A 493,596-nucleotide genomic window follows, 5' to 3' on the forward strand; every position below is an offset into this window, starting at 1 on the left:
TAGTTAACTTTGTCATCTCGAGCACTTTCTTGCTGCAGACTTTGGATAACTGCAGTTTCCTGGATGTCCTTTGAAAGCTTAATTAATAAATACTTTAAAAAATGATCTTCTGCACTTCTAGTACTGCTGAAGTATAAAGCGAGCATAACATACTGAAATTATTAGTGCAACTGTAACGTTCTTGAGCTTCCTTAAGACTCTTGGCTGAATGTCATCCACTCTTGGTGGTTTGATAATGTTTTTAGTTCAGTTTGCTCCATACTTCTCTCCTAGCAGTGCTGTGCTTCAAAACAGATCTTCTAATGCATTTTCCATAAGAAAGCCTTTCACTGGGAGAATATCTTTGAACTCCTCCATAGTGAACACATAGATGAGAAAAATCTGGTGTTTCTGCCATGACCATGTAGGTTGATCAAGCATTTTTGTAATATATCTGTGTTTACTTACTTTAGCCATACGATTGTGTCAGGCTACCTACTGCTCCTCGCTCCTCATGTGTCCTGAAAAAGGATTTACTTGTAGTTTATATAGGGTTTTTTTCCCCTTCTCACTTCCTTAAATTATTTCTGCCACTGTCTTATTGTATTTTTTCTTTCTGTCTGTTTCTAGCTTGCTATTGTTTGGGCCCCATTTGGACAACTTCTGCTAGATTCTTCTAATGTTTTCTCTAATATGCTATTTAGCCATCTTGGTCCCTTGCCTGTCATGTCATTATTTACCCCCACTTAAGTCCTTTTTGTGCCTTTCTTCTTTTTTCCTAAATTTGCTCTAAGCCTCACATACAATGTCTTAAATCTCATTGCCTACAGATGCTTAATTTTTGATGATTCTTTCTAAGTTCCCCCATCCATCTAATTCCTTGGTGTTTGTACCTCATGCAGATACTTAGGTCACTACTAAACCTGGGGGTGTTACACTAATATTTTGAACCAAATTCTGTGCAGTGCTTTGGATCAAGAGATGCCTTTTCTTTTGTCAGTAGGATAACAACTTGTTCCGTGAAGCAGTCCCTGATGCTCACTGTTTTGTCTTGGCATCCTGTGACATTTAGTGGATAAAAAAGACCTTCTATTGCTTGTCTTTGCTTTTGTTTCTTAGTGCCTTCAGCTTGGTCACTCAAGGTCTGCATGTATAAATGTGATGACTCATTCATTTCTCTTTATAACTGTCTTGAATATAAAGAAGGTAAATGCACTCCCTTAATGAATAGGTAATGGTTTTGAATAATATCTTTTTTTAATTTCTCACCTAAAAAAATTTATCTTTTTGGTGAGCTTCGGATAACAATTTCATTTTAAACCTTCTTACAGGGTTCTTTGTTCTTAAATGTATGTGCGTGCCAATAACCAGTGGACCTCCAGTACCAGAGGATTTCTTTCCTTGGTGAAAACAACTTTCTTTAATTCCAAAGATTTATTTTATTTTATTTTTTCCATTTTTTGGGAAGGGGCTGAGTTAAAATACAGATCTTGCTTCACATCAGCATTTTTGCTCCCATGAGTTCAGATCCGAGATGCTTGACTTGCATATAAGGTTTTGCTCTCAAATGCCTGCTCTTTAGAGTTAGTATAGAGTGTTGTGTGGTTTCTTACTTGTATCTTCTCAAGCAATGACTTGAAGATCGTTTTATCCTCTGCTCAGCCTTTGAAAAAAAATCCATCTGAAGACAAGGGTTCTGTGATAATCTGTCTGGTTCTATAAACTGAGCAGTCAGTAATCCTGGGGATGTGTGAAATTGAAGGATGCTCCTTTGTACTGGAGGAGGCTCCAGTCTGAGTTTCTAGTTTGGCAGCAGGGTAAAAATATTTTCTGAACTCTGTAAATCCAACACACAAGATGTGGGGGTTCCTACGTTAAACAGACTTGTTTTTATTGTGGCCTGTAGAGTAGTCTTAGAAATACATCGGGCAACAGCAGGTGGTAAACTGGAGAGTGAAAATGGTTAGCAAAAACACGTGAAAGGTGGAACAGAGGCATGAGGTAAATTATAGCAGAAATCTGGGAGAGAAACCAGTGCTCAAGAAGAGGAAAATAAAAAAAATAGTTGATTTTATTTCCCATTATTATTTTATCTCCCATTATTATTTTTTTTCTTGTTAAATCAAATACATTTTCTTCAAGTCAGTGTGACTGAGAGCTCTTCCTTCTGACTTGAATTTTCATGCAGTTTTAACTTTACTCTTGTTTTTTGTCCTCAAATAATGCTGTATGAAAACACTTGGGACACATGAAAGGCACCTCACGATATCTGGTGTAGTGTCTATAACACTTGTGGAGAAACAAGGCATAGAAGAGATGTTTGGGAGGTTTCTGTATGGTTTATAACCTGGGGCAGGAGGACGGCTGCTGCAGTGGAATAGCTGAATGCCATTTGGAGGCTTGCTGTGGAAGAGTCTTCCTGGTTAACACTGCATATTTTTCTGAACAGTATTGTATTCAGCTTTCAAAAGGCAAGAATCTTTGGTAATTGTCTCGAATGACAATAGAAGTTTAAAAGCTAAACACAAATGCAGAAGGAAAAATGGCATTTTGCTTATGACTCTTCTTTTTTCCTGTATCAGTTTTTTCATCTCAGAGTTGTAACAAAAAACTATAGTGCAAAAGTTTAAAATACATAAATTGTAAACTTTCGCATCTGTAGACACTTAGTACAAAAGAAAAAGGGCTTTCCATCTCTGCAGTCAAACGATCATTCAGATTTCAAAAGCTGTTTTATCAGCCCTCAGATGCAGGGAAAGGTTTTGTTGTTTGATGTTTTTAATGCTCTTTCAGCATTAAACTGAACTTCTGTAACCAATAGGACTATCAATTTTTTCCAGGTCTCGTTAAATGGTACACAGTTTACAGACAGTTCAGTTGGATCAGAGTTCACAGGTGTTTCTCAGGTATGTGCCACCACAGTTTGTGGGTGTTGTATGATAGAAAAATTACTTACTAGTGGTAGAAAGTATTAAATGTACTGGAGAACTCTCCAAAGAGATATAAATTTGAGACTGGGACTTTGCTAGCTAAAATCAGTTTCTGATTACTTCACTATTCAAGCTTTAAAAAGCTATGAAAGCTACTGTTTCTAAGGTAAAATTTTATTGTTATAATAAGCTTGAAATTGGACAGAGATGTAAAAATAAAGCTATGCAGTTTTATGGTAATAAAGTTATTCTTGGAAATAAATCTAAATACATAGTAGATATGCAGTTATTTCTGTTCTGGCTTGTCCTACTTCCAGCTTTCATTTATGAATGTTATATCTGAACATGTTTCCAAGAGAAAGTGAGACTGGGTGCTTTCTTGCAGAAATGCATCACATTTTTTTGAAGCTTGACTAGTGGAAAAATATCTTGCTTTTCTCAAAACGTGTACTTCACTCTGATTACAGTGAAGGCACATACAAATGTGTATGTGACCTAATTCCAAACTCTCATCTAATCCAGGAAGAGTTTACTGCTGCTGTTGAAATGGTCACATGAGCACTTACTGTATCCGTTATCTTTTAAAGAAATAAGAAACTGCAGTTCATAGCCTCATTTTAGTGTAACAGAGTCATAATGGGAATCTGAGATGCTTATGGTCTAGGTTTTTGTCAAGGTTCTAACTGTCTGTTATCTTAGAAATAAACTGCTTAGAAATTTTTGTTTTAGCAGTTGATTTGTGTTAAGCTGTAGGAGCCAGGTGCTTTCATTTCGACTTCAAATCTGTTGTAAATACAGGCCCAGTTAGGAGATTATGAAGTTTTCCTGAACATTGAGTCGGCTAGAATTAAGCTGCTTGTTCCTGCTGTATGTTCAGTGGCTTTTTTAGAGCAACTTTACATATGTAAGTTGTAATTTTATAAGTCCTTGCAGTGGCTGGATATGTTTGCTGTGACCCCTTACCTTTACAAAAGAGTAAGTGTCAGATTGTCTTAACTTCTGAACATTTACATTTTTGTCCTCTCCCTATGTGGTGGAAGATGTCATTAGGAACAGATGATGTTCATAAGGAGCTGTCTGCAGTAGCTATTAAGATGTCATTGTTATTCCAATGGAGGCATAATCTGTTTTCAGAAAAAATCATTTTAACAAGGAAACTTTCAGAGCTAAGTGGATAAGCAGCCATTACCTCCTGCATGCAGGGTTTTTAGGCATTAAGATCTGCAGCTGAGCACAGGTCAGCTAAGAAGAATGTCTAATGTGAGAGATGTGTTTGTGCTTGTAGAGCCAGTGAGGGAATGGTTAGTCACAGCCTTTCAGAAGGCAGGGCAAGGCTTCCCTTAACAAGTGTTTTCTGAAAACCTGCAGTGGAGGCCGGGAGAAATTGTGTTTTTTCTTGCCTTAATTCTTAGGTGTGAATTCTTCAAGAGTCACCAATGAGTAAAGAGATTAGCTGTTCTTACTTCATCTATTAACTTACATTTCTCATGAACTCCCGAAAGATAGAAGATACTTCGGGAGATGAATTCAGTCTGTCTTTTTATTTTCAATGTCTAGAATTCTCAGTTTTTCCTATCCATATTGCTGAGTCTGTCAGTTTTATAAATGCAAAGAACACAAAAAAACAGACTTTGAAATGCTGGTTTTCTTCAGATGTCAGCAATGGGGAATTAATTTATTGCTGCTGGGGAGACTAGAAGAGAGTTAATGAACCTTTATAGATTGAACTAGTCCTTTGCCCTAAAGAACTTTTCACCTGTGCTTGTGCAGTTCAGCCCTGCAAGATCTTTAAAGCAGTATTTTTGTTAGTATTGTGGTTGGAGCACTATCCAGAAGGATGTTTGAATGATGTATTTAAATTTTGCCTTTGAGAAAGAATTGAGCTGTTTTGAGGCTTACATAGAAGGTTTTGCTAATTAAGGCAGAGTTAGCAGCTGTAATGTAATCAGTCAGAGCTATGATTCTGCTGTGACAAGATGGTTTTGTTCCATTTGTTACCACTTTGCTTATGTCTTACAAAGCTGGGTCTCTTTGGCTTGTGCTGCCTGACATGTTTTTGAGTATCAGTCTTGGTGAATAATCAGCATTTTGTGGCTGAACCATAATTTCATGCACAGTACCATCTTGGAAGAGAAATAAGGTTTTGAACTGCTACTGCCCTCATAAGTTACCAAGTTTAGTTTATTCAACAGCTGATAGTGGATTTTAAGACCCTGCTGATCAGCTTAGCTGAAAGTATCTTTATTTCTGTTAATATAAAAAGGTGACAGAACTTTGAAGAGCAGTTATTTTCCTTTTTTCTGTTAAAAATAACACGAAAAGGAATTGTACTATCCCTTTTTAGTTTTACTTACTAAATTTTTGCTGAATTGTTTTAGAGGGGAAGGCTGTAGTCCATGCTCCCTGAAAACATTACTTTTTAAATGGGAATATATTCATAATTGGAATAATTGTTTGCCACATAGATATTAAAAACTGATGTTTGATCTTGGGGTACTCCAAATATTCACCATTTAATGATGATTGCTGAAATGGGGGAGGAGGGGATATGTTGTTTCAGGTTTGTTTTTAATCTCAGAATAGGTTTTTCCAGCCTGTATTCTGTGAATAACCAGTTGTCTATCTAAAAACTTTTTTGTAGACACCCTTTACCTTTGGCTTGGGCCAGAGGGCACCATATACAACTGGCGAGCATTGTCTTCTTTGTAGAAGTGAACGAAAAGATACCTCGCTTTCAGAGAGCGGAATAAAAAACTCCAGCAAAACAGCACTTTCCACATCTCCAAAAGCAAACAATATGCTGCATCTTCCACTGTGGGTGTGTCCAGACTGTCGAAGAACAGTTGAAAAGGAGGAGAGGCATGCTACAATAGAGCAGTCTCTTGTGGTAAGTGTAAGTACTTAAGTAAGATAGGTTGTTATGGACTGAATGCTACTTTGTGCTTTGGAACCACTTTAACTGTAAGTGCCTAGAAAGCATTTTAGGAGATTCTGAGTTGGTTTTCACGTGAGATAAACTGAACAGGCAAGTTGTTCCAAAAATAATGAGTTCTGATTTGGTTTTGGATTTTTGAGTAGAGCAAACCTTGGATGTTTCTAGTTGGGTTTGGTTTTTTTTCCCTTTTATTTTATTGGATCTTACGCTTTGTCCTTTTCCCCCGACTTAAATTCTCTTTCTTCTACTCTTACCAATGCAACTTTAATCTTTACACTTTTTTCTATGTCTGCCGATGTCTTTTGCCCCTTTTGTGATGTGAAGTTTCTTGTTCCTTCAGAAGTGTTCTTGAGTCAGTGCACCTGCACTGACACCTTCCTGCATGTCTGAGTTTTGTCATCTTTTCTTTCCTGTATTTTTTTTGATAAAGAAACGCAGCATGTTGTATGCATATAACTAATTCTTTGTTGTATCATTGCAAAGACTCGTGATATATGGTGCTCATACTTGTAGTTGTGATTATTTTCTAAATTAAGTGTTAAAATTTATTCTCAAATGAGAATTCAGCCTCACATAAGAGCTGTGCTCAGTGTAGCAAAAGGATACAAGAGGTTCACTGACAGGTCTAGGAAAACCCAATTAGAAGTAAACCATGCTTTGCTGAAGAACCAAATCTTCACAACTGATCTGGGAAGCCACACACTTTGATAATTGGAAGTATTAGAGATTCTATCTGATGTCTCCTTGTAGCGAGCTAACAGACTGTGCCACACTCCCATACGCACATACAGGTTTTTTTAAACAAATCAGCGTGAGGAAAGATTGTCTTTGTGTAGCATATGTTGTTAAACTTATGTTAAAAGCACAGTTAACATAGTTCTTTTGAAGGAAAATTCAGGGTATATCACTTGTATACAGTGTTTACCGATATACTTGCAATTAACAGGGGTTAGTAAAATTACTCAAAAGACATTACATCGACATTACATCTAAGGGAATTATATGTGTAGTCTGATGGTAAACATGTCCTAGAGAGTTCAAAGCACAGCAAGAGAGAAGCACATTATTGTTCAGCTGAGTCAAAATTTTTGACATATTTAAGCTCTGTTTAATGAGCTAGTAAAGAAGTGTTCTACAAGTATAAGGAAGGCAGCTTCCTAAATGGGTTAAGTTACACATGCTTCAGGTAAAATAAAGATTTACAGTATTTTTTTTAAATTGGTAACTGTTTTCTTACTTAAAGAGGCATTTTTAGAAGCTAACAGAAGGATTTTGCAAGTTAGGAAGCTTAATTTAAAGCGGGTAATGATTAGGTGGCTAGTCAAATTAGAGAAGCTGGTTGGAGGAAGGGGAGAGTGCTAAAAACCCCTCTTATTATCAGTCATTACAAGGCATAGTACAAGTGGTGTGCTATAGATGCTCTTGTGTTCAGGTTGTTGGTGCTCTCATTGCCTACCTTGGTTTGCCTCAGCACTGTCCCCAGTAGCTGATCTTGCTGTTGGCAGCAAATGCATACAGCGTTTTTTGACCTGTGTCTTCATCCTGCTCCAGGATCTGGGGTGAAGCATAAAAACTCCTTTCAGTCATTCTCGAATGTGGGAGAAGTCTCTGCCTGGTGCCACAGAAAGCTGGTGTCAACCTAGGGAGGTTGCGGGAGGGAGGTGTGTCTGTACTGAGGCTGCAAGCACAGAGGGGGGAGGGAAACTGGAAACGAGAATACCAGTAGCCTTTGGAGAGAGGTTAACATTATCTGCTAGTAATGAGCAGCACTGTACCCAGGAGATAGCATCCATTCCCAATGACAGCAGCTTTCTAGCATCCATTACTGTGAAGTAGTGTATCTGGCTGTTGTAAACAAGAAAATTTTATGCTTTTTGCTAGAAGGGATTTTTAAACTACAAAAGTCAAACATGCTGTCACATACAGACTGAAGAAATATTGCTAGCTTATGGTTAATGATGGATGATGCAAGCCTTCCTTTAGCCTAGTTCATTGTTTATACTGGAGTACTTAAAGGTAATAATTATAACCAACATACTTTGGCTATTAGAAATGGAACTATATTTATGTTTTCTCAGTTCACCTCTTGCATTTATTAAGCTGTTTGAAGGTAAATTCTTTGTACCTGGTTGAGTGTCCTCCCAAAATATATTCACCACTAAGAACTACCACATGAATATTTGCCTACCAATTAACATTTCAGGCTTCTACTTTACAAACTGAAGGCTACCTGGGGTGTTTTTTTTTCCCCCTTTCAGAGCCAAGATTTCCTTTTGCACATGCCTCTTGGAAACAGTGGATCACAGCAGGAGTCTGTAGGAGGGGGAAGAATAACCGTTGGTGCACAGACAGTGCCTGCTGCAGATCTTAGCAATTCCTCTCCTTCAGACATAGCATGCAACTGTGAGGCCTGTAATGAGCGCAGGTAAGAACTGATCAAACTCAACTGCATGCTGCCTATAGTCAGACTGTTGGCAGTGCTGCAGCTTATCTGTTGGTGTGTACTTAAACTCTTTAAACAGGCTGTCTGACACTAACAGTAACTTACAGATGGCAACTTTTAGCCAGTTTTCTACTTTACGTATTTTTAGATGCACATTGTTTTTTCTGAAGAGCATCCTCAAAACAGCAGGAATCAGTAAACCTATGCAGTGTACAGATACTAAGTAATTACTTGTGTCATTATTTGCAGAGAAAATTCAGCAGAGCCTGAACGTGAACCTCAGCAGCTCCAAAATTACTGGTCAGAAGTAAGATACATGGTTCGATGTATATATCGCCAAGCTGGGACCCCTTTGGCAGATGACCAAGACCAATCTTTGGTACCAGATAAAGAAGGAATGAAAGATCTGGTGGATAGGTATAGTACTTTGAAAAATATCTAGTAATTGCCAAGAGCATTTTTAAAGTTAGCTTTTAAGTAGTTTGAAATATTGCTTTTTAATACAGTGTTATTTACCATCTATGAATCTGGTTACTGGAATGGTTTCCTCACCATTAGAACAGTCAGTTCTGTATCATGTGGGATTTCTAAATGCTGGATTGAATGTATGTATAGCTATTAAATTCCTATGCTGTTTGCAGTAGGAATATTAATATATTATTATGAAAGGGTCCCAAAAGCTTATTCTTCAAAAGACTTTTATATGATTACTATTATAGTAAGATACTGTTTAGTTTGAATTGCCCTACATGAAAAATCTTACCTTGTCAAACTAACCCGAGTTAAAATAGTGTTTGTATCCTAGTGTAATTGTAACGCCTAGAAGAGGCTTTGATTACTAGATGAGGAAGATACTGTGATGTTCTCTCTCATTTCAGAAACTGAAATTGTAGCTTTTCTAGGTGTGAAGTTGAAGATGTGCTTAATGAGATCTGCAGTTGTGGGGTTTTTTTTTCTTTTGAGAATAGTGTGGCTGTCTTTAAATTGTTCTGGAGGGTTACTCATTTTGTGTCTAAGTGAATGTATGGTCAAGGAATAGCTGCTCTCCGTGGTTCTGTACGTACGTAACACACTGAGGTCTGACAAACTGTAGTTGTCATGTGGAGTTTCTAGTTGAAGGTAAATTCTGGCAACGTGAGACTTTTGAAAGATTATAGTCATCTACCATTGCTCTTTGTATGACTATACTCCTGAATCAGCCTTAATAGATAATTAAGTGATCTTATTGCACTTCTGTTACATAAAAACTGTTTGGTTTTGATCATGAGTTGTGTAAAAGTAGAGTAATGTATTATGCCTCCCTATTAGTCATGCTTTATTTATTTGATTAGAACGTGCAACATAGGTTTTGAAATCAAAAATGCTTAGTGTGTAGGTACTTAAAACTGAATCACAGCTAAAATGATTGCTGATTTTTGTGCAGCTTCTCTTTAATGGAAAAAAATTTGGAAAATGGACCACGTACTGTGTACCTTTCTTACATACTTGGGAGCTTTGATTTCTCTAGAACTGTTTTTTACCCTTGAAAGAGATTATTGAAAACAAAGGCAGAAACAGGCTTTCAGACAAGGAAACCTTAAATGTCAGTGTGATTATTTTTCACTCGAATTCTTTATGGTCTACAGAGTATGAAATAAAATGAGGATTGTGTGTTTGAGCAGACATCAGTGTCCAGTTCATGGAGCTGTCATAAAATTAAAGAAAGCTAGTCCATGTAGGTATTCAAAGTGTAAAAATAAAGCAGCCAAACAAAAAACCCCAAATGTACCATGTAGGTATCATGCCAAGATCATGCTGTGGCCAAGTAAAGGTTTAAAAGGCAGAAATTCCTGATTCCATGCTTAGCTCTGTTGGACACAGCTGGCAAGAGATGGACTGTCTGGTCATCTTATTTGAAAATAATTAGTGGTGCCAAGTATTGTCCCTATCGGATCTTGGTGCACTTTAGGGCAATGTGATAATATTGTATTTTGTGAGTGACAAGGGAAGAGCAAGGACTGGGTAGCAGCAGGCTTTTATTCATGTGACTCTTAAGTAGTTATCTAATCCTGTTCTTCCTCACCTCCCTGCACTATAAAAACCAGGAGGTAAGTGCATAAACTCATGTGCAGGACTTCAAATAGTACAGTTTTACTCTGAAGTACTCGAGAGTGGCCATTGTGTTCAGTTTTCTTCTGTGGTAGGTGGCTCAGACCCTTGTCTCACTTCCAGGAGAGTATCAGACCTAGCCAGCTGTATGCTGTCCTTAGCAGGAAGCCCTTACCCCCTTTGAAGCTGTATCTTACAGTCTTTGAAGGTATTGAGTGGCAGAATAGAGTGCATGGAGGGCAATATAGGTCTGGAGCTTCAGTGTTAGTGTGCTTCCCTGAGATGAATGAGTCCCAAATTCTGGTCCCTATCCTGGATTTAAAATAAAAAAAATAAAATAAAAAATACACCAGTCATTTGTAATAACTGCAGTTAGGCACAGGAGAGTGCCCTAAGTTATGTTCCTTTGAAGGATGTTCTTTGTGGCCCTATGAATCCCACAACTTATTAAAGCAGCAGCTTTAACAAAGGTGAAAAAAAATGTCCTTGTACAGAAAGGATAAGAAACTCAAGGTGAGAATGAGTTTTATGAGTGTCTTATGAGCCTGATAATTACAAAAAATGTCTTTCAGTGCAGCTGAACAACAGAAGGGTCCCCCAGAGCAGTCAACAAGTACAGTTTGGCTAGTATGTATTTAGGCATGTTCTGGCTGCCTATCAGATCAAGCTCCCTCAGTGGCTTGAAGTGAATGCTACAGGATGTTAATCAGGCCTGGATCTGGCTGTTCAGCTGGAACATTAAGTAGGCATGCATGCAAGAAGTTCCAAAGAAGCTTGTCTGAAGAGTCTAGGTGTCTGCAGGGTTGTATGTAAATTGGGTAAAGGGCTTTTTTTAGCTCACAAGTTGAAGTGAAATACAGAGGTCCTAAATTAATTTGTTCCTCAGGTGTGCAAGCCTCCTAGTCCTAAAGCTACACAAGACCTTTGTAAAAATAGGGAACTGGACTGTGTTCTCTCAGTTTTCAGATAGTTATGTAAATCATAGCCATTGTTTCATTTTGATGACTATCATAGTAACTGGTAAATATTTTTAGGAAAGTGAAATTTGTTAATAACGTGCATTTTTTTAATTTTTTTCTTTTTTTGGTCACAAATATTTTAAAAACACAGGCTTTGTGAAAGAGATCCATATCAGCTTTACCAACGGTTGGAACAGCAAGCTAGAGAATATGTGCTTGAAATGAAGGTTCGTCTGCTCAGGCACTTGTCACTGGGATCTAAAGTTGCATCAACATTAGCAATACAAGGGCCACCACAGGCACATCAATTCATCTCACTCCTACTTGAAGAATACAGTGCACTCTGTCAGGCAGCATGTACAATCAGCGCCTTCCTAGTTACTCTGGTAAGACTGAAAAAATAACCTGTATGCTTCTATTTACATGGGGTAATGCTAGCAGAGCTGTTCTAGACTCTTTCAGGTGTCTTCTGTGGTTTGTAAAGTATAAGGGGCTTTGTGTGTGCATGCTTGAAAGATAGGGAGGGTCATAAAATGCAAGCATAATTCTTCAGAAATGTAGATCGGCCATCTCTTACAGTGAATTGATGAATCCCCTCTCTTCTTACTAAAGAAAAAGGTGAGAGAATGCTGTTTGTGGTGCTTATTCTGAAATTAACCTTTAAACAGGTTTACAATTTTTAGATAGTGCCTTAGAGAAGTGTTTCCCACATTTTCAGTTAATCTTTAACGGTCTCTTGACAACCACATTTAAAAGACACATTTTTTTTTTAATGTGCAGCACTAACTTAGCTTGTTTCAATGTTCAATTTTATTTTTCACTTACAAGCAAGAATGGCTAATTAAAAAGCTGATCTCTTGCATTGGAATTAATCTGCCATGACACTTATTTCTGAAGTTCTTGTTTTTTCTTAAATATTTGTTGGTTTTTTGGTGTTTGTTTTTTTGGGTTTTTTTTTGTCAACTGGTTGTGGTGTTAGACTTGGGATTATATTGTCAGGTAGAAAATAAGCAATCTTTTCTTGAGTAACTGTCCATCATGAGTAATATAGTAAACAAATTCTGTCGTTCTATTTGTTTAAGGGCTGACAAGGTTATTAATCCTGTTCTGTTAATAATCCTTTCCTGTGCATCTTTTGTTAATGTCCTTATCATGTATACTCCTTTTCTTATGTAAAGTTTGTGCAAGCAAAAAGAAAACTAAAAGGTGGATAAACTGGTAAATTTGGGGTTTATTGCCAGTTAGCTGAAAGTGACCGTCTAGGTATATAAAGAGGAAAAGAGCAGGCAGTAACAAGTCTACAATGGCCATGGGTGAGAAGGATATAAAATGGAGGGGAAGCAGAGTGTTATTAACTGAGGTAGGGCTGTCAGTAAAATTTAATTGACAAAACAGGAAGCTGTTTCTGTGGAGAAACTTGAGCATATCTGATGCCTTTTTCTGTTGTCAGTGCTCTGTATTTGCTGTTGCCTGTATTTGTCTTCCCCAGCTTTAGCACTTAGATACAGATGTGAGGTCACTGCCATCTCCAGTTTATTGGCTGCTTTTAATAGTCCTCGAGTCTCTAACAAGGTGCTTGAGAGAAGCTCTTTGGGTTGATTTGCTCTGGAACTTGGAAATTGGTTCAGCTGAAAAGCAGAGGGATTACAGTACGAATGTTAGCTTTCTCAAAGTGTATCTGCCAGTAATGAACCAATTAATACCAGAATTACATAGCTGATCAGAAAATAATCTTTTAATATTTTTCTCCTGCTTATTATTGTGAACTTAGCAGGTATGAGAGATTGAGATAATGGCCATGCAGAGACAGAAGGTGCTTGAACTCCCCATCTACCCTTTTATGACAGAAACCAAAGTAAAATAAAATTCCTATTCTGTAACAAAAACAAAGCATAAGAGAACACAAAATAGCTCAGACTTTTCTTGTCCTTTTGCTTCTGCATCCCAGTAAGTACTGAAAACCTCTTCCTATTAAGCTGTGACATTCAGAAGCTGAAATGTAAGAATGTAGGTTACTGTATCTTATGGTACATTTCTAAAGTTTATTAAATAACTCTTTTTATTAAATAGAGCAGTATGTCACAGCTTTCAGTACAGGTAGTACAGTTACTAGCCCTTCCAATGTGCGTGGTTGTTCTCTCTCAAGGTTCGGGTGTGCTATGGAAAAAGAAATCTTTTCAGTTGAAACATATAAGAGGCAGTCAAGATCTTTAAACTCAGTGCAGCCGTCCTGTAAAGGTAAAACCTTTGCATGTAGCATGCTGTACAAAGGCATATAATACCTTGAAGAGAAACTTATTTCTTAGCGAAATCGTGAACGGTTCTTCCTTTCAAAGGCATCCAGCTGACTAGTAAAGTTCAAGAGCAGGAATTAAAGCCTTGTGCCCACCAGGGAATAACAGATCATACTGAGAGCAAGCTGGAACAACTGTGGTCAGTACAGAAGAGTCCTTGAGTACACAGTACAGCAGACTAGAAGGGAGAATTTACCTGGTACTTCTTTGTGAGAAATACCATAATCTGTACAATCCAGCATACAAGATTTTGTGTGCAAGTGTTGACTGGTTTGTTCACAGCATAGTATGAAAATTGCTTAGGAAATCTGCCTCAGTGTTAACCCTTGAGAAATTATTGGCACTTTTTGGAAATTTTAAATATTTTGAAGACAGTATTCAAAGTGAAAGAGTGTTTTGTGAAATTTGGGGAAGGGGGGGAACACCCACCCTACTTAAATAATAATCTCCTGACTGTTTTTCTGAATACTGAGAGTCTCATGGTTAGGTCCGATATAAATATGTAATTAGTTTTTAACCCACTATGCCTAACAAAACTTCAAAGCTCCAGAATATTCTGATATTTCTGGCTATTCAAGGTTATGGTGCATGGGGCTGTCTTGCTGATCTGATAGCCAGAATGCTTGCACTTAATTTTGCTTGGGAGAATAAGAGGCTTGTATAAAATATACCTGCATGCTGCAAGCTGTATGTGGGAAAACTGACTGACTGGAAAACACATCAGACCTGTCTTTGATTTGTATGTTTCAATAATAATAGATTTAAGCTTAGGCCTTGAAATTGAATACAGTTATGTATTAAATAACCTCAAATAGAAAAACATTTTGCTTACTAGACAAGTAAGCTGTTGGTCTCTAGTTAGAAAACTTTGGGTTTAGGCTGTATTTAGAGTGAACCGTTTACTTATGTCAGTTTTGAAATTACAGTTTGCCATTATATGTGTCTCTTCCTAGGTAAGTTCAAAGAACTGAAAGATAATCGGACAATTTTTTGACAGGAAAACCTGAAAATAACTGGTTCAGATCTTAAATTCCGTCTTTCAGTGCAGAAGTGAATGGCAGCCTTCAACTACAGTGTGATTCTTGATTTTTGATTTTTTTCTAATCCATGACAATTTAGAAAAACAGTGAATGAAGCTGTGGTTATGCAAGTTATTAAAGAATTACTTAAATTCTGAGTTTCTGGGTATTAAAACTGCATAAGATCTGAGTCGGCTGATACAGGCTGTAGGTTGGAAATTAGATTGTCTGAGGCAAGATTTTTGTTTTCAAATATTTTTTCCACCTAACCCTGTTTGATTTTGGTTTTGGTTTTGTTTTTTTTAATAGGAAAATGAACATTTGAAGAAATTTCAGGTGACATGGGAATTGCACAATAAGCATCTGTTTGAAAACCTGGTATTTTCTGAGCCACTCTTACAGAATAGCTTACCAACATTGGTGTCACAGCTAAGGTAGAGTTTAACTTTTCTTTTGTAATTTGAAGAAGTGATAACCTCTATTTGCAACATAGTGTTAAAAAATAATAATCTCTGCTGCTTCCACAGTTTAATAGGTAAAAATCCTTGTTGATCTGTCTTGAAAACAGTATTGTTGATTGAGCAGGCTGCTGTCATAACTTGCTTGTCAGAAGAATTACAACCCTAATCTACTTACTTGTCAGTTACCTGGTAAAATGACAGCATCCAATTAAAATGCTGGTGGTATGACTGAATAGTACTATTTTTCATTTGTCATCAGGCATTACTGCTGTCTCTGTAGCTCTACAAGCAAATTAAAGCCTCAATGCTTTCATGCTTCCCACAGCGCACAAGTGACTTAATTTGGAGTTTTAACCAATCTTTTCATTAGAGAAGGCAAAAGAAACAACATCCTTTGCAATACGCTTGTAAGCCTTGTGGCTTATTATGTTTCCTGGGTGTTCAGAATGTGTATTTTATTGGCAAGGTTGCTTTGCTTGTAATTTGCTTACCTGCAACGTGTTTGGGCTCTCCAGGGAAGACGTATTAATTCTTCTATATGTTTTTTTTTTGTCCTAAGTCTGAACATTTTTAAAGTGCAGTCATGGATAGGTTTGCGTTGACTTCTCAAACTAGTTCCTGATGAAGACATTCATGCTCGGTGTACATGTGTTTTAAAGGTATTGTCTCAGATATTTTTCCATGGTACAAGAGCAGTTTGATTAAGGCTGTCACAAGGGATGTTCACAGTGAATAAAGAAATTTCTGAGCTCTCCTTTTGCTCTAGTATCTGGTAGATACTAGAAAGGAAAGCAAGAAAAGGCAAGATAGCTTAATTGTTGCTGTGCTCAGCAAGAAGTCTGAAGGTCCTTCAGAATATCTTGTCTAATTGGTTTACATGACACTGAGTTTGTACTGAAAGTCCTTTCTCCTTGGGTTTTTATGTTTTGTTTTGTTTTTCTTTATCTCTGGACAGATAATTCTGTTCCTGTGTTCAGTAGCATGTTGTTCAATTGCATGGTTTCCTGGTGATTCCCAGTACCATTGCCTCTGACACTATTCCCCAATCATCTCCATGCTTTCTGACAAGGCCTTTCTGCATCTCTTACTCCAGCAGTCCTGGCTGTGTCAGGATTGCTTATGTTCATCAGCTCTGCAGATGAAGGCCTATTAGTGAAGCCTACAGTCATTTCTTAACAGAAGTATTGGACTGTTTTCATTTATCAGTTGTTCTCAAGTGCTACTGCAGTGAAAATCAGAGCAACAGGAGGTGTTTCCCTGCGTAGCATCACTGTGGTGACAGCTACCTGCAAGTATTAAATATGATGAAGTCAGAATCTTCTTGCAGGAATTTATTTTCTCGTACATCTCTGTACTCTAGATGGTTTTAAGGGTATTTTGTATAAACTGTGGTTTTGCCTACATAGATTCGCATGAGTGTTTTCAAAAGGAGAGGTTCAGCACAAGCTTCCCATTCTGTGGTTTCCAGTTAATATAGTGTACATCTTGTTTTACTGCTGAGTTCTGCGGGTCTTAAAGTAAGAGAATTAGGTAGCCTTTCCTGAGATTTTGTTTTTTTTCTGGAGGATAATCTGCCTTCCATTGGGAATCGGTGGAGGGTGGAGGAAAATTCCATCAGACATGCCTCACATAAGCCTAGTCCCTTGATCAGTAGAGAAGGTGTTGCCAGATTTCCTTCTCAAAAAAGCATTGGCCTCATTGTTTTCTCTTCCCGAAGAAGAAATGTGAAATGGCCTTTTGGCATCTCAGCTCCACTTAGATTTTTTTTTTGTGTTCACCCTTTCTCTCATCCTTTATTTAAATCACTGAATCTTTTGTGTATATTTGGCTTTTTCAAAATATATAGTTGTTGTGCTGTGATTAGTCCCAAGGATGCTTATCAGGTGTCAGGCTAGAAAAGATGTTCTTTTAGGGAGATGCAAAATAACAGTCTTTTGGGAATGGAGGTTACTAGCTGATATGTGATAAGCTGTGTCAGTATTTCACAGGACTGGTCATTACTCAGGGTGAACTGCCAGAGTATTAATGTCTTGTATCTTGTTCTGATACCTAGTCAACACCTCTGGTTTGTTTAGGAGGCATACTCAGTTGTGCCATCTGCAGACCAGCTGTGAGAGTGTCCATATGCTTATCAAGAATTAAATATTATCAACAGAGCTTCTGGATCAGACAAAGCATTTCATAAGGCTGTGTTTTTGTCATCAAAACATAGTATTTAAGGAAATCCAGTCCTTGCATAGCTGAATGACTGGTACTTCCTGATGAAGCTGGCTATATGAAAGATTTCTTAGAGGTTAAATATCTTTTGTTGGTTAAGATGGTTTTGATTACATGCAATTACTGATACACCTCCTACATTCAATGGACTGCTTTACTGGGTAATGACCTGACTGATACCTGGAGCTTTTCTGGCCTCTTTGCATTCCCCGTATGGTGTGGGACAGTGTTCAGGGTAAATGCAAAGGTTTAGTTAAATGCTGTTGGCCAAGAAATTCTGGGTTCCTGATCAAGATACGCAGGCATACAGTAGGATCTATGTCAACAGTGATGCCTTCAAAGATTCAGTTAATATAAAGTAAGCAATTCTTACTAAGTTTTATATATGTGTGATGCTTTTTATTACCTATTTTTGCAGCAGCTCAGGTATATGTTCCACCTCTTTACAGGACTGAAATATTACCTAGATTGTTGCTTTATACTTGCATTGAAGGGTGAAAGTGTATTGACTGGTAGCATGTTAACCTTTGCACAAGAGGCACAAATTGAAAATGTAAATGCTGTTGCATTGCTAATGTAAATTTTTTTTTAAATGAAGGTTTTCTTCTAACTCTTAAAAAAGATTTTATACACAACTGCTCAGCAGTAGTTATGAGAACAAATTGTTAACTTCCGTACAGTATGGATCACAGTTTCACATAATTGCAAAATACCAGAAACACAGGCATTAAGGAAAGTAGTAAGTTGTAGTCTAGTAACAGGAATTGACAATGTTTGCACTGACTGTGAGGAAGAGGTGTACCCTAAAGTCACCATATCCCTTTAAACTGCTTTATGTACTCTACCAAGCATAGACTTCCCAAGTTTTAAATGTGCAAAATTGCCTGTGCACCATTTTAAAGTGATTGTGTTGCAGATTCTGGGCAAAACCAACAAAATAAAACTTGAACTCATCGGTGAAGTCATGCTAACAGCTGTAATTTAATGCTTACTGAGCTGTCTTGTTTGCTCAGCTCTTCATTATACTTAATTGCCATATTAAAATTAAGGGCTTAGTTCTTTGCCAGCCGATAGGCACAACTGTGTAGTTCTTAGATTGAATTAATATCCTGTTGCAATGGAAATCTGTAACAAACCTCCCTGAAATGCTGGAATTGGGCTTAAATATTAAGTGTTGAGATGCATGTATTTATTTTTGGGGGACTGGCTTTGACTCATCACACAGCCTCTGTGCCTCATTAACTACCTACTAGTTTTCTCTTCATTACTGAAGTGTTGAAAAGTGTCAGTTTGTGTTAATTTACAGGTCATTACAATTCAGCTTTAAACACACATTATCAAATAGAATTTTGTCTTGTTATTTCTGAAGTTAAGATCTCAGAAGTTTGCTTATTTACTTAATTGTTGTGGTGATGCATTCTGATGGCTATTTCTTTAAAGGAATTTGATGTACAACAATGTAGTAGTAGAAAAGGAGGTAAATCTGTCTCCGGTTTCTGTGGCTCCTTACAGAGACAGTCATCAGTGAAAGGCATAACCACATTTTTGAACGTGATGCTGCTCAAGTGATAGTAGATAACTGCATGCAGCCAAATTACCTCAGTTTTCCTCATTCTACAGCACTTTTCCCAGCTGGAACTCCAACTTGTCTAGTAGTTTTTTTAACATTGATCATGTGAGTTCTGATTAACAAGTTTCTGGCTGTATTTTAGTACATAGCTCTTTAGTAAATAGTCAACGTGTGTATTTAGCTCGTAGAATTTGGAAAGATATATGTCAAGCTACAAAATTGGAATAAATATAGCTCAGTAGGTTTGATATCTGGTTGCATGTGGGAAAGAAACTCTGGAAATGTTGCACTTCCCACATTCTTGTTGTTGGTTATAGAGCATTGGAACAAGCAGTTGTTGGATATTTTATGAAGAATGTCTAAAAATACCTAATTTTGGGACACAAGCAGCTCTGGGCCTAGGTGTAACAATAACTGTACTCTAACAACATTTTTTTTGGCTGACAGAACATAAAAAGCATGATTTTTCCAGTGAAATGTGTCTTCTCTAACAAGTGCTATTTGAACCTTCAGGCTTGGAACGACACACGATTCCTGTAGTGAAGATATGTATAGTACCTTGCTACAAAGGTATCATCAGCTGGAACAGGAAATGGGTCAAGTTGCTGAAGCATGGCTTGAATGCCAGAAAAGAATAGATGATTATGTTGATGAACAGGTAAGCATCATGTAAACAGTCTCAAGATGATTATGCAGGGCGCAGCCTGTGCCTCCAGTGAGGTATTTTTATCCAGAGCTTTGAAGCAACAATATGTAACCTTTCTCATTGATGTCAGTCTTTCAGAATAGGAAAGAACACTAATATAGCAGTGGCAATTATACAGAAATTAAACCTTTAAATTGCTGAAGACTGTTGTTGTGCCATTGTTTAGAGATGGTCTTTGAATGTATTTTAATTACTTTAGCCTGTAATATCTCTAGCACAGTAATCTGTGCTCTTTTGTAGATGTCATTAGGAAAAGGAAAAGAAGCAAAACCACCCCACCCACAAAACCTTCTAAATTTCCAAAATAATAATTGCATAAAATGAAATTCAGAGGAAGAGGTTGCTTTTAAAAACTGTTGCATGTTGTGTAGTGTGATGGTAATGTTTTGTACAGCTGTCAAAATCAGAACTCTAGTCTCACTACATTTTAATTAAGTGATAGCTGATTTTTCTGAGTTTGTGTTAAGTCTTAGAAAATAATCACATTGTGCCAACTCCTACATTGTCAAGAGCTTAATATTTTGAAAAATAGGTGTTTATTTTGCAAGTGGTTGTTAATACTGTTCCAAAATTGCTCATATTCAAAGAACTTGAATTTATTTTCTTTTAAACACAGCAAGATAAGTTTTTGAATACTGTTTAGTTAGCTAGAAGAAAGAAAATATCTTAAAATAAATGAAAATACAGAATTTTATAGAGCTTTTCTTGTATTTTTTAAGTTTTTTGGGCATTAAGAATACGGAAGTCCCATTTGAAATTTAGTAATGCTATTTTATTCCTATAGATAACAAATGCATTTTAAAGTCTTATAGTACATTGTACATGTCCTTCAGAAACTATTCCCGTGATGAAGATCTAAATGAGCTTCTGCCATTAATTCCAGTACCTTCAAGGTGGAGACAGGGCATAACTAATTTTATTTTTAGAGATTGTTCTATATTTGGGGTCTGCATCTGTGAGGTATCAGTTACAAAGTTTTCTCTTAGTCTGTCTGCTTTTGTGGATCTAAGGATTTGATTGCAGCTCTGTAAAATTTTCATCATCTCACATTTTGTGGTACTAGAAGTCATTTTCTTCGTGGTGTCAGGGTATTGTGTCTGTCTGATACTGCCTCTCCAGTACAAAGGGAGCCCAGTTCACTTTGCATCATAAACACTTATTTTTCAAAAGGTAGAACTTGTGTAGTCACATTGAGATCAGGCTTCTGACTCGTTTATCTGCAAAATCAGCTCTTCCCTGATGATTTTTTTAATGACCAAAGAAAAAACCCTGTGAGAGGATTTGTAGGGGAAACAATTTTAAAACTTAAAACGTCAAAATTTAAAGGAGATATTGGTATTTTATTGGTATTTATACATAGAAAAACATTTTCACAGTTTTGCTTTAAACCCTGTGTTGGTGATAACTTGTGGTGATACTCCATTGATCAAAAATACATCACTCAGTATGACCATCTTATCCAAATTTGCAGTGATTTTTTTGTCAACGAGGTAGAAATCAGAAAGCCTGGCTACTGCGGATCTTAACAGTGAATGCATGTTCAGTATTTGCTGCCTCTTGGCTTAAGAAAATTATGAGGTTTTCTTGCTAGTTTATCAAAGGTTAGAACACAGATCATTGCAGAGGAAAAGTTGAGAATGGTCCTCATATATCTACTGTAGAACTATACCCCAAATTTCAGATAGGACATTGGCAGAGACATTTAATGGACTCTCCACTGCAATCATGTAACATGCCATATTACTTGTTCTTAGGGGAGTAAGTATCTTCTACAAGCAATGCAAATAGTACTTTTGTTATTTTTAAACACTGTGTAAAACATGTTGGTGCATGACACAGCTGTAACTTAATACACTGCTGCATCAAGTGTACACGCTGTGATAAAATGTAGAATAAGGATTTGTTCATGTCAGCACCTGTATTCATCACGGTAAAATCAGAAGAAAATGTTTAGGGTATTTGGAATATAGAAGAATTTAAATGTGTGCAGCGTGTACCTCCAGATCATTACCAAATTTCAACTACATTTAACTCGGAAGATACTAAATACATCTCGATCATTTTGGAAAGTAATGCCTGAAGCATGTAAGGTAGTCATATGTACTTGGTGTGAAAGTGTTTCCTTTTCGTTTTTACGATGGCTCCCACTGAAGAAAGGCATACAGGAGTGTCTTTGCCCAGCTCCACAAGAACCAAGGGAGAGCTTTCTGCTTTTCTCTGCACGTATGATTTTCTTTTTACAGTCCTGGTCAGGTTAGTAAGAAAAAATTGTACAGGCACAATTGGATTTGTTGTTTTTTAGGTTGTTTTTTTTCCTCTTCATGGTGGCTGTATAAATAATTGAAACACTTTTTCAGTGCTGAGAGTTTGTAACAAGAGGAATTATTATTTCTAGTGAAAGAGACTAGGAAAATAGATCGCAATCACAAGTGGAATTTTCAGATGCTCAAATGTGCTATTCACATTTGATACAGACTTCAAAGTTTGGGAGCGCCAAGCATCCTGTGATGTCTGTATGCACATCAGAGTTCTCACAGGTGATCTGGTGGTACATCAGTTCTGACCAACCTGCTGGCTTTGTTTAATGGTTGAATCAGTTTCATTCTTGTTCACTTGCCTGTCTCAATTTACTGTGTCCTGTCTGATGGATCTCAAATACCTTCTAGCCTCAAATAGACAGGGAGGAGGAAAGAAAGTGGTGGCGGAATTGTTTTCTCTTTTGGGCAGCAGTGGTAGCATATTCAGTGCAGATGTGCAAGACTGAAGTGTAAATTTTTCCTTTTGATGGCATTTGAATTTTTTTCCTACTCCGTAGCAGAATTCTTGGGCACAGATCATTTGCTTTGTACTGCAGCTACTTTGCCTTGCTGAAATACTCACTGGGGAACAGAAAGAGGGGACAGTGATTTTTTAATTATTTATAGAATTAATAACTTAAGATACTTGCAGACATGGGGTATGGGAAAGGATGTGAAGTTGAAAGTAGGAAAAGTTTAGCTTCAGCCCCTGTGCCCATTAATACTCAGGAGTACCAAGACTTAAACCATGCTGTTCAATTTGACATTTTCTTGGCAGGCTTGAGTAGGCAGCTCCCAGTTAATGCACTGGCTGTTTTAAACATCGTTCTTTGGCATTAAAGTCTTCTCTTATAATGCATAGCAAATGTAGGTGCCTGTCATTGATGGTGAGGATTCAGCTGGGTGCCAGGGCACCTAAACCAGTGAGTGTTGCTGTGTGTAAATGTAGCTCAGAGGTTTTCAGAAGCTGGTAGTACAGCCAGGATGAAATTTGATGCTTTTGGCTGCAGGCTCTGCAGTACTTTTTAGTGTGTCTCAGAAATTGTACCAGTGGTTCAAGAATATTTCATTCATGCTGTGTTTTAAAAAACGCACACATGCGCATGAGAAACTCTTTTTTCTTTTGTGTTAATGTGTCCTCACTTGGAGCAAGGAAGATGAAAATCTACAGTATTAATTAGAATTACATGCTGCTGATTGTTTCAGAAATTCATTAAGCAAAATTTTACCACTTAATACTGGTTCAAATCCCCACCTTTGCATTTCATTTTCCCCAAGTTAAATAATGATAATAGCAATAATACACTTAGGTTAAAAGTAAAACTTTAAACTTTTGATCAAGTATGATTTTCTGGAGGCATGCTTTTGGAGGAGGGGGAAAAGTTAAGATTGCTAGTCGTATAACCTATACCAAAAACCTGGAGTTATAAACCTGGTATAACCTATACCAGACCTGGAGTTTGGCTCACTTAAAATTTTTATGAAGCAGTTTGTTATGTTTTGTATGGAGGTAGATCTCTTTATTAATAAAGTAAATAAAAAAAAGAACTGTAAAAGGTAACAGGGATAGTTGGGTTTCCTCACTGATGAAGTAATGCTCTTAAAATGTTGTTGAAAGGTACAACAGGAGAATCTTTGTTCTTGCTTTTTGCTGTGTTAAAATCCATGGAAGCTTTTGTGTTCTGTTAGAGTCAATTTACTTACTAAATTAGAAAAGTAGAATTTGTGTACAAAAAGTTACAGGCTCTATATGCAGTTATGGGGATGTGATTCAGGGATGAGTAATTATAAAATATTTGTCCTTTCTTGGGTAAATTATGACCATGAAATACGAGGGAGAGAAGTGGTATAAATAGTGTTAGTCTAGGTCACTACTTCTAATTTGTTTGACTCTTGGATTGGGTGGTTAGTTCCACACGTGGTACATCAGAATTTGCACTTGAGTCTGCGTTGAAGCCTCCCTGAAAGTCTTGTAGCTTTAGATGTTCATGGATGTTAGTGGGTCTGAGATGTTGAGAATCTAAAGCCAATTGCATTTTACTGAAAATGCAATGAAAATATTTCATGAAATTAAATGTTAACATAAAGAATAACTTCAGAAAATCTGACTGAAAACTAGTATAAACATAAAATTTTAAGTGACTCAAATGATTAGCAAATAAAATACATTTTGTATTGACTAAGTACGTAGCTACTTTTAAAATAATACAAGCTGGGTTTAATGGAGCTGATAGACAACAGTGTAGGTTTTCTGTCATCAAATCAATGAGTTTTCCTTAAATTCTATTTTAGATGGCAATGAAAACAAAACAACGCATGCTAAAGGAAGACTGGGAATTTTTTAAACAGAGGCGTTTTATTGAAGAGCAGGTAGGATTTTTTTTTTATACCTTATTAAGTTACACTAAATGCTTCATGTGTATTTGTGAGATGCAAACGTTTGAGTGTAGTATATTGTGCTAGTTCTGTGTGATCTGAAGCTATGCCAGGCATGAAATTTGGTCAGTTATAATACACAAAAGCAAGATCCAAGAAGACTATGTAATTGTACATAATCTCAATTGCTAGTGATAATAACCTACTGGACTTTGGCTAATTAACATAGCTTTATGAAGCAATTTGTTATATTCTATAAGGAGGTAGTTCTCGCTATGAATTAGGTAGATGAAAAAACGTAAGCACCACAGTCTTAGGATGGAATACCAGGTAGTAAAATTCTTTATACAATAAGAGAGGAATTTTTGATGCCTTAGAGTGCGATCCAAAACAGCCAATACATAGAGCGTGGAGCTGCCTTGATGTACATGATAGAGAATATTGTGTTCAAGAGTTTGACAAATTTCCTTATGTGTACAGAGCTGGGGGGTGTGAGTTGCAGTAGCAGGGCAGGTGATTATTACTGCTGAGGATGTTATCTGTAGGATGGCTCCTACATCCTTTTTTTCGTGTGCAGAGCTATCTGCCTTTTTTAAGCTGTAGCCAAAGAGGGACTAGTGGGAGTTCCTACCTTATTATAAAATTATATCTACTGTTTAGGACTCAGAACACTCTACGGTAGCCTAGAAGTATTCAGGTATGTGCTATGCTTTCTGTGAGAGTAACTCTGTGACTCTGCTAGAGTCAGGTCAGAATGGGGAATCTCTCCATGTCTGTACCACTGCACAGAAGGAAATGATAGTTAAGAGCCAGGGAAAGAGAAAGTACATTTTAATAAACTTAAGCTTAAGCTTAAATTGGCAATGTCTCAAAGCAGTCATCAGTATGTACTTTTTCAGATAAGGAACATAAGCCTATGTTAACCATGTCTTTAGAATATCTGGTATACAGGGCTCCTCAGAGGACTTGAAGAAGAATCCTCTTTTTCCTTGATCCTAATTGGCCTTAAGTGAATTGTAAGCCCATGGCTTCTTAGGTAAGGATCAGGTCTGTGCTTCTATAGAAGTGGAAGCTTAGGCACATCCTTGTTTAACATAAGGTTTGTAGGTATCTAATGAAAATTAGGTGCTTTTAGGATTAGGCTTCTGCCAAGTGAACATTGTTTGGATTGTATTTTTCAACTAACACAGTCAAGTGCTGTTTTGGCCAGCTACTTTGTTCTTTGCATTTCTCCATTGTGTCTACAGAATTAGACCTAATTCTTTTTTTGCAAGCTAAGGGTGCATTTGCATTCTCCGTTTGTCAGCAGTGTCCTTTTGTCCTTATCATGAAACAAGACAAGAACTGTTCAGAGTGCGTCAGTGGATGTACAGTGCAACATGCACATACAGATTAGTCAAGGAGAGGAACCTAGCCACTTCACTAGTTCATAGTAGAAACATACTTTCTTTGAAGAGTTTCAGTGCCATATGTTTGTTGTTTCTAGCTTTGAACTTCTTCCTTTTTTCACTCACGATCAAAACACCACCTTCATGAAATTATTCTGAATTATTCTGCTTTTAAAATACTTTGCCCAAAGAACCCTTTTTGATTATGTAATGTGTTAATCATGATGTGCCATGGAATTGTTAATGGAGAGTCTTGCCCTACTAAAACACTGCCTTTATAATTTACTTCAGCTTAATAACAAGAAAGCACTAGCTGGGGAGAACAACTTCACAGACACAATGAGACACATGCTGTCATCACGTTTGAGCATGCCTGACTGTCCGAACTGTAATTATAGAAGAAGGTGAGCTGATGTTTTTAATACGAAATCATAAAAAATCATTAATTTCTTGTTCAAGGAAAAAGGAAATACATTATTGGGACAAAGAGTATGATTGTTTTAAATGAATGATACTTAAACAAGGTCATAAAAATCTATAATCTTAATTCTCGAACAGATGTACTTGTGATGACTGCAGTCTTTCACACATTTTAACGTGTGGCATTATGGATTCTCCTATAACGGATGATATCCACATTAACCAGTTACCACTACAAATTGATTCTGCTCCGGACTATCTCTCTGAGATCCGCCCACCCAGTATGTCTTCAGCAAGTTCAGGATCAGGTTCCAGCTCGCCTATTACAATTCAGCAACATCCCAGACTGATCCTTGCAGATAATGGTTCTGCACCAACTTTGTAAGTGGGTTTTTTTCCTGTTTTAAATCTTTGTGGTGAAATGAATTTAAGCAGACAAGTTGCATTGGCTGACTAAGCATTATGTAATGCTAGTTTTGCCTCATAATCATGTAATGATGGTCCTATATTCAGCAGACCACAACTCCAGTGCTGTATATTGTGCAAACATAAAGTAAAAACAAAAATCCTGTAAACTTCTCAAGTCTCACAAGATATTGACTTAACAGTATTGCTTGAAGTGTGCGTCATATATACTTCCCTGCTTTGCAATTGCAAGGATTTCAGATACTGATTTACTTCAGAGCATCATTTTAAACTGTCACATTTTCTTAGATGGTGAAGGGAGCTGGTGACGTTTCTTTGAGGGATGGTAATTTAACATGAATAATTTTTTTTTTCCAAAATAGATTTTATTAGGATTACTGAAGTTGTGCTAATTCAAGTCTTGCATCAAAAATTATTATCCCTATCAGAAGTTTCTGTCTCTTTCTTCTGTTTGTATTACAATGGCCATCAGATTTGAAGCATTAGTCTAATGGTAGACTTCTGCCCCTTTCATAATTCTGATGGCTTAAAAGTGCTTGGTAGGTTGGCTTCTGTATATGATCAGAGTACAGCTAACCAGCAGTCTCCTCTATCGTGGTATTCTAAAGGAGCTGTTGTCACTACAGTTAAGGAAATTGGCATTAGCATTCTGTGTTAATATGATGTGATGAACAATGGAAGTGCAGATGTGGGATGTTTCTGAACATCACTTCACTGAGTTCCATTTCCTCTAAACATTTACCATCGCATCTGCCATCAATGGCTTAACCTTTAATAACAGGGCTTTAGTGTCTGAACCAATCTGGGGACCACCTGAAAACAGATTACGTGGTGGTATGTTTAACTACATATTCTTAAAAGTATGGTTTGCAGTTTCTGTAAACTCTTGTTAGTTTTGGTGCTGAGCTGTCCAAAATAGTTCAGTTTGTCTCTTCAGACACTAGTTCAGTTGAATCCAGGTATTATTTACTGTAAGAAGCCTATTTTTAGGGAAATACCACTGCTCCTTGAGGAAGGGCCATTTTATGTCTCATAATATCAACTGTGTTTTATTTCCTCATTGCACATTTGAAATATGCCTGTTGGTGTAATCATGTAATTAAATTTTGGCACTGCATCTCATGGAATGCAAAAAGATAAAGTGCACAGTTTAAGAGCTCTTCTAAGAGCTCTGGATTGCTGTAAAAACATGAAGTAACCAATCTTAGCAACACCTCCCTGGAGCCGGTAATTAAACATGCATGTTCTTTTACTAGCTGTCTCTATGGAAAAAATTCCCATTAAGCGTTTTAGAGCAGATTCTGAAAACCATGTAGTTTTGGGGTCATCTGGGAGCTAATTGCTATTGAGAAATATAAGAGTTACTGTGATGTGTTCAGTGTTCCCTACTTAATGATATTGGTTTGACATTTGATGTATGGAAAAACTTTAATTTTTTTTCCACTTGACACTTTCTGTAAAAGAAGACATTGGCATAAGGCTTTCGTTTTGCCTTTGTTTTTTTTTAGTCAAATTAAAGATCATACATAACCTGTCTTTATTAGTTATGTAGATTCTTGGTTAGAAAACAGTCTTGGAAAAATATTTTTCATAGAAATAGCAGCGAAGCTTATTTTCAATCCAGGTTCAGGCATGCAACTGTTAAATTCAGTTGGATGATATGGCAGGTTTCTTTACCTTCTTGCTTGAAAAAGTAAGTTCAGTGAAACAAGTTGGAAGACAGTCCTTTGACTCCTAATGGAAACATTCCTACAACTTTTATTTAATTTTGGTGTTCTACTTGCTTTCATAGTAACTGAGGTCACTGTGCACTGTGATTTATTTAAGCCTCTTTTCCCCTCAGTGGTAGCGATGATGAAGATGTTGCACCATTATCAGCAAAATTTGCTGATATCTACCCACTGAATAATTACGATGATGCAGAGGTTGTAGCCAACATGAATGGAATCCACAGTGAGCTAAATGGCGGAGGTGAAAACATGGCACTGAAAGATGAGGTACAGCATTTATGATGTTGTATCTTCTTCTAGCAGTTGGATGTGCTCGATGGAGAAAGGCCAGTCCTCCACCAGTGTGTTAATGAGTTAATGTTGTCCAGTCTCCGCAGGTGAGCAGTACTAGCAGCAGCTCCTCAGAAGCAGATGATGAAGAAGCAGATGGGGAGAGCAGTGGTGAACCGCCGGGGACTCAGAAGGAGGAAATGTCTCTAGGAAAAAGGACATTAAGGAAAGATGAAGCAAAAATGGATAGTCCACCACCTTCTTATCCCAGTCAGCAGGTAATCTGAAAGCAACCCTTCTAGTAAACTAATTTTTTAAATGTAGGTGCTTGAATGATAGTACATTTTACTCTGAGTTACCCTGCAGCTACAACATAGGTTTGCTGCTTTGAGAGGGAACATACCAGCCACTTCTATTACTTACTGGACAAAAGAATCCACATCAGAGGAGGTACCTTTGGGAGCTTAGACAACAGTCAGGTGGAAACTCCCATTGCATGTTCCCATGTGATTCGGGTGTTTGTAAGGCCTTCCATTAGAAGCATTTTCTCATTTGTTAAGCGTATTAAGCTACTTTCAGTGAGTATGTTGAGATCTTTTTCTGTGGATGGCTGACCAATGGCATAATACTTACATGGGCTGAGACCTCTGTCAGACTAGTTTGAAACCGGTAAACAGATTCAGCATTTGTTGTGGAAAATCCTTTGAGGATTATGTAAGTCTACTTGCCTTAGGGAAGCAAACTAAGATGCAAGATAGAAAGGCAGATTTAACCTTCCTCTGTTTTCTTTGAGAAAAAGAATTTTCTTATAATTATTCTGAGGAAGTCTTAATGACATTCTTTTTTTAGTCTGATTTTTCTAATCAGAGCTGAATATCCTGTAATGCTGCATTCAAGTGATTTCACTCGTACACATTGTTGCATTTGAAATTTTTTGATGTTCTCTCTTGAGGTTGCTCATTTAGTCCATATCTTTATTTCTCTTCGAATTCCTTTTCATGGTCAGTAACCAAAGATGTGTCAGAATTGGATTTTTAATCTCACCATACTGTTTGACATCTCTTTTCCATTTTCATTTGCTAGTAGACTATTACTGGTTTCTTGATATTACAGTTTTTCATGAGCAAGTTATTTTTTCTTCTATGTACTACTTCTATGTACAACTGATTAATTTTATCATTGTTATTTGGTTTATGAAATATTTGGTTGCTCAGATATACCTTGTTTCAAAGGCTGGAATGCTTTTAAGTGATTATGTAGAGTTGTTTCTGAGAGGAAACCTTTTCTAGACAGCTAAGTTAGCTAGTGTTGCTTTTTGGAAAAATGTACTAGGAAAAGTAGCAATTGGAAGTGTTACGGGTATTGCTTCTGGTAAAGTTACCTCCCACTGAAATGTCAGATGACAGCGGCAAGAAAAAGTACTGAGCTGAGAGAAGGAAATGGAGCTCCTCCTTCCTGGGTTCCATTTGTTCAAAAGCCTGAAGTCTTTTGAGATAACAGAAGTTAATGGTACTTTGAGATCAGTAAAAGGTTCTAATAGGCCAAGGGTTTCTCATGGTTGATGCTATTATGAAATTTTTCATTAGAAATGTCTGCTTCACACTACCACAGAAGGGTTAAGTTTGGAAGGGACATCTGCAGATGGTCTATTTCAGCCCACCTGCTCAAAGCAAGGTCATCTAGAGAAGGTTGGTCAGCAGTTTTGAGTTGGGATTTGAGTATCACCAAGGATGCAGGCTCCAGAACTGCTGCAGGTAACGCATTCCAATGTTCAACCACTTTCATAAATAAACACTTTAAACTCGAGTGGACTTTCCTGTACTTCAGTTTGTACCCATTTCCTCTAGTCCTTTCATGGGATACTACTGAGAGGAGCCTGGCTCTGTGCTCTTTCCTCTCCTTTTCCCTGACGCACGCTGGTAATATCCCCCTGAATCTTCTGGCTTGAGGCTGAACAGTCCTAGCTCTCTCAGCCTTTCCTTGTATGACAGATGCTCCAAGGCCTAAATCATCTTTGTGGTCCCTCACTGGACTTACTGCAGTATGTCCATGTCTCTGTTGGACTGGGACGCCTAGAACTGGAGCCAGCACTCCAGAAGTGTCTCACTAGTGCTGAGCGGAATGGAAAGATTAATTCCCTTGACATGTTGGCAATGCTCTGCCTAAGGCAGCTTAGGACTACTTCCAGCTTTATTAGCTAATTAACCTTTGTTACTGGTTTCTACACATACTGTTTTTCCGTTTGTTTAGAAAATTGTGGAAAATAATCATCTGGTTATTTTTGTTACAGTGGGATAATTGATTGCACAGTAATGATCAAATGCTGTCAAGGTTCCTATTCCTGGCTGTTCTGGATTATTTGTAACAGTATCTTGCTTCTTCTCACTAATAGTGGATATTTAATGTCTGTAGAGTAAGAAATGTTGTCAATTTGTAGGACATTCTATGCTTAACTAAGGTAAAGGTCCTCCACTGTGCTTTTACAAGGTTCTTCCATTGGCATGAGATAAAATGATTCTGTGGATGCTCTGAAAATATTAATTGCTGTATGCAAAATGATTGCTAAGAAAAAAGGATGGGACAAATCACTGATTTTACTGTCTCTTGAGTAGACTGAAAAAAATTCTCTCTTTTTTCTTATAGGCTGACCAAGGTCCTAATGCTTGTGAATGTCACGTTTGCAAACAAGAAGCCTCAGGTCTAACAGCCTCTGCACTTGCAACTGGACGTTTGCCTGCTGGCCACCAGTTTATGAATCCTGAAAAACCTGCACATCCTGCACTTCATCTTTATCCTCACATCCATGGACATATACCATTGCATACAATTCCTCATCTGCCTCGTCCACTTATCCATCCCACCTTGTATACAGCTTCTCCCTTTACACACAATAAGGTAAGCCTGCTGAACGAGATGGGATGCATCCTCATCCCAGGAAAAATGCTGTACACTTTACAAACCAGTGTGACTGTGTGTCAGTGAAACCATGAAAGTTGGTTTAAATTGCGGTGTGTTTATAGTAGCCCTTTTGAAGGGAATAGTGGGGGATGGGGAGTAGGAGGCATTCAGAACTTGTGGGAGGTTCATACAGCAGGGCAAAAGGTATCAGTAGCAGACTGGTGATTTCCTTACTGTAATTAGAAAGCATGTGGAGTCAGAAGAGTGATTCCACCATGAATGATGGTGGAAACAGTGATGAGACTTCACTGTGCAATGCAACCAATTAAATCTTCATTTCATATATACTGAAGGTCAAAATTTAATATTCCATTTTGGCAATAATATCCTGAGGTTTGTAGTTCAAAATACGATTTCTTTTTTAGTTGAAGCCTAGAATTCTATTTCTAAGAGTGTTTTGTGCTTTGAGAGTACTTGCCTTTTTTGCAGGTTCTGCAAAGTTTCTTTTGCCCAAAACTTGTAAGTAATATGACAGATGTGGGGATCAGGTGACAGATTTTCAGAAGTATCAGTCAAAAGCAGGAATTATTATTGTTCCACATATTGTTTCAATCAGTTGAACTGTGAATGCTGCTTATAGGGGCAAAGTGTTTCTCATTAGGTACATATTCCTGTCATCTCCCTCTCATTCGGTCCAGTGATCCTGCGGTTGTAAGGAGAGCAGATTAGTTCAGTAAGATGACTATTACATAACTCTTACAGTCCTTCTGAACAGCCACTTTGTTTTTTCTTGTCTTGTCAGTGTCCCTTCCTTGTCTCTGTTGCAGTGCACCAGTTTTGTACTGCAGAGTACCAACCTGCCATTTCTCAACACCCCACTGCTGTTCTTCTGAAACCCCTAATTGTTGTACCCCACCTTCTGCCATCCTTCCAGACCTCTTTTTACATCCGTTAAGCAATCTGTTCAGGCTTTGATCCATCTACTCAAGCTCCCACCCCCTGACCTCAGTTGTCTTTCCTTCCAGGAGACCTTTGTGTAGCAGAACACCTGCTGCACACTGTCACGGCTGCACCAGAAGCACCATGCAGAGTAGGCAAGCAGGCTGCTATCACTGAGTGGTGTTGTAATGCAGGCCAGGTCTATTAGCCCTGGCATGACACCTAAACCAGCTGGGCTCCATGTATTTATGTTGTGCTGGAGCTGGAAAGACATATGTGGATGCTGAAGCTTTAGGGAGGTTTTGCCTTTGAGCAGCCAACTGAATTCAGCAGAGATGGTAGAGAGTGAGCTAATTAGCCCTGTTGGATCAGGCTTGGTTCAGCATGGATAGGCTGTTCTGCCCTGTGAAGTGTTGCGCTGTAGCCAAGTGTACCCATTTTCTTTAATGCAGGGCATTCCAGCCCCTCCTGTCTTTACCCTTAGATGATGAAAATCCTTCTATGTAGGGAAAGAAGACAGTATATAAGAAGTTTGCTTGGCCATGAGTGTTTAGACTTTCATGTCTGAAATGTCATTGACTCAGCAGATAATATCTATATCTATTGCTGTGTATTTTTTTCATTAAATCAAATATAATGAAAAAATAGAGCAAACTTGCTTTTCCTTGGATTCTTTTAAAATTGACAGTAATTGAATATAATGCTTGCATTGCACAAGGTCTTTGGGAGAAAGTTACATTTTAGAATATGAGTAAACACTTTCAGCCAGAAGAAGTGGGATAAGCCACAACAACTTGCCCCTGTAAAACAAGAGTGTTCCCTTTTTTTCCTCAATTACTTCTTAAAATAAAAAGGTGTATTCCTTAGCTGTTAAGTTAGGAACCTGTTAGTACCTGGAGATGAAAAACTAAAAGAAAAGAAGAATGTAATCAACCTTAAAATTATGTTTTCAAATAAGTGTTTTATTTCTTTTTCTACTGCCCTTGTTTTCAATCTTGAAGTGTCTGTAATCCCTTTATTACAGTTGTCTTATGTGGTAATGATTATCATGTCACAGAGGGTTGGTTTTGGCAGCTTGGGCTTTGAAAGGTAATTATACCTAACAGGTTCTGTGTTCATACAGATGCTGGTTTTAATTAAAAATGAGGGCCTACCAATACATATTAACCCAGGTTTTTTTGAAGATCACTTTTTTGTATTCATCAGTTAACTGAATCAAAAAGCAGTGTTTGTGATTATCAAATACATACATGTGCATACAATGTGTGTAATGTATTATCTGCATTAACAATCAACAAACCAGCATTTTATCATTCTGGGAAATATTGTTTATTACACCTTTTATAATGGCCTTCACAACTGAAACACTGATCTGAATATTGCTGTTGGGGGGACTGTGTAAGCAAACAGAATATTAATGAGGAAAATACTCTTTATTTTTGTAGGCATTGCCGCCAGCTCCAGTTCAGAATCATACAAACAAGCATCAAGTATTCAATGCATCTCTCCAAGATCATATTTATCCAAGCTGTTTTGGGAGCACTCCAGATTGGAATAGCTCTAAATTTATAAGTCTTTGGGGATCAGAGATGATGAATGACAAGAACTGGAATCCTGCTACATTTTTGCCTGATACAATTCCTGGTGAGGTTTTGTTGCTACTTTGCACTGACTAGTTAAAAGCCTTATGCTTTGAAATGGAATGAGGCACTTTTTTTCCCAGGAATGGTAGGTTTCATCATCATGGATTTGTATGACAGGATTCTGGCAGAGATGTGCTGTAATTTCTAATGGGAACAGAAAATTGAAAAATCAGTTCTTACATATTGGAGAGAGGATGCTAAAAGCAAAAGAGTAACACATTCTCTTTCACCTATGGTTATTGTAGAGGTATTTTTGTTTTCAGAAGTTTAGGATTGGAAAGAAATGGGAATTAAGGGGAAACTTAAATAACTTGGTCTTCTGCCACAAAGACCTGCTTTTTTTCTACAGAGTCACAAGAGCACTGGTAACACAGTACTACATCCTCCTACCCATCATAGCAACGATAACTGCATTGTCATTCAAAAAGACAGAAGCATAAATAAAGCAAAAGATTAACTTAAACCAGGAAGCTATTGGAAATACTAATGGTTAAACTGGATGAAAATAGAGGAGAAATAACATACATAGATATATATATATGTACACACACCCCCCTATACATATATATATATGTATATGTATATATATATATACACACACAACCCTATGCATATATATTCTTCCATTCCCATCATACGAAATACTGAAATGCCTTTTTTATTTTATTTGACTTGTATGAAAAAGGAAGTTTAGGTTTGTGTGTTGGCCTTTCTCAGACTGATCTGCTGCTAACTTGTGTCAAGCTACCACAGTGATATTTTAAAATGAATGTCATTAAAAACATCCAGAAAACTCTACCAGTAGGATAGATCAGCCATTTACAAATGTGTGGTTATGGGGAGCTGTTCAAACAGATGGTTATTGGCAAGCTTGTGTGGAAGGTCTGTCACAAAGATGTTAACTTGTAGTTAGCTGGAATTTCAAACAAGGGAGGGCAAGATTTATGTCATTACATTGGTAGAAGGATATGTCATTCCTGCTTGTAATAGTAATTGCTAACTTGGACTTCAGATATTGAAGTTTATGTACTTCCATTTAAAATGGTGTCCAATTTTAAAATTACAAATGCATAAAGGTACCTGTAGCATCTTTGCTATTTGTTAACACACATTTAGTAGGGGTGTTACGATTTTAACTAAGGTTTGTGACTTGTGCTCTGAGACTTCGTAGCACTTCTTGTTACAGCTGTCTTACTTGGGGATAGGGAGGGGGAGAGGTCTATCAGTTCAGTAATCATGCCAGGTCAGCATTAACAATGGATCCTTTCTGGTCTGCATCTAAATTATTGAATGTTTAATTCTAAATGCCAATTCTATAATTCTGTGATTCCTAATTACTACTTATGTTTCAATTGAAGGGAGTGATATTTTAGCACCAGCACTCTCGGAAATAAGACCTGAAGCACTTCCTACTACATCTAGCAATGAAGCTACAGCAGTTACTGACAGCAAAGAGAAAAAAAATGCTGCAAAGAAGAAATGTCTGTACAATTTCCAGGATGCCTTTATGGAAGCTAATAAAGTTGTCATGGCAACCTCTTCTGCCACTTCTTCTGTCTCCTGCACGGCAACTACAGTGCAGTCAAGCAGCAACCAGTTCAAAGTATCATCCAAGAGACCTTCATCCATAGGTAAGGATTTCAGGCACAGCTTAGTAACTGACTCAAGTACATTTAGCAAACTGTAAAGATTTATATGTTTGTTTTAGTAGTATGATGTATCTTGATGATTTTTCTTAATTGCTGTTCTCACTCTTGAGTTAGTCTCTGTACTCCTGGATCAAAGAACTTTGCAAAAGACCTTGATGTCAGCATATGCAACTGGCAATAGAAAGGTGTTGAAATACTGCTGATTTTTAGAGTAGCTGAGAACATCCAGCAATCTGCATGATTGTTTGGACAGTTAATGGAGGCTTTTAATTATTTTTAACTGTAAGCATTTTTTCCCCAATTTAGGTGAAGTGTTTCACAATATTAATAAAGAGGACCATAGACATTCTGCACCAGTTGCACCCCGAAATAGTCCTACCAGTTTAGCATCCCTTCCTTCCCTGTCTCCTGCTGCACTGTCTCCAGCCTCTACGCCACATCTTCCAAATCTTGCTGCTCCTTCTTTCCCCAAAACTGCTGCAACAGCCCCTGGATTTGTGGATCCTCATTCAGGTCTTTGTCCTACTACAGTTGCACCTCCTACTTCAACCACAGACAGCTCTGTAAGTGCCCCACCAAGTGTCTGCAGGTAAGTTTCTTGTTCTTTTTTATGACAGAAGGGGAATTTAAACACAGATACCTCTTTTCCTTTGCCACTGGCTGTAGTATAAAAGAAGAGCTGTCTGTGTGCTGAGCAAATGAGACCACTTTAGATGCTTTGTATGTTACTTGGTGTGAGACTTTACAAATATGATTTCCATTGCAGAATCTGTTTACCCAGTTCAGAGGCTTAAAAACGAATGTTTGCTCGCTTTCAGAAATGTGACATGGGGTAATTAAGTTGAGCTCTACTCTTTCTTACTGTCATTGCCAGTAGTGATTGCTGCTGCTGACACAAACCTGTTGTATAATGTATCTGTTTTCTGTCATTTTGGTATTACATGGCAAGCTGGAATAAAAAGCTAGGAATATTGGAGGAGTCTATGTAGTGAAAGTCTGTATAGCTCAGAGAGTCTATATAGCTCAGAGAGTCTATATAGCTCAGACTATAAAAAGATCATACGTAGTCTTGAAACCTGCAACACACTTTCCTGACTACACTTCTTAGCTGTCAGACCCACCATTTACACACTAGTTGTAGTCTCGAAGGATGCGCTACGTACTTGCTTATTGATGAGATACACTAGCATTTCCCCCTGACAGTAAAGGTGCAGACAGGGAAATGGGAACATTTTGGGTTTAGCTGACCTTAAACTTTTTATTGAAGAGCTTGAAAATCTACCTAAACCCAGAGGATTTCAGAAATGAATTGAATGCTTTGTAACTGCACAGCTCTCTTCAGTCCACAAGTGATGAGATAGGCAGTAGTTTCAAAACCATTCCATTTAAAAAAGCTAGAATCACTACTTCTGAAACTATTTTACCTTTTCAAAGGCGGGAAGAACAGTTCCAAAACTCATTCTCAAGGCTGCTCATTCAGTGAGTCACCAAATGAGGTATTATACATCACTTCCCCATGTATCATCTTTCCTTGCTGCTTTGTTTTTAGCATCTCCATTTGCAATCTACCAGATGAAGGTTTTAGGATTTGGTGCACTACTGGTAGCAGGATAGCCCAGTTTGAAACTCATTGTTCCTGGTAGATGTACATACAACTTTATATGGGTTGTTTGTGGGGTTTTTTTGGTGGTTGTTTTTCAGATACCTTATTTATTACAGTCTAGAGTTTTTATAATCTTTTTCTTAATTTAACATAGTGATCCTGATTGTGAGGGCCATCGCTGTGAGAACAGTAACACCTATGATCATCAACAGTATGATGGAGAGGAGAGCCAAGATGAAGACAGCTGTTCAGAGCATAGCTCCAGTACCTCAACATCCACAAATCAGAAGGAAGGAAAATACTGTGACTGCTGTTACTGTGAGTTCTTCGGCCATGGAGGAGTAAGTTGCTGGATTTTAATTTATTTGGGGGTTTTTGTCACTAACTTTTCATAGAATGTGTGTGATTTCTCAAACTGCAACTAAGGAGGTGGCATTGGAGCTGACTCAAGAGAAGTTGCAAAAGAAGCATGGTAAAATGTAATTTTCCTCTTTGAAATGAATTAAAGCAAATTTTCCAGTTGAAATCAATTAAAGAGCAATAAAAATGACAAATATTTAGGAAGTAACTGATTTGAATAATAGATACCATGTTTGACTGAAACTGCAAACAGGAGCATTGAACCATTCATGCACTCATATATAGTAGTGTAATTATAAATAATACAATGAGTTCGGGTAAAAGTACACTTAATACAGGATACTTTTATTAGTGTTTGTGCAATGTATGAGTCATTTTCTCATCCGTAAAAGTAGCAATTCTCAAAGTATTCACTAATTCAGTAACTTGATTTAGAAAAAAGAAAAGAAAAATGAAAGGGAAAAGAAAAGTACTCTTACCTAGACCTTAGGCAATGTAAATTTAAATTATACTTCTATCAAAGGAAAACCCAAACTGCATTTTTCCCTGTTTCCAGTATTACAAACAATTTTCTTTAGTAGTACATTTTGATAGGCACTGACTTGTATTTAAAGAGTGCTTTAGAACATTGTGATTTTTTAAAAACATTCAGGTTATGTAAAATATTTTCCCTTACGTTCTGTATTTTAGTACTTAACACTTCATTTGAAGCATCCTTAAGTTAGCTTCATACCAGTAGTATGTCTAGTGAATTCTTGTAATCATATGTTTTCATTTTCACAAATGACTTGCTAAAATTAAGTTGCCACATGAAATTTTTTCTTAACTTAAAATTTCGTTTTCCTGCTGGCTTCATTTGTAAATCTACATACAGTCAGTTTTAATAATGAGTAAACTAGTAGAATTTGAGTCTCTGGCACTTTTTAAAACTATTTGAAGTAAAAGCTCAGTTTATTTGCCATGTATTTGATCAGATGCAGGTTAAGCTTAGGGCTTGAAGTGAATCCAGAGTCCTTGTCCTGTGGCTGGAAGTGTCAAGGAGCGCATCCTGTTTCTTATTATATAATCCCACCATGTCCATTATTGATCTGTCTTTGATAGTCATCTGATTGCATCTTGTTACTCATTCTGCTGAAGTGGCAGGATGCTCCAGGATTTTTAACTTAATAGTCATTGTTGTGCTGGTTTAATGAGTTGTAATGGTGTAGCTCCAAACAGGCACCAGATAAGTGCAGGAGGTGAGGAGGAATGAGGAGTTGAGAGGCAGGAGCAGTGGACAGGAAAAGAGATATGAAACATGATGCAAGGATTCAACTTGCAGCAGTGTTAACAAGTTATAGATGTGTGACTGCTGGAGGGTATGCTGGCACGTTTCAGAGTGGGGTAGTCAAGCCTACACAGTCACAGCTCAGAGGATAGTGTAGCCCAGACTCGGAAACAGACTTCATAGAAAATGGGAACAGCGGCACATGTTTACTCCTTTCAGATTTTTAATGTGGTATACTCATCACCTTTTGAAGTTATATTTTTGTGTTTCTATTTGTGCATTTGTCTACAAGATCAGTTCTTTCGATTAGAAAATACAGTTCACAAGCTAGCAACAAATCTGACAGGTCTGTTGCCTGCTAAATGCACTTCTAGGTAGACAAGCAAACAGTAAGGAGTTTGATACTGAGGTTTGGAGCTTCCAAGCTATTTAAAGGTCTGTAAAAAAATCTAAAAATTATTAGATCAGTGAAATTTTATATTTAGTCACTAAATTTTTGTCTCCTGTCCTTCAGCCTCCAGCTGCACCAACCAGTAGAAATTACGCAGAGATGCGAGAAAAGCTTCGCTTACGTCTAACAAAAAGGAAGGAGGAGCAGCCGAAGAAACCAGATCAGATCTCTGAAAGGGAAAGTGTTGTTGACCATCGAAAGGTGGAAGACTTGCTACAGTTTATAAACAGCTCTGAAACCAAACCAGTAAGCAGTTCTCGGGCAGCCAAGCGAGCCAGACATAAGCAAAGAAAGGTAAGACCTGAAAGTATGTTCATCCTAGACCTCATGTTTTTGAAACTGTGCACTCTGTAAGTATACCAGTGTACACTGACTTCATATTAGTGGTATGTTTGTTTTCTGTGTGGTTTTGGTACACTGCTTGCTTCTATCTACACAGCTAGCTTTGCTGTTCTGATGCTACCTAAGAAATTTTGTAATAGACTGGCAGGTTTCCTCACAGTACCATTGTCATGTATTTTGTTGTAAGTCAGCTTTATGTTGGAATTTTGTGCATCCAACATGAATGCAGTTTAGACAGCTATTCCTAAGTGTTAGAGATGTTAAGAATTCGATTGTTTTGTAGAGTTAACATTTAAAAGTGGGGGGAGTTGAAAAACTAGTGTTTCTGTACTGGGAAAATAGTTACAGAATCATGGAATCATAGAATGGCTAGGGTTCGAAAGGACCTTAATATTAACCAGTTCCAACCCTCTGCCATGGCCAGCCTGGCCTTGAATACTGCCAGGGATGGAACATTCACCACTTTTTTGGGCAGCCTGTTCCAGTGCCTCACCACCGTCACAATAAAGAACTTCTTCATTATATCTAATCTAAATTTCCCCTGTTTAACTTTAAACCCATTTCCTCTTGTCCTATCTCTGCATTCCCTGATGAAGAGTCCCTCTCCAGCATCCTTGTAGCAGCCTTGCAGTATCTGAAGGTGGCCTATGAGGTCTCCACGCAGCCTCTTCTTCTCCAGGCTGAACAGCTCCAGCTGTCTCAGCCTGTCTTCATATGGGAGGTGCTCCAGTCCCCTGATCATCCTCATGGCCTCCTCTGGACTTGCTCCAGTAGTTCCATGTCCTTATGTCAAGGACATCAGAACTGTACACAATACTCCAATTGAGGTCACACAAGAGTAGAGTTAGAGGGGCAGGATCATATCCTTCAACCTGCTGGTCACACTTCTTTTGATGCAGCCCAGAATACAGTTGGCTTTCTGGGCTGTGAGCTCACACTGAAGCCGGCTCAAGTTCATTTTCTCATTGACCAACACCCCCAAGTCCTTATCCGCAGGGCTGCTCTGAATCTCTTCTCTGCCCAACCTGTAACTGTGCCTGGGATTGCTCTGACCCAGGTGTAGGACCTTGCGCTTTGCTTTATTGAACTTAATGAGTTTAGCATAGACCCACCTCTAATGCATGTCAAGGTCCCTCTGGATGGCATTTCTTCCCTCCAGCGTACCAAACAAACCACACAGCTTGGTGTCATCGTCAAACTTGCTGAGGGCACACTCAGTCCTACTGTCCATGTTGCCAACGGAGGTGTCCCCGAAGGGACACCACTCCTTACCTGTCTCCAGTTGGACATCGAGCCGTTGACCGCAACTTTCTGCATGTGGCCATCCAGCCAGTTCTTTATTCATGGGGTGGCCCATCCATCAAATTTATGTTTCTCCAGTTTAGAGACAAGGATGTTGTGCGGGACAGAGTTGAACGCTTTGCAGAAGTCCGGGTAGACTGCATCACCTGCTTTGCCCCTATCCAGCACTTCCATGGCCCCATTATAGAAGGCCACCAAATTGATCAGGTGTGATTTGCCCTTAGTGAAGCTGTGTTGGCTGTCACCAACCGTATCATTGTTTTTCATGTGTCCTAGCATGGTTTCCAGGAGAATGTGCTCCATGATCCTGCCAGGTACAGAAATGAGACTGACTGGTCTGGAGTTTCCCAGGTCTTCCATTTTCCCCTTCTTAAAAATGGGGTTATATTTCCCTTTTTCCAGTCTTTGGGAACTTCACCTGACTGATAAAGTATACCTGTAGGAAGCCAGGCAACATAAGATCAGTGCTGATATGAGAGAGGAAAAGTCAAGATTTGTTGGTTTTAGAGTGATTGCATTGGGCACCTAGCTGTCCTGATTGAAAGGAGTTAGCTGCTGTGCCACACATTAACACAAATGGCTGTACCAAGCCTGAATGAAGTGGCAAGCTGCAGAGAGTGAGCAGGGAAGAAGAAAGATCAACATCTGGAATTAAGAGCAGAAACGTAGAATATATTATAATAAAATATAGTACAGAAATGTAGAAAATATAGAAAGAATTTTAATGTACTTTAAAGGGCAGCTTTTGTATAATAGTTATTTTCTTGCTGTACAGACTTGTGTATTAAGTACGTTCATAAGTCAACGTCCTGATATTCATCAAGAGAAGTTGTAATAGTCCCTCAAATTCCAATTTCCAAAATACTTGTCACTTCCAATAAACTTATTGTTGTTTTCTAGCTTGAAGAAAAAGCTCGACTTGAAGCTGAAGCCAGGGAGAGGGAGCACCACCAGTTGCTTGAAGAACAGAGGCGGCGCGAGGAAGAGGAAGAAGAGAGGCTGAAACAAGAATTACAACGGCTTCAAGAACTTCAGCAGTTGCAGGCTGTAAAGAAAAAGAAGAAAGAACGAACAGGTAAAGACTGTCAGAAGGTGGACATGCTTACTCGAAACTGCCAGGCAGTGAAGGATTCTGTCCCAAACACACCTGAAGACATTCAGAATGGTACACTTGAACAATCAGAAAAGATAGAAAACTCCTCCAGTTCACTGTCAAGACACGTGAACCATACAGAACAGAGGCCGGTTTCAGAGACAGGCTGTGAACTATCCAATCCTGTAAACACTAGAGACTCAAAGCTGCTTTATCAGAAAGAAGGGAACGTAAAGCAGCATGAGCCCCTCTCTTTTCTGCTTGATATTATGCATCAACATAAAGAAGGAAACAGCAAACAGAAACTAAAGCAGATAAACAAGCCGTGTACTGAACAAGTGAAAAAGCCTGTTGAATCTCCCAAAGCAGCTGAGATCCAGACTAAAACCAGAAACCAAATAGAATCCAAAGCAAAAGCAGCAGAGCTCCCAACACTTGCAGAACCTAAAAAAGAGGAGAAGAAATTAAACAATAACAACAAAAAACAGTTGAACCATGTAAAGGAAGAGAAAGCAACTGTAACGAGTGAATCCCCTTCACCAAGTGAGCAGCAGCAAAATAATAAGCTAATACTTGCAGATTCTCCTCAACCAAAAGGCAAGAACAAGAAAAGCAAGAAGAAAAAAGGGGACAAAGTCAACAATTCAATTGGTAAGTGTATAAGAAAGTTAAAGAACTTGGATTGGTTTTTGTTGTTACCATTTTAAGTCCAGAAGCTTGAAATCTTTATATTCGGTCATCCCTGCCAATGTAAATTAGAGAAACAGAAAAACTGGTGTCGGGAAAATTCAAGTCATTGTAATTATAGTATTTAGGAGATGCACATAGTTTTATTAAAGAGGTGTAGGATGCTGTAAAGAATGAATAAACTAGCGTACACTGCTGGGTTTGTATGGGGCCTTTGTCAGTGAAGAAAGTCTGTTCTGTAAAGCCTGTCTTGCTTAAAATAAGTACTTAAAATAATGCAGTATTATGCTGAAATCCATTTTCAGCTTCTTCAAAAGCAAGGGTGTTTCTCATGCAGCAGTAAGAGTGTAGTCTAAAGTTGATCTTACTCTTTGAGCAGGGAAAATAAGAGGATTCTGCAGCCAAAGAATAGTCATTCATGTATAAATAAGTATTTCAGTTAAAATAATTCTTTTCCTTTATTAATTGTATGAACAGGTAAGTTGAAAAACTAATTTTTGCCAGAGTGAAAACTTACAGTGGGATGTCAGTGAATAATATTGAGTGTTTTCTCCACATGAATATTAGGTTTTGCTAGTAAACAGATTTTTTTTGTTTATCTGATAGAAAAAAAAAGCCATGGAAGACTGACTTGACTCAGACAAGTCGCACTTGCAGAATGTTTTTCCCAATGGATTTTTTTGTTTTCCTGAAAACATCTAAGAGCTAAATACCAGAACAGAGAAACACCTGCAAGTGTTGGCTGGTTGACTTTGTCAGCATAATAATCAAGCTGCCATTGTTGGGCACCAGTTTATTCTTCCACATGTTTGGTCCCTACTGGTACTGCCCGTTCGGATGGCAGTTTTGCAGTATGGACGTCTCTGTGCTCAGAGCAACTGGTCATTCCTCTGGGATCACCTGGTAGCTGAATGATAGGGGTGGATAAATGTCTGTTCACCAGAAGTGCTTAATTGCAGTTCTCACTGCTGTTCTGTCTGGTAAGCACATCAAGATGCAAGACCTTAATCCTTTGGCACCCTCTGCCAGTGTTTCAGATTGCTTGCCTTTATTAAGCTTTGTTACAGAAATGTGTACCCAATTCCTGGTTGTTGCAAGTGCTAGGTGTAGAGCCCAACTTTGTGGTTGCATGGTTGGGTTGAGTCAGCCCTCCAGTCTTTAACTCTTTTGATGTTCAGTGTTTCCATTCCGTGTCAGTCAGTGATACAGCACTGAACCATTTTCTCTGGTATCTTGTGCATTACTATGCTGTGGTGTTGTTTGGGTTTTGTTTTACTAATTTATTGAGAAGAATGTACTCCAGTCATTGGAGCAAGAGAAAACTCTAGAATTACATGCAGAAAAGGAACATTGGAGACATTGAAAGGAGGAAGTATTGAAGGGGAGGGGTCAGGGTAGGAGGTAGTGTTTACTGCAGGAGAATTCGGGTAGCTCCCTGCATGTTTTCCTCCTCTCTGCCCTCACCATTGTTTTCTGCTGCTTAAATCAAGTATAGTTGCAGTTTATAAAAACTAATATTTAAATGTGAAAAAACCACAGGGACAGGTTTCTGAATTTATAAAGAGGTAACTGTGTTGCTCTTTGAAGAATCAGGACTGAAGCACACTGGGTAGTTCTGGCTTACAAGAAAGACACTGAGATACACAATTATAATTTAGTTGAACTTTCTTAAAGACACAACATCCATGAACAAAGTTAGTGAAGACACAAAAAATGAACTAAGAAAAAAGTTACAATTAGAAGTAGGGTAGTTGAAAAAAACCTCACGGAAAGAGGGTAATGGGGGGAGGGGGTAAACTGAGTTTTAAAATGAAGTGTCAAGGCAGTGAGCATTATTACTTTTGGTGTGATCTGTTTCCTAAAGAAATATATTCTGGTGGATTATTTCAACTGCTTGTTACAAAGATGCTGAAGAAAACTATGCAGGGAAGCACTGTGTTTATGAGACTTTCTTCTTCAGAAGTAAGTTGCATAGCAAAGATGTGCAACTTTTAAACAATCAGGAATGCCTTCAGAAACTACTTGCTTGTTCTGATAATCTCGAGGGTTCTAGAGAGTCCTGATGTGTACTAGTTTTCACTTAAGTTTGTCTCACCTTTTTTGGAATATGCTGTGAAGCTGCTTCAGAAGTTAAATTGGAGTGCATACGTAATAAGAGATATTGCAAGAAGAAAATGTTCAAATTAGTTTCTACAAAAATTTATGCTTTCTGAAGCTTTTTTTTTAGTACAAAAGAAAACCATACACAGATTTTTAAGAGACTTTGTTTCTGTAGTTGAGGCCTAAATTCAGGCCACATTAAAATATGTTAAAGAATGTTTAGCAAAATTCCTAGTTGTAGGTAGGCTGACCTAGAAGCTTGCAGACACAACCTGATGATCGTGTCCCAGAGGGAGTAAGCAGGAGCTCTACAATCCCCAAATTCTTGGAACTATTTTTGTTATATAAATACCATTTTAAAAATGTTTCTAAAACTGCCTTTTAGTATTAAGGCCACCAAATTTCAGGCAGTTGAACACTGTTCATTACCTATCTGATTCTTCGAGCCCTTTGTTTAATTTGACCATTCTCATGTGTATTCCAGGTGTATGGCATCTTTTGCAACCCATGCAGTCAGCGAATTCACTATTGATTCATCTCTTACTTTTTCAGTGTAACTCCTTAAAGGCTGAGTAGGGGGGGTATCAGTACATTTTAAGAAGTGTCTTTTTAGTTATAAGCTTGTATTAATTTAGCCTAAATGTGAATAATCAGTAGTTTACAAAGTTGAGACAGTTCTCCAGAAACCTCTTTAATGCAGCTTCTTCAAGCTCCTTCCTCTCTCCATTCCCCCCCGCCAGGGAACCTAACATAGTGTCATCCTTTTTGCTTTGTAGATGATGTGTTTTTACCCAAAGACATTGATCTAGACAGTGTGGAAATGGATGAAACAGAGCGAGAAGTGGAGTATTTTAAAAGGTAAAGTGCTGTAATCCCTATACATAAAGCTGTTGTGCTTCTTCCCATGCTGTGACTTTAAAACAAACCAACCAACCAATGAAACCAACAACCGAAAACCAACCCACAACTAAGTTACTAACTCCTAGCAGAAAAGCCTGTGTTGTACTGTGTTGTAACGCAACAAATCCTCTTACAGCTGACATTCTGAATACTGAATATAAGTCACTGAAGCTGTAGATCTACAGATTGTAGATGAGTAGCACAAACACAGGAATGAGTGCCAGAATCGTCCATGTGTCTGTCCCCCAGGTTCTCATCAAGGCTCTCAGAATATTCTCAGTTACCATTATTTTCTATAAGCAAAGTTTGCATGAATATTTCTTTTATTATTCATACAAACCACATACTGACTAGTGTTAAAAAAAAGGGAAAAGACAAAGTGTTGAGCAAGTAAGACGTTTTACATTTCAGAGCAGCTATTTCGAAAAGGTTTGTTCATGATATTCTCTTCCTTGTTTATAGGAGCTATTAGTTTGGAATTTTATACTGCACATGAAATAGAGATGGTACAACTTAGATATTATCTTGTGCAAATCATAAAGAAGGGATGCTTATGCTACGGCAATGAAGGATATGGTAGAGGTAGTATAGAAGAATAATATGAAACTGCTTGTGAAAATTTCCTTCTGTGTGTTTTGGTTGCTCTGGGGATTTACACATCATGTTACCTTTAAATTCCTCAAATATGAGTAGACAGCCGGTGTTTAAGTAATGTAGCGCTTGTGGTTTAGTTTTAGGTAGTCCTGCAAGGTGCAGGGAGTTGGATTCTGTCATTATGGATCCTTCCAACTTGATGCATTCTGTGATTCTATGTTCTTCCATAATACTGAAACTACTCAAATTTGTGGTGTTTAATTGTGGCTGGGTGTGCTGATTTCTCATTAATCTAATCTAATAAGCCTTTTGTCATGAGAGCCAAATCTGAAATGTTACAAATAAATTGGTTTCTGCAATTTAACCATTTAGGAATCAACATGTCTTTGGTAGTTCTGTGAAATGCTGTTTGATGAAAGGATGGAGGTTTTCTTAAGAGAGGGCTTTGAGTATGGATTTCAAGTTCTTCTCTGAATTCTTACAGTTTTCATTGTCTCTGTGTCTGGGATGAAATCTGTGTCTGAGTTTTACAAAGGACAATATAACTGCTTCTCTGTACTGCTTGTTATTACTATACAAAATGCATATGTCTGATTATTTATGGAGTTACAATGTACTACCTGAGGAAATTTTCAAAAGTGCACTTTCTCTATTCTTAAAATTTATTTTCCTGAATGGTGCCAATTAACGGATTTTTATGTTTTTTTTTAAGTTGAAATGTAGGTTTTATAAGTGAAACATGGCATATATTAGGCTGCTAGTGTTGGTGCTCAGCCCTTCATGGGTTTCATAGAGTCATAGAATCAGCTAGGCTGGAAAAGAACCATTACCCAAGCACTTCATGGAATATTCTTGGCTTCATTCAAGTTTGTTGTATCTGTAACAAGAAAATTTAAAAAATCTTTTTTTCATCAGTTCAGTTCTTTTCATTAATTCTCTATTCTCAATAGGATGAATGAAGCAGTATCTTATATTTGTAGAAGCACAGCTGAAGTTTGGAGATAAACTTGTCAAATGTGTTTCCTAATGGAAGCTTTAACGCTTCTTAATGTACTGGTTTGTAATGAGTAATTGGTGTAATCTACTCTTCACTGTCATCTGTTAGGAAGTGTGTGTAAGTGTCCAACATTTTTGTGTGTACCTGTTCAGAAGAGGTGTTTGAAAAGCCCTCATAATGCTGTTCTAGGAGAGAAAAACTACTCAGTGCTGTGAAGGCACTGTTAAAGGTTATGTTTTCTGTCACTTGATAATTTCTAACATAATCATTAGCAGTCTGGCAGCAGTGCTTGTTTTAGTAATTCTTTATGCAGATGAGCTGCACAGGGCTACTGGATTCAGACTTTTTGCTGATAGTTTGTTAATTTGTCATCTTTTCTTGCTTCCTAGTGGTGTAATAGATGGATAACTTTATATCCAGACTTCAGAATTAATCTTGCAAGCTACTTCTGAATTTAGTATAGAAAGAACAAAATAAGTCTAGTTCTTCTAATCTCCCACTGTACCTTTACTATTTCACTCCTTCTGTTTGCTCCCCTTTTTTTGGCTTTCAGTTGCTACAGAAGCTGTATAGCCTTCCAGAGAGGGAGATGCGCTACCTTGATGCTGTCATGCAGCCTTAGCCTAACCAAGCTACGCCTTGCTTTGATAAAGTTCTTCAGCATTGTCACTGAAATGCCTGCACATGCCAACTTTTTTCATAAGTTCTTGTGTTAATTGGAATTCAGTGAAAGTAAATAAAAGTATTTGTGTTCTGAAGGTGCTTTTTCCCAGGCATGTGAGCTACTTATCTGCTGTATTATAAACAAACCTCCTTAGGTCTTTTCTCATACGTAACTTCACTATATTCACAAAAGAAGAAGCAGTGTTCCATGCCATTGGTACTTCTGCTTAACGTATTACCATTCATTCTCACTGTTAGAAGGTTTAGGTAAATACATCTCTGTTTCTATTTAACAGCTAGCTTCTCTGCTGCTAAATATGCAGTGTTCTTTGCTTCTTCATTCACTTACTCTTGCTAATCCAGCAGTATTTAAATGAATGGTTTATGATGCATTTTCAGAGATGGACAAGTGATTTTTTTTTGGTATAATTTTTTAAAAAGAGGTTTTGTCATTCTGAGTGAGAGCTGCTCTTCAAAAGAGGGATAACACTTGTGGCTTGTCTTTAAGTGTATTGATTTCACTTTGTCACTTTTTTTCTTTTCAGATTCTGCTTGGATTCTGCCAGACAGACAAGGCAGAGACTTTCCATCAACTGGTCCAATTTTAGCTTGAAAAAAACCACCTTTGCTGCACATTGAAATGGGGAGGGAACCCTGCAGGAATCAATGAACGACAACTCCACTTATCTGTCCTGCTGTGCTGAGAGCTTATCTGGTCTTGAGCCAGTGCTGCCTTGCCTTGTCCCCAGTGCTGTGTGGATCTGCACTGAACCCTTTGGCCTGATAATTCTTGCGGACTGAGAAATTGCCACTTTCTACCTGAATTTGTTAGCTTGTGTGCTTGTAGTCTGTGAGTGAGACTTACTTGATTGTAGCTGTATGCCGTTGGAGTTGGAACAATAGCTCTTTTCCATCTCCTTCTGAATGCCTTGGCCTCAGAGACTTTAAATTGCTTAGGCTTGGGTGGAGGCCAAAATACTAGTTTGCATCATCTGCAGTGGCTCCTGTCACTTCTGCATCTAGCTATGTTTTGTCATTCTGACTCCTGACAAAGGAATGGACCTAGTCAGTTGTGCTTTCATCTGCTCCAGAATTCTCCTGACATGACTTCATGAAAAAGAGGCTCTTATGGGACAAGTATTTCCTCAGTTCTTTCACAATCTACTGTTTAAGAGTGTACAAGTTACGCTATTTGTGTTTTGATTTTTTTCCTGACTTGTAGCCAGCTTGTGTAAGAATACTTGCAGAATGAGAAAATTTAAAAAAGAACAGTACTCACACTATCAAATCTGTTATAGAGTGTATAATTGTATTAACACTGAAGCCTAACTGGCTACTTTTTTAACATATTGTTAAGTAATATTAAAATCATGTCTTTCTTTTTGAAAGATGGAATACATTAGTATGGCAGAAGGCTTGTGTCTTGCTTTTTTCTGCTCGGGTGGGGAAAGGGAAGAAGAAAGTGGTATTCTGAGCTAAGTTTCATCTTCTGTCAAAGTCGGTCAGTGAATGCTACTTAACTTCAGCATTTTCCGTGTTTGACAGCTCATCTGATGGGAAAAACTGCTGCCTGCTAGAGCCAGAAAAACTCCTGCTGAATGCTGGAATTAAGTTTGTGAATTCTGTGAATTAATGTAATACTCCTGTTTCAGGAGATGATTTGTGAGAAACACGGTAATACAGAAATTTCTGATTTGACATCAGTGCAGAAATGAAGTAGGTAGGCTCAATGCTACTATAATGTAAATAGCTAACGATATAGTAATGTTTTACAGGTTGCATAGTATTACCCAGTATGGAAGAAAAATGGTAATACAGGATTTTGATTTGTGTAAAGATACTGCACTTGTAGGTTTTTTTCTGATACTACACTCTTCATTCAGAAGAGGCAAGAGAAGTCTTCTTCTTACTGCCAGATGACCGTGCTTACCCAGATTAAAAGGCAGTCTTCCTTACTTCATTTTTTTTTTAAAGAAAACAGTACTTCCACTCAGCACGTACTCAAAATGACAGTACAGCTTCAAAGTTCACTAATGTCCTTTTCCAGAACCATTCCACATTTTTATTTCTTGCTAACACACATTTTTCTGTGATACATCCACTGAGCTTGGGACTGCTTTGCAAGACACAGTGTAATTACACTCAGGTTTGGACTTGGGAAGGTTTACTTCTATGTTCCACATGAGGCCCAGACATTTGCTTTCAGACCTCTGAGGTATCTACAGCTTTGCATCCCTCTTATTGGTCCTGGAGCTCCTATCCCAGTGTGTGCTGCTGGTACAGAATATATCTGCTCATCTTATACCCAGCCATTGCAGGTAAAGGAGCCCTCAGCCTCCTCTTGCATTGAAGGGAATGACAACAGCTGTTCTCAAAATACAGTTCAAGGATGTAAAGGGGTCACCTTCTATTAATTGTCTTCAGATTGAGGTTGAGGAAGGAATAATAGTGTAGCCTCACTTTCTTTGTCAGTGCAGTATTGTAGCCTGTGTATTTATTTGCTTGTGCTGGAGGAATAGCATCTCAAAGGTAATACCTATGCCACTTAGCGCCAACTGTCTGCAAAACCCATGTACTGTTGAAAGTACCTCCATCACTTAATGAAAAAGAATGAACTTTGGGATCATGGAGGCTTGCAGCCGTTGCAGCCTGAGTTATATTTTAGTTACATAAAAGTAGTGAGGCTTCTCATGTGGGAGAGTGGCTCTGGGGGGGAAAATGCTGAAGCTGGATGTTTGTGTGAAATGCAGCCTCTTAGACTTCAGTTCTAAACTGCAACACAAGGTGGCAGTGGATGTCATCACTGCGTTGGTCATTTCTGCATTGGTGATCTCAACAAATTGAGGCCTGGGGTGGAAAAACTAGTTGATGTCACATGGGTAAATATTGGTGCAACTTTTCTAGAGTAGGAAAGCTTTAAAAGTACCGAGATTTATAATGGTGCTAGAAAACTCATTTTATATTTGTTTTCACTTGTAAATGGGGAAGAAAGTTGCTTTTATTCTTTACTGGCAAAGCCATTCAAAGAGTGATACATGAATATGACTGCTTCTTTTTATCCTGGGTTAAGACAGCAGAAGCCCTTTTGAGGAATATATATATACGTGCGTTTAATATCCTTCAAAGATACTTGCATTGTGTTCCACTGTGGTCTGTTAGTACAACTGACATGTTTCCATGTGCTATTGAGAACACATGAAGAGTGAGTCTCCATGGATCTGCAGTTGTTGCACTCTGATGAGAACTTACAGGCAAGTTGTGGTTTTCTAAATTCATAACGAAGTGAAGATAAGTATTTATGGTCTGGGAGCCAGGAGACTTGAAAGTACTGGCTTCAGTTCTACCACTTTTGTGGCCTTGAACAAACAAGTTAGTTACTGTTAACTACATTAATGAAATGGTTTTATTAAGGATTTGCTGAATTATGAGCATGTTTCTTAATGCCTGATTAAGTCAATGTGAAGTCTGTTTAAGTATAGCATTATAACATCCTGTTGGAAGGACAGATGTCCTACATTTTGATGTCATTCAAATGTGTTCAGTGCAAGTAATATACATTCAAAGGTAACTTTGACTAGAGAAGACTTCTAGAAATAATACATCATGACTGAGTAAATTTGAGTTCTTCATGAGAGTTGGAAGGGGTGGGGAAGTGATAGGTTTTTGAGTGGGCTACTTTGTTAACTAGTGTAACTTGTCCTCCTTACTCATCCTAACCTGTATGAAAGATTAATATCTAAACTCTGCAGGTCACTGGTGGCATATCTGCCAGTATCAGTGCAACTGAATCTCAGGGTGTGGTACTTCTTCAGGCGTTTCCTTAATGGAAGAGGGCATAATTGCACAAAGTGTTTGTATCTTGAACAGTGTTGATACTGGGTCCTCTAAGACAGCCTGTACATAGGGATGTCTCATCACTGCTTGGCATTCACTGTTGCTGCTTACTGAGGGAATGTAAGTGAGAGTTAAAAAGTCTTCAGCACACTTTTGTGGTATGGCATTATTGGCACTTAAAACTGTGTAGCTGAGGTTCAGCATGTTGGTAACACAAATCTTGCCACAGACTGAGAAGATGATGTGTTAAAAATTAATTCATGTAGTGACTGTTGAGTGCTTAGGTGTTCATTGTGCTCTCTGCTGCTCAAAAGGCTTTGCAAAGTTTCTTTGTGTTTCAGGGAAAGGTTAGTTTGCCTTTAGTGTGGAACCTGTTGTATCACGATGGGGAAATTAGTGGTTACTAGAGTAAATATTTACACTAATACAATTTCACACCTCTCACAGTACAAATGAAGGTGTGTGACTTGTAATTGTAGAAGCTATTCTAAAAACAAACAAGTCCGCTATGTTGTAACATCCATTTGAACAAGATTAGGTGTGTAGTATCCTTGTTGTCTTTGGCTCTTTCTCTGTATTTAAACCTTTGGGAAATCTGAAGACTGAAACCTTTGACAGGGGAGTTCTCTGAAGCGAAGTCACAGAAGCTTTGATTCAGGATGTCTCCCTTCCTACTCCTTCCCATCAGAAAGAACTTTCCAAAAAATTTCCAGTTTTCCAAATTTTAAATGGCTTCTTAATTGCCAACAACTTGTGTGTCCTGTGTTATCCCATTTGTCATTAACTGAACATGTTAAACAAACATTAAAATGTTGTATTTTGTACTGCTACTACAGGCAGCTGATGTAAGCGAAGTTCTTGAAAGGAGAATGTTCTTCTCTGCTCTTCTGTTTTCCCCACTGCACAAAGAAATAACAATACCAAACCTTTGGGCATCATATCTGTTCTTCACAGGTCTGTGTGTTTACTTTGCTGCTGCTTTTATCTGTATAGTTGGGCCTCTCCCAGCTCCATACTTAGAGATGTGGAAGAAACTACCTGTTGGTGCACTCTGGATCTACATAAAACTGTTGAAAGACAGGCCAGGTAAACCTGTGTTTTCCTGTAACTACTTTTGGGCTTTACTGGTTTGCTTATAAAGATGATAGGTAAAAACAGGATTGTAAAGTGGGTGGTGTTCAATTTGTATCTCTGTAGAAGACTTAAAAGGGGAGAAGGTATATATTGATTGTGTCTTCTCTGGTAGGTTTTTCCTCTGTGTTTGGTTGGGGTTTTTTTAAACCTACTAGTTTGAATGTCTTAAGATGGCTTGACGCATATTTTCACACGTCAGTCACAAGTCTATAGCTTTTGACATTGCTGTTTCAGCAGGTATTGTTAATCAGGAATACATGGTTTTACTGTGTCATCAGCAGCTATTCAGGCAGAGTTACCAGGAGAACAGAATGTGCATAGTTTGGATGTTTGCTTAACCTAAATTTTCCTTCCAGAATGTCTGCGTTGCAGAAATACAGCAACGCAAAGATCTGCATGGATGCAGTTTGTCAAGAGGGATCATCTGAATGGGTTTGTGTTCTTTTTCTAGATACCACCCAAAAGACAAATAACATCCAGTGATGCACATTTGGGAATCTCACATCAACTCTTAACCTCCGTTTTCTTCACCAGTTTTTCTGGAAGCTGAATGGAAAAGTAAAACCAGCATCTCTTTGACAATACTGTAATACCCAGTACCTGACAATTTCAGATTTGTTAACTGACAAGGAACATCTGAGAAGGTAATTTTTTTTGTGCTACAAATAATACTTAAGCCCAGCTTGCCATTTATGAAGAGAGGAGGCAGTGGGGAGATGTAATATCCTTAAAGAAAAAGCAGCACCTAGTATTACATGGAAGAATAAATAAAAATCTATACTGGTATACTCACAAATCATGTCACTTATATTGCATAAAGTAGCATGCGTTCCACATGAAGTGTGTCACTTGATCAGTTGATGCAAGTCTGACTTTTCTGAGGGAAAGATGTCTAGACTTGTTTTCCCATTCTGGTTTCTTTGAAACAGGCTGTTAAATCAAATTAGTACAATAGTTTGTGCTGGTTGGGGGAGGTTGCATGCAAGCAGCAAGCTGTTGTCTAAGATTGTTTTGCTTGTGACTGAGATACAAGATTTGAATCCAGGGTGCTGAAGTAGAAAAGCTGGAATGCTGAACTCATCAGACCAGATGACTAGTGCTGCCTGCTGTTGCTTCAACAGACTTAATGCTGCAAGCTATTTACGCACATCAGCTCATGGGAACGTGGTTCCATGTTTACTAGAAATACATAATCAGCAAAGTCGTCTTCTTCCAGAAGAAAACAAAAGCAAGAATTGAGTCACTTGAAGTCAGATATTTGAATGTGTGTACCTTGTCTCATGTACTGTGTCTTCAAGACCTTGTACAAGTTTTTGTCCATCTGTTGTTTGACCATTAAATGGAGTCTGTAGTATTGCTAAGGGCAGTTAAGTTGAGGTTTCCAGGTGATTGTGGTGTAACCCTGGCTGACAACTAAGTATCAAACAGTACCACTCATTCACTCCCCCAGCAGTGGGATGGGGAGCTTCATAATTAAGGTAAAATAATAATCATAAAAACAAAAATAACAAAAATATATTAAAAATAATAAATAGCAGTGACAACCAGCAGCAGTGATACACAATACAATTGCTTACCACGTGCTGACCAACACCCAGCCCTACCTGAGCAGTGATCGGTCCCTTCTGCATGACTCCCCTCAGTTTATATACTGGGTATGATGTGCTGGGATACACAATACCCCTTTGGGTAGTTTGGGTCAGGTGTCCTGTCTTTGCTTCCTCTCCCAGCTTGTGCTCCTCCTGCCTTGCAGAGCATGGGAGACTGTAAAGTCTTTCATAGGGATAGGTGCTATTCAGCAACAACTAAAACATTGGTGTGTTATCAGCACTATTCTCAGACTAAAGCCAATACACAGCACTGCACCAGCTGCTAGGAAGAAAATTCTATCCCAGGTGAAACCAGGACATGGGGGCTTTTTTAGTTGATTTGTTTTCTATTAAGTTGAGGCAAATTAGAACTAGGCAGTTTGTAAGAGAGGTCCTCTTGGGAACAATCTTAACAGGGAAAGGCAAGTTCTAAACAACACTACATCATTCTCTTCACTTACATATGTTGTATTTATGGTATGAGCAGTTTGCTGTAGTGAGTGAATTTTCACGCCTGGAAGCAGAAACAGTTGTGCACTCTTGCTCACTGTGAAAGATGTGATTGGTTTCCTTGAGAGTCAGAGGGGAAGAGAGAGTACCCTATCATACTAGTCTCTAACATTAGCAACAATACTGTTGCCTTTATCCTTTCCTGCAAGGTCACCTCTTAAATTTCTTAATTGACTGAACTCTTACTTTCTGTAACAATCTGCAGATAAAGTCTTTGTCTTCTAGTTAACATATAAGCTTTTCCATTTGAAAAGAATAGTGAAAATGCTGTTTGCTACCATTTACCTTATAAGAATCTTCTATTTACTCCCTTCTGTGCCATCAATCTACCGTATAAGCTTTAAAAGATGTCTCTTTCATTCCTAGACTAAGACTGCATGTCTGAATAGTCAATTTAAAGAATTCATGAACCTTTTCAGTAACACAACTTGTGGTGCATGTCACCTGCCTAAGCTGTTTTGTGGTTCATGGTGAAATTTTGTCATTCATTCTCTCCAGCTGCCTCTGAGCCTTTGTGTCATTTACACTGGTCATACTTCTTGTATTTCACCAGGTGGAGAAAGTTTTTGCAGGCTGTCTTGCAGAAAATCCCATTCTTTCTGTATCATGAGTCAAAAGGCATGGAATTGTGTATTGACTGTTCTTTTTTATTAAAGAAAATAATAACGATAATAGTTGGGATTGCTTGTGGTCTTCAAGTGTGATTTTAGGAGGAGCTGGCATAATGTCAGTGAGGATAAACTGAGCGGATAAGAACAGAATTGTAAGGCAAATGCCTGATTACTTTTCTCTTTATGCAGATGCCTCTTTTGGATGCTAACCTACATTTGTGCAATAGGAGCGTCATCTCTACATGCCTTGAACATACTAGGCGTAGGAGTTGGGGACTTGAATGAATTAGGCATTGGCAGAGACACAGATTTTGGCAATGCCTTGAACTAGGACATGATAATCTGCGATGCATGCAAGTAGACTAAACAGAAGTAAACTAAAGAGAAGTCTTAAAATGTCGAAGTCATTATCCGTACAAAGGTATGTTTGTCCTGGGGCTGGAATCCTTTAAATGATGTGGTGTAGGGACAGATAAGCTCTGGCATGACCTGCTTACTAGTTCCCTTTTTTCATACCAGCAGTATGTCAATGTGACATGGTATGATGCTGTGGGAGGAGCATGCATTATAAAACCCAAATACAGTTGTAGATCACAGTCTCTGGGCTGGCTGGGTAATTTTGCTCGTTGCCCAGTTTCTTTGTAAAACAAAACAAACCCAAAAGAAACAACAACTAAAAATGCAATATAAGAACCCCAACCAAAACTGCTTGTGTATTGAAACTGGGGGATTATAATTTATACTCTTGATTGGGCTTTGAAATCAATTGACACTGTGTAATGTTTAGCCGTTGGCAACTTAAGCAATCTTGAGTGTTGCTGTAATACAAAATCACCCAAACAAAAGTTAGCTCAGTGAAGAAACTGCGCAGCTGGTTGAGAAATTGTGGAAGTGACAGAGTTTTGAAATGACTGGGAGAAATAAAAAACAACAAAGCCTAATTGAGGTGGTACAGCATGGAATGCATTATGTGTGTTATTTTGCAGGAGATAATGCAGCATAAATATGAAAAACAAGCATGTTAATTGCTTCAGTTACATGTGTAAATACGGATGCTCTGTTTTAGCTTGTAATAGTTTAATATGGTATTGGGCTTAAAGGTAATGTTATTTTAGATGTTTAAGGATTAAACATTGCACAGAGGCTACTTCTGAAAATCCCACTTTTTATTATTTTTTTCTGGTTGTAGTAACATTTCTTATAGGCTTAAACTTTATAAGGTGTGATATCATGGCTATGCTGAGCAAGTGCTGTGCTCTACAGAACTTCACACATTGTATCTGGTATAACAAAATTAGGTACCTGTGGGTAAATGAAGAGAAAAATAAGGTGCTTAGGTGCCTTTTTGCATTTTAACTTGATTTGTGAAGCATGTAAAAAGATTGTTGTAAATCTTAAATGCAAGTTTTTGTGTCCTACAATTCTTTGGAAATGTGTTACCTTTTGTTTTGGTTCTGATTTTTCTGATTTAATCCATTTACTTTCTTAAATAGCTTTTCCCTTATGTACTGGGAATTGGTCTTTCCTTAGGAGGATTATTCATGAATATGTGAACTGTGGTAAAGATGCCTTCAAGCTGACACTGGTTTCCCACGTTGGTGTACAACTGGAATAAATGAGGCTGAGGCAACTGTGACTTCACTTTACAGAGAATCATCAGCACAGAGATGAAGCAGTTTTGCCCCAGCTACAGTGCAAGTCTGAAACAGAGCTGGAAACTGAACCCAGTTATTAAGAGGCTCAAGTCTGTGGCTGAATTTCGAGTCTGTCTTGTGTCATGAGGATTTATAAAAGAACTGTTACTGGATAAAGAAGGAGGAGCAGCACTGTGAAGCATTTGCTCTTTGCTTCATGACAATTTTTGCACTGAGTGTTCTCTTCCTCATCTGTTTACTCACACCACCTCCCAGACCATCTCATCGATCCTTCTTGCTCCTACAGGCCTTGTGGCTGAAGTCCCCTGGAAATACCTATGGAGCGACTGGGTTGTGTAAGTGCTAATGTGCTCATGAGGGTATTGGACAGCAAAACTTAAGAATTAATACTATGGATTTTAGTTTGTTCAGTTAAACTGTTACCTCATGAAGGCCTGAAATGCCATCATCACGCTGTAGTGGTTCTTACATTGTGTGGCCAGAAACAGAGTGCCCTGTCCTGTAGTCAGACTGTTCTGCAAGAAGTTTGGTGGGGTCAGAAAGAAGTAGAACTCCTAGCTGTTCTCTGAACAGCATTGGATGAGAGAAAGAGGGAGGAGTCTGGTGTTTCTTTGTTAGCTCATTCATTCCTGGCACAGTAACAGCATGTCCTGTGCTGGAGCATGTAGTTGCTGGGATAGATAGGAGCTGTAGATTTCCTAATCTGTTGTAATCTGTTTTGGTAAATTCTCATAAATAAGGAAGAGTATCCCACAGCTGTGTCCAGATTGCAGTCCAGGCTTAATGCTCAGTTTTCTATGGGTTAGTTTCACCTCTTACTCCTGGCTTTAGTACATTTGTCTTTTGTTTTACCACGTCAGTCAGGGTATCAGGTTAATCTGGTTCCTGTTTTCCATCACTTGTGACCACATCTCCTTGGAGGAATAGGAGCTATGAAGTGACCTTAGAACCAAGTATCACTTTTGTACTTCTGAAAGATAAGGTTGTTGTTATTAAATTCTTTCATACCCCTGAAGAGTTCTTGGTCTTCAGAACATAGAACAGGTAGAAGGAGTTAATTTTCATCTGAAAGGTGCCACACAAAAGTTCAGCAGCAACAATTAGGTGATGGGAATATTAAATATTAATGTAGGTTAGATGATGAGATCAGTATTGCATGGACTGGCTACCTAGTGCAGTATCACCATCCTATCTGTGAGGAAGTACATCAGCTGGCTTACTTCTTTAATGCTTAAGAAACTGTAAAGATACAAGACCTCGTGTAGTTCAGCTATGGTATAAATGTGATCTCCAGCGGTGATTGCCTACTTTGGAAGTGGTTTCTACCAACTCAAAAGAATTTCCAGGAAAGCACATGACTTTTGTTCACCTTACTTGTATTAACAGAAAGGAACTGAGAGCTTTCATGAGCAGCAGCAAGTTTTGCATTGAGTGAGGATCCTTGTCTTATAGCATATGTACTCATTTGCATGGGAGTTAGCTAATTTCCAATGATCAGCTCAGAATGGGTTCATCTATTTCAGCTACTAAATCTGCTGTTTCCTGCCAAGAAGCATAGAGGGAGTTGAAAGCATCTGCTGCTGTGCAAAAGCAATGGAAGAAGACCAAGCAAAGATGGCCAAGTGTGTTTGAGCATGATGGTCTGACGGGCTAGGTTTATTCCAGTGGAATGAAAAGTTGCCTTTTAAAGCTTTTTATTGAGAATTCACAATGAAATTTGACACTTGATTTAAAAAGAAAATGCTTTCCAATGCCTTGATCTTCAAGTGAGAAAATAATCTTCCCTTTGACCAGTAAGACAGGATACTGAATGCTGGATTCTGTAAGGAGTCTACGATGCTTGTAGGTCACTTAAGAGCTTCCATAATCTGTGCAGAAGATTAAAATGTATCAGTTGCTGTGTTTTATCCAAAGTGGATTTGCCAGGATTGCAAAAGCTGTAACTTTTTAAACAGTGATGAGACCTAAATGTTAACCGGAAAGCTTAAAAGTACCTTCACAATGTTCACAGAATCCCTAGTGTTGGAAAGGACCTTTGAAGATCATCTAGTTCAACCCCAAATTCACTTTGGTGCAATTTGGTTTGCCTTTTGTCTGCATAACTGAGGCAGAAGCTTGGTTACATTGGAAACTTGGGTTTCAAAGCAGTGTATCTGAATTTCACTGTTCAGAAACACCGTAATAGTTTGTGTGGATCCTGTCCTTTTGGAGTGTGGAGGATATGCCCTGCTTCCCCTCTAGGATGAGTTGCTGAAACACTTCTCACTTTTAAAGTGCTGTTTTGGCAGCCCCTTGTTGAAGTTTCCCAGGAGAGGAAGTACTTTGGCCATAGTGAGAGTGGTGTGGCCAGTACAGAAGTTCTTGTGCTTCATGGCCAAACGAGCTTCCTTTTTATGTTGACTGTCATCTGTCAGTGTTTTCCACTGTCAGCACTAGATGCTTTTTCATGCTTAGGGATCAGCATCAGGAATGTCGTAAATTTTATCTAAATCCGTAATAATTTACAGTTCTTTGTCCTTGTTACTCCATGTGTGCATACCTTAAAGCTATGGCATAGCTTAAAGGACAGGTGAGTTCTTTTGAGAACTTACAAGCTGCACTCTCCAGGAGGAAGAAAAGTGATGAATTTTCAGGTAACCACAAAGCTGCAGATGCAGTCTGATGCTGTTCCTTCCAAAATAAATGGGAGAACCAACACGGCATCAAAAAAAGTGCTAGAAATTGTATCTGGTTCCTTCAGGCAGTTGGCCTGGGGTGTTGCTAGCCAAGAAAAGATGAGAAAAACGGATGAGATTCATTTTATGGATTTGGCTGGAATCTTCAGTTCTCCCTGGATTGATTAAGAAATTGAATGTTTAGCACAAACCATGGAAGGCTGGTGGTATATGCTAGAGAGGATTCCTGCAGGTGCAGCATCCTTCCCCTGCCGACAGTGCTTTTGGGAGACACGAGGTGGCACTAGGGCAAAGTGTGCACCCAGTGAAGAGCTGGCCACAGAGAATCAGGAAATGGGCATTTCGCAGGGGTTTTGGCTTCCCTTTCAAACTTTGAACTTGACTCAATTCTGTATGATTCAGTCTGGTTCAGGGAGATGGATTCAGATCATGCCTGTTGCAAGATGCCATCTCCCTGCTACCCTGCCTCATACACCTCCCCAGTTGCAGACATGAAGTGTGGGCTGAGATTTTTCACTGTGATTGTGGTTTCTAGCAATCACCAAAATCTGCCAGTGTAGTGAAGTCTAACATACACATTGCAGCCTGGGCATCCTTTTGGATGCTCGTTACCACCCTCCCTGTGCTGCACCCTGCTCTTTGGTGTGCTGTCAAAGCTGCTGCACTACCTGGAAATAGATGATCGTGGAGTTGGTGGCTCCTTTTTGTTGGGCAAGAGGGATACTGACTTCCTTACTTTAATATTGTAAGGCTGGAAAGCATTCAAGGGGAATTTCAGTTCTGAAGTTTTCCCATGAACATGCCTGTATTACCAAGATTGAAGAATTTGAGAGCCTCTTAGGCAGATGCTGAACCCAGGAAGACTGCAGAATGGGAATGCAGGATAGGATAATCCAGGTCAGAAGGGACTTGTGAAAGTCTCCAGTCCAACCTCCTGCCTTAAGCAGAGTCAGCTTTGAGATCAGATTGGGTTACTTGGGTCTTTATCCAGTTTGGCCCTGAAAACCTTTTTAGGATAGAAAGTGCAACCTGTGGGCAATCTGTCCGTTTATTTATTGATTGTAATAAATCAGCATTTTATTTATTGTTCATTTAGAGCCTTTAGGCTCATCTTTCATGTCTCTCAGCTGTCTGTATTGGTAAAAGCAATTTCATAGGCTTCTAAGCAAGTTCTAGCGAAAGAATGGGGATTAACACATGCATATCAAGAATTTGAAGCAGCATTGCCATTCCAAATTTCCCATTTTCTTTAAGCATGTTCCTCCCTTTGTTTGAAATCCCCTATCTTTTCCCAATTCTTTCTCCTGACATGGTTCCCACCCACACCTATGATAATGGTAGAGGAAGAAGGACTGTTTTCCATGTGTCTTGGGCTGCTGCTAGGACCTTTGTAGTACCTTCGCTATTTCAAACCGTTTGATGCTTCATCTAATAAGCTAGGTACGACCTCAGTTCCTGAGGAACGGAAGGATAGAGGCAGTGAGATGAGTACAGGATCCACATCTCCTGTTTCTAAGTACTGCAGTAAGAAGTTCTTCATGACAATTTGCATTTTCGTGTAATGTATTTGAAATGTTGAATGTTAAACCATGAAATGTGAAGCACCTGGTTTTACATTGGCCTTTAGAGGTAAGATCATGTTCTTGCAGCAGGTTGTTCCAGTATGTGACATTAATGGTGTGAGAATTGCAGTGAAGGTGTTGGTTAGTGGTGACTAGCATATTAAACCTGTGATATGTTTGTTAATACTCTCTCAGGCTGGTTTTGTTGATGAGGAGTCTTGTTTTATGTTGGCTGTATCACGGTTGTCCCAGGCCTTTCCCTTTTTAACTTACTCTGTTTAAGCTACATTAAGGAAATTATAAATAAATGGCAATGGGCTTTCCCTGGCTGAAATTAGCCGTTGACCTTAGACTACCATAACCTACATCTTCAAAAAGCCCCTGCTGATTTTCCTGGTGGGCTTGAGGAAGCCTCTGGGTGACTTTTTGTGAGTTAATGTTTGGAGGAGGAGTGGTGGGGATGGTGTGAATGTTATGTGTTTTGCTACACGAGCTGATGATTGCTTGAGTGAGTGGACTTCCTGATTCAGAGGTAAAGAATGAATGGCTTCTCCTCATAGTTTCAATCTTCTTATAAAAGGTACTTTAGCAGCTCAGTGGTGTCTGCAGCCCCACGCAACTGCTGCCTAGGCAACTGTTTCCACTGCTTGAGAAAAAGTCCATCTGACACATCAGTGGGAAGTTGACACTTTCAGTTCATTAAAGAGAGCATCTACAAGTGTATATACTCAGCTGAGAAGGTTTCAGCCTCTAAGAAGGGTCTGAAAAAGGCTTGAAATTTAAAAGCTTACAGTGTCTGAAGGTACAGGCTGTTATAGCTCAGCTTCTTTCTGCTGTAGCACCAGGAGTACTCATTTTCCTAATATTTGTCTTTTTTTTTCTCTTCACAGGGCTAATATACCGGTCTGTACTTGCAGACTAGCTCCTTCAAATTGGTTATGACTGTGATTCGAATAGTTCTGGACAGTGGCTCTGTAAGGACTTTTTTCCCTATTTTGTTCTAATGGTTGTTTTGCCATTACATCAAAATAATGCCACTTGACAATGCAGTAGGATGAGGTGACCTCTGGGAAAAGTTTCCTAATACACAAGCAATTGCATCCTACAGACCAGACTTAAAAGGAGCTCAGATACACTTGGAGAAGTTAGAAAACACAAACAGTAGGATGGGGTGACTTCCACATGAAGTTACTGCCTTCTCCACCCTAATTGAGTTTACTGCTGAAACAATGGATGTGCTTTCTCTAAGGACTTTGGGGGCTTTTTAAATTAGAGTATTATAGGATTAAATATCTAGCTGCCAAATTGATGATGTCAGTCCCTTGATAACGGGGAAGTGATGATGTTAACAGCTTTTCTGATATGGCTTAGAGGGCAGCACTGTGTTTGGCCCCATCTTGTTCTCACCTGAGGAACTGGTGTCTGAAAGCATAACTCTAGTGGTATCAGTATCCAGTGGTGTCATGTATACAGATAAGAACTGTTAGTGAATTTTACTTGGACATTTCTCATATGCATTGTTATGTCTTTTATCTTTCTAGCTTTGGCACAGCTGTGGTTAAGGTGACAGACTGACACTTCTACATTGATTTTTCTTCATATAGCAAAAGAATTTATTGTGATACCTGGGAAACCATAATCATGACTAAGGTTAAAAGGAACATTTGTAGGTCATCTAGTCCAGGCATCTTGTCTTTTGTGATATCTAGTTTGCCAAATTGGCCACTAATCCACTCTTTCTCTATTCTGTGTCATGCTTCACTTACAGACTCTACCAATACCTTTAGGGAGGTCTGACAGCAGATGTTCCCAGCCAAGTAGCTGTTTTATACCATGGCCTTTTATTGTGCCCTTTGTCCATGGACCAACATTTTCCTTGCTACTGAAATACTCCTTGTTGCCTTCTGCTCCCCTTCCATGCTCTCACTCCAGCCAAGATTTTACTTTGCTGTCCTCCTGTGTGCTCAGGCATCATCTCCATATTCCTTCTAAATAGCCTGTCCCCACTTCCACCTCCTGTGTGCTTCCTTTTAGTGTTTGAGTGCAGTCTGGAGTTCCCCCTTGGGCAGAGCTGGCCTCCTGCCATGCTTGCTTGACTTCCTGCACATTAGAACAGGCCGTTCTACTTTGAGTGTTTTTTCTTGGAGGTCAGCTGGTCTTCCTACACTCCTTTGCCTCAGCCTCCAGTGGCATCCTGCCTACCAGCTCCCTGAACAAGGCTAGATCTACTCTTCCAAAGGTCAAGATCTCTATTGTGCTACCTGCCTACCTCATTTATTTCAGGATCCATATATCACCATCCTACAATGGCTGCTGCCAAGGTAGTGATGAGCATTTAACAGTTTTAACCGGTTGATTAACAAGTAGCAGATTGAGCAGTGCCTCTCCTAATAGACTTTTCTGCCACCTTTTTCAGCAGTTGTGGTCCATGATTGTTTTCCTTATTTGCTTGTCCCCTTGCTTGTTGCCCTCCCAGCAGATACTGGGGTGGTGAAAACCCCTAGGGAGACACAGGCCTGCTATCAAAAGGCTTCTCCCAGGTGGTTATGTCTGATTTAATCCACTTTTTCTTGGGTTTGGTGGCCTGTAGCAGATACCCACCACACAATTAGGCTTGTTGGCCTCCCCTCTCATCCTGACCCTTAAGCTTTTGACTAGTCCGTTACCTATTGCTTTGCATAGCTCTGCAGACTCAGGTCATTTCTTTGCATGGAGCACAACTCCAAGTTCTCTGTTTTCTCTTTATTTTTTTTCTGCCTGAAGAGCCATCATCCATCCCTCAGAGCACTGCAGTTATGTAAATTGTTCAACCACATCTCTACTCCTAGAGACATCATAGGTTTGCATCTACACATGGACTTCCAATTTCTTGGTTAGCAGGAACTGGTTGTGTGCAGTCCCTTCAGAGATGTCCTGTGTGATACATGCTGAGAAGGGAAAGGGGAGAGTCTTGAGAAAAGATATGGGATGCTGGCTACTAGTTGTTCCTTCATTTTCCTTTTTCATGCAACTGGTTCTGGTGTCACAGTGTTTAATCTTTTCGTGAAGCAAAGGAGCTGCTCCACCTGTACATGAAATATCAGGGCTGCTGTTCAGAGTACAGCTATACCCTGGGAAAAGACCTTTCATAACCCCTTTCTAAGACAGAGGGAGCAAGCACACACATACAGGCATGTCTAATCTGGCTCTTTCTATATGTAACTTCTATGACACAGGGTGAGTTAGTGTACATGTAAGAAGATGCTGGTCTACCTCTTACGGATTGTTCACTCTTTAAGACAGTTTGCAGATATGCTAGATCCTAGATGATTTACTTTAATACTTCTATCACCTATTTAACACACTTGTACAAACACATAGGTATGCTGTCTCTGATAACTTCTGTTCAACTTTCTTCAAGCAGATTTTGCTTTTCTTCTGTGTTTTCAATATGGTGGACTTCGGCTGTCCAACAGTGGATTTGAGAATGAGTCCTCAGTAAGGAAGACAGAGAAAAACTTTTTCTTCCTCTCTCCAGTGTAAGGGAGTGGAATCAGCTGTTCTTGGTCCTGTACTTCCTCTTTTTAGAAGCTGGAAGACTGCAGTTCCTTCCTCCCACATCCTCATCTCTACTCAGATGTGTGCAACTATTGATGATTAGAGGTAGGTTTTTTTTCATGTCCAGGGTTCTTCAGGTGAATTCCACCCAGGCTGTGGTAGCTCCTAAACTGTGCCCTGACTATCTGAAGAGGAACTGTCCTACAATTGCTAGGAGCTCAGTGCACGCTTCCCCTCACCACTTCTCCATAGCTGTGGAAATTGCAATGTGCTCAATGGCTGTAGTGTCTTAGTAACTTCTCTTTGGCGTTTCTCTTTGAGGAGGTTCTGCTGTACACAGTTTGATAGACTACTTCAAAAGAGAAATTAGCCAGTCATTGAGGAGTTTGTCCATCAGTTCCCCCCCCCCCCCCCATCAGATGGATTTCTCTTAGGCTGATCAAATATCAAGAGATGTCTCTATGTTCTGTAACATATTTTGAACTCTGTGCTTCTGTACCACAGTAGTTGTCTCCTTTGTCACACCTGTAGCTGCACTTTGTTCCCTGCACTATACAGCTGTTGTGACCAGTTAGCTTGGTTTTAAGCTATCCTTTATGTGCCTCTCACCAGGAGTGTCTTGCAGGGCTTGTTTGCGGTTAAAACCTTGCAGTAAAGTAGACCAGAGACTGATGGCAGCTGTAAAAACTTGTGATGGAGTGCCATTTCATTGCATGCAGCCTGTCACTGGGCAGATGCGAAGATGGAAACATCCTGTTACTAGCAGAATCCTTTTCAAGGAGGAGTACATGCTTTGACAGTACAAATATATCTTACTGTAACTTCCTCAGCTTATCACTTATCTGAGGGCATGCATGTTTTGATAACATCATAGTAATATATTTCTCTTGTTTCTGTTAAAGATTACCAGAGCAGTGTTTGAGTAACTTCATTTTCTGATCTGTGGTGTAATGAACACTCTGCCCCTCTCTGCTTGTCCCATGTTCAGTATGGGCACTGAGATTCTACATACAAACAATTATTTCCTTTCATTTGATTAATGCTTTTCTATCTGTTTTATCAATCTTCTGGCTTCTTCCCAATTGTAGGCTCCTTAAAACATAATCTGACAAATCATTATGTACTTTAACAGTGACTCTATTTCAGTAACAGAGTACTTGGTTGAAAGTAACTTACTTTGATAGACCTTGGCATTTAAAGCTCTGGCTCTGTCCAGTCTCATGTGCACACATACCCTTCTATGCCTGCTCTTAAGGTTCATCCTTCTTCACTGTCAAGCCAGCTTCACCCTCCCAGCTACCCTGTGCTCTCTGAGTCCCAGTGCATCAGATGCATGTCTCCACTCCTGGCACGTCATCTCTGCAGAGACCGCACAAAGGAAGGGCCTTACATCTCTGAGGCTTCTACATTGTCCTGTCTTATGACCCCACTTTGGGGGAAGGTAACACAGCTGCCAGAGGGCATTATCTGTGCATGGAAAGTAGACCTGAGCCACAGTGGGAGGCTGGAGGAATAAAGTGGCAGCCCAAATCCAGACGGCCTCTCTGCTGCAAGCACAATATACCCAAGCTCAGCCTTGATTCTGCTCAACAGAAGCAAATAGAGAGCTTCTCTTCTTGAGAAGAAAATAAGGCATACCAGCAAAGGAAGAAGGATTTTTCATAAGATTTACTTCTTTGCAGCATGCCTCCATATAAAGACTGCTGGTGTACCTGTGCCTCCAGCTAGGTCCAGTGAAGCAAGAGTCTCCTGGTGATCATACAGTTACGCATATATAGCCATAGCATGTATGCAAAGGAGCTGAACTGATGTTCTGCCAGAGAGAGATGTTTCTTAACTTCAAGTGTGGATTTGCTTGCAGTCCTGATAACCTTTCATTGTACTTCATGATAGTAAAAAAGTACCTGAAAACAAAAAAGCGCTCTGATAAGATTATTTTGCACTCTTCATATACACATTCATGCTGAGAGCATGCATGACATCTGTGAGGTCAACAGGAGGGTAAACTGCTAAGTTAAATGACTTGCTGAAAGCAATACAGTACGTCACTGTTAGAGCATGGAGCATCGCATTCTCATCCATGGGATCCTTTTTGTACTCAAACCAAAGACCCATTTAAATATGGACTCGATAATTAGTAACAGTAGTGAAGTACAGAAGTTGCTCATGCATCAAGCTAATGGTGTGTATGTGTGTTAGTATGGGCTAATCACTCTTCCTAAGAAAGGGTTTCCTGTCATGGAAAGGCACTTTTCTTCCTTTTCCCCCTTAGTTTTACTTCACTTGGAGCAAAAGATTTTCTTCTAAAGCAAACTTTACCTTGCTGCCTTTATAGTACAGAGTATGATAGTATGGAGAAAAGCTTTCTCATTATTTTCTGCAAAGCACTGTTTTGCCTTGATCAAATGAAGGTCTTTCAACCAACTGATTATCTCTCGATATTTAGTTTTTGATTCTGCTGCTCTGGTTCTTAGAGCAAGCATAATTTGAAGCTTGTTAGGTGCCTGTGTTTGCCAGCAGTGCAAGTATAATGTAAAGCTGGAATTCAGCCTAATGAATACAGCATTCTCTGTGTTTTTCAGTGCTAGAAGATGAATTTGAGCCATGAGGCATGGTGGAGTGGAAGATCAGTTCATTGTCATTTAAGAATCATTAATCTGATAAAAATGCTTCCCTTCTCCTAGCTGATGTCTTTTTTAGGTGTTGCTGGGTTTTAAGTGTCAAAACCAAATGATGCAGATGAACCATACTCCTGCGTTATTTCTGCAAGCCATGTGTTTCTCAATTACAGCTTTTGAACCAAAACAAATACCGAGCACCTCCAGGACAGGCAGCCCTGAGGCTAACCTCTGCTCTTGACCATGAGGTTTCCAAACCTTTGTGGTGAAGGCTAGTACAGCTAATGATGCACAAATGGTATCCCACTAACAATTTCCACACCTCATTTGTCTTCCCTGCTATGCAGAATGCTTAAAATACCAGCATCCCTCAACCGCAGTCTGGTTGTGGTGAATTAACCTTGCAATAGCTCTAGCCAGTTTGGTAATTCCAGCACACCATTCTTGTGTAGCTTGCTTATCTCAACAGGGGCATTCCTGTGGCATGGCTCCATGCTGACAGTGAGTGTCTGTCTTTGTTCCTGTCTAGAAGGATTTTCAGCTTTGTGTTGAACCCCAGCTCCATGAGGCTGCTGATGAAATTCCTGTTGACTTTAGTAGGGTTTGGTATTCCCCAGTTGTTCTTTCCTTCATGCCTACATTCAGCATGTGTTCAGCTCTGGTTTCACACTCAGCTTTCTTCTCTAGCCCTTCCACCCCCATTCTCATCTCCTTAAAAGATGATAGAGGCACAGAAATTGCACTTTCTGCAGCCTTCAGAGGGATTATTTTGTGGTTTCCTGGAGAGTCTAAGCTTGCGTCTGTCTTGATTGTCAGTCCTTTTTTCCTGTGAGGCCCAGCCTCACAGGAAACTAACCAAACCACAGCAACAGAATTAGCATATATACCCCCTCCCCAAACCTGTCTGAAAGATCACATAGGTAGCAATTTCACAGCCCTAAGAATTTTACTGCTTTGCAGTAGGAATGCACACACCGGGTAGGAAATCCCAAGATGTTCCGCTGTCTCTGCCTCAAAGGGCCAGCTCTCATTAGGTGCATACCAATTCCTCTTGGGGTTTTGGAGTGGGGTTTTTTTGCTGGAGTGAGGAGGAGGAGCTCCACTTACGCTCTCATCAGAGTGAATTTCAGAACAGTAGGAGTTTTATCAGGTTATGTGTGTGCTGGAGAGGTCACATGTGGAGGTCATGCTGGAATTTGAATAAAGTAGGTGAAGATTCAGGCCTGTCTGGAACTGTTTTGAAATTGCCATTTGTTGCCTACCATCATGATCCTTTCCTGATGGCTCTTCTTTTTAACAAAGATGTAAGCTCACTTAGCATTAGTACAGAATCAGGGACTCCTTCGCTTACACTAGTGATGTCCTGGTTTTGGAGTGTTGTGTTCTCTGTTCATCTTTGTCCTTCACAAGCCTTTATTTTTGGGTGGCTTTTTCCTGCTAAAAAGTAATGCTACCTTCAGGCATTCTTTTAACATATGCTGTGTCTCATTTTAAGTAATGCTGTTATATTGGCTTGCTGTTATATTGGCTGGTAATGTACTGAGCACAAACAAAAGATCACTGAAAATCTTCTCAATAATAGTGAGTTCCATATTTGATTGAACTCTTTAGGTTTAAATCTTACTTTTTGAGAGATGTATATCACTGCTATTAAATGGTGACTCTCCCTGAAATCAGGAGAAACAAAATTCTGTGTGTTCCCAGTGCCGTCACAATCACTTTTCCAGGCCGTTAAAGAATGGTAATCACTTATTAGCTTCATTTCATGGTACAAGGAATCATCTGAACAGAACCCCAGAGGGGTAACTTAGGAAGTTAACACCAAGTCAGAATTGGAACTTGGAATTTATGTTGAATATTCATCTTGACCCTGTTTTGTCCAGGAGTTAAGGAGCACCTGAAGGTGTTCCTGTTTCTCTCTCACATCCAGGAATATTCACACAGAAATTACAACATCCTCACAGAACAATAACATAACTTTTTCTGATAAACAATAAGGCCTTTTAGATAAAGTGTGGGTTTGCATGACTCTCCAGCTCATCCGTTGGAAGCTCTCTTCCTGTGCTGTTCCTTTTGTTTAATTTGGTCTTCTCAGAATTCTCAAGTTGATCTTAGTTTTCCAACTTTCCTCCCATTTATCCAACTTTCACAGCTCATTGTCTGGACTAATTCACCTCTCTTTTATTCTCAAGATTTGTAACAAGTCAGTGGAAGGCCAAATTCTGCTTCTATTGTTGGCTGACCACATAAAAATTTGCTTTTTCTAGGCTTTTAAAATTAGTATTTATTCCCTTTAATGAATAATACCTTTCTTACCTCTATACTGCACTTCTTGTAGCATGCTGAATAAATCATATTTGCAATAAGGGTTTGAGTTTTTCCCTCTTCTCCAGTATCTTCTTTGTGTTTGTCCAGACCTTCCTTGAAGTGTATCTTTTTTGGCTCTTGTTCCAGGAGATGGGAAAGAAGCTGTGTGGTTATGGCACAGCTGCCTTTCCTACCTGTGTCCTTCTGGTGCTTGTCACAGGCAGAATCCCAGATGAAGTGGTTATATGCTCTGCCTTCACAGGCAGTACAGAGCAAGTAATAAGTGGTGAGCCCATGAGTAGACCTTGCTGACTTGGAGAACCCTTCTCAGCCCTCATGTCTTGGGGGCTAGGGCAGGTTTGGAGATGGACCTTTTCCACACACACTGACTGCTGCCTCCCCTCTCCCTTATTTCACCATTGCTGCAGGTCATGCATGTGTCACACTTGCTCTGTGGTCTCCACCATAGTTATCAGTCAGCATCTTCCAAAAGCTCCAAGGTCATGTCCTGTCTTCTGCTTGCAAGGAAAAAGACCAAAACCATTTGGATTTAACACTTAGGGGGCAAAGAACCGTAAGTGCTATGATGCATTTAAGAAGAGATAACATGTTATTGTTCCTATTTTTATCTCCCTCATCCCTCCTGAATTTTTGCAGGGTTGATGGTTGTTACCATGTCCATCTGTCTTGGACTAGCAGTTCATAACAGCAAAAAGGAAACAATTTCAAAGTATAAAGAGCATCCTGGGGCAGGAGAAGGAAGAGACTCGTGTGGAGCAAGGGTTATTTGATGTACTAAACATAACAGCTGTGGTCTGTCTTTTGTCCATGCAAAGCTTCAGCACTGAAGCCTTTACACCTCTGTTGCTGGGGCTCAGAAGGGCGATTGGAAGCTTGTTCTTGGTTTGTGGCTTATACCATGAACCTGTTCATGGTAACACCTGAAGCCCATTCAACAGTTCATACCTCTGCTGTGTGTGGTTCTGCATTTTTGGACAAGCAGTTCCCTGGTCATGGAGCAGGGACAAGCAGCACCAGAAACCTGTTCAGGAGGGGTGACACAACCCCCATGGCCATGTGATATAGCAGACCGGCTGCATGACTGAGAGATAACGTATGGCACACGGCAGCTCTGACCACAGGTACATAATTCAGTCACTGGATGGGGAGACAGGGGGAAAACCCAGAAGAATTTTAAAACCTGCTTGAAAAAAGAAGAAAGCCCTTGGCTCTCTGGCTGCATATTGAACCAGAAAAAACCTGCACACGTAACACTGCAAGTAACAGCTATAAAAGAGGCCACACTATGAGATGAAAGATTTCTTTAACTTCTTTTGACGTGAAGTTCCAGTGATGAAAACTGCCAGAGGATGTCGCAGTCAGTGACTTAAGGATGGAATTTCCACATTGCCTCTGGGTCCTCTTAGTTATGCAAAGTGACGCCAGCCCTTTGGGGTTAGTTGGATGCTGATGGTTTTGTAACAGCCTGTAATGCACAGGGATTTCATTTTGGACATCAACACTCCTATCTCAGGAGTAGATTTGAGTGGTGTCTCTATGTTCCTGTCCAGGAAACATGAGCAATCCTCTTCTGTTCCTGTATGGTCAGAGGAGGCTGGGGAGAGGAAAGGTCTTAGTTAGCTTTCTGAATGAAAATGAATGAATGAATGATGTTGGGCCTGCAACATCACATTGTCTGATGTGTTTAGAGATGCTCTCTGGAGCGCTTCTAGAGATGGACTTTATATTCCAGGAGCTGTGCATGACTGCTGTTCCCAGTACTGCTGCAGTGATTTTGCTCCCTATTGCTCTGAGCAGACATGAGCAGACCTGCCCAGTAGTAGATAGCAGGGTAGTAACACAAGCAGGTGATGTTTCTGCACAAGGTTCATGTGGCTGGTAGGTTGCTTTAAAGGTCGAAACCTCAAGACTCACTCCTGCTCTTCTGATGCACTATGCAGATATGTATAAAGTTAGTTAAATGAGGGGGGAGGCAAGAAAAAGTAGTTTTCCTCAGCCCTAATTTTAGGATTTCAGTTTCTGATGTCAGTAGTAGTTTCACCACGTCAGTAATGAGATAGGTCATCTAATTTTAAATTACTTTAAGTCCTCCACTTCTCGGAGGACTTTTAACCTATTTTTTACAAGTATAAAATATGTCCCTCTTTAACATAAAGGCATTCTGGTATTGCAGTGACTAATGGGACTAGTGCTGCTGCTTCATTCCCAGCATGGTTTTAAAACCCCATGTCAAATAAAGGTTTAGCTAGACATGGTGAGTGTTTCCTATTGCAGCATGTTTTTGTGGCATGGGAAGTTTGAAAACAGTGTACTAGGAACAGTTTGTAGCTGTGGCAGTAAATGCTTTTCTAGCTATCATGCCAGGTTTCATGATAAATCTGTGCGTTGCTATGTGTATGCACTTGCCCCGGTCATGGCTGCTTGCAAAACTTGGTTGGATAAATTAAAGTGAAGTGTCTGTTATGCTTTCCCAGGCAGCTGTGCTGTCCTGGCTCTAAGAAGCGAGCTTCTCTGCTTCCTGTGCCGTGTCCTGGGGCGCTGCAGTGAGTGCTGTGAGTGGTGAAATCAGGGAATTTCAGTGAGCCGGAGAAGGAAGTGAACGTTCTGTCCTCCTATGTGGTTGCTGTCAAAAGTACCCGGGTAAAACTGGGGGGGTGAGAGGGAGCATGTTCAAAGAACTGCGGGAAGTAACACCTTTTGTCAAGCAAATAGATGCAAGATCCCTAGATTTTCAAAAGCAAAAAACTCCAGCAGTGGAGTTTTGTCAACCTAACACAGACATGGTGTCTGTGTGCCCTCTGGTTAAAGGTAACTGTGAAGCAAATGCCATATTACACAGCTAGCAGGTGGTTAACCAAAGGGAATTTCACTTTGCTGCGGAGATGGGAAACCACAATACATGTGTCTTCCTCCAGGTTATTCAGTGGGCATTCAAAGAAAAAATCCTGGGGGTGGAGGATGTGGGGGAAGAGGGTAAAGATTTCAAGTTTAGGTTACTCTAGTCCATGCAGAGACTGTAACAGATATGTTGGGTGGGTGAAGAGGGATATGTCATGCCACAGATACCTTTAAGAGCTCTCCTATCTTTTGTTGACGGTATCAAGATGTGTATTTCCAAGTGCCTTCATCAGATGATGCATTTATAGTAAGGCCATTAAAATGGATTCCTCAAAAGGTCCCTTTTAAAAGCAGCAATAGGAAATGAGAGGTTTTTGATTCCTTGCAGAAAACACTTACTGAGTGTTCTTACTGGGTGGCAAACACTAAGCAAAATGTTGTTTGTTCTGCTGAGCAGACTAGCTGAAGGTGGCCTGCAAATAAAGATAATGTAACTAGTGATGATTTAGGTTTTGGTTGGCTTTTTGGTTTGGTTTTTGCTTTTGATAAATAATAGAATTCTTGGAGGGATTGTAAGGGAAAGAGGCAAGGTAGATGAATGGTTAGACACTATTTCTGCTTGCTTTGTACTGTAGACATGTCTGTTCTTTCAGTTGGATTGCTCCCTGGACTTGCCCTTTTTGGTATGTTTTAAAGAAATAAGTTGAGTAAGGAGGAATCTGGATCCTGAAGAGCATTACACAATACCTGATGCCTAGTAATTTCAGTATGTCCTTCAAGTACTTATGCTGTAGTGGTGTTACCTGTGCACCAGCAGGTAATTTACAGTCACTAAAATGAATTGCATCATCTACTCATCTGATTTATTATCTATGATATGTCAGTTTTCCAGATATTCAGAGACAGCTAGAATGAACAGGAGTAAAATCTATTATACATACCCTCTCACCAAGATGGACTTTCTGTAGGAATATCCCAGAAACAAGAAGAGGTACAGAGCTTTGTTCCTTTTCTGTACATGTTAGTACAGGAATATGAAAACTGCAGACCTTGATAGTCTAGAATCAGCCTCTGACAGAGGCCAGTAGTGTAGTGGTGACTGTGTGTTTGCTCTTTTTCTTATCTTACTTCCCTGAGGTTTCCCTGCTGGCTTTCATCAGCTAGTGATTTAGGGACTTCCTGACCCAGACACTGCATCCACACTTCCTTAAAAGCTAAGAGACTTTTTTTCCTTTAGTTCATCTGATCATTTTTGAAACCATTTATCCTTTTGCCATCCAGAACATCTCATGACAGCGAGTTCCTGAATCTGATACTTTATGCATAAACTTTTTGGTTTGGGGTTTGGTTTTTTTTCCACTTGATACTGAATACTTGCATTATGAAAACCAGCAAGTACTAATCCTTCATTCACCACATTATTTGTTCATGATTTTATAAACCTCAGACATAAGTCATCTCTCTTCCTACTTCAGAAGTTTGAGCTTATTTAATATTTCATATGCGAAGCCCTTCTGTATCTATCTGGTTCACCTTCTGTATATTTTGTATGTTTTCTGCATCTCATATTTATTAGAAGATGACCCAAGCTGTACAGTGGTGATGAGAAATAGATTTATAAGTTACCACAGTGCCTTTGGTTCCTCTCTCTAATTCACAGCTCTTTCTTGACTTTGTCCTGGCACCTTATCCCTGCCCTGCCATGCCATGTTCAGGGAACTTAAAACTAACCTTGAAATGGCAAAGGACGTAATGTTTCCGTGTTTCCTGAATGACTCTCAAAAGATGTGCCGCCTATAAGCACTTGTTCAGTCCTTCTGTGGAAGGATGTGCCAATACACATCAGTTAGAACATGTATTTGTGATTTTTACAAAACTGACTTGCTAGAGGAGAGAAGGTGGCCTTATGTTGTTATAAGTTATAGTCATTGGTCCTCTCCAAGTTCTGTACTGGTTTTCCTCCATTCCTCTCTTCCCCTTCCAAACGGCACAGCTCTCAGAAATGGAAAGGAAAATCTTTCCTAAAACTGTTTTGGTTCCTTTTCTGATTCTGAAGGAAAACACCTAAACCATGCTTCAGAATACCAATAATTCCCAGGATTACAAAAGCAAATCCAATCACTTTCTTCTTTTGATTATAAGAACAGGAGCTCAGAAGAAAATGGGAAGCTGATCCCAGTAGTTTGATCTGTACTGCATGTGAGGAATTGGATTTCAAAAGTCTTCCCAAACTCAGACTTAAGGGATGGAAAGTGCAGTGGTTTTGCAGAAACTGAGGAATTTTGTCATTGATTTTCATGGCTTGAAGTACTTTTGGTTTTGTGGGGAAAGTAGAAGCATAAAGAAACTTTAAATGTCAATTATATGGGCAGATATATTGCTGATCGTACAAAAGCTTTAAGCATCAAGTCTCTTCTATATAATCAAGTGTACTGGAAAGGTCCAAATGTATCTTAAGAAATGTCGATGTTCAGGAAAGACCTGAGAGGTAATATGAGAAAATTACTGCAGTACTAACTACTGTTGAAGCTTTTCATGAGCTTTTTAAAGACTATTAATGAGTCCTGTTGATCTTTTTGGAAAAACTGGAGGAAAAATTTAACTGATTTTTCAGCTTTACAAGTAAGTCCAGTTCTGGGGTCCTGCTGCTCCAGGGAGCAGGGACAAGCTGCATTGGTTATGTAGAAAAGGATGAAATGCTATGTCATACCAAGCTGGAGTAAGAGGGTTAACTGCTTTATCCAAGGGATTAGTTGGTCTAGTGAAAGATACCATCTTTCTACAAACCTTTCTCCTGAAATTACAAGCACATCAAAGATGACATCAGACCTTTGTCTAGTGTTTAACTTCCGTTTTTCCAGGTTTGTTACCTTCCAGCCCTTCTGCTATGTGCTTGTGTGGAGTTGTATTGTATTTGTACTGCGATGAAAAGCCAGCATTAAAAATGTATCGTGTTCTCTTCTGATCCACTTGATTTTTATACTTTTCCTGCATGATTTTGCCTGGCGTTCCTCTCATCGTTGTCAGACAAAATCCCCCTTTTTCCCCCTGCCTTTTATTTTGATCCCCAGGCTCTTTTATTTACTTTTCTAAGCCCTAGCAAGTATTCTTCTTTATAGCAGAAGAGACAGCCCTGCAGCAGATGTCTCTTGGTCCTAGGTACATGGTACCTCTGCTTAAAAAGGCCCTGCAAGGTCCTACACCTGAATTGGAGCAATCTCAGGAACAGCTACAGGTTGGGCAGAGAAGAGATTCAGAGCAGCCCAAGGAGAAGGACTTGGGGGTGTTGGTTGATGAGAAAATGAACATGAGCCAGCTTCAGTGTGTGCTTACAGCCCAGAAAGCCAACCGTATCCTGGGCTGCATCAAAAGAAGCATGACCAGCAGGTCAAAGGTGATCCTGCCCCTCTATTCTGCTCTCATGAGACCTCACTTGGAGTATTGTGTACAGTTCTGGTGTCCTCAACATAAAAAGGACATGGAACTGTTGGAACAAGTCCAGAGGAGGCCACGAGGATGATCAGGGGACTGGAGCACCTCCCATATGAAGACAGGCTGAGAAAGTTGGGGCTGTTCAGCCTGGAGAAGAGAAGGCTGCGTGGAGACCTCATAGCAGCCTTCCAGTATCTGAAGGGGGCTTATAAGGGTGCTGGTGAGGGACTGTTCATTAGGGATTGTAGTGATAGAACAAGAGGCAATGGGTTAAAACTTAAACAGCGGAAGTTTAGATTGGATATGAGAAGTTCTTTCCTGTCAGGGTGTTGAGGCACTTGGAATGGGTTGCCCAGGGAGATTGTGAATGCTCCATCCCTGGCAGTGTTCAAGGCCAGGTTGGACAGAGCCTTGGGTGACATGGTTTAGTGTGAGGTGTCCCTGCCCATGGCAGGGGGGTTGGAACTGGCTGATCTTGAGGTCCTTTCCATCCCTAACTATTCTATGATTCTGTGAAAAAGACAGAGCACTCAGCTGCAGCCAGAGACCTCCCCTTAGCTGATAAGTAGCTATAGCAGTATTCTATGCAGCCCCCTGTCTCTGCCCTGCTCCAACAGCCACTCGCCATCTGTGCAGGGAAGCAGTAGGTGCAGCCAGACCTGCAGTTCTCACCAGCAGTGCAGAAGACAGGACTGCTTTCTCGGTGTTTCTAACACATCAGTGTTTCCATTCATCATCATCTGATCCATAAATTCACTGGGGTTTTTTATGCTGTCCTTTTCTACAGCAATGCTGGACATTCCTTTAGCAACATCAAACTGGACAAGTCAGGGTTACTGGGAAGCTCTGTATCCAGCCTTGATTCTTGTTCTGCTGTTGTAGACCTGCTTGCTTCCACGCACACCATGGGTGGTGAAACCCCATCACTGTTCAACCTCCTGCTCTGTGCCCTTCCCACCCATTGCAGGCACTGAGCAGTGGAGGCTTCTTGGAGTCATAGTTGGGTGTTAAGTCACTCCAGTCTCAGCAGTGTTTAAAGGCAACTGTAGGAGCTTTAAACACTACAAGTGTCTGTTACTAAGAGTAGGACCATCCTGCTGCTGTGAGGCTGAGATTTATAAAGAGGAGCCTGAGAAATTGGATCCAGGCACTTAAAAATCCAGCAGCTCTGTTCGCTGGGATCAGGCATTTTTTGTGTTACAGATGGGGGTAATACAAGGAGTGTACTCTTCTGAGTTTGTTTTGGTTTGTTTTTCCCCCTCCTAGTCTCCAATTGTTCTGCATTAGTCACTGGTGCTGATTAAAGCCCAGCCCAGATGAAATCTGTTAAGGTGTCTCCATTGCCGCTGTGTCAAGGAACAGGAAGGTATAAGCTGATAGACTGATGCAGTCACTGAGTCTGACCCTACCTACACAATAGTGTCTGTATGTCAGTAACCCCTAAGGAGGTGGTGGTTAGTGGAAAGGTTTGTGCAGGAGCCAAGAAAAATGAATGAAAGGTTAAGCTTGGAAGGGTGGAGAAGGGAAGAGGTGGGTGCAAAGAGGAACTGAAGGAAGAGCTGGCAAATGGAATTCAGCTTCTTGTAAACATACAGCTTCATGAAAACACAGCTTGGATCTGTGTAGCTGAAGGTTTTTAGAGGCTGGAAGAACAAAATCTCTGTTATATCTCTAGTCCTGACTAATGACATGGGGATGGAGAATTTTTGTCTGTGTTTGATCTCCTTGGATGCCTTGGAAGAAGTGTGCAAATGATGCAGCTCCCAGACATACACTTTGCAGAACATGGAACCAAGTCATTTCTAAAACGCTGTGGTGGAAGAATCACAAAAAACAGGATGAGGTGAGAGAATTGAAAATAGGCCTTAAAAATACTTGGAAGGTTTTGAAAAGCTGGTTTTGGTGTTGGAGAAAGCTAATTTGACAGGACCTTTTATTGCAAGTTAACCACAGCTTAACTGCTGACTCTTCCAGGGGAGACACAGAAAGAAAGAGCCCCTGTGAACCAGAAAACTGATGTGAAGAGTGGCTGACTTGCGGTTCAGAAGAGTCATGGTCAGGTCTCCATCAGGGCAGTCTGCCTGAGCCCCTGTCAGCATCTGCATACGGAAAAACTTCATCAAGACAGAATGGAAGAGGCATCCCTGAACAACCTGTCACTTACAGCATTACCCTGCAACAGGAAGAGTTCCTGCTCTACCACAGGTGCAGATGGACATAGGAGCATGATTTAATCAAATATACACTCTTCTGCTATATGCATACATGGATTTTGGAGATTCTTTGTAGGCAGTGTAGTGACCAGCTGTGGGAGGAGGTGCACAGCATCATTTCTCTGCAGTTTGTTGCACAAGTACTGCATGATTCACATCATGTATGAAAAGGGCAGGATGGCAGGAGCTGGCTGCTAATGCATGTGGTCCTCAGGGTCAAGTTAAGTGCTGCTGAGGGAGGGAGGGAGGAATTGCTCCATCCCTAGGAATGCCTCTGCTGGGCCTGGAGATGCTCCCACAGAGCAGGTTAGTGCTGCCAGCTGGCAGAGAGGCTGCAGCAGGCTCTGCAGGCTGCAAAGGCTCCTTGTAGGAGGGAAACACAGAGCACTGTGGCAGAAAAAGAGGGTAAACTTTTTGTATTGACAAAGCAGATGCAGCATGGAGTTTTCTGATCAGGGAAACTGAAATTTGCTGGACTGAAAGACTGCAAGGCAAGTTACATGGTCTCCTTGCCTTGTGCAGGGATGTAGGCGAACTCCCCTCAATCTTCTGCTCTGTAGTCATGTTTTATAATCTTTTGTTAAAGTCCTGTGGTATTTTGTCTGATTTCTTTTTCTTCTGTTTCTCTTGATGTACAGTTTCAAAGCAAGGTGCAGTTCTTCAGCTGCACTTTGTTGACACCACATGGAGCAGGGGGATTTCTTCACATCCAGCTGACAGCTCTCTCCTGTTTATCCTCTGCACTTTGTGTCTGGCTTATTTGCAGCAGCCTGTGACTCAATCCAGCCACTGAACCTTTTTGAGGAATTGCTCTGTTAGTGATTCCTCATCACATATGTGTGCAATTCATTGTCCTCAAACTGTGTAACTTTGCATTTGTACTTGTTGAATTGCCAGTGTTTTCCAAACTACCATTCCGGTTTGCCAGAGCCATTCTGAGTCCTTTCACCAATGTGCTGGCTCCTTCTTTTCATCTGGGGATCTGCATGTGTGTTTAATACATGTTCACTGTTCTATCCCCCACGTAGTAATGGAAATATCTGCTTGTTAGGTCCAAGACTAATGTTTTTGCTGATACATTCTCCCAGACTGGTTTTTATACCCCTTGAGATGATGTTTTTCATAGTTTGCTTATTGAAATGTCACATGAAAATGGCATTGGAACTCTCTCACAGTATCTACTGTTTTTCTTCTGTACGCAAGAGCTGTTATCCTGAAAAAGGAGGAAACAATCAGTATGACCATGAGCAGCAGCCAACATGGGTTTGTCTAGAATAAATCACCTCCTTGCTGTCAGGTAGGCACATATAAATCATCTGCTTCTTCCTTCAAGGAAGGATTGAATTTGGTTTTATTTTAAAGGCATTTGTCCTTTTCGGGCTTCTGGAGTTTCATCCAGAAGAGATTGAGGGTCTGGGAATTCAAAACATTCGACTGACTTTTTTTTATTATAAACTTTGTGGTGATCAGCATCAGCACAGTCACTTTGAACTAAATTATCCAAGAAATCCCACGTTTCAGTTCATGCTCCTTTGTTATGACTTGTGTTGGGTTAACCGCTCTGTTACAGCTGGCTTGTGTAATGACAGCAGGAATTGTGCATGTCTTGAGTCAGATTTCAGGCTTTTTTTCTCAGAGTCCAACTCCTTCCTTTGTCTTCCTCTTTCAGTTTAATACCAGGGTCCAAAATGTGGTGTGCACACAGGTGAGATTCAGAAGGGCATGCTGAAGTTTGGTATAGTTGTGTGTAGATTCACTAAGGTCAGAAACTCAGTAACAGCAGTAGTGAATAATGCCTTTTTCTCACTCTAGTACCAGCAGTTCAGATTCTGGCTTACAAAGCACCCAAAGTGGTGTTTGCTTGGTTTTGCACTAGTTCTTCAGTAGATGTAAGTCAACATCTCGGGCCACCTTCACGCAGCCTAGGAAAGTGCAGAGGTTGCAGGTCACATTCATAATGCACTCACAAACTCATGGGAGAGTTTCCAGAGCAACTGCTTAGTTTAGTCGACCCCAGTTTCCTCACCTTTATGAGCAACAGAGCCGCATCAGCATTTGTGATACAGAGGAGGGAATACCACAGGTACTGACAGTAAGTGTGAAGGACTTTTATGTTATTGCCCACTGGCTAGCACATGATCTGGTATGATTCAGCATATTCCCAGAGAGTGATTTGGAAATCTAATTGAGCCATAAAGAAATCAGACATAACAAAAGAATGGAGACAGCTGATGTACCCCATGCTGACCGTAAAACTAGCTACAAAACAATTCACAGCATGGGCTGTTAAGTCAGGAAAGAAGGGATAACTCTGATCAGTATTCAGCCAGGAGAGGGTCTAATGTATGCATAGTGATACACTCCTTCAGGATTTTAACTTGCTGTGATTTAGTGGGCCTGTTCATAAAATAGGTACCTGCACTAGTCCTTCCAGGTTTTCAAGGTGCTCTCACATTCTACCAGTCTGTTAGCTGAGTTTTGAAAACAAGCCTGTGCATTTGAATTGAGGAGTATCTAGTCTGCCAAAAATGTGGAAGATCTCTTTCCTTTCTCTTCACCTTTCAACCCTGCCAGCAATGGACTGTGTTGTCTTTCTTATAAACGCTTCAAAAAGTGTTTGTTTTGGAAGCCATGCCAATGTGCTGTTTTTCTGAATACTCAGCACTGGTTCCTGTCTAAGTGTTTTAGCTGAGGTTTTAGGTGTCTCCTCCATAGGCAGAACATTGCCAGTAGGTTGAGGGAGGTGATCATTCCCCTCTCCTCAGCACTGGTGGGACACATCTGGAATAGTGAGTCTGGTTCTCTCCAGTACAAGAGACATGGATATAAAGGAGAGAGTCCAGCAAAGGGCCTTGGAGCATCGGTCAAACAAGGAGAGGTGACAGCTGGGGATGGAGAAGAGAAGGCTCATGGGCACCTTCCCACTGTGTATAAATATCTGATGTGGGGCAGTACAGAAGATGGATCCAGACTTTTCTCAGTGGTGTTCAGTAACAGGATAAGAGGCAATGGGCACAAGCTGAAATGCATGAAATTCCATTTAAACATAACCAAAAGCTTCTTTACTGTGAGGTTGTTGAACCCAGGAGGAAGTTGCATAGAGAGGTTGTGGACTCTTCATCCTTGGAGATGGTCAAAGCCTGACTGGCCACAGCCCCAGGCAGCCTGCTATAGCTGACCCTGCTTTGAGGGGGGGCAGGTTGGACTAGATGATCTTCAGACTTCCTCTCCCCAGACTGAACTATTCAGTTGTTTTCATAAAGTTGCCATTGATTATGAGAGTCATAAATTTTATTTAGTTAAATAATTCATGCCTAGACCTGCTGTCTTCTTTCACAAGTTCCAGTAAGTTCCTTTTTGTGTTTCCTTTGGGTACTGGCTCCATGCCTATGTCCCTTTTTGTGACATTTAATACTTGCAAGTACTTCTTGCACACATACAGAAATTTCCAGTATTGATTTAAGGAATGCCTAAATGCTATTCCACTGTTTATTTCCTTAAAATCCCTTCCTTCATGGTCAGTCTTGGCTTCCAAATCAGTAACCTTTTATAGCCTTTTGATGTGTTTATCCGCTTTCATATTTGACCTCTCGCTTGCAAAGATCTGCAGTGGAAATTCCAAATGCCAGACACACAAACACAAGTTGACATTTTCTGAACCTGTAGCCTACGGCTCTTGCTTCAAAGAGATTCTGGCCTTCCATATGTGAAGGATCCTGCAGTGCTTACACTGTGGTCTGAGTTCATTACCTGCCTCAGCTGTCAGCCTCTTGTGTAGATCAGATTCATCTTGACTCCTGAGCAATTGCATCAGTAGTTGGAGTAATTGCACCAGGATAAACAACTGTGTAGCTACAGGTTGTACTGATTTGGTGCACTGAAGAGCTGAAAGACTGTTTCAAGTTGTGTTGCTACTACAAGTGGGGTTGGGGATTCTGGAGACTTGGTCATTGTTCTCTAGCTGGGATTTTTAGTTAATACACCTTTAAAAGGTTTGATGCATTGTTTGCTTTTTTAATGCACTTTAAAAGTGCATGATTGTTTGTAATCATTTAAGTACATAACCCCCAAATGTGGACACAGCCTTAAACAGCAGTGCTGTAGTCTCAGGGTTGGCTCTTTGACCTGGGCATGTCAAATCGATGACTACCTACAGGTGTGGTTTAATGCAACTTGCTGGCCCTTGCATAAAACTGCTGAGATAACTCAGGCAGAGGCAATCACAGGTTTGTCTCATTGAAATGATGTCAAAGCAATTGCACTGTTCACACAAACCTCTTTCTGGTTTGTGTTGAAATCATCTCTAGAAGAGCTGCAGGGATGCCCCTGTATTGTGCAGGGTGTCACAAAGCTTAAGTGAGTCACAGCTCTCTTCCTCAAGCTGAAAGCTGCATGGAGGAGACTGGAGCTTGACTTTTGAAGTCCACTCAAACATCAGCTACTTTAAGCCTTATAACAATATTAACACCAGCTTGTAGACAAACTGCTCAAAGGTTCAGAAGAATCACTTAAGAAGTACACCAGCCAAGCTTCTTGTTTGATGGGTGGACTTGGGGTCCTTTTCTGTAGATGCTGAGGACATTGTGTGGCCCTCTGGTTAGGGAAGCAATTTAAGAGATTAATTTTGTGAAAATCTTACAAGTTATTATCTGTTCTCCTATTTGTTTTTGCACTATTGCAGCAAAACAGAAATACTTGCAAGTACTTCTCTTTTATATATGTAGTGCAGGCATCTCTCATATATATAGCACAGGCATCCTTTTGGGGCTTGGCTCAAAATCATTCAGTTGCTCAGAGTCTAAAAGAGGTCCAGCTATACATTTTGGTGACTGCAGGTGGTTTACAGCTGCTGGAACACAAAGGTACAACCTGACTCCAGAGGAGAGTAGAAGGTGGCACTCTCCTGCCTTTCCAGGCTGCAAGAGTGGCTTTTACTGCTCAAGTATTTCCCAACCTTGTTACTGCCCAGTGTGTGTAACAACGTGATAGTAAAGCATGCAAGAGAGTACAGCAGAGGGGAGAGTGTCCTCGTGCTGTTTTGCAACACTGCACATTTGAAGTTCCTCAGCTGTGCTAAGAGGAAGTTGTTACTCAGTTTTGCTGCCATTTAAGGAAATATAAAGCTCTAGTAAGCTTTCTCTGAGGCATCACCTGGAAACCACAGAGGTACAAATTCATATTTGCCCAGTGCCTGTTGAAGATGCCACCAGGATGAAGGTTAGGACAAGGTGAGCGCAAACCCTGATTTGAGGAGCAAGGCAAGAACAGTGCAGTCCAACACTGCACAGGAGCTACAGTTCTGAGCACACCCTATTCTAACCCCCCAGGGGTTATTGTTTATTTCATGGAGGGGGTGCAATGCCGTGTGACCGGTGTGCGTAGGTGCAACAAAACCAAGCCTCAGAGCAGTTCACAAAGTAAGTTGTTGCCCATTCTTTGGGTGACGGTGATGAGGTTATGCTGATAGGGATTGAGTTTAGTGCTCAGATGAGGACCAGTTTGCATGGAGGGCAGAGAGGCCCCTTATCACAACAGCCAAGATCAAAGGAAGATCCCTTTTCCTCTGGAGTTGTGTGGTTCCCATCTACCAGCTATTGCTGGGGTTGGCACAAGAGAAAGCTCCATCCTTCTTCCTTGGGAAGGTGAGAATAGAACTTGCAGAAGGTGGATCAGGTGCTTCATGCTGAGGTCAGAAGAGGAGCTGAGAACCACTAGATTAGATCTGCACCACTGAGGGCAAGTTCAGGTGGTGGGAAGGAGTAGGATGCTCTTTTAGACTGCACTTAGCTGTGGTGAGCATGAGTCACTTCACATCCCACCAGTCCCCCTTTCTCTTGATAACGTTGTCCTCAGGTGACTGTGGACCTTTGCATGCCTCCCTGGATGCTTGAGCTTCTCTGAGATGTGGTGGTCATGACCAGCACGAGGGCTGAATGCTGTGTGGGTGTCTGAGCTCCTTTCTTGACTCCTTTCCCCCTCATGAGCTGGTATGGGGCCCAGATGGTGGGTGCAGGTGGCTGGTTCACACACACTACAGCTGGACAGGCCCAGTGAGACTTGCAGCGGCACAGCTGGAGGGGACCTCTGCTTGGCACCTTGTCCTCTGCACCAGCAAGGCACTGTTCCCTTGGTGCAAGCTCCTGCCTTAGCAGAGAAGGTCCAGAGAAACCCAGATTGCAGTGGAGCAGGACATGAAGCTGTGAATCCCTCTGTCCCTTTTGGCCATGCCACTTGGAGCTCTGCAGGGGAGGTTTGGGATGTGGATGGAAGGAGTCTGGCTGCAGCAAGAACCAAGCAGCTCAGCAAGGCATGGGAGTGTGCTAGTGCTGGTAAAAGAACTGACAGGGCAGACACCAGGCCTGCCTGGTAACGTGTGTGTCCCTCCTGTAAAAACTGCCTGTGATATTTGTGTGTAACCAAGAAGGTGCCTATTGGCAGTTAAAAAACCCAACAAACCAGCACAAATGCTTTTTGTATGAAGCAGATTTGACAAAGAGACTGGGTGAGTGCTAATATTCTCCTTGAGAAATTAGGATGTGTGAAAGCCTTGGGCAAGGTGAGTCCGTGTGACACCAAGGAGATGGATGTCAGCACCAGCAGCCAGAGCTGCCCTGCTCATGGGTGTTCAGCCCACCCATCAAACAGCTCTGCAGAAGGCTGTAGTGGTGGAGGAAGGATGGTGAGGAACCAAGTGTACTTAAGCCAAGTACACACTTCAAATGGGGTTTTTTGTGCCTTCTAGAAATAAGCAGTCTCAACCCACCATCTGGTTCGGTGTTATCTACAGCAGAGCACCATGGGCTATGAAAGGGAGGCTATCAGCCGTTATCAACACCACACACTCAGTACATGCTATAAGAGTTCCTGCACCAGCAGCTTACCAGTAAATGTAAAAAGAGGAGGAAAAGGTGGATGTACGAAAGAGAAAGGGGAAGGATGCACTGGGCAGCAGTGGGAATTGAGACACACAAGTGCTGTGCCGCTTGGTGTAGTTGGTGCCTTTCAGCAACCCCTGTGTAAGCAGTTACTGCAGCACCTTGTGCATGCCCACCAGACCTTGCAGGAGCTCTGTCCCCCAGCCTGGACAGCCTGCAGCAAGGGACACTTCAGTGAGGCTGCTGGGCTGGGGCTCAGCCCTTAGCAAGTGAACTGAGGCACCAGCTGAGCAGGCAGGAGCGCTTAACCTGACACCCTGACCGTCTGCTGAGGTCCTGCTGGGTTGACTGAGTGCCTTGTAAGTGCTTCTTATGCTTTAGGTTTTTAGCTGACACTCCCCTCCTCCCTACAGCTGACAGCTACTGGAGCACAGTACTAGGAAATATTAGTAAAGTATACTTTGAATTCACATAGGTTTTGTAGAAAAAGAGTTTGAGACTTCCCTTTCTTAGAATGAGAACACTGTCGTTGTGAGCACAACCGTGTGGCATCTTGTTTGGAATTTCCCTTGCTTTCTATATATACACATACAGCAAAGCCACAGGAAATGGAAGTTTTAAAAAAATACCATAGAGTATAGGTATCTGCTGCTTGAACAAGTTTTATTCTTGTAGTCAGTTTTATTATTAGTGAGCAGTTAACCTCGAGGTGTCATTTAAGGCTTCTTCTTGAAAGATGTGATGTCCTGAATCACTGGAGGAAGAAGCAGGCATGGCCCGAAAAGTTGCAGAAGACCCGAGAAGCTTTTTTGGCCTCACACTGCTCATGCTGCAGAAGACAGCATTATTGTTGATCTTCTCTGTTGGGGTTTCTTGGGGTAGGGACCAACTTCTGAGGCTTCTCCCAGTTGTATTTTCTGGGATGCAGTGAGTCAGTCTTGCCTACAGCTGCTGCTGTGATCATGCACTAAGGGCCTACATTCTAACTACGTCCAACAGTACTGAGAAACAGTAATTAGAAGATAGATGGTCTGAACACCTCCTTGCTGGTGAGCCAGCTGCTTAGGAGCTCTGAGCTTGTCCAGGGTCTGAACTCAGGCTGGTTTGGAGAGCAAACCTGAGGGAAGCTCACTTAGTGAGGGAGGTATTTCAGAAGGGATGGACTAATCATGAAGGTAACTGGACAAATACATCTTGGCAGCTCTTAATATGCCAAGACACATTCCTGCAAGACCCAGAAGAGACAGTTACCTTGCTTCTACCTCCCAGCCTCCTTGGGCCTACAGTGGTACCTCTGTCTGTCTTCTAGTATCGCCATGCCTCTCCAGAACATCAGCAACTAGAGATTTACTGAAGCCCAAGCAGGGGTTTACTTTGCCTGATACTGGGGTTCATTTATCTTGGATGCCTTTTGTCACCAATACAGCAAATAGGGAACTGAGTGACATACAGTCACATCACTTTTCTGTATGGTTTCAGGAGTCTCTTGTGTGAGGCCTTGTTGCTGCAGTTCTGCAGATGGTGTGTGTTTCAGTGAACTAGTGTACAAATGGATAATGAAAGTTCATAAAGTTTATGCTATTGAAGTTCTTTTCATTTTATGCAGTTACTTTCTTATTCACATGTTTTTATTGCTTTCTTTTAGGAAAGAAGATGGGTTGCTATTTCCATTTAGCCAAGCAACACATGCACTACTTGGATGCCATTCAAGTGGCAAAGAAGACCAGTGGGAGGCCAGAAGGACCCTTTCCTTAATCTAAAGGGTTCAAAAAATGCTGGGAGCTTGTGGCTGCTTTCGCTTCAGTAATGGGCAGTGGAGCTGACAGGTTTTATGCATTCGGTGAATGTAGGTGGTTATGCTTGCTTGCGGGATGCCTTGGTGTATGTGCTTTGCCTGGTGAGAAGGCAAATAAAGATTTTCTAGTGTTTACCCAAGAGATCTACCAGTGACTTCAGTGTAAAAGTCAAAAGCACTGGGTAATAGACAAGTTTTCTTAGGATAGGTTATGCCCTATAATCTTAAACAAAAATTTGCCTGTAAGACACCCGTAGTACTGGGTTCTTGGTTAAGCCAAAACAAGTAAAAGATAGGTAAGGTTTTTTAGCTGCCCCCCAAAAAACTCAGTAGGAAATGGTAAAGTAAAATAGCTCTGAAGCAAGGTATTGTTATACTGAAAACAAGCAGGTCCATCCTAGATTTTTGCCACAGGCATCCAAATTTCAGTTATCAGTTTCTGCACAGCTTTAGGTGGTAGATGCAATCTGTGCTTCATCTAGAACTTCATGTGTTTGTCTGTTGGTCCAGTGTGGTCCACACTGCAGGTACATCTTGCTTCCCAGCACTGGAGTGCCCTCCTTTCTCATTATTTGTACCAGTCTCTCTCTGCTTTGACTTGGGACTAATTCATGGGTCTTGAATCTACAAGGATAGGTACAATTTATTTGTGTACTGCAGATTCTCAGATCTAATTTTTGCATCTGTTTCTAATAGTTGTAGGTCAGTCTGTCCAACTACAACCCACTGGGGCTAATGTAAGTAGAAACCAATAGCAGACTTGAGCTTCTGACATACATTGAAGTAGTGATCATCTCAGTGCAATAAAAAAAGGGTGCTGCCAGGACCTAACTTACTGTATTACTGTGTTTCTAACTGTCTTGAAATGTCAATTACTGGGGAAAAAAAGTCTGTATTCTGCTGTATCAGTCACTGTCAGTATGGTATTGATGTACACTGAAGCTGTAAACAAGGCTTGTCTAATGAGAACAGTCAGGAAAAGTCAGATTAGTTTATGCCACAGGAAGTTTAATCATCTGTTTCTCAGCCTGAATTCTGTGGGCTGCATCTGATCTCTGAGACCTTAAAAGGCAATGTCTAAAATGGTCACTAAAAAAAGAGAAAAGAAAAACATCTCTGCCTGTTTGTGCATGTTGTGTTGGGAAAGCAAAGCTAGTAATCAATCACAGGCTTGCAATCAGTTCAAGATTAGATTGGCAAGAACTATTGCACCTGCACACAATGGCCTGGTAGTATCCCACCTAAGGCAACATTGGCATCAACCATTATCTTCCTTCAGGGCTGTAATAGCATCCTGAAAAGGAAGTATCAAGGAAAATAGCCACAGTCCTCCTAAAGTGTACCACTTGGAAGGAAGCAAGGCAGGTGTGTCATAATACAAAACAGTTTTCTTTAATTATGAAAGGTTATGGTTACACTCAGGCTCTACTTTCTTTACTCTATATCCCATCTTTAGATCTGACATAGTGAGAAATACCTGAAGCCAAGGCTGAAAAACCCTGTGGCCCTGTTATATCTCTACACTTCAGCTTATACTTTTCAAAACAGGGCCCTGCTACTCATTGAAGTTATCTCCATTACAGAGAGTGTAAGAAGAAATATAAACTAGCACTGGCACAGTCACAGATGTGTGACAGGGTAGGGCGTTAAACATGTTCTTGTGCATCTTAAAGGTCATTCTTCTCACATAAATGAGGAGTGGTTTGTCAACATATTTGAAAATAGTCTGACACTGAGGTAATGAAATAACTCGTATCTGAAACCATGACATTTAGTTAGCCCTTAGTGCAGTTCCAGGGACTGTTTCACCTTTAAATACTTACACTGAAAGAGATTTTTGACCACTTTACTAATGTAATAAAGCAACTGCACAATCACTTTTATTATAAAAATAATCCTTGGGTAAAATAGGAATACAGTCAATAGTTACACAAATACACATTTACAAATGTGTAAACAGGTAGTTAAGGCACAGAAAAAATAAATATCCCTCCACACTCTTTCTGTGCAAAAAAGACAGGCTGGTCTTAGTCAGTAACCAGCCCTTTTATGGTTTCTTCACTTCTCCTGCTTTCAGTTGAACACAAGGATTTTCCGATGTGATGTCTGAAAGTTCAGCCTCAATAGACAAGAAAATACTTTCACTTTTAATCCAGATACAGCACAACAAGATTTTTACTGTCTTCTGCCAAAGAACTCCTCCCCTGTTCTTCAGCTTACATTTCTGGAAGAGGAGGAAAAGTTCAGTCATTTGTTTTTCCCAAGCCTTCAAACTGCTGTAAAGAGTTAAGACTCAAACACAACTCAAGCTGCACTCTGAAGCTAACTACCACTGTATGTTTCAGTTTAGACTGTAGCAGGATTTGCATTAAGCTTGCATTCCTTGTAGTTGTCAAACATAATTCTTCATAAAAACACTTTGCTTTATCTTGAAGACTCATACAGTCCAAGAGAAGGTGAAATCAAGTCAGAGGTAGATAACTGCTCATCCTCCTCATTCCTAAGAGCTGAATCACTCTGGCTTAGGACTGAAGGAGATATGTCCAGAGCAAGGTTTTGCTGTCTATAGAGTAGTGATCGACTTAACACGCCTCACACCGCATGGTCACTGGCAACATTCAGCAACATGCTTCAGGAATTCATCGCTGAGTTCATCACTAAAAAACCTCATACAATGAGGGCATCTAAGTTCACCCTGTGCCCTGCCCTCGAGTTCTGAGTCTCCACTGTCCACAGGAGGAGAAGCTTGTTCAGACTGTGAAGATGTCCTTCTCGTGCCTGTCTGGCCTGGGCTATTGCCTCGTAGATGTTCAACGTTTGTCTGCACGTGCATATGATTTTGGTTACCTATGTGAACTCTGAAACGACTGTTTGTGTCTCTTGAGTCCTAGAAAGAGAAAACAACAGCTCTTGAAAAAGATGCACTAAAAAGATATTCTTCAATATTTTATCACTTTTATCGGAAACACTGCTCATGGTTTGATCAGAAGATTTGTAATTAAAATAGGCATCAGTTTTTGTAATTTTATTAATAAAGTTGTAAAGATGACTTGTAGGAAACGCAGAATAGAGCCACTATGCCACTGTTATACGAGTCATAGTCATCCTTCTCTTCCTTCCAAGAAATCACCCTTGCTATGTTGATCCAAAATAAAAGGAAAATGGACAGGGAAGGGGTATTATGTGTGTATCGGGAAGCATCTCCACTAAAACTGACTGCTAAAATGTAAGTTTTTGGTAACTGGACTGAGATGAAATGGTTTTAGAAGTACTAAATTATTTCTAAGTATATTAAAAGTGTATTTTAGGCCTGAATCCTGTTGATGTGCTTTAACTGGAAAAGTAGCATGTTGCTTCCTTACCTGTCTTCTTGCTAGCTGGTGTTGCAGGCATGCAATTTCTGCCTGAAGCTCTTGTATCTTGGTCTGTGCTCGTTCTCTGTCTGATCTCTCAGATGTGAAATCATCTTTATAAACTAGGACCTGGAAAACAGAATTCTTGTGTTAATATTTTAGGAATTAGAATGCTGGCAGGTTAGATCAAAACGTTGAGGTTGCAATTCCTTTGTTTGTAAACACTTATTCCCATAATCTCAATATCTTATCTATCATATCTGTACTTCAAAAGTATTTCTTCTTCAGATCTTCCATATTTTGTATTAAAGCCAGCAGAACTGCATGCGGTTCTGTCAGTAGTGGGTTTTCTTTAAACCTGTTAAGTATCTCTATAGCCAAATGTGGCAAGCCAAGTGGCAAACATCAAAAGAAATGATTTCATTTTCCCCCCTTAGACTTCAGTGGTCTGGAGAGAAACTAAGAATTCCTGCCTCTAGGAAAAAGAAATTTAATGACCTGTTGCTCCAGCATTTGCATGCGCTCATTATCTCCTTCACTAGCCTTCTTCACATCTTCTAATTCTCTCTTTGTTTTTATGCATTCGTTCATTTTTTCTTCCAGTAGCTTGTTTAACCGGAATATCTCCTTGCGCATCAGGTCAGAATTCGTTGGTGCTGAAGCTAGGCCGTGCTGCTGCTCCAGTTGTGCCTTCATCTCCTTTAGCTGCAAGTGGAGTCGCTTCACATACTCATCCCTACTCGCATCGTATTTCTGCCATTTGGCATTTAAGTCTTCCACCTGAAAGATTATCCAGGAGAGTCATGAAGAACATGAAGACACAAACATGAAGACATAAACTTTCAAGCTTTCAGAGTGCTTATGTGTGCAGGACCAAAATTCTTTAGAAAGTGGCGGTCACCCTGGCCTAGTGCTGTTCTCCTGGGGTGGAATGCTGATGCATGGAAGGAACATGAACATTTTCTTTTGCAGTGTATTGTTAACAACAAAAAAATGCAGTATCTTAAAAAATAATGTAATCAGTTGTTCTCAGCTAAGGAACAAAGACTGTCTGCCTTGTTGAAAAGATAATAAGTTTGAACTTGCATTAAACTGACATATAATTAGATTACCAGGCCTTACCTATTCCAAATGTACTGCAATTCAAAATACTTCATGAAATCTTAATCTTGTACAAAATGAAAGTACTCACGTGAGCTACTTTTTGTTTTAACATCCTGTTTTCATCTTGTAGGCTGCAGATAAGAGCTTGAAGTGAAGTTTCATTGTCTAAAAGCTGTAATTTTTAGAAAAAGGAAGCGTTACTTTAACATAAAAATCTCAAATGCTACTTAGCTATGCTGTTAATCTTTTCTAAGTTCCTCTAAAACTGCTATCAGTGAAACAAACACATCTAGGTCTATCTCTTTATAGTGTATTTCTACATACTAATAGTATAGCCTGCAGCTTTTACTATTAATAAAGCAAAAAGGTATTCAGATTTTTGCCACCTTGGTATTGCTTTATAAGCAGATCTGTGTGGTGTCATAAAAACATATCTGCCTTACCAAATTCTGAGCCTACTGAAGGTAACAAGAAAAATACCCCACATTTTACATGCATGAGGGTCTGATGACAACATTTTACGTGAGCTCCTTGGAAACTACTTGTTTGGAGTGGAGGAATGCATGACACAGACACGGATGTGCCTTCAGCTTGCTGCTTTGTTACTGTCAATTTTGGCCATTACTAGGAAGAAATTACTGAGGGGGAAAAAAACAACCCTGCTTGCTAAATAATTAACTAAAATGATACCCTTTTTTTTCTACAGTTGTGACATCTGCTTAAAAAAACCCCGGTGTACATGAGTAATATAGAACACTTTTGTACAAAATTCCCTAGAATCAGCTAGTAATTCAATCTGAAATTTCTCTTCTTCAACAGGGAAGTCCCCACTGTATAAGGTTAGCTACTTATTACATGTATTGAAGTCAATCAAGTTTCCTGTCTATCAATTACACATAAAATATGATAATATTAAATGCTTCGAGTCCTCTAAAAAATCCATTTTTCTTAGATCTAGTGAACCTCTAACGATTTCTTACAGGTAAGTGATGTAAATAAGTTTTCTGTGGAAATGCTCCGGGGTTATTTTATGATGCGTAAGGGCATACATATGGAGTTTATCATAAAAGCATAGATGAGTGGTCATGTGAAACATGGCATTACTGCTACAAAGCAGTAAGAACATGAGACAATTACTCTTTCTTGTGAGAACTAGCTGTAGCATCCTACTCAATACTCCGATCTGTTACCGGAGGCAGCACCTCTTATGTTATTTCCTTATGGTATTATGAATTACCTAATAACTCTGAACATGTCTTCTGGAACAACAGACCAGGATCTACCTCTGCCCTACTCTGGAAAGCTTCAGCTAAGGTGAAGATGCAGCAAGAACACACAGCCATTAAGTACACCGAAATCCAGGTGTTTCTTTGTGCCTCTCAGTAGCATTTCTGCCACCTTCCTGTCTAAACCTCCCTGCTGGAGAGAAACATTGCCCTGCACTGGGAAGCTGGGGGAAAACCCCAGAGCAAAGAAACAAAGGTAAGACACCTTGACTTCTTCCCTGCCCAGCTTTCTGTAGGTCTGTACTATATGTACAAAGCCAAATCATGACCTGAGCACATGCCAGAGAGTTCTTAATATCAATACTACTTTAAAATATCTCTGTTTCGTGGTGATTTAGATGCTAAAACAAAAATGAGGAGATACCACCTTCTTAAGTGCAGCACCATCTAGTGATGCACAGAAGCATGCTGTGGTATAAAGAAGATCCTGTCTCTTGTTTATACAGGGAAGAATTGTAATCATGGAATTGCTGAGGTTGGAAGGGACCTCAGGATTCTCTTCTCTCAGAATAAAGCCTCTGGTGGTGAGAAGGCCAAAATGCAAGGCACTGTCAACTGCTTCCATCCTAAATTGTTGGTACTCAGAATTATTTAGAGCTTGCCATGATAGCCTTTTCACCCTACATGAAATTATTAAGGGGATGTTTCTCACCATTCCCCCATTACAACTATCACATTGTACCTCGGAAGGCAGTAAGACTTTAAAGAAATATAATAGCAGTAAAAATACCTGATTAGGTCTTTCAGTGGGCATCTGGTCATCTGAACGCCCCTTCTCTTTTCTTTGCTTCTCTTCTAGACATTTTGCCAGATGTTGACACATTTCTGCTGTGGAAGCTAATTTACGTTGAAGGTGGTGCGTTTCATCAGTGAGTGAACGGCACAAAACATCACTGGTGGCCTGAGCCTTCTCTCTCTCTGCCAAGCTCTTCTGAAGTCGCAAGATTTCTCTCTCCTTTTCATATGGAGGCTGGTTTATCATCTGCTGTATCTCCCCATTTTTCTCTTCTAACTGCTGGTTCAAATTCTGCACTTCCTAAACATAAAGGGGAGGGAAAGTTACTGAAAAGGTGAACTCAAAAGCCAAAATACATCTAAGACTGAATTCCATATTGCCATAACTCCATATCACTCACTGCAAAGCACTTAAAAAGTAAAGTCCAACTCATTTATAGATAATCCCTTGACCTTGGAACTGACAGATCAATCAAAATCAGGAACTGCTCAGAGAGCTATACAAGCAGTTCCTAGTCAGTAGAATGAATGGGGAAAAAACCCAGCAAAAATTCAGGATTTTAGGATAAGATAAGCAGCAGCAATAACAAAGTAACAACAGAACTTACAAGAAACAAAGTTTAAAAGGAGTAACTATGGTGCCTGAGAAATGCTTACTGGTCCTGCTTTCTGAATTACCAGACAGTAGAGATTTGCTTTAGAAAAAAAGGGGGACTGGAAAGTCATCAAAACCAGCGAGGTGTACTCATTACCTGGAACTGTCAGAAGACAAAGCAGAGTGAGCATACATAGCAAGTTTCCCATCTGGGAAAGGATGGGTGCTAAGGACTGTGTGAGCAGTGGCTCTGTTTTGGCCATAGCTGACTGTCCAAGGCACATGTCCAAGGGGCTTTGACATGGTCTTAGGGAACAACTGTGTATCTTGTTGCTGCATGTTCTTATTGATTTGGACATTTTGTGGGATCATCCACACTGCATTAAGTTATATATCCGCAGGTTTTTTGAGAAGGAAGAGGTTTGCTTGCCAACTGGGTTAACCCAGGTGATACCATGCATCCGAAGTACACTAGTCCCGAGTTTGATATCCTCAAAAGTAGCAGGTGCTGGTAAGAGAAACCTCTGTAACACTGCTCTTCCAGAATCAACAATACCCTGGATGCCATCGTAGACCATGAGACAGGTACAAGCTTGATTCTACCCTTCCAGTTCTTCATGAGTGCTAATGGAGCTGTAACCAACCAGGAGCACTCTTCTTTCCCAGCATGCAGACCTCTGACATCACAAAATACCTGTTGTTGTTTTTACTGACAGTGATTTCAGTGTTTCTAATTGGGCATAAAATATTTTCTTCTTAAAAAGAATAAAATTAATATCTAACTTGAAGAAATAGCACTTGCTCCTATTGCTGATGTGCAAGTTCTTTAGCATCCTGCTAAATGCTAAATTTTCCTTTGCTTTAAAGACATTCAGACTACAAAACATATTCAGATCCCACAAGTTTGTCATCTATCTGCAAAGTGTCAATAAGATCATCTCTTACTACAAATTTCCATACGTGAACTTATTTAAATGTATTTTAGGTGAGTGTCATATATGGAAAATGTTTTGTATAAGCATTAGGTCAGGAGATTTCTTATGACAAAAACACTTGTTTCAGTTTTAAGCATTGCTTGTCAGTTTGGAAATTACTTTATGTACCTTCATATAGGAAGAAATGCTTTACAAATCTTTTAAGCATTTCAGGTTGAACATGGAAAAGTCTCAATGACAGTAACAAAACCAGCACTTGTGGCAGATGGAAGGGAATGCAATGTTGAGAATTTATCTTGTCATAGAATCATAGAATAGTTAGGGTTGGAAAGGACCTTAAGATCATCCAGTTCCAACCCCCCTGCCATGGGCAGGGACACCTCACACTAAACCGTATCACCCAAGGCTTCATCCAACCTGGCCTTGAACACTGCCAGGGATGGAGCATTCACAACTTCCCTGGGCAACCCATTCCAGTGCCTCACCACCCTTAAAGAATTTCTTCCTTATATCCAATCTAAACCTCCTCTGTTTAAGTTTCAACCCGTTACCCCTTGTCCTATCACTATGAATAGTCCCCTAATGAATAGTCCCTCCCCAGCATCCCTATAGGCCCCATTCAGATACTGGAAGGCTGCTATGAGGTCTCCACGCAGCCTTCTCTTCTCCAGGCTGAACAGCCCCAACTTTCTCAGCCTGTCAATTTCCCTCATTTATCTCCTCACAATCCAGACTTGCCAAGTACTTCTCCAAGTAGAAAAATGCTGCTTTAATGTCAGTACAAAAATCCATTTTTAAGTGCACTTAGAAAGCACAACACTATAATAGAAAAAGTGGTGGCATCAGTTGTTTATCTTACAGAACAAAACTGTTGAATCTGATGAAGAGGAGGATCTCCACTAAGTAATATGTAAATTTGAAATTAAGAGGTTTTACTGTATTTCCATCTCCTTGTGAGAATTGCATGAAGATGTATAATGCCATGCTAAGTTTTTGGGTTTAGAAGTTACAGTTTATCTTCTTGAATTTAATGCAGTGGACACTACTGTTGGATGCAGATGGCTGAGCTGCTTTTGAATCTGGCTCTGGGCACACAGCAAGAACTTGTCAGACCAAGGTCTGTCGAACTGCATTGCAGCAGGCAGAACATTCACTCTCCTGTCCTGGCTCACTCAAACCAAGTGGGGACATTCCAACTGGATACAACAGGAAAATTCTCACAATGAGAACAATCAGCCATTGGAATAATCTCCCCAGGGAAGTGATGGATTCCCCAACACTTTCCAGATTCGGCTGGGCAGCGTGCTGAGACATCTAGTCTAGGTCATGCTTTGCCACTAAAGGTTGGACCTGAGGTCCCTCACAGCTGGTATTCTACGATTCCATGACTGATTCTAAGTTGTCAGCGCTGCGCACCCTGGTCTGTTTCCATAATCGCGAGTCTGCATGCAGAAGGCCCACATCCTCCGTTCAAGACAACCACTGCAGGACACACTAAGCCTAAGTTACTCATTTTTGCCTAGAGAGGAGCGCTGAAACGCATCTCCGCGGTGACCGCCGCCGCCTTTCGCCCAGGCTCCGCCTGGCCAGCGCTAGCTGTGGGGCACTCGCGGTTTTACCTGGCTCAAGGCTTCCACTCTCTGCGCCGAGAGCCGCTCGCTGTCCCGGAGCTGCTCCCGGGCCTGGCCCAGCTGCTCCAGCAGGCTCTCCACCAGCGACAGCGCCGGCTCCGCGCCCGCAGGCCCCGCCTCGCCGCCCGCCGCTGGCTGCGGCTGCTGCGGCCGCCGGGCCAGGCTGCTCCGCAGGTCCCGGATCGTGGCCTCCTTGGCAGCCAGCTGCAGCTGGAGGTGCTTCAGCTGCTGAGCGGATTCGTGGTACAAGGTGCAGAGCGCGTTGTACCGAGGCACTTTATTCTTCAAGCTCTTGTTCTCCCGGTGCAGCTTCTCCAGCGTCTCCTCCACCTGCTTGAAGCGGGCCACCAAGGGGTCCGTGCTGCTGCCCTCGCTTACCGAGCACATGGCCGGGGAGGGTGAGCCGCGGTCCCGCTGCTGCCCCTTCTCTCCCTTCTGCAAGGCGAGCAGTAATCCGGCCAGGTGCATATAACCCCGGAGAGAAGCCAGGCAGGGCTGGGGTGGTTGCTGCTGCAGCTGCTGTTGTTGTCGCTGCTGCCTCGCTCTTCCGCCTTCCCGCCGGGGGAGGAGGATGGCCGCCCTCCTTTAAGGGCTCGCAGGACCCGCCTGCTGTCCTTCCCCACCGCTTTCTACGGCTTGGCCCGGGCCGCGCTCCGCCCCTGCGGAGGGGGAACCCCGCGGCGGGGGAGCAGTCCCGGAGGCAAGGCCGGCCGGGGAACCCCAGGAAGGGGGAGGAGGAGAGGAGGGCGAGCGGGCCGGAGCCAGGAGAGGGCCGAAAGCCGGAGCGAGCGGCTGAAGGGACGGGAAGTGCGGGCGGGACGAGGGGAAGGCGGCTGAGGGGAATGAGGGGGGAGACGCTGAGGAGGGGCCGCTGACGGGGCTCCGGGCGGAAGGGGGGGAGCGGCAGCCGCTGGGGGAGGGGAGGGCTGTGGAGATAGCGTGAGGCTGCCGAGGGGGAGAACGGGCCCCGGCGCAGCAGGGTCCCTGCAGCGGCTGCAGGACGCGGTTCCCCCGCGTTGCGAAAGCCCCGCACGTAGCGCCGCGGCCCAGCAGGAGCCGCTGCCGGAACTCCCCGGCCCGGAACGGGACTTTCCCCGCCGGCGGCGACCCCCGAGGCCGAGCCGGCCGCTGCAGGCCGCGTCCCCCAGAAGCGCTGGGGCCTGTGTGTGAGTGCCCTGCCCGCCGCCGGGACACAGACCCTTACCCTGAGCCGGACCCCGCGGATGGGCTGCGGCAGCGGGAGCTGGACCCGGCTCTGGCTCTGCAGGAGCCAGCAGTGAAGAAGCGTCCAGGGCGTGTGATGTGTTGGATCTGCATCGGTGCAACGGGAAGGCTTTGAACCCAGGCAGAGCGGCACATCTCCTCTCCAAGGCTGCTTGTCTCTGCAGGTGTTTGAGGAGAAGGTTGATTAGGAAAGACCTCGGAGAGTCCAAATGTGCCAGTCATCGGAATTCGTATCAGTCAATGTTATAAACTAGGATTGTGCATAGATGCGAGTGATGAGAGTCAACTCAGCTGCAATTAACGATACCTACTGGCCATTTCACTTACAGATAATTTCATTATTAGCCGCATAAAGATAAAACTTGTTAACCAGGGATACAGCTGTTGGAGAGCTCACACCGGGGTACTGTTTCTTATAGGAGAGAAGTATGGTGATCTGGACTGATGTTGGAGTATTTTTTTTGATTGATTTAGTTATGTCCATGTTATTATAGTGGTAGGACCATTGAGAAGGAAAACGCCTTAAACCAGTACAAAAATAAAGCCTAGGTTACATTTGATTATTATTTGTAATACTGTTTATCACGTGTCTATGTATGCGTGTATATAATAATGTATATAACACAGAGATCTATACGTACACACAGCCTAATTGCACTAGGTTCAGCACAATTACTCATGCTTCTGGACCATATCTATCCAAGTACAGTGCAAGTGAAAATTGCTGCATGCAAGTGTGGTAGAGAGCAGCCTCCTGTGTTAGCACCTGAGCTACTTGTAGGTGTCAGGGGGAAAAGGCACAACAGTGAAGAATTTGCATGGAAGAATGTGCAGGACTTGGAACATGATGGTGTCCCTGCCAGGGGAACTTGGAACTAGGTGATCTTTAAGGTTCCTTCCAACCCAGATCAGTCTATGATTCTATGATATGGTGAAAGAAGATACTGAACTTCAAAGATGAGATGCTCAGTTCCACTGGTGAACATGTGTAAATCTCACAATACCAGTGAGTGTGAAATACGATATACAACATTTAGTGAAAACAATGGATGTAAGTTCAGATAAGAGAGGATGCAGTTGAATATAACGAAAACCATTTCCCTACAAGGGTAATCAAACATTGGAAATGCTTTGAGCAGGAGTTTTGGCTAGAGACCTCCTGAGGTCCCTACCAACATGAGTTATTCTGAGATTAAATTCAGCTTTTTCAAGGTGCAGTGTCATTATTTTGTCACCTTAATTGTGCTAAAAAGGGTTATCCAAAAGATTAGGAGTAATACATCCAAAATGGCCTGTTAGCTACTTCTAAAAATGTAGCTGAATTTTATGTGTATAGAAGATCCTGTGAGACAGAAAATGGTAAATCATTTGCCTAAGGTAACATCTAAGGTACACATCTATGGTGTGTTTGCTATTTCATCCTATAAATAATGTAAATACCTCATGAGTACGGACAATGAAAATTCTCTGTGGAATTTGAAGGAATACAATTTTTGGCTTTTTGTCTATACAGAGTAATATCTTTCAACTACAAGACACTGGTTTTGTTGTGAAGAAAGTAAAGTTCCCGCTTTGAAATACCTGCACTTTAGTTTTCAAATACATTAGCAGGAAAAGTGAAAAAAAAACCACATAGACTTCATTTTATGTTTTCAGCATCATTGTGGTACAGGTAGAGCTCAGTGAAAAAAATCTGGAGCAAGATTGCTTTTGCTGGCTGTCAAAATACTTTGTCGAAACATATAATGAAGCTGTGGCAATGGAGAAATCTAGTTTCCTGACAGTTCAAATAGCAAACTGCAAAGAAACTCAGAACTCCTGTGTCTGCAGATGTGGCAGTGATGCCCTTGGACCAAACACTGGGGACTTGGGTTAGCTATCAAACAGAATACTCTGTTTGATATTTGTAGTATATATTGTATTGGTAGTACTGTATCAGTAATAGTAAAACCAAGCATTGCATCTGATTACTGAAAGTTTGTTGTTAAGAGCACTTTGGATAAAGCCAGCACTCCCCTGAGGAAAACACCACTGAGTTAAGGGAAATTTGTCCTGCGTAAGTCTTGAGTAAGAAATTGATCCCGTATGTTCTTGGGAATGCCCTTAGATGACTGTTTCCTTTTGTAATTTCTGAAACACGAAGGAATTCCTGGGAATTCAGTAAAAGAAGCTGGTGCCAAAGAATGAATCATATCTTACAACGTGTTTCTTAGTGTACCTGGCTTTTCCTGGATTGCCTCTCTTGCGTTGTTCATCAGATTTGCTGATAAAGCAGCTAGTCTGTTGAGTGGCATGTTTGTCCTTTTTTGGGGGTTATACAATCAAATTAAGTTTTATTAAATACAGTAATTCTGGTCAGGAAATGAATAACAGCTATGCTTTGCACTGCTTTGTATAAGGAAAAAGTTTTATCTTCCATACATTACTGGTCTCAACTTGAAGTACAGCGTGAATTTCACTTTAACTCTTTCTCGGTGTAGGATGTAACAGGATATTAAAGCCATGTGAGAAAAATTTAATCTTGAATTAGATTTTGTTAAAGAAATTTTAACAAAATTATTTTGAATAAGTAATTCTATGCACATTGCAACCATCTGTTATAATGTGCGAGAAGTGTCATACAGTGTATGAACAAACGTGATTAGATACTACCCAGAAATAAAAAGGAGATGAGGCGGACCTTAGCAAACCAGGAGGAAAGGTGAACAGTATAGTTAGGTTAGATTAAGTGTGCATAGACATACATATATTTAAAAATTCATTTAAAACTATTATTTATAGAGGTGGTAAGAATAATTCCTCTGAACGCAGTAGTTACATCTCTAACATTAGTGCAAATCACATGAGTCTGTGTATTTAAAGGTGTAATTCTGTGTGGACAAGGTTATAAATCATGTTTTGGGGGGAGGTGTCTGTCATTTTCTAAATAATGATATATACTCAATTTGCAAAAAACTATTTTTTAACTTGGGATCTCCAGACCTTGTTCAGCCACTTGAGCTGTGTTTTACCCATTGTCTGAAATCACCACTAGTTATCCTGGAGGGTAGGTTGTGACCTAATCACACTTATGAAATGTCCTGTTGCCTTGAGCTGATTTACCTAAGCAGAGCTGTAGGAAGTGTTTCTCTTGCTGCTGTAGGCTGAACAATCAATAGCAGTTACATTTCCTCTGCTGTTGATTGTGCAGTACGGAAGGGAATGAGCGTGCGTAACAGTTTATTTTCCCCAGTGAAATCATCTGATGAAGTCACTGCTACAAACGTTGCCTACCTTTGAGTTCTACGTGCCCGAGAATCCGATTTTCATGCTGAGCAAATAGAATGTTGATGCTTCTGTGACTCATGGATTAACAGTAATTATAAGACGCAATCACATTTACACTTCTTACATGAGAAGGGGTAAACATCCTTTATATACATTACTGTACTGGATGTTCTGATCATTTCATGTTCTATGTATTTTGCAGTTGAAATGGCAAGCTCAAGAGGTTAGCTTGAGGGCATTTGGGATTCCTGAAACTGGGTGAGCTCACTGATATGACACATGTATACAGCTATCTCTGCATCGAGGTTCTGATGTGGATCACAGTGTTCCGTTTTCAGACTAGTTTTCCGTCTATACACATAAAAATATTTAGTGTTGTTAGGAGAAATAGAATGGTGCTTATTTATTTCTAATGTAAGCTTTTCCCAACAGGTTTTTTTATTGCACGGTTTGAACTTTGGAAGTTGTCAAAATGAAAAATGCTTTGATACTTAGGGCAGTCTCAGAACTTGTGTTCTAAATCCCAGCAAGTCTGCAATAACCTGAATGGAGAGCCATGACATTGGTCAGATCCAAAGCTGTCCTCTTGCTTCTCTCTAGGAAGTGTTTCTTTTACATTTGCTTTACATTTGTTTGACTCAGATGATTCAGTCTCATGTTTATAAGTGTTTGTAGATACAGGATGTACATTTACATGTGTCTCTCACAAGTCTTGTGATCAGTTCAGGTCTGTGTCTAGGCAACAGGCTTCTATTATGCCTTGTTACTCTTTAATGCTTTAGATCTTTGCTGCAGTTCACCTTCCTGTCCAGCTTACTGGTTTTGTACCGGGTATTTTCCCCAGCTGTTCAGCTGTTTCATGCCCTGCTTCAGTTTCTTCTGGATATTTTGCTCTTTGCAGTTTCTGTTTATCCATGACACAATAACACCGGTTCACAGGGTCTGCCCTAGCACACTGGATTCTTATCTGTTGCTGATGCTGTCTCTCGATCTGAGAAGTTTAAGCAGTGTGCTTGGTCCTTTAGAAAACTCCATCAGGACATGACCGATTTTGAGCTGTGATTTTATTTGTGGGAATGTGAAAAGCTCTCTGTTGAACACAAGTTACCAGCAACTGGAGACAGTTTTCATACTGGCTTCAAATACTACAGCTACCACACCTCCTGGGAAGCAAATCACTTTGAGCTTGTACTTTAAAAATCTTTGGGGTTTGCCTATGTCTGTTTATTCCTGGTGAGGAATGCAGGATGCACTGGCTCGTATTTGTCCTAGGACATGTTTTCCTAGAAAAAATGATGCTTTGATAAACTCCAAACAAACCTTTTTTGAGTTGAAAGAAATCCTCCCCAGCTTTGACATTCTTAACATATGATTCCATGTTACAGATTCTTTAGGCAATATTCTATATATGCTGATCGAATTTTCTGCTTTGATTAACACAGAGTGCTGTGAGTTTTCTGGTGTGTGTTATTCACCTTTCCACAAAGGCCAGGCAGTTTTAAAGCTAAGTTGGAGGGGAGAGGGGGAATTATGAAGTATGATTAAATGCCAGGCATCAGTTACAAGACTGGAAACAAAAGGTTGCAGGTGAAAACATAATTGTTTGTGGATTTGTTTTATACGTTAATGTTGTGTAATGAAGCTTCTTAAGGCAGGTTTCATGGTATCTCTAATCCAGACCACCCAGTCTAACTAGAGCAAAGTCAATTTACACATTTCTGATCCTTAGCTTTTCTGACCTAGAGGCAAACAGACCTTTAGAGTTTGATTAGAGAAATGTTTGATTTAAATGGTTTACTTTAAATATTTGTTTTAAAGGGATGGTTGGGAAAGGTGATTTCCTAAGACTATCAGTAACTTTAGAAGAGATCCCAGTTGAGTGGAAATTCTATACATGTCTCAGGGAAAAAGAAATACTGGAGGCTTCTTAGCATGACCTTTGTAGTAGATGGCGAAATACTTATCAGAAGTAGAATGCTGAAGAAGGGTTGGGAGGAATTAAGTAAGTGGAAGTGTCCTTGCCACACCATTCACTCCCCTCCTACACACCATGCCTTTTCCACGTAGAATCATAGAATAGTTAGAGTTAGAAAGAACCTGAAGATCATCTATTTCCAACCCCCTGCCATGAGCAGGGACACCTCACACTAAATAGCAACATTTCCCGAAACTCTGATTATTGTCCAGTTGAGACGCAAGAAAGGCCATGGTAATGTTCCTCTGGAGCTCCATCTTCAATGCAAAAAATCCATCATTCTGACAGGACAGGATAAAGCATTTTTCAGCAGTTTCAGATTCAAGTCATTAGTGTATTCTCTTGTAGAGTGAAGCAAATAAATAATCCCTTATAGATGCTAACTGCTGAAAACTTCAGCTCTTGTTTGATTATATTTTTGTTATAAGCAAGAGTAAGTATATTCTTAATTGTAGAAGAGTTGTCTGTCAGCTGAAGTAGACAAACATTTGGACACTGCTCTCAACCAGAATTCATGGAACATGAAAAAGTAGTATTTCCAAGGAGTCTGTGTACAGTATCCATTCATCCTTAGCACAATAAATGAGTCCAGTGTGGACATGCAGATATGTGCGGATTATAGAAAAATAAATCAGGAAACATGAGGAAAAAATAATACATTTCTTGGAAGTTGTAAGTCCTGAAAAAAGGTACTGCAGCTATTTCTTGCAGCAAGCCTTGTAACATCTTCATTAGCTTTGCTGTTTGAACCTTGCAGTAATGATAATAGTGGCTTATTGTTGTAGATGGTTTAAAGCAAAAAGGGTGAAGAATATTAAATACTTGATCCATGAAAGGAAGCTCATACTCAGTTTTAACTTAAATTTTAGACAAAATCTCGAAGTTTTGACTTAAAATTGGTTAACTGGATGACATCAGTATCTGACCCATTATGACTTTATTATCGCTACACCTGCGTGCTTAGAATCATAGAATAGTTAGGGTTGGAAAGGACCTTAAGATCATCTAGTTCCAACCCCCCTGCCATGGGCAGGGACACAGAAGACAGCTGTACAAAAGTTAATTGTGCTAGGCCTTGCATAAACAGAATACTAAATATTTCAACACTGGAACACTCTACGTACTGGCTTCATAACTGACTTTGGGAGCTATTCTTCGTAAGTCATACTTTGTACAGTTGTGACATTCCAGTTCAAGTGTGTGCAGGTACATGAACACTTTTAAAAGGACTAGTTTCAAAAGTACTGGCTTTTGAATACAGGACTTTGGTGGAAATTTAAGGATTTCTGCCAAAGTCATGCTTTTCATGATTTGGGAAGTATTCCTGTTTCTCTGAGAGCTGATTGAAATATTGTCATAACCGTATATTTATTGGAATGACACCTTTTTAACAAGCTTAAAGATGATGTTACAAGAGAGGCATGGCTTGGAGGGAAGAAGAGTGGGGGTTTTAGATCCTCTGATATAGCTATAAACAACAAAAACCCCTTTTGAGACCATCTGCTTCCTCAGATTACTTGGTCTTTCTCTCCACACAAACACTGTTCCTATTATATCTGTAGACCATCACATTTGCACCATCACTACTATGACTTCTAGATAAAACAACAGCTTGTAGTAGAGGGTTTTTTTAATCTGATTTCTGAAATGGTGGTGATGGCCATTAGCTGACCCAGGAGCTTGAAAACTGAAATGTAATCTCCTCATCTCTTATTTCCTGTCAGCTATCCAGGAAGTGTCTCAGAATGAAAGAAAAGCTTTGAATTTGCCCGACAGTGAATCCAACTCTTGGTTCATGGTTCTTTCCTGCAGGCAAAATTATAGGTTTCTTGTAAACTTAAAGGAAGTGAAGTTCTTCACTTGCGTGATAATGAGAGTAGCTAAATGATTGATTGATTATCAGCGGAGGAGAAGACTGTGCTTTGGCATTACTGATTTTCAGAGGCACAAGAGGAGTGTGGTGGGTTGACGCTGATAGGAACTGTCTAATAAAGGAAAAGTAAAAAAGGCACATAAACCAAACAAGTGATGCACCACCAGCAGACCGATGACCAGCCAGCCACTGAGCAATAGCTACTGCTGCCACACCACCCACCCGCAGTTGTATTGCTGAGCATGATCTTCTGTAGCAGCTGTCAGCTGTCCTGGCTGTGTCACCTCCCAGCCTCCTGCCTCTCCTTGGGGGGCAGAATTAGAGCAGAGAAGTCCTTGGTACAGTGCAAGCACTGGTTTAGCAGCAGCTAGAACACTTCTCTGTTATCAGCACTGTGTGGTCACAGATTTAAAATCACAGGATCAACTAGGTTGGGAAAGACCTTAAGATCATCAAGTCCAGCCATGACCCCAACACTGCCAAGACCACCACTAAAATGCAGCAGCATATGGGCTGCTGTGAAGAAAATCAGCTCTATCCCAACCAGACCCAGTAAAAGAAGTAAGTGGCAAAGCTACCCCAAGAAAGAGGTTAGGGAGGACACCAATATTGTGTAGCACTTGCATGGCTCTTGCAACTTTCATTAAATAGAAGCAGGAAGGGATTTTTTTCTTGATTTTGGAATGAGGAAACCTGAAGCAGATATCAAGAGATTTGTTCAAAGCTGCATGTAACAGCAAGACTATGAGATGAAGAAACATAAAATGCTTAAGGTACAAAACACTGAAAAGGCTTTGGAAAAGAGTACAAATACACAAGCAATTTTATAGATGTAATGGCTGTTAATAATAGACTTCAGCTATGACTACTGTTAATGGTAAAAATGATGTTTAGAATAGTCAGAAAACAAAATTTGTTTCCTTCCCAGGTTCACTCATGGATTAATGTTAATCTATACTAGAAGTTTACACTTGAAAGACATTTCCCAGCCTCCCTTTTCCCATCTTCATGAATGATGTCTCTTAACAGCATAAATTCTCTGAAGTACAGTTCCTGCAGAGCAATATAAGCCAAATAGAACTGGTCTCTGCCAGAGCTTCATGGTCAAAATTTACCAGTGTATCTCCATAACAGCTACAGGATGGTTTTGCCACAAGGGAACCATGGTACTTGTCACATCAATGGCTGTTCTATGGGCTCTTCTGGCAGAGCACATGGTGTTCGAAGTGCTGTTGTTCCCAGGGTGATCCCTATGTGTTTATTCCTGTAGCACCCTGCAGGTGGAATTGCAGAAGAGGGATCTAATAAGCTTGAGCAGAGGCAAATGGAATTGAGAAAATGGCCTTCATGTGCACTGTATGAGAACCACTGTGATGAAAAGAAGTGCAGCAGGAGAGTCAGGAGAACCCCTTGGATGGATAAGGAGCTGCTGAGAAACATTCACAGGAAAAAAAGAGGCTTATAAAAGGTGGAAGCAAGGACAGGTGGCCTGGGATGAATACAGGGATGTTGTCTGGCTAGTTAGGGAGCGAGTTAGGAAAGCTAAGACCCAATTGGAGCTAAACTTGGCTAGGGATGTGAAAGATAACAGGAAGGGATTTTATAGGTGTGTAGTGGCTAAAAAACAGACTAGGGACAATGTAGGCCCCCTCTGGAAGCTTTCGGGAGAACTGGCTACACAGGATTTGGAGAAGGCTGAGGTTCTGAATGGCTTCTTTGCCTCGGTCTTCACTGGCAAAGGCTCTGACTGCACCACCCGAGTCTTGGAAGGCGGACACAGGGACTGTGAGAATGCAGACCGTGGGCCCACTGTACATGAGGATCTGGTTCAAGACCATCTTAAGAACCTGAATGTACACAAGTCCATGGGACCTGATGAAATCCATCCGCAGGTACTGAAGGAGCTGGCGAATGAAGTTACAAAGCCGCTGGCCATCATATTTGAAAAATCATGGCAGTCAGGTGAAGTTCCTGATGACTGGAAAAAGGGAAATATAACCCCCGTTTTCAAGGAGGGGAAAATGGATGACCCGGGGAATTACAGACCAGTCAGTCTCACCTCTGTGCCTGGCAAAATCTGGGAGCAGATTCTCCTGGAAGGCATGCTAGGGCACATGAAAAACAACAAGGTGCTTGCTGACAGCCAGCATGGCTTCACTAGGGGGAAATCCTGCCTGACCAATTTGGTGGCCTTCTATGACGGGGCTACAGAACTGATGGACAGGGGTGGAGCAGTTGTCGTCATCTACCTGGTCTTGTGCAAAGCGTTCGACACTGTCCCACATGACATCCTTGTCTCTAAACTGGAGAGACATCAATTTGATAGGTGGACCACTTGGTGGATACAGAACTGGCTGGATGGGTGCACTCAAAGAGTTGTGGTCAACGGTTCAATGTCCGGCTGGAGACCAGTAATGAGTGGTGTCCCTTAGGGATCAGTGTTGGGACCGGTCTTGTTTAATATCTTTGTCAGTGACATGGACAATGGGATTGAGTGTGCCCTCAGCAAGTTTGCCGATGACACCAAGCTGTGTGGTTCTGTTGATATGCTAGAGGGAAGGAATGCCATTCAGAGGGACCTTGACACGCTTGTGAGGTGGGCTGATGCCAACCTCATGAAGTTTAACCATGCCAAGTGCAAGGTCCTACACCTGGGTCAGAGCAATCCCAGGCACAGCTACAGGCTGGGCAAAAAGGAAATTCAGAGCAGCCCTGCAGAGAAGGACTTGGGGGTGTTGGTCAATGATAAGATGAACATGAGCCAGCAGTGTGCACTCACAGCCCAGGAAGCCAACCATATTCTGGGCTGCATCAAAAGAAGCATGACCAGCAGGTCAAAGGAGGTGATCCTGCCCCTCTACTCTGCTCTCCTGAGACCTCACTTGGAGTATTGTGTGCAGTTCTGGTGTCCTCAACATAAAAAGGTCATGGAACTGTTGGAACAAGTCCAGAGGAGGCCACAAGGATGATCAGGGACTGGAGCACCTCCTGTATGAAGACAGGCTGAGAAAGTTGGGGCTGTTCAGCCTGGAGAAGAGAAGGCTGCGTGGAGACCTCATAGCAGCTTTTCCAGTATCTGAAGGGGGCCTACAGGGATGGTGGTAAGGGACTATTCATTAGGGACTGTAGTGATAGGACAAGGGGTAAGAGGTTGAAACTTAAACAGAAGAGGTTTAGATTGGATATAAGGAAGAAATTCTTTACTGTGAGGGTGGTGAGGTACTGGAATGGGTTGCTCAGGGAGGTTGTGAATGCTCCATCCCTGGCAGTGTTCAAGGCCAGGTTGGATGAAGCCTTGGGTGATATGGTTTAGTGTGAGGTGTCCCTGCCCATGGCAGGGGGGTTGGAACTAGATGATCTTAAGGTCCTTTCTAACCCTAACTATTCTGTGATTCTATGAAAGGGCTTTCCTGTCTGCTCTGTGTGGGAGTGGTGTGAGAATCTTCTGCTCCTTCAGGTTCCCCATTGGAAAGGAGATGCTTTTGCACAGAGCAGTGAAGTGCTGTCCCTGCTTCTGCAGCTTGTGAACCCCATGCTGCTGTTCCAGAATGGAGCTGGTCTGTCTTGGGGTGCTGCCAGGACTGCCTGGAATTTTGTGAGCTGTTCCTCACTAGTGCACAAATGCTGTGACCCTTGCCAGAGAAGTCAGCGTGATGCTTATTTAGTCCGTATCTCTCTTTCTATGGCCTTAGTCTTACAAGGAGACATGGAGTCTTCAGGATTCCTGAGGGCAGATGGTGAAAAAGGGCTCTGCCAGCCTATCCAAATCACTCCACTCCTATCCTTTCATACCAAAGCTTCCCCATGTGTGCAAATGGATAAAGTCCACAATTCTTCCCAGCCCTCTGAGAGTGTAGGAAGCTACGTACCTCGTTCATTAAATAGGCATGGAACGCCTGACTGTTGTATATAAATCAATATGGTACAAGGAATGATACTCAACTAAACATTAACATGACTCACAGTTTAATATGAAAGCTGTGAGCATGCAAGTAGAGCCCCATTTGGCTTCTTCATAGACTGGATAGGTTTAGCGTGATACATTGTGAGATGGAGTGGAGCAAAGTGGTAGAATGGGGAAGTGATGCCTTTCTCAAAGTGTAGCATGCTGAATGTGATGGGGAGTAACAAAAGTGTATTATTACTGTTACTTCAGAAGGGTGATGATGAGTAATTTGAATAAATGGCTGCCATTTATGGTTCTTGATTTCAAACTCATGTGAGACATGTACTTCATTTTCCCGGCATGTTCATCACTGTTTTGAAAGTAATATGATGTTATTTGATCCTTTAGAAGATAGGAAGACGTGTGCATGTAGCAACTGGTATGGAAGCAAATGGAAATACCAGCTCCGCTTATGTTTGATGCAGGTTGTGCCAGGGGAGGTTTAGATTGGATATTAGGAAAAAAATCTTCCCCAAAAGGGTTGTCAAGCACTGGAACAGGCTGCCCGGGGAAGTGGTGGAGTCACCATCCCTGGAGCTATTTAAAAGTCGTGTGGATGTGACTCTTAGGGACATGCTTTGGTGGTGGACTTGGCAGTGTTGGGTGAACAGTTGGACTCAAATGTCTTAAAATTCTTTTCCAACCTAAATGATTACGTGATTCTATGAAATACATGCTCTTGGCTGATGGTTATCTAGATGGAACTGGTTGATATGTAGGAACCGGCCTGCCACTTACATGGAGCAAACCACTCAAAAAGGTTGTTTTTCCATATTTTTCCTCTTTCACTGAAGCAGAGAAAACCACCCAGCAACACTGTGGAGGCTTGTAGTGACGGAGGTCAAAACAAAGGGGGTTGTGAATAGGCCCCCCTCACACATGGCTTATCTGTGAAGTCAGTCTGGCAGATTGCCCTGCTTCCCAGCATCCAGGTGTTGGATGGATCATGCAAATCTAGCATAGCTTAAGAACTGTACGTGTACAGAGCCAATCTTGGATTCACATGCCTCATTTTTTTGTGAGGAGCTTTTAACACTTGACACCCACAGCACTGAGTTAGCAGGCCAGCTCCTGTTAGTGGACTGGCATGAATGAGCCACAGATCTTTGAATCTCCCTGATTATGAAATGTCTTTGCACATATTAAGAACAGGACCACGTTAAATCCCTGGATTCAGAGCTTGTCCTATAGCCCCGAGGTGTTCAGGGTGGGGTTTGTGTTGTTAAAGCATCCCCAATAATGGAGTATTTGTATGCCTTTGGATCCTCCAGATTTCAGTGGTTAATACCCTGAGGCACATAGCACATGTCCTGGCACATGGTTTTGGGAATATAACTGCTCCTTTCAGCACACTTCTCCTTCATAGGGGGCTAGTGAGGCTACTGAAAGAGGAAAACCATTACCAGAGTCCTGTGCGTATTGTCTTACTATTGAGCAAATAGTGTCCTGCACTATGCTGTTAAAGATGTAGTCTTAATATCCCCAAAAGGCTCCCCAGAGCATGCTAACACAGAAGCAGGCTGGATAATAGATCAGGGTGCAGGAGCAAACCAACTTCATGATGGAATAAATCCACTGGTCTTTATAAGGAACTTGCTTATCTGAGCTGCTGCAAATAGCACATAGTAACAGAAATGATCATACGTGATTTGCTCTGTTTTATTTTTCCCAAGAAAAGCTTGGATTGTTTTGCCAAGTGTCTGTTGCTTGTTGTTTAAAATCTGTATGTTGCATTATATTTGGGAGAAATGGAAGTTGAAAATTTGCCATATGCTTGAAAATTATTAACCTCTGTACAGGGGGAGGATCAGCAACATTTGTCACTGTCGCTCTTACAGAATTGTAGAATAGTTAGGGTTGGAAAGGACCTCAAGATCATCTAGTTCCAAACCCCCTGCTATGGGCAGGGGTGCCATTTCCATTTAAAAATCCAATAGCTGATGTCAAACATCAATAAACTTATACCGGGAGGTCAGAATATATACAGTGACATCCTGCTGTCTGCATATCCTTCTATAAGTGATGCCAGGCTCTCTTTGCCCACTGCTGTAAAAAACATCTCTACTTGAATGCTCTCAGCTTTCATATTAAACTGTGAGTCATGTTAATGTTTAGCTGAGTATCATTCCTTGTACCATGTTGATTTATATACAACAGTCAGGTGTTCCATGCCTATTTAATGAATGAGGTACATAGCTTCCTACACATTTAATGGGAAAATGAGGTACAATATAACTGTAGAATGTGGCATATGATTTCTTTCAGTTTGCATCACTCTGAACTTTGTTTTCAGTTGTATTTGTGTAACAGCACAGCGAGTATTTACATCTATGTGCCTATCAAGGAAAAAGAGAAGCTGTAGCACGGCAGCTTGAGCTATCATGGTTCAGTGCTCAAGCCTGTCACGTTTCTTGTTCTGGAGGTCCCCAGCTCAGTCCGTATGTGTCAGCCAGGAAAGTGGCTGTCACAGCTGTACTCATGACCTTCTGATTTTCCCCACCACCAAAAGAAATCATCCTGAACCTGGACTTAACCACGCTAGGGCAGCTATAGGAAAATGTCAGCGTGGGTAAGGACAGAATCTGAAACTGAGACTTAGTCACAGACTCTTGAAAATTGGTAGGATGTTGGTTTATGCCTTTCCCGTTTGTATGACGCTGCAAACCAGGATAAGTGATTCCCTGTGCTGTGCATGACGCTGCAGTTCTGTGACTGCTGTACCGCATGAGATGGCTGGTGATTTAAAAATAGCTCTGCTTACTCAGATGCAGCTGATGAGCACAGAAAAACACCACTCAGTGGTAAGGCTGGAACACCGAGTGCTTCTTTCCCATAATCAATAGCAAACAGAAAGCAAGGTGGAAAAAAAAAAAGGGGGGAGACAACTTACAATTAATTTTCAGCATTTGGTTTCTTCTTATTCCTTTCTGTGGGATCAGTTATTTCATAGGGGATGGAAGTCCAGCCATTTCTTATTCCTGTGCCATTTGCCAGGGTGATACCAGCCCTGTGTTTCGGTAACTTGGGATCTTTGTGAGAACAGGTTGTTAGTTTGTATTCCCTTTGATCTGTCCATCTTGGATGTCTTCCATAGGAACTAACATGCCCACTGGGGTTGTTGCAAGGTACAGGAGATCCCATTGCCTAGATGTGTTGTTTCCCTGTAAATACAGATTTTTTCTGCAAGTTAATTACAAAGCTTTTAAAAGGAGAAATCTTTTCATATAAACATTCCAAGCAAAAGCTTTGTTTGCATGGTATTACAAAATGTTGTATAGAAATAGAAACTCTATTACAGTCATAGGAGCTGGTTGCATATTGTTAGTTGACATTTGCGTGCATGAGTAGACAGACAGAGTGTATGCTGTACAGTCTTCATAAATGTAGCACAAAACTGGTGCAAGATAAAGATAGAAAAATAGAAAGATAGAGGTAGAAAGAAGAAAGAGATGAAAAAATGCATTTATCTGTATGTTCAGTTGTGTTACTGATCTTGGGCTGTCAGGTTTGTTTCATGTGTAACAGCTCAATCTAAAGCAATACATTTCAATCTGCCAATAGCTATTTGTGTTATTGGAAACAGTTCTCTCACCAAAAGATTACAGATTGCGCCCATGTATTTCAGAGTCCTCCGAGTCACTGCACTACAGAGAAATTGAAGCTGAAATCACTCAATTAATGTATTTTTATCGATTTTTACTCCAGTAGTACCCAGATAGTTCAGCAGAAGGTCAAGGCTCCAGAGGCTCTTTACATGTTAATCAGACACCATAGATCAAGATGCTAACTCCACGTGGCTGGAAGCCAAGACAAAAGGATCACATTATGATCAGTTCCAGGATCGCTTTCTGGTTACGTTTCTCCACCTAACAATGTAAAAATGCAAACCAAATAAGCCAACAGAAAACCCACCCCAAAATAACCCAAACCAAGAAGGATGGGAAGGTTACTGTAGGGCTTAGCAGGAAAATGACCAGTGAAAAGTCTTTGAAGCAGAAGAAATTAGTCACAAGAAAGCCAGCCTGTGACACTTATTCACTTCCAGTCAGCAGGATTTCAGTATTTACAGGAGCATTTCTGTAGTGGTTCTTAGTGGAGAAAAGTTGTCAGTGAAACCAGCAAATTCTGGTTATCTATAGATTTTTATTGATCTGTCATCCTTCTCAAAACATGTTCTTTCTGTCTTTATTACATCTCAATACAGCTGGATGAAAGCTGTAATATAAAGAGGTCCAAATCATATTTTACAGTAAGATTTGCAAACGTTTCCCCATTACCAATTGTTCCTTTTCTCTGTCTCATTTTTGTACTTTTTCTGGTCTAAATAGGGGACTGTGACATGTTTGGTTTTCAGTAAAGCAAAAGGAAGTACTCACAGTGAGTTTACCAGATTTGTCAGCCAGGGCTAATAAATTGACTTGCCTCATCTTTGTGGAAGCCGCACTCTCGCAAGAGTTTTCTAATTCAGTATAAAGAAGAAGAAAACTCCCAATCACCTGATTAATAAATGCATTCAGTTGAGCCCTTTATAAAATACTGAATAAAGCAAGACATCCATCGTTACCAGTCCAGCTACCAGGACACTGCTGCAGGTTTCATTTAACATTTCTTAAACATTAATATTTGCTCAAATTACTGATTTACATGTAATAAAATATACAGAATGTTTATCTGGCACCATAGAAATACACTGCAAATTGCTATTACTTATCAGTAATAACGTTACCTGGCACTCTTCATCTTCTGTTTAAGCAGTTTACAAATATAAGTATTCTTATTCCACTTTTAGTGATAAGAAGTCTTGGATAAAGAGGAATTTAGGGACAATTGAAAAAATATAAGCAGAGAAAAACAGGGGAAATAAAACATAAAGGATCCCAAATAGAGAAATTTAATGTCAAAAAGATCATAATGAGACCAAATGAAATATGTTCTAATACCTGTTCATTGAAAAAACACACAACTCTGATTCATAAACAAGTTCTGACATCGTCACTCATTTTTCCATACTATTTCCGCATGTTTTTTTCTCCAGAAAGAAGGTAAAGGTGAATCAAAAGCATGAAGGCAAGAATCACTTTCATATCAATAGAATGTGCTCTTTCACAAGTTACGTCTGTGTCATCATTTTCCCATAATGTATGTTACATTTTACACACTGCCTCTCAGTTTCCTTCTTTACTACCAGTAAAAGCTACCTAGTTTTAGTAGCACTATTTACTGTAGCCAATGTAGAAAAAACCTCCAGCTTTTGTTCTAGAGAAGGAGGCAAATTCTATACCAGAGATACAGTTCTTCCTCTTGCATATTTCTTCTCGTGTCATTTCAAATAAGCCTAACCTCTGCTTCAGAACCAGATAACTTAAACGTACCTTGGGAAGGTCATCGAAACTGAATTTATCATTCATCCGAGGTTATGCTCAGCCTGAACCTGATGTCCTTCCCACAATTGCTCAGGTTTCTGATTTCACCCTGAGCTCTTTCATTTTTACCTCTCAGCCACTTCCTTTCTATTATTATGATAGTACTCTGCTGCTGTTCGTCAGCATCAGTAAAATGCTGAACGCTGTTCAGTTGAGTGGTACATTAACATTGGCAGCTGATGGCCGTCTGCATTCCTAAATGGATTCTGTGAGATTTTTAACAAAATGTCCTTTACAATAATAGCTTGACACTGAAGAGGTAAATCAGATCTTTTCCATATTGTGATCAGTATTCTTGCTTTCCTTGTTTGCTGTCATGGAAGTGGGTGGTAGCAGAGGGAAATGGTGGAAATGGTGACTCTTCTCCTCCCTCCCCAGCATTTTTCTGTTCTTCAGTGCTGGAAACCTGGATACATTATTTCACACATTTCTTTCCCGATCTGTACAGAAGTTCTGGTCTTTGTCCAGGTTATCAGATGTAGAGGTTCAGTAGACTCAGTTTTCTGGCTCTTGTTTTTGGTGAGAACAGCATCTCAAACAAGAGCACAGCTATTTTGTATCTCCTGCCCAGAAGTAGTTTTGATCTCCTCACTTTTGCATATGGAATAGCTCGTCCATAGTTCAAAGTGATTATGTGCCACATCCTCATGTACAAATACCGCCCCATTAATGTAGCTCACTAAGTGAACAGCAGAAATTGCTTTAAAAATAAACTGATGAAATGTAAAGTGGAGAGCAAAAGCAGAAAATACTGAGCAGATTAGTGCTCCCTTTGCCTGTTAGTGGCTGAATGCTGGGCACAGGCTGGTCAGGTTTTCCTTGCATTAAACTCTCAACAATTTAATCCTGCCAGGAGAATCACATCACCTAACCATCACTCTCTCCTTCAGCTGGTGTTGGTGATCCAGCAATCATACAGTCAAGAGCTATGAAGTGCTGCATTTGGCTCTGTTGAAGGATTTGTGGATCCATCACCCCTGACACTAGTCAAACCTGGAAGCTGCTGCTTCTCCCCATACAGCTGGGAGCATCAGTGCTTCCTCTTGGCATCGTTGCTGTGAATCTGCCATGCTCAGTTGTCCCTTACTGCACAGGACAACCTCCTAGGGGTTCCTACATACATCCCAGGTGATGACACTGCTAACAATGATCACTGAGCTGTAACAATATAGCTATAACCATAATGGCATATGTAACAATATAGCTATAACCATATAGTGGTCATAGCTCATGCCTGCATGGTGGGCATGTGTGTATGGACATGCATGTTTGCCTGTATTTTGAATTTTGCTTTATTTGCTTTTCCCATACATTCATCAGCACTGTAATAATAAAGACAGTATCATTTTTCCCAGCTTACAGTTCATTATCATCATCATTATCCATGTTTTGTGTGTACTGCAGTGTGGTTTTCTGGGGGCTGCCTTGGACACTCAGCACAGGGCATTGATCCTCACAAGAATTCCTGCCCAATTACTGGAGTCACTCAGCTGGAGCACCCACACACTGGAGTTTCCGTCTAATCCAAATGCACACTTTTGTGTCCAAATCTACTGTGTGTCCAAGGTTTCACCTCCATTGAACCATAGCTGTTAGAACACACTCTCTAAAATTGATAACTTTGCCTGACTATAGAAGGCAGTGGTGGGCTCAGACAGGATGAAGTTTGGCTTTATTCACGGTCAGAATACTTGGTTTATTAATCATTAGTTTATTTTGTGAGGTCCAGCTCTGCACTGGGACATCTCATCGTCTTTTTGTCTTCAGGTGGGTGCTTCCTCTTATGCTGGGTTGTTCTAGGAAGAACGTGGGAAGTGTGTGGGCAGTTTCACGTGCCGTGTTAGGCACGCATCATGCTACATGCGCTGTAGGTCTTTATGTTACAGCAGTCATCGGTGTAATTTCTAGTTGTGATTGCAATGACGTGGAACTGCCTGTAAAAGTACCGTATGATCAGGGTGAATGTGTGTGGTCTTACTATCAATACAGTTTTCTCTGGTGTCATTAGTTGTGAGCTTCTAGTTCACACAGTCACTCTGTGCTTATTTCCTCAAGAGCTCTGCAATTGGCAAGGCTGATTTGGTTGTCAGAAGAACTGGGGAGCTGGAGCACAAGAATTTTGATTAAAATTGCTTTGCCTCATGGTGAGATTCTATTAAGATTTATTTCATTTTTAATTGATTTTAAAATAAAGCTTTTTAATTAAAAGAAAAAAAAAAGTTAGTGTAAAATTAAAAGCTACGTTTGAAGTGTTCACAGAAATTTCAGTGCAGGTTCATCAGCCCACTTCAAAAATGCCACCTTTCATCACTTGGGAATATTTTACGGTCCCTTAGGCTACTATAAGCCCTGTGCTTTGAGTCATGTGCTCTAGGTTTTCATCTGTTCTAGGTTTTTAACATACTTGCCTCTCATGTCTTTCTTCTTAGGCTCGATAGTTGAACTCTGAAGTTCACAGATTTGACATCAAATTAGTCCTTTGGCTATCCCCCTGTTCCATTCCTTCAATTTTTCACTGTTTTATCTGTTTTATCAACTGAATCTTACCTTGTACTTCTTGTGGCACAATTGAAATCAGATCTGTGGCTCCTCTTCAAGCTCTTCGCTACTGTAAAACAACGTAAACTCAAAAATATAGTGAATTAAAAGAAGTGATTTAAGAATGATCTTTGCTGGAAAAGAAAAAATGTTTCTCCTGTTCAACCATTTTCCTCTTTATGGTCCACTGGGAATTTTGCCTGTGAATAAATCTGCAGAACATGACTCATGAAATTACAGACAGGCTTCAATCTGTTCATTATTGACCATTTGAAATCAGGTTTCTGTTACTGACAAGTACAAAATTAATGTTTTCTGCAAGTGAAGTTTTTTACAAGATTCGAAGGCCTCAGTATTGTTGCTGATCTTGTTTAGACAGATGAAATTATATTTCAGTTAACCCTGAGTAAAGAAAAGGGCAAACAAAAGCAGAGGAGGATGTGAAATTAGAAGCAGCTAAACCATTGCTGTTCAGCATGAAATGTACTTTTACAGACAAATGTTCTCTACATTTGTTTTCTACTTAAACTGCCCATATCTTGAATCAGTATCTGCAGAGCGCTCTAGAATGACCATGTTTTGGGTAACAAGTGCCCCATTCTTTTCCCACACTTGTGCAGATGGTTGTACTGGGGAAAACTGCCAAGTTTGTGAACTAGAAGTCACCAAGTTAACATACACCTAATCATATATGTGTAAATATGCAGAGATATACACACACAACACAGCAGTGGTATGACCGCATTCTTTTCCCACTCTTACATTCCAGTATGATACTTTGGGGAAAGTAATCAATATAGTATTTGGAAAAATAGAAAGTATCAGGAATAGGTAGAAAGTAAAATAGAATAGAAAGTAAAACTCAACACAACAAAAATGACAGGTCCAGTGTTTCCTATGCTTCCAATCTAATCTGTTCAGGCTGTTATCACAGAATCCCAAGGGTTGGAAGGGACCTCAAAAGATCATCTAGTCCAACCCCCCTGCAAGAGCAGGGTAACCTAGAGTACATCACACAGGAACTTGTCCAGACGGGCCTTGAATATCTCCAACGTAGGAGACTCCACAACCCCCCTGGACAACCTGTTCAGTGCTCTGTCACTCTTACAGTAAAGAAGTTCTTCCTGATGTTAACGTGGAACCTCCTATGCTCCAGTTTACACCCACTGTCCCTTGTCCTACCACTGGATATCACTGAAAAACCCTAGCTCCACCATCCTGACACCCACCCTTTACATATTTGTAAACACTGATGAGGTCACCCCTCAGTCTCCTCTTCTCCAAGCTAAAGAGACCCAGCTCCCTCAGCCTCTCCTCATCAGGGAGATGTTTCACTCCCTTCATCATCTTTGTGGCTCTGCGCTGGACTCTTTCAAGCAATTCCCTGTCCTTCTTGAACTGAGAGGCCCAGAACTGGATGCAATATTCCAGATGCGGCCTCACCAAGGCAGAGTAGAGGGGGAGGAGAACCTCTCTTGCCCTACTAACCACACCCTTTCTAATGCATCCTAGGATGCCATTTGCCTTCTTGGCCACAAGGGCACATTGCTGGCTCATGGTCATCCTCCTGTCCACCAGGACCCCCAGGTCCCTTTCCCCTTCACTCCTTTCCAGCAGGTCAACCCCCAACCTGTACTGGTACATGGGGTTGTTCTTCCCCAGGTGCAAGACTCTACACTTGCCCTTGTTGAATTTCATCAAGTTTCTCCCTACCCAACTCTCCAGCCTGTCCAGGTCTCGCTGAATGGCAACACAGCCTTCTGGTGTGTCAGCCACTCCTCCCAGTTTAGTGTCATCAGTGGACTTGCTGAGGGTACACTCGGTTCCCTCATCCAGGTCGTTGATGAAAATAACTAATCATCTTTTCTCTCCTCCTCTTCCAGACTCCCACACTCTCCTGGCAGCTGACATAGTAATAACATAGTAATAAACAACTAGCACTTTATTTGTCTTGGAAAGGGTGCTGGACAGCTCTGGCTTCAGCCCAGCTGTGGCTGGAGGGGAAGGGAGGTCACATTGCAGAGCCAGTGCTGACAGCCTGGGAGTGCCAGCACACTCCATCAAACCTCATGTTTATTATGACCTTGTCCTTCATTCTGTGAGGGTGCTGACACACCAGCACCAGGGGGGCTGCGGCTGCCCCATCCCTGCAGTGTTCAAGGCCAAGTTGGACAGGGCTTGGAGCAACCTGCTCTAGTGTGAGGTGTCCCTGCCCGTGGCCGGGGTTGGAACTGGATGAGCTTTCAGGACCCTTCCAACCCAGACCATTTGATGGTTCTATGTTTCTATGAACTTGCATAAACCCATAACTGACCTTTCAGTCTTCTGGCTTGCAATCTTTGCTGAGGGTTGTTATCTCTAGAATTCTGTTGTTTCCTAAGGGTTTTTTGCACTGACAAAATGCAAGGGTGAGACCCACAGACTGTCCTGTCCTGGAAGCACCTGCTTGGGAAGGAATGAAGAAAGGAAGGAAATCAGGCCCTTGGAGATATCCCCACAGCACAGAGTGGCAGAGCAAGAGGAGGGGAAGCAAGAGATGCACCTGCAGCCTGGTGTTTCGGGTGTTAGGGGTTGAGACACAGCACTGGGCTCCACCTGAGGTGCGTGCAGCTGGCAGTGTTTTGATCCAGGATGCCCCCCTGCCCCTCCATCACTCAACTGTGCCTTCTCAGTGAGTCAGACGTTAGCAGCTGTGCTGTGTGCTGTGGTTGTAAATAAAGCGAACTCTGATTGATGCCATTTACCTGGATCTTAGAAAGCACAACTGCTGTATCACATCCAAGCAGCAAAGGCCTTTACCAGTGAGTGGCCTGTTGCCTGCCTCTTCCCTTCCAACAGAAAGTAGCTGTGTCCCAATAGCATATGCACATTCCCAATAGTATATTCACATACAGCATTACAAGAGGTGCTGGGGAGGGCAAGGGACATGCATCTGAGGGCTATAAAACAAACTGAACAGAGTTTGGTTATTTTATATGCACAAAGAGTGTAGCTAGAGGAGGGAGGGGATAGCTGGGATTCCATGGCCTCCTGCTGCTGCTTGGGGATTCTGTTTCCCCATAATATCTCCTTTAGCCCATTTCTTAGTGTAAGGATTCAAAGGTGATACCCATATTTGTGTGACCATCTTGGCAGACCCATAGTAAATTAGCTAAGAAGGAGCTCTGGGGAAGGAAAGGCTTTGCTGTGACCTTCTGCCTTGGTGCTTGAAGCCTTCATTGCCCTCTAGTGCCAGGTCAGGAGCAGGCCGCAGAGTACTTCTTCGTGTCATTAATGTAGTAGCTGTTTAGAGCAGTAGGTTTTTTAGCCTGGATGATGGCTGCACTGTGATGTGTAAATACTTACAGTATTCCTGCCGAAATAATAACTGAAAACCCAGGAATGGCTTCAATGCTAAGAATGGATTCCTTTGGCTGATACAGGGGAGATAGCTGTTTTTGAAATCTCCATTACCCTCTTACCTCCATTAGAAATGCTTTGCAAATACAGCTTTACCAGCACACTGTTAACAGTCCAGGTGGGAGCAATTGATGGTCATAAAAGGAGGCAAAAATGCTTTTGCTGTTTCAATGTTATTTGAATTTCTGAAATCATTTTAGCACCTTTGCCACTGCTTTAGGTGGCATTTTTATACCACTGTACCTACACCAGCTCTGGGGCTTATTTCTATGTCAGTAGGAGTTGCAGGCCCTCATTAAGCCAAGTTTAAATTGTTGCTCTGTTTGTACTGCACTGACTACTACAGAGGAGTTTATATCAATATACCCCCTATCATATATATACCATACACCATGTATCTCTCTTCTGGGACTGCGGCTCTGCAGCGTGGCTCTACACGCATGCAGTCACTCAGGATGGAGGCTTCAGCTCCCACCATGTGTGCAAGTGAATGCCCATACTTCAGCCTGCCTTGTACCATGAATATGGGATGGGAGCTCTCTCCAGCCACGGGACATCTCAGTAATCTCTGCAGTGAGATTATTACAGCTCTTTTATTGTTCTATTGCATAGTCACAGGTTTTAATTTGTATGATAAAGGCATAGTCTAATTTTTACCAGTTTTTCCTATGGTGCCCCTCACTTTTGACTTCAGGTCACATGTAACCGTGGGCAGACAGGCTCCCCAAGCAGATAGATGCCCGTGCCACATGTTCTGTCTGAGAGAGAAGCTCAATCCCTGCTCCTGTATGGATAGAGATCATGCTTCTGGGCAGTGAAGCCCTGAGAACAAGATACGCAACTACTCTTAACTCTGTACAGTTGCTGAGGAATGATGACCTGCTATGATACTTTACTGATGAATGATGCTGGTGACCTGCTAAATGAGGGAAGACCAAATTTTTGGCGATGTTAGGGTATGCAGCACCAGGAGGTTCTGTCCCAACAATGTGTGTGTGTCACCAAAAGCTGCTCATGTCTTTTATCCTGGACCAGGGGCAAATGCAACTGCATTTAGAGGACCTTTTGATAGGAAATCTCCATCTGCTCACAAGTATTGGAAGGCTCTCGGTTCTTGCATTTTCATTGCAGATTACCCAGAGGGCAGAAAACCTGGCGAAAAGGTGTTTCATGTTTTACTCTGCTAAGAAGGATTCCTTGTCTGTAGCGTTTTGAACCCCTCCTTGAAATGCTGATCACAAAGACGCACACCTGAGATCAAGAACCTTCTTGTTGCCCCTCTCAGTCTTCAGAATATTTACTTGTACATTATCATTAAGCCAACTCACAGCAAAAATTTTTCAGTTCCTCATGAGTCACAATCATCAGTACAGAGCTTCCCACCCTGGCTATGGACGTAAGAGTCATCACCACAAACCTTGCAGTTACGGTGTTTCCTTCTTAGGACACAGTGGCTTTTTACTCTTGTCTTGGTGATTGACTGATGAGAAATAAGCACCCCAAGTATGTAGTTCTATGCTATTCTATATGTCTTTGACTGTGGATATACCAAAATGGCATACTGCCCTTGTTCAAAAGTTGAGAAGCACACATGAGCCCAATGTGAGCCAGTGCTCACTGCTACAGGAATCATTTGCTAATGCTGTAAAATCCTGAGACTCATCTCGGCATCTGCTAATGTGACTGCATGTCAGATTTGCAAAACAAACACACGCTATGCTTATCTCAGTCACGTCATAGCAAGTTTTGCCTTGCCTCTGATGATGCACAACTCTCCCTGGGTCTGCCTGAAGGATGGTTTTCCTTTCACAGATCCTACCCAGGCTGACAGTAATGTAAGTTCATGGAGCCTGGAGTTTCTGTAGATAGTATCAAGTCACAGAATACACAAACATGCTGGAGCTATATAGATACAGCTTATCACAGAATCACAGAATCCCAAGGGTTGGAAGCTTATAGGAAGATATAGCTTATATATAGATATAGCTTATATCTTTATATAGATATAAGGAAGAAATTCTTTACTGTGAGGGTGGTGAAGCACTGGAACACATTCCAAAGAAGCAGTAAAGAAGTGGTAACTCTAGACTAGGAGAAGTATGGGCTGTACCTTTTTCACTGCATCAAAAGATAACATGGACAAATGCTGATAGACTGGTACAGCCTATACATGATAGATCAGAAAAAGGTTAGTACAGAACTTCTGTCTGTCTATCAAGAAGCTGTTGATCTTTGGGTCATGCTTTCAGAGTTATAAACATCTGGCAGCAATTTGTCTCACAGCTGTCCTGAATATGCTGGCTCAAAATTCATTTTGTTCTCCTAATAAAGATGAGAAACCAAGTTACCTGAAGGTAGGTCTGTGTCGTGGTCTTACAGAAGACAGTAATATTTTAGACTAGTCCATATATTCTATACTTTGTATATATATATATATACAAAGTATAGAATAATGGAGAACAGAATTTCCACATTATTGTGTGATCAGAGGTGTAACTGAGTTCAGAGCAGCATGAATCTTTCCCACTGCATGTATTAACCAAAACTCTTGCTGGTGATAGAACTGAATGTTCACTGATATTGCTTCAAATCCCGTAGTGCAATAGGTGTAGGGAGTAGGATGTGCTTTGTTTCCAGGCAAAATCAGAAGTGCTTCTCCCACATTTACCATATCTCGGTAGAGTGAGAAATTCTGTAAAGTCCCTTGCCCATTTCCTTCTGCTTTGTCACTCCTAAGTAAACTTCCCAATTCTTGACATTCATACTTCTGTATGAATATAGAAGTATATATAATGGCAATGATATTTGCTGTTAAGTATTTTTCATCATAGGACTCGGAAAGCTTCCTAGTCATCAGCAGATTAAAGGCTGCAATCTTAAATGTGAAGCAGGTGTGGCTTGATTTACATATGTCTTTTGCATTTTGTTAAACACACACCAGTGACAGAACCAGAGGGAAAATTCAGGACTCAAGGCTCATTTTAAACTTTATTTTAAAATAATCCAATTTACATACTATATAAACATGAAGTAATTCAGCAGCTTGACCCTGAGAGTAGGAGCTCTGATCTCTTAATTATAAGATGGAGTGTTTTGCATATGTCAGTTAAAGTTTCCATATCTCATTTGCCTGTTTTGTCAAGTAGAGAAAATAGTAATTACTTTCCTCTTATGGTTGTTAATCATTTTTAAGGAGTTTTAAGCACTATGAAAAGAAAAATACCCTGTAATAGCATTCCTAGTAACTATGCAGCTTGCTGTCTGCAGCCCAGAGGGCATGACTAGTGACCAGAGGCTGTAATGACAAGGATTTCAGACACATCTTGATGAGATGTTATTACTTGATTCATATCTCTAGCCTATTGCTGTGTTATGAGAACTGCTGCCTTCACCACTGACAGTTGCACAACTTCCTTCTGGCTTCTGAAGCTGTTATTTCTAAGGAATTCCTTTCTTCTGATAACTGGAAATGATTTCTCAGGCAACAGATCCGGATGCTGGTGACTGCTTTATCTCCTTTTTAACATTAATGACATGATAGAAGCAGTCAGACCATATCTTCCTTTTTCCTTCTAGAGCTTTTAATATATAAGGTCTTTGAATCTAACAGTGTGGATTTAACAGCAACTGAAAGCCAAGAAGAGTCATTCATTGCTCAGTTCTTCCCAAAGGGAAGAAGGAAGAAACATCCATGGGCTAGAGGAAGATGGGAGCTAAGGCCAGACCTGTTCTGGCCAGGAAAAAAGCATATAGGACAAAAACTGGTGTATATAGGGAAAATATCACATCAATTTGCTAACAGCTTTATTCCCTATGTCAAAAAAGTCAAAGATTTTTTTTTCCTTAAAAAGTGAGAAAAGCCTCATTTGGACTCACTTGTTCCCCACAGCTCATCCCCCTCAGATACTCATACACAAGGTGTACTGACCCCAGTTAAGCCTGTGATAGACACTTTTTCAAATAGAAGGAAATACTGGCACTCAAAAGTAGTGATAGTAAAGAAAAACTGTAGACAGAGATGGCTTAGGAATATAGGAACCATCTCTTCCAGGCTCCAGAAGAAAATTGATTTTGCATGTTGTACACAAAAAGTCTTTGTCCTGAATGCAGGCATGCCCAGCTGATGGGTGTTTTATCTAACTTAATCTAATTATCATTCACCCACCTACTGCTGTTAATCAATCGTCAGTTTGCTATTTAGTGGTTCAGCTAACTGATACATGTGGGTTTCTGTCAGTATGATGTTCTTACCGTTGTGGGACCTTGGGAAGTATTCTACAAAGTGTAAGAAGGTACAAGGTGAAGTAGTGTGCTCGTACCCTGTGGTCCCTACCCCCAGCTGCCTGGTGAGATGGTGCAGAATGCAGTTGGGAAAGAAATGGCGTCCCAACCTGCATTAATAGGATGGAGAGGAGAGGGGATCAGGTGTGAAGGGATACAACTGAGTGAAAAGAGCACAAGGATGGGGAAGTATTATGCAGGAAGGCATGGGGGAGGGAAGGGGGGCAGGGGGATAATGATGTCTGGTATGGCTAACATGGAGATAGAAGGATTTCTAAGACCAGGAGGGAATGAGCTGCCCTAACGGAGCCCGCTGTTTGGTCCCTGCCCCGCTGTTACTCCGAGCACAGTCTGCAGGTGGTGCAATTGCCTTTCAGGTCGGTTGGCCCGTTTCTCAGTGTGGTTCATCGCAGTCGCGGAAACTTTCACCGGTATCTGCTGTTCTGATGGTAAGACAGATTAAGGGGGCTACCCCAATCTTTGTTTCATTCTAAGTGCTTCCTAACCTCTTGATAAGAGTGGTAAGTCCGCAGTTCACAGCACTGAGAACTAAGCCATCCTTCCTAGAGACAGTGATGCAATTGCTTTCCTTTATCTCATCTCTGTTTTAGTTAATGAGTTCAGGCCCTGCAGCTAGGCTGAATAACCAGTACAGACGTCTGATCTTGTAGATAATGAGTAAGTCAATTCAGCCACAGGGATGCAAGTAAAATCTGCACAGAGATTCATGCAATATGTTACACAAGCAGCAGAAAGAGGAAAAAATAGCTAAGGGGTGGAAAAAATCATATTACACAGTGTACTTTCCAAACCTTCCAATCCCCTTTGTTTTAATGTACTACTATATGAAATAAAGTCAACAGATACATTTATTTCATTGCTTTGGCATTTTATAGCTCCTTCTATGGAATACCAGGAATTTTTGGATCTTATATTATGTTCCATTGCATATAGCTCCATGGCCAAGTTTTCAACAGCTATAGACTTGAAGTAAAGTTAGATTCAAGCAGTCTAATGACTACAGCAGAATTGTCTTTGAGCAACTGAGCTGTTGTTTGGGTATCTCATTTAGGCTTTGCTAAACATCGTAGAGTAAAGGCTTCCTCCCTGCCACTTTGAAGTCCGTGGGACTTTTGATGTTGATTTCATTAATGGCAGGATGAAGCCTTAATGTTGCCTGTGTATGGTATGAGACTGACCTTTCACTGAATCACAGTGGCTATGAGTGAGTCAATCAGATATGTGGATGCATCATCTCCTGTCTCTATAAGGCGATTCAAGTAAATGTCATCCCAGGTGCAAGCCAAGGAAATTCCTGCAGTAGAAGAGGAACAAGCTCCCAGAGAGCAGTTAACTATCTTTTTCATTCTTCATGCCTTTTTGTACTAGTTTTTTCCTATAAGCAGTGCTTGTTGTGAAAATGCATTCCCCAGTGCTTGTAAAGAGATCAGAATCTGTAACACTAAGGAAGTGTAAGTATTTATTGAAATGAAAAATATGGTAGCAAAATACCATGCGGAGCTCAGCAAAGTGAAACAATTCTTCCAGTCCCAAGAGTTGCCTGCTCTTCTAATGCACTTGTGGCACTGAACCACATTCCAGGAGACCCGTGGAGTAGTGGTGCTCTCTACATGTAATGAGATCTCCAGTGTGATGGGAGATGCTCAGCTGGTATCATCCATTCAGTTATTTGGGATGGCAGGTTGTTCCTGAGTTGGAGGTCTCAGTGATGAGCTGGAGGCTTCATCTCCCCCTCATGTAGACATGGCAGCAGAGGCACATTTAAAGTCTGAGGATTAATCAGTTCATGGACAGATTACAGGACACTCAGTTGTTGGACTCTGTAAGCTGATTTCACAGCAGAAGAGATGGTGGAATTGTTCTGAGTCATAGTCATTAATAAAATAGACCTATAATTTAGCTTTGATTGCCTTGGTAATGTAAATTTGCATGAATAATCCATTAATACTTACATGAGAAACATAGCTAATGTGCAGCAATCTTCTCCAGCATTTAGTTTAAAAGCTGCATAAAGAAATAGCATAGAAAACAGTTTCTTTTGTGTGCACATGGCACCGGCTGCCTAGGATAGAACAATGTATGCAACCCAAATCTTATCTCGTCTACATTAATCTCCTGATGTGACTGGAGAAAACTGCAGTTCTATTCTTCTCTGATTCCATAGGAAATAATACGGTTTACTTTATGGGATAAACAGATTAATAATCTCAGATACATCTAGAAAGTTTACTACATGTGATATTTAGATTCACTGTTGTTTGTCCCTAACATTCTACCTGGCATTGGCCTTATTTGTCTATATATCTATATGTCTGGTACAGTCTTACCATATGAATTACCTTTTCCAGTGTAACTGTTTAGAGGTGTATTACCAGCTTTTTCCAATCGCAGGTTAATACACATTTATAATCATTCACTTTTTGGTAGCCTTCCATCCATCACTTCATGCATGCATTCAGTAACTAGCACAGTGAAGCAGTCAACTCAGGTAAACATTTGTGTTTCTTTTTTAAGGATAAGAATAATGAAGTATTATATAGGCCAAAAATATCAGAAGTGTCCTGAGGTTTTTGGGTGAATAGCTCAGTCTGATGGTGTCCAGCATAAGCCACCTAACAGATGAGATACATGCTTTCTGAAAGTCTGGTGCTTCTTAAGCATCTCTAACTAGACATCTGAAAACTAAGTCACTGAAGCTGCTTCTGAAATCCTGACCAGCATCTTGTCTGAAGTCACATAACAAGTTAAAGGCAGGGAAAAATGAGTGACTGGCTTTTGCTTTCACCTGACCTGTGATGCCTCCTTTGCCTACTCATTAGATTTCTCAGTGGCTTTTGTCTAGTCTACCCTTTTTGCATCTTGTAATTGCTTAGGCAGATACATCATCATCTTCCTGCTGGTCTGTCATTATCATTCCTTTTCTGTGCCGTCCTCCACCAGGAGCAGGCCAGTCAATATGCTGGCATGAGAACACGGTTGCGCCAATTACCTATTATCTTGTCTTTCCACTCTTTATCCTTCTGCTGTGTTTCATGTTACACTTGCACATGGAACTGTTTAACACAGGAACCATTGTTTCAGGTTGTACAGCATCTAGAATAATCTCAGAATCAGGTCTAAGTTTATAAATTAGATACTTTGGGGTTCAGTACACTAATACTATTGATACTATGAAAGAATTACAGGATTTGCTTGTAATCCACGTGATTTTCAATCAACTTAGTGCATTGTGAAAGTGATTAAGAACTTTATGCTTTATGCTAGAACATATTAGGGTGGACTGCTGCTGAAAGTTGCTTCCAGTTTTCTGAGTCAGAGATATCAAATCTGTGCATTAGGTAGGACTAAAGCATCTCTACTTACACCAGAGGGCAAAATTTAACCAGTTTTCACAATGCAAAGTTTCTATTGCTTTTTTGGCTGAGAATGCTCTCACATGGCAGAATTGCAAGAGCATTTTTTGTGTGAGGCTACAGAGCCACCTCAGTGAGATTCAGAGTAGACTGGAATGATGATAAAGCTGTCTATGTCTACGATGTATTTCGTCACAGTAACTAAACATATAAAATTGTTCACTGATACATGTAATATTCATGAAATTACCAATTTCTTTTGCTTCTTAATAAACAGAAAGTAAAAATTCCTACTACACTCCCAGCTCCCCCACTTCTTGTCCCAGCTGGAAAGCCATCCCTCCCTGCATTTTTCATTGTCTATGCTCAGTGCTGTGCTTTGCAGATCCTGTCCTTCCATAAAGCCTGGTTTAATATCCAACACATAGTGTAGCTTTGTTATTTTATAATGAAAGTCCTGAGTGAGCAAATCATAGTCATAAACCCCTCAGGAATGCAGTTTTATTTGTTGGTTGATGAGAAAATGAACATGAGCCAGCTCAGTGTGTGCTCACAGCCCAGAAAGCCAACCGTATTCTGGGCTGCATCAAAAGAAGCGTAACCAGCAGGTCAAAGGAGGTGATCCTGCCCCTCTACTCTGCTCTCATGAGACCTCACTTGCAGTGTTGTGTGCAGTTCTGGTGTCCTCAACATCAAAAGGACATGGAACTGTTGGAACAAGTCCAGAGGAGGCCATAAGGATGATCAGGGACTGGAGCACCTCTCATATGAAGACAGGCTGAGAAAGTCGGGGCTGTTCAGCCTGGAGAAGAGAAGACTGCGTGGAGACCTCAGAGCAGCCTTCCAGTATCTGAAGGGGGCCTACAGGGATGCTGGTGAGGGACACTTCATTAGGGACTGTAGTGATAGGAGAAGGGGTAACGGGTTGAAACGTAAAAAGCAGAGGTTTAGACTGGATATAAGGAAGAAATTCTTTCCTGTGAGGGTGGTGAGGCACTGGAATGGGTTGCCCAGGGAGGTTGTGAATGCTCCATCCCTGGCAGTGTTCAAGACCAGGTTGGATGAAGCCTTGGGTGATATGGTTTAGTGTGAGGTGTCCCTGCCCATGGCAGGGGGGTTGGAACTGGATGATCTTAAGGTCCTTTCCAACCCTAACTATTCTATGATTCTATGACTCTATAAATGTAATTAAAGTACATGTTAATTATTGGCCTTTTTACTGACACTGGACCAAATGACAATCTGCTGTCCTGCAACAATTATGTTTGGAGGAAACCAACCCCCAAAATCTGTCCTAGAGGGATGCTGCAAGAACCCTCTGCATGCAGGGATCTCAAATTTCACCCAGAAGATAACATCTCAGACAAAGCACAATGAGATATTTTTATCAAGAAGCAATGGTTGAGCCCTTGGGGCTTCTGAAAGCTTTCTGTCTGTTGAAAATGACACAAAATAAGATGCTTTGAGGCCAGGACATTCCTTCATATCTGAGATAAGCAGTTGTAAATCTGTGCATTCTAATAAGACCTGAGATAACATAGCTGCTATGCCAATGAAAGTGCATGTCCCCTGCATGGAAGCATCTGCCTTGATGGAAACCAAGAAATATTTCTATCACTACTACCTTTCACATCCATTGTAGCTGTCAGTGAAATGAGATCCTATAGCACAGAGCTGCTGCCCCAACCTGTGTATGCTGTCTGGTGACACCAGCAGCATGCTGAGACAACCTTCAGACCTTTGAGCTGACACAGCCAGCTCAATGCCTGTAGGAGCTGTAACTCATCAACCAAGACCATTTGCAAATCAAAAGAAAATGTGAGTAAAAGTATGAGAAAAAGTGGTGGGAGGGAACAATTCAGAGCTAAATGTTGGTGACCAGGCATGACTAACCCAGCTGGTGACCAGGTATGAAATGTCACATCATTTACAGGATGTAAGAGCCACATATTGACTACATGGGGTGGGTGTCCAAAGAAACCAGACTGAATGAACAGCGACTCTTCTCGAAATGACCAGAATTATGACCATGAGATAGGGGAAATTTACTCAGTCTATCATCAAACTATCTAAAAGAATGAGACATTGGAAAATGCTTTCAATAGAGTTGGCAAAAAGAAAAAGGTGAAGGAGTCTGGAGACAAACTGATCTTTGTTCTCGCTGCTTAGGGCCAGGGCTTGAGTGGCTTTAGAGACTGAATTACCCTCATCTCTCAACAAATGATCCCTTCAGGTTATGCTTCAAGAACATAGGCTGGGCAGTGTTTCTGTATGCACTCCATTGGCAGAGACTTTGATGTCCAGAGTGTCAATCCGATGCTTTTCAGAAGGCACTGCTACCATTAGAAAAGATTCGCAAAAGGGAAAAATCCCAACCAACCCACATAAACTGCCTCACATACAGGAGTGACAGGAGAGCTTAGCTGAGGACATACCTCATAAAATTGATTAGGGCACCTGAGACTGAGGTCAGTGGAGTTATTCCACATTTCCACCATCACAGCTGTGGTAGTTCAGTCTTTGGAGAGTTGAAATACTATCTTGTTTCAAAGGGAAATCACTGAAACTCAAGCTGCAGGGTTTCATATCGTGATGTAGATAGGCCAAACAAAACAAACATCAGAACAGTTCTTGAGTCAGCAGAATATAAATTATACTCTTCCCTTATTAATTCAAGTTTGTTTTAACCCTTTTTCCTCCTGACTTGTTTTTCTCTGGACAAGAATGTTTATAACCAGAGACTCAGATCAGCACTTTTTAGTCTTAAACTTCTGTTTCAGTTCCAGTTGAGGCCATTAACAATCCATAATTATTTGGTGGCCTTGAACTGCTTTCCGGAAAAAAACACGTAAGACTTTAAAATGAAAGGTCCTGTGACGTCTCTGTAGCCTATCTTCAGTTCAGACATTTGGGTTGGGCTAGATAATCTTTAGAGGTCCCTTCCAACCCAAACCATTCTGTGATTGTTTTAGTACAGCATTTCCACTTCACCTTCTCCTTGAAGCTGAAGGAGAGAAGCTGTGGTTCTCAGCCATTTCCATTCACAAAGATGAGTGTCTGCATGCCAACGATATAGCAATATAAAGCATGCACGGAGCTGTAGGTGGAAGACCACACAAACATAATCCCACAGCCATATGCAGGGATATGCAATGGGTCTGATCATGGGAAATCAAGGCTGAGGGCACAGCAGGCTGAGTTGTTACCCTGAGAGGTCTTTCATTTCCTGGTAGGAATCAAAAGAAATGTGAAATTCATGGTCCACTGTCAATTAGAGAATTAAGAAGAAGTCATTGAAGCTGCTTTGCAGGCCAGGGTTGGATTTGGTTCAGTTCACTGTTAACATCACAGGTTCCACCTAGTGAAATTTCCCTCTGAGGCCCTGAAGCTTTAAAGGTGCCTGAGTGCCTGAATCAATTGTAGCCTAAGCCCCCAAGGTTACAACAGCATGAGGCCAAAGAGACTCATCTCATGTCTTCACATCCAAGTGAGATATCTAGTACTTTTGGAGAGATTTAAACACATGGAAATAATAGTGGAGTAAGCAAGGACGAGTTCAGAGAGTACTGGCTACTTCACTCCATGTAGGGGTAGAATGGGAAATGAACACAGAGCAAAGAGAAGATTTTCATTTCACTCCTTAATTTACTGTGTACTTATTTTTGGTCATAAACAGTCCTCCTTGCTGCACAATAATACATGCCATGCTAAACCAGAATTTTTAAACAAGTAATTAACTCAGAAGAAGCACTAGATCCTCCTATGGCATCTTGGGTTAAGCTCTCTAAATATATGAAATGTAGGTGTACAGTATGTGAGCTTTACTAATAAGTTCCATTCAACCGCTATTATGAAAAAGGAAATGATCAGCACCTCAATCACTCCTCAGTTGATTCCCCTATCGGTCTTCATTCTCAAAAGTGACTCGCTCAAAGCATCTTCACAGCCCCCACACATCCACCCTTCAAAACTAAAAGAAGAAAAAAGGAAGAACCCAGATTTGACCTCTTGGCTTCACTTCTAGTATTTGTAGTGACATTTTCTTATTTTTGGACTGTGGCTTTTAAGTTTGACACTAAAAATAGCAGCCACCCCCAGAGCACCATTTGCGTAGGGGGGTGGTTTGTACACAAAACCATCTATGTCCCTTCCTTGTATTGCTCACCCCACCCACACCTCCCATCCTCCAAGACAATCTTGTGTGAAGATTTGTGAGACATATTAAGCACAAGTCCAGCTCTTGGTTAGTAGTGTTAACATGAGGAAGTTCAGTCAAGCATGTTAGCTGATTGCTTGTTTCACACTCCAAATAACAGGTCGGTACTTTACAGCAGTTAGATACTGTCCTGGAAACAGGCATGCAAGTGAAGAGTTTATTCATTTCAGTAATAGTACCTCAATGAATAGTACCTCAATGAGTACCTATACAGATAGCTATATGGGAACATCCTGGCTAGATCATATGAATTTTCCACCAAGTTCTGCAGCAGCACTCAGCATTAAATACTTCAGAAAAAGGCACAACAAACTATCATATGGAAAGTTAAAAAATAACTTCCTTGTGAGATTTCCATTGCTAGATACTTCTTTTATGTCCTGAAGTATTTGTATAGCCCTGAAAAAGACCCTGTCCTATCTAGTACCACGGCATTTGTTTTTGGCATTGTGAATTCTGAGCACTGGCCTCTTCTGCACTATTGGTGTTAGTGAAGCCTTGAGGCAGATACGAGCACATGAGCACATCATTGTGATAATTTGGCACATCACCTGCTCTGCACTATATGCCCATGACTGATCATTTCCACTGCCAGCTTTATAACTCAAATGCTTTAGAAATGAGCAAAACTACAAAGAATGTGCCAGTTGAAGCCATTCCCTTGACTATGGCACTGTATTTTGCAGGGTCTTATTGCATCCAAGGATTTAGATAATTGTTTCTGGCTGGTTCTCCACACTTGGATAACATTTTCCATAGTCAACCTAGGGTTACATCTGGAGTTAATTAATGATAACAGTGACTGTAAGAACTAATAGGATAAATGAATAGTTTGAATTATTCCTTTCCCTGTGATAACCTGAAAATCTTTTTGGCCATTGTGTAGCCTATTCATCTCAGTAAGTTGGGTTCTTCCACAGTTCTTACCAGCACTCAGAACCCTGTTTAATCTAAACTATGTATTTTTGGCATTTTATATATTGTCTCTTTTCCTAAGCTGCCACAAAAGAGAAGGCTAAAGATCCCCTCATCAGAGCTGTGCTTAGTGCAATATTGCACCTGGAGGCACCAACAAGACCTTGCCTACTCTCCTTTATGATCTCCCAGCACACTTGAAATGTAAGAGTGTTCTGCTGTGTCATGTGTACACCAGGGAAGTATCTCTTACTGGCAAGAGGCATTAGCTCAATGTCTATGAAAGGAAAATCCCAGAGATCAGGTCAGGAGATACTTCAGAAACAGCTCATTGCTTCTAGGCTGACCACTCACTGGTAGTAGAAAAAGAGCTGTAGTATTGTGCCAGTATCTTTGGTTATATGTGAAATACAATCCAGGGGAAGTTCCCAGCAAGATAACAAGGACTGATTCCTTGCAGGAATGCAATGTTCCACTATCATGCTGAGAGTATTTTTTCCTCTTCAGTCAGTTTCTTACAAAAATAAAACCAGTCCTTGCCACTGTTTTTCATTTTGTTGGGGGACAAAGAGTTTGCATTTTCTTTTTAACCTGTTCCTGTTTTCTCTAACATCCCACATGTCATTCTTTGGACTACTCATGTGACTGTCACTTCCATTAGGAAGAATGAGAACTGGTTTTCTAATACCTGTTTAAAATCTTTATCCATGACTCTTGTTAATGAAGGATATGGATTACCAGAAGGAATAAAACTGACATGTTTCACTCTTAAGAAAAATGATGCAACTTTACTAATAGGATCCACTCTGTTCTTTTCAGTTATAAAGCTGTTCTTTTCAGGTATATGAGGTTTCTCTCAGCTGGAGTTTCACCATCTTCCAGCTCATGTCATTACACACAGGCCATATTTGGAACCTCCTGCTGTCTATATTCTGGGTAATCACTAAACCTGATACAGTTACTTCTCCCCAGACTTGCTAGCTGCATGTCCTCATGTCCCCCAGAACTCAAGGGAGAGCTCAGCTCCTCAGGAAAATAATATACCAATATAAAACATTAATTTATCTAGCTGGGTCTTAAAGCACTATTACAGAATGTAACTGTTCCATGTGAGCAAATAAAATCTGTGATAATTGTGCTCTCTCTGTATAATGAATGCTTCTTAGCTTAAGACCATGAGTTCAGCCACATAACACATAATCAAGAGTTGAGTTGGCAAGAGTCACAGGTAAGATAAGACAAGGGTTTAAGATTCAGGTGGACACGGGCTACAATGTAGGGTTAAGAGTGGACAGTGGAAGACTTTACTAAGTTAATATTGGGGTTTGTGCCAATATGACATCCCTATGTAACTGGAGGCCTTCATCTTGCAGAAGTTTGGATGTTCAGATTAATTCTAAGATTTTTGTTGGGAAAAAGTTTAGGCCAGCAGGGGCTGATGGGGAAAGATCAGGACTGGCCTGAGAAGTAGCCCTTGCTAAACTTAAGGCAGCAAAGACCAAGGAGTTCAGTTTATGGCTGTCTCCAGCAGAAATCTGACTGGCATCAGCATGAGCCACATCACAGATTTCAGATTTGGGGCTGGAAAAGGTTATCATATTCCAACAGGCTGAGGCATCTACAACATCTAGAGTATCTCCTCTTCCAAAATCAGGCAACAAGCCCAGAAGCCATGAGTCTGTGTTTCTGGCCATGAACATTAAAGGCTTTCTCTGTGGTATTTGGTATACACCCTATATAAATAAACTTCACAGTGAGACAACCTAGGAATAAAATTTAACTAATAGAATACTTCTGGGGTTTTTAATAACAAAGGTATTATTTTAAAAATTACTTATAAAAATACAAAGGTGACGTGTAGTCCAGGCCTCAAAAGCTGGGAGGCATAAATTAAACCTAATTAATTAAATTCATTAAGTGTGTGCATGCAAGTGCATTAAAATTCAGCCTTTAATTGTACGACAACACAGTGGTTTTGCTTGTGCTACTGAATGCATTGTGTGAATATTCCTCCTCTGTATAAGAAGAAAAGTACCAGGGCTGAGTAGTTAATGATGGTGTAATTAGTAGGGTTCCTACCTTAGATGCTGAAAAAATTGTAAAATGTCTAATGAATAGGAAAATTATTCCAGAAAGGAGAAATAAAAATGTCCTGATTAAATAAGAGGGAGAATTTGAGCATAAAAAACACTGTGCTCACTTATGCTAAAAATATATGTTCAAATGTTCTGAATCATTAAACCAAAATGATGGTCATCTGACACTTAATGTCTCCAGATTAGAAAGCTTTGCTGCAGTCAGAGATAATACCACCACCTGAATTCACAAGTGTTATAAGGATAATTCATTTTAATTGGCAAATCCAGATTAATTCAGAAGAACAAGATTTCCTGCAAAGACACACATCAGTACTGATCTGGATATGTTATAAAAAAGTGTTTGTAATAGGAATATTGGAAGAAATACTGACAAAATACACACTCTCATCTAACAGGGAAAAATAGCACATAAGAATTAAAACCCCGCACCTACATGCTTTTATGCAGGTATTCTGATGCTTAAAAAAGAAACAGAAGACATAAAACTGTTCCAGGAAACATGTAAAGAACATAAAAATCTGGATGTCAAAGTTAGCAACCAGGCAGACAAGTTCAACCAGAAAAAAAATCAAAAGGAAAAATAAAGCACCGAGACTATCTGCATGCTTAAAATACGCCAGGGTCATTTTTCTGTGCTGAATTTGGACCTGAATGAGATCTCAATGGAAATAACAGAAGCTATTGCACATTTTTACACTGTAATGACATCAGCACATACGCAGATGAGACGCTTCAGTGCCCAGCACTTGTAGCTTGGTGTGCCTCATTTAACCTGCTGGTCCAGGTCAATAAACACCCAGGAAATCACGAGCGGTCTTGGTCACAGTCCTTTCCTAAGTCATTCTCTTTGCAAAGAGATCAAACGGGCACTTCAGTCAGCCACATCAACAAGCTTCATCAGTAATACCTATGAGAACAACACCAGAAGCTACTATGTCTGGTTTAAATAAGATTTAACTTCTCCACTTCATTGTGAGGACAATAATATATTCATTGTCCCTGCTCTTGAAAGTGGTTGTTGTAAGGACTAATTAACGTGTACTATACAATTCTGCTAAAACTGAGAAAACTGTGTAATAAATCATAGAATCATAGAATAGTTAGGGTTGGAAAGCAGTGCTACCGGAGCTCATTCTCAGACAGCAAGCTGAGTAACAAAGCCATATGAAGAGTTGTAAAGCTCAGTGCCAGCTGATTTAGCCTGTGTATTAGCTGGACTAATTAGCCCAGATGGAAAGCAAGACTAATGCAGTCACTCTGCTTCTGCTTTCTGAGCCAGTTTGTTCAGAGCCAGCTCTGATATTTCTACACAGTAGTGCATTGTCTGTGTAAATATACTTTCTGTGCCACAAATCAAATCACTTTGTAGCACCCTTACTGCTCACATGTGCCATTCCTAACTCATATCTTTATATGTCCTGGCCACCCCTTGTATAGGATCTACAAGTGAAAAGGCACAATTTTCCCCATGTTATTTACTCATAGAGTTTGTATTTCCTACCCTAGGTCTAGCTTACATGTATTTTTCAATGACTTTTAATATGAAAATTCCTTGATGCTGCTTTGAGATGGCTTCTATTTTGCAATACCAGCACAAAAGAGTATTTCATGCATTATTTCTAATGTAGCTGTCAGTGTTGGCAAACATATTCCAGTGAAAAGATTAAACAGTCAATACAGCAGCAGCGTACAAAGCAGACTAAAAAGTAGGTTAAAAGAAAGACATTTCTAAGTGGGTTATCTTCACATGGATATAAAACATACAGGGAAGAAAATGAAATACTGTTCATCAAAGCTATGATCAATTATGTAAGGGCTGAACAAGGGCTACTTATGAATAATTCTCCTTTGAATTCTAACCGTCTTTTGAAAGCATAAAATGCAATTTAGAAACAGATCATGGAGCACTGGAGTGTAAATGTATAGGAAGGTCTGGGAAAAAAATCAAGTATACTCAGTTGTGGTGAGATATATATGAAAAACCACAATGAATGTTGGTGAATGTGGAGTGTAAAGGAGCAGAGGCGGAGAAAATGAATCTGTACCACAGTGCTCAAAGAAGAAGCACCAAATGTCCTTATGCCATCTGGATGGAAGGAGGCCTTTGCCGGAAATAAGGGATGTGTCCTTTTGGCTGTCTATTTGCCAACAGTGCAGCCCCCTCACCAGAAGTCAGGATGCTGTATGACTGAGCTGACTAGCAGACTGCTCGCCAGATAGAAGCGTCAGAGTCAGACACGATGGTGGAAGAGACATGCTGGTGCCAAAGCCTTGTTTCCATGACACCTGATCCGGTTTACAGAAATCTCTAAGAATTTGTAGCAAATTGCCTAGGAGTTGATAGCAAATTTAGATTTAGACAAGGTGCCACACAAAGTGTAACAAGTATTGGAGGGCGGATAAGGAAACGTGTTCTAGGGAAGTTGCTGAGTTCTCAATCAATCATCGCTGCAATTCTCTGCAGATGTTGGTGTAAATGTCAGCACTCTGAAAGGTGAGCGAGCAATAACTTGTATTTGTTTAAATGATCTTTAGTACTAGTGAAAACTGGAATTTCACTCTAGTGGCATTTAATATTGTTAATGCCAAAATAGATCAAGAAATATCAGTAGACCATAGTTTGCTTTTTCACAGTTCCTGGGTGCAAACAATGCAGGCTGGATAATGTAACAGTATTTATCCCAGGAACTGTATTTTACCACCATCTGACTTGACCACAGTTCATCATTTTCATGTGATGTGGGTACATCATATTCCTTCCTCCAAATACAAATTAAGCCCCTAAGTGCTTCTGCATTTTCTGAATCATTATTGATAGTTTTATAATTTCCTTTGACTGATCGGCCTACAGTAGCTGGGTTTATTTACTTCCTAATGTGTGTATGAAATTCCTTCTTTCTATATTAGCTTCACTCCCAACTTCTTCATAACTGTAGTCTCTTTTAACAATTTTCTGCCATACTCTAGCAGTCGCCCACCCCCATGGCAACCTGTTATGAAAACCTGTCTCTGGTTATAGGCTATAAAACAATCCTTATAAATGTGCTTCCTGGAGAAAAGACCGCTGACACATATCAGGATCTGAGTCACCTACATCTCAAAAGACACGAGGGCTCAGTAAATGTTTGATGAGACCATCCATACCTCTATGCAGGGTTTTAGCTGCAGGGAAAAAACACTTTGATAAGCAGTGATAACCAGTGCCCATTTGAGTTCAAGGAATTTAATATGTATTTACGTGACTGAGCTGCCTCTGGGTGCTGCTGGGGTACTGACTCATTGCATGACAAGCTGAAGATGTCTTCAGGAGGAGGTAGCCAGAAAGCCTTGAGGTCAGGGTGTGGTTTAGCATGAACATGCCAAACCCTGAGAACATGAACTTCCCCTCAGTTTCTCTGAACACCATGGCAGTGAAGGATGCAGTGGAGGGGTCATTTGCACAGACCACAGAGGGTGAGGAAATGTCTAACACATCATACCTTCAGGTGTTAGCATAAATTCAGATATTAGTAAACAAATCTTCCCTGTGAGGGTGGTGAGGCACTGGCACAGGTTGCCCAGAGAAGTTGTGACTGCCCCAAACCTGGCAGTGTTCAAGGCCAGGTTGGACAGGGCTTGGAGAAATCTCATCTAATGGAAGGTGTTCCTGCCCACAGCAGAGGGTTGGAGCTAGATGGACTTAAAGATCCCTTCCATCTCAAACCATTCTAGGATTCTATGATTCTGCACAGTAGCAGAACCTTAGCTTGATGTGGTTTTCATAAATCAACTATACTGATTGTTCAAGGGGCGAGAGCACACAGACATATGGAGATTCTAAACATGAGCATCAAGTGCCATTTGAGATTCCTTGAGCTGTGGGGCCATGTCTCCAGGTGCATCTCCAAGCACATGAATACCTCATAGCTCCTACGTTATATCTGCCAGCTCTGTGTGAAAGTTCAGGATACCTTAATGCATCTCAAATGGAAAAAAATGTAAATCACAGAATGGCTTGGGTTGGAAAGGACCTTAAGATCATCCAGTTCCAACCCCCCCTGCCATGGGCAGGGACACCTCACACTAAACCATATCACCCAAGGCTTCATCCAACCTGGCCTTGAACACTGCCAGGGATGGAGCATTCTCAATCTCCCTGGGCAACCCATTCCAGTACCTCACCACCCTTACAGTAAAGAATTTCTTCCTTATATCCCATGTAAAGTTGTTTAGGCATATTAAGCCCATTGAGTGAGAATCAGATTAATACACTGTAATTGAGGTAGTGAAGTAGAGGTATTTATTTGCAAATAAAGCTTCCTTCTTAACCAGTGGAAATCTAGTGAAGGCACCCTAGTAATTTGATAGAAGAATAGGGGGATGCATCTGGACAAGCTGAGTTGCTCTTTCTAAATACTGACCAGGGATAAGAATCTATTGCCTCAATAGAGGCACAGCATAGCTAATCAGATGCTTTGGGTATCCCCCCTGGCCCCTGGATGCTGCTCCTGGGTGCAGTCCCTGTGTTGTAGCTACCCTCCCCATGCAGATATCATGGATACTTTAGGGCATCTTAAATAACATTAGCCATTTATGTGTGAGCAACAGGAAAGCTATAATCAAGCTCTAGAAATTTACATGCTGCATAGCAACATTACCCAGCCAGCTCACATATTGACATTTACACTTCTGCATCTTAATCCGGAGCTGAATCTCACCTGCTGTGTTTGATACAGGACTCACACAGTTTAAAATAGTTGTTATTTCTAATGCTAATGTTATGCTTAGTCTGGCCCAAAAAGATAACATTTCTCGATTGCATGTCAAAATGTAGCTGCAGCAGGGAATACTTTGGTTTCTTTTTAACTGATGCAGGATATGTCATAGGTTCAGATAATCCATTTGTAGAAGCAGAATTGACCAGAAGCTTTTCGTCCCTTGCACCACTGAGATCTGCAGTCTCTTCGAGTGATTGATGCACATCAGTGAGGACTGGGAGGGGAGTGTTAGCATACCTAGCAATGTACACGCATGGCCTAAAGTGAGGGAGGCATATTAATGTCATGTGAGCAAGGAGCTGCAGTGCTGGGTGGTTGGCCCTTGTAATATAAATAACAGCTTCTGTGACCTTGGTTTCACTATCCTTTATTCCTCATGTAAAGTGATGTTTTGCAATAAAAGAGGATATTGCAAAGAAGTTCTCAGGAGTCAGTCTGGTCACATCAGAGGCAGGGAGTCTTTCTACTTCTGCAGACACATCAATTCCAATCAAGGCAGAATTTTCTCCACTTCCCTGGAGGAGAAAAAAAACCTCTGGAAATGTTTTGTGGCATCAGTGAGTTCTATGTGAGCAGAAACAGAAGAGAAATATCCCCTTTTTCAGAGTGGTTCAATTTATCACCAGATAACTGTGCCCTGATGCACTGGAGCAGAAGATTCAGCTTTGAATAGGAATGGCAGAAGCTAGTGAATAATTACTTGAATATATTATATCCTTCATGAGAAGATTTCTAAGTGCTTTTCAGACAGTAAGAACAAAAGCTTTGTACCACTTGGTGATGTAAAGCCAGGTGAAGGAAAAATCATGTCATAGTGAAAATATGTGGTTGGCTCCATTTCAAGAAATATAGGGCTTGAAAAAATAAGCGAATTCCCTTATCGTTGTATCAAGAACAGAAATAATAATAAGTTACAAAACTGATGGAGAAACAAAATGAGCACTGAAGTTTACAAATTAGTTTGAAATGGGGACAGCTCAAACCCTTCAGATTTTGACAGTAGGAATGGATCCTTGCATGCAAGGATGGTTTTATTCTGTGCTGAAGCTTCAGTTATCTTGTTTCACCAGTGGTTTGGTAGCCTACATGTTTCCTCAAAGCTTTCCTAAAGATTTTCTGCTGTTCAAGTAACTATGCTTTGTGGCTAGCATTTTTTCTTACCATTATTGTTACCTGTTCTTGATATACAAACAAATATTAACATAGAGATGACTGATAGGCTTCAAAGATCAGACTGGTGTAATTCCTCCTATATTCTTACATCCTATTAAGATGTTTCACAACCCATGGTCCTAGCATCAGCTCTGTTCTGTAACTCCACAGCATCTCTTGTGATTGCTTATAGTGATCCATCCTATATTGTATGTTTCTGCCTCAAGACTATGCAGGGCATGGATATAACTTATTGTTTGGATAACTTTGTCTCTTGTAATGCATTATGTTCATTTATGGATATTAAAATTGTCTTCAAGTGATGAGTCATAGAAAATGCCAACCCATGTCTCTCTTTTTCCCTTGTTCCTGGCTCACATAATTTCATTTGAGCTGTTAAAGTTTGGTGTGTAAACTTGCCTTGAAAACACTGCATTTCAAATACATTCTTCAATCTAAAGGGGGTGTTAGGGTTTGTAGTCATGTGCACCATGTCTTTTACAGAGTATGTGCTCTTCAGAGCTCTACCACATGGTACCAGACAGCTTCCCCAAGGAGACAGCACTCCTTTGTTCATTTCTTGCTTATTAGTTGAATTCTTGGCACAGTTGTTGGACAGATGTCGACAGCAGTCACAATCACAAGACTGTTTTGAGTCTTCTGGTTGTTAGGTTTGGTTTCTAAGGAGCTTTCAGCTTCCTTTTCATTGTCTGTGCCCTTTTGAGACATAGCTGTCCTCTCCACCACCTTTCTGAAGGGCAAAATAATTTTCTCCATGATTCTGAGTGTAGAACTTTCTTATCTGATAGCACGGCTATTTCTCAGTAATTCAGTTATCATACCCATTCCACAGGTATTTCAAACCTGAGAATTGGATCTGTATATTAAAAGGAAAAAAACAATAGAGGTGCTACCTCTGCAGAGCTTTTACCATTTGTATTACCTTCACCTGGATGCTACAGAAAGTCCCAGTAAAATTCATGCTGAATGTAGCAAGAACGGATTGAGCTGGATGAAATATAACGTGATGGTTCAAGTGTTATAAACCCATCTGCTGGTGCAGTTTATCTGGTGGCTACAGAGATATCAGCTGATGGACTCTCACAGTGACAAGGGAGCAATTTCTATAATATATTTTGAGAGCAGTGATGACAATGTAAGAATGTTTTTACTGGTCATATGAAAGATCTGCCTAACCCAGGATTTACTTCTCCTGTACTTAGAAAGGGGTGAACTTTCTCCAACACCTAGAAAAGTGATAATGGGGTTTGCTGCTTTAGGTTTTCCCACGCTCACTTGAAACTTGTCTGATTTATTATCTACAACCTCCTGAGGCAAGAACTACAGCCTAATCACACAATTGCCACCTTCTGCGGCATTTATCTTATTCCCTTTTTGCAATAGAGGAACTAGCACTGTGCACTAGCACTGTGAGGCTTGATTTGATGAACAAATCTCAGATTTGTTTTGGGTTCTCCTGCTAATGATTGCTAATGTTCTGTTTGCAGTTTTACTCTTGCTGAGCACTGAACCACCAGCTCTTTGGAACTATTACAGCCCAAGTGCTCATCCCTCAGTGGTAATAACCAGCTCAGGGCCCATCATTTCATACGCTAAGTTAGGAAGATTTTTGCAATTATTTGCACTGCATTTCTGCTTGCTCAGTTTCTCAGTATTGTTAGGTCCCTCCTCACACTCAGCACTTATCTTTACTATCCCAAATAACTTGATACCAGCACATTTTATCACTTCCCTTCTCACAGTAAGTTTTGCATTACAGTACTTATATCATGTGTGACTATGTTGAACATCTTTATTTCCATACTAGCTCCCAAGGAAGGAAAACACTGTTCCTCACTGTGAAAACTCTCTGTTTAACTCCTGCCTTCTTTGTCCCAGCTTTTAGCCATTTTTTTGGCCATAGGTGCTCAGCTTCTTGAAAAGACTTTAATGAGTAACTGCACTGAGGTTTAGAAATGTGAATAGGCTCTATCAGCCAGATTTCCCTTTTCACATGATTCGTGACTCCTTTAGGGAACTCCCACAGATTTACTTGTGAGGCATAACTCCTCTTTCTAAGAGATACACTGACTCCTTCTTAGCACATTATCTTTATTGCCTATCCTAATTATTTTATGACACTGTATTAATTCACCCTGGTCCAGATGCATGTTTGAAGGTCTCTGACACTCTTGGAACCATTAAAAAAAATCACAATCACATTTACTACCTTTCTCTTCTCAGATGAAATACTGCTTTTAAGCAAGAGGTTATACATCATAGTTTGAGTTATATTCACTTTGAACTTCTGTGAGAATACAGCCTTGTTCTTGTGACTATCTGCCTTGTTCATTTAAGAAATCATCTTTCCTACTGATCTTTCCTTTTGTCACAGATTCTCGAACAATTCCCCCCAAAAGAAAGGGTTTTGCATGGAAACTTCCCTGATTCTTTTAGCCTTTTTTACTGGGCTTTTAATTTTTCCTATTTATTATTTTCTTCATTTGGATATGCATCAGTTTTTAAAGGACACTGTAAGAGATTCTGCATCCTCAGAGGATGAACAAGCAATAAAAGATCTGCTACAGTTTTGATCAGATCAAAATGAGGATTGCTGCCAGAAAGAAAAGTGGTAGTTAAGAGAGTTAAATAGTCTTCATGCTGTCTCACAATGTTTTAAAGGTAACTATGGGAGAAACAGCGCAAACTCAGCCCACATATGAAGAAAGATTTGAGAAAGGGTGTAAGGATGTCAGCACATCGAAGGTCAAAGGGCAGGATAGGGGCAACTCAGTGTCCTGTTGCTAGGGAGCAAAGCTGGAAAAAGCCCTGGTTTCCTTAGCAATACTTGCCACCCACACCAGCAACTTCTGCTCTCTCTATGAGGCAAGCGTAGGCAAGTGCTCCACACTTCCTCACACTGAAGGGTTCTAGTGATGCTGCTGCCTTCAACCCTGAGCTGCTCCCCCCTTTTGTTATACTTAAGATCAGCCCTGTTACTGAGAGGTGCCCACTTTCCTATTCTTCTAATGATGATTTCATACCTAAGTTGTCCTACATGATACTGAAACCCTTAGCCACAGTGTTTTCTGGTGTTCATGCCTTCATAAACACTTCTGGAGCTGAACAGCTCTGAAAGGTTGTATTCCTGTGCTGAGTTTTATGTCTTGCCCTTCACTCTTCTTGTTGTGAGACATCATAAAAAAGCATTAGTTATGTGACTAGTAATTTCCTGCTGGAAACTTCACAACCATTAAGCTTTATCACTTTGACAAGATGAAAATAATCTTACTCACTAGCATCAGACTGGAATTGTTCTGATGGTTTCCGTTACCATGCAGTTCACTGTAACACATTGAAAAAGAGTAGGAGGAGATCACAGCATGGTGCACTCAAATCACGATTCATAGCAGCATGTTATTTGGGATCCTCTGCCCCTGCAGCTATGGCTAGATTTCATTTACTCAGTTTGAGAAGTGAAAAAAAGAGGACTTTATCTGGAGATAAGTTTAACTGTTGCTATAAATTTGGTGTTTACTGTCATTCTTATTTATGTGCTCAGTGTGAAACCGGTTACTGCATTTTGGACTGTAAACAAATATACTTTTGGAAATATGATAGAAGCTGATGCTTCTCCTCTGTCTTATCAGAACACATGTTAGCAGATGAGGCCATATGGGAAAAGTTCATGCTTTCTGCCCATATGAGCAGGAGAGTTAAGGAAAATGCATTAGTCTCACTAATGGCATTCACTTAATAAGTATAATCATGCAGGCTGAAAATCCCAGCTATCCAGAGTGTGGTGATTTCTACTGAAGACCAGGTAGGCCACAGACAACTTTCCTGGAATTTTTATGAATCCCTGTTTTTTAAGTACTTTTCATGTTCTTTCTAGATGTTTCATACAACTGCAAAACATGTTAGTCAAATGGACAACCCTGCGTCTCCCATGACAGAAATCAGTAATGTAGACGCCAAACAAATTATAGCTTCGTCAACACAGAGACACTAAAAACCAGACAGAAGATATTGTTTTCTGTAGAGAGGAATGATACTATTTGATTGCAAATGCAGTGCAGCAAAACAGAAAGGGAATGATCTGTGTTGCCAGCAGCAGTAATGACTGTAGACAGATCACTTTCCTCTCATTCTGTGCATCAGCAAGGCTGTAATACCAAAGACAAGGAGGGATGTACTAGCTGTCAGCCAAACATGTTGGAGAAGTATTAGTGAGTGTATGTCCTTAAAGCTTCAGCTGGAAAGCATGACAGGAATAGGCAAAATGCCTTAGCGAAGCCTTGCTTTTTCTGGCATGCTTCCTCCATCCATAATGAATTGTTCTGTCTCTGCAGGGATAGAGTTGGGCCCTGGAAATAGGTTATATAACAAATTAATTTCAGTGTTTGTCAGCATTAAGAAACAACAAAAGAAAAAGCCAAAAGAGAGAGTTTATTTTTATCAGAAGCTTGGTAAGAGTCCTATAAACACAACAGAGAATGTCACTAATGAAAATGTTTGCTCTTTTTTGTATTTCTTTATCTTTTTAAATATTTTTTCATGTTTCTCTGGCACTTCTAACTAACAAAGACAAGTATCCTCTATGCACCTAAGTATATTGTCATTTTAATACATGCCTTTTGGGAGAACAATTGGAATTCTTGTAACTCTTGGAGCACTGTTACTGCCAGGGCTCCACTATGGCCCCTTGTGATAGCGTCTCTGGAGCCAGACTCATGTTTTCAGTCTGCATTCCCAAGCTGGGGTAACAACTGAATGAAACAGCAGCAAGCAAAATCAATACTGGCCATGATTCTGGGATAGAGCAATAGACTGGGAAATACCTGAGCATAATTAAAGCATTAGATGTGTTGCGTATTTAAATAAGTAACCGAGTCCTGAATCTCATAGTTGGAAATCTTGCAAGTATAGAATCAAAGAATGGTTGGGGTTGGAAAGGACCTGAAGTGTCACAGTATCAGCTTTTAATCTGGCACTCCTATATTTCTGTAGTTACACAGTTCTCTGATGCTTTTCAAGCAGAATACAAGTACCTGAAATTTGAGACAAATACTTCTGTCCTTTGGGACTGAGCATGTTTTAGCACAGGTTTTACACAGTAATTGACAGAATTGCAAATAAACAAAACAAAAACCCAAACAACCTTCCCATCTGTCTCTTACCCCCACTCCAGGTTTGCATTTTGGACGATACTCAATTTGGTGCAGGCAGCTTACACTGGGCTCTTTGCAACTTCTGTGCCACATGACTGCATTAAAAGCAGGGAACGAAACTTCTGCAGAGCAGCTGGAGCTCAGAGTGTGTAGCAAGCCACTACAAATGGGAAATCAGGTATAACCAGAAATTCTGCAAGAAACATAAAGACTTATCAGCAAAGGTAAACCGTATCTTGAGGACAGGAAATGAGACTTGCTGAAAGTCAAGCCAAGTCAGATGTGTGAAGATAATTATAACAAATAGACCAAGGGTTTGCAAGCACTTAAAAGGAGAAAGATAACAAGAAAAGAAGAAGCAGGGTCACAGTGTAGCAAGGGCCAGTGTCATTCTCAGAATTCAGGGTGAGCTGGCTCATGAAATCACAGATACATATTTTCATACCTCTGTTAGGTTGGGAATCTAGTCCAGCTAAAAATCACATACTGTTTTTTATAATGAGGCTTATGCAAGTTCTGTATTTAAGAAGAATGGAGGTGAAAGCAGCATCACAGCTATAGTTCCTTCAATCTGATGTTACGTGCAAATTTGAAGAAAAAATAATTAAGGATGTAGAGGTAAATGGCATAAAATGGAGGGTTTTTTTCCCCAAGTAGACCATGCCAGACTAGTCTGACCATTCTCTTTGATAAAAGCATGGATTTTTTGCATGTGGGTATGTTATATTTACCGATAAAATGAAGCTGGGATGTTCCTCACTACAGAAGATAATTGCAATTCAGAATAGCTGCATGGTCTCAATAACTAGAATAATACAAGTTCAGTAGTATATAATACAGTTGTAAGGTCAAAAAAGCTTTAGATACAAGTAACAAGTTCATCAGACTGAGAAACATAGACTCATAGAATAGTTAGGGTTGGAAAGGACCTTAAAATCATCTAGTTCCAACTCCCGTGCCATGGGCAGGGACACCTCACACTAAACCATATCACCCAAGGCTTCGTCCAACGTGGCCTTGAACACTGCCAGGAATGGCGCATTCACAACCTCCCTGGGCAACCCATTCCAGTACCTCACCACCCTCACAGTAAAGAATTTCTTCCTTATATCCAATCTAAACCTCTGCTATTTAAGTTTTAACCCGTTACCCCTTCTCCTATCACTACAGTCCCTAATGAAGTGTCCCTCACCAGCACCCTTATAAGCCCCCTTCAGATACTGGAAGGCTGCTATGAGGTCTCCACGCAGCCTTCTCTTCTCCAGGCTGAACAGCCCCAACTTTCTCAGCCTGTCTTCCTATGGGAGGTGCTCTAGTCCCCTGATCATCCTCGTGGCCTCCTCTGGACTTGTTCCAACAGTTCCATGTCCTTTTTATGTTGAGGACACCAAAACTGCACACAAGACTCCAGGTGAGATCTCATGAGAGCAGAGGGGCAGGATCACCTTCTTTGACCTCCTGGTCACACTCCTTTTGATGCAGCCCAGAATACGGTTGGCTTTCTGGGCTGTGAGTGCACACTGAAGCTGGCTCATGTTCATTTTCTCATCGACCAACACCCCCAAGTCCTTCTCCGCAGGGCTGCTCTGAATCTCAGCTGTGCCTGGGATTGCTCCAACCCAGATGTAGATGTAGAAAGAGCAAGATCATAAATAACTGTGATTTCCTGACATTACACAAGTGTGATCCTAAAAGGCAGTGGGCAGCGGGCACAGCTGGAACACTGCACATAATTTGGGTCACACAGAAAGCTTAGCTCATACAACAAAGGCAACAAAGCTGATGAAGGGTCTGGAGAATAAATCTCATGGGAATGGCTGAGGAAACTGGGGCTGTTCAGTCTGGAGAAGAGAAGGTTTGGGGGGACCTTATCACTCTGTGCAACTGCCTGAAAGAAGGTTGTAGTGATGTTGCTTAGGTTTCTTCTCCCAAGTAACAAGCGATAGGACGAGAGGAAAGGCTCTCAAGCTGTGCCAGGGGAGGTTTCAACTGGATATTAGGAAAAATGTCTTCACATGTCTTTTCCATGGAAAGGAAAACTCAGCTCAGAAGAGTATGGAGAATGGCCTGTTACCCTGTGACATGTTTTGTATACAGGCTTGTCAGTTAGCCTTCAGTCTGGGTGTGGGGAACATTTTCCTTCCTAAGGACCACATATGCCTTTCCAACACACTGGGCAGACCACACGCTAACATGCTCTGCTATCCAGTAATAACACACATGCTCATTTTAATCATGGGCTGTACCCTGTAAAATGAAGTCACAGGGCATATTCAGCCAACAAAATGAAGGTTCCCCACCTGCTTTAGCTTTGTGCTGTCAATGCACTAATCTGCCTTCTCTGGAGACTGAAAGTTCTGGGTTTAGTCAGGCAGGAAAATAAATGCTGTCATTTCCAGCAGCAAAGTCAGGCTGTTCTGACACAGAACTCACACTGAAGTCAGTGGAAGCACTACATACAAACAACTTTCCTGCCTGCAGTCTTCATATGAGACTTACATGTGCTACACTGCCTGCCCTGGCAGTCCTTGGGCAACAGAAAGCTAAGGCCAGGGCAAAGGCTGCTGCTGGCTGCAACTGAGAGACATGCCGTGGGAAAGTTTAAGAAACTTCATTTTTCCTAGGCTCTGCCAGCACAATTATTCCCTTGTACTCAGAAATGATCCTTTCCTTACCTAAAGTCTCTTCCAAATCCAATAGTAGGAATTAACAGCACTGTATTCATGTTGTAAATCAATCCAAGATCACTAAATCCCATTTCCAAACAAGCTTTTGCTAGTCTATTGTATTTAAAACACAGGGCTTCATTTCACAGACCAGCCACTCTCTCCACCGTATTTTGAAAAGGAATTGTCTTTACTATTTCATACCATGAGTTTATGTGCATGACAAAGAAAAACACTCATAAATGACACTCAAAGGAAATGTCACACCACCTTGTTTTCTGACCACAGGAACTACTCTGATACCATGGTAAAGGTTAAAGGCTTTAAAAGTAAAATTTTATCCAAATAAATCTACAAAATTAGGCAAAGATCAATGATTTTGGAATATTGCTTTATTAAGTGGTCTGTTTTTCAGTTACATTTTTGCTTTGAAGGTAAATGGAGTTAAAACTGACCACTTTGTATCTCTCATAGCAGTGCTCTCACAGTAGTAATACTACTTTATCATTTTTACAAGACAAAAAATTGCATTCTGAGTTGCTGAGAATTTTTAAGTGGCTTTTGAATGGATTTTTTTCACATTTTGCTTCTAAATATTTTTAAATTTAATTTCAATTTTATATTTTCTGTTCGTCTTATTAAAAGAAACACATTTTTTTTTACTTAGAAAAACATGGCAATAAGCAGCAAATGGAGAAACAAATGTAAGAATGAAGAGAACTTCATCTTATAAAATTAAAAGTCACATTTTACAGCACTTTAAAATGCCTTTCCAACCACATAACATCTCTTGGTGGTACAGATAAGCTTCAGAGTAATGGGTCTAACTACCATATGGGGAAAAACCTGGTTAAAATGAGAGGTGAGTGTAGAGACAACCCAGTGTCCCTGGTGTAGCCAGCCTGGCTGGTGGGGCCCTGGCTAACTCTGCAGAGGTAATAGCAGCCAAGTGTTGATTGAGGCACCCTGGCTACTTCATGGAGAACCAGCCTGTGTCCACATGAGGTGGCTGTAACTCAGTGCTGTGCCTGCCCCACAGCATTGCCACACAGTCCAGCCAGGACTTTAGCAGTGCCCACACCTACTTCCCAATGGACACAGGAGACTTGCAAACAATCTTCACCATTTGCAGATACCATCAGGCTGGAGGGGACTTCAGTGATCATCTGGTCTAACCTTTCTTGGCAATGCATGACCTAGACTAGATGTCCCAGCACCCTGTCCCTGTCCCAGTGTCTTCCAGGCAGGGACCTGTGACAGAGAGATAACACCCAAACCTACCAAGTCATAGGGGAGATTCAGGCTGAATGTCAGGAAAAAATTCTTTACACTGAGGGTGTTAAAACACTGGCACAGGTTGCCCAGAGAGGTGATGGATGCCCCATCCCTGGACACATTCAAGGCCAGGCTGGATGTGGTTCTGGGCAACCTGATCTAGTTGAAGATGTCCCTGCTCACTGTAGAGGTTTTGGACTAAATGACCTTTGAAGGTTCCTTCCAACCCAAACTATTCTATGATCCTGTGTCCTCCAGGGCTGCAACTTTCACCCCTTCATTGACAGACCAGAGACAGCAGCTGCCTCCAACAGAATCACAGAATCCCAAGGGTTGGAAAGGACCTCGAAAGATCATCCAGTCCAACCCCCCTGCAAGAGCAGGGTAACCTAGAGTACATCACACAGGAACTTGTCCAGGCGGGCCTTGAATATCTCCAACGCAGGAGACTCCACAACCTCCCTGGGCAACCTGTTCCAGTGCTCTGTCACTCTCACAGTAAAGAAGTTCTTCCTGATGTTAACGTGGAACCTCCTATGCTCCAGTTTACACCCACTGTCCCTTGTCCTATCACTGGGTATCACTGAAAAAAACCTAGCTCCATCATCCTGACACCCACCCTTTACATATTTGTAAACACTGATGAGGTCACCCCTCAGTCTCCTCCAAGCTAAAGAGACCCAGCTCCCTCAGCCTCTCCTCATAAGGGAGGTGTTCCACTCCCTTCATCATCTCTGTGGCTCTACACTGGATGTATGAACAATGGGACAGAAAAAGCACTAATTTTTATAATGCTACCTGCTGCTCATGGAACCCATTCATAGGTGATTAAGATGCTTAAAAGATCAGGCAGACTTGCTTAAGAGGAAAACCAAAAACATAATCAATTTCTCTGGAATGATATGTAAAGAAAGAAAAAGTGTAAAGATAATGATGTAAAACAGGACACTGGGATTCTATTTACTCCTCTTGATAATTAAACAGGGCTCAAAAGGACCTGGGAATCCTGACTGACGGCTGCTGAACATGAGCAGCTTGTGTTCAGGTAGCCAATAAGGTCAACAGCATTTGGAATGTACCAGCAATGGTGTTGCCAGCAGGGCAGGGCAGTGATCATCCCCCTGTATTGGGCACTGGTGAGGCTGCACCTTGAATCCTGTGTTCAGTTCTGGGCCACTCACTACAAGAGAGACATTGAGATGCTGGAGTAGGGCCAAAGAAGGGCAATGGAGCTGGTGCAGGGCCTGGAGCACAAGTGTGGTGAGGAATGGCTGAGGGACCTGGGGGGCATTTAGTCTGGAGAAGGCTCAGTGGGACCTTATCTCTCTCTACAGCTGCTTGAATGGAGGTTGTAGTGAGGTGGGGTCAGTCTCTTCTCCCAGGTAACAATCGATAGGACAAGAAGTAACGGCCTCAAGCTGCTCTAGGGGAGGTTTAGATCAGGTATTAGGAACGATGTCTTCACTGAGAGGGTGCTCAGACATCGGAACAGGCTGCCCAGGGCATTGGTGGAATCTCCATCCCAGCAAGTGTTCACAAACCGTGAACCCTCAGTGCCATGGGTTAGTGGTGATCTTGGCAGTGCTGGGGTAATGGTTGGACTTGATGAACTGAAAGTATTTTCCAGCCTGGTTGAGTCTATGGTTCATGGTCCTGCCCAGAGGCCCTGCCCAGGCAGCGCTGTGCCGAGAGCGGTACAGCTTCCACACCTGACCCTGCCGGGGCCGGCAGCCCTCTGGGCTCCAGCAGCCGCTGCTCCGGCACGGGCTCCTACGGCCCTGCCCACTCCGCTCTCCCCGGCGGCCTCCGCCCCCCGGTCCTCCGAGCGGAACTGCGCTGCCTCGACGGCCGCCGGCTCGCACCGCCGGCGGCAGGCAGGGCGGGTGAGGGAGGAGGGCCAGACCCGTCCCGGCAGGTGAAGAAGGGGGCGGGCACTGGGCGCGGTGACCGCTGCGGGGCCGGGCTGAGGAGCGGGGATGAGCGGTCGGTGTGGTGGCTGCCGCCCGCGGAGCTGAGCCGAGCCGCGGCTGAGGTAAGCGTCTCCTCATGGTGTTCCCGCTCTCTCCGCAGCCATCGCTCTTCCTCACACCGCCCCTCGACCGATCCTGTGGGGCCGGGAACGGCCTCTCACACCTCCGCGCCCCTTCTTCGTTTCCCCTCCTTCGTTTCCCCTCCTGCCGCCTCAGCGTGGTGCCGCCGGGAAGCTCCTGGGGTGAGGCCCCGGGATCCTGGGGAGGCGCCGAGAGTTGTCCCCGGCCGCATGGGGACAGGGACGGGCGAGGGGCCGACCGGCTCCCCTCGGCAGGACTCATTCCCCGGCCTCGTTCTGTGCCCCTCGGCTGCCGTGTGTCTCTAGGACCATAGGTAATCCTTGCTGCGGCTTCGTACCCGCTGCTGTGAGGGAAGCGGCGCGCAGACACCTCGTGTTTCTTCTTCCCATGTGTTGACACCTTCATCTCGGTGCCGCAGGTGGGACGCAGTCAGTTTGGCAGTGTGAGCCCGTCCCTGTCAGAAGGGAAGGCTCTTCAGTGGGGAAAGAAGTGTAGGTGCTTTCCTTCAAAGGGGACAAGATGAAAGGGTTGTGCTGTTTGCACACTTATGCCTAGTTGCTGCTTTGGTGTTGTGAGCGTCACGAGTAATTTCCTAGCATGTTTCCAGTGGTAAGTATATGTTGAAGGGTGAGACAAGACTTTTTAGTGGTGAAGTGCAGAGTACAAATGCATTTTTGACAGCATTTTCTTCAGTGTTACCATCTTGTCCAAGCGCCTTTGATTCTGGGAAGCTGCTCGTATTTATTTGGGCACATTGTCACTTCTGTGTAGGTTTGAAGTTCCTGTTTATCTGCAGGTGTAGCCTCTGTGCAAACTATGTACTCTGCTTTCTTGTATCAGCAGAGAGTAAGGGCACCACGTATGTTAAGGGTCTTGCCAGCTTTTAGCCCATAAGTAACCAGTGCACATTGGTAGAAACTGAACTAGATCTTTAAGATCCCTTCCAACCCAAACCATTCAATGATTCTATGATACTGCTATCCAGAATGAATTGAGAAGGTGGGTAAATGTTTTCCCTCCCACCATTCTGTCTGGTAAGACCTCTTTTCTTGGGTCTTGATGAATGGTAGCAAAGAACATGTCAGTGGTGGGACTGAACCAGCCTTGTACCTTGTTTGTCTTCATCATTATAGAGAAGTAATGCTGCTGTGGATGTCAAAGAGCCTCTCCTGCTGGTGTATGCACTCTGGCCAGTGCACAGGCAGGACTTCAGTTTTCTGTATGAACTTAGTTGCGCTAAACTGGTATATTTCCTACTGTGAAAAGCAGATTTCTACTTTCACTCTGCTTTTAGAGTCTTAGGGGTTATGCAACAAATTCAGATCTAAATGATTATACACCTCTTCTGATTATTTTTAGTTGTATTTGTACAGGAAACATAGAGTGGGAGTCTGCAGTTTATTTCATTTATGTACATCTTTCATGCTACAGCCAAAAGTAAAATTAACTTGCTGTTTTTCCTTTAGGCTTAACAATTTTCTTTCCGTTCCTGTTACTGTATTTTGAAGCCATCTTGCTGTTGCAATAGAGCTGATTAATAGATACCCCTTGCCAATATTCCATTGTTGAGAAGTCACTTCTGGGTCAGCTTAGTGATGGGTTAAATGGTTTTTCCTGTTTGTAATTGTTTTGATTTTAAGTCTCCCAGCTTTCCATGAACTTCTCCACAAAACATAACAAACTTCATGCTACAACGTCCAGAAAATAAAGAGTTTTTTTTTAAAGTTATAAATGATGCAGAGATGCCACTTTTGGAAAAGGTTTACAGTTTTCAAACCAGTAAGAATGAATGCAGCAAGATAAATTCTTGCAGGCATCTCAGGCAGAGCTGTCTGAGTGAGAATCCCTGTGTTTGAGGCCAGTGTGATCAGTTGACCATGAATCTGTAAGTAACCACAGAAAGATGAACCCCTTGTACTTCTGAGACCAGACTTCCACTCTAATCTTATTCTTAGAAACATCAGCTTACAGATCCCTCCCCCCCCCCCCCCAAAAAAAAAAAAAAGGAGGTGTATGTGAAAAGTCTCCTTCTTCAGTTTCTTACTTAAGTGGGCATGGAGCAGTCTCCTTTCTATAAAACTGACCGGGGCAGCCACTTTGGTAATGAATACTAAGTAGAAATGGAAATGCTTTAGGAACTGTTAACTTACTCTTTACACTACTGAAACACAAACATGGATAACAAAAAAAGCCTGTACATGTCATTTTGCCTACAGAAAAAGTACTTTCCACACTCAAACCCCAGTAGCTACATTGTTTGCTCTTTGTTAGTACATTTATTGCTACTCTTGAGAATACCATAATGTTGCAGTAATAGAAGGGTATATGCTTTAAGTTGATAACATTGATTTGGAGTTGGTGCATCTTCCAGTTCGGTTGGCAGGAGATGTTAGACAATGGGTAACTTATGCTTTCACCAGATTATCCAGCAGTTTCATAAGTTGTTTGGAATGTGCAGCCTTGCAAGTATTGTGTCAATTAATAGTTGCTGGCTTAAGCCCCAATTTTAAAAGTACTTGCAGATGTAAGTAACCCTATTATTTGTAAAACTGTTAGTTTGTATTACTGGAGGATTAGGATCTTGGCTTATTGCTTCTAAAACCTTGCAGGAAAGTTCATACAAGCTCAGACTCAGCAGAATTGATGGATAGCTCTGTAAACAATGGTGAGGACTCATAACAGTTACTAGGGGACTTCCAGAGCAAAATTGATTTTGTTTAGATTAGAAAGTATTAGTTGATACAGTGATACTTTCACAATGCATTTTTGTCTTCTCATGGGGATTTCTGAGGGAGGAGAGAAAATAGCCTCCTATATAGGTACTCCTTTATTGTGTAGCTAAGCATTCTTCTGGCCTTCTTTTAAGAATTTAGTCTATGAAGGCAATTCCTGACATTGCTACACATTTGCTTTCGAAGCTGCACTGTAGTGGAACTAGCAGTGTCTGGAAAGGAACTGGGAATCTAGAAATCAGGGGACTTAAGGCAGCCTCAAAGGTAATCTGAGAGTCACAGTGTGTGTCTGTAAAAAATAGTACTAAATGGAATGTGCATTTTTTATATTGCTATCACATGTCTATATGTCACTGTCTATTCCTCTAGTATTTATGAACCATTGCTAACTCTCTTGTCTACTCATGCTAGAATGTCTAGGCAAGTTATGCTCTTTGCAGTGTGTTGAGGAAATAACTGAAAGTACAGAAGTTTTGATCAGTGTAATTATGCTAGGTATTATTTTAAACTGTAAGGATTTATTTATCATGCTACATCTTAAAAGCATATTTATCATCAGATTACTTGCTTAACATAGATGACTGGACTAGAGCATGTCACCAGAATTCTCAGTACGCTGTGCTTTTTAAGACCAATATGCTGTATTCACAGTACTTCTCCAAGACTTGTTTGAAGATTTTTTTCAATCTCACTTGTTCTCTGTAAACTCCTACGTTGAATTTCTTATGTCTTTGTTAAAAAGAAAGGGGGCTGAAGAGTCCACATTTCATTAAACACATGCAGGAATCTGAAAACTGTTTTTCCTGAGGTAAGGGATGAGTTTTAAACAGGGCAATAGTGAAGGGAGAATGCAGAGACATGACTTTCTATGGAAGCAAACCTAGATATTCTCTGCCTATCCCAGCATACCAACATAACTGGAATTATTTATTTTGCTTCATGCCAGCTCATTTCCAGTAATGATCAAGTTCTTATCTCTTCCAAGGTATTGTTATTGCAGTAGTTACACTTATCTGAATATCTTTGGCAGGAAGATACTTAGAGGTGGTGTACAGTGCAGAGAAGGAATTAGTCATCCAGAAATCAGACCTTGGCCATACTTACATTTTCGGCTCCTACAGACTTTGGGTTTAGGAGCAGAGAAGAGAATAGCTAGTATGCCTGTTGTAAGGATTCCTTTCCTGCTGCAGCCACAGGCTGATTTAACCAGACTAATTCAGGGGCACCTAATTTGTAGCTCTCTCTAAAGTAGTTCTAGCAAATCTTAGCTTCATGGGGAGTGAACATATCATAGAATCGTAGAATAGTTTTGATTGGAAGGGGCCTTCAAAAGTCATGTAGTCCAACTCCACTGCAATGAGCAGGGACATCTTCAACTAGATCAGGTTGCCCAGAACCACATCCAGCCTGGCATTGAATGTCTCCAGGGATGGGGCATCCACCACCTCTCTGGGCAACTTGTGCCAGTGTATTAACACCCTCAGTGTAAAGAAATGTTTCCCTGCATACCAGATAGATCTTCTAAAACAGTTGTAAAGGGCTGAGCTAAATAGCTGGTTTGAAAGCAGCAAATCTTTGGCTACGTTTGGAGTAACTGTGTGCTGAATTTTGTTGCCAAATTAATCTTCATATCTGTGGATGCCCTGAGGTAGGAAAGCAGATCTTTGCTTCCTTACAGCCTTACCTTTCTGGAAAGGCCACAGGTAAAACTCCAAGAAGACTAGGGAGCTTGTATTTTCATCCTCTTTGTGTCTGAGAATTCTCACTGGCAATAGGTAAAGCTTTCTTGATTCTTACTTAATGTATATAAAGTTATAATATTGACTAACAAACTGTTCATCATAAATCATGTATTACCAGGATCACTTCCATCCTAATGCAACAGTAAGTACATTTGAATCATTAGGTCTGTTCTGTCTTCCAGGAAGTGCATACATTTAATTCCCCCCATTCCCACCTCACTCTTCCAATCTTATTTTGTCAAAGAAGGAATTTCCTAACTCAGGCTAACTTTGTATCCTTGTATTTTTAAAAGGTAAACACTTTTTCTATAGTTAAATACAACCACTGTACTGTAACTTATAAAAACATGAGATTTTTTTATCATCATAGACCATTTCTTTGGATGTGTTAGAGTGGGAAGATGAGGTTTAGGTTCTGTTCTTTATCCTATGAGTCACTTAATTTATGTAAATGATGATGCTGTATACTGTAGTGTGCAAGCACTTAAGGATGACTCTGGTAATTCCTAATAATTCCTAAAGGATTTAGGTGCCTACAGAGACTTTTACAGCATGGAAATGGTTTACACTCTCTCACAAAACATTTAGAAAACTCAATACATGCACATAGATTTGAGATTGCGCTACAAAAACTTCAGAGTGGTCCATGTAAAGAGATTATGGTTGTTGTTGCTTGATGTAGTAGACACTGCAAAAAACCTTCATGTACACGTACAGTATTATCTCCTCTTGACACGTGTATGCACAAAGGACTTTCAGATACTGCTGTAAAACATGGCTATGAGAGCAGTAACAGTCTGAGGCCAGGCAGAGAGGGGGGTTTTGCTTTTTCTCCTTTCTTTGTCAAAATTGATGGTGTGACAGAAAGAGTGGAGGTGGATCAGCTATTTATTTTACCAATTATTTCAAGCTGTGCTGTGAAGCAATACCACAATATGCTTTTTGCATATATAGAGTAGTACCGCACTGGTGCTCTAAGTCAGGCACTGTATTGGTTTCAGTATAGTTTCAGTGAGTTTAAAAAAAGAATCCCTATGCTGACTAACTAGCACTTCTAGGCAGTGGCTGCTGATACGTAGAGCAGAGGAGAAGCAATATGTAGACCAGAAATTTACTAAAGGACCCAGTTCTTAGCATTAGCTATTAGTATTTTATGTTGCACTTCATCTCTTGTCTTACAGATAATTTTTTTAATTTCCCATCTTAACACTCATTACTAAGTTCCAGTTAAGTCCCAACTTGCTGTAGAAAAACAACCTGCATTTTGAAGTTTGACTGTTATTCCTCATTCCTGCTTCTGGCAGTACTTGGAAAGAAAAGGCTGGCATTGTCCAACGGCAGCAGTGTGCATGTCTGGAACTGTTGCTGCCTCGGAGGTCTTTGTCTAAGTGTTGGCTAGAGGGAGAGAGAAAGAGGATGGGAAGTGTGCTGCAAGACTCATCATGAAAGGTGATTTGTGCATAAGACGTGACTAAAAGCAGAAGATTTTTCAGGAGTTTGAAGCATATCCAAATAAACAAGAGGAGAGAGAATAATAGAAGGAAGTAGGAAGAGTTAGGATTCCTAGGTTTACTACTTGTATGGTCAAAAACAACCAACCAAAGACACTAGGTGATGGAAAAGTAGTCTGCATGGATGGGGTTTGTCTCTGCTTGAACAAGAATGCGAATTTAAGCTCTGCTTCAGTGACCTGAACTCCATTGTTACTGAGTGTAAATGTACTTTTTCGTTGTTCAGGATAGCCATTGTGGAACTGCCAGCTGAACTGCATGTTTTGGTGTTATTCCGCTTTAACAGACTGAAATAAGGTTAGGTCTAGTTGGCAGCCTTTCTGTTTAAAGAACATGAACCCATGCTGTGCAATTTAATAATTAATCCTTAAAGAGAAGCAAGACTTAATTCTAAATATTCTCAAATTGGGATTACTTTAACTCTAGCTTAATCTTGTATTAACCATGAGTTTTTCATTTAAAGATATGCAAAATAAAAACCAGGAACCCTCAGAGGAGGGAAATCTTACTGAAAATTTCAGTTTCCACGTTCATGTTCAGTTCTTTTCCAGACAACTAAGGTTCCTGCTCTCCAGGAGAGCTTAACTCTGCAAAATCAGTCACTTAGATGTCTTTATCTTTGTTTATGCAGCACTTCAGGGCAACATTTCAGATCCTAAAACAAGTTCTAGTAAGTGTAAAAGCATGTGTCACTCATTTTAATTTTTCAGGTAATAACTGCTAAGTAAGAAAAAAGGAAGAAGAGCAGTGGAAGTAGATAATGTGAATACATTACAATTGTCTTGTCTGGTGAAATATGGCTTGTAAGACCAGAAAGAAAAAGTGTTTTGGTAGGAAGCTTTGTTTCCCTGTTCTATTTTCAACTTCAGCAACTGTAGTGATAGACATTAATCATCATTCTGGAAACAGTAATTTTTGTAACTATTTGCATATTTTCCTGTTAAATAAATAGTAGTCTGTTGAGGTGGGGAAAAAACTCATTTTGAGGTTAGAAGTCTCATGAACTTATGAATTTGGGGGGGTTATACCATGTTGAACCTATAGAAGTAGCAACTAGATTTGACCTGTGATTTCTTTTCAGTGTTTGCATGTAAATCTTATTCCAAGTTAAAGTCTCTTTGAGGTGGTCCTTCATCTCATGTTTTCTTAGCTCTATTACATTATTCTATCAGACTTACTTCTTAACATTCTGACATGAGTGAGGGACAATCACTTTATTGGTGTACTTGCAAGACATGTTAAAGCTCTTCTAGAAGGTAAAAAGTTTTGGCTTAAATGCCACATCCTTAAATATTTCACCTCAGTCTACTTAGTTCCCCTTAACTTCAGCAGAAGTTGCTTGCATGCATTTAATTGCTGAGGTTGGCATTCAAATCAGAATGTAATTAACATTGAGCAGCAGAGGTTTAAATTATTAGTCTCTAATCTTGTGAAACCCCACTGAAAAGAGTAATTCATTATCTTGATGTTGCTTAACAGTAATTCTATTACAACATGTCACATAATCGTTTCTCCTAGACCAAGGTAGAACTCTGAAGAGTTCAGTGTATTACAATTGCAAGACAGTTATTTCATCAAGTAGGAGTGTCTCTTCACTCGGAGCACTGTGATCTTACTGCAGAGATGCCATAGGTTGCTACTGAACATTGTTCTTTCATTACAAGCTCTTCCAAACCTTTTACACAAATCTAGTCTACTTTGATCAAGGCTAAGGACTGAAGTCAACTTCTGGTATTTTCTTATCCTAATAAAACTGTACAGTTCAGATACATAGGCTTGTGTAAGAAAGGTCACTTTTCTTTTTCATTGTTTCCTGTACTTGCTTATATTGCAGGAGGAATTAGCATTTTTTCTACTTTGTCTTGATAATGATGTAGAGAGAAATTTAGTACAAAGGAACCTGTGCTATGACCCTATAGGTCCTGTTGACAGATGAAAGGCTTATAGTTAGCTAATTCAAAACTGATCTGTAAACCTGACTAATCAAAATGAGGCATTTCAAGCCGTGTTTGGGCCAAAGAGTGATCTGACTTGCACAACTGCTGAGCATCTGCAGCTGTTAATTGTCTGTAATCTGTCAGGCTTTAGCATTCAAGCTTTCCACTGTATTTTTTCAGGTTTGGAGTCAGTTATTGGAGTCAGTTAATCGGACTCCACTATCATGCCAGGTGGGAGTGTTTCCAAAGTACTGTGTGGTCTTGAAGGAGTGGAGTGGTATTTGTGTATGCAGACTTTTGTAACGTGTGGAGAAATATGCTTTCTGCTGTCAAAGTGGGCATACCGCCTGTAGGAGCATGGGATAATCAGTGGGACAATGTGCAGTCTCTGTTGTTCGATGTCTAGGAGAGAGTACTAACCTTTGATATCTAAAAGGAGACTTGCATTAGGACTGAAATAAGTGAATATACTCAACAGAACACTAATCAGAAAGGGTTTTCTGAGAAGACAAAATACCCATTGCAGCAGAGGCACACAAGTCTTGCTATATGGTTAGTAGGTCTATTTCCCCTAAACAGCTGGAGGTAGAAAACTTTTTTGAAGAATACTGATGGGGTTATATACAACAGAACTGTGGTCCTGGGTTTAAGAGAACCCAAACAAATAATATGATGCATGGTCTGTCCTAAATATATTCCAGTCCCACCATCAGTGAGCTTGTGTGGGTACTCTTACTCATGAGTAAATTAAGCATGGCAGATTGCTGGGATTATGCTAGGTAAGTGCTTGATGTGTGACTGTGCAGTGGGGGAGGGAAGGAAATTTGGAAGGGAAAGAGGAATATTTTCAATGTCCTTTTCATGTTTAAACTCAGAGAACAGAGTTAGATAGCTGAACTATTCTCCATCCACTTAGAGAAGATTACTGTATTTGTGGGAAGCGGTTATGGGAAGAACTTGTAGTGAAATCCTTTTTACCCTCCGAGCTTGAAGTGAGTCACTTCCCTCCCCTTCAAAAAAGTGCCCTTATTTCTGTCCCTGGGCAAATAGCACAGCTGTTGTAAAGAAGGTTGTAGTTCAGAAAGCCACAGATCTGAGTGCCTGACAAGGCAAATTGAGGCATTATCAGGGGAATGTGTGAATTTGCTGAGTCTCACCTCTTTTGCTTTGAGGTGCAGATAACCTTTCTAATAATGATGGAAACAGCGCTGATAAGATGGAATGCCATATTTCCCCATGTACACATTACTAGATGATATCCAAGTGATTAAGTCCAGAAACTATCTGTCACATTGGCACTATGCCTGCTTTGCCTCAGCTGCCAGACTGTTTCTCCACAGTCATGTCATCCTTGCTCCCACAGTGGAAAGCAGTTCCAGAGAGGAAAGAGAAACCTCCTCCTCGCTGGCTGGCACCTCTTCTGCTTACAGAGCTGACTGGTGCTGTGTCTCCTTGGTCCCAGAGGAATGAGAGGACTGGTGGGGTAGAAGGATAACTTAGCAGAAGAAGGGTGTCCCAGTGCAGTTCCCCAGCAAAATTGGTTTGGCAGGTGGTGAGGGATTAGTGACAAATCTGGTAATTATCACAGAGGTACTAACCTCTGATCTAATGGGCTTCAACAGTATCATGCTACTTAAGAATTAGTTGTGAGTAGGAAGCTCACTGCTGAGCTGTTAACTCAGAGCTAAGTCTCTTCTTCCAGAGTTGGTGGTCTCACTCTAAGGAATGTTGCACTTGATTGATGGGTTTTGTGTACTGAGAGAAAGACAAGGGATTTACAGAAGTACCTTTGCTAGGAAATGTGGCAAATGGAAGTCTGTGTTTTACACTCTCCATTTGGCAACTTCATACAATTCCCTTACTTCCTGGAGTGTTCTCTTCCATTTTAAATAGCAAGGAGCAAATTAATTAGATGAGTGCTTCTTGCTCCTATTCCTGTGCCATTTCTACCTGTCTAGTTAGTATTACTGAGTAACTTGACTGTGCCTACATGTTACTCATTCTCTATAATTTTTGTAGCCCTGAGAAGATGCTGAAACATGCATGGTGTAATGGTCTGGTAGGATTTTGCTCTATATGCCCTTGCTGGCCTGTGTCAGTTGAGAAGGTATGTGGAAGAAACACACCAGACAGGTGAACTGGGAGTTGAGAAGTGTCATTGTTACCTTCCTGTGGAAACAAAAGTTGTGAGAAGGCTCTGTCTCCCACTCAATCTTTACCAGTTGTAGTAGTGGGTATTGGCCAATCTTCCTTTCTTTTTTTAGTTTCTTATTGTTGGGGTTTTAGCTTTTTGAGCAGTTTGCATTTGAAGACCCAATATAAACTTGGGCTGATACTCAGGCATGAGTCCACATAATAAGCAAATATAAGCCTGATGTGTTTGTAATCATCCTGTGCTAGGAAGAAGATAAACTATATCACTGTTCGTTATTTAGCCCTAGTGTCCTGTTGTCTGATGGTTTTACGTCGCATATTTCACCATCACTTAGAAGAAGAGAGAGCTTGTACTAGAATGAAAAGCATTGAAGATAGTGTTCTGTAGAACAGCCAAAATACCAAAATGAGGATGTTGATGAGTCTTGGAAAATAAGACCCTCTTGATTTTTTATTTTATTTTTTAACTGAACAGTTGCAACTCCTACAAAGTGGAATGAAAAAATGATACAGGAAAAAAAAAATACAACATTCCAAATGAGAAAAAACCCCACAACTAAATCAAGCGTAAGGTTTGAAGGTGTACAGTACATAGCAAGAGCTCTTTCAAGGTCAATAGTGTATACTTTAGTCATAATACTTTGTAGTATTTACTCTGTCTTTCCTGACTTAAGGCTTATTTTCTTCACATGCAGTTAATCTATAACTACTGCAGCCCTTGCACTTGTTATTTCTGATTGTGCCATGCCAGCTGCTGGTTCTTTGATAGACTGCACAGGAGAGGAAGTGGCACTGGAGCAACTGACGCAAGAAAAATGATTTTGTTGCTACTTCCCTGTTGCCCATTTAAAAAGAAAAACAAGAAAAGTTTTTACTGTTACTACAGTAACACAGTTGTTACTACAATTATAAATGACTTAAAAGGTAGATATGTCTTACTATGTCTTGTGAGCAATTTGATGTACTTCTATTTTCATATAGGTCAACTGAAGGTTATTGAATCTGTAAGTTAATACTTTTGCTGCTTCTCTTTTTTTCTTGTGGAGAGAATCCACATGAGATCCTTGAAATGAGGAACAATTACTGCTCTGAGATCTTACTATTTATTCTTGCTTAAATGCAAATAAAAATGGATGTTCTTGTTTGTACAGTTAAAAAAATTTGGCACCATGTTATAGCTGGAGTCATGTAACTGCCATTTGTTCTTCCAAGAAAAACAAAATAGCTGTGGATGCATCCAAATGCTTTTGTTTCTCTGTTATGAGGGGACCTTCGATGAGGTTCCTTCCAACCTGGTATTCTATGAATAATCAAACTGCTTCTTGTAATTTCCCTTTTCTGTAGTTCTGTGATTCTTTGGAGCAAAAATCCTGCTTCTCTCAGTGGTGTATCACCATTAATTTCTCATGTAAGCTGTATGTGCTTTTGTATTTGTAGCAAAACTTCTGTTAACCTGTGATGATGCTAAATTTTTTCAAGTACGTAATGGGATGGTTTTAGTTTGAAGCATCAGGACTGCTAACTTCTGTATCTGCTGGAGATGTACCTGACAGAAATTGAAAATGAACTCCATTGTAATGTGGGAAATGTCTTTCATTGAAATAGTGGCTTACTAGTTAATAAACAACCAGAATGCATGGAAGATTGTCTGATATTTTGTGGAAGAGAAGGCTTTTTGAACAGTGTAATGCACTGCTCTTTATAGTACACTTCTAAAGCTGAGAGTTCTTAAGAGCAAATTTTCAGATGATGCTAAGTGTATCAGTCTGTGTGATTTCAAATGCTATATAAAATGTCACAAATACCATTAAGTATTGAAAAGGTGTGCAGAAACAGCACTTATTTGAAGTTCAGCTTCTCTAGACCTGTTTCAGGGTGCCAGTAACATGCAGCTGAATCAATGTGCCTGTGGTATGTATGAACTGTCATTTGGCTTGGCTCTGGGTGAACTGTTGTTGTATTTACTATGCAAAGATGTCAGGTTTGATTACTAAGGTTGAAACAAGAATAATCCCACTGACCCAAATTCCTGGATTTCCTTTGTGCAAGTGAAATCCAGTTTCAGCTATTCATTGTGTACAAGTGACTTGTCTTTAGAATGCCTTAAGGATATCTAGAGTTTGTATAGCAGGAAGGTAATCTAAAGATTGCAAAAGCTTCTGCTGGAATTGTTATATGCTTGTATGAATTCTGTGGAGAACTAAACCTTGGAAATGAAAGAACGCTATACAGACTTCTTGGACATAATGCCTGTGATGTGCACAAAACATGAAATCCTGGAAGTCACAAAGAGGAGTGCCCTTCTATCCTAACCAGTTAATCTCTGTAAAAAGCCTGGCTGCACAGTTTTGAAAGAGCTTTCCAAAGAAACCTAATGAGAAAGATGCACAAAGGCAATGTATTTTTTGTAGCACATCCTGCTAAGATGATTAGAAGAGTTGCTGGGATTTATAGCATGCACTATTTCTTTAAGAACCGTGTATGTACGTATTTTTATATATGTATATGTGTGTGTTTATACTGTGTGTAATAAATATAAGTAAGTTTTGGAGGTGAAAACTCAATGAGGCCAGGACTCAGCCAAATGTTTTGTGGACCAGCTTTCATGTGACCACAAGAATGGAAAGAATAGATAATGCAGTTAGGTATTTGAGAAGGGATTTGGGAAGAATCAAGTTCTCTAGGGTAGGTTAACAGAATCCCAAGAAGCATCTTCAAATTAAAAGGGGAGAAGAGGGAAAAATAATCTAACTGTAATGTAGAGTGTATGCAAAAAATTGCAGGCTTCTGCTAGATTCAGGCATTGGCAAAGATATGTCCTTGTATCTTAATTAAAAAGTTGGTGGGGAGGAAATGAACATATCTTTTAAAGTGAATGTTCCACTTATGAGTCAATTATAAGAAAATAGCAATAGCTGTATGGGGTCAGCTATAGAATCTTCTTCCAGTCTAAGAATTTGCAGCTTGGGGGCTTACTGGTGTCATTTTGAACTGCCAGAGCTGAGATTTTGGAATGTGAGATGGCTTTCTGATTTCCCAGTTTCTCAATTAGTGTGCGCTAAGCTAGATGTGTTATAGCACTTTTGTTTGTTTGTTTGTTTGGATTGTTTTTTTCCCCTCCTCTGAAATATTAATGATCACCACTCTAGGAAGGGTTTGATTTACATGTGCAGGACCACTAAATCCATTCCCATTATCTTTAGTTTTCTGAAGTCTTTTTCCCAGTATGAATGAGTTAACCCTTATAAATGACTTTCAGGACAGGTCAGAAATGAAGCTGCTTTGAGAAGAAGCCTTAAGTGACCTCAAGATCAGATGGAAAGTAAGAATCTAGACCTTGTATTTTAGTTCTTTGCCTTTGATCTTATTGTCAGGAGTTTGCTACATTTGCAATAGGACGTGCATTTTTTGTAGCTATTGTGAAACCTTTCTGTAGACTTAGTTGACACTATGCCTGTGATATGTTTGATCAGGCAAACTGTGATTTGTGTTGTAAAGTGTCATGGTTTAAGCCCAGCTGGTAACTCAGAACTATGCAGCCTGTTGCTCACGCTCTCCCTTCTTCCTCCCCCTGCTCCCGAATGAATGTTGCTGTTCATGTCATATGAAGTATTGCATATGATTGTTTTCTGTACTTGAAAATAGACCTGCGTAAACTTACTTTTGAATGCAGCTCAACAGTTTTGGAGGTGTAGGTCAATGTCAGGCTAATCCTTGCTTTTGGAGTTCATTTAAACAAGATCTAAGTGGGAGTAAATGTTTCTTCTTTTGGTTGTGTTTGTGAAGCAAGTAGTTTAGTTCTGTAAATGATAACATAAATTGGCATTGTCCAAACTGTCTTGTAGAAGCAGCTCATTGCACATGATTATATATTTTTAGGGTTAAGTGATATGAAATCAAGGATACCAGGGAGTGACTCTTCATCAGGGATAGTAGTGATAGGTAGTGGGTTTAAACTTCAACAGGGGAAGATCAGGTTAGATGTAAGGGAGAAGTTCTTCGTTGTGAGGGTGTTGAGGCACTGGAGCAGGTTGCCCAGAAAAGTGGTAAATGCTCCATCCCTGGCAGTGCTCAAGGCCAGGTTGGGCAGAGCCTTGGGTGACATGGTTTGGTGTGAGGCAGTGGGGTTGGAACTAGATGATCAGGGATTGAGGTCCTTTACAACCCAAGCCATTCTATGATTCTATAAATTACTGTTCCTTCTTAAGTCCTCTAAATAAAAATTGCTTGCTAACTGCTTGTCTTCCTGGTGTAGCCTTACTGTGTACGTTTGTTCTAATTTAAAAATGACCTAAAATCCCAATTACATGTGAACTGGTGGTTACAATTAAATTCAGCTTTTGTAGAAAGTAAGGAGGAGCTTGCAGAGATTCTTTTTCTTATTGTATGTTTACAAAAAGAAAAAAAAGTAGTATTTACCTAAATGATGAAACATATTGTAGTCTTAAATCCTGCTTATTGTAATCCATGCTTCTACCTGTTTCAGTCTTTTGATTTAGTGTTTTGTGTGATTAGGGCTGGGAGTGGCAAAATACTTATGCCTTACAACATCCTTTAGAGAAGCTCATATCGTGATTTAAAAGGGAACAGTCATTGGAATCAGAATAAAGAAACCTTGTTTCTGGTATACCTACTTGTTTGCATGAGGTTTTAGAATCATAGAATCATAGAATAGTTAGGGTTGGAAAGGACCTTAAGATCATCCAGTTCCAGCCCCCCTGCCATGGGCAGGGACACCTCACACCAAACCATGTCACCCAAGGCTTCATCCAACCTGGCCTTGAACACTGCCAGGGATGGAGCATTCACAACTTCCTTGGGCAACCCATTCCAGTGCCTCACCACCCTTACAGTAAAGAACTTCTTCCTTATATCCAGTCTAAACTTCCCCTGTTTAAGTTTTAACCTGTTTCCCTTTGTCCTATCGCTACTACTGTTTTGAGCGCAAGGAGCTTCAAAGCTGTTGGAGGTGGGGACTGTCTATTGGCAGTGCAGCCCAGCTGAGTTTTCTAATTCTGTAAGTTGCACTTGCATGCTCATTAACTTAGTTTGACATTCTGGTTCCTAGTCAGACTTTCCAAGTATGAGAAGTGCAAACGGTGAGATGCTTCACTGCTTCATTACTTATAAACCCAGTACAGTCTACTGTGTTGTTACAGCACTAAAGGATAAAGTGAGTCTTTGCGGTTACACTTTGTTTTTAAACTGTATCACACAGTCTCTTTATAAGCAAAGCAAAAATAGGAAATGTGTCTCATTTTGTCTTCCAAGGGTCTGTCAGAAGCTGAGCTTCCTCTTTGGTGCTGGCTGCAGCTGTTTGCCTCCAGAGGTACATTTTCTTAACTATAGGGTTACTATATCCTGCAGTCCACCAGAAGAGGGACACGCAAGCTTGGAGGGCTCACAGATAGCAAGGCCAAATGCTTCCTCTAAACCAGGGCTTGCTGGACTTCTTCAGTCTGCCATTGTAGCTTGTTATTGGAGTCAGCCATAAGGTTTATACATTTAGCTATTGCACTTTTTTGCTGATAGACATTCAGAAGGACTTTATAAACTTTATGTGGTTTTGTTGTGGTTTAAAGTCCTGCTGCAGTGTTGTTTCAAAATGGGTTATTTTCAGTACTTTTTCTGTTGGCTTGAATATACACTCACATGAAATATTCTCTTTAACTGGCAATTGTAATCTTGGACTTCAGTTTTGTTAGTTTTGTACAAGCACAGTGTACAATGAACCAGTGATGATGTATGTCTTGCCAAAATGTTTTAGGAGCAGAAATGGTAGAAAATGGTGAACATAAATGTAGGCCTTGAAGGTGTGTTTTTTATCTGTCTTTTTTTTCCCCCTTGGACTCTTGATGCTCTTTAAATCAATTTAAGTAAAATTCTAACAAAACAGACCAAAATATTTCTTAACAACAGTTCTTAACTTTATATGGTGAAATGTCTGCTGGCTAAGTGGACCTTTCCAGTATGTTTTATGGTCAGTAATGGCTATTTGATTCCCTTTTGCAAATTTCTAAAAGCCTTTCAGCTTAAATGCTTAAAGGTGTTCTGACGTCTAAGCAGAAATTATTTTGTAATCCAACAGTGCTTCCTAAATTCAATTATTAGTGATGGAATTGTATGCAGTTCATCACAAGCTAGCCTAGCAGTAAAATTGTTTCAACAGTAATATCTTGGGATCGAAACTGCTGCCAAGGAAATAAATCACATGTGGAAACTCCCGCTTGAAGTGCCTATGTGTGTTTGGGGAAACTCCCTTTGCAGCTGCCTGCAGCACAAGTGTCAGCAGGAATAGGACTTTAGCAACCCTGTTTGTACTTCTGCTTTAAATAAGTTACATGGCTTATTCAAACTAGGGTCTAGTTTAAATTGTTCTACAAGTACTGATTGAAGATATGTGTTAACATAGCTGCATTTACAGTCTTTTTTAGAGGGACCTTGTATATAGTTATCAGTTCTATATACTGTCCATCTGGTTTGAATAGTAAATAAGAATAGAAGTCTTGCCTTGGTAATAAATACGTCTTTTGAATTTATTTGAAAGAAACACGATAAGCAGCACAAACATTTAAGCCTTCCATTTTAAGTGTTACTTATGCCAAGTGTTCCTGGTACAGTCTGACTGGCACAGACTTGACACCCAGTTATCTTGCTGGGCGAATGCTTCTATACAGTTTTGAGGGGCTTTTTGATTCAGTAGAAATCCCTTAAACCTAACTTGAGAAGCTGCTCATAATAAAATTGTCAACATATAAAATTGACAACATAGAAAATGATGCTAGGATAGCTGTGCTGATTTTAATTCAATCCTTATTTACAACAGGATAAAGCCTTAGGCTAGCTGATGTAAGAGGATCTGTTAAATTATAATGATCTTCTGTTAAGAGTTTGCAGAAAGTTCTCTTCCAGCTGCACACTCTAATTTGAGGGGTTTTTACGAGCTATGCATATACTGCAGATATTTTGTGCTTTGGCTTACAGACATTTGAGCAATATACGACATTAAGCATATCCCAAAATCAAAGTTGGTATATCATCTTCTAGGACTTGTGCCAAGCTGATGAAGCAATCAAGAGAAGTTACAACTTTGTTTTAAAGTTGATAGGCTCTTTCTCTGAAATAAGGCTTACTTATTGCAGGCCAGTGCTGGCTGCCGTTTTTGAAGTTCCAAGCTCACAATATGTCCATAGATATTCAGAATTTAAGAGCAGTGGGGTATAAATAGAAACTCAAAATCTTTTTAACCTGAAGTATCTCTCAGTTTTAGATTGAATACCTATTATCCATATATATATACATATGTATATATACATATCAAAGCTTCAGCTACCTTTTTAAATACATATCAGTAAATAAGTAAAAATATTAAGTCATAATCAGCTCTTCCTAACCAAGCTGAATAAGGCCGTGATAGTTGAAGTTTAAAGAATAGGAATTCTTTTGGTATTTAGAAAGAGATTTTCCGAAGTGCTGGCTTAATTTCTCCCCTTTGTTGCTGATTTTATTTTTTTTTCTATTTTAATTGTAATTCTGCAGGTCACCCAGCAGAAGTAATTCTGATGTGTGCTTATTGATGTTTTCCCAGGACTGCCTTACCTAGCAGAGGAAGAATTCAGGCAAGTAATGTACACTTGCTCTTGCAGTTGGCAGTTGTGGAGTATACACTTGACAAATATATCATGTCTCAATACAGTGGATTTCTTAGGACTAAACTAGTTTGGTAGAATTAATGAAGGAATACAACTCATCATAAGCTGCTCCTGATTCAAGCTTATTAAAGTCAGTAAAACTTGAACAGAATATGGCCTTTAATGCTTTACTATACTGTAGGCTTTTATAGAAATATATGATGTATGAACCCTTAGGTTATTCTGAGCTGAGCTTGACTATTGAGCTGACTACTTGCTGCAGCTGAAGTGGTTTTCATGCTATTTAATTTTTTTCCTATTGCTCTGTTAGTCTTTCTGCCTTGCCTGTTGCCACAATCTTTTTGTGCTGCTTTTATTTCCAGTCCATTCTTGCAGTTTCCTGTAAATTGGTCTGCAAGAGGAAGCTCTCTTGCTGCAGGGACAACTCAACCTTCAGCTAGGCTAGTGAATTTATATTGGCAAGGACAGCATAGTGCTAGAGGTATATTTTATTGCTCTTGCTTTCCTTTAATTAAGGGTAAGTAGGATTGTTTTGGACTGGGAGCAAGAGCTGTTCCTAACAGCAGCAGAGATGGTTGGCGGACTTCCTTGGACAGTGGCCCTGCTGGAATGATATCCAAATGGTGGTTGTTGATGCTTTGGTTCTTCCTTTTAAGGCTGCATGAAACCTCATAATGTTAAAGAAATGAAGTAACTCCTTTTGAGTGAAATTCTCCCACGGTTAGTGTGGTACAAAGCTGCTTCTCCCCACTGATTCTGTGGGGACAAGTGAAGGTTAGTGGTCTGAAAGCCATACACCAGAGTTCCTCGCATGACAGAATTCTGCATTGTGAAGATGGGTATATTTAATACTCTTCCACTTCTGTGACAGGCATATCCATAAAGATTTCGTCTCTCTTCAGTCTATTCATTTGCAATTTTGACACACAACCCTTCTGATTAATGTTTGCTCTAGAAAATTAAGGTGAATTTTCATGCTTCCAAATCTGGGAAACATCTAAAATATTGTCTTTTTATTTTTTTCAATTCCTTAGTGAAACACCACCTTGCGTGTGTGTACGCATGTGTGAAATGGCTACTGCTTTAGCTCTGTGACTTACCTTGGTAGTGTTGGAAATCACCTGAAAAGCCAAAAGGGAATCCTGGAACTTGAAATGAAAAATCCTGGTTTTCTGAATGCTTAACTGAAAAAAGGGAGAGGACAGCATCAGGAAGGTTAGAGTGGAAAAGCAGTACTTCAGGAATATGTGTTGGATAAATGAGACAAAAACCAGACTATTGAGGCCAAATATCATAGTACTTTAAAATTGTGGAGCCTGGATGCAAAAACCAAGTGGTGTATCAGACCAGAAAAGGTCTTTTTCCCAATGTTACATAGACTCAGATGCTATAATTTGGCTATAGCTTTTTTTTTTTACTGAGGTACATATGGTGATGCAAGCTTAGAGTATGCTGAGATAGCAGATCTCTGGGAGGGAAGGATTGCTTTAAATCATTGTGGGTTAATGCTTAAAGACTAAATTGGTACCTGATTTTGTAGCAGATAAAGCAAGTGAATTTAATTCACAGACTGATGAGGTGTCTTCACATCTTTTCTATGTGAAAAACCTGTGAATTAAGCCACTGAGACAACTGGGCACTGATTCTTAGTAAAGAGAATTGTGATTTTGTGTGGATGTGATGATCCTTTTAGCTAACAACAGGCGTGTGATATTTAGTTTGCTGCTTCTTCCTATGTAGGCTGGCTGTGGAAGGGGTGCAAATAGGTGACCTATGGTGAGGACTGAGATTTGCTTTTCTAGCTGATAGAGCCATGGCTGGTATCTGAAATGTTATTTTCTCTTGTGCTTTGACTGTTGGGTAGTTTACAGAAAAAAATGTTTTACAGAAACTTCTTCCTTCTATCTTGGAGTATAGATTTCTAGTGTCTGTTTCCTTAAAAAGATGTGAAGTAAGCTTTACTTGACATAATTATGTATATAGGTTTTGGCTATCATTCTGAAACTTGTTAATTGTTTTTGTCTTACTTGAACTTTCTAGCCTGGGGTGCTGTTTAATTCTGGTCAGTGAAACACTTGAATCCTTTTAAGGGCTCCAGATGAAGTGTAAAACAATGGCATTTATTCACTATCAGTTGGTCCTGTAGAACTGTTATATTGTGAGCCACTTAGGTTCAGATTTTACTGTCATTTCTGGTTTGTGTAGTGTCAAACATACAGGCAGGACTTGCTCTAAAGCACATACATGCTTTCAGAATGCTTATTTTTAACTTCTTGGGTTGAAGAGGAAAGGACAAGCTCCAGCTATGGGGGTGAAAACAGAGGTGAAATAGTTATCATAGTTTTGTGGTGCAGTGCAAGTACCTGAAGCACCGGCAGCGTTTCTGAGCTGTGCCTCTGGCGGTGTGAGGGAGCTGAGCACCCTGTAAGCAAAAGGACTTTCTTTTTCCCCCGTGGGAAAGTAGTTGATTGAAAGGTGAGTAGGAAACAAGGGAGCGCTGGAAAATCCCCTCTGCTTTCTGGCTCCGTGACTGACAGAGGTTGAGGTATGCAGGGTTTGATTTACAGCCTCTCTGGGAAGCTGGGAAATCTGACAAAGATAGTGCTGCCCACTAACATTAGGGGAAGCAGGAAGTTACAAAGGAAACAAGTCATTGCCTAGGCGTCGCTTTTGGCCACGGTGCGGTGCAGATGCACAAGCAGTTGGGGCAGGGATTCTTTTGTGTGTTGAGTGTACAGCAGCTACCACAGTCACTTTCAACCTTACAGTACATGGAAAGGGGAGAAGTGCAGAGATGTTTCTGTCATGCCTGAGAGGGGTCAGAAGTCGTTAATGGCTTTGTCATCACAAAGGAAACAATCGTTTGGTGAAACTGTCAGCAGAAAAAGTATGTGTCGATCAGGCATGGTCACCAGGTTAGTGCATGTTTGTGGCTTGTGTTTCTGTCATCATTTCTCTTTAAGGTAAAGAGCAGACTAAAACTAGGAGTAGAACATGGTATCTGGGGAAAAATACTTCTAACTCATGCAGAAAATTCAAGGGTAAAGAATTCAAGGGGGAAGAGGGGTTGAAAATTATTACCAGGAAAGAAAAGCAAGTTGGTGCAAGTTAGAGTGAACTTACAACAGTGTGTATCAGTCAGGCTTAGGTCTCTGTTCCCTTTGTCCTGTAAGATTTATTTGGCTTTACAGTGTTTGTACTGTGTGATTGATCCTTCTGAGAAACTGTTGTGAAAAGGGGCTGTTAGAGGCATTAAGAAATGGAATGTTTAACCACAGAAGTGGGAGAGATGTGAAAGAGCATTTCAGAAATAACTGGAGAATGGTTAATAAATGGAAGAGACCTGAACATTTAGCAGAAAGCAGTTTTAGGAACAGATGGTAAATATCTAGACAGTTGAATCAGACTACTACTTTTTGTTCAGAATTGCTGAGAATACATCGGGGAAGCTTATATTTTACAGTTTTGCTGCATGTAATCTGCCTCGTTTTGGCAGGTTTCAGATTTCAGCCTTCTATGGAGACTGAAATTTAAGTCTGCATTATACAAGGAATACATTCATTTCCTATGTTACAACTTGTAACATTACATATATGTACTCAGAAGGAAACTAGCATCTTGATTTATGTTTGACTTTCAAGTAGAATCTAAAGACTAGAGGTTATAAGATATATGGAGTTTAAAAAGTTCTCAGACCTAAGTGTCATAGACATAGTTGTTACAGATTCAGATCAGGTCTGATTTTTGTACTGCAGCATTGGAGTATCTTTTTTAATTGTTATATCTAGCATGACCAAACTGGGCTCCAAGACAGACTATAAATACTGTTATAGCAAGTGAGAACTTCTAATACAGCTTTTGGCAGCTGTAGTTTCAGAGATGAGGTTAATGTATTTTTATGCCTGTATACTGCAAGATGTGGAGATGATCACATCTGCCATATGTTCTGCTGAAGTTAAGCAAGAACTGAGGACTCGTGGCTCTTCCAGCATGAAATCTGGGGTTGAATCAGCTTGTACTTGCTTTAATTGGGCTGAACACCAATAGCTCTTAAGGCCAAAAGCAGTAAGTGTTCTTCTGTAATGTAATCCAGATTTCTAATGTGGCAGAGTATTATTTTTACCTGCAGAGGGACATTTAGCCTGTAAAGTTATGCTCTAGCCTCCAATACAGCTATTCTGTATGTGCTGACTGAGGGGATAGGTTAAAATTACTTCACATTTGCGCACTACACAGTAACAGAAGTCTACTCTCCATTTAAAGTTTCAGCTTGGTAAGGGTGTTATGATGCAGAAGAAACTTCTGCATCTGACTGGCATTATCTAGGTTGCACAGAGGGTGTAGTTTCTCATTTTTTCATGCTGTTGTGACTTTTATGGTACTCCAAATAAAAACCAGCATATTATGATAGTGTTTGAGAAAAATATACTCATGTGATCTACTTGGAATGACTTCCTAGATACATACACTGCAAATGGGTTTGGTTTTTAGTCTGGCAGACCAGTTTATGTATATGAAGTAATTCCAGTAGTAATTATATAAGCTCTGTATCACACTCGAGAGTGCTAACTGCACTCTTCTGCCTTTCCAAAAGCACTGTTGAAAGATGAAGCAAATCCTACAAACTGCTGTTCCACCATTTTTCCTACTACACTCTAAGGCCTATCTTCTCCCTCACAGGCATAGAACTGTCATAGAATCATAGAATAGTTAGGGTTGGAAAGGACCTTAAGATCATCTAGTTCCAACCCCCCTGCCATGGGCAGGGACACCTCACACTAAACCATATCACCCAAGGCTTCATCCAACCTGGTCTTGGAACACCGCCAGGGATGGAGCATTCACAGCCTCCCTGAGCAACCCATTCCAGTGCCTCACCACCCTCACAGTAAAGAATTTCTTCCTTATATCCAGTCTAAACCTCTGCTGTTTAAGTTTCAACCCGCTACCTCTTGTCCTATCACTACAGTCCCTAATGAAGAGTCCCTCACCAGCATCCCTGTAGGCCCCCTTCGGATACTGGAAGGCTGCTATGAGGTCTCCACAAGCCTTCTCTTCTCCAGGCTCAACAGCCCCAACTTTCTCAGCCTGTCTTCATATGGGAGGTGCTCCTGTCCTTGATCATCCTCCTGGCCTCCTCTGGACTTGTTCTAACAGTTCCTTGTCTTTTTTATGTTGAGGACACCAGAACTGCACACAATACTGCAAGTGAGGTCTCATGAGAGCAGAGTAGAGGGGCAGGATCACCTCCTTTGACCTGCTGGTCACGCTTCTTTTGATGCAGCCCAGGATACGGTTGGCTTTCTGGGCTGTGAGTGCACACTGCTGGCTCATGTTCATTTTCTTATTGACTAACACCCATCTGAGAAACAGTGATGTGAGGCCTTTCGCTGTCTGCTGCCACCTCTTCTGTTTCAGATGGTTCTGTTCAGTGCTGTTTCAGTGGGGGAGAAGGTTGATTCAAGAGCCACTTATAATGGGTTTTGGGGCTTGATGGAAAACATACTTTAAAAATACACATCTAGTCCCTTGGTGAGTGGAAAGAAGAATAAAGTGTGTAACTGCTACTGGAAGCTTGCTCAAAATAATGCATGGGTAATACTACTTTCTGTTTGTAACAGAGGACCAGTGTCAGAAAGAGCATGGCTTGGCTCTGACTGCACTTAGTGCGTCCTTTCTGTTAACCTCATTGTTAGCTCCATGGAAGAGGCTCTGCTTATGCACCTGGGGTGAAAATGAGTAGTGGGGTCTTTGGCTTGTGGTGCAAAAATGTAACTGCATTAGAAACAACTTGAAAATATCTTTCTGTTCTTAATGAGCACAGAATCAACAGTCTCTACAATTTCAGTGCTTGCTGTTGTATATACCTGGTAATACAACATTGATCTGCTTTTCATGTAATGCATTAAAAATATATGAAAGGAATATCAAGAGTGGAAGGAAGAATTTCAGCAAGGTGAAGGCAAAATATTACAGGCACTAAGACCAGAAAAATCTTTAAAAGCATCCATTTTCATTTCTCCCACTCCTACCATAAAGATTCTGGGGTTACACTGTTTTGACAGCTTTCTCCCAGCGGCTTGATGCAAAGTAGTCTCCTTCTGGAGTTGTAGTGTCAAGAAAAGAATAAAAATCTACTTAGGACTAGATTCAAAGTACTTAAATAGATTTTAGAAGCCTACCTCAAATATTTCAGTTCAAAATACTAAAGTCCTCCCTATCTGCAGTGTATTTTTATTGAAAAGCCTCGTGTATTAGGTGGGCTTTCTAGCTCATATAATGTATATTTGGTTGTGTTGAGTTCAGCTACGTGTCCTTCTATTCACATAGAAGGGATGGGGAAGTTCTTTGTTGGTCTCTATTCTCAGGATTGATTTATAGTGAGTAGTCAAAAATAAGAAATGATTATGAATAGAGGAAGCAGAACCTCATACTCTGCTGCCATTTCCCCTTGGTAGTCATCACACTGTAGAACTGGATTTATTCCCCCCCCCCCCTGTCTGCTTCTCTGCTTCCATGATTTGAGTTTTTTTTATGTCTGATATTCTGGCTTTTCAGGAGGAGGAGAAAATGCCCCATCCAGGCATGCTTTAGTGAGTGGCCTAACTAGTCTACCCCTGTACAGAAGGCCAACATGACCTTGTCAGATACTTCTGTTCTATGTATTTACCTAGGGTGGGATACCCTTGTCCGCAGTGTTTGTCATTGGCCTCTCTGAAATCTCAGTTTACTCTGCTTGTTTTGGATAACCTCACTGAGACATTTAACTCTGCCTCTGCTGGTTTGTATTCAGCCTAAGTATGAAACACCGAAGGCTAGGTGCTTGAGTTCCTTCTTATTCTTTGTAGTAAACACACAAAGGATTTGAAGACCCATGATGAACTTGAAATTGTTGGATAGTGTTGAGACTAATGTTAAAGCTAGTTTAAGAAAACTGTCATCAGAGTCTATTTGTCTGAATAAAAAGGTTCCATTTTTACTTAATCTTTTTTCTGAATCTAGCTAGAAATGGACTGAAATAATTTAATCATAAATTAATTCCTAATGTTTCAATGTTGCTAAGCCTGTTCTTAAAAGAAAAAAAAAATGAGCCCAGGACTTCCCTTTGTATTCCTCATTTCAAGGAAGTGACTCTTAGCAGTACTGCAGTGTGGTTTGGTGTCAGCAGCCAGCTGGTTAACGTTCACCATTTCCCTCACTTGGATTTTTCTGCAAGGTGTGGGGAAATGATATAAAGGAATTGGGGGTGTATTAATTTTTGATACTTTTTTAGTTCTTAACAGCATTAAATATCTGTGTGTAGCCCCTTCTTGGACCTGTTACTATAATGCTGTTGCTAGAAATTTCATTGTGGAGGAGAAAGAGGAAGGAACAGCTCAGATTGCAAAGATCCCAGTCATATAATAAGAACAGGGAGGAAATAGCAGAAGGAAGGATGTTGCTGATACAACAAAAGTCACTTAGCTTTTGGTGAGCAGGAGAGTCCTGGAGGGAAATTGAGAAACCATGGTGCCTTGCAATGTCTGCTGTGAGAACATTTCTAGGGCCTTGGATCTGATCTCTCCTTGTACTTGTTTTATAACACTGGGGACTAAAGCCTAATTTTTGTCATTAGGTTTTCTAGGCTGCCCAGAGAATTTGAGTTTAACTTAATTGCTAGGTAATTTCCACCCCTCCCCACTAATGCATTGTGAGCAAAGGGCCAGCCATTAGATTTACATCCTGAGCTGTTTCATTGAAAGATCAATTGAATTGCATTTCTGTTTTTCCTAACACATGTACAATGGATACATACTCTGCTATTGAAATTAATCCCTCAACAAAACTGCATCCCTTGCTTATTCTTTTCAGTATGGGTACTTCAAGTTGCCATCTTATGCTGGAGAGAATAGTGCTCAGGTATGTGTGTTGTACTGCGGACTCTTGGATTCCTGTACTGAGCTGCGCTATTAACTTCCAGTACTGTCCCTCTGGGGGAAAGGAAAAGCAAACAAGATCCATTAGACTTCAGTCCTCCACTAAAAGCTCTCCAGTTCTAAACCATCATTCCTTTATCAGAAACTAATTAACTTCATTAATTTGCCTCTTACCAGCAAAGGTCTCTAACCTTACATCTGAGGATAATGACCTTTTTATGTCTAGGGCAAACTTCCCCTTCAGATCACACATTATTTCTTTTCTGTATTACACAGTAGGGTTTTTACCCTAGTTCTGTTACTGGTTGAAAAAAGAAAGGGCTCATAGTGATGTATCAGCCAGGAAAAACTACTACTTAAGAAACAATCTTTTTTTGCATTAACAGTTAAAGTATAAATTAAATAGAAGCCTGCAGCAATGTGAGATGAAATTTGTTTACACAGGATGCTGTCACACATGACATCCAGTATGAGACAATATGCTAGTGCTTTCATTTTGAATAAAACATGTATATAAACACTAAGTACTGTTGGTTACTGCAGTTACTAAAATATGACTATTGATTCCCCTAATTATATAGAATATTATATTTCATGCACATGTGGCATAGAACTTTGGAGACTAAACTGATTTTCTTGCTAGTCACTTGCTTGGTTAAGTCTCACGGTGTTATCTGAAGCATTTTAAAACATAAATACTTAATACCGAGCACTCCTGCATTGTTTCCACAACTGCCAATCACTTTTGAGAGCTGTATAAAAATAAATCGGGACTTTCTGCACCATGGTTTTTTATACAATACAAACTTCCTGGAATCTCTGAGCACCCGTCTGTGCTACATACTTGACTGCTGAACCATGTTAGTTGTTTGGAAAACTTGTTTAAGGGAACAACCTTTGTTTCTCAGTACTCATTTCTTAAAGTAAAATCTAAGTTTAAACTGGTTTTAATTACTCTAAATTGCAGAATGATGGCCTCGCAGGAGCAGGTCTGGCCCGTCCCAATGAAGGCAATTGGAGCACAAAACCTTTTGACAATGCCCGGAGGAGTAACCAAATCAGGATATCTTCATAAAAAAGGAGGCACCCAGCTGCAGATCTTGAAGTGTAAGTTGACTAAACTAAATGTTTTAAATGCTTTCCTTTGGGGCCTTCAGCACATTTCGTGTTAACAGACTGATGAAGCCGATCTTCCACTTCACCTGTACTGGATTACAATTTTACTGGAATATATAAATGAAAGACCCATATTGAAAGAATTTCCTTTAATTGTTTTGAAACTGTAAATCTTAGATGATAAATGTCGTGGTTGGTTTACTTGGTTAAATCTTTTTTTCAAGTCCTTCCCAAGTAAGATTTTAAAGACACAAACACATTCCTGGGGTATGTATCAATTGCAAATATTCTTTTCTAAAGAAATTAGTGCTCAGCTTTTTTTCCAGTTGGTTATTCTGTATTGGAAAAATATCCCCATCTCCTACTGCTGTTGTGAAATAGAAATTATCTCACTGCCAACATTAGGTTGTGCTTAGAAACAGTAATTACTTCTGGAATCAGAATCTATTTACATGGAGAAAACTTAAGATTATGAGTTCGTTTATTTATATGCTGTTCATTTGCTATCTCTGTTTATAACTATACTTCTATAGTGAAGGACAAAGATTACTGCTTTTGATAAAGGAGAGGAGTGTTGCCCCTTTAAAAAAAGGGAAAATAAATCATCAAGGAGATAACATCATGAGTTCGGGATGTTCATAAACATGTATTTGTACCCTGTGGCTACTTCCTTCCTTCCACTTTGGTTTAGGTTGCATTGTTGCATTAGCTTATTTGTCTAGTAAAGGAGCACAACTGGAGGTCATGCCTGCAGTCTCTTAGGCTTCTTTTGCAGTTATCAGATCAACTGCCTCTGAAATGAGGGAAGCAGATGCTCCTTTTAGTCTTGAAACACTGTGAGCAGACAGCTTTACCATGCGGCTCATGGTCAACCAGCTGTCACTTAACTAGTTTGTGCTGTTTTATGATTAATAAGATGACTAAAATCTTAAACAATAGTTCTGTCCAAGTTAAGAGGTTCTAGTTAATGTACTACCTTTGGATTTATATTTTGCTCACTTTCTTTCTTTATCTTTTCAGGGCCATTGAGATTTGTGATTATCCATGAGGGATGTATTTACTACTTTAAGAGCAGCACATCTGCATCTCCACAGGGTGCATTTTCGCTGAACGGTTACAACAGGTAAGTGCCAAAGAACTTATTTAACGCCCAAGCTCCTCTGCTTAATGCAGTGGGTACTATGGCTTTCATTTCATAGAATCATAGAATAGTTAGGATTGGAAAGGACCTTAAGATCATCTAGTTCCAACCCCCCTGCCATGGGCAGGGACACCTCACACTAGACCATATCACTCAAGGCTTCATCCAACCTGGTCTTGGAACACCGCCAGGGATGGAGCATTCACAGCCTCCCTGAGCAACCCATTCCAGTGCCTCGGCACCCTCAAAGTAAAGAATTTCTTCCTTATATCCAGTCTAAACCTCTGCTGTTTAAGTTTCAACCTGTTACCTCTTGTCCTATCACTACAGTCCCTAATGAAGAGTCCCTCACCAGCATCGCTGTAGGCCCCCTTCGGATACTGGAAGGCTGCTATGAGGTCTCCACGCAGCCTTCTCTTCTCCAGGCTGAACAGCCCCAACTTTCTCAGCCTGTCTTCCTATGGGAGGTGCTCCGGTCCCTGTGGTCCTCATGGCCTCCTCTGGACTTGTTCCAACAGTTCCATGTCCTTTTTATGTTGAGGACACCAGAACTGCCCACAATACTCCAAGTGAGGTCTCACAAGAGCAGAGTAGAGTGGCAGGATCACCTCCTTTGACCTTCATTTCCAGTGAAGTTAAACAGAACTACATCTGTTGCTTAGGTTATGAGGTTATGCTCTGATCTCAGACTCCAAGGGTTGTATTCCTTTCAAAATGTATATATGATGTGTCCTGTGATTTGCAAATATATAGCCTTCATCTTTTGTAATTAAACCAGTAAGGCTGTTAAAATTGCAACATGCTTACTCTTGTTACTGACTTAATGCAGACTTTGCACATGCAGGTAGATGTGGATTCTTTTGGATAAATAACCTTTGTTCTCTAGTGAATTCAGTGATTGTCACAAAAAATAGAAAGGAATCAGAAAAAAAATATTTATGGAGTTACTGATTCAGTAACACCAGTGTCAAAACTGATTTCAACTACAATAGTGATAAATGAGAGAATGCATGTGCAAAATGTCTGACTCATTGTTGCAAGTTATAAATCTTAATATTTGCTTTTTAAGTTAAAGACAAAAATACATGGCTTTCATGTTATTAGGAGTACCAGAATCTGACTGAGTGCAGAATACGTACAAGGCCTACAATTAGAAGCCTAACCTAACTTTAGGAAATTGCTGTTGTAGCTGATGCTCAGAAAGGACTATTGAGAGTATATACAGAGTTATCACATTATTGGTCCTAACCACAGCAATTTTTTTTTTGTATTTTTAAATATGTAAGTGATTCTTTAACTGTATAACGTTCTCAGACTTTTGGAATAAGGAAATATCATTATTAGCCTTATAAGTGGCTGCAACAATGATGTATTTTATGGGAATACAGTTGTAAACATCGTAATTAATTAAAAAATCTATATTAATTTGTATAAGAAACTTGTGATGTAACTTGGTCATGACTCTAGCTTCTGTAATCACGTTGACATGAAAAATACCATGGAATCTGTAGATGCTAGGGTCTGTGTTACTGCTTTTCATATATCTGCATTCTAGCAGTCTTGTACAGACTTTGCCTGTAATCAGGACCAGATCTTGGTTAGTATTATGCACAGTCATAAGCATTATTGAGAAATCATTTGAAGTGAAAGAATTTGTTAGACTGGGTAGTTGCATAAGGCTGTGTGAAAACAAGTCGCTCTAAGGCTTCCCTGGACTTTTATTTTGCAGTTTCCATTTAACAGACTTTATGTGTAAAGAGTGGACTGAGATGAGAATGTGCTGAGTGCACTAATGACTCAAAATGCATAGTGATGCCTATTGCTAGTATCCTTCCCAGCTGTACCAGGGGTATTTCCCACATTAACATCCTTATGAGCCATACATTAGTCAAAAAGCTTAAAGAGTTCCTTTTGTGCCTTTATTTTGGACTGGGCAGATGCAGAAAAGTACATCCTCCAGTTTAAAAGTAGGATTGGAGTTCTAAAAAAGTGCTGATCTCTAATTTTGCGGCTTCAGAGTGTTAATTAGGTTTATTCTTTTTTTTTTTCCTCAAAACATTATCTTGAGTAAGTCCCTAACCAAACGTCAAGTATCTCTGAGAATCTTCTTTTCTATGTTCACAAACCATGTTCCCCAATATTGAGGATTTACAGAAATCCTATATTGCATGAGGAAGTTGGTAAGTTAAAAAAGTTTAGGAACAAGAAAGGAAGCCCCAGTAATGATTTGTAAAAGCTTTAATCAGGTTTCTCTTTGGTTTATGTGCAACAAATTGTAGAAATGTTACTTTTAGACTACCCACAGTCTTTGGATTTTAGTCTTCTTTATTTGTTCCAAAGCCTTATAGAGAGCATCTACAACCAAATTCATGCATATGTAAGGAATTTCCTCATTTGAGACCCCTCTGGGGGAAAAATAATGAGAAACAAACGTATCTAATGCAGTTTGTGAAAGAGGTTGAGTTGTGCTTGGTTTAAAATAATAAAAAAAGAGCAAGAAAGTGTTTGTAAGGGAAAAGTGGAAAAATAAATTAACTTTTAATATTAGTTCTCCTTTATTTTCATGGAAAATGTGTATTTTGATTTTTTCGTCTGTGCCTTTCTGAAATGCGGATCACAGGCACCTTAAATACTTCTTACTGTGGAGTGAAGCTTGTGAATTAATGCAGTCCATTAAAACTATTGAACAAGTTGAAACATCCGTTTGCACATGTCGCTGGTAGTTTAATGAGTGCTCTTTGTCCTATCATCATTCTTGTGTTGTTCTTTCTACCCACTTCAGTGGATCAGTGCTACAAATGCACCTATGGGGAGTTTTAAGGCTTTCTTCTGGCCTTGGGGGTTATTTTTCCTAAGGCAGAACTGGCTTGTAAAACTGATTTCCGTCACAGCTTTATGACCTGCATGGCAGAAATATAGATGAAGGGTTTCATGTATTGGTGGTTCTGTTTCTCAGGGTTATGCGGGCAGTTGAGGAGACGACATCAAGCAATGTGTTTCCTTTCAAGTTAGTTCACATTAGCAAGAAGCACAGGACGTGGTTTTTTTCAGCTTCTTCTGAAGATGAAAGAAAGGTAACTTCTTCTTCAATTTTCCTTGGAGCAGAAAGCGAATCCTGGACTCCTATAAAATCTAAATGAACTGGATACTCTGCTCTCACCAAAAGTTGTATAGCCAGTTGTTCTGTCTCCTCTGAAAATAATTTCTTAAGTTTTAACTATTAATTTAGTGTTAGTTCAGGTTGTAATTTAGGGACTGGTTGTAAGCGACATATAGATGGCATGGTTTTCTCCTTATTCTTTGTTTTACTTTCAGCCAAGGAACAAATTTTTGTATGTTAAACATTTGATAAAGTGTGAAACCTTTTCAGTGACATCTGTCGCCCGTAGACATACAATGAACAAGCAGCTGGCTTTAGAAAGAACAGGCTGAAATTTGTGGACTAAAAGTTTAATATATTTAGTAATTTTTACATATCTAAAATAGAACATTTTACTGGTAAGTCCTCTCAGTATAAAAGATTCATGGATGAATCCTATTTCAGTGTAGGTTCTTTACAGTTTCTCTGTTCTTACAGAGGATGGGTACTATAAATCTTTAACAATTTAAAGGTGTTTGTGTTGAATGTCTTTTGTTTGTTTTTTTTTCTTATTTAGAATTGGATGCTATCCTTGAGGAAGGAAATCGATCACTACCATGAGAAGAAAGAGACAATAACAGAATTCAGGTATAAATCCTTAATCTCTATTTGCTTTTTATCCCTTTTGCTGTAGCTTTTGACAGTGGTACTTTAGGCTTTTTGCACCTACAAGCAATTTACTGTTAAATCAAAACAGGTGCAGTAAGGCCCAAGAATGAAAGGCCTTTCTAATACATAGTTTAAGTTGTGCCAAGGCAAAACCAAATCTTTTTACTAAGAGGACTTCAAATGTCAGTTTTGTGTAAAACGCATAGAAACTTTAAAAAGACAGCAGCAACCTCTCTGGCTGTTAATTGGGAATCAGTAATAGATTGCTTCTGCTTTTCCAGCATTCCTTTGCAGTGCTGCTGTCCTGCTAACAGGCCTGTTTACTGTCCCAGTACCCATAACACACTGATGCAGAAGGTACTCTGTCTTTTCTTTTGCAGTGACTCTGGTTCTGATGCAGACAGTTTCTATGGCTCAGTAGAACGTCCCATTGATATCAAGTATTCTCATCATTCAGCAGATAATGAAGGTGATAAATTAAGACACAAATAAGATTTATTTGCTTGCTTATTTCTTCTGGATTCTGCAGGAATTACTCCCATAGCTTGAGCAAATTGATCTAACTTGCAAGTATAAATTTTTCTTTTTGCAAAGTATGTAGTTGTAATTTTAAAAAAGAAGCAGTTGTTCTGTGCCATAAACTTAGTAAAAATAAATGGTAACTAAAGAAATTCAGATCTTTCAAGGAGGTGTCTGACATCCTTGGGCAGTATGGTCTAGTGTGAGGCATCCCTGCCCCATGGCAGGGGAGTTGGAACTGGATGACCTTAAAGTCCTTTCCAACACAAACCATTCTGTGAGAGTCTATGATTCTTTATTGGGATGATGTTGTTGTCTGTTTAATATGAAACAGAATTCGTCCCTGCGGTTTACGAAGATCTTGCATTAGGCATGGGATGTGCTACTGTGAAATGCACAGGGAAATATTCTTTGACTTTCAAACTGACTAACTTTTTAAAATAGGGTTCTGGATGGCTGATTCTTAGCATAGCCTGTTTTTAACCAAAGATTGTTACTGGTTCATTGCTGTAGTTATTTCATAGTAAGCAGTTTGGGCTGGGGTGTTTATTTTTTCATCACAAGTGAGGACATTACATCAAGCCTGTCAGATGAATGTTCACAGCATATTGCAGCTACTGACTTCCTAGTCAAGAAACGGGCTACTACAACCCAACATGAGAAGCCTCACCTTCAGTTTCAACATAGTTCCTTTACTAGGCCATATCCCACCTGCCCCTTCAGATTTCTACGGGCAGGGTTGACTGGAGCAAGTACTCTCATTTCCTGACAGGAAGTTCCTGACTGTTTTTCCTGACTAGGACAAAAAGGCAGGAGTGAATCTTTTCAGGAGATCCAGTTCAATTGCTGCAAAGCTGAGGAGAACAGACTCTGCAGCATTTCATATAGGACTGTGATTTAGCACTTTCGTGTTTCTGGGAGGGAAAGTTTGTATGCAATGCAATAGAGTGTTAAGTTAGGCTCCTGTGTTGCAAAATCTAGAATGTTTCTGGTTTAGGGTTAGGTTTTGGGGATTACTTTTTTTTAGCTGGATTTGCCAGTGTATCCGTGTAGTTGTATCTCTGCAGCTAAGCAGAATTGTTCTCAGGAGGGCTATTAACACTGGAAGGTGTTACCAGAAAGTCAATTTTAAGCTGATAGGTGAGGAAAATGTAAAATGAAGTCTAGCTCATCTCCCACTGTTGTAAGTGATGTCTTTTTTGAACTGACAAGAAAACTTAAGGAAACATCTTTTCTAAGCAGGAAAGAGATGGACCAAAATTCTTCATTATTTTTCCCTCTAAAAAAAAAAAGAACTGAAAACTATTTGATTATGAAAAAGTAAAAAGTATTCGGTACTCTTTCACAGTTCCAGGGGTACTTAGTCTGATACACTGATTTTTATTTGCAGATTATGACCAGGAGGAAGAGGATGAGTCTTACTTGCAGCCAGATACTTCTGATATAGTAAAAGATGGTATGTGATTCCTTTCATTCCCTTCACAAAAGGCCCACAGTGAAAGTAGTATTCACGTAGAATGCCGGATTATTATTTTGGCTTGGTCATATCTAAAGCATTGCAGGTGGTAAAATAACTGAAGCAATGCACAGGTATCTAATCTTGAGAGCTATTTAGGGTCAAAAGTTCCTAATAACAGCACAAACAATTACAGGGAGCGCTACATGCCTTAGGGCATGTTTTCTTGCACACCTTCTGCCCTGGAAGGTTCTGTGTCTGGCCATCAGTCTGGAGGAGGGGTAATGCTTTTAATACGGTCTCTCTGGTCAAAGTCATCATGACCCATCCCTGAATAGAAATTGCAGGAGTTTACTACATGAAACATTCAGAATTGTGCTGGAAGTTAAATGCTTGTCCAGCATCTGTGTACTGTCAGCCCAGATGCCAGTGAAATATCTTAAGTCACATAGAAAATGAATCTAAAAAGCCTCATTTCTTGACATACTGTATTTCCACTCAGTGTGCAATGTATTTTGGATGTTTTCTTTCTGTAGATATGGTCCTGCCCCCAGCCTACCCTCCTCCACCAGTTCCTCATGTCAGAAAAGCTCCCTACTCAGAGTCAAGGGCGAATTCCTTTCCTGGCAAATCTCCTATGCCAGTACCACCACCACCTCCAAAAAGAAGCTTACCTGATATGAAATTAGAGGATATCTTAAGCGTGAGAGAATCTCAGTGCCGAGCTGAACCTAATCTAAAGATCCAACCCTCGACTCGAAGGCTCAGTGAACAGCTGCCCCCTGTACCTCCTGTACCTCTACTCAAAAAGACTGTGGGTATCAAAGAACCTTGCTCATTGCCTCCAGAGCCTGTGCCTTTAGCTCAAGTTCTTGCTACTCCAGAAGGGTGCGAGAAGCTAAAAACCTTAAACCTTTCAGCACGAACTCCTCCTCCACTACCAAGCAATAAACCTAAGCTGTCACAGCTTACTGAAAAACCAGTAGAGCCCAGAGTGCCAAGAGAACATGGTAAACCTGGACTGTTTGTGCCACCAGTGCTCCCAAAGCCACCTGTGCCAACTCACCAGCCACCTGCAGTCAAGCCTAGACCTGAGAAGTTTTCATGTCCCCAGTTACAGTAAGTATGAAAACACAATGCACGATTTTTTCCATTGTGCATTAGGTAACTAGCTGACAGACTGATTTCTCATGCTCACACTGACATCTGTTTCTCTCCCCTGCTCCATCCCTCCCTTCTTCAGTGTTGTGCTTTTTTGCCCCTATTGCAATGGGCTGAACTTCTGAAATAATTCAGAAAGAAACAGGAAACAAACCAAACTTAAAAAAAATACACCAAAATTTTGTAGTTAATTTCTTTTCAGGTTTGTCTTAAAGATTTAATAGCCTTTGATCACAGCTCTTTATGTCAGAGCCTCAATGAACTGCAAAAACCATTTTAGGCTTCTGTAGAGATAGGAAATGTATTTCTTTTCATATTAAGATCAGGGAGGTGGAACTAGTTATGGTGGTGAGTCAGATAAAAATATTTTTGTCCACAGGACACTGAAGATCAAATAGTACATTCTCTAAGACAGTACAGGGAAGACACTGATATACTGGAGTGAGTCTCGTGGAAGGCCAGATGGATGTTTGGGCTATAGCACAAGATTCATGAGAAGAGGCTGAGAGAACTGGACTCATGCGACCTTTAGGAAGGCTAGTGAGAGACCACTGCTGTCTAGAACTACTTTATGGGTGGGTATGGAGAAGGCGGAGAAAGACCTCAGAGATCTGCAAGTGATAGAGTAAGAGGCAACAGGCAGAAGTCACAACCTGAGAAATTAGTTAGATGTTAGGGAAAGGTTTTCACCATGTGGCTCGTGAAACACTAGAACAGGTTGCAGCTGAGAAGCTGTGGCATTTCCATCCTTGGAGATAGTCAGAACTTGGCTGGACACAGCTTTCTGAGCTACCTGATCTAGTTGGACCTGCTTTGTGCAGGAGTTTGAACTAAATGATCTCTAGAGGTCCCTTCCAATGTAAGTTAATCTGTGAGTACTGTGTCCAGCTCTGGGGCTCCAAACATAAGAAGGATGTGGACCTGTTAGAGCAAGTCCAGAAGAGGTCATAAAGATGATCAGAGATGGCACACCTATCCTGTGAAGACAGGCTGAGAGAGGTACGCTTGTTCAGCCTGGAGAAGAGAAGGCTCTGGGGAGACCTTAGAGCAGCTTCCCGGTACCATTATGGGTCTTGCAAGAAATCTGCAGAGGGACTTTATACAAGGGTTTGTAGGGACAGGACAAGGGGGAATGGCTTTAGCCTGACAGAAGGAAGATTGAGATTACATATAAGGAAAAAATTCCCTCTGAGGGTGGTGAGGCACAGGGTGCCCAGAGAAGCTGTAGCTGCCTTGTCCCTGGCAGTGTTCAAGTCCAGGCTGGATGGGTCACTGAGCAACCTCATCTAGTGGAAGGTGTCCCTGCCCATGGCAGGGGAGTTGGAAATGGATGAGCTTCAAGGTCCCTTCCAACACAAACCACTCTGTGATTCGGGGCTAAACTGAAACCTTTTCTTCAGTTCTAATTTTATTATCCCTTCAGTGGTGGGGTTTTTTTTTTGTATATTTGTTCTGTTTTCCTGAGGAGATGTCCTTCAGTTTTTGTTCTCTTTCTGCCAGGAGATCACCACCAGATGGACAGAGTTTTAGAAGCTTCTCATTTGAAAAACCAGCACTATCCCCCAAGCCAAAGCAACCTGATAATGATTCTGATGATGACTATGAAAAAGTAAGAGCAAGCAGATGATCCATTCTCAAAAAGTATTCTTTTTCTTGCTTATGTGCAGTTTTGGGAAGCTTTTAAATGCATTTTTTGTGGCGGGGGAAGGAACCCCCAACTTTCTGAAAACACAGTGCTGTGGGGGGCTTCTTGGGAGGGAGGTTGAGCTTTCAAGAATGCCTTGATAAATTCTTGATTTTAATATAAAAAGGAAGAAGAAGAAGTATAAAGTAAAGATTAAATCATTGTAAATAATTTCAAATGCTGATGGCTGTAGCTTATTTGCATAACATGTTAGAATTTTGACTTGTCATTGACTCACATGGGGATTGATTTTTGTATTTCTTACAGGTTGGGCTGCCTGCTTCAGTATTTCTTAATACCTCTGAATCCTTCGAAGTTGAAAGGTAAAATATGACTTTATAAAGTAGTTGCTTAGAAGTCGTACAATGTACAGATCAGTAGTTCTAAGAACATGTCGATAGGTACAATTTGTGTTTAAAAACATATTACTTTAATGTGGGAATCACTGTTTTAGGGGAGTTAGCTTGGTGCTCATGTGTCAGCTGAAAATGCACACAACTTGCAAAGTGATTTTTACTCCATCTGGAGAAGGTTGTTCTGCCAGGGTGCTTGATGGGACAGAAAGCCAGATCTTCACTGCATTGCTGGATTGGATGCTGGTACAGTGATATTCTTCCAGCTATGATGTACTGTGGATTATTGCAACTGAAATAGAGATTTCTTTAATAAGAATTCTAAGAATCTAAGCATTTTACCTGTTTGATTCAGAACATGCTAATATATATAATTGCTGTTTTAGGACATTTAAAGCTAGTAGCCCACGGGGACAACCACAGAATGGATTGTACTGTATTAGGAACTCATCAACCAAGCCTGGAAAGGTAACTTGCAATTGCTAAATCTATCCCTCAAAACCCTTTTTGATTTATAGATACTGTATATTATATATGATAAAGTACTTAAAAATTCAGCCTTGTTCTCTCCTTAAAGCAAGAAAATGAGACAATCACTATCATAATGTCAGTGATTTTAATTCTTTTAACCTAGATTGTAATTAATTCCTTAATAATACATTGACTTAGAAGAGCTGCTTAGCACAGACTGAATATGGTGTATTTTTATTTCTTCAAGGTATTGGTTGTGTGGGATGAATCTGCAGAAAAATTGAGGAACTACAGAATCTTTGAAAAGGTTAGTAGCTGCACTGTGTGAGCATGTGTAATATATGTGTATACAGGTATGAATTCCATGTATATGTGCATATAAAGTATGCATGTATATAGATATATATCAGAATTAACAAGTTAAAGTCTAAATTTCTTAACATTCCTGAAAGTAAAAATAAGCCGATTTAGAAACACTTGGTCAAAGATGAGAGTTTGAGGACTTGAATCTGAGCTTTCTGGTTGCTGTATCAGGCAAAAGACAAACCAGCTGTCAATTTTCACATCAAAATTTCAGCTCCAGTCAAATCCCAAAGGAAGGAATATTAAATTCCTGAGTTAAATTTGGACTTCTTTTTGTGACTGGTCTGCAAAGCAGCAGCTTGTTTGAAAGAACTTCTTAGTTCTGATGAGGATGTTATGGGCTTTATTAAAACACTGAGTCAGAAAAATTGACAATCATTACATACATGTGGCTTTTTTGTTTGTTTGTTTTACAACAGGATTGCAAGTTTTACCTGGATTCAGACATCATGTTTTTGAACATGGGGAGTTTGGTTGAATACTACAGCATTCATGTCTTACCTAGTCATGACAGCCTGATTCTTCAGTGTCCTTATGGTTACTCTAAACCAAGGTGACATGACTGGCATAATTCACTGGCGTTTAGGACAAATACATTCTCTACTGCCCTTGAATGAGATGTGGAGCCTCCTGCCATTGCTGGACATCCCATTGTTTGCACACAAACTGAGTCTGTTTCAACCACTTATTCTCAACTGAATCGTACATAACCTCCATTTAATGAACTCTTGGTAAAACCTTACAATCCAGATCAGTGGATTTCATGGTATTTTCTTTTAAAAAGAGCTTAAGTGATTATGCTGTGAACACTGCCCATGATACCTACACCTTTTATGAAACTGCTGCTATTAGTAATCTCCTTGGAATGTGGAAGATGGGTGTGAACAAAGAAGTGGTCTGAATACAACCCATACAGAAAAGGGAAACTTCTGAAAGTGTATCAGAATTTGCTTGTGACAGGGAATACTAATACTCTGACTTGAGGGTATTACTCCTTAAGTCAGCACTGGTGCTCAACTGAGAAGTTTTGTATTACTTGTATAGTTGACATGTAAATAATGAAGACTTCTGTGCAAATAATTTGATTTACTATAGGTAAAGATGATAAGGAAATGTGGCTACTGTTTTTTAAGCCACATCATACATAACCACATAAACCTTCAGATGACAATGTCTGCAGTAATCAGTATCAATAGGGTACTAGCCAGCTGGCAGAGCTGTGGCATCCCACAGGTTGCTTTGTGACATGCACTTCAGGTGGGCTAATACTGATTTGGCTTTCCTGGGAGCCCCATTGCTTAGTTCTGAACTGGAAGAGTAGGTGCCACTGGTTTTAATGGGTATGAGGAAAGAGAAAGGGCTATTTAATCTTAAAGGGGAAGGGAAGGAGTCTTTTGAATACCCCAAATTGTGGTCAGCCTTTTGGGCTCATGTTGTGAGCTCACTGCATTCTGTGCTGTTCTAGGGCAAACACACTGCCTTAGTCTGCTGCTTGCAGATCACCAAGAATTTTTCCATTATTTAAATTGCTCATTGTAGTTGCATGTAAATAAAATCTGTTTTTAACATACTATCAAGCAATCAGTGATAGGCATTATCAGGGTGCTTGTGATATTCATTCCATAATATTTCAGGGACAGGTATCCTAAAACCAAGGGCTTGATATTTATGCCAAAATTACCCTATTCCTCAACTTTAATAAGAAGAATAAATTTATTTTAATGGCCTGTTAAGTAACTTTGATTCAAAGTTTTTATGGCCTCATACTCTAATGATGTTTACAAGACTTGTAATTCTGTCACTTCTGAAGCAGAAGAAAGAATCTAGTTTCCATCAGCCTGAATCTGTACCCATAAACTTCACTTTTTCTGTTATCTTTTCACATGTCAGTTTTAGTCTTGTTGCAGTTAGATGGTCACAGCTTTGAAATCATCAATAAAACCATTACAGAATAAGAATTTTATGTTTATGAAAACAGTAAACCAGGAGTTAATCCTTAAGAGATTTACCTTAATAAACAGATGCAACATTAGGACCAAATACAGGAATCAAGACAAGAAACTGTCTCTGCCTTTTTCAAGTGACACAGACATACGCAATATCAGCCTTTTGATCTGTGTCCCTACTGTAATAGGTTTTATGTGCATAAAGAATATGCAGTACTTAAATGTCAGATTCTGGTGGTCATATTGGATATTTTGTTTCTAATTACTTCTGTTTTAAAGGAGGATCCCTGTGGTTCATACCCTCCTATGAATCCACTCTGTAAAGAAGGCTCAGCCAACAAAGCATTTAAAAACTGGCTTCAGCATATCAATATATGGATATCAAAGCAAGTTCTAGTTTCTTGCAGTATTTATACCTGCTACTTACAGAGTACATTTTTCTCCGGGAATAACTGACTTCACAGTGTTGTGACAGTTACACTCACACTATGTCTGGGGCCCTGCTCAGATATTTACTTCTTTTTGGCAATCATGTATTAAGATTTTTAAACTGTAAAAATACTTATGTAATCCAATGCCTATAAAACATAACACTGTCTACCTGTGTAATACAAGACTTGCAAATATGTACATTTTTGTGTTAATATCCTATTTTTATATAAATTTATATATTTCTGAAGTGGATAAACTTTCAGTGCCAGTTCACCTAATTCTGTGCAGTTGTCTTTAACTTCATGGGGGGGGGGGGGAGAGGGAGGGCTCATGCCTTTGTAGTTGTGTTGACTAGTGCTGGATTCTTCTGGCTGTGAAGTGACATGAATTAGTCTCCAGCCTCCTCAAGAAGCAAATCTTCGTGTAAGCAACACTATCAGAAATTGAGCATTCTGGTCATCAGACTGTGTGGCTGGGGGTGGAAATGACCTTTTTCCATTTACATCAAGATTTCTTGAGTGCAAGCTTGAGGACTGCAGCAGCCACCTTATCTACGTGCACACAATGCAAGTGTAGCCATAATAAAAGGAGCATCCCAGAGGGACAGAGAAATCTAAGTCTCCAAAGGTATACTTCAAGAGCTTGCTTGAGAAAAGAGAATCTTCCTGCTCCCCAGCAGCAAACAGGCCTCCTGCTCAGAAACGTCTATGTAACCTGGTGGGTTTACATCTGCAGGTTAGTACAAGTAGGCTGACAGCCTGGTAGGTTTACACCTCAAACATCTCCAGAGTTTAAGGTAGGGAGGTATAGATAAGGATGTGCTGGTTAATTTCCTCATCCCTCCAGAAACAGGTAGAAGGATTCCAGACAAATCTGCAATTGCTTATGCTCTCTCTTCGAAGTCATCTTGCTCCTGCACACTAGTTTGTTCTGTGCAGAATCAGATGCAGTTAAATAGCTGGTGTTTGTAGAGAGCACAGCTTGATCATGTGGTTCACAGTCTGTCTCCTACACCTCTTGCTAATCTGGATCTCCTCTTTGCTTCTCCACAAATAGGCCTTCTGCATCTATAACCTCCTGCAAGCTCTGTAGCTTTAAAACAGTTTGTGGAGAAGTGTAAAAGCAGTATTTGGTGTGCCAGGAAAGTGCAGTTTGTGAATTTTAACCATACCCAACTCAGTCATTGATCCTAGTTTGGAAAAGTCTTGCCTCTTAGATCTAAACTCCCAAGAAAGACTGTTACAGGTGATGCTGGGGGTGGTGGTGGCGGTGCTCTTTCAGGGGAAATATATTGAGTGCTTCTGAAAAGAAGGGTTTCAACAAGGGGCTGTCAATCAATAGGCAGTTTATTGTAACAAGTAAACCCAGTCTTTCTACAATAAGGGCGCTTTGTGCGAGCAGTGAAGTATTCCCTAGCTCAGAATTTTGGGTTTTACAAGAAGGTAAATAAGCAGTGAAAGTACTGGTGGCCTCTGGTGTGCTGGGCTGTGGCATGTTCAAAAAGATGCCAAAGATTTCTGAAGCTGTAATCAGTTATTTTGAGTCTGGGGACATCTGCTGGTCAGGTCAGGCTGTTCCACACAGAGATTCCTGCAACGGGAATACGGCGTGTACAAGTCATCTGGGTAGAAATCAATTTTGCATGACTTCGGATAGAAGCTGGAGATGAAAGCTTAACTTCAGGTGGCAACTTGATGGACCAGTTCTTTGAAAGGTAAGATGTCTTCTGGCTTGTCTTTCTTATACACGTAGCAATGCTGTTTAGCAAAATTATTCATTTGAATGTCTTTTAATCTAGATGATAATAAAATTATTTTTATACTAATGCATTTAAATTATTCTTAAAATATACTTTGAGGTAGAATTTACGTAGTGGACATTTGAGCACTGCCTAAATTATTTCCATGGTGCAGTATTAAAGTTAGTCTGAACATTAAACAGTTAAGTTGGTCTCAACATGAAATACTTCTCCTAGCAGCAAATCTCATGATGTTGCAATAGTTTCTGTTACTAAACAGCCAACTCCTCGATGTCAAGAAAGTTATTATCTAGCAATGGGAGTGCTTGTGATAACTGTGATTACAACTCCTTAAAGATGAGAGCTCATAATACTTTTACTATAAATACTCAGAGAACTAAAGTCCCAAATAACAAATGCTACTAAAACTTTTACATCAGGTAGCATTCGAGCTCATAGCATAGCCAACCCCAAAATCTATTCCTTCAGTACTTCCATTCCTGCATGTTAATCACAGGATGGTCTCTGCTACCCCTCACCTTTACAACCTTCCTTACAGCATCTCCTTACCAGGAAAGCGGGTGACCCAAACTCTTGGGTTCATGACATAGCCTTAATGGGTATCTAATCATAGAGATCTCAAACTCGGTTTTAACACTTGTTTCACTCACATCTATCTCTACTGGAGCTGGTTTGCACAGAAATGACAGTAACAATTGCTTGCAGGGTTAGATCTCTAGATACATAAACCCAGGGAAAAGCACCAAACTTCCTTTTGAGTCACCACTTCTGCCTTTTAACAATCACTTTGCACTAACTCCCCCTCTGTACAATCCTGGCACAGCTTGTTCTTGCCCTGGGAGGCTGATGGGCACTTCAGTTCTGACCTTGAAAGCTTTTTGCACAGACTGCCTTGTGCTAGTATGGAAGCTGGTGATTTAAAAGATGATCTGAAAGGTCTGCAACAGCCCACAGGAAACAGAAGGGCCTGTTCCACCTAAACATATTAAAGGGTTTATTCCAGGCTGAAGAAGAAAGATGTGAGGTGTGGCCTCACAAGCTGTCTGCTTCAGGCTCCAGTGGTTATTAATTTGCACTGTACTAACATTCATTCTTTATTTACTTTTTCGGTGAAGTTCCAGCCACAGCCCAACCACAGGAGTACTCCTGAAATGTGCCTTTAAAAATTAAATACAATTTAAAGGAATTCAAAACATGATATTCTAAGATTACAAAGCTTCTCCCAAGATTACTTTTCTCTTGTATATAACCATAATTAAAATATTTAATATTTTTCTTACATTTCTCAGCACTCCTCCTTACTTTGAACTTGCCCAGGTATCTTTTTTTCTTTTTCCATTCTTTGTTTCTTTCTCCTGGGGCTGTTTTCAGTTCTAAAGTTAGTTCAAAAGTTCTAACTTCTGTTAAAAGCACTTTTCCTTCTCCTCTGAAGGATGAGGCTGTCATTAGGGAGCAGCTAAAAATGATCTCAGCAGCTGTCCTGACACTGGAATTGCTACAGAAGCAACTCCCAGAAAACATACATCTTAAAGGTACCTGATGCTCAGGAAGTCATCCATACAGCAATTAAAAGAATCAGCATTACTTGGAAAAAGATTTTAGAAAAGCCAACCCAAAGCTCCGTAGGATGTTGTAATGTTAAAACAGAGTTGGTTGCTCGAGTTCCTTTTGGCTGAAGCAATCGCTGCACCTTTGGTTGTGTTGAACTGAACCTGTTGTTAAACAAGCTCGAACCATGAAGCTAGATTTACTTTTCATCTGGATTGTGCAGTATGTTTTCCTTACATCCCCCTGAGCATAAAGTCAGTATTTTTTGGTCTTAAAGCCAAAGTGGCCTTTCAGCTGAACAGTGTATAAAATCTGGCAACATTTAGTGTCAGTCTGTTCTAGCTGCTCTGGGCTTTCCCACCTGCTGGTACAGTTCTCTTCATTTTTATGTTTTTCACCTCAAATAATCCTCAGATGTGTTTTTGTTTGGTTGTGGAGGGAGATTAAAGCAGATCAGAATACATTTACTTTTCATCCTCCATGTGGTTGTTCCATCAAATGTTTCTTGTGTGTGTGTATATATATATATACATATATATGTACATTAAAGATTGTTTCCACATACTACTTTCAAATCACTAGGGAAGTTCTCCTTCTTTACACAGAATCATAGAATGGTTTGGGTTGGAAGGTACCTTAAAGATCATCTAGTTTCAACCCCCCTGGTAGTAACTAGTTACTAATAGTAATGCTCCTTGTAAGCCCACCTCTACCATCACTAGCAGTGTGTGTCCCAGGTACCAAGGACACACACTGCACTTCCAGGGTAATTTGTAGAGAGAATTTGTGTTTTCCTACACATACCATCCAACTGCTCAAAGTCTGGTACAACTGCTCCAGGACTGGCTTTTACTCTGCTGCACCTGACATGGAAGTTTCAACACCAAGACTCCCCTTTTGAAGGCCTGTGCAAAGAGCAGCAGAGAAATCACATAGTGGCATTGTTTTGTTTAAAGAAACCAGGACTTTGTCTGGGAAGTGCAGTAAAAAGTCTCTGTAAGATGAAAGCAGATAATCACAACTCAGAAGCAAGTCCTGCCTGGTCAATAGACTGTCCATGGCTCTGGCAGGTCAAGAGGAAAAGATCTGTTTTGATCGGGGACTGCAGTGATAGGACAAGGGGTAATGGGTTCAAACTTCAGCAGCAGAAGTTCATGTTAAGTTATAAGAAAGAAATTCTTTACTGTGACAGTGGTGAGGCACTGGCACAGGTTGCCGGAAGAAGTGGTAAATGCTCCATCCCTGGCAGTGTTCAAGGTCAGGTTGGACAGAACCTTGGGTGACATGGTCTAGTGTGAGGTGTCCCTGCCCATGGCAGGGGGGTTGGAAACTGGATGATCTTAAGGTCCTTTCAAACCCAAACCATTCTGTGATTCTATGATAATGTCATTCCTAATCTGTAGATAAGAAAACTGACCTGGAACTGCTTGTGTGGAGTAAGTGCACCACATATAAAGGAAAGGATAAATGTATTGATGCAAGATAAGTGACATTAGCCTAGTGCTATGCTTCTCACAAAAGTGTAAACCAGCAGTATTAAAATGATATAGAAATGACAGTAAAAACATACATGGGGAAAAAGGTAGCTAATAGGAGAAATGAACTTTACAGTTGTTGCTTTATTTGCAGTGCCTGACACACTGTGGGGTTATACTACCCACAAAGCTCCTCAAGGGCTTTAGAAAATCTAAGGGAATGATTTATAAAGATCTAATCAGGCCTCCTATATGCATGCTATACAAGATATCTGCACACTTCCTGAATCAGGTATACAACTCCTCCTTAGACTGGAACTTAATATCCGGAGGATATTCGACTGACTTAAATACCTTCAGTTCTGACAGGTGTCTCTAACCCTCACCAACGCAGTTCTCACGCTTGACTACTATCGCTGGGTACCTGCACGTCTGGATCGATCTCGACTGGCTCTGAGCTTCCAGCGATTAGATACTGCCACCTCTCTGTGTTAAGGAACCCTTTATCGTAACGCTTCCTTGGCTTGATTTCTGCTCCTATCTCTCAGTCTGTTGTAAGATAAGCTTCCCGGACGACCCGCTGCTTCTTGCTGAAAGAATCCGGCTCCACAAGAAGCCCGTATATGTCGGAGGATGTCAGTCGTACGAGACTATCGCGATCCATGAGACACAACCCCAGCACCCCTCTTCCTCAGTCGCCACCACCATCCCTCTCACACTCCTCCCACCCACCTGCCTCCACCAATAGCAGAGCCCCTTAGTCGCTGAGCGTACGCTCTCCAATGGGCAGCGCGGTTGTTGGCCTGCAGGCTTCGGAAGCCGCACCCTGTGTGTGTGGGGGGGCACTCGGTGGCGGCGGTGGGGGAGGAGGAAGAGGAGGGAACGCGGCGGGGCGGAGACAGCGACAGCCTCGGCAGGGGCACCGGCTGCGGCGGCCCCGCTTCCTGCTGCTGCCCTTTCTCTTCGGCCCTCGGGTGAGTGCTGCTGGCGGAGGCGGGAGGCGCAGGAGAGGCGCAGCCGGTGGCGGACGGGGGGAAGCAGCAATTAACGATCTGCGGGAGGGGGGTGGGTGCAGCCGTGGGTGGCGGACAGGCTGTGAGGAGAGGCGGGCTCTGCGGAGGGGAGGTGGAGGGAGGCGGGGACGCCAAGGCTGGAACCAGCTTGTTTAGCCCGGGGCGGCGGGGAGGAGAGGGGTGGGGGGTGTCTGTGCCTGGAAAACAACCAGCGCTCGGGTGTGGGGGGGTGTGTGTGTGGAAAACCCGGCAGCCTGCCGCTCGCACGGTGCCTGCAGTGAGCGGCTGGTAAGGGCGATGTCGGCGCTGTGGGGTGGTGGGGGGCACAACCAGAGAGTCCGCACTGCTGAGCTGGACGGGGCTGCGGGGTCGGAGGGGCAGGTTCCTGTCAGCACTCCCTCAGGAGCTTCGGGCCCTGCCGCGGTGAGCGCGGTGCGATGCTCCTGCTGCTCTCGCTGCAGTAGGAAGCGACCGCTCGGCGTTTAAATCTTCATTGCACCCAAGCGATGCATCTGCGGGCCCTTGCCCACCGCCCTGCTGCTTCACCTGCCCCTTCCTGTAGGCTGCGAGGTGACGACCTGATTACGGTTAGCGAAATGCGGGCATTAGAGCGTCCAAAATAATCGCCCGCAGAGGACGCAGGAATGAAGGAGGAGATGCGGTGCATTTGTGCGGTGTTACTGATTGGCAGGGTACCAGCAGCAGCGAACGGGCAGCTGTTTTGTTTCTTGTGTTGGAAGGGGTATCTCTGTTTTAGTATTTCCAGTGCCTGCTTTTGACTCAGAATGTTACCTGTCCTTCTGCACGTAATCCATGCTGCTTTTAAGGTTGATCCTTAATCTCCGTTGGCTTTAGTTAAAACTAGCAATTAGGAAAAGGGAAAATCCAGTTAAGCTGGAAAAATATACTGAGATAGGGGGCTAGCAATAGCATTGGGTTTTAATCTTTTATGAGATACTGATGCAGCTCAGTGGCGTGAGCTTGTTGCTGATTTTGTTTTATTCTCTGCTTTTTGGAAAGTTGCTATAGGTCATAACGTTATCGTGCGCCAAAAGCATTCCGTTTTCTTGCTTAACGATTTATGTCTTATATGGAGCTTTACAAATCGTTTATGAATTCTCAAACTGCAGCTACTGCTAGATAATTTCTGTATGCTTTGCTGAAAGCTACAGGTATCTTCATGCACACTGGCTGTTTACAGCTCTGGGTTTGTAACTTGACTGGATGTGTTAACAGAATACTTGGGAGTTCTTAACTGCCACAATTTTTTTTTTGTTTTTATAGAATAAAAAAACTGGTTTAAAAATACAAATTATTTCTAAAATAGGCTTCCATTTTTTCTTATATTTATTGATGTAATAACTCTGTACCTCAATAAGGAAGTACTCTTTAGAGCTGTTGTATAATAAGTGAAGAAAAAAAATGCAGCTGTGAACTGGACTTCTGGAGCAGGTGATAGTGGTAATTTTTTATATTTGGTAAACAGATTTGATGTGATCATACACAAATAGTCTTAAGTGAACATAATGATCTGCGTAGTTTGCTTCAATTACAGAGCTCTAACTTAGTGGTGTTCTTAGGACAGTTTTGAGGCAGCATGTTTTGCCAGTGAGTTCATTAGAGTATAGTTCGCTAATGCTGCAGAATAAAGTTCATCACTGAATCGGTATTTTTCTGTAACAGATCTATTCTAGATGTCTCCAGCAGAAAATGACTCAACTTTTCTCATTCTTTGAGATTCACTGTCAATATTAAAAGTTATTTTTCTTGTATGGAATTGGAACATTTGATGAGATTATGTGGGCAAGCCCATTTGAGCACTGAAACGCTTTAACAGGAGTGAGGCTCAAACTGTTTCTGCCCTATTCAAGTCCTGGGTTTTGAAGGGTAGCGTAGCAGGATGAACTGCTTTTAGTGAAACTCCGCAGTCAACATTCTGTGATTTGCTATAGGAGGAAAAAGCTGAACTTTGAAGTAGCCAATTTTGTTAATAAATAGAATGAAATATTACAACTGGAGGTTTCAGACTAGGAGAAGGGTGCTTAGCATGTTGATTGCTACTAAGCATAACAACATATATGTGACAAGTGCTTTCTAACTCCAGAGAGGCTGGGCAGTAAATCTTGTACCCACAGCTTTTCTGAGTTATAGAAACAGTTTTTTTAATTATTTGCAAACTGAAGCAGTGGTGGATAGTGAGTAGTTTGTAAATCCCAAACTGTTGCTATGCCAATGAGTCAGTCCTGCTTTGAGGGAAAATTTCATAGTAACAAAACTTGACCTGTACTTTTATGAAGGAAAGCATCTCAGAGAAGTATCTCTTCTGTTGTGGGTGGAGGACACTTGAAACATGAGAACTTGGAGTAAAAAAACACGTTACTTTTCTGATTTTGATGGCTTTTAAAGTAGAATGTATTCTTGGACTGTGCTGCATGACAGAAAGCAGTCTGAAATAGCGTTGTATCAGTAATTCATGCTGTAACCAACTATTAGACACTTTTAGAATGATAAGTACTTTATATTTAAAAACTGATTGTGAACAGTGTTTAATTCAACAAATGCAAGTTTAAACTGCTGATTCTTTTGTGCAGATCATTTGACATCTGCTGAGGAACCTGTCTAAAACTTTTGTGTTAAATTATACATTTCCTATGTTAACAGAGTCAAAAGCAGGTATTTTTTAAAATAGGTAGAAGTGCCTAGATTACTTGAGTTTTGTGATTTTCATTCATATAATTTAATCAGCCTTCTCGGGGGGTAGGAAAACATTACCTACTCATGCCACTTATCCAGCATTTCTCTTCAAAAATACTCCTTTTTTGGTAGGGCTGAGAACAGTAGCTGTACAAACCTGTTGGTAAAGAAAGATGTAAAGTGTGAATCATGTAAACAAGTGAATTTCCTGAGGAAAGCTTCTTTTAATCAGAGGCAGAAGAGGACTGGTTATACAGATATTTTGATCTGTGATTATTTTCAGTTTAACCCTCCTCTCTGGTTACTTTTCTTACCACTTTAAAGTATTGCATGTGCAATGACAGGGTTCTAGAGTAGTATTTTTGAATGTTCAGCCTAACTCTTACAATAACTTGTTACCATCTCATTAAGCATCTGTTATTATAATCTTTAGTCAAACTGAAACAAATAATTGGTTTCTGTCCTACTTAGTCAGAGGACATTGTTTGCTGTGGTCTTGTCAGGTCAGAAATTTTAGTAGTTAGTCCTTGCAGAAGTTGTAACAGCAGAGACTCCAGGAAACGCCCTTGTTGGAACTACTGCTTTTCAAATCAGGTATGAGCTGAGGTGATGTCATTTGTCATGAGGGCTCTGGTTTAACATTCTAACCAGCAGTCATGTGAAGTATTGCTGCTATTGTGGGGAATTTTGAGTCTAACTGTTCTTTATTTCAGGGGAAATTAAGTTTTAGTATAGGGATGGATGTGAGTAATTACTGCCAGTCAGTCAAGCTGCTGACCAGCATAATTGCTTGCTGCCTTTGCTGGGTTGACTCTACCTGTTAAGGAGAAACTGAAAATGTTGTCCTTGAAGGTGTAGCCAAACAGGAGTAACAACTTCTGCACCTTCCTAACTTCCTTCTTTTGACCTTGCTGGGTAGATTACATTTTGATAAATGATCTGTGCCTGCTCTTTTGGATGCAGTTATTATTCAGTGAAAGATCAACCTTGTAACCTCAGATCAGTTGTTAGTGAGCAGGTTTTACGCTATCGCTTATTTGAGTGGGTTTTCTGCAGATGAATTAAAAATCAACATACGTGAAAGCGCAACTCAGTTCAGTTTTAAAACTAGGATATTAAGAGCTACTCTTTAAAACTGAAATCTGGAGTTTGTGTTCTTCACACTAATCAATTATTCCTTTACATTTTTAATTGACTGATGTGTTGGGCTTTGTCTTTTTTTTCTTATTGAGGTTTGTTTTTCAAACCGTGTGCTATGTATGGTTTTCAGATCTTGACTCATGAAACTGAGGAAGTAGGGAGTAAATTATTTCAGAGTTCTGAGATTTTCTTCCAGTTACCTAATTGAATTGCTGAAAAGGGGTCATGGAAACAGCAAGCAGTAAATGCAGTTAATCAGTAACATTTAATGGTATTTTTGATACTTTCACATCAAATGAGTAGATAAATGTTGTGGTACATGTACGCACTGAAGATTGGGGGGAATCAAACTGCTGCACCCATGTCTTCTAGGTTTTTTGGTTGGAATCAGTAAATTTGTAAAAGCAACTTTGTCTTAAAACCTGCAGTTTGACTTGCAGCCATCAAAACTTAATTTAGTTTAGGTTTAGTTTCATTTTTCATGTGCAAACTTTAAATTCTTGTTGTGGTGCTTTTAATGCCTTTTATCTCTATCTTGTTTTAGATCTTGAATCTTGAGATGTCTGATATACTGTTTCAGCTTTATTATACATAATGCCAGATTAAACCAGAAGGTGTTTGGGATAACCTCAACCCATGAAGATTGTCTTCTGTGGTGTTTTGGTGGGAGTTTCTTAGGGGTGTTTTTTGTTTGGTTGGTTGTTTCTTGGAAGTTGTGTTGTTGTTGTTATACACTGCTAAGTGTAAAGGTACTGTTCCTGCATTGTGACTAGGGAAGTGAAGGATAAGGTATACTTTCGAGTTTAATCTTCTTTTAACAGATGAAATAATTTATTTAGGTATTGCCACTACTAAGTATTGCTGAAAATTTATAACTTATGTATGCATGTGAAACATCCCTTCTGTCTAATCAACAAAAGAAGACGTTGCTGCTTATGTGCATTAACAGAGAGATGCAGTGTACTTGTGTTTGTTTTTTTTTTATCAAAACTGATATCTTGTCTAACCAACCTTTGCATAGTAATCTTGCATCAATGCAGCTTAAAGTACTCTGAAGTTAAACAGACTTCTTTTAATTTTTCTCTTCAACTTCTGAACCTATTAGCTACATTCAGCTAAATTTATCAGGGAAAAGGTGACTTCAAACACAAGAGGTTTGTGCCAGTAATGGGATAATCTGATGGCTAGACTTGTGTCCCCACTAGGAGGGACATGGCACCTGGTTTGAGGAGCAGGAGCATCTGGCTGTGTAGTGGTTAGACATTTCACTGCCAGTCAGTGTGTGGATAGTTCTGAACCAGTTGTCATGTATTTTGCTACTTGCATGGCCAACTCTGAGTTGAACTAGTGTTTAGGTAAAGGCAGGAGTAAGGGTGGACTCAACAAGATGTAGGGGGGGAACATGAGGACTTGGAATAGATAGGGAAGCATGAGACTTGAGTTGACAGGAAATCATGTTTCATCAGTTCTGACATCTTTCTCTAAGTGATTTCAGTTCCTGAAAAGTTTCGAATGATTTTTAGGTAAAATTCTATACAACTAAAGTGTTGCTTTACTTTTAAATATCACGTCAGGTTTCCATGTGACCTGAATAACAGATTCAGTGTAAAGCACAAGATTCTATTTTGATTCCAAAATCCATTTTCTTTCCTTACTGTGGATATAATTTTTAAACCTACTAGTACATATGGTGAGGTGTATCATGTTCCATGACCCTTCCCTCCCTTAAATTTTAAAGTAAAATTTACTAGCTGGTGAATTTTCAAAGAAATTCTGATAATTTTGATAACTTGGAAGCATTTAAAAAGAATTGCATATCTTTTGTGAGTGAATTAAGGATGAAGATATTCAAGGCCAGGTAGGATAACATCTTGGGTGACATGGTTTAGTGTGTGTTGTCTCTCTCTGTGGCAGGGGGGTTGGAAGTAGATGATCTCAAGGTCCTCTCCAACCCTAACTATTCTGTGATTCTATGTCAGGGAAATGGTGTTCATTTTTGTAGATTATTTTTTCATAAAGTGTCAGTGGCCAGAAGAGTAACAGTAAATATTTTTTGGTTATGTAGAACATGTGCAGTACAGTATTAAATTATTTTGCAATCTATTAATAGGAAAAGTAGCTTAAAAAATATCTTACATGTTTGCTTAGATCTCAACCGTACAAATGAAGTGAATTTAGGGATTTAGGTAAAAAGTTAGTAAATTCTTTATTGCTTTCTCAAAGCAAGTGGATTGTACATGGTTTGGATGGAGAGGGAAATAAAATACATATGATTAATTTAAGGGAAAGCTGTTATGCCTGAAGTGTCAATGAAAGATGGTGGATTTCTGTGCCTTGGAGTTAGAGAGGGCCATCCTGTTCTCTTTGATTGCTGCTACTTGCAGCTGAATGTCTACCTATGCGGTTTTCCCACTTCCAATGTGCTTTAGAACCTGCACTTACCTGGACACTGCTGAGTTATGTGGATCATTTTAGACTGAGCTTCTTGCCTTTAGCCTGGAAGGAGAGGGTGCTTGTAATTGCAGCATAAATTAAGAATTTCAACACATGGGACATCTACTTCTGGATCTGGGTAGTCTTTGTTGTTGGTCCTAGGACATTTCCTTTCTTTATTGATTTAAGGACAAGGAAACCCCAGTTAAGATGCCTCTACTCTTGCTTTGTAGTTGTGGAGTGGTAGTCCTTCCAGTATCCTCTAGTTTTCCATCACTGTAGCAATTTGGAGAGGAGCCAAGAGTAGAGAACACAGTGAACAGTTTGCTGCACAAATTGGAAGAAGGTAGTCTCTTAAACTGTCCTCTGGCCTGCTCAGCCACCAGAAAATAAAGAGCTTTCTGGCACCTGGTCAGTGAAAGCCAGAAGTGGTGAACAGAAGGCTGGGAAACATGGTTAAAACCTGAATGTCAGCCAGAAAAGCAGGACTTAGGCAACTCTTGCAAATTATGAGGGCAGCCTTATTAATTGAATGTTCTGGCTGGTGGAAAAGTTGCTGGAGGCTTAGAGTCTTTATGGGTCAATACTTAGCATTAAAGTGGGGAGACACCCCTCCATGCCTCAAGCAAAGCTCACAATGTCACAAACAAACCTTTGTAGCTGCATTTGCCACTTCAGCTGCTTATTTAATAGGTTTGGGGTACTATCGAATGTGAGAGGGCTTAAGTATTGAAATAGCTGCTCTCCCAGTAGGCTAATATTTTTCTTGCTCTTTTATTCAGTCATTACCATAAGTATAATATTTCTTGCTTGATACTGGAATAGTGGCCGTTATGGTAATTATTTTTAAGCCTGTATTAAAACAACCCCAGTCTTGTAAGATTGCATAATGAAAATACATGAATAGTTGGTTACTTAGGATATCCTGGGTTTATTTTTCACAGTGTCATCTATTTAAAGAGCTTATGCATGTTTCGACATTCTCAGGTTTTCAGGGCATTAAATCACTACTGGGTTCACATATGTTGTTGAAATATTTTATTTCTGTAAAAAATTAACTATTCTCAGTAATTCCTTATACCTCCAAGTCAAATGGGGGCAAATTATTGCACATTTTCAGTAGTGTTCTTCATGGGGTCGCTTAAGAATGAGGCAAATGCTTCTCTAGTTGCAGAACTTCAGTCTGGATTAGACGCCTTCCTAAATAATGCTCTATTTGTTATCAGTGAGCACTTTAAAGACCTGTTGTAATACCACATGCTTAGTGGTAGCAGGAAAAGGTGAAGTCATTCAGTCTGAAATTTGGTATTTGCAACTTGTACTAAATTTTGTATTATACAATTTAATCCTTAATTTGATGTGCTAATTGTTCATGAATAGGATAAATGCAGTTCATTTGCCTGAAACTGAAAGCTAAATTTATTCTTTCAAGAATTTAATGGTTTGAGAGAGTAATCTGGTAATTTTCTCTGTTGCTATAGTAATCCTAAATTTGAACCTTGTTTCTGTAGACTTTTTTTTTCCTTCAAGCAAATTCTATAATAGATGTGCAGTGTGTTCTCAAACCAAAATACTGATAATACAGTTTGTGTGGTTGCCTTTTTTCTTTTTCATTTGGATGGAACATCTGAGGTACAGATGCTGAAATGGAGCAGCCTTAGCTTGTCTTTTCTTTCTAGCTCTGGGGAGACCTTGTGGCATTAATCTTTTTAATAGTTTTTTTAGGCATACATCTTTTAGAGGGGGAAAAAAAACCCAAAGAACAAATGGCCCAACTACAACAAAATAAGACCCAAACTCCTCTCTGAAATGTCATGAAAAGCTGTTTATAATTGTAACTGCAGAAGTGCACATTCAAATTGCAAAGGCCATATCTTAGTTTAGTATCCAAATTGTCTTGCAATTCCAGTTTTACAGCAATGTTCAGGGTTTATTTGATTAGGTGCTTTCAGCCACTTCTGACATGGCTGAACTTTTGGTATGGCAATAAATACAGGTAGTTCTGGCAAGTGTATAAAGTATTTGTGCTCTTACCAAACTTTGATTTTATTTCATATGCAAGAAAGTGGAGATAAAAGATTTAACAACGTTAATAGCAAACTGAAGAGGAGCGTTGGGAGTAAGCAGGAAATCTGAAAAAGACTTGTCTTATCAAGAAGCATGGGGACAATGAAGTAAGACTAAAAATAATGTGGATACAGATGAAAGACTACATGAAAAGTTTGTCTTGATTTTGAGTGAAGGCAGTTTCGAACACATGTGCCCTGGTAGATAGATCTCACTGAAGTGAGGTTGTAAGAATGATTTCCATAAGGATAAAGTTGAACTTGCAGGGTGCAGATCAGTGGGACTATGCAGTATTTACTCTGGAATTTTGAAATAGGTGGTTTGTGTAACTAGAGACTTAGATGCAAGAATTGCTATTAAATATCAAAGCAGAAGGGTATTGGGTGGATGACAAGCAGCAAAATTAGTCACTATGGAAAAGGTGTTTTGAGATAGTTATTGCATCATTAAAGTGACCTTAATATTCAGGGATTTGTTTAAATTTTAGAAGAGAAGCTGTTCTGTATGGAGGTAAGATGAAAATGGGGTGTGAAGTGATACAGCTCTCAACAGAGGAAGACTTTGCTGGAGAAATTTAACATCTCTTTCTGTAAGACACCTGACTTCTCGGAGAGGATGCATGGTTAGAGCTGACCTCTTTTAACTTAGGAATCATATAATGTGTGATGTGATTCCATGTAAAAACTAAAGTGATGTTTCTGTGAAAATTGAGCTGGAATGGTCACAGAGTGTGTTGAGTATGGATAGAATTAGATGACCAGAAGATGATGTATTGGAAGTATGTTAGTAGTGTCAAGGATCAATTTCAAGATTTAGTGTTTTCTTTAAAAACACTGACGATTTTCTACTTCTTATGCCAATCTCAGTTTTTCTCATCAGATGTTTAGTGTCATCAGTACTAAAGTAGTTTTGCACAGAATGAAGTTGGGACCTTAGCACGTGACCATTAGAAAAAGGAGTCATATTTAATAGCATTAAAAAAGTTAAAATGTTCTTACAACACTTGAGGATGACTAACCTATCAAAAGTTAGCAACTATGAAAAGTACTGCTATAACAAAGATACTGTTGTTGCGCTACTAAAGAAGCAAATTGGTATTAACATGTTTCTGGCACTAGTGAAACCTTATCTGGAATATTGTCTAATACCTATCAGCTGGCATCAAGAGAGAGTGTTTGGACTGGAAGAGGTGCAGGGATTTATTCCTTGAATGACAAAGGGAATGGAGAATTTGTTCTGTAAGGTGGACTCAGAATGTCTTGTTTGATCTGGGAAAACAAGGCATGAAAGAGGTTGTTCTTCATGAGAATGAGTGAAACAACACAGGTGGATAAAAAAGAGCTTAAGCTTGAAGTATAAGAACAAATGGGCATAAACTATCCAAGAATAAACCTAGTCTGGAAATTAGAAAAGATGGTTCCTAAGCAACAGAAGCATAGAAGTCTGCAACTGCCTTCCCTTAGGAGTAGTGGAATAAGGCTGTCTTTAAGATGGAGCCAGTTAGCTTATATAAGGGGAGGGGGAGGGAATATAATGTAGTTTTCTGCAGTACTTTGGGATTAGAACCCCTTAACCCAGAATAGCTGTTTGTTCCTGTGATTCCTGTCATGCTAGTCAAAGATGATGCAGTCACTTTGACCAGATAGTGTTCAGATATCAGTGGGTACATAGGTAGTCTGTTTCTTGGACAAACAGACTAGTTGCATTCTTGGGTATATAAATTGATACAATAAATGTTAGAGAAGGATGTTAAATACTATTTCATGTAATGCGCTACATTGTATCTTGTGTAGTGAATATATGTTTATGTTAAGAAACCCCAAACCAATATAGAATAATTCAGCAGAATTGATAATAAGCCCTGTGTTGTTTTCTTCTCCTGCTGTCCTGTGTGTTGGAAGGAAGCTGCCCACAACACATGCACAGCTGCTTCATTGTCTTCATATTTCTCTGCAAACTCTCCTTTGAGCAGTTTATAAAAAATTACAAGTTAGTGCAAGCTGAAGGGGTGATGTGGTGAAAACGCTGTGTACCAAGTTGCTGTGTATTGCCCTGCTGTTCCTGTATATTGACATAAGACTGTCCATCTAATAAGCTTGGAATGTAATTTTTTGAGGAAACATTCTGCTTTTGTTTGCAATGATATGTAGTAGAAGATTGGTGGTTGACAAAGAAAAGGGTTCTACTGCCTTCTTCCTGACAGAAGGATGCTAACTGGCAAATTGGGGGATTCATGTTGCCTGAGGTTACATTGTTTTTCTAATTTATTCAATTGTTAGGGCATGTGAAGTCATGATTTAATTCCTGCTGAGGTATTGCAGACCCAGGAGGAAAGTTGTAAATGCTCATTTGTGCAATTGTTTCATCTATATCAGTAGCACACTTTACTGGGTATGTTTTTTACACGAACAGAAATTGAGGGAGAAATACAGTTATCTGCTTTATATTTTCCTATTCTCTAACTCTGCTTTATTTGTCTGAATGTTCATGGTGAAAGGTTCATTTCTGGAAGGAAGTTCAAGCATGGAAAGTAGTCTGGTTGGGACAGGATAGAAATTTAATGATGTTTGAAAGGTTCCTTCCTGACTGTGCTTAATGTGTGTTATTGACTTCCCTTCAGCTGTTAGCTGAATTTCCTGTTGATTTTAGGTATAAATAATTGCCAAAGCAGTGTCTAGCCCTATGTGTGTGCTCCAACTGGATTTGTTTCTTTTGTTCACAAGTTTAAGTCTTGTAATGTTTTCAGAACTAATGTAGAATACTGAGAACTAGATCTTACTCTCTTAAATTGCTGTATTCACACATAATTATTAATATGAATGGTAAGTAATTGCATAGGCAAAACATCAATGACTTAAATAGCACTTTGCACATGTTTGTTAATGTTAGCTAAGTTACATCCCAAAATGGAATCTCTTGGGGAAAGTGTGTCACAGTTGTAATTTTAAAAGCTGATAAATAGTAGTTAATACTTTAAAACTTGAGGGAGTGATCACTGTTATATGAATATTGCCCTAATTGTATTTCATCTGCTTTATTATTTAGACATTCTGTCATGTCATTTACTGTTAAACAGGTGTGAATTAGAGATAGTATCATATAATAAACAAAAAACCCACAAAGTCTGAGACTGTTTGGCAATGGTCTCCAGAGAGTGGATGACTGAGCAGATGTCATCTGGAAGCTCTCGCCAATGAGCAGAATATCTTTAGGAATACTAGTATTTTGGAAGAAAGTATTAATGTGCAATAAGAAAACTGTACAGGTTGATTAGTTTGACTTTTTGATCTTAAAGTGTGTTTTTTCAACTGGATTGTATAGGATTTGTCATGGTAACCGAAAAGGTGTCACATTCAAATAAATAGACGTGTTGCATTGGATTGACAGAAATAATAGAAATAACTAATGAAAAGTTTGTTTTCTAATTTGCTTGATGAATATGACACTGGAAGCTTAGCAATTTCCCCCTTCATGTGAACTAGGTAATTTGCTTAACTGAAAATATATAATTAAACACTGGAGAGAAGAAAAAGATTTCTGGCTTTATATGCATTTCTTAGTTTGGGTTTTTTTTTTAACTAATTTATCTGTCAGAGTTTAATCTGAGTATTGCTCAGTTGTCTTAAACTGAAATCATCTTTCATTATATGGTCTAGAATAGCATCCCCTGTATGTGTGGCCTGTGCCTAGTTCTTCTGAAGGGGATGCAGTCAATATTGGAATAATTTATATTTTCAGCAGCATATTCAGATTTGGCATTTTGCTTATCTCATGTGAGAATAATGACAACCTTTTTTAATATTTTGTCATGTTAGCTGGTTTGACCAGTGGAGGATGAATCAGGAAGATCTTACTTCCTCTGCTCCCCCAGAGAACAGCAAGTGTGTATCCTTTCCAAAATGTGTTGGACTAGATTAGTTTCCCTGTGAAAAATGTTAAGGAATAGTTGGTAGAGATGGTAGCAGCTGCACAGAACAAGTTTGCAACAAGGTGATACAATACAGTGACCAGATAATGGGCTGTCCAGGTTATGTTTCCATTCATTTCTTCCTATTACAAAAGATGTAGAAAATGGAAACAAATTAAATTTGAGCTGAATCTTGTATAGGTTACTTAGAGGAGAGTAAGGAAGTTGAGGAAGACACAGAGATAGGTCAGGGAGAAGGTTGATAAGACTCATAAATAAGAATCATTTGGATGTGACAGTGAGATACATTGCTGTTTAGTGTCCTCGAGTATCTTTGTAAACCTGTCTGATTTTTTAGTGATGCTCACAGAGGTTCATGGGATGACGGGCAGGGAGGGGGAATTTGAAATATTTCCTGTTTGTTGTTAGCTGATACATCTCTGAAATTCTTTAGTAAGGTCTGGTAGTAATAGGAGGGAAAATCATGGCCAAGTATGAGACAGGGGAGAAAGTTAAGGTTAAGTTTAGAGAATACAGAGGAGAAAAATAAATCGAGTAGAACAGTAAAATGAATTGATACTGAAAGACCAGAAACGGTTTTAAAAATCTGGATTACATCACACAGAGGATTTCTGTAGGATTTTTAAAAAAGAGTGGGTTTTAAACATATGTGTAAAAAATCACATTCTCTATTAGGCCATGGGACTTACTGCTGTGAGGTATTGTTACAGTTAAGAATTTAGCTGGGTGCAAAGTAAGGTTACACATTTTATGGTTGTAATACAAGGAATGTTTGTGCATGGTATAAAGTGTAAATCAGTAAATCACTGCAAATGAGTGTGTGTGTGTGTGTGTTAGCACATTGGCCATGGTTAACCAGTATATTTGGAGATTTAAGCCATGGGTTTGATTGAGTTTGGAAGTTTTTGCCCTTGTAGGCAAAGTTTTGATGTTTCAAAAAAGATTTAAAATCTGAAGCTACTGATTTCTGGCTCCCAGGTAGCTGAAGTTGAATGGCCTATATTTAATGTTAAAAATGGGATAGTAAATGGAATTTATCATGTGGCCCTCCAGACTACAGTTTTGTAGGGTTTCTGTTAGATTTTGTAAGTATTGCATTGGGTGCTTTGTTACTGAACAACAAAGTGGGAATTGCTTGTGGCCTAATAGGCATTTAAGTGTGTGGACATACTAGATCCTATTAGACTCCCTTCAGGACAGGAGCTTCTGTTGAACAGATCTGGTTCCAGGTTTGTATGGGGGGACTTGTTTACAGGTTACCTCCCTGGTCTGTTATCCAGCTCCCAGCATGACCACACAAACAGTTGTGTAGGCTCAGCAATGTGGCCAATACAATGTGGGAATAGCTGTTAAGGAAGAATTTGAAAACAATACTGTGCTCTTGAGAAAACATGATATACTGCAAAATGTGGAAACAGTCTTAAAGACGTTTCTGCATATAAAATAATACTGTTGTAAAAACAAATACCACAGTTGGGCTCTAATGCAAGTGATTATTGTTTTCATTTCACACAGCTGTTCTGCCCATCTCCTCAGAGAACTGCTTACCAACTTCAGAGGTTTTGTTGGGATCAGCTGGACTTTGCATGGGTAGAAACTTTGTTGGCATGTATCTGATTGCATGCTGTTTGGGAAGTCACTGGGAAAGCTATGTTTAGAGTTCTGGCTTTGAATACGACACACATACCCACCCCTGTGTTTTTCAATTTCTGATGCCAGTAACATTTCAGTTAAATTGAAAGAGCTGTACTTGCATATTTCAGCAATATAACAGTGGCAGTAGGGCTTCTATTTTACAACTTGAGTTAGGAATGGAAGTACTTTGACAGTGTGGTGTGGGTTATTCAGGATCCTTGTCTGACTTCCGTTGATTTGACACAAATACATACCCTTGATGTTCACTATTTTTACTTAAATTTCTGTTTCTGGGATTATAAGACCAGGGCTGGCTAGGTGTGATTTTTTTTTTTTTTTTAGAACACAGTGGGGAAAGGTCTCTGGTTACTCCCAGGCAGACATAAACAGCTGTGCTGAGTTTTTGGACGTTTTCTGTCTATTGGTAATGTTGAAAGAGTACCTCTCTGGATAGGAGTTGCTTGGATAGGAGTCCAAGTAAAAATAATAAGGACAATGCGATAGTCAGCAGAGTTGTATTTAGACAAGCAATAGTAAGACAGATATGTAGAAACATTGTGGGGTTTTTACTATTAAGCTTCCAATATATGTTAACTAAATCCTTGCCTAAAGATGTTAGTCTTTGTGGATGAATAGTGTTCAGCTTAATCTGGAAACATGGGTATGTGCAGAACACAGGAGACTTTCATGTTTTATACTGGGACTCGAATTCCAAGTGCAGAATGCTCAAAAGCATGATTTCAGTTTTGCTCCTTTGGTTTTAATTATGATTTTAGTACAGTTCTATAAAACACTATAGCCATGCTAAACTATTGTCACCTTTGGATATTTTGATGTGCACCTCTGTCTTTAATGTTTGGGGCTGAACCATAAGAGAGGAATTGTGTGCTTGGGACTGGTTCTCTCAAAGCTGTATGTGCCTTAGAATCTTGGGCTGGATGGCTGGAACCAGACCGAGAATGCAAATGAATCCAGCTTGGCCTCTTCAGTGCAAGCAGCCTTTCTGAATAAACCCACTTTGTAACAGCAGAGCAGGAGTTGTTCTATCAATTAACTACATTGTGTGTAAAGCCTTACAGCCATTCTAGTACTTGAGCAAGTATCAGGCTTGGGTTAGTCCCTGTCTTCCTGCAACACAAATAGAATCTTTTTGCCATGGCTTGTGCACATTCTTTTGTGTTTTGTGCATTCACCTTTATTTAGATGAATCTTCAGTTGAATAACAACTGGTGTCTAGTCTGGTGACTAGAATGATCCTAGTTAAGAAATTAAGAAATAGGCCTAGCTGAAACTGAAAGAGTGGCCATGATTCCTGGAATGTTAATGTCTGGGCTGCTATGGACAATTGTGTTTGAGAGTCTGAAAATAACTTCATTAAAATGGCCATTAAATACTGTGTTTGCATGATTTACACTGACTGGAAAAACTGGACTACTGCATTTATTCCCAGATGTAATTCTGAAACCCTGTAGGGCAAAGTAAATGACATCTTTTTACCCCTGTCAGGTGGAAACAGTGAGAATCTTCAGCTGGAAGATAAGTCCTGTTTTGCATAACGTTAATTTATACAGCCATATTCAGTTGTGCAGTACTTGCCTGACAAGGGAGACAGCATGATAAGGAAGATGGTTTTCTCCTGGTGTTTCATCTGTTACCGTGTGGGTGTGCATGACCCTTGAGGTTTACCCAGAAGTAGGAAACAGAGCAGCATAATTTTGGGGTGGGGAGCACATTCACACTCCCCTGGGAAAAAGAAAAACAGAAATGAGCTGCTCTTAAAATAGTGTTCATGGGTGTTTCTTGACATACTATTTCCTAATATGGAACAAACAATCTGATACAGGAAATTAATTCCAGTAACACTTTTATCCATAGATTGTGTCTTTCATGTGTAGATTAAAGTTGTCAAGAGCATTCTGAGAGACAGAAAAGAGAATGTTCTTGGGTTTGTTAAAAATGTGTAATGGGATGGACTTTATCTTCCTGTTGCTTCTAAGACTGCTATGAAATAGTGTTAATATCCTTTATACAGGGCATGCATTTCAAACACTGTCCAGGAATCTTTAGGGTAGGGTGGATAAAAGAGGTTGTAAACCACTTTGTCTTCCTAAATTTTTCATCTGCCTGAAGGATTTACAAATGCCTGATTAACCACCGTGGAAAGGAGTTTCTGAATTTAAATAAGCCTAGCTGTTAGCTGTCTAATTTGGAAATGGAATGATGATACATATGTGAGGCTCGTGTTTCCAAGCTGGTTTTATGTGCAAGTGCCGTATAAAATCTTAAATGGAAGGTTTATGTCAAAATTAATACTGAGGCTTGCATCCTCCAAAGATACTTGTTTCCACCTGCATACAGGATTTTGAAGTCCTGTCCAATTCTATTGTGTCAAGAGACTAAATTGTTCTCATAATTTATTCAGATTTCCATCCTTCCCTCCTTTCCCCATCAGAAGTGGGAAGTCCTGTAGAAAAACTGGGGGTGCCACCTGGAAAAGCCTCAGCTGAACGTGAAAGAGAAATTAATGAAAAATTCAACATCTCTGTTGCGTTCATTTGCCTTATTCAAGTCTAATTGAAACCTCCAGTCCTGCACCTCATTTGTGTACTTTGATTCACTCTCTTGTAGCTCAGACTGGAAACACACCCATCAACATTGTTTGTACTGCTTACATATCAAACTTGCTGGTTCCAGCATAATGCCTGCACACTCTCTAATAACTGTAGCAATTTCTGAGTTATTTGGAAATAATTCATGCATCTAGTCATAAATATTCAGTTTAGTTCCATCTTAACAATCTCAACCAACAAGTCTCATAATAATAGGGTATTTTTTTCTTGTGAGGTATTTGCTGTAGGATCTCCAAAATTATAGGTATATTAATCATGAATTTGTCAAGAAACATTAAGTTCACCTTGTGGCTCTGTTGCCAAGTGGTGACGCACTCTGTTACCCAGCCTCTTCGTCCTTCTTTTCATGATTTTTGTAATCTTATTGTAATACATAAGGCACATACGGATGCTTTATTCCAGTGTGGAAAGCAAAACTGATATGCTGTTCACTTCTGGTTTGCCCTTGCTTCAGTAAGAATGTCTTGTCTCCAAATCCCCACATCAGGATGTGTAAGAGCTTAGGTATGAGGGGTTATTAAAGGTTTAATCAGTTCTGGTGAATGAAGAAGTTGTACTAGAAGATTTTTGTTTTGCAGCCCTTTTTGCAGAACTCTTTTATAAATCCCTAAGATCTGTTTACACAGAGGAAAATGTAAAAGCATAATCTGCTAATTCATGAGCTTGATTTTTAGCGCTTCAGTTTCTTAGGACATTTCCTCCATTAAAAACAAAACAAAACAAAAACAAAAAACAAACACCCCCCCCCCCCCCCAAGACTTTTGTGTTTACTTGTTTAACTCCAGTAAGTCTAATCTCCACATTTAGATGTCTTGTGGTTAAAAACTCTGTAGAATCTTTTCCTGCTCCCCTCTTTAAGCATTCCACTTTCAGCCTCTTGATCAGCAGTAAATGAAAGTTTCTTATTTAGCTATGGTCTTTTCCATACTGGAGGTAAGATTGAGAAGTGGTACCTTGGTGTTTGTTCATACATGTTCATAGGCAATTTGGAGGGATTGTGGGCATCTCACCTCTGCTGTTACTGGTCTGTGGGATTCATAGGCTGTGAAGTGTGGAGTTGTCCTCGACAGGCTGTCATAATTTCTATGGGTGTCTTGAACCCTTGAAATACAGTGCATTTAAATTTGCTCTGGCATTGTCAGTGCAATTATATTTGAAACTAAAATGGTTTGATCTCTTAAGTTTTGGGGTTTGGTTTATTTTTTAATCTAATAAGTTTCAGGGTTTATCCCAGGAAATCTTTTGTTCCAGAGGGTAGTACCCAAATGAGAAAGTCAATAGATTTTTCATTCTAGGCTCAAGGGTCTTTCCAGCATTTAACCTGAATTAACTTTAAAAAAGTCCAAAGCAAACCCATAAAATGGCTCTCTTTATGCTTGCATAAAGTGAAATTGTAGCTTTAAGAAGTCTAGGGCAGTGTTTCTACTATTTGTGTGTAACTGAAGGGTGAAAGAAAAGATTCTGTAACTACTTTCATCTCCCCTCTAAATAAGTAAATGCACAAAACATCTTCTAACATTTGTGGAAGAGGCTATTTTTGCAGAGTAGTGGAAAGGGTTAAATGACATTGTTCTGTTCATTGCCAGCGCCTTTCAGAAACCTCATCTCTCGCTATTGAAAATAACTGGATCCTGGCCAGAATGGGGCCACTTTGCCTCTGCACTGCTGCGTTTCAGTTGATCCTTTATGCATCATGATATTAATATTTTAGATGGGAATACTTTAAAGTTACAGAAATTTCTTGCATTTTTGAAGTATGAGGGAAGTATCTATCCCTGCTCAAAAAGGAGTTTTAATTTCTTCTGTCATTTGTAGGAGCGTTTGTTATTCAGAGTGCTTTTTGAAAGCATTGGATCTGAACGGCTTCAACAGTAGTTAACATTAAAGATATTTTAAATTTGAAACATAAGATTTTTGTTTTCTTATATCTGTGATAAGTATGGGGTATGTGGGTGGGGCCTTTGGCTTGTTTGGCTTTTTCCCCAGGCACTAATTCTGGTAGAAAACCCTCACAAACCTTTTGATAAAGGTGGATTTTCATGTCTAAGTTTAGAATGTACCCTCCCCTTTATTTAAAAGAGGGGTAGCACTGGGGGAGTAGAGCCATCAGAAAATATTAGTTATAAAGCCTTATAGAAAAAGTGAAACAATGCTACTGTGGTCATATTGAATAGAGAAGGGGCTTTGTTCATTCTGCATATTTTGCTGAACCTTGAGATCAAAAGGAAATCTTGAGGAAAGAAGAAAGCTTCTCTTTCTTTGTACCTTTCCTATAGATGACTTGCAAGTCATACTGTGTCCTGCATTCAAATGAGTTCTGGAGTTTTCTGCCTTCTGGTAAAGCTGCTTATAAACTCCACAGTTCTCATGCAGCACCACAGCCTTCCCACAGAGCCTGTGTGCAATTCCTCTTGACCTGCTGTGTCAGAAGCATCCCCAAGTTTAGAATGGACAGTGGTAAAACGTTGTCCTTGATTGTAGGTCCTGACCTAGTTCTCATTTCTGTCTGAACCCACTGGTGCAACCAGTGCACGTCTGCCTGAGCTTGCCATTCTGTGAAGCAGCAGCAGACTCCTCTTGGGTAAGTGCTACCTCTCTATCAGCAGATGTCTTTCCTTCCTGGGGACTGTGTGGAATGTATTGTTTCCTAGGAAAACGTGACTTCAAATGCATGTATGTGAAAATCACAGAATTTTCCTCACCTGATTTTATTACACTGGCCAGTTAAACATGTAATTCTGCTTAGGTCAGTTTTGGCTCATTCCTTAAGAAATCAATGTGTGCATTTGTGTTTTCCCACAAATCCAGTGTTGAAATTAAGAGTCTAGCAGCTTTTATAACTTCAGTTCAAGGCCAGTGTTCATTTTTGGGTCAGATATGCTGATCAGTTTGTCTCAAGCTTTCTAAATACTTGTTGGATAAAGCTGGGGCCCTGCCCTTGGGAAGCTGGTGATCTGATTTAACCTGTGCTGTGAGGTCAGAAGTCTGTGGGCGCTGGCTTATTGGTGTGTTTGCTGGGAGGCTTTGGAAGTGCATGTGGGTTCACAGAAACCTAAAAATAAGCAGTATTTGGGTTAACGCTCTTTATTAATTTTCAGTACTGCTGCCACCATCCATGAATATTAATAATGGAGAAATATTTGTATTTTATATTGTCTTGGCCTCAGATATGTTCTGCATAGTTAGAAGGTGAAAATGAATATTAGTGACTTGACTCATTCTTGTGCAGAGCTAAATGGTGTGTATGTGTGGCTGTGATGGAATTTAGTGTACCAATAAAGCAGGCCGGAAAAAATACTTGTCACCAGTGTTGTCTGTTGACCAAATCTTAGAGCTTTGTCAATAAGGCAAAGAGACACCATCTCTAGTGCAGCCCTTTTTATTTTATGGGCTGTTAACTTTTAAAAACATCAACCTGAGCAATTCAGTAAGATGTATCCTACCTGGTCTGATGCAAAATTTGTCCTAATTGCAATTGGGTCTGATCGATGTGACCTGAGCACAGGTTAAGGAGGAAATTTGGTATTGTCTCTGAGTACTGAGACTGAAGAGTTGGGTTTTGTTGTTTAGCCTGGAGAAGATTACAGGGGCACCTTCTAGAAGTAGGGCAGAGGGAATGGCTTTAAACTGAAAGAGGGTAGATTTAGACTATGTGTTAGGAAGTTCTTCCCTGTAAGGGTGCTGTGGCACTGGCAGAGTGTGCCTGGAGAAGCTGTGGGTGCCCCATCACTGGCAGTGTTCAAGGACAGGTTAGATGGGACTTGGAGCAGCCTGATCTGGAGGAGGGTGTCCCTTGGAACTGGATGAGCTTTAAGGTCCCTCCCAACTTAAACCATTATGTGATTCTATGGTATGATTCCATTTGTGCCTTCTGTGTGACATTCATTCTCCAGCTGTCACCAACCTACAGCACAGGAAGGTGCTATTTAAAAAAAGTGCTAGAATACTAGAAGTGCTTTGGAAGCTGCAAATAACATGAGCATATTGTCATACTGTGCATATCGAACTTGTTTTTCCCAAAGCATGATGGGCAGGTTCATAGATCACAGAAGTGGGTAGGACTCTGATTTCAGTACAGGCAAAGGTATTCTGGAAGTTGGGTTAAAACCTGTGTTTTATAAAGATTTTCAAAGCCAAGTTGTTGACTCAGTATTGTATATATATATGGTTAGGAAACTTCCATCTCCATTCAAGGGCAAATGTGTCTCATATTCACTCCCAAGTGCTAAACTCTATACTTTTGTTAGCAGGAGTGAAGGGCCTTGTCACTTCTATGACCAGTTAACCTTTCTGGTTAACCAAACAGGTTAAACAACTGATCCCTACAAGTTGGTCTCCTGTTCTCTGGATCATTTTTGTAGTCTTTCCTTGAACTCTAATATTTCTTTTTTTTTAATACATGTACATGAGAACGAGAGAATATTTTAATAGAGTCAAAGGTAGGGAAGGTACCTTTGCTACTTGATAGTCTTTGTTTTATTTTACTGTTACACTAGATCAGTTTGGTGCAGCATAGTCTCTTCAATTCCTACGGAGTGATCTATGCCAGCTGCTGAATTCAGTTCTGATCTTTTCTCTTCAGCACTGGGTAATTCTGGCTTCATTTTGTCTCTGGTTGTAGTCCTTTGCCTTAACTGTGTTAAATTGAGTTTTGTGATATTACGCTATTAATTATGCAGTTGTGGTTTTTATTTGAGAAGCCAATTTGAATTGAAACTCAGATTTCAGAAATAAAATTGCAGGCAAATCTTCTGTGATATTTGGCAGATTTTTATTTGGTATGATAATCACAAGGAGTCATTCTGGGAGCTCCTTTAAGTCCAGGTTCAACATGCAGGTTTCAGCATCAGTGTTGGAGCAACTTCATAAAATAAATTTATCAGAAAACCATGATACTGCTCTGAACTGTATGCCAAAGCCCATGTTTTTCAGTGAACTGTAGAGTTATTCCAGGGGCTATTAAACAACAAACTAGTGGAAAGAAAAAGTGTCTCCATTGCCATTTCCATCTGTGACTGTTGGTGCTCCTTTGGTAAGAGGCAGTGAAGAATACATGATGGTTTGCAGAGTTCATACTTCTGCATAGCACATGCGGAAATGCAAAAGACTGGTGAAATTCCTGGCTTGTCATTTGCATGCAACATTGGTGAAGCTCATGGGATTTCAGCAGAAGGGTTTCAGGTGTCTGGCTTAAGATACAGATTCCTTGATTTTTCTTTTCCTCCTGATTTACTGTAGATTATTCTTCCTGTTGTAGATACAGGATCCTTCATTTTTCTGTACAGTCAGAGGATGCCAGTTAAGGAAAGACTTACAAATCTGAGAATATGGTCTTAATGAAACAATTTTTTCTTGGTGAACATTGGTTCTTTAAGCAAAGAAAATTGATGCTTTTCTTTTTGGCAGTTGGAAGGCAGCTTGATATTTTGTAAGGTAAAAGGCCTATAGCAACTGCTATTTTGACAATTGTTACACAGATTCTTGCCCTTTATAAATACTTGGAACTTTAGGTCTAATTTAAAGCAGATTTCTAGCTTTATTCTTTGTTCTTAAATGTTTTCAGAGATTTTTTTTTAAATATAAATACTGGATGCAATAAGAGAACAAATGTTGATGAGCTTCAATACACAAGTAATACCGTGTCCTAAAACCTGATACTAATGTTCACTATTTTGTATGGTTTGAGGTCTCAAGTTTGCCCAGATAAATTCTTGCTGGTTCTTCATGTAACCTTGTGATCACTCAACCCAGTGTGTGAGGCCTCTGATTTCAGTGTTTGGAGAAGGTGAAATAGGAAATAATTGCTTACAGAGTATGTGCATTTCAAGTAAGGTTTGGGGACTTGGTCAGTTTTCCCCCCTCACCCTCCTTTTTCTTGTTCTCCAACACAAGTTTGTTTCTTGAAGTACTCTTACAGATCCTAATGCATGATATTACACAGATAAACTTATTGTTGGATTTCTCTACATCTTTAAGAGTCCAGTATTTAGCTTGCAGCATCTCTGTGAATAAAGATGATGGCGCCTGCAGTCAGTACAAGATAAATGAATCTTCTTGTTCGTGAAATAGTCTCTTCCTGCTCAAAAACAAAGAGCAGAGGAAATTCTGAAGATGCGTGAGCTAGGAACATTTGCTAAAAAAGAATGTAATTGTTCATGATGTCAAGTACGTTGTCTAGTAAATAGTACAGTCATGATTTACTTTCTTTGCTCGTAGGCTTCCTAAGATAGTGCCAGCTTTTCCTTTTAAAAGTTCAGTAGGAAACATTTGAAATGGCAGGAACAAATTCAGTGTCAGTGGTGCCAAAATGTCCTCACTGGAAATGATGGAAATTGCAGTGCAAATTAGAAATGATTTCTCTATTACAAAGGTATATTATTATTTTTTATGGAGCAAGTTTGTTGATCTTACTGTAAAGGAAAATGAGAAGAAACACAGAAAGTACCAGAATATTAAGTGGTAACAGTGCAAATTTATAAACAGGTTTGTTTTCCAGATACCAAGTGATAATGAAACCTTATTTTCTATAGACAGATGTTCTCCTTCCTTACCACCTCAATTTCCACGTGACCTCAGTCTTTTCACAGTGGCTCAGTTACCTCTTGGGTTTCTTGCTGCACCACCCCAGTGCTGCCCAGCCTTTTCCTTCCCTCTTCCTCCCTGCAAGTTATTACAAAACAAAACCAACCTTTCAATGATTGCAGAAATTATTTTTTCCCAAGAAACATAGCTACTCACTGTCTTACCGTTTAATTTAACTACCTGTGTGTCAACTAACTCTCCAGATTGTGTACTGAGGAGTGTTAAGCTGTTTAAAAACTGAGGGTTTTTTTTCTACTTTCTGGATGCTAATGTGAAGTTTTGTGGTATTCATATTCTAGAACTTTCTTCTTTTGTCTTAACTAACTCTGTAGAACTGCTTCCTCTGAGGTGAACCCTGTGATGAAACTCTCGTGTTAGAAGAGGATGGGGAGGAAGGGGATTTTTGAAAGGTTAAAGAAACCTGAAATATTAATACTAATTTCAGAATGTGTTTTGTAAACAATGCACAGTATCTATAAATATATGCATAATATATAATATATATGTAATATACATATTATAAATTTCATAAAGCTAATTTCCTGACACAAAATATCTCTCATGAACAACCTGTACTTGAATACACATACGCCTGCCCCATGATAAATGTGATGTGCTGTGGGTTGGCTTGGTGGCTCTCATTTGGTGTGGTGCTTGATTTAAATTTCTAGTGTTTATATGTATGTGCATATTGAAAGGATGGCTCTCCAGCTACTATAAGGTGTGATTTGGATTTTATGCCAGATTTACTTGATTTCTGCCCCCCTCCCCCCAGTAATAGATGCTATTCCCTCTGACTGTCTCTGTATTTGAAACCAGCAGATTCTCAGAGAAGGGCTTGTTATGCTCTTATATTTTCCCGCCACAGCTTTTTCAGTTAAGGTGTGGCTTTTCCTGACACAGCTGTGCTAGAACAGGCTCTCGTGTAACACTGCTTATCATGGCAAAAAGTCCTTTGAGACCACAGCTTATCTCACGGGGGCTGCGGTGCACTGCATCGGAAAGGAACTGGCTTTGCTGAAGAGTTGTGGCTGTGAAGACAGTCTTTATTTTTCCCTTTTTTTTTGTTGCCTGTGCAGCCTGTTGTGATTTTCAGTGTGACTTCCCAGTTTATAGAACCCTTGGCCGCTGTGTGCCTTCAGCTTAAGTGTTCAGATTCCTTTTGTATTTATTGGTATCCATATTACTGAAGCTCTTTGACAGTTCCTCATGCCGTACTGCCAAAGGATTGTTTGAGGAAACTCAGAAATAAAAGTCAATGGCTTGTGCAAAATGTTGTCAAACATACAAGTTTCTAATTCAAAAATCAATACTTTTATCATCAGTAGCTGACAGCCATAAAAATAAACAATTACAGTTATGTTAGAACAGTTTGTTACTAGACCTTCGGGAGGGATGCTATTAACTTGTGTATCTACGAAACTGAGCTATGAAACTGATATTCAGCCTTAGATATAAAATGATCACTTGATGTTAAACATTGAATTTTCTCTTAAGTCATTGCCACTACATAGCAGTGAATCAGTAATAGCTTCCCAGCAGCTGCTTGAATGCCATCTTACACGTGGGTAAAGGAGTAATACAACTTTGGCAAGACACTGTGATCCCATTTTAATGTTGCCTGTGCAGGCTGTTAGAGACTGGCTTCTTTCTAGTGTGAGTAAGAAACAGTGAAGAGAAGTAATCATATATGTGATTCATTCTGAAATAGCTTTTGGTACTCTGAAAGTAAGATGGAATTAGTGCAAGTATTTAAATGTGAAATGATGATTGCAGATGTGCATACATTCTTATTTAAATGAGGCTGCACATACATGTGCTCAAGATGCAACATTACACTTAAATATATCCTAGAAATTGAATGCTTTGGCAGGCAGGAGCAGGCCATTGTTCTCTGCTGGGGGTGCTAAACTCCAACTTGATAGTTTTCCCATGCTTTACTTTTAAGTAAATACACATGTAAGGCTTTGCTCAGCAGAATGCAGTGTAAATTCTGAGCTGCTTCAGCTGTTTGGTTTGTGGTTCTGTTTGTCTTTGCTTGAGGACTTGCCTTTGAACTGTTTCTAAACTCCCTGATTCCTTGTGATAAGCAGAGAATGGTGAAGTTCAGACTTAGACTGGTCCGAGTGTGCTATTATTGTAAAGAGGGTAAGCCGTACGTTTGGATCTGCAAACTGTCGTCTTAACAAAAACCTGAATGTAGAGCTTCATATAATAATAATACAATATTAAGCTTAATACAGCTTAATGGAGTTCAGGAGAGGGATTGTAGAAAATGGTAGTGGGCTCTCAAAGGCATTTTTGAGATAATGAAATGGCAGATGGTGGAGGCTGGAGAATGTGAGAAGGAAGAGAGCATTGAGGGGGTGTTAGGGATCTGAAGCTGCCAAAGGAGGAGTGGCTCCTTTCCTATAAATTCACTTGCTTAAAACTATATAGGTCTAATACCTTAAAAGGTTTTCCATGTGGATAAAAGCATTATTTCTTCTCATTATACCCTATATTTATTCCTGGGCAGCAGAGAGCTGGTAATTAAAATAAATTATAGTAATAAAGATGTGTGCATGTGCTTACTTTAAAAGAAAAAGGGGGGGGGGAAATCCAACTGTGTCTTTTAAAGTCTAAACTGATCGGTTTAAAATGAACTCCTCAGGGATCAGTGTTCGGACCGGTCGTGTTCAACATTCTTGTTGGTGACATGGACAGTGGGATTGAGTGCACCCTCAGCAAGTTTGCCAGTGACACCAAGCTGTGTGGTTCGATTGATACGCTGGAGGGAAGGAATGCCATCCACTGGGACCTTGACATGCTTGTGAGGTGGGCTGATGCCAACCTCATGAAGTTTAACCATGCCAAATGCAAGGTCCTACACCTGGGTCAGAGCAATCCCAGACACAGCTACAGGTTGGGTGATAAGGAAATTCAGTGCAGCCCTGCAGAGGAGGACTTGGGGGTGTTGGTCAATGATAAGATGAACATGAGCCAGCAGTGTGCACTCACAGCCCAGAAAGCCAACCGTATTCTGGGCTGCATCAAAAGAAGCGTGACCAGCAGGTCGAAGGAGGTGATCCTGCCCCTCTGCTCTGCTCTCGTGATACCTCACTTGGAGTATTGTTTTCAGTTCTGGTGTCCTCAACATAAAAAGGACATGGAACTGTTGGAACAAGTCCAGAGGAGGCCAGAGGGGTAACAGGTTGAAACTTAAACAGCAGAGGTTTAGATTGGATATAAGGAAGAAATTCTTTACTGTAAGGGTGGTGAGGCACTGGAATGGGTTGCCCAGGGAAGCTGTGAATGCTCCATCCCTGGAAGTGTTCATGGCCAGGTTGGATGGAGCCTTGGGTGATATGGTTTAGTGTGGGGTGTCCCTATCCATGGCAGGGGGGTTGGAACTGGATGATCTTAAGGTCCTTTCCAACCCTAACTATTCTATGATTCTATGATTCTGTGGAACAGTGCAGAGGTGTCTGTGTGTGTTTATTTAGCAACTCAGTGGGTGGAAATCACTGAGCATCTAAAACTTGAATGTCTCAAGTGCTTACATAGGTTTTGATAGTAGTATCCTCTTCTGCTGATTGTGTTGAACTGTCTCAGTTCAGTGATTAGTTCATTCTGAACTAAGAAACCAGTTGAGTTTGAAACTTGTTTTCTAATGCAACATTAAAGAGGATGAGATTTGCTATTTCTGCAATCTTGAAGTAGGTATTTTTCTTCACTGCAATGATTTTAACGTAATCTGCATTTCAAAATCCCTCATGTAAACTCGCCTTTTCTGTGTGCATCTACATCTGAGGTGGTTTTAGCTGATAAATATGTGAGTAAATTCCCAATTAAATTAAAAGGAACAAGCAAGTACAGTTTAAGATGAGTTGCAAAGAAAAATCTAAATATCGGTATTTACTAGTTGTAACATGTAGAAGACTGATCTTAAATGAGGATGTATACAGTCTTTCCTACTGCATAGCAAAAAAAGTTGTAATGACTTGATAATAGCAGCAGACTTTAATGGTATTTATCTTTGCAGAACTGAAGATGAGTAATAAAATCAGCTGTTTAAATTGGGGCTCTCCTTACATTGTGAACCCCAAATCTAAATGGGCGTTTGAAGTTGAAATTAGTCTCTTTCATCTTACTGGGACAAGGAGCTGTATTCTGGCACTTGATTCTTTTGTCTATTCTTCCACCTCCAGGAAAGGACCCACTAGGTTTTCTTGATTCATTTTCTTAGTAAGGTTGCTAAATGCTGTGAAGCAAGGGATTTCAACCATGCATGTTTCATGTGTAATGTCAATAATTGCAGTTTGCTGAACTAGCAAGCCATTCAGAGTTAAATATTCTTGGTACAGTTCACTGAAGTACAGTTTGTGTTAGTGACATTTTGTTTAGTCATGTACAACATGTAAAAAAATAAGAACTTTTCTGAAGAAGCTTTACTTTGATATGTCAGATGATCAGGAATCAGAGGTGTTGCAAGGGTGGCTTCATTGTACTGTTTGCTTGCCAGTGAAAGGCTTCAAAAAATCTTCTAAAAGGATTTTGGAGTGAAAGTTATAATTTTGTGCCCAGAAAACTGGGATAATGTTCCACAAAAGGATTCTTGTGAGTGAAAGAATGATGTGTATATGAGCAATACCAGCCGAATTTTCAGCCTTTCTAGTAGATAAGTGCAGTTGCTGATTACAACAAACTGAAACGAATCCTGGCCAGTGGGTTGCATTTGTGTGTATGCTTTCCAGATTCCAAACCCCACATGCTAATGTAGTGATGTGCATGTTGTTGAATGAACCTAAAATAGGTATCTTTGTGACAACTCTGCCTTAGGTTGCAGAGTCAGTATTTCTGAGTTTAGCTCCATAAATATTTGCAATCTGAGCATGTTTTGGTGGGGCTGATTCTTCTTATTAATAAACATATGCAATATCCTATTTTCTGTAATGATTTAAATTCTGGTGTATACAATATTCTTTTAATTATGTCTGATTTAACTTTTTAAGGAAAAAAAGAAAAACACAAGCAAACAAACAAAACAATCACCACCAAAACCCCAAACCAAACCCTGTGAGTTTAAGCCTCATGTCTTGATTGTTGTTGCCTGTAAGAAGGTTTGAAGGGCTTCCATGCTTCTGAAAATCAAGCTGTGTAGATAGCTTAAGGAATTGGAGGTAGTTTAAATGGCAACTCTTGTGTTGGTTTATGTAGCATCTATCCATTGACTTGTCCTGTATGTTAGCCTAGTTTTCTAATCTTACATTTTTGTTATGTTTTTCTTTTTTTTTTTTTTTTTCTCTTCTTAAATGCAATCCCTTTGCACAGACATAGTTTCTGTGTTTGTTAAGCCACGCTAATTTTAGATGGAAGGGGGCCTACAAGCATGCTGGAAAAGGACTCTTCATCAGGGACTGTAGCAATAGGACAAGGGACAGTCAGTTTAAACTTAAACAGAGAAGGTTCAGATTAGATGGAAGGAAGAAGCTCTTTTCTGTGAGGGTGGTGAGACACTGGAACAGGTTGTCCAAAGAAGGAGTAAATGCTCCATCCCTGGTTGTGTTCAAGGCCAGGTTGGACAGAGCCTTGGGCAACATGGTCTTGTGTGAGATGTCCCTGACCATGGCAGGAGGATTGGAACTGGATGATCTAAAGGTCCTTTCCTACCATAAATATTCTATGAACTGTTATTCTGAAACAAGAAACACAAGTTCTTAATGATTTCCTCACTTGATTTATTTCTCCTTTCTGCCCCCTCTTCATAGGTTCCTTGAAACTGTGCTATGAATGGTGATTCTGGAGTGGGGGTGGTGACTTCACCACCCCCAACAACAGCTCCTCATAAGGAGAGGTATTTTGATCGAGTTGATGAAAATAATCCAGAGTATTTGAGAGAGAGGAATATGGCACCTGACCTTCGCCAGGATTTTAACATGATGGAACAGAAGAAGAGAGTCTCCATGATTCTTCAAAGCCCAGTAAGAAAAGAATGCTCCATCTTCCAAGTTATACATTTATTATCTGTATTTGTAATATCCCCATGGAATTGGAGGATTTTGTGGTATCTTAGATCCATTCAATCTTTTTTCTAGTTGGCCTTTCTTCTAGAGTATCCTAATTGTAGGTTAATTTTTCCTCATGTTATCTGGTTGAATTTTTATTCTTTTCTATTTCTTCTACTTTTCCTTTCATGTTTTATATACAAGTCAATCGTACGTCCTGCTCCTTCCAGAAATCTGTATTAGTAGGTTCAATGAGTTTTGGTGTTACTTGAAGAGAGAATGCTGGAATTTCCATTCACAAACAAAATAAGTGATTCCTGTCACTGGAGCTCCAGAAAGCAACATTTCCAAGTAACAGTGTGCACCCAGTACTTCTGCCCTGAGCTGTTTTTAAGAAGAGATGTAGGATGTTTCTAAGTGCTAAAGAGAAGTTGTGTATGAAAGGCTGAAGTTCATTTGAATTGCTTTATGACATGCAATGTACTCTTGCCAGGCTTTTTGTGAAGAACTGGAATCTATGATCCAGGAGCAGTTTAAGAAGGGGAAGAACCCAACAGGTTTACTGGCTTTACAGCAGATTGCAGATTTCATGACAACACATGTACCAAATGTCTACCCTGCAGCACCACAAGGCGGAATGGCTGCTTTAAACATGAGTGAGTGCACCTTGATTTGGAATAGTTCAATTATTTTTTGTTTGAAAGGTTTAAAATAAAGAGAGTGTGAATGAAAAGTGCTGTGGAGTTCAAACACCATCCTGTTCTGCTTACAGGAACATTGCAAACATGAAATGAATTGATTAGTTTTTAAATGCCAGTGTTGTGCAGTGTGATTCATGTGTATAATTTATATCAAAAGCTATTTCAAGTATGTTATCTTAATTGAAAAGTAAGCCTGATAAGTCAACACTAGTAAAAAAACCTCAAGATTTAAATATATTGCTAATATTTACTACATAGATTGTCTGCAGGGAATAAAACGCTCATTAGTAGTCTAATAACAGTGAAAGTCTTCAGAAACTAATAATTTTTGCCATTGAAGTGCTGTTTGCAGCTTTCTCCCGTGAAGTGAGGCTGTAGACAAGAAACATCAGCAAGCAAAACAAAGAAAGAAAACAAAACCCAGAATGTGTGAATGCATGTATACATGGGCTTTGTGTTAAGATAATATAAATCCTTGCCATGCTCCAAAATAAATCTGTTCAGACTGTAACATGGCCTGGTTCTGCTTTATCACAGTGACTTTTAACCACATTTCTGATTGCACTGTAACTAGAACTATAGTATTTTTAATCATTTACCATAATCCTCCTCTTTCTAGCTTGTACTTAATTGTGCCTAATTAAATGAATCTGTGTGTATCTTTTTAGATGTATAATTCTCCTGTTTAGGAATACCAAATCATGTATCTCAAAGTGGAATATCTGAGGTTACATTTTTCTGTTAACAATAAAGTTGGATTTAGCAGACAATAGTTAGCTTTAAAGAGAAAATAAATACTTTGCTAAAGAATGTACTATTATTACCTCTGCACTAATTAATACTAAGGAAGGAAACAAATGCCAAGTCTACCAAAGATAAATGACCTTGTCTGGGACTGTCATTATATTTATGTAATATAAATTAACATTATAGTAGTTAAAGTTTGCTGTCCTTTTCTTAGGTTAATATGTTGATATAAGCTAGTAAGAACAACCACTGTAATAGTGATGCATGGCTTTAGGTTTTAACTGATGTTGAATGCAACCTCTCCCTGTGCTTCTTTTTTACCCCTTCTCCTTTTCAGGTCTTGGCATGGTGACACCAGTGAATGATCTGAGAGGATCAGATTCCATTGCCTATGAAAAAGGGGAGAAGTTGTTACGATGTAAATTGGCAGCTTTCTACAGATTAGCAGATCTCTTTGGCTGGTCTCAGCTTATTTACAATCATATAACAGTGAGTATTGAATTGACAGATAACTGAACCAATTGTTTCAACCTACAAGAGAATTGCTTCCGTCACCCAGCTGTCATTTTGTCTTTGTGTGGAAGAGAAGCAAAGTGGCATTGAAAGCAGTATAATAGTGTAGAGATTTGTCATTGCATCTTAGGAATAAGAACTGGAACAGCTTGCATGTCAGTTACCATAGCCTGAATAGAGTCTTAAGAGAGTGTACATGAAAGCTCTTATGATGAAAGTCCTGAAAGATTCAGTCTTTTGGTATCTTAAATGCTTTGAATAATTTTATGTATTATTCTTCAAGGTCATGTCTTAGTTTTCTTGCTAAGTACTAAAATACTTTCTTAGTCATTGGTAGTTGAATTTTATAATTCAAGGTACCAGCCTTTTTGAAAAAGAAGCCATAGTATTTCTGAACATGAGTGAACTACTTAGGTTAATGCAGTGTGCCAACAATTTTCCTTGTGACTGAGTAATCACTGGCATCCATAAAAATAATGACAGGGAGGTCAAATCAAGGAGGTTTTATATGCCAGAAGAATGATCAACATGAGTCTCATGAGTAGAGTCCCATGAGTAAAGTCCCAGCTGTGGTGTGCAAACCAGTCAATTGTTTTCCTAACAGAGCTGAATTGTATTTTTCTACATAGTAGAGATTGTTCTTTATGTATTTTCAGTTCTTCTAGTTGCAGTGTGACTGAAATATGGTAATTTTGTTATTACTGCTTCTTGAGATTTCAAGGTATATTATCTGTGAAGTGGTGAAGCTGATAAATGGTATGGGTAGGCTTAGGATCAAAGCAGATTGTTAGATTCCTTCAGTAAGGGAGCATATCCAGTACAATGGCTCTTGTGAACAATTCTGTGCCACCCTCTGATTTTACATATGTGACAGGAGAATTGATTTTGTAAAAGGGATATTAATGCAGTCTAAAGATTACTGAGCAAGCAGGTGTGAAGATGGCTCTCAGTATAAAGTTCAGCCTTTGGGGATGTTTATGCATTTAGATAAAAAAGTAACTGTAATGAAAAGCAGAGTGCCTGAGGAAGTGGTTATGGAAGGGGCATGTGATTGGGATGGAATGCCTCAAGTTTGCTTTCTTTTGGTCTTTCTTCCATACACCTATACATTAATCAGTCATGTGGTAGTAATGCACTCTTGGAATGTGGCGAATGCCTACCACTTTATACAGAGCAGGAGTCTAACACAAGATTTTCAGGTTTTTTGAGTGGGTGCTCTTAATTTGCCAGGTGGTTACATTCAAGTTAAAAGCTGCCAGTGCACTCTTTATGTTAGAGAAAAAAAATACAACAGCTTTCTGTAAGGGTCATAAGTCTCTGTGTTAGAGGAAAAATGAATTGTGAGGATACGAGATCTATGCCAATCTGGACATATCAGGGAGTTGGATAGAGTAGCTTCTTTTCTGGATCTCTTGTCAATTATAGGCAGCTGCTGTGTGTGGAATTGTTTAAACTGGTGCAGTCCTGATGCAGAAGCAGAATTACAGAGCATCAAGAGCTTTCATGTCAAGCACAATAATGTGTAAACTTGGGTGCCTCCAGGGTTGGGCAGAATTTGAGATTATGGTTTACATAAGGCACACATCACTCACCAAGTCTTGGTTTGCTTGAGGGCATGAGCTGTTTATTGGACCTAATCCTAAAGCAAGGTGGTTTGTGAGTCTTGCTGCTTGTTTATCTTTCATTTGAGCTTTTCTGTTAACATATGGGGTATTTTGTGTAATACTTGTTCTTTGTCTTGCATAAATAAGTAAAATATTTTCTGGATCATTTACACTTTTGCAGTGGAGAACTACTTTGGTGATCCATAAAAATACAGGTTAATCTCAACTAACTGGTTCAGTTTAAGGCTCTTATGCTATACCATGTTACCAGCTGGTTGTAAAGGAAACTTCATTTGTATTAGAAGCTTGAGGATGATGGATCAACTTCTTTAGAAATTTTATTCCCTGCAGTAGAAGTATATCAAAGTGTATATGTATTTAATATTGCAAATAGTAGAAGACATGAGGGAGCATAAAGTAGCTGCATTGTGGGGAAATGAAAAACTCAAATATAATTATAAAAATACTAAAAAAAAAACCCAAAACCCAAACAAAAATACCCCAAGCACAAACCCTGGGTAGACTCATAGCAGAATAGGAAGCTCTCTCACATGTCCAGTAAAACATTTGAAACCTTTTAATTCTCCATTGAGAGGTACCTAAACTGTCTAGCTGGCCTGTACTTTTCATTGTAGATTTTAAACAGATATGTCCCAACGTGTGAATGGTGTGAAGTCAGAATTCTTCTTGTATTATAAACTCCTGATTGTGTGAATGAAAAGAGCAAAAATGTTAGTGAAGGTCAGGATACGTGGCAGAGAACCTGCAAATGTGCTGTACTGCTCACAGGATTATCAGTTATAGCATACATGAAAGTCCCACTGCATATGTTACAGGTGTACTTGTCCATTCCATGCTCAGGAAGTGAAGGTAACTTGCGTGGTTTTGGGCCTTCTTGTATGCTTTAATAAGATACTTTTAGCAATTTTTACTCTTGTTCTATCCTTAGGCCAGAGTAAATTCTGAGCAGGAGCACTTCCTCATTGTACCTTTTGGACTCCTTTACAGTGAAGTTACTGCGTCCAGTCTGGTAAGCAATTACTATTTTTCATAGCTTTGAAATATGAATGACTGAATCTGCTCTGTCTGTGTATCTGTCACTGTTGAAATGTTATCCTAGAGAATGTTTACTCTGTATTACATGTTTAGAATAGTTTTATTGAACATGACTGATTCTGGTACAGCTGAGGACTCTTCTTGCACATGTTCACCACCAGGTGTTCTCCAGTTGATGTAGCTGTAAAGAGGAGCCAGGTCACTTGGACTCCCAGTCAATCACATCATGCCCTCCAAAGCTGCTGGCTGTTAAAGTCAGGCTTGTCAAAGGAAGCAGTGTGTGTTTCAGACATAAATGATGCAAATCAGTTACAATTTCAAGATATTGTGTCAGATACCTAATTTAGTTACCATCATTTAATGATGTAGCTGAGGGTGTAGATAAATTATATTTTTGAAGTCTAATGATGGCAGTTGAAGGCATAACTCCCTTAACTGTTAGCTAGTGGGAGGCATTTTGTGAGTGTTCGTCTTCAGTTTAGTCTCCACTGCTGCTAAAGGCAACTTGAGTTAATGTGATTGACTCTCTCTGGCACTGAAATGAAACAGGAACTTTTACACTGCTCTTTCTATCTGGCTACTTTCAGGAAAGTAACGTCTAGCAGAGAGGTCAGGTAAGTGTGTACAGAGCAGTAACATTTCAGACTTGATAGCTTAAGGTTCCAATACTCCCCCTCAGTTATCTGTAAAGTTGGCTCTTTCTTACATAACTCCACCTTAAACATCTGTAAAATCTTACCTGAAAAAGCTGTAAGCAAAGGAATGGAGAAAACGGAGACCTCCCCTACTACAGTATTTCTAGAAGAGGGCCATGCTGTAGGAGTGTTCTGTGTGTTTTATTTGGGGGTTTGTTTTGTTTTGGTGAGGGTTTTTTAAAGATGTTCTGCTTGTGTCTCTCTATTAAGAAATGTGAGTACCTTGAGAATTAAGATTGAGTGAAGACAGTGAAATGCACACACACATATACACACTACTTACACAGTAGAGAGCATGTTCAACACAGAAAACAGCAGCAGGATTTAATAAGAGTGATAAGGCACACGGCTTAGCCAGTTGAGCATGCTGACCAGCAACCTGCCTGCATGGCTGTCCCTTTATCACCTCTTTCTCTTAATTTCTCATATGCTTCTTCTTCCCTTCTCCACTTTGAAACTCCATTTTCTCTGATCATGTTCAAAGTCCTGTTATTACTGTTCAGGTATCTGCAGAGTTTGCAAGTTTCTTATAAAACTTCACCATAATTCTCTGAAATGCAGCCATTTGTTACAGTGCTGTCTGTAACTGCTTCTTGCACCATTACCTGCTACAGTGATTCCTTATGTCATATGCAGTAATTTCTCATGTCCTCTTTGGGCAGCTTGATCTCAAGCTGGAGCCCTGGTCACCTGCCTACAGCCTTATTGTGCACATTTTGACACTTGCTGAAATAAAATGCTAAAAGTTTAGAGCTTCAGTGGTAGATGCTGAATTAAATCACTTTGGCAGTCATGATTCACTGATGAAACCAACTCTTTTCGTTCCCAGGTTAAAATCAACATACAGGGTGATGTAGTCGATCGTGGAAGCACTAACTTGGGAGTAAACCAAGCTGGTTTTACTTTGCACTCTGCAATTTACTCAGCTCGACCCGACGTTAAATGCATCGTTCACATTCATACACCAGCAGGGGCAGCGGTAAGCACACTTCTGAGTTTGTCGTCTGTCCTGTTTACCCCCCATGCCATCCAGCTAGAAAATAGGTTGGTCCCCCTTAATCATAGATTTGTTTCCTTTTTGAAGGCACAAAGCCTTTAAGTCTGTCTTCAGGTATGTGGTTCTGTTTGAATCAATGAGATTCTCCTTATTTGGTTGTTAAATGAGTGGTCAGACAGTAAGGTGCTGTAATTGGAAAATACGTATTTCATATTTATGCGTCCTTTATCACAAAAGTTCATATCCTTTGACAGTGACTCCTAAGATCTTTAGCATGCTTTGTAAAGCACAGTTTATCAAGGTTTTCTTAAACATTTTAAGCTTTTAAATTACCTCTTGGTAGAGCAACTGGCTACAAGTCAGTTTTACCTCTGGAATTTTTTGAGAGTCATCTGATGACACTGTTTCAAAGGTCACATTCTGAGGCAACCATTTTAAGGATAAATGATCAGATTGTTAAAGTTGTGAATTATAGTCTTAAAATGCTCCTTAACTTTGCCCTCAATGCTGTGGGATTACTTGTATCAGAGTTCTTAACTGAATTTCTTCTTTTGGGAGGGGAAGTCACCGCGTGGAGTGAAAGGAATGGAAGATGAAGTTGGTTTTGGATGAGCTTTTTTTGTGGGTTGACTTGTGTTTTTTCCCTGAGTCTTTTCATCTTGGTGTCATCATGTAAACGCAGCCATACTGAGTCTGACCTAGGATCAATGTGACTTCCCTATCCAATCCAAAAGCTGTGAAAAATATAGCCTTTAGGGGTGGAGTGTAAGACCACTATGCATGTGGCTGTACAGACACCTATATATAATATATAAAAACATATTTTTAATAGAATTCTTATAATAATATTTTTTCTGTTGCAAGAAATTTAGTTGTTTTCATATTTCTCAGGTATCTGCAATGAAGTGTGGTCTCTTGCCAATTTCACCTGAAGCACTTTCTCTAGGGGAAGTAGCTTATCATGACTACCATGGTATTTTAGTGGATGATGAAGAAAAGGTGGTGATTCAGAAAAATCTGGGGCCTAAAAGCAAGGTCAGTAATTACATCTGGAATTAAAGAGAAGTATGTTGGGAGGGGGAATTGTTCTTTAATCAAGAGCAAGGGAGTACTTGCCTTACTGCTCTTAACTTTCTTTGCAATGTCTCTGTAGGTCCTTATTCTCAGAAACCATGGCTTAGTATCAGTTGGAGAGACTGTTGAGGAGGCTTTCTACTATATTCATAATCTAGTGCTTGCCTGTGAAATTCAAGTAAGAATTTTAGTATGTTTTTATAATAATACAGCCTGCTATATTCACCTTCAGATAGATTAATAGCTGCACTCTTTACCTGGTTAAATACTTAATCTAAACTAACAAGGTGATTTGTAAAGTCATTTTATTATGCAAGGACATCCAAAATACTGATTAAACAAGTATCTTTTAAATGCTGTATTGGAACCATTGATTTGGTATATACTGCCTGTTAAAATGTTTATGCCTTAAGACATATTCAAAGCCTTAGGACAACTTTTATACAAATGTGTTAATTTATTTAGCTTAAAAATTAAGTGTATTTCTTCTGACTTTTCTTATGTCAGCTTGGGAGGGATTTTGGTTCTTTTCTCTGCTCAAGAAACCTAAAGCTGACTTTATTGTTTTTAAGGTACGTACCCTGGCCAGTGCAGGTGGACCTGACAATTTAGTGCTCCTAGATCCTGGAAAGTATAAAGCCAGGTCTCGTTCCCCTGAGTCTCCAGCAGGTGAGGGTACTGTATCCCATCCAAAATGGCAGATTGGCGAACAGGAGTTCGAAGCTCTTATGCGAATGCTTGATAATCTGGTAAGGCGTTTTTGTTTGTTTCATATGATAATGTATAAAATATTTTAAAAGCAACAATAAGGGGCATTAGTAAATGGGCTGCCTATAGTTGAGATAGAACAGGCTGCATAAACTTTCCCCAAAATTAAGGGCCCTCAGAGGAGGAGACAACATGAAAAACATCACGGAATGCTTCAGATGTTCTTTCTGCAGCTAGCAGATTTACTTTTGTATTCATAATCTGGTAGTTATCAATGAGATCAGAGGGGATCCTTGTGTGACTTGGCACTTGCAAATCAGAGTATTGTGATGCTTGCTACTCCTTAGTCTGTGTTCTCCCCTCTGTTCCCATCTCCTCCCAAAAATGTGTAAAACAGTGGTAATGTTTTCTCAGGTGCAGGGTCCAGCATGATTTGAGTTTGTAAGACTTTGCTAGAACCTAGAAGAGCTCAAAAGACAGACTTCAAATAATTAATGTATTGGATAGTTAACTACATTAGGTGGTAGATAACTATTCAAGATGCACTTTGACAATTAAAAGATAAAGCAGCAGGCAAGATAATGCCTCAAGCAGTGCTTTAATGCATGGAAACTCTGCAAAGAAAATAGTAGTCCACGTGCTCAGGGCTGAAGTTTCTTTACAACTAGCTCTATCTATAAAGAATTAGAGTGCTTTGGGAGGTAGGTTATTCACACTGTTTTTCTTTGAGCCATGTTGAAAATAGTTTTCTAGTGGAAAAAAATCTTAGAGAAACTGTTAATGTTCTTTTTGTATGCAATGTGCTGAGCAAAATATGGAAGAAGGCAGGGGAAAACATGACTAGTTTGTTAGGGAAGGTATAAAGCAAAGCAAAATAGAATTCAGAGGAAGTAAGAGAGAAAAACAACATATGTAGAGAAGATGAGGGAGGGGAGACAATATGGACATAAAAGTAGCATATTTGAAGCCTTCCTTTGTATATAATCTGTTGAATTCTAGATGTTTGAGCACAGACAAGATGTCTTTATCCTTACATTTTGTATCATACAAGTGCTTTTTTGTGTTACTGTTTCAGAATTGTGAGAAACAAGCAATGCCTTTTATTGCAGTAAAACCAGGAAAGTGTAAATGAGTAGCTAGAATATGATACAAAAAAAAAGTGGATTTAAATCCAGCTCTGGAGACTCAAATAATTACATGAGAAGTTAATGAAAAATACCAGGAAATACCAGTGTGCTTCCCCCCCTTCCAAAACTAGCTTCTGAAGAAGGACATGCCCTCCAAGTTCAAACTCAGCTTGCCTTTCTGCTATCTAATCATATGCTATTGTCCATAGGAAGAACTGTCAAAAAGAGAGGCAGGACTGATCAGTTAACCAATAAAATTGGTTAAAAAAGGTTAAAAAACCTTTTGTGGATGTAGTTATGACAAGTGGTCTTCATTGTTTTGAGTGTTAGAGTGAAATCTTCCCTGAAGTATAGCTTGCAAAACTTTAGTTTGGAAATGTCCTGGGAAAAGTATTCTTAAGACTTGTGCAGTGCCTAAATTCATGATTATACTTTCTGTGCTGATGAGATAAAGCACTAAATTAGATTCTCCAGTAACTTGCTGGGGATAGTGAATTGATTAAATGCAGGGTGGGAAGAATTACTTATTAATTATGTAATACTTATTTGAATATGTACTTTCATCCTGAAGGGAACTGGAATTTTTATGCATGAGGCCCCCATTTTAAAACCCAGACATTAAGGGGAGGGTAGTTTGATGAGCAGTTATAGGTACCATATTGTTTCTCTCTTTTTAAACTGTCAAACAGATAATTACACAAGTGGTAATTCTTTTGTCTGAATATGAGAAGAGGCAGCCTCACAGCATTGCTCTTGATGAGATTCTCAAAGACCTCAATGGCTTTTTCATGATTACTGTAAATTCTTCATAAAAGTTTGATGTAAAGTGTTTGAAGTTGGATCTACCAAATATGGTGACTCATTTAAATTAGTGGTTCAGAAGTTCATTAGATTGGAAAGGATGCTAATGTAGCCTCATCATCCACCTTTGATCTGGCTTTGTCCAGTGTAACTGGTGAACAGGAGGTAAAGACAAGGCTTCTGTAGAATGGTTTTCACGATTAAGAATATCAATTGAATGAAAATTCAGTTATCTGTTGAGAAACTTGGAGATGTAGAAAACTAATCCTGCTGCTCTGTTTCTTCAGGGCTACAGAACTGGCTATCCATACCGATGCCCTGCTCTGAGAGAGAAGTCTAAAAAGTACAGCGATGTTGAGATTCCAGCTAGTGTCACAGGTTACTCCTTTACTAGTGATGGCGAATCAGGCATTTGCTCCCCCCTCAGACACAGTTTTCAGAAACAGCAGCGAGAGAAGACAAGGTGGCTGAACTCTGGCCGAGGGGATGATGCTTCTGAAGAAGGGCAGAATGGCAGCAGTCCCAAGTCGAAGACTAAGGTGTGGACGAACATTACACACGATCACGTGAAACCCTTGCTGCAGTCTCTCTCGTCCGGTGTCTGCGTGCCAAGCTGTATTACCAACTGCTTGGTCTGTGCCTACCTTACTGTTCATAGTTAGATGATGTAGAGCAACTTGGGGTGGCTGGCACTCAGAGGCTTTGGGAAGAAAAAGATCACTCTCCTAATTCTTTTCTCCTTTCTATAAAAAAACTAAATGTGTTTTACTAACCACTTCATTTGGCTTTGATTAGATCTGGGCTGTAAAAATAGTCTCGCTTGTTAATGCTTAAAACTGCTTAAGACTTTGGAGCCTCTAGTTTTCCCTGCTAATGACCACATTGAATCATAGTTTTGACTGAATGGGTTCTCCATTTAAATGATATAACTAAGGACAACTGTTAGGGAACTACTAATTCTGTCTGCATGAAAGCTTTTCAGTTAAAACAAAAATGAAACTTAACTATTCAGTGTACTCCTGTACAAGTATAGGTAAAATAGATCAAATATCTTCCCTCTGTTGCATATACCAACTTAACTTGTGAGCCATTCGCAACCCTCGAATGTATTTCAGTGTTGTTTTTCTGCTTAAGCAGTTTTTCTTCCCTAGTTTCTCAGCTCCTCTTCCTGTCCTGTTTACTATTCTTTTTGTCTACCCCAAAGCCTCTGAGTGTTCACAACCAGCTGCCTTCTGCATGTAGTGTTGCATGTAAGTAGATGGCCATAAATGGAAAGTCTTTCCTAAAGTACCAGCTGGGTGCGGCATGACTAAAGTGCAGCTCAGGCCATCAGCAGGCACTAAGCGATAGATTCTGCAACCGGTGCTTTTCTTTTTGTTTATCAATGCTGCTTTACAGTTAAATTTTGCACTGAGGGATATGCTAATTGACAAGCAAAAGTATCAAATGTTTTCAAATGGACATCAATAGCTGTTGGTGTGTAATTGTGGTTTTGATATTTTCTTGGGTGTATACAGAGCATCTAAACCGTAGGCAGGTACGTGCACACATACAAGCTTTTGTAACAATTGACTTCAAGCTGAACTATAGTAGTTCAGCAGTGGTACTATGTATAGTAATAGTATGGGTACAGATGAGTCTTAAAAAAAAGTAAAACTAGTACTCTTGAAAAGAAAAACATTTTTTTTTTCCCAGAACACCTCTTATTTACCCCTGCAAAACTCAGAATACACTCAGAGTTCTTTATATTTTGAATACTTCTATGGAATGATTACTTAGGCAATGTGTGTACTAAAATATATAGTGTTGACATGTAGAAAATCCTAAGAAAACAGAGGATCTCTGTCTCAGTGGTATTTTTATGGTGTTCTTTTTGGTTTAAGAAATTAATATATACATATATTGTTTGTACAATTGACATTTTACTAAACTCAACTATAGTTTTGTGTGATGGGAAGAAAGCCTAAAGCTATGCGTATGTTTGGAGCAGTTTGTGCTTTTCAACCATGGCTCACTAAGTAGGTAGCATTTTATATTTGAAATTACCAGTCAAAGATTGAAGCAAAATTCCTGCTCAGAAACTAGTCGTGTTTAATGGTATACTGAAGCAATAGGAAATTTCATACAGTGTAACAGGTTTGTGTCTTTAAACTTTTTAATGCTTGTTATTAACCTGAAGAAAAAGTAGCTTTGTTGATGTTGAGGTTGTTTCTCTATCTGTTTTGACTAAAAACTATCTTTAATAAAAAGCTGGAGTAGTTTTTATCTGAGAAGATAATCATCAGTGAGTATTTCACAGCTCCATGTTCATTCCATTTTTTACTTTACAGTTGCAAAACATTTTAAAATTCTGTTGCTTTTTGAAGTTTGACAGTTTCTGGCTATCTTATTGTTTCTTGAAGTTACTCAGGAAAAACCGCATAGCATTTGCTCTATAAACAGGTTTGCTTTACTGTTCGGTGCATTTTCTATGTAATAGTAATGGGAAATTAGGACACTGCATATAATGAGCATATCCAGGTAAAGAGTTAGCTGTGCGTTGAATTAAACAGAGCTCCATACTAAATGCACTGATCAAATAAAGCAACCTTCTATGAAGAACCCATGAAGCGCTTAAAGTTTGTGTTTGGGATATTTTTGTAACCCTTTGAGCTATGAGTTATAAAATATTCGACATCACCAAACTGTTCCTTTAGGTTGCTGTGCTGATACAGCTATTTATTTGTGCAGAAACTAATGCTGGAAACAGAACATTTTGCTGAAGTAGCTTGTTTTAATGCAAAACTTTGGTGATGCCCACTCTTGCTTCACAGTACAGAATCATTCACTAAAACCTGGTTAGTGACATCACATTGCTTTTCATACTTCTGTCATCTTATGCTTTAAGTTCGCTTTGATGTTTGTTGGGTATCAGAGGATTGAATCAATGATCTCTCTGTCTCTCTTGTGCTATTTTGTAAAAACACCCAGTGCAGAAAATGAAAATGGCAGTGACAGGGTTTTAGAAGTTGTGTCTTAGACCTTGCTCTGCTTCTTTTTGGGTAAGGAGTATTGTCCTTTTTCAAACAAATATGAACTCATTGTGAAATTCCTGATAAAAATGTCCTTAAAAATTATAAGTAATTATATTGGAGTTTTCCTACTCCTATATTGATATGTCTCTTTGTAAAGTGAGAAGTAGACAGTTTTCAGAAACACAGAACACTGCAATTGTCAGTGTGGTCAAGTGCACAGAAAACCAGTTCAAAAACCTTTCAGTTCCCTCACCTCTGAGTTGCACACAGCTGCAGTAATTGGATCGTTTGGGTGGAAGTTATTTGCCAGTTAATTGCCTCTAGTTTTTGTTACTGGCTTGACTTAGTAGAATAATTCTGATCATCAGAAATGCATCTGAAGGTACAGTTTATACCACTGAAGAAGTAGTTTTAGGAATGAATAGAAGAATTCAATCATTGGTTCAGTTCTCTGCTATGTATAATGCATGATCAACTGTTCTGTGAATTTGCTGCTCTGAGTGTCTGTAGCCATTACAGCAATTCTGACTGTTCAACTGTTCTTGATGTTACAGTGGACTAAAGAGGATGGACATAGAACTGCCACCTCTGCTGTCCCCAACCTGTTTGTTCCATTGAACACCAATCCAAAGGAGGTCCAAGAAATGAGGAACAAGGTTTGTAATAATGAAATAACCTTTTTTTCCTGTCATCACTAAAATCAAGCTGTGTACTTGTAATGAACTAACTCACTTTGCTTTAGTGAAAATTTGGGCTTCAGTAAAACAGCTCTGACGTTGTCCTGCCTCTTTACAATGAAACAATTCCTAAATGTTCTGAAATCATCTTGGAAAAAGATGATATTACTGTCCACTTTATGAAGACTTCCACTGTCTTATGTTTTGTTACCGTCAGACCAGTTGCTGGATACCTCTGAAGCTGTCTGTTCCCTGACATCATAGTTAACATTAGTAACCTGTTTTACTGTTTTGACTTCACCAGTTTATATTGTGGCCTTGACAAAGAAGTCTATGGATATTTCTCCATATTTTGTTACATTTTAATATTGTTGCAGAAATTTTGGGGCCTTTGGAACTGCATACTAATCTTCTTGAAATCAGCTAGCAGTTAATTTTCCAGTCTTTTAATTTCAGGTCTTCTTGTCACCAGCCTACCAACAGGAAAGCATTGAATCCATTGAATGTTTTACTTTATTTCAAGTATAAAATATGCACTGGCATCTTGTTAATACTCAATTTTCTCTGGATCGTTTTGCTGCTTCTAACTGATGGCCATATGGAACATGGGAGTTAGCATTATGTCACAGGAAAGTCTGTACAAGGATACCAACAGGAATACTGATTTGTTCTAAAATATTTTCTATAAGGTTGACAGAGTTTTTGCTTTTCCTGTTTTTTCACTCTAAAATAATAATTGAAATGAGAAATCAAGTGAAATTGCCAAGCAGCAGCTTCTTGGTGTTGGAAACACAAACGGTTTTATTAAAACCTTGAATGAAGTGACTGAGAGAAGTAAAACTTTTTACTTTCCTGATGACAAAAGGAGTAGTAAACTAGAAAAAGTACAGATAATGCAGGGTCTTCATGTTTTCTGAAATGCCAAGTATTAATAATACCTTGTGTTTTCATACTTGTATGCATGTATTTTTGTGTTAATTGAATGTCCTTTTTAGTTGTGAAGTAGAAATCTTTCCAGTTGCATGCTTTTCTTCATTTATCTGAGAACCAGAATGTTCTAGAAATCAGTTTTGAGTCAGCTGTTATCAATTCTTTGTCACTGTAGGATGTCTAAGTTCAGCAGGTAATGCCTAGATTTAAAGATCTAGTTTCTGTTCCCATTTTCTGTATGGAAAGAACTGTGAGGTATGCAGAGTGCAGCAGAGGGATGTGTTTGATTGCTCCGGAGTTTTCAGTTTATGCATAGAAAAGTATTTGTATGCCCTTTTATTACTATCATCTTGCCTAGATGCAAAAGTTGGATGTTGTGCCATGTTTTACAGTAAGTTCTGCAGGAAGATGATATTCTGGTGCAGTATCAGTGACTAGTGGCTAGTGACAGAGACCTGTAAATGACTGGGCAGGTACAATAAACTTGTATAAATTTGACCTCTGTGCTTCTCTCCTCACTTTTCTTCATAAACTGTTGCCTGATCTGTAGAGTTTTACTGTGAGACAGTGCTAAAAAGCAAAGGACAATACCTGCTGTGGTACTTAATTCTAAATTCTGATGAATGTGAGGAAGCAACTAGGAGCTGAAGCACATGCCTTCAAGTTCTTATATGTGCAGCTTTATTTGCTGGACAGGGCCATAGCAGTCAACAGTCGTTGCAGCCTCTTGACGGATCCACCCACCCCCTTTTCAAATACAGAGATGTGGTTGACTTTTCTCTGTTGTTCACATGACTGTATTCTGCTGTTTTCCTTCACAGATCCGAGAGCAAAACTTACAAGATATTAAAACTGCAGGCCCTCAGTCCCAGGTTCTTTCTGGGGTAGTTGTGGACAGAAGTCTTGTACAGGTGAGAGTATAAAATGCCTAAAACTATTAGCTTAAAGTTAATCCATGATATCCTCTGCTTTCACCTAATATATCACTATGAAATTATTCTTTAATTGGCAGAGAGTTTCTGTTTTTAAGGTAAGTCTTAGAGGTAACACCATTGTCTTTGCGAGAGTGCTCAGGGTCAGAAATTTAAGAGGCTTCAGCCATGTAGCCCAAGCATGCCTGTGGAGGATGCTTCTTGGGGTTGTTTTCTTTTTTTGCTGAATGTAATGCATGAAATTCAAAAGCTTATTTCTGTGGATTAGATCTTGTTCAAACTTGTTGGGCTTTGTGACAACTTTCTGTTTGTTTGTTTTCCGAGTTTATGTATCTTAAAGTACTAAAAATACTGGGCACAGCAGGCTCACTATGGGGCAGTAGTGTTGTGTGTTAAGTATGTTTTATCATGCTTCATAATATTTTATTTGAAAAGCAGTTTGGAAAAAAAAGTTATTATACATCAATAAAACAATATATCTGGATATACAAAATATGAATTGTAGCTGAAATTAAAGTAAGAATTAGAGCTATACAGTTACACTGTATGGCTGAATGACTTTAAAGCTCTGTATATCTGAGTGCTTCAACTGCTTCAGATAAGTATTTTCTGATATACTTTAAAAAGTTTGGCAAGTCTCATCATGACCATAGCATTATTCATGTTGGGTGTCATACTGTGTGCATGTCAATCCATGGTCACTTGCAATTTCATCTGCCAGTTACTGTTTCTTTGCATGTTTTTAGCAAGCATCATAATGGGTTTGGTTGATGTTTTAAAGCCTGGGCTTGGTTTGCTCTGTTTACTCGATTTACTGTTGCAGGATGCTCCCCTCTCAGACTGTACGGAATCTATTGAAGGGCTCGATCTCACAGAGCAGGCCTTTAGTCCCGCTAAATCTCTGTCTGTTAGAAAGGTACTGCCCTGTCATACTGCTCTAAATACTGTTGTTCACCCTTCATTTTACCTCTTCCTTACCCTGACCTTTCCCGTATTAGTTAATGATTTGGCTAAAAAAGAAACAAAAACAGTAGATGAATCTCCAGATTCTGTATATGCAACTATACCAGCAGGTACTTTACCCTGTTAAAGTATCTTTTAAGGATTTTGATCTTTTTATTTCTCTGTAGAAGCTGGTAAGGAAACACTTAATGTCAAGGTGCTGATGAGGTTTTACATATAGTGGGTTTCTTTGCTTGTGCTGTTAGTGTTGAATTACTCTAATCTGAGATCAATTTTGAGTTAATCTCAGCCTGATTACATCAGTGTCATTCCAAAGATACCACATGTTCAGTGTGCCATGCTGACAAATGCTGTCAACTTTTGATCCTGCATTGCTAGACATCTTGTTTCCTTAAAACTTCCTGCTGTTATCTACAGTATCGCTGAGGAATGCCCTGCACTTACAGAATCGTTTGGCTTTCAGATATGTAATCGTGCTTGCGCTTATGTACTACACTTTAGATACAGAAGGAATTCAAGAGAGGTGTATTGGGGTGGGCAGTCCTTTGATGCCAACTAAGGAAGATTTTGCACATTGGAAACAAAGTGTCCTTAGCTGTCTTTCTCTCCTAGGTTTTGAAGGAGTTTGGTAGAGGTGAGCTGACATGGAAGGACAGTGTGCAAATAAGCATTACTGTCTCTTCTGCTCCAGTATTTTATCTAAAAGATTATTAAATATTGGTTTAGGTCATGCCTAACATCTCATTATCAGAATAATTCAGATATCAGAACCAACCAGCCAAACACACCACCCCCATAAACCACAAACAAAGCAACCCAACAAACCAAACAACAACAAAAAAAACCACCAGTGAAATGTCTTAGAAAGATTATGCCAAAAGTCAGTTGTGTATTGTGGAACAAAAGAAGTATAAGCAATCTCAGGATACCCACATAAACCTCATGAGTCTTTGAATGAAACTTTAAGAAGACCTGTATGTTAAGGGCTTAAGGGCTTTCAGGTACCAGATAATTACAAGTTCTCAGCTGACAAATGCTTTGATGCTTAATTACAGTTAAAGTAAAAAGTTCCATCTGATTGCAGTAATGCTTAAAATACATTGTTTTCAGTTAACATAATGCACACTATTCGGGCTGAAAACAATTCTGTTTGTGTAAAGTATGCATGTAATGCTTTGAGTCTCCTGTGCCTATGGCTGCAGTAGTAAATACTCCATTTTGCCTTGTCACTTGCTTTGTCCATGTTCTGACAAGTTCTGGTCATGTTGCAACACAAGCTCCTTGTGCACCATGTGATTTTATTTGTGTTACAGACTTGGTTAACCAAGCTTCTGCTGCAGTCTTGGCTGGATGAGAGGGGATGTTGGTTATTGTTACTAATGACCATTCTGCAATCTGATTAAAAGAAAAAAAATCACCTGAATTTTTCAAGAGTTCAAAGTAAAAGGGGACTCACTCGTTTCATGTCTCTTCCTTTGGAATGGAAATTCTGGGGCTTTATTCTTCATGAAGAGCCTTTCAATTCTGCCCCAGAGATGGCAGCGTGTTTTAGTGGCAGCTTCTACATGAATAGTACTTTAAGAACCTTGGGGTTTTTGGACAAAGGCACTGGATTAATGCCAGATTGTAATAAGAACATTTATTATCTTTAGACAGCTGCTATGAACCTAAGGTCTTAAAGAAAACTTGGCACCTGTAAGGTGCCAGTTTTGCTCATCTGTACCTGAGAACAAGATAAAATGCTTGCCCGTTAAATGATGGTCAGCTCATATCAGTTGTGAAGTTTTCCTCTGAAAGCAAGACTTGATGGAGAAGTTGCAAAATGGTGTGATAATCTGAAGTTTCCTGTAGGAAACGTGAGGTCCAAGTTTAGTATGAAAGTCTATTGTATATCATTAGCTGTAAGTGACTTCCTTGGGAGTGAAAATATGTTCTGTTTGTGAATGTTATCTATCCATTATTACTCACACTGGAAAAATTCTGTTGATATTCAAGTGCTTACACATGTAATCAAACTTCAGATAGTCAGCAAAATAGTACTAGAATTGTCATCAAAATAAAGCTATTGTCAGCATAACCTAGTTGAAATCACTAGAACATTAGTGTTTTGCATGTCATCCTGTGTTGAAACAGAGCGCCAGTCTTTTGCATAGGAATTTATCCCTCTCTGCAGGCTCTGTAATACTGGAAGCATCTCCAGACCAGTTTTGTTACTCGATTTTTCTGAAGGTTCATAGGAATCTGAGAGACATGGACAGGTTGATAGCTCTGCAAAGTCCTGTGTGTTTTAGTGTCACATTTAACAATCTAAAATATGTTGTGTCTCTGTAGTCCTTTATACTCATTTCCTTGCGTCCATTCATTTTGTGTTACATATTTTTATTTGAATTCTTGGAAGGCTGCTCCAGTGCCTATTCTGTGAAGTTATGTGTCTCTACTTCTTTGATTCATGTATGTTATAGAGAGTAATCCTATTGCAGATCTTAGTAACATACTACTGTAGAATTTATTGTCCCCATAGAATCAGTCTCTCTACCACTAAAGTTTTTGAGAGTGGCCTTTGAACTGCTTCCACATTATTGATACTGAACAAAATTGAATGTCTTAATCTGGAAAGAGCTTTTAGCAGATCAAAAGTTTGCCTTTCTGATCTCTTGTGTAATTTTTCTGCCTTTAAAGTCCAAAAAACACAGGTGCTTTTGCTTTGAAAAACATGATCCACTTACTGTTGTTGCCTCTGATCTTTTTCTGTAGTATTTCTCTTGGGTCAAAGATACTCAGCTAGTACAAATACTGTTTGCATTGCCTGTGAGCGTGGTTTTTCTGTGTCTTAGGGTTTGCTTTGTTGGCTTTGTTTAATTTAGTAAATGTGATAAACTTAATGTGCTGCTTTTATTCTGAGTAGTTAACAAAGATACTTGTAAGGAGGAGAACGTGCGATGCTGGTGCACTCATCATCTTTTTGCAAACTCTGCATCTTGCTCTTTGTTATTAAATCAATAGGTATTGGGTAAAATCTTGTTTCAAGTGGGAATTGTTCTACCTAGTAGACAAGTTAGATTCTTGAACATGCCAGGGGTACCAGTGTGCACTGTGTCTCTTGTTCCTCTGTTGGCCTTCATAACCCTAGAAAAGTTTAGAAACTCCACCTGAGTCCAGTGCCTTACAAGCCCCTCCCACTTACTGCTGTGTTTCAGTTAAAACTACACGTGTAGTTTGAAGGGTGGGCAGAGAGAAAGAGGGAGAGTTGCTGTGAGCACCAGTTCTCTGCTGTCATTAAAAGCTGGGACCTGTAGGTTTGGGGATGTTTACATTTTCTACAGAATAATTATTATTTGTATGAAGGTTCTGGTGCCCTCAACATAAAAAGGACATGGAACTGTTGGAACAAGTCCAGAGGAGGCCACGAGGATGATCAGGGACTGGAGCACCTCCCATATGAAGACAGGCTGAGAAAGTTGGGGCTGTTCAGCCTGGAGAAGAGAAGGCTGCATGGAGACCTCATAGCAGCCTTCCAGTATCTGAAGGGGGCCTATAGGGATGCTGGCAAGGGACTCTTCATTAGGGACTGTAGTGATAGGACAAGGGGTATAACAGATTAAAACTTAAACAGGGGAGGTTTAGATTGGATATAAGGAAGAAATTCTTTACTGTTAGGGTGGTGAGGCACTAAAATGGGTTGCCCAGGGAGGTTGTGAATGCTCCATACCTGGCAGTGTTCAAGGCTAGGCTGGACAGAGCCTTGGGTGATACGGTTTAGTGTGAGGTGTCCCTGCCCATGGCAGGGGGGTTGGAACTGGATGATCTTAAGGTCCTTTCCAACCCTAACTTTCTATGATGGTTTTGTGATTTGTTTTTAATACACTGTCCTGTGAGAAAAGCCACGACTATGAAATATGTGCTTAATGGAAATAGTTAAGAAAAGGCTTTTCACTTTCTACTGACATTCTGCATCCGAGATGAGCTCCTCTTATTTAATGGATAAACTGAGGTGATGTGTAAATGTTTAGAGATAGTTCTCTCCTGCAGTTCCTTTGAGGATCTTACAGTGCAGGCTTGTTGTTGTACTGTTTGTTATTTAGTACTTCTGGCTGGTATTTGCTTCCTGGAGAGCAGCACAGAGTCTGACCACCAGCTGTTCTTACCTTCCTGCGTTGCTTTAGACCAGATTTCTGGAGATCTCTCATGAGGAGCTTTCTGAAATATCTTAACTGCTCTTGTCCTCATTCCGTCTGGACATTCTGGTCTGTTGCCTTGCTGATGCTGACGACTTGTCCGTAGCAGCTCTTGGCATCCAGAACAGTGCTCTAATTTCATCCTCAGTTTTATGGTGACAATCTCATGCTTGTCCATTGAGTATAGTCATGGAATGGAATGTTTGTCTCTTTGTTCATGTGTTGTTTTGAACTTTCTAATGCTTTATTTTCGATGTTGATACAAATAACATTTGAGTAGGTAGGTGATATGGGCTAATCAATTCCCCTTACTTGGTAGTGGAATTCAAATACCTCTTTTTAACAATGAAGGCAACTCAGGTGTCACAATGACCTGAGGCACAGATCACACATCAGTCACTTCCATACTAGTGTCAGTAGAGTTCTGTATATCCAATGAAAAATCCAAATGCTTAAACATTTGAAAGTCACTTGAAAGATACAGCAGTAATCCAGGCAAGCATCTTCTGTATCTGAGACAAGGAAAAACCAATGGCTTAAGTCTTAAGAGAGGAAAAACTAAAAACATTAGCATTAGAAAACCTCTGAGGCACCTGCTTTGGTCCATTGCAACTTACTGTGCTTAGAATTGCTAATGTTTGTACAAACTTTTATCTGGCTTGTATGACAGATGTCATAGATGTAAATGTCTAACTTGTGTAAGATGGCAGTTAACCTTTGTTACTTAAAAATTGCTTGTAATGAACTATTAATCCTGGTGTATGCAGAGCACATACAAGATGGCTTTTTACTGTAACATCTATTAGATGTTATGCAGTAGCTACTAGAAATGGCTTTTCCCTTATTAAAAAACCCCAAACAAACAAAAAAGCCCTCCTGAAACAAACAAAAAACCCAAACCAACCACAAAAATACCTGTGAGCAGAGTCCTGTGAACTTCTACAGGTATTCTGTGCCCAGACTGCCAGGCACTTGGGCCTGGTGTCCCATTTCTTTTGTGGGGAAAAAGCCATACTTCTGTGACTTGAGACATTATTCAGCTAGACTGTTGGACTGCTGTTTGATCTACTGCTTAATGGTGGATATTCCCTGGTGGAAACACTGATGTGTCTGTAAGAGTAATTAACAAGACCTGTTTTCTCCTTTATATTAACCTGCTGTCAATTATTGTATTTGTTATGAAATCTATAGTAGTTTTGATTTTTATTTTTTTTTTAATTTAAAAGGAAATAAATGTAGCATTTTTCAGTTTATCTTTTTGTTTTGGTTTTGATTGTTTTGTAGCCTCTTGTACTTCTCAGGGTTCTGCAAGTTACTGCTCAATTGCAGATGTATCTTAATTGTCTTTTGTCAGGGAGAACTGGTGACTGCGTCAAAGGCAATAATTGAGAAGGAATATCAACCCAAAGTCATAGTGAGCACAACAGGACCAAATCCCTTCAATAAACTCACGGATCGAGAACTGGAAGAGTATCGCAAAGAAGTAGAAAGAAAGCAGAAGGGACCAGAAGGTTTGTTTCTGTGTGTGTTTTTTCTGCAGCAGACCGAGTTTATTACTAATTGGAAAGTGGGTTATCTGCAAAGACCATGGATTAAGTATTCAGCTTCAGCGTGTTTTGGTTTGCCCAGTGTCACTTAAAAACGTAAAGGCACATTGGAGACAGAATGTGCAATCTGAGTGTTAATGGAGTATTCTGTAAAGTGCATCAACCTTCTCTTAAAAATTATCCTAGTAGACAAACTGGGTGTTTAGGACGGCCAGGTAATGCAGTCAAAAAAGCCTTTCAGGTGCTGCAGAGCATTGCAGACTGTTCACTTTGTTTCTCTTGGCAGTAGATATAGTCTAGGGTGAGAGAGTAGTGTTGCTTTTTAGCAGCAAAACTGGAGTTTTCTACCTCATTGAAAATTGTGGATTTGAGAAGCCTGTTGAAAGGGGAAGGTACAGAACTATGTTTGATGGCTACTTGGAAATGACACATGTCCCCCAAAACAGACTTTGTAAATTATTGTAGACTTATGGAGATGGTTGTTGCATCTGAAGTGGTTCTCCTGCTTTACTTCTCTATAATGTTAAAGGATGATACTTAGATGCTCATCTGTTGTTAGGTTTTGAATTTGAGCAATGCAAGAACCAGAAGTGTCTTTTCTCATGCAGTGTGTCCTCCTGGCTTCTGCCTTTTGATGATGTAGGAGCCATTGTAGATTATATGTGTTCAGTTAGTCCAGTATTGGACTGTGTGGGGTGGGATATTCTGCTGTTACGCTTGTGTAGCTGGCATATTATTTATTCTCTCAATAACATTGCTACATCCTTCTTAGATAAGATACCAAAATATGGAGAGACTATGTCACTGAGACAGACCCCACCTGGGGAACAGAGCACATTACTTAGAAATCAAACCATCAGTGAGCAAAATAGATAAAAGAATCTGTGTTTGAAAGGCAAATCAGAAGCCTTTCAAGGAACCAGATACAAAGACTTTACCAGATTGTGACGTATCATCACTGTCTAAATCTTTAGATAACACTCAGTTTGCTGCTGCATGGGTTTCTTGTCAGACCGCGCAGCAAGTCAACACACATCTTAACCGAGAAGAGCCAGATGGGCAGAAGTCCTCCCATAAGGAATTTCATACTGCAGTGGTCAAAGCATTAAGGTCCAATCCTGTCCTTTTGGCTGAGGCCTCAGGTATTATTAATATGGTACAGTTGTGCTTGCAATCTAAGAAACAACCTCTTTAGCTACACTATTTGGAGATTCTATCAGTTGACTCTCATCTGTGGGGCTGATTTCACTTTTAATTGTGTAGGTGAACTGTACAGAAAAATGTTTTAGTACTGTTCCTGATACATGGTGTACTCAATGTTTAAACCTGGAAGTAAGAGGGACCTTCCTTACTAATTACAAACTCATAAAACCACTGTGAAATCTGTTTTGAATCACTTAATTACTGCATGTTTCTCTGATTATTCATGCAATATTCTCTTCTTTGGGGATGCAAATTTGTTTACTCAGAGTCTCAGCAATACAAAGTAAGCAAAAGAGCATTCTCTTGCCTAGGTCTGAAAGGGTTTTCCCCTCCCACCCCCCGTTTGTTTATCTCTTCCTTGTGGCTTTTCCTCAGCAGTTTTCTTTAGAACAGCATGATAAACCAATTCATAAACTATTACATTGTTCATGCCCTTTTGGAAAAACAAAAACCACCACAGAGCACAGCTGTGACTTGAACAGTTCTGTTAATATCAAGCTATCGCTTATTTTCCTTTTGCTTGCTTTGGTATTATTTCATATCCTGGCAGAATTTTGATTCAGGAAAACGTATTCAAATCTTGTGCACATGGAGCACAAGGAGACTTTTGTTTTCTCGCATGCTGAAAGGTTTCCTCTGCCTTTCTACATCTGCAGAACCTTCAGAAGATGGCAGGCCACAGAAAGAAAGAAGTCCCCCTGATCCCACTTCAGCCCGCACTCCTCCCAGCACGCCGATTAAAATAGAGGAAGGTATGTTCTGCTCATGTGGGGGCCAGGGAAACCCAGTAACTGCATCACTAGTGACTGACGCATGAAAATATATGAACTAGTAGCTAATAAAGGTAAATTCTGTCTTGTACTTTATTTTTATACTGCCTAAAATGTACTCCACTAAACTGTGAGTGTACTGGGAGTTCTCTTTACAATAATAAAGAAGTGTGCATTAGTATAAAGACAAATTTTCATCTCTTCAGAATTGCCTTGTCATCTCTTGGTGTTTCTCTACTGATTTACCCTTTTGTACATTTTCTGTGAGAAATGGTGGCTCTTAGAAAATGAGTAGTGTCTGATGTGAACCAGACACAAATCTGGATGCTTTGGTACATCACCTTCGCTGATTGCACATTTCTTAAACATTATTGTACTTGGATTACACCTCAGTAAATAATTTTCTTTTTCAACATTCAATTTGACTCTAAATATCTTTATTTGCTCACCTTATGTAATAGTTTTAACTAAAAAGAGAGCAGGGCTGGTAAAGTCCACAGTTTCCTCAAAAAAAGGGTAAAATAACAATCTTGAAGAGGTGTAATCTAATTTTTGTCTTGTTTCCTTTACCTTGTGCATTGGACATATCACTTGTCTGTTAGTCTTCCATTCAATATGTCATCTCATCGTGTTTTCGATAAGAATGGTTGCAACCATTCTTTTAACTTAACACAATGGCTGTGATGAATGCATAGATTCTCTACTTGTGCTTTTTTCTTCTTGTGGCTGCGTTACAAACAGGAGATGGATATGCTAAAGAGTACCTGTTACCATAGTAAGTATCATTCCATACTCTGACCTGCTTATGTGCTTTGCTTCACTCCTGCATCTTTGTTTACTAAGGGGTTGTTGGTTTTGCTTTTTTTTTTCTTAAGCAGGCCCTTTCAGTTGAGACACTGATGTCTTGAGTTGTTGGCTTCATGAAAGTCTAGGTAGTTACAGCTCTTACATGAAAATGCACTCCCCCTTCGAGAGACTGGAAGTGACATTATGTGTTTCCATATCTGTGTGTCCAGTTCCTCAGTTTGAAAAGGAATAGTCTGAAGTTGTCTTTCAGATACAGCTGAAACAGGTCTGGGAGTTTCTGCCCCAGCAGTTTGCTGCTGCCTATACAACGTGCTATGGACCTGGTAGTGACATGGAAGAAAGTTCCTCATCTATTCCAGTGCATGCAAAAGTGTTACCACTGGCATTGACTGAAACTTACCCAGCAGACTTCTGCACAGAGTGGATATGGAACTACTCCAATGTTGTATGTGTCAGCTGTGGAGAAATCCAAATTCCAACAAAGGAATAACAGCAAGAACATGGTGGCAGCAACTTCTACATCTGTTTCAGCTGGCTCTGCAGGGCTACCTCAGATTATACTTTGAAATAATACTTACGTTTGGCCCCCTCCATTTGTATGTCCTGTTATATCCGAAAGTCAGCGTGTTTGTCATTGTTACAAAAGTGAAACTACAGCATAGACACCTGTGGTGTTACAAGTAAATTCTAACACCTGAAGATTCTTTCAACTTAAGAATTGTGCTCCACAAACTCTTGTAGTTGTGTAAGTTTTTGAGGACAAACATACAAAGCTCATTTTAGAGAGTAACTGGAAGTTCATGCCCATGATGACTTTGGTTGGCAGTTCTGTTGAATGACAGTGGTCTCTGTATAGAGCTGCTTCTCAACCTTTTGACCTCATATTTTTCCTCTATTGAAGTCAGCAAACTGTTTTGTGTTAACTCAGTTATGGCCTAGTTTGTATGTTTGTCCACATGTTTGTGTTGGAAAAAACATAACCCTTTATTCTTCATAAATAATGAGAATTGTAAGTGCTCGCCAGTATTAATGTTACTTTTCAAACTCTTACATCACAGTATATAGATAGCAGGAGCATGGATCTAGGCATGAGTATTCTAAAAAGCTTCAGAAGTTTTGAGGTCCTGCTGAGTTCTTAAACCGTAAATAGATTCTGCAGCAAGATGCGTTCTTAAACCTTCCTAGTTCCATTACTGGAATCCATCAAGTAGAACTAAGATGTTTGCATACTGCATGCTGTCTTCATCAAATGTGGAATGTTGTGAATCCACCCAGTTCTGGTAAAATACTGCCCTTAGTGAGCTGGGTAAGCAGATGTTTGTTTGATTCCAGCATAATGCTAATCTATTTAGGAAAGCTGATGGTAACGTGACAGACTGGGAAAGATAGCAGTCCTGGATTAATGAGTTATAAACCCGCTTGCATTTATCCAGTGCTTAGGCCAACTGGCAAATGCCTGTAGCTTCCTGTTCTTTCATTTTAAGAATTTATAATCCCTTTTTAAAAAAAAAAAAACTTTGTTTAAAACTTTCTTTTAAAGTTTTTTTTAAAAGATACCATGAAACTGACTGGCAGTATAACGTGGTGCCTGCTCTGTAACAACTGGGGTAGCTAATGAATAGAGAAGACTATTTCAGTTGGAAGGGACCAGTAACAGTGATCTGGTCCAACTGCCTGACCATAAGGGCTGACCAGAAGTTAAAGCATGTTGTTAAGGGCATTGTCCTAATGCCTCCTAAACTGACAGGCTTGGGGCACCAGCCACCTCTCTCTAGAGAGCCTCCTCCAGGGTTTGACCACCCTCTCGGTAAAGACATGTTCCCTCAAGGCCAGTCTAAATTCCCCTGGCACAGGTTTGAGCCATTCCCAGGCATCCAGTCCCTGGATCATAGGGAGAAGACATCAGCAGGTGTTCAGTTAATTCCTGTAAAGTAAAATGAGTGAACTGTAGGTGGTGCTTCTTACAGGTTTGTGCATCACAGACTCAGGTTAAACCAGAGTTCAGGGGGCAGCTTGCAATGTACATAATGGCTTTTTCTCTTCTTCCTCTAAGTCCTGCCTGCATTTTAACTTTTAAACTGCTAACTCGTGCATTCCGAGTGTTTGGCACTGAATACTAGTGTGTGCTGTTGATTTAACCTATTAGAAGCTCATGGTGCTCTAAGCAAAACATGTTGGTTTTCTAGCAGGTATTCACAGAACAGAGCCCTCTAAAATATGTTAGAGGATTAACACTCCCATCTGGCAGGAATAAAAAAACCACTTGTCATTTCCATAGGAAAAACGGGAAAGTATCAACTATTTTCTGTAAATTCTTATGAAAGCCTTCAGCCTTTTCAAATTAAAATGAACAAGATTTTAAAAGAGGGGGAAAAAATAGTTGCCTTTTGTGCCGTACAATGAGCATGGCCTGGATTTTGTTCTGAATTCCTCCTTACATAACATCAGTGGGGGCATATTTGACACAGCTGACGAGATCCTTCTTGGTTCCAGCGCAGTGATGAGCGTTGCAGGGAGCTCTAAAAGCTGCAGGTTGTTAAATGTGTTATGCACAAAGAGGAGCTGTAAACAGAACATCTCTAAAGTGTAGTAGTGAAGGAGAGAAGTGTTACTGTTGAGGGAGCAGTGGTGAAGTTCACCTTTGGACATGAAGTTGGCACCAGGTTTTCGATGTTCCTTTTACAGGGGTGAGTTTTGCTGTTAGACATCACATACATTAAGAACGAAAGCTGTTATTGCATAACCTGCTGAGCTCATTTAATTTGATAAACCCCATGGATTTAACTTGCAGGTATCCATAATTTATACTCATATCTTGCGAAACAAGTGAAGCCTTTGTGATAGGAGATCGTATTCTGAAGCAGCAGCTGTTAGGTCTCATGGGACTATGTTATAAAAATCCAAGCATTTTGATTACAAATTGGTAAGCCAGCCCTTTAGAAATCAGTGGATTTGTTTGTATTGATCCCTGCAAATTGGCAATTAAGTTTTATTCCATCAAAAGAAAAAAGAATTGAGATTTGGAATTTCATGATGAATTTCCTCAATGCCAGGAGAGCAGGTTCAGCTCCTGCTTACTGCCCTAAAACCTCCTGTACATTACATGTAAAACATGAAAGAACTGAAACAGTTGCTTTCTTGCTGGTTTACATCCACATGATGGAATTTGGCTTTATCTGTTCTGTGGTCAGAAGCTTAAAGACAAAGAGAACATTTGAGTATCTTGTTTGTACCTCTGTGCACAAAGCACGAGACCAGACCTATTACAAAGGCTTTTCTGCAAAGTAAATCTCTTAGGTTTTTTATAGAGCGCGTTCACAATCAACTCAGTTCACTTCTGTGTTCCAGGGACACTTAGGTAAAACTAACTGTGGTGTTGTCTGTCCCTCCACCAGAGAGACAGCAGGACCAGACTTACAGAGATGACAGTGACGCTGCAACTTTCAAGCAAACCCTCCCAGATCTCACCCCTGACGAGCCTTCAGAAGCACTCAGCTTCCCTCCCTTAGGGAAGGAGGAAGGGAGGTGTGAGGAAGATGTGCCCAAAAGCCAAACGGAATCACCTGCAGTGGAAACCAAGGAACCCCAGCCTCAACCTGCTGAAGAGCCAGTGACACCAACCACGGAGGAGGGGCCGGCAGCTGATGCAGGTAGTGATGAATCTCCAGGGAAGTCCCCATCGAAAAAGAAAAAGAAGTTTCGCACTCCTTCCTTCCTGAAGAAGAGCAAAAAGAAGAGTGACTCCTAAAGGCCAAACACACTGCAGAAACACTGTCATATTCCCACCTCCATTAACCACTAGAATGTACCAGATCGTCCCGAGTGTTTTGTCGTACTTATGTAAATGAATGCAACAAGTAACCCAACCAGCCCCTCGAGTTATGGCTTGATTGTTTGAGGTTATAACCAGAAACTAATGGCAAAAAGGTGCTAATCCCGTGTTCTCAGCAGCTACCGCAGATCTGATCCCGAATTTGGAATCAAATGTGAATGACTTCCATGTGGAAGGCATCGAACCGCTAGTTTTGATTTAAAGCCTGCACTGCTTTACAAAAGAATAAAGAGATGTTCACAATTACAAATAAACCACACATGGCTTACACCAAGGAGCGTTCTTCTCCCATGTTCTGTTCCAAGTCACAAGTAAGTTTCTTTTTAAATGCTGACTTCTTGAGCGGATGCTATTGCAGTGGCGCTCTCGAGAGGAGGTGTTCTTGAACTGACATGTGAGTACATGCTCACAAACCCTGTTTTAGTCAAGCTTTGAGGCTAATCCATTCCTTCCTCTCTCTCCCCTCTCACCATTGTAACAAAACAAAGGTGTTTTTCACTTTATTTTCTAACTGGCTTGTGAAATCATCTTTGCTGTCCAGGACTGAAATAACCATGGTGTGTTCTGCTCACAGTTGTGCGTTAAGAGCTCAATCCTGTTTCCTAGCAAATGCAGTTTAAGGGAAATGTGACTTTGAGTCTTGCCCCCCTATGGATTGCTCACATGGTGATTAGGCTGTTAGAACAGGTTAAAAGTAACTGTACTGCAAGTGTCTGGGAGGTTTCGCAGTGGTGATGTGAAGCCTGGGCTGCTGGTTTGGGCTAAGCAGAAGGTTTGGGTGCAGGGCTGCTGCACGTAAACCCTGCTTGCAGCATTTCGTGTGTGTTCTTCCCATGATAACAATGTAAATGCGTTACACTGAATAGGTAACCTTGTTTTATATGAATTATTTTCACTTACAAAAACTGGTGTTTCTTTAATATTTTATTTTTGTTGCCAGCAGTGAAGTACAGAAACCCCAAGTAACCTTAAAAGGTGTATTTTCACAGTTTGCTATAAATGTTTGTTTAATATGTAGCATGGTAATCACTTTCTGCCACTGAATTCACTATTTCCCAGTCACTGCCATGCTTCTGTCTGTCACCCGTCCTAACAGTAGTGCCAGGTGGGGTAGGGAGGGCTGGAACCCGTTTGGTTCCTCGTGTCAGTGTTTCTAGTTCAGCAGCAGCAAACGCTGAGAGCCCTGCGAGGAGAGGGCAATGCGCTGACTCACGGCAAGCGGCTGTAGAAAACAGGATGTGGCTGTCACCTCTTAGAACAATAGTAAACGTTGCAGTTGGTAAAATAGCAGCAAACTAATGCCTTACACTGCTGCGGCAGAGCAGGGGCACGGCTCAGGTGGGGAGATGGAAGGGGAAATGGGAGCTTTGGGTGTGGAAAGAGAATTGGAAGTGGGGTCGATGCCAAAACAAGGCAGGTGACTGCCCAGGGCCGCAGCGGCTTCACGTGTGCTTGAACCTTGTGTCCCCTCTGCCCACTCTAAGAGTGCAGTGCTCACCTTGCTGAATCGTGTTCTAGCGCAGGGTCCTCATTCAGTGACTAATTGCTGTCTGTTTCAGTTCTTTAATGGAGTCCCTCCATTTCTCTCGACCACGTATGCAATGACTCTTTAATTTCTAATTTTGTAGTTTGTTCTTTTAATTCTTTGTATTACAGTATGAAATGTAGTCATGTATGCTATGGTTACACACTTTGGGGTAGAATAAAGTCCTGTATTTTTCTTTCTCTTGTATCATTAAGTTCTACTCACAAATAAAAGTCTTAAAACCTTCATGCTCTGCTTTCAAACCTTTGTGCAGTTTTATTCTACAGCTGTAACCTGTCAGGTTTAATTTGTTCCTTTTTCTTTTGGTGGTTAATGTGTTAATGGCTGCTTTAATGTATTCCCACTGGGTGCAGGGCTCCTTCCCCACTCATCCTGGGACAGCACATGGGTGGTCCCACCAGAGGGAGGGTACCCCAGGAGGTATTTTGCACTGCAGGGAGTTCTGGTCCCCACAGGGCTTTGCCAGGGTGAGGTGGCTGTAAGGTCTTCACTGTGATTCACTGAGCAAAGCAGTGTCTGATGGAAGAGTTTATTTGTAATGCAAAAGGCACACTGCTTGGGCAGCAGAAACCATCACAGAGAATTAGAAATATAAAACATCTCTCAATTTAATTGTGTATTAAAACAGTCTCTGTCCGGCTGGGGGAGCCTGCAGCTGCTGCTTGCTTTTGGGTTTGACTGTCATGTTTCAAGGCAGGCAGTCAAGGTCTTACCAGGCCCCCTGCGCCTTAGGGTGCCAACTGCGGCAGTACCTGGTGCGAGCCCCCTGTGGGGCTGTTCTTTGGTAGCCAGGCACAGACCAGTCCATGGCAGTGGAGGCTGAGGACTGGGAAAGAGGCAGAGCTGAGCACAGTGGGCACTGCAGCTTCACCCGTGCTTGGCAGAGAGTTGTAGCAGGGGCTGTGCTGCTGCTGTGACAGCCCTGCTTGGCTGATGGGCTCAGTGCTTTACTCCATGGGTCTGGGAGTGTTTGGTGGTGGTTCTATTTGTGAAACCAGCCAAGCTGGCTGGGAGGGAGATCATGAGACACGGAGCCTGGGGAGGGCTGTAGGAGACCTGAAGTCTGTTGTTGCTGAGAGCGGTTATGGAGTAGCCCCTTTCAGAAGGTCAGAGTCCTCCTCTTCCTCTTTGAACAGCAGTGTTGGGTGCTGAGAGTCAGGTCGAGGAGCGGTCCTGTGAAGCCGGTGGTAGTTCTGTGGTTCCTTCCTACTCCTCCTTCAGTGGCTCTTTTATAGAACCAAGTAAAGCGAAGGGGACGAGGAAGAAAGCACCACAGAGGGTGAAGCAAACCTCGGCCCCTGCCAGCCAGTAAACTGCAAAGGAAGCAGATTTACCCTGTTAGTCTCTGCACCTGTGTCAACTGGAGCTGCTGTTTTCCACAGCTTGCACTTGGGAGCAGCTTTGCTGTAAAGCCCAGTCAGGCTCTTCCTCTTGGAAAGCCGTCCTGCACAGGCACTGTGGGACAGTGGTTTGGTGAGCTGGATGCTTGGCACATGGATGCAGCCAGGAAACAGATTCTGGCTTTGCATACTTAACGTTAGGTCTGAGTTCCAGCTTTGATGTACTGTGTGGCTGCTTCCCCTCACTCTGTCCCTGTAACAGCATGAGGGGGCCAAACCCCCTCAGAGGGTACCAGTGCTCCTCAGGCACAGCCTCCTTTGGCCTTAGCCAGGGCCACAAGGCACTCTGTATGTCCTGAGTGCTGGGGACTCTTTAGTTCATAGGTTACAGATGCTTTAGCATTACTTCTGCAAAGACAACTTTATGGGGCTTCCCCTTCCCTTCAGCCCCAGCTGTGCTGGGTGTTGGCAGAGGAGGAAGGAGCAGGAGGCTGCACTCACCAGTAGCAGACAGGATCGGTCCCAGGGCTCTGGCCAGGGCACCCAGGCTCCGCAGGATCCCCATCACTCGCCCCTTCTGGCTGGCAGAGCCTGTGCAAGCAGAGAGCAGTTGGGGGGGGTTGCAGGGGCAGGGCACTGCTCTAGCTCTGGAAGGAGGTGTTTCCCACACACATCTCCCCCTCCTTTCATTCCACACTCACTGCCTAATCTGCATTTATTTCCCCTTCACCAAGATAAACATGGCTGCTTCATGGGAAACCAGCAAGGCTTGTCAAGAGGGCTTGGTCAGGGACATGGAGTGCATTCTCCTCACCACACCCCCAAAACCCAACAGAAACAATCTTTACATTGTACCAGGTTTGCTGAGGAGGCACAGGTGTGATTGATACACTCAGAACCATGGATGCAAGTCAAATCAGAGCAACGCGTAAGTGACATCCATGGGCATAGCCACCTCAGCAAGCACTGCAGTGCTGGCAACCAACTGAGGCAGAGCTGAAGAAAGGATGGTGTCATCTGCAGACAGCACCACAGCAAGAGCCACTTTACTAGGTTACATAGCAACCAGCGCTGCCAGCCCAGAACAACTCGGAAGGTTCCTGAGGTCTTCTCTAAGGAATTGGGAAGAAATGGTTTTCCTGCAGGCAGTGATGGCTGGTGTCTCTTTTAGAGAACCCAGGCCACTCCCTCTCTCAGTCCCGGCTGTGGCCTTTGCCACTATACTAATTCCTTGCCTATGCTTCCTAATCTTTTTACTCATAACCAGAAATAAGGTTGCTTCATGTTTCCCGGTATCATTGGAACAAGCTGCGTTATGCAGTACAACACATACGGTGTGGTGCTGACAGCCACTGACCAGATGGCTGCTGTTCATCAGCTCTGAACCTGTCCACCACAGAGTGCTGTCAGCTGCAGAAACAGGTACAGGGCAGTTTGGGATTTCCTATGCTCCCCTGTGGGATGGTCCTGAGTTTCCCATGGTCAGACTATCCTCCTATCCCTGGCAGCCCCACTCAGCTCTCCATCCCTGAAGGATGCTCACAGAAGAGGGGTTGAAGGCTGTAGCAGCTCCAGTGAGACAGGGTTCTGCCTCCTTTCAACACAGCCCAGTGCCATCAGGGGATGGCTGTGGTCATGGATCACTGTTGAAGTGCAGTGAGGCAGAGCACAAGCTCTTCTCTAGACTTCAGCCTCATGCCTGCCAGGGTGATTATCGCTTCAGGGTTACTCGCTTCACTGTAACACTCAGCATCACTGCTGTCCTTGTGAATGCATCTGGGTGGAAAGAGGCCCCTTACACAGCCCAAGCAGCAGCAGAGCCACTGATCCAACACTTGGATCCAAGGTGGACCTAAGCCATTGAGTATTCTTGTTAATGCATCACTGAACGTGAGGTCAGTTCTGTACCTCAGCCAAGCCTCCACAAAAGTCAGTGATGTGGTCAAGGGCTGCTGCTCAAAGCAGGAAAGACACTCACCATAGCCTGACACCACTGCTGACAAACACGGGATAACAACGGCCGCAGCTGGAAAAATCCACAAAAGAAACAGTGAACAGCAGAGCTCAAAACCAGCACAAGTGACAAACACAGCCCTAACTTGTTACTACTGCACAGAAATATGCTGAGCTCTGGGGCACTGCACCAACAATGGATCATCGTCTTTAATCCAGTTCAGTAATGAAAACAGCCTCAAAGCCAACCTGGACAGAGAGCCTGGAGCCATGCATGCTCGGAGCAGATGGTTCACATCAGTGCCTCTCACTCCGTGAGCCCATGGGAACAGGGTGGATAGGTCAGATCAGAGCACTGGTAGTTTTTCAAATCACTGCAGTCTTGTCAGGTGGAGCAGGGAAAGTGAACTGCTCCCATTTCAAGTGACAGCGAGGTGGCTGTTCACAGAATCACAGTCCCCAGTGTGTGTGGCTTTACTGTGCTCACAGGTGGACGAAGCTACTTTCTGTCTTGGAAATGACAGCTGAGTACAAGAAGAAGAGGTTTCAGAATCTTTGGACACAGAAGCCAAGAGATGTTCAGCAGTCACTGCCCTCTTACTGAAACAGGGGCCTTTTCTGCCAAGAAAGGAAGTGTTTTAAGCATACAAAGCAAAAACCTTTTCTGTGAGGGAAAGGACAATAGGGGAGCAGGAACCATGGACATGCTGCCTTAACTGCAAGCACCCTAACTTCTGGGGCAGAGCGAGGAAGAGGGGGAGAAGAGGCTGCTCCAGAGGCACTTCTATCTGGCTTAACTGGGGAGGAGATGGGGCCTTCTGCCCAGGTACAGAGCCCAGGAAGATGAGGCGCCTAACCCAGAAGCACAATTGGACAAAATGAACACCTCCTCTCATCCTCCTCACTGCTGGGCTTCAAAACCAAGGTAATCTGTAGATAAAACATAGATTTTGAAACCTGTCAAGCACACAACTGTCCCTAGATAAGCAAGCTGCTGACGAGATGCATTTTTGTGGTTTACAGTTCACTCTTAAATCAAGCTGTATCTTGCAAAAGAGAAGCCTTCTGCTTTTGCAATTAGTCACATTTGAAACATCTAGCCTATCTGAAAAGATTTCTGCTATTCCCAATGCTGCTAACTATTATGTTACTATAATGTTAGCAGCATTGCTGATACCTGAAATCTCTTTTATGACAGGCACTTCAGCAGGGGAATCCAACTTTTACTCCCCTCAATAACAGGTGAGGTATTGGCAGCATATTACTGATGTAAACACTTAAACACCTCTGAAAACACTCCATACTTATCAGAAACAAGGTGGAGTTTTGCTCCCTCCCTGAGCCAGCAGCTTGCAGTGCAGAGAGGGGAGCAGTGCCACAGTGGTCAGGGCAGCGCTGATTCACCCTCACTCTGGCCTCCAGCTTCAGAGCACACAGGTCTCCTCAGGCTGTTGCCTACAGAATAACGCAGCCACCACAACACAAAGACATGCTGTCTCCCTTCTTCTCCTGAGCTGAGCTGTTCAGTGATTATTCTGCTTCTAGGTCTGATAAAAGGGGAAGACAACACCCTCAAGAGCTCTCCAGTGAAACAAGAGGACAACAGGAACACTGGGGATGCGTCCAAATATCACCATGGCAACTTCCTGTGATACAAACAGCATCAGGAAAAAAACCCAGACACAATTTCTCCCCTCTTTTATAAACAGAAACGTCAACTTTCTGTCACTCCAGAATTGAAATTAGAAATTCATCTTTTTTAATGGGGTGAATAAACAGAAGAAGAAAACTTATTTGTGCTTAGCTTTCAGTGTGTTTTGAATAGCTCACCACAAGAGTACAGCAGCAGTCCAGCGCCCAGCATGGCCACATTTGCAGCCCATCCAATTAGCAGGAAAGCTGGAATCAGCAATATAATAGCCTGCAAAAAGGAATGAGTCACAGAGTCACGTTTAAGCCCTGCTTGTTGAAGCCTAACTCTAGGGCTCCTGCCAGTTCTCTGCCACTGATGGGACTACATTGAAGTTAGAAGCAGAAAGCCCTTTCTTCTCAAGTAGGCATTTCAAATGCACCTGGATGGCCACACAAGGGGTAATTTCCTGGTCTGTTGTCTGTCACTGTCCCATGCTTGCAGAGCACATGTTGGAGGCCCCTGTACCACAGGCTGCAGTTATCTCACCACCAACTTCCCGCAGCTGAGGGGAAGATGATTTTTGCGGTTCCCTCTCTTATGGACAGAAATCTAGTTTTAACTCTTAAGTTCCTGAGTTAGCACAAGCGATCAAAAGGCTTGTGTGCAGCAGGACCACAGCTCCCAACAGGAACACAGTAAAGATAAAATCAATTCTGCTGAGGAAAAGCAGAGGAGCTTTCAGAGTCCATGCTGCTGCGGGAAGAAGAAAAACTGGGGGCAGGGAATGGCATCTGGAATTCAAACCCTGAAAGAAACATTCTTCATCTCCTCCAAGAGCCTGGACTTCAGCTCCCCTGTGCTGTCTCTCCCATACATACAGAGCTTCTGCAGCAAGTTAAGATCTGCTGTGTGTTCACTCCCACCAAACGTCTCGAGCTATGCTAAGGGAGACCACATGTGATAGGAATTGCCAGAATAACTTCAGCAAAAGGGGGAACTCCCACAAAAGCATCTGAGATCCACAGGAGGAGCACTCCAGGGTCAGTGAGTTCCTGCACAGTGCACATGGTGTTTGCAAGAAGCCATCAGCCCAGACCAACTGAACCGAGTACGTGGAGGTAACCACACTTCCCAGTGCCCGCAAGGGGACGATGTATGAAAATGAGTGGGGCAACCCACAGTTCACATGAGCTGCAGTGCAGTGACAGGCTGGCAGAGCACAGAGAGGAAGCTGATGCAGGAGATGAAGCAGCACTAACAGAGCAGCAGGAGCTTTCACTCCCAGGGAAACACTTTCTATGTGACACAGTGAGTGCTGTGCTGGTCACTGCCAGAGAACAGGGTGGAGATGGTTTCACCAGCAGAAATAAGAAAGGCTGAGTCAGTTCCCTGGAGTGCAGTGCAGTTTGGTGACCTGCTTTACCCTGCCGGTGTTAAAATCACACTGGCCTCAAAATACTGTATAATAAATTGATGGGGGCTTTAACAGTTAATGCAAACCTATCACCAGGCAGCCAACCAAAGTCCAGAGACCTGCTTTGTTGAGTTCCACGCACAAGTGTAAATGACATGACACGTCTACTTGTCCCACAGCTGTATAAGCTGCAGGAAACCGTTCCCTGTCATGCCAGTACAGAAGCAGCAGAATCTCTATGAAGAAAGAGGCAAGCAAGCCTCTGAAACTCATCTGAAATGTTGGTATGTGCCACTGTAACACGCAATACTGATGATCACAAATTAAAGACTGGAGGAGGAAACTATTTCCCCCTGCCCACCAGTGAAACATACTCTAGGGAAAAGCCTGTCAAGCACAGAGATAGCCAGACTGAAGATGTCCCTGAAAATAATTTGCCAGAAATAGAGTCAGCGATCAGCCCTGAAGCAGCTTTAGTAGTTTCAATGTCTGCACTGCAAGAGAAATCACTGAAACAAAGCATAATCTTCACAGCATTCTACCTGCACAGACAGACATTCTATTCTCATTCCTTACTGCAATTACATATGAAGAGCTCAAAGTTTCAATAGCACTGCAGCTGGTATGGTAAGGAAGGACTGTAAAGTTCCAAAAGCTTAGTTAAACTGAAGTGCCAAATAACCAGGGTCTTGAGAAGTCATTTAGCTGGATTAATGAGACAGAAACTTATTTTGATTTTACAAGTACAGTTACAGCATCCAACTACCCTTTAGACTGAAAAATTAACACATCAGATTTGTGAGGGGAAAGAAAAATGCACATTATTAGGTTTTGTTACCCTTTTTACAGCTCTGATTTCATTTCCTGGCTTGATTCGGTGAGCATAGCCTCCCTGGATCACAGCCATTGTTATTCCAATAAAGAAAAACATCTTGCCCTGCTGCATGCTGGAAGGGAGGCAAAAACACAGAGCATGGAGTCACGCACAGAGCATTCCACCCTGGGATTCACAGGTCCAGTGCAGACCCTTTCCCGAACAAGAGAGAAAATGCTTTTTGGTGCTTGCATGAGCAGTGCAAAGTTAATACGCTGACAGGTTTCCATGGCAAGCAGACAGCAAGAAGATAAACCTCTGAGGCCTTACATAGGGATGGGACATCTGCTGGCAAATGCTGCAATCTCCAGACTGTTGTGATGTAGTTTCTAGGGTGGCCCACGAAGATTCAGCACATTCATTGCCCTGTGCCACGTGCCCAGGAGCTGTTTGTTTCCAAAGCAAAAGTGTTTCACTTTCTCACAACCATCATCACCACTCATGCAGAGCTGGATTAAGGTCACAAAGGCACTCTTATGGGCATGGACATGGTGGTAATCATGTACTGCACCAGGGAGCTTGCAACATCATTCCTTCTACCCTTAAATATTTCTTCAGATTTCCCTTTCACCTCTCATCTACCAAACTCCAAGTCCTCACCTCTGTAACAAGCTTGTTTGTCTCACAGCCTGCACTGTTAGCATCAAGTTGTGTATCTCACTACATGGCTATCCTGACAGGACGGTGCAGAAGCTTAGTACACTAGAAAACCCTTCCTTGATGCGCACACATTAGTTAAGCCACAAACTGTAATGAAAAACAGACAGGGAAAAATGAGACAAACCCCTGAGAATTACTCAAATGGAAGGATATACATAAGGAATCAAGATGCAAGATCATGTCCCTGGCTGGAAATCTTCTGATGAGCTGGCAGGAAAAGTATTTCAAGCTGAGCTGCTGTTAGTGGATTCTGTTCTCTTTCTTCTCTAGTGTTTGACTAAAGGAAACCAAACTCTATGATGTAATGACTGTGCACCGTGTACAATGCACAACTCTGATGAGTAAATACAATCTCACAGCTATCCCTCCCCATCATTTGCCTCTTTTGAGCTTCAAGATTTGTCCTGATACTGAAGATCTCTTCTGGGCAAGAAAAGAACAGGTTTAATTATAATCAATGGAACTAACCCAGCTGTACCTATTTCAGAAGCTTCATGTATTGATTTTCTCTGGTCATTAGAAGTTGTAGGTTATTTCCTTTCATGGTAAACAGTTTGCCTGTATCTTCATAGATTCTTCCCACAAAGCCGAAGTATGACTGAAGCAGTTGTTGCTTTCTGAGTGTTTTTACTGACCCCAGAAATCCTTTCTTAAAAATAAAATACCTTAAATCCAGATTTTGGAAACTATCCTAGACAGAACATACAACATTTATCTTCTAAGTATGCTGTACCTGCTGAACTGGAATCTCTGGTGAGTGAGGAAACTCAGTGTGTACTCCAAGCCGGAAAACAGGAAAAGGTACAGGAAATAAGCCAGGCCCAAGATTTTGAGATTCTGAAGATCTATAAACAAAGAAACAAACAAGGAAGGGAAAAACACCAAGGGAAAAAAAATAAAGAGATAGAGAATCACAGTGCTACTTTTTCAAGCATAGCTTGAGAATATAACAACAACAATAGAGCAACATTTATCAGCTGTACAGGGAAAAGTTCTCACCTCAGATGCTCATTTTAAATATCCAATATAAGACATACCCCCAAATGACTTCTGCTCATTACTTCCTTTCTTCTGAGGGGAAAGAGCTAAAAAGACTAATCTCACTCTGGTTCACCTTGGTCTCACTCACCCAACCCAGCCCCTCTGCCTCCCACTCCCACTGATACGGAGTATTTATTTGTTCATTATTTTAATCAATGCCTGCATTGCACCTAATACCTTGATGCTGCTCTCAGGATCATATTGGCTAAATCACAGTAGCCATTTTTCTAAGCTAGAAACAGGTTGTGCCAATTTACCTTTCTTATCTTTCTGCCAGTGCAGGGTTTAGCAGGTTTTCTCTGAAGTGGCAAATGTCACTCTATTCCTGATGCAGCAGCAAGGAGGAATGAATGATAAGCTGGTGTACCTGGCAAACACTGAGCTATTTTCTTTGGCTTGCAAAATTCCATATAGAGAAATGGCTAACTCAAATCCTGCATCTCCAGGTCCTGATTTGAGAAATAAAACTCCAGTCTGAAGTTTCCTGGTTTACAGCTTGAATAAAACCACATCTCCTTTACTTGTGCCTTGATCTACCTTTTTAAATCACCTCACTTACTGCAGCCTAACCCATGCTGCAGCTGGTGCCTGAAGAAAAAACAAGTTAAAAATCTTCAAAACACTGATCTCTAAAGCCTTCTTTTGGGAATAACATGACCAGTGTCCAAGGGAACTTGCAATTCCCTGTTCGTAAGTTAGGAAGATGGGTTTTAAACGACTGAACAGAGTGCTGATGCTGAAATGGTTTGAGTAAAGTTTTCACTTAGAAACCACTTCCACATACAAAAAGACATACAACAGAAATAGGCAAAGGCAGGTAACACTTACTCTCCTCTGAAGGGCATTCCTTTCCTCTGGTGACTGCAGAGAACCGAAATAAAGCCAGAGGACTGAGCAAGTCAACTGCTGCCTGAAATCCAGATGTCACAGAAGAGACCTGATTGGAGAAAGAAAGAGGTTTGTTTAAAAACTTGATGTAATAACTACTGCAAGGAACTGACAGTAACAGTTGAATGTGCTTCTACACCTACACAAATAATCGGAGATGAAATAAGGCAAATGGCATTGGGGTTTGATATAATAACAGCCCAGACTTTCTGAACACAGAACTGGCTTCTGCACTGTAACTAGATGGTAGAAGACTGACAACACCTTTCACTGAAGACACAAAACACATTCTTCTCTGGGTTCTTAAAAAGCAGAAGCAGCTCATTCTCTACAGCACTGAAGGTGGCTTTATTTGGTTCACCTACTGCCTCATCCCTCATGTCCAATGAGCGTTTACTTGGAAAACAGTGGCACATCTGCCTGCAAGCTCATGGGAAGCTGGGGATTTGCTTGTGCGCTGCAAGTCTGAAAACAGTATGTGTAGTACATCAAACAACAATCTGTTTTGGTACTGGCTGTTCTTTTAGCCAACCGGTGACACCTCCTGGGGAAGAAAAGGAAAATGTAATTTTAAAGAAAGAATCTTTAAAGATATTTTAGAGAGTTTTCTATAGAGATTCTACCCAGCTGCATTGTGTGGCTTTCTGAAGAGGAAAGTGTCTTTTGTAGCACTTCTGCTCCTTGCGCTTCATACATCTCAACCTAGTGGCACTCTTCCCTGCTCCTTATCAACACATGCTCAGGAGATGCTTATTCTTTCATGTATAGAGAACTGAACTTTCATATTTTTTATTCTAATGTATAGAAAATTAAAGAATATGCTAAAGAAGAAATAATGCCTAAATTCTAAAGGAAGCAAATCCTTTTAAAGCAGGAGAATTTAGCTGTCACTTTACATGACAGCCACAGGAAGAGATAAGACAGCCTCAAGAATACTGAATAATCACACTTAGTATTTCATAACTTCAAAGCACTGCACAGACTTTATCTGATAAGCTTCTTTCTCTTCCCAGATAAGGAGGGAGTGAGCTACTACCACTTTGTGGCAGAGATTAAAGGTCAAATTATCAGTGGGACTTCATCTCTGCATGACCTGAGGACTAATATGGACTGGATTTAATTAAGCTGTAAACAAATGAACCTTCCATACAGTATTAACATGATTGCTGTCTTGTTTTGATAGTCAGAGTTGCTGAGTGTCCAACAGCAAAACTCTGGATCCTATTAGTCTCACAACAGCAACCAGTTCAATATACTAGACTGGTTTTGTATAAAGCCATAAAGTTGCTGATGTACATAGAAAAAACTGGGATATTTATTTCCCTTTGCACTGCATATACTGCAGAGAGTAAACAGACACTCTCAAGAAGAAGTCTGGCCTGTAAGAGGATTTCCTGAAGCTGGCTTGTAGCAATCCTCAGTTCCTGCATTTGTTGGTGTGATGGTGTTTACACTACAGCACAGGGAATCTGGGAGCAAGCAACTCTCTTCAAGCATATTTGCCAGTAACAAAAAACCCTGCAGGTTGTACCTGGTTTAAATTATTACCCATGTCAGACAAGGTGCCAAGCTGCTTTGCACTACAAGGATGGTTTTAGTTTGGCCCAGAGGATATACATTGCATCACAGATAATGTATATGCTTAAAATTGTGTTTTATAAAATATGTATATACATACATTTATTAGATTCTTTAATATATGTGTGTGCATGGAAATCTTTCAATTTCTCCTCTATTTGCCCTAGAAGCAGTGATCTACAAGTGCCTTCATGCACTGATTGATAATGAAAACATTGTCCTAAACCTGACCAAAGCATTTCACCACCCCCGTATAGCAAAGTATACACCGCCAGTTTCAGTCCATGCCACCAGCTGCACTGCATGGAGTTTAGATTCTTTGCAGGTTCAAAATCTGCAACATCTAATTTGTATTTAATGTCTATGCTTCTGATTTACCACTCAGAAATTGCTCAATTTTACGTCATGATCACTCCAAATGTCACCTTGAAAGCCAGACATTTCTCAGTATCTGTTTACTGTTTTCTTCTAATGCAGAGAGATTAAGTAACATGCCTTGAAGGCTCAGAGTCAGCCCAAATCAGGATGCAGCCTGCATTTTCCAAGCTGCAGCCTTAGTCCTCAGACACCGTTTAGTATGCATAGAGCAAAAGCTTGTTTTTCTGTAAGTCTACTAGTGATGCTCCAGAGCCCTACACATAGTCCTTACATTATCAGTCGTAAGACCCTCCCTCCAGCTAGGCAGCCATGGCAAGGGGGGTGGAACTACATGATCTTAAGGTCCTTTCCAACCCTAACTATTCTATGATTTAGCTAAACATCAACTCTAAAGGGGACAGAATCTACTAGAGACCTTTCTATTCCTCCCTTCTCCCGAGCAGGAGCTGTTTTAGCCACCTCACATAAGACCAATGGTTTTGACAGGACATATTCACTGGTTACTCTCAATCTGATAAACTTGTGGATCAGTTCTAAAACCAAGGAGAAGAAGGATAATGAAAACTGTTCTCTTCATATGAAAACTCATCATTTTTCCCCTTGTCCTCCTTTCACCTTCCTCTTTCTACAGGTTTACTCCAACATGAATGAATGTGAAATATTTCTTCTCTCCTGTGAAAAGGGGACTGATGATTGATAGAGAAAAAAAGACTATCATGAGAACACAGCATATTTCAAGGAAACAGATGTCTGATCCCACTGGCACATCCTCCTACCAGTTATCATTATAATTTCCCCTATTTTTACAGCTTTGTCCTTCCAACACATCCACTCGTATACCTCCTCCAGCTCAGCCACACCAAGTTCCAGAAAGGCAGCCAACATACCTGCCTTTCCTCTGTCATCCACAGACCACAAAAACCGTTCCCCTTCCACTCAGAGTGGGAGAAATTGCCCAAGAAAAGAGCAAAGTAGCCTAATAAGTAAGTGAAATGACAAATGCAATGACAAATGACCTACAACACATAAATCACATGGGGCCACAGCCCAGATGCAGGCTGAAACGGGACACAGAAAACCACCAACACCAACAGCAATCACAAGAAGGTCCAATGCCAGAAAACCAATTGTCTCATAAGCAATCAAACACCTTATGTGTATTTTGCATGACTGGGACCTGACCCTGAGAGGAACCTATATGCACTGTGAGAATGAATACCTTAGGCCCACTGTAGGAGAGGACCTGGTTCGAGACCATCTTAAGAACCTGAACGTGCACAAGTCCATGGGCCCTGATGAAATCCATCTGACAGTCCTGAAGGAGCTGGCAAATGAAGCTGCTAAGCCACTGTTCATCATATCTGAAAGATCACAGCAGTCAGGTGAAGTTCCTGATGACTGGAAAAAGGGAAATATAACCCCCATTTTCAAGAAAGGGAAAATGAATGACCCGGGGAATTACAGACCAGTCAGTCTCACCTCTGTGCCTGGCAAAATCTGGGAGCAGATTCTCCTGGAAGGCATGCTAGGGCACATGAAAAACAACAAGGTGCCTGGTGACAGCCAGCATGGCTTTACTAGGGGGAAATCCTGCCTGACCAATTTGGTGGCCTTCTACGATGGGGCTACAGAAATGATGGACAGGGGCAGAGCAGCTGATGTCATCTACCTGGACTTGTGCGAAGTGTTCGACACTGTCCCACATGACATCCTTGTCTCTAAACTGGAGAGACATCAATTCAATAGATGGACCACTCTGTGGATACAGAACTGGCTGGATGGGTGCACTCAAAGAGTTGTGGTCAACGGTTCAATGTCTGGCTGGAGACCAGTAACGAGTGGTGGCTCTCAAGGATTGGTGTTGGGACCGGTCTTGTTCAACATCTTTGTCAGTGACGTGGACAGTGGGATTGAGTGTGCCCTCAGCAAGTTTGCCGATGACACCAAGCTGTGTGGTTCGGTTGATATGCTGGAGGGAAGGAATGCCATCCAGAGGGACCTTGACATGCTTGTGAGGTGGGCTGATGCCAACCTCATGAAGTTTAACCATGCCAAGTGCAGCTACAGGTTGGGCAGAGAAGAGATTCAGAGCAGCCCTGTGGAGAAGGTTGATGAGAAAATTAACATGAGCCAGCTTCAGTTTGCACTTGCAGCCCGGAAAGCCAACCATATCCTGGGCTGCATCAAAAGAAGTGTGACCAGCAGGTCAAAGGAGGTGATCCTGCCCCTCTACTCTGCTCTTGTGAGAGCTCACTTGCAGTATTGTGTGCAGTTCTGGTGTCCTCAACATAAAAAGGACATGGAACTGTTAGAACAAGTCCAGAGGAGGCCACGAGGATGATCAGGGACTGGAGCACCTCCCGTATGAAGACAGGCTGAGAAAGTAGGGGCTGTTCAGCCTGGAGAAGAAAAGGCTGCGTGGAGACCTCACAGCAGCTTCCCAGTATCTGAAGGGGGTTTATAAGGATGCTGAGGAGGGACTCTTCATTAGGGACTGTAGTGATAGGACAAGGGGTAATAGGTTAAAAATTAAACAGGGGAAGTTTACATTGGATATAAGGAGCAAGTTCTTTACTGTAAGGGTGGTGAGGCACTGGAATGGGTTGCCCAGGGAGGTTGTGAATGCTCCATCCCTGGCAGTGTTCAAGGCCAGTTTGGACAGAGCCTTGGGTGACATGGTCTAGTGTGAGGTGTCCCTGCCCCTGGCAGGGGGGTTGGAACTACATGATCTTAAGGTCCTTTCCAACCCTAACTATTCTATGATTCTATGCAATACCCACTGCTGCACAGAGACAGGGCCCAAAAAGCAGGGACAGGGCACTCATTTTCTTATCAAAACTCAGTCCTGTTGGCTAACACAGACTAGTTTAGCAGAAGAACTCTCAAGAAGGTAATAAAAAGGGGAGGCAGTTATCATACAGTCCTAAAATGCTTTATCCTTCTACAAGTGGAATTGTTTATAGAATACAGATTAGCTCTGCAGCACTTCCTTACATCAACACATTACCACCGCCCCAGTGTGCAGCTCTAGCTAAGAACAGGATTTGGTCTCAAATGTTTAGAAACAGCCAAATAGGAAAAGGGAACAGATGACACATGGAAGAGCTGTTAAAAGAAAAAGAATAAAAGAGCTGTAGTGTTTGGGAACATAACATGAGCAACGGATTTCATGGGACACAACCTGCTGGGAAATGCTTAGGGAAGGTCTAATGTTTTGCCCTGGTAGAAGCATTGCAAACAGAAGTTTCCAGAACAAATTGTTGCTTAGAAATGAGGGATGACAGTAAAGCTGCAATCCAGCTGAGAACCTTAAATCAAGTGTTTCACCCAGATACTGAAGGCTGAATTCAGCCTCTCCCACACTACAAAGGAACTGTTCCAAGCAGCTTTCAATCAGGTATCTTGGACAGTGTCTGATTACACAATATTAAATTATAAGTTAATGTTTGGCCCCACAAATGCACACTCACTGCATTTTAGCATGTGTAGGTATTTTGTATCTGCAGAAGGCAGCACAGCCCAGAGCTCAGTCATTTGCTACTTCAGTGTTCAAAATACTCATGCAAAGACAGGAAAATGGTTAAGAGAATTTCTTCCATATAACCAGCTGAATGAAAGCAAACCCAGTCTCTGATGCATTTACTCTTACGATAAGCAGAAATTCCTCCCCAGAGGCACTGTGATCATAGTTTAAAATTCTCCTCTCTCTCCCATGTTCCCATTAGGTTTTGATAAATTTAAACACACCAAAAGTAGCAACTATGCAGTCACATTAGCTCGAAAGAATTTCTTATGTATTACTAGGAGCTAGGAGATGGGACCATCATGCGGCAACTGTGACACCATCCAGTATTTAATCCTGCTCCTGGCAATAAGCTAAATTCCCGAGTCACTGGCTAAGTCTCTTCATTGTTTCCAGTACTACAACAGTACTCAAATGCTGTATTTGCCAGAAACACACATCTCCACATTGACAGTCCATTTACCCGGTTTTCTCTGGGAAGTGTCTCCGGAAGTAGGAAGAAGATGAAAATTAAATCAGCCACAGCAAACATGAGTGCTACCAATGCTGAACGGAGATAGAAGACTTCTCCTTTCTCTGTCTCCATGGCCAGGTAAGCTCCGATCATGGGACCCAGGGTAAAACCAAGGGAGAAAGCAACACCAATCATTGCCTGCAATGACACAATAAACACAGATATGTAAGTTTTAGACACCAGTTTGTTCAGGTAGCTCAGTTCTAAAATGGTTGGATTTCCTGGCATTTGCCTTAAAGAAATACAACCAGATACAAAACCTCCCTGAGGATGCAGAGAGTGCACAGCAAAGAGCATTAAGTGTGAAAAACCTGTTATTTCCAAAATAACCAATTCTCTTTTCTGTCCAGCTGGGAAAGTGGCAGGAACAAACATCAAACTGAAAGGAAGCTGGGAAGGGAGATAATGATTCTCACCTGAGGAACTGCTCAGCTATAGGATAAACTTTGTAGTGTAAAACTGGAGGAAGGAAGACAGTGCCATGGTTGGAAACCATAATGATGTCTATGGTTCCTAAAATGCTTCAGCAATTTCTGTATTTAAGAATTTCTGTCTCATAGAGCACACAGGCTGAGAGGCTTTCCAGAGCAACCCGAGTTTAGTGAACATACTAAGGAGGATTTAACTTGCTGTGAAACCAGCACATAGGAAAAGAGGTAGAACCTGTAGACAGTGGATGGGAGCTTGAAGGAGCACTGATCTGAACCAGCACGTCAGTGAAATTGCTTAAGAATAAAACAGTGCAGGATCTGGCTCATTGACTCATTGTCTTTTAAGAGACAATCAAAGATGTATACTTGCATATACAGGACCCAAACATGTGCCATCCCAGGACATAATCCTCCAGCTTTCCTGAGTCTATTTAACTATATCTGTAGTACTAAACTAAAGAAGGCCAGGGCATGCTCCTGTGTCACCTTAGTCTCCAGTGTTGTTCCAGCCTACCCAGCTAGCACTCTCTCAGGCAACTGCCCATCACAGTTTGGGAACAGCATCAATCAGATGCTAGTCTCTTCCCAGAAAGCAGAATGAACATGCCTACTCTGCTCTGGAAAATAAGAGAGTATAAACCATGGATGTGAGCCATGCTGTAGTAAATGATTTGCTCTCAGGCCCTAAAATTAGGCTCTGACCCATTTTATTTACTAATGCTCTTTGGCTAACCCTCTACACAAATAAAAGTGTATTTTGGCTCACCAGGACTATAATAAATTGTTTGGAAAATTCATTAGTTATCACTGTGAAACCTAAAGCTTTCCCCTCCTAAGAAGCAGCTATCCCACACTGTGGCTTATAACAAGCTGCTAAGAGAAGTATGGGCCCCCAAGGTTTTTGTAAGATAAAAGATCTAACTGGTAATTCACAGACTAAGTGCAGCCTGCAGGGTGTTTCCAGCTGGGCCACTGTCTTCTGGAAGAGGCCAAGGCAGCAGTTCATACTGCTTGCTGCTTGGTCAGCCAAATGCCACAGCCTTTACCTGCTGAGCTCAGATCCTGGAGCCAGTGCAGCACCTGGGGAAGTCAGAGGCATGCTGTGCAGTGCAGCACTGCTGCACTTCCACAGTTTGGGAAGGTGAGAAAAATGGGTTATCCTATAACTGCAGCTACCAAAATTGTGTCATAAGATCTTTTAATTTCTAAGACTTTACAATCAAGATTAAAGTTATCAGCAGGGGTATGGTTATAATAGACAGATAATTTCTCCACCTCTAGGGCATCTGTGCTTCACTTGTAGGTAAAAGTTACTGACAGGTCAAGTTTGAGAGCTCACCAGCAGAACAGTATGGCATCTTTTCAGAAGCAAGGTAGCATCTTGAAGTCATGTGTTCACTTGATCAATGCATTCATATCTGAGGAAGACATTCTGAGCACCTGAATCAATTAAAAGCATCCTAGTAAACCCAAACATGTACTTCACATGTAACTCACCATGCCCTTGCTCCGTGCTTTTGGAGAGTGCAAGTCAGCAACTATAGCTGTGGAGAGGCTGACATTCCCTTTGCTTATTCCACCTATGATCCTGGAGAGAAGAAAAACGCCAAAAGTCCTAGAGGCAGCCCATAGTGAGTATGATGTTATCAAACCTATCTGCAGAAGCAAGAAAAGGTTCTTTATAAAGCAGAGCAAAGTTGTATCCCTTCTGCACATTTCCCAAACATTTTGTTTGTTTTCAACAGGTGCTCCAAAACTCACATAACAGAAATGTCTGAATATACTGATACTGCACTATGTCATGGACAGTGACATACAAGAAGTAGAAACAAATTTTATATAGATGTTTGATTACTGACAAAATTAGAAGAGCTCAGAGAGAGCTAAATCAGTCCCAGGCGCAAAACCACTTCTGTACATCCCACTCCATTTGTTTCCAATGTCAAGAGAATTCTGAGTTCAAAGTAAGAAGAATTCACAGTTCTAGCCCTTAAATTTCATAATCAATCATACGCACACATGCTTATTGAGTTCACTCTCCAGGATATGCAATAAGGGGAATTGTATATCATTCACTGCCAAATTCCACCATGTATGTATGCACTTGCTCTGCAGTGCTTCTGTAATTAGAAATCCATACTCTGCCCAGTAACAGAGAAAACGTTCTGAAGAATGTTATTAAGAAATAAATATTACACTGCTATATAGCACTCCCTAACCAATAATCCCCAGGCTCTGTGAAACAGGTCATCAAGTGAACAACCCTCATTACTCACTCAGGGAACTAAAATATACAGGGATTAAGTCTAATATTTATAAACAAAGCATCTGAAGTCATCCTGCTGTACACAAGCAAAAGGGATTTTGGAAAATCCCAGAAACAGACTGGTATTTTGGTGCACAAAATGTACAATTTTGGTTTTATGTAGAATTCTGGTTCTGGGAAACTCAGCTTAAGCAGTTGGATCTGCAAATGTGGCCAAGTGACTTGGCAAAAAGCAGTCAACAACCAAGAGATCTGGAACATTCAGTTTCCCAGTCCTTTGTGCTAACCACAAGATCCCAGTGCCTTCAACTGTGTATTGAGATGGCATGACTAAAATCAGCAAGTGACACATACCACCGTCATCAAAATGACAGGTCTCCTGCCCAAGCAGTCCGACATAGCACCAGTGAGGGGAGAGGAGAAAAACTGTAGGATGGAAAAGATTGAGCCGATCAGACCTAAATCAAATAGAAATACATATATGATTAGATTTGCTGCCTTCATCTTGAATACAAACACAGCCAGCCTGTTCTAGACCTATCACACCGCTTTAACATCACACTGTTAAATGTAAAACAACAGCTAAAATGAAGCTTTGTCTCTGAAACTAAGCTACCTTTAAAACACAGATCTGGTATTGTTATTAACTGAGGTGGCACATACAAACAGAGCAGATACACAGTCAGAGCAGAGAAACAGGTATGACCTGGATGATCCACTGGTTACTTCATTGGTGAGAAGGGGTTTGAAACTCACTGGTTATAATGGAATGCTGATTCTCCAGTGCTTTCCTGGCTGACTATGTGCATTTTCTGTTCTTAGAGCAGAAATAACACAGTTTTTAATAGTCACAGTGCTTTTAAGATTTTCTTTTTTTTTTTGATTGTTTAAACCTGATTCTGTCACATTTAATTAGTTTTTCTTTCCTTCATATCATGGAAAGGGCATAAGCACTGCTCTTAGTGAGGCACCCTAAGAAGCAGGAGTGATTCCAGACTCCAAGAGTCTTTTGAAATCTGCCTCCAGCTTCTGTGATCTTTATTTCCTCTTTTCTCTTGCCATTTCTAGCTTCATACACTTATTAATCTGCACTATACTTTCAACAAGCAGGCATAATAAAAAGCCTTGCTGTCACTGTCTAAAGGAAAATCTGGGTTATCTGTCTCAGCTCATTTAGCTATCAAAGCTTTAAAAGGCAGAGGAAAGAGAGACCAGAGGTTCTGCTCACTTAAGTTTTGAGGGAGGCAGAATGAACTGAACACCTTGTGGAAAACAGCCTATGATAGCTCAAAAAGCTGTAGAAAAAAGTCTTACAGACTGGTACACTTGCAGTTTATTTTAATGAGAGACAAGTTTTCTTCCTTGTATTTCTGGCACTGTAAAAACACCCAGATGTGCCCCTCCTTTTAGTGAGCTGAGGCCTCCTCCAAGATAAGCAAAAGGCTTTTAAACTAAAAAATAAAACCCAAGCACAAAGCTTTATTAGAATATAAATGTGAATACATTGTTACTGCTCAGTAGTTTATTTGGGTATAACAGAAAATTTATAAACAATTAAAATGAACCCAGACATACTCTGAGATCCTAGTTTCCTCACAACTGTCTACACAGCAAGGAACCAAAGAGCCTCTGATGTGTAACACAATGTACATGCTGCTGGATTGCCTGCACTAGGTACACTGGAGCTCACTCACACCAGCGTCTAGTGACTTCAAATGCATCTGGACCCTGCAAGTCAGCAGCTCCGCTGCTTTTAATAAGACTAATGAGATTTAGAAGCAGTGCTGCAGTACAGCTGCCCAAGGGGAAGGTGAGACTTGAACTCACAAGCTTCTATTTCCAGTGTTTCCCACTGACTGAACTCCAATCATGTGTAGATCAGTTGTGAAGAGAGCAATTTCTGTGCCTGTGCAGCGACTAGCGCAGCAGGCTCCTGACCTTTAGCTGCAGGCCTGTATTCTGTAGCAGCTGTAGAACAAATTGGCAAGATCATAGGATAATTCAGATTAAAAGGTACTTCTGGAGGTCACCTATTCCAACTGCCTGCTTGTAGGGTCAGCTGTGAGATCAGACCAGATTGTTCAGGGTTTCATCTAGTCATAATTTAACAACTTCTGAGGACAGAGACTTCAAAACCTTTCTGCCCAGTCTGTATCATTTCAAGGGACTACTCTTTCCCACAGGCAGGACTTCACATGTGTCCTCACTGAATTTCTTAACATTCCTGTTTTTCCATTCGTCCTGCCTTTAAGTGTCTCCAAATGACGGAGATGGGGCTGTCCAACTCTTTGTTGCTATCAGTGTGATGAAAACAAAACCAATAGCCTACTGTAAGAGATTTTCTGTGTTATTTAAATCTAAATCTAATAACAGGCAAATGTTTTCTGTGTTTCTTGGCATTTTCCTCATTCCTCGTAACACTTTATTTTTTCCCTTTGTTTTTACTTTTGGTCTGTTAGCTTGTTTAATCTCCATACCTCCAAATAAGACACTGTTGTATTTCCGCTCTGGAGGTATCCCAGCCATCACTGCAAACCAGTCCACACCACGTTGCAATGACAAGTATAATCCATCCTGCAAAACAGATAACTGGGAAATAGAAGCAAGAAGACGGCATCTGTGCTTTATTTTCAAAGAAAGCATCAGACCTTGGTGAACTAAAGGCAGTGTCAGATGATTCCTTCCCTCTTCCTCCTCCCAGGGAAAATTTCCTCACTGGTCAGTTGTCATACACTAAAAATAGCTTAAATTGTGAATGCTAAGAGGCAGCAGTTAATTTGGGTGGGGGAACGTCTGAATTTGAACTTTTTTTAAGCATACTTGCTAAATCCTGAACTAAACAAAGTGGCATGTCCTGAATCTTTCAATCAAAAAGGCAACATGAGACATACTGTATCCCTCTGTACATAGACTATCTAGCCTGGGAGAACCAGGAGCATGTAGGTCCAGAGAGGTGTGAAAAAGAATGGTTCCTGAAAAGGGGAGTAGGACTTGAAAAGAAGGGGACCCTGAGAAGGTCTTTGCTATAGGAAATATACTGGAAGTGGAAGAAAATCCTGAAGATCAAAGCCCACAGTTAGGATTAGAGACAAGGTTGTAAGAAAGACAAAGCCTACAACTGCATCTGTAGTGGGGTTTTTCTACCTGCAAGATGAATGTGTGGGCTACAGAAATAATTCTCCCATGACAACATTTTGTTCAATACCACCTGAGAATGGTAACTGAAAGCATCTGCACAGCCAGTAACCAGCACTACTTTCTGCCCTGTGTTCCCAGAGCAGCAGCCAGCTCCCTGCTAAGAATGGAAGATGAGACATAGTGAACATGGTGCTGAGGTGGAAGCAAGTGAGCATGTGAAATACCCAAGTTGGGTTAAAGCTCTCATCTCTTTGGTTCTTAGATAAACCCTGGTATGGAACATAGAATAGTTAGGGTTGGAAAGGGCCTTAAGAGCATCTATTTCCAACCCCCCTGCCATGGGCAGGGACACCTCACACTAAATCATCCGTTACAGATTGTCATTTACTCTGTCTCAGCACTAACATTAGTGCAAGTCACAAATGCACTAGTAATTACAAGGACCAGCTCCTAAGACATACCTGAATATTCTCCCAAACAGCTCCCTCATTTTAATGAAAAAAGAAGAGGGAAGAATCTCATTCAGGATCACAAACACAGTCCATAAAACCATTTAAAAGTACTGGATATTATTATTCTGCCTACAGCTAAGGCAGAAAGCTAATGCTTAAAGCTAATCACTTTGCTCCAAGGCAAGTGATTTTTCTCCCACCCTTCCCTACATATCTCATAGCTAACATTTTCAGCAAGCTGACTTTCTTTCTCTGTTGCTTACCTCAGTCTGGCTGTAATAATCAAGGATGGAAGGAAACAGTGGCAAGATGAGAGCAAATCCCAACAAGTCGATGAAGAGTGCCAGGAAGACAATTGTAATAACACGACTAGAGTTATGTTCTTGCTTGTCACTGATGGAGCTGTTGCTGGCTCCTCTCTCTCTTGGGGCCATGTTTCCAGGTGCTCTGCTTCTAAAAAATTCCATTTAAAAACCAGTCAGTAGGAAGCTTTTTGCAGGCCTTTCATAAGAGTATCTTGCTAATTCATTCTCACTTTCTACAGATTTCGCAGAAATAAATATAAGCTATGGCTATATTAAGCTACCTGGTTTTCAAGGGAACAGGAACCTCATCTCTCTAGTCTTGGTTAATAGCTCAGCACCAAATTTGCTCCCCTCAAGAACAGACTATGAGGGCAATAAGATAAACTCTATTACAGGAGCATCCCAAGTAAAACACAGAATTAAGGAGCATTTAGAGGTGGTTAATACATGAGCAATGCTAGTACAACTTTCCTAAATGTTTTCAACTCAGCATTACAGTAAAATAAATAAGAAAGGGCACTCTTGTTTTCAGTATCGGCATTCAAGTAACTAATGGGGTTTTTTATGCCTTCAGTATATACTAGAAATGACTAAAGAAATAACAAAAAATGTGGCATCAAATGATTAAGGCAGCATTTTTAATTTGTCAGAAATATCAGAACCTCCAGTTTGGTTTTTTTTTGATAATATTCCAAAACTCTTAAAGTCTTAAACAAGGATTTAGGCCATATCAAATTCAGTATTTATCAAAGAAACCAGCCCATATCCTGAAAAAAAATCTCAGTTTCAACAAGTATCAAAATCAAGGAGTAATACACAAACTATGAAACTACAAAGTTCAGAACTGTAAAACATTAGAGTCTCAGTCATAAAACAATCAAATTTGCAGTCCTTTTTACTGCAAAAAAAAAACAAACCCTGAGGTTTGCACTACAAGGGTTAAAAATGAGACAGAATTTCCTCTAAGAAAGTCAACCAATGACAAAATATCCATTGACTTTGATGACTCAGAATTGAAACCACTGAGCAATTCTTGATATAAATTATTACCTATGCAGGGCACTTGTGCATTTAACATCGTATTACACTAATTGAAGATCATAATACTTTGTTATGCTTAGCAATAAATATCAGTGTGACATTTCCTTACTGTCGATTCTGTTTACTAGCACTGAAGCCTTATTAAAGTTCAAACATCATGAGGTAAACATGGAAGGGGACACACCTGCAATCCATTTATTAAACTCCTGCCTTAATGCTGTTAAATCTGCTAGTGAGCAGAGCAGCCTGGTTACGTGCAGGATTCTTTTATATGAAATGGCAAGTCATCACCGCTATAAATATTTAGCATTATTTGTTTACCCAACTGATATGAGAGCATCTGGAGCCAAAACCAACCATTCCTTTCGTCAAATCCTGCTTAGGTCCAAGAGTTGAGGGATGGGTTCATTGTTGCAGATTGTATCTCACTTTTCTTCATAATTTGTTATTCATCCTCTGAATTATATGACCAAGCTGAACTTTATTCCAGGGCTATTTACACAGGGTAGCATCCTTTACACCTTACCCTCATGGCCATCTCAACTAGCGTGCGGCTTGAACCTACTGATGCTAGCACTGACCTTTCATTTAGCTCCACTTTTGGCTATGTGGTTGCAATTTCCCTTACGCAATATCCCAAGGTACTACATGTTTCTGCCTTTGTGCTTCACCAGCTTTGTTGTTCAAACCTCTCCATATTTTATGCTAGGCAGGAAACCACCAAACATTTTATAGGCCCTGGCATCCCATCAGCAAAAACAAAACACTTCACCTCTACCATGACATTTGATTTCTATGAGACATGTTTGAAGAAGGGGGAGGATTTTCAGTTTAGTGAAGTTGTTTGTCTGGACACTTGTGTCCCTGATTCTCTCTTGGCTCTATCCTGGTTTCTTCCCAGCCATCCCCTTCAGGATGTGTCTCATTGTTTCTGCCTTTGACCAGCTGGGTTTTGATGCTGTGTCTCTCAGGAAGAGCTCAGCAGCAAAGCTGGCTCTGCCCTAATGCACAGACAGAGATATGTCATCTCCCAGCAAGAAGAGTTTCATTCTTCTGGTGTTTTCCTACCACCCTGTTCCCCTCTCTGGAGTTTCCTAGGCCTGGCTTTACCTGTTAAACCTTGAGAAGGCTCCACCAGCTCCTTACCAAAGTCCTGATTCGGTTCAAGAGCACGAGTTTCATTGGGAGAAAAGAGCATAAAAGAAAGACGATAAAATAAAAGGCAGTTTCCCAGAGCAGCCAAAGCCCGAGGGCAGAGGGGCCGCCGAGAGGGAAAGAGTCGACCCTGGAGAGCATCGGAGACCGCGATGAGGACCAGCTATGACCCACACAAGGCACCCTTCGCCGCCGCCCGGCAGAGCCCCGGGACCCCCGTAGCCCCGCCGAGGAGAGCGGTGCCCGGCCCAGTCCCGGGTCCCGGCCCGCTCGCTCCCCTCTCCCCCCTCAGGCCACCTACCGCTCCTCCGGGGCCGGGCCCGCAGCAGTGAGCGGGCGGGTCCCCGCCGCCTGCCAAGCAGCTGTCCCTTGGGGATGCTGCGGGCGGGCGGTGGCGGCTCCTCCCCAGCATCGGCGGCCTTCCTCTTCCGGCCGGGATGGAGCCGCTCCCGCCGCCGAGGAGGGAGCCCCTGCGGCCGCCGCCGTCCCCTGGTAGGGCGGGCTCCCCTCAGCAAGGCGGGAAGCCGCCGCTGCTCTCACTGAGGGGACACAAAGCCTGAGGGACGTGCCTCGTCAGCAGAGCGCCGCTCCTCATGGGGCAGTTTGACGGGGTACGTTGTACCTCAGAGCAGCGTTCCTTCTAGCGCTAAAGGCTGTCCGAGTGAAAAACCCGTTCCCAGAAGACAGGTATCTTCTTTTGTTAGTTGCTACATAGCCACGTTCCAGCAGTTAGGTGTAGGTTTGATAAATCGGCATTTCCTGGAATCTGACAGAGAAAGGTAGTTGCAAAAAAATGCAGTAAACCGCTCCCTTAAAACAGTCATTATTTTAGCATGGAGAACATGGAAATATTTGATACTTGATAGCACTGTCCAGCATGGTTCATTTGTCTAGCCAGGTCGTGTCCAAGCTGCCTCATTAGAACATGTATAGGGTTACAAATGGGCTAAGCACATGTATCTTCGTAGTCTTAAATACACAAGGATCTGCTAACAAAGTGTTCAAAACAAAGGAATACGGGTGTTGAAAGCACTTCTGGTTCCAAGTAAGGCCATGCCACCGATGGTGTGGATTTATAGTTATTAGCTCTCAGAGGATGACCTGTCACTCACCAGTGATATCTCTGACAGGCATTCTGAAGGAGCTTATCTAATGTAACACCAGGATTAACATGCCAGTTAGATCAAATAGCAAACTGCTACTCTTACCTTACCCAAGCATTTTATGGCCTCAGTGTGGTCTGAGAAAAGGAATTTGGTAGGTATGGCACATACTCTGAATACCAAACCATTACACAAGGACTCCTGCTGACTCAGAAGCAAACTTCTGCTTTGAGGTGCTCCATTTAATGTCTGGAACATATATGCAGGTATATTCTTGTGGCTCTGAATTACTGTGTGCAACTGAGCAGGCACCATCTGAATACAGACTCATTTACAAAAAAATAAATAAAAAAATCCATCTCTTCTGTTGTTAAATCCACCACCTTAAAGCTTTTGCAGATCACTGAGCTGAGCTGTTACTGCAGTCAAACATGTCATAAAGAGTCCTGCATGTAAACACACTGCACTGCTTCTAAAACTAGATAGATAGGTCACTGCCTACACCATCCCTGTGGAAGACCGGTCCAAAACCATGCAGGTTTTATAAACAGTATAGTAACTTAAATGTTTGGTTTAGACTACATTTATTAATACTGATTTTTTTTTATGTCAGTCTTGGGTTTTTATTCAAGAAACCCACTACAAATAACCAGTGATTTTAACTATGCAAGATGGCATAGCCAACACATTTAGGACTGAGAATGTACCCATTTAGCTTAGGTGACAAACTCAGAGACCAAAAGCAGCCCTTTTCTGGGGAAGGTTTTGGCCTCTTCAATATGTAACAGCTCAGAGTTCCAAAGTTATGATAAAGCTGCTAAATATTTTATGTCTCAGCTTTTGTTTATCTTTTCCAAATGCCCAGAAGGCATGCTAGGAGGAAAGCAGCCCTGCCAAGTCCCATGGCTGAACAAGCTGCATATGAGAAACACCAGCCTCTGCCCAGCAGAGCTGTTTCTGCTTCACACCAAACCCCACCTGCCAAGCTCAGGAGCAGCCTCAGTACCTCTGTGTAGCAGAAGCTGATGGTAAAGAGAGATGGCTTACACAGAATATGGTTACACCATGGTAGGTGATAACTTCTGCAAGGCATGACTGAGAATATCATACTTCACACCAGCTTTCAGCTGACAACCAGAAAACCCAACAAACAAGGAAGCTTTTCATGCTGTCATAAATAATTTATGCAATTTCTAGGTGAACATTTTTATTGACACCCTATTCTTTACAGTAGTTATATTCAGGATAGCTATTCTCTGGGACAGCTGAAGTTGACAGGTAATTACCTGAACTAAATGCAAAACTGTAATTTCCCTTTTCTTGTGCCTGATGGCTTTAGTTACAGAATAGTTTCTTTTTCACTAAGTAACAACAGATTTATAATTGCTAACAGCTGTGTCAAAAGGCCTGTTAGAACAATTTCTGGTTTAAGAGCAACAGAGACAAGAGAATAATAATTAATATGATTGTGTTTAAGAAACTATGAGAAAGGGTTTGCTGACTCTAAGCTTGTCAAAACGCTCTGTAGTCCAAATGTTCAGACCTTCCTACCACAACATGAGAGGACCACCACTGCCTAGCTACTGTGGTAGCTACTATGGTAGTCAGGCAATAGCAAAACTACTGGACCATAGTGATTATTAAGCTGAGGCAAAACTAGGTAGTCCTGCTTTCCCAGCCATGTTAAATACTCTATGTTACGCACCATTAGTACCAGGCTTATATTAGGTCTGATTTTAAGTATTGACAATTTATACAAGTGCATGCAGGAAATTTCATTCCATTTACACAAATGCATGCAGCAATTTTCTTTCCACAGGATTTGAAACGTGATTTTCAGTCTGGCATTCCTAAACAGGTATGTTAAATTTCCCTGTCCTTTTTCTTTGTTCACCAGCATTGCAAAATATTCCTGTTTATCCTCTTGTCCCTCAAACACTATCACCCCATTTTACTTGTGTCTCTCCCTTGTATTTTCTTACCTCCCTTACTGAGGAATAACAAGCAGCTGCAAGGGGTATCAAAAATCACTGCCCCAGGCTCAAAGTGTAGCTGTCAGCCTCTCTGTGACTTTAATACCCCACTGGGTAAATCCTCTGAAGCTACTTGCTATTGGAAAAATAAAGTCAGATAACTAAACAATACTATTTTTTTTTACAGTTTATTTGTGCAAAGAAATAATATGGGGGCTAAAACCCTGAACTGAAAGTGCTGGTTTATAGCATGAAATAGGAAGTTGCTCCTTCCTCATTATTGCTGATGATAATCACACATTACTTTCACTGCTACTAGATAAGATTCAATAAAACCTCTTCAAATAAAGTGTGTTTCTCTTAAGAACATACATAGACAAACCTTTAACAAAACTTAACTTTCAAAGACAGTTTTGTCATTAGTTTCAGTGTAAAGCCTTAAAGGTTTCAACTCATCGCCTCCTGGTTTTAGTCCTGCTTCCATTCCATTCAAGTCTCATTTGAAAACAAACAGAACAAAGACAACATTTTAAGCCAGTCTGAAACAACTGTTAAGTTAGGTTTACTGACAGGATTTCACTTTCCACTTCAGACAGCTATGAATACACTGAGGAATCCTAGTTAATCACCCTATTATTAATAATAATAGATTATTAATTGTATGTGAAGAATTCCAGAGCTGTGCTCAATTCAAAACTTACTGAAGAGATGAATGGACCTACAGCTTTAACAAAGGACTTCTACTTGAAAGCCAGTTCCATTACTCCACTGAATACATGAATTAGAATGTCCTAGTGTCACAGAATAATTAAAATGTAACTGCTTAAACTGCAAATATACCACTGTGAGAGCTGCCTGCAGTTGTTCAGTATTAAAAAAAAGATAACAAAAAGGTTTCTACTGTACAACTTTGTGTGTGTGTGTAATTCAACTTAGACTAAAACCTGGTCTCACACACCTCAATTTTGATTATTCATTAAAATATTCTCTATTATTAAAATAAACAGAAGTATACCACATACAAAAGTGATATTTTATTTTCCTTATGAAAACCTGTAGATTTTTCCAACACGCAGGTTCACTTTTTCAAACAGATATGATGATGTTGTCTCCTCAAAAGGAATACATCCAAAGAACGTAATTAAAATCTGTTCAAAAGCCACAGGATTGGGCTATTTGATATGTCAGTAAAACCAGTTTCCTGCTGTAGTCCCAATTAATTCTTCCCTTTTTTCCTTTTCAATGCTTTCCATTCACCTTCCTGTGTAGAAAGGCTACCAAGAAGTTCTTTCACTTTTCTTTTTCTGGCTGCATCTCTGCAAAACAAACAATCAACATATAAAATATTTCAGAAAGACTGTATTAGGGAAGTGTAATTATAAAAAGTCCCCCAACTTGTAAATTTCACTCCCACACACTTTTCAATAAAAACATTTAAAAAAATCTGTATATTCTTAACCTATAGAAATGAAACTGCAAAGCTGAAAACTCTTTAAACCATAACTATTGAAAATGGTTTTTTTTTTTCCCCAAATTGTCAGATTATATTTATTTCAGCATGGTTTTGGTACACAGCAAAGAAATGAACACAGAGCACAAGAACCTCCAAACTGGTGCTGGAACAAAAGCTTCATTACCTCTCCATGATTTCTGAGAGCTGCATTCTAGCCAGAAACTGGTTATCTTTCCGAATCTCACGAATGGCTCCTTTCAGTTCACGTTTATGCTTGTGAATCAACTGCTTTCTTTCTTGCTCCTGCTTGCTGCCTCCCTGCTTTCTTCCAAACTCCAAACTGAAAAGAGGACATATGTGTGAGCACAAAACTCCTTAACAAACCCAACTTTCTCATGTTTTAAAGGAGTTTCTCTATGAATATTAGCTCAGCATTTTAATTCTTGCATATGACAGTATTACAAAAATGACCACATTGAAAAACACTCACCAGATCTTCTAACTGCACGTCATCATCATGCAAAGGTCAAGCACACAACATTTACACTTCAATCACCCTGTGGACCTTGTATTTTGAAGAGACTAAAAAAGCTACAGTAGGAAAATGAAAGATGACTGGAGAAAACTGGAATCTCCCAGTATATTTTTTTTCTGACCTCTGCAAATGAATTCCACAGAAACAGTCTGATCAGTTACTCGGGGGTAAATGTGTACTTCCTTTTTCTTTCCCTCCCTACCACCCAAATAGCTGTTCCCTTGAGATCTGTGCACAAAAATTTTGTGGAAAAAAACCCAGTTATCTGTTTCATGACCTCTTTTCCAAATCCTTCGAGCTTGCTGAAAGTCTTAACATTTAAACACACCTTCCCTTTGCACCAAGTGTTGCTTTACTTACACTTTCATAATTTTAGGTGTATACTGTTTCAATGGCACTGGCTTCCTTTTCTCACATATCAGTGGGGTGTAGTGTTTTACTTTGCTCTCCAGCTCTTTCAGAGCACTATGGTACCATTCCTGAAAATGCAAATCAAATTCCAATTTTAAAAGCATATCAAAGACCCAAACAGTTGTAAATTGAATCAACAGCAATGTTCTCCCTATGTGTTCTTTTTTAGGGTAAAGCCACTGCTATTCATTAGGACATTGCTAACACTGAAGTGCTGTAAGCTTCCTGGGCTGGATAACTGTTAAACATTTTGGAAGTCTATTAAGATGGTATCATAGACAATAAGAAAGATTTGTAGGTAGTTTTACTTTACCAGAGAAGGAAGCAAGACTAAAGCCAGTCTAACTCCAGCTGCCTTTCAGGGTTATTTTCAGAGTTATTGTTCATTTTATTTATTTTGATAGCAAAAAAATATATGCCATTTTGCATCATTTAGATTACATGTTCCCTAAGGATAACCCATGATGCCTCTTTGAGGAGGACAATTCTGATACATTCAGAAGAGACAGATTAATAACTGGAACCTCATTGGTAGAAGATACACAATTGTCCCATTTCAAGGTAGCTGACTAGGCATCTTTCTGGCTACCCCATCAATTTAATGCATCCATTTGGTTGTACCAAGATCTTACAGATTCATTACAAAAGTACAAGAGCAACTGCATGACCCGACTACTGTTCCTATAAATTAAGTCACTTATGGGATGTTACTTTTATTACAAGCCAAGTGCTATTCTCTTCAATTAGAGGAGCAAGACAAGATACACAATGAAAAATACCTTGACTGTAGCAATAGGACAAGGGATAATGGGTTAAAACTTAAAACAGTGGAAGTTCAGGTTAGATATCAAGAAGTTCTTCACTGTGAGGGTGGTGAGGCACTGGAACAGGTTGCCCAAAGAAGTGTTAAATGCTCCATCCCTGGCAGTGCTCAAAGCCAGGCTGGACACAGCCTTGGATGACACGGTCTAGTCTGAGGTGTCCCTGCCCATGGCAAGGGGTTGGAACTGGATGATTTTAAGGTCCTTTCCAACCCAAACCATTCTGTGATGCTATGATTCTCTGCTCTTCTATTTTTTCACAGAAACATCACTATGATTTTTGAAGAGCACAAAAGGCAGATGCCTGACCCTTGGAAAAAAAATAATAAAAAAATTTCACTGCTTATACTTGGTTTTTGTTTCTTCAGGCACGGATGAAAATCACCGAATTTATCAAACATATCAATTATTTAATTCTTGAGGAACACATACCTGCAGCTTTTCAGGATATTCATTCACTGGCACATGCTGCGTAAGAAGAATTCTCACAGGATGCATAATTTCATGGAATGATGGCAAAGACTCATACAAAGCTGTACATTTTTTAATAAGGTCAAAACACAGGGCTAGACATGACAACCTGTTAATGCACAGAAGAATTAACAACTTCACTTCTGAAAACTAGTGGATTTTCAAATAAAATTAGTAAGTTAACTGAATTTGGGAATGTTAGCAGCATCTATTATTAAGACTGGCTGACAGAACCAGTTACAAGGCTGTTCCTAACAGTTAATTCAGACTCAAAATTTCACTCTAAGCAAATACCAAAGAAATCCATCAGCAACAAAGCTTTATGTCAGTGCACAGAGTACAAGCTACTATTGTGTCTTTGCAACTGATGTGGAGTAACAAGTTTTTATACCAGTTCTAAAAGTATTCTGGTTCTGAAGTTCTAAAACATAATGGAAACAGAATTAGTCATTCTGGGTGTGGAGTTTCTTTCTGAACTTCGTAACAAAATGCTTACTCATCTCTGAAGTAAGTTACACTATAACACGTGTGCAGGGTGGAAAATGAGGCTGAATACAGCCTTAATAAACATGTTTAATTATAGTATTTCCTAACTTCAGTGCTTTGTTACTTAACTGACACTTTCTAACAGTGTTTATACATAAATATAGGAATTTCCTGCTGAAGAGCTTGACAGTTCAAAGTGCTGAGCACCTATTCTAACTCTGCATCACCATTTCACAGCTGTACACAAGAACAATGGAAGGTCTATGCACTCCAACAAGTGCTCTGCAGAACATTCTGGCAAAAGATTAGCAATTTCATATGCTACAGAATAGTACCTTAAAAATAAAGCAGAACAACTCACTACTTCTGCTTTTACTCCTAAAGAGCACTGTCACTAAGATTACCCAAAAGATGATCTGGTATTTCTTCTGTTCATACTTCCTACGTACCTGATATGATTCATTTCTGTTCTGCTGGTTTCCTTTAGTTTATTTACAATACTCAGTGGCAGCTTTTCCTTCTGCCAACTTTCCAGATCCTTCTTATCGCATACGAAAAGCAGTTCTGAATTCTTCCCCGCTGGTGTAAATGGATGCACGACAGTATAGCCTAAAAAATAAGAACAATAATCATTAAAGATGAATTCTAACCATTCTTTCTGAAGGAAGAAAACCAACTGTTTCTACATTTTTAATCATACTGCCTTAAAGAGTACTTTATCAGTATTATGTTACCCTAATAATGAAAAATGCGAGAGCATGGGTATAATCACAGAGGATGATCAGGTGGCCAGGGCGCCTCCCATACAATGACAGGCTGAGACCTGGAGTCGCTCAGCCTGGAGAAGAGAAAGCTCCAGGGAGACCTTAGAGCAGCTTCCAGTTTCTAAAGGGGGCCTTCAAGAAAGCTGGAGAGGGACTTCTGACAAGAGCAAGTAGTGATAGGACATGGGGGAAGGGCTGAAGCTGAAAGAGGGGAGGTTTACATTAGACATTAGGAAAAAATTCTTCCCTCTGAGGGTGGTGAGACTTTGGAACTGGTTGCCCAGTTGAGGATCCAGTGAACACCTGGAAGTGCTCACTGCCGGACTGAATGAAGCTTTCAGGAACCTGGTCTAGCAGAGGCCCTCAGATACATGCTCCTCTCCCACTCCAGTTAAGTAGTTTTAAAACTACTCCCTCACTACTAGAAACCAACATTGTGCACATTTAACTAGTGCAAAATCATTAACTGAATTTCTAAGGAAAAAATAAAGTGGACCATTATCAATTACCACTCTGTATTTTAAAATAGTTTCTTAAGTGATTTTTCAGAACCCTATATTTTGACTGTATCAAAACCCTTTTGTAGATCAAACATTCCTAAGAGAGTACACTGAGGAGAAAATATTTTAAATACTACGTAACCCACCCACTCTGTAACCTCTTCCCACCTCCATCTAAGAGTTCAGCTGTTGGTGTTCTGAGAATCCAGGGCTCAGCTCTGATACAGCCCAGCTGTCTAACCTTGGCTCACACTTCAGAGGAAACTACTAAGCTGTAAGAAGCAGCTGGGAGAAAATCTGTAGGGTACAGCACATACAAGCTAACAGAGGTGAAACCACAGTGCCATGCTTATTCAGAAAAAGGGACTGTTAATAACTCAAGAATTCAGAACAAAAAGCACACCAGCAGGGAAAGGACTAAAATCCTAAAGTGGGTGAGGAAAGGGGACCTGCAAGACAACCACTCTGCAGTACTGAAGATGTACTGGAACACTGCAGCAACAGAAACTGAATGTTCCTCATCAGACTGCGTAAAGAACAAAGACTCTACAGGTGTCTTATCAAGAGTGACAAGCATATATATAGAGTCTGTAGTTCATTACATCCCAGATGTCTTCTGAGTTTGCAAACAAATTGCTGAATTTTTCACTTGAGAATATCCTGTTGGCAGAGTCTCTTCCCGCATGCTAAGTGACTCAGAGCAATCCAGACAGAGGTACTAACACATGAATTAGTTACTGTGCTCTGCCAAAGCTCATATTAAGTGAATTATTGTCACTCGTCAACAAAAAAAGCCCCAGACCTAGAATAACTTTAAAACTAGAAACAAATCCAAAAGAAGAGGTTGAAGAAACAGGAAGACTCACAAATAAAAATCATTTTCTAGCATATAGATCAGATGAAAATGTAAGTTTTATGATTCCTGTTGTCTATGCAAATCACCAAGTTCAGTTATGTTATAACACAGACCAGTCCTGTTTGTGGGGAGAGCTGCCCATTACAACAAATCCATGTCAAATAAAGGAAAAAAGAAAAATACCAACTTTGTGATATATTTTCCCTCATTTATCTCTTACACAGCTATTAGCTGAAGATGGAGGGTACGTGCAGCATTAGCTGCTGCCTCACTGTAAAGATCCAGGGTACTCATTAGGAATCTATTGGAAACTGAATTTCAGAGCACAGCCCAATCACACAGTCTATTCAGAACAACAATATTACAAAAATACTGCACTGCGGCCAACATGACTTCATTTCCTTTACTAATTCCAGTTGTTTCCTTCCTGTCAACACCACCAGAGGATCTAGTTCATAATAAGATGCTCAAAGTTGTATATGGCTAACTTAGCAGATTATTTTGGTCTTTTGTTCAAAACAATAAATTCTGTATGCAATATTTTTATTGACTTAAGCTTATTACTCATTTGCTCTGAACAAACTCACCCTGGGCCTGTTTTTTGGGTAGAGATATGTGAAGTACTCCAAGAAGAAAATTGATGAGTTCTGGTACAAATCTTCTAGAGAGAGATACATATTCCAGGAACAAACAGCATATAAATAGCCCTTTAATAACATCTTGCAATGATGTGATGCGACACTAAAAGATAAATAAAAAAAAGCACAAAATATCTGTCATTAGAAGTCTATCCATCACCAATGCAGAATCTCCCAAACAGCAGAAATATTAAATAAGCTGTGCACGTTTAAAATATGTAAAATTACTCCCTTTTGACTTAAATGAAAATATTGGCTTTCCCTTGTCCTCACCAAAGAGTATATGCAGAACTGAGTAAGAAGTCTGTCAGAACTGGTTTAGCCACTAGAAGGTGCTAAACAACAAACAATAAGTTCTTCAGAAATGAACCAAGAAAATGTAAGGCTCAGAGCAACTTGGATTTCTGACAGCAACAGATATAAACAGGGTATTTGGACAGAAAAATAAGGACATATTTTAACTGCACTGCAATGCACTTAGGTAAATTTTCAAAGAAAACAAGATGCCTATTTTTAAGTAAATATCTTTCTTAAGTAGGAACAAATGCAATATATGGAAGAAAAACCAGTAATGAATGATTTCAGACTGTATTCAGTCTGTTCTATTAGTCCTGTATAATTTGCCATATAAGGGATTTTGTGTGACAGATTGAAAAACTGATTAGATATGGTTTTGTGAGTTGGAGTGTACTCTGCAAGGGGTTTTCCCTCTTCCCTTTTTCTTCCAATTACTATCTGTGACTACACCAAAAACAAAGCTAACTTTTCAGTACATATCTAATACATACATTAATGCTAACATTATATTTGGAGTTCTACAAAGAAACAAGGCAATTAAGTTGTAGACTGAGATGCAACATCACAGACATACCTTAGTAAGTAACTGACTCATGTACATAAAGGCAGGTGTTACAACTGGATGCCAGAAGTCAGAAGTTGGAAACAGCAGAGAGGTAATTTTCAAATAAATAAGCTGAAAACACATAAAGCAGAAAAAATACAGTTAAGACATTATTCCTAGGATCTTGAAATTCCACATATGTAACTGATGAATAACTGCTACATAATAATCTAAAAATACCACAATATACATAATTTTGAGAAATCTGATACAATATGCGAGATGACTGTTTAAGTTGCATGAAAAAAATGAACAGTCAGTATAGGTCTAACATTGTATTAATTTAACAGGGCAGCTGAAAGAACAGCCGAGAGGGAACTATGCCCCCTCATCGCATTCACTTCCTGAGAAAATCTGACTCTCTTCAGCCCACCACCGTGACACTCTGACACCGCAAACACATGAGCAAGCGGCCACACAGGACCTGTGACACCTTCCAATGGCTCCTCAACACAGACCATTAAGTAACCAGGATCCTTACATACCAGCACACACCAAATAACAGCAGCTGCAGCCAAAAGAACTAAACAGTGATTAGATACTAATTCTGAAAATTATCTAAGTGGATATTTACATAGTAAGCTAAATGCAAGGAAAGTTTTATTGTTTCAGCTCTTGTTTCTCTCCATAAAGTTTTTGTCATAAACACTCTTCTGAACTCTTTTGGTTACTAAATACCACAGTGCAAATTTCAGGTTAGATTGACAGCAGGCTGTCCTGGGTTCAGCAGTAGCAGTCATTTTTCTCCTTCTCAGTAGCTGGTGCAGTGCTGTGTTTTTGATTTTCCACCTGGGAACAGCACTGATAATGACGTTTTAGTTGCTGCTTAGTAATGTTTAGTCTGACGGAGGACTTTGTGAGTCTCAACCTCTGCCAGGGAGGAGGGGAAGCTGAGAGGAAGCAGAGACAGGACACCTGACCCAAACTAGCCAAAGAGGTATTCCATACTGCAGCAGGGTGTAAAACTGTGGACAGTTACCCAGAAGGGCTAGATCACTGCCTGGTCGGGCTGGGTATCGGTCAGCAGGTGGAGAGCAGTTATATATTCTTCCCTTGTTATTTCTCTTATCATTATTATTATTGGTGGTAGCAGCAGTGTTTTGTGTTAAACCTTAGTTACTCGTCTGTTCTTATCTCAACCCATGGGAGTTACATTCTTTCAATTCTCATCCCCATCCCTCCAGAGGCGGGGAAGGAAGGGAAGCGGTGGAGTGAGCAAGCAGGCTGTGTGACAGCTGGGCTTAAACCACAACACAGGCACACACACCTACTAACACAGCTGGTCTAAGAAGCATTCATTCAAACAAGTTCATTGAGAATCAGAGAGTGATATAATTCTACCCTAAAAGATAATAATAGCTTGAAGCCTGGGGAAGTCCACTGAAGGGGATGGAAGTCAGAGGTGTGACTGACGGCATAAGGGTGACAGTGGCAAAATAAAAACAGAAGTTAAAAGCTCACTACCACACATTTCCTGCAAAATCCAAAAACATCCTGAATAAAGACTCTTCAAAAGAACTCAATATAAACATTTTCCAAGCTGCAAGAACCAAGTCTTCTAAGTAAATCCTTCAGCTTTATTTTCCTTCATTAGTTTAATTCCACCATTAAGCAGCACTGCTTCATCAAGCTGGGACACAGAAAACAAGTAGCTCCCTTTGGATTACTGACTTACAGTTTGTCTTCAAAACTTTTTAGAATAAGCAAACACTCATTTTACATATGCTCCATTCCCTAGCAGCCATATACCCAGACACTGAAAAAGGAGTCTGTTCACATTTAGCGTGGCCACTGAATTTTGGAATAGTAATATAAAAAAAATGGTTAATCTCTCCAAGTTATTAATTTAGTAATTATCATATAAAAAGTGCCAAGAAATGCTATTTTTATACTCATATCTTGTTATTTTTATTAACCTAGGAGGTAAAGCACTTATCTACAGCACTTATTTGCACTTAACACAATTAAAGAAAACAGGACGTAACTGACAACATCACTTTTTCCTATAACTACCCGTTTTGAGTTTCATCAGGAAAACAAAGAACACTCTGCTATGAATACTGGAGTGGCAATTTTAAGTTATCTTCCCCTAATTAATATTGGAGCCACACTTCTATTCTGAAGAATGTGTGTGTGGTAGTTTGTTTCTTAGAGTTTTTTTGTTGTTGTTGTGGGGGCTTTTGTTACAACTTATCTCCAGCAAGGCCATTAAAAATACTGAGAAACTAAAAAAATCATAGATGCTAATAATTCATTTTATACTTTGAGATATAAAACTCAATTTTATGTCATTTCACATTCACTGTACTAATGGAAAGTACAACAGCTTTTTCTAGCAGTATGCATTTGTTACCATGTCCAAGCCTGGAAATGTTGCACGGCCTCTGACTTCAATTACTTCTTCCATATCATGTGCAGCATCTCGAAGGATAAACTTAATACTGTCACTGGCTGCCTCAGGAAACATCTGGCAAAGATTGTACAATGGCCTAGTAACAAGAAATGTAAGTCATAATCAAGTTACACCATTGATGTTAATTGAAACCTCATTTTTAGGCACCTGTAGGAAGATTTCTTGTGTTCTACCTACATTAAAAAAACCAAATTCCCTGAAGTTATTCTTTTTTAAAAAGGTCCCTTCCAACACAAAAAAACATTCTACCATTCTTACTGTAATGCTTCTAGTTTACAGAGACATGTATTTTTCATTGGGCCTTGTGAGATGATCTTTATTTTGTTGTTTTTTAAATCTTAAATTAAAAAAAAATAAAAACATTAAGAACATTAAAATAAATTCCCAAATCATCTGCTATGGTTAAAACATGTCCTCCTGCATCTCCTAACTCTACGGTTTGCTGCACTTATGCATGCCGAAACATATTAGGCAGCCTATTACTCTAAATACTCTTAGACAATGTCAAACACGTGAAGTAGCAATGCGGTTAGCAAAATTGTTACTTAAAACAAGCAAAAAATCCCCACAAAGTTAGGTCAGCTCCTGGCCTATGGTTAGTGCCTACAGGGAGATGCAGTCAGGAGGCTGAATCTGTTTGTTAGTTTTTCCAGTATCTTTAGTTAAAAATGTCTGTAGTGATATTAATAAATCCCAGTTCTAGAAAACAATCAAAATGTGTTTACAGTTTTTCATAAGGCTGCAGCGTGTGTGATAGCATCAACGGGTCAGTGCTCCTGCTGACGAACTCAACACAGCAATGAATGTGGAAGCTACGCACAACACATATTTAAGAACTTGTTTACTTTAGCATGAAATAAAAAACATGTGCTGAAAACTACATACAAATAACTCACTGAAAGAAAGCTGATTAGCCTGCAGAGGCAAGATAGCAATCACAGACTAATTTTGGTTGGAAGGGATCTCTGGAGATCATTCTATGCAACTCCCTGCTCAAACCATGGCTAATGTCAAAGCTGGATTGGGTTGCTCATGGCTTTGTTGAGTTTCGTGTATCTTCAAGGGTGGAGATTTCACAGCCTCTCTGGGAAACTTATTTTAATATTTAGCACCTTTGCTAATGGAGGGTTTTTTTTCCTTATATCTAATCAGTATCTCCTTGTTGCAGCCTGTGTCTACTGACCCTTGTCCTTTGTTACAACTCAAGACAAATCTGTCTCGTCACTGTAACTGCCTGGAAGATATTTGAAGACAACAGTGCCAAACTGAAAGCCTCCTGCAAAGTGTTTATTTGGAACTTTAATATTAGCTTACTGTAATACTCTTTAATTCCATTTTAATCTAGTTCCCCAAATGAATTCACAGAAAGGAAACCAATGGAAAACCCAAAGATTGCAAAGGGAACTAATTGCACACTACCACTGCAAAGCCCAAAACCCTTATTCAGCAGTCCAGACTTCATGCACAGAAGCTTGCATGCATACATGGTATTATTTATCCACTACCCATGAAAAGCATTTTGCAGATCAAAACTTACATTGAGGTTTTGAAAATGTCCTGGTACAATTAATAGCTCAAGCAATATGTGAAACAAAATACTATAGAACTGGAGAGTTACCAGTTGCCTGCAATCCCTACAGGACTACTCAGAGCAAACAACATGCTAAATGCTTTGCCCTGTGTAGCTTTTCTGTTTAAATCATAAAGGAGCAAAAGTCCAAAGGATTTATTACTTACATGACCAGTCTGTCAATGGTTCTGAGCTCTGGTAAATCCAGAATTGCTAACTCCCCAATATACTCCAAAAGGAAGCCAAACAATTTCTGCAAGAAGCATAATATATTAAATTAGGGTTTTTTCTTCATTGTACATATTCTGAAAGAGCACAAAAGAGCAGCGAGAAAGAAGTTAAAATATGAAGAGTAGTATGCTGATTCTACTGCTATTCACAACACAGAAGCATGTATGTTTTATTCTGCTCCCTGAATATTTACTAAACTTACTCTGGAATTCAAAGTTAATTTTTATGTTTAAAACAAAACATAACAAACCCCCATACTTCCAGCTTTGCTTTGTTTCCCACTGCAAGGCTTGGATGATTGCACTTCTGAATTCTCTCCACTATTATAAGCTGTTGTTCTATTGTTCTTCCAGCTAATAGAGACTTAAATGTCTCATAGGACTCAGGAACTAGAAAGCAAAAACAAAAATTGAGCAGGGAAAAATATCAAACTTAACATATTGAATTCAACAGCTAACAAATTTCCAATTCTAAAATGTCATTATTCAGAAAAGATACAATGCAGCTTCTAAATAATTACCTTTTAAACACTAATAAACTATCAGCATATATGTAACATTATAAACATAAGTCAATAAACAATGCAAATGTTTTTCAATAAATAACATTCCATTCATCCTTGAAATTTAAAGGGAAATTATCCATACCTAACTAGCTTTTGTAGGCACAATATTAAAAGAAACTTGCCATTATTTAAGCAAACAAACCCAACCAAACAGCCCCTCACCCCAAAAAAACCCCGATAAACCAAACCAACCAACCAACTAAAAACCAAACCAACCCTGGCATATATTTAGTCTTTTGCAGAAGTCCACATGCTACAAAACATCCTAACTGGTTCAGTTTTTGAGTTAATGTGACTGCTCTCTGGTTAAAGCCAAACCTGAATGCAATTTAATAGGCTTTGTGTAATAAGTTATCTCTTTCTGATGGAAAAATGCAATTAAGGAAGTTGTTTGGAAGGTTGTTTAATCTTGCAACAGATATGTTTGTTAGAGAAATCTACGCTAGGACAATAGTTACATGCATTATGTACTTAATAGATGTTTTGTGTACTACTTCATATATTCCTTCTCCTTCCTTCTAGGCACAAACTCAAAAGGAGGCAGATTTTGAGTGTCTCTAACACCACCACTGTTACATTACAGAGATTAAACCTCAAAACCCTGCTTCTCCCAAGCATCTTCTCTGACAAAAATATCAAACAGCAGAGAAAGTAACCTTTTCTCATTTAAGTATACATAGTAGAATACTATTCTGGCTTCCCTTATACAAAATACTTGCAACTTTGGTTTGGATGTATTCAGAAAGGGGTACAGATCTTCCAATTTTTCTCCCCAGTACTTATTTTTTATAAGGCTGCCTGGAGGAGCAGGAACAGCACTGGATGAAAGAGATCTAGTTCCCACTGCTCAAAGCATAATTAGGGTTGATCACTAAGAATAACAGCTTCTGGCTACACTTAGAATAATGGAAGACTACTAGTAAGCAAAACTTCATGGATGAACATGGATACTTTAAGATCCTACATGGAAGAGACTAGTTACAACCCCCCTGAAGACAACAGGATCAGTCCTTTGCTTACCAGCAAATATATACGGAAGCTCTGATTTGGCAGCTTCAGTTTTTGGATCTAGTTCCTCCACATTCTGTGATTCGTTTTCATTTGTTTTGTGTTTCTTCTGTTCTGTATTCCCTGCAGCTTCTTCTTCACTCTCAAGGTCAGATTCAAGATCAGAGTGGCTATCTGCAGCAACATCCTCCTCATCTTCGTTAGATTCTTCCTCACTTTCTTCTTCATTCTCATCGTCTTCCTTTCCATCTTCCTCTTCATCTTGTTTTTCCTCTTCCTCCTCATTTTCAATATTAATTTTTCCATCCTGCAAGCAGAGAATGTAAGCTAATTAAAACACTGATAAAGTGACAGCACCTCACCAGAATCACCATTCAAAGCTATCATTACATACACATGAACAGAACTTGAGCCTTGCTACCCCTGACCAAGCAGTGCCAGTCAAGATGGATTTTAAGAAGAGCATGCATATAGATATAAGAATAGTAGGGTATTTCCAACGGGCTGTAAGAAACTAGAAGAACAGGAGGTAGTGTATGCGGACCAGAATAATCAACATGAAAGTAAAAACTGACACATGATATGAAAAACAAAAATCAACATCACTTACAGAAGCATTCTTGGTTCAAAAAGCATATTAAATTCTATGTGTTAAAATAACTTATCAGAGAAATATTTGTTCCCATCCTTATCTTACTAATCATCAGTTTCAAATCACATTCACAAATTTATTCTTCCCTTCGAGTGCAGCAGCAGTTCCCTTGCTACTTACATGTGAGAGGATCAGAGGATGAGTATATGCACACATATGAATTAGAGTCAGGATGACTCACTACATCTTTACATTACTATACATCTTACATTACTGTATTGCTCTGCCACCTTAATCGAAGCTACTTGACAGGGAAATGTTTTTTTTCAGAAACCCACTTACCCTTAGGCTGAAATCTGGTGGAAGCTGTATCAAGTACAGCAATAATTAAACTTTTGGCCAGCAAATACAATAAAGGCATCTATAAAGTGCAGCAAGTTCAGCAGAAAGCCACCAAGATTTCTGGGGGGGTGGGGCACTGCCCTATGAGAGGCAGAGCTGGGCTTAGACTGCCTGGACCAAATAACCACCTTTCATTGTTTGCAGGGCAGACCGTTGGGAAGGTATTCTCTAAGAGTATGAGTGTTGCTCACACTCTTCATGATAGTTCACAGCAGGAGAAGGAGAAGCAACGGGCCTAAGCTGAAGCAAGAGATTTTCCAAGAATATACTGGATAAATCCCTAAACAAACTGGTGATTTCACAGTTAACCCTGCTTTGAGAAGGAGGCTGGACTAAAGGTCTCCACAGAGGTCACTTCCAACCGATTTTCCTATCTTCTTTTCAGAACTCTAAATGAAATTTTAAAGCTTACCTTGTAAGACAACAGATGTCTGTCATCTTTATCCAGAATAAAGCCATCAGCTAGATCATCAGCTGACACATGGCTAGGTTTCTTTTTATTCTCTTGTTCATCTATTCCACGCATTCGACGTAGTCGATCTGCCTATGTTTTAGAAGAAATACACACACAGATGTGAGCCATCAGTCAGGTAACTACATCAGAATGGAAGATCCCTCAAATACTACAGCTAGGAAAATCAAAGGAAACATGTCAACTGGAATTACCCAACAAGTGGATGAACAGAAAAAACAGCAACTTGAGAATTTATGGGCAAAAGCTGATGATTCCTTGTTTTTTTTTTTTGTGGGGTGTGCAATCTGATAAGAGCCCAGAGTTAACTGTATTATCTTACGTGGAAGGCTTTAAAACTGGGTTTACCAGAAGCATTATGTTCTCTTGGTTTACAATTTATCTGTTCTGCTTATGAGACAACGCATCAATACCATAAAATGCAAGCTTCTAAGGTGTTTTATGTTTCTTCGGTGTTTATCTGTGTTTCCCATACGTGTACCAAATTTGTGGTAAACACAACCACATCCTAAGATTTTTAAGATATGCTAAATTTTTAAAGAGGCTCAATGAGCAATATCTGAAGCAATAAGTTACAAAAGGATTTCCACCTGGGCAACCAGACTGTGTATCACACAAGATGACAAGAATAGAAAAGAAAATAAATCCTGCTTTCTGTTCTGCTACTATGTACTGAGCTATTCTGAGGTAACCTGAAGGTACTGGATCCCTGCAGTCCTCAATGTGTCCCAATAAAAAGTAAAAATAGAAGAGCAACATTTACCAAATTATTCAACTTTTCCATAAGACCTGGAGCTCCATGTAATAGAAGGAGCATGAACATTTCCCAAGAGAAGCCTATTCCTCTGCAAAGCTACTGCTGGAAGACTCACACCAGAAGAAAACAATAAATGACTTGCCAGTGCAGTAATTCAACTGCTGTGCAACACGACACTCCCTTAATTATTGACTTAGAAGCACCTCTCAACTCTAAATAATTTAAAACTTCTAAAGGCAAACTGAAGAAAGATCAAATCATGCCATAAACTTCAACAGTCACGTACCATGTCTATGGTTTTTTGTTGTAGTATCAGATTGCAACCAAAACACAAACAGAAGATTTCCTGAATTCACCCCCTCTGACGAACTACACTTTAGTAGAGCCACTTTCAGTCTAAGGTCATGCAATGAATATAAGTAGTCCCTCCCAAAAGACAAGCCATAAAACAATCTAAAACCATAACTGGTGTACCTCCAGCTTCTGGAGTCGCGCCTGTTCTTCTTTTGCCAATTCTTCTTCTGTCTTCAGCCTTTCTGAAGGTTTTGCTTTCATCTCAAATCCAAGTTCTCGAACAATCATATCATATTCATCAGGCTAAAGGAATATTTATATAATTGTTTATTATCTTAAGTTTTATTATTCTGTTTTGCAGCCACCCCTCTGCCATGCTAACAGTTAAGAAATGGCTGTTAAGATATAAGAAAAAGACTATTTCCAAAGAAAGTTGCAAGAACATTCAACTCTGTAGTAGACACAGAATGGAATGAAGACTTGAATGGAAATTCTCTGGAATTTCCCCCTCCCTATTTAAGTTACAACAGAAAAACTTATGAATAGTATCCTTAAATAAAAACTGGTTTAGTTACTAACTGAAAAACTTTAAAATATTGTTTATTAATAAAGTATTACTTCTCAAAGGCAGCTAGAATTAATAAATTTGTAGCTTACATTTCACTTTAGACTGTCAGACATGAGCTAAGCCTTTACTATTTTAGTTACACAGATGTCTATCTTAAAGAAAACAGAAAGGGATGGTGATATTCAGTTTTTTTTCCTAATTGAGAAGACAGTCACTAACAGAGATTACCCTGAACCTGTGAACAGAGAATTCTTTATAGCTGCTTAAGTCACTAAACCATGCAGCTTCTCTGAAATTCAGTCCCTGGAATTGTTCTTACACACAACTAAGTAATTTTCTCCAATTCAACATTAATGTTATAAAGCACTACTAATTCACACTTTGCATCCTTGATAATTCCTAAACTGGATGTTATGAAACATCTTTAAACCAAAAATCAATGTATCAAAATATCAGCTTTTGATCCAGTATCTTCTATTCATTATTTGAGATCAGCTTTAAGATAGGATCAGTTCATTAGTCTGATCTTTCAAAACCTGAATTCTGTTGTCAAGGAATAAATGGAAATTCACAAATGTTCTGCAATATAATTCAAAATTTCTACAAGAAAAAAAATAAATTGTGCATGACAACACCTGTTCTTAGATTTAAAAGTTCATTTCTCTTGGTATAAATACCAATGAAAGAAAAAGCTTTGAGACTGTAAGATATATATTTAAAAGTGAATTTTTTTTGTTTATGTTTTGTAGATACAGTACCCAATTTACAACAAGGAAATGTTTGTTGCCAAAACTGAGATGTTTTATCCAAGGAACACTACAAAGGCATTCAAACTAAGTCAACATTCTCAACAAGTTTTGTTCTTCAAGAAAACGTTTTACTGTACAAATAAGCTGTAGCCAACACTGCTATTCAACCTGCAACCTCTCTCTTAACTAATAAAAGCCATAGGTAGTTAAAATCAGATGAAATAGATAAACCAACCCCTTACATTCCTCCAACTAACCAACCTGTCCTAAACTGTAGCATTCCTTCAATGTGAATAGCAGGCAACATTTTATTTTACAAAGTGATGAACTCAGCCTTATACTTCAGCCACTGCAAGGCAAAACCACAAGCTATTAGAACAAAAAAAAACCAACCAAACCAAAACCTTACCTTGGGTTTTTCTACTTCTTTGTCCTTTCTCTCTGACTTTGGAGTTTTGTGGGCAATAAGGGTTTGTATTTCCTTCCAGTCTTTGTCAAGCTTTTCTGTGAGCTCTAATGCACTTTCTCTCCGAGTTTGCCTCTCTTGCTAGGAAAGAAAAAAAAGACAAAAAACCCAAACCAGTGACAGCACCTCACCAGAATCACCATTCAAAGCTATCATTATATACACATGAACAGAACTTGCACCAGTTATATTCAGATGGCCATGACATGGTATCTGTAGTGTAAAGCCAAAATGCTGCCTTTAGCAAATTAAAAATTTTAAATATTTAACATTTATTTTGAAGGTGTACATATTCATTGCAAAAGATGCAGTGTAGAGTTACACTGAATGGCACAATGGTTGCCTACAGCAAAGGAGGGGAGATCTGGGGATACAAAGCAAAGGCAGATATTCAGTGTATTTGTTCAAACACCTACAAAGTCAGAATGACTTATTGAAGGAGCTTGGACTCTTCTAGACATCTATCTCCTTTGTTTTCTATGCCACTACTATGCAAAAACAAATTGTGACTGTTTCTTAATCATGGTCATTTACATTTCAGGGCTAAAAACTCACCTTTTCTTGTTTAGACTTAGCAATCATCTCTTCAATGAGTTCCTTCCGAGATTTAGGTTTTTCCTCCTCTTCATCTTGCTGCCCACTTGGTGCTTTTTTACGCAGGAGGCCTCCACCCCCTCCAAAGTGAGCAGATGTTAATTCAGCTGAGAAAAAAAAAAAAACACAGGAGATTATGAATCCTTTCCATATGCATACATGAGTGATGGAGTGCTGCTGGGACAGTATCTCCCTATTCCTTGAGAATGGGAGCAATTAAAACTATTGCATCAATGGGAATGGCCATACCAAAAGAGTTTGATGGTAGACACATAATTTACAGTGACGAACATTTTGTACGAGACAGGCATATGGAGGGTTTTCTCAATATTTTTACTAGCATTTAGGTACAGAGGAGGAGGAGGGCAATCAGAGAACTCACACCTCAGATTTTGGCCAAAGACCTTGAAATACAAGTACTCATGTATACTGAAAAGCCCACAGATGAAAGAACCTTGCCAGGTATGGAGCTACAACTTACCATCTACTAAAATCCAGAGAGCTGTTCTGTGTGTGATTAAGAAGAAATCAAATCTCTCTCATACATCCCAACCAATTAAGTAACATTCTTTCTCACTGAAAGATAGTGCTGAACAAATGATGTACAGGTATCAACAATAAAACCAGCAGCTGGATATTAGCTGACATATCTTACCTGACAGTGTTCCTCTTTCTTCTGTGTCGCTGTCACTATCAACAATATCATTTAGTTTTTCAATTTCTGCCAAAGACTGGCCATAATGAGTCAGTTCCTCATCTTCATTAAGATTATAGATACTCTTCTTTCCGTAATTTTGCTAAGAATAATAAAAAAAAACCAATGAAATAACAAAAGATTTTTAGTTCCCAGGCAACAAAACAAGAAAGCCTGTATTTTTAATGCTAGTTGAAGAGATTCTTATTCCTGTATTCTCCTGGAACCCTACCAGACCAATACTTTCATTCTAAATACATAAAGAGAAGGAGTATGACGTCTCACTCGGACATCAGTATAAGAAACTTTAGCCTATATAAATTATCAGTAGAATAAGATATTGCACTGCTCAATTCAAGAGACTAAGTACGATAAAGCAGAAAGAACACTACTGCACATAAAATTCACATTACAGAATGATACCAAGAGTCCTAGTCAGCAAATGAAACGGCTGCTGTTCAACAGCTGTACTAGAATCCCAATGTGTACTTGACAGTGGTTGTGTTTTCATAATTCAATTCCCAAATCACAGTAATCAAAGCAGGCAAAGAAATCCAGGCAATCAATGAATCTGCTTAAAACTGGCTTTCTCGTCTATCAGCGCTCAGGAGTTTCTGCTTCAAGAAGCTGTTTTGTAAAACCAAAAAGTTTTCATGAAAATTTGATTCCTGCAAAGATCTGCTTTTCACAAACGTTTCAGACATATAACATAGTAAGAAAGGATTACCCCACAGCCCACCCTATTAAGGGGGACCCAACCTAAGGAAGTCAAGTGTTTATTGCGGCTTTGGTTTGTTATTCCTTTTAATTCCAATATTTTACCTGTCTTTCCAAAGTGAACCGTCTGATCATCTTTTCCTCTGGACTTATTTTGGTGTTATATTCACCAAAACGTTTATCTTTAAACACATTTGTCTTTTCCCTTTCTTTATATTCTTTTAGTAATGTTTGGGTGCGCTAGAAGGAAAAAATAAAAAAGGAAGATTAAAAAAGGAGATCAAGCTAAAAGACAGAAAGAATACCTGCTTTCAAAGCCAAGGCAAAAAAGGCTCCATGTTACCCTGCCAACAATCCAATTTATCAGAATGCAATGAAAGAGAAGAAAAAAAATAATGAGAAAAGAGATGGGAAGCTCACACAATATATTCAGTCATTCAGTTGTCTTCTAAACTGCCCATATGAAGATAAAATATGGTACACTATCTCACCTTTATTTTAATCACTTATAAAACCTCTGCATTGCCACTGAAGAATTCTAATTTGTCTGAAGCTTAGCGTGCAATAATAACATAGTAAAGTATGCAAACAAGCCCCAGTGTCAGCTGAATCTCCTTCAGTCTTGTCAGCTAAGATGCATAAAATCCCAAGTAGGTACATACATTTAGCTGTCTGCTTTAGTGTTGAGCACAGGGAGGTTTCTCATCAAAGCGGTAAAAGGAAGTTCAGCAGACCCATATGACGTATTATGTGCTGTACTTATGGTGCAGGTAAGGAAACCAGTTTACTTTGCAATGCTAGTGATCTAACTCAACGCAAGCATCTGATTTATTTCTGTTAAAGCCCCCAAGACCTTAATACATGATATTAAACATTCATGAAATTTTCTAAAATCTGAACAAACAATAATGAAGACTGAAAGCTAATTTAGAACTTCATGCTGAGGATATTACATAGTTTTTAAAGTAAGAAAATGCTGGCTGTGTTTAGCCTCAAAAAAAACCAAACAACGCTCCATGTGTATTTAAAACACATTAACTGAACTTTACAAAATGGTACTGTTGCCATTCATGTTGCCATGAACTCACAAACTGCTGCACTAAAGAAAAAGGCTGAGTTTCCTACAACAGGTCTCTGCAGCCTCACTGAGAATTCACAACTTTCATATGCTGCTGTGACACCAGGACTCAGGTTTCAGCTACCACTGTGCCAGTTCTACCTGGTATTTACTTCTTGCATAGAACATATCAATTATCATGCTGCTTAAACACTGTGCCTGAGGCTTTAATATCAATTAAAACCTAGGATACAGAAAAGCATGTTTATTTATCACTGATAAAATATTTAATGCATGCAAAAATTATAAACTACCAATTTCCTTTTGCTACACTACTTAAAAATTAGCTTCCCCTTTTAGTAAGTGCTTTAAATTCTGTTCAACAGCTTGTACATAGCATATCAGAGAGAATCTCAGGGGCATACTTTCACATCATGCTTTTTTCAACCTTAACGGAATTGACAGAGGTTTTAACTTCTTTCTGGTTTGTCTCAAGGCACAAATCATAAAAAATTCCAGTGCTTCACTCAAGGACAGGGTCGGTTGCTGGAATCCCAGATGTGTAGTATGACACAAATGTTCTCCCTTATGCATTACAGATTTGACCAGGTAGCTACTGATGTCAAGCAGATAAAAGAGGCAATTGTAAAACGGTATCGATGGAAGACAGATTTACTCTCTTAAACTATACAATCATTTTAATGAGAGCAACGAGGCCAGACCATTATTTTGCATCGCAACATAGTTCTACAACATTATTTAACCAGTGCACAAAAAAGTTAACCGCATGCTTTCCAAATCAATGGTAGTTTTTCTGTATCTACACATCTCTCACTGCATTAAGACCTTAGCGCCCTTTCAAACTTTCACTATTACAGCAACACTGCACCACTGTAACAATTTTAACATCCTGAAGTGATCAAAACTGACCAATATTATAAATACTGACAACCACCTGCACTCTGGTCCACTATCTTCCTGCATACATGTGCCATTGTGCTCTGGGTAATTTGAAAAGAGAAACATTCCCACACATGCCATAAGGGAGACTTCCCCTACTGAACTTCGTGAATTGCACTGGAGAAACATTTTCATCTGCCTCTACATCACCATCTGCTCAATGTGCACAACAGAGGCAGCCTCTCATACGACCTGAGATAGCCCCAGGCTTGTCATCTCTCCACCACAGCTATATCCACAGATGCCATCCTTCTTTCCAACTTCTTATGCCCTCTTACCTTCTTGATGGCCTTGGACCGTGAGACACCAGGCAGCCCCACATCATTCTTGGTCTTCCTCCCCAAGATGTTAAACTTCTGTCTATTGACTTTCACCTCAAAGGGGTTACTCTTGACCATGGCCATAGCTGACTTCACAGGGCCCTTCGCTGTAGAAGGCCCTGACACCTTTCGCTTCCGCTTAGATGCCTTCCCCATTTTTGGCCTGGCTGCCTGCGGATGCGTGTGGGGAAGCAGAGACTCGGTACTCACTCAGCGTGCGGGGTCAGGGCAGGAGGTGCGAACAGGGACAACAAAATGGCGCCGGGGAGCTTGGGGGAGACCAAACCCCCCCCCAAATACCTCTCGGGCCAAACTACTTCCCTTCGACACGGTGCTGAGTCGTACAAGAGCTCCCCTAAAGCCCCGTGAGAACCGGCGGAGGCGCGGAGAGGAAGGAAGGGACGGCAGGCACCGCTCTCCTTACACCGGCTGCCTCAGCAGCAGCACACGCGTTCTGCCTCCCTCACACCTCTCGCGAGATTGATTCACCCAACCATCGCGCAATTTAGCGCTCTTTCCCTCCCGCTGTGGGACGCGCCGGGGGGGGGGGAAGCCAGGAAGTGTTTAATGCACTACATATCCCAGCAAGCAGAGCGCGGCGTGAGCCGGGGACACCGTCGTGCTGCTGCGCAAGGCATGCTGGGAGTTGTAGTTCTAGGGGACTGGGCCAGAGAGGTGGCCCCACAGCGCAGAGGCGGAGCTGGCTGAGGCGGGCGGAGGAGGGCGGTAGAGCCATGGTCGGGGCGGGCGGTTGTTGCCTGCTCTTTGCCTCCGCCCTCGGGGAGGGGGAGGCCGGTGCCGGGGCGAGCAGCGGGTGATGGGGAAGAAGCGAGCGCAGCGCTGAGGTCCTGCGGGGCCGGATGAGCGGAGGCTTGGCGTCGCGGCGGTGGCGGGGCTGGAGGAGGGGGCGAAGGAGGCAGTAGGGGGGGCCTCCACTCCGGCTGCCCTGAGGAGAAGGAGCCCCCGACCATGGAAATCGAGAACATCGTGGCCAACACGGTGCTGCTGAAAGCCCGGGAGGGTGAGAGCCTCGGGGGGGGGAGCGGCGAGGGGGGAGGAGAAGCGAGAGGTCGAGGCGGGGCTGGCTGGGGACGTACCGAGGGGGAGGAAAAGGTTCTGAGGTGAGGGGGAAAGGGACCGGCGAAGAAAGGGGGAGAGGAAGTGATGGAGGAAGAGAGGGTGGGGAGGGAGAAGAGCCTGCCGGGCAAGGGGCGTCCGGGCGGGGCGCGGAGCCCCTCTGGGGCGGCGGCGGGGTCCCTCCCCGTGGTGCCGGGGAGGGTAGCGAGTCCCGGGCAGTGCCCTGAGGCACCTGCCCCGCTGCTCCCGCGGGGTGGATTTGGAGTTACTGCATTGTTTCTTGTGGAGGAAAAAAACCCCAACAAAACCTTTCCTCCTTCCCCGTCGGGCTCCTGATTCACATGGTGTTTTTACCGGATGTTTTAAGAAGATCGTTAATCTGGAGTTCTTAGTTTATTTACAAATATATGTGCGTACGGTTATAAAGGATGAAGTGACATAAATCTTCTCTGGAAGAATCTTGCACTCCATCTTGCTGAAGTTCCTGCCTGTGAAAAACGTAGCTGTTGAATGCTACCTGTGTTTTGTAATTGAATGTTTTATGTTAACCTAATATTAAACTGTACTGTATTCCATGAGGTTAATACTTCCAGTTTGATTCCCCAGAGCATCTTGACTTGAAGTTTCTCCCCCAACTAACAAACATTTGAATAGATAATGAAGTTCAGAAAATCGCTGTTTAAAAGCAATCCTGAAATAAGATTGCCCTGCTGCTTTTTCATGTATATAACTGTCCATTAAATGGCCACTTGAAAAGCCTCCCCAGATTGCCACTGTACTCCTTGCAGAGTTGTTTTTCAACTATGAAATGTGCATATTCTTTTCGGATTGGATCTTACTTTTCTTAATTGTGTTGAGAAGTCCCATTAGTTTAGCTGGAGCTGTTTAAAGTGAGTAAGAACAACAGAATCTGCCCCTGTATGTTTTGCAAGTTCCTCCAACTCTAAATGGGTTTGGCACTTACGCCATATGTGTATCCAGTTAAATTTGCCTTAAGCAGCGAGAGAGGGAAATCAGCTTTTTTACTTTGAAGTGGGGTTTAAAAACCAGAACAGTGATCAGAATTTTGGGCCATTTCCCAACCTTAGCTGAAAAGACCACCTCAAACTAGAGGACATGTTTTGGCTGGTTTTGCTGCCGGTAACATGTCTGTGGTGGTGTTGCCTGTATTTGGAGTTTGCATTAAAGTGATCTGAGAAACGAAGGGAAAGTGGAATCTGGCTCAGAACTTTACTGTGCCCAAACCCTCACCACAAAGAGTGGAGTGGTAATCTGGAAAGGCTTTTAAGTGGCTGCTTAATGCCAGGTTGCCTCTTTAGTTAAGGTTTCACTATGTTTAAAATAAATTATAGTGGTAGAACTGACCAAACAAGATATTTTAATGAACTAAACGAAAGTCTGACAGCAGTTGTACCTGATGTGAAACTTATAAAAGTAATGGTAATATGCTGTTACTCTTTTGTTCCTGCAATTGGCCTGAGCTCTTTTGTATAAGTGTGCACAAAGATTTGATTTATGGATTTGAAACTAAAACTGCATTGATAACTGGTAGAAAGTTTTTTACCTTTTCATGTCTGAGTTTCTGTACATGGGGTACTTTTTACATGGCATTTCTCAAAACTCTTCTTGAAAGTGTTTTCTGTCTGTTGCATGCTCTGGCTGGTCTCTGAATGTCTGGTTTATTCCATCTGTCAGGACCATTCCATAAAATCCCTCTCCCAGCTCTATTCTTACATTCCCAGTAGACTCCAAGGGAATGGAATTTCGAAAGTTAGTATGTGAGGTAGATACTTTACTGAAATATATTCTTTGCTAAAAGGGCCTCAACACTGAGACAGAAGAGCTGACTTTCAATTGACCTTTTCATTCCCACATTCCTGTTATCTCACTGTGTACTGTATGGAGAGGTGGGATAGCATGGAAAAGTTCATGATTACTGTTTCTCATGGAAGAAGGCAAAATCTTAAGGCACCATAAAATAGCAGCTTCACTTATTTTCAAGTATAGGCTGAGTAGCATCCATCAGTAATCCGTTTTCCAGTTCCTCAGTGTATTAAAGATTGGGTAAGAAAAGGTGTTGATCTGAAAAATATTTCAGTTGTTAAAGCAAGATAATATGCTCTTATTTTATAGTTTTCAGTGGCATGTTGAAAGAAATCGATATAGGCTTAATAATGGCTTGCATAGGTCAGTGTCAGTGTAACTGGAGAGTTCTTCATGATGAAGGTGAGAGTGGAAAAAGTCTGTACTCTTGAAAGCATTTTACAATGTCTTTTAACCCTAGTGAGATAACATCTTTTTGCAAATGTAGAAACTGAACTGAAGGTATTGTGTACTGGTTCTCATCTGCCATACCTAGCCTCTGGTATGGCAGAGGCTTAATGAGAACACAGAAACACCTGGTAAATAACACCAAGTCTAAACAAATTGTACCTAAGCACATAAACTAGAACTAACAGTCAAAATTCTGATCCCAAATTTGTACTCATAATTTGCCTCTCATTTTATGTACTCATACTTCTAGATGTGAATATTGTTGGAATGTGAACATCATTTGGGTTTTACCTTTGTAGGTGTGCAGAGTTAGCACACCTTGAACAGCAAGGTTCATGTCTACTATTGAAATCTGATTTGATATGTAGAAACTAAATTTGAAGTATGTAATTAGAAAGCCAGGAACTAACTAGCATGCTTAGATGAAATGCATATTTTGTTGAAACTTTCTTCTCCTCCAGAATAAAAACAAAGTGGTAGTGCTATTTCTAACTACCTTCTTACTTAATAGTCTTACTACTAATTTGTTTCATTAGAGGTGTGAATCTTCTAATTAAATTTGCTTGATGATAACACCAGTTTGTAAGAGTTCACTAGTCTGGTTTTCAGGCCAGATCAAGTCCCACATTCATCTCAGCCTCAAAACTTTAAGTTTAGTCTTATGCTATTCTCTAAGAGGATTTTCCAAACCTTTTCATAAAATGGATTAGCTTAATAGAAGTTGCCTCTTTCCAATAAAAGTTTGTAATATACCTGTGAAGAAGGAAAGCTGTGAGGATTCCTTATCTTCTTTTAATGCAACTTCATCAATAATCAAATGCCAATTGTCTGTGCATGTAGGTGTTTGTGGTTGTTCATAATACGACTCTTGTATGTATCCACAACTAGAAGATACTGTGATGATACAAAGTATGGATGAAAGATTCAGGAGTCAGGAACTATATTGGTAGTTTTTTCTGTCCTCATCCACTTTTCCAGCTGACCTACCCATGCTGTCCTAACCAGTTCATGGAGGGATTTGCTTCTGGGTGAAAACGGTAGTGCAAAGTGTTCTGGGATACCTCATCCCAGTTTCCGTGGATAAGTGGCCTTCTGTGCTAATCCAGCTCTTTCCTCCTCTGCATATAGTACTTTTTGAGGGAAACCAGTATGTGAGAAAGGAAAACTTCCTCTTAAGGTGAACTCAATGGAACAAACACAAGTGACTCAGTAGAAAAACAAGACATAAAGCAAACTCAAAGTTGATCTTATGAGCACTGAAGTGCAGCAGTTGAGATGGAAAAACAGGTAAGTGCTAAGTGATAGTGTTGAGATAGATGGTGTGAAAGCTTGTGATTTTGTGACCTCTTTACTCAGATTTTTACTTACAGGCATTTTTATGTGTAAAAGAACAGTATACAACAATGCGTCTCTAGTTTTGTAGAAGAGCAGAGGAATTAACACATTTTCTCCTAGCAGAAATATCTTTGAAATGAGAATCTCTTGAAAGACATTGAAGAATTTATCATGTAAATGGTGACAAATAATAAGTACAAACTTGATTATTTTGCAAAAAAATCGAAGTTCACAACAATCTATTGTTATATTCACTTTTCTCTTTATTTATATTTGTATCTTGTGTTTTTCATAGTTATTTTAATGATTCTCAAGAAATCCTGTAAGTATACGTAAGCCCCAAAGTAATTTCAGCATCCCACACATAGTCTGTGATGTTTTGAAGGAAAGGAATTAATCACTCTATGTTTTAAACTGGTTAGGAGCCTTTCTTTTTTTTTTCATTGCCTGAAGTAAGTCTCCAAATATTATGTCCACGGGGTAGATCTAGTTCCTTTGAAGTCAATGGCAGTTTACTCCAATTGAGGATCCATGCCAAGAGTATGTTTTAAACATACCTGGTCTATTTGCATCCACTTTGAAGTTCATTTGTACTGCTCTGGCAGGAGCACTTTGAATGAGAATTTGGTCTGCTGTTAGGCTTATAATATCCTCTATGTCATGATTGATTTAGGCTAAATTAAGATCATGCCTCAAGCAATCTTTCCCCCAAGCTCTTGATTGTATTGGTTCTAGCTTGTGGTTGCAGACAGTTCCTAGCTGAATCCATGAACCAATCTAGGGGTTGCGGGCTGTTGTGGTAGGTTTTTTTCCTATGTCATTGGTTGCTTTGGGGTTGGGGTTTTCTTCCCGAAATTGGTTTTTGGATGGATCAGCAAGCTCCTGCAGATTTGATAATTGTTAGGTGCAGCCCAAGGATAGAGTTAGCAGGAACCTTTCAGTAACAGAAAATTATGTCAGTTTGGCTTAAGCAAATGCTGGAAGATACTTGTTTCAGAACTGAAGTTATGTGAATGTGGCACTCTTCACAAAAAAATAAGCAGTCCACACAAATGGTGTATTTTATCTTTCTGGTTTAAAACCAACCGTCATAATTCTTCAAGTAAAATAATCCTACTTTTGCTTGCAGTATAAGGTAATAATTCAGTATGGTATTGGTGACCATACATAAGCAGTTATACTGTAATGTATGTGTAATTAGGAAGAAGATTCAAAGAAGATTGCACAGCTCGCTGCAGTTTTGCTATCAAACGGAACTGAAATCTTGAATTATTTCAAGAGTGTGGACAAGTGGGAAACCAAGACGCACACATACCCAGAAAGTCCATTCACCAGTAGCAAATAGGAATTTTAGAATAAGCATGCTGTGAATTTTCACAGTTGCTGTTATTTTTGTCTGTTCTTCCCTTATTTGCCACCTATGTTCTGTTGCACTCCCTTATTGCATTGTGCTTTAAATTGCTGTAAACTCATCGTGGCAGGAAACATGTCTTCCTGTGTTTGTACAGAATTATGCACAGTGTCTGCCTTTTTGTACTTTATTTAATGAACTGTACAGAGAATGCATGTGGGCATGTTGGAATCCAAATAATTATGTTTACTAAATAAATGCAACACAAGAGGTCTACTTACTGATACACATTGGTGCTTTGGTTATTTCAAACGTGGCAATTGAAAGTAGAGGTTTCACAGTCTACTCCAAGGAATTTTACTTTTCTATCTGTTGCGGTCTTGATGTACCATCATGATAAAAAATCCTTGTTAAGGAGTTGTCTGTGAAATTGGAGTTTTCTTATTGTTAGTTTTTGGTTTTGTTTTCTCTAGTAAGCCCTGTTTATTAAGTTGTTATAGACATAGCAAAAGGAATGTATACGCAGATGTTACATTGTTTGACTTCAAGATTACTTTAACAAATTGTGGCTCAGATGAGTTACATTTACTTGAGTTGATACAAGGCTTTCAGACCTAATTTCTGAAGAAGTTCATAAGCTGTTCAGCATGTATGCACTAGCATTCTGAAATGTGCACATGATTACTGGAAATGTATATAGAACTGATGGGAAGAACCAGTTGTTCAAGTGATTATAACTGTGGGAACAATGAAGGATTGTGCATATAAACAAGCTGTACAAATGTTCACAAATATCTGGGGTTTTAACATTTCCAGGGTTACTATTCTAACAGTGAGCAAGAGGACTCAAATGTTACCTTGCTTAAGGCCAGCTCTAGGCACCTGAACCCAGGAATGTGAGGAATATTATCTTAAAAATACCATAACAATCTGTAAACTATAGTTATCTCTTATGTATCTGTTATTGAGCTGCTTGGTTTTTTTGCTTCTGTTTGTGTTCAGGAGTGCCTTGGCTTTTATAATGCTGAAGAGATTGGTGCCTACCTTGTGCTGAAACCTGAATTTTCAGCTTTCTGGCAAACTTGCTGAGAGCCTGCCAGATTATTTGCATCATACTTGTGGGGAAAAAAATCTTTCTCCATATAAAGTAGATGCCACTCTCTTAAATCTAGTTATTAAACTACAACCTGTCTTGTTTTTAAAAAAACGGAGATGTCAAAAAATCCATCTGACCTGCACAATGAAAAACATTACAGAGACTCCTCAAAGAAGTACAATAAGGGGAAACCAGTAAAATCTGTTACTCAGTGGGCAATGTTTACAAATGTCTTTGTAGCATAAGGCCATAGTTAAACAGGAATGTGTTGATTTTTCGGTGAAAGGTTTTAATCCTTATTGTGAGTGGTTTGAAGAAAAATGTCTCTAATTAGAAGAACATAGGAATTCAAGTAAATGTAAAATCTCTTAAGAAACTTACCTGCAACTTTTTCTGCTGTGGGAAAGATGTATTGCATGTACCCAGATTATTCTCATGCATCTCAGTGCGTAGATGATGGGGAGCTTCTGTATCAATTCGTTTGCATTTTTCACTGAATCGATTGTTTTATACAGTTACAGGCACATGGCAGGCCATTGTCTTGTTGCAGTTTTATGCTTTCAGAGCTTATCTGGGTGTGGTCTGGTGTGACTTTCTCAGTTGGTATCTGACAATCTGGTTTGTGGAATCAGTTTTGCAAGAATGATGTTGTAGCAATCATGCAGCCCTAGTGCTTCACAGCTGCATGCTTCTGAAGCACAGAGGCATGTTCCTTGCCCTTTACAGGCAAGAAAGCTGGAGCATGGAAGTCCCTAAACAACTCAGTGGCATGATTTCAATGTCAGTGTAGTAGCCACTGAATCTCACCACATACAGACTGTGTACATTTCTTAGCCAGACAGTACAATGTTTCTCACTATTGTAATTCTGTAGGACAGTCCAAGTTTTCTATCTCAAGGAAGACTGACTGCTGATGCTCAGTGAACACTGTGCTCAGTGAAATGAGAGTCATGCTACAAATCCTGCCTGTAAAGAAGATCACTGTGGCTGTGGAAGTCCATCTGGTGACCTGAAAAATATTTGTCTAAATCTGTTTCTACACTAGATTGCTTTGTTTTGACACAGCAGTTTCTTTTTGTGCAACTAGTTGTGTTTTTACTCAGGAACAAACCAGTCACTTTGCCTTACATAAGTTTTTTAAAAGTTTCTCTGGAGTTTAAAAAGAAAAAAAGTTGAAAAATGAAAACATCTAAATATCTTGTCCATACCATATTCTAATGCAGTGACTAACTCAAATGAGTATGTATCTTTTTAAGAAGCAAAAACATGTAAAGAGGTAAATGCTTAAATTCTAACTCTGAGAAGTAATTTGGGGAGGAGAAAAAGGTAAGGTTCTCATGCACCTGAAAATGTAATTGCAGTGTTTCCTCACTGTAATGGTGTATTGCTGCATCCACCCTTCCTTTTGTAAAAAGATGAGTCGCTTCAAGTTGGACATTGTTCTAGCCAGCAATTACATCTGAAAGAGGCAAAAGTGGTAGTTCATCTGAACCAGGTAGGTCAACCATAAAGCAGATTAATCTAATGGCTTTGTTGCTACTCTGTTGCAAAGTAAGCTGTTGGTCTTTCTGGAAGAATTTTATCTGAAGTATTTTAAAATGGGATCCAGAATAGAAGCTCTGAAATCAATATTAAGACACTTATAAACCACAACTATTATAATTCGATTTGATACTTCTTTTAAACTGCCTCAGAAATGGAAAGGGATTTTGCAATTAGGGGATAAGATGACAAGCAAATTGGTCTCCTCCCACAACTCTTACCAGAAATGGATGATTTATCTGTAAATGATGTAGGTTGTGCATTCTCTTTATGTTACTAGGACATGCAGACTTACTCTGCGTTTGCTGTAAATACAAGAACAGTCAGTTCAGAGAAAGGAGAAAGCATGTTGATTTAGTTGATACTCCTAACCACTTGATTCTTGTGCATATTAATAAATTATGTGTAGTCTTGATTGACTTCTATAAGATGGTGAATTTGATTACATTCTAGCATGTGGTCTCTTTGTGACGATCACATCCTAAATAACTGGCCAAATGGGCAAAATACAGCAGACTTTCTTGTGTTGGACTTGGGTATAATGCACCAATGAGCCTCCTTTTGGCTTGTATTTTTTATTAGGTTTGTTTACTGTCTGGTTTTGTTTTGTTTCCTTTGTGCTTCAGAATTTGATATACTTGCTGTGTATCACAGTGTAGTTTTGCTTTTGCTGAACAGCATTGTGGTATGAGTTTGGGTCAGTTTATCATTCTTGGTCAGTACTGATTGTACTATGTCATGCACAAATGAGTGTTTTTGAGCAGTTTCTAACTGGAAAAAAACTAAAACACTTCTGTGGACCTTCCAGCTTAGTGTCTTTTTCAGTTGCAGGATTAAAAATTATAGTGATGCTTCTGTCCATGGTTTTACATGATCACATAATCTATATCCAGTCCTTTTCTATTCTATGAATGTGTAGTCTTGCTGTGCTAGTATTCTTTGATTTTTATTTCTGTCCAGTTCTCCTAGAAGTGCTCTTTGCTGTGTGTGGTTTGGTTTTTTGCAAGCATACATTCAACTTCTTTGTAACATAAAAATATTTTATTACAACAGTTGGAGTTTGTTTTCATGATGCTGGGTAGTTGCAGCTTCATGATTAGTGCTGCCACTGTGTGAAGTGTGTGTGGGAAAGTAGATTTCAAATACTTGCATTCTAAACCATTTTGAAAGGTGAATGAGATAGGCTTCATTGGGAAATACAGTGCAGAAGAGGGTTTGGTTTTTTTTAGAAAGTAGGTATCATTCAAAAAAACCTCTGCAAGCCAAATTTTTAGGGGTTTATATTCCTTATTTGTTTACTTTTCTAATGATATTAGGGTTGAGAATGTTTTGTTGCAGCAGTACAGTGAGACCTCGATGGTTCTGTAATGGTGATCACATAAATTTGGTCTGAGCTAGGGGTACACTAAGCTGTAACTGCTCTCTGGCTGCGATGGTGGAAGTTTTCAAAAACCTTTATGTTTGAGTGAAGAGGGTTTTGTAAAACATATTTTATTATTATGAAGGTGTTTAGTTCCTATTTCCCTAACGATTTAATATTGAAAGACTTGAGTACTGTTTGCTGCTTAGTTTCTATTCGGGTTACATGGGGTAACTCCCTTCCTTTCTCTCCCATTGTGGTTAATGGTACGTACTGCTTTGGTGCACTTAGAAAGTTTCTGTGAAGTTTTGCTCCTGTTCTTTCATGTGAAAACACATCTGGGTGTATCATTTAGTAAAATCTTCTTCTACAGTATTTTGCAGCACAGAAATTACTCTTCTGCTGAAATGTTTTGCAATTACACATATTCATATGCTATTGTATCTATCACTCTGCCTTTTTGATAAGTACTCTTATGTAAATGGAATTGGCTGTTTCTGATCAAAGTAATGTGCTAAAATTCCAATTGAACAGAAAATGGAGCACGCATACAGCTTTTGAGAAACAATTGGGGAAATACTGTAGTAACTTTTTAAAAATCAGTTTAATACTAGTGCTGTGAAGCCTGAGGCATCAAAAATATCAGTTCCACAACAGCTTCATTATCCCTGATGTCCTGTATCCACCTATGGTCTACAATAGATGTTGTCTATTTGAGCAGTGCCCACTCATTTATTAGTGGGGTCTACTCTTATTACTACTACTACCCTTAAGAAAAAAAAAAGAGGATACTTATGTACCACCTGGTTATCAAAAAATGTGTTTGTTCTATGTATTTTGTTACTCAACTGTAATGTCTTCTGTTCTTCACCATGGTTGAGAGAGAATTCTCCTTTTTTTTTTTTGGTTTCTATCTTTGATGTTTCCGTTTGTTTGTAATTTGCAGAACACCTACATATTTGCCTTGTCTCAGAACATAGAAAAGATGTTCTCTGTATGCTTAGCCAAAATGTGAAATATTTGTCTTGCAAAAGGCTTTCTGTACTTTTTTAGTGTTTCATATATATACTGTCTCAAGTTTGTTACTGGTGTGGGTATCCTTGTAGCTGGGTTTCTTTTTAGGCATGAAAAGCAGATCTGTGCAGAAGTGACCTGATTTTATGCTGTTAATTAATGTTATATTTAATTTTATTCTGACATAGCACTGTGTTTTACATTACTCTATATATTTTTTCCTAGGCAAACGGAGTGGGCGCAGTAAAAAATGGAGAGAGATGCTGAAGTTGCCACCTGTTAGTCACTGTGAAGGTATTAGATGCTCAATCGGTAGGTGTCCTGCAGAATGATCTGTCTGACTTCCTTGAGAAGGAAGGATAAGAGCTGGGTGATACTAACTGAAAGGCTTCTGTCTTCCTTCTGAATGCTTATTAGCATTTACCACTTTTAATGTGATGGAGAATTTATGAGCAGATAAAAGCTGTTTCACAGCTCCTTTTTTGTTAAAGGAAACTGCTCCTAAAGGATAAATTTACAAAGCTACGAATTACAAAAAGGAATTGTGTTGTAATTTGAATGACATAGTCGCATATTTCCCTTTTCTTCTTAGTGTCTTGTAATAATTATTTAACATTTTATATTATTATCTTGTATTCCTTCTTTCCAAACAATCTGGTTTGCTTTGGAATTGCTATTTCACAATATGGTTGTTTTCCACCCCCCAGCCTGGATTAAATTAAACTTAACCATGTCATGCAATGTGTTTTTAATAAATGTGATAGTCTGCAATACACAAATATGGCTGGACATGTTTCACGATTCTTTGGGATCATTACATGTTTCAGATATCTTTGCTAAATATGTTAATGTAAACTTCAGGTTTTAGTAGTATTTTTTCTGACCTAGTATCAAAGGGGAGTAAACGACCATGCTATGACAAAGATAAAAAGAAATAAATGTATTTACTTATTATTTCTTCCTCAGAAAGAGATTACAATCAGCTTTGTGACAAACAGCCAATAGGAAGACTTCTCTTCAGACAGTTCTGTGACTCCAGACCAGATCTGAAAAGATGCATTGAATTTCTGGATGCAGTGGTAAGCAGTGAGCAATTGGAGGTGGATATCAGTAGGCAATAGCTTATATATTTTCTTTTCGTAGAAGAAGTTTGGGTTTTGTGCTGGTTTTGGCTAGATAATTTTTCTACACTGAAGGTCATGTTGTGCTATGTTTTGGGTTTTTTACCCAAATGGCATTGATAACAGGGATGATTTAGTTATTGCTGAACAGTGATTACACAGCATCAAGGCCTTTTGGACTCATTACACCACTCCACCAGCAAGTGGACTGGGGGTGCACAGGGAGCTGGGAGGGCACACAGCCAGGACAACTGACCCCACTGACCCAAGGGATCTGCCATACCGTATAGTGTCATGCTTAGCATATAAAGCTGGGGGAAGGAGAGAGAAAAGGAGGTGATTAGAGTTGTCTTGCCAAGTAGCCGTTATGCATGATGATGAAGCCCTGCTCCCCTGGAAATGGCTGAACATCTTCCAGCCGATGGAAAAAAGCTGCTTGGTATGGTCAGTGCTACAACATTGGCTATGACGGAAATGAGAGAGAATTTGAGGGACATGCTGCTTGACTTCTTGAGCCTAAAAGGATGTGCATACAAGGACTTGGCTTGATACTCAGGCTTGAAAATGCTGTAAACATAGACTTGAAAATGTTGCAACTTGCATGGAAGCCCTAGGCTAGACAGAGTGTGCTAATTAAAAAAAATACAATGGAGATGGAAATTTAGAGAACCATCTATGGAAGGAGAGAAACCAGATTTTAGAGACTGAGGGGAAAGGAAGTGTTTTGTCTTGATACATTTGCATCTTGACATCTAGTGCTGAAAAATGAGGGGAGGAAGGAAATGTGCCCACAGCCATGTTTTGTAAAAAATCCTCAGACAAAGTCCTCATGGGTTTTTCCCCCACTCTTATGGAGAGGGGGAAAGTAATGAGAAAATAAGGCAAGCACACGGCAGTCCTTACGAGAAGAGAATAATAGCTCAGACTTTTTATTCTTTGTTCTTCATAGTTAATCCAAGCACAGTATAATAGAGTCTTAAACTGAACTTGCTGCCAAAAGAATAGTTTTTCTCATCCCCCCCATTTTTGTTATTATATTCAGGGAACAAATAACCAAAGAAGGTAGAAATAGGGTAGTGCTGCTACACACCTGTATCCCAAAATACAGTATCAGAATGCAAAATGGTGCTGAAAGGTGCACAGTGTAAAGAAGTACATGGGGTTCTTGCTGTGCCCCCCAGTTCATACTTCCCCTTACAGGACTATAAACTGAGGCACTTGATTAGTTAAAAGAAACTTTCATGTCAGATAAGTAGAACTGCCTTGTAATTGTCAATGTACTATTAGGACTCTTAGGAGCTGTTGTAGCACCATATTCCAGAGGCTGATTTGACAGTTGCAGACATAGAATAGATTGAATGGAAATCCAGAACAGAGCTAAATATCCTGAAGTGAATGTAAACCAGAGCATTTAATGACCATTGCACAACAGAGAGACCACTGACAACTGTGGATATATCCTTAATGGATACAACTTTTGTATACATTTCTAATCCTTGGAAGCTTAGATAGGGAGTAGCAGAATCTTTGGCAGCATGAAGGAGAAAAGAATCTTAGGTATGACTGTAAGGCAGGTATGTCTTTGCTTTACAGATGTCATTTTTTCAGGTGAAATCCTCTCTTAAGACGTAACTGTGTTTGACACTAATTGAAGATTTTGAATTGTTTTGAAATATGCGACCTATGATGTTATGTGGATTGCAATGCTTCTGTGAATTAGAGACTGGCAGAGTTCAGCTAATCTGATGCAAGAGATGATTTCACAATTTACTACTTTCTTTTCTTTTTTTTTTCTTTAATTTCCATTTGAAAAGTCGTGGTGAAGAAGTATGCTTGGGAATCAAGTCTCTTGAAGAAGAGCAAGAGCTCTTAAGAGCTAAAATAATCTCCAATCTCTAACTCTCATGATTGGAAAGGTAGTAGGCTGTCTTGATCAAGGAAGTGAGATAAAATGCCTACTATCTCTTACAGATGGTTCCTGATCCCTTTTTCTGGACTGGATTTAAGTAATCTTGTTCAAGCTCTTTTTTGTTTGTGAGGCAGTGATGTCAAGGGAAAGGCTAAGTTTGTTGTGTTAGCCGAGCTAGTAAAGCTAATACCAGTTGCTGTTTGATAGTGCTCTTTTCTAATGTTTCCCCAGATTCTGTGTTACCTCTAAATGCTGTAACTACTGATGTCTGTTTCTTTATTATTTCATTAAATTACTAAGTAGTCCTCAGAGTTTTTTGATACTAGTAAATGTTTGATGGTTTGTTGCTTTGGGGTCTTTTTCCATAAGTAGTTCTGGAGCTCTGTTAAGCTCTGCAAAACACATGGTATTCCACAAGGTGTTTTTTTTATACATCACAATACCATATGTTACTAAGACAAAAACTTTGTAAGTTTTGTATCTCCTAAGTTTTCTCAAAGAATGAAGTAGGGTTTGCTTTAGATCTCACTTATTTGCAGTTAACATGACCTTGTAGGAAGGTAGTAGTTTTATTCCAGTTTTATGCCGGACTGTAGGGAAAAAAAAAACAACAGTTAAGAAAAAGCTGATTATTGTACTTTTATTTAATTATTTCCCATCTGGATCATTCTGCCCTACAATACTACATAAATACTACTTCATTGTAATTTATCTTATTTAACCTCTAGGATGCAGTTTCTGTAACTGCATTTAGACTAATTGTTAGTTTCTGTATGTTTTCCAAAAGTTAAATTCCATGTGCTTTTTTTCTTGACTGTTCTTCACACATATTTCACTATGTAGCCTAAAAATCTTTAAATAGATTTTGAATATTTTGAACAATGAGAGCCTCCAGTTTCTTTTATATTAGGAGCATTGTGTTATGGTAAAGTTTATCTAACAAAGGGACTAGAGCGAAATAGCTCTAAACAGAACTTGATTTTCTGTTCCATTCCCCTAGGCAGAATATGAGGTATCTTCAGATGAAAAACGTATAGACTGTGGCCTGAAAGTTTTAGAGACGTACTTCACTAATGGGGTAAATATGTCTTAAATGTTTTGTAAATGTCAGATAAATAAAGATCTGAGTGGTTGCATTGTAGTAAATTAACTTAATTAGTCCCATTTTTGCCTTTCTGAAAGGTATACTGCCTTCTGATGTTGTGAAACTTAGCAAGTTGAGCAGAAGCCTTGACTCATATCTGCTTATAAGACTACTACCGTGACAATTTATTCTCCTGTTAAAATGCTGGTCTCAAAGATCTATTTTGAACAAACTCATTTAGCATTTAAGAAGACTTATTAACAAATTAATTTGGAGTTTTGTAGTTTGAAGACATTGAAATTCTCAGGCTTCTTTCAGACTCCTGTGTGGCCTTGCTTGGTTTGCTGTAAATGGTCAAAATTGCTGTAGGTTTTCACAAAGTGAAATGCTGTTTTGTTTTGTTCTGGAGCATTCTGCATCTCTGTATTTTGCATGGTGATCATTAATAGCTGATCTTTTGCATTTATTAGGTTCCACTGATTGATTTTTAAGAGTCTCTTATTTGATATCCAATAGAAGCTGTAGATACATAATTAGACATTTGCCTTCTATAAATAGATGCTCTTTCTGCTTCTCTTTCGACATCCTGGGAAGATTTTATTTCAAATGAAGGTCTTATAGATGCTTTAAAAGCAGATAGACTTCAAGTTTGCCACATCTCTTCTAATAATTCCTTTGGGACTACCATAAGTCACATAAATTTCTTGCAGAAAAAGAAAACCAGACCCCCAAACATTTCTTGAGCTACTTTGAAATAGTTTCCCAAGTTGTGTGTGTATTTCTTTCCCTTTTCTTCCATCCTGCCAAGCCAAATAGATAACTTGCTTTTATTGTGGTAGATTTATGGAAAGGAGAAGAAATTTAACTTATTGCGAAGTTTGTTTTCCCAGATAATGAACTAATAAATAATTATAATGGCTTTCAATGAATTTTTCTATAATAGGGAACAAACACAAATTTTGTTTGAACATGGCTTGTTGATTTCTTTTTTAGCCAAACCATTCCTTTCCTTTTCCTATGTTAGAAGATTTCACTTAAATTAGAATACAGAACTTTGACTTGTTCTATTGATTGCTTTCATTGTTACCTGTTTTTAATTACTTCAAGTCTGCAGCACACTTGCCAGAAATACCTCAGGAAACAGTAAATGAATGTAAAGCAAGACTGGAAAAGAACCCTTCTAAGGACCTTTTTATGGACTGCACTAGGTAAGTTAAAAATGCACAGTGCCAAGTTTAAGTACCAGAAGAGAAATTTGTGTGTTTTAGAGAAATGAAAGGTGAAATTATTACATCCAGGAGTATTTCATGTCTGAAATGAGTATAAATATGGAATTCGAAACAGATTTAATATAGCACTGGGTTTTCTTCTGATGTGATTCAGATGTTTGACTTCTGCAGAGCTTTTTCTTTAATGTTCTTTTTTGCATAAAATCACACTATGCTACCAAGTATTCTGTAAATTAAAATATAGTATTTCTCTTTATTATATTCTTCCTTTTTGAGTGACTTCTCTTGCATGATGAAGGTACTCAGAAAAATCTAAAGTTATGAACTAGAGCTTGAAAGGTTTCTGAACAATGTTACACAATTTATGGTTCTTGAAAATGGGCTGAACTGAGGCCAACAGTTGTATTCCATTAAAATGGCTGATTAGAGGATTGATTGTGAGAGTTAACACAAACAAATCCAACTTGCTTTTGTTTTGAAGTCACGAAGTGATATTTCACACAGCAGCAACAGGGAAGGCTTTTCTTGAAGGGATGATACATGTTTACTGGTGTTGCAGGTCTTTCTAAATCCATGATGTTTCTAATATTACTGGTTCTTCAAGGCATGCTTGATCATGTCTGAAGCATTACAAAATGTTTTGTCATTGCTTGGGTCATCTCCGTGGTAACAAAAAATAAGCATACTTTTTAACAGCCTGAGATTATAAGATTGAAAGGGATGTGTGAGAACAACTAGTAAAACATGTCTCAAATGGAAGCTGTATTATGTAGGTCATCCCCTTTCTTCTGCCCAATAAATATCCAAATAGTTTGAATGTTCCCCAGCCCCTTTGGAGTGTTTCATTTAAGGGGAATAAGGCACCTGGTGTTCAGGTTTGGATATAGCATAAACAGAAAAAAATTTTACTTACCAGACTCCAAACAATGTATGAATACTTGTAGAACCTTTCCAGTATATATCTTTCAGAAATCATACTTGTGGAGTCATAAATGTATTGCATTGCTACTGGGAAGGCTGATGTTTATGTGGGCTGGAAGACAATGAGAAAGTAGTCGTCAAACTTTCTAGTTACTATAAGTAACAGTAGCTGGGCATTCACCAGTGTTTTGACAGTTTTCTGTGACAGGAACAGTTTTCTGTGACAGGCACTCACTCTGTGAGACATCTAGGTTAAAACCATTGTAGAGCACAGTGACAATGTTTTTCTGCCTACAGCCTTTCTGATATGTTTAATAGATATTAAGAGATGTTAATATTTTAATAGATTGATAACGTCTCCTGCTTACTAGTTTTTCAGTATGATTGATTTTATTTTCCTGTTGCTAGAATTGTCCATGAATACCTAAGCAAAAGACCTTTTGAAGCTTACCAAGAAAGTGTGTATTTTTCCCGTTTTTTACAGTGGAAATGGCTGGAAAAGTAAGTTTATTTATGTTTATCTTATCATGTCTCTTTGCTCTGTTCTACTTGTTATGCTAGAAATGCTGTAGAGCCCTAATGTATGACAGTGCCTGTCTAAGAATTATGATCTGAAAGATATAAAGGATGATGTTGATGGCACAGTCGGAGTGCCACTACTCCAGCAGCACTGTCCAGTAGTTTTCAAGTGTTAAATTGTATTGGGTAAATGCAAATTTATTATCATGGATATATGTTTGGCTGTCAAGTGTGCAGTGGGATACCAGTCTTTCTTGGGAATGGTGTCATCCTTTAGTTTCAAACTTGGTGTAATTAGTGGCTAAGAAACAGATAAATCTAGTTTTATGACCCAGTGTTTTAAAACCGTAATTAATCAGTTTTTCAGGGTGGTACAGGCATATATCTAGTAATTACAAGACAGCAGGATATATATGTATGAAAATCTAGCTTGTGCTTTTATATCAATAGTAAAGGAGTTTCTAAACTTTTTCAGAAGTCTGAAATTGGTACAAATCCTTTCTAATTCAGCACCGCTGTGTATTGTGATCACATATTGAATATTAACTTTATAGTAAATTCCTGTTATCCAATGTCTGTATTTGACTGAGTTCATAGTAAAAACCAGGAAGAGAACTTGGGACTCAACCCAAATTCTCTACCAAGTGAACCTCCATTTGTTGTCCTGAGAACAAAGCTTCAGTAACAACGGATGCTCTTAAAACAAAACCATCAACAAAACCCACCACCATGAAATAGCTCTGGCCTGATACCTGCTTAGGAGTGGTTTAGCATAGAATAGCAGACTCCTTTACTGCCTCCAGTTATCTTTTCCTCTTCCACTACATCAGTGGCTCTTGAACTGCTGTTGCATACCACAAGTCTTTCTGTTTTGAAGAAGCGAAACAGCTAAGTAAAATCAGAAGTGGTTTACCCTTTAAATGCTGCATTTTAAGCATTATCTCACTGAAATGCAGCCCATGTGTCAACATACTGCACTTAAGAGAGACAACTGGAGGTGAAAAATTGACTGCTGAGGAGACCAGGTAAGGCTCTAACCCTAAACAACAGAGGGCCTAATTGATCAGCTTTTCTTCCTGCTATTGTGAATGTGTGATGACCACATGAGGGAGCCAATGTTTCTCATCAGAACACCCCTTTAATTTGAAATTCAGTTTATTATAGTACTTAGTATAATACTATCTTCATGAGGTTAAGGCAACTGTTGCTCAGTAAGATGTCACAGAACAGGAAAGGGAAAATGAAGACAGGCCTGTTAACTCTTGTAATTCCTGTTGCAGTAATTGTTTCTTTCTGTTAATCAGGCAACCAGTAACCAAACACACGTTCAGGCATTACCGAGTATTAGGCAAAGGTGGATTTGGAGAGGTGAGTACAGAAATAACTTTCTGCAAGGCAATCCTTAAGGGAAAAAAAAGAAGTTTAATACAGGAGAGAAGCAATTTTTAAAATTCTTGATTCTAACAATCTACATTTGACATATCATGGGGTAAACTGTCATTAACCCAAATTGTTTTCCTTTAATGTGTTAGTATGTTAAGTCATACACAAACTTGGAGAAAGCTTCCATTGACTGACAACAGTTGCTTTGTTTAGAAATTTCATTTGGCAATGAGAATGTACTTTCTACTTAACAGGAAAATCTATAGGTTTTATTAATGCTGTTTATAATTCATTGGGCTTTTGTTTCTCTCCATATATTTTAACTGAAGGGGATATTGAAGCAGAAGGAGGGCTACTAAATTAACAATATCTTTCTCTCGCTTATTTATGGAGTGGATATTTGTCCTCTGTTCTGTTAGGCCAGACACATACTGTTACCACAGTCTGGTGTTTCACCAAAACAAGATCCAAAGTTTTACTGAACTATGCAACCCCAACAAAAATGGGCTTGTTGCTGTATAATCACTTTTTCTACTCCTGTTACAGCTTTTGTGATCCTTCACAGTTGTTTCCTGGGTGAAAGCCCTGTAGCGACACTTCCAGACCTTCATTTCTCAGAGCATTCAAGAGTTTGAAAACAGGAAATACAATTTTATCTTCTTTAAAAAAAACCAAACAAACAAAACACAACAAATCTAAACACACATCCCCCCAAACCCCACTCCCCAGCATCTCTGACACACCTTCCTTCTTTTTCAGGTATGTGCCTGTCAAGTACGGGCAACAGGAAAAATGTATGCTTGTAAAAAGCTAGAAAAAAAGAGAATAAAGAAGAGGAAAGGAGAATCAATGGCTCTAAATGAAAAAAGAATTCTAGAAAAAGTGAATAGTAGGTTTGTAGTAAGTATCCCCTTCTGATCTTACTCTCAGAAGTTTGTCTTGCTTTGTTTGCTTCATTTCAGTCTCTTCCAGGAGCTTGTGGCCACAGGGCATTTTCTGATTGATTTAGAGAGTGCATACTGCTGAGAGAAATGATTGATATAATGAGAAGTACATTTTTTGTAAGATGGAATAGTTCTGTGGAGAGGACTTTATCCAATACTGAATTGGTTTTAGTCTGCCTCCTTTAGTTCTCACAACCAAAACATCAGGTTTTGGTATTTCAGCATGCTGATAACACTGAATCTTTGTCATCTGTTTAAAGGTGAATAAATTATTCTGTAGTACTCATATTTGAATAACCGTTTAAATTCCTTTTGCTGCAGCTTATGACTTAGTATTTTTATCTTTAGTAAAGAAGATATTCTATATACTTTATCCCATCCTATTTTTTCCTTCTGTGACTCTTCTCTGTCTCTTCCAGTTTATTGCTCTGTTTTGTTCATTTACTTCTTTCTTCCCTCACATATACCTATTTTCTTACAATTAATGCTAATTTCATTTTTGGAGGTCATTTCTAGATGCACTTACAAAGGGGTGACTTAATGAGAGGTGACCATTTAATTGCCATTAGAAGTTGCATATCCTTCATGTTTATGACCTCAAATATTAGAGTTTTTATATCCTTAAGTATTTTCATCGCTTTTGTTACTCTACTGCTTAGTCATTTCAAGCTAAACATGAAATTTGACTGCTATATCAATTCAGGTTAGTTATGTTGTTTTGCTGAAGAAATATTGGGTGTGAAACAATTAACATAACTTTTTAATAGAAATTCCAGAGAATAAAAGTCTTATTCTTAATACTTTAATCTGATGCTATCACATAAATTATGGTCTGTTAGCTCTAATTACTAAGCAGTGAAATAACTTGGAATGATCAAAGATATACCAAGTAAACTTTTCCCCCAGGTAATTCTAATCTTTTAATTGAATTTATGTTCTTTAAATATTAATTTTAAATTAACGTTGCTTTGGTTTTAAATCCATTTACTGATAAATTTTGCATTGCTCTTCAAAGAGGAGTTTAAAATACCTGTGTTAGAGGACAGTGGAAGTTATTTATAAAAATATGTATTTGTATGTATAAAATATGTATGTATTTTCTGCTGAGCCTTATGTATTACAATAACCCCTGTAGAATACAGTCAGCTAAAACAAAAACTAGAATTTGCTGGCCAGGTACATTAATATTTTAAATGATTGTAAATAATGTTTTTGTATATATATGCTAATCTTGTTTTCACACAAGGCTCATGGGCTTGACTTCACTGAAATTGAATCCAGAAATAACTAGTTGTAGAGAGATGCAAGATAAGAGTGAAACTTCTATTTATAAGTCATATTTTTCAACATATATAAATAGTATAAATGAATAATTAATCCAAGTTGAATGTGAAATCACTTTATGGGATTGAGTAGAAATTATTTTCCTCTTGCTAGCCATTGTTTTTCTTTAATGCAACAGAAGAGGTCTAGATGTAGGATTTGCAGTAATACTGGATTGGAATTGGGTAGATAATTTGTCATTAGTAGCTGGAGATGTCAGTTTAAAACCTCCAAATAGGAACCTCTGCCATGAGAAAGCTGATTTGTATATTAATTTCAATTTATTATTTAATATTTGATTTATGCTTCTGAAGTAAGAGTATGGGTTAGTTCATCTTTGAGGATGAAGATGTATTTTGAAGATTCTGCTAGATAATCATCAGCATAGTGTAGCTTTTTCTATTGAAACTGAGTTTTTAACTTAAATAACATCTGTTCAATTCTGCAGTATATTACATTGTTTTAAATTTATTTAGACTATAAAGAGCTTTATAGATGTCTCGACTGTTGGCAAGTTCTGAGCTAGGGAAATACGCAGTTATTTGCAGAGAGGGGAGGAATAGAAACTATACATTTGATCTTAAGTAACTTCTTTAGGTTCCCTAGTGTGGGGCAACTTCAAATCTTATAGAAGTTTAGGAAAATGGTTTGATAATGCGGAATTCATGAGATATTAATAAAATAAGGTCTATGTGCACGATATCTTCACAAAGAACTAATACAGATAATGTGCAGCTGAGGGGCATCCTCAATAAAATGTATTGTCTGGATGGAGCTCTGTGGTATCTAGACAGGTCACTGAATTCTTGTATGGTGATGGAGAGTTTGTATCTGCATGCACATTAGTCTGATTTACTTTGTGTCTTCAAGTACGTGCATGAATGATTCTGTACTTGGCTGTTTTGTCGGTTTTTGATTTAAAAAAGGATTCATATGTTGCTTGTATTGGAAAATAAGAGCTGTGAATTGTATTGGGGTTTATGAATGAATAATGGTCATCTTCTCCCCCTGCTCTCTTTTTAGGTTAGTTTATCCTATACATATGAGACGAAAGATGCCCTGTGTTTAGTATTAACCATAATGAATGGAGGGGATTTGAAGTTTCACATATATAACATGGGAAATCCTGGCTTTGATGAAGAAAGGGCTATTTTCTATGCTGCAGAACTGTGCTGTGGTCTGGAGGATTTACAGAAGGAGAGAATTGTTTACAGGTCAGTGTCATCTATAGTCACTTGTACCTTGAATTTTCCATGTCTGTTCAGCATTGAATGCGTTGTTTTCTACTGAAACAAGCTTATGCTTTATAGTAAAAGAAGCAAAAAAATTAGTTGTCCTTTCCCCACCATGTCCTTCAGAATTACTGATCTTATTTGTCTTCTTACTGTTAATTTAGGTCTAGATAGCTGCTATATTCTAAAGCATTATGAAGTTGATTCAAGGTGGGTTTGTAAAATGGAAGTAAGTTATGATTTATAAAGCCAGTTCATTAGTAACTCTTAAGTTTTAGGAACATGAGATTGCATTCCTGCCCAGTCTAAAAGTAGAAGTTCATAGAAGGCTATAGAAGTCCCTTGCTGCATTGCTTGTTGTGCCCAAGAGGTTAAACAGTCAATTATAATCTGCATTGCCCTCTTTCTTCTGTATTTATTTTAGATTCCTCCAATAAACACTTTATTCCTTTTTAATTAATGAAACTATCAGAAGTCTTATTAACTGTAATTGAGATTTTATGGTCTTACTGCTCTCTTTTGTCTCTCTACATACCTCATTTAACCCCTGGCATTAATATTACAGAAGCAAAATTAACTTAGTGGTGGACCAAGAATTCTTTCGTTATGTTCCTGGCATTAACACCAAGTGCCACTTGTTTTCAAAGAAGATTTAGAGTGTAATCCTGCATTACTTTAATAGAATGAGTCTGAGTCTTTTCCCTCCCCAGTATAGAAGGCTAACATACACACAGCACAAGATGGCAGAACCACAGAGTAAATCAGGCTTATGCTGGATGTTGCATGTGGTTCCCTAAAGAATTTGGCCCATCTTGCAATGTTATGCATTGTGTTTTGGCATGCATGGTAGAAGAGAAGCAGAGATGAGTGGTTTAATCTCCATGATGAGCTTGAAATGAACAAGTAGTTCATTTCACATTGCCCAAGAGAAAACAAAACTGACTGTTTAAAACAATAAAACAACAACAACAAAACCCCAAACAAAACAAAAACACAACCACACCACCCCCAGCCTTTGTGTTTAAGCCCAACTTGTTAGCAGTTTGCCTACAAGAAGGCTTTCAAACACATATGTCAAATCCTAGTGTTCTCTGTGTCTGATTCCAGATCTTCGAGTGGTTGTGGTTTCTTCTGGAGTGGTCTAAACCAGGTGGTCATTAATTACAGTGATATGTTACCTGATCAAAATTCTGTATCAAGCATCTTAATGGAAATGCATTTAAGCAGCAGTTCAGTGATTATATATGATCAGTGAAACAAAGCTTGGGAAAATTTGGAATAATTATTTTATTCTTATCAACAAAGTTATGCTGGCAACCTCCAGTCTTACTGTTGTTGGAGGGGAGAACATCATGAAGCACATTTTCATGAGTCAGTGATTTATTTATTCCAAATTATGGTAACTAGTATTTCTTGTTTGCCAGGGCAAGAAAACACAGAAGGAATGTTTTTATTTTGCTGTCATTTTGAAAGCATTTAATATTGGTATTTCTGAAATTGGAGCTAGTTCTTTCTTGTCACCATCTCTCAAGATCCATTACTGCATTTTTTCTCCTTTAAAAGAAAGCTTTAAAAGAGTTTTAAAGGCTTTTTAGACCAATAGCGTAAACTGTTAAAAGCAGACTGCAGTTTTATTCCATACTGTTATATTTTCTTGAGAACATGTTTTTGTAGCTATCCATCTGTATATTCACAGTGAAGTGTACTGTAGAGGCAGTGGAAGAAGGGAAATTCAGGACTTCTGAAAATAGAAATCCTTGGTACAGATGGGTATCAGCAGTTTGTTCAGTTCTAGAATGGTAGTTTTAATGTAGATCAGTCATGTTAAAATGTATTCTAAGCTTACTGTGTTTGGGATGTGTCACCATCAGTAGCAAAATGTTTCATAAGGTGGAAGAACTAGGCCTGACTTTCCATTAACACTGGATTTTTTTATTGTGTGTTTCATCTGTCTTTATTCCAGTCACTACTGACTGTCAAGCAGTGGTGCTAGTGCTGTCAGTAGGACCCTGGAGTCAGTTGTGCCATTTTGTTAGTGGGGTTCCCACTGGGTTAAAAGAGCAGGTGCAGAGCTGGAAGAAGGGCCCCGTGCTGCCCTGTGAGAGAGCAATTGAGCCAGTTTGCTGCTTCAATGGGAGCTTGTGAAACTCTCTAACTTGCCATATGTTGCTGACATCAGAAAAATAAGCAAATAGACAGGAATAGTTAGTAGTGGAGCTATTCATCCATCTGCTGCATAAAATGTCTCATCATACGGAGAGCAAAGTCAGGATTTGCATAAGATGGAGTGGGGAACCAAGTGCCTGCTTTCCAAAAGGGACTTGATTGCTGGAGCTCTCCTGCAGGAGTTAACCTGACTCATCAAGGAGCAGTGTTTCTTACCAAATACCTAGATTTTCCTTACAAACTCATGTAGGTGCTTGTAATGCCAATGACTGTACCTGGAAAATTGAAGATCAAGCTCAAAGACCTGTTGAAGCTGTAGCTGATAAACCCAAGTAGTTCCTTGCCTGCCTTGTGTGTATGACCAGAGTTGACATCTTGGCGGTGAAATCCCCTGACGGATTTTTTATCCAGGAATTTTATCAGTAGGAAGGCTGTTGTGAGCTGGAACACAAATGCACTAATCACTGTTTGGTCCAGTTTAAATATATGTATTTTTATCCAACTGTTTGTAATGCACTCTTTAGTTTTGTGAGTTTTGCAGTCCTTCCTGCTTCACAAGGGAAGATTGTCACAAAAGATTTGACTTTGACATCTGTCATGGTGGAGGAAGGAAAGAAGGAGAAGGCTGATACCCCAAAGCAAGCATCCTGCAGCTAGAATTTATAGCTGAATGCTTCCAGAAGCTGACTTCTTTGAGAACTGCTAGGCCTAGAAACAAATAGCATTAAAGAGATTGAATTTTGGCTGGAAACAAGTTTGACTATTGACCAACCAAAATCATGTCAGAACGGAATTAGCTTCTATTGAGCAGCAGATGTTGCTAGTTAAGCCTTGGGGTTTAGGTTATGTTTTAATCCACCACCTTGGAGATGAAACTCTTAAACTTGTTTACTTGAGTTAACTTGACTATATATTATATGCTTTGAAGTAAACATGTTTCTGTGTAAAGTCTGAGCTGAGTTTATCGTCTTAACTTTTGGGGGGGGTATTTTTTTTCTTTACTCTTACCTCTCCTAGTCTCTCTGGCATTGTAATCTCACATTTAACATCAACTGATAAACATTATGGAGACTGTCTGGACTTCAAAGTATTAAAAGGACAGCATCTTGCTGACTTCTTTGTGCACTTAATGCTATGAAATAATGAAACTTTAAATGAATACACATATTTCAAAGCATAGGAATTCAATAATAATTCAAGTTAGGAATATTTGGGGAAAAAGCATATATATTTTTTGGTTAACAAATGTGGGTGTGTATATTTTTCTCTAATTTTGAATATAAATTCTAGAGTTGGTCTTCCTAAAATTGCTTCTTTTACGTTATTCTGCTTGTATATGAATAACTTTTTTTCACAACTGTACAAATACCTGTATACATACATATGTTTTTTAGCAATCTATTCCAATAATAACTGAATCTTTAGCTAAGTACTGATTTTTTTGCTTGTCTATTTCTGGCTTCATGATATTTGGTGGCGGAATAAATCTAAGAGACTGTATTATAGTCAGCATACTTTCTGATGCAAGTCATGATTTTATATATATCTCAATATAAATTTGTACATATATTTCATGCATGTATATATTTTATGTGGACAAAACCATGTATGTTCTCAGTAGAATCTGCTAGACTATAGATCCTGAAGTAATCTTAGAACAGCACTGCAAGCAAGTTTTACCACTGTGGAGTTGTATGGCTGATACTCTTAGGAAAATACCTTTCAGTCATGAGCACAAATTTGTGTGCAAAATGGTGGTTCTTTATATCAGGATTTTAGTGTTACATAAAGTTTGTCACCTGTTAAATATGAATTGCAGTTGTTAATATAAATGGAGTAGAGAGTTGGGAAAAAACGGATTTTGGGTTCTGTGGTTCTGTTTGTATTATAGGTCCTCAACTTCCCAGCTTTCTTTGTACATAGTGGAAACAGGAAAAATTACTTTAATCAGAACCAAGAAGTCTGTTGTTGCACTTGATTAATCATTTTGCCTTTGTATAATTCACACTTCTGTTCTGTTTATTTTGTAGAGACTTGAAGCCTGAAAATATACTCCTGGATGACTGCGGTAAGTAAAAATTAAAATTAATTTTTAAATTGGGAATTGCAAATCTAATTAAAACTGTGGCAGAAATCAAAGGATTTCTTCATGATAAATGGGATCTGATTGACACATGTTAATTATAATTAGTAAAGAAAAAACTGCCCTTCTGTTTTAGAAAGCAGGGGAAAATACTGGATCTTCGGGGGACATCAATGATGATGTTAGAGTCAATTTCCCACCTTAACATAGCTACTTTTCCCCTTCTGTTCCTCTTCCCCCCTGCCCTTGATTTAAGATGGTTAAAACTTTTATATAGATTTGTTTTCTGTTTGTCTTTTCTTCACCTATGGAAACGTGATTTGTTAGATGCAGTGCTAGAATATTATTTAGTAAACAATAACATTTAAGAAATGAAATTTGAAACATCATCTTCATCTTGAAATGATTTAACATTTCAACTAAAACAGGTCTGATGGTCACTGATGCATTTGTGGCTGGAAGGAATCACAGAAGTACAAACTATGGAGAAATGTTCATAGTTTTGTTTGTCAAAAGCCAAATTAATTTAATGAGTTTGTATGAAATTTATCAGAGTCTTTTGAATTAAATATTGAATTAATATTACCAGCTTATTTTTACAATTGCTGAATATTTTAGTTAAAAACCATTTTTTTGAGATCATTAGCACAATATTTTTTTAAAAGTCAGCATGTTCTGACTGATAAAATTTGCCAAGAGGTGATGCTTGGGAGGAGTCACTTTCCAAGACCTAAAGCTTTGCTTAGACATCAAATGCATTCTTTAATTTTTCTCTCCAGCAATGTCTTGCAAAAGCTGAATGCTTCTTTGAGGAAAAAATGTAGCCTTGCAGGACTGCACTAGAATGCTTTCTCTCTGCCAGGGATATTCTGATCTTGTTCCAGAGAGCAGAGGGGACTAATTAGAAAATCGCTTCAGGAGCTCGTATCCTACACTTGAAAAAGGGCTCATCAGATGTCAGGGAATGGAAGATCATCTGAATGTATTTAAAATAGCATTTGCCGTTCAAGAGCATTTAGTTATTTCCAACCAGTATATAGAGTGGCACTTGACTTTTTCCATTCTCCCTCCCCATTGATTATATATTACATGTAAAGAAGAAATTAATATGCTCTTAACTAACACTGATCCTGCAGAGCTTTTGAATGACAGAGAATATATGCACAAAGGACACTCAGGCAGTTGAATAGGCTACCCAGAGAAGAGATGCAGTGTCCACTCTTGGAGGTTTTCTAGACAAGAATTTAAAAATCCTCAAACACTTGCTCGCTCAGGAGTTTGTGCATGAAACCTTCTGAAGTCCCTTCCAGCCTGAGTTATTCTGTGAATCTGTGCTGGTTTTGTAAATGATACTGTCCCTGCCCTTATATCCAGTATTAGAAAGAAATGTCTTTTCTTTTGTTTTTTCTCTCCCTGAAGCTTTCTACTAGAGATGGCAATTTTCTGTTTCAAAATTGAGTGGCAGCTGTAATTGCCCTTCTTTCTGTCTAGTCTTTTATATTTTAAAGAAAATACTGTATGTATTTTTAAGTTAGAATCATGTCAGTACAATTTTTTTCTTGAACTATCTTGAATCATTTGCTCTTGAGTCCGTCCCGCAAAGAACTGTATCTGTCCACGGGAATCTAAGGGAGGGTGCATGAACTTACTCTCACTGCCTTCTTGGACTGTTTCCCCATCATAACAAATCATACTCTCACACCAGACTACTAGATTAGAGGTAGTAGTGTAAATGTGTAACAGAAAAGGCAGTCAACTTGGGAAGTTTGGCTAATAAAGTGAAATAGAAGCTGTTATCTACATTGGACTGATTCTTGAGAAGGAGAAACCCTAATATTGAATGGACATGTTAGAATACAAATAGTTCTAAGTAGGTTATAGCTAAGCTACTTTTCTTTTGGGGTGGGAATGTAGATAGCAATCCCAATTTCTTGTACTCAGCATTATTGCTTTGTTAGAGGAAGATTTAACAAAGTTTAGTTGGTTGTCTCAGTACAGGATGCAGTTTTCTCATATTTGGAATGAATTGAGTAAATTCTGATGTTGTGATAGGCAGGCATATAGAATGGAAAAATACAAGTGTCTGATGTATAGATACAGAATTTGAAATGAGAGGTCATCATTTCTAGTTGTCCTAGAGTAGTAGCCTCTGCCAAAGCTAGGAATTAGAGTACTTAACAGCAACTTTTTTTTTTGTATGACCTTCAGGAAATCAATTAGATCTGTGCCTCTCTTCCACAGTTGAATAATGATAAATCACTCCTTTCTAGTTAAGTTAAATAAACTTAAGTTTGTGAGTATGTGAATGTTTTGGGGTGGTTCTTTTTTTATGTATACTACATATTTTTTTTGTATTAAAAGTGATAATACTGTATTATTTGCTGACTGTGTATACTTTATTTTAATGTAAATAGGACATATCAGAATTTCAGATCTTGGATTAGCTGTGCAGATTCCAGAAGGAGAAACGGTCCGAGGACGGGTTGGGACTGTTGGTTACATGGGTATGTAAAGTGTCCTTTGGTAGCTATATTTTAGCAGAAAATTTGCTTCTGTGGATATATGAATGACTTGTCCAATGAAGTATTCTGGGCCTGGATTAGTTACTAGACATGGGAAGAAATGTTACAATATTCGGTGGTAGATGTTAGTAGTCAATTACTGATAGCTAGTGATAAACTTGAAAACTTAACTCCGGAAATTCTAGTTTTAGGTAGAGCTTTAAGAAAGCATCTTATTTGTTTCTGAGGCTCTAAGAGATCTAAGGTCACAGGTAAGCAGATGAATTGCTGTGACAACAGAGTTTATTTTCATGCTTTGAAAAAACTTCATTCTCATTTTGTAAATAATACTGATCTTAAATGTTAAAGAACTCAAGTGCTTCTCTTGAATATAAAGAGTCTTGACTGTAGAAATGAATGTTTCTTCAAAGTACAAAGGAGTGATGCAGAGGTCTCTGCGCAGAGCCAAAAGAGTACCTGGGAGTTTTTCCAATATTCAATTAGTCAGTTTAAAGGGAATTGTCATTGGGGTTTCTTTCTTTGTGTTTTGTAGCTCCAGAAGTGCTGAAAAATGAGAAATACACATTCAGCCCGGATTGGTGGGGTCTTGGATGCTTGATTTATGAAATGATTGAAGGCCAGTCTCCATTCAGGAAACATAAGGAAAGGGTCAAACGGGATGAAATTGACCGGAGAGTAAAGGAAGACCAGGAAACATATTCTGACAAGTTCTCAGAGGAGGCAAAATCGATCTGCAGGATGGTGGGTGAAGAGAGATAGAGGTTTGAAAATTAAATTTCTAATCCTTTTTAAGAGATGACCTACTTTAATGTTTTCAGTTGAGTATTTTTCAAAAGTTTGTGACTGTCCATGAGTTGTTCAGTTACCAAACTCTGAGGATTCAGAATTGTTTTCAAAAGGAAGACAGGCTGAATAAATTGGTTTTCATGTGAATGAAATGTTCCATTACTCCTTGGGCCCCATGTAATTATAGGAGGAGTACACTAGCATGTTCATCTTTGATACTGCATGGATAGAAATGGCATAGTACACTAGTTCCCTTGCCTAAAAGACTCTGTATGAGACGAGCTGTTTTGATCTTGCATGTTCTTAAATTTCATAAGAAGCATAGCTATACAGAAAGCTTCTAAGTTTTCTTGAGTAGTTTATGCAAAATATGTGCAATACCTAAGCCCACTGGGAAAAAAAAAGTAAAATTATTTCCTGAAAGTAAAGTCTACAGTAAAGTCTGTACTGTAAAAATCTATTCAGTATGGCATCAATTAAAATATGTTTTATATAAGTTTGGGTATAATCTTCAAAGGGGCTACTTTCAAAGATTCTTTTGCCTACTAGAAGTCTTTTTGCTTCCAGAATGTTGTAGTTTGAATTTCCAGTTCATTTTTATACCATGATAAATTTTACCTAATAAAAAGCTAGGTAAAAAAAATAAACATCTTTAAAGACATTGTATATATTTTATTTATTTATTATTTATGTATTATTATGAAATTGTATCACTGGATCAGTCTTTTTTTTTCCCATATCTTTGCAGTTACTTGCTAAAAATCCAGGGGAACGGCTGGGTTGCACGGAAGATGGAGCTACTATTGTAAAGCAACATCCTATTTTCAAGAATATTAACTTCAAGAGGCTTGAAGCTAACATGTTAGAACCTCCATTCTTGCCAGATGTAAGTAGGTGAGACAGATTTGATTAGTATCTAAAAAGGCAAGAACTGACTAATTCCATGTCAGCAATCATGTAGCTCAAGAGAAACCCTTGAAGTTAGTTAAATTGGCAGTAGTATGCCACTGTTTTCATCATAGAATAGTTAAGGTTGGAAAGAACCTTAAGATCATACAGTTCCAACCCCTGGCATGGGCAGGGATGCCTCGCTCTAGACAATGTCACCCAAGGCTCTGTCCAGCCTGGCCTTGAACACTGCCAGGGATGGAACATTTACTGCTTCCTTGGGCAACCTGTTCCAGTGCCTCACCACCCTCACAGTAAAGAGCTTCTTCCTTATATCCAAATTTCATCTGAGATCACAAAATGATTTACAATAAATCAGTAAATAACTGATTTCTTAGCCCTTAGAAGTCTACTTCTATACCTCTGATGCTGAACAAATGAAGACTCGCTTTGAACAAATTACTCTGGAGTTGAAAGGAGGGTGACAGATGATAAGTGAATTATGACAACCATGAAGAAACCCAGAGAAGTTGCATGCTGTTTCTGGTTTTGACATTTCATTTCTGTTACTTGCAGGAAGGATGGAATTGCTCAGGTGCCTTATGAAGGGAGTCAAAAAAGTTTTTGCATTTCTGTAGTATTTTTTCTCATTTTGTAGTATTGTGTCGTTTGGTGATCAGCAACATGAAATACATATATATATATATATATATATGCAGCTATTTTGCTCCCTTTTTGCTCATCTAGGGAAACAAACCAACCCACAAAACCCTCCAACCCCAAAACCTTAATGAAGCAATCTTGTCTTGTACTGCAGCCACGTGCCGTATATTGTAAAGATGTCCTGGACATAGAGCAGTTCTCAACAGTAAAAGGAGTGAACCTGGATACTACAGATGATGACTTCTATTCCAAATTTGTTACGGGTTGTGTCTCAATCCCCTGGCAAAATGAGGTATTGTATATTTCAATAAAAGCTATTTCCTTTAGCACAGCAATATAGAAGATTTATAAGGGATATAATAATAGGATTAACTTTCTGTGTAAGATGTATATAGATGTCTGCTTTAGACTTCTTTGCTGAGTGACTTCCAAGACAAGTTTTTCCCAAAACATAAACAACCTGCTACGAATTTAGATGTATGGTAAATCTCCACAAACGAATGTCATTTGTCATCATAGATGCAAAATATGGAACAGAATTTAGCAACAGTATGACCACATTTTCCTTGTTCTGTCACATGTTTTTCAATGCTGCTGTTCATAGAAGGTAATGCATGCTATTCAAAACACTCAAAAGCAAATACGTTATCCTGCCTGTGTGTCAATAGAGTATCTGAGTGAATGGTAATGCAGAACTGCAGATTTGCCTTTTCTGAGGTTTCAAAACAAACAGTTCAGTACAGCTTGAGGCAGACTTTCTCTTAAAGCTTTTTCATCTGCTTAGTGAGTGAGTATTCTAGTTTTCTGCATAGCATACTAGAATTTTGCTACCTCTTGTGCAGTTCAGTCTGTATGTAGGAAATTCAAATCTTCTGTTATTTCACAAAGAACACTCAGTAACAATTGCTTAAAATTGTAGGTTTTGCTATGAATGTCTTCCCCATATTATAAGATATTTATAACTTTCTGAAATCAGAAATTGTCTTGAATTCTACCCAGAACACCAGAAAGATGTTTAAATTACTATGGTCAGGCATCAGCTACTTTTTCCCCCAGAAGTGCAATTCAACCCCTTAGTAAAAAGTATCCCCAATGTACTATGCAGGTAGTAGTATTCTGCACAGAATCATAATTTTTCCTAGTCAATATCGTGTTTGTTAATTAAGTTCAGTCCAGGGTATAGGGATCCTATATTTGTTAGGCTGACTGCTCTGAAATTAGTAGGATAGATGAAAGGAAAATCAATTTCTTGTTCTAAAAACTTCTCATTACTGCTTCATAGGCAGAAGAAATGCCTTACCAGAGCAAAGGGCATCAGAGCACTTACTTGCATGGCAGTGCTTTTATTGCTGTTCTTTATTTTGCTGGATGCACAAGGAGAGTTAATGCAGACTTCGTGTCCTCCTTCACAGAGTTCTGCAAGTGGTGTAGTTTGGCTGATGAATTTGTAAGTTGTTAGGAGCCAGGCTGAACAGATAATGCATGGAACTTGTCCAAGAGGTTTGTGTGGATATTTCATTTGTATTTCATGTGTTTCAAAGATGATTGAAACGGGATGCTTTGAAGATATCAATGCATACGAAACTGATGGTACTGTGTCACCAGACAGAGAGAGGTCTCCTAAACCAAAGAGAGGCTTTTTTCACAGGCTTTTTAGTGGAGAGGTAAGGGTATTTATTTTCTTTCATAAGAAAATTGGCAGTAAGACCTTAAAATCCATTCAGTCTTTTATATTATTTTGTGATAGGCAAAATTAGTTGTTTGCTGAATACTGGAACTAATGAAATCTGGTTTATTATGGCTTTGCCCCTGCACTGCATTTCAGAAACAGTAAAAATCCATAGAACTCCAGGATTTTTTTCTCCCTCAGCATTCTGTCTTCCTCTAGTGTCTGCTAGCTGTTAACTGGAGAGAAGGTAGTGTGTGCTGTTAACAGCTGTGGTATAGATTGTTCTTTCTTAGATATATTCATTTGGGTCTTGCTTCTTATGTATTTTGCCAGTTTCCTATAAAAAGTTCGGGGAGATGACTTTAGAGATAACTGAGGCCATCTCTGCAAAAAAATAACATTGACTAATGAACTCAGGAGTATGGTGGAGCAATGCAACTCCTGGGACTCACTCCTTCGGAAAGCTGGGCTCCTAATGAAGCGTTTTAGTGTATTTAATAAGTAAAAATGCCCCCTAAATGAACGAGTATGATGAAGTGTCATGAAACAAACACTAAAACATCTTAGGTAGTTTAATGCCTTTACCAAAACAACATAATACATATTTACGCAACTGATAATGCACAGCCTTCTCTTACACAGATAACTTCTACTCTTTAGTAAACATTTAGAGGTGTATGACTGGAGTATTTACCACCTAAAAGACACGTGGCATATTGTGCTTGTTTTCAGGTCAGGAGAAATAGGATATTTGTAAAGGTTTTCAGTTGAAGATGGTGAACACAATTCTGCTTGCTCAGTATGCCTGCACTTAGAGTGGAATTATCTTGAGAAGCATGAGTGTATTCTAGTAGAGAGCACTTCTGGAGAAATGACTCTTGCTTTCAAGCAGAAATGGAATTTTAAAATTGCTAGGAGCATATAACAGGGTTGTGTATTAAAATTGCATGATGATTTTTTTTTTGTCATCAGCTGGTAATTCACCTCTCTAAAATGGTACACTGCTAATGGAATGTGTAATAGTACTCTCATTTTTAGTCCACCTTTTCAAATTCACTTTTCCCCCACTTACAGTAATGGAATAGAAGGAATGGTTAATTGTACTGATAATGTCACATAGCCGAAGTTAAAGCTTGTGTCTTACTGTAGTCTCTTTCCAACTGAATCAGCAGGTTTCAGACTGTCCTGAGATATAGTTCTATGTATTGAGAAAGAGTCCTAAAAAAATAATACGGCTTGAGGGCCTTTAGTTGGTTTTGAAGTTGTAAGACTTCAGTTGTCTTGTGAAGTTAAAAGAAGGAAGGAACTTAAGGTTAAATGAAACTTTAATGACTTGAGATTTGGGGTTGGGTTGTGATTTCCTTTGATATTCCCAAAGTATTTAGTTAGTATGGAATAAAATGTGCTGGAAAAAGCTATCTGCCGCCCCACCCCCAGTCTTTATGTGGCCCATAAAACACACAAACCAATGATAGTGTCAGTTCTGCAGCCAAATTCTCTCTTTTGTCTTCTCTTGCAGGTCTGCTTTAAATCTGATTGCAGTGATGATGAGCAAGAGTCCTCCCGACTTTAAATCATTTTACTCTCATCAGAAAGGATGAGCAAACTTTAATGTTTTATATCTCTGTAGCAAAGTGTATTATATATATTTTTTATCTGAGTTCAAGGATTTTTGTACATTTGTACTTCATTTGTTTTAAGATGTATATTTTCACTAAAGCTTAATTGTACAAAACGCAATGAGTGCCATTTGAGTGAGTGTGTTTCTGTATGTATTTGATTTACCTTGATTTTTTTTTTTCCCCAGTGGAATGAATCTAGAAATACTAAAAGGATTTTAAAGCACAGAGATATCCATGGCATCAATGTAACTTGACTTTGTAGTATGGTAGTGGTAAAACTCTTCTGTTCAGGGTCTTCATCAGCAGTTTTTCTTAACAGTAAAATTGCTGTACTGATAAATTCCAGAATTCTGGTATTATCCAGCAATATGGAAGTGCTATTACTTAATGTATCTCTCAAGCAACTGCTAAGTTAAAAAAGGAATATGGTGCACTATGGCCAGCTATTATAGAACTACTCTTTACTCTCTCTGTAGAATGTCTTTCTGTATTTCTATATATATGGAGAATTCTGAACATTTAGCTTAATCCTGTAACAAACTGTATTTACCCCATTCTTTTCTGTTCATCTTACATACCCTCTCTGTACAGTTTCTTGGCATGGACCATGCGAGCAGACCCATGCCAAAATTCTGGAGCTATATTTTGAGTACTTTGTTGTCTTTACTAAAAGGGTTTATTTTTAACTGTGGGGGCATCTTTTTATTTTTTCCTGTAAATGAAATTGTTTACAACTCCCTGTAGAATGTTACAGTTTTATAATGGGTTACAAAACAAAGCATGGGCTCTTGTTACTAACTTCATCTCTGCTTATTATGTTGGAATGCACAATATTATGGGCTTGACAGTGATCACTACCACTGAGGGAAGAACAAGGTAGTATTAAGTATCAAATTTAATTATGTAAATAATCTTTCCTTAGAACCTTTAAAAACTTCAAAACCTGCCCTGGATAATTGCTTGATGCAGATGTGGAGCTGGTATTGAAGTCTTAGTTATGATTACCTGATGTTCATAAGCAAAACTGCTTCCAGCTGCTTGAAAGCTTGTCAAACTTCTCTTCTTCAGGATTCAAAGTATGCCAGGCTTTCTTTTCATTTTGGAAAGTTTCTGGTAAAACTGTTAATGTGTGTATGAGAATGAATTTAGGGAACACATTAAGAGCCTCTTCTGGTTTCAAAATTGGAGTTAGGGATTTCAAATATAATGGAACACTCTTGGAGTTGGAGACAAGACTTTTGTTACATAGCTTGTTCTGTGCTCTGAAGATTTGTCTCCACTGAGTGCAAATGTTTGGTTTTTTTCCTCTCAAATCTCTAGGGCATCAACTAGACCACACATGTATTATACACACAGAGCTCCTGATTGTCCCTCTACCTCAAATAGGTTTGTGCTTGTGATCCGCAGACCCACTGCAAAAAACTTAAGCTGCTTCTGAGAAACTTGCAAGATACATTTGATGCTCAAGCTTATCATCAGGTTTTAATTCACAGTATTCTGTCTAGCAACAAATACATTAATGGGTTGGACTTTGAATAAAGTTGAAAAACCAGTGTATTACAGAACCCTACTGGGGATGAGATGGTGTCTATCTGAAATTGTTCCTCTTGGCTACTGTGCCACCAAAATAAGGAATGAGTCTCTGTCTTCCTGTGTTTTCAGTGCAGTTTTCCTGATGTCTAAAACAGCAGAGGACAGCAAAATGACTGCTGTAAAAAGTGCAAAGGGAGAAATTGGCAGAGGGAGAAAGAGTTTGAATGAATTACTGGAAGATAGTCTGATGCAATAGTGGGAGGCTTGACAGAGAAATATCTGAAATAAGGGTGTTGGCTGGAGCCATTATGTGTGAGACAATGAGCTGGCAGAGTCTGACCTGAGCCTCTTTATTATGTACCACAGTAACAGAACAACTCTAAAGATGGGAATGGAGAATTGGAGAAATCATCATGTTTCTCTGATCAAGGGGTTTAATTTTTTAAAATCTTGGGTTTGCTGTTCTGAGGCAAAGGTTTATTTAAACAGAGGGCATATGGGGTGACAGTATGGATTTTAATATCTGCGTGAAATTTGGGCAAGAATACCATGAACACAAGCTGAGTAATTTTTATGGAGAAATTACAGGAATTGGCTTTAACAAATAAAGAAAACCTGAAAGTCTGCTTACCATGTATTGCAAATTTTCTTTCCATACTGTAGGGGGAGGGATCAAATCTCAAAAAAAAATCAAGTAAAATCAGCTCCTCTATTCTGGAGTGCTGAGGCATAACACTCATTATTCCCCAGGGATCTGTGAAGAGAAAAGGCCAGATAAAAGGAAAGTTGTTCCTAAGAAATGGTTACTTACACATCTGCTCCTTTGGACAGGAACTCCAGCCGTCAAAAAAAGCAGACGGTTTGTTCACTTTTATAAAGATTTATTTAATTTAATTTCACTTTTTTTTCTGATGGTCTGAATAATACTACTGTTTTTGAGTAACTATGTGTTTGCAAGACTAGAACATACATTCTATTGCTTGGTGGTGTTTCTGGGGGGTTGGTTGGTTGGTTGGTTTTTACCACAATAAGCTCAAGATGGCATTTTTCTACTATACATTTGTTCCCTTTGGCTAGAAAGTAAACCACATAATACTGACTGTCATCTAATGTGAATCCCCAGATGAATTGGAAAGGACAAGAAACTGGAAAGATCAGCAAAACTCTCCTTATATGGTACATAGAGATTAAGATATTATGGTGTTTAAGGTGACTAACACTGTTTAAATCTCTTTACCAGAGTATTAGTAGCTTGGAGATGTATTTTGAAAGCAGGGAAAGGGTAAGGAGAGAGAAGAACGCCTGGAAGTAAAATGTTGTGGTGTGATAAATTTAATACACATTTTGCTCTTGACTTCTGCGGGACAGCTGAGACAAAGAAGGGGAAAGGCAGCAGGTTGTGTCTACTGATTAAGTATCTTTTCATTTCCATGAAGTCATTCAGTGTGACTTCATTATAACTATGTGAATTCAGATTCTAGATCCATGTGTTAAAGGCTTTAATAGCAGTGAGACAATCCAACAGCCTGACTGCTTTGTTCTACTGGTGCAAGATTTGGAAAGACCTATGGAATTCCATGGAGTTACTTGCATGAGATGAACCCTCCTTTCCTGTGGCTTCTGTTTCCAAACATTTTCTATATGTAAGTCTTAATGTCTGCTTGTGCATACCTCATGAATCTGTAATTCAGAAACTGTGAAACATGGACCTGTACCTTACTGGTTTACTTAATGCCTTTGAATGTTGTGACCAACAGAATGGAATTTTCATGCCTCAGGGTTGTTCTCTTCCTATATTAAAAATATCAGCTTTTGTTTTCTTCCCAGAGGTGTAGTGTTCAAAACAGGGATGGTTTTATGTATCTGGATTCTAACAACAACAAAACAAAGTCTCAGTTGAAAAAATGGGCACTTAAAAGTAATTACTGTAAAATAACAAAGAAATAGGAAAAAAAATGGTATTCCCATAACAGAGTGCTATTGACAAATCTGAGCTTTTAGTAGAACACATTGTATGGGTTTTCTTTTCCAAATAATTTTTAAAACAATAGATCCCAAGGGATCTTTTTCCATCTCAAAATAAAATTGCCTAATTTGATCAATCAGTGATTGAATCTATTAAAACCAACTGAAAATCCATTTTTAGAATGCACTTAAATTATTTTTCAGACAATACTGGTATAAGAAACTTCTCACTGCTATTTGTCCAAACAGAGAATACTTGTTTACTGAAGTCAATAGAAGTAATACGATTTTGCTTTGGTTCACAATTTAATATTGCACTAATTTAACACTGGATTTATCCTTTCACATTAGTGTAGATTTTTTTTCAGAAAATACTTCTCTTTAGGAAGTAATAAAAAAAATTGAATTAAAATGTAAGAATTAATGGGAAGCATCTTAAAGCTAAATTTTATGTTTCCTTTGATTTTAATTACCTGCCTGGCTCATTTTGGTGATGCTGATGTCTCTTCTGCTGAATGTACAATCCTCTTTTAGTTCAGATTTGTTCTTATGGTGTCATTTAAGTTTTGCACATGAGATGCAGGTAACTTTTCTCATGTTCCACATGTGTCCAGAACACCAGAATGCTGTTCAAATATAGTGAGGCTGATTGTTCAACATCACGTGTTAGTGTCGGTATCTCCAAACCATTGAACTGTTTGTGTATGAGCTGTTTTCCTGGATGTTCTAGTATTGTGATTCCTGAAATAAAAGCAAAACACTGCCGCCTATCTCAACCACATGTACTACTGTCTAATGTGATTTTTTTACCATGTCTATCATGGTAGCCAGGATAAATAAAAGAAAAATTGTAATTTAAAAAAAAAACAAAACACCTGCAATTTGTTAAAGGAGAAGATATGTATTTCATGCTGTAAGATCTTTACCAGTGCCAGATTGTCAGATCCAGGAAAAAGTGCCCTTGCTCTGTTGTATTTGCTCAGTTGATACCTTATCTCATGGTCTGTTTTCTACATAAGTTTCCGTGTGAAAAGGCAGTTGTCAGCATGGGCTTGTTTTCATCAACACGTTTACTGTGGTAACACTATGAATGTGAATGAAGAGCAGTCAATAGGAGCTGCAGCTTGTCATCAGCAGCCTTATCATGCATATTTAGTTTTATACTATTGCCAGAGGTAACTAGCCAGACTTCCCTCTCCTTGAGAGAACCTTTACCTTGACATTAGTTGGATTTGGGGGTTATGGAGGTTTTTTAATATAAAATACTTTTCAACAGTGAGCTGCTTATATTTCCAATGCTTTGTCCTCTTTATGCAAAGGTTTTCACTGTCATTTGATGTCAGGAGTTGAAGGGCTAAGCACCTACTGACTATACAAACCAGTTTCAAATTATAAGTGACTAACAATGATATAACTATGCTGTGACATATTGCAGATTGTGACATTATTGCAGGTCAAACTACATGGGCCAGCAGTCTCATAAAGTCTCTTGGATTACTGCATAGTACCAATTACCTGCTGAATTGTTTGTGGACATGGGGAAATGCTTAAGTGTGAATGCTGGATGGAGCAAAAAATAGTCTCAGTGTCTTTGTCCATCCTGTTACTAAAAACATTAGAGCAGGAGATAACCTATACCTAGGTAGTCTGTGGTCACGTTCATGATGTTCAAATCTGTCTTGCAGACAAAGTAAAAGCGTGTTCTTTCTTTCTTTCTTTCTCTTGGAGGTTGAGATGGATTAATCATCATCCACTAAATTCTATGTAACCTTTTAGGTATTCACTGTTATTCCACTGAGGCTATGATTTTATTTTTCTTTGTGGTAACGACGGCTTTACAAAAACACCAGTTCTGTAACCCTGCCTGCTTTTCCTTGCTCCTTGCCAGTTTTACATCACTTTATTTTTGCCAGTGCAGCTGTTTGTGAGACTGCTGTTTGAACAGGATCAGTGACACGGTACTTGCAGAACCACAGATCAGTAAATCTGAACTGAGAGAATATGCCGATAAGGTACTTGTTGAGGAAATTATGTTGGCCCTGCATTCTCTTCCAGGCACCCCAAGTCATAGTTAATGCTGCCAGTACAATTCTGAAAGAAGAGGAGAAGGAAGAGGATTGTGCCCTGCCATTTCTGTGGTGAGTCAGCAGCCCTTGGGGGACTGGTACCTGTTTTCATCTAAAGCTCCAAGATAGGTTTGCAAAGACTGATTTGGTTGGTGGCTTGTTCAATCTTTGATAAGAGCTTATGCTCTTTTTAATGTGCTTATATTTATTTCCAACTGTGGAGTGGCTGTACAGGCATTGTCACACAGTGTACGCAGCATTCCAGCTATGCTGTCATCTTTCTTCATGTATCATTTGCTAAATAAAAAATTCATGATGGCCCATATGTTCCAGAGAAAACTCTCTGCAAGCTTCAGCATAAAATAATTTGGGAAAATGCTTTCTTTACCTTAAAAGCTCAACTTTTGTTACACATTTGTAATTAAATAGAGGGTTTGCTCAAAGTTGAGCTGCAAAGTTGAATATCAGTACTGTAGATAGGTTTACTTTCAGAGGAATGTCTCAAATAGTTCATCTTTTATTAACATGCTAATAAAGTTAACTGGCAAGAGCACTGTTACTAATGCTGACTATTTGCTAGGAACATGAGCAGTGGGGTGGTTCTTTCATGGCTTACGTTGGCCTGAATACCCAAAGACCGTGTGACCTTCCCTTCTTTTGTCCATCCTGCATGCAATAACCAAGTTCATATTAAGTCATTACTATGCATTTATTTTCTTGCAAGTCACAGACTCACGAGGAAGGGACCTCTCCAGTCCAAGCCCCCTGCCAACTCAGGGCCACCTAGCGCAGGTTACAGAGGTGTTCAGGAGGGTTTTGAATGTCTTCAGACTAGGAGATTCCAGTCTCTTACAGTAGCCTGTTCCAGTGCTCTGCCACCTTCAACATAAAGAAGTTCTTCCTCATCTTGAGACAAGATTTCTTGTGTTTCAGTTTACGGCCAGTGCTTCTCATCCTGTCACTGGGTACCACGGAAAAGAATCTGGCACCTCCCCATTTCCATTACTGGAGCCAATTTCGAATGTTTGTGATACAAGTTGAAGTGCCCGTTCCCACCAGCTATCATTTAAACCATGTACTGACAACTACGCATAGTAAAATTGGTGGCTGTAGTTGGAAAGTTCACAATGCTATTGGTCTGGTTTTAGTTAAGTCTTTTGTAGTGGGACCAAGGGTGTAAATACTTCAGTGTCCGGTGAGTACTGTGTTCAATACGTGCTGTAGGACTGCACAACGTGTCTGCCCGGGATCGCGATGGCAGAGCCAGTACCCCCGCCAAGGTGAGTGTCCGGCTTCCGCTGCTCCCCGAGCCAGCCCCAGCAGCGCCTCTGGCAGACCGCGGGGCTGCAGACCCTGTACCGGCGGCTGCCCCTGCCACCTGCTCCCAAGGGGAGGAGCGGGGCTGCCCGGGTCCCCTTCCCGGCTGACACCGCGCTGCGGGCCCGGGCGGAGCAGGGGTCTTCTCCCTTGCTGCCGGCCGGCGGCCTCTAGGACCCAGCGTCCTTCAGCCTCATGCACGGCGCTGCCGCTTTCGGGAGGGGGCGGATCCCTCTTTCTGATTGGCCATCAAATCTGTCACTCTCCTTGATGCTCCGCCCCTTATCTCGTCCGTGTGCCCGCGTGTGTAAGTACGTCGGCTCGCGCGCGACGGGAGGCCGGGGGTGCGGTACGCGCATGCGCGCCTCCAGTCCAGGGTGGGAACCATTCTCCGGGGTGGGAGGGGCATCCCTGGAAGGGGCGGGGGCGGAACAGCGGCGTGGGGGCTGATGGGACGGGCTAAAGATGGCGGCGGGGTGGCTGAGGAGCGATTGCAGGCTCTTACGGTGTTTCCCTCATTCATTGCGGCAGTGACCGGCGGCGCGGCCTGAGCCAGCTCCGGCGCCTCGGCTGGCACAGGCGGGACAGGGCAAGGCCGGGACGAGCAGGAGAGGAGGAAGAGCCGAGCCCTGTGAGGAAGAAGGCGGGCGCCGCCGGGCGACTGTGAGAGGGCGGGGAGGAGCGGCGGGTCGGTGCTGCCGGCGCGGGCGGAGCGGACATGGCCACCATGGAGAAGCTGATGAAGGCCTTCGAGTCGTTGCGCTCCTTCCAGCAGCAGCAGGGTCCGGCTGCCATCCCTGAGGAGCAGCTCCAGAGACCGTGAGTGACCCACGCCTGGGGATCGGGAGGGCTCCTGAAACCTTCCAGTGGTGCCCTATCCTGCTCTGCTCTGCTCTGCCCTGCCCCGGAGAGGCCGCTCCTCCAGGCCGCTGGAGAGCTGGCAACCGGAGAGGCGGCCTGCCGGCCGGGCCGGGAGTTCACCTGGGAGTGCTTCCCTGTCCTTGACAGGAAACTGTTCCTGTGGACGGGTCTGGGAGAGCTGCTTGCTCTCTACGTAAGTTTAGTCTAGGAGTAACTTTGTGGGCAAGCACGTACAGAAACGCAGCCGTATGGGTAGTAAACAGGAGGTACAGTAATGCTGTATGGGTGTCACAGGCTAGTTCTGGGAAGGAAGGCTTTCCTTTCAGCTAATACTCTGCTGAAAAAAAGGCACCTCTGCTTTCCTCTTCCAAGCCTATCTTAAAGCATTAAGCCTTACAAAGGTAAAGTTTGAGCTCTGATGCATCTGGGGGGAATTGACGCAGATGTCTGTTTATGACAAACTTCATTTAAAGTCTAATAAGTTGTTGTGTAGAGGTTTAAAGAGGAATTAGTGTGTTGATTTCTTAAGCAGTATGGACAAACAGATCAACTTAATGAGGGATTCAGGTTTCCCCTCGGTAGGAGTTGCTGGAGGACAAGGAGCTGTTCAGGACCACAGTGCTGCCCTGGCATTTACATCCCCTAAAAATAACTTCTGTCGAGCAGGTGAACAGACACTAAGATTTTTACAGGATAAATACATGAGTCATACTGTTGCTTTTCCTCTGGCTGTTGGGGAGACAGGAGAAGCAGAAGGGTTGAGGACCAGGTAACTTCTAAATTGGCAGTTTCATAGTGTTTTGGCAGAGGATGCTGAGCAGTAGAGCTGGGCTCATGGCCACCTGCTCCCACAGTTGATTCTGCTACAGATGCCAACTAAATTGTGATTGTTGATACTGTTTGGAGAGTGTTGTCTCAAGCAGTCTCAGTGCATGTTTTTAGGGCATAATAGATGGAAAAAAAAGTCATCTTATGAGCTAATTGTTTTTAGATGCCTTGTTGGTCTGCAGGGACTAATTGCTCTGTTACATGAAGTGTTTCTGTGCTAGTATTTTGGGTGATATGACAGGGCTTTGAGCAGTCTGGCCTAGTGTGAGGTGTCCTTGCCTGTGGCAGGAGATTGGAACTAAATGATCTTAAAGTCCTTTCCAGCCCAAACCATTCCATGATTCTGTCTATTTCCAGTATTTGCTATATGGAATTAAAAAAAAAAAAAACAAACCTGTCTAGAAAGTTGTTGCTGAGATAAATCATGTTTTTTTTTCAAGAGGAAGTCCTGACAATTACTTGTCATGCTTGCTGAGGGATGTCAGGCTTGGTTTGGGGGTTTGAATTTAAGCCTGCTCTACTCAAAACATTAAAAATTTAGGGTTGTAGTTGTCCTTATTGACTTTGCTTCATATTTAAAAATAGGCTGTTTATTTTCAGAAAGCTGATGGTGCATGCCCCCAGGAGCTGTACAAATTCAGTAACAGCACTAAGCCTCATAAAAGCCTGTGAGAGGATATTGTGGCAGTTCTTGCTGAACTTTCCCCAACTTTTAGTGAAATACCAGGTGACATCTTGAGCATAATTCACAATACTGTCTGCTTCTGATTGAAATGGACTGGAAAGGAAAATTGTTGCTGTGTCTTCTGTGTGTTTGGGAGAGGTGTTAACCTTCTTTATGGCTCTGTACTGTTGGAGTAGGCAAAAATGGCCTTTTAAGTATTTTTGGTAGAAAATGAGTGTTCTGTATCTGGTTAGTGAATAAGTCCTACCAAGGATTGTTTGTCTCCTGCTATGAAATCTTTTGTGATCACAGAGATTGGGGTAGAGAAAACGCTTCATTGTAACACAGTTCTGAACTCCTGCTAAAGCTGTTATCCTGTCTTTACTCTTCTAAATCAAAATATTAATTGAATTCAAGTTTTTACCAAGAAGGTAAGAGCTTTTTCTATTCTGAGAGATTTTAATCAGCAATAATCACAGTCAGACCTCAGTTTCTGGCCCTCTTATCTCTTGCTGTTTTTTTTCTTTGATGAAAACTGAGGTTGAGCTATCTGTCGTCATATTTCTTCTATACCCTTCTGCCAAGGCACCTTATTTTCTTCCATTTATATTTTTAGTCTTTTCAGACTCTTAAAGTTTGGTTCTGGTCGGACATTTTGGATTACAAAGCTCCCACTAACTTAAAATTGGATTAGTATGATGTCAAAATTCAGAGTTTACTTAATGAAACTAAAAAGCAGATGGACCATCACACATCATTCTATATGTTATGTTTTATTCATTTTGCCTCTTAGCAGTGGGCTAAGAGAATGACTTGCTGAAGTTTCTTCTGGATAAATTATTTAGCTTTGACTGGATTAATCCAAAGGTGGATTTGTCACCTTTTCTCTTGTCAACTTGTTCTAATAGTCTATTACTCTAATAATTAATTTGGCCCTCTTTTGACTTCTCACGTTTGATTCTAACCATTACATTTACAACAAAAGGTTCTGCAAGAGCCAAAGTGCTCTCCAGCAAGATGCATTTTTCTATACTAATGTTTTTTTCTGATATTTTTTTAATGTTGTCATGAAGCTATGGTTGTAGATTGGTTTCATCAGTGCTATATGTAGAGGTATGATGAAGTTTTTGCTTAACTGAAGACCACATGAACTGCATGCATATTACATATTGACCTGCCTGTCAGTGGTGGTTCATAGGTGGTTTTGGAGTTCATTTCTAGGATGTGTGGTAGACCTGTTAACTTGACTGTCCAGCACTGTCTGTCACTACACATTGCCTGAAGTTATTGTCATCTTTGGGCTGAGTTTGTTGATCCACTCCTGTTTCTTTTTGTTGTTACTATTAATATATATATTATATAATATATAATAGTAATTGCAATATTACTACTATTTTCAGTTTTCCATTACTTTTCTGTAGGTTACTGTCAAGCCATTTGGCTTGGCCCTTTTCCTTTCCTGTTTCATTTTTTGGCTTTGGAGCTTCTGTATTCTTTTTACATATTCTTAACTCCAAGGCCTAATAAAAATTAATGTCTGTGGGTTGCATCCCTTTGTAACCACCTCATCAGGACTTAGGAGTGTGAAACTATATGTTCTTGCTGGTTTTCTTGTTTATTAATATTCTTGGCTAGAGATTGTAGAAGTATGCAGGAGATTTAACTCCTCTGCGTGTTCAGTGAAGCTTTCCTGTAGCTAACTGCTGCTTCCAGTATCTCCTGCCTTCTGTTACTCATCAAACTGAAATGACCTTACACTTGGGGCTTGCTACTTCAGCTCTCTTCTAAGAAATGTGTGATGCTGTTGTTGTCCCATGGGTATGCTCATCAGCAGTTTGCCCAAAGGCTTCATAACACTTCTGAGTAGAGCTTTTCTTTTTTAAATAAAAAATCATGTGTTCTACCTCTAAATACTTTTCTGTGATCCTTTTGCCTCTGTAGGCACAGAAAATGTGTGCACACAATGTACAGTAACTGTTTGCCTTCCACATTTTCTTTCATTTCTTGAAAGGCTGTTCCTTTGGGAAGCTGAATAACAAAATGGCAGATGAAAGATTGGTTTCATGTTTGTTATTCTTTCCCTTTGGATATTAACTCATAGTCCTACTTCTGGTTTCTGTTAGTTTAAATTGTAACTTGTTACCTACATGCAATCCTTGCAATTTTTCACATTAATTTTCTCTAGTCAGGCCTTTTTAAAGTTACTTTTTTCAGTGAGGTGACAGATTCAGCATTAGATGAGCTCTTTATTTACAGAAATCTGCCAGAGAGATTGATCTGTGCTACTCTGTGTGCTACTGAACACTGCTGCCATCTTGCTTGGGGCTATGCTATGGGTAGATAATAAAGAATGCTAGCTTGAAAGGAGTTGCATTCAGCAGTATTTTTAATGTGTTTTATGTCTGAAGTCGTGAGCTTAATAGCAAGTTTTGATGTGTCTGTTCTGTTATTGGGGTGAATGTGGACTGAAAATTATGCTCAAAAGAGATGTGGGCAATGCTAGATAAAATTATCATATACATTGTAATTATTCAGTTTTTTAGGTGCCTTTTCACATCAACAGTACTCAAGTTGCACTTAGGAAGTTGAACATTTTAGGAAGTATTTGCTGTTTTGTTAGAGGTGATCTGAAAGTACTGTTAAAGACTCTCTGGTGCTTTTTCAAGATAGAGAGAAGGATATTTGTATTTGATCTAATTCAGATTGGCTACTTGCATTGTGTCAGTTGCTTATGAACACAAGCCAAAGAAGAGATCCTCTTTGGGGAGCACTGATGCTTACTTAAAGTACTGCCAGATTATGATGGAAGAAATGGTTTTGTTCAGAACTATTCCTTAAACTTCTAAAAAGGGAAAGAATTTCTGGAGTGATACGAGAGGATCCCTGGGAGAAAAACTGAAGTTTAGGAGGAAACACTTTTCAATCCCCCACTTCCAACTTGAAGGAAGAAAAGCTTAAGTCTTCAAAACATTGAGTACCTTTATTTAATGTGCTTATTGGCTACTTGCTTTGGGTCCTTAATGTTGTTAATGTAACTCGAGGCTGTTCACATAAGTTCTCCAACTTCTAGTTCAGAAACACTGTTTTTTCTTTTGAAGGTTTTACCATTTTTCAAGACAGAAAATTAAATGCTAATAATACAGATGATCCGTTTTCACTTGGAAAACAAAAGAGAAGGTTGTCAGTGAATGTGAGTGAAGGAGCAGGTACCTCCATGTTGTGAAACAGACTCAGGAGAGGTGCCTTTGGATGTGCAGTGTAGGACCTGTATTACTACTGGTTAATTATTTAAAAGCAACATCTGCTTTCCTAGAGGCGATTTAGTGTCAGTAAAGTTGAGAGTAGGAGACGCTGCATACACTGAAATATAATTGCAATGTCATACTTGTGAATCTATTTTTTTTTTACAGTTCCTTTGTTGGGGTTGGAGCAGAAAAGAAGCTTCTGTTCTAGACATGGCTGTAAAGGGTTGTAGGAGCTTATACTATATTGAAGTGAATGTTAAATTTTGCTTAGTAGGAGCTTTTCATATTGTGCTCTGCATTGCTTGTAGATATACATTCTTCTGTGAATTTTATTCTCTTCATTTTATGCTCATTTGCTACAAGTTGACTGAGCTTGACCTTTGCTGGACTATACCAAGTGTTACTACAGGAATATTATTCTTGATGGATATACACTGTGCCAAGAGCTTTGCTACTTTTATAATTACAAAACTACATGGAGGAGTGTGGCATATGATAGAATTGCAGTTCAGATACAAAATGGTTGAGTTAGTAGAACTCCTGAAGTTTCAAGAACTTGCCAGACCAAAAAACAAAGCCTCAGGTGTTATGTGTGAGGAAGGTCATCTTAAAATTGGTATTTTTAACTTCAAGAGTTGTTCTCATGCTTATTTTCCCAAACCTTTTTCTTTCTATTTGTTTATTTTAGCTTTGTTCTAAGTGCTTCTCTTTTTCCTTCCTCTTTTGTGAGCTCCATTCTTCAGTTTTGTCTCCCAAGTGTTTTTTCACTCAAAGTTACAGAATTGATACAGTATTCCCTGTTCATTCTTTCCCCACGTTGTATCCTTCCCTTTGTTTGTGTGCCTGCATGCTCTCAGCAGCAGTTAGTATATGAAGTGCTGGGACTATGCTTAGTTGGTATAGGACTGTTTATATAATGACCAGAAGAGTGCATGTTATTCTTGTATAACCATTAGACACTACTCTAGCAAGAATGTTTAACTGGTCTCTGCTCACTGTTCAAGTCTGATCTGAGACTCATTATCATTGTGTTCTTTTAGAAAGAAAGAACTTTCAACTACCAAGAAAGATCGAGTAAATCATTGCCTAACAATATGTGAAAACATAGTTGCTCAGTCTTTAAGGTAAGACAATATCTTAATTGCATCAATACAAATAGATGCTTTGAAGTGTTAATTATTTGGGGACTTCCTGGTAATTGCTGATTTAAAATGTTCAGCTTCTATTTAAAACTGGAATAGCACAATTTCTTTTTACCAACCCAAAGTAATTTTGTTTGAGCATTGGTATTCTTCTACCTCAGCCATACTAAGGCACAGAGGTCAGGTATCTTGGCAGATTGTGTAGGAAAGAGCAGGTAAATGATCTCCCAATTCCTGATGAAGTGCTTCAATCCAATTAAAGTCTTCTCTGTGTAATTACATGTAATGTATGTATAGTTGGATTATGATCCCCCTCAAAAATAGCATTTGTATTCTCTTTTTCATAATGCACATTGTAATTTTTCTAATGTTTTGCTTATTTAGAAATTCTCCAGAATTTCAGAAGCTGCTGGGGATTGCTATGGAACTCTTTCTGCTCTGCAGTGAGGATGCGGAATCTGATGTCCGGATGGTTGCTGATGAATGCCTTAATAAAGTTATTAAAGTGAGAACTTCTATATACTGTGCTACCGGGTTTTGTCTCTTCTTGATGCAGTGTCCTGTGTGAATTCAGCCTGATGTTCTTATAGTTGCTGCTCTCACTGTTAACAGTATCTCATAATGCAAGAGGTTAAGCAAGCTTTTCTATTAAATTCTATATGCACTCTTAGGAGTGCTTTTTATATCGAGACTAAGCTATTTTAACTTGTCTCCTGCCATTTATCACTCTTTGCTTCAGTTGTTCATTAATTTTATTCTCTTCTAGTTAACCAGAACAAGCGTGTGGGCTTGTCTAATGTCATCTTGGTTTATGGGAGGAATACTCTAGTAATGTTCTGTAAACATAAAGATACTTAACAGGAAAGGTACAAGTATTATTAAAAAGCTAGCTAAAGAATGTAGTGGCTTTTCATTCCAAACTAGTAGTTTGCTGTAATTCAGGTAGTATGATTTGCTTAGCTTTGGAGGGGAGGAGCTTTTAGGCAACAATGAGGATAAATACAGTATTCTGGAGATTGTTCATTACCCTACTGTGATCCAGAATGAAAGGGTTGTTGGAGAACAGTAGGTGGACATTCATATGAGGTCAGGCAAGGTCTAAATCATGATTCAGAGTCTCTTAAAATGAACCTTCTGAGTCACTGTTGTAAGCTGCTACTTCCAAAACGGGTTTACCTTCACCTACCTTTTTTTTTTTTTTTTTCCCTTTTCCTGTTTTCTGCAATACTTGACCTGCAGGATGAATCTAGTTGATGCAAAGTCAAAGTGCTTTAGAAAAATGCAAATAATGTTCCTTAGCATGAAGGGGTGTGCAGAAGCAAGCAAAAAAAATTGGGTTTTCTTTGTGTTTTTTTTTTCTGTAGGGATTTCTCTCAGTTAAGTTTTGTCTGTAGCTTTCTGAATGAATTAAGTTTGGGGAGTTGAGCTTGTAGCGGAAAGTTGTATGGAGAAAGCTTCCTGGTAATGAAGTATATTCTACAAAGATGGGGAATAAGGAAGTGCAAGTGTTTCTTGCCTGTTTGTTTGTTTGTTTTGCCGTGTAGCACTTTGACCTATTCATTCTGATTAAATGTTTTCCCATTTGCGTAAGTTTAGCATAAGTTGTTAAGCTTGCCAGTTGGTCCCAGCTATGAAACTGGTAGTAGTTACGATATTCCAACCACATACATGTTAACAAAAGCTGGTCATAGTTTGTATTCTGTTTCTATGTTTTATGCTGTGTGGAAGCAACCTTGTCTTTAGGCAGATGCTCTGCAGAGACAAAAAGATACACAGTTTTATTTTTGGTCCTGCAAGTAGCAGCAGTGCTGCTTACGATGAGTCGAACAGAGGCGTCAGGCTCCTAAACTTGCATGTTAGTCAATGTTCAGCTTTTTTAGTACCTCAGGCATTTTAGAGACTAATTCTGTTGCCAAAAAGTTACTTTATGTTTTCTCTTTAAATATAAGAATATACGTGTAAGCATTACTTGTGCAACTGTATGTCTGTCTGGAGTTTATGCTCATTAAGATAATAAAAATGCAAACACTCGTATAGGCAAGGCTGTAAACTGAAATAGAAAGTAAGTTTAGATAAGCACTCTGTAGGTCATCTTTAAGTATCATTTACCCATCAGAACCTGACAGACAGCATAAATGGCTCAAAGTTTAACTAGCTTTCATGAAAAAAAGAGGCTTATAAAAGGTAGAAGGAAGGACAGGTGGCCTGGGATGAATACAGAGATGTTGTCTGGGTAGTTAGGGACCAAGTTAGGAAAGCTAAGGCCCAATTGGAGCTAAACTTGGCAAGGGATGTTAAAGATAATAGGAAGGGATTTTATAGGTATGTAGCGGCTAAAAAACAGACTAAGGACAATGTAGGCCCCCTCCGGAAACTTTCGGGAGAACTGGCTACACAGGACTTGGAGAAGGCTGAGGTTCTGAATGGCTTCTTTGCCTTGGTCTTCACTGGCAAAGGCTCTGACGGCAGCACCCAAGTCTTTGAAGGTGGACACAGGGACTGTGAAAATGTAGATCTTGGGCCCACTGTAGGAGAGGATCTGGTTCGAGACCATCTTTAGAACCTGAATGTACACAAGTCCATGGGACCTGATGAAATCCATCCGCGGGTACTGAAGGAGCTGGCGAATGAAGTTGCTAAGCCACTGGCCATCATATTTGAAAAATCATGGCAGTCAGGTGAAGTTCCTGATGACTGGAAAAAGGGAAATATAACCCCCGTTTTCAAGGAGGGGAAAATGGATGACCCAGGGAATTACAGACCAGTCAGTCTCACCTCTGTGCCTGGCAAAATCTGGGAGCAGATTCTCTTGGAAGGCATGCTAGGGCACATGAAAAACAACAAGGTGCTTGGTGACAGCCAGCATGGCTTTACTAGGGGAAAATCCTGCCTGACCAATTTGGTGGCCTTCTATGACGGGGCTACAGAACTGATGGACAGGGGTGCAGCAGTTGTCGTCATCTACCTGGACTTGTGCAAAGCGTTCAACACTGTCCCACATGACATCCTTGTCTCTAAACTGGAGAGACATCAATTTGATAGGTGGACCACTCTGTGGATACAGAACTGGCTGGATGGGTGCACTCAAAGAGTTGTGGTCAACGGTTCGATGTCCGGCTGGAGACCAGTAATGAGTGGTGTCCCGCAGGGATCGGTGTTGGGACCGGTCTTGTTTAATATCTTTGTCGCTGACATGGACAATGAGATTGAGTGTGCCCTCAGCAAGTTTGCCGATGACACCAAGCTGTGTGGTTCTGTTGATATGCTGGAGGGAAGGAATGCCATCCAGAGGGACCTTGACACGCTTGTGAGGTGGGCTGATGCCAACCTCATGAAGTTTAACCATGCCAAGTGCAAGGTCCTACACCTGTGTTGGAGCAATCCCAGGCACAGCTACAGGTTGGGCAAAAAGGAAATTCATGATAGTCCTGTGGAGAAGGACTTGGGGGTGTTAGTCAATGAGAAAATGAACATGAGCCAGCTTCAGTGTGCACTCACAGCCCAGAAAGCCAACCGTATTCTGGGCTGCATCAAAAGGAGCGTGACCAGCAGGTCGAAGGAGGTGATCCTGCCCCTCTACTCTGCTCTCGTGAGACCTCACTTGGAGTATTGTGTGCAGTTCTGGTGTCGTCAACATAAAAAGGGCATGGTACTGTTAGAAGATGTCCAGAGGAGGCCACGAGGATGATCAGGGGACTGGAGCACCTCCCATATGAAGACAGGCTGAGAAAGTTGGGGCTGTTGAGCCTGGAGAAGAGAAGGCTGCGTGGAGACCTCAGAGCAGCCTTCCAGTATCTGATGGGGGCCTATAGGGATGCTGGGAAGAGACTCTTCATTAGGGACTGTAGTGAAAGGACAAGGGGTAATGGGTTGAAACTTAAACAGGGGAAGTTTACATTGGATATAAGGATCAAGTTCTTTACTGTTAGAGTGGTGAGGTACTGGAATGGGTTGCCCAGGGAGGTAGTGAATGCTCCATCCCTGGCAGTGTTCAAGGCCAGGTTGGATGAAGCCTTGGGTGACATGGTTTAGTGTGAAGTGTCCCTGCCCATGGAAGGGGGTTTGGAACTAGATGATCTTGAGGTCCTTTCCAATCCTAACTATTCTATGATTCTAAGATAACTTTATTTAAAAGAAAAAATACCAAATTGGGAATTTACCAAGTTTCTGCAGTTAAGGTGTTACCCAAACTGTCTTGTTTCTGAAGCTGAGTTATAGTGTTGTTATATTCTACGTGATAATGATACTGGTGGGACTGTTCACACAGATTGGAGTACAGTTGGTCTCAGTAAATGGGTTTTATTATTTGTAGTAATTTAGAGTTGCCATTCCAGTTGGAAAACATTACAAGCATAGTCTTTTTAGATTCTAGTCTTCTAAAAATATAGGTATACACTAGTAAAAAGAGTTGGTCCAGTTGGGTGTGTTATAAGGACAACTTACCCTTGAAGTCAAATAGTAGCTTGAGCCTTTCTGTATCACTCCATATTCTTGCATACAAGTGCAGTGAACTCATAAAGTCACTAAGTTTTGTGAAGTGAGATTTACGTACTGTCATTTCAGCACTTGCACTTAATAGTAGGGTGCTTGTGACAACATAAAACTATAAAACAGGTAAGACTTTTCTGGGGATGGTTATACCATTTTATTGTAATGACTGGTATAACTGAGGGGAGTACAGTTTTAGGCTATGAGAACTATGGTCTGGAGGAGCCACAGGAATTTACTGACCATGGTGAAACAGTTGTAGCCTGCACATTAGTGTGCGCCATATAAGATTCTGTAGTCATTGTAAGTAAGCCTGCGTAGTAGATGTGATCTTAATGGTTGGTTGTCAAGAAGGCAGATGAGAAATTAAAAAAAATATTGGGCAAGGAATAAAGAATGAAATACTGAACACTATAGCACTGTGTTAGTCCCCAGTGTAGGTACTTGCACATTGTATGAAGCTCTCCTTTTTTTCTTAGGAAGTGTTGATGGAAATGCTCATAAATAGTAGTTTATGTTAGGAAGAATATAGAAGAGAGAGAGTAATCATAGCATACAAAATACTTCATAGGAAGGGATTACATGTAGCAGAACTATTTTTGTATTTTTTTTTCTTCTCTGCTGCTTTAAAGATGGAGGGAGAATTATCGAGTTGAAGTGAACAGAAAATTACTACTTCTCAGCACCTACTTTCATGTCACAAACCCTACGTCTTACCCAGACTGCAGGTTCAAACTACAGTGTATGCTCTTTCGCAGTATGCTTGATTAAATCCTGGGATTCAATACTTCTGGTGTCCAGAACACCCTGTGGTAATACATGGAGGCAGAAAATAGGCTCATTCAAGAAAGAAGGGTTTTTCAAGGGCTGTTAAAGGTAACAGTACAAATACAGCCTCAGTTTGAGAAATAGTAGGAGGCTACTTGATGGTGGGGATGTATAGCAGGGAATACCTCTTGCTGTTTGTGAATACTATTTTTGTGCTTTAATATTCTATTCATGAGTATCTATTCCTGGAGACTGCCAGAAAGCGCATTAGGTTGGCTCTGCTTGTAGTCTGATCCCATATGGCCTTTTTTAGGTAGAATGGATAAAGCAGTTAATATTAACTGCAAATAATTGTTAGAGTTTGTGGAATTTGTCTGTGTTTCTCTTTAATGTTTGTGTGAAAGATAAAGGCATCTTTCTTAAATATTTAGCACTTTTCTGCTTATACATCCAAAAAATACAGGGGTAGTTAGATGGTTCTGTGCTTTTTTGGTGGGTTTTTTTTTCTGGAAGTTTTTTATTGCAAATGTAACATTGTTCCTGTAAAGTACCTTCCATCTGGTAACAGTATGTTCTGTATGCATTTTATTGCAGGCTTTGATGGATTCCAATCTTCCTAGGTTACAATTAGAACTGTATAAAGAGATTAAAAAGGTGAGTTTCTTTCCTGTCCTTCTGAAGTATGGTATTTAGTAGGTGGTTTAGTATATTGGAATGTGTGAATAAATCATGCATGTCTTTTAAGATAAAGGTCAGAGCTTCACTTTGGAAGGATTTGTGACTGTTTAAGGTATTAATTTACCTAGCTCCTCGCTATTGGCCTCATTGTTTAGATTTAACCACTCCTGAAAGCTTATCTGGCAGAAAATGTGTGAGCATTTGGTGTGAGCAGCAGTCTGAGTCAACCTTCATGATTTTGCACTCAATAAGGCATATTCATGATGTTTGCTCCACTGATTGAGCTGGAAAGAATAACTTCAAGGTAAAGGGTGGTGAAAAGTAGGCAGAGGACAGTGACATTCTTCATTTGACATAACTTCTTGGAAGAATCATTTGATCAAGACCTGAAGTGACCTGATAGAAGTTTTAACTACTTTGTGAATGTGTGATGTGTCCTTACAGCTCTTGTAAGAATCACAGGTAAAAACACGGGAGCATGGCTTTTTGCATCAAAAGTCTCAATTTAGTTTTGTCCATGGGAAGAATTTTAGTTAACAGCTTTTTTGACATATATGACTACAAAAGACAAGTGCTGTGTTCAGGACAGTATTGCTGAAATCATGTCTCTTGCATCCTTAAACATATAGCAAGGCACTTGTGTAAAGAGAAAATATTTGTATTGTCAGGCAGTAATGCTGTTGCTTTTTGTATGTATTTCTTTGGGAATGAGAGAACTCTAGAAAATCAAATAACAGAATCAATGGGGTAGCTTTTCTTCTGTTAGATGTGGACTACTTGTATGTCCTGCGTGATTATCTTTATTGTTTTACCTCAGTATTATGCAAGATGTCTGAGGTTATAGGAACAGTCATCTAGCTAATTAAAAAACAACCAAGTTGTTTTACACAAAACTTGCTCTAAAGTTTATGCATGCCATTACCAGGTGCAGGAGGAAATACTTGGTTGTTCAGATGGAATGTGCTTCATCTGTTGCTCTCAGGTTCATGGCAGAGGCAAGAGAAATAGCAGGCATAACAGAAGCACCCAGCAGACTGAATCTTATTTGTGCATCACTTGGATCACTTTAGGAGCCATGCCAGAATCTGTTGTTTGGCTGTTAACCTGAAAAATGCACATTTTGTAATTCAGATGCAAGATTTTGCTTGTCATGCTAAGAAGGCCATGAGCCTTTGATATACCAACTAAAGGAAATAAGAAAGAAATGACAGTTTCTAACCTTCTCAGCTCTTCAGAGGGACTTAAATTTGAGAGGCATTTTGGTTAGGTTCCAACTCCATTAGGTGTGCAGTTTCTCATAGACATCTTTTTTGACTTCCATAGTTTTTTTCTGTACTTCCAGCAATACAAAAGGGCTGTGCTATATCCTTAGTCATTAGGTCTGAAGGTGTTGGGTTTAAGTCAGATACTCAACTAAAGGTGTCAGTACGACAAGCACATACTAAACTTGAGGATACAAGCCATTACAAAAAGATACAGGTCAGTATGTGGGATTCTTTTCTTTGGTGTGCTCAGGAGCTGAGCGTTGTTTATTTGCATATCTCCACTGCTGTCAATTTGGTGCTGCATTTAGATCTCCGCAAGTGTTCGAGTGATTTTTAGACTCTGATATCATCAGTTTTTCTTTGTTGGTTGATGTTTTTCTCTGTGGTATTTTAAGCTGATTTCAGCAGAGTGGAGATTTCAGACATTTCCTTTTCTTTCTTCATGTCCTTATTACTCATTTTGGGTCACTTGGAAAATTCCTAATACCAGCTAGAAAAAAAAAGCCAGTCATAGAGTGGACTTGCCTTCCTTTAGGCTAAAGGAAAAGTATTGCTTCCAGACAGCTTATATTTTATCTTTTTAAGTAAATTGTATAAAACTGTGTACTATTGTATATTATAGGTATTCTTTAGGAAATGGTTTTGCTTGATGAAATGTAACAATTACATACTCTGTCTAGAATGGTGCTTCCAGAAGTCTACGTGCTGCACTGTGGAGGTTTGCTGAGCTTGCCCATCTAGTTCGGCCTCAAAAGTGCAGGTAAACACAGTAACAAGAGGTTATTGTTCTGAAGTTTTAAATGTGTAATTGGGAGGTTGGAAGAATTCCTGTCACATTCTTCCCTCTGATTTTGCTGTATTTCATTAGCTGATTTTCTTTTAGCAGAGTTTTAGTTACATTGTACATGATTCTGGGGGAAGAGAGGGGAAAAACTTGTGAAGACAATGACTTGTATTTTTTTCAGTGTATTCTTTAGTTCTGCCTTAATGTCTGCAAATTGTATTCAGAAGACTATTGTGTTGGGGTTTTTTTCTCCTACATTCTTTGCAGCTAACAGGTACATTTTCTACTAGTTAGTAATACCACAGAATTTGAGTATGAGTTAAAAATGTTAAAATGTTTAAATGGGTACAGTGGTTCTGATCTCAAACTAGTTTTTCTCCTTTGCCTTGCTTAGGCCGTACCTAGTGAACCTGTTGCCCTGTCTAACACGAATAAGTAAGAGACCCGAGGAGTCGGTACAAGAGACACTGGCTGCAGCAATACCAAAAATCATGGCAGCATTTGGCAACTTTGCAAATGACAATGAGATTAAGGTATCTTTCTTTAACCTGTTAGTGTTCCCTGTTTTGTCTCAAAGCACAGTTAGGCAGGCTATCAGCATTATCAGTCAAATGTTACAGAAAGCAGTGTTGTTGCTGCAAGTCTGAATCGAGGCCAAAGTTGCCCTTACTTGATGTGCATTAAATAATGCTTTGAGTGAATGAAGAATACATTTGCTGACTTAATTCACTTTTGTCTTTCTCATGAAAACTCAATGTATCTTTGTTTTTAGGTCTTATTGAAGGCTTTCATAGCTAATCTTAAATCCAGTTCCCCTACTATCCGTCGAACAGCGGCAGGATCAACAGTGAGCATCTGTCAGCATTCACGGAGAACACAGTACTTTTATGCCTGGTTATTGAATGTACTTCTAGGTAAGATTCAGGAAAAAAAGATATTGCTTTAGTTGTAAATAACATGAATTTTTTTTCCATGGAAGGTACTTTTCATATGTGAGAGCTTTTCAGGCAAAGCAAGGATACCAGTTAGACTGCCAATGCTTTCTCTATTTTGTGTTAAGTTAGATGAAGATATGACTAAAGTTATTTATATCCATGTGCTGCAATGCTAATTCGGTAGTGTTGAAAAGAAGCAGACAAAGCTAGGGAAGCAAGTAGCCTGCTGGAAAATGAGGAGGTTGAGGGATGTTCAAGGGCTTGCTCTGGAAGCTGTGAAGACTAGCACTGTTCAGCAGCTTGGTTGTTATGGTAGCAGGTCTTGAGGTGGACAGTGTGACTTTTATTCTCTAGGCAATGAATACTTACCTTGTAGACTTTTTTAAATGTACCACCATGTAGATTCTTTGTTGAAAACCCAACTTAGACCAGAAATAGATTTTTATTACTTTTTTTTTTAATTTGAACTTTTTAAATTTAAAAACATGCAGCTTTGTGTCAGTTATTGCTTCTATATTTCTTCGGCTGGGAAGCTTGCATTGTCTTTGGGGTGTGTTGCAGTTCATGCCTGGGTTGGAGTGGAAACTTTTTTTTCTGTTTTGTTACTGTTGAGAAGTTCTTAACTATGTATTTTGTATATGTATATTGCAAAAGGAGAGGTAAGGAAGGGCAACAGATGATAAAGCATTATTGTCTTAGCCTTGCTTTCTCTAAGAATGTGAAAAATTTAGGTGCCCCATAGTGACTTTCCTCTGTGTGACTTGAAAATGGTGGAATTTTGTGCACACATTGTTCTTAGCTGTCTCAAAGGTGATGTTTTATATGTCCTGGCAATAGTACTGAATTCAGACAGGAGCACTAATAGGAACTCCATTAATGGATTCTGTTTTGTTTTGTTTTTTTTTTTAATACAAGGTTATGTTTTCTTACATAACATATTTATTCTTAATATGTTTAGGGTTTGACTCTGATTATCAGGTAAGTATATGGAGCAAGGGTCCCAGTATTTGAGGGAAGAGGCAAAAATGTGAATGTCATTCATTAGAATAGTAGTGTGTATGTGAGGGCCTTAATTAAACTGCCAGGTGAAGAGAGGAAGCAGGTGAGGAGGGGAGCAAGACAGCCTTGATCATTTGGAGGCAGCATCAGGTACTATAAATAAGAATTCTTCTGTGTGTTTTTATTGAGTGAAAGATGTAGCTAACAGGGAAGGTGAGACAGGATCCTCTGACCATTCTCCTGCATTGCCTAAATGATTGTCAGGAATAGAAAAGAGTGCGTATTTTCAAATGTTTCTGAATTTAGAAAGCATTCTTAAGTTGCTTCTAGGTATTTGGATGTTTTTTGTTTGTAAAAAGCTATTATGGACCACACAAAATAACATTTGTATTGAAACTAGCCACTGTCAATAAGTCATTCAGTTACTTTCTGCCCCCAGGCTTGTTGGTTCCTGTAGAAGATGATCATCCTACTCTTTTAATCCTGGGTGTTCTACTTACACTAAGGTATCTCATACCTTTATTGCAACAACAAGTAAAGGATACCAGCCTGAAAGGCAGTTTTGGTGTAACAAGAAAAGAAACAGAGATTTCGCCTTCACCAGAACAACTCATACAGGTAAAATATGAATAATAATCCTAATCTGAAAACTGCTAATTAAAAGGAAAAGAAATAGATCTTTCATGTATGATACAGCACTAGTTTGAATTCTGAATTACTTTCTCAAATTCCTGTTCATCTTGGTAAGTGATAGTTGGTCTAGAGACTGGAATTACTCATGAGTAAAGAGCAGAAATTCCAGAGAAAATGCAGCAGTACTTGTTAGGTACTCCCAAAGTATCTGAAGAACTTCATAATCATGATGGTGTTCTTTGATGTAATTCCTCCTTCTATAAAAATAAACAGAAACAACAGGCTTCTACCAAAAAGGCAGTTAAATGGCTACAATTAATTTACATTTTCTCCTTGCAAGGGTGTGGTCAAGAGTAGGTATAAGAAATGTCAGTCATTTTTAATACACCACTAAAATTTAATGTGGTGTGTGAGAAGAAATTTAATATGTTGTGTCTTCATAGAGACTTAACTCCAATACTTCATTGGCTTTTAGGTTTATGAACTGACTCTGCATTACACCCAGCATCAGGACCATAATGTTGTGACTGGAGCTTTAGAATTATTGCAACAGCTCTTTAGAACGCCACCACCTGAACTTCTTCATGCCCTGACTGCTTCAGGGGGCATTGCACAGGTCAGTGTATCCAAGGATGAATGTGCCAGCAGGAGCCGCAGTGGGAGCATAGTGGAACTTATAGGTAAGCTATATTTTCTAGTAATTCAAGTAAAAGGAGATAAACATACACCACCAGCTCTGTTTCTCAGTGTTAGCCCAAAGTATGAAGGATAAAATGAAATGTGTGAAGTTCTGCATGACTCTCCCCCCACCCTTCACCGCACAGGTACCGTTAGTTTCTTTCCATCCTTCCTTTAAGTGGGTATACATCCATTGAGTTAAGACAAACTCCAAAGTATTCCGTAGTGTTCATGTTTATGCGTTTTTTTGGTTAAACAGAACAAGTTAACTGTGGTGACAGATTTAATTTTTTCCTCGCAAAATGACTGTTCTCACCAAGCAGCTGACAACTGTGATTCATAAAAAGCTGATCTAATCAGAATTTATATTAACTGAGAGCTTCTTGCTGAATACCAAGCCAGCATGAAATTAAAGCATGACTGAAGTTTACCTGTAACTGCTAAAATCAGCTGTCAGTGTTCTTGTCTGTGAAATGCATGTTATTATAATTCGCTTTTAACTGCTACTGACCTGTTTCAAAAGACTCAATCTCTGATTGGATTTCTGTAAGGACTCCTGTACTGACTTAACAGATCATTCTAATATTGCTGCTATTAGAAGGGAATTCAGTAGCCAAAAGCAATCATAGGAGTGGAATTTGAAGCACACTTTTTAAAAAGCAAACTTTGCACAAGTGGCATAGAAAAATAAGAAGTCATTTGGTGGTGAATGATCTCAAAAACTTGGACTTCAAAAGCAGCAAGTTTGCTGTTTCTTCCCAGCTTTGGGGTTTGGTTTTGTTTTTGTTTTTTCCTTCCCATTCGTGGCTATTAGAATTCCTTCATGATTTCAGCAGCTCTGTCTTTGCCCTGATGTGTTACTTTCTGTGATTTGCAGCTGGAGGGGGGTCTTCATGCAGCCCTGTTCTTGCAAGAAAGCCTAAAGGTGATTATTTTCAAAACCAAATCTTTAATTGCATTCCTTTCTGATTTTATTTTATTTTTTTGGGGAAGGGTCGGGTTTGTTTTCTTCCTCATCCCTACTTCATTGCCTTGCTTTGGTTGTCATTCACAATTGCCTTTGTGTTATCAACTGAGCCTAAATCAGTGTAAATTTTCCTCATGTGATTTATGATATTGCAATCAAGATGTTCTAAAATTATTCAAAGCAGTATGATTATTTTTTTTTGCTGTAGTTCACTGGCAAAATTATGGTGATGAATATTGATGCAATTTTCACTTTTAAAGAGCACATCTAAAAATAACCTCTGAACAGGGCATTCTTCCTTTTGATGGTAATACTTAACATTTAATGTAACTCACAAAATAGTTAACCTTCCTGGTTTGGTTAAGCCTGTTTTTTTTTTTAATTCTTTAATGCATGTGTATGTTTGCATGCTTTGATATAATGCTTTTATTTCGTCTGCTATTCACTCTGACTAATTCTATACTCTGTGTCTTACTGTGGATATTTTAATTTCTTTCAATAGGTAATTAATTTTGCAGGATTTTAAGTAATTGTTCTGAAGTATTCTTTTCCCATTTTGTGTATGAAAGTATTGAATATCTAAGTATACATTTACACTTTGCTTAAAACCAGTCATATCAGTTCTAGAATCACGCTAGGTACAGCTGTATAACAGTTTCATTGCCTGTTTTATGTGAGCAAAATTCTACTGCAGTGGGACTATGTATGAGTATTGGGCAGTTACTGCAAGCATAGTTAGGAGACGTGTACAACACTGAAAAGAAAAACTTGGAGGAAAAATAAGACTAAATAAGAATACACAAACTTTAAAGCCCATTACAGCAAGTAGCTTACACTTTCCAAATACCTCCTGCTGTCTTTACAAAGAATCTCCTACTGCTTAAAGAATATATCATAATGTGAAATAGTGGTTAGAGCTCAATGAAATAGTGCTTATGAATGCAGTGATAATTTCTAGGTTACAAACAATAGTGTGAAGGAAAGGGTGTTTTGAAAGTAGATATTGCTGCAGTATCCAAAGGTGAGACAAAATACAACAGATCACAATAATGGCACATAAAGCTTTGAAATGAAAAATTGTGTATCATCATTTAGGTATTCTGAATCATTAGTAGTCTTCAGTGTAACTTTGAAGTGCTAATAATAATGCAATTTGATATAAGTATGTGTTGAAGCATTAACTTTTTCTTCATTCAGTGGGAAAATGTATGAGTTATCAGCTTCTTTCCTCTCTCAAGATCACTATATGAAGATTTTGTGGTTAAAATAATGGCATAAATGAGTTTGAAAAAATGTGTTCACAATCTTATGCTTTGTACAGGTTGAATTTCAAGTTATGAATTATTCATTTCCTGCTGCTCTGTGTTGTAGAAAGGAGGGGAAAATAAAGCTTATTCCCAGTTCCTATTTGATGCTGTGTTGCAGACTACTATGTATAGAGTATCAGGCTTCTGCTGTTGGCTGTGGGTGAAGCTTCTCTAGCTGTAATACACCTTTGTGTGTACGTGTGTAAAGTGAGGCTTATCTGCAGAAATCTGTGACCCTAACGTAAGAACTTGGATGTTCCATATCTTTTCAGACCTACTGCTTCAGACCAACTTTAGTTTTGAGCAACTGACCTATGCTGGTTTATGTTTCAGCTGCAGAAAATTACTTGCAAAAAAGGCTGAAAAGTCATTTTGAAATGAAAACCTGTGTTCTGCATCTTAACTTTTTGGTCTTGTTGGGTTTTTTTTCCAAGTAGTGGGGAATATCATGCAGCTTGCTTATATACTCATGAACATGCAAAGCCTAATGTGCCTACAAGTGTTTTTTAGAGTCTTTCTTCTTCCACTTATTTTTAAAGGTGATCAGCTGTGGAAAGCAGAATAATATCCTGGTTTGTTTCAGTGAGATGGATGTAAATATGAGTGAAAAATGCTTTTAGTTGGGAACTCTAAGCAGTATTTTACTCATTCTTTTGTAGGATTTTGTAGCTCTCAATTGATGTTATTTTATGTAGAGCATACACAGTAGTGTCATGGTTACTCTTATGCCTTACAGGTTTGAATAGTGTAAAGGATACTTTTTGGAACAAGACAATTCTACAGTGTTACTGCTGTGTAGGAAAGCAGTTGTGATAGAGAAATGAACAGAAAAATAAGTCAGTGCTTTTGTCGTGGTTTAATCCCCTGGTAGCTTAAATTAGATGCAAAAGAATTCACCTAGAGTTATCAAAACATTAACATTTTGCATGGTGAATCTTAGACTACCTGTGAAGCTCATTCTAAATGGCAAAACAGGTATAACTCAAAGTGGTTGTTATGAATCCTCACGTCTCAGCAAGTGACATGTGAGAGCCAGAAGGATGGGCTCAGTAGCTCTCTCTGCACTCTGTATCCTGTCCCATTTACAGAGCTTTCAGTGCACTTGTGTCCTTGGTTGTTCCCAGGCAGTGTGCATCTGCAGGTATCTTTCTCTTTCCACTGCCTCTATTTAAAATATGGGTACTATTCTGTAAGAGAATTCTGTGATGATTGTGTTAGGTTATAAGCAGTTCTCATTTTTGCCATGGCAAAATACTTTCTGAAGATTTGTCCTTATTGTCAGATTTGTCCTGAAGATTCCCTTATTTGTCCCTGGCTGTTGTCCATGGTTCATCACCCTGTCCCAGTTATGCTGTCCTGTGCTTCTGGTCTGTGCTGCTCTTCCCCCTAGGCATTTTCCATTCTGTTATTGGAGTTCCAAGCCCCAGACTGCAAGTAGCCTTTGATAATATTCATAGCCTGAAGGAGGAAGAGGTTATGTATTCTATTACTTGTAGCGCTTTAATGCCCTTTTGAATTGAGGGTAGACATCCAGTTGCCAGGCATCCAGCCCTTAGTAATAGGACATACTTGATGAAGTTAATAGGATCTTAAACATAGTCAACAAAAATAAGCTAGAACGAATAAGGTCATAGGTCCTGAATGGTTACACTGTTAAATAAAATTACTTAACTGTATTTCCTTGTCACTGCTGTTTTTCTCCTAATCAGATGGTGAGGGACTGGATATTCACTTTTTTCATTCTTTTCTCTTTCCCATCAGTTGCCTGTCATAGATTTGAAAAATTATTTGAATAATTTTAGATAATAATCACATCTGACTTCAACTGTTCAGCATTTCAAGGTGACTATATTTTTGGAATACCTAAGGTTTTTCTTGCATTGCTTCTCAGGTAAAATACTTCTTGGTGAAGAAGAAGGTTTGGAGGATGATCCTGAAACCCGTTCAGATGTCAGCACTGCATCGTTTGCAGGTAGCTGGCTTTCCAGCAGTGCAGTCAGCCCTTGTTATATTACAAACCCATTATTTTATTGCTTTGTCTAAAATATAAAAGTGATATGTTAACAGTCACTGGGAAGTGGGCAGACACTCAAAAGAGAGGCTGGCAAAACTGAAACCATAAATACTTCTGGGTTTAAAACATATGCTTACCTAATAAAGTTGACTGCCTGGGTTGGTTTTTTTAATCAATAGGCTGTCCTATTGAACTACTGGTATAGCTGGAATGACATTTTACAGATGTTCATTTCCCTGCCTCTAGTTTAACCGTTTAGTTATATGCTTTCTTTAGCCTAGTTTAATGTATGGCTTAGTATGCGGTGTCCGTATCAACTGAAACACAGGTTTAAACACTTTATTGACTCATAAATGTCTGTGTTTTGCAGCTTCTATGAAGAGTGAGATAACCAGTGAACTAGCTTCTTCATCAGGTGTATCAACAGCTGGGCCAGTAGGGAGTTCAGCTGATCCTACTGGACATGATATCATCACTGAGCAGCCACGTTCCCAACATACATTGCAGTCAGACTCTGTAGACCTCTCAAGCTGTGATTTGACAAGTACAGCTACTGAAGGTGAAGAAGATGATGTTCTTAGTCGAAGCTCCAGCCAGATCAGTGCTGTCCAGTCAGATCCCACTATGGACCTGAATGATGGTACACAAGCTTCCTCACCAGTTAGTGATAGCTCTCAGACTACTACAGAAGGTCCAGACTCTGCTGTAACCCCTTCGGACAGTTCTGAAATTGTAAGTGTGCAACGGGCAGAGGGGGGATCCCCTTCTACTGAGGGGCTCGACATGTCTCAGAGCTCTTCCATGGAGGGCCCAGACTTGGATTCATCTACTTATTCGTCTTCTACTTTTCCATCCTCAGCTAGTAACAATGGAAAGGTCAGCAGCTCGCACCTCTATTGGAGAGCTTGACCTCCTTTTAACACTTTCACTTAAAAACTGCAAAGCTGTAATCAGTGTGTTCCCTGGGTAGGTCATATGAGGGCATTAACCAATGGTCACTCACTGGAGGAATGTCAATATCAAAGGCTTGGCGTAAATATATCCTCTTAGTAGCCTGCCCTTCATTTTGTATAGGTATATTAATAATTATTTTGATGCAGGAGGACTAATGGAAGTGTTAAAGGGTGAACAGTCTATTTGGAATGACAGAGGAATATTTTTGGAACCTAATGCTTCACATTGTCTCCTGCCTATGCTTTTTCAGTTGGCAACACAACTCTTTTTTTTTATCCTTTTATGCCATCATAATGATTTCTCCTGTACTGAACATTACTGCATGATTTACTCATGTAGCAGTTGCATATTTAATAAACACCTAAAATGTGCATACAGTATAGGTATTTTAATAAATTTCCCTCAAGCAAGTGTGAAGTTGTAACAAAACCAGCAAAACTGAAATTCCTGGGAGCAAGAGCAGAAAATGTGAAAAAGGGGAATGCTTAAAATTTCTTAAGTTTTGTTTTTCAAAGATTATAAAAAATTTGACTGAAGTTTGCTGATAGTAAGTTTGGAAGAGTAATAATCTCTTACCACTACAAAAAATGATAAATCAACAATTATGATAGGCACATAGAATCATAGAACAGTTAAGGTTGGAAAGAACCTTAAGATCATCTAGTTTCAGCTCCCCTGCCGTGGGCAGGGACACCTCTCACTAGACCATGTCACCTGAGACTGTGTCCAGTCTGGTCTTGAACGCTGCCAGGGATGGAGCATTTACCACTTCTTTGGGCAACCTGTTGTAGCACCTGACCACCTTCACAGTAAATAACTTCTTCCTAATGCTCCTGCAACTGTGAGGATTTAGGAACAAAAGGAGTGATGAAGAATGCTCAGTCTCTGAATTAAGTGTAGGCAGTGCAGATACTAAAGTGAGAAGGTATTTATTGACAGGTTGTTTTTATTGACAGTTTACATACTTTTTGCAAACAGTAATTACAAGTAGCATTATTTTTTTGTAATTGACAGACTAAGTGGTTGTCCCAGTTACACATACACAGCTTTTTAAGGAACAATTTCCAGGTGCTTATAAAGGCAAGAAGTAACTAAAAAAGTATTTTGTCTTCGGGTAAATTGAAAATGAAAAAAGTTTTTTACTTGGTCTCTTATTATTGTATTGCCTTTTATGCTTATTTTTCCATCTACATACTGCATATATATTACATTGGTACCAAGGGTCAAACTGCTGGAAGTGTCCATTTTAGTAGTCTGGTTCAAAGTGAAGGGTTTAAAATGTATTTGAGTTTACTAGTCCTTTTTTGTCCTACGCAGTGTGTTCTCAGTTTGACTTTACATATCCAAGACAAGTGAGTTTATGGGACAATTTGACAGCAAGGGATAAGTTCAGTTTGTGACAGTAAAGGTGTTGGTCATGATTTTTAACTGTTGAGATAGAGGGACAGTTGTGTTTGGAATAAGGGAGCAAGGAGAGCTGCAGGGGAAGCAAGTGTTGTGACTTTCTTCCTGTTAATATTCAAGCTTATGGCACAAGTGGGAGGCTTTCAGATGTAACCATGGCCTCAAATAGCCCAGGTGTCGAAGGAGGACAGGAACTGCTTTATAGCCTGCATGCAGCTGTACACTAATATTTATCAGGCTCATAATTTGCTTTCAAATTATTTCTAGATGACTAACACTGCATGTTTGAGATTTGGTGTTGTGTGTTAAGCTATTTTAAGTCTTGTCCTCATATTGTGTAGGTTTTAGAGGGTGCTGAAGGACAGTATTCTGGAATGCAAATTGGGCAGCTGCAGGATGAGGAAGATGAAGCTGCAAATATTCTCCAAGATGATTCAGCAGAGTCTTTCAGAAATTCTTCTATTGGTATGTAGGTAAATTGGGGTTGGGGTCAGGCTGGCACAGAGCTGGTTACATGTTTAAGGCAGGTGTTACAGGTGCATCTGCTGTCTGATTTCCAGGGGAATGAAGACTCATGTAATGGATGTGAAAAGCATAACTAGATTGAAATGTGAAACAAGGAATATATTTCAGTACTTCTAAGGAATCACTTGTTTTGATCGCTGCTAATTTATTTTTCATGTTTTTGTAATTAGGTTAAATTAAAGTGCTTTTAATTTGCATCTGAAATGTTATTTCATGGGTTACCTTTTTCTAAAGCTCTTCAACAGCCTCACCTGTTGAAAACAACAAGCCATAGTAGGCAGCCTTCGGATAGCAGCGTAGATAGATTTCCATCAAAAGAAGATGCAGCAGATCCTGGTGATCACGAAAATAAGGTGAGAAGTAGTCAGTCATCTGTTTTAAAGTCTAAAACAACTAAGTTGAGAAAAAAGATATGACAATTATGATTATGTAAATTTGTGGTAAATGTGGGTAGCCTATGTGCCTGGGCACTTTGTTATAGGTCAAAATAACTAAGGTTAAATAGTAAATCTGAGTTACGATCTGAATTTCATGTGACATAGGGTTAAATACACAAGTGATATCTTGAATGCAATCACAAAGCCAAAGCAGAACACAAACTGCCAAGAACACAAACCCCTTTTGTGTGTGCATTAGTAGGGTACACTAATGCTTTATCATCTGAAATATCTTTGTGCTGGTTGCTAGCTGTGTAAGGAACTTCATGATCTTGCCAGAAGTTATGAAGTCTCATTCTCTGAGCCTCTCTTTCTGTGGAGAGGCTCATACCATTCCAACCACAGGTTACTGATTTCCTCTTGCAGTTTTCTGACTTGAGCTTTAACCAACTTGGGTATTAATTGCTTCTCATACAAAGTTTCCAAAGATCTTTTTTTGTCACCAGAAAGTGGTTTATGAGACTTCAGATGCAAACAGCACATCTAGGTAATCCAGCAAATTAATGGAATTATTGTTGTTTCTGTGATTATTGTTGTTTCTGTGATTAAGTTAAACCAATTCTGATACTGGATCCAAACTTCCCCAAAACATTACATTTTAAGGCTTTTTTTTACATTTGTATTAGACACATTTTGCATTACTGCACATCTGCAAATGTATAAAGGTTGTATTTCTAAATCCTGTGCTTAATATTTTATTTAAATTGAAGATTAATTTTTATCTATATAAATATTGTGATTTGCCTTTGCTAGCCCTCCAGGGTAAAGGGAGACATAGGACACTATACGGATGGGGATTATGCACCTTTAGTGCACTGCGTTAGACTTCTGTCGGCCTCTTTCCTACTTACTGGGGAGAAAGGAGGTAAGTTTTCTGTTCCACTCATTGTTTCCTTGTGCTTCATAATGTGCAAAGTCAAAAATGGGATTAGTTTACTCTGGGTTTTAATCTCACTTTATTAGAGATTTCAGGGGTAGGGTTTTCTGTGGCAGTCCTGATTTGAATGATAGCACCAGCATACAGGAAAATCTGAAACCACTTAAACTGTGCAATTTTTCAAGGAATCTTGAACCATTTGGCATCTAAAAAAGTATTATGGTAACTTAACCTGTGAGTCAAATACTTAATTGCATTTACAATTTGTAAATTCTAATGAGACTTAACCTGGGGGGCTATGATGGATTATAGATTGTCTTCACAGCTTCATACAATCTAATATCAGTATTTCTTTTTATCAGCTTTGACTGCCCATTTTGTCCACTATCAATACTTGAGCAAGGAAGCTATTTTGAGTTGCAGTTCATTTTGTAGAAGCTTCTAAAACAAGTTCAGAAGAATATAGTTCTTTCAAGTACTTGTCTTATTATTTTTACAGTTGATTTTGTTTGCAATGCTTAATGTGTTTTAATGAAAACAAGACTAAATGCATTTTTTTTTTTTAGCTTTATCACTCTGTTGTGTTTGAATTCTGTATTGATTTTTCTGAATTCAGAGGGAATGCTGTTGTATCAGTTTGTGTTTTGAAAATGTAACTTTATTCTAAAAGATTCAGCTGGAATAAAGCAGAGAATCGATACAAGGTTTTCAAAGACCTATGTGAAATCTCAAGTTGAACTATTTTCTCCACTTTTAACATCTTGCAGCATTTGAACAAACAAGTTAGTGTGGCTATTTTTCATGTGAGATGGTCAAAGAGGCTTTTTGAGGGTACATGATGTTGGAGGAGGCAACTGGGGCTCAAAAGAAGAAATATGTACCTTTCTAGCATAGTAATGAAATGTCAGTGGGGATTTTCCAGGAAGCCTTTGTGGCATACACTGCTGCTTCAGTCTTTTTTCACTGGGAAGTCCATGTCACAGGCATGTGTGTATGTGTCATTATGTAAGACTGAAATGAGCATTTAAGGGGAAAAGAACAAACATATTTTCTAAATTATTACTTGTTCATGTACCCTACTAATGTAGTGTTGGAAAGAGAGCGTAATAGCTGTATTCTTAGAGACGAAGGAAGCGAGGTGGTAGTGTGTGTATTAGTTTGGTGTGTTGTCTTTTTTCAAACAAACAAAAAGGCCGTGTACAACTGCTGCCTCTGATCAGCTGGAACTACTTGCTCTGCCTTCACTTTTTTCTATCCAGGCAAACTATTTATGTAATACAGAGTTATTAATTAACCTAAAACAATTCATGAAGCTTTTAAATACCCCCTGGGTTTGTTTTCTTCTCCCCAGCTTTAGTTCCTGATAGAGATGTGAGAGTCAGTGTAAAAGCCTTGGCAGTAAGTTGTGTTGGAGCAGCTGTTGCACTTCACCCTGAGTCTTTCTTCAGCAAGCTGTATAAAACACCTCTTGAAGCAATGGGAGAAGAGTATGGTATGTTGCAGTTCACCTGTTCCATTTTAGTAATGTTTGAGTTTTTAAATACATGAGGCAGCACTAAGTATTGCACCAGTATTGCTATAAACATGCTGTCTGAACACTATTTTTGCTTTTAATAAAAATGAAGTCTCGTTGAATAAGCTTATATAGCTTCTGACAAGATGAAGCTATTTTAGTACAACCACTATACAGAAGCAGTTTGTTTTTCTTAAAACAGTTTCTTCTAATTTATTTCAGGCCAACTTATAAATGGTTTCTAAGCCACTAGGTTAATTTTTATAAATGCTGCAATATGATCATCAGGGACCTGGAATGGTCAACTGCTTTGATACCGATAGTTGCAAAGGTGCAGTGTTAACCAAAACTCTTCTTAGATTTCCCCAGAGCAGTTTGTGTACAATTGAAATAAACTGCTTATGTTTTTATATGTAATCACTGGACTGGATGGTGTGAATGATCTGTAGGTTACATCCAAGGGTAGAACCAAGGCAGGCATATTGTGAGTATGCTGATACTGATTGTACAGGAAACGATACCTCCACTGAAACATTTTTAGGGATCAGTTAAGTCTAAGACTAGTATTTTTAAAATAAAGTAGTTGTAACTTTATTTTCTTAGAGGAGCAGTATGTATCAGATATTCTGAACTACATTGACCACGGAGATCCCCAGATCAGAGGAGCCACTGCCATTCTGTGTGGAACAATTGTCAACTCTATTCTAATTAAATCTCGCTTTGATGTGGAAAAATGGCTAATAAATGTCAGAAGCTCAACAGGTAACAGTTTGTTTTAAGGGTGGGTTTTGTTTTGTTTTGGGTTTTTTTATGTACCCAAAATTTTGTTTCATTGCTCTAAATTCTCTCTTTATTAGGAAATCTCTTTTCCTTGGTAGACTGCATACCTCTGTTACAGAAAACACTGAAAGACGAGTCCTCTGTTACATGCAAACTGGCTTGTACAGCTGTGAAGGTAAGCAGAACTAGCAATTTATTTGCACCATCACAGGGGTGTTATTTGTTGACTATGATCCTGCTATGCTCAGGTGTATGAACGCAGAGCAAAAAATTACTTCTTCCCCATGAACTTCATTGTAGAAAACATGAATTCAGGCACAGAAGTGGAGGAACAAACAGCTGGACAATTATGCTGGTTAGATCATGTAGCAGTATAATAATGACATTTCTAGTTATAAATGTACTGGTTTGAGCTGTACTGTTACATTAATCAACAATAGGATAAGTCCATTAGGTAGGATATCTAGCCTGAAGAAGGAAGTGTGATCATGTAACATTTGGTTGTAGCCTGTATTTGGAGAACAAAAATTTGGTGTGAGAAATGGCAATAAAATAGTGATGATTTCCTCAAATAATAATTTTTAAAAGTGAGGAAAGTCTCAGGAAAGCAAGGTTTTCAAAACGGGTAAAAAAATCCATTGAACCATTGTTAAAATAGAGATGGGAGCTGAGCTGGTGAGTGGAACTTAGAGTGTGTGAATTTTATTTTTGTAACAAAATCTGTGGAAGGTGTTGTGTGAAAAAGCAGAGGAATGGAGTGAGCTTTTCCCTGAGGAATTTTCCAAAGAAGTAGAGCAAGAAGGATGAATTCCAGGCCAAGGGAAAATAGTTCACTAAGGAGAGGCACAGGGTGGCCGACTGTGTTGTAGCTTATAGGTCAGCAAGGCAAATCGTAGCTTTTAGTAAAATCCAGATACTGTATGGAAAGTATGATTTCATGTGCTAAGAGGAGGGATCTGTGATGCCACTGAGGGAAGGAAATCCAGTTACTTAAATTATGCTATCTTTTTTAACATTCTGTTCAGTGATCTTATTGCTTAAATATAGTGTGCTTATTTATGGTTACACTTGTGATTATGGCTTTTTGCAAGACTTTGAATTGTTCAGCTATGGCAATTTATATTAGTCAACTTTGACTTGTTCTTTCCCTCAGCGTACAATGTAGCCTGACTTCATACCTTTCAGCAGAAATGTTCTAAAGCATTTTGAGTTCTTAATCCCTGAAAAAGAAAGTACTTTTTTATGTAGCTAAAGATGACATAGTATAGAGTTCTGCAGCTTTTTCCAGGTATCATACATTGTCCATATAGTTGAACAGCCATTAAAATGTGGAGGTCTGACTGTTTCAAAAACTTTGGAAATCAGAGCTAGGTGTCTAAAAATACTCTATGGAAATTTGGAGAGAGTGTTTTTGAACAGATAAGAACTAATGGTGCTTGTGATGGTTAAGTGCTATATTAGACCTTTACTCTTTGAACGATTTTCCTCTGATCTCTAAGGCTTGTGTTCCTCTCTGAAGTTTAAATTCAGCATTGGGTTTGAGCAATTCACATGGAGCTGTTGTCCTAGCCTCACAAAGTACTTGGCTCTGGAACTGTCTCCCAGAAATTAAGCAATAAGTTTTTCTAGTATTCTTAATAAAACTGACTTTTCTGACTCACTTACATACTTTGATTCAGAGAACCTCTCGTGTAATGTAATTGAAAGTTGTTTTGTCTTTTCAGCATTGCATCATGAGCCTATGCAGTAGCAGTTACAGTGAACTAGGTTTACAGTTAATTGTTGATCTTCTTACACTGAAGAATAGCTCCTACTGGCTAGTAAGGACAGAACTTCTGGAAACACTTGCAGAGGTAGATTTTCGGTAAGTGTTCATAGTTTTCCGTGGGTGTTTTAGCTTCAGTGCAAAGATGCTGTGCATGGGAAACTGGAAGCATAATGGAGCAGTTTCTTCTGAAACATTAACAAGTTTCACTAAAGTAAGTGAGATCAGTCATTTGTCTCAGGGATATATGAATTCCTTTGTCAATTTACTACTGACTTCGCTACCAAGCCCAATCCTTGTAACACTATTGGAGTTTCTAATTAAGTGGTCTCTTTATCAAGTCTTGATTGGAGAGACACCATATAATCTCAAAACTCACTTGGATTTCATGTTTAGTTGTGCCCATTTTTCATAGGAAAAATCCCTGAGTTATTCTCCATTAATGTCAGCTCTCTTCTGTTGCTTGGTTTCTGTTATACTGAAAGGACTATGACTTGACTTACTTTTCTTGCATTCCCTCATTGTCTACAGGTTTTTCCAAGCTGAAAGACAAAATATGTTTGTGTGAAAATTTTTCAAGCTGTCCTTAGTCATACAAAATTGAACTCTTTTCTGAATAGTGATGTTAGGAATGTGTTACTGTCTTTTCAAAACTGTCTGATTTTTCCCTGTGGAGATGGGGAAGAGGAGGGAGGAAAAACCCAAACCAATTACAATCACAATGTGTAAATTACCTTTTTTAACTAAAGAAAAGTAATTCTTCTATTGCACTGGCCAGATAGTAGTTTAGCAAATAGCTTACCTTTTCGAAAGGTAGCAAAAAGTTTGTTTTACTTCTTACAGTTTCCCTGCAGTGATGTGTTTAAAAAAATAAACAAAAAAGCTCTTCAGAGAACTAAAGGGAGAAATAACATTTAATGTTAACTAATGTACCCTAAATTCTGCTTTACTGTAGGTTAGTCAGCTTCTTGGAAGGAAGAACTGAGAGCTTGCACAGAGGTGTTCATCATTATACTGGTGTAAGTAAATTATTCAGTAAGTGTATTGTGTTTCTGGATGAAGGTACAGTGCAATTTCAGCTCTTCATGTTTTGAATTCTAAACATCAGTTTCTAAACACTGATAGTTGTTGCAAGTATGTTTTGTTTGCAAGTATGAGTCTCAAAGCTCATGCTCTGAAACTTGTTACAATTGGGAAGATACTTTACTACTGAGATTCAAGTATCTTGGTGTTCTCTGGTTTGTGTGTGGCTTTGCTGTGTTGTTTTTCTAGACTTCAAAAAAGTTTTGGCATTTATGTATTTAAATGGTGTATTTGGCAATGTTAAGGTAAAGATGATCTTACCGACTTGGATGACAGATGAAATCTCGCTAGTTAACTATCTTTTAACAATCATGTCAACTGATGAAAATGTTGAATGAATTTTACTGTGCTAACTTCCTTTCTAGCTACTAAAACTTCAGGAGAGAGTGCTTAATGATGTTGTGATATGTCTGCTTGGAGATGAAGATCCAAGAGTGAGACATGTAGCTGCAGCCTCATTAGTGAGGTATATATGTCTTTTTTTCTTCTTTCCTTTAAAAAAGAACTTTAGAAAGGTACTTCTGTGTTACTGTGTACCTGTAACTGAACTAATCCCTTGGTGGTTTTATATTTTTGTTTAAATGAGGGATGGGAGACAAATGCAGCCTTGTGGTACTTAGAACATGCATCATTCTGAATCATCAGGCAATTGTACTTGGCTCTTTAATAGCATTGCAATTATATTTAACTGTATTACATTCTGAGGGTCACTTTCAACTTCAAGTTTGTTTTCTGCATGCTGAAGTGATTTGAGCAGTATCCTGACAGTAGTCATTTGGCTTAAACTGTTGCAGTTCTACTGAGTTGTCTGAACTCCCATTGTACTTCCCACATGGTTGTAAGTGGTGTAGCTTAAAACTTTCAGGCTAACTGATGATAGTACAGTAGCTAATCTTCTTTAACAAGCTGCTGTTTTCTGTACCCTACTACAGTTATAATTGCCGCACCAAATACTAAGTATTAGTTAGTAGTTTATTGATGTGAATTCAGGGGCTCAATTTTTATGTTTAAAGAAGTTGGGAGTATGTATTACTGGATTTTTGGAATATTTTATTGTCAGAGGAGTCTCTTTCCTATTTTTTCAGATTATTAATTGCTGTGTAATTCCTAATTGCAGAAACAGCTCAGTAGAGAAGTAGAATCATAGAATCATAGAATAGTTAGGGTTGGAAAGGACCTTAAGATCATCCAGTTCCAACCTCCCTGCCATGGGCAGGGACACTTCACACTAAACCATGTCACCCAAGGCTCTGTCCAACCTGGCCTTGAAAGCCACCAGAGATGGAGCATTCACAACCTCCCTGGGCGACCCATTCCAGTGCCTCACCACCCTCAGTAAAGAATTTCTTCCTTATATCCAAACTAAACTTCCCCTGTTTACATTTTAACATGTTACCCCTTATGCTGTCACTACAGTCCCTAATGAAGAGTCCCTCCCCAGCATCCTTGTAGGTCCCCTTCAGACACTGAAAGGCTGCTATGAGGCCTCCATGCAGCCTTCTCTTCTCCAGGCTGAACAGTCCCAGCTTTCTCAGCCTGTCTTCATACAGGAGGTGCTCCAGTCTCTTGATCATCCTTGTGGCCTCCTGGACCTATTCCAACAGTTCCATGTCCTTTTATGTTGAGGACACCAGAACTGTACACAATACTGCAAGTGAGGTCTCACAAGAGCAGAGCAGAGGGGCAGGATCACCTCCTTTGAGTAATTCAGTGTTGCATCATAGTTAACATTTGTTGTTTTTACTCATGGATTTGATTTTTGAAATGGAGTTACTTTATCTGACTGGTAGCAAGTTGGAGTTTTTCCGTATCTTCAGGCTGACTTAGTGACAGCACATGTGTTAAGGTTGGAAAAGACTTAGCTGCCAAAGAACGTTGCTCCAAGCTTGCAGAAGCCCCTTGAAACATCCCATGTGGGCGTTCAGTTGAAATACTGGCAGAGCAATGTCTACAGAAAACATCTACCATACTTTTTTTGTTGTCTAAGTTGAAATGTTTTTCAAGAAGACTGAGTCTTGTATGTTTTAAGTTTCACTGCATAGAAATCAGATGGTGAAGAATTGGCCTTTTCGAGGAGAAATTAGTTTTTTAGTTGACACAGATATCTGTAGGAAAGACAGGGAAACACAGAGAAGTGTCATTGCAGTGTGTATAGGTAGGTGTGTTTATAAATGCTTGGGTTTTTTTTAATGACCATATATCGGGTTTTGCCCTGATTTGTGCTCCTTGGTTAAAATGAAGACCTGTTTTTAAGCTACATTATACAATACCAGTTTTAGTAACAGCTTTTATAATTTGATCCCTAATTGGTGTGTGCAGCTTTCTGAACTGTATATTAAATGTATTTTAAATTGTATATTAAATAATTTCTGATTAGTACTTTTTGATAATTATCTTTAAGGCTTGTTCCAAAGCTGTTTTATAACTGCGATCAAGGGCAGGCTGATCCAGTTGTGGCAGTAGCAAGAGACCAAAGCAGTGTTTACCTGAAGCTCCTAATGCATGAAACACAGCCTCCATCTCACTTTGCAGTGAGCACCATCACCAGGTATGTTGCATGTGTCTTGGCTTGCCCTAGAAGGAACATGGACCCAAATTTCAATTTGTAATGCCTAGAAGCATAATTAAATCCTGCAAATCCATGTGCTTATGAATTATTTTTCCAGTCTGTAGGAGCATCATGAAACAGACTCGTGTTTAAAGAATAAACTAGTGTGTGAGTTACTAATGATGTGCTCACATATTGGTCATAGGGAGTCATTGTTCTGTGAAAAATTTTTATCTTCATCCAGAAGTCACCCTTATTTGTCCAATAAGTTGCACAAGTGCAGCATTGTAAGCTAATTCTATGTAAACATTTTTATCCTTTAGGTATGTTGTTTGATCCAGATTTCTAACTCTTCAAATCCTGTTCAATGATTGTGGTTGCAGAAGTCTATACTGCCTGTATAACTTGAAAATAAATTCTGATAGGGTGATCTTGTTGCTGCATTTTTGCAGCCAACTATACTTTCCTAAGCTCTTCTATTTAGATGTTCTTTTCTTACAGACAGTATGAGTCGCATATATTTATGGGGGCTCTTTGCCTCTATCAGCTTGTAGTACAAGATTTTAAGTATGTACCTTTTCCATACATGGTTTTGATTGTGTCACTTAAGATTTATCTACTGTAGTATGGAAACGATAGAACTTATGGACAGTGTTATTTCAGATGCAAAACAGTTTTTCTACAGCAGTAATCCAAAGGTTGTGAACATGCAAAAATGTTATATGGATTTGAGCAAGAGCAGACTGATGTTGAATTGGTGATCTCTAGAGCATCTATTTAAGTATTGAGATTCTGGTCTGCTGTTTCTGTTTGCTAATAAAAAGATTTGATTTATAAATTAAATTGCTTTTGCTAGTAGAGAAGCAAAAATATTAAAATAAGGTGGTATTTGGAATGTTCTTGGATTTTGTATTTTATAAGCAGTCTATAAAATAATAGTAATTTAAGCCATGATTTTTGAGCTGTTTTTAAGTACGTGTTTTAGTAGTGTAAATGTTTTTATTTCAGAACATATAGAGGTTACAGCATGCTGCAAAGTCCGACTGATGTCACTATGGAAAATAATCTCTCAAGGGTTATTGCAGCAATTTCCCATGCATTGACAATATCCACTACAAGAGCACTTACGGTGAGTTTTATTAGTTGTTGTAGCAGCTGACCTTTTCTTCCTCAGTTGCTTTATTTTTTGTTTCCTAGCTATATTTGTACCTGTATCTTTGGTACTATGGCAGTAGCAAGGCTATTATATTTAATTCTCACTCTTCAGATACTTTGTTGTTGTTGCAAACTCTTCCACTGATGAAACTGATTCAGTTCTTGGTGTTAACTTTTCAGTTTGGCTGCTGTGAAGCTTTGTGTCTTCTCTCCACAACATTTCCGGTCTGCACCTGGAGTATGGGATGGCACTGTGGGTATGTTAGCAGATAAGAACTTTATAAAGAAGAGTATGACATCAGGTTGCTTTTAAAAATACTAAGTGTCAGCATTTTTTCATCTCTGGAATCACAGCACATATCACAGGGATTGGCTGCAGCCACTGTAATAGATACATACATATGGTCAGTATCTATCAAAGTAAGTAATAGGAAAAAATTCCATGCTTTTGAAAAATGTCTGTCATTAGGATATTGTCTTGTAGTATCTCTCTAAAATCAGAACGTGATCATTTTCACCTTGATCTCATGTTTATGTTGAAGAACAGTTGTAAAGGAAGTTGCTTCATAGTTGCTTTTATAACTTTATCAGTTATAAAAGCATCAGATCAGCTATAAAAGCATTATTATAGAAGTATCAGATGCTTTCTCTATTTGGCACACTGAATAGGAACAGCAGATGAGATAGCCAGTACTTAAGTGGTATGTATTTAATACATGATAGCCCCAAAATACTTAGATTCTCAAGGGTTTCTTCAGTTGGCAACAGTTTTCTTCAGTAACTACAGTTGGCAGCTCTAAAGCTTTGATCTTGCCTCTGATTATCAATGTGCTGAGCTGTAAAGCTAGCTGCTGAAGGTATGCATGTGCAGAGCTGTTTGCTTTTTAAATAGATGTAACATGATTTTTGTCAATTTTTTTTTTTTACTCTTGTCATATCTCTATTATTTTATTTTTCCTGGTATCCTTAAACTCTATTGCAAAATATGATCTTGTTTTAAAGCAAAACCTCAAAACCCAGCAGCTGTCCTACAGCTGCTGTTCTTGTTGGGGTGCCCTTTTATCCCTAGCTGGCCATAAGTGTAGCATACTTTCTATATGCATTCTAAAAGATGTCTTGTGAGCTATAGGTCCAGTTTTAACAACTGAAGTAGGTTAGGATGTGAGCAGTGCTTAGCTGGAAAACAAAATCAATGCAGATTGCAACAATGTGTCTTCTGCTCTATCCAGCCTAGAAAAATGCTGATTTTTAAGATGCATCACTGATGTAATGACAGCCTTTGCTCTTTCCTCTAATTCCTTTTTTTACATATTTTTGGCCCGTGTTTGTACTAATTTAGGTTGTAACTTTATTTTTGTGCAGCAAGACACATTATATAATTCTGTGTAGTAAGAATATGATAACATGGATAATAACATGAGAATTTTGGCAGAATCCTTTTTTGTCTTAAGAATTCACAATATTTGAACTGTTGCATTCCAACTGTGTACAACTCAACATGGATTCATTCATGGGTTTTTAACTTTATAGCAAACAACACTTACCTATGAAAATATATATTAAAAAAAGGAAGACACTGTAATTACCTGTGTAGTTTTGTCACAATAATAGCTCTACTTAGTGTAAATTCATTTTCTGAGGTTGCTCTGAGTGTGTTAGACTAGAGTGACCACATTGGAGATTATTTTTTTAATCAAAAAAGAAAAAAATCCCTTTATTTAGAGGTTGCATCAGATCCTTTCCTGAAAGAAAGTCAGTAATATCGAGCAAGCCTTACAGCTTTGAAATGATGCGTGTAATCCATACAGTATTCTGACAAACATCTTATTACACTGCAATACTATAGCTTGTCTTCCATCCCTAACTTGCCTGTGTGGAAGTCTTGACTTCGAGGTAGTTCAGGACCATACTGGTTAGCAATGAAGTGCAGAATTCTTTCGTTCATCAGTAGATGTCACTAACAGCTTTGGCATTTGCTATTTAAAAAAAATAGTAGTGGCTCTTTAAGAAGATGAAGTATTGATAGGTCTCTGCTGTAAATTGCTTAAGTCCTAGTTGAATGTGTTTCTGTAGTTTACTTAACTGTTGGTTTTCGTAAGACTTTAAACTTAACAAAAAGGGGGAGAAAAAGGTCATAACATTCCAATATTAAACTTCCAGTGATTCCCAGCCAAGTCCTTCAGATGAAACTCAAAAGGGCTGCACCATTGGAATGGCCGGCATGGTCCTGTCTCTCCTTTCATCAGCATGGTTCCCACTGGACCTCTCTGCACATCAGGATGCTTTGATTTTGACTGGAAACTTGCTTGCAGGTAAGGCAGAACTAGGAAAGTAGGATTATTCTGATATTTTTACTATTAGCATTAGAAGGTCTGTATTGTACCCTGTTTTGATCTCACAGAGCAAAATACTTGCAAGACAAAACAGAAGAAATAAAGAAGAAAATTCTTGCACCCAGGACGTTTGAAAAGATACTGCCTCGAAGTGGCAAATTTCTTCTTAGTTGCTAAAGGGGACTATGCAGGATGCTTAGTACAGGCTGGGTACAAAAGGTTAACTTTCTTTGCTGTTTAGTACTATGCATCTACTGCTGGTTTTGAAAATGCAGGCTCTCTCTATTTGAATTTGTGTTCATATAGAGAGGATAACCATACATGTCTCTAAAATTTTCTGATACTTAATTCCGAGGTTTTTATCTTAATTTTCTGTAAATAATGTGATTTATATTGCAGCAAGTGCTCCCAGGTGCTTAAAGAATCCCTGGAGTGCTGAAGATGATTCAAACCAAGGTGCTGCAAAGCAGGAGGAACCCTGGCCAGCTTTAGCAGATCGATCTCTTGTTACCTTAGTAGAACAGCTTTTTTCTCACCTACTGAAAGTCATTAATATCTGTGCACATGTAATGGATGATGTTGCTCCTGGCCCAGCAGTAAAGGTATGTATTAAAAATAAATTGTGTGATGTAAATACTGCTGTGGTAAAGACCTCTTAATTTTAGAGTTAATATGGGTAACTATCTCATCTCATACCTTGATAATATGACTCCATTATGGGTAGGAAAGCAAATAACATGAAAAGAACGTGCATATCATTCTTCCACGTAACATATTTTTCCCTAGTTCTGCAGTGTTTGTAATATGACCTTAATTTTTGAACCTTTTATTCCTGCTGAATTCACCTGAAACATTAATTTGATGAGGTGTGTATATAGCAAATAGAGTCAACATTTGTTGACTTCTGGCTTTGTTGGCTGGCTGTAATGCATTGAGCTCATTTGGGGCTGAAAACAACTCTTTTATTTTTTGAATATCCTGCAAAGTATCTTGACTTCTAAAACAGCTGCTGTGAGGTACTTCTGGCTTTGGGTTTTTGTTTTGGCTTCTTTTGATGCGTCTACATTTTGAGACTTGACTGGTGCCTGTAAAGCAGTGTTATTAGGATTAGTAATTTCTTCATATTTTGAAAATGTGAGAGTATTTTTTGATGCCTGTTGTGGTTTAAAACCCAGGTAGTAAAAATAACTGTTACACCTGAAACCAGGACAGTGCTTTTTGTCTGGAATGAAAAGAAACTTTAGTCATTGAGTTTTGATTCCATCTCATTGACCTACACTGAAGTTCAGAGGTAGAGAATACAGTGAAGTTCTTCCTTTACACCCAGGAAATCCATGTCCTGAACCTGAGAGTTGAGACAATTTTAACTGTCAGTCAAATAATGGGAAGTTTAGACAGAAGATGAATACACTTACATTTTTGTAGGAAAAGAAAAGCTACTTGTGCATGTGAAATTAATCAAGCTTCTTTTAATCGTAGGCAGCATTACCTTCTCTCACGAACCCACCTTCTCTTAGTCCAATTCGGAGGAAGGGGAAAGAGAGGGAGGCTGTTGAACAGGCCTCTGTGCCAATGAGCCCTAAAAAGGGTGGTGAAGCAAGTCCAGGTAAGCACACTGACTCCTGTTAACCCTCCCACTTATCATCCTCACCTGAGTATGGTTACAACATAGGGAGAAGAAATAAAACTGACTAACTGGTTTTCTGAAGTTTTGGTTCAAAAGGCTGGCGGGACCCACTGTCAGAAGTTCTTTTTCAGTACTGCTTTGCAGGAAAGGCAGTTGTAGGTGGGGGCTTCCTTACTGGTTTGGTCTTCAATAAAATTAAGTGTGATTTTCAGAAACAAGGTACTGCTGAATCCTTTTACTTAATGCTTTTCTCAATCTACTTATTATTGACTAAAACTAAGAAGTAATTTTTGCAAGTGTTTTACTAAGGAGTACCTTCTGTTGCTCCTGGAAACAAGATTGTGAATCTTGATAACTTTGTTTTTCCTTAGTAATGAATGAAAGGAATGGGTGTTAATTCTGTTTCATAATTGTACTCAATAGTAAGCCCCCTGGGTTAATTTGTGTTATCTCAGAGGGCTAGTTTCTTGGAATGCTAGTTTGTATTGCAGTTGTACAGTATGTGTGTTTGCAGTTTAAAATCTGCATGCAGATTGAAAAATTCATGGTGTCTAGTAATGTCTCGAGGGTCCTAGAGAAAGTATGTTGTACTAATCTGTGATATACTTTTAAGCTCCTAGGCAAACTGATGCTGCTGGGCCTGTTCCAACAAGTAAATCATCTTCAGTAGGAAGCTTTTATCATCTTCCATCATATCTGAAGTTATATGATGTCTTGAAAGCAACCCATGCTAATTATAAGGTACTACATGATCTTGGATGATTGAATTAAAATGTGGTTGGGCAATCACTATTTCTTTTAAACATGGCTTTGCTTGTATTGAGACTCACTTGTTTGCCTGTGTAAACAGTTTATAAACACACACATGCAGACAAAATCACAACCACCAGGAATAAAAACAAACAGAAAACCCAAACAAATCCTTCTGATAGGCATTGTCACCCTATTCTTGTTTCTCTGCTGGCTAATGCTGATACCAAATGACCCTTTGCTGACTTGGCAGTGCCAGATAGATCCCAGTGTCTGTTTCTCTCTGTAGTTTATTTCGGGATTGGTAAGCTTTTTCCTTATTAGTTCAGGTCACAGAAGATGCACTCCCTAGGGGCTTGGTGATCTGATTTGTACACTTCAGGGGATGTATTCTTATTACACCTACTGTGTTTGAGGAATACATTATCCCTTCTCTGCTGCTTGTCAGCATCCTAGGCTTTTCCAGATGCTGTCACTTCCTCAATCTAGAAGATCCTTTTTCTTAGTCAAAATGAAGTCCTATTTTCTAACCATTCATAAGGGAGCCTAAGCTTTCAATGGCATTAATTGAACCATGCTGAATTTTTAGGCAACAGTTCTTTTTGTGTCAATATCCTCTTTTGTAATTTTTATCTCCTGAAGTAATGTTTAATATAAAGTGTGATTTCACTTTTTGGGACCAGGTTACTTTGGATCTCCAAAACAGTAATGAAAAGTTTGGATGTTTCCTACGGTCTGCCTTGGATGTTCTGTCTCAAATCTTGGAACTTGCTACTCTTCAAGACATTGGAAAGGTATGAGATCTATGTGTTCTTGTAGTTAAGTTTTCCAGTATCACTGTCTTTGTTGGGGAAAAAACACAGTGATTTTAGAATCGGTGCTGTTGTGAAAGACAGCAGTCACAGAAGCGCTGCGCTACTACAGTGTTGGGTAGAGTGCTAAAGCAGATTTTCCAGGTTAAATTGCTGTACTTGAGAAGTGGCATAATCTTCTACTGTTTAAATTTCATGTGGAGGTTTTTCTTACCAGGAAAATGGCTTGCCTTCAGTTATCCTTACTCTATTAATATGTTTAAATATACTCCTGTTAAATATACAAAATGTCAGAAAGCATACTGCTCCCGTTCCTCTTCTGTGTCTTGATACGTTTTTGTTCCTTAACTGTGGTGTTATGCATTGTGGCGCCTTCAGATTAAGAGGCAGATCTTGCATTTTTTCATTTCTTTACACCCCTCCCATGATTTCTCTTAAATTATTGTAGTTTTAGTTAGTAAAACAACCTGTGCTGTTGTCCAGTTTTCATGGTAATGCTGCATGTGGTAAAGTAAAAAAGGCAACTAGGTTCACTTATCTTCTGCTTTTCTAGTGTGTCGAAGAAATTTTGGGATACCTAAAATCGTGTTTCAACAGAGAGCCGACAATGGCAACAGTTTGTGTGCAGCAGGTAAGGAGGTAACTTTTTTGTGTGTTACTGGGAGGTTAATCCTGATGTCCTGAGGTTATCAATTGGACACTTAAGACTTTGCACATTCTTTTAAGGGAAGTAATGTGAGGAAACTGTAGCCCAGGTGGAGCAAACAGAGCATGTTTTCTTTCATTTTTCATTACTTGTTCTGAAACTTGGTATTGTCTGAGTAATGTAATTTCTCTTGAAGTGCTTTCAGTTCAGAGAACTGTTTAGCTAGTGCTCAGAAAACCACATTGTTTCCTACATCCCAAATATGTTCTATAGGCAGTTAACTAAATCAAAATCAAGGCAAATAAGGCAAAGAACTGCCTTACTGATGGCTTCCAGTTAAATGTTTGGGTTCAAGTCATCAAAGCTTAATTTTGGTGGGAGGTGAGCATTAGTAGAATATTGAGATGTCACATGGAAATAGCTTAAGTTATGAAAACAGTTGTATCTTTTGGGGTGAGGTGTGGACTGTTTTTTTTCCAGCTTTTCCATGTTCTTTTATATAACTATATGATCCACAGTTTGCAACTTTAACCTTTCCTCTTAAGTCCTTTAGGAAGATGAGGAGCCAACTTGGTTTGTTTGTCCCTCCTTTTCCTGAAATGTTAACCCTTTTTTTTTCCGATTTTCCTTTCTAGTTACTGAAAACATTGTTCGGGACAAATCTGGCTTCTCAGTATGATGGCTTGTCTTCAAACCCCAGCAAAGCTCAAGGCAAAGCTCAACGCTTAGGTTCTTCTAATTTGAGACCTGGTCTCTATCATTATTGCTTCATGGCACCATACACACATTTTACACAGGCCCTTGCTGATGCTAGTCTAAGGAACATGGTTCAGGCTGAGCAGGAACACGATGCTTCAGGGTAACTTTCTTCCCTTACGATATAATGTTAGCTTGAGCTAGAATCTCTTTTTATTGTTTTTCATAAATGCAAGTATCATAGGGGAGCTAAGTAACTTGAAATTCCAGTGTTGTGTATTATTTCTCCTGGAGACTTAAGAAGAGTAATTTTTTGTGGCAGTGGCATCCTGAATGCAACTTTGTATTGATGATCTCTAGTGAGTTTTACAAATCAGAGCTAAATTGTTAAAATGGGTATTACATGAGGTTTTTAAAAAGCGTAATAGTTTTAAATGCTTGTATTCAAAACTATTTAATTTGGTTATTAGAGCAAATAGCCTTAAAAGAAAGGCAAAGGATGGCTAAGCAAAGACCAGAAACTTTCTCTGCTACATGTTTGTCCACAGAGCTATGTGTGGCCTGATAAAAATGTACTGTAGGTTGTCTCTGTTCTTTCATTTTACTAAGAATCTTGAAACGGTCAGGTAGGTAAAAGTTGGCATAGGTAAAACAATATGCATCTAAGGAGAGTGTGTGTTTTTTTAACACTAATGAGTTTTTGTTTGTTTTTTTATGACAGGTGGTTTGATGTGTTGCAAAAAGTTTCTACACAACTGAAAACTAGCATTAGCAGTGCAGCAAAACATCGTGCTGATAAGGTACTTTTGTCTGTGTACTCCTGAAAGTGCTGTACCTTAGATTTAAAACACTTTGCCTCCTTTAAAACATAATTTAGTTTTGAACCAGAAACGTGTTCAGATGTTAGATTACTTTAAAATCTCTCTATTACAGAATGCTATTCACAATCACATTCGTTTATTTGAACCCCTTGTCATAAAAGCATTGAAACAATATACCACAACAACATCGGTACAGCTGCAGAGACAAGTTCTAGACTTGCTTGCTCAACTGGTTCAGCTACGTGTTAACTACTGTCTTCTGGATTCAGATCAGGTTGGTACCTCACCACTTGGGAAAATTTGTGGTCCTGGTATCTCACCCACAGGCTTCATATTTACAGCAAAGATACTTTCAGCAATCCAGTCATTTTACTATAGGTGAAAACAAGGACTTAAAGGAGGGCAAGATTCAGGTTCTGACCTCTCCTCACCCCCAGCCACAGAGAGCTTCACATTTCTGATTTCTCTATTGCATGTAAATTACTTTCTAAGCTTTTCAACAACTATTGAAGAGCTGTTCATCAGATTGAATTATTAAGAATAAGATGATGTGGACAATACAATGTGTTGTTAAAACTTTATTTGCAAATAGAAATACCATCTTTCTATATTGAGAATATGTGTTACACGACTGAGAAGGTTATACTTCACGATATACAGACTACAGGTAAAATGTGGCATAGGTTCATGCAAATTATAATAAGCTCTAACATCAAGAAAATTCTCAGTATCTTCTGTAACTGCAGAGGGAACACTTCATAATGTTAGAATGAACTATATGTGGTGTTCGGTGCCTGTCTTTTGCTCTTTCCAGAATATATACTTTTGTAATTGTCAAAATTATTTCAATGGAAATTAATTTCTGTGTATCTTTTCTACACTTTATTCTCTCTTTAGGTGTTTATTGGATTTGTCCTAAAGCAGTTTGAATACATTGAAGTAGGACAGTTCAGGTATGAAATCAGCAAAGATCCTTTGAACAGCATGTATTTAAACTGTCTGAAGCATGTAGTGATTAGCTTTGCTGGTTGTTTCTGCCTAATGATAAAAGGAGAGTTACCATCTGGGAAATGCGCTTGTTTATTCCCTGGCTCCAGTGGCAGCCCTTTCAGATGATTAGGGGCTGAAGAAATCAGGAAGTGTGTGTGTGGTGGGGGGTAGAAATCTTAAGCTCTGTTGTTCTGCTTCTCCATTTAGTATTGTAAAACCATTCTTTTGGGACCCTCAACAAGCTATGCTTTCTGGAATCAGCACTTCATCACTAGGTTTCAGTTACTGAAGGGAGAGCTACTTCTTCCTATTGTGGAGTCACTGAATCACTATGCATTCTGATCACCTTGTACATTTTGTATAGTACCTTGTAGCTCATAAGCAATGCAATAAGAGTTTTTGTTGTCAGCTGTTTGTTTTGGTTTTTTTTCTCACACTTGTTTTTATGAACAAATGAGGGGTATTTTTTGGTCTTTGGATCCCCTACAGTAATAATCCAATGTGTGTCATGTGCATTAGGTACTGTGTTATAAAACTAGTAACTGTGTACCAGCACACTGTAATGGTCACAGCTTGAAAGAGATCCCTTGGGGGATAAAAAAACCCAACATAATGAAGAGGAAGGCACAAAAATTATACTGTATGAAAACAGAACAACGCATTCTTAAAAATAATGGAAAAAGATTAATTTTTACTGAATAGAGTTGTGCAGTTCAAACTTGACACTTCTCATTTTTTATTTTCAGGGAGTCTGAGGCAATTATTCCTAATATCTTTTTTTTCCTGGTGTTGCTGTCGTATGAGCGGTATCATTCCAAACAGATAATCGGAATTCCTAAGATCATTCAGCTGTGTGATGGTATTATGGCCAGTGGAAGGAAAGCTGTTACGCATGGTAATGAAAAGAAAAAAGCACCAATACTTGTCAATAATAGTTCAGCAGTAAAACCAGTATTGAATAGTAAGCTATAGAAAACTGTAATCACACTGATTATTCCAGAATATACCAGAATTTGAATTCTTTAATATGTAAGTCTCCTTCAGGAAGTTTATTGTACCCTACTAATGCTGCTGTCCCATATTTTGCATAGCACATAATAGCAACAAAGCTTTTATTTGAAAACTTTGTTAGGTAGTAAGTTTATAACGTAGCACCATGCTAAAGGCTTTGATTTTAATTTTTAGACCCTTTCACTTTCCTTCCGTTTTTGGTCTTTAACTAGAAGGATCTTTCATAATTTACAGTGATTCTGCTAAGAAATGCCTTATAAAAATATCTATTGTTTAGCTATGAGAATGGGCGAATATGTCCATAATATAAATTTTCTACTAGAAATAATAAGATAGATATCATTATGCATGATAAGTTTGGTGGGCTATTATTGCTTTGGGTTTTGTTTTGTTTTGGGTTTTTTGGGGGGTTGTGGGCAAAACCTTTAATGAGCTAAAGTACAGTTTAGTAGCTGAACTGTACAAAACACTGCTCAAGAGTGACTTGTCTCATGTTGGAAAACCAAATCTCATTTCAGCAATACCAGCTCTGCAGCCCATTGTTCATGATCTATTTGTGTTAAGAGGAACAAATAAAGCTGATGCTGGAAAAGAGTTGGAAACACAAAAGGAGGTGGTCGTGTCAATGCTGCTGAGACTTATACAGTACCATCAGGTAAGAGAGGAAAATGTCACTGTTTATGGCCTTTAAAAGGATAACCTTGCTGTGCTAAGAATGCTTCAGGCAATTTCAGTAACTTTGTATACAAAACTTGAATAGCTGGATTCTCTGTGAGATCTTTCCTTATAGAGAGTAAGCGAAGATTTTTGGGGATAGGGGAAGGGTTCTGCACTACAAATCAGTATTTCAAATTACATGTCTGTGGGATTTTATAATCAGGTCATGGTAACAAAGCACTGAAAAGCTCCAGTTAGGATTGTGGTCTTAGTTGTGTTGCAGATTGAATAAACAGGAGATCAGTAGGAAAGTTGAAAACAATTAGGATTCAATGAACTTGAAATAATGGGGGTAAAATCAGAAGAGAGGACAGGATTAAAAGTATGAAACATGCTGCCCAGAGATGATTTAGGTATTGCTGTACAATACCAGCATCTTCAATAACACTGTAAAATATGCATTATTTCAATAAGGTAATGAAACTGGTAGCTAGACAATTATTGACATTTACTATTTTGCCCCAGACCTCATGGGTCTGGAAAGCATGTTTATGCCTTGTAGGAGTATAAGAATTACCTTCTCAATACACTTTGTTTAGAAGAAAAACATAAAAGTAATTTTAAGAGAAGTAACATGATTAACATGGGATCTTATTGCTTATTTGTGTGCTTAACACTTTTACTTTCATCATGTGAAAAAGCATATGCTAATGTAAGCAGTGTATTTTCTGAGAACATTTGGAAAAAAGTCAGTACATCTTGTCAAAATAATTTGTTAGGAACTGCATGTTCAGATTGGGGTAATTTTGTGTATCCACATTTTCTTTTGAATGTGTAGTTTTATAATCATAAAATGACTAATATAACTATATGATGACACCCTGTAGACACATGATATGAAATACTGATTAACTTTGTGTTACATAAGGTACTGCAGTTGCAAGCAGATTCTCTTCTGACACACTTAACCTATTAAAGACCACCCATGCACTGCTCTTCCCACACCATCCCATTTGTAGTTCTTGTTCTGTCCCATTCTGCTGGTGCAGTATGTATAAACCAGCCCCTGGGCAGTTCTGTTCTTCCCTGGCTGTGGCTGGGGTATTCTGCAGTCATGTCTGTAATTTGTCAGGCTCCAAGAGCTGCAACCTTTAACTTGTTTCTGTTATGACTGTAGCTACCATCCGTGGAGCTCCAAAGTCAAGTTATTCAGCCCAAAATCACTTTTATCTCCTCTCTTATGAGAAAGCTTTCAGGGAAACTAATAATCTGATGATCTCTTTTTTTTATTGTCTGTGTTTCTGAATCTGAGCTACTTGAATTCTTTTACAAGTGCTCCATCTGATTGGTTTTCTGAACCACTTTCCTTTGGCCTGTCTGTCCTTGAAAGTGTGGTCTAACTCTCAAGCCAGTAATATATTCAGTTACTAGAAGTGGTCTTTGCTGTTGGTGTCCTCCATTATATCCTCTCCTATAAACTTTTATGTGAAAGTGACATATCCCAGGTGAATGAGCTCCATAAAAATGTCTGGTTTGTTTCCTTGACCAAATTTAAACTTTTTTGAGCTAGAGTGAAGAAAAAGTATACATCTAGGAAATGTTCTTTCTTCCATCTTTGTTGAGTATGCAATATGGCACTTAGATGTAGTATCCTATTTGCAGTTGTTTGAGCAGACTTTTGACAAATCCTTCGTAAAAGAATCAAGAAAACTTTTTTATTTTTAATTTATAAAAGTAATTAGAGAATTATTAAAAAAAGACATAGTTAAGAAGATTTTGACCTGAAAATGGGGTTTTAAGAGTGTTGTGTGATTTCTCATGTGGGTCTTCTTTTCTTTTTGGCAAATGGATGAAACAGTAAATATTTTTCCCATGACAGTATTACTCAAATGTTTCCTGTTAGTGTGGGTGTTTACTTGCATTCTTTTGGACTTCTCCTCAGGTGCTAGAAATGTTCATCTTGGTATTGCAACAGTGTCATAAAGAGAATGAAGACAAATGGAAAAGACTGTCCCGGCAAATAGCTGACATTATTCTCCCAATGCTTGCAAAACAACAGGTTATTTTATGCATTTTTTTAAATCTATAAACACATAAACCTGTTGTTGTAATGTGTGTGTGCATCAATAATGGCTTTTATATATGAAAAAATTTATTACTGCAAGGTAAACTAAGTCTTTGAAGTGATGGTCATATTTAAATAATAGAATCATAGAATAGTTAGTGTTGGAAAGGACCTTAAGATTATCTAGTTCCAACCCCAGTTCCATGGGCAGAGACACCTAACACTAAACCGTGTCACTCAAAGCTCTGTCTAACCCGGCCTTGAACACTGCCAGGGATGGAGCATTCACAACTTCCTTGGGCAGCCCATTCCAGTGCCTCACCACCATTACAATAAAGAACTTCCTCCTTATATCCGATCTAAACTTCCCCTGTTTAAGTTTTAACCCGTTACTCCTTGTTCTACGACTACAGTCCCTAGTGAAGAGTCCCTCCCCAGCATCCTTGTAGGCCCCCTTCAGATACTGGAAGGCTGCTATGAGCATGAAGTATGTGCAGTATCTTCAAGGCTGTTTCCATAGGAAGCTCATTCTACTTATATATATGATGATATCAGAGCACTCATTAAATGGTGTGAAGATTCTTCCATGTTTCTAGAATGTCAAAAATATTTTTTCATTATTGCAGTTGAATCTAATTACACTTTTTTTCTTGATGAGGAGGGTGGAAAGATGTAGTCTGAAACTGCTTTAATAAACCGTAGAATCATGGAATAGTTAAGGTTGAAACAGACCTCTAAATATTGTCTTCACCTCAAACCAGGATCTACTGGAGCAGGTTGCTAAGGACCGTGTGTATTAAAGTTGTGACCGGCGCTAAGGATGGAGCCTCCATAACCTCTCTGTGCAGCCTCTTCCAGTGTCTGAGCATCCTTACAGGCAGAAAACAAACAAATAAAAAACTCCTTGTATTTAAATGACATTTCCTGTATTTCACCTTGTGTCTATTGCTTTTCATCCTAATACTGGATAGCACCGATAAGATTCTGGCTCTTTCTTCTGTACTTTGGTTGTCTCCTTCTCCCACTTTACCTGGTTAGATACTTTTACATGTTGCCAAACATCACTCTGAGCCTTCTCTAGGTTGAACAATGGCAGGTGCCCCTTGTATGACAGATGCTCCAAGCCAATGTAGCCATCCATGTGGCTTTCTGCTGGACTCCCTCCAGCGTGTGCATGTGTCTCTTGCTGTCTTGATACACCTTTCCTGGAGTTAAAAACCATTTACTTCAAGGATAAAAAGTAAAATTAGTGAAACTGTGCCCTTAGTGCTCTTCACCCTGTGATGGCAGATGTCCACTCCCATTAGGACATGTCATGGTTGGGGAGAGTAGGCTTTCATAGCGTTACCTTTCATAGCTTTTGATTGCTCTGAATTTTGTACTTTAAAGGACAGCTTCCTTACACACCTGATATCATAGAAATGTTGTGTTGCACTTACCTTAAGTGGATAGTTACAAATAAGTTTTGTGGTTTTCTTTAACAGATGCATATAGACTCTCATGATGCTCTGGGAGTATTGAACACTTTGTTTGAAATTTTGGCTCCTTCATCCCTTCGCCCTGTGGACATGCTTTTAAGGAGTATGTTCATTACTCCTAAAACAATGGTAAGCAGTTCCTTCCAGAAGAGAGAATCTGGTGTCTTCCATACCAAACCATAAAGCTTGTGTTTCTTAATTTGCATCATGGCGTTAAAGTGCCAGCAGCAGATTTTAGGAAATACTTGGTTAGAACTAATACGATTTACCAACTGGGAATACTTCATACAGGAATGTTCTGCTTATGCATTATTTGGCTTCATTTTCTATTTTGATGATCAGGAATGTAGAGAAACATACTGTTTTAGCAAAATCTAGAATATAGTTTCACAGGTAACTCAAGTTTTTCTCATGCAAGTATTAGTACTGTTCCTATAGTTGAGGGATTGTTTAACAGAGTGAGCGTGACAGCTTTCACAAGAATAGCATTTTGGAAGACCTAAACATAAAAGTGCTTGCTCCATTCTCAAAAGTATCTAATTTTATACAACAGTTGATGAAATTGAATACTTTTGAAGTTAACACCACACAGAATGTAGTTAAAAAATCAACTGTCTTCTGCATTTTTGTGTTTGTGTTAGGCATCAGTAGGCACTGTCCAACTATGGATTTCTGGAATTTTGGCTATCCTTAGAGTTCTCATTTCACAGTCGACAGAAGACATCGTTCTCTCCCGTATACAAGAGCTTTCCTTCTCGCCGTATTTGATTTCATGTCAAACAATCAACAGACTGAGACATGGAGAAAATAACATATCCGCATCAGAGGATCGCACTGAGGTTAAACAGGCTAAATATCTGCCTGAAGAGACATTTTCTAGGTATGTTGTCTTTGATTAACTTAAGGGAAAGATTAAGGTTTCTGAGAAATCACACTATTAATTGTGATTATTTATATCACAATAATAACCCAGATCAAATATGTAATTATTGAAATGCTTGTGATTATCTCTCCATACTTACAACATCATGTTTGGTTGAGGTCAGCCTGTTCCGTAGCATTTAATTTAGCACCCTATTTAGGATGAACAGACAAAGACAGAGTTTCATGGGCAAACCTCATCTTATTCTGAAGGATGTTGCATTGATAGTTTTTCTGTTGATTGTATGCATGCTTTTTCAAGGTTTTTATTACAACTGGTTGGCATTCTACTGGAAGATATTGTTACTAAACAATTGAAAGTGGACATGAATGAACAGCAACATACTTTCTACTGTCAGGAGCTGGGCACACTGCTTATGTGCTTAATACATATCTTCAAATCAGGTAACACTTTAACCATTGCCTTGTGTTGTAGCATGCAGTGGCAGAGTGGGTTTTCAGTTCTGAGACAGTTGTTGAATGTGAGGAGTATGTGTTGCTGAAGATGCTCTACCCTACTCAGTATAAAGAACCTCCCAAACTTTGTGCTTGTGCATATGGGGCACATTTTTCACGCTTCTTGTATGTGGACCAAATGTAACTAGTGACTTTCATCTCTCCCTTTAACCTATTTTCCTAATATTTTAATTCCTTCTTTTCTGTGACTGTCCTTCTCGCCTTCTGATTTTCAGCCTGCAGCTGAAATCCAACAGTATTGGATTACAGTAGTTGGCTGAAATTTAAAAGGTCTTGGCACAAGTCCCTGGTTCTTCAAAGACTTCCTTGCAGATATGGGACAAGGGACTCTGCATTCCATAGCCTGTAAAGTTGGAGTTCCAGTACCTCACTACATAGCAGATGGAAATAATTAAAAAGTGCATACAGAATACTGTTGTTGGACATTTAACATGATTCTGTGTTCTATTGTATCCCGAAAACTTTTGACTTCTTTTTAAGATCTTCCTACAGAGTTCAGTTATAAAGCCCTTTCTTGAGGGGAGAAAAACCCCTTAGGTCTGTTCTTGTCATTTCTACCAGCTGCTTCGTGCAAACATAAGTATCGTAGGTGTAAAAAGAAGGTTCTGTTAGAAATGTCTTGGATTCTTTATAAAAGCTCAAAGCTTCTGCATTGCCTTGATCTAACTTCCAGTAGCTTTACTCCTTGTAATCCTCAGTAATGGTGACATGTAGAAAAGTGAACAGCAAACCAATTTAATTGTGTTATGGCAGCTGTGGTGGATGAGGTTTTCTTTAGACCAGTGAAATCAGAAAATGAAGCTGGTGATTTAAAGCGGGGAAGTGGGTTCTTCCACAGTGAGAGCTGCGATACTGGAAAAGGAAGGCTCAGCTAATTCTGCTGGTAGCAACTCGCTTCCAAGCTGCACTGTGAGTCTTCCCAGGACTTACGTGTAAATTTCCATGCAAAGTTAAAATATTAAAATACTCATGCAGAGCACTGGAATATGTCTTGCATGATCTCTAGAAATGAATTTCATGTAAGATCCAAATCAACTCCAAGTACTACTACTTATGTAGTTACCTTACACAGTGTGACAGAGTAGAAGGAAAGTTGTTCAGACACCTGGGCTGTATTTTCATGGTGTAGCATCTTTTTTTAAGGTTTAGGCTTATGGCTAACTAAGTGCTTGGCTATTTAGTACTTGTTTTCAGTTAATACCTCTGATTTGTTTATTTTTAAATTATAATCTCCTATCTACAAATTTATAGCAACTTTTGTCTGGGAACATGAATTAAGCTCTGCTTATAAATAGCGTCATAAACACTATTCTGCTTGGATGTTTTGTCTTCTTGCCCATTATAGTTTTCTCAGAATGTGAACATTGCTGACTCCTGTGTATTCAACTACAGAAGCTACCAGATTAAAAATTAAGATTTTCAATGTACTTCTTTGAATTTAGTAGAAATAAAACGCATAGAGTGAAAAGATGAGCCTGCGGCGGCTTTCATGACTGTAGTCACTAGATGGTGCTATTACTGCAGTTATGCTGGACTGGTAATAGCACTGGTAAGCTAGTAAGTGGAACCCGAGTTTTGAGACTTATTTAGTTCTTTGCTATTTACACAGCGTATTTACCCGTCCTGGGGGCAGCTTAAACTGGTCCACATGACTGTGGAATTTACAGCTTCATTTTTTCTGTATATCTGGCAGGGCAAGCAAACAACACTACAGTTCTTCATTATTCTGATTAGCTCTTGCTTTCTAACAGGTTCTGAATAAATGTTTTTTCCCTCTGGTCTCATCTCATAGAAACTCAAAAGGTTCTGTGTCTTTAGACAACTAAGTTTGTCCATCTTCCTTTTCCCCACCCTTCCTTTTGGCATATGAATACAAGATCAGCAAGTCAGAAAGCAAAATTCAGTTTTTGTGCTGAATGTTCGATGTGCAGGGCAGTGACTTTCTCCACTTAAAAGCATTTGCTGTTTTCACTTTAGAAATTGGATAGAAGGGTATCAGTTTAGTTTCAGTTAAATGTATTTGAGAAGCCATCATCTGAAGTTGGATACATTTAAGTGGTCTTCCTCAGGATATAGAATAGGAGTTACAGGATGGTTCTTAATTAGAACTTCTATGTTTTACTTTATAAACAAAACAAAAAAACCAACCCCAGAAGCCCTGGTCTATGATCAGTAATTTAAAATTTGGTAAATGCTTTCATGTATCAGAAACATTTTAGTATAGGGCAGAAAAAAAGATGAGAAGCTTCATTACAATTCTAGTCTACATAAAGCATTATTTATTGAGTCTGGAAGCTAGTCATTACTGGTTTACACACTGCTCTTGGGCAAACTCCATCACTTGCCTTAGATTCGTAAAACCACTTAGGATATGCATTTCTTCCAGGAATGATAGTGGCTTATGACAAGAGATTTTATTCTCAGGTTACTCTGAATAATTTTAGAACTTCAGAACACAGACTAGAGCACAGTTACTCTAACATGCTTTTATTGTTTTCAGGGATGTTTAGGAGAATTACAGCTGCAGCCACCAGACTTTTCACAGGAGATGGATCTGATGGTACCTTCTATACCCTTGAAAGTTTGAGTGACCTTGTGCAGTCCATGATTCCCACACATCCTTCTTTAGTTCTCCTCTGGTGTCAAATCCTGCTGCTTGTCAATTATACCAACTACAACTGGTGGTCAGAAGTGCATCAAACCCCAAAGTAAGACTTGATTTTGATCCCTAGTAGTAGTAGTGTGTGTCCTATTTGCTAAAATTTTGTTAAAACAGTCTAAGCTTTTACTGCTAACCCTGCCAGGCCATTGAATAGTACTGTTTGGATTCTGAAATCTGCATTTACTTCACATCTATACACACTGTCTGTTCCAATATCAGTATGTCTTTCCAACTAAGGAAATGTGTTCTGCACTCGGTTGTACTCAAAAGAACTGCTAGATAATTTCTCTACTTTTAAGGCAAGGAAATGTCATCTGAGTACTACTTTTAACTAAAATTGTGGAAATAACTATAGCAAAATATTCAGTATTTCCTATTTCAGTGAAGACTTAGTATTTCACCTTATAGCAAATAATCAGCCAGTGCACATGTAAGCGCTGCTGTGCTTACGAAAATACGATCTAATTAGTATAACTATAGTTATAGTTCTCTTTTCTTAGTGGGTCTGTTCTCAATTCTGTCAAAATGTAGTATCAGTACCAGCACCATCCTGATTTATTAGCATAAAGCATGGTAGTAACCTCACTTAGTGTTAGTTGTCTGAAATGCGGAGTTATGTTCTAAAGAAAGTGTTCTCTTGGTTGAAAGTTAGTTCATCTGTCAGGCATTGGAATGATTTGTCCTCTGGGGTTAAGAACAGCCCTGTATGCGTGGGTATCCCTCTGTGTTAACTGTAGAGGGAGATTAACAGCTGACTGGAGAGACATTTCTTGTGCAGTGAATGTTAGGGAGACCTGGTCAGGCTCTACAATGAGTGAATCAGTGCTTGCCTAAATGTGACATTTTTGCCTCAGTTTAACCTCATGATGTGAAACAATATTATTCTAATTTGGGGAAACATGGGATTACCAGGCTTATGAGCAAAGCAGGACAACTAAAATGGCTGTTGTTCTATTTATTGCAGTTATCTTCTTTGATTTACCAGTATTGCCTCTATTTTTTTCTGGCTTGGGCATCACTGTCAATGTGACACTAAGGACTGAGTGCTCAAGAGCACTGGTTTGGCATGAGAAGAATATGCATTATTAAGTTCTGTTATCTTACCAGAGATGCAATAACCCATATTTTTCTTTTAAGTAACTTACTTAGTTCTTCAGGTGTTCCTCACATTGTCCAAGGCACTAATAAGTACAGGACAAAAAAGTGATACTATAGTTGTTAGGAAGTAAAAAGTTGATGGAAAGCAAAGTGTCTGCTTCAAAGCAGTATCATGTTTGAATGAAGTTTGTAAGAAAATAAATACTATGTAAGGACATTGGTAGGATATTCCAAGCAATTTGATTGATAAGGTTTCAGTAGTCATAGTAATAAAGTGTAGTCATAAAATAGTAACAAAATGTAATGTGCTTCTTTCAGGAGACACAGTCTTTCTACTACTAAATTGCTTAGCCCTCAGATATCTGGAGACAGTGATGAATCTGATTCAGAATCTAAACGTGGCATGTGCAACCGAGAGATAGTGAGAAGAGGAGCACTCATTCTTTTCTGTGACTATGTTGTAAGTTTCAAATTATGAATTTCATACTTACAGTTTTGAGTTATTTTATCATGCTGACAGTCTTTTATTGCTGATGTGGATGCATTAAGTGCATCTGTCTGGTTTACTAGTGAAAAATAAGGACTCGTGAAACATTCTGTTTTCAGGTGGTGCTTCTATAACCTTAGTAATGACTTTGGCATTTTATTTCTGTTCTAAACTGAGAATACTTTTGTCTTATAAAGGATACTTGGTAGGTAATAGAATTATCTTCTGTGTATCATTGCTTACTTTGGAAATGCTGGGAGTACACTAAGCAGTGTTGGACTTCCCAACATCTGTAGCAGTGTCTAGGAGACAATAAGTTTTTGCCTGTTCCTTAAGAGGAGAGGTTTTATATTGACACTGAAGAAGCACTTTAAGTACTAATGGATGATCAGTCACCAAAATCACACTACTGGTAGCTCCCCCCATCCCCTGCCCCCCAGCCAAAACCTCTTAACTGGGTGTCAGCATCACCTGGTTAGCTCTACAGATCTTTTCATGTTGCATTGCACTGCTTGTTGATATACAAGATAGCCTCCATAGGTTTAATATTAATTATCAACAGGTCTCTTTGGATTTACTTTCCAGAAATTATTCATATTGTGTTTAAAGCTAGTAGTAGTAAGAAGTCTTTAAAACGAAGCCTAAACAGATATCACATTTTACAGCATGACTCTGTGTGTGTACATGTTTATTTCAAACAGCATTTCATTAAAGGAAGAATCTTTGAATTGATATTCTCAATTCACTTTTCTAACCTAAATTTTTAGTGTCTTAAACCTATATTTATACATTCATTATAAGTAATTTAATTTGCATCAAGATCAAAAACATTTGAGAAAATTGTCATGTAAAAATAATGACAGGACAAGGGGTAATGGGTTAAAACTTAAACTGGGAAGGTTTAGACTGGATATAAGGAAGAAATTCTTTACTATAAGGATGGTGAGGCACTGGAGTGGGTTGCCCAGGGAGGTTGTGACTGCTCCATCCCTGGTGGTGTTCAATGCCAGGTTCGACAGAGTCTTGGGTGACACGGTTTACTGGGAGGTGTCCCTGCTCATGGCAGGGGGGTTGGAACTGGATGATCTTAAGGTCCTTTTCAACCCTAACTATTCTATGATGGCCAGGTTGGATGGGGCTTTGAGCATCCTAGTCTTTTGGAAGGTGTCCCTGCCCATAGCAGGGAGTTGGGACTAGATGGTCATAGAATCATCTAGGTTGGAAAAGATCTTGTAAGATCATCAAGTCCAAATCTTTAAGGCCCCTTCCAACCCAAACCATTCTATGATACCAGTATTTTAGAATAGCCATAAGAATTATATATGAAAAAAATTACATTGTGTCTGGTAAAACTTTTTAATAATTAAATGCTTAATATGGTATTACTGGAATCAGATTTTATTTTTTTCCCCTTTAGTGTCAAAACCTACATGATTCAGAACACTTGACCTGGCTTATTGTGAATCATGTTCAAGACTTGATTAACCTATCCCATGAGCCTCCAGTGCAAGACTTTATTAGTGCTGTTCACAGGAATTCAGCAGCCAGTGGTCTCTTCATCCAGGCCATTCAATCACGGTGTGAGAATCTTGCAGCTGTAAGTTTAACTCTTTGCCTTTAAAGCATAGAGTGACTTATATTTAGAATATGTTTAACTGATAAGTATGCAAATCCTGACATTTCTGGGTCATTTATTAACTTCCAAATTTATTTTTAAAGTTACTTCATAAAAATGCCAACCTCAAACTTTATAATATGCTAGCAACCATAGCATATGTTCCATCCATCAAATCTATGATTTCAACTAGAGTTGATTAAGCTGATTAAAACTGTAACTTTCGTGTTTGATTTCAGTGTCTTGTAAGGCATAAGCAACAAACTACTAACTACAGATGCAGGACAGGAACCAGCCCACCTTCATAGGCCCTAACAACATGAAAATGGTTTGCAAGCTCATTCCTTCCCTGTTGATCTGCCCCACAAGTCATAGCTTCTTGATGAGGGAAATACTGCTTCAGAAATGCAGTATTGTTACCGGTGATTATTTTAGTCTTTAAGCTAACAGTGGACAAGGCTTTATAGGGGTGTAAGGTTTTATGCATCCCTCTTAATCTCTGGAACTCACCTTGTGGGAAATGTTATTTGCTGGACTTCCTCTAGAGCTAATGGTGGGAGATGCTACCATACCCTGAGTAGCCTGATGATGTTTTCTGTCTCTTCCCATTGTCTGTGCAAATCTAGTGCAACTACATTAGTGCTTTAGGCATGTGAATGAAACACTTTAAAGTTAGGTGAAACGAATCTGAGGTTCAATGTTTGAGAGCTGGTAGAATGAACTAAACTAAATGTGTTTGAATGGAAGGTTTAATGATTCTCTGAAATGTTTGGTGATACCAAAAAAGTTAGTAAGATATTAAAATAGCTGATATTTACAGTCTGCTCTAAACCAAGATTGGTTCCACTGGTCAAACTAGCTTGTCTCTATCTCTTTACATTACTGGTGCTGAATTGGTGCTCATATTTAAAAAAATAATTCTTTGCACCCCATTTGAATCCTGAGCAGCTATTCTGTTGCTGTTCTTATGATTTAACCATGTGCCCAAAAAATCCCTAGTGCTTATCTGGATTTCTGTACTGTCTCTTGTCTTCACTATGCTCACGTTCCTATATTCTTCCAGCAAGAGTTCAAGCTGCTCACTGTTCTTGAGGGTTTCTCCAATTCCACCTAAGTCTCTCTAGCTTTTTTCCCTTAAAGTTTTGCTCCCTATATTTTGCTTTTTTTAACTGCTTTTGCATTTACACATCAAGCAACTTAGTGTTCACATTAAATAACCCAGTAACTCAAACCTATTCTTATCTAGATTATATTGATCAAGTAGTTATCTGCTACGATTTTTTCTAAATGCCTTTCTCTTTAGTCTTTGTATTGCAATTGATTGCTTCCTTATGTCCGTTTTTCTGTTTTGTTTCAACATGTAGCCCACAACTCTGAAGAAGACTTTACAGTGCTTAGAGGGAATACATCTCAGCCAGTCTGGGGCTGTCTTAACATTATATGTTGATAAGCTTCTGTGTACTCCATTCCGTGTGCTTGCCCGCATGGTTGACACGCTGGCTTGCCGTCGAGTAGAAATGCTTTTGGCTGCAACTTTACAGGTAAAGATAAACATATGAATTTGTAAATAAGACTTGGGCAGTGCTAGAAATATAAGCAAGTGTAATGATTCAAGGTACATCAAAATATGATGATGTTTAAGTGATTTCATTGGAGAGGAAATTTCTTTAATATATAGGTACATGAATGTTTGTTTCCCTTCATCTGCTTTCATTGTTTTCGAAATCTGTTCAAGGAACCTGTGGGTATTTTACTTATTTCTGTATATAATTCTTGTGACTCTTTCCTATAGAACAGCATTACTCAGTTACCAGTTGAAGAACTGGATAGAATTCAGGAATACCTTCAAAACAGTGGATTAGCAACAAGGTAAGTAATACCAATATGTGTTAAAATGCCAGACTAAGAAATATTCAAATACTAATTGTGTTAACTCTTTTATCCTACATTTGGGTGTCATCTTAAATATAAAATAATGGGTCCTTTTTGGAGGTAAAACAGGAGTAAAATCTCTCATGAGATACAGGCATGTTTTGGTACAAGGATAGTTGTGTTTGGCAGAGTTGAATTTGCAGTTTACTTCAAAGGCTTGAAGGCATCAAGTTGTCTTTCTGCATCCCAGTCAATATTTAACTTTTAAGAAAGAACTGTTCCTTGAGGAAAAAAATACATTACTGAAAACAACTTATGTTTTCCTCAGACTTTTGCAGAATTTTTGTCCAAGCTGAGGTGGGCTGGTTTTTTGTTTGCTGTTCTGTTGGTTTTTGGTTTTTTTTTTCCATACAGCCATGTTAAAGGTTTTAACTGTTCAGTCTCTCGGCTGTTTAAACTGCTGTTACAAAAAGGAGCAAATTCCATTGTTTTTAAAAGCTTTATTTACTGTTGGTAAAAGCTTTATTTATTCTTATTCCTCTTGATATCATTGCTGTTTGAGGTTAATATCTGTTGCCTGAAATAACAAAGAAGTAAAGGAAAAGAATCTGAAGTCAAAGACTGCAGTAGATTGAAAGTAATTTGCATTCCTACCTAACATTACTTAGTTTTAGAGGGTTCTTGTTTGATAGGTCTTAGTACATATTTGTCTTCAGTCAAATAATCTGTACACTACTTTTTATTCTTCTTACTTCTTAAAAAGTTTTACTGCATAATGAAAACCTCAGTTTGCATTTTATGCTTAAGCATGTACAAACTTTAAATCTAAATTAAGTCTTTGTAACTGATGATGCCGAGTTTATTTCTTGGCTACTGACAGCAGTCATATGATGTAGTTCTGCATCATATGACAGTATGTATCCAACAAAGAACTTAAAGTCATGGTGCTTTTCTCTACCAGGATTAGAATTGGCTCACTGGATATCTTTCTAATTTTAAATGATTTACAAAACTGAGTAAGTTAGTTCTCTGCTGATGTGTTCTTCTATTTTCAGACATCAAAGGCTTTACTCGCTCTTGGATAGGTTTCGTCTTATGGTAGCACCAGGCACAACTAGTCCTTCACCTCTGGTTACCTCACACCCACTAGATGGAGAAGACCAACCAGCTTTAGAGAATGTAATTCTAGACAAAGTAAGGTTATGTTTAGAAAGATTGGCTATAAGTGCCTTGGCTGTAAACAAGCTTTGCTAATTACAAAATACTTAAATACAGCTTATTTTTACTGTGCAGTTAATGTTCTCAGAATTGTCAACGAACCCAAATACAGATCAGTGAATGATTTCATATGTTTTGGCTGACTGTTGAACTTAAGATGAATAATTAGCACATGCATAGATGTTTATGTTGACAGTGCTGTGAAAAACTATCAGGTCTTGTTTCTTTGCATAATTTTGATGGAAAGATTTATATAAGGTTCAGTAGAGACTGACATATACCCTTGGTGTTTGCTGCAATGATAGATTTTATTAATTTGCTCAAAACTGTTGGTTGTCCCTTATATATTAAGCATTACTTCTCAGTTTCCACTTCTCAGCTTTAAATTACTTTCAGAGAACAATCATGACTACTTAACTGCTTCTCTCTTTTGTGGGGCCTGTATCTTCCTTTTTTTTCTGGTTGTCCCATGGCACAGCTAATTTCTCCTTTTCATTCCTTCATATTCTACTGTGATACACAGTAATAGGAAATGTGTGTAACTTTGTCCTCGAATTAACGAAAAGAATCTTATTCCTCTGTAACTGTAAATTCTGCACAAAGGAACTAGGGTTTGTATGCTTCCTCTACAACCCCTACGTAGGCCATAAAACCATAAATACTTCAGATTGGAAGGGATGCATAGGGGTCATCCAGTCCAACTCCCTGTTCCTTGCAGGGGTACCTAAAACTAAACCATATAACTGAGAGCATTGTCCAGATGCTTCTTAACCTCCAGCAGGTGTAGCTGCATTCTAATTCACATCACCAAGTTCAGGGTTATGACAAGGAAACCACAGAAAACTGGTAACTGAGCATCTTTATATTCCTTAGTTAAATCAGTTAACTAATTAACTAATTCCTGTACACTCATCACTAATAATTTAAGGAGTAACTTGGCAGTGATGTGTGATGGTCTTCTTCTGTTTCAGTGAGTGTTAAATTTGCAGTGATGTGTGATAATCTTCCATTATTTCAGTGAGTGTTAAAAGATGTTATCTTCATCTGCTCACATATTTGAATCTGAGTACTTTTTCTTGGTTATAGTATTGGATACTTTGCTACTACTGTTATGTTTGTGTGACTACGGGGTATTTCAGGTTTATTCCTAGGTAGTCTCCTCAACTTTAGGATCCTGATGCATACACCTGTGCTATATGTTAAGCTTATTTTTTGTTGTTTTCTGTCCAGACTCTTAGGGAAATAGAACACTTGCCAGTGAACATCCCTCAGTCTAGTTTAAGATGGTCCATTTGCCAATTGTCTGTTCATTAATGTCTTTGACAAAGACACCCTAATGTCTTTGACATTAATGTGGCCTAGTGATCTCTTAAATGGACCATGATTCAGTGCCAGTGAGCAGTTTGCCCCCTGCCCCTATAAACTGTTACTATTTTCTGAAAACAAATATGTAATAAATTTCTTCCTTTAATTATTGAAGGACTGGTATGTGTCACTGGTGAGGTCGCAGTGTTGCGTCAAGTCTGACTCGGCACTACTAGAAGGCGCAGAACTGGTAAATAGGATTCCTCAGCCTGATCTGAACTCCTTCATGACCAGCAAGGTAATTTCTTTATCAGATTAAACAGTCAGATGAAGAGGTTGCAATTATTTTTAATGTTCTTAATTGATAATATTAATAGATTATGTTTTTATATGTAAACACTTCCAATGTATCTAATACCGGTAGTTCAGTTCTTGAATTTCAATTCATTTTGTAAACTAAAATAGTAAATATGTTTTACTTCTGTGTCTAGCAGTGCTGCTCATAGTAGCTTTCTAGTAGCACACATTGGGTTTATGGAGTGGAAGTGAAAGTTAGTTTGTGTATTACAGTCACAAACATCCAGTTCTACCATTTTATATAATCTCATTTTGCCATACAATCTCTTACAAGAGCAGGTGGTTCTGTAACCTTTTACATATCTGTGCTAGATGACTTGCAATATGCAGGTAACAGGCCACAGATAGTAATCTGGTGTAAAGGACAACTTGCATTATTACTGTGTTTTCTCATAATTTATGTTGTTCAAACTCTCTGTGTTACACTTGCTACTGGTATACAGAAATAATAATGGAAAACTGCTTAGAAACATTATTTGTTTGAAAACTTACTACTTGGAAGGTTCTTTATATATAGGTCATCTTTAAGCTTATTCACATACTTAAATAAAATTAAATTAAAATTTGGAATAAGCATAGAGTTTTCTTTCCAGAACAGTAGTATTTGGAATTTAAATGTAGGACAAATATGAGCTTAATCATGGAATTGTTACACCACATTAGAGCAGAGGTCATAATAACAAGTTAATTAATAAACTGTTAATTTACCACCATATTAGTGTGCCAAAATAGTACTGTTGGATACTTAGCTTCTCTTTAAAAGTGATTTCTTTACTTTTTATTTACTACTTGACTTCAGGAATTCAACCTAAGCTTGTTGGCACCTTGTTTAAGCGTTGGCATGAGTGAAATCTCAAGAGACCAAAAGAGCAGCTTCTTTGAAACAGCTCGGAGGGTAACTCTGGATCATGTGTCTACCGCTGTACAAAACCTTCCTGCCAACCACCAGGTTTTTCAACCACTATTTCCAACTGAGCCATCGGCCTACTGGAAAAAACTAAGTGATATCTTTGGTAATAGAAATAATGGTCTTTTTAAGTTTATTCTCTCCTCTGCAAAGGTACTTTACAGATGTCTTGTGAATACATGAACTTACTATTTTAAAAAACTCAAGATACCTGCATTAAAGTGCTTAGGAAATAAGTCTGAAAAATATTTATTAAGGGAGAAAAAATTCAAACTGCTAGATTTCATCCAGTCTTATTTTATAGGAGATGAGGTGATGTATCAGTCTGTGATGACACTTTGTCGTGCACTGGCTCAGTATTTGTTGTTACTCTCAAAACTACCAGCTGGTCTCCGTGTTCCTCCTGACAAAGAGGACGATATCCTGAAATTCGTAGTGATGTCAGTAGAGGTAAGAAACTACAGCATGGTTAAGATGTCATGAAACACTGGGAGTGGGAACAACTTTGACTTAACACTGGCCACCATTAAGTAATATTTGATCTGGGCAACTGGAAGTGTAGAAATTTCTTCTAGTGCTAGTAAATCAGATGGACTTACGGGACAAGGGTAGCTGTTGACAAGAAGTTGATTGACTGATGCGATGATCTTGGCATTTGGGAGAGTAGCCCTACACTGATCTGTAGGAGACTGAATAAACAGTGTATAATGCTCATCATTTTTTTTGTACTTAAATTCTGTTGTCGTAGGAAAACAAATCAGTTTAACTTGCTAATAAAACTCTACATATTGTTGAGTAAAAAACCACCATCAAACACCTTTAGTTGTAAGTTCCCTCGTGACAATTTGCTATTAATGGGAAATTTTTATTTTTGCCCAGGCACTATCATGGCGTTTAATGCGTGACCAGATTCCATTAAGTGTAGATCTTCAAGCTGCTCTGGACTGTTGCTGTCTGACATTACAGCAGCTTAACCTCTGGAATTTATTGGCTTCCGCAGCAAATGTGACATATGCTTGCTCCTTAATTAATTGCATTAGATTTATCGTAGAAGCAGGTGAGTCCTATTTAAACAGCCATGAGAAAATTTTCTTAATAAATTGTCAGTCATCACTGATGAAATTCCAGGTGTCTGGAATATTCCTTCCAAGTCCTTTTTAATTATTTTGTTGCCAGATTTTTTTTTACTACTTTTAATTTCTCATTTAAAACTTTGTGTTTACTTTTGAACTTGGCAGATGCCTTGGAGATGTTAAATACTTGACTCTTATGTTGCTTTGAGGAGAGAAAGGGAATATGAGAGATGTAATGGCCATATCTTTTCAATATTTTTGTCTTAATTTAGTTGCTGTTGAACCTGGCAATCAACTTCTTAGTCCTGAAAGAAAGAAGAATACTTCAAAAGGCTTCTTAAGTGAGGGTGAAGTTGATTCAAATGCACAGAGTAAGTAAATAGTGATTTACACTTTTGCCTTAAACTTTTACTGTAGAAATACTTGTAGATACCCTTTCTATTACTATTTTTTTCTGCAAGGTTTCCTCTAAGACCTTATTTTTATTTGATGTTTATTAACTATAGGCTGATGTATTTTTAACAGGTACAGTTGTTTTTTCTCGAGAGTTAAATATTCCTGCAGATTTTTCTTGGGGGTGAGGGGGTGCAGCCATGCTGCATGCTTTTTAATGTGTGATTATCTTTGTATGGGAGAGGAAATAGTAACAGTTCTACTTCTGAAGAATGGCAGATTCATTATCTGCCCTTCTACAGTGTGTGAGCAATATGTTGAGGTGAATGTCAAATGTAGTCCATGAGCATGGAATCCAGCTGTACTGGTGCAGCAAGATACCACATCTGTCTACAGACACTACCTGTCAAATTTAGCATAGAGCTAGCTATGAGACTGTCATCTGAAAAAGAGATGAGTTTGGTCACTTTAAATTCTCACAAGTGCTCTGTTCAGTGTGGCCTATTCTTGCTGGGGTTAGCGAGTCAGCTGCTTTGCTGGCAGATCTCAGGTACCAGTAATCTCCAGCACTGAGACTGTCAAACAAGACAAACTGTTGCTGTGAGGGTGGTAGCAGTACTCTTCAGCTAGCTGCAATACTGTAGAATATTTCTTTGTATGCATTCGTATTGTGGTTTTGTCCTTTTTAGTCAACATACTGAAGTCATTAAGCGTTTTCTGGTTTTCTGTATATTTTTTAATTATGTGTCTTTTGAAAGATTCATAAAACAGATCTCTTTTTCTCCCAACAAAGAAACCAAACACATTACTGCAGCTTGTGAAATGGTAGCTGAGATGGTGGAGTGTTTACAGACTGTCTTGGCACTGGGACACAAAAGAAACAGCAATATCCCAGCATTCCTTACTCCTGTCCTCAAGAACATCATCATCAGTTTAGCAAGGCTGCCTCTAGTGAACAGTTACACAAGAGTACCTCCTTTGGTATGTTCATTATGCTTTGTTTTCAGGAATTTAAGTTATTCAATAACTTCTTGAAAACCACACACAGCACTGCATCTTAAGTTTTACGTCAGTAGGGCTTCAACCTTTAGTTAGTTTAATCAGCCAATTTGTCATCTTAAACTCTGAGTAGCAAAACATTGTAAAGGTATCATAGGAGTTCACTTTGGAAAGGAGTGTTGTCACTCCTTGCGTTCTTATGTGAAGGAACATCCAGGTGATAGTTCGAGAAAGGAAGAGCAAGCAGTGACCTGAGGCTAAAATTTCCTTCTCAGTGGGATTGCTTACCCTGGAAAGAGTGCAAAATCTACACCGCTACTTTCTTTATGCCACATGAATTGGCAAATTCATTTTTTATCATGCAATGATGCAGTGGTGCTGAGGTGTCTGAAGTAGTATCTGAACTCACTCAGGTATTTGTATGTGGTGCTGTAGTATGGTGTGTCATACAGTGGTATGCCATGCAAATACTTTTGCGTTATATAGTACCATTCTTTCCTAACTCATGTTGGACAATGTATTTCAACTTTTTGGTCAGTGTAACATGGATTCAAGAATATCTCATGATTACCTCCATATGCGGTTAGTACTGTGAAATGACCTTGTTTTGATAAACTTCAAAGCCAGCATTTCTAGATACTTATAAGGTAGAACAAAAGGGAGTTTGCTAGTGTGTGCAAGGTCATTTCTTTGGCCTCTCTCTCTCCACTCTGTTTTCGAGGGGATGTTATAAAAATACTAACTTTTGTGACTGGGACTTTATTGCCTCTTTTTGGATATATCTGTGTGCTTTTTTTCAGGCATAAGTAGTGTATGAACTCTTTTCCCTGAATTATCTTTTCAGCATCAGTTCTGCACAACCAAGGAGTCACCTGGCACTTAAGTTCCTGTCATATTTCAGCTTAGATTTTATATGCTGTCATATATTTCAGTTTAGAATTTACTCACTTTCATATCCAAACTTGGACAGTAGAACTGAATAATTGTGAGAAATATGCAATTAATTTAAGACACAGCAACACCGTAGGAAAACAGTATAAAATGTGTGCTAGCTGTGTTAGATCTTCAGTCTTTCTCTGACGTGGGTTTTTACTTGGAGGATTACTTTACTCATATCACTTCTGAACGGCACATGTGTATTTATAGCTGTCATGTCAATAGTGTTTCTGGTTTGGATAAGTAGACTTTCTATTTCTTTAGGTCTGGAAATTAGGCTGGTCACCAAAGCCTGCAGGTGACTTTGGCACAGTTTTTCCTGAAATCCCGGTAGAATTTCTTCAGGAAAAAGAAATCTTCAAGGAGTTCATCTATCGCATTAATACGCTTGGTATGTAAAAGTTAAAAATGAGTACAGTTGGCTGTTACTGGGCATTGACCTGTGTTGTGAAGCTAATGAATAACAGAATCTGGTACTGTTTCTTCACTTTTGTTGCTTATATGGAAGATAAATTATATTTCAGAGCAGCTTAGTAATTGTGCTGCAATAATTCTTACGTTCTGCTCAGTGCAGAGCAAAAGATCATAAATTATAAAGCCAACCCTGTTCCAACTCGGGAAGCTGATTTCAGCCTGCTCTTTTACAGAATGGCCATTTGTTTTCCTGACAGTATGGTTGAGAATATTTTGCTTCCCCTCCTTTTCTGTATTTTCGCGTATTATGTAAACAGATTTTAGTGCCACTCAGTATTTTAAATGAGATGCTGTTACTTGAAAGCTGCTGGATATGTCAAGGTTTACTGAATGAGAACCATAGGGCTTAAGAGTTCAGTTCTTTGTCAGCAGACAAGACTGTAAAGGATAATGCATCAATTTTTCGATATGCTTATGGATTTTGTTGTTGTTAGTGGGTGGTTGGAGTTTTTTGCTTGCTTGATTGGTTTTTTGCCCCCTTCCCCTGTCCACGGGTTGACTGACTTGGGGTGCATCCCTGATTTCTGTTTGATCACTGTAATGCCCAAGATGACATTCTTTAAATATCAGTAGTATAAATTGCAGGGTATTCAGGAATTCTTTGCAGTCTTCTGCAGGTAAAAATCTGTGTGGAAAAACTATATGAGAAGTGCTTGAATTTTAATGGGCTAGTTTTTTAGGCAGTTCAGTAATTTTGCTTTTAGGGCGTGAAGATTTCTTGGATTGTTATGGGATTCTCCACAACTTTCTTTCCTGTGAGAATTAGCCCATATTCTGGATGATTTTGTGTTGTAAGAACCTGATAGTTCTCAGTGCTTTAAAAGTTGGACAAAATATTGAAATGTGTGTAAGAAACAACCCCAACAGGACCACTTTAATAATGTGCAGAATCTGTCCAATGGGGTTGGTACTTCCTAAAATAGGGCATAGAATAGTTAGGGTTGGAAAGGACCTTAAGATCATCCAGTTCCAACCCCCCTGCCATGGGCAGGGACACCTCACACTAAACCATGCCACCCAAGGCTCTGTCCAACCTGGCCTTGAACACTGCCAGGGATGGAGCATTCACTACCTCCCTGGGCAACCCATTCCAGTGCCTCACCACCCTTACAGTAAAGAATTTCTTTCTTATATCCAGTCTAAACTTTCCCCTGTTTAAGTTTCAGCCCATTACCCCTTGTCCTATCACTACAGTCCCTAATGAAGAGTACTTCACCAGCATCCCTGTAGGCCCCCTTCATATACTGGAAGGCTGCTCTGAGGTCTCCATGCAGCCTTCTCTTCTCCAGGCTGAACAGCCCCAACTTTCTCAGCCTGTCTTCATATGGGAGGTGCTCCAGTCCCCTGATCATCCTCGTGGCCTCCTCTGGACTTGTTCCAACAGTTCCATGTCCTTTTGATGTTGTTAGTTTAAACTGTAGCAATTACAAAAAAATGAGTAATCCAATAGAAAATGGTGTGAAACTAAATCTGTGGAAATTACGTGCCAATTTTTAATGCTGTTCTATGCTTGTGTTTGTATTAAGACATAAATGGCTATCTCTGAGTGTTTCCATAGGATGGATTAGCCGTACTCAGTTTGAAGAGACTTGGGCTACTTTGCTTGGTGTGCTTGTAACTCAGCCTATAGTGATGGACCAAGAGGAGAACCAACAGGAGGTAATATCATTCACTAAATTTTTTAAAATTAAATTTTACTTAAAGTAAGAAAAATGTTTCTATTAATAAACTTGCACAGTAGGAAAGTATTGACTAAAACCAAGGAATTATTTCTGGTTTATATTTTCCTGTCTTCATATCCCTGTGAGTTCAGACACACCTGTCTTCTGGGATAAAGCTTTTGCAAGTGTGTAACCAGTATGGAGAAATATTAGTCAAGCTGTTTCAACTTTATATGTGTGTCACTCAGCATGCACACAGTTCAAAGTTTGGTTTATTAGATGTTTGGGCACAATAGGAACTCCTTCTCTGAAGAGTTTTCTGTTCAGATCTGGTCTTATTTGATGCTTTGTTTCAACTGGGAGTTAATGTGTTGATGCAAAGAAAGAGACTAAACACTTTGAAGGAACAGAGTGGACATCTTGAGATTTTAATGCTGTTGGGATACGAGAGGATGCATACGGAATGGCTGATGAGATGAGAGGATATCTTGCTGTGCTTTGTATGCATTGCGTAACTCAGAGATTTCTGGATGGAAAGAAGTCTAGATGTCAAGCTTATTAATGATAATGTAGTGGAAGGTGGCAAACTGATATTCAGAGCTTTCAGGATTCTATTTACAGTTCAAATTACAGTAACTTCATTTTGCAGGAAGATACAGAGAGGACCCAAATTAATGTTCTTGCAGTACAAGCCATAACTTCCTTGGTGCTGAGTGCAATGACAATACCTGTTGCAGGCAATCCAGCAGTTAGCTGTTTGGAACAGCAGCCCCGCAACAAAGCTTTAAAAGCTCTGGACACAAGGTATTTTTTTCCTTGTTCTAAAATGCATAAAAACTATACTTGTGATTAATACATAATTATAATTGTATAGTCTTGCTGTAGCAAAAGTATGTATAGACTGTATTTTTAAGTAAGAATGTACACAGATGGATCTGTTTACATAGAATTTAAACGGACTTAGCATCACAAACTTGTTGAGCTGAAAGACAATATCTGAAAAAGACAGTATCTTGTACAGTGTGCAGAATGTATTTCTCAACATTTCTCAGTTTTAGCATTCTTGATAATGAATATAAGCATAGGCACATAACATTGTCAGATAAACTAGTTAGACTTGCACAAAAAATGTTGAAGAGAAAATCTGCTTAAATTGTTTTCTGTTGGGCTTTCAGGTTTGGGAGGAAGCTAAGTGTTATCAGGGGAATTGTTGAACAAGAAATCCAAGCAATGGTATCTAAGAGAGATAATATTGCTACACATCACTTATACCAAGCTTGGGACCCTGTTCCATCACTTTCTCCTGCCACTACAGGTAAGTGTGGTGGGGGTGGGAGGGAAGAGTGAATTCTCTATGTGTAAAAGGTTGAGAAAATGCTCTTAGGAATTAGTTTGAAATCCAGTTTGCAGGAAATGAAAACATTTTCACATCTACTTTTCTGTGCATATTTTAAAGAGTTGTCTTCTGTTTGTTATAGGTGCTCTTATCAGCCATGAAAAACTCTTACTGCAGATCAATACTGAACGAGAAATAGGAGATATGGATTATAAACTGGGACAGGTTTGTTAAAACCTTAACTTTGAACTTGACTTTTATTACATTTCTACCAGTTTGTAAAAATTAGAAGGCATTGCTTAACCTCAGATGTAAGCTAACAGCTCTCAGGGGTGCAGAGTAGGTTACAGCTGGCTGAGAGGAATCTCACAGTTTTCCCACCTCTCATAGAATTTTTGCTTGTATGTCTGAGGCCTGCCTGTGAGCCATGTTGTGAGCTATTGAGTTGTACTTCTGAGCCTTGTGTGTTCAAGTGTAGCTTCTACTAGCTATTAGATTTTAATCTGCTACTGCATACTTGCAGAAGTCCTTAGGAAATTAAAATCACTGGACTTAAAATAAGCAATGTTATTTTAAATCCAGTGTGGAGATGTGAGTTTCACTGGATGATGCTAGTTGGAAAAGTAGCACTACATACAGTGAATTAAAAAAATAGTCCTTATCCAGTTATTTATGTCCTTGATAAATTAGTCTTGCATAAAGTTACACATTAGTTTTAAATGTAGTACTTGTTTTGCTATTTGAATGGTGTATGTATTAGTGAAAAAAAAACAAACCCTTAAATATTACACTTGGGTGACTTTTTTTGAGGAATCTTTTGCATAGGGAAGACCAAACAAACATTTGTTTGTCTCTAGGTGTCTGTGTGTTCTTTTGAGAGTCTAAGTGGCTTGAATGTTCAGTATCTGCAGGTTTACAGACCTTGTGTGTTATTTACGAAATCTATAATCTCTATAACAATATTGGGCATTAGACATCCTGCTTGAAAAATAAATAAATGTGTGTTTATTTTTGCTGACCATGAAAAATAATTCTATGTAAGGATGAATTTCTGTCTTAGAAAGAAGTCTTAAGCTTTGTAAGATAAGTAACTTTAGAGGGAAAAGTAATACCTGCGTTGAAACATAGGAAGCACTGATCTTGTTCTGGAATCTTCACATAGATCATTTACGAAATGCCATCAGCAGGTCTTACTGTTCTGAAGCATTAATTTTATTTATAGATAACCGCCAAGCAGTTTTTTTTCTTTGTAGATAGTTTTTTATCTAGCCTGAGTCAAAAGACTTGACATCTTAGACTTGTCTGGTTTCAGAAGAAAGGTTATATTGCAGTCAGATATGTTGAGTTATGGTTTCAGAAGAGTTAGGAATGTGTTTTCTATTGAACTGCAGTCATTGCAAATCTTTCTGAATTGTTTTCTTGCTTAATATAAGTAGTAAAATATTTATACTTTGCTTTAGATTCTAGATCTGGTATGTTGGTGTAGGATTGTGCATATACATTGCTAGTGCATGCTTACAGGTTAGCCGATGCTGCTTTCAGCACCACCTGTATTGCTGAGCTAAGCACATGGTGCTGCTGTTTTTGCTGTGCCATACAGTTTAAACTGAGTTAAACTAAAGCATTGATAAAGATTTAGTTAAAATAATAAGTGATGTGCAGTTCATGTAAATGTTGTTTGAGTCTGTGTTGCCTCTCATTTAAATGATATTTGGCTTCTAAGATTTTTTTTTCTAATCTATGAGGGTGTTTTGCTTCTTTTCTGTTTTTATTTTCTTGTTTGTTTTGTTTTGTGTTGCAAGGTCTCTATACACTCCATATGGTTAGGAAATAATATCACTCCTTTGAGAGAAGAAGAGTGGGGTGAGGATGAAGAAGATGAGAATGACATACCTGCTCCTTCCTCACCACCAACTTCTCCTATTAACACTAGGTGTGTTATTTGTTTCTTGTCTCTCCTTTGACTTATCAATGAGCTTTTTTATCTTCATGTTCACTTCAAGAAAGTGGGTTTATAAATCAGATAAATAACTGCATAAATTGGCAAATAACTGTAGTATTTCAAATCAAGTATTTTACCAGTGCTTAAGAATAGTTATTTTAACATTTGCTTATTGTGCCTTGCAGGAAACACCGGGCTGGTGTTGATATACATTCTTGTTCTCAGTTCTTACTTGAACTGTATAGTCAGTGGATATTGCCATCAAATCCTAGCAAGAGAACGCCTGTCATCTTGATTAGCGAAGTAGTGCGATCAGTAAGTCTAAACTACTATTCAGAGTCACAATTGAGTACTTGTTACCAAATATTCAGAGCTAAGCAGCATTTGTAAAGCTTATTTTGATATATGGGAAACACTGATTTTTCTTGTCAGTGCTATTATATGGTCATTGTACATAGAACTTGAGCAGTTGATCAGTGTAACATTATATTGATTTAAACCTATATAAGCATTCTAGATTGCATGTTCTGCTGCTAGGTTACAGACATTGCTACTTGGTAGCTGGTATTTAACTTGACTAATTGCTGACAGTAGGTTTCAGGATTTTTCTTAGCCTATCTCTTTGTAAGAAAATGAAGATGGGACAACAATGCATCAGAGAATTAAGTTAATGAAGTGTAGAAGCAAAACTAAAGAACGCAGGTGTGGAATGTGTCTTGACAGCCATTATTGACTATCATAAAAGAACTAAAATGAAACTCTCCTTGCAAGAGGGTGTTTTGGGGTGGTTTGATATATTGTAAATGGTAATGAACTTTAATTTTCCAGAATTACTTACCCTAGTGGATTTGGTTTTGGAAACCTTTTAGAAAATAAAGATGTTTTGGAGGTAACTGATACCTGAGATGGATGGTGGAATTAGTTCTGGACAACAGTAGTTACTCCAGACGCTTGAGTTAATGTTTACACATTTCATAGATTAATCAATTTCCTGACAATTATAACAGAAGGGAAAGATGACTTTTGGCTATCTGCTAATGGGCTTTTTTGTGTTTGACTTTAATTTGTGTACAGCTTCTGGCAGTATCAGATTTATTTACGGAGAGGAATCAGTTTGAGATGATGTATACAACATTGACAGAATTGCGAAAGGTGCATCCATCAGAAGATGAGATTCTTGTACAGTATTTGATACCAGCCACTTGTAAAGCTGCTGCTGTTCTTGGAATGGTAAGAAATTCTCATGGAAGTTGATTGCAAACTCTTGAGTGTCTCAGTTAGCTCATCTTTAGCGTCTGTTGCAAAACCTGATGTACTTGGTAAGAGTGGTTAGTGTCCAAGAAAATGCTTCAGCTGATCTGTGTAGCTATAAGAAGTAATAGGATATGTGTTCTGGGCTTTTAGAGGTTGCAGACATGATCTCCAGTTGCCCCATATCCATACAGAAAGGTTGTTTGGTTTGGGGTCTTTGAGGTTTGAGCTTAGTTTAATGTGCTTTTTGGTTAATCTTATTTGGTTGAGTGTTACCTTTGCCCTGGACTTGTTACATTTCAGACCAGGAATGAGAACCCTGGGGAAAAAAACAGCTGTTGCTGGGTTTGTTACTGTAATCTCATGAGAAAGTTATAATGTCTCCCCTGAGCTTACTTTTCTCCAGGTTAAATAACTCCAGTTCCCCCAGACACTCTTCATCACACTTGTGCTGCAGACCCTTCACCAGTGCCATTGCCCCTCTCTGGACCCGCTCCAGCACCTCAATGTCTCTCTTGTAGTGAGTGGCCCAGAACTGAACACAGGATTTAAGCTGTGACCGCCCAGTATAGGGGAATGATCACTGCCCTGCCCTGCTGGCCACACCATTGCTGATACAGGCCAGGATGCTGTTGGCTTTCTTGGCTGCCTGGACACAAGCTGGCTTATGTTCAGCAGCCATCAGTCAGCACCCCCAGGTCCTTTTCTGCTCTTCCCTAAGCCTGTAGCACTGCATGGAGTTGTTGTGGCTCAAATGCGGGACCCCACACTTTGCCTTATTGGACCTCATACAATGGGACTCAGACCATGGATTAAACCTGTCCACATCCCTCTGTATAGCCTTCCTACCCTAAAGCAGATCTACACTCCTTCTCAACCTGATGTTGTCTGCAGAACTTACTGAGGGTGCACTTGATCCCCTCATCCAGATTATGGGAGTGGTGGAGAGAAAGATACGTAGGTCTGAGTGCCAGTGGTCTTGGAGAACAACTAAAGGAAAACTCTATTTTGTGTTTAGTGGATGGTAGAGTATTCTTTTGGACACAGACTATAGGCATCTACTGGTCAGTTTCAGACAGAAGCATCCTTTGTGGTTAACTGAAAGATCTGATTATACTGTGACATTTGATTAAAAGTACTTTTAAGAAAGTCAGGCTCTGGTTTATGCCATGTTTACTGCTCTTTAATTTGTTCCAAGCATTTCTAAATGAGACAAGCTACCAGTATTGAACCAATGTTTAATATTAATGAATACACTCATTGGTTGTATTAGGATAAAGCTGTGGCTGAACCAGTAAGTCGACTGCTGGAATCAACCCTAAGAAGCACCCATATGCCAAGTCGGATTGGAGCTCTGCATGGAATTCTTTATATCCTTGAATGTGACTTGCTTGATGAGACAGCAAAGCAGCTCATCCCAATTATTAGCGAGTATCTGCTCTCCAACTTGAGAGGAGTAGCACAGTAAGACTCTTCCCCTTTTCCCTCCCTATCCCCAACTGCTGCATGCTTATGTGTGAACAAAAGGGCTCTTTATAGTTTATGATTGTCACTACACTTGAGAACAGGCTGTTGTATCAAGCAGGTTTTGGCACTTTTATTGAAAATATCAGCCAATTTTATGTTTGATTTACAGAAGTAAAAGGATATTTAAGGGTGGGAACACTGAGAGACTTTTTTTCTCTTTGGTGAATTGTGTCCTTGTACCCTATTTTCCTGTCAAAAGGCATATTCTTGGAATAAGACTTGCAGGATCAGTTATGAAGCTTATTCCTCCTAAACAAATCAGACAGTGATAGCATAGAATTATATTGCTGAAAAATCTCTTGTATTGCACTGGATTTTCATGATAGCCAGTGCTCCCTTATGGCATCTTGGTTCTACTTTGTGGGATTTTAAAAATTGCATAGATTTCATGTGAACAAATACTTAGTGTGTCTAAGAATTGCTTATATTGTCTCTCTTTATGACCTCGACAACTTTGATGTAAGTGACCACTTATGTTTTTGCTTACTTACAGTTGTGTGAATATCCATAACCAACAGCACATCTTGGTAATGTGTGCAGCTGCTTTCTATTTGATTGAGAATTACCCACTTGACGTAGGGCCTGAATTCTCTGCAGGAATTATACAGGTATGTTGTGATGCCTCCAGTCACAGGTCACCATGTAAGTTGGGATCACCACATAGCTATCTTTAACACTTAACTTGATTACTGTGGTGTTAGTTATGCTTTTGGGTTTTGTTTCATCAGGTTTTCCTTAATACCTGGTGCAGTTCTATACTAGCTGCAGTGATATGGTGCTAGAAGATGACCTAAATAGACCTCAAAAACAAGGAGCTGGCCTTTTCCTTTATTTCAGATGTGTGGAGTCATGGTGTCTGGAAGTGATGAATTAACACCATCCATTATTTATCACTGTGTCCTGAGAGGATTAGAGCGACTCCTTCTTTCAGAGCAACTTTCTAGGCTGGATAGCGAATCACTAGTTAAACTGAGTGTTGACAGAGTGAATGTGCAGAGCCCCCACAGAGCGATGGCTGCACTTGGATTAATGCTGACTTGCATGTACACAGGTATTTGCTTTTCTTGTGCTGTTCATGTGCTGAGTGACTAACTTACTAACAGTGCTCATTTTCTGCATTTATTTTTATTACCAAGGATAAAAATGTCTTATTTTAGCATTCAGAATAAACTTGTAACAAATTATTTTGGTTTAGGAAAGGAAAAAATCAGCCCCAGTCGTGCCACAGATGCAAATCCTGCTGCTCCTGACAGTGAATCTGTGATTGTAGCTATGGAACGAGTATCTGTCCTTTTTGATAGGTAAGAGGATAAAACCTGTGTAATGGGGCACCAGGAGAAAAATGATTGTTTGGCACCATGTGGTCACTTCTCTGTTTGACAGTTCTAATATTTAATTAATTATGTTTGTCTGCTTACCACTGCTTAAAATTGATACTTCTTTCTGCTATACAGAGTGTATATAACACTGATGGAATTGCTGAAGGCAGCACAAATGTACAGGAATGTAAATGGAAAACAGACATGTACTGACTGATACTGTGTGTTGCACAAACCATAATAGTTTATAAGTGTATTTCCAGCTCCCTTCAGGTCAAACTCTTAAGTGCTTTTCAGGATGTCTTCTGCATAATCAAAGATATAAATCTAGTTTATGGGAAATAATCTTTCAAACCACCCTAAGAGTTTAAAATCTTCTTCCCTTTCCCCCACCCAAGTGTGGCTCTTTCCAGCACTGCTAAGTAATTGCAGAGTAAGGGTACAGTAAAACTTCTGTATTCACATGGAACTCGTTTAATGGAAACATTTCAAACCTCTTGTTTTGATCTGACAATCTCAAGCTGCCTTAAGTAAGCATAGCATGTTACATTTTGCATAGTAGTTTGTGGGATAATGGTTTACATTTTTTAAAGTGTTCAGTGGTTTTTCCATAAAACTGGAAGAGGATTTAACTTCAGCACTTAGTGAGAACAGAACTAGAGCACTGCTTGAGTGCTTCTGAAGATATTGCTCCTAAGAGTTAGCAAAACAAATGTGAATACTACAAGCAGAAGATAACTTTTGCAGGGAATAATCAAATAGTTGCTCTTGACATGTGAACAGATGCAGCTTTTATTAAGATTTTCCAATCAGTGTTACTTAAGTAGAGTTGTCTTTGAGTATCTTTTCCCCTCCCTACAGTGCGGTGCAACTTGCTTTTCCTGTTTGATACATTGGTTATCCTGGTCTTGAATTAAAAATGCCAAGGTTTATGATTGGAAATGAGTGTTCTGCTTATAAATGGTCTTTTCTCTGATATCTAGGAGTAGTGATCTCCCTGTCTTTTTTTGATATTTTTTTCGGCATTCCTATTGTTAAATCTTGTCTCTGATGCTTCAGAAAATGCTGAATATTTTAGAAAAGGAGAGGGTTGGCAGGGTGTGACATGATACCTGTAACTACCTCTGATAGCTTTGATAGACCTCTTAGAGTAGGATTACATGAAGACTTGGATTCCTCAGTGTTGAACAGTTTCTCGCCTATCTACAGTTATAAGTAAAATGTTCTTTTTGTCACCAGTTAAATTGGAAAAGAATGAGTTTTTCTGAAATTCAGTCACAAAATACGTTCTTTTTTTTCTGTTATTTTCAGGATCAGGAAGGGATTTCCTTTTGAAGCTAGAGTGGTGGCTCGGATCCTTCCACAGTTCCTTGATGACTTTTTCCCACCACAAGATGTAATGAATAAAGTTATTGGAGAATTTCTATCAAATCAGCAGCCTTACCCTCAGTTCATGGCAACAGTAGTTTATAAGGTAGTGTTTATATATTTTTTTTTCCTTAAATGTTTCAGAAGATTTCTGTATAACTAAGGGCTCAATTGGAGGGGTAAATACCAATTTTGTTATATCTAAGAAACCAGTTGCATTGATTGAGCTTTCTCCTCCAGGCAACATGGAAGGCTAGAATCTCTGTGTCACCTGGAAGACAAAGTGTTCAGAGCAATACAGTTAAATCATTGAGCAAAGGAAGATAGAGATAAAATTAATAGTTATGATCCTGATGCTCAGACTCTTTAAATCTCAAGGAGCCAGCTCAGGTCTTCCGGCCTTGTGAACTCTACAGTCAAGCCCCTTTGGACTCAGTTGGGCTTCTAGGTATTTTGCTCTTCAGCACTTACTGGACTCATGCATCACTTGAGAGTGCATATGCACACCACATTGGATCTGTAAAAATGGAAATGCCAGATAAGTCTTGCATTTCTGTGTGTTTATTTCTGTTTGGCACAGATGTCCTGAGTCCAGTTGCATCCTGGCTGACTCTTTTGCAGAATCCTTGTCTAGGCGTTGTGTTCATTCTTTAGGCCCAGAGTTGGCTCCGGGAATCCAGTTTATGAACCTCAGAGCTTTGTAGCTGGAGAAAACCCTTATAAGAGAAACTAAACTCTTCCCCATATCCATCTACCATGTCTTTATTCCTGTGTAAAATATTTTTGCAGGTATTCCAGACACTGCATAGCACTGGACAGTCTTCAATGGTCCGTGACTGGGTGATGCTGTCTCTCTCTAATTTCACACAGAGAACACCAGTGGCGATGGCAATGTGGAGTCTTTCCTGTTTTTTTGTCAGTGCTTCCACTAGTCAATGGATTTCAGCAATGTATCCTAAAAAAAACTGTGAATGTGTGCCATTTCTGGGCTAATACCATTATTCTGTAAAGCACATTGATAGACTCGAAGGATAAGAGTACAAGTTTGACACACACACAAAAAAGCAAATTTACTGTGCTTTGTAGTGGTGTATAGTGCTGTGCTCTTGGTGCCTCACATTTGGGGGGAATATCACTTTGTGCCATTGGTGCCTCAGGTTTGGGGGGGGGGAAGAGAAGCTCTAAACAGACTATGAGAATGAAGTTACCTAAAATTGTTTCAAGATCTGTTCCATGTGACTATGTAAGATGATTGGAAAAGTCCTTACTTTGAAGTAAGCTTTGCAGTGACCTTTAAAAGCTTTGTTCTATATTCCCACTGCAAGATAAAATATATTAAAGAAAAAAGAACAAAGAACAAACTCAAATTAAGATTATTCCCTACATGCAAAGTAGTTTGCAAGTATCCCCTGGGAGGTGCACTGCAGTAATAGCGAGCTTTGGCAGTGGAACGACATCAGCCAAATAGGTTGGAACAGCCAAAAGACATAGGTGGTATCAGTGTTGGGCTTATTTAAAACCAACCAAAACCCCAAACAAGCAGAAAAGTAACTTGCATTTCATGGCCAGGCCAAAAAAAAGTAGCCATATGTTGTATTTGAAACTTCCTAATGACAGTCTCAGCAGTGCTCTTTGGCTATCAGTAGTTGCAACTGTGGTGCTAATGCACTCTGCTCCAGTGAATAAAGAAAACTATTCCTGGATTAAAATGAATTTCTGGTGACAAGAATTGCATTAAATTAATGAAGTAATGGGATTTCTGTAGTAGCAGTTTAATTGCTGTGTGACAGTATTTTGCACTTCAGTATTGTTTGTGAATTCAAAAATACATCATTTTATTGAAGAGTGTTTAAACTACTGTACAAAAAGGTAAGCAACTTCTGTCATATTATATGACCTTAACTTACATTTCAGTCTTCCACATATTATCAGCAGAATGGGAAAATCAGAGCAAGTAGATGTTAACATCTTCTGTTTGGTGGCCATAGACTTCTACCGCCATCAGATAGACGAAGAATTAGATCGGAGAGCCTTTCAGTCGGTGTTTGAGGTGGTTGCATCTCCAGGAACCCCATATCATCGCTTGCTAACTTGTTTGCAAAATGTCCACAAGGTCACAGCATGTTGAACACCCTGATGTGTACTGGAACTGCATGTCTAGTGTTGGAATCTGATGTGAATTACAGGGAATGCAAGATCAAGAAAGTATCTGGGGTTGCATTTGTGATAAACATGGACCTGTCAGTTTTACTTGCAGAATGCATGGACAAGTGCTCTGCAGCACTGGAAATCACCTGAAAAGTCTAGTATAGTTCTTGTTTTTGTTGACACCAGGGACCTGTGAGTGGAAAGAAATATGTCAATGTTTTTCAAGAGGTGTTTGGGATTACCCCGAGACTTACTGACTGTAAAATACAAGCAAGTACTACATGCAAGGTAACTGGTATTACTCTTCCTCGTAATGTTCAGCTGAAGCCACTGTGGTGCAGCCGGTAAGAAACTGACACCAAGACTGTTATTGCAAGCTGCAGTCATTAGAAAACTTCATAGTTTTACGTACCTGTATATACTGTTGTGTAGTACAGACTAGAAATTGTTTCCTGATGTCTCTCCCAAACAAGGAAAAGAGAAAACGGTTTTCATGATTTACAATTCCAGCATGTAATTCCTCTCTCGGGACTTTCCGATATCCTGTGGTGTATGTGTTGGTGATATCAGAGATATAGTGCACATACGTGACCACACTTTTTGCTTTTTTCTTCTCAGGATTTAAAATTTGAGTACAGTATATCAGTCAAAGAAATTTTAACTTAAATATTTCTATATCATGTACAGTCTGTAAAATTGTAAGATGTGTGGTGCATGAGCTGTGCTGTAATTTGAGATGAACAGAAGCCATGCTACTGAATGTCTTGACATCTATATTGTCCTCATTATTTTTTTTCCTTGTGCTTGAATTTGTGTTCCTTTTGGAAGTCCATCTTAATGTACAGATTCCATCTTGTTTTGCATCTCACTTTTTCTTAAAAGTGCTTTAAAACTGGAATATGTTGGTTAATTTGTCTTGAGAGACTGTACTAGGGAGGCATTCTTGTGATCCACTTTCTGGTAGCTTCTTTTGAATTCCTTTATTTTGAGACATAATGGTAAGAGAAGAGGACTAGTTACTCTGGATCAGCCTTTTGTATACTTAAGAAACTGCTCTTATGTACTGCACAGCGTTTTAAGAGACAAAATGGTGCAAGCTCCCCAGTAGTCAGTAACCATTTGACCTTTCCTAACTGAGACTATGGAGTCACTGGGATCCAGACCACTTTCACATAAACACATGTGTGCTAGCAGTTAAGAATCAGAAGGCTGCTGTGTCTACTTTGGGACTGGCTGAGGTGTTAGATTACACAACCTCTTTTATTACCTGTTGTATACATAATGCTTTAGACATAAACACAGTACAAATAGTCATGAATTCAGGACACTACACAGGGCCAGATTTAGCTTTTACTCACCACCCAGGGAACCCCATTGATTCCTAAGCATTATATGGGGAAATCTAGCACAGGATTTGTCTTTAGTTGTATTTGTTATGATTTTTTAATTATAGAGAAATGATACCTTGGTTCTCAGTCACATCCTGTATTTAACCTCTTCATTTTCTTATCACACCTTTTGGTGACACTTGGAAAAATTGAGATAGTGTTGTCAGGAGGAGCATGTACTGTATGTATTTCTGTATATAATGTATATGTTGAAATTATACACATGTGACAACATTTAATGTATACAGATGTGTATATTTGTATTTATTAAACCCATGTATTTAAACTATAATTCCAGTCTAGACCAAAAATTGTTGCTTCTGCCCATAAATTAATTACAAAGGAATTGTCTGCTGGTATCACTTCCTTTTAGAAACTGACAGAGGAAGCTGGTATCTTGGGCAGTAGAAGCAACTGTAGAAGTTGCTATATTTAGCTCTCTACAGATCTTACTATCTAGAGCAATTATTTCTGCCCGTAGTTGGGTTACTTTTCTTTCTTGGGCCACAGCACTGTGGTGATTTTTAAAAGAAACTGAACAAGAGTTCAGAAAAAGGTTTAATAAAATAGATACTGTTTGAAAGCTTTTTGAGTTATATTGGAGGTTATCTTAATTCTGATAAGAGACTAATTCCAGGCAGTGAGATATAATGCCCTCTGTTTTCATTAAGGGTAGTATAGATCACTCTTCCCTTTTGTAACCACCGATAATCGTTTTGTACTGTAAACCCACACACCAGTCAGTTTTTGTACGATATATAGTTTAAGTGAAGATATTTTTGTAAGCTATTTTCCAAAATTTAAAATAGATTTTAATATATTTTTTAAGCATCGTTAGTCATATCCTCACCATATAACAGTATATGTTGTGTTACAAAATGTTAAATTCTCCATCATTTTAAGCTCCTCATGATTAACACAGAATAGCTGGTTACTTTACCTTGGGATAATGGGAGCTAGACCCTTCATAAAACTTTCCAAACCAATTTTGGACTTGCCATAGAATCTTTCCAACCAGTGAAGGAATATATTGAATTAAACAGTCAACACGGCTGGATGAAAAACATCAGCTGTAACAGACCCCCTTTTCCTCAAATGCCTGTTGCTGGCCTTCAAGCAAATACTTGCATTACCCATTTCAAGTCAAGCTTTAAAGCTGATGCAGTCAGTTCTAATCTCACACAGATACACTGGTAGTAAAAACTCCATCTGCTTAAACCTCTCTAGGAGATTTGTCATAGTATACCTCCAGAAATGTGTCCTTAGTGTCTAAAGAAGGGCACCTCCTCTTAGGATGTTCTCAGTGACCTAAAGGAATGTAACTTAAAGGTCTTCCTAGTGTGGAAACACACACATAGTGCTTCAAACCTGACAGTTCACCTACAGCACACTTTTCTGTCTACTTTCTAGACACGCTTTCCCCACCCTCACTTCTCTTGCATTGAAATACTATTTAAAATCACTCCTGCTTCTAGTGACAAGAGCCGAGAGGTATGTGATGGGCACAGTAACAGCAAAACAGTGGCCACTAAGAAGTAAGCTGATTCTGAAAATCAGACTTTTTTTCATTGAGAACAGCATAGAAAATTTTGGGCTTAAAGCTTACATTTGGTGTCCTGGCTAACCAAAGCAAACAGTTTCTTTAATGTGCTTTGTAGTGGAACTGGCTTCTTTACCACCTTACAAGATTAGAGATATGGCATGATTGGGAGCATATTTAAGACAGATTGATGTTTAAAACTTCATTTACAAGTCAGTTGTCAGCCTACTTTACCAAATCCATAATGTGGCCCTCCTTCAAGAGCACCATATGCTAGCCAATGTTTTATAAATAGGTTTTGGGCCAGCTAGCTATTGGCCCAATAAATAGCTTGATTGCAGTTCAGCATGCCCCCTCCCTTGCAGTGAGTGCAGGAGTGAGGACTTGGAAACTACAACTCATTGTAAACTAGTTCTTATTTGCAGGATTCAAAGTATGTTCTTTAGTATTTATGCTCTTTGCCAGTTGAAACTGAATGTGAGTTTATGTAAATCTTCACTAAAATGTATACTCAGATGTCATTTCTTGCCTAAAGCATCCATGTGATTGTGTGTTACTTTTTGCTTTGGTAAGAGCGCCTTCTCAGCACCAAGATGTTGCTTGTTTCTCAACCACCAGCAGCATTCCTAAAGCACTGAGTAATGAATGAACAGATTTAGATCAAAAGAAGTGGGGAACAAGTGGAACCTTTTGGGATAAAAGTAATTTGTTGATATTTAGTAGACTTGCCTTAAGAGCATTCTGCCTCACCATTCTCTTTCAATGGCTGTTAACTTCATATAGCAGATAAGGAGGTTGTGTCAAAAACACTGCAAAGACAGTTCTCCAAGAGCAGCAGACCTGGTTTGTCTTCAGATTTTGTAGAGCTGTTATGGCTAAGCATTTGTGCTTCCTAAATAAAATAAGTTTTAGGATGTAATGAGCAATAAACATAGCAATAAGCAGTTTAATGAAATTTGGTCATCCAGGATCTTACCCAGTGGTAAGGGATGGGGTGGGAGTAAAACGAGGAAAAAAAGATTTGAGTACATTCATTGCATAAAGCAAACATTTTCCATGTACAATCCCAAGTAAATTTCTACGAAAGGTAGAAATCAACCAAGTGACAATGGTAGGTGCTTTGCTCTTTTACTTTTAAAACAGTTTTGGTTATAAGGATGGATACACTTGATGAAAGTTACAAGGGAGCAAAGTACTTTGGTAGTTTCTAGGTAGCTGAATTATTTTAAAGTGAAAGCAAGCTGCAGTAAGAACTAGAGTAAGCAATGTAGCAAACCTTTGGGGAAGTCCACTATGCTGATTTTACCTAATACTGAGATTTCAGGTGAAGTCTTTGTGCATGTTACCTTCAAGTATCCATTGAAAATCTTGAGAATCCCACACTCATACCCAGGAGAGCTTCTATGTCAAGTTTAAGCTGTATTCAAGTTAACTGGGTATAAATGCTGCAGAGCATTTGTGAAGCATGCGCTGCTTTTTGTCACGTGCATTTTGTGTGAGCTTATCATTCCCATCAGTCTCTGTATGCATACCATCAAGTTGGATCAACCTGACAAGGGAAAGGTAATGCGCCCTGTGGCGGTGTCTTGTATAGTTTGAGGGCAATGACGAGCAAAAGCTTGGAGCCCCAACCCAAAAGCAATTGTACTGAAAGGAAAAAGGAAAGCATATAATTTTAGATGTATAAGTTTAAAAAAGAAAAAATGCTGAAAATACTGCACATTGAAACTAAAAGAGGAAAATAAAATATAACTATTACTGTAAGTGATTTCCTTCTGGTTATTTCTAAAAGATCTCAATGCATTCTTACTACAGTTTTTCCCCCAGTATCTGTTGTGTTCAGCTGCATGCAAGCGTACTCAAACTCTGCAAATGTAGGTGTGCTCCACAATCACAGTGCTGTTTGCAATTAGCAAAGAAGTACCACAGTTTAGCTTTTAATTGTAGGTAATAGTCGCACTTGCCAAAACTTCTGTGGCATTTAAATGAGATCAGAAGAGGCAGAATCTATGTGTGCAGCTGTATGTGTGAGTGCGGGTGTATTTATCTGCAGCGGTCCTGGGGGGAGGATACTGTTACACGGGAGAAGCAGTGGTGTAACTTGCCTAAGCTTGGTTTCCCAGCTGTTAGTCTCACATCTTAAAAGACATTTCTGGGTGGTCCTGCTGCCGAACACTGGAGGATCTCTTGCAGTGCTCAACTGCTCAGAGACGTCTTGTTTTGATTAACTTTGCGGCGCTCGGCTGTTCTCTGGAAGTGCTGGCATAAACTTGAAAGCAGTAGCTCGATGCACAAAGTACATCTCGTTTTTCCTTGTCAGCGTTAGTGGTGAATGAGCAGCCACTCTTGTCACCTCTTAGCTTAGCCACAGAGCCAAAGGATGGAGCTGTACTGTGGTCAGTTCCTTTGTCTTCAGAGTTCAAGGCTTGTTTGAATCATAAAGTCTTCTTTGTCACTCGGAGAAGAATACCCATTTAATTTGTGGACAGGCTATCCCTAAAGATGAATTGCCAGGCACAAGGACATGAAGCACTGCACTTAGACTATACTTTATAACTTTAACTCTTCTACTTACCCACTGCCCCCCCTGTCCCATGCAGGTATTGTTTTGTTCCTTCTTTTTAATCAGTGCAGCTGTGCTGCAGCCATCATTTTGGAATTGGCTTGGATCCACCCTGGTTACAAGACAAAGAGCTTTGATTGCTTGTAGGATTATGCTGTTAATTATACTATAAGTTTTGCATAACCGAAGAGATGGAAAGATTTGTAACTTGTAGGTTTGCTAGAAAGTTAGAAGTAGGAACATGAAAGAGTTTATACAGTGTAGCGAATGATATCTTCTGAGCCAAACCTCTCCTGCTCTTCTATTGCAGCCATAATTCTGCCTTAATTTTGTTTCTGTTCTTTCCCATACATCCAAGCATGGCAGAGTAGTCCTCACTCCAGGTGCTGTTTTCATACCCTTCAGACTGCAGATGTCATGGGTAGATTCTGATCGAGTGCAGCCTTGATTGTTTCACCTCATTATTTACATTTTGGAGTTCTTTCAGCCAGGCTGCAGTGTTTGAGCTCCAAGTAAAATGCATCCCTGAGGGCTGGGTTGGACCATGCCACAGGTGCCTACACAGTTGTGAGCCAGGTTAAGTCAGACCATTTAAATAGTATGTTTTTGCTAATCTAGCTCATCTTGAATTACATGCACTGTCAAACTTCACATTGGTGTTCCCCAAATGTCATGGCCCCAAGTGAGAATCCTGAGTACATCTTTTCTATGTTTTTCTCCACTTGAGGAAGTGGCACCAAGTGTGTTTTCATCCATGTCTTGCTGTTAAATGGCTCTAGGATTGAAGTAATCCAATGAAAATGCAAGTGTAAAACTTGCAAACTCAACTTTTCTTGATAAGCCTTGTTAAAGTTGACATTTCAAATACTGTCTTTGGCATTTGATTTAACATCTATGAAAATAAGACAATCTTGAACTTTTGTTTCAGGCAAGTTTGGGCAGATATTCTTTTAATTATATTTTGTTTATCCTCATTTTTCTTTGCCTTTGTAACTCTTCAAACTAACACAGTTTTAAACAATCACTGATACTGGAGAGCCAGGAGGTATTTTTAAATGCTTTTGAGGCATGTTATCCTTACATATCTTAGTAATGTGGATTAAGCTTATTCCTTCTTCCCTCTGTCCTGACCAGTAGAATCAATATTCTAACTGGCTAATGCTTTAAAAACAAATTTGTATGTCATCAATAGATTGGTATGTGACTAAGCAGAAGAATAGACTTCAGTGATCCAGAGTACTTGGAGTTTATGAATGAACTGTAGGTTCTGAAGAAATTAATCTTAAGAAGGGGACTGAATAAATCTGTTGCTTTTTAAGACTTACTGTAACAGTCTAATTGTACTGATGTTGATCTTCACCAGTACCAAAATCAAATGCTTTCACAAATGACATTTCTGTCCATACTTGTGCTTCTGTGGTGCTACCTGCATTCACTTAAGCAACGTATTTATATGCTGCAGTTACTTAAATGTGAGCTTGTAGATAATACCTGGTTCCATTGCTGTGTGGTCTGATAATGTTAAAGCAAGGTGAGAAATGTGATCTGCAAGCAAAACTGACAGTAGAAGTGAAAGGAACCTTCTGCTTCAGGAAATGTTATTGGGGACAAAGTTACATTATCAATGGTACCAGAGTCTTATGCTGACAGGTTAATTTTGCACCCCTACCACTGGCCTGTTGTGGGGTTTGAGAGTATCACTGCATAGGAGAAGTACAGCAAACGTGGTCTTATTCGAGTTGAGTTGTCTCAGATGATTGCATTAAACAAATCTGTTTCTTAGATCCATAAAAATCCGAACTGGTGATGATGGAGTGTTGTAAGGAGTCATGTTGAGCTATCACGTTGCACTTGACAAGATTGCTAGGCCATGCGGACTGGTGAAACAAGGAGGGACTCGATTTGTTGCAATGAGATTTATGGTGCTTAAAGCTCATTTGCATTTTTGCTGCTGGATTAAATATTGTGGAAGTGATTATTAATTATTAATAACTTAGTGAGACCTGGCTCTCCTTTGTATCAGCTGCTTTTGTTCTCGGTTTGACTGCATTAACTGTAGCTAAAACATAAATGCCAGTCCCAAATTAATGATGATTAAATTGCAAACAGCTCTGTAGCTTGAGTAAATAGAAAAAAGTAGAACAGGAGAGAAATTTATTATTTCATGCCTATGCAACATGCTTTACTGATTACAAAATCTCCTGTAGTCAGAGTAACTGTGGCAGCTGAGGACTGTAAACAAGAATTTACCCCAAAATTACAGATGTCAAAATGATGAGGGTTGTTTGATGTGTTCCCTCTTTTGTGCTTTTCTGTTCTAAAGCTCCAGGACACAAAGCAGGAAGCAATGATAGGATTCTACGCAGCAGCCCAGTGCGTGTTCTATGGGAGGACCTTTTTGTCTGCTGATGGCCAGTTATGGACAGGGAAAAGTATCACTGTTTCTTACAAAAACTAATCCCAACCCCAAGCGGTTGCATGGCTCATTGCTTTCTGTTGTGTATCATTACCTCTCCTTTGTGCAGCCTTCACGTGGATAGATAGGGGGTCAAGGCAGTTTGTGGACTTTGAAGTTATCTTCTCCCTTGAGACCAAACAGCTATGATGCACCAAGGACAGAGAGACATCTAGACCACTTTCAAGGACATTGTAGGGCAGAGCCAAGGTTGAAAGCCTTTGAGAAAGGGGCTGAGCCTTCCACATGATACGAGGGCAGAAAAATAGCTTCATAGGGCTGCAAGGTACAGCCCAGGGACAAAGGAACGATAGGAAGCATCATCATCTTCAGTGACTGTGTCTACATCTTATGCCTGAAGATGTTTCCTGACTGCTGTTAAAGGTTCAAGAGCATTTGTCCAATTTGCTTCCAGCTTTTGCATTCACGTTTCCCTGGCTCCATGGGTGTTCACAGAGCAGTAATGCATTTTTAGTGAGCCCTGATGGCAAGATGAAGGAAGGTTGCAGAACTTGAAACTGCATACTTCATTTATTAATACTTTATTTGTTCTTTGAACTACCATTTTCCCTGTAAATTACTACTTCAGAGTCAGCCTGAACTATCCTTTATACACTGGTGCCTTTCATCTGGCTGAGGAAAGCAAGTGTGGGCTTTTTTCCTCTCCTGACATTCAGAAAAGGTGAATTCTTCTGGTTTTTGTACAGTTTTACAGCTGCATCTCTTCATATTGCTGCATTTTTCTGTAGGGACAACCTAGGGGACAACCCAGGAAAGAAACCTTGACTGGAGATCAAGTGTAAAAACCTGGGATTGCACAGCTTGTCCCTAAATATTTAGATGTTGGGTAGCACTCAGTGGTCCTGATCTCAGAGAAATCATTAGGAAAAGGGTTTTGGTAGGAGGAAGATGGCTCTTGCCCACAATGCTTTTTGGGAAAGGGATAGATACTTATTTCTGTGGTGTGATTTGGTCTTGTCAAGTCCTTGAGCTTTTACATCTCAGCCTTAGGTACAGAGTGGGGCTGAATGCAGCCCTGGGAATTGCTTTACCCAGGAAATGCTGTCTGTTTGCTCTTCCCTCACAGCAAGCAGGTCTATTAGAGCCTGTTGATGCCTCAGTTTCATTTGCGCACCGGGTCCCTCAGCTCTTTCTGCAAAACTGCTTTTTGGCTCCAGCATTGGTGGAAGGGAATTTAAAGAGTGATTTTTTCAGAGGAATGCTCTGGTGCAAGATTTCTGCAAGTTGTATAGAGGAAAATATGTGAATGTTTTATGCCTACACCTGTATTCATGCCTAGGTTGAAAGTTTCACTCTGTGTCCCACAACCAAAAACTACCAAGAATCCAGAAGGCAACGTTCGCATTCACGTGTGTGCTGACCTATAGTGCTCCTGGACAGTGTGATGAGGCAATCTTTTCCTCTGGTCTTCCATCGTGTGAGAACTTTGGATCTGTGCAAAGGTTCTGGAGACCAACAGCAATGCAAATCAGGGTACGCCACAATAAGTAAATAAAAAAGCTATTACTATGAGCCTTCAAGCATGTTTTTATGTCAACTCCAAAACGACGTTTGAATGTTTTGTAGCCATCCATTCTGTACCAAATTGGCACTGTGTGGACATGAGCTTTGGTTCTCATTTTCCTTTCAAGACCTTGCTTTTGTTATGCTCCAGGGGGTTCCATAGGAACAGTCCAGCCCAGCCAAGCAGAGCCCCTTGGTGGAGCTGAGCTGTGTGTCCTGCAGCTGCCCATGGCTCCCACCAGCCACATGGACCTGCCCTCCGAGGAGAGGTCTGCTCCACACTAGGCTTGCTCGAGCTGGCGCAGCTGCTGCCTTTCAGGCATGGGGATGGAGAGGGACTGTCAGCAGCAGATGGAAACCTGAATTCACAGCCAGGTTCTGAAGCAATCCCTTCCCGAGGTAAAGGCTTTTGTAGCTGCTTCACTTTGAGCACTTCTGCCTTTCCTCTCACACAGGTTTAGCTTTGACTTTCTTCTCCTTATCTGTCACTAGAGAGTAATTGTCCCTTTCATAAGGACCTTGCTTTAACCTTGAACAGCAGTTCCTGTGGCACCTGATGTGCATTATGAACTAAATATACTGATGAAAGAGCGAGGTGCAGTCCTAATGTCTTCCTTGATGTTTTATTTTCTAATCCGTTTCAAGGAGCCCTTTCAGATGGGACATGAAAGCTTCCAATTAATATAAACCTCCTTGTGAAATATTTTGAGATGCAGACTTATATTTAGAATAGTAAGGAAAGAAATCCATCCTTAGTGGGCAGAAGCAGCAATACCCGAGCTGCTGCCAGTTTCTGTTACCTGTCCTTTTGTCTGGGTCTGAACACAATAGGGGTATTTAGTTCTTAAATGCATACAGAGCCTTTACATTCTGGGGGATACCTCTGTACTTCACTGGGGGTTTTGCAGTATGTGGTATCTTGCAGGCAAAAGAGATGGGTTTATGACAGTACTCTGCCAGGGGGTGCTGCAACAGAATTATGTACTGGAGAGGGAGAATTCTTCTTTCAGGTGTGGCTGAGGAAAGCCAAGTAATAAAACCAAGTTGTTCTGCAGCAGCTCCTTCTCATGCCTGCAGCTGGTGGCAGGTGTGAGCTGGTAGTGGCAAATGGATGCAACCAGAAATCAAGAGCTGGTTTGTGCATGGAGGGCACAGTGAGGGCTCCTAGGCTTGTAGCTGGACTTGCAGGAAAAGAAACAGGTGCAGAAGCTGAGCCAGGCATGCAGAAAAAAGAGAAGCAAAACCAAGTAAATGTATTATTAAGGGTAATGAGCAATGCACATTCTCCAGCAGGATTAGGATGGAAGCAGGAATGGACTTGCCAAGCTCAGGGAAAATCCTATTTCTGAAAATTGAAGGAGGAAAAAGAGAGAATTCTCTAATGAGGTTTGATAGGAAAAGTATTGACAAGTGTTACTGAGAATCAGGGAAAACAAGTTACATGGCCAAGCTGTGGAGGGTGCACAGACCATCAGGATGAACTTGGCAGTGATTCACAGGAATAAAAACTGGGGCAAAAATGCTGGAGGATATTGAACTTGTTGTTAGCTCTCTAGTGTCTGTGATCCTTGCTGACAGTGTTTGTGCAAATATAACCCGGGCAGATATGAGCCCAGTGATCACTGCAAGTGCTGCCCTTCTTGTAGGATCAAGCCAAGGATAAGAAGTCCTGGTATGGAGCTCTCTACTAATGCAGTTGTGGGCTATTTTGGTGGGATATGGGCACAACAACTTTTCTTCTACCCACAGTATAACACGTAGATGTTCTGTCCATCTCCCATAGCCTGCAGAACACGTGGAAAACTTTTGAAAAGGAAATATCAAGCAAAGATTTATGAGCTAGCTCAGAGCCATAATGAAAAGCACTTTTCAAAGTGCACCTCTGTTTGTGCAAAGGCAAGGCACAAGGAGGAGGAGATAAAATGCAATGAGAAGTCAGCAGACAGGAGAAATGCAGGGAGATGGAAAGCCCTGCACTGAGACACAAGTGTGGCAACTCAGAGAACGTGATTTTACAGGTATGACAAGTGCAGAGCAGTAAGATGTTTTGTGAAGGGCAGAGCAGCACTGTGTGCTTGGGGAAGGCAGCCTGGCTCCTGCAGACAACAGTGGGCAGGGATGCAGTGATGAACATGTGGAGCACAGGAACCTCCTCAGCCTGATGTGAGAGCAGAGAAACTTGCAGCAAGGCAAGCCAAATTAAAATCCCAGTGTGACTGGGATACGGTAAGGACAAAGTAAAGAGCACACTGGGTGTTTTTGAAATCAAGAGTGCTGAGGTTACAAGTCACACAGGAAACAAAGAACTGCTTAACAGAGGTGGAAGAAGAAACCTACCCATTGAGCCTTAGACAAATGGTTTTAGTAACACATATCTAAACAAACCAAATCCAAATAGTTCATAGAATAGGGAAAACAGCATCATGGATTTATGAGTTCCTTTAGGCTGAAAGTTCCTTTAGTCATCATATGGAATGTGATGGCTGTACTTGGTTACCAAGGAGTAAATGCAGAGGGAAGGAAGCAGCACAGAAAACAGATACAGCCACTGCCTTCAGAGAGCACAGAGGTGAAGGCAGCAGCAGAGCATTTAAGTTCTCCAGGGAACCACAGGGCTTTCCCATGAAAAGCCTTCCTGACCTGAGGCCAAAGGCTTCAACAAAGAAGAGACTTCTGCTCCTCATACTACTCTTTTTTCCTCCCCTTTTTCTTCCCTGAAGAAAAAGAGCACCAGTGACTGATCTAAGATTAAAGGTGCAGTGTTGCAATTTTGGGGCATTATGTCAGTTGTGAGAGATCAGGCTGCAATTTAGGGGGAAAGAAAAGTAAATTCAGAGGCATTTGGAAACCCCATTACTGGAAAAACCAGAAATAATCCTCGATAAACCCACAAGTACTTCCCAAGCCAAGGACCTTCCCCTGTGCACGTGAAGCCTTGAGAGACAGCAGGTGGCTGCTTGGAGCATTCAAACCACTACAAGGCTGGGGTAGTGTGTCCTGCACAGCTAAAACCCTGATCCCCATGGAGCTGCAGTGAAATCCTAGCGCAGCCTGGCTCTGGGGGGAGAAAAAGAGGTGAAATCTACAACAGATCGTGTCAGTTGGCTGCAGGTTTGCAGTGTGGGCTGGAGAGAAGGGCTGGTGTGGAGGAGGACTCCTCTGCAGGGGAAGCCGATGCTGCTGCAAGTGGGAGATCATCTACATGAAAGGAAAATTGGGCTCTTGTGGAGCTGGATGCTGTGTGTGAGCCAGAGTGGAGCTCGCACTCCTCAAAGACAGGCACAGTCAGGGGAAGATAAATAGCTGAAATTCAGGGATAGAGTTGTACATTTATCCCTGCAGAGGGAAGATGAGAACCAAGAACTGTTGCATTTGAGGAATGTCTGAGGAGAATAAAGATTGCTCAGCAAGGCAGCAGAAAGTGTTCAGAGAACCCAGTTTTGCTGTAATTTTCCCAGAGGCTGAAAGACACCATCAGAAGACTCCCTGCCCTGGGAAGCAAAGTGCTCAGAGCTAAGGGAGTATGTCCTGAGCACGGCAGGATGAATACGGTGCTTTGATCTCTGGTTCCAGCCAGAAGAGTTTCTGCTTTTCTACATGTATGTGTGTATGCATATATATATATCCTCTCTATCACTGGATTATTGCCATAGGCATCCCTGAATGTATACTACCATTGTCTTATGTCTATGTAAGTATTGGCATGAACAAGTGATAGTTTTAGTCCCACATCTTTGATTTTTTTCCCCAAATAGATACAATACAGTGAGATGTCAGCACAGCATGTTAAAGGTGCTCACCACAATGCCTATCAGGGATTCAGGAGGGACTGAGAAACTGGCAAGCTGAGCTATGTGGGGAGTTGTTTGTCTAGCTTAACTTGTGCCATGGCCAACTGCATGTCCAAGTGTGTCTGTTGGGCACGAGGTACTAGTTCTGATAAAGAGCTTGAGAAACTGAAGAATTGTATTAGGAAGGTGCAGACATGAAAGGCTGAAGTTCATCTGGTGAAAGCCAAGCTTAGTGAGCATTTCCAGGTACCTTTTGTTTCAGAGATGGGTGACCTTACATTCCCTTATAGACTGATGGTGCGCGATGAGCCAATACACAGCAGTAGATAGAAAGGCTCAGTCCTGGCTGAGCTGACCTTTTAAGTGCAGGCACATGCTTTTCATTGTCAACTGGGGCACTGGAATTACTGTCCCGCACTCCTTGGAGATACTGTATCCTGCAGATGATGCCGTGTCTGATGCCAGCATCACAGCCTTCCACTGCAGGCACTGGGATCGTCATAGAGGGATGTCAGAGACAGATGTGTCTCTGGCCAGATCTGAGTCCTGCCCACCTGTGCCTATGGCTGTACCTGCTCACTGTCAGAAATGCAAACCTGGAAACACCAGAGCCTGTCTCTGGTTTGCTTCCAGCTGGGGCTGCAGCTCTGGGTGTTTCCATTAAAGTCTTTGATAGGGTGAAAATCTACTGTTAAGTACTAAGCAATGGGCAGATGGAGGGAATAAACCCCGGGAAGGAGAGGATGGCAGCTGCCTTTCATTTCTCTGCTGTGCTGGCTAGGTTGTGCTTAGGACCTGCGCCAGCTTGACAGCAGTTTGCTAGGACTGTCAGAGAGGTATTGCTATTTATACCTTTAGTTCCCTGCTAGTAAAACTTCTGTGCAGCATTAATACACATTACTTGTGTTTAAATCTTTTCTGTTTCATTTATCTAGCCTGGTTTGAGTTGCCAAGCAGCTCACGACAACACTCAACGCAGAGTGGCTGTGCAAGGTCCTGAGCCAGGGACCACCGGCACCAGCCATGGGTGAGTCTGGGTTTAGGGAAACGGCTTTGTCAAACCCACCATAGTGCCCTGGTCACCGGTGGGCTGCTGTGTGCTGAGCCCAGGGAGGTGTATGACTGGTGGCTGGGAGGATTCTCCAGGCAGCTGCAGCTGGTCAGGCCCAGAGCTACATCAGTTTGGTGTGCGGGGAATTTTGCCCTTAGCAGCAGTCAGCATTTACAGTCCTGTTAAACCTGAATAACCACAATCCGGGACTCCTGCTTCAAAAACATCAGTGAAAACGATGGTTCCCAAAGCTTCAGTGAAGTGTGTTTGTCTCTTCAGAATACTGCTTACGCATTCAGAGCTTTTTTCCTTTCAGAGATAGATTTATGGGCTATAGTTGCTGTGTTAGTGTCTACTCTTAAGTCTTTGTACTTTCACACGCTTTCCACTGCAGATACTTCTTATGTGAAGGGTGTATTTACACATATTCTCTCCCAGGACTCTTGCAGGGAGGTTTCAGTATGTGAAGTTCCCGTCCCTCGCACACCATCAGCCAGTGACTGCTAAGTTACATCTGCATTAAAAGTCACATTTGTTAAACTACAGTCAGACTTTGAAATCTATTTAATTACACTGATGTCAAACCATTTGTGGTGCTCTTCTGTGTGCTTTAATTGCAATCTGCATTGCATTGGGGTTTCTTTTGGGAAAGCTGAATCTGTTTAAGAGTATCCACATGGGTTTTACAATTGGTTTCAATAACTAGAATTAAAACCAGGTTTTGCTTAAGTCGCTGCAAGTTTCAATGCAAACAGGGCCTCGGCAAAACTGAAAATCCCCTTGATTCTTCCAGCGAGTTTCAATCCCCTGTGACACCCAAAGGTTTTCGTGTGTTCAAATACGCTGCAAACCAGCCTGCAGGTTCTCCAGTATCCAATCTTTTCCTGAAACAAGCAACCTACTTTGAGTTTAGCAGCCTCTGCCCTGCCCCTGACTGGCTCTTGCGCTTCCAATCAGGCACAGAGGAAACATTCAAACAGGCAGCCCCTCTGTTTTGCCTCCCTGGCTCTGCTCAGAGCAGGAATCAGCCATGCAACTCAGCCCAGGTAAGGCCACACTTCACGCTCCCCATTGTAGCCACGTTACGTTTAACAGGTTTTCCCCTCATAGCGCCTCAGTTTACTCTTTGCTTCCTCACTGCTCAAAGAGGGGGAGAATAAAACCCTCCCATGCCCTGGGTAGGCAGAGGCACGGTGAGAGCAACTTGCACACAGCCCTGGCAGAGCTGACACCAGCAGCTTTCCCTGGCTGAGTGCTGAGGGCTGGGATGGGATTGGAGAAGCTGGTGCGTGGGATAGGAAGGATGTCAGGGGCTGCCGAACTAGCCCAGGTCCTTGTCCTGCTCTGCACAAGTTGGGTGGATGCTCAGGGTGTGCAGCTCACCCTCTTGTGTAACTAATGCTGATTTAGCCAGGCAGTGTAAATGGCAGCATCAGATTTGCCACTGAGGAACCAAAGCTGTGGCAGAAAATCCAGGAGGGCACGTACCTCCTACAAACCCCTCTCTACCTTTTTCACATGCTGTTAAGCTGGCCCAGTGCCTGGCTGTAATTTTCTGGCTGATCCCCGTGAATCACTCCATGTGGCACGCTGGATCCTTAGCTGCAGGACAGTTTTTCCAGTTGTTTTGAAAGCTCTTAAGAGCAATATACTATCAGCTGAGGTTTCTAATTACCTCTGAATAGCTAGTCTGCTGCCACTCAAGTATAATTCTCATTAGCATCTCAGCTAACAAGCTTCAGTGTTTGCCCTCCTAATTAGCTTCTAGTTAGGAGTCTTTGCCTACCCTAAGATGTGCTGTTGTTAATTGCAGTTCCAATCGCTTTTACAGCAAACTCCTGAGAGACTGCTAAAACTGCTGGTTTGTATAGCCTGATAGAGATCGATATCTGGGATCCTTACAACTGTGGGTTCTTTATTCTCCTGTAAGTGTGTGTCCATACGGCATATGCCAAGAGGAGCGGGACCAGAGCTGCAGCTTTTAAGACGATTGAGGAAATATTTTGCCTTTTAAACAGGTGCTACTCAAAATGAGTCTGCTTACAGCAAATACAACTTTCACAGCTAATGCTAGCTGCCTTCCAGTTTGTTGTTTTTCATGCAGCTGCCCATACAATGGCTGATTTTCTATGCCCTCTGGTTTCTAAGGGTTCCTGAATGTCCCACGAAGTGCCCTATTGACGATGAGTTTAAAAACCAAGTGTATTTGTTGCCTGGACAGAACGTGTTTCAGGTTAGCAATTCCTTCTGGGCTGCTGGCTCAGAGTGGTATTTCTGTGGAATGCTCTTAGCATGGTTTAATGTATGCCTGTGAGTGGATTAACCCCTTAGTCCCTGTGGCTTGGGAGTACTATAGCATCTTTAGTATTAGTGGGCTCAAATACCTGTGAGCGTAGAACAGGCTGATTGATTCGGTGAAGCGAGGTGTGTGATTGTGTGAGCTTCCACCAGCACAGAATGAAGAGTGCAGGTGGAGAAAGGGAAGTCATACAGGTTTCAGAGACTTTCAAATCACACATTTACTTCTCAATGAAGAAAAGAATACTGCTCAGCTTGTGAAGCTTTACTATAGTGGGCTTTTCACTCTTGACGTGCTCAAAGTCCTTTCTGAACTGAAACTCACTTTTTGCTGAGGGTTCTGAACTCTGGCTTCATTAATCAGCATCTCACTGCTCTGGGTAGGGTAGGAAGAGGGCAGCACTGAAATGTCATGCTGAATTTGTCATAGAATGCCTGGATCCCTCCAACTTGATAACTGCTTCCTGCTTCACATTTTCTAAACTGAGGGGTAAGGTTCTGGATGTTACCAATGCAAAGGAATGTGGAAGATAAAGAGGAGTCATTTTTATTTGTCTTAAGAAAGCTACTCTGATCCTGCAATGCTTTATCATGCTGCGACTGAAGGCTCTGGCTCTAGAGGACTCACCCACTGGAGCAGAGTCCCCTTAACACAACATACAGGTATAAGGAGGTGCCCAGTCAGATCCAGTTGTAGTATTGGGCTTTTAGAAAGGGAGAAATTCTGGTAATGAGTACGATTTGGTTCATAACCCATTGAAGAAGCGGAATTTAAGTATGGCCTGCTCACACTAATAGCCATAGATTAAATTAGTCATAGAACTTTCAAATCTGATTGCTTTGACAAGGCACGTAAGCACTTAGATGGACCTAAGGTAACTGGGCAAGTTGAAAGTGTGGGAGCATATTTACACATGTTGCATATATCTTTGGTTTTGTTCAGATCAGGTTTAATCTGGTAATAAACTGCTCACTAACATTTTTTAGCTGTAAAGAACAATCAAATTTAGAACTCAGCCTTTGAGAAGCTGATTTTCTTGATTTGACTGTCTATATCCAATTGATGTGCTGGATAATGTAAGGAGCAATAATTGTGAGCAAATCTCAGGGTTTGAATCTAGTTCAGTTACATATCAAAGATGCAGATTTAAAGGAACTGCTTAACTTCTTTCATCTGCGAAACTGGATTCCACATCACAAATATGCAGTACTTCAGTTACATGTGGCAGCATAAAGTGAAGCACTCATGTGATAAAACTTTTTAGAAGCTTCAAAGTAAAACTTTAGTTCGGGTTTGGAGAAAGTAAAGGTATTTCAAGTGAGGTATTCGTAGTGTAAGTATTAAATGCAGATGAAGGCAGGGAATTAGTCAAAGGTATCAGAAGAAATCAGAACAAAGGATTCTATTGGTAAGGCAGAGAAAGACATAATGCACTTAAGTGGAAGTCTGTAGATATATGCTCCTTGTCCAGCTACCAAGAGGCTTTGTCCTCAAAAAGATCAATCCCAAAATAACCTTTCAGACAAAAACTGTGTGAACGCTACCAGCGTGTTAGTGTGAGCCATCAGATGTGATTTACCTGTCCTGCAATTCCTCCTTCTTATCATGTTCAACTTGTGAAGACATTAGTGCTCTTAGTGTCTGAGGGGAAAACCTCCAAAGAAGACCGAAGCTTGGGGTGTAACAACTCTACTGTCCTTGCAAATTGTGGAGGAGATAAAGCTAAGTGTGGAGGGCTTCTCATGATCTCTGTCCTCTTTAACATGGAATCATAGAACATTTCAAGTTGGTGTCATTTGCTCTAAGTATTTTCATCATCAAACCAGTTTATATAGTGCTGGCTTATTGCCAGACTTGTCACATGAAGTATTTTTCTTATTGTGTTTGTAAGGCAAATTGCTGTCATGATTTGTTTGTTATGGTAAGCAATATATTATATTCTGGGATAGAAAATTGGTGATAAAGTGCCACCTATGCTGACAGAGTAGAAAGAATAATGTTGAAATAATTCATACTGATGGAGTAGGTTCCTCTATAGATCAGGTAGAGCCTTGACTTCATCTAGTTCAGTAAATGTTCATGGGGTTTTTTTGAGTCTGAGAATGGAGAGGGTCTTATAACCCCAATTCTTTCTTCTGATAGGATTATGATCCAGGCCATTTCTTACAGCAGAACAGCCTTTTTGCATAGATCGTTAGAGAGGGCATCCCCTTAATTATTTATACTGCACATACCAGGTGTGCTGATTATTAAATTTCCCTTGAGGCGCCAGAAGGAAACGAAATCCTAATAACTGCATGAGAAAGTGGAATGATGCTAGAATCTCCTGGATGAAAATCAGCCATCTGTGTCAGTGATCCTCCTTACAGTGGGTTTTAGGAAACATTACAGAAGCTGATCTTCTCAGACTTCTCATCCAGACTATCCTGGATATGTGAAGAAACTGCCCTTCCAGGAAATCCAGTGCTCTTGTGGGGAGACATAGAACAAATAGTGCTGAAGGAATGCATTTCTTATCTCAGAGAGACATGGTGATGGCAGTGTTGATATTGGTGTTGACTGCATTGATAATTAGTAACATTGCAAAGTGATGGCTGAAACATGGTCCTGAAACTGTCTGGAAAATTCTCCTTAATGAAATAATGGCTGAGAAAACCAGAGGGATCTGATTTGGAAATATGAGCTGTTGTCTTGGCAAATGGAGCAATTGCATTTGAAGGAGAGACATGTATTTGTTATTGAGAGAGTACTCAGTGATGTACAAGGGGAGGAAGGGTCTTTCTCTGCAGAAGTAAATGGAGAAATACCAATGACACTAAACACAGGATCAGAAATCAAGGAGAAAGGTACTAGTGTGAGAAACAACAGGGAAAGCAAGGTATGCATATGGAAAAAATGTAAATCAAAAAAGAGAACACTGGTTTTAACACTGGAGCTGGTGCAAAGGCCAGGACAAACTCAGTTTTCTTGTCCCTGTGCAAACACAAAAATCTCCAAGAGGTAGAATACATAAATATTAGAATGATACTTAAATTTTTGTGGTTCAAAGGAACAGCTAAAAGTGTCAGAACTCTCTGAAAAGCTGGTATTGTTCAGTGGAAGGGCAGAGAGATGTTAGAAGTGAAAAGACATCTTTCAGAAAGTGGAGGTCATGTTTGAATGGTGGAAATAGAGAAGAACATACACTAGCATTAAATAAGGCAAGTTAAACAAGGCAGATAAAATCAATTTTGAGGAACAACGTGCTAAATTCACAGAAACAATGAAAAAAGACCTTCAAACACATGAAGAGTAGGAAGCCTGTCCCTCAGCAAGCTTAATCAGCAATTGTAGTGTAACAAGAACATTCAAAGTACATAGTGCTGTTACTGCAAGGCTAAATAAATCTTTGCTTTGCTGTTCATTATAAAGGATCCCAGGGAGCCTTCTCTTCTGGAGTATTTTGGTGTCTGAAAGCATCTAAAGTCATGTTTTAAACTGAAGTATCAGAAGAACAGGTTTAGAATAATTGGATGAAATGCATAATAGTATTGATAAAAATAGTTTGTAGCCATGGTAGCCACCAAAATCTCCCAAATGTGGAGCTGCTGGATTAATGGTTTTGCTTGGTATGAATTAAATAGTTGAAGTGAAAGTGGCAGATATGAAAGATGTTTAAAGGGGCTATGTATGCTGGTAAATGTAGACTTCCTGGGGCAAATATATGGAAACTAAAAGACCTGAATTTGTAAATATGATAAATTGGATAAATGTCAAAATGGTTTTTGTAGAAGGAAGCTGTCACAAATCTGTGTACTTTGAAGCACAGCAGCCCCTGGGTAGAATTGGTTCGGTCGATAGGGTATAGCTGGATTTCTAAGGCCCTTTACCAATATCAAACCCCTTAAATTCTCAGGAACCAAAAGGGAAAGTGCTCCTGTAGTTTTGAACTGGTTATGGTCCTAATTAGGCGAAGGTAATGAAACAGAGGATAGGAATTGAATCATGCATTTTCTAATTGCAGGACAGTCACCAGGCTACAAGAATCTCTGTTGGTATCTTTACTGTTAAATTATCTGCTACTGCTTTAGAAAGAAAGGAGAGATGACAGACTTCACCTACAAGAAATTTTGAAGGTAGCTAACATTGAACCTGGCTGTGAATATTCTTCATTCTCTCATCCACTCTAGATAACTGCAAACAATGCCTAAGGGGAAAAGAACCATACCTGTGCATCCACAGAGATGTAACAACTGGGGAAAAGTGTCTTGGTGTCATTGTGATAGCTTGTGGAAAACATCAGCCCAGTCTTTGGTAGTGATCAAGAAGATGATGTTAAAGACTTTAATGGAAACTTAAAATAAGTCAAAAAATTAGATCTATGTGTAAATGCACAATGTGCCCAAGTGTTGCACAGTGCGGTAACTGTCTCTTGAATACAGTAGAAGTAAAAATACTACACAGAAAACTGATCATAGATAGAGAAAGGTTTCTGTGCCTAGAGAACTTTAAAGCATAGACTCAGAAATGATGCCTGGGGTCACCATGTCCAGTCCTCTACCACTGCTAGCCCCATAGCATACAGCTTTTCTGTGTACTTCTCAAATGTTGCCAGAGAATTGTCTGGTCTCTGATTTGAATGCATTAAGCTTGTTCAGCTCTGCTTATACATCAGTAGATAGCTGTCCTACTTTTTTTGTTCATACCACCTATTGTGTGTTTCCCCCTTTCCTCAGCAGTGTCATTCATGCTGAAAATTGAGCTAGATTCTAAAAGTACTTTTTAAAGTTTATTTTTTTGTATTGCATCTCACTTATATATTGCATCCACCTGAAAGGAAGCTCCACTTTCCCTTCGCTCTCTCTTTCATGTTTGTGAAAATTCTTTTTATATCTGTTTTGACATCAGGAAAGGGAAATATGTGAGACTTTTGGCATCTGTAGGATATACGGGGAAATATAAGCATTTCAACTGTCTGACATCTCTGCTGTTTCCCACAGTCCTCATTAGAGGAAGAAAGGTGCAGAGCAAATTCTTGATTGTACTGTTCAGAGATGGTTATATGATAATCACTGGGAGAGAAGAGTTCATAGTTAAGTTCTGGACTTGGATCAAATGAAAATAAAATAAAATTTGGATTTTGATGCATTTGTTTCAGAGGCCAGACTCTTCCTGATGAACTGCCCTGGTTTTGTCCAGGGACACAACCTGTATCTGACTAGAAGCTGTCTCTTTAGCATTAGTTGGGAGATTCTGCTTCTTAGAGTTATTGGGCTCTGCAACCAAAAGTCTTGACTGAGACCTGAAAGAGGACAAAGGATACAGGGCTTGCCACTGGGCAAGGGAATGGTGGTGGTAGCACCAGCTATGGGTTTGGATAGCAGGCCATCCTGGAAGAGGTGTTCTCCTCCTGTGGGAGCAATGCATCCCTCTTAGTGGGATTCAGAGGAAGGTGGTGTTGCAGGTATTTCTGAAGTCTGGATTCTCTTTCTTTATGGTGCAGAACATAAACCACAGATACTACAGTAGCCATATGGGTGTCAGGGGTGCTCTGATCTGCACCTTGGTGTTCTGTGAGCAAAAAAATTCCAAGCTCAGGTATGCCCTATTGGGTGTGCATCTGTCCTGCAAAATACATGTGGGCAATCATTCTCAAACAGACAGAGGGTAAAGTTCATCCGAGTTGAGCATACTTAGAGAGGGTGCTAGTTATAAAAGCATTAACCTGACTCTGATTTATGGCTGGTAAGACTGCAGTGTGTATTGGCATGGGGTATAATTAACTTTTGGTTATTTAATTAAATAATGTGGTAGTGCAAGCAGGATTGGCCAGCATTGCTCTCCAAATGACAAAAGCAATATTAAGCTTTGTAGTGCTCCCACAAGATTGCAAATGCTGAAAAGCAGCTGCGGCGATCACTGGAGACACAACTGTAGGGTATTTCTTCTATAGCTGACAGGTGCTTAACTGGAAGGCAGCATAAGCTGAGTCTGTGTCCTTATGCTCAGGCTTATAAAAATGCAGGATCATCTCTTCTTTTTTTCTTCGAATAAAGAAGGACTTCAAGGAACATAATCTCTGTTCAACTGTACTGTTCCCTAACACCAGTTTCCCAAACACTTCCTGATGCTCTAGGTACAGGATATCAGATTCCACCAGCAGTGTCTTCAGAGGTGGGGGGACCTAGTGATGAAGTTGTTTTTCTTGGCTGAGATTTTTCAGTTCTCACCTTGCTGAGTGGGAAATTCTGTCTAAAACATCAGCACAGAACAATGCAGGATTTGAGCTCTCATTTTCTCATTTGAAAGGAGGAAGTTTCATGGCATTTGCTGTTCACTTCTGGTGCTGTTGAATAAACTAATGACTATGTCGCTGAGATGAGCCTGAAACCTAAATCAAAACCTTGTGTCAAACTGTATCACTAAATGGGCCTGAAACAAATTCTAGAGCTCTTGCACACCTTTACCTACAGAATTACCTTGCCAAATGTCTAAAATCAGTTGCAAGTATTTCCATTTACTCACCCTACTCCTCCATCCCTACTTACAGAGATAACTTCTCTAAATACCTTCTGTTTTGTCAAAAAGTGCAGCTTTTCTACTGCACACCTCCTATTTTTATGGTTGGTGTATTTCAGGGAGATGAAAATGTCTTTATTTTCTCAAAAGACTTATTTGCAACTTCCACAGAGTGCTACCTGTCCTTCCACTTCTTTCAAATGCATATTTAAAGAATTGGAAGAAACAGCAAAATTGAAGAAAATCAGGCTCACAGTATTTAAAAACACATGTGTAGACTTGCTCTGTAATTGCATACTCTTTTCTAACAATTAAACATAAAACTAGCTATTGCTTTGTTGTGTTGGTTTGGGATAAAACCACATTGGATAACAGCTGCTTTAAAAATTCCTTTAAGAAACCCCTATAGTTAATTTTTTCCAGCTAAACTCTTTTAGTTTGAGGATGAAGAAGGTGCAGGAAGCTAACCAAGCACACACTGGTTAATAAAACCATAGAAACTTTCTATAGCCCACTGGACTACAGAGGGCTTTATGATCTGCTTAACAGTCAAGGCTTTTTTTAAGCTCAGCTTAAACAAACACTTAAACATTCAAGGTAAAAGCAGTGTGATAGTGATAAAAGAGATTTTAGTTTGACATTTTAACCCTAAAGTAAGGTTAGGAGTTCAGATAGTGGGAACTGATGTATCTTTGGTGATCTCAAGAGGGTTTGTTTGCAGGACCTTGTTCCCTCCTCGATACTTGACCCAATACCTGCTTAGGCTCCTGGGTACCCCATTCCCACCTGTGTCCCTGCGCCAGCTCTCACGCCGCATCCCAGGAGCGGCTCCCACACTTTTCCAGCTCCAAACCTGTCCAGGTGAGTCAAACCTGCCCCTGTTGCTGAGGCTTCACCTCACAGCCTTGTGCTCGCTGCTTAAGATACAAATGATTGGTGCCGTGGTTTTCATATAACAACTTAATAGTTATAATGCTCGTCTCAGAAGTGGTCGAACATGGGTTTGGGTCCTTCTTCTCCCAAGGGATATTCAAATCCACCTGTCCCTTCCCAGGCTGTAGGCAACCTCTCAGCCCTTCCTATTGAAGTTGTGCCACGGTGCGGAGAAGGATTCGCAGAGCCGGAGAGGAGAAGCAAGTGGGAGCCTGATTGTGGTGTACCGGCTGGGACCTCCCCTGAAGGGTGGTGGGGAGCAGGCATCTGGCAGCATTCCCGAGGCTGCTGACTACAAGCTTTGCATTAAAACATCAAAACCAGCCCTGAAGGCAGAGTCCAAACCCAGCACCCATCTCCATAGGGAGAGGTTGCAACCACCTTGTCCTGGCAGCAGGTGCTGTTTTCGTGCCACCCCAACCACTCCCTCTTCCTCCAGCCACGTCTTTAAATGGAAGCTGGAGCGGCTGCTCCCATGTGCTGATGCCAGAGCTGTGTTGAGGAGCGTTAGATGTGCTCACAGCTTCCCAACACAAGTGGGTTTCACAGGTGTAACTGCTAACAGGTTCAGCTTGGCCAAAATGGTTGGATCTCAGCATGGAGGAAGAAAAGCTTGAGGTACCCAAATACCTTCTTTTGGAGAAAAGATGGGTTCCTGTGGACTGTTAGGCACCTAATCAGTTATGTTCTTGGAGGAGGGGAGAGTTCATGGCTCATTAGGTCTGTTTTAAACTCAAAGATCGTTTCTGTTGTGATACTCTTTAGGTGTTAGCTACCTCTGTGGCTTTGAGGACCTTACCTTAAGTGAATTGAGACCGTGTCTCATTTTGAGATGTGACTGAAGGATGTTCAAAGCTGACTCCAACTCCGGAGTGTCCATTTCTCTTTCGAAAGTTACTTCAGCTCCACAGCAGTGTGGAAGCTTTTAGAATGTTTCCTCTTGGAACAGGCTCCAGCTTCTCCTTGTGCAAAATAGAGATAACAGTACCTGCAGGGCACAGTGTGCTTCTCTGGATGGACGCATACTGAGCACTGGCAATTAACTTGCTAATAGAAGAGCTGGGCAGATAAAGAGAAAAGCTGGGGGAAAATTACATCTGCTGGTGGCCTGGGTGAGGCTGGGATGTGTTTTAAAGAGACACCTTTGGCTGGCAGTGGCAAGATGTGTGAATGGGGATGTTTGTCATATTCTTCTGGCTCAAGGTGAGTAGGGATGAGGTTATTGAAGGCTTATGGACTCATTCAAGTCATTTATGATGGGACCGTGTAGCACGTGGAATATGTTTACACTGTTTGCAAGGCTAGGGTCTGCAAACTGAACTAACCCCTCCTCACCAGGCCTTTACCGGATAACCCTGGCTTAGCACAGCTGACCTTCCTCCTTCATTGCAGCAAAATGTCTCCTCACTCCCCTCTCCACATAGTTCCTTGTTCTGCCAAACTCTCTCTTCTCCAGACACCAAGTTCTGCTCCGGGCCGGTGATGTGCTGTGAGGACTCCTGCGCTGACTTCAAGGCTCATGGAGGATCTTCTGTTCCTAGGCCAGCAGGTACCGAAGGTTTTCCTCCACACCATAAACCCCCAGGCCCCAAACAGTGCAAGTCTATGTGCTGAGGCTCCCTCCTGCTCCACCTCTGGAAAGCTGGGCAAGGGAACGGGGTGATTTCAGGGCGGCCATTTCCCTGTGTGGAGCTGCTGTGCTGTCTTCCCTCCAGCCAGAGGAGCTCGAGTCAGGCACTGTGTCATTCTCTTGTAAGGAGTCGCTTCACAGGTCTGTACCTTGGGGACAGAGGAGTCCATGTTACAACACCTGCTTTCTGTGGTGACTGCTGATCTGGGGCTTTTATAGGGTTTAACTGACCGCTGCTTTGTCCTTGAACCCATTTCTTTCTTCTCTGAGGGTGCTGTGTGCCTGGGCCATTCTGAGGTGTTAGCAGGAGTCTGGCAGGGGTGTATTTTAAAATATATTGACTTTTAACGTTTCTTCACTGTTTAGAGTTCAAAAGCCTCTTGTGTCTCATGGTATACATACCTTCTTACAATCCCATACTGGAATGGCAGTTGCTCTCATCATCTCCACCGAGCTTTTACATGCTGAATTTTCTGATGAGACTATTGCTTAAAGACCGACAAAATAAGTGCTCTTTTAGGTGTTTCTTATGTAAAACTACAGCGCCGAGCAGAACATCTTGTGGCATCCAAGCAGGATTCTAATTTTTAGCAGTCTTGGATTCCTCCCGAGGTGGTGCAGTCTGTAGGGACAGGCAATGCCTGTCTGAAGGTTTGGAGGGGAAATACAGGGCTCTTGTGCTTACTGAGGGTTAACCTGCACGCAGAGAACTGTCCCTGGGCTCTACAGTGAGGAGATGGCCTGGCCTTCCTTCAGCTGTCCCTTCCTCTTCTCTTCCAAGACTTCTCTTAGAATAGTTGCTATTAGAAATCAACCAGGTAAAATAATGTGTGTGCATGTATGTGTGTGTGTATATATATAGGTATATATATATATAATATGAAAAAGTATGTGTGTGTACATATGTATATGTATAAACAAGCAGCAGCAGGGATGTTTGCTCTCTAACAATAATTATCACAAATGTAAATGAGAACCTTATTCACAAGATTAATTTATAGATTAAGGGATTTCATACAGAATAGGGCATTTGGGATTGAGAGAGTTGATGTTTCACCATTTCTAAGTGCACTGCAATTGTATCATGATAATAATCTAAAACAAAGCTGGTCTTGCTTTCCCATACTGTAGCATGAAGAAGTAGTGGGAAGCATCTAAACTGTCTTAAAAGTGAGAGTGGTTCCAGAAACTTGGACTGATAACTCACACCACCTGTAATATTTCAAATGCTTAGACGGGAACTGGCGTGTGATCCCTGCCCGAGGGAGTTCTCATTTGTAAGGTAAAAATGACATAGGGAGGCAGAGTGGAATAGAACACAATAAGGTTTAGAAAACATTTACAGCTATAAAATGTACAAAATACTCCCCAAATATTCCCAGTAGTTGTGGTGACTTGTGTTCAGGATTCTCTTCTGCCTTTAAAGTGGAGGAAACCTAAAAATGTCTATTCCTGTCAAAGCAAACACTGATATATCTGATCCTGCTTTTGTGACTATGAATTTTATTACTGAGTGGAGTGTCTGGTTCTGACATTCCAGGGGGTGTTTTCTGTTGCTTCAAAACCTTTTTGGGCCCTTTTCTCAGCTTTCATCTCTGGTTAAATGGCTCCTTATATCCCTGCAAGGCACTGCAGAAAAAGCACGTTAACTTTTACATCTGGGGGTCTGCCATGACCCAGCATTATGGCTTTTACCTAGGGGCTGGTGGAAGTCTGGATGTCAGTTGTTGTTATATGATAGCCATGTACAATACCCAGAGAGGCACTGTGCGGATCAGAGGTCAGGGATGGAGCTGCAAATCAGTTGATGAAAGAATTTGGTTGTTGTGGTAACAGGTTAAAGCAGGGACCAATGTGAGTTACAGTAGCTGGGTTGTGGCTGGGTCTCCTGTTATTCTCCAGATTTCAGGAGACAGAGAAGATCAGAGGGGTGATCAGGAATATTTCATGTAATGTCAAACAGCCCTTGTCAGGTTTGCTCCTTTGTTTTCAGAAAGGCAGGGTGATGTTTTGAAAAACATTTACTATTGTGGCATTGCTAGACTGGGTTTACAGACAGAAGACACGGAGAAGGGTTTGTCTTGTCCCATTTATCGAGGATGTCCCAAATCCCTGTTTTCCAGGTGTGTGTTGGGCTGTCCAACCACTCCAGCTTGTGTGTTCAGTGGTCCTGCCAGATCAGCACTTCACTGAAGTTCTCCATAATGTATTCACAAAAAGTGATAAAACATTCCATGAGAGGCCTCAAGGAATGATTAGTTTAATCTTCAATTAGTTCCCGCTGAGACTTGATGAGAAATCATTTGAAAAGGTATGCATGAGCTTTAATACCGTCTGCCTGTCCGGTTATCAGGAAGCACAGTGTGCAGAGAGGGAAGATGTTGCAAATGGGCAAAACCAGGACAGTAGCACTGAATATTTTAGACTGCTGCCTGGGGTAAGTTTCTGGTTCCTTTGAGTGGCTTCAGCCACTGGGTTTTGCTATGGGGCATTAAGGACAGCATGGGGAGGTCACTGCAAACAGTATATTCAAGCATGCAAGCCATCACTGTTGGGTTAAGGTTGCAGTGTATTAGCTAGCAGAGAATATTTTCATTTACATGGCTAGTGTGGTGCTGGTAAGAAGCAGTCATACTTGTTCTTGTTGCTTTCTGTTTGCACAGCAAATGAAAAACACTGGCCACTGCACTGAAAGAGAATGAGATACTGTGTTGTGAACTAGCTTGGGTTTTTAAGATGGTTTTGGGTTGTTTCTTTGCAATTAGATAGTGGTTTCTTGTTGCTTTGAGTAGGTCTCTGGTCCTACAGTCATTAAAGCTGTTTTGTATAACCAATAAATCTCAGCCTTCTGAGGAATTAAAGATTAGATTAGAACATGTGGATCCAGAAGTGCTCTTTCTGGCTATGCAGAAAGCTGTCAACTGAACAGTTAGGAATGAAACAAAATAAGAATTTCCTATTGCCATGCACATCTGCTAAGGACTCCATTTCGACAGCTTGTCTGTACTTGCATTTCACACTGAATGTCTCTGCACCTCTGTGGTTTTAGGTTCCATACATTTTAGGTCTACATTCCCCCCCACACCCCTGCCAAACATGTGGTTTAGGTTTCTTATTTATGATGGGTATACCCAGCCCCCTGTGGAGTTTGGCTGGAAATAGGTAGGCTCTACACTACTGAAAATCTGTTCTGTCGCTCTTCAGTTTTGTTAATCTTCAAAACAACCTCACCTACTCATGGTGTCTTTGCTGCCAAAAGAGTCATTTGAGTGCTCGCTAATCTGCAGCAGGTGAATTGAGTCCTGTTAATCCATAATTTAATCTTGTTGATTGCACTCACATGATCTCCTCAGCAGAGAAGTGGATGGTGGCAGTTACTCTGTCACTCCTTTTGGTATTATTAGGTTTGCTTGCCTCCGAATGTGCATCCAAGGAAATTGAGATTGGACATTAGGAAAAGGTTCTTTCCTGGGAAGGTGGTTGATCACTGGCACAGGTTCCCAGTGCCATGGTCATGGCACCAAACCTGACAGAGTTCAAGGAGTATTTGGATGAAGCTCTTAGTTACATGGTTTAGTTGTAGGTAGTGTTCCAAGAAGCAAGGAGTTGGACTGCATGATCCTGATGGGTTCCTTCCAGTTTGAGATATGATATGAGTACCCACATTGAGGTGATTATTTACAGGCAAGCAAATCACACTGCTTTTCCCTGTGCAGACCTACCCTTACTCAGGGCAAATCCTTTAGTTTACAACACTAAATGCCACATTGAATGAAAAGCACTGGCAAGGATTTTAAAATCACTGTTGGTACCAGGCAGCTGGTGCCAGACATAGAAAAGTTCGCATCCAGAAGCGTTCACTGGGTGTGCATTAATTCAGGAGGGTTTATGAAAGGAGGCAAAAGGACTTCCTCAGGCTGGCCAGAGTGCTGCTGCATGTGATGGCTAGAAAATGTTTGTTTGATTCGTGGGCTGATGGGTTTGCTGGCAGTATGTCACTGAGGCTGAGAGAGGAAACTAAGACACACTCTTTGGCTTAGTGGTAGCTAAAGCAACAGAAGTTAATGCCTGGATCGGAAGAACACGCTAAGGCTGGCATATAAACTGATCCCTGGTGGCTGGAGAGTGGTTGGAGCAGATCGTGTCTGATAAACAGCAGGGAGCCATGGAGAGGGGAAAACAGCTGGAAAAAGCCAGGAGTCAGTGAGGAACCTAAAAGCAGTTGCAGTACAGGCTTATGGTGAAGGCAGCAAGGGGAGATGTGGGATCCCAGGGCAGAAGGCTGGCTGGAAGCAGCACATTTGGATGTGAGAGGCAGAAATGACCTCTTCTGGCTGTCCTTGGATGTCCAGGTAACAAGACTGTGCATGCTGTAAAACAAGAGGAATCACAGGACCCCAAATACTGGCAACCCACTTTGTGTTAAAAGGGGCAACATTATATGCATATTGCAGTAAACCTTCCTATGTTGAGATGGGTCGTCCTCCTGCTAGTGCGAGACATGAGAGGTAATGCTTAAGTTCCCAATACTGTGTTTGTCTTGGAGCTGCAGCTTGGCGTCCTGGTAGCTGAAGAATTTGTGTGGATCATCAGCTCAAAGAAAGAACCAAGCAGGACTTCACAGGCCCTGTCAGTAGCTCTCTGATGGGCTACCACACCCCTGAAAGACTCTGAGCATAGAACTGGGAATATAGTCAAGACCAACTGCAACCTACTGTGTGATACTTCCAGTTTAGTCCCTTGAAAGCCATACGTGTTTCCTGTACAAGGAAACATATAGATGTTGTGGGATGGCTGACATTGCTGGCAGCCTGTCCCAGAGACAGCAGCTACCTCTTGTACAGTCTCGACTTCCATTAGCAACCACTTAAGCAGATAAGGTCTCTGGCTATCACAGCTGTGCTGGTGAATTTGGTTTTACGTATCTTTTTGGCAGCTCTCAGATCAGGCAGTCTTTTACAACATCATCTGAACTTTATAGGTTGCAACACTTCTCTTAAATTTCCATTCCCAAGGCTGCCTTGCAGTAATACCCAAACCACCATTTGCATCTTAGCATTCAAGTCTTTCATGAACTGATACAAAAGTCTCCTGTGCCCTAAATATTTTATCTGAAATATTTTTTCATCTTGCCAATTTTTCTCTGTGGGGATGGAGAGCTGAGAGAGCCCCTGTGAGGGGAAAGGCTGGGGGTAGAAGGAGAGTCAGAGAAGCTCCTATCTCGCCTTAGCTGACATCCTTCATTTCGTAATGCTTTTCACGTATAAAACCTGTGGCTGAATAGGCTGCAGAACAGCAGGACTTACCCCCACGGCTGTCTGCCACTAAGACACTGTAGTGTGAGATGTTCCACATCCATATTGGAGTAATTGCTGAGCCCACCTGGATGTGGCTGTGGGTAGAGGGCAGGGGACTGCAAGGGACTGGAGCCTCCCTGTATCCACCACAGCCCTTGGCAGGGAGTCAGGGAGAGACAGCATGGGGATGCAACAGCTGCTTGGGGGATGCAGCAGGCTGCCAAGCTAGTAGCAAGCTTGGAGCAGCAAGGCCAGGCTTCTGGCAAGCAACTGCCAGCAACTTGTGCTGCAGTTTCTCTGAGGTTGCTGGAAAAGGGCCCAAACCACTCTCCTTTCTGGAAGAGCGAGCAGCAAGCTAGAACCCATTTGTTCAATGCAGCTCTAATGCTGGATACCACAATAGTGCAAAATCTCACTTAGCTCAAGTCCTCTGTCTGTGCCAAGCTCCCTATGCTTGGCTTGCTCTCAATCTGGGGGATCACTTCTTGCTAATGGATCAATGAATTGATAACCTCCATTTATTTAAATATCACTACCTTTTGCACTGCTGTTAGCAAGCGATGACACCAGCAGGATTAATTCTTGGTGGGGTAGAAACAATGTCCTGTGCAGCCACAGCAGCACCATGGTCACACCAGCTATGTCATCTGGCTTTCCATGACATGGCATATTTCTCCTATCATGAGTCCTGGGTATGTTGCTCAGCTCAAGGCACAGAAGACTTCTGTGCAACAGGGAGTATTTCTCTTCTTTTGTGATACATCTCAAATCCAAACTGGATTAAATCATGGTCTATGTCTAAAGCAAACTGTTTAGAACAGGTTCTCAGAGGAATTTACTTCTTAAAGAGAAATATTTGCATAGTATTTCAGGAGCAGCTTTTAATGAACTAGATACTTCCCAGCACATAGCTTGCTCAAATGTGCTAAAACCCAAACACCGCAGGAGGACTTACGGACTAACTCCTGCAATCAGGCTGGGCAAAAATCATTTATTTCAAGTGGGATTTGGGAAACCATTCATTGGGAACAAAATGATTTTATTTGCAATCTGATTTGTTGCTTGCTAACCAGAAAAGGAATTTGTCTGATACTACATCCTGCAGGGTTGTTCCATTTGCCGAGGACCTGCAAATGATTTCTTAAGAGTAATCAAATCTCAGAAATGCTCTGTTTGCTATAAATTGAGCTGGGAGTATGACATGTGCAGAACTGATGTCTGCTCTCTATCCTATACAAATAAATCGTTAGGAATATTGCCTCTCTATGCCTGAAAATGTAGGAACATGTGTAGCTGAAAGTCCATGTAGTCTGGCATCCTGCCTCTATGTGTTATAAGTGCCAGACAGTTTGGGAGTAGTTATTTGTAACTTCTGGACATACAGGATTCTTCCCCCTTCCTCCCCCCAGTATGTGGTACTGGAGTCTGCAGCAGGAGTGTGTGTGTTTCTGTTAAAAAAAAATACAAAATAATTAAAAAATGCTTAATATTATGCTTTTTAATCAAATCACATTCAGCATACCAGTCTATACCTGGTCTCTCCGAGTAATGAATTTCTTGGGTTCCCTGCGTTCCATGAGCTCCTTCTTCTCAAGCCCCACATAATTTCAGTTCTCCCCCTTGTCTGTGCTAATGCCTTCTGTTCTGACCACAAAAACTGCTGAAGCCCCGTTTCCCAGCTCGTCTGCATTCACCTCGCTGTCTCTCGCCATCCTTCTCCCTCCAACTGAATGTCTGTGCAAAGCTGGCTTCCATGGTTACTACTAAAATAGGCAAAGGAGATATTTTTGGTCAGAATCTGCCAGTTCAGCAGGATCAAAATGCTTTTGGGAAATGTTCTGATTACAGTGAAATTCAAGCAGGACGTGGTCTAGCAAAATGAAATCAAAACCCTCTCCAGCTGCCTCCAGCTCACCTGCACCTTCTCAGTCCATCCTCCTGCTCAGCCCTGTGCCCTGCTCGCCATCAGAGAAACCTGCCACGCAGAGGGCCCTATGGCAGGATGTTTGTGTGGAAATGTGTATTCTTCTTGTTCTTTTTGTTCTGAGTGTTGACATATCACAACCTTCCCTGCTCTGTGTCAGCCAGGACACCTTCCCCCCAACCAGCTTCCTCCAAAGCACACATTTCTGTTGTCAGACTTTATTGCAGGTATTGTTTTAGATACATACTCAACAATGTGATGGTCTTTACCCAGTAATGTATTGCTGCCACTTGTCCCCCTGGTTTATCCTGATTTTTCTCCCTGTGGCATGTCCTAGTTGGTTTTAGACCCTCTGATGAAAGGGTCTGTCCTTTTTTTGTGTACCTTGAAACACCTACTGTACTTCCTCAGCCCGAATATTTTCTTTCTGCCTTTGTAATAGGACCTCCTGCAGTTTGGAAAACTTTCTGCTTCCTTTACAAATGCTGTTGTACTATTAACTGTCCCTCACAGGTATTAGAACATCATGAGCTGTGGTTTGTGTACAGCTTTACAGCACTGACCTGATGGTTTTGTGTTCACAACCCTTATGTTTCTCTATATTTCTGAGCCTTTGCAAACCCACATGACTCCATCACTCAAGGAGTATGACACACTGAAGGGGTGCATGGACCTTATTAGAATTCCCAAGCCCAGCTCCACTGTCTGCAAGGCACTTCCCTACCTTAGGGTGAGCTCCTGGTTTCCAGCACTTTCCTGAGCACAATAGCTTCACTGCCATGGACCCATTGGTTTAATGGAGGAGAAAAGAAGACAGCTTTTCCTCCATGATTGCCTGTCCCTGCCTATCTCCTCTGGTCAAGGTTTTCAGAAGTAGTAGAAGAGTATTTCTTACCTTATTGCCTTTATCTCCCTTTGCAAACTGCAGTGTGCAGTGATCAGAGACACTAAAAACATAATTTTTAGTAAGACTTTAGAAAGTGTGCATTTTAGCCCAGTAGACAGCAAAACATGGGGCAGGTGACAGCCCCCCAACTTGTGCAGACAGCTTTTTTGAACTTAAAACATGGTATTCACTGCACTGCAAACCCCAATGTGTTACACTCCTGGTGGGCCAGATTGCTTGTGCTTTGGACTATCTTGTTTTCAACAGCTTGCCTCAAACACAAAAGGCTGCAAGCGCATTTATTTTTTTTTTAGTTATATGTAATCAAGACATTATTGGATGTTCTCCTGAAATACCTGTGTCTTTGAGGGGTGATGCATACATCCCATGGCTCTCCAGTGGGAGCCTTCTCCCAGTTTCCCTGCTCTGAGTTGCTGCCTAAAAGGGTGCTCTGTGCATTTAGAGCTAAAACTGGGAGGAAGCCAATTGGTCTCAAGACTTACCTGAACCAAAACTAATGTATTTCCATTTCTGAAATGCAGACAGGTAGCAACCTGTGTGTCAGCACCTCTGTAAGCAGCTGCCCATTTGGGTTGCCGACACATACGTTTAGGAGAGGCTGCAGAAATTTTTGCATTCTAATAGAATAAATCCTGCTTTGCCAAGAAGGTGCTGCCTCACTTCTACCACAATCCCATCAGCAGGATCGGACATGCTCTTCTGTAATAACAGTTTAATGGCTTACCGTTTGTGGGTTGAGCTCCGGTAATTGACTGACTAGAGCCGTTATCTCCCAGCAAATGCAAGGGAAAATACCTTTCCCTAAAACTTGGCTAAAGAAGTTTTATTTGGCATGCATTAACCCACATTTGCAAAGCTGAAGGCTGTACACAGTCAGGTAGCAGAGATCACTCGAGGTGTAGTCAATAGATATGTTAGGATTAATGGAGTTGTCTGAACTCTGCCATAGAAATATCTATGGGCTAACTTCATTAGATCCACATCTGCAAATGAGAAACCCTTCTACCTGGTTTGGGGCTTGTCATCTGCAGAGGTCATCATGAAAGTTGGAAGAGCTGTGAGAGCAATTTTTTAAGCTGGCACATATTGATTGCAAATAAAGGTAGGATGTTTGGACATGATATGAGGAACAGATTTGTGAGAGGATAATTAAACTCATGTTCCTCTAAGCTCTTAGGAACAGGTGTGCATTAAAAGGAAGGGCATGACCAAGATCCTCCATCCCACTGAGGTCAGCATTCGTAAAATATGTCTTCTAGACTTGTCATTTCAGTGCCCATCAGAGGAGGGACTGGGGTGAGCAGGAAGGCAACTTTCTCCTACAGAGGGAAGTCATTGACAAAGGTATCCTCAGAAGCTCCATTATGTATTCTGGGGCTTTCCTAGAGAAGCAACATCCTTACTTTATTGGTGAGAACAGTTACAGCTTCAGTTGCTTGTGGGGTACTCAGTGCCAGGTTGGTCCTCAGTCTGGAGGAGGCTGATGCTGGAGCACCCTGGCGTCAGCAGAGACGTCAGAGTAGAGCGCGTGAGGGATGTCAGTGCCAAGTGTATTGGTGCCTTGGGTCTGGCAGAGTTGCAGCTTGTCATGCCAGCAGTTATTCTGGGTTTGGTGACCAGCCAGTCTGAGGTACATGACGAGTCTTGGCTGGCCTCTGGCTTGAGCTGGGCAAGATACAACTGAGCGCTAACAGAGCTTCTCGCAGTGTCCCCATCCTGGGGAGGGATGGCTCTCGCTGTCGCAGGACTGCTCTTCCCCTAAAGGTTTGCTGGTCCCATCTTAGCTGTTTCTCCTGCCTCAGGGGCCAGGACAGTGGGTTAGTGACTCCCAGGGACAGAGCACATCTGCAGGACATCAGCAGAGAGAAGCACAACTGGGAGAGGTGGTTCTGTAATTCCCAGGCACTGGTGAGGACTTCAGGGATTATTTGGGGTAAAAAAATTTTCCTTGCATTCAGTTCCATGTAGGAAAACAATCATTTTGTCAACCACTTGGCTCAAGTGCTTCAGGAAGGCGGAGAAGGCATGCGGAGTCTCCACAATTGATATCAATGACTTTCCCAGAGGAGGGGATCAAACCCAAGTCCTGGAAGCTTAGATTCCCCTCTGGTTCTGAGGGGAGGGGGATAAGGGAAGTATTATTAGAAAGCATTTCTTTTATATAGCAGATGTTAAATAGCACTATACCACTATATCAATCTGTCAATTACACTAATAGGAAACAGCATACAGAGAAGTTTGAGATGTGAATTGTACAGGGAAACACCAACCCCCTTCTGCAAGATCCCAGTTTGGGGCCGAGGGCTAGGCAAGGCCCCAGCAGATGGTGTGGAGCACAAGGAGCAGCCCTGTATATGCCAGGCACATGTGGATGAAAGGGGGGAGGAATGGCTGGGGACCATCACAGAAAGAACTTGTTGCAGCTTGACAGGTTCTCCCCCACCCTGTCCTGGTTGTTGTGCTTGAAACCAGATTAAAAAGATCTCTAAAGCAGAGGCCATACATGTCTTTGGGTTTTTACAATGGGTGTCTCTCACGCTATAGGTTTCTGCGGTGTTAATCAGCATGTTTAGAACCTAGGTGGATTAAAGTCTGGGAGGGGGGAAACGAATCTCTAGTTGATGATTAATGGTTGAAAAGCAAGCTTGGCTTTGCAGTGGCTTGCACTGGTCCCAAGTCAGACCCAGCTCTGTAACGGGAGACTGGTGGTGCTTTCCCCTTGGACACTTCCTTGCTTCCTTAGACTCATCCTGGTGATCCCCAGCCACTGGCTGTGAGTTTGGTACTGTAGTATTAACCTAACTGACTGGAGCCCGAGGTTAAGTGATGGGACTTGCAAAACGAAACAATAAATTAATAAAATGAATGTGTCACCAGCTGATCCTCTTCTGACCACCATCTGTCCCCTGATCATGTGGTATCTCCCAGCTGGCCACCCAAGAGACAAACCATGCAAGATCATCATCACAACATATGCTGCTATTTACACATTTTTAAAGGTAATAGTTGCTAGGCTGTCATATTAGTAGTTAAAAGTAGTTATTTGGAAGCTAGGGGATTTATTTTTCCTGTTTTAAGGAAGGCAGTGACTCAGCAGGTATGTTTCTGACAGAGACACACTCCAGAGGCATGATCAGTGGAAGTTCCTATGTGCAGTATATGCGATTCCCCCCCGTGTTTTACAGTATGCTGTTGTGCCTTTTGTAATGCACAATAGAATAAATAAATTAGGAAGAAGGCAACAATACTACAGGTTTTACTAGTGTACCTTTTAGGAACGTTATGTGTTCTCTTTGCCTTTTCCAGGATGCAAACCAAGCCGTGCATTTTTAAACTATTGTTAAGATCGAGGATGTGGTTATGAGAAGACTTACAATTTATAGGATACTTAAGCATTAAGGATTGAGGCACAGAACATTTCCTGGGGATTAACGACTGACTGGGTGAGCCTCAGGCCATTAACCCCTGCCTGTCATTAATCTTCAGGAAATGCCCTGCAGTGAGGTCGTTATTGCTGGTATATGCTGAAACAGAAAATGATAATAAGAAAGGTCCGTGGTTTATTTATTTATATTTTACATAACACAGTTGCATTGGGGCTGTAGGAAATTAACATCTTTCTCTTCAGCTGGCGGCACGGCTTGAATCAATGCAGTTTGTGCATCTCTCTCTTTTGTGAAAGGTTATTGCCAGATTGCAGGAGTGTGAGCAGGGGCAGAATGTGGCCCACTGCTTGTGTTGCACAATGTTTAATGCGTTGAGTAAGTGGTACTTCTCCTTATAACTGCTGGCAGAATTTAGCCCTATATAGAAACCAGCTCAAAATGCTTGTTTTACAGCAGAGCAATTTATTCACAGTTCTAAGCATCTCACAGCCTTTTTTTAACTCATTGAATAATCCTTTTAGGTTCCCCATAAAGCAGGTGAAATGCTTCTGCTGCAGTCCTAAGGCAGAACACAGGCTGCATAAATAGCATCTAAATTACTAGGAATACCAAATACACATACAGTAATACATACCTACAAAGGCAAATTCATACTGACAGGACTGCAGTGTGTGCTTATCAGCAGCAAAACATCTCGGGGATAAAAAAAACAAAAGTGGCTCTATATTGAAACTGTATATACATTTCTCTCTATATTTAAACACTTAAATGCTATTTTCTGCGTGTTGTTAAACCCAGATGCAGGCTCCTTTTTAATGAGCCTGCCTGCTTAAACATTTATTAGCTTAGAGATGTATAGTTTTCCGAAAGCTGGCTGATTCTTTTTGCAGCATATCTTTGCTAAAAAAAAGGCTTTTTTTTTTGTGTACATGGTCTCAGTCCTTGCAACCTCCTAGAGAGTCTGTCAAGGCGCAACTTAAAAGCTCGTTCAGGCGACCATGACCCCCTGCTAGCAGATTGTCTGCCTAAAAGGTAAGGGAAAGCTAAAAAAGAAGTAGAAACTTAAAAGTAGCTTCTCAAAGGCTGCATAGATCTTTTCTTTTTTTTTTTTTGTTAAACCTAAAGTGTTTAAAAGCTTTAATATTGATGGCCTGTCAACTTTGTCCTGATTCTTTGGCTTTCAGTTAAAAGGTTTTTGTTGTTGTAGCTTATGCAGTTGCTCTGTTGCTATGGAAACGTGACATCAAAATGACGTTTCTCTGTTTAAAAGCTTTTAACTAAATTCCTGCCTGTCAGATGTAGGCCCCATTTTGTGCACTCAAGCTTCAAGCTGTTGCAAAAAGGTTTCATATGTTCTGTTGTCATTCAAATTCTTTATCCACATATGCATGTCTTGCACTACAAAAACCCTAAACTAAAAACTCAATCTATATTAAGTGTCCTCTTTTAAAACCCTTTTAGGTCAGTCAGCAATGGCTGCAGCAGAAATTCCCAGTTACATTGTCTCTTCTCAGACTGAGAAACACAGGAGGGCCAGAAACTGGACTGATGCAGAAATGAGAGGTTTAATGCTGGTTTGGGAAGAATTTTTTGATGAGCTGAAACAAACTAAAAGGAATGCCAAAGTTTATGAGAAAATGGCTAACAAACTCTTTGAAATGACTGGAGAAATTCGCCACGGAGAGGAAATAAAGATAAAAATTACAAATATGACATTCCAGTACAGGTAAGCTTCAGTTAATTCTTTTTATTTTAAGAGATTTTAGCAGGGACAACGCAGTGATTTTTGCCTTTCAGCAAGAAGTCTCCTAGAGGAAATCTGTCGATAAAAGATTAAAGATTGTTCATATCGCTTTTAAAATTCTCTCTTGCCACTGCTGTTACGTCATTGTTAATTTTTCCCCCCATTTCATGTCAAACTCCTGGACAACTTTGTTTCGTTATAATCAGCTACCGTTGTAATGATGCAGAGGGATGGAAATGCATTTAGTGGGGGAAGAGCTTTATGGTTTTTTCCTCTTTGCTGAGGGGACTGGTGGTGGTAGCCTGGCAGCAGCTCCTTGCAGTGAAACTCCTGCAGTTTGAAGTGGCCAGTGAGAATCGGGAATGCAAGGCAAAGTTTTAAAAAATAACTGCAGAGAATATCATGTTTTTTGGGGGGGCTGAAGCGCCTGGATTTTGGTCTCGTGAGTTGAAGGGTTACGCTTCACGGGGCCAAGAATAATTGAACGTCTTATTACTGAGTGACACATATTGCTATAATTATAAGCAGCAGCAGCAGCAGTGAAAGAACTATTATATCTGCAGAGAGAGAATCAATGTGCACCGTCAATACTGCTCCAAAGGAGCCGGGGGGAGGGCGGAGGTGTCTACAAGGGGATGATAAAGAGCAGGCAGTGTTAGTCAGGAGGGGAAGTTGGCTTTAGAAAACACCAGGCAGTTGTGCATTTGTTGTTTGCAGGGGGGCAAGATAATTAGAACTTAACAGAAATATTTGCATATCTTCCCTCCTCCCTCCCCCCCCCCTTTTTTTTCCTTGAATTCTTATCTGTGTGAGGCACAAACTGCTTCACACTGGAAATCCTGAGTGGTGATTTCAGCTATGTGCTTGTAATGCAAGAAAATCAAATATGCGACTCTTTCATTTAATCTCTCCTCAAAGCTTGTATTAATAATAAAAAAGGTTATTACAGCAGGCAACCATGTTAAAACTGCTCGCTTTTCTGTAAGGCACCCTTGCTGTATTTAATGCAGAGACTACTCATCAAATAGAAAACTAGGGAAAATCCTGTAAACCCCTTAACTTTGAATGTCCTCCTTCTGCATTCGTATGATCCGCAAGCATAATCTTTAACGTCATTTCCCATAATATTAAACTTCATGTTTTGCAGCAAATGCTAATGTCTCCGAAATGTTTCACTAACCCGCTGTAATCCTTTGCAATTTTCTTCACCCAGATTGTAGAGGAGAAAGCTGGAAGTAAGCTGAATTTTTGCCCAGCATCACCCAGAAATTCAGACTCAGATGCAGATTTAGAAGTCGGGAGTTGCTGGTTACCAGGCCTTTGCTTAGTCTGCTAAATCTGCTGTCCTCCCTGATGGGAAATGTATTTCGCAGCACCAAGATTTTACAGGTGTCTAGCAACACTGCATTATATTTAAGTGCTGTAATTGCCAAGTGGAACAGGCTATTTCTGTCTGGCTTTGTTCTAAATTTTCAGCGTTGTCATCAGTTAGACCATCTTAGCTCTTCTAATTAATATACTTTAAAGTTGTATCGGAGGAAGGGAGGAAACAAAATCACCCCCATGCACTCTGTGTGTGTGTGTGCAAACAGCACTTTTTTGTTGTAAATCCTTCTTATGTTTCTGTGAACTTCTACGATTGCTTCTGTGGCATGTTGTCATGCTGCTTTTCTGTTTTGCAGTGCACTGCAGCTCCCTGCTTATTGATTCAGATGCTAATTTAGGAGAGTTAGGAAACTGCCGTGCACTGTCACGGTGCTGTTTCATTTTGTAATCTTGAATATGAAATGCATCTTTCTTATTGTTTGTTCTTATCCAAAGCATGCCTGTGTGCTCTGCTTTCAAGGCGAGGTGGGAGAGAGAACAGCAAAGAACAAAAGCTATGGCTTATGATTTCTCATTTTCTTGGCACTTTTTGTTGGTGTGTGAGGACAGGAAATGTTGTGATGAAACTGGAAATTATATGAGTTGCCACCGAGTGCTGGCTTTGCTGTGAGACAGCTGAGTTTTAATCCATGTTTTGGTGCCTGCAGGATACTTGGGGAAGATGCTTTACCTCACTGCATTTCTGGGCATCATTGCTGCACTGTGATATAAATTGAAAAAGGAAGATCCTGAGAGTGGGAAATGCTCTATTTTGAGATACTTTGTAGTGATTGCGTAGGGCTTGTAAGCATGACCTGGGAAAATGTAGTGCCAGTAGCAGGGACGAGGAGGTTGTTCTACACCCGAGGGGTTATTTCTTCCCACCACTTCAGGGTCCTTTACTTTCTTAGACAACTCTTTACAGCGTTTCAAAGCTGTTATAATCTCTAATCTTACTTTAATAACCCTAAATGAAAGGAATTAGAATATTTAATAAGATCATATTATTATTTAGCTATGTGCCACAATTTTATAAAGAAAAATAAAATTGCTGTCCTACAAACTGCTATATATATGTATAAGCATATATACCTACATTTGTATTTTTTTTATACAAGAAAAAGCAGTAATTGAACATTTCTACTAGCCCATTCAGTGTTAAAAGTGTTATCACTGGCATGTCTTATCTTGGGACATCTCTTGAAACAGATGCTAATGATATGAAACATTAAAGGATCTAAAGTAGAAAGCAGTTAACATGTTTATAATGGTGTTTTCCAGTTTCAGGATCCCAGAGCATTTTAAGATAAAGCTCTATAAATTACTGTTTTGCTTACTTTGCTCAGGAAAAGCCATTACTCATTGTCCAGAAAAGTAAGACAAACATTCATAGGTGTAAGGGAGGAGCATTTCTTAGCCAGTAATTAATCAGTGCAGTTGCTGGAGCTAATGCAACTACGTCCATGCTTATGGTGGCTCAGAGCTCAGTATGGGCTCAAAGCCCAAGCATTCACACTGCGTCTGGGTGCGTTTGGATCCTATGTGTAATGTTGTGCTGCCAGATAAAGTTAGTTCAGGTGTAGTGTGGTGCGCGTGAGCATCTGTCACAAAACAATTCTAGGGTGATCATATCCCATTCCTCTACATCAGAGGTAAAAACATTACTCAGATATTAAAATGCCATTATAGAAATCTATTTTATGGCATTATTTCCTTCTTGAATTCTTGTGTTTATTTCTGACTGCCCTATATTTCAACGAGGTGACAAGAGAATGAGAAGATGTTTAGAAAACACAATTAGGCTGAGATGTGGAAAGCTTTCTTTATTAAGAGAAATGGAAAAGTTTGTGACTCGCTTGGAAAAAAGGTAAAGAAATATAAAGGAGTTCTGGAGGTGTGTTAAAAATATACAGTACTGTTTTCAGAGTATAGAGCAGGTATTTCTTTTGCCATAATACAAGAAGTTATTTATTGGAATTGCAAGAAGTTAGTCATAAAATAGTTAGTCATATAAATGTGTATAACACCACATAATAAGCACATGGAACTCATTACCACTGAAAATCATTGACACCAAGAGAGTGGTAGGTTGTTTTATTATTATTTTTACTAAAGATCAGGTTTATTAAACTGAAATACAGATGCTGTTTGTCTTCAGATTAGACAGAGTTATAAAAGACAGTGAGTTTCAGGATATTATTGACAGTTGATGGAAAAGTAATCAAGTGTCTTTATGTGCAAATGTGCCTCCCAAACCTGTCCATCAAAATGATTGAAGTATTTAGCACTGACCTGTGTCAGAGGTGAGGCAGCAGGACAGTGGGCTGACCTGGGAGCAATTGCTGTATTCCTTTGCATTACTGTAGTCCAGGTGCACTTGGAGGAAACTATTCAGGGAAAAATATACCATGACCTGAAATAATTCTTATGGGAGTCTCAGTGTATTAAAGAACCATTTCATCCACCATGGAAATGTGCCTGGGTGGAAAATTCTGCACAGCACCATAGGTGGAAGGAAAACTGTTTTTTGCAGGTACCTTTGAAGAAAATTCTGCTTTTAGGAATTGCTGTGGTATCCAAGATATCTGCTGTGGAAAGGTCAGCCACCAGGATTTTAATGTTCAGTTTTATAGACATCTGTGTAGTGAGCTGTGTGAACCTCCCTATTTATCCGCCTTGGAAGGAGGAAGGGCTGAGTCAATGCCTGCTGGAATTCAAAGTTAAACTTTCTGATGTGCTGGTCATCAAAAGTTTTGCTGAGATTAGCAAGCCAGCTCTTTCAGTTTAGCATTACTTAAGAGTAAGTGCTGAATTCTTGCTATTATGTAGGCTACTTAGGGCATTCAGCACATATGGACCTGTAATTACTCCTTCTGAAAGAAGCTGTCCCGTCACCACTAATATGCTGATCTCAGTGTGTAACAGTGCACTGTATCTGTTGTTATATTTCCACTGACATGATGCACACTGGTTTATAGAAAGGAAAAGGGTTTGTAAAGCCTGCACAGGGGGCCACAGTTTTGACTGACTCCTTCTGATGTTTAAAAATAAGAACTGTGTGAATGTAAATTTATTACTTTCAAACCCATCACCCTCCCCAAAGCCTCCAAACCAGGATGCAGCTGTTGCTTTCTGATTTGAATCGCAGTCAATTAATGTTAATGATTGGTAAATTTGAATCAGTCTCATGATTTGAATAAAAGATTAGTCTAATTTTTTATTTTCATGTGTACATGATAGCAATTAAATGTTGCTGCTTGTGTAATCTGTTGCTCTACTGTGACATTAAACAACTGGAATATTTGACCTCTGTTACAGCAAGTAATAAAATATAAACACAGCCAAATTACTGCAGAAAGTTGAATTTGAATATTCTACTATCTTCCTCTTTAGTTTCAATAATTTATAGGAGATGCACAACTTAGGACTGTACTTTCATACATCTTTCTTTTCCTCACCATTGATTGGTTCACGAACAGTTGCTATTTATTATTTATTTTGAAAGCTTCTCTCCGAAACCCCAGGAGATGGATCTTGTATCCATTCCTTAAGGCAAGTAGTAATATCAAACATTGTAATAATAATAAAAAAGCAATACTGTTTTGAGCAAAGCCTAAAAAAAGAGTCAAGTTAGAGATTGTGTGGTTTTTACTGACTAAATAACGGTGATTTAAAAAATGCTTTAGAACATAATATTGTAATAATCTTATTTTAGATGGTGGATTAATAGACACAGAACAAAGTCTGAAGAAAGGTCAGTGGCAGCAGGAATTACTCATCTGTTGTCTCAGTTCATTCAGTGAAGCGTTTTGGCAGCAGGATCTCAAGGCCCATAAATTCATTCACTTCTCTGCAATAAGGAAAGTAACCAACTTTCAGATTACCTGGGTTGACAGTGGTTTTCATACTTCAGATATTTGTCCACTGGAGACTTGACTTTGATTCTTGAGTTTTGGGAGGGAGTTCTCAGTTGCCTCTGCTCTCAGCTGGTTTTTAATAGAGCCTCATGAAACAGCAACATGAGATAAACTCACTGTGGAGTTAGTTTGTGAGCTCTGCTGACTTTCTCAGTTACCACTGTTTCTTACCTAATCTTTCTGCCTGGCTTGCTCACACAGGCAGCAATTTGCCCAGTTTCAAAGTGTTGAATGTTTGGCTCATCTTCCTTTCTCATTTCTGGACTGTTTCATCCCAGCCTTACCGTTGTCCTGTTTCTTTTTAAGGGCTTTATTTTTCATTAAAACAGACCAAAACACAGAGACTCAAACAAAGAAAACCCCAACTTCACACTGTGAATGCAACTAAGACCTGCTATGATCAGTTATGGTATTGATATTAATATTACAAAGTTAGCCATTTGCTTTGTTTTTAGAATCATAGAATCATAGAATAGTTAGGGTTGGAAAGGACTTTAAGATCATCCACTTCCAACACCCCTGCCTCATGGGCAGGGACACCTCACACTAAACCATGTCACCCAAGGCTCTGTTCAGCCTGGCCTTGAACACGTCCAGGGATGGAGCATTCACAGCTTCCCTGGGCAACCCATTCCAGTGCCTCACCACCCTAACAGTAAAGAATTTCTTCCTTATGGCCAAGCTAAACTTCTGTTTAAGTTTTAACCCGTTACCCCTTGTCCTGTCACTACAGTCCCTAATGAATAGTCCCTCCCCAGCATCCCTGTAGGCCCCCTTCAGATACTGGAAGGCTGCTATGAGGTCTCCACGCAGCCTTCTCTTCTCCAGGCTTCTTTTTACCAGAAGGCTAAACCGTCACTACTATTGCGGTGAATGTTCTTCCTCTTTTCCTTCACCTGCAGCTTTCCTAATTCTTTTCCAAAGGACTGGCACTCCCTCCCCCCTTATCTTCACATCTCTTCATCTATTTCATCCTTTTTTCTTTATGTATGAGCCAAACACTATACAGGTAGATGGTTGCTTCTGGTGCTGCTTTTAAGCTAACAAAATTGTCTTGCCTACCTCCTGGTAGTGATCCCTTTTTTTTAGCCCAGAGCTACGGTAAGCAGTCAGAAGTGGAAGAATTAGTATTCATTCAATTTATTCAGAGGCAGAGAAATACCTGGTTTTATATAGCTGCAATTCTACAGCTGTGTGGGCAGATGATAAACAACAACTCTTCCTTTAAAATCATGATAGTTTTGTAAAGAAATGGGATCTGGGGTACACAGCTGGGCTCAAACATAGAAACCAAAGTACTGACTTGCTCAGGCAAAATACCTGCTCCTGAAAACTTCATAGAAACTGGTTTGGGCAGATGGGAACCTTTCAAAAGGTCACGTAGTCCAACCCTCATGCCATGGGCAAGCACATAATCAACTAGGTCAGGTTGTGAAGAGCCCCATCCAACTTGACTTTGAATGTTTCCAGGGATTGGGGCATCTACCACCAAATCATGGCACGGCTGAGATGTGCATACATACGGCTTTTCGCTGTCTGGCCCGTGGAAATGACCAACCATGGTGAATGTGTTGCAGCTAGCAGCTGAGGATAGTAATGTTTTAAACCCCATTGCTTGAATGTATTTATTTCAAGATGGGCAAACAAATGTGGAACATGGATTTGGCTAGTAGCTTATAATGGTTTAATTGATACATTTTTCATGCAAATAGCCTAAATAATTGAACTAAAAATAATAGATATCAAATGGTAGTTGCTGTCAGCCTTGTATTTAGCTATTTTGTTTTTGTGCTGGATGTATATATGCGTATTTGTAGGTTGTGCTAAATATTCTCTGACTATGAAGCCACAGCAGTAGGTTGCAAACATGTATGAAATTAAAATTTTGAATGCATAGAGGGCATAAAAATCTGGATGGCTGAGGAGGCTTTGCTGTGCAGGACTGTGATGTGCATTTCTAAGTAGCTGGAAAAGCTCACCAGACCTTGCAAGAACAAGGGAAAAAGAATCAAATGGCTTTAAAATCTAAGCAAATCTTACTGCTTTTTTCACTCACTGGTGGATTTCCCCTTACCCTAGGCTAAATGCTGTCTAAAAGGAAGAACTTGAAGTTCTCACTTTTAAGTTTGGCACCATTTTTATCGTGTTTACATGTTATTTAATTCTATCCTTTGCAGGACCGGTGTGGGCAGGATGGATTCTGAGGATGAAAAACCTGAAAGGCTTTGAAGGGGGTGGGCCAGGTGTCCAGGAATAGTTTTTATCATTTTTTCTGCATGTGGAAAGCTGTGAGAATTAGATTTGGTTCAGCTTTTTGTTAATTTAAATGAAATCTGGCTTATGAAAATGGAGCATTTGTCACTGGTCTTGCCTTTCCTGTCTTATTACTTTGCTGCATTTTGATTTAGAGTAGCAAGATCCAAGCTGGGAAAGGGAAATAGAAAGGAAGTTTGGAACTGTAGCTGGGCACTGGAGTTTACTTGAGATGTACAATTCATTTGTATACCTCACTTTTATATTACTCACTAAAAATGAATAAAATAAGAATGTGTACTGAGTGGGATAGAGGTAAACATTGGCTTAGGAGTAATTAATAGGTCTCATAATAAGATGCATGTGAAAGACAAGTTCATGGTTGATACTCCTTTCACTGTCACTGTAATTGTTTTGTGCATGCTGTTTATAATGCAATATTAACTGTTTTTGTTAGGATTATTTCTGTAAATTAATTAAATTCTATACTTTCTCCTATGCTGATTATTATTCTGTAACAGATGAACAGACATCCACCATCTCATGGTTGTTATTAGGATGTTTACCTAGGCAATCCAGAGCTTTTGGGCAGTATTAGGAAAAGGATATGGATTATATTTATAGTCACTTTTATTCATCATGGAAAAGAAATATTTATTCTTGAAAGCATGGAAGGACAGGGTTGCCCAGAGTTTGGATAAGGTCATGATGTATTGCCTACTCTAGTTGTCAGGGACTGCTGTCAGATTGATTAACCTGGCACTCTGTAAGGGGAAGAAAAATTATTCTACAAACAAAAGTATGGTTTCCATTATAAGCTGTAATGATCTTTATTTGTATTGAATTTCATTTGGGGTTTACATGCAACTTTTAATCACAGGGCAAAACTAGGAAGAGAAAATGAAAGGCGTCATTGGAGATTAAAAGAAAAAAATGTCTGATTTTGTTCTCATGAAAAGTATTCAGTTTGACTCCTAAATGTGACCAGAACAAATGTTTTGAGACAGAAGATCTGTAAGAAAAGTACCTTCATAAGAAAACAAACTTTAATGTTGTATGCCTTTTCTTACAGGAAATTAAAATGCATGACTGACAGTGAAACTGTTGCACCTGACTGGCCTTACTACAAAACCATCGATAGGATATTATCCAAAGTGACAGACCACAGCGATGTGAAAATGCATGAAAACCAGCAACCAGGTCCTTCCACATCACAGACAGAGGCCTCGCAGTCTCCATCAGCCAAGTCTACACCTCTGTATTTGCCATATAACCAGTTTACATATGAAGGAAGGGAAGAGTGCTTTGAAGATGAACACTCAGAGAGTTCGTCAAGCTTACTTTCTTACAAGCTGAGGTAGTATCTATTTTCCCCCCTTTTTTGTGTTTCACAGAATGAATTGGGTCTGCTATGCAAAGAAGACACCCTAGCTTGTTTTTCTCAGCAGCTGCTGTATCTTTTCTGTAAATCACAAATGAGATCTGTTCCCCTCTCTCAGCCACTTCATTGAACTAGGGCATTTTCTTTATTCCTTTACGAGAGACTGGAAGGGAGTAGGAGGACCGGGGAAAAAGTTGTGTAATATTGCCAAAACTCAGCATGCATGTCACAGCTCACATGAGGTAGAGTGTTCATTATAGGAGTATAGGCATGTTCAAGAGAGCCCTGCAGTGCGAGCTGAGATATCACATACAGTTTAGATGATTTTTGGCATGCTCTAGTTTTGCTTTTTGTATGAGTATGAAATTTCTTTGGCTTCACCTATTATTAAAATAGTGAAAAGATGCCAAGTAAATATTTCCGTGGACACCGAAGTGCTACTCACACCATTTGAAAGTGCATTGCAACATTTTAAATACAATTGAGAATGTCACTTTTTCAAAGTAAATGCTAGTTAGAGAATGCAAACATCTGTTCCCTTTTCTTGATAAGATTGGAGTTCTCTGGAAGGCAGCGTTTTAACAAAAGGCAGGGTTGTACACTTGATACAATTTTTAGACTTTACTGGTCTCAATTTTCACCCAGAGTGGTGTGAAATAAGAGCTCATTACAGTTTTCTGGCAGGAAAAACAGTTGGTCCTAGAGATCCTTATCGTGAGCCTGTGAGGCTTTTACTATAACAGTGAAATTATCTGTCAGTCATGCAACTGAGAAGGTGTTGAGCTGGAAGAAGAGCCAACCTAACAAGAATGGATTATTGATTCCAGGCCTACTCTTGGATGAATGAAACTAGGGTAAATTCATTTAATCACTCAATCAAATAGCCCTCAAATAGCTGATTATTATTTAAAACTTTTTTTTTGGCAACTGAATATATATTAGGGTTTATAATTCTTGAACTGTAGCAGCCTTTTTGTTCACAATCAACAATTGTTTTTTTATCCTAGTTCAAAGTTGAGCAGTAAATACCACTTCAGAGATTAATATAACATTTCAGGTGAGCATTATGATCAGATTAAAAATTAGAAGGCACTTGTGATATTAATGTGGTGAGTATGTGGGAAGAGAAATGATATTTCTGTGGTGGGGTTGACCTGTTTAATTTACCCTGGTGAATGAGAGAAGAGTAGGGAATTCTTTCTTGACCAGAAGGAAATGCACTGCTTGCTAATGATATCAGCTGGGTTAAAATCACTTAGAGCTACTAAGGGAAAGGCAGATAGTTCTTTTAGAGTTACTAACGGTAAATCACGAACTGAGAAGCAATTTTCAGCTTATGCAATTAGTGTGTCATCCTGTAGTTGAAAACCACTTTGAAATAGTGAACAAGAGAGAAAAGAACTCCAGTACAAAACCTGGGTCCATCTTTTCATTTTTGTAAATGCCCTTGGCCCTAAACGGTACACAGCTGATCTGACGAATTTAAAAGAGGAACTAAAGACAACACTGGGATTTGAAATTAAAAGAACGTTTCAGGTCATTAATTTCTCTCTCAATTTTTGTACTTTACAGCTATGCAAACCAATTATTTTGAAATGTATTTTGAAAAACACACACATATATGTATGTGAAATACAGAGGCATTTTACAGCTGTATACTTTAAAACTGTATATGCCTTATTTTTCTGTGCAACAGATTGCACAGTTCAGTCAGCTGTGCAAAGTAAGCTTATGCTATGGGATTTTTTTCTTCAGTAATAAAAATCATAATGTTATGGCAACAGTGGCTAGTCAAGAAAACCTCAATCAATACTCTTTTTTAAAGCCAACTTTTAAACTTCTGAAAACTTTAGTACTATTCCTTTAAAATCTCAAGTACAGTATTTGAATCCCAGCTTCCTGTTTGCCACAGTATCCTTGACCATAGGAGGATGCTACTTGGCTACATAAATTATGACTTAAAAAAAATATTGAATTTAATTTATGATAGAGAAATATGCCAAGATTTATACTTCAACGAATACATACACACTCTTAAGCTAAAAATAGTCAAAACTGTGTTTCTTTGTGTTTTGTTTTAAGTTCTTTGACTTTGGGATAGAATTTTGCTAATTAGTGGCAATACAAGTATTGTGGGATAAAATTAATCTTTATTTTTGTTGCAATTTTCAGATGAAGAAAACATTTGGAATCCCCATTTTCCTTTAATGGGAATTTGTTTAGTATTGTTCTGCCACAGCTCTTGGGCTTCAACAAAGCTAGTATTGTACTGCAGTGTCCATACAGCAGCTGACAATAATAGAATCATTCTGTTATTGCCAGATAATAGAATGCAATGCGTTAGAGCTTAAACTTTTAAAATCAAAATTCCTGACACCACTGTAAATGACTTTTTATCTAATTGAAAACTGTTTTTTTTCACCCTGTGGACTAATTCATAGTCTCTGTTTTCATTGTTAAAGTAATGACAGAATGTAATTACACAGACTGAGAGCATGGTTCAGACTTCATCTCTTCTGCCATTTATATTGTACTGAAGATGGGGGTGAAAGAGTTACTTTTGTAGAGTGATAGACCATAAGAAAACCCCTGTGTCTCTTGGTCTGACTTCTTGCTAAATACCATCCATATATTTAAATTCAGTTATTCTGTTGCGGAGCCCAGAAAAGTTATAGAGGGAGTTGTGTGATACATTTCCCTTAGCAGAGGACAACTGCATCCTCTATTTCTTTGTTTCTGTGATTCATTTGACTCTTGGAAAGTTTTTAGGTATCTAGCCTAGAATTGATACATTCAGAAGATGGAGAATTCACTTTTCTTCATAGGGATCTATTCCAGTGATTAAATCGTTGCTTGAATCAGTGTCTTGTTTCTAATGTGAATATAGTGAATTAAACTTTCAGATGTTACTTCTCTTTATCTTTCTTTTCACTATATTGGAGACCCTTTCAGTATTTTTCACTTTTCGCTCCAAGGTAGTTGTGTGCCATGATCGTACCAACTTTGCTATTCTTTAATTTTTAAATGTAGATTGAATCATTTGGTACAGAAGGTTTACCCACAGAGAAACAGTAAGAAGGGGTAACATAAATTAACCAAGGCATGAATTGTTTAAAAGAAGTGCATTAAAACTTGGTGAGGATTCTAATTCAGGAAATAACAGTTTTGGCAAAGCCTTTAATCTTTCTAAAATTATGCGATGGCTGTTTAAAATCTGAATGGGCAGCATCTACAAAGAAGTTTGAGCTTTAGGCTATGCGCATTATGTCATGCATCTTAACTTATTATGCAGAGTTATCATAGCAAGATGCTTTGCCCAGGCTCCAAGCCATTTTTGTGGTTCCTTTTTAAACCTGACTTCAAGGATGAGCCTCATTAATTCCTAAATGCATTTGGCTGTATTTGAATGAGCCTAGTTTACCAGAAGATCCAGGTTGCCTGATCTTCAGTCCTCAAACTCTTGAGGATTGTTGTGCCATCTCTAATATTAATATTGCTTATTTCCAAATAATTGTTAACTATTTTCCATGAAGATATGGATTATGGAGGTCTAGTCAGATTTGTACATAGCTAGAAAAGCACAAACAAGCCAGAAACAGCTGTTAGCTGTTGAAAGTCATGGATTCCAGAAACTGATGGAGCTGGAGACCCATTTGACATGAAATAGTCAGAAAGGAAGAACTGTTTTTATGGTTTTGTGGAGGTGATACGTTTTGGTAGACAGATTACTCTTTGCATTCAACTCTTGCTTCATTAATTATTCACACACACTCCTGAAATGAGCCTTATGTGAGTGCAGGCAATCTATCAAGGAACTTTTAATTAAACAGTGAATTAAATTGATCTTAGATAGGTAGACAACAAATTCATTTGAGACTTGCCTAATATTTTGCCTAGTTACATCTGGAGGTTTTACTTAGCTCCCCCTGGTCTCCAGTACACACTCATTTCTGGTCAGCATCCTAGATGAGATGGAATTCCCTTGGTTCATTTCCTTCTTTTGAATCCTGCATTGCCTGTTTTAGAGCATAATGTGTAAATAACTCGGCAAGGTTCTGCTTGGAACACGGTCTCAATGACAAAGCTCTTTCACTCTTCATTTGTGCAGTCAGGAGAATGCCTGTGTGGATTCTTTTGGAAGCCCCTTGCCATAGACACTAGAGGCCCAAGAGTATCAGAGGATTGTATCTGAGGTCCTGGATTTCCGAGCCCCCTCTTTCTTCCAGATCTCAAAATCCACCTTCAGAGACCAGGCTTAACAGAGGCTGTGGATGCTGTTGGGATCTGTTGCACCCCTATTGTCCCAGAGGTGTTGGCTGCAAAGGAATCATAGACTCATGATTGGTGTTTGCTACAAATCAGCAAATGCTGACCATTTCTTATGCTCATGCCTATAAGTAGCCAAACTATTTGAGGATACTGACGCTGGTGGGTTACTCAGTGCTGAACCTGTATTCCCATTTCTGTTTTCCTCTTGACTTTCTGTTGTACAAATTTATTGACACTGGAGTGCTGTCTTTGGCGTGCTGCTCAGGAGACCTAGAACTTCTCAAGAAAGATGGCTCAGTGTCTGAGGAAACACTTCAGTATTCAAGTAACTCCTTCAGGCATCACTGGATATTTTACATTGTTCCATGGTGCTGAGGGTTCTTTATTCGTAAATTAGATTCCTTAGATCCTTCTTTTGTAGACCTCTTCTCAAGAGCTCTCCTTCAAGAGCTATTCTACAAAGAGAGGATTGTAAATTCCAAGTCTATGTACTCGTGAGTGATCATAAAACTCTCATTACTAGTCACTATGGCTGGAGAGGAAAGGAGATTGGGAACACCACCAAAGCCAGGGATATCTGAAATTTCTTTTCAATGAAGACTAATTACTAAGTTGTGTTTGTTAATTGTAAAGAAACAGAGAGAACACTTAAGAGACCTTGAAGAATCCTTGTGCCCTGGCTTTTGGGGGGACTTTTTTGTTCTGAAACCTGATGTGAGTACTTGTCAGTGAGTGCTTTCTCAGCTACTGGCAGAATACAGATATTGCTGACACAGTTCTCCAGGTAGCTGCCATCACCACCATTTTGCCTCTCTTTCCTCTCTGTAGCTGCCCAAGACAGTTATTGCATTGGATGTATAGTTATATATCTTATAGGCTTTTTATGAACCAAATTTAACTGAAAAACAGATAAAATTCTGTACAGACACAAGGAAAACGTTTCAAAGATTTTATTTTCCCTTCTCTTAAAAATAAGGCTCATTTTAGGTCTTTTCATCTAAATTACTACATCTAGTTTTTTATTTTAATGGCTTTTTTTTTGGCCTCTATTGAAATTAAAACCCACACGGCAGCCACAATTGCCAAGAAAGTCCTGCAATGTTCAGTGCAGCTCAGTACCACTGACATGCCCCAGATTTTCTCTCTCATTCCTTATTAAGGACCATTCTCACCAGGGCTTACTTTGACAAGACACAAGCCCTCTTGTGGCTCTAGGAGCCAGTTCTTACATGTTTCAGGCAGGAGGTCTTACCATAGCTACTTTCTAGTACTGTGTAGGGAAGAGGATAGAGATCGATTGCATTTTCAACATTTAAATCGTCTGGGAAGATAGGTTTAAATTCAGAAGGTGTCTTTAGCTGAACTAATACCATCATTTCAAAAAGTTTCTTGCTCAGCCTATCAGAAAGCACGTGTTCTTTGTGGATGGGAGTGCAGTGATGGGAGCCTTGGAATAACAGATTCAGTGTTGTCCTTAGATTGTTGTAGACCTTTTCCACTTGCTTGACCTCTCTGAGAACCACATATAAAATCATCCCAGCCCTTAGAGATAATGAGGGCAAACAGAATTTGCAGTCAGCCAAGACTCACTCTTTCAGGATCATCTGGCTGTGATAATCTCAGTGATCAGCTGCAAGTTTGACTCACAGTTTGAGCAGAGCAGTATGTATTTATTTTATGCACATTTATTTGATGCTCAGAATCAAATATGATATAGAGAACCTACAAAAGTGAGTTTATTTTGTATACCTTCCAAAGTTTTCTTTAGCATAATGGTGATGACTTCTCCTTTCCCTTAGCATTTTTATAGCAGTGTAATGGTGATAAAACTCTTTGAATTGTACAAGTAAATTTAAAGTCTTGGATAATCTGAAAGCCAGTGGTCTTTGTTTGCTATGTTACTGTACATTTAAAACACATTTAAACAAGACTGATGTTTTTTCTTGCCTGTGCATAAGGGGACAGCACATGCAAATGACTAAAGAGTACTCACAGTTTCCCTCAAGAGCAATTATATTTTTTTCCCTCTAAGATTTTGATAGCATTTAATTTAATCCACTTGTTTCTTTTCATAGACCTCACTCTTTTTGGGCAATTGCACTCTTGAATGTCAAGGGGCTTCTGTCTTTTTGTTGTATTTGCATTAAGTCTTTCAGGTGCTTAGGATTGTTTATTTCTCTTTCTGAGAGATCTGAATGTCACAGTCACTGTTGCACAAAGCGTGTCAAGTAGGATAAAAATGTGAATGAAATTATGATACAAATCTGCCACAGCTCAATGACCTCCCTCCCTTTCTTCGCATTAATAAAAACACATTCTTCAAGAGTTCAAGTTATCCTTGTTCAAGGATGCCTTGAAATCTGCAAGGTGTTGACATGGCATATGACTCACAACTGTGCCATCTCATTACTGCATCCTACCTAGAAAGGATACTGCATTTGGCAGAACATGGCTGAGATTGCTCTTTGCATGAAGGGACTTAAAAGGCCTATCATTAGATAACTATGATGCTGGGGAACCCAGTCTGAAGTTAGAAAAAGTGTGAATGAACATGTGGACTATTATTGAAGTTAGAAAAGAAGTTACCTGGCTGTAGCTGAAGGTTTTGAAAATGTGCAGTACACTTCCACTTTCACTTGTTACTAGGATAAAGAAAATGACCTCCACCTCACTACAACTGCCTTTCAGGTATTTTTAGATATCAATAAGGCTCCCCCTGAACCTCCTTTTCTCGAGGCTAAGTAACCCCTGTTCCCTCAGCCACTCCTCATAAGACTTGTGCTCCAGACCTTTCATGAGCTTCGTTGTTCTTCTCTGGACCTGCTTCAGCACCTCAATGTCTTTCTTGTAGTGAGGGGCCCAGAACTGAACACATTGTTCAAGGTACAGCCTCACCAGTGCCCAGTACAGAGGGATGATCACTGCCCTGCCCTGCTGGCCACACCATTGCTGATACAGGCCAGGATGCTGTTGACACAAGCTGGCTCATGTTCAGCTCCATTAATCAGCACCCCCAGGTCCTTTTCCACTGAGCAGCTTTCCAGCTGCTCTTCCCCAAGCCTGTAGCATTGCATGGGGTTGTGGCCCAAATGTAGGACCTTGTTGAACCTCACACAAAAATGGCCTTGGCCCATCAATCCAGCCTGTCCAGATCCCTCTGCAGAGCCTTCCTGCCCTCCAGCAGATCAACACTCCTATCCAACTTGGTGTCATCTACAGACTTATTAAAGGCACACTCAATCCCCTCATCTAGATCACTGGTAGATATTTCAAACAGAACTGATCAGTGCTGACTCTTGGGAAACACCACTTGTGACTGGCCACCAACTGGATTTAACTCCATCCACCACCACTTTTTGGGCCCAGCCCTCTAGCCAGGTTTTTACCCAGCAACAGTACACCTGTCCAAGCCATGAGCAGCCAGTTTCTCCAGGAAAATGCTGTGGGAAATGGTGTCAAAGACTTAGTTCAAGTCCAGGTAGACAACATCCACAGACTTTATCTCCTCCATTAAGAAAAGAAGGAATCTTGTAAGCCTTATCTTCCTAAATTTGTATGTTGTTTATAATGTTTTGTGATTAAATATATAAATAAGCGTTCAGTGCAAGGGCTAGTTCTGAGACTAGTATTCTATAGTGGGACCAGCCTTACTTACGTGATGGTTTAAAAAACAAGCTTTAACTTACACCACACATAACAGTGCAGCACTTTCTCTGTGTGGGATGGTTGTTGCAGCTTTAAAATTGGAGTTTTAATGGCCAAATAAGCAAAATTTGGCCTCTCCCAATACAGTTTATAAATTCAATATGTAAGGGAAATCAAGATCAAAAAAAAACACCTCCCCCCAAAATGATGCCTTGTTTTCTTCATGGAAAATTCTTATTAAAACCAATGAGATTTAAAAATTGTGGTTTTTTTCCTTGGGTTTTTTTTTATTTACTATTATTTTCTTTTGGGATTTTTCAGCCTGTTAGACTATGCAAGTAAGTAAGTAATTCACATTAAATACTTATGTTTTGGCATGAACTTGAGAGGGGATTTATTGGAGAGCACAGAGGGGTTTAAAAATAGGACTATGCTGTGGCTAGGCCAAGAATGTAGTATAGAATTTTAGGTTCTAACATAGGTTTCTTTTTATACAAATGAGTTTAATTAACAAATATTCACATTTCAGAGCTGAAGAAAGACCAGTTAAGAAAAGAAAAATGCAAAGCTGCAGTTTCCAAAAGAAGAAGCTAAAATTAATGGAGGCCATGTTGGAAGAACAGAAGAAGTTGAGTAGAGCTATGGAAGAGACCTGCAGAGAAGTGCGCAGGATTCTGGATCAGCAAAACATCATTCAAGTTCAAAGCTTACAGTTACAGGAGAGAATGATGAATCTACTGGAAAAAATGATCTCCAAATCTAATGTGTAGTTTGCTTTGTGAATGCCTCTGAGATTACTATTGATATAATAGATATCCCCTTACTGCACACCGTATGTGTGTCTGTTGCCCTATTCCCAGGTTTTCCATGGAAATTAAAACCCTAGTGTAATCTTAGTTAAGCAAAGAGAGCAGATAATGCAGAATGAGAGCTATCCAGTATGATAAAATTAGTGCAATATATGCCTAAGTTGAATTATTTTTATACAGAAAGGTTAAGGGTTGAATAGCTCTGGGAACTACCTATTTATGCCTAGGTCAGGTACTGTTTTACAAACAGTGGCATTGTACATTGCTTCACATCAAGGACTATAGCTTGACCTATTGTAGAACAAAATAGTGCATTTCTAAACATGGTAATGACATCTTGACTTTGCTGATGATTAAACCCTGTTTTGAAACGTACATTGTACAAGTGACCTATGGCTCTTGTGAAGAGCTAGTTGGGACCATGAGATACATAATTTTAAACTCCCTGCCTGATATTAATAGTACTCTAAAGTATTAGGTTAAAAATAGTCTATTCAAATACACTTTTGATATAAAAAGAAACCCCTCAAACCATCTAACTATATACTGAATACTAAAATGTATAGAAGATACTTGAAATTGCTTTTGATATTAAATGTTTAATTTTTTTCATTATTAACTGGAATCTGTTGACTTAAAGAACAACCAGCAATGAAAATTCTCATTTATTCTCTATCACAAAAGAAAAATATTGTACTGTGTGTATATACATAAATATATATAATCTATCAAATGAAATAAAGAAAAAGAAGAAACTTATTTATTATCGCTGGGCAGATACGCATCGGGACAGTGAAAAATACTGGGAGAGGTAACCATAGTCGAAGGCTTTTAATCCTTATTTGCAGTGTAAATATCTCCTATACTGATGCCCAAAATATAGAAATGGAAGTAAAGAAGAACACTCAACACCCCTGTAGTGGTATTTGCTCTGGCACAGCTTCGGTGTGCAATTAGATGTTCTAAGGTGTGGTCTGCAAGGCAGATCAACACTGATACACCACAAGAGGGAGCCGGAGGCATAAAGGATTGTATTTTAATTGTTGAAGTCCCAGCAAGTGTTCGGTTCCTTAACGAAATATGACATTGAAATAATCTTCAATATAAATTCAGAAATTCGTTGGTTGAATTTCCTATATACCATTCCTTTTTGAGTCCTCCTTGAAAATCGTATTTCTGCTGCTTTCAATGTATTTAAAGATTGAAGGTTAGATTCAGGTCTAGAAAGTATACAATTAATGTTAGTACTAGGAACTCAGGACATTTTCCATTCTCACTATTAAATAATAACCACTCTTGAAACTTTGTTTTCAAATGTGTTTGCATTTTCCTATATAATTTAATGCACTGGTGCCTAAGCTAATGTTAACTAAACTAGTTTAAACCCCAGATCCAACCAATTAATCTGTAATTATGGTCGGTGAAGAGGATAAAGGTTATACTCACCAAGCAAATTAATAATATGTGGAAATATTTCTTAGAAGATCCTGCAGGTATGAAGATTAAGAATTATTAAATACGTAAATGTGGCCCAGTTCCTACAATTTAATTCACTATAACAAGATAATGCAAATGTAGAAGAAGACTGAACCTGCAGGAAAATGGTGGCTGCTGAAGTAAAAGCTTTTAAGTAAGTTTCCTTCACTCCACCTTTGCTCTGGTTGATTGGGTGACTGGAAAAGGGGCAATTGTCTGGTGTGTTTCTGCAAAGATAGGATCATAGCTGACATCAAAAGTGAAGTTCCAAATACTTTTTGTATGGAAACTGAATGTCATATCTGGAAGATAATCATGAAACTTTATTATAACTCTGTCTGCAGAACTACTCTTAAAAGTAGGACTATTCCTAATGTCATATGGGTGACCAGAACACTTGCCAGAGCACTGTCATACAGGCATATAAGAGAGAGGGAATATATGTTGTGTGCTTTGTCATAGTTTTATACATACCAGATGTTCATCTATTGGGTAGGCTGATATATCCATGTCACAGTGTTCCTGACACTTTGTTTATAGTAAGATATAAAGAAACTCTTCCCTAATGCCATGGAGTTATTTACTGATATTATCTACTTGAATCTTATAGCTATTAAGTCCAGTTAATAAGCAATAACAATGGCAGCAGATTTGAACCTTGCACCTTAGAGTAGATAGCCTCTCTCATTGCATGCTATGAGAATTACAATTCCAGTGCTGTAGGAACACAGGGATGGAGGAAATTCGCTGATTCCTTCCCTGCTAGCACAAGCAACCATATGATATAATCCTTTTTGTAAATGTGTGGACTTGTATCTTAAAATGAATTACATGTTTTGTTCCAAGAATTATATGAAGAGCTGCATTACAGCTGGGTAAGCTGCAATTTAGAAGATTGCTTCTAGGATTATTCCTGGTCAATTTATACTAATTTCTTCTTGTATGAACACTGTGATTTTGCTGCTTTCTGTAGTGTTTACTCTTGAGAACCAGAGGTCGAGTCCCATGCAGCCCTTCTTCAGAGAATAACACTCTTTTGTAAGGTAGGGATTATTCTGATGGCTGTTTTGCTGATTTTGTTCTTTGAGTTCATCCTTTTTAAAGATGAATGACCAAGATGATACACAGCATTCTAGATGAGACTTTGAACATTGTCTTACATAACTGCATTAAAGGAAGTAGTGTTTTCTGGAGATTGTAAGATTCTGTTTCTCTATAAAACATCAATTTTGTAGTAGTTAAATCCAGAAGTTTAAAACCTCTTTAACAAAAGGCTTTATTTCCATCCTTCTGGGTTATCTGTTTTCTAGCCCTGTTTTTATCCAGAGAGTGAGCACAGCACTGCTTTAGGCAAAGAGAACTAGTTTCATGTATGACAGAATTTTTCTAAGACTCTTTTTGGCAACAGTTTGAAAAGTCCCTCCCTACCCATAGTTTCTTTTTTGCTGCTGTTTTGTTAGTTTCAGTAAAGACTAAGCATTTACTTGAACAAATACTTTGAGTGATTTTCCTGTGTGTTTGGAGGTTTTAGTTATTTTTTGTTGTATTGTTTTATAAGTTAGGCATAGATTTCTCATCTGTCTGGGACTGTTAGCTGCAGGTAAAGACAATTTAAATGTCTGAAATATTCTGACTAATTTTAACTTGAAAGACCTGCCTAGAATTAAAACACTTGGTACAATTCCTGGTTTGGCAAAACTGAGACACTGCTGCTGTGTCTATACGAGTAGGGAGTTTAGAGTGTAATAAGTATTCAAGCAGAGCACATCAGGGGTTACTGAAGTTTATCACTGTAACTATGACATTAAAGGAACTCCCTCGTGCCTTCTCAAAGTGTGATCAACAAATAAACTGTTGCATAGGAAAATAAATTCCTTATTTTCAGGGTAGTAACAGGGTCAGCACAGTACGATATCACTTTCACTAAATGGAGTGCCTGTATCACATAAACACACACAGATGGTGAAAATGGAAAAAAATAAGGGGAGGAAACTCACTGCCTGGAGGCAGGTGACTTTGTGAGTGATGTAAAAATAGAATGAAATAGAACCTGAGGAGGCAGATGAGAAAACAAAACATTGAGAAACACGCAAGCAATTGAGAGGCGGATTGTGATAAAAGGAAAGACAGGAAAAAATATGTTGGGCAAAGGGGTAAAGTAAATGCTTCCACAAAAAAGCTGGTAATGACAGGGGTGAGAAGGAACACAACATTTTAGAAGACAGGAAAGTGAAAATGGAAGGAAAAACATAAACTTGAAGGGGAAAAGTTCCATTATGAAGAGCTAACACTACTGAAGTTCTGTGTATTTTAAACAGATAACTCCAAAAGATAACTTAGACAAGTTATAAATAGGATACAGTGAAGAGTGACCCTATCAGAGAAAAATAAGCCTCTGGACAAATATTTGGAAGCAAAAATATTTTTCAGAAACTCACAAATAGCCATTAAGTAATCTTTATGAAGATCCCATTATAATTAAACTGCATTTTTTCATGTTGGTATTAACAATTTGCTGCTTAAAATAGTTTGTGACTTCTATTCCTTGAATTCAAATTGGAGAAGCATTTTAAGATTTCATTTTATTTCAGGCCCTGCCAAGGTTAACAGTTATCCACAAAACCAGGCCATATATTTATGGACATGGAATGTCTTTTATAATGTTCTCTGTAAACAGCTATCTCTCTTGGAAAGTACAAAATCAGCAGAAAAACACATGTCCAGAATTCCTAACTTATTTTTCCAGATTTAATCTGCTCAATTCAGCAGAGGCAAGAAGAGTTTATAACTCTGTAGCCTTACCCAAAATTGGCAGCCTGGTTCTGTGAACAGTCTCTTGTACTAAAGTAAATGGGACTACTCGAATAAATTTATTGAACTCAGTATATATGTTTGCAGGATCAGTTTCTATGCTGATAATGTGAAAGGCAAATTTGAAAAAGAAATTTAGGAACATTTGGTGGTGTTATGCAGCAAGTAAATACTAACCATCTGGTCTCTAGATTGCTAATCTATTTCCCCTGATTTTATGGGTAGCATACTTCCTGTGTGTGCAAGCTTGAGACTACATCATTAAACTTTTGTGTTGATCTTTTTTTTAGTGTTTTAACAGAAATATTTAACTTACTTTGCCATTTTGGAGAGGGGGAGAAGTTTGTTCCAATGCATAAATTTTCTTGATGGAAATTCTTCATTCTCCTACATGTTATTTTAAGGTGTTTTATATAAGGATGAATAATTTCAAGTATGTTCTTTGAAAAACAGACCAGACATCCGCAGTAAAAGATGTGCAGTTATATGGAGTTGACTAATTACTACAGACAAGATCTCAGTTTAATCCTGGTTGAAAGTTATGTCATAGAACCATAGAACACCAGGTTGGAAGGGACCTCAAGGATCATCTACTCCAACCTTTCTTGGCAAATGGACAGTCTAGGCAAGGTGGCCCAGCAACCTGTCCAGCTAAATCTTAGAAGTGTTGAACATTAGAGAATCCACAACTCACTGGGGGGATTATTCCAATCGCTGATGTTCTCATTGTGAAAAATTTTCCTCTTGTGTCCAATAGGGATCTCCTTAGAAGTAACTTGTGCCCATCACACCTCTTCTTTTCCATTCGATTCCTTATAAAAAGGCAGTCTCCATCTTCTTTGTAGCCATCCTTTAAATGGTGTTAAGGAACATGGTGTTAAGGTGTCCCCTGAGCCTTCTTTTCTCAAAGCCAGACAAACTCAACTCTCTTAGCCTTTCCTCAGGTGGCTTCCCAGTCCTTTAATCATCTTTGTGATCCTTCTCTGGGGCCTGGTCTCTCTCCAGCCTGTCCACATTGATTTTGTTCAGTGAGCACCAAAAATGAACACAGTATTCCAGGCCTGACAAGTACTAAGTAGATTGGGACAATGACATCTTTCTCTCTGTTGGTGATGCCCTTGTTGGGTAGCATCCTCTTGGCTTTGTTTGCTGTCACTGTTCACTCATATCAAGCCTGTTGTCCACTGGGACCCATGGTCCCTTTCCACAGTTCTGCTCCTGAGCTGGGTAAATCTCAGCCTGTGCTACACTCCTGGATTATGTTTTCCCAAGAGCAAGACCTTACACTTGTTAGCCCACTCTTCCAGCCATACCATGTCATGCTGCAGGGCGGCTCTCCCTTCCTGCATGTCCACTTACCCACTGAGTTTGGTGTCATCAGCAAACTTTATCATGGTACACTTGATCATCCAGGTCACTTACGAAAATATTAAGTAGCATTGGGCCTGTCAATCCCTGGCAAACCCCACTTCTGACAGATTGCCAGCTGGAAAAGGATCCATTTACCGCCACCCTCTGGGTGCAGCTGGTCAGACAGTCCCCCACCCACTGCACAGACCACTTGTCAAGATTGTAGCATGTCAGTTTCTCCAGGAGGGGGCTGCAGGAAACTGTATCCAAGTAGAAAATGTCCACTGCTCCCCCTCCATCAATCAAGAAGTTTGTCAAGCACGATTTGCCCCTGGTGAATCCGTGCTGGCTTTTCCTAATCACATGATTTATTTGATTTGTGATAGCTGCCAGGAGGATTACTTTCATAACCTTCCCAGAGACTAAGACTCGACTCATAGGCCCTAATTTCCTGGATCCTCATTTAAGCCCTTCTTGTAGATGGGGGTGACATAAGCCTTCTTGCAGTCTTCTGAGACATCTCCATGATACCTCAAAAATTACAGAGAGCACCTTGCAACAATGGCAGCCAGCTCTCTTACCTCCAGGTGGAAAATTTCAGGGCCCATCGATTTATAGGAGCTAAGCTCCTGTACTAGTTCATGTACCAACTGTTCCTCCACTGACAGTGGGTTTGTGTTTGCATCAACCTGGATTCTTGTTCCCAAGGCCTGGGACTCAACAGTGCTAGTGGACGCAGAGGTGAAGAAACTGTTGAGAACTTCTGCCTTTTCAGTGTTGTGGGGACTAATTCAGCTTTCATGTTTAACAGTAGGCCAATGTTTTATTTCTGCTTGCTGTTGACATATGAAGAACTCTTTCTTGTAGTTTTTGACATCTCTGGCCAATTTCAATTTGAGCTGAGCTTTTGCTTTTCTAACTGCACCTCTGCACATTCTGGCAATGTCCTTGTAGTTCTCAATGGATATTTGTCCTCTCTTCTATCTCTGGACACTCCTCTTGGCTTTGAGCAGACTCAGGAGCTCACACTTAAGCCAAGGGGGTCTGTTGCCTGACTATGTCCCTTGTCTTTAAAGGTGATGAACTGCTTTTGTAATTCCAGGAGAATGATACTTGAAAAACTGTGAGTGTTTGCTAACTCCTTTACCCTCTATGGAAGCTTCCCATAGAACTCCTCCAACCTCAAGCTGAGGTTTGCTCTTCCAAAATCCAAAGCCTTCAGCATACTCAGCAGGAAACTCCACAATATTGCAGTCACTGCAGCCAAGGCTATCACTAATTGAGATATCACAAAGCAGGTTTTCTTGGTTTGTGAGAAGCAGGTCCAGCAGTGCCTCATTCCTGGTTGGCACATCTAATATTTGTATGAGGAAGCAGTCCTCTACACATTCCAGGAGCTTGATGGATGATATGTGAGTTGCTGTGTTGTTCTTCCAACAAATGTCTGGGTAGTTGAAGTCACCCATCAGAACCATGTCTGTAAAATATTTGCAATGTGGTGAAGGGTGTTGCTTGTATTCCAAATCTCTTGTCAGTTAAAATATTTCTTTAAAGAAAGTAGCTCATCTAAAAGTGTCTTTCAAAGTAGCTGCCTTTAGTAATCTGAGAATGAATCCTTTTATAATTCTGCTTTCTTAAACTGTGTTTCCTCCATCAGGTTCTAAGAATTTGGCAAATAATGCCTAAAATGTTTAAGATGTTAAACCATACATATCTGAATTTGGATATGTAAATGTGTTGGTGACATTTTCAATGCAAGTCTAACTTCCTGACTGTAAATCATTATCTTATGGGTAAGTTCTGGATTGCTACACATTGTAAGAAAAAAAAAAATGAATTGGTCCATACTACTAAAGGTATAAAATGTGCTACATACTTAAATGTTGAGAAGTACTTGTCACAGCTTGAGGAAGTCTTGTTTCACTGAGGGAAGCGACAGGACTATCAATTTTCTATGAACTGCAAAGTAAACATATTTAGAAAATTAATTAAAACTACTTTAAAAACTCTCCACAATCCTCATCCTTCCTCCTACAGATTTAACTATAATTTATCTTTAATTCATTATAATTAGATCAAATGCAGTCTCCTTTATGGATGCATAAAACCTTGCCCACATTAACTTGTATGATGTTAACTATAACACTGTATTTTCTTTGAATTTATATGAAAAAGATCTCATATTCTTTTACGGTTAGCTTAACTTGGAACTTCACTAGATAAAGATGAAATGCACCACTGTTAAATCTTTCACAAAAATAAGCCTGTCCACATAGGGTTTAAATCTACATCTTGTTTGTATTCAAGAAGAGTTTTTACGCTCATAATCATGATGATTTTTGACCAGAATGAACAGGTATCTTCTAATCTTAAAAGCCATTCAGAATTCAGTTATGAGGTAGAGGAAGATGAAGTCAGCCTCAGATTCAGATTTGAGAGCCAGGGGGAATCCTATCATTCTGCTTTATTAGGCATGGAAGCCATTAGCACCAAAAATGCCTCTTCCAAGGTGGACCCAAGCATTGCTGCAGACCTGTCACATTTTCAGCTGAACTTCAGGAGGAGAGGTTATCACAACCAATGCAGTGACTCTCTAGCAGGGATCCTAAAGAAGTCTGAACTTGGTCCAAAAGGACCTTCTGTTTTCTTCAAAGTTTGGAGATAGATAAAAAGCTTGGATGAAAATGGGACTTGGATTTGACTTGTCACATCCCAAGTGGAGAGAGGTAAAATGCATTCTCTGATTCTAGAGTTTACTGGGAGTAGAGGATCCCTCCACCTCTGTTCAATGCTTCATAGTTTTTCCTGGAGCCAGGGTCCTTTACCAGGGGAGTTACGTTAAAATGAGTAGGTAAAGTCACTTTCTCTGTTGCTTATCATGTGTGAACTTGGAGAGCTCTTACTTAGCCTGCTTTTCCTAAGGGTTAGGGATATGAGTGACACTTTTATATTGACACTTGTGCCTCAGCATTTAGGAAACATGCTTAGCAATGAACTTAGCCAGCAGACTCCAGATATGTCATCCTTGTATGGTGTTTGAACATCACAGCCATGCTAAAAGTGGCTTTAAAGAGGAAAAAAGGGGAGACAGGAACAGAGCACTGGGATATGTCACTCATGATCCTAATTCCGCTTGCTATTCAGATGCAAGGATA

The 493,596-nt window shown here is 39.8% G+C and overlaps 9 protein-coding genes across 20 annotated transcripts; 6 read left to right on the forward strand and 3 right to left on the reverse strand.

The window, feature by feature from the left end:
- Window positions 1–2,825: 2,825 nt before the first annotated feature.
- Window positions 2,826–49,409, forward strand: FAM193A (family with sequence similarity 193 member A). Of its 3 annotated transcripts, XM_005148526.4 has the most exons (21): window positions 2,826–2,885; window positions 5,551–5,796; window positions 8,103–8,269; window positions 8,537–8,704; window positions 11,486–11,720; window positions 14,957–15,081; window positions 19,409–19,553; window positions 24,191–24,268; window positions 25,954–26,066; window positions 26,221–26,463; window positions 28,352–28,505; window positions 28,607–28,786; window positions 31,152–31,403; window positions 33,791–33,989; window positions 35,347–35,619; window positions 35,944–36,226; window positions 37,395–37,581; window positions 39,382–39,612; window positions 41,863–42,706; window positions 45,619–45,700; window positions 48,542–49,409. In XM_005148526.4, exons 2-21 carry the CDS (start codon window positions 5,707–5,709, stop codon window positions 48,633–48,635), a joined length of 4,143 nt encoding a protein of 1,380 aa, XP_005148583.1. In that variant the 5' UTR covers window positions 2,826–2,885; window positions 5,551–5,706; the 3' UTR covers window positions 48,636–49,409. The 3 variants fall into 3 exon arrangements, with proteins under 3 accessions (XP_005148583.1, XP_030904271.1, XP_030904270.1); XM_031048411.2 differs by lacking the exon at window positions 26,221–26,463 and having other exon boundaries at window positions 2,833–2,885; XM_031048410.2 differs by lacking the exon at window positions 24,191–24,268 and having other exon boundaries at window positions 2,833–2,885.
- A 39,356-nt stretch (window positions 49,410–88,765) lies between these two features.
- TNIP2 (TNFAIP3 interacting protein 2) lies at window positions 88,766–97,601 on the reverse strand. Its single transcript, XM_031048449.2, has 6 exons — window positions 96,830–97,601; window positions 93,676–93,981; window positions 91,748–91,831; window positions 91,054–91,335; window positions 90,565–90,684; window positions 88,766–90,089 (listed from the first exon to the last, which is right to left on the reverse strand). The coding sequence occupies exons 1-6, from the start codon at window positions 97,307–97,309 to the stop codon at window positions 89,808–89,810; spliced, it is 1,554 nt and encodes a 517-aa protein (XP_030904309.2). The 5' UTR covers window positions 97,310–97,601; the 3' UTR covers window positions 88,766–89,807.
- A 54,765-nt stretch (window positions 97,602–152,366) lies between these two features.
- On the forward strand, window positions 152,367–192,755 carry SH3BP2 (SH3 domain binding protein 2). 2 transcript variants are annotated; one of them, XM_031048454.2, is made up of 13 exons: window positions 152,367–152,424; window positions 179,055–179,194; window positions 180,224–180,326; window positions 183,301–183,418; window positions 184,001–184,071; window positions 184,473–184,561; window positions 186,002–186,067; window positions 186,604–187,186; window positions 188,729–188,837; window positions 189,180–189,235; window positions 189,652–189,733; window positions 189,984–190,043; window positions 190,519–192,755. In XM_031048454.2, the coding sequence occupies exons 2-13, from the start codon at window positions 179,056–179,058 to the stop codon at window positions 190,654–190,656; spliced, it is 1,614 nt and encodes a 537-aa protein (XP_030904314.2). In that variant the 5' UTR covers window positions 152,367–152,424; window position 179,055; the 3' UTR covers window positions 190,657–192,755. The 2 variants fall into 2 exon arrangements, with proteins under 2 accessions (XP_030904314.2, XP_030904313.2); XM_031048453.2 differs by lacking the exon at window positions 152,367–152,424 and adding an exon at window positions 172,921–173,086.
- Window positions 192,756–198,112: 5,357 nt separating this feature from the next.
- On the forward strand, window positions 198,113–258,014 carry ADD1 (adducin 1). Of its 3 annotated transcripts, XM_034064883.1 has the most exons (16): window positions 198,113–198,233; window positions 227,132–227,344; window positions 227,862–228,024; window positions 229,154–229,305; window positions 231,883–231,963; window positions 233,514–233,663; window positions 234,573–234,716; window positions 234,835–234,933; window positions 235,328–235,504; window positions 237,679–237,930; window positions 240,960–241,061; window positions 242,834–242,923; window positions 243,768–243,860; window positions 249,437–249,593; window positions 251,489–251,584; window positions 255,805–258,014. In XM_034064883.1, the coding sequence occupies exons 2-16, from the start codon at window positions 227,150–227,152 to the stop codon at window positions 256,155–256,157; spliced, it is 2,304 nt and encodes a 767-aa protein (XP_033920774.1). In that variant the 5' UTR covers window positions 198,113–198,233; window positions 227,132–227,149; the 3' UTR covers window positions 256,158–258,014. The 3 variants fall into 3 exon arrangements, with proteins under 3 accessions (XP_033920774.1, XP_033920772.1, XP_033920773.1); XM_034064881.1 differs by lacking the exon at window positions 243,768–243,860; XM_034064882.1 differs by lacking the exons at window positions 198,113–198,233; window positions 243,768–243,860 and adding an exon at window positions 198,476–198,560.
- Window positions 257,998–282,764, reverse strand: MFSD10 (major facilitator superfamily domain containing 10). The gene is made up of 13 exons (XM_034064885.1): window positions 282,673–282,764; window positions 280,134–280,323; window positions 278,758–278,854; window positions 276,635–276,738; window positions 275,512–275,670; window positions 273,533–273,721; window positions 267,531–267,639; window positions 266,395–266,506; window positions 264,966–265,074; window positions 262,911–263,001; window positions 261,106–261,153; window positions 259,629–259,718; window positions 257,998–259,100 (listed from the first exon to the last, which is right to left on the reverse strand). Exons 2-13 carry the CDS (start codon window positions 280,302–280,304, stop codon window positions 258,994–258,996), a joined length of 1,386 nt encoding a protein of 461 aa, XP_033920776.1. The 5' UTR covers window positions 280,305–280,323; window positions 282,673–282,764; the 3' UTR covers window positions 257,998–258,993.
- Window positions 282,765–286,466: 3,702 nt separating this feature from the next.
- On the reverse strand, window positions 286,467–308,164 carry NOP14 (NOP14 nucleolar protein). The gene is made up of 18 exons (XM_005148517.3): window positions 307,671–308,164; window positions 305,481–305,615; window positions 304,620–304,761; window positions 303,926–304,071; window positions 303,314–303,451; window positions 301,768–301,890; window positions 300,477–300,608; window positions 299,083–299,377; window positions 297,756–297,886; window positions 297,434–297,519; window positions 295,637–295,772; window positions 293,254–293,355; window positions 292,332–292,485; window positions 290,074–290,233; window positions 289,100–289,247; window positions 287,796–287,914; window positions 287,085–287,240; window positions 286,467–286,763 (listed from the first exon to the last, which is right to left on the reverse strand). The coding sequence occupies exons 1-18, from the start codon at window positions 307,866–307,868 to the stop codon at window positions 286,664–286,666; spliced, it is 2,601 nt and encodes an 866-aa protein (XP_005148574.2). The 5' UTR covers window positions 307,869–308,164; the 3' UTR covers window positions 286,467–286,663.
- A 286-nt stretch (window positions 308,165–308,450) lies between these two features.
- Window positions 308,451–344,628, forward strand: GRK4 (G protein-coupled receptor kinase 4). 2 transcript variants are annotated; one of them, XM_005148516.3, is made up of 16 exons: window positions 308,451–308,733; window positions 318,987–319,073; window positions 319,728–319,840; window positions 322,792–322,869; window positions 323,983–324,083; window positions 325,434–325,526; window positions 326,849–326,912; window positions 327,687–327,827; window positions 330,218–330,408; window positions 334,623–334,660; window positions 337,090–337,179; window positions 337,730–337,938; window positions 338,732–338,869; window positions 339,689–339,826; window positions 341,076–341,198; window positions 342,723–344,628. In XM_005148516.3, exons 1-16 carry the CDS (start codon window positions 308,682–308,684, stop codon window positions 342,774–342,776), a joined length of 1,710 nt encoding a protein of 569 aa, XP_005148573.1. In that variant the 5' UTR covers window positions 308,451–308,681; the 3' UTR covers window positions 342,777–344,628. The 2 variants fall into 2 exon arrangements, 1 of the variants encoding a protein (XP_005148573.1); XR_004080483.2 differs by lacking the exon at window positions 342,723–344,628 and having other exon boundaries at window positions 338,732–338,877; window positions 341,076–341,196.
- A 5,542-nt stretch (window positions 344,629–350,170) lies between these two features.
- Window positions 350,171–428,215, forward strand: HTT (huntingtin). Its single transcript, XM_034064580.1, has 67 exons — window positions 350,171–350,525; window positions 356,345–356,428; window positions 356,831–356,951; window positions 362,297–362,356; window positions 364,326–364,405; window positions 364,824–364,962; window positions 365,202–365,343; window positions 366,803–366,981; window positions 367,472–367,676; window positions 368,552–368,599; window positions 371,840–371,920; window positions 372,333–372,694; window positions 374,662–374,785; window positions 375,080–375,198; window positions 376,036–376,147; window positions 377,511–377,651; window positions 378,276–378,434; window positions 378,530–378,627; window positions 380,177–380,316; window positions 381,173–381,236; window positions 381,666–381,766; window positions 383,702–383,848; window positions 384,857–384,977; window positions 385,184–385,264; window positions 387,174–387,315; window positions 387,736–387,938; window positions 388,816–388,942; window positions 389,577–389,704; window positions 390,397–390,507; window positions 391,079–391,156; window positions 391,807–392,030; window positions 392,589–392,667; window positions 392,801–392,962; window positions 393,586–393,641; window positions 394,425–394,573; window positions 395,208–395,344; window positions 397,289–397,405; window positions 398,896–399,018; window positions 399,531–399,769; window positions 400,073–400,215; window positions 402,788–402,995; window positions 404,366–404,507; window positions 405,952–406,131; window positions 407,514–407,690; window positions 407,942–408,018; window positions 409,077–409,215; window positions 410,720–410,842; window positions 411,701–411,914; window positions 412,113–412,258; window positions 412,688–412,865; window positions 413,154–413,252; window positions 414,068–414,255; window positions 415,474–415,600; window positions 417,242–417,342; window positions 417,994–418,148; window positions 418,520–418,659; window positions 418,823–418,905; window positions 420,483–420,613; window positions 420,808–420,937; window positions 421,697–421,852; window positions 423,147–423,337; window positions 423,894–424,008; window positions 424,238–424,451; window positions 424,596–424,701; window positions 426,031–426,193; window positions 426,877–427,037; window positions 428,002–428,215. The coding sequence occupies exons 1-67, from the start codon at window positions 350,425–350,427 to the stop codon at window positions 428,213–428,215; spliced, it is 9,285 nt and encodes a 3,094-aa protein (XP_033920471.1). The 5' UTR covers window positions 350,171–350,424.
- A 15,349-nt stretch (window positions 428,216–443,564) lies between these two features.
- Window positions 443,565–485,560, forward strand: MSANTD1 (Myb/SANT DNA binding domain containing 1). 6 transcript variants are annotated; one of them, XM_031048458.2, is made up of 5 exons: window positions 452,763–452,895; window positions 453,734–453,826; window positions 466,883–467,147; window positions 475,773–476,057; window positions 484,525–485,560. In XM_031048458.2, exons 2-5 carry the CDS (start codon window positions 453,760–453,762, stop codon window positions 484,763–484,765), a joined length of 858 nt encoding a protein of 285 aa, XP_030904318.1. In that variant the 5' UTR covers window positions 452,763–452,895; window positions 453,734–453,759; the 3' UTR covers window positions 484,766–485,560. The 6 variants fall into 6 exon arrangements, with proteins under 6 accessions (XP_030904321.1, XP_030904318.1, XP_030904319.1 ...); XM_031048459.1 differs by lacking the exon at window positions 452,763–452,895 and adding an exon at window positions 453,292–453,480; XM_031048461.1 differs by lacking the exons at window positions 452,763–452,895; window positions 453,734–453,826 and adding an exon at window positions 443,565–443,593.
- The last annotated feature ends 8,036 nt before the right edge of the window (window positions 485,561–493,596 follow it).

This window comes from Melopsittacus undulatus, chromosome 7 (genome assembly GCF_012275295.1).
Source record: "Melopsittacus undulatus isolate bMelUnd1 chromosome 7, bMelUnd1.mat.Z, whole genome shotgun sequence".
NCBI classification, from domain to species: Eukaryota; Metazoa; Chordata; class Aves; order Psittaciformes; family Psittaculidae; genus Melopsittacus; species Melopsittacus undulatus.

Bases quoted from the DNA above. Each gene is read 5' to 3' on its own strand.
- TNIP2 (XM_031048449.2), bottom strand. From the start codon at position 97,309: ATGCACCTGGCCGGATTACTGCTCGCCTTGCAGAAGGGAGAGAAGGGG. The intron at 91,832-93,675 runs GTATTTTTACTG...TAAAAATTACAG, and splicing joins CCACTGAAAGACCTAATCAG to CTTTTAGACAATGAAACTTC. The intron at 90,090-90,564 runs GTAAGGAAGCAA...TTCTCTTTCTAG, and splicing joins ACCAGCTAGCAAGAAGACAG to GACTCAAGAGACACAAACAG.
- MSANTD1 (XM_031048458.2), top strand. From the start codon at position 453,760: ATGTGCTGTGAGGACTCCTGCGCTGACTTCAAGGCTCATGGAGGATCT. The intron at 467,148-475,772 runs GTAAGCTTCAGT...CTTTTCTTACAG, and splicing joins AATATGACATTCCAGTACAG to GAAATTAAAATGCATGACTG. The intron at 476,058-484,524 runs GTAGTATCTATT...TTCACATTTCAG, and splicing joins TTACTTTCTTACAAGCTGAG to AGCTGAAGAAAGACCAGTTA.
- GRK4 (XM_005148516.3), top strand. From the start codon at position 308,682: ATGGAAATCGAGAACATCGTGGCCAACACGGTGCTGCTGAAAGCCCGG. The intron at 322,870-323,982 runs GTAAATATGTCT...AATTACTTCAAG, and splicing joins AGACGTACTTCACTAATGGG to TCTGCAGCACACTTGCCAGA. The intron at 337,180-337,729 runs GTATGTAAAGTG...TGTGTTTTGTAG, and splicing joins TGGGACTGTTGGTTACATGG to CTCCAGAAGTGCTGAAAAAT.
- FAM193A (XM_005148526.4), top strand. From the start codon at position 5,707: ATGCTGCATCTTCCACTGTGGGTGTGTCCAGACTGTCGAAGAACAGTT. The intron at 19,554-24,190 runs GTAAGCATCATG...ATTCTATTTTAG, and splicing joins ATGATTATGTTGATGAACAG to ATGGCAATGAAAACAAAACA. The intron at 26,067-26,220 runs GTGAGCTGATGT...ATTCTCGAACAG, and splicing joins AACTGTAATTATAGAAGAAG to ATGTACTTGTGATGACTGCA.
- NOP14 (XM_005148517.3), bottom strand. From the start codon at position 307,868: ATGGGGAAGGCATCTAAGCGGAAGCGAAAGGTGTCAGGGCCTTCTACA. The intron at 300,609-301,767 runs GTACACCAGTTA...TCTAAAACATAG, and splicing joins CGCGACTCCAGAAGCTGGAG to GCAGATCGACTACGTCGAAT. The intron at 293,356-295,636 runs GTAACAAATGCA...ATGTGTTTTCAG, and splicing joins CATTTCCAGGCTTGGACATG to CTTATTTATTTGAAAATTAC.
- HTT (XM_034064580.1), top strand. From the start codon at position 350,425: ATGGCCACCATGGAGAAGCTGATGAAGGCCTTCGAGTCGTTGCGCTCC. The intron at 364,963-365,201 runs GTATCTTTCTTT...CTTTGTTTTTAG, and splicing joins CAAATGACAATGAGATTAAG to GTCTTATTGAAGGCTTTCAT. The intron at 427,038-428,001 runs GTATCCTAAAAA...CTTACATTTCAG, and splicing joins AGTCAATGGATTTCAGCAAT to TCTTCCACATATTATCAGCA.
- SH3BP2 (XM_031048453.2), top strand. From the start codon at position 172,977: ATGCCTGAGAGGGGTCAGAAGTCGTTAATGGCTTTGTCATCACAAAGG. The intron at 186,068-186,603 runs GTATGTGATTCC...TTCTTTCTGTAG, and splicing joins TTCTGATATAGTAAAAGATG to ATATGGTCCTGCCCCCAGCC. The intron at 189,734-189,983 runs GTAACTTGCAAT...TATTTCTTCAAG, and splicing joins CATCAACCAAGCCTGGAAAG to GTATTGGTTGTGTGGGATGA.
- ADD1 (XM_034064883.1), top strand. From the start codon at position 227,150: ATGAATGGTGATTCTGGAGTGGGGGTGGTGACTTCACCACCCCCAACA. The intron at 233,664-234,572 runs GTAAGCACACTT...CATATTTCTCAG, and splicing joins ATACACCAGCAGGGGCAGCG to GTATCTGCAATGAAGTGTGG. The intron at 243,861-249,436 runs GTACTGCCCTGT...GTCTTTTGTCAG, and splicing joins AATCTCTGTCTGTTAGAAAG to GGAGAACTGGTGACTGCGTC.
- MFSD10 (XM_034064885.1), bottom strand. From the start codon at position 280,304: ATGGCCCCAAGAGAGAGAGGAGCCAGCAACAGCTCCATCAGTGACAAG. The intron at 276,739-278,757 runs GTATGGAGATTA...TATTTGATTTAG, and splicing joins CAACAGTGTCTTATTTGGAG to GTCTGATCGGCTCAATCTTT. The intron at 267,640-273,532 runs GTAAATGGACTG...TTCTCCAATCAG, and splicing joins CACTTCCCAGAGAAAACCGG to GTCTCTTCTGTGACATCTGG.